This window comes from Odocoileus virginianus, chromosome 11, assembly GCF_023699985.2.
Source record: "Odocoileus virginianus isolate 20LAN1187 ecotype Illinois chromosome 11, Ovbor_1.2, whole genome shotgun sequence".
Lineage (NCBI taxonomy): Eukaryota > Metazoa > Chordata > Mammalia > Artiodactyla > Cervidae > Odocoileus > Odocoileus virginianus.
The window spans coordinates 15,493,241-16,069,956 of record NC_069684.1 but is presented as its reverse complement, the minus strand read 5'-3'; the positions used below and the strand labels follow the sequence as shown (position 1 = coordinate 16,069,956).

The 576,716-nt window shown below is 42.5% G+C and overlaps 5 protein-coding genes and 2 long non-coding RNA genes across 21 annotated transcripts; 3 read left to right on the top strand and 4 right to left on the bottom strand.

Moving 5' to 3' along the window:
• The first annotated feature begins 27,521 nt into the window (after positions 1 to 27,521).
• Positions 27,522 to 144,222, top strand: LAMC1 (laminin subunit gamma 1). Its single transcript, XM_020898457.2, has 28 exons — positions 27,522 to 28,384; positions 99,146 to 99,450; positions 104,298 to 104,428; positions 106,487 to 106,653; positions 109,635 to 109,823; positions 110,643 to 110,760; positions 111,136 to 111,234; positions 111,320 to 111,456; positions 111,743 to 111,865; positions 111,957 to 112,146; positions 112,458 to 112,570; positions 114,779 to 115,000; positions 115,122 to 115,310; positions 121,668 to 121,913; positions 122,371 to 122,524; positions 123,133 to 123,275; positions 124,277 to 124,455; positions 125,547 to 125,703; positions 128,425 to 128,630; positions 129,067 to 129,146; positions 130,955 to 131,092; positions 131,601 to 131,745; positions 133,399 to 133,548; positions 133,814 to 133,928; positions 134,889 to 135,088; positions 136,345 to 136,503; positions 139,127 to 139,226; positions 141,192 to 144,222. Exons 1-28 carry the CDS (start codon positions 27,970 to 27,972, stop codon positions 141,446 to 141,448), a joined length of 4,827 nt encoding a protein of 1,608 aa, XP_020754116.2. The 5' UTR covers positions 27,522 to 27,969; the 3' UTR covers positions 141,449 to 144,222.
• Positions 117,410 to 141,117, bottom strand: LOC110140183 (uncharacterized). Of its 3 annotated transcripts, none has more exons than XR_011490273.1 (4): positions 140,882 to 141,117; positions 133,775 to 133,921; positions 130,886 to 132,080; positions 117,410 to 117,599 (listed from the first exon to the last, which is right to left on the bottom strand). It is a non-coding gene; the product is annotated as an uncharacterized lncRNA (long non-coding RNA). The 3 variants fall into 3 exon arrangements; XR_011490274.1 differs by having other exon boundaries at positions 132,005 to 132,080; XR_011490275.1 differs by having other exon boundaries at positions 140,904 to 141,117.
• Positions 144,223 to 174,764: 30,542 nt separating the features above from the next.
• Positions 174,765 to 252,189, top strand: LAMC2 (laminin subunit gamma 2). The gene is made up of 24 exons (XM_020898471.2): positions 174,765 to 174,954; positions 182,738 to 182,956; positions 204,248 to 204,436; positions 211,039 to 211,174; positions 214,133 to 214,231; positions 218,198 to 218,334; positions 219,148 to 219,270; positions 221,054 to 221,243; positions 224,485 to 224,597; positions 227,296 to 227,514; positions 228,142 to 228,324; positions 229,189 to 229,434; positions 231,716 to 231,861; positions 235,388 to 235,544; positions 235,844 to 236,049; positions 239,145 to 239,224; positions 240,939 to 241,088; positions 241,601 to 241,745; positions 242,437 to 242,586; positions 243,123 to 243,237; positions 244,505 to 244,704; positions 246,859 to 247,017; positions 247,110 to 247,209; positions 250,203 to 252,189. The coding sequence occupies exons 2-24, from the start codon at positions 182,878 to 182,880 to the stop codon at positions 250,454 to 250,456; spliced, it is 3,576 nt and encodes a 1,191-aa protein (XP_020754130.2). The 5' UTR covers positions 174,765 to 174,954; positions 182,738 to 182,877; the 3' UTR covers positions 250,457 to 252,189.
• Positions 252,190 to 254,709: 2,520 nt separating this feature from the next.
• On the bottom strand, positions 254,710 to 462,051 carry NMNAT2 (nicotinamide nucleotide adenylyltransferase 2). Of its 6 annotated transcripts, XM_070473960.1 has the most exons (17): positions 461,152 to 461,244; positions 460,389 to 460,440; positions 458,963 to 459,095; positions 457,461 to 457,544; positions 426,769 to 426,917; positions 424,788 to 424,940; positions 415,086 to 415,231; positions 291,323 to 291,411; positions 290,444 to 290,511; positions 288,187 to 288,265; positions 284,419 to 284,545; positions 283,116 to 283,196; positions 281,960 to 282,004; positions 277,200 to 277,276; positions 261,750 to 261,851; positions 261,545 to 261,612; positions 254,710 to 258,861 (listed from the first exon to the last, which is right to left on the bottom strand). In XM_070473960.1, the coding sequence occupies exons 6-17, from the start codon at positions 424,832 to 424,834 to the stop codon at positions 258,759 to 258,761; spliced, it is 1,032 nt and encodes a 343-aa protein (XP_070330061.1). In that variant the 5' UTR covers positions 424,835 to 424,940; positions 426,769 to 426,917; positions 457,461 to 457,544; positions 458,963 to 459,095; positions 460,389 to 460,440; positions 461,152 to 461,244; the 3' UTR covers positions 254,710 to 258,758. The 6 variants fall into 6 exon arrangements, with proteins under 6 accessions (XP_070330061.1, XP_070330062.1, XP_070330063.1 ...); XM_070473961.1 differs by lacking the exons at positions 460,389 to 460,440; positions 461,152 to 461,244 and adding an exon at positions 461,961 to 462,051; XM_070473962.1 differs by lacking the exon at positions 460,389 to 460,440 and having other exon boundaries at positions 461,152 to 461,251.
• On the bottom strand, positions 349,638 to 353,616 carry LOC139037367 (uncharacterized). The gene is made up of 2 exons (XR_011490143.1): positions 353,161 to 353,616; positions 349,638 to 353,030 (listed from the first exon to the last, which is right to left on the bottom strand). It is a non-coding gene; the product is annotated as an uncharacterized lncRNA (long non-coding RNA).
• Positions 462,036 to 539,451, top strand: SMG7 (SMG7 nonsense mediated mRNA decay factor). Of its 8 annotated transcripts, none has more exons than XM_070473954.1 (24): positions 462,036 to 462,125; positions 492,400 to 492,538; positions 501,414 to 501,445; positions 503,830 to 503,947; positions 505,582 to 505,714; positions 513,884 to 514,055; positions 515,194 to 515,265; positions 516,091 to 516,241; positions 516,594 to 516,729; positions 521,902 to 522,064; positions 522,417 to 522,573; positions 525,479 to 525,549; positions 527,203 to 527,263; positions 528,408 to 528,527; positions 529,168 to 529,456; positions 531,448 to 531,592; positions 532,152 to 532,444; positions 533,287 to 533,658; positions 534,394 to 534,543; positions 536,509 to 536,589; positions 537,076 to 537,235; positions 537,888 to 538,058; positions 538,174 to 538,319; positions 538,926 to 539,451. In XM_070473954.1, exons 2-24 carry the CDS (start codon positions 492,423 to 492,425, stop codon positions 539,037 to 539,039), a joined length of 3,423 nt encoding a protein of 1,140 aa, XP_070330055.1. In that variant the 5' UTR covers positions 462,036 to 462,125; positions 492,400 to 492,422; the 3' UTR covers positions 539,040 to 539,451. The 8 variants fall into 8 exon arrangements, with proteins under 8 accessions (XP_070330055.1, XP_020754121.2, XP_070330054.1 ...); XM_020898462.2 differs by having other exon boundaries at positions 532,062 to 532,444; XM_070473953.1 differs by having other exon boundaries at positions 529,168 to 529,594; positions 532,062 to 532,444.
• Positions 539,452 to 542,348: 2,897 nt separating this feature from the next.
• On the bottom strand, positions 542,349 to 574,893 carry NCF2 (neutrophil cytosolic factor 2). The gene is made up of 15 exons (XM_020898488.2): positions 574,455 to 574,893; positions 571,811 to 571,893; positions 564,085 to 564,193; positions 558,451 to 558,585; positions 557,537 to 557,644; positions 557,191 to 557,250; positions 555,507 to 555,550; positions 553,591 to 553,732; positions 553,302 to 553,370; positions 552,029 to 552,104; positions 550,022 to 550,047; positions 549,444 to 549,595; positions 549,220 to 549,331; positions 545,293 to 545,470; positions 542,349 to 542,824 (listed from the first exon to the last, which is right to left on the bottom strand). The coding sequence occupies exons 1-15, from the start codon at positions 574,626 to 574,628 to the stop codon at positions 542,721 to 542,723; spliced, it is 1,572 nt and encodes a 523-aa protein (XP_020754147.2). The 5' UTR covers positions 574,629 to 574,893; the 3' UTR covers positions 542,349 to 542,720.
• Between the last annotated feature and the right edge of the window lie 1,823 nt (positions 574,894 to 576,716).

The window sequence follows — 576,716 nt, the reverse complement described above, 5'->3', positions numbered from 1 at the left end:
TGTTCACTGATTTCTACTAATTTTTTCTTGGTTAGTCTTACCAATGGTTTTTGTTTTATTGATATTTTCCATAAAGATTGAGATTATTTTTCTCAATTAAGATTACATTTTATATTTGGTTTTGGTTCTTAGTTATCAGTTCACTTCTTTGTTCTTCTAGTTATTTCTTTCTTTATTGGAATATTTTTTGTTATATTTTCCTTTAACATTTTTCTTAAGCATCTTCATTTATTTCTATTTATTTTGGCTGCACAGACTCTTCATTGCAGTGCACGGGCTTAGTTGCCCCAGAGCATGTGGGGTCTTAGTGCTCTGACCAGGGATTGAACCCACATCCCCCTCACGGGGAGGTGAATTCTGAACCACTGGATCACCAGGGAAGTTTCTCTAATTTCCTGAGTGGAATATTTAGTTCCTGTATTCTCTTTTTAATTAAAATTTTTTCATCAAAGTAATATATACAAACAGATAAATTATCAAGTAGTACTAAAGGCTTAAACCAAGAAATACTAGTCTTTCTTCTTTCTGCCACCAAATATAACTCCCTAGGGGCAGCCATTTTCAATTCTTTTAGCTGTGTCTTCTGCTATTTATCTCCTTCTTTTTTATAGTTATACCTACCAACTTATCAAGTTTAGACAGACTCTATAGATTACTTATTACAGTAGTTGAAGATTTACCTCTGTACTTCCTTTCTTCCATTCTTAAAGAAATTTGCTAAAGCAACAGCCAATGTATATATTTTTCTGATTGTGTAAATATTATTCACTATTGAGCCAAATAATGTCCCTTAAGCATGCGTTTTTTTCTGTACACCTTTCTTGTTTTCCTGCAATTAATAATTGACTCCTTTTTTATTTGCTTGTGTTTTTTCTGTACCTAGCTTTAATTTTTTTTTTCAAATGCTCCTACCATTTATTTTTCCAACACACTTAGCAATAATTTTTCCAAATGCCTAATCACATCAGATAATCTATGATTTCCATTTTTATTTTGCTGGATACTTTTCCCCAAAGTCCTCCTGAATCTAACATGAACTGATCGCCCTCCAGGCCTGCTGTACAGCTATTAAGATGGAACATTTCTTTATCATCCTCCTGTAGCAGACCTCCTGTTCTCTAGGTCCCATGTGTATTGTTGTAGATTATTAACAGTCTGGAGCATAAACTCTAGCTAGTTTAAGTTCCAAAAAGTTTATTTGACTTGTAAAATCATTGAAAGAGCTAAAGGAAGACCTTCTGGTCTGAACTTCCAGGACTTCTCCCAAAGTAATACATAGAAATAGGTAGTGGCTGACTCTGCCGTGATCAGGAAGCTGCTGGATCAGGAAGCTGCTTCCACAATGGCTGGCACCAGAAACAGGTCACCTCTGCCACATCAAAAGTTGCTGAATCTAAAAGCCTCCTGTTAAAATGGGAAGATCCCTGGGAAGCAGGAAGCCATAGCTGCCAGCTCTTCTCCACCATCTGTATCAATTTCTACCCTCATATAATTCAGTTTCAAATCAAATTCTTTGTTTCAGCTTGGCTCAACCCAAATAATCTGAATATGGAAATTTAGCTGCAACTTAAATGTAAATCTGGAATAAGGGTCTTTCCTGGTGGTTCAGTGGTAAGTCTCCATGCTCTCAATGCAGGAGGCCCAGGTTCCATCGCTGGTCAGGAAACTAGATCCCAACTAAGAGCTCACATGCCACAGCTAAAAATCTTATGTGCAGCAACAGGACCTGGCACACTCAAAAAGAATCTATTTTTAAAATCTATTAAATTCTGGAATAAATATCTTTCAGCTTTCCAGTCTCTGCATTTCAGAAAGGTATTCTGGGACAAGGGTGAAATAGGTGTTGTGCAAACCATTCTAGTGTGCAAGTCCTCTTGGCTACCCAAAATTCATTGATACACACCCTTCTTCTCATCCTTAAGCTTCCAACAACCACCTATTTTCAGTCAATAAAATGCAAGTAAACTTTGTACAAATGAGGACATCCTTACCGTCATTCTAAAAAGAGACCCCATATCTTCTCAGTCACAGCATTCACCTCTGAGTGATGCTCTTTTCTACTCTAGCTCAGTCACAATCCTCTTCTGAGAACATGTGACATGTGGACTCACCACTACCGACACACCCTATATGAAAGAGCAGAGGAAAAGGGAAAAGCAAGCAGGAAAGAACATGAACCCCCTAAAATGTTAAGTTGCCATAATAGCCTGGATCACCTGCCAGGATTTCTATAGGAAAGGTAAATACATCTTATTCCTATTACTTTGACTTGTTTAAGCCTCTGTATTTTCAGCCTAACGTGTGATCTAACTTTTACAGTCACTCAACAGTAGCAATAACTAAATCAGCTTTGATAAGAAGAACTCCATTTCGATAAGCTTTTTCTAATGTGGGGTGGGGTGGAGAGTTGGAGGATCATTTCACGTATGTAGCTTAACCAAAATCTCCTTGTTATCAGTGGGAGTTCTAATTGGAGTTTCGATTGTTATCCTAATTGGAGTTCTGTCCAGTCCCTGATCATCAATCTAAACTATTGCACAACACCATAAATCACTGTTGATTTTAACCTTTGGCCACCCATCCTTCCAGGCAAAGCAGATAACCCATATTGCTGTTTAAAGCTCTTCCCTCTAGGAGGGGAATTATTTTTCCAGGCCCCTTATGTAAAGTTCTAAGTCTTTTTTTTGTTATTGTTTGTTTTGGTGAATTTATGAATCTGTTATTATTATTTGCTCTGCTTAACAGTGTGTTATTTTAAAATTTCTTTCTATCTTTTCAGTTTTATTGAGATATAATTGACATACAGCCATGTATGAGTTCAAGGTCTACAACATAATAACTTGACTCATATATATGATGAAAGGATTACCAAAATAAATTTAGTTAACATCCACAATCTTATTCAGATACAAAAAAGAGAAAAATTTTTCTTCTTTGTGATGAGAACTTTTAAGATTTGTTCTCTTAGCATCTTTCAAACATACCACAGAGCAATATAAACTGTAGTCATCATATTGTACATTTACATTCCTAGTACTGTTATCTTATTAATTGAAGTTTTGTACATTTTGACCACTTTTATCCAATTCACCCCCCAATTCCCGCCCCCAACTTGAAGTTCTAATGCTATGACAGTCTGCTTCTTGCTGGTACCAGTATATACTCCAAAAACCATCTGCATATCCAGCTTGAAGTATTCTTCCTCAGTTAACCGATGATAGTGGATTTCCACAAGGCCATGTGTGTGGTTCAGAGAGGGTCAGTGTAGCAAAACTGATAAAGAATGAGCCACCTGTTCACACAACTCACCTGTCCTTCAAGGGCCTGCTTCAGACCAAATTCAGTCACTGCTTCCATTTAATGATGGAGTGTGCTGGTCATGTCCAACTTTTCACTGTGATGGATTGAAAAGAAAACACCCCGTTTGTGATGAGTAACCAGGGTAATTAATCATTTAATGTGTTTCATCTTTATCAGGACCCAATTTTGAGATTTATTAAGAGATACATAGAAGAAACGGAGAGCAGCTATTTGCTGAAGAGAGAAGGATTTGGTGATAAAACTCAAAGGAGCTTCGATAATGATTCTCTTGTTAGGCCTGCCGCAGGTTTCTACACAGCATTCCAAGATAGTCCACGGGTAAAGTCAATTGCCATTGTACTTTCTGTATGTGAAGGATCAGATACTTGCACTGACGCCTGGAGCAGCTGACATCCTTCTCTTCCTCTAGATCCATTCGATGTCAGTGTCTTTATAGGTTACTTAAGAGAGGTCAGAGATGTACACCCAGCTGTGTTACATATTAACTAAAAGCCATTCCACCAAGTGTTGTGCCTTTTTCTCAAAGTAGAATTGCAAGGCGCATCATTGTATATTTCTTTTTGGAAAGAATATCCTCATGTGACTAAACAACTGGAATCTCAGAAACTTAACTGAGGAGGCAGGACCATGCACTTTTGTGGGACTTATCTTCCATCCTTTGGCACACATGACATCTGCTTACCAAGACAGTGAAGGTGTCCTGCTATCCACGTTAGTGAAAGCAAGGTGCTTCAGCTTAAGACAGAAAAAAAAATGCTCTTAAAACATCAATAGCTGCATACAAGATGTGGCATTTTGGTGATTTGATTCAGTAAAGAGATCAAAGGTGCAGCTGTATACTCTTCCTAATTAAGCTTATGATGCCAGAACCTATTTGTCTTCTGCACAGGTGAATGTCAAGTTCAAAGCAGATAAGATGAGGACTAGTATTCTTGTTTGTTTCAAGTCTTTTAAACCCTTTCAAGCACTGACTTCTATGATTCTCCCAGAAATTTAGTATTGCTTTTGGTTTGCTGTTTTGATTGGGAAGGCTGTTCTTCTTGGCCTTTTCTTTCCTTTCTTTCTTCTTCGTCTTCTTTTTTTTTTTTTTTGGCCGTTTGCAGGGTCTTAATTCCCTGACCAGGGATCGAACCCAGGCCACAGCAGTGAAAGTGCTGAATCTTAACTGCTGGACCACCAGAGAATCCCTTACTTGACCTATATCTATGGTAACAGCCTTTATTTCTTGGATTGGGAACCAATACTAGAATTCTACCAACCGCTGAGTATACTATTCCAATTATATACTGTGGAATAGTGGAAGAAACCAGAAGGTGGGCTCGTAAATATCAGGACCCACTGCAAGATGGACTCAGCCCAACAGCATTTACGACATGACCTATATAAGCCAAACTCAGCTGAGTGACCATAGGAAAGTTCTTGGTTCCCAGGGATTCACGGCAGCTCAGAGCTCAGTCCAATAATCCATGAAGAGTATTTATCTTTCCCCAGTGTAGTTACTTCAGTAAATGACACAGGGTCTTTTGGGAAAATCCAGGAGCTTCATTTATTCATTTCTTTCATCCAAGGGTAACAAAAGCACCTACTTTATTGGACTGTTTTGGCGGATCTGAGAGAATAGCTGTAAAGCATTACATAGGTCCTTCCACATATTATATGATCATTTAATGCTGATGTTTTCTTTTTTTGATCCCAGCAGTGGAAATAGAGGGAGAAGCAGGTGGTACCATTTCAATCTAAATGTTGACTTTCAGTATGTCCATGTACACGCTGGTATATTTAAAATTAGTAACCAATAAGGACCTACTGTACAGCTCAGGGAACTCTGTTCAATATTATATAACAGCTTAAATGGGAAAAGAATTTGAAAAAGAATAGATAAATGTATAACTAAATCACTTTGCTGTACATTTGAAACTAACACAATAATTAATTGTTAACACAAATTAACACAAAATAGTTGATATTTAATCAACTATGTGCCAATACAAAATGAAAAGTTTAAAAAATGTTGACTTTCAGGCTAGTTAATCAGGAGTCCAGAATCTTGGGTTTCACTGTGTAATTCTTTCAAATACAGTTGCTACAGTACATTAAAAAAATTGACCTTCACGTGAAAGCCATTCAAAGACTATCCAGGCACATTTGTGATTTTTTTTATGTATGAGGTTTTATTATACACTAAATTTTCTGGAAAGCAAGAATCATGTAAATGAAGCTATAGCTATATTGCTTCACCAATACTTGTTTCATTACTTTGGAAAAATTATATCACTAACCACAAGACTGCCTATGATCTTTTATCTTCAAAACAACACATCTATGTCAGCCTATATTTGTAGCTATTGTACTCAAGGTGATTCCACATATAGATGTAGATGTGACTGACTACTTTGCTGCTGTGTCTCCTGGTAGAGTTGTGTTTAAGCATTTACGCACTGAAATAGTAATAACTTCCCTTTCCTTCTTTATGTTACAGTTAGAATACTATATTGATTTAAGAAAATAATATGTATAAGTGGATTATATTAACTATTAATTTCATTTCAGAACAAAGGGGTTTTCACAAAAAATTATTGTAAAAAGGGGGCATGAGGTCAAACTGGGCTGAGAATCACTGTTTCATATAATACCAAGGAATTTCTGTTATCTCAGCTTTTTTTTTCTTTTTATCTTTTTTTTTTTGTTGTTATCTCAGCTTAACTCAGCATAGAATACCATTAAATCAAAGCCAACAATTAGAACTATTCTCAGCTGCTTGAATTAGCTCATTGAATCCAGCATCTCTCATGGATACATGCCAAGTGATAAATTCAGCCCAATCTAAAATTATGTTCCTGCCTCCTGATCTAACATCTTTAGAATTCATTACCACACATATTCATTGTCCAGGGTTTGGACAATATAAATGAACACTTAGAAGCAGCCTGACAGTTTTTGACTCTGTGTACCCTCCACTCCCACCCCACACAGGCTTAAGATCTACTGCAGCAGGTATGACATTTGCTAAGGCCTTGCCTTCAGTAGACACATCCTTTAAAGTCATCACAAGTGGCAACAAGTGTTTTATCACTGGTGCTTGGACTAGCAATATCCCATTTTTTTCTCATTATAATTTTCTGATACTGTTTCATAAAAAAAAATAGTTCTTCTTGCATTTTGTGGAAGAGATCAAAAATGGAAATTTTCTTCTGAGTACTGCTAGATAATTTCAGAATTCTATTTTACCCCCAAACCCTCATTGAGTTGTTAGTTAACAAATATTTATAGCATATCTACTAATTGTGAGACATTAGGTAGGTGTCAGGGCTGGAAGACTGGCCTTGTCCTTGCTCTCCTGACATGCACCGCACGGCATGCAGGGTCTTGGTTCCCCAGCCCGAGATTGAACCTGTACCCCCTGCAGTGGAAGCGTAGAGTCTTAACCACTGGGAAGTCCCTCCCATGACATGTTAAAGACACTGTTCACTTCCTAAGTTCTGCAGAATGCTTTTCAAGGTCCACCCTTAGTTTTATTTTTTAAAATCTCTTTCTTCAGTTCTTCATGAGATGAAATCTTTCCAGGCTTTATATTTGTCTTTATCAAGAATAGTGACAGTTGAATGGGTCCTTTTACCTGATTCTGGATTACATCTGAGTGTCTGCTAATTTAACCCAAACAGCACGTACCTACTGTATGCAAAACATTGTACTAGGAGGTGTGGCTAATAATCATAGTTAGCACTTACTGAATGCTTAACAGGTGCCAATTACTTTGTTTCCTTTTTAACTTTTTTTTCAGTTTCTTTGCATGGATAACTTGTTCAGTCCTCAATTGCTCTATGAAGTTTTGCTGTTATTCCCCCATTTTATAGATGAAGAAGCTGAGGTGTTAACTGGCTTAGAAACTTGCTCAAAGTCACACAGCAGTAATTAAATAAATTAAATTTATTAAAATTAAATTCAGCAGTTCTACAACCAGGGCTAGCACTCTTTGTGATAAATAAGACACTAAGTTGAAAAATACAAGTTGCTTCAAATAACTTGTTATCAAGGGGAAGCTTTGAAAATTACTATAGCTTATTATTAGTTAAAAAAGAGAGCTAATAAAAAAAAGAGAGAGTCAGTCAAGATATATGAAGTTTCTTAGAAAAACTAGCTCAGGTAATTTTTCTGTGATTTTTTTTCTCTTTCACTCTTTTTTTCCCCTCTCGTGATTCGGTTGAAATTGTGCTTATCTGTGTTGATTGATTCTTTTATCTTATGATTTATCTGCTCTGCTAAAATGAAGAATCCCTTGAAAGTTGGGGCCACATATTATTTATCTTTTTATTCTTAGCACTTAATATATAATAGAAGATTGCTAAATATCAGGATTAAATAAATTATTATATTCCAAATAAGCAACAGTAATTATTCATACTATTTACCAATATATGTCACCTAAGGGCACAACAGTATTTTAACACCTTTGATGAAATAAGTTTTGAAAATATTCTTATAAGGAGAGTTGAACATTATTACCCTGTATCACAATCAAGGGCTTAATTGTCAAAAGGTCAAGTGGCTTACCACAAGTTACAGAGGAAAAAACAGCATTTGAGTGTTTCTCTTTTTATTACAAAAAAATGTTTCCCCCCAAGTTAAGTGAATGCACATTAAAAAAAAGCAAAACCAAGAACAGCAAAGATACTTTATCAAAACCAAGCAATATTTCATTACAAAACATTAGCTTATATTAACTTTATATGAGTAAGTTATTTTGAAAAGCAACTATAAAAATCATGTTCTGAAACTCCTTTCCATGCTATTTTTGTTTTCTACACATTATTTTAATAATCAGGGCTATATCCTCCCATGAGATCTACAGGGCGGATATGAGATAAGCCACAGATGAGTTAACTTGTTTTGGCTTAAATAAGGAAATGTGGTTGGTCCAGATGCTTCCATGTCCAAGCACATCGGGATCTAGTAGGCGATAGAAACTGGGCTAAGACTCAAATAAGAAGGGTGGTTTTAGCTAATAACAAAGCCTATTCCTTCAGTGTTTCTGTAGACAAAACTTTTTTTTTAAAGAAAAATATTATTAACAACATAGTTATAGAACAGTTCTTGGTTAAAAAAAAAAACTTCATCAAAGGATGCTCATAGAATCTCAAATCTCTAACTGTAAGAAAGGTTTACTTTGACTGTTATATCTGTTCCAATGACTCTTTTCTCAATCTCTGTTCACAGCTTCACCGTCCCTTCTACCTCACCCTCCCATGGCAGAGGTTTTCCAAGTCCTGCCTGTTGTGTTTACTAAGTAGATTTCTCTCTCTGTTGTGAAGTCTGTGACAGTCTCCTACGTGGTATTCCTGCCTCCAGTCTCTCCTCTCTCTAGTCGTTTTTCCTCACTGATCTAATACAGGGATTTATTTACCTGAGGACCACCGGTGACTCACTCTTGCCCACAGATCAGAATACAACCTCCTTAGTATGATACTCACTCCCTCTCCAATCTTCATCATCACCTTATCTTCTACTTCCCTGAAACCCTGGACTCTGACTACAAGTGTCTTCTTACATTCGCCAGATGTCTGTTAACACCTTGAGTTCATTCAAACACATGATGTTTTCTTCCCCTGCAAATCCCTTCCTCTGTACTCATCACACGGCCGATGCCAAGACTTCCTTCAATTTCCAGAATAAACCTGACCTCCCTGTGAAGGATTTCTCGACTCTCCCAGCTAGTGATTGAATCATTCTCATTCCAAACTCTTGCTCCTCACTGAGTAGTCTGTCGATGCCCTACATTTTCCAGCTCCTTTCTAATGAGGTGGGGCCATGTGACTTCTTCTGGTCCAAGAGCCATGAGTGGAAGTGACATGTGCCACTTCTGGTCTGAAACACCTAAGAGCTGGTACATGACCTTCCAAAGCTCTCTTCTGTCAGTTAACTAGGAAGGTCTTGTGATGAGATGGCAGAACCACAAGATGAAAATGGCCTAAACACATCACATGTTGGGGATGGGGTGGGTGTGCTCTGGAAAGTCCTCTGAAACTGCATTAGAGTTCACATAAGTGAGTAATAAATTCTTGGTTAAGTCACTGAGTTTTAGAGTTTATTCATAACCTCACATATCCTATTTCAATATTTTGTGTCTTTATGTAGTCTTTTATTATGCTGAATACAATAACATGCTAATTGTTTTTCTCTTGTACTATGGACCCTCAAGTTCAGACATTATGCCTTATTTTGCATCTAACACAGTCATAACGACCAAAACTGAACTTCTTGAAAACTGACTCAGCATACTTAAAACCTTATCCCCAAACCTATTCTTCCAGCGTTTCCTATCTCATTAAATGATGTCACCATTGACCCAGTCGCTCAATCCAGAATCTAGACATTTCTTTCCTATTGTCTTCTTAATCTTTTAAAGTCAAGAAATAAACCCAGGAGGTACTTATTCTACCTCAAAGGTATGTCTTGAATTTGCCTCTTTCTCCATCCCCTTGTCTATCATTATCTTATCTCCTACCGGGATGACAGCCACCAACTTTCTAAATGGCTCTCTCCCATTTTTGATTCATTTCTCATCTGCAATGAGAGAAATGTGCTTTAAAATTTGGAGATATTATCATGTTACTTCTATGCTTAGATAGCTTCCAGTTATTTAAGGTTCCTTCAATAACTTCCAGTTATTTCTGTATTTATGTCATATTCCATTTCACTTTATTGTAATTACTTTGTCTTCCTTTTTTTGGTGTTCTGAGATCTGATGTAGTGGTGAGGCGGGTAAATTCCCTACATCAACAAACAATTCTTGGACATCAGAAGGGTGTGTCCAAGAATTCAACTTGATTCAGTCACTATCTACTGAGAGATAGCATCAGATTCCACAGGTTAAGGGTTCAGTCTTACAAGATTACCACCTCCCTACACACACACATGCACACACTTCAGACACCAGTTGCAAACCCAGGCTGTTACCCATGCTTCTGACCAGCTAACTAGATTGGAGCTTCCAGTGATCCCCTCCTTGGACTTCAGGCTCCATTCCCAAGTCTAAGCATTACCGATATCTTTCTGACTGACTTGCTATAAACCAGAGGTTTGCACAACCACTTCTTAGGGTTTGATGAATTTTGCTAGTTGTTGTTCAGTCACTCAGTCGTGTCCGACTCCTCGACCCCATGGACTGCAGCACGCCAGGCATTCCTGTCCTTGACCATCTCCTGGAGCTTGCTCAAACTCATGTCCACGGAGTTGGTGATGCCATCCAACCATCTGCTGTAGTTTTGCTAGAGAGGCTCACAAACTCAGAGAAGAATTTCACCCACTAGATCCCCAGTTTACCACAGAAGGATATAACTTAGGAGGAGCCAGGGGGAAGAGGCACACAGGGTAAGGCAAGGGGAGCCACTCTACCAGCATCTCCATGTGTTCATCAGCTGGGATGCTCCCTGAACCCCTTCCTTCTGAGTTTGAATGGAGACTTCACTGCTTAGATGTGACTGAAGAAATCATTGACTACGGGTGATTAAACTCTATCTCTAGTGCCTCTCCTCTCCCGGGGATGGTGGGAGGGGGAGAGGTGGGACTGTTCAGTTCCAAACCTCTAATCACAGGGCTGGCTCCACTGGCAACAAGCCCTCATCCTAATCAGTTCAGTTCAGTCGCTCAGTCATGTCTGACTCTCTGCGACCCCATGAACTGCAGCACGCCAGGCCTCCCTGTCCATCACCAACTCCCAGAGTCCACCCAAACCCATGTCCATTGAGTCGGTGATGCCATCCAACCATCTCATCCTCTGTCGTCCCCTTCTCCTCCTGCCCTCAATATTTCCCAGCATCAGGGTCTTTTCCAATGAGTCAGCTCTTCGCATCAGATGGCCAAAGTATTGGAGTTTCAGCTTCAGCATCAGTCCTTCCAATATCAAAATATTGAAAATAAAAACCAAAAACCTTGGTCTTTAACTTCAGGTAATCTGGATTAAAAAAAGACATATCTCTTATGAATGAAATTAGGCACATGTGTGAATTTATTCTTTGCTTGTCACTGACCCTGTCTGTGCTGAGAAGGACTCTTTCCTTGGCTGTTCTGCCTCGGCAGTGGGAAACATTCTATTTTCTGTAGCTTCAGTGCTGCTGTGTAATTATATATCTCAGATAAAGGGATAAAATGGATCAGGACAGCAGCCTGATGACAGTGATTCTTTAATGCACTCCACAGACACTGATGTTTTTATAATGAGCTGTCTTAAGATGGAAGTTCCAGAATAAGAAATATTCCAGTGTTTCAGGATAATGTAAAGCTATCCTATTACTTAAAATGATCCTAAACACAAAATGAGGAAAAAGTACTGTAATTCTTAATTCTTACACTTTACTTCCATGAAAATGTTCAGATGTTACACATGCTGAGTGAAGAAAATCCACTCTTAAAATTATCAAAAATTAAACTTTAAATACTTAACATCAAGATTTCAGAGCTGGAACATACTTCAGAACTACAGGCACAAAGGGTTTTGTTTGGCATCTTGTTGTAACTATTTGAGATTTACCGAGTTTCTAAGGATTTATTTTTGTTGGCATATTTTAGAGGTCAGTGAATATTAGATTGTTACAAACAGGTATATTAAGATATAATTTAGTCCTATTTTTAGGATCTGCAACCAATTGAGAAAAAAGCAGGCTCACTTTCAGTATAAACAAAGAATCACACTTTCTGAGACATAGCAGATTTACTTTGCATTGACTGCAATAGAGTAAAGGTAGTTTTTTAACAATTGTATTAGCCCAAGCTATGGTGACAAAGACCATAGACTGGGTTGCTTAAAGAGCAGAAATTAATATTCTCACAGTTTTGGAAGCTTGTAATTCCATGATCAAGGTACTGGCCAATATAGGTTTTTGGTGACAGTTTTCTTCTCGGCCTGTAGCCAACACCTTTTCATTGTGTGGCTGAGAGAGAGAGACAGAGAGAGAAATGTGGAGTGAGAAGGGTGGAAGCGCTTGCTCTTGTGTCTCTTTCTATAAGGGCCTGTCAGACCAGGGCCCTACCACCATGACCACATGTAACCCTAATCATCTCTCAAAGTCCTAGCACCAAGTATCATCATGAAGCCTTGGGAGTTAAGGCTTCAACATATAAAATGTGTGTGTGTGTGTGTATGTGGTGGGGGTGGGTGGGGTGTTGGGAACACAACCATGTGGTCCATAACAGTAATTTAATGAGTTTTTTTGTCTTGAAGCACTCTGGCTATTGGGAGTTGCCATGGCACGAATTTTCAAAGTATGTTATTTTCTTTTTCTTTTTTCCCCCTTTTTGCACTCTGTTTTTTATTTCCCAAATTTTTGCAGTTTGCTTTGATTTTCATTTTGTGACATACTGAGAAGAATTCTTTAGAATTGGTAATTTTCTTTTCTGCCTAGGAAGCCATATGGAATATTTCCACTTATTTGCCTTATGTAGTGATTGTATTGTATTCCTGCTTTATAGCCTGGAGTACTGCTGCTGCTGCTAAGTCGTTTCAGTTGTGTCCGACTCTGTGCGACCCCATAGACAGCAACCCACCAGGCTCCCCCATCCCTGGGATTCTCCAGGCAAGAACACTGGAGTGGGTTGCCATTTCCTTCTCCAATGCATGAAAGTGAAAAGTGAAAGTGAAGTCTCTCAGTCGTGTCCGACTCTTTGCGACCCCATGGACTGCAGCCTACCAGGCTTCTCCGTCCATGGGATTTTCCAGGCAAGAGTACTGGAGTGGGGTGCTGTTGCCTTATCTGAGCCTGGAGTACATTCATTGCTTAAACTCACTATGTCACAGGGGTCCTTTCTATTCAGACTGTCATTTTCCAACTCATTCCAGAATACGGGATCAATGCTTCCATTAGCACAAATGTTCATATGCTATTAACAACAAGAGTGCCTTATGCTTAAGAAGTTCTACTGATGTGCATGTATAACTGGATATCTAAAAGACCGTCCATCCAGCTCTTTGAAAGAAATTGTCATTCTTGTATTCAATGAATACTCTGATGTCAAATTACTCCCTGGAATTTCTTTTCCATAAAATCAGTTTAAATCAGTATTAATTCTTGCTTTGGGGAAGCACGTCCTTTGTGGTTAACAAATGAGTGTAGTGAACATACACCAAAGATCAAAAGTGAAAAGCTAGTAGAAAACTATTATTACTTTAGTCAAATATGACTGGATAAAGGGTTGAAAGCTCTATTCCTAAAATTGTGGCATGCTAACATTTAAAAGCAAGTTAAGGACTTCGATTACTGTATAATGTACTGTACAGTTTAAAAAAATGTGACGTGTAGGAAGAGGATTGTTCTGCTCTGTGGTCATTAAGTTAACCTGGATATTAGACAGATGACCTTTGGATGAAATTGGACCCTTTCCCCTTCATGTGGAACTAACACCGAATAAGCCTTGTCACTACAGCATATTTATGAAGTCTGAGTGGTTTAACATTAAAGTTTAACTTTTAAACTTTAATAATTCAGGTGGCAACCATGGAAAAAATAACCTGTGTGCATAACTTAAGGCAAACTGAAGTTTTCTTTCCCTCAGTTAATCTTATCCATGAGTCATTTCTTTTTGTCATAGAATTCACGCTAAGACTATAATGTGTATTTTTGTATAATCATATTTGACATAAACATTGTATTTTGTAGGTTATTTCTATTATGCTTATAAACTGTTTTTAATTTTTTAAAATTGGGAAAAACTTTATTTTTGAGAAAAGCACCCATTCAGAAATAAATGCCTTATCGTTACTGATGTAATTATCAAGTCTGGGTCAATGTTAATTTGATAATATAATACAACACGAACTGATGTCTTTGATGTCAATATGATTCCAGAGGCAGTAGTATTTAACAGTGAAGACAAAGACTCTGCAGTCAAACTGCCCATGTTTGAATCTCATCTCTGCCACTCACTAGCTCTGTCACCTTAAGTAAGTTACTGAGCTTTCACGTGCTTATCTATAAGATGGAATGGTATAAAACTACCTACCTTGTTGTTTAGTTGCCAAGTCTTGTCTGACTCTTTTGCAACCCCATTGACTGTAGCCCACCAGGCACCTCTGTCCATGGGATTTCCCAGGCTGGAATACTGGAATGGGTTGCTATTTCATTCTCCAGGGGATCTTCCTGACCTACGTTTCCTGCATTGCAGGTGGATTCTTTACTGTTGAGTCACCAAGGGAACCTAACCTACATTATAGGGTTATTATAAAGATTAAATAAATTTATATATACTGAGCATTTAAAATGTGAATGCAACCTAGAAAATTCCAAGTAAACACCTGTTATTAGTATGCACAATGGTTAGGAGCATCAGCTCTAGTGCCAGGCATCCTGAATTTAATCCAGATTCCACCAGCAGCCGAATGACCTTGGACAAATCACTCAGTATCACAGTGCCTTAGTTTCTTCATCTGAAAATGTGGAAAACAGGTATGAGGACTAATTGAATCAATAAAGGCAAATGCTTAGAAAAGTACCTGAGCTGTAGTAAAAGTGCTAAGTAAATATCAACTGTGGATATTAGTAACACAGCAGGGAGACTAAGTTATATTCATGTCTCCTAAACATCAAGTGAAATATGATATCAAATGAAAAATGTTATATCCTGTTTTTCCAGCTTGGAGAATTAACTTAAGGTCACATATTTTTAGTAGTAATATGACGCCAAACATCTATCCTGCTTATTTTGAGAATGTCTTTCATTTTCTGGGTCCACATGTCACGGTAAGTACAAGAATCTAAGGGTTGTTACTCAGTCTCAGGAGGTCAGATCTGATGGATTTTTAGTGCTATGGAAAGGCTATTGCTGTTCCAGCAATAAATACACCTTCAAGTTACTGGATCAGAGAGGTTCTAGAGAGATTGCAGAGAGCCAACCCTTTCCAAACAGATCAAACCACCAAGTCCTCTTTCTCATCTCCCTCCTTGGGTTGACTCCATGATCTAAGCAAAACAATCACCATAATAAACATTAGATTTCCTAAGGTCCCATTAATTACACTTTAAAGAATGTTATAATAAAATACAGTATAATGACAAAAATCACTACAAACCCCCCAAATCTTTGGAAATTAAATGCATACTCGTAAATGACCTATAAGCCAAAGTAGAAATTAAAACAGAAATTAGAAAATATTTTGAACTGAATAATAGTAAAAATGACATGGTAGACTGAAACTCATGGGATGTAGCTAAAGCAGTGTTTAGAGTGAAATTTGTTTCCTTTAACATATGTATTAAGGGGGAAGTGGCTGAAATTAATTATCTAAAATTTCATATAAAAAAGCTAAAACAGAATATCAAAATCAAAGTTGAAAGAAGAAAATAATAAAACAGAAATTAATGACATTATAAACAAGTAATAGAGAAAAATTACAAAGCCAAAAGCTGGTAATCTGTAACAATTAATTAAACCGATAGATTCTAGTAAGTAATAAAAAGAGAGAAAATACCAGTCTCAGGAATGAATAAAGCTCCTGCAATCATTAAAAAGAGAATAAGAAGTTATTATGAATAACTCTATGCCAATGAATTTGAAATTTGGAGGAAATGGACAAATTCCTTAAAAAACACAAGTTGCTAAAACTGACTATAAAAGAAACAAAATTTAAATAGTTCTATATTTATTTTAAATATTGAGTGTACTATTAAAACGTCTTTTCCTATCCTATTCACCTCTCCCCAAAACTAGGTCTAAATGGCTTCACCGGTGAATTATTCCAAACGCTTAAAGATGAAATAATACTTGAAACAATTCCTCCAAAGAATAGAAAAAGAGAAATAGTTTTCAACTTGTTTTTTAAATCTAGCATGGTCTTATTAATAAATCCTTAAGAAATCTTAAGAAAAAAAGGACATTTAATATAGATGAACAAAATTCTAAATACAATATTAGAAATTAAATTCAGTGATAGATAAAGATAATAGTACAACCAAACTGAGTTTATACCATAAATAAAAGTTTATTTGAAAGTGAAAGTGTTAGTTGCTCAGTCATGTCTAACCCTGTAACCCCCCTGGCTACAGCCTGCCAGGCTCCTCTGTCCACAGAATTCTCCAGGCAAGAATACTGGAGTGGGTAGCCATTCCCTTCTTCAGGGAATCTTCCCGACCCAGGAATAGAACCTGGTCTTTTGCATGGCAGGGAGATTCTTTACTGTCTGAGCCACCTTTTGTTTTTTCTTTCAATGTAATTCGCACGCTAAAAAAATAATATTATATGATGTACAAAATGGAAAAGCATTTCAAAAGATGCAGAAAAATCAGGACCAATTCCAACATTCATTCATAGTTTTCTTAAAATAATATTCTTATCTAAGTAGGAGTATAAAGGAAATTCCTTAATCTGATAAAAGGTAAACATAGAAAATGTACAACAAACATATTTAATGGTGAAATGTTGAAAAGTATTCCTCTGAGATCAGGAACAAGATAAAGATGTCTATTATCATCATTTCTATTTAACATTTAATAAGAAGTCCTAAACAATGCAGGTTGAGGGAAAAAAAGAAGAACTGAAAGATATTTTAAAGGAAAAAAATACCCTATCTCTATGCACAAATGACCTGACTGTATAGCTGGGAAATCTAAAAGAATTTTCAAAGATTTGGAAATAGCAAGTGAATTTAGCAAGGTTTTTGGGTTGCTAGATGCAAGGCCAATATAAAGTAGCCAATTTTTTTTATACACTAGTAACAAACAATAGGACGAAAAAGAAAATACTTAGCAAAATATTTAATTTAAAAGTATGCAAGATTCTACACAGAAAACTATCAAACATTACTAAGATAATCTAAAGAAGGCCTAAATTAAATGGAGGGACATATCATTTTAAGTAATGGAAGACTCAATAATGTATAGATATTGTTTCTGCCTAAAGGAATATATAGATTGAATGTAATCACAAGCAAAATTGTAGGTAGACTTTTTTTTTCCTCTAAATTGACAAGCCAGTTTTTATTTTTATTTTTTTATTTTTTCCATTTATTTTTATTAGTTGGAGGCTAATTACTTTACATCATTGCAGTGGTTTTTGTCATACATTGAAATGAATTAGCCATGGATTTACATGTATTCCCCATCCTGGTCCCCCCTCCCACCTCCCTCTCCACCCGATCCTTCTGGGTCTTCCCAGTGCACCAGGCCCGAGCACTTGTCTCATGCACCCAACCTGGGCTGGTGATCTGTTTCACCCTAAATAACATACATGTTTCGATGCTGTTCTCTTGAAACATCCCACCCTCGCCTTCTCCCAGAGTCCACAAGTCTGTTCTATACATCTGAGTCTCTTTTTCTGTTTTGCATATAGGGTTATCGTTACCATCTTTCTAAATTCCATATATATGTGTTAGTATACTGTAATGGTCTTTATCTTTCTGGCTTACTTCGCTCTGTATAATGGGCTCCAGTTTCATCCATCTCATTAGAACTGATTCAAATGAATTCTTTTTAATGACTGAGTAATATTCCATGGTGTATATGTACCACACCTTCCTCATCTATTCGTCTGCTGATGGGCATCTAGGTTGCTTCCATGTCCTGGCTATTATAAACAGTGCTGCGATGAACATTGGGGTGCACGTGTCTCTTTCAGATCTGGTTTCCTCGGTGTGTATGCCCAGAAGTGGGATTGCTGGGTCATATGGCAGTTCTATTTCCAGCTTTTTAAGAAATCTCCACACTGTTTTCCATAGTGGCTGTACTAATTTGCATTCCCACCAACAGTGTAAGAGGGTTCCCTTTTCTCCACACCCTCTCCAGCATTTATTGCTTGTAGACTTTTGGATAGCAGCCATCCTGACTGGCGTGTAATGGTACCTCATTGTGGTTTTGATTTGCATTTCTCTGATAATGAGAGATGTTGAGCATCTTTTCATGTGTTTTTTTTTGCCATCTGTATGTCTTCCTTGGAGAAATGTATGTTTAGTTCTTTGGCCCATTTTTTGATTGGGTCATTTATTTTTCTGGAGTTGAGCTGGAGGAGTTGCTTGTATATTTTTGAGATTAATCCTTTGTCTGTTGCTTCGTTTGCTATTATTTTCTCCCAATCTGAGGGCTGTCTTTTCACCTTGCTTATAGTTTCCTTTGTTGTGCAAAAGCTTTTAAGTTTCATTAGGTCCCATTTGTTTATTTTTGCTTTTGTTTCTAAAATTCTGGGATGTGGGTCATAGAGGATCCTGCTGTGATTTATGTTGGAGAGTGTTTTGCCTATGTTCTCCTCTAGGAGTTTTATAGTTTCTGGTCTTACATTTAGATCTTTAATCCATTTTGAGTTTATTTTTGTGTATGGTGTTAGAAAGTGTTCTAGTTTCATTCTTTTACAGGTGGTTGACCAGTTTTCCCAGCACCACTTGTTAAAGAGGTTTGACAAGCCACTTTTTAAATTGTTTGGAAAAGTAAAGGGTCAAGAATAATCACCCTGGTCTTGAAGGGGAAAAAAAAAATGTTGGAGAACCTACACTACTGGTTATCAAGGCTTATTACTACAGAGCTATAATAAAACAGAATACAGATAACTGAAACAGATTAGTGAGCACTTGATTAGTGATAAAGGTAATAGTGCAGAGTAATGTTGGAAAGAATAGTCTTTCCTATATTAGTGGTTAAGCAATAGGGCAGCCATATGAAAAAAGGTATCTTCACCTCTCTTTCATACCATACAGAAAAATCAATTCAAGGTGTATTTAAGTTTTAAATATGGAAGATAAAACAAAAATTTTCAGACCATAGCATAATAAGATATACTATTATTTTTAAAGATTTTTAAAATGAGTATAAAAGCAACACTAACATTTTTTTTCTTGGCCAGCCCTGCAGTTTGTGGGATCTGTTTCCTGACCCTGAGATTAAACCTGGGCCATGGCAGTGAAACCACTGAGTCCTAACCACTGGACAACCAGGGAATTTCCAAAACAACACTAATCTTAAAGTTCAAAATTAGGTTATATTAGGGATTTCCTTGGTGGTCCAGTGGCTAAGACTCTGTGTTCCCAATGCAGAGGGCTCAGGTTCGATCCCTGGTCAGGAAATCAGATCCCACATCCCACGACTAAGAGTTTGCATGTTGCAACTAAAGACCTGGTGCAGCCAGATAAATAAATAAATATATTTTAAAATTAGGTTACATTAAAATGAAGAATTTCTTTCTTTCTTTTTTTTTTTTTTAAGAATTTCTTTCATCAAAGGACTCCATTGAATGAAACAGTATAGTTGGGGAGTGGCCAGATGGTAGACGAGAAAGATTCTGAACTCACCTCCCGGCAAGGATACATCACAGTTGCACCTATTTACAGAGGAGTTATTGATGAGGAAGATCTGAAAACTAGCAGAAAAGATCTTATACAACTAAAGATTAAAAACAGACTTGGAGGAGGGGTGAAGACACAGCATAGTCAAAACGTATACAACTGGAGTGGGCAACCCACAGATGGGAGGATAATTACAGTTATGAAGGTTCTCCCCAAGAAGTGAGGGCTCTAAGTTCAGCAGTGGACTTCCCCAGCCTGGGGGGTTCTGCACCAGGAAGAAGAATTCACAGAACATTTGGCTCTGAAAGCCACTTCCTTTCAGGAGAACTAGAGGGTGGTGAGAAATAGAGACTACACTGTTCAAGGGCACACACAAAATCTAACACTCTGAGACTCAGGGCGGAGCCAGTAGGGCGAAAAGATCCTAAATCAGATCCACCTGTCAATCTCAGAGAGGCAGGAGGCAACTGGAGCTTAGCTTTATTGATTGGACATAGTGTTCCACATCCCTTATTTTCATGTATTCCTTACCTACTTATTGTGGATATAGATGATTTTACTACTTTTATCTTTTAACCTTCCTACTAACCTGGTACATGGTTGATTTACCACCTTTGTTATACATTTGCCTGTACCAACGAGAATTTTCTTTCATAATTTTTATATTTCTAGCTGTGGGCTTTTCTGCTTAGAGAAGTTCCTTTAACATTTCTTGTAAAGCTGATTTCATGGTCTAAACACTTTTAGCTTTTGTTTGCCCGTGAAAATTTTGATTTCTCCTTCAAATCTGAATGAAAGCCTTGCTGGGTAGAATATTTTTGGTTGTAAATTTCCCGCTGTCATCCCTTTAACTGTCATGCCTCTCCCTTCTGGCCTGCAGAGTTTTGGGTGAAAAGTCAGCTCATAGCCTAATGGGAGTTCCCGTGTACGTAACTTGTTGTTCTCCCCTTACAGCTTTTAATAATCTCTCTTTATCTTTAATTTTTGCCATTTTAGTTACATCTTTTCCCAGTGTGGTCCTCTTTGGGTTGATCCTGTTTGGGACTCTCTGCTTCCTAGACCTGAATATCTGTTTCCTTTCCCAGGTTAGGGAAGTTTTCATTTATCATGTCTTCAGATATGCTCTCTACACCTTTCTCTCTTCTTCTTCTGAGACTCCTTTAATGCCAATGCTGGTATGTCTGATGTCTTCAGTTCAGTTCAGTTCAGTCGCGTCCAGCTCTTTGTGACCCCATGGACTGCAGCATACCAGGGCTCCCTGTCCATCACCAACTCCTTGCAGTCCAAGGGACTCTCAAGAATCTTCTCCAACACCACAGTTCAAAAGCATCAATTTTTCGGCACTCAGCTTTCTTCACAGTCCAACTCTCACATACATACATGACCACTGGAAAAACCATAGCCTTGACTAGATGGACCTTTGTTGGCAAAGTAATGTCTCTGCTTTTTAATATGCTGCTTAAAGAACCAAAGAACTCAAAGAAGAATGGATGAATACAGGGAGAAGTTAGTTTTTAACAAAGAGTTAAAAACATAAACAGGAACCAGAGATGAAGAATATACTAATTGAAATTCAAAACATACTAAAAGGAATCAACAGTTAGATGATACAGAGGAATGGATCAGCAAACTGTTAAGACAGAGGAGTGGAAATCACTGAAGCTAACGAGAAAAAATAAAAAAAAAGTTTAAATGAGGACAATTTAAGAGACCCCTAAGACAACATGACAGAGGATGAGATGTTTGGATGGCATCACCGACTCAATGGACATGAGTTTGGGTAAACTCTGGGAGTTGGTGATGGACAGGGAGGCCTGGTGTGCTGCGATTCATGGGGTTGCAAAGAGTCGGACACGACTGAGCAACTGAACTGAGCTGAACTGATGATCATTATCTTGAACTCTATCAGGTAGATTGCTTGTCTTCATTTCACTTAGTTATCCTGGGATTTTATCTTGTTCCTTGTTTGCAACACACTCCTCAGTCACCTCATTTTGCCTAATTCACTGTTTTTATTTCTATGTATTTGGTAGATTGGGCTTCTCTGATAGCTCAGTTGGTAAAGAATCCACCTGCAATGTAGGAGACTCTGTTTCAGGATTCCTGGGTTGGAAAGATCTTCTGGAGAAGGGATAGGCTACCCACTCCAGTGTTCTTGGGCTTCCTTGTAGCTCAGCTAGTAAAGAATCCGCCTGCCATGAGGGAGACCTGGATTCTATCCCTGAGTTGGGAAGATCCCCTGGAGAAGGGAAAGGCTACCCATTCCAGTATTCTGACCTGGGGAATTCCATGGACTGTAAAGTCCATGGGGCCACAAAGAGTTAGACACGACTGTGCGACTTTCACTACAGGCTTCCTTTAAGAACTGCCTTCCTCTCCGGAATATTTGCCTAATCCTATGACTCAGCAATTACATTTCTAGGTATATACTCACAAAAATGTGTGCATGTGTGTATTTTCAAAGGACAAGAATTTTGACAGTAACAGAGTAACATTATTCAAAATAGCCCTAAACTGTAAATGACTGAAATGTCCACGAATCATAGAATGAATAAACCAATTATAGTTTATTTATACAATATAATACCACACAACAAAGAAAATAATAAAATATTGTTAAATACATGTGGATTCATATCAAAAAACACAATATTGATCAAAGAAGCCATCCCCCCTCCCCAAAATATACACTGTGTGATTTCATTTAAATAGTATTTGAAAACAAGGAAAACTAATCTATGGTGACAGAAGTAAGGACAGAAGATACACTTAGGAAGGGAAGCGTACTGATTGTCAGGGGACATGATGGGGCTTTTACGTTAGGGTAATATTCTATTTCTGGACCTGGGTAGTGATTACACAAGTGTGTGCACTTTGTGATACGAACTATTGAACTATACCCTGGAATTTGTGTGTGTGTGTTTTGCATGTAAATTGTACTTCAGTAAAAGATGTCTATTAAAATAAAAGAATGATTAAGTCTAGGAGAGGGAATTCTGATAAAAAAAGTCATTTTAGTAGTATAGTGGTATAATTATAACATATAATTATGGATGAAGTTTTAAAAATTTTGCTTTCATTTGGTTGTTACAGTAAACAAATTTGGGTGGGAGGAAAAAGTAATTTAGTATTTGTTCAAATACATATATAAACTGGAGATGGAGGCCTTTGAGTTCTTTATGAGGACAATATAAATTCAATCAGAAAAAAATTTAAAGTTGGTATTATCATACTCATAAAGAGAGTCTTGCTCAAAGAGCTGTGAACTTCTAATTGTGAACAATTACTAGGCACAGCCTCAAAAACAAAAGAAAAGTATGTATTTGAATGAGATAATGAACTATAATGGAATGAAATGTTGAGAAAAAACTACCAATAATAACTTTGGCCTTGAAAGAATTACCCTTTCTGACAGTATTTAATCACCAAGGGTCAACAACTTAGTACACATTCTGAGTTCTCACAGTAAAACCATTTCGTCTGTATATAAAAGCTTATTTTTAAAAAGTCTTTATTAAATTTGTTACAATATTCCTTTATGTTTTGGTTTTTTGGCCCTGAGGCATGTGGAATCTCAGTTCCCCAACCAGGGATCAAACTGGCACCTCCTGCATCGGAAGGTGAAGTCCTGACCGCTGGACCACTAGGGAAGGCCCAAGAAAAGCTTATTTATCTCTCTATTCTCTATAGTAGGATGCAGTCAATATCTGGTTGGCAGAATAATAAAATTTTTGAGATATGAAATTTTCTGTTCCTTTGATGGGAAAGATTTTGGGTAGGGGAGGGGTTCAACTTTGCTCCTAACTTTTGGAAACATTTCTTTCAAAAGTTGTCTTTATATTAAGAAAATTCTAGTTTAAATCTTGTGGGTTATGATATGTGTTCATTTTTTACCCTCTCCCTTTTAAAACTAGTATCACAATGTAAAGATGGCTTAAACTGGGTATGTGGAGTTGGATGAGAAGAACGAGCTTTACCTCATAGAAGAGGAATCTTGTCTTCACTTGAGCCTGGCCACAATGATATCTTATCTAGTTATGCTTGGACCTGTACCAAGGACCAAGAAAGGATCTATAGACCTAACACCAAGAATCACATGTAGTAGTTAGTGTAACTTTGAAGAGGAATATTGTAATTCTCTTCTGTTGTTGTTGTTCAGTCGCTGAGTTGTGTCCAACTCTTCGTGACCCCATGGACTGCAGCATTCCAGGCTTCCTTGTCCTTCGTTATCTTCCAAAATTTGCTGAAATTCATGTCGATTGAGTTGGTAATGCCATCCAACCATCTCATCCGCTGTCATCCCTTTCTCCTTTTGCCTTCAATCTTTCCCATCATCAGGGTCTTTTCCAATGTATCATATTAATTCTCACCTGATTAGAAATCCCCATTTGATAACCTCAAAACCTTGGAAGTTTGAGAAAGCTTTCCTTTACCCTTTTCTCATCCATGATCTTTAAACAACAGAAAAGAAAATCGCATTGGGCAGTCATCCAGAAAGTGCAGGCTCTCTATTCTCTTGGATCCTTAGTTTCCTCAATCCTATGTATGCTATGTGCTAAGTAAGTCACTTCAGTCATGTCTGACTCTTTGGGACCCTATGGACCGTAGCCGGCCAGGCTCCCCTATCCTCAGCCCTAGACAATTACTATTCCTTGCTTCAGAATTATTACATTTTGAAAAGTATAAAACAGAATGTAAATATAGACTAACACCATTATATTATTAGTTGTAACTGTTATCTTTAAGTTGCATTCTAAATATAAAAGATAAAGCTTGGGACTTCCCTGGTGGTCCAGGGGCAAATACTCCACACTCCCAATGCAGGGGGCCTGGGTTTGACCCCATTTCCCAGGTGGCTCAGCAGTAAAGAATCTGCTTGCCAATGCAGGAGACACAGGAGACCCAGGTTCCATCCCATGTCAGAAAGATCCCCTGGAGGAGGAAATGGCAACCCACTCCAGTATTCTTGCCTGGAAAATCCCATGGACAGAGGAGCCTGGAGGGCTACAGTCCATGGGGTTGCAAAGAGTTGGACATGACTGAGTTATTAAGCAAGAGTACAGGAAACGAGATACCCACATGCCTCAACTAAGACTCGGTGCCAAATAAATAAATAAAATATTTTTGAAAAAGATAGAGTAATGTCTAGACTTGAAAAGAATATAGGGAAATGAAATCAGAAAGACTAAGAGATGGAAAAATAAACACACTGGTAATTATAAAGGATAAAAAAAGGGCCAGGTTGCAATCTGCAAAGGTCAATACAAACTTTTAAAATTATTTTTCTCATTATATATATCACATAGTTTCAGTCTTGATGTAATGGGCATCTGGGTTTTTTTTCTGCCTTGTAACCTGCCCTCTTCTGGCAACAGCAACCTCTTTGCTTGGAGAACTGCTTTTCCTAAACTCCAAGGTTTTCACATCACTCTCTTCACCTTGCTAGGGGTGGGTATGCTCAGGCATCTGCAGTGACCCGAGTCAGGGGAATCAGCATCCTTCCTTGAAACTAATTACACAGATCCTGATGAGGGAAATCTCTGTTCTCTGAAGATCAAAGTGGAATTAAAAAAAAATTTTTTTGGAGCTCTTTCCTCTGTATAATAAACGACTACCTTCCCTCATCCTACCATTCTCACAGTATAGAGGCACTGGCGATCATCTCTGGAGGGATCTGAAACCATTTCCCCCACATTGTCACATTTTTCTTCTAAACACCAAAATTGTTTACCAGAGATAATGAAGTTTCCAAGCAGCTAAGAACATGAATTAAGGACTCAGAAATTCTTTGAAAAAACAGGCCAGCATGAAGTAAAAGAAAATCTCAAACATTCTCACTTTAAAAAAAATACCAAGTTTATTTAGTCAGCAGTGGCATCTCCAGGTACTTAAAATACTTGATTTGTTATCATCAACGATCTAGTCAGCATTTAAATTTCTCAAATTGTCTTAAATTTTTTTTTCTTTTAATCATTGGTTTGTTTGAATCAGGATTCAAACAATGGAGCAAAATTTTTTTTTTTATCATTAAGCACACTGGCTGGTTACATTTTTATCTCTCTTCAAAACAGATACATCCTTGTCACACTCTCATGATGAGCAACAGAATTCAGAAATCAATTCAAAGTCTCTTTATGTGCTTTACAAATACCAGATGAGGTTCTGGTAATGAAACTGTGGGGTAGATAAGCATAAGTAATAGCTTTAGTTACCATTGGACATTAGAACCCCAAAGGAAGCAGTGACAAGAAAACATTTATGCTGATTTTGGGTTCTCCATTTCTTCAACTATTTTGACTTGGCAGTAAACAAAAGGAGATCCACTGTTTGGTTTGCCAATGTCTAATAAAATACTGAAAATTTATAAGGCAAATGTATTAATATATGTATTAAATATAGTTATTAAAATTATCTGTAGCTTTATTTACAAACTGACGTGCTTATCTTTGTCTTTATGTCCTTGTTTGTTCTCAAGATCAAGGACTGAGAGAGAATATCACCCCTTCTAGGTATAAATGAATATATTTTGCTTCTGACTCAAACATGAAAGGATGAAAAAACATTGTTATCCACAGTTTCACAACCTTCTTCAACCAAAGAGCAGATGCTAAGGGATGAGGAGTTACAGGCTTCTGAGTCATGCCTAAACTCCACCCACCTCATCAAAGAAATTAACAATATAAGTGATCCATATATCTGCGAAGCAAGCTCACCATTCTGACAAATCCCCTAACCCACTCCCCTCCCCCAAACCATCACTATTAAGGTCCTCCTAGAGTTAACGCTGACCCCTACCAGAGTAACCTAACGGACACATATCATCATTTCGTATCCCCACCATCTCTCTCTTAACGGGACTTTTGGGTACAAAACTAGATATTCTCCGCTCCTGTCCTCGCCCCAGTGCATTTATTACTGTTAAGATCTTGTAAAGTTAAAAAAAAAAAGCTGTCTCAGGAGCATCCACTTTGCTCCCGCACGCCAAAGCGATCCATCCACGTTTACCGCGCCCTCCCTCTGCTCCTGTGTGCGTCGTATCAGCACCGAGTAGGTGCCCAGGTTCTGATCTCGGGCTAAACCTCATGATCTTCTGGCTGAGGTTCTGTGAACTGAGTCATTCTGGCAAGGAGAATATTCCGTGACTCAGCAGGCCCGAAAAGGAGGATGTCAAATCCCAGATCCTTTCGAGTCTTTTAAAGGCAAGCTGGGGAACATAAACAACACAGTGGAAGAATTTCGCAGTGGGTCTGCTGCATACCCAGGGGGAAAAAAATGCCATTCCATTCCCAGCCTTCTCACTTCCTTCCTCGCCCCTGTTAAAAACCACGGGTTACGCTTTAATTTTGAGGCAGGAAATCACTTCAGAAAACTCATTTTGATGCTGCAATCCGGCTCTTTAATCTCCGGGGACCGTGTCAGCCCCCTGACACCCCGGGAACTCTGCTCGGAAAGCCCTGGGGCCGGCCGCGAGCAGCACGGGCCATTCCCGGGGTGGCCCCGCGGCGAGGGGGCTGGGGGGGAGAGCGAACACCCCACCTCCCTCCGCAATGTCGGGTGCCTAAGGTCCCCGCCCCGGGGAGCGGCCCGCTGGACACCAGGACGGACACCTGGCGTGGCTGGGACCCGAGCTACCGCGGCCCAGATCGCGCGGGGCCCAAGGGCCAACTCCGAGCGTTCCCGCCCCTCCGGCGTCGCCCCTATAAGACCCCTCCGTTGCCCCCGCCCCCAACCCCGAGTCTTCCTGGGGACTCGGCGCCAGGGGACCCTGCGGTCCATTTCCCGGCTGGGAGCCGGCTGTCCCTGGGCTCCGCGGCGCTCCCGGCATGCACCTCCCCGCCGCCCCGCCTTCCCCGTCGCCCCGCCCCCTCTCCCAACCCCGCCCACCCCTCGCGCCCCTCCAGGCCCCGCCCCCGCCGACCGCGCGCCGCGGGCTCGAGCGTGAGGTGCCGCCGCGAGTCTCCAGGGCGGACGCGCAGTCCACGGCGCGCGCGGAGGGCCGGGGAGCGGCTGAGAGGACGCCGGGGTTGGGCTTCCTTCTCGGCCAGACCCCACCCGACCGTGCCGACCCCACCCCCCAGCTCCTTCCTCCCCGGGGGCGCGCGCGCCCTCACGGGCACGCGCTCGGAAGTCGGGGGTCGGCGGCGAGTTGAGGGCTGTGTCTCGGGTGGGAGAGAGGTGCGCGCGGAGCAGCGCTCAGCCAGCCGCGCGGTTCTCGCCCGGGGCGCCCACCCGCCCGTTTCTCCGGTGGCACAGCCGCCGCCACCGCGCGTCCGGAGAGCCTGGTCACTGGGCCCCGCGGCTGAACCCGCGCGGAGCGGCCTCCGAGGGACGCCGCCGGGCGAGAGGAACGCACCCACGCCCTGGCCTTTGCCGTGGCCCAGCGCGGGGGCGGCGGGATGAGGGGCAGCGACCGGGCCGCGGCGGCGCTGCGGCCGCGGGGCCGCGTCTGGCTGGTGTTGGTCGTGCTGGCGGCCGCCGCGGCCGGCTGCGCCCGGGCAGCCATGGACGAGTGCACGGACGAGGGCGGGCGGCCGCAGCGCTGCATGCCCGAGTTCGTCAACGCCGCCTTCAACGTGACCGTGGTGGCCACCAACACGTGCGGGACTCCGCCCGAGGAGTACTGCGTGCAGACCGGGGTGACCGGGGTCACCAAGTCCTGTCACCTGTGCGACGCCGGGCAGCCCCACCTGCAGCACGGGGCAGCCTTCCTGACCGACTACAACAACCAGGCCGACACCACCTGGTGGCAGAGCCAGACCATGCTGGCCGGGGTGCAGTACCCCAACTCCATCAACCTCACGCTGCACCTGGGTAAGCAGTGACAGCCCCGTGTGCCCTGCTGCTGCTTTGCCCGCAGCCCGGCTCCCGGGCCACCTTCACCCCCTGGTCCAGCCTGGACAGGGGCCCGAACAGCCGCCTGCGGGCTCCCTGCTCCCCAGCCTGGGCCACACAGAAATTCCCTTCTCCAACTTCTATGCTTGATCTAACACCTAACTTCCCGCGAGCCAAGATGCTTCCCGCCAGCATCTCTCTGTCTGCTTTCCTCTTCTAACTTAGCCGGCTTTTCCTTCCTTAGATTATTCGCCATTTCGGCTTCTTTGGTCCCTCTTTCCTGAAGCGTGAATCAGAAACCCTCCTCGTCCCCCTCTCCTTGTCCACCTTAAGCACTTTTACCTTGTTTAAAAAGTTTCTCTCCAGGGTTGAGGGTGATTGCTGTTTGCTCTGCTGAATATGCTAGAGAGGAAAGGTTAAGGGGATTTGAGGGGAGCAGATGTGTTTACTACCGCTGTTGCTTGCGTGTAATTAAAATAGAAGTTCACTTTTAAAGTTATTATTCTTGAAAGTTGTTCATCTTTAATGAAGGGCCACAAAGCGATTTCACTGCTAATCTCCGTACGGAGAAAACAAAAGGAAGTATCTGCACCCGCTGCAATTGTTCGGTGAAGTTTGGTCCCTGAGTAAAAAGGCTCTCCTCACTGCCTTCCCTTTTGCTTTGATTCAAGGCAAGTGTAGAAGCATGTGTGAGAGACCTTTTAGAAATCAGGAAAGGGATGCATAGAAAACTTCATCGCTGGGTGGTAGACGAGGATGGACGTGTTTATCTCAAAGAATTGTATGAAAAATCATGTTTGATCTGGGTCAGTTTTTCTTCATCATTGGAATATACAAACAAGCTGAGTGATTCATCATTGTGTTTAACAGAGTAACATATGCGTGAGAAACTGACATTTGACATGTAGAGCTTCTGCCTCAGTTAGGTTGAAACCCATAATTTTACTGGTAGCTGGTAGTAATGAACTTGCAGAGAGAACAGGGTGCCAAGCCATTCTTCTGTCAAATCAGGATAGTTCTGTAAGGCTGGAAACATGATTTGGGGAATCTTTGAAAGGAACTATTTGGTGGGCACATGGTTCTTTTGGTTGTGGTTTTGTATTTTTCTTTCCTCTGCTGTCTGGTACATTAAGTTTTATGTAAGTGTCAAGATTCCAGAGAAAGTACTTGAAAAGTGAAGTTAAATTACTGTGTGTGGAGTAAGTTTTAGAAAAGCAGTATTTAGTGCTTTTGTAGTAAATATTTTATTTGTAGACAAATCATTAGGAAGATGAAACTTTTCAAAAATAAATTTATAAACTGGAACTCTGAGGCACCCGTTTTTCAGAGATGGAAGAAGTAAAAAGTTCAGTTTTTCAAAGGTATTGGAAACATATGGAGCTAAACCGTATGTTGTAACAGGTACCCTTCTGTAGATTCTGCAAGAGACCAAGGGCCTCCCAAGACCTTTTGGGGATGCTCTTAGCTCTTTTCTCCTAAGTGTTACATTTTTAAACTTGGCCAGAATTATTTTTGAAATTTTTATCCATTTATTTTTGTTTAAATTTTTGTTTTGTTAAAGTTTCTGTGTTGAATTTTGAATCCCCACGAAGTCTTATTTCATGTTTTGAAATATTAAACATTTTGAAGCAAAAGCATGGCCTCAGTGTCTCACATGCCTGAGATTCATTTGAAAACTTCTGCATAAAAATCTCTTATTTAGGTAAAGATAGGGCTGACAGTCTGGACCTTGTGATTTTTCTGCTGTGAGCATTACATCTGTTGTTGTTGAGTCACTAAGTCGTGTCCAACTCTTTGCAGCCCCATGGACCATAGCCTGCTAGGTTCCTCTGTGCATGGGATTTCCCGGGCATGAATACTGGAGTGGGTTGCCATTTCCTTCTCCAGGAGATTTTTCCGACCCAGGGATCAAACCCCAGCCTCCTGTGTTGACAGGCGGATTCTTTACCATTGAGCCACCTGGGAAGCCCTTGATCACTATGTAGTGAAAGGTTATTTCAGGTGATGGTGTAGGAAGGTAGATTACTCAGTGATTACCCCTCTGTTAGAAGGATAATGTGTTAGGTAAGACAGTATCTGTCAAGTTAGGTTGCTACTCCTGGAGGACGGATACATGGACTTTGGGTCCTAATGATTGAATGCTTGATAGACTTTTTTCTCTGAAAATGTTATATATGCTTCAACTTGTTTTGCTGAAAAGTTCCTCAGTTTTGGTAACATTTTTACTAAATGAAGTTCATAAAACTGTGGATTTAAAACTTCTAAGTAAAAAGTTACCTAAAGTAGTTTTCATACAAGTGCTGTAAAAACATTTTCTTTAAGCTTTTTAGGCGGACAGTTTCTAAAAAACTTGACAAGAACTTATTGTACTTGTTCTTGGAAGGGGAGGGAGATTTGTGTGTAGTGGGGTTAGATGTCTCAATCTCTTTCTGTCTCCCCCCTCTCTTTTTTAATGACAAGGATGTATGTATTCGTGCATGTTGTGGTATCTAACTTATGGCAGATAGACAGGGTTTTATGTATTGGATATTCAGTGTATTCACTCCCTAACTCCAGTTACTCCATGGGCTCTAGCTAACTAATTATTTCCCATGAATTCAAGGACCATGACTGTTTGTGCATCTATTAAATCTCCCATCCAGTTCAGATTTCACATACCCTTAAACAAGTGATGCATATTGTGCTCTGCCCTTACAGAGCATGTGAAACTCTATGGGAGCAGTGTGAAAGAACTAGGTCTTGCCACCACTTTTCTAGCTTTCCTTTTAATGTTGAGCTTTAAACACAGTAAACTTTAAAATAAGCAAAGTCAGTTCTCACTTAAGTAGTCACAAGAAATATACATACTTTGCCACTGATCCTAAGTCATTTTTTTTTTTTTACTGTAAAAGTGAAACATGACATAATGAATTAAAACATTATAATGACTAGTGTGTACTTCATCTCCAGTTGCTAAGTTGCCCTGGAGACTGTTGCTCACAGTTTCTTTTGTAACCTTCCAGAAACTTTTCATGCATACACATGTATGTATAAAATAACACGATCATTTTAACTGGTCCTTTTTTTGGGTGGTGAGGCATATTTTAATAGATGGCAGGTACAAATTAGATGGTTGTACCATTATCATCACTTGTACGAAAGCCAGGAAAATCAGCACTGATTCTGAAAGCAGCCATGTCTTAAGCACCACATACAGTAATCCAGGGTGCAGGGTGTAATATATCCTTAGATATAATGAGTTACAGTTGCTATGGGATTCAGAACCACATTTTCTGCCTGTTGTGAAGAGAAATCTCAGCAAGGCACCCTTTTCTAAAAAGAAGTTTTTCTTAGTTTGCCTTTAACTTCTGGATCTTCTCTCCTGACTTCTATATGAATTATTCAACTACTTTTTCAAAGTTTAGCTTTTGAGTTTTATAAGTTATAATGAGTTTTATCCTTATCAGCAGCGTAGTTGATAGTAAGATTGTAACTGAAAACTTGCCTTTTATTAAACAACCTGTTTAATTAACTTGGTAGTCATTTGTAGGTGAAAACTTGGCAAACTGGGTCTTTTGGAGGAGGGTACCTTTCCCTCTTTCTAAAAACAATTATTTTAAGGGAAAGAGTGCTTATAAAACCAACTCAGTCAAAGTTTATGGAACTCCTAAAATTTACACCAAGACCAGGTTGGTGTCCAAACTCGCTATAAGTTTCGGTAACCAACAGTGATTAAATGATGCTTTTAAGCTGTGTCTAAGATACTCTTTTTTGGTGTCTAATTTAGAATAATCGCTATATAAGGAAGGATATTGCACTTTATTCTGTTTGGTCCCTTAGTGTATTTTTAACAGGAAAAAACGGCAATTTTTTTTCCCCAGGAAAATCTTTGCGAGGTAGGTTCTGACTCTGTCAGAATCTGGTGACTTCACTGTGGTATTTGTGTACCCTGAGGGGACACTGTTTTAGTTTGTCTCACAAAGGCCTGATTTACATTTCGCAGGTTTCAACTTGAGAAGTTAAGGAGCTCTTCTTTAATGGCCAGCAGTTGGTGAACACAGTTTTATAAAGTTGCTGTTGACTGGTTTCCTATTCTACAATTCACTGCTTTTTTCTCTAAATACCTTCTTCATGTTTCTAGAGTATTCAGAAAAACAGTTTACACATTAGGAGAAAATTCTGGAGCTGTAAGCTCCCTTCCAGCCTTGATTTTGTCATTGACCACATTTGTGGGAGGGACAAAGCCTGACTATTTCAATTCTAAATCCTCTTAGGAAGTCAGATATCCCTTTTGCTATTCACTCCTTAGCCTTGTGCATACATTCTCACATTACTTCCATATATTCTGCAAACATATTTTAAATACCTACTAAATACGTGGTGCAGTACCTGACAGAAGGGTGTAGAAGATTAAAGGTCCATTCTTCAGAAGTTTATACTCGGTTAGATGGAATTTTGGTTTCCCTGATGACTCAGATGATAAAGAATCTGCCTGCAATGCAGGCAACTCGGGTTCGATCCCTGGGTCAGGAAAATCCCTTGGAGAAGGGAATGGCAACCCACTCTAGTATTCTCGTCTGGAGAATTCCACGGACAGAGGAGCCTGATGGGCTGTAGTCCATGGGGTCGCAAAGAGTCAGACACAAGTAACAACTAGCACTTTCAATTACTTTCATTTGGAATTTTCATACCCAGATGTAATGCCATCACAGTACTAAATCAGGAGTGCTTTTGTAGTATTTTAAAGCAGCCAGTCAATTACTGATTAGATTTTCATAACTCATTAAGGGAAGGCGAAGATGAGGAGCCTGAGGTTGTGATTTGCCGAAAATTACAGTGGAGGTAGGTTTTTGACTCGATGTAACGTAATAGCTCCTTCAGCTCTTAGCTCCTCTAACAGATCTCTCGAAAGAATGACTAGTTTATTTCAGGGCAACTTTAAAATACAAGTTCATGTATATACTGATTCAGAGATACCAAACTTGCTTGGTTTTCTTTCTCCTGCCTCTGTTCCTTTCCACTTATGTTTCTTTCTTTCTTTTTACTTTCTTTCTTTCTTTTTCATGTTACTTACTCTTCTAAATGAACTCTTAATCTCAAGGCTTTCATTACTATTGGCAAATCAGTGAAGTCTAAATTTACATTTTCAGGACAGTTTCTTCTCCAGGTTGGACATAGTCAGTTTGGGATGTCCAGAGGTCATGTCCAAAACTAAATTCATCCCTTATTGTCTTAGGCAGTTCAAAGCTGTATCTTAATGAAATGAAGATACAGCTAAATTACAGTTTACCCTGAGACTCTCATCCATTCTTTTGCCAATGACTGCGCTTTATAGGCGCCAGTAAAGATTACCGTTTGGCCAGCGGATAGCATCCACTGCTGAAGGTCTCTGGGCAGCTGTAACTCCATCACTTTCTTTCCCATCCATCCTTACTGCAGTCTGATCAAGACTCCACTTTCACTTCCTGTATCCATCCTTTATGTCTCTTGGATCCTTAATGTTATCTTGCTTTACTGTAGTTCCCCATGAAATTCTTCCTTGATTACTGCAGCAGCTTGCTAACTGATTTGGTGGTCTTTCTGCCTCCAGTTTTGCTCTTTCTATTTGGGCAGCCGTTGCTTGGGACTGAGCACTTGTTCTCAAATGCAAACCTGTCGATGTTGTATCCTAGCTGAAAATGTCTGCAGTGGTTCCTCAAGCCTGTAAGATCAAGTCCAGACATCTTGTCATGCTGTGTAAGGAACTTTAGGATCTGGACCTTTTTAAACTTCTAGGCTTATCTTTTGTCATTTCATGTGCTCAGAGGGTTCCTTTTTGGTTTGGGACACTTCCCCCAGGTGTCACCACCTTTAGGAACCCTTCCCCAGTTTGTTTCTCTTATCCATTTCCATCCTACTCCCTGGCCTGGATTAGATCTTCCACTCACACCACCCTGCAGGTATCTACCACAGTGCTTATCACATGGCATTGTCTTGTTTCTTTACTTTTCTCCACTTCTAGCCCAGGAGGTTTTTGAAGGCCGGGTTGGAGATTTATATTTTTAGTTTTTAGTTAATTGCTTGCTATGCCTCAGCACCATACAGTTTCCTGGGTGTATAATGATTCATTGGACATTGCCCTCACCTCCTGGAACTTGTGGCTTAGATGTGGAGTCCTAGGTCTCTCCTGGGTGTGGGCAAATTATAGCCCACATACTAAATCCAGTCCTGGGCTGCCACCTATTTTTGTATGGGCCATGAGCTGAGAACAGTTTTTACATCTTTAATTGGTTGAAAAAATCAAAAGAAGAAAAATATATTACGACACATGAAAATGATAAGCAATTCCAATTTTAGTGTCTGTAAAACTCCTTTGAGACACAGTTAAGTTCATTTGTTAACATACTGTCTCTGGCTGCTTTTGCACTGCAAAGGCAGACTTGAGTGTGTCAGTATGTCCTGGCCCACAAAGCCCAAAATGTTTACTGTCTGACCCTCTGCAGCATGAGTTTGGTGACCTCTGCTTTAGATGGATACATTCAGTGTTATATAGTAAGCTTTAAGGTAAAAGGTGCACACACAGCATTCATTTATTTTACCATTTGGAGGCCGGCTGAAGGGTTTATCTTCAGTGCTTATCAGTCTGTCTGGCATATTGAACAACATGGTTCAACAGGTATATGATAAACAAGTAAGTAAATGAATGCCTATAAGAAGCTATAAGAAGCCCCAAAACACTCCACATTAATTTGCATTCTTCTCAGGAACACTTTTGAGCTTGAATTTGTTATCAGTGCCATCTCTTCATTCTCTTGAGATACACGCCACTGTCAATATGGTCCGTAGTGGTTTTATTTCTGTAGCTTTAGAGAAAAGTACTAAGTTAACTCGGTGTGGAACTGATATGGAATTGCAAGATCTGTGATTGTCCTTTTTTGGGGCAAAAATTAGACTTTTATATGATTTATAGTTAGCTGGGTAAATTTTATGAGTAAACCAGATGCTCAGATTTGACTCTCCCTTGTTTTTGTTTGTTTTGTTTTGTTTTGATTGTCACAACAATCTCCTTGTGATTGTTCCTGAAATTTTGATGTTAATATTGTGTAGTTTTTCTTTAGAAATGGACATAAATTTTATTTTAAAATATCTGTTCACATGTCTATTGTTGAAATAATTATTAAGCTGTTGTGTGGAAGGGTTGCAGTGAAATATCTTATTTGCTTATTGTGTGTGGCATTTTTAGTTTATTTAACTCATTGGGGTGCAGTTGGAATACAGGCAACCTGAGGCGTGCCTTCTCTGCAGGATAGTGAGGAACCACATTAAAGTGGTTAGACAGATGAATACTAACCACTTATTGTCTAGAGTTAACAGGCAGCAAAACCAGCAGATGTATCTTTCCTTGGTTCTTGTTTCCGGCTGTAGGTAACTGACAGCTCTGCTGCTGTTCTGTTTGAGTTTTAGGGGAAAGTGTCAAAGTTTAGAGCAGAGCTGTTTGTTTATTTTTACTGTCCAACACTCTGGAGGAGATTGTTAAAAATAAGAGATTATGAATCTGTCCCTTTTTTTAATTTATTTTTTTATTTTTTTGTCCCTTATTTTAAACTGTCATTTCAAAGGGTAAAATTTCAAGATGACTGTGTGCTAGTTCTGTTCCTTTGCCTAAATTTCTTGCTTTAAGATTTGTAAGAGGGCCTTGCTAAGATTTGCAAACCTCTCCTTTCTTATAAAATGATAAAGTTAGATGTTGCTCATTCAAGTCTAAAATGGACAGCTTGCTAAAAGGGGTTAGCAGAAAACTCATTTATAGAAATGTTGCTGAGGTTTTAGAGTTTTGTGCCAGACTGTGGTGACACTAATTAAGTACATCTGCCTTTCTTTCCATGGTCTCTTCCAGGGGGGCCAGCCTAAAATAACTGGGTCCAGTCAGCCTGGTGCCATATGCAGCTACATATTCATGAAAAAAATAAAGCGGACTTATCTCTTTCTTAGACAATGGCGCTCAGATCTCTTGTGGCAAGGCTGGGAGCTGAGTTAGGGGCTCACATCGTTTCTTTCAGGACTGAGGAGCTGTGTATTCCCTCAACTCCCTGCTTTTACTCTTTGTTTCCAGCTGCGTGGCTGCTTCCTGTTACATTGCAGTCAACGTTGGATTTTTGCTCTATCATCTTTTTTTGATTTCTGTTATTTTATCTTCTTTCTGTTTTGCAAGTTTTTGAAAGTAAAAATTCAGAATCAGCCTCCTTCACTTTAAAAAAAAAAATTGTTTTGAAGTAAACAATGCAAGTGGTCCTGTGTAGAGTTAGGGACGCAATGCATTTTGTTCTTGGTGATAAACCACAGTGTACATGAAGAATGATTGCCCACGGCAGTGACTGTAGAGATGCCTTCAGTGTTTTCAGAGACATGACCAATGATCGGGTTTTCTTTTTCTCCATTATATTTCTCACTTTACATTCTGTATCTTGAGTTGCATGGAGATTACATAGGTGTATACATGTATATAGATTCAGAGTCATACATTTAATATTTGTGCACTTCATTGTATGTGAATTATTCAAATTAGAAAAAAGAATTAAGAAACATTTCAGTCTTTTAAAATACAAAAAGTATAAAGGTGATTTTTTTAGTTTGAGGTGTGATTTTGGTTTAAAATAGGAGAGCACAGAATCTGAGACTTAATCTAAACTCTGTTTCTCTTGCTGTCTTTCTATGCCACCAGCAGTTGCTGTCATTAATAGGCATTAAGAAATGTTTTTCTGAATGAAAGAATGAACAAGCCAACCAGCTGATCTTCAATGAGGTGTCAGCTGATTTTAACTGACATACCCACGGAGTAGGTTCAGAAAAGCATTCAGGTGAGCTTCATAGTAAGTCTCAGGAAGTGGAGTGTGGGCAGGTATGCAGAGTGAGCAGTTCTCTTTGCTGTTCTCATCAGTACCTTTAGCCAAGTAAGGATTTGGTTAGTTACCCCTATGGATAGTAATAAAAGATGACTGGTGACTGCTCTGAGGTGGGACAGGTTGAGTTTAGCTTGGAATTCAGATCTGCTGTGGATATATTATGCTCTTGCCATCGTGCTGTGTTAGAACAAGCCTGGTAAGTGGTGGAGAGCCGAAGAGGACCTTTTAACTGGGCAGTGAGATGGAAGTCCACCGAACGGGAGTACTGAGCCTGGCTTCTCTGACAGATCTCTGCTTGAGCTCTGGGTTTGGATTGTTTCTTTAAAAAGGATCTCTGCACTTACTTGTGAAGAACAGAGGATTGTTAGCAATGGAAAAATACTAGGTTTTGGGTGCTTATACTAGCCTTATATTTAGCTGTTAACACTTCTAGGAATTTCTAAGGAATTTATTGAATTTCAGAATGAGATCCTGTGTTTTGTCAGTGTCTACTGATAGGAAGAGTGTACCACATACCCCGTTTCCTGAAGGGTGGTCAGGGAAGGCTGCCTTATCTCCTTTCTACCTTATCCATGACTCCTTTCTGGTTGTTGAGAATGGCTGAGTTGGTTCGGTTGCTTACTTTATCTGACATCTTTAAAGATAAGTCTGTCAGGGCCATCTCCAGTTTCTATTTCATTTCCTCTGCTTCAAGCCAACTCTCTGATATTGTAGCTTTTTTGTTATTCATGTTTGCTAACTGAGTAGGTCTGACCACCTTTTATTGATTGATAAATAACTGCTGTGGTCCTGGGAGATTTCTCTGTCACTGTTTCCTCTTTCAGGCTCACAAGTGACTCCCTTCACCTTGATTGCTGTAAATGTTAGTTTATAAATCTACAGCTCTGTCTATGTAATCTGTCTTATCTGTGTATCTATCTGTCATTCTGTGTTTATCTTAGGTTCCCCAGAGCACTCCTGAGCTAAGGTTCAATCAGGGAATTCCTAGATTCCTTAAAATTAATTTTTTTTTTTTTTTGCTTTTTCTCTGAAGAAGGGGGTTATATTTCCCACTTGGATTTTGTATTTTGTATTCCTCCCCCACAACATACTACCTCCGTTTCTACTAAGATGAAGTATTACTTAATCACAGTCCTGCTTTCTCTTGCTTTCTTGATAGACCTACTTTGTACACATTGCATTTCTGTGACACAGGCATTACATCGAGTGACTGATGATTTTTAAATTCACATTTCTTATGAAAAGGCTGGCACTCATTGCTGCATTCTAATCTGTGTATTGGGCTTGAAATGCCCCCACCCCTTTTGCCAGTTGGGAAAATACAGGGGCATAAGTGGGTTTTTCCATCAGTTGTCTTCAAAGAGAATAAAAGGATGTTAAGTATTTCAAAGAGAGGAGTTTCACAGTGTTTGAAAAGGGGGTCATGACAGCTTGTTGAAAATGAGTTGAACAGCTTCTATTGCACTTTCTGTTCATTGGCAGGGACTGGAAAGTGATGTTTTCCTGCTCTGGCAACAAAGATCCTGGTTAGAGGCAGGAATGGTTTGCCCAGATGTTCTCAAAATCTGCAGTCATCTTATTATCACCGACTACTGAGGACTAAGTTTTAGTAGCTTGGCAATGTGAAATGATTAGATCTAGAAATGGATTTTGTTTTCTGACTCTGTCCTGAACAACTTCAGTTTTCTGGAATGTTGGCATCTCTGGACTTTTAAATATGTGGCTAACTGGAATAATTTTGGAATTGAAAAGAGACTTAGGAAAGTTTGAGCTGTTAAAAAATGTGTTTTACGGATGGGTCCTTGCTTAATTTGGTTAATTAACTTCTTCTTAAGTTTATCTGTGCTTTGGCGTTGCTGTTCATCCCCTAGTGGTTCTCGCTTCTTATGGACCTTGTTCTGACAGGACGATGACTTCTGTTGTTTCGGTACCACTGTTTTTGGATTATTCTTATTATTTAAATGCCAGATCCTGATCTGGTAATGATGAGCATCCTGAAATATTCATTGAAGTTGTGTTCTTTTTTTGGAGGTGAGAAGAAACATGAGGCTAAAAGGTGAACATTGTTGGGGGGAGAGACAGCTGAAACCAAAAGAGCAATTGTATACTTTAATTGCTTTGGTCATGTGGTTGCCCCCTCATGGTAAAAGGGTCATGTTCTATGGGCTTGAGCATCTAGGATTAATTTTCAAAGTGGCTCTGTGCATGGCTGTGCATTTCTAGTGAGTATTTTAGATAAGTCATGGGATAGAAAGTCTGTTGAATACCAGATTCTTACAACTCTGCTACAGATTATGAAAGTCTGTGGGCCCATCTGTAATGCAGCTGTAATAAAATTTGTTGACTTTACCAGGATCGCTTCAGAGGCTCACGCTGGTTTGTTTACTGCCGTTTTCAGCATTTTTGTTGCTTGCCAAGAAATAAGTTAGCATCAGTTCCTGGTGCAATTGGGCTCATTCAGTTTTGTGGCCATCCTGATAAAGCTTGGTTTTATCTTAGGCTCACTTTAAAGTTCTTGTATCCTGGCAGAAGACATGGATGGTAAATCTAGTGTACCTGAAGAGAGGCTGTGCAAATTAACAAAGCTTTCCAGATGTTTGGAGAACGTAGGCTTGTTTTCTGTGTTGTTTTTCTGTGTTCTTCTGTGTGTATCTATGCTTTCCTGTTTTTTTGTTTTTTTTTTTTTAGATAGGAAAACCCCTTGGGGAAGAGGGATGTGTTCTTTGGAATGGGGAACAAAACAAGTATTACATTTTTTTGTGATATCTTTAAGTTGGATTTGCCATTTCTGTGAGAGGAAGGAGAGGCAGCTTTGTTCCCAAAAGGGAGACTGCTAGGAAGGCTGGTGTTGGGGTGCGACTCTGTGGAAGTAAACTAAAAGGACTTCTTCACATCCCTAGTGATTTTCAGTTATGAAGTGGGCCACTAATGCTCTGAATCAGCAGCCTTTTAACCACGCCTGACTAAATAGACCTTGTTTTTGAAATTCACAGCAGTGTCTAGATCCCTGCTGTCTTTTTGTCCATCCTGCTAACACACAGCTGTTTTTGTTCGTACATCATTTTATGTTCAACTGCCTGGTGACTTCCTCAGGTCCCTTTTATGGTGAATAATGGACACATGGGAGTTAGGACACCCAAGTGTGTGATTATTCAAACAGGAAGTCTCCAGGAAACACAGTAACCTTGTCAGAGGAACAGAAGGTGGTGTGGGAAAGGCCATTGATGATTTTAGGCTTAAAACATCTGCGGGGGAAAAACCTGACAACTTCTGAGATAAGGATATTCTGCAGCTTATAAAAGGGGTGGTTTATTTGGAACTTGTTTCATTTTTTCCGCCAGACATTTGGAGTAGTCAGTCTCCATAATCTATAACATAGAAATGGAGGTAAAAGAGAAGCAGTGTGGCATCAGTGGCGTTAAAAACAGAAGGAAGAACTTCCCTGGTGGTCCACTAGCTAAGAATCCACCTGCCAATGCAGGGGCTACAGGTTCTTTCCCGGGTCTGGTCTGGAAAGATTCCGCATGCGGCAGGGCCACTAAGCCTGCGTGCTATAACTGCTGAAGCCCACCCGCCTGCCCACCCTAGAGCCTGTGTTCTGCAACAAGAGAAGCCACTGCATTGAGAAGCCTGCGTCCTTCAACTAGAGGGTCACCCCCGCTTGCTGCAGCTAGAGAAAGCCTGCACACAGCAATGAAGACCCAGTGTTGGCCAAAAATAAATAAATTTAAAAAGAACAAAACAGGAAGGAAACTGTGGGTCTTGGAAAGAAGGCTCATCTTTCCTGGAGGTAACAATGAGGCCGTACACACAAACAGGCAGATGACTGGGACTTGACAGGGACTGAGGGACCTGATGGGATTGGATCGGATTAAAAGAAGATTCTTTTACAGAGCCTATGATTATTGAGCACGGAAAGATTATGAGATAAAGAAAGATGTGGATTATACATAAAAACTGTGTGGTCTAGTGGGAGAGCAAACGTGTTTATCAATGAACACACTGAGACAAAATATAAAGCACTATAAAAGAAAGATCAGAAATTCCACATGACTGCAAAGAACTGATTGTAGCTGATGAAATGATTCCCAGACCACTTATCTGGTGACCTTTCAGAGTCCTACCAGCTTTGAGATTCTTTGATTACATGATGGAGGGCTTGTTAGAACTAGTCGAATACATTCTGGTTTTAGATTGAGAAGTGAAAATTAAATCTGGATGTTAAAGAGGTGGGTAGCTCTGCATTGACAGCAGTTTGTATTAAACAAGTAGAGTGATGCAGATGCTAAAGAAAAGAATTCTGTTTTTGGCTTAATTAGCGGGAGCAGTGGTATTCAAAGGAGTATTAGATATGTTCGCTGTGTGCTTGGAACGCTGCCCTTAAGTTCCAGTCATGGTAAACGTGTTCAGACAGCATGGGTGCTACATCTTCTTGATTCCTTACCTTGTTTATTTGGTTAACTCCTAATTGTCCTTCAGAACTCATGGCAAATCTCAGTTTCTCTGGTAAGATTTTGACTTCTGATTCCTCCTGCCCCTCCATAGCATTTGCTGTCATGTTTTTCAATGTCCGTGTATTTGTTCATTTCTGCAAATCACTGAACATACTGCATGTCTGTGATTCGAGAGGTGCTAGATGTACTGTTTTGTTTCCCCCATTAGACTGAATTCATTGAGGATAAGATGAATTTATTGATTTTTCAGTTCATTTACCTAACATTTATTGTCTGTTATGTAAAAAGCACTGTGGGGCTTCCCTGGTGGTCCAGTGGGTTAGGAGTCCACTTTGCAATGCAGGGGCTTCCCTGATAGCTTAGTTGGTAAAAAAAAAATCCACCTGCAATGCAGGAGACCCTGGTTCGATTCCTGGGTTGGGAAGATCCGCTGGAGAAGGGATAGGGTACCCACTCCAGTATTCTTGGGCTTCCCTTGTGACTCAGCTGGTAAAGAATCCGCCTGCAATGTGGGAGACCTGGGTTCTATCCTTGGGTTGGGAAGATCCCCTGGAGAAGGGAAAGGCTACCTACTCCAGTATTCTGGCCTGGAGAATTCCATGGACTGTGTAGTCCATGGGGTCGCAAAGAGTCAGACATGACTGAGTGACTTTCACTTTGCAATGCAAGGACGCCCAGTTCCATCCCTGGTCAGGGAAGATCCTACATGCCTCAGAGCACCTGAGCCCTCCCTCTAGAGTCTATGCGCAACTACTGAGCCCAGGCGCTGCAGCTGCTGAAGCCTGCGTGCTCTGGAGCCTGTGCTGCACAGCAAGAGAAGCCACTTCTGTGATAAACCCGTGCACCACAACTGGAGAAAGCCCTTGGGCAGCAGCGAAGACCCAGTGCAGCTGAAAAATAACTAAATTTTAAAAAATTTTAAAAATCTTCTGCAATGTGCTGGAGATGGGACTGAAAAGAAGACCTAGAGGTTAACTTCTGGGTGAAACAGAGGACCTGACCCTAGGAGGGGTGTATTGACTTTCTGTATTACGTTGGCTTATATATTCTTAGTGTATTGCATAATACCTTTCATATAGTGGTAAGTGCACAAAAGTGCTGAATGAATGAATTCCTGTTTCTGTGAGGCACCAGCTGTAGAATGCAGAGAATTCCTGTGTCTCTGAGGCTGCAGCCATAGAATGCAGATAAAAGAGAGAAATAGTAACTTTGTTTAGGTTTTTCTCAGGATGGAGTTTGCCTTTTACATAGGGTTATTGAAACTGGCTCAGGTGGAGGGGAATGGCTGGTCCATGATGTAGCTCCCTCACCGGTGGTGTTGGGTGAAGGCTGAGCTATAATAGTAAAGAGCTCCGACAGTAAAGTCGTTCAAGAAACACAGAGGTTTCTCTTTCACATGGTGGTCCTGAGTGGTCAGCAGGATAGCTGTGATCCACAGACATTGTGGGGCCTAGGGTCCTTTCATCTTCATAATCTGCAATTCCTTAGGGTGCTGTCCTCGTGTGTGTGGTTGAAGCTGATCATAGGCACCTCTTTTTTCCAAAAGGGAAGATAGTGCTGAGGTGTGTAGGCTTAATTCTCAAGACTGAGACCCTACAGAGTCCACATCACTGTATCATCTGCCATCGGAGAGCACTTAGTCACCTGGCCACTCCTATACGCATTGGAGGCTGGGAAATGTAGTCTGGTTGGGCAGCCAGAGCCAGCCACAGATCTGTTACAGTGACGGTGGGCAGGGAGCAGGGGTCTGGCATTGCTCCTGTAAGTCGTGTCTGATTCTTTGTAACCTCACGGGATGCAGCACACCAGGCTTCCCTGTACTTCACTATCTTCTGGAGTTTGCTCAGACTCTTGTCCATTGAGTCAGTGATGCCATCCAACCATCTCATCCTCTGTCGTCCCCTTCTCCTCCTGTCCTCAATCTTTCCCGGCATCGGGGTCTTTTCCAATGAGTCGGCTCTTTGCATCAGGTAGTGTTGTGCCTGCCAGTCCCTGCGCTGGGGAATCCTCTCTTTACTGAGTTTTGGTCTTCCTGAAGTGCATTCTTCAAAGTATCCTATTCTGTGGCTAGCAGTTTTAGGAAGTGGATTTAGAAAAATGAGCAGACACTTTCTGCAGACCTTCACACCCCTAGGTCTTCAGGAGAAGAGTCTGTGAAGAATAGGGGTGTGTGCTTGTCCTGTTCTTCTCAGTTGCAACATTCAATCCCTACCTCTGCACAATTCATTTGATTCTGAGATACCAGTTTTTATTCCCGTGATCCCATCTTGACACTGAGATCTCACTATAGTAGTGTCTGGTACTTGCACTGATTGGCTCTGTATCACATTCACCTTGGAGGACAAGCACATCCTTGCAGGATCATGATGTCTTGATTTACTTGACAGTACTGATCATGTTACCTTCCGTCGTGATGGATGAATCATGCTGTTTTAAAATCCAGATGTGTTTCAGAAACAAGCACTCCAGAAATAATAAAACAGTGCCTATTGTTTGTACCCTTTACTGGTCACTTGAACATACAGTCTTGTTCTGGGATGTTTTAAAATGTGTATTTATCTTTTCCTTCAATATGAGTTGAGTTCACTAAGTATAGGAACTATGTTTTAACTATTAATTAGGTCAGAGACTTAGAGCCAGGTCCCTGACTTACAGAATTGTAGCAAATTGAATAATTTACTAACTGCAGTGTGTGCAGAGAATCTCTGCAGTGAAATGTATTCATAATTTTATGAATTAAAAGCTGATTAAAGGCTATAAGGACCTCACACTAGTTAAAGTCATGTTGTCAAATGTTATGAAAATGCTCTGCTATTTAGCATATTTTGGATTTAGAATCACAGATAAAGGATTATGGATTGTATCACATTTGATTACATATAAGTTATACCACTTTCACAGATAGTGATCATAGAACTACTAAAGACTATGTAAAAATTTGGCACACAACAGACATTTGATTAATTATTTTCTAAATGATTCAATAAAGTCCATTTAACAGGAGCTTTTATTTTGTTGAAAGGGTGAGTTTCAACAGATGTATTTTAAGACAGTTTGAATGGATGGGTTATTAAATTATGGCGAAGTGAAACTGCTAGTCGCTCAGTTGTGTCTGACTCTTTGCAACTCCATGGATTGTAGCCCACCAGGCTCCTCTATCCATGGGGTTCTCTAGGCAAGCATGCTTGAGTGGGTTGCCATTCCCTTCTCTAGGGGATCTTCCTGACCCAGGGATCGAAGCCTGGTCTCCCACATCACAGACAGATTCTTTACCATCTGAGCCACAAGGGAAGCCAAATTATGGTGAGAGTAGTAGAATTTCAAATAGAGCATTAAACATAGGTTTCAAAGAAGTAGTTTATGTTTTATTTTCGTTTTTTTGTAGAAATGTAGTTTTATCTCCAGTGTCTATGTTAGGAATGTGGCTGCTTTAAAGCATTTCACTTGAGATACTTCTTGAATTGGAAGTTAATTCTGATTTTCTTCTTGTTCTCAGAAACACATGATTAATTCTGATTTTCTTCTTGTTCTCAGAAACACATGATTTAAGTGATGTCTGTGTCCTAGCTCTCTACACCCTTTATCTTCCTCCCTATCTACCCACTTACAGCTTTTTTCCTTTCCGTCCAGTTGTTTTAAGTCAGTAAGAAAGCAGAGTCATTAGGAATCTTTGTAGAGTCACTCATGTTGGGAATGCCTTACAAATGGTTATAAATGATTGCTTTTGCCTTTAGGGTTCTCTCAGCTTTGTCTTTGCTTTCTAAAAGATTGTGGTTTCCTTGAATTGACATCTTTTTCCTTTTTCTGAGACTCATTGTTTTTATTTGCTTTACTGTCCTTTGCCATCACTCTTGCCTAAATACATGTCATGTTTTTCTCTGTGCTTTATCATTCCATTTTCTTTTGAAAGGAAATTGCCTTCTCTAAAAATTCTTTTCCACATTCTAGAAATGTGAGACAGTAGTGCTTATTGTATCACTCATTGGTTACTTGAGCATACCATCTTGTTCTGGAATCTTTTAAATGTGTACTTATTTTGTTTCTTCAAGCGAGCTCATCGAGGACGGGAGCTATGGGTCAGCAACTCAGTTAGGTACTTGATTTATGAAGTCCATAGGTGTTTGAGTATTCTTTGTCTTGAATCAGAAAATTCAATTTTAAATTGAGAAGCATACGGCTAAATTCAACAAATATGTTCAGACTTTGTGGAAAAGTGTTTGGAAGAGGTGTGTTTATTGACCTTTGGAGAAAATCCACAGAGCTGTTTTCTCGAAATTTAAGACATCATCCCTGTTGTGGACAGTAGTAATAGAAGACTTGTCTTTTTGTTCTGATGAACTTTCTTTTGAGACCTGAAAAAATAGCTGAGACCAACCATAATTTGTTTCTTTTTAAGTAAGCCTTATGCTCCTTTCCAGGATCCAGAGTGCCAAGCTAAATACCTTTCTTTTTTTAGGAGAGCAGAGTTTCTCAGACTGAAAGTTTTAAGAGTTTCTGTTTCTCTAAGGATAAAGTAAGTCCTATAAAGTAGGTGTTGAAATTCCTTCTTCATGTCATTTGAAAGTTATTACAGTGTAATACTTCTTACAAATTCTTAATACTAATTGTCAGTGAATCCAGGGATTTTTCCTCAAGGAGGAAATCCCGGTGTCACCTAGGCTAGTGGTCCTTAAGTACTCAGCAATGGCAAACTGAATCATCTCTGGAGTTCTCTGTGTTTTATCTGTTTGGAAATACAGATGGTCAGCTGTGTGTTTTGTACTTGGAATTAAACGCAAGACAAAGTAGATAATTATGTTGTTTGTTCAGCAGATGCTCTGTTTCCATGCGCAGAAATCTGGAGTAGTAGTGAACACTTCTCTGTGTTCATTTCTGCCTACCCTTCCTACCCTAGATATCCACTACCCTGGGTTTTATGTTTTATTTCCTTGCTTTTAAAAGGAAGTAGTTTATCATCTCTAGATAGTGTATTGCTTGTTTTTGAACTTTATAAAAATGGTTTCTGTAGTCGTCAGCTCTTTGTTAGTAATCACTTAATACATTTCTAAGATGTAGTTGTAATTTTTTGTTCTTATTCCTGTGTAGTGGTGTTGTGATTATACTGTAGATAAGTTATTGGTTATTCTGCTGATGGACATTTTTTGGTTGTTATGACAAATAATGTTCTATGAGCATTCTCACTTATGTCTTCTGATGCTTATGTGGAAGTCTCTCTAACTGGGTTGCTGGATCTTAACGCATGTCACCGTTTTTATGAGATCATGCAAATTGTTTTCCAGAGTGGTTGTGCTGGGTTAGATGCTCACTAAAAGTGTTAATAGACAGTTGATCCACATTTGGTATTGTTAGAACTCTTAAATTTTGCCCATTTGATGGTGTAAAATTATATCTCAGTTTTATTTTATAAGGGTGAATATCTTCTCATGTATTTATTGGTCTTTCATATTTCCTCTCCTGTAAAATGTCTCTTCATGTTTTTTGCACATTTATTGATTTGCCTGTTTATTCATTTGTAGAATTCTTCCTATATTCTTGATACTAATCTTTCATCAATTACATCTTTTCTGTATATTCTACCAGTGTGTGATTTGTCTTTTATATTCCCTGTGATAGCTTTTGGGCAGAATTTCTTAATTTGAATGTGATAATTGATTTGTGTATTGTCTTTATCTTCTAAGGCAAGTCCATTTCAAAGTTATTTTTCTATTTTACAAATATCCTAGCTGTCTTTGGGCCTTTGCTCTTAAACATGAATTTTAGGTTGAAGTTATCAAGTTCCTTAATAACCTCTATTAGGAAGTTGGTTGAAATTGCATTGACTTATGCATCCATTTGGGTTGAATTGACATCTTGACAGTTTTAAATCTTTTCATTTGTGTAGTATAATTTAGTTCTTTAATGAATTCCAGTAGTTTTTTCTTTAAGTGCACACTTTTTATTGCTAGTTAGAATCAGAAAACCTCTGACAAACGCCAGTGATGTTTTATAATTCTGTCCATGTGAACCCTGCCCTTTTTCTGTTAGAATTGTTCCGGGGTACATTTTTGATGTTCTTGTTATTTTAACTTTTTTCTAAATCATGTCTTCTATGTCTTTGTTGGCTGGCATGTAAGAATGTAACTGGTTTTGTATATAAGATCACTTTCCTAACTCTTGCTTAATTTTCTTATTAATCCTAATTACTTATCTTTAGACTCTTGGGTTTATATGTAGACAGTCATAATCTGTGAATAATGAGAGTCTTCTTTCTTCTTGCTGACCCTTAACTCTTTTACCTTTTCTCTTCTTTACTGACTTGAACAATACACACATTCCTGTTTAAACATCCCCCTTAAGGGCTGATTTTTATAAAGCTCTGCTAATTTGATAGATGAGAAATGCTTTATTTTAGGTTGCCTTTCTTTTGTAATCATTGTAATTGTTGACACTATTTTGTATTCTGTTGCATGATATTTATTCTGTAAGCTGTCTCACTTTCTTTTTTTGTAAAGAGATGTGGTATTAATACAAAATCTTTTTAGCTTAGTGTCTAACTATTTTGCTATTTAACCACTTTAAGGAACGTTTTGGCTACAGGTTACAGTGAATTAAAATAGTTGAAATTGAGAATTCCTTGGTGGACCAGTGGTTAGGACTTCGTGTTTTCACTGCTGAGTGCCAGGGTTCAGTCCCTGCTAGGGGAATTAAGATCCTGCAAGGCACATGGCAGAGCCAAGGGAAAAAAAATAGCAGTACCCAGATGTTACTCACCTCTTTGATAAAGTAGGAACCACATTAGTTGTTAATTCATACTGTTTGGCATGATAAATAGTATTTTGGATAACAAAAGCGCTGCTACTTATAAAATTTACTGAAGACTTGATCAATATATTTGTTTCTCTAAAAAACAAAGCAGACTGTCTCAGTGGCAGCACGAGGAAGCACTGATAAAAAGACCTTGTCTTCCTAACTGAATCATCTTTGACTTCAGTTTGATAAATTTCTCATGCTCCTGAGATGTGTTAGGCCAGTTGTCACGAATTTTCTGTCATTAATGTGGGTCATGTACTTTAAACTCTCTTACCCCTCTTTAAAACTGTTTTAGTACACTTTGAAACCTTATTTATAATCTGAGAGGTGGATTGAATTTCGAGATTTTTAGAACAAAGAATGGTAAATCTATGGGAATTTGTAGAAAGATTGTCTTGTACAGTGTAAAATGTGATAAATCTGAAGTTTTTAAAGTGTTTGGAATAGATAAGTCTCATGGATTCTGCTGTACCCACCCCCCAGAGAAGTGGTCCTCAGAGGAGTGTGGTACTGTTCCTTTAGGGGTATTTAGTACATGGGAGGCAGAGAGGATAGAGTGGGGAAGGGAGGCAGTCCGACACAGCAAAGAATTGCTCAAGTTTTGCCCAACTTTGTGATTTCTCATGGGACATTTATGCTATTAAAAAACCTGATTATAAATATCTGAGCATAGAACATAACTTTGTCTTTACACATAAACAGTTTTTTCCACATAACTTTATTATACATAATTTTCCATGAATACAGCCACTGTATAAATAGTTTTTGAGCTTAGCAAGAGGAAAGTCATTTTTCTGCCAATAGTCCCTCTCACGGAGTTCAAGTTGTTGTTCGACACATGTGTAGATCACACTACACTTCTAGCACTCAAAGAGTGACTCTGTGCATATTTGTATACTTAGCCTCTTTTTTTTTTCTGAAGTATCAAATGTCAAGGAAAGTATTGATTATATTCAATGGAAATTTTGGAATTTGCTTTTACAGGTTTTCCTGCACATGAATAATTATCGATGTGCCTATCCTGCCAACATGTTTTTTTCTTATGGAGCAATGAAATCATTAGGATTAGATGAATATTTTACAAGGAAACATGCTGATAAAGTTGGCTGAGATATATCATTCTGACCTGTGTTCTCTGCTTTGGCAGTCTGTCATTTGACCTGACTTGTTAGACCTTCTCAGTTCAAGTGTTATTTATTCTTTCCTTAAAACACGTATGGGTTCATCCGGTGTGTTACTACTCTTGCTAACACCATTTTTCCTTATTGCATTGTCCCCCTGTACCTCTTGCCCCTTAATTTTCTGTATGTCGTGTATAGAAAGGCATCTAGTCCTAGTTTTAAAAATGCAAACTTGGGGCCTGCCTGGCAGTCCAGTGGTTAAGACTCTGCACTTCCATGGCAAGGGGCACGGGTTCAGTCCCTGTTTGGGAAACTAAGATCCCACATGCCACATGATGGCATGGCCAAAAAAAAAAAATAATAAATGAATAAAAATGCAGACTTACTTGTTATAAGTTGGTGTCTAATAAAGGTGTCTGATGGCTTTGAAATGCCTTTTAGTAGTGATCAAGGTCTTGTCTATTGAAATGCATAGTTTCCTTTTGATTTCTGCTTTACATTATAGGCAGACTTACACACACACACACACACACACACACACACGTGCAACCTCCGTTGGAAGTTGTGTGTTGTAGATGATAACCTATGGGTTTCATTTGGGGATGGTAAAGGGAAGGCATTGCAAAATATTTGTTGTAAAGTAAGGCTGCAGTCTGTTGGCTTGAGAATCATGCTACAGTGAGTCATCCTTCCACAGGTAGTTTTCTAACCCGTCTCCTGTCTCCACAGTCTCTCTCTGGTTTCTGAAGTACCAGCTGTTACTTGCTTAGGTGCTATCTTGCACTGCATTTTGGTGTATATATTGTCTCACCAGTTGGAGACGTTGATAGGCAGGGACTGCATCTTTGATTTCATTTTCTCTCCAGTGTATTAGTGTAGTTATTTGTGCCTGGTGTGCGCTCCAGGAGTGTTTGGTGATATTTTTAATCTGCTTTTCCTCATTATAATAGAAACTGAAATTGAAGAAAGTTCTCCATGATTCCTTACTAGTTTTTTTGGTGATTTGTTTTTTAATTAAGAATTGTTTTTTATCAAGGTACCGTTGCTTTCTAACATTGTGTAAGTTTCGTGTGAACAGCCTCACACGTTCACTTCTGTGCACCTACAGTGTGCTGGCCGCTGAGCGTTCGGTTTCTCTTCACCTGTTTTTCAGCCTTAAGCGCTGAGTGGTGGGGTCCGAGAGGATCTGTTGCTCTGGAATTCCCTTTCTTTCTCTCCTTTTAAGTCAGGTGGTCAAATGAAATTTTCTTCACCTGAGTTTTAAAATTCCCAGTTGTGAGTAGTTAGCAGATCATGTCTGCCTTAAGATGCAGCTCTGATTTTGCTGGTTAGAATGGATTAGAGATGGGCATGAGTGCTTCAACATTCTTCCCTTTGCACATGGACTGGCGTGTGACTGCTTTGACCACCAGTGGGAGAGCAGACGTGGTGATATGCCAGTTCCAGGTTTAGCCTGTGAGAGGAGTGCCAGCTTCCGCCTTGGTCTCCTGGAGCCTGAGCTGCCATGGGGAAGTCTGGCTGTACTAACACCGCTAGACTTGAGAGGACATGGGTAGACACCCTGGTGGGTGTTCTCAGCGGTGTCCAGCCTTCCATCCGCCCCTGCCAAGGCACCAGGCATGACCAGCCCAGCTGAATACCACCGAGTGACTTCAGTCAGCGCCGTGCAGACTGCGAGAAGCACCCAACAGAGCCCTTCCCAAATTCTTGACTCAAGATCCTGAGAGATAAAAATGGTGGGTGGTATTGACCGCTGAGCATTGGAGTAGCCTGCTGCGCAGCAGTAGACAATTGGGCCAGTTATTGAGTCTCTGGGGTATTGACTTGGAAAGCCCAAGCTGTTTTCCCCCCAAGGGGAATCAGCCTGTATTCCTTCCTGGAATGGTTGCTTTAAAAAAAACAACCTGTGGACTCCAAGCAGAAATTGCACTTCTACTTGGCTTCCACTGGAGAGTGGTGGGACAGGAGCCAGAAGCATCCCGAGGCTGTGCATTTTTGTGTGAGAACCGAAGTTTGGCAGTAGTTTCAAACCAAGTTCTGATCACAGGGATCTTGTGTCTGAGAGAGCAGACTCTTACGGTCGGTATCCTTTTGTGGCTGCTGCATGGGAGACCTGTGCAGGAACCCATCATTAAGATGATCTCAAGGAGAGCCATGAATGTGGTAACCCTAAGAAGACGAGCTGTGTTCAGATTGTTGGTATCCATAGCTTCCTGCCATTCCCCATGACCAAAAAGCTGCCCTGTCATTGCCTGCCAAAGAGAACGTACACCCCCTGGCGCCATCAGCCATAGCCTTAACTACCACTGTTTCCTTACAGGTGTCTGACTAGCTACCTATCCATTTTTATGCAGCTCTCATGCCTTTTCTTAGCTGTTCCTGCCTCCTTCAGAGGTACCCTGATTTCCACTCCTAATATTGTCTCTGCCAAACTGTGCCAGCCGATACTGTGTTTATACTAAAAGGCTAATTTCAGTTTGTTTTCTTTTTCTTAACATCTTTAATTTCTTATTTCTCCTACTCATGTTCCTCCCTCTCCCTCACCTTGAGCAGAGTCTTTTTGGATGTTTGTCATAGCTCCCTTCATAGATTATAAGCAGTTTGAGGACAAAGAAGTTCTTAATTATTCATAATATGTAACGATGCTCATTAAATTATTTGGATTAAGTAGAAACCTTTTCTGTATTTGCATTTTCTTTCTTTCTCAGAGAAGCTACATAAAAGGTCTTGAGGGGCTTAGTGGCTGGAAACCTAAGGAATTATTGTCTCGAGAGCATGTGGGTTTCCTTATGCAAACACAGGTAAACGACGCAAGGCACTTACACAATGATTACTCTGTTCCTCCTAGTGTTGGCTGGAGTTCTCTGTACTTCTGCTTCCTATCCAGGAAGGATAAAGATCAGCCCTTTCTGAATTTATTTGTTTGAATTTATGGTACAAGAGTGCTGTAAATCAAATCTCTTGTTAGGATTTTGCAATGCGTTAAATTAAAAATTTTAGCTTGAAAAATTTGCTTAAAGACTCAAAAAACTTAGTTTCCTTGTCAATTTTTAATAGGTGAGTTTTCTCCTATTTTTTTTTACTGTAACCCTTATAAGGAATATTTTATATTGCCACATATTCAGGACTATGGACACAGGTGTCCTAAGACAAGACTTACTCTGATATTTTCATTCTCATTATTTTTTAATGCTGACTTTGACCTACCAACTTTTCTTTTCCCCATCTCAAGCCAGTGTATTGTGTGAAAAATACTTAGATCAATAATAAGCTTGAGTGGTAAAAGTCTGATCTTGAGACTAGTCAGCTTTCCTGAGAGAATTATCTGACACTTAATGGCTCCTGGTATTCTGGCTCATCTCTGTTTCCTCCTTGTATGAACACTTGACGTTGCCAGATCTGGTATATTTGTTGTCCACTGGAGAGGACCACTGTCTCTGAAGCCTGACTTGAGTGTCTTCGTCCTTGAGGGCTTCTTCTCAGTTCCCCTGGCCTTTGCTTTGCTCTCCCTCCTAAATTCTCAAATGCCACTGGCGTTTAATCAGCTTTGTGAGGCAAAATGAAGGCACCTCGAAGACCTCAGAAGTCTTTTTACCGACCACACTCAAATTACAGATGAAGAATCTGAAATCCAAGGAAGATAGTGATCAGGTTTCCTGCTTCTAGATTAGTGTTCTCTTTATGACTTTATGCACCACTTCAGTTTGTGAGCTGATTGAAAAACAAAAACAGAAATAGGTTATGTAACCAGACCCATACCTTAATGGAACAGAGAACCACTTCTAAGGGCTCATCCTGCTCATAGTCTGTATGCCTTTATTTAGAGGGTAGGCATAATAATTGAGTAATTCTCTTATTTAAAATCACAACACAAGCATTAATAATCATACATGTACTAAGCACTTTGTACAGAGCTTTGAGCACTGTGAGCTTTATAAGAAAGTCTGTCTTTGAAGAGCTCACAGCCTACTGAGCAGTTAAAAAAAACAAGTGAATAAGGAAGACTCTGGAGCAGGACTAAGTATTCTTTGGTTTGTTAAAGTGTAGTTTCCCTATGATACAGGGTCAGAGGAACACAGATTGGTACTCACCTGGTCCTCTCCCCTCAGCTTCTCTAGTTGAGAAGTGTTTAGTGGTTGCAGGTACATTTGTTTCTCTTTTAAAGTCACAGTGGTGCCCACCTTATAGTCTTCGGAATGCTGCCTGGGACTTTCTTTGGTCAGCCCTCATTCATTACCACTTCCTTAGCCATCTTTGATGTCTAAATAGATTTCATGATACAGGCCAATCTTTAGAGAGACAAAGTTGCCTGTCATCCTGGAAGCTTCCTAGACCACCACAGACCATATAAAAATTTACTTAAAGATTTTAAAAGCTGTCAGCTATAGCCTAAGCTGGTAGGATTGGGAAGTTGAGAATGTACATATATATCATACTCATTTAGTCTCTGTTGAAGTTTTTTTTCCTTATATATTATGTGCCTTAACTAAACATACCAGATATTTTATTATGCCCAATCCCTAAGAAGTAACTCACTCATAAAGTTATCTTTAAAAGGATTTGCTCTTGTTTAGCAAATAATAACAGACCTCATCTCTTTCTAAAAATAAACTATCAGTTTGTCACTGAGTATATTTGACCCTTCTAAAAAGAGACCGTCTCTCATTCTAAAATGGCAGGACATTTATTTTTTTTTTTTTGTCTATGATGTAGTTTTCCCAAAGTTCATCACTATTGACTGCTCTGTTCTAAATTTAGTAAATTCTTGAAAGTACACTTAAAGAATCAATTTAAGGATTTTTATCTCAAGCCTGCACATGGTGTGGTTAAGTGGATGTGAGTTTTGGTCAACTGTTAGGGATACTGGGAGTGATGGAATTTTACAGTGCTTTTTGATTTTCTACATCTTTATATTTGTCTGCTTTTTTAAAAAAAATTAATTTATTTTTTATTGAAGGATAATTGCTTTACAGAATTTTGCTGTTTTCTGTCAAACCTCAACATGAATCAGTCGTAGGTGTACATATATCCCCTCCCTTTTGGAACTCCCTCCTGTTTTTGAATACACTACTTTTGGTGGAGAAGATTCCTCTGTGGTTATTTTATTTGGAATATATAAATTTAAGTCTATTTCTGTTTCTTCTTTGCAGTTATTTGATAATAGAGATCTATATTGTTTCTTTGTCCCCTGAAGACATGATGGATTTGGTGATTTGGGAATTTTGCGTGTGAATGAGTCATTAGAGAATACATCTTAAATATTTTAAGTTTTGTTCTTACATATCTCTCCTGTTTTCCTATAACATTTTCTTATGTCTCAATATGTAAATATTTTATCTTTACTCATCCTAATGTTTCTTGTTAACCAAATTATCTTCTGAGACTGTTTATCTAGACGAAGTATTTTTTTTGTGTCTCTGGGTGTGGGTGTTCTCAGTACCTCCCAGAAAACCTCCAGGAATTCTTGCCCACCTACTTGGTTTCCCTGGAGGGTAAAAGAAGGTGATTAATGGAGAGAAAAACTCACAAAAAGCCACCAACAAAAGGCTCTCTACATATTTACTAAAGGTAAAAATTTACCAGCTGCAATCTCAATACCCAAGTGTTCTTCAATTAAGGTAATATCTATATTTTGTTCTGTTTTACAACATATAAATTTTTCTTCCCTTGGAATAAAGTCTGGAAAGTTTTTCTTGAGAGATCGCTGTTCTCTGACAGAATCTGTTTTTGCCGTGTGTCTCAGTTTACTAGTTTGATATAGATAATTCCTTCCATTGGGTTCCCTGCAGCTATTGCTTGTCTTGTGATTTTCTTAGAAGCCCCTGGTAGTGAAGTGGCCTCTAATTCAAGCCTTCATAAGCAAAGCAGCCATGCTTAGAGGAGACTGCGTTAGCAGAATAAGAACCCTGCTCAGAGATAAAGAGGGGAGGCTTCGTTGATGATTTTGTTAACTCAGGTTTCCTGGTTTGAAAGGTGTTTGGCATAAATGTTGATAGATGGGTTATTAATAAGTTACATCATGGTGGACCACAGCATCCCAAGTTATAAGAGACCACTTGCCCTGTTTTATGTCAACACTTGTAATTTACATTAACCCCAAGTGTGTGTGTGGCAAAAGAAAATGGAAGTGATCTGAGAGACTACCTGGTCTAATTCTCCATTTCAGCCAAGGAAGCTAGTCAAACTAAGTGATTTGCCCAGTGTAAGTCAATAAGTGTTGATAATTTGTGGCAGCCCTGAACGCGGATCCCAGATCCGGCAGCAATTTACGAGATAGGTAAAAGAGAAGACACATAGATGTGGAGCGGGGACGGGACAAGCAGAGGGCTGTTCAGTGCAGGACTGTGTGTGGCGTCAGGGATGGAGACCACAGAATCCGGAGTGGGGCATCTACCACTTACAAGCTGTGTGCCATTTGGGCAAGAAATTTAATTTTTCTGACATGAGCTTCATTTATCTTAGAAATGTTGTAGGGATTAAATATAGAACGGTATTAAATGTCTGGCACAGTGCATGTGACATAGCAAGTGTTCCCGAGTGACAGTTACTGTTCTGTCTTCAGTGGAAGAGAGAGCAGCAAGGAGAGGAAGGTGAACAGTGTGGTTGTGGGGAGATGAATTAGTCAGAGCTCTCCAGAAAAACAGAACCAGTAGGAGAGAGATCCTTATTTTTGCTTTATTCTTTTTTTTTTTTTTTTAGTTGGAGGATAATTGCTTTATAGTATTGTGTTGATTTCTGCCATATATCAACATGAATCAGCCACAGGTATACATATGTCCCTCCATCCTGAACCTTATTATGTAAAGGGATTTATTATGAGGAATTGGCTCATGCAGTTGTGAAGGCTGAGAAGTCTTACCATCTGCTGTCTGCGAGCTGGAGACCCAGGAAGGCTGGTGATGTAATTCCAGTCTGAATCCAGAGGCCTGAGAGCTGTTAGGCAGACGGTTAGCCACAAGCAGTGAGAGGTAGCCCCCTCAGCTAAATGTCCAGTGGCCACCTAATCCCACCAAGCTATTTACTAGCTCTGCCCCAAAGACACCCTTATCAATACTCCAAAATAGGGGACTGGAGAGATCGCCCACTGGCCGACTGGCGGGACTTCCCCTACTCTGGCACATGCGCACACCTCACACTTCATGTACTTAGGTAACCTTTGGTGGCCATTGGGCTCATTAAATGTTCACAAATATTCCATGAGTACATATATCTAATTATGAGACTGAATGATGGGGAGGACATGCTGCAGTAGAGCCTCTTGTTATATTACCTGCAGCTGTCAGTCAGTGACCCCCCTGCCCCAGGATTATAAAAATAACCTTGCCTGAAAGTCTCTGCACCCTCCAGGGCCATTGCCTTCCTTGGTCTGGCCTCCTCCCTCTCTGTCTTAAGGTATTCTCTCTGTTCTCTCTTTCCTAATCTTCAGTAAACTCTCTTGCAACAGGTAAGACCTCAGATTCTTCTTTGTTTCCTTACCAAGAACTGAGGCCCATGGGAGAAGGGGTCTCTGGATTCTCCTCCACTCACAGATCCGGGGGAGCCAATGTTATAAATCCCAGTCCAGGGGCAGGAGAAGACAGAGGTCTCAGCTCAGACAGGAAGCAAAAAAGGGGTGAACTCATCCTTCCTCTTGCCCTGTCTTTTTCTGTGCAGGCTTTCAATACAGTAGATGGTGCCCACTCACACTGGGGAGGGCAAGCTATTTTACTGAGTCCACCCATCCCAATGGTCATCTCATCCAGGAGCACCCTCACAGGCAAACCAAGAAATAATGTTTAATGTGAGCGCCCCTTGACCAAGTCAAGCTGACTCTGAAATTAACCATCGCAAGAAGGCTCTGTTGATCTTGAAAGGAGAGTGTCTTCAGAGCAAGCTCTAAAACCCTGAGCATATCACCGCTAAAAATCATCCTTCATCATCCTTCATCATGTGTCTAGAAGTTCAAGCCTAATGTGAGTTGCTTTCCAGCTTTACTTCTTGTACTTTTAATGCTGGATCTTTTGCAGTTCTTGGAGGGTGATACATATTTTCATTTTTTTCTTAAATAGCACTTGCCCTTTTATTCTGTCCCACCACTCCCCATTAGTCATCCTTTAAGACTTAATTTTAATTCAAATTCCAGTTCTTCTGTGCAACCTCTCATACCCTGGTTTCTCTATCTCTTAGGTCTTGTGGTGTGAATCACTGCTTCTGCTGTGTTTCCATAGTACCTTGTACACAGTGTTACGACAATTATTAAACTGTGTCCTAATGATCTGTTTACATGTCTGACTCACTTAGTGATGATTTGCATCCCCTGAGGACAAGGATCAGGTCTTAGTCATCTTTGATTCCTGAGCACTATCCCTCGTGCCAGACACATCGTAGATGCTCACTGGGTGGTTGTATGTATGAACGAATGAATGAATGAATACAGAAGTCCTGGTTAGAGGTTATGATGAGTTGACAAAATAAGCATAAGCAAAGAAAAGGATGCAAAATTTGCATCACTTTGTTGAGAGGAATGAAACAGTTGAATGGGAAAGAGGACTGTGTTCAGAAGCAGGCTTCTGTAACAGTGAGAGGGAGATGTGATCACTTCATCTGGACGACTTTGAACATGAAGCAGACTTGAGATGTGTTATGGAAGGGAGCCATTTTAAGCTTTTTCTGTCAGATTAGTGACATGGTTACATAGCAGAGTTACTGGAAAAATAGTCTAGCGGCTAGATGGTTTGGAATGAGGAAAAGTTTGGATCCTGGAATACTAGTTAAATTATTGTAGCAGTCCAGATGTGTTTTAATGATGACTGAGTCTGGGGTGATGTGCCAATCAGAAAGGCCAGAGGAGAGACATTTAAAACAACAAACCACAAAACTCTGGTGGACCTAGTTCACTTTTAGATTTCTCACATTTTGGTTTGCCAAGGTGGGTTTTTTTTTCCCCCCTTGCCTCCCTTCAAAAGTAAAGTCCTTGCCATTCTAGTCTCTTGGTATTATTAGTGTCTAAAAACTCCACCTAAATCTGAAAATTTTTTCTCTGGTTTTTCAAAGGGGAACAGAAGTTCTTTCTGTAATAACTCTTGCTTTTAGTTTTTTTTTTTGTTTTTTGTTTGTTCGGAGCTCATCTTTGCTGGGCTGTGGGCCCAGATGGAATCTTGGGAAATAATTTGTCAGCTCCTCTTGGCATTTATGAGATGTCCCTGTCGCTTCCGTATGGTATTATGGCTTCCTGACATTTTGTCGTGGTTGTTGTGGACAGCACTAATTGCGTTGCCTGTATGCTCAGTCCCTCAGTCGTGTCTGACACTTTGCGACCCCATGGACTAGCTCACCAGGTTACTCTGTCCATGGGATTCTCTAGGCAAGAACACTGGAGTGGATTGCCATTTCCTCCTCCAGGGGACTTACCTGACCCCGGGATCGAACCCATGTCTTCTGCATCTCCTGCATTAACTGAGCCAATTAGGTTCTTCACAGACATTTTATTGAATGCTCACAACATCTGGTAAAGTAAATAATAATTTACTTCATTGAGGAAACTAAAACTTTGTGTAGGTAAATTGTATCTGTGCATAATTGAAAAGTAGTGAAAAAGGAAGCCTACATCTTTTTAATGTGCCCAGCTGGGAGACTTCCCTAGTGTTCCAGTGGATAAGACTTGATGCTCCCAATGCAGGGGGCCCAAGTTCAATCCCTGGTCAGGGAACTAGATTCCACATGCCACAGATGTGACCCAGCACAGCCAAATAAATAAATAAAAATAAATATTAATATCCCCAGTTGACCTGAACATTTTCATATAGCAGTTCTCAAACTTTCTTAGTAACAGGACTCTTTATCTAATGAAATCACACTCTCAATACATAAGGTAGATAAAAATAGTAATGTTATGTTCATTTATTTTCTTCAGTACACTAAATTTCAGTTTGAGAGTTATGTTTAAACCTGCAGTCAGTTTCATATTATAATTTATTTCTATGTAAATTTTGTTTGCAAAATGAGATTTCAAAGTCGTGGATAATTTAGTATTTTTTTTTGGCTGGGTCAATATTATTTAGTATTGTTTTTCTTGTCAGAAAGTGCTAAAAATTATAATGTGGCTCTTTAATACTTGATAAAATAGCTTGTCTTGCAACATCAAGGTGTAGTGTCTGATTTACATAATCCAAAACACTTGAAGGAGAAATAGTAGGACATTTTGTTTTAAAGTTGAATTACTAGTGATGTCAATGTTCCATATCAGTTAAATTCATTTTAGGGGTACAGATAGGGAGTTAGTGAGTATCCCTACATCCAGTCTCATTATTTGGCATAAAATGATTTTTGAATGTATGTTGTAACATTTTAAGATGTTCATGGTTACTTAAAAAAATCAAAAGACTGTCAGCTTTTCACTCAACGTATCAATATAGTCAAATTTATTTTGTTTTACACATTGAGTCCAAACTAACACTTGTCTGTAAGCCTTCAGTATAGTAAGATTAAAGCTTGTTCTGGAGTATAGGCAAATTGATATTTACATCTTTTGTTTCAGAGGTAGTTAATAGATGGAATTTATCAACCAAAAGTAATTTTAATAATATCATTAGAAATCAGCACATTGCTCCAGAGCAAATAGCAAATAGTATGAAAAAAAGTTGAAATTGCTGTATGTGGGTATTGATACCCTGGAAAATGAGCATTTCAGAGATGGTGTACACAATTAAACTAAGCCCATGTGCCACGGCTTTTGAGCTTATGCTCTCGAACCTGGGAGCTGCAACTGCTGAAGCTTGAATGCGCTCAAGCCTGTGCCCTGCAACAAGAAAAGGTTCTACGGTGAGAAACCTGCATACCATGAGTAGAGAGTAGCCCCTGCTCTCTGCCGCCAGAGAAAGAGCCCAAAGCCTGTACAGCAGTGAAGACCCAGCACAGCCAAAATAAATAAATAAACAAACAATTAAACAAAAGACGGCTTAGTGAAATCGGCAGCTTTTGTGTGACTGTTCGTTACTATTTGGAAGATGCTGGTATTTGATGCTTACTATTGAACACATTGTGGTAATTGATTTTGTCAGGGCCATGCTGTTCCTGAGATCTTTTCTATCTTTCCTTTAAACTGTGTAGCATAATATCTTGTAAATACTCTTTATTTTTTTTTCCTGAAGAAATGTTAAAAAACAAACATTTAGAGAAAATCTGTCTCGTCAAATTGAATTGTTAGAATGAACTTAGCCAGTTTCAGACATTGAATGAACTCAGCATATGCAAAAGGTGCTCTTGCTTGGAATCTTCCCTGCGGGTGTTATGAGATGATGATATTAAATTTATTTCCACAGTTGCTTGCTCATACATCAAACTTGATACTCCCCCCCCCCCTTTTTTTTCCTTTTTCTTTTTCCCCTTTTTTAAGATCATGTTTGCCTACAACATTGTTCATTCTTGGATATGGTAATTTATTTTTGAATGACAAATTAGTTACATTTTCATTGTCAGGTTATAAGTATAAAAGAGAATAAGATCTGACACTTTAAATATGTGTTAGGATAATCTGAAGCAAAGTGGGTAACATCCTTATTATTGTAGAGTTGACTCTTACCCAGTGGCAGGTGCAGCACCAGGGAATCAAGTGTGTTTAGGCTCCCTCTGGCATCTGAGTGTGGCACACATGGGCAGTAATAGTGTATGTATTTCACACAAGTGGACAAGCCCAAAACTGAATTTACATGAAAACAAAGTGGAACTATAACTGGCCTAATTAACCCACATGTGTAAGTTCAGATATATCACAGAGATGGGGAAGAGTTTTTCCAGTGTCTTCATGAAAACAGGTTAACTTATGTGCATGACTTAATGCATTTGGTGGTTATAATTTTATATGTAATACATTTAAGTGTATATATAAGTCATGAATCTCCAGAGAAATACAACCAACAGGAAGGAGATGTGTGTGTGTGTATCAGTCAGTATATGGATGCACATGTACATACATATGTATACATACAAATATCTGTGTATTTGTACATACTGATTTTTTTTTTTTTTAAGTTTTGGTCGTGCTAGGGCTTCATTGCTGTGTGGGGGCTTTCTCTAGTTGCGGCAAGCAGGGTCTGCTCTTCATTGTGGTGTGTGGGCTTCTCATTGTGGTGGCTTCTCTTGTGAAGCCCTGGCTCTGGGGTGTGTGGGCTTCAGTAGTTGCAGCTCCTGGATTCTAGAGTGTACAGGCTTCAGCAGTTGTGGCACATGGGCTTAGTTGCTCCGTGGCATGTGAAATCTAACTGAGCCAGGGATTGAACCCGTGTCCCCTGCATTGGTAGGCAGATTCTTAACCACTGGACCACCAGGGAAGTCCCTTATATTGCATTTTAAAGTTTTAAATTCCCCTATATCTTTTCACTGTGGGCTAATACAAACATATATGAGCACATGATTGGTATTGTATACAGGGGGAAATGGAATAAAAATCCAGCACTCTCAATTTTATTGTTCTTTTTTAAAATTGAACAACTAATGAAGATAAGCAATGTTGTGATCTCAGAGAGTTGTTTGAAGATTAAATGAGGTATCCTGTAAAGTATCTACAGAGCTTGGGATGATAAGTTTTGTTTATTGTATTTTTAGTTATTGGTGTATAGTTTTTTTAATGTCACAGGTTAAGGCTAAGTACATTGTAAGAGTGCATTGGAAATGTAATTTCTTGTTTGGATACCAGTGTTCATTGAAATGGAACCATATTTTCTAGAAAAATCTTTAAAGGAGGTCATATTCTTACAGATTTCATACCTAGGACTTTGTCTAACTATTGATGATGATTTACTGATCAACTCTGGGATTTTGCTCAGAAATGAAATGTAATCTTTGATTCATAAGGTTTTTCAGTTTTGTTTGGAATCCTGTTTTTTTGGTAAGTATATTTTTAAGTTATAAAAGCATTCTTATTTTAATAATAATAAAAAAGATTAGGGTGGCTCCTATTGAAGTTGATCACATAACTGCCAAATATATTTTGTGCTTTTCTTTGGTGATGTAGTTCTGCACTGAGTGTTCTGTAGCTCATCAGTGTTGACCTTGTTATTAATAGTGTTGGGAGTATGATGATAGCAGAAGGAACTGGGAAAAGACCTGTTATTAGGGACCTCACATGGGTGCTTCTGTGCTAGATGAATGGAAAAAAGAGATTAACTGTTTATACCTGTCAGTCTTTTGGAAAATGAGTACATTGGAGTGTATTAACCTGAGTTTCCTTTAGCATATGGAAGATGAATTTAGGGTCTGTTTCCTACTAACCTATTGAGAAGCTTAAGGGCTATATTGAAAGTAGCTGGTGATACTCAATTTCTTATTTGAACAAGGTATTTTTAAAAAGTCTTTGCTATTTATTGCCTAAAAGATACTATATTTTGTTGGGTTATCTACTTTGTTTTGTGTTCATTTCTTCTTGTGAAGAATGATAGTGGATACAGTTGTCCCAAACTCAGGTGCTTAAGTGAACTTAAAGTGTAAAGTCATTATTCTTAGGTAAATTGAAGTAACATCTGGGATGTTATAGTACAAGGTAAGACATAATAAGTCAAAAGTCATACATAGTACATAAGCAAGGAAGGGCAGGTACATCCATTGGGATGGGAATGAGGAAGTCAGAACTGGAAGTTTTGGTGGTATTAGTGCTCTTCACCACGTAGTCCTGGAAGGCTAGCAGTAGCCCCTGACTCTTGAGGAAGACCTGCTATGTGCTGGCATTTGATGTTCATCCTCACAATCACTCTGTGAAGTAGGTACTAGGTTATTGCAGGTCTCGCTATGACCAACCTAGACAGCATATTAAAAAGCAGAGATATTACTTTGCCAGCAAAGGTCTGTCTAGTCAAGGCTATGGTAGTCATGTATAGATGTGAGAGTTGGACTGTAAAGGAAGCCGAGTGCCAAAGAATGGATGCTGTTGAACTGTGGTGTTGGAGGAGACTCTTGAGAGTCCCTTGGACTGCAAGGAGATCCAACCAGTGCATCCTAAAGGAGATCAGTCCTGAATATTCATTGGAAGGACTGATGCTGAAGCTGAAACTCCAGTACTTTGGCCACCTGATGCAAAGAACTGACTCATTTGAAAAGACTCTGATGCTGGGAAAGATTGAAGGCAGGAGGAGAAGGGGACAACAGAGGATGAGATGGTTGGATGGCATCATCGACTCAATGGACATGAGTTTGAGCAAACTCTGGGAGTTGGTGATGGACAGGAAGGCCTGGCGTGCTGCAGTCCATGGGGTCGCAAAGAGTCAGACACGGCTGAGCGACGGAACTGAACTGAGTCCCAGCTCCAACACCCATGGGGCAGACTGTTTCAGAATTCATGATTTTTAGAAATGTAACCCAATGTGTATATTATGTACTCCTCCTCTCACCAGTTTTTGGACAAGTACCCCATAATTGAATGCATGGCAGTTCTGCAGTGAAAGAAAAATTCATGCATAAGTGGAATAATGACTATAAATAGCCCATGTCACATCAGGTCAGATTTTGCTATAAAAGCTAAATAGGTGAATTTTATAGTATGTGAATTATGTGTCAGTAAAGAAAAAGAGTAGTTTGTTCTCAGAGAACTTTCATCCAGTGTCTTGTACTTGGCACATTAATCCAAATCTCTTGGGCTTTGCACATTTTTCAGTTTATATAATATATACTGAATTAATTCAGTTACAGTATCCTAGATGTTCTAGGGAATAAACATGCATCAGAACATCAGATGCCAGCTTGTATGTGTTAGTCACTCAGTCGTGTCCTACTCTTTGCAACACTATGGACTGTAGCCCGCCAGACTCCTCTCTCCATGGAATTCTCTAGGCAAATATTGGAGTGAGTTGCCGTTTCATTGTAACCCATACTTGTGGAAGGATTTGTCATTTATACAACTATTTTCACATAGCTTATCTTTTTTGAGCCTTACTCCAGTCCTGTGATTTAAGTAGGACAGAATTAATTGGTTTCTCATCTGTGTTTTCCAAAGCTTTTTCATACCTTTTACTGTGATAACTTTCTTCACAGCTGTATTATCTGTTTACCTGTTCTTCATGAAGCCTTATGTATCTGGTCCGTCGGCTAGCAGGACCTCAATAAGCGCTTTGTTACTGAACTCACTTATTCCCATTTTCCTAGTTGAGAAAATCAAGACTCTGAAGGTTGAGGGGACATGCTCGTATTCCCACACTGGGTAGTGTGGCATGGCTGTGGGGCAGAGCCTAAGGGTGCTGGAATCTTTCCTTGTTTTCTCACTTGACCACCTCTAAGAAAGAAGGTGCTGTGAGCCCTGAGGGAAGCTTTCTGCCAGAGGATTTCTGAGGCTTGGCCATGAGGGCAGTGAGTCATGAATGGAGTCTGGAATGCAGGTGGTGAAGGGGGCATTTTTTGTCTTGCTCTTAATTTTAAATAAGAGAATGATTTAATGTTTTATGGTTGAGCATGTTACTTCCCCAGTGGCTCAGCTGGTAAAGAGCCTGCCTGCCAGTGCAGGAAATGCAAGAGACATGGGTTCAATTCCTGGGTCAGGAGGATTCCCCTGGAGGAGGAGATGGCAACCCACTCCAGCATTCTTGCTTGGAGTATCTCATAGGCAGAGGAGCTTGCCAGGCTGTAGTCCATGGGGTTGCAAAGAGTAGGACACAGCTGAGTGACCGAACACACACACACACCCACCCACCTACCCACAGGCAAATAGGCATTGCATTTTCGCTTGCTGTTCTTGCCAGATTCTCAAAACATCCTTGTATGTGCCTGGGAATAATAAGTATGGAGTTTCATTATTTCTCTTTTGCTAATGCATGTTCAAAGTATGACAGATAGGAGCTATCCACCAGGATATAGAAAACCTAATTACTAAAAATGCAGTTTAAAAAAAAAATGCAGTTTAATGTCCTTCTGTGTTTTTGAAGATTGGGCATTCCAAGTAAAAACAGAATATCATGGGCAAAGGCTCTTGAGTCCATGAAGAATGGCCTGGCTGAGTTCTTGTAAGTGGTTTGGAATGACACAGTACATGGCACACAGTAGACTCTTCATAAAAGATTACTCAAAGAGGGATTGAATGAACCGACAGATGAATGAGCGTGCTGGATTGCAGGATGTGTGTAGAATTAGATAAGAGATACATAGACTTGGCCATGAAAATCTTTCATGTCATATGGTAAGATTTTTAAAGTCCAGAGTGCTTTGAAAAATCTAAACAAGGGAATGAAATGCCCAGACCTGTATCTTTTAAAATTTGAGTATTTTTTACTAAATCATCTTTCCATAGTCCTTTTATAAGGCAAATACATAGTCATTCATACAGTTCAGTCTGTGATTCAGTAGTTGTATTAGCAAATCATTTAATCTGTGGGCCCACTTCCTCACCTGTTAATAAGGCAATTAGATTTGGGAACTCTCCTTCTACCATAGAGAGCATCTATGATTTTAAGTAAATGAACAGGTGTTAATGCTTTTCTTGGGGCTCCAGAGCTGAGTCCCTTCTGTTGGATTCTGTGCCCTGGCTCTCTGAGCATCACTCTGGCCTGTCATGGAGTTTAGATGACCGAGATGCTTTGTGGATGCTCAGGTGTTCCTGGGATACTTCAGTTTTGTGGGTGATGGCAACATCTGTGTGTTCTTCCTTTGTTGTCTGGGTCATGATCTCACTAGTATACCACCATTTGTATTTATTTGGCTCCTTTGATTTCTGGGGTAGTGAAGGAAAATATCCTATGTTTTTATAACTGTAAGTAGAATAAATGCTGTTATCTAGTTGATAAGTAGGGAGACCTTACTCTTTGGAGGTAGTTAGAGGAAAAGGGTTTAATAATTTCTTGAGATATCAATGTTATATGCTTACTTTTTAAAATTCTTAAAAAAAAAAAACTCGACTACATTGGCTCTGAGTTGCAGCATGCGGGCTTAATTGCTCCGTGGCATGTGGGATCCTTGTTCCCTGACTAGGGATCTTACTTGAGTCCCCTGCATTGCAAGGTAGATTCTTAACCGCTAGACCCTCAGGGAACTCCCTGAATGTTATATTTTTAAATCTGTGGCTTAAGGAGATTTGCTTTTAATTTAAGTAATTATTTTGTTTAGGAATTAGGTAATCTTTTTTTTCTATTTGAATTCAGTGTAATTCTCACAGTAATGGCACCCTCGGCAGATTTCTTACGTTAATGTGTAAAGAATTGTCAGATAGATGCAAAGGATAACTGAACAGTGGGTAAGAGTGAGTTAAAGCACGTGAAATCATCCCAACTACTGACGGCTGGTTGGATGGTAAAGATGTGGGATTGTGTGCTGATGTATTATTCCCTGAGGTGGTCTGCAAGTGTGTGTGGGAGGTATTTGTTCTCATTTCCTGTTTCATCACACCCTGCCACCTGCTGAGTCGCTATACAAAGTAACAGTGCTTTTCAAGATTGATGTTTAGGAAATCATGTTTTATATGTCAGGAAGCTGATTGTGTCGTTGTTTCACAAAAGGCTGATCCAGGAAATGTCTTTCAAGGCTCTAAATTTGAAACTTGGTGTGTGTGTGTGTGTGTGTGTGTGTGTGTGTGTGTGTGTTGTCAAGTTAGGGAATTGGTGATTGATGCAGGAAGAGACATAATGAGAAACTTGGAATTGTGTGTGCATAGATGTTTTGTCTACATGTGGGTGGAGGAAAATGCTTTATCCTGTGTTCTGTAGCTGTTACCCTGTGGGATTTCTCACTTGAAAATTGAAACTGTATCCAGATATAGCTGTAATTTAAAATAATAATAAAGAAGAAGTCTGTATTTTTCTTTCTCTGGACACCAGGAAGACTGAGATTAAAATTGTGATGCTGTTTGAGGTATGTATGTAGACCCTGTGCAATTGAGTCATTATTCATAGATTTGGTATTTGCAAATTCCCCTCCTCACTAAACTTGATTGGTGATGCAGCAGTCAGTACTCAAGGTTCCTTTGCAGTTATTTGGGAACATGCTCAGAGAGGTGAAGAATATTGCCTGACACCCATGTTCTCAGCCGACATTGGAGAAGGGGATGCCCCACCCTCTCATTTCAGCTGTCATACAGTGAACATTCAGTGCCACATTTTTCTCATTTTGGTGCTTTTTCTTGGTGACTTTACTATCTAAAATGGCCCTCAAGTGTCTAGTGTTTCTAAGTACAAGAAAGCTTTTTTTGTACTTCAGGGAGAAAATACATGTGTTACATAAGCTTTGTTCAGGTGTGAGTTATAGTGCTGTTGGCCATGAGTTCAGTGTTAACCAAAAATATATGTTAAATAAAGTGCCCTAAAGCAGAAACACACATAAAACAAAGTAATGTATTAATGTGTTGACAAAATATGTCTAGATGTTTGCAAGAATCTAATTCTGTATTTCCTCTGGGAGCAATGCTTGTGTATTTGCTAATTTAGTGTTCACAGCATTTAGTTATAGAACGTAACTACCAGAATAAGGAGAATTGATCATATTTGAAGTAAACTTATTGGCCCTACTCATGGTTCAGATGTCTGGGTGAACATGAGAAATTTTTTTTTGTTGAAGTATAGTAAATTTACTTTATTGTGTCAGTTTTAGGTATACAGCAAAGTATGTGTGTGTATCCTTTTCCGATTCTTTTCTGTTATGGTTTATTACCAAGATATTGAATACAGTTTACTGTGCTATACGGTAGATCCTTGTTTATTTCATATATAGTGATTTGTGTCTGCTAACCCCAAACTCCTCCATTCCCTCTTTGGTAACCATAGTTTGTTTTCTATGTCTGAGAGTCTATTTCTGTTTTTGTAAACAAGTTCATTTGTATCATGTTTTTTAGATTTAGCATATAAATGATATCATATGATATTTTCTTTTCCATCTGACTTACTTCATTTAGTGTAATAGTCTCTGGGTCCATCCATGTTACTGAAAGTGGCATTATTTCATTCTTTTTTATGGCTGGATAGTATTCCATTTTATATATGTACCACATCTTCTTTATCCATTCATCTGTTGATGGACATTTAGGTTGCTTCCATGTCTTGACTACTGTAAATAGTGCTGCTGTGAACATTGGGGTACACGTAACTTTTCAAATTAGAGTTTTCATTTTTCCCCAGATATATGCTCAGGAGTAGAACTGCTGGATCACATGATAGACCTATTTTTAGTTTTTTAAGGAAATTCCAAACTGTTCTTCATTTTGGCTGCACAATTACATTCCCAACAGTGTAAGAGGATTAGAACATGGGGGATTTTTATGTATTTTGAAAGAGAAAAAGGAAAAAAATCTCTTGAGAATTAAAAAAAACGACTTTAATTTGGAGCTTAGAACAAGTAATAGCACATAGGTAAAGTTTGACTTTCTGAGGTCTGTTATTTGGGGGACACCATTTGTGATAATATGACCATGGTGAGCTTCTGATGTAGATAAACTCTTGCTGTGACACATTCCAGAGAGTGTGAGGCTTGGCAACATTTAATTCAGGTGACCCTTGCAAAGTCTGCAGACAGTGCTTTGAATATCTTGGACCCCAAAAGTTCTGACTGATTGTATGTACATTTCTGCTTCATTAGAAGTATTGAGTCGATAGTCATAGAGCCTCTTGTCCCACTGGTTTTCAAACACCGTTTCAAACACCCATAAAGATTCCTTCTTTATGGGTATGGACCTTCCAGAGTGAATGTCTAACCTGAATCTTGGGAATGGTGGGAGAGAATTTCCCCACAGTACTATTATGAACAGAGTTGTGGATGAACGTACGTGGGTGTGGGCAATGGATGACTCTTGGGTCCTGTTGGTTAGAGGACAGATCACTGCAGCATCAGTGCTGGGTGTTGTCCTTCAGTAGCATTAAAACTGAAGTTTTGCTTTTCAAATTCACTTACGACATTTAATGTCCTTCCTCTTCATTTGACCTCATTTACTGTTGTCTGAAGAGTAATTCCTTAAACCAGTCTTTAGATAAGATATAGATGAGAAGTAAAAAGAAAAAAGAAGTACTGGGTAGGCAGTGCCAGACTAAAATTACTGTTTATATAGTTTAATCTAGAAAATGTTCTTTTACTATATGATAAAGGCAATGCCAAAGAAAGCGCAAACAACCGCCTAATTGCATTCATCTCACATGCTAGCAAAGTAATGCTCAAAATTCTCCAAACCAGGCTTGAACAGTACATGAATGATGAACTTCCAGATGTTCAAGCTGGATTTAGAAAAGGCAGAGGAACCAGAGATCAAATTGCCAACATCCGTTGGATCATCAAAAAAGCAAGAGAGTTCCAGAAACACATCTACTTCTGCTTTATTGACTGTGCCAAAGCCTTTGACTGTGTGGATCACAACAAACTGGAAAATTATTTAAGAGATGGGAATACCTGACTACCTGACCTGCCTCTTGAGAAATCTGTATGCAGGTCAGGAAGCAACAGTTAGAACTGGACATGGAAAAACAGACTGGTTCCAAATCGGGAAAGGAGTACGTCAAGGCTGTATATTGTCACCCTGCTTATTTAACTTATATGCAGAATACATCATGAGAAACACTGGGCTGGAGGAAGCACAAGCTGGAATCAAGATTGCCAGGAGAGATATCAGTAACCTCAGATATGCAGATGACACCACCCTTATGGCAAAAAGAGAAGAACTAAAGAACCTGTTGATGAAAGTGAAAGAGGAGAATGAAAAAGTTGGCTTAAAACTCAACATTCAGAAAACTAAGATCATGGCATCTGGTCCCATCAACTTCATGGGAAATAGAAGGGGAAACAATGGAAACAGTGAGAGACTCTATTTTGGGGGGCTCCAAAATCACTGCAGATGGTGACTACAGCCATGAAATTAAAAGACGCTTGCTCCTTGGAAGGAAAGTTATGACCAACCTAGACAGCGTATTAAAAAGCAGAGACATTACTTTGCCAACAAAGGTCTGTCTAGTCAAAGCTGTGGTTTTTCCAGTAGTCATGTATGGATGTGAGAGTTGGACTATAAAGAATGCTGAGCTCCGACGAATTGATGCTTTTGAACTGTGGTATTGGAGAAGACTCTTGAGAGTCCCTTGGACTGCATGGAGATCCAACCAGTCAGTCCTGAATATTCATTGGAAGGACTGGTGCTGAAGCTGAAACTCTTAATACTTTGGCCACCTGATGTGAAGAACTGATTCATTTGAAAAGACCCTGATGCTAGGAAAGATTGAAGGCAGGAGGAGAAGGGGACAACAGAGGACGAGATGGTTGGATGGCATCACTGACTCAATGGACATGAGTTTGAGCAAGCTCTGGGAGCTGGCGATGGACAGGGAAGCCTGGTGTGCTGCAGTCCATGGGGTCACAAAGAGTTGAACATGACTGAGCAACTGAACTGAACTGACTGAATGGGAACCTAAAAGAGACATACCCATTTGATATGAATCAAGAATCTAGGAATCACTTTTGCCTAAGTTGGATATATGCCAAATGTTCAACCATGATTTGCTTTGTAGAGTTTTTTTTTTTCCAATAAAAATTGTTTAATGCAAGTCAGCTTCCAAAACCTTTTCAAAATGATACGTTATGGGCTGAATATTTGTACTCTCAGATTTCATATGTTCTAGCCCTACCCCCTAACATCATGGTACAATAAGCCCCCTACGTATGAAAAAGTTCTGTTCTGAGAGCGTGTTCAAAGTCCAATTTGTTAAGTCCAACAAAGTTAGCCTAGTACCCAGCCAACTAACACAGTTGGCTATATAGTACTGTACTGTAATAGGTTTATAATACTTTTCACAGAAATCATACATAGAAAACAAGCGCAAAAATTAAAACATTTGTAACTTTCCAGTATAGTACCTTGAAAAGCACAGCAGTACAGTGCGACAGCTGGCAGACAGGGGCTGGTGTCGAGTGAACAGGCAAGGAGTGTTACTGGCTGGCGGAAGGAGTGGAGGTGGGAGACGGTAGGGCTGAAGGAGTGTCGGCAGTAGCAGACCCAGGGCAAGCTGCGATTCCATTCCCTCCTGATGTTGATCGCACAGGTTCTGGCTCCTTGCTGGATTCAATTCTGTCTGCCCTCTTGAAGAGGAGGCTGAGTACTTACCTAAAGAAGAGCTGAGCACAGAACACCCTTCCCATCTACTCCAGAGAATTTTGACACTTTGTAAGTTAGAAAAAATGGTATTTTTCATTCTGACCTGTTAATTTTATAGTTTTAATTGATAATCTTATTGGAGTCTATAAGAAAAAACTGGGAGTTTTTTTTACTCAGTGCTGTAAGATTTAAAGATGAAACTTAACCTAAATACCAGGTAACTGAATAGCAGTAGTGGAAACCTCTTTCATTTATCTACTTTGGGATAGATACAGATTATATACAGACTAGCTTTTACCTCACTGAGTTTTAAAAAGAAAACTTATTTCCTCCCAAATTCAAACACAGCCTCAGTCCCACTTAAGTCTAAAAGAGTTGTGATGAAATAAAATTTATTCACTGCTTATGATTTTCTTGTCTAATGGAAAAATCTTCCAAAACAGGTTACTAAGATTATAGTTATGTTTGAGCAAGAATGAAGGGAAGTTACATAAGTTAGGAAGTGAACTTTCAGGCTATCTCAAAGCTTTGAGTCCATGACAAGCATGAGTTCTAAGTGGCTGCCTGGACCTGTGGTCTCTAAACTTTTGGATCAATCATCACTGGTAGTAAAATATTTCTTGGCATACACCTGTAATGTATGTATACTAATTTATTTATAAATGATACACATGTAGGCTATAGTAATATATTATGTATGTTACAAATGTAGTAGATAGGAAGTTTAGAAGGGTTAGATAAAACCAAATAGAGAGTTTCTAGTATTTTCTTCTCACACATCCTAAAATGGACCATCTTGTTTGCTCATTTTGGATAGCGATGTTCTGCCCTTCCTGTCTTTCCTCAGAAATAGGGGATTTATAACTTTTAGAGTTTGCCATTTCAGGTATGGTGGTAATTTGTATAGTACATTGGAATGAATAGCTACAAGCATTTGGTAGAGAAAACTCTTGTATCCTTGGAAAGTTTTTTAAAATTTCATTTCCATTCAGAAGAAATTTGAGTCAGTTGTAGTGAGGTGGATAAACCTAGTGCTTGTTATGCAGAGTGAAGTAAATCAGAAAGAGAAAAGAAAGTTTTAATGCATATATATAGAAACTATAAAAATGGTACTGATGAACCTATTTGCAGGGAAGGAATGGAGACACAGATGTAGAGAATGGATTTTTGGACACAGCAGGGGGAGGAGTTGGTGGAATGAGTTGAGAAAGTAGCATTATTGTACACTATCATGTGTGAAATAGATAGCTAATGGGAAGCTGCTCTGTAGCACAAGGAGCCCCGCCTGGCGCTCTGACAACCTAGATGGGTGGATACGGGGAGGGGAGGGACGCTCTAGAGGGAAGGGTTATACATATAATTATGACCGATTCATGTTGTCATCCGGCAGAAACCCAACACAGCACTGTAAAGCAGTTTTCCCATAATTAAAAAGTAAATGAAAAAAAGACATAAAAAATTAAAAATTTTTATTTCCTGTCAAATCCTCAAATTCTGGTGCTTAAGATGTTTTGGCTCATGTCTCAGCTGTCTCCTGCGTGGAGAGGAAGGGTAAGAGATAGTACAGTAAATTTCCTAATCTCCTGGCGCACTGGGAACCTATGAAATCCGTAGATTCAACCTCATGTTTTCTGGCCAGTTTCTGTCAGTGCTTCTGCAGCTGTCATAAAAACCTCTTTCTGTCGTTTTACCAGGTCTTAGAGATATTATAAAGAGAGAACTAACCTTCCTGGGCAAGTTGTTTCCAACAGTGTGAATATGCCTCCACAGGGGTAAAGAAGGATGGAAATGGAGAATCTGTTTACCCTTTGAAAGGTTCTCTGCTTACCAGACATTTTTGTGATTGTTAGGCACACTTCATATTAATGCTTTCAGCTCCCTTTCCTTTGCCTTTATCCCTGAGTAGGGAAGGACATTTTGTCTGAGCTTTCTCATTTTTATTTCTTAGCAGTAAGGACTGAAAGAATGCAGTCATGGGGTTTTTTATGTCAAATGAGAAACACTTCTGTAGTTACATTTTATTCTGTTAACATGTCCATCAATTCATTTGTTCGCCAGTCTTTGCCATCTTTGTCCAGCAGCCTGGGAAAATGATGGAACCAAACTGGTGGTTGGGGTGGTAAGACAGGAGGGGTTCAGTTCAGTTCAGTCGGTCAGTCGTGTCCGGCTCTTTGCAACCCCATGAACCGCAGCACGCCAGGCCTCCCTGTCCATCACCAGCTCCCAGGGCCCACCCAAACCCGTGTCCATCAAATCGGTGATGTCATCCAACCATCTCTTTCTCTGTCCTCCCCTTCTTTTCCTGCCCTCAATCTTTCCCAGCATCAGGGTCTTTTCCAATGAGTCAGCTGTTTGCATCAGGTGGTCAAAGTATTGGAGTTTCAGCTTCAGCATCAGTCCTTCCAGTGAACACCCAGGCCTGATCTCCTTTAGGATGGACTGGTTGGATCTCCTTGCAGTCCAAGGGACTCTCGAGTCTTCTCCAACACCACAGTTCAAGAGCATCAATTTTTCGGCACTCAGCTTTCTTTATAGTCCAACTCTCACATCCATACATGACCACTGGAAAAACCATAGCCTTGACTAGACGGACCTTTGTTGGCAAAGTAATGTCTCTGCTTTTTAATATGCTGTGTAGGTTGGTCATATAACAGGAGAGGTTATTAACCTCTTTTCTCTCTTCCTTTATTCTGCAGTGGCTGAGTACCAACCTTCATGCATAAGCAGGTCTTAACTTCAGGACCATTGTAGACCTTTAGGATGAAACAGTATCTGAACCATATTAATACTACATCTAATACTATATCAAAGAAAGTTAGTCTGCGCTTGTTTTCCTTGCTTTTCTGCATCACAGTCACTAACTCATCCTGTGAATGGCCTCTCTAATTAATATTAGAGATTTGATCACTGGTTATTGAAGGCTGGATATACATTTTGACAGAAATCACTTGTCATTCAAAGCATTTGTGCACAAACAAAAACATTATTTTTCTCCAAGAGACTCCAGTTTGTCCCCCTTACCCCAGACTCCACCCACCATCTAATGCCTGTCATAAATATTTAAACACAGAAGTATTTTAACTTCATGCCCAACTGGTTAGAGAAGGACCTGTTGATTTTGTTACCTAGTGACTGACCTTTTCACTGCAGTTTCCTGAAGCTGCCTGAAAGACCAGGATTGTGCTTCCTGACTTCATTTTGGTAGTTGGTGTAAATAAGAGGGTCTCTGGAGAACAGTTAGGGTCACTTCTTTCTAATTTAGAGCAGAACAAAGGACCTAAAAAATGCAACCAGTCTTAAACCCAATTTGCCCCTCCATTTCTGCTTTTTATTGAGAAGCAAGTACACTTGCTGAAAGCTTTGGGGGAGTGGGGATTTCTTTGAAGTACCTGTGATCCTAGAGATAATACTGTTGAGTCTTTTTGAACAGGAGAGAGTCGTGGTTGCGGACAGTGCTCATTATTTGCAAGAATTCCTTTTCCCTTCCCTTTTTCCTGTTCTATCAAGTCTTTTCTCAGTACTATTGTTTGTGCTGACTGGTTCTTACCAGCTTTCTCTCTCATCTCTTTGGAGTTTACTTGTTTGGAGTAATAAAGTTCTCTCATAAAATTTATTCAACTCTGGTGTTATTTTTTTTCTTAACCTTTGACAGTCTTGCTTTGCTTTGTGTGTGTGTGTGTGTGTGTGTGTGTTTTAGTGTACTTTTTCCCTTGATATTTTAGATAAGGATAAAGTTATGAAAAATAGTAGTTCAGAAAGGCTATTCTTGATAGGACTTTATCATATTGGTTGTTTTTTTTGACTAGTTATGGATCCTATGAATTCCTGCATCTGCAGATAAGGTGTTAACTGGAGGGGTAGGTATCACACTAGAATGTTAATTGCTTTTTAAAATGCACTTAAATCTAAAAGCTCAAGTAATGAGAGAAGATCCTCAAATCCCCAAATCTGGAGTCAAGGTGAGAAAATGGAATCTAATAGATGGAGTGATTTTAACTAATTTTCATGTTGTGGTTAAAGGTAACATTGTGAGATTAAGGGGATCATGATATATAATTAATGTAAAAACTATAAGACAGAATCTTTACTGACATATAAGGAATATTGAAAAGGAAATAAAGAATAAAAATTTTAATCTGTGTCCCATTCTCTGGAGGAGAAAGTAATATTAGACCACTGGTCTGATTATTTTTAGAGAGAACTATCTCTAGAATAGAGAAGGGCAGTTTGCCATAATTTGAGAGAACTCTTGCCCAAGAATGTTCAGCTCCCATTTGCTCCAGGTCTATGCTTACCAAGCGTTTCTACAATCTCTAATTTGGTCTTCTGTGAGGACTTGCTGTGCAGCTATCTGCTCCTGTTGTTTTGACAAAAACAGCTTTTATCAAAAATGAACATGTGGTTGTTTATGGATACATCGGTTTTGTTGAGTTTGGTTAGCACAAGTCAGTTCCCAAGAGCCTAATCAGTCAGTCTTTCATGCACTGATAAAAAATTAAGTTTCTGAGTTTTAAAAGTTGAAAATGAGACGATTGTGCATAAAATAACTAACCAGTGTTACCAGTTTTTATAATAGAGTCAGTACAATTCTACTGAATGGACACATAAATGTATTTATTATTGTAGGCATAATGAAGGGATATCTTATTGCATAATGACAGTACTATAAAAATGTAAAAAAAAAGTATTGTTTTATTGTCTGTGTCCCTCCCCCCACCCCCCCCCCCCGATGATATTTAAGATACCAGGATAGTTTCTACAATGTCTAGGCAATGGATGGGGCATATCCCTGGAGTTCTCAAAGGATCAGCTCCCCTTTCTCCATCCTCAGTGTTTTGTCCTGGCCCTCCTTATGGAAGCCAAAGCTTCCCTGTTCCCTCCCTTAACTTCTCAGACTTCAGCCTTGGGACTTAGAACCATTGAGAGAACACCCAGCTCCACTAAGTGGTCGCTGAGTTGAGTCAGACCTCTTGAGGATCAGGGAGTTTATTGCTTCCAGTTTGTTCTTTCCAGACCCAGTAGCTAGTTTGTTAAATCTTAACTGTTATGGTTTGATGTTAGTTTTTTTTTTTTAATATTATGTTAAAAATAGAAAAATGCATACTGCTAGGCTGTGTTATTTTATGTATGTTGTTAGAGTGCTAGTTTGTTTTTTTTTCCCCCAACACAAACCAGTTTGGGACTTTAAAAACTGGTCTTAATACAACTTTTTGTAGTACTAATGTTTTAAGTTTTTAGTATTTTTGCATGAAAACTACCTTTGAAAAACTATGACAGGGTTCATTTGGCTTCTGAAATGAGCCCTTTAAATTAAATTTAGTAATGTTCTTTTAAAAATTAACAGACTTTATTTTTCGAGTAGTTTTAATGGCAAATTGAGTTGAAAGTAAAGTGTAGAGACTTCCCATGGAATACTTCTTCCCTTCATTCATACACACAGCTTCTCCCACTGTCAACATCCTAAACCAGAGTGGTGCATATGTTACAGTCAGTGGGACCATAGTGACCCGTAAGTATCCCCCAAAATGGATAGTTTACGCTAGATTCGTTCTGGGTGGTAATACATTCTGTGGGTTTGGACAGTGTTAAATGACATATGACCGCTATTGCAGTATCAAAGGGCCATGGTATTGATGAGATTATAGCACGAATGCTTTTTGATTACACAGGCTTACCTTGGATATATTGCCAGTTTGGTTTCAGACCATTACAGTGAAGTGAGTGTCACATTAAAGCGAGTCACACATACTATTTGTTTGCCCAGTGTATATAAAAGTCATGTTTATGCTACATTGTAGCCTGTTAGTGTGCAACAGCATTATATTTAAAAGGTGTACATACTGGGGACTTCCCTGGCAGTCCAGTGGTTAAGAATCGCTGCTTCCCCTGCAGAGGGCATGGTTTTGATCCCTCAGTTCAGTTCAGTTACTCAGTCGTGTCCAACTCTGTGACCCAATGGACTGCAGCACACCAGGCTTCTCTGTCCATCACCAACTCCTGAAGCTTGCGCAAACTCATGTCCATCGAGTTGGTGATGCCATCCAACCATCTCATCCTCTATCGTCCCCTTCTCCTGCCTTCAATCTTTCCCAGCATCAGGGTCTTTTCAAATGAGTCAGTTCTTCGCATCGGGTGGCCAAAGTATTGGAGTTTCAGCTTCAGCATAGGTCCTTCCAGTGAACACCCAGGACTGATCTCCTTTAGGATGGACTGGGTGGATCTCCTTGTTGTCCAAGGGACTCTCAAGAGTCTTCTCCAACACCACAGTTCAAAAGCATCAGTTCTTCAGTGCTCAGCTTTCTTTATGGTCCAGCTCTTACATCCATACATGACTACTGGGAAAACCATAGCTTTGACTAGACGGACCTTTGTTGGCAAAGTAATATCTCTGCTTTTTAATATGCTGTCTAGGTTTGTCATAGCTTTTCTTGCAAGGGGCAAGAGTCTTTTGGTGATTTAAGATACCACATGCTGTGTGGTGCAGCAAAAAAAAAAAAAAGAAAAGAAAAGAAATACTTAAAATCATTTTTTAAATGTACACGCTTTAATTTAAAAATATTGCTAAAAAGTGATAATCATAACCTGAGCCTTCAGCAAGCAGTCACATCAAAGGTCTCAGATCACTGTAACAGATATAGTAGTAATGAAAAAATTTGACACATTGCTAGAATTACCAAAATGTGTCACAGAGATGCAAAGTGAGCAAATGCTGTTGGAAAAATGCTGCTGTAGACTTGCTGGATGCAGGGTTGCCCCAAACCTTTAACTGTGTCTACAAAGCATGATGAATTGAACAACAGTAAGACAAGGTATGCCTTGTTATTAGTATTGATGATGAAAATGTTTGTGCATTTTAGGCATGTGCCTGGATCTCTCAAGATGGTTTAAGTGGGGGGGTTGGTTATTAGGGTCAGTACCAATCATCTCCTGGTGCTGGGAATTGAAGTGAAGATTGTGACTTTGTACGGCATTCTTTCAAGTTTAGAGGTGAGGTTCCTCCAGCTCAAGCCTTGTGGACAGTATCTGTGGTCTGTTAGTGATACAGAGGAGCAAGGGCTCTTGAGCCCTAGCACGGCTCAAAGAGAGTTAAGTTGAGTGCCCATGTTCCTGCTGTCTGTGCTACTAACTCTTCCAGCAGTTTTGCCCTTCACAGTGACTTGTGCAGGTGGAAGGACTTTGGAGGAAGCAAGGAAAGGTGATTTTTTTGAAGTAGTGCAAGACAAATAAGAGGAAAAAAAGATTTTTTTCCTTCATGGTAGTCTGTTGCCATCAAGGGTAGATGATCCTAGTGTACCTATTCTGATGCTCTTTCATATGTTAGTGTTGATGGTGATTGATCTGTCTGTAAAGTTGATTTTCTTTCGTTTTTTTAAAGAGGTATTTTTAAAATATTTATTTATCTGATTGGGTCATGTTTTAACTTGTGGCAAGTGGGCTCTTCGTTGTGGTATGCAGCCTTGCTGGTTGTGACGTGCAGGCTGAGTTGCTGTGTGGCATGTGGGATCTTTAATTCTCCGACCAGGGATCGAACCCACGTCCCCTACATTGGAAGGCGATTCTTAACCTCTGGACCACCAGGGAAGTCCTCAAGCTGTTTTTCCTTTTTAAAGTAAGGATAAAATGGGGAAGGGATGGACGAGTTTCAAGCAGGGCATCCTTCCACCTGGGTAACTTTCATCAATGATATGAAAGCAGAATAAGACCAGGATGCGTGGCCAGCCTGCCAGCCCACACACTGCCTGACTTGTGCTGGCATCTTCTAGGACTCACGCTTTTGTATGGGTACTGCTCTGTTAAGTTTTATACAGTTCTTATACAGAATCCCCTTTGAGTTACTCTCTTGTTTTTTTTTTGAGTCACAGCATGCAATTTACCATATGAATATGTGTGAAAGACAGCCCAAATAGTAAGCTATTTCTCCTTTTCCCTTTTAGAAGATTTTAAAAACAAATTTTTGCCAATTTGACTATATAAAAATTTTAAAGGATTATAGGTGAAATAATCAGCTATTTAAAATATTATTAACTTATACATTTTAAATAATATATTTATAAATTAATATTCTTTTCCACAATTTCACAACTATGGAGTGATTTTATTCCAGTTCTTTTTTGCATACATTTCTGACATCAGTGACTGTTAAAGTCCCCTTTTAGCCATCAGTGCAGTTTTACAGATATATTCATTTTCATGAATAAATTATTTATGATACAGTACTTTTACATTAGTATAAGATTGTTATCATCGGAAATTTTTTCTTAAGCCATACATACTGATTCAAATAATATTAATATATGTTATTTCTCCGCTTCTCCTTTTGGTTTGTATTTGCGTCCTTCATAGTATAACCATTTACTCTCTTTCCTAATAAAGTATTCTTTAAAAGGTTTATTATTTATAGTATTCAGCACTTTTAATTTTCAAGCCATACTTCTCAGGGAAAATTATGTAAATCTGAGTTAATTTATTATAAAATTATAATAAAACAAAACAACAAAAAACCTATTATGTGTCCTATGTAAGCATCCAAAACTTGTGTTATTTGAGGTCATTTCAGACTAATTCAATTTCCTCACAGTAATTTGTGGTCTAAAATGAAATAATTGGGAAGGTTTGTAAGAACTGAAATACAAAGCAGTTCTCCCTTTTCTGGAAGGATAATTTAGGGGGAAATTCCTTTATTATACTCAGGCATATATGGTATTTAAAATCAGCCTGGTATTTAAAATCCCTATCTGTGCCTGTATTCATATAAATTCTCTGTGGGTTTCTTACAATGCTCTCTTTTTTATTCTGGCATTAAGAGTGACAATGCCAGGCATTCTACTCAAGTGAGTATTCTTAAAACTCCTATACTAAAACATAAGGAGAAGAAAGAAAATGCTTTTGAGAGTATAGATTATGTTGGTCTATTGTGTCAAAGCCTCCCACTTGTATTTTATCAAGTTGTTCAGAAGAAGAAACCTAAATTTGCCCATAACTGCTTTATAAAAGTTTGTGAAGTCATCCATTTGAAGTCAGTTTGCCCTGCATACACTTTTGCTAAAACTTAGCACATCCTTCTCTAGGTTACACTTGGATTTGTGGTTCCACTATATTGTAAACTTTTTGAGGGCAGAGAGCATATCCATCCTTACATTCTGTTACTTTAGGCAGTTAGTATGTGCTTAGAAATTAGAAAGTGGGGGCCACTGAAAGAAGTTTATAAACATGCTTTATTAATTCTAAAGAGGTAACAAAACTGGTTAAAAACTGCTTTATGCTCATGCTGTCCTTTTGCTCTTGTTTTCTACCATGTGACCGTTTCCCATTCTCATATTCCTTCTATTAATAGTTTTCATAATCATGTTTTTCTCTTTAGGTTCTCACTGGACTTTTAAGAACTTGGAGTGTTTGACCCTTAGCATATTTCCACTTATCTCGTTTTTTAGGAAAGCTCTAAAAAGGATTAGAAACAGCTCTAAATAGAAGCAGGCAAATTTAAAAATGTAATGCCTGTTATTTGTTTAAAAATGTGCAGACAGGTCTGTTTTACACTAGATCCCACATCTGTATTATAGGGTGAACTTGAATTTACTTTGCTGTGGAAAGAAGGAAAACAGGGAGATACATCTGGAGATGTCTCCCTTGACTTGTCAGGGTGGAATCACTGAGCAGAATGTGCTATGGAAAAATGGAAAACAGGGACATCTATCTGGAGAAGGTTCCCTTGACTTATCCGGGTGGAATCACTGAGCAGTAATGTGCTACATGGCTGCATTGCAATTCTAATCCGCCTACATGCGGAAGTCAATGGGGTCTTTGTTCCACATTTGTGGAAGAATGCATGAGCCAAGTCTTGGTGGGAGTTCAGTTCAGTTCCACTGTTTCGTAGATTGGGCTAATTTTCAAAGGGATCCAGGCATTTACTTTTTCAAGCGAGAGAAACAAGGGCAGAAAATCCATTCTTTCTTGGTACTGAAGAAATTATTCTAGAACGTTGTGTCATTTGTCCCTTGTGGACAGAGGTGTTTGCTTATTTGTTTACAGCCCGGAGATTGAACTTCATCTTCTGTGGACCTAGACGTGGAGAGTTATTTTCTTCTCGTTCAAGGATGGAAGCAGCTATTTGAGAGCCCTTTGTTAAGTCATTAGAAAAGTTTTAACCTTAAAAATGGAACCTTAATATCTGTTATCCTTTGTAGATTATTCAGTATAAACTCACCTGGGATTATAGGATTAAACAGAGTACAGAATACTGGCAGAAGCATGGTAGGGTTCAGAGAATTACTCACTGTCTTTAAAGAACTGAGGTTAATTGGAAACCAGCTGCTATTTCATGTCTCTGACGTCATTTGTCTTTGTGAAATCAGTTCCTATGGCATTTTAACATTCTCTCGAATGTTGCTATAAGCAAAGGAAGTATTCAAAAGATCTATGAGGGAGGTATCTTTAGAAATGTGGATTTCTAAACACATGGATTGTAGAATCAAGCTTTTTGGATCTGAATGTTAAGTTCATCTTGTTGAGCCCTTATTTTATGGATGAGCAAATAGATGTGTGATTGCTCCTTACTCCCCAGTATAGTACTTCTCTCACGTGACATTTTAATTATTTGTGTCTTCCCTTATTTATCATATGGAATTCCTTTAGGGAAAGGACTTGAGTCTTATTTCATCCTTGCCTAACTGACTGCCTAGCAGAAAGTTTTAGCATATTTTTGCAAAATGAATGACTCTGTGAATGAATGAACCAAACAACAAGCCAGACTTACCTGGGTCACTGACTTTCTCCTTTGGCTTGCTGCTTATTTTATAAGTCAGACATTTCTCTCCCTTTAAAAGGTAACGACAAAAACATCCCTCAAAGTAAAGGGATAGCAGGGGACAAGACAAGAGTCCTGCCCTCAAAAACTTACTCTCATGTGTGTGTGTGTGTCTGAAGGGGGCATATAAACAAGACGTGCAAAAAATAAATGAGATAATTCCAGGTACTGATAACCCAGTGAGAAGAGTGCCTTGAACATGAGACAAGAAGTGAGTTTCCCAATAAATATCCAAATGTCTTCTCGAGTATAGTCTGACCCCCAGCACCGGGCACCAGTCCATCTACCCCACAGAGAAGAAATCCTTGCTGCTACCCTGAAGGCTTGTCATAGACTTGTGGCTGAAGGAGTTCTTCTGGAACCAGAGCTGCTAAAAAGAACCAGTTTGGAGGGATCAGTTCAAGAAGGGTTGGTGGCTTCTGGTCTTCTTAGGGATGCCATGGTGATGAATGGAATTTTGCCTTTTAGCTTTAGGAAAAGGTTTTTTTTTATCATATTAAAAGCTGCCATATACAAAGGCTTTAAAAATATTGTTCAGTTTTTTAAGTAATTGGAAGGTCTTGAAAGTTTATCATCTTAAACTTTACGTCAGTATCTAGAAAACATTATTTCATTGTGGAATTCTGACCTGTTATGTACAGGAGATGCGTTAGCCTATAGTAGATACTTAACTAAGCACCGGTTTTGTGCCAAGGACAGTGTTTTCCAAGTAGGCTACAACTTCCTAATGTCTTAACATGAATTTTGTGAGCTGGGACTAGCATTTTTTTTTTGATAAACAAATTAAATAGGGGATGGAAGAGAATATCAGATTGCATGATAGGTAGTATTTCATTTTTTTAAAATCAAACTTGAGTTTCAGTGTCTGTCTGTGTGTGTATGTTGAGAGTTGCAGTATAAAATGTCTTTATTCTTACCATGTGTCCTGGTCAGAAAAACTTGAAAAGTACTATTGTAGAGGATGTCCAAAAAGTATAGGTAGATTACTTGCTTTTGAATAAGTTATACTCTGAAACTAATATACTTGTGGAAATCAACTATACTTTAAAAAAGGAGTTAAACTTCTTGTAGGGGGAAAGAAACTTATACAAAAGGGTGAAAACCCAAGTTCTGAATTATGTGATTTGGATAGTAAGAACTATGTGTTCCAGTAAGATAACACATGTTGGAAGTGTTATGGAGACAGTGCCACTTGAGCTAAACCTAGGAAGAAAGGTAGGATTTGGTAGGAGTGAAGACTTTGAATGGCTTTGAAGTGAGCATTGGTATGTATATAAAAGAGATGGCAAGACTGGAGTCTTATATTAGAGAGTTTTAGGATATAGTTTGAAGGTGTAAAATGAAGCCCAAGTGTTCAGGCTTATGGGTGCCTTGCAATAACATGCCTAAGGAGTTTACACTGGATTAGGTACCTTGCACAGATTCATAAATTGGGTAGCAATATGATGTAGGGTGGATTTATAGAATATTTTCCAGCTCCTTCCTGACTCCTCTTCTTTAGTTGTGGATCTCCTGAGGGAATTTCTTCTAGCTGGGTGTTGGGTACCAAGTCTCTGGCAGCAGATCAAAGAGAGCTGGGAAGGACTTTGGCAGTTCTCCAGAATGTAAATAGAAAGGTAGAACAGGTCCCATTGTGGTGCATGGGGAATCCTCCCATGGGTGAGAACTCAGCACTGTCTGTTTGAAATACGGTGAAGGATGGGTTAGAAGAACATTTCTTCTGATATCACTGCTAAATATTTGCTCTTAATATAGAAGGAAAAGCAGATAAAGAAGGCTCATGTTTTTGAAGTACAGGGAATCTGACTGACCTACCTGAAGCATTCTGTGTAAATAATTTGTCAAATGATCTTGTCTTCCCCTCACTGAATGTGGTGTATGCATATTGTATAAAACAATTTCAGGAGTGATCACAAAAAGTTTCTCCTCCCTGAAAAGGGATTTTGCAACTCTACTTTCCAATTGAAGAGAGATTTAAAATGAAGCTTCTGAAAGTATAATGTATGTTAAAAGGAAGGTGATTTAACTAGAAAAAAAGCATATTTAAATGTGACTGTTTCATCTGTAACAGTAACTACACCAATAATTTTGATTGACTTCTGGCTGGAAGTTTTGATTTTTGTTGTGGTGGATTACCAAATGTTCTAAATTGAGGCTCTGCTTGAGAGTAGTCAGTGTTTAAATTATTAGAAAAAATAAGCAGGCACTTGTATCTGGGAGCTCAGGGTTGTTCACAGATAATCAAGGGAGATTGCAAGATTGCATACATCTTAGGTATGTGGTGGGGGGCACAGTGAAATCAGAAACGCAATAGCAAGTCCAGGCACCGCCCATGAGAGATGAAGGGATGTGAAGAACACAGACTTTGGTCTCTAAAGACAGTGTGTAGAGCATGCATTTCCTTTCCTGTGCACAGAGGGGGGATGAATGAAAAATGAAGAAGGGGGTGCATTGGTTTACCCTTATCTTATGAAGGCATCTGCTCACAATCAGCCACTTGTGGACAGAGTGCCAGTTGGCAGAGCATTCTCATGATGTAAATTGTCCATCCGCTCAGAAGAGCAGAAGTACAAGGAGGCCTGTGTGAAGGACTGAATTCCTACCCGGAGGACAGGGGAGGGAGGAGCTCGCAGAGATCTACGTGGGATTGACTTGCCTTTTTCACTGGATTTGCAGTTTTCAGCATCATTTTTTCCTGCAATCCCAGCAGTTGCTGTGGAGTTTGCTTGTCAGTTTTTCTCCTTTCACTGCTTTTGCTTATTAAGTCTCCACGTGGGGTGGATCTGAGAGGGGGCATCACTAGAAACATGGTGCTACTTTTCCCAGCGGTGCTGTTTTTCTTGTCTTTCTGCTTGACTGGTTCGTTTTTGTGGGCTAACATTATTACGGATTTTATTTTTGAAATGCATTAACTCTTCATCCCTTCTTCTTTTAATTGCTTATCTTTTTTGCCTATTCATTTGAAATAATAGTTTTCCTATGAAATAATAAAATAAATCTAGGTTTCAAATGGATTTGAATTGTTATTAATCTTAAAAAATGCCTGAATAGACTTCCTCCTTCCGTATTTTATGGGGCCATAGAGAAAAAGATTCGGACATCCTTGGGCCAGTTATTTTTTTTAAAATACTATGCCCTGCAGAAAAGAGGTAGAGAAGATTTTAGTAGAGTTTTTTGCTTTTGTATTCTTTGATTTCTTAGAGCAGGATTGGCAGATGTTTTCTGTAAAGGCCACATAGGAAATATTTTAGGCCTGCAGTATCTCTCACAGTTGCTCAGCTCTGCCCTTGTAGCCAGAAAGTAGCCATGGACAACGTGCAGTGAGTGGGCATTTACTGACAGAAATAGGTGACAGGCCAGAGTTGGTCTGTGGGGTACAGTGTGCTCAGCCTTAGATTCAGAACTCCTGAAGATGTGTCCTGAGGCTTGATTCTGGAGGGAGATGAGATCAGTCACCTCCAAGTATTTCCAAAATAGAAAACACACCCTATAGATCAGGTGTGAATGATAGGGGAGAATTTAAAATCCAGAGTATCGAGTCTGGATTTTTAAAGTGTTCTTATAATTCTTCAGTCAGCCTCACCCCCCTTACCACCCCCAGTCCCTCTAATAACAATGTGAATGTCTGGTACTTTACTCTTAAGCATATATATATTTTTTAAAAATAAATACCTGAAATTTCTTCTTTGAAAAGTAAATATTTCTACATTGGTCTTTAACCAACAGAATGTAACACTCTCCCTGAAAATGCCAACACTACCCGACACAGACTGGGATTAAACAAGTCTAGGCTTCTAGACAAAGAAGAAAAAGTGTTTTCTTATCTTTTTGAGTGAACTGAAGCAGAAGTTAACTCTTTGCTTCCAGATTTGTTCTTGCCATTGAGAACTGTTGGTGGTCTGTCCTTTTATAAACTGTTAAGTAATTGTCGGGAGGAGGAAGAAGGGACCGAAACTAGAGGGGTTGGAGAATTTGGATTACAGAGAATCTTGACCTGACTACAGAGAATCGGGTCCCCGGTGGCTCATATGGTAAAGAGTCTGTCTGCTATGCAGGAGACTTGGGTTCAGTCCCTGGGTCAGGAAGATCCCCTGGAGAAGGGATAGCAACCCAACTTCCGTATTCTTGCCTAGAAAATCCTGTGGATGGGGGAGCCTGGTGGGCTAAACTCCATGGGGTCACAGAGAGTCAGACATCCTGAGCGACTAACACACACACACATCTCCTTGAGAAGAACAGCACTTTGAAACCTCCAGCAGTAGGTGGGTTTTCTTAAAATCGAATGCTTATTTCTACTTGCCTGGGAAATAGGGCCTTGAGGATACGAGTTGAATGACAAAGGAAATTGGCATGGAGAAGAATGTTGTGGAGCTTGGGTTCACCTGGTCCAGTGACCCCAAGTCTTCTTGGCTATGAAGCGAGCAGCCCCTGTGTAATTTAACATCTGTCTGTGTCTGCAAGAAGATAGACCACTATTACTCTGGTTCACTGCTCCTGCCTGCACAGTTAACACTCATGGTAAATTTCACCTTAAAATACATGACACGAAAGTGGAAGTCCCCACTCCTGAGTGTCAGAGTTCATTCTACAGTGTAGCACAGAGGGCAGAACCTTTCCTTCCTAAAACTTTAAAGGGTGAGAACGAGGATGAGGTGAGTTTATAGTGAGTATTTTTTCAAATGTACATAAAAATCACCTAAGGTATTTTTTAAAAATGCAGATTTGGGGAATTCACCCCAAACCTGCCAGAATGGAACTTCTGGGGATGAAGCTTAACAATTTTCGAAATCTTCTGATTGATTCTAACAGCTAGTCTGATACCTTATTGTGGGCTAGGTTTTGGGACCGCTGTAGCAAGAAAGTCTCCATCTGGGCTGGCTCTACCGGAAAAGGCCTTCTAGAGCTCCCGTGGTCTTTGAACTGTTTGGGTACCAGATTAAGTTTCTAAAAAAGTTTATTCAGGTATAGTTGATTCAGAATGTATTAATTTCTGCTGTACATCACAGCGATTCAGTTATACATGTATATACTTTCTTTTTTATATTCTTTTCCATTATGGTTTATCACAGGATATTGGATATAGTTCCCTGTGCTATACAGTAGGTCCTTGTTTATCCATCCTATATAATAGTTTGCACCAGATAACTCTTTTTTTTTAATCTAGATACTTACTGTGATCATGTTCTGTTATTTCTTCTTTCTTGAGAGAAATTTTTGGAAAGGCTCAAAGAACTTTACTGTGTACCAAAGTAGGTCTCTTTTCCCTCTCTAATCCGTCTACATGACACTAGAGATGGTCCTCACTGTTCAGTGTAAATTCAGCTGCTGCACTGGATCAATCCCATCACCATAACATGTACTGTCTTCCTGGACGAGAAGGTAATTTCTCCCTGAACGCTCTCTTCTCCCCTCTGTTTACCACCTCATTTCTTCATAGCAGAATTATTTGGAAAAATGTCATTATTAGCTGTCTCCAGTCTCTCTCCTCCCCACCCCCTCAACATTCTCTGGCTTTCATCCCTGTCATTCTGCCAGTCCATCTGCTGTCAAGGTCAGCAGCAATCAGTGAAATCCAGTGGCCAACACTCAGTTTTCATCTTTCTCACCTTTTCAGAAGCATTTGACTCAGTTGATCATTCTCTTATTCCTGAAAATCTGTGGTTTTTTTTTTAAACTTGGCTTCTGGATTCTGCTCTGTTGATTCTCTTTCTGCTTCACTGACTCTCCCTCTTGAGGCTCCTGTGTTGAATCCTCCCTACCTCCCCCATCTCTGAAAGTTAGTATGTCCCAAGACCCAGTTCTGTGCCTAGCAAGTCATTCTGTAGGTGTTTTCCTCTAATGCTGTCACTTTCAGTCCTGTCTGTCTGACTCATGACTTTCAGATTTCTCTCTTTAGCTTGCACCTCTCCCTGGAATCCAGACTTGTGTATCTTAGTGGCTGACTTGAAATCTTCACTCAGATGTTTCATAAGCATTTCAAACTTAAAATATCCAGAACTGAACTTCCTTGCTCTCCATCCCTACACTTGTTCTTAACTTGTTTCTTTGCTGTCTCAGTAAATGACAGCTTGATCTTCATAGCTGCCACAGCTTACACCCCATGTCCAGTCCATCAGCAACTGGTCTGGTCTAGCCTCAGAATACAGTCAGAATCTGATCACTGCTTGCTGCCACCACCCTGGACCACGCTGCTGTTATCTCCTATCTGGGAGATTGCAGAACCCCCCAACTAGCCTTTTCTCTCTGTACTCCCCTCCATAGTCCTGTCAGTAAAGGAGCCAGAGTGATCCTTTTAAACGAGTAGTGAGATCGTGTTACTCCCTTGTGCAGAGTCCTCCAGTGGGTTTTCATCTCGTTCAGAGGAGACGCCAGTGTCTTACAGTGGCCCAAAGGCTGGCGTGCTTGGCAGGCTCGCCCCCCTCAGCTCCTCTGACCGCATCCCCTGTCCTTTCCCTGTAGTCCACTCTCACTTCAGCCACACTGGCCTCTTCATCCTCCCCTGGAACTGGCCAGCACACCTGCCTCAGGTGTGTCCTTCCTGGCGTGTTCTTCCCCCACATGCCTCCTTACTTCTTCATGCTTCCCCAGAATGTCACCTGATCTACATCGGTGAGGTCATCCCTGACCCTGCATTAAATGCCACTCCATTCCCTGCTTTCTGTCCCTTCTCTATTCTTTATCACGCCGTTTATCATCTGACACACAAGATTTTTTTGTTTTTTTATCTCTCCCTTACTCACTCCCACTCCCTACTGCATTGTAAGCCCCACTAAGTCGGGACCTTGTCCATCTGCTTTTCTGCTGTAGCCCCAGCGCCTGGAATACTGCCTAGGACAGTGGCGTAATAGGTGCTCAGCAAATATTTGAGGAATGAATGGGAGAATTTGGACTTGCAGTTATTAACACCAGTTATGGCTATTAACCTGATCTAATAGGTGACTGTGGTAAGAAATTACACTAGTGTGAAAACCGAGAAAGACATTTTAGTACTTGAGATATTTTATGGTATTTGTAATTGTTTCTGCCATTGAGGACAGATACAAATAGTTTATGATCTGGAGGCATAGAGAGCTGAGTTTAAGACTTAAACTGGAGGGTAAATGGAGGGTAAAAGGCATTCTAGCAAAATGAAGGACTGGGTTTTTAAATAGCTTGTCATAATGGCCTACCATTTAAATTTACTTAGCAAATAGTTATTGAATGAATAAAAAGTACACTATGGGTTAACATTTTGTGATTTTTTGTGTGTGGGGAGGATTTATTAGAAATTATCTTAGTCTCTGATTTTACCATTATGACTATATTAGAATCTCTTATTTTTGCCTGTCAGATTTTCCCTCTACTGTTCTACAGTCTTCTGCTAGGGATGGTAGTCAAAATTAGTCATATCTCAATAGTGTACAGATGTCACAGAACAAGAGATAGCTACCCATAAAACTGGTGTCATTTTTCCTTTTCATGTCTTGAACAATTAGACATCTTTTTCATGTTTTAAAAAAATATTAAAGTATGGGTTTTATTTATGGAACTTAGATTTCATTGCCTGTTTATTTCTTTAGTATTACAATTAACTACTTTCTTTATGTGATTCCATTAAATCTTACACATCAGTTCCTTGTGGTTTAGAACTCTGATGTTCAGCAGAGTGGATTTTTTTGCCTCAGCTTGGACGAGTGGGAGTAAATGCTGGCTTCATTCCTTTAGCTTGGCTCAAGGATTTCAGGCATGCTTGTGACCTACTAGCCTGAATTAGGGCTGGTATTGAGTCTGCGAGCATGAGATTTGGGGTTAATAAGTCATATGCCCAGTTCTTGGCTTGAAATTTCACTTGCAGATCTTGTCTCTTCTGGTAACAAATTCAAATATAATGGCAGGATATACAAATTGAGATACATTTATCTGATGTTTCAATAAAGGAAAATATCTGTAACCTCTAACAGTAATTTGCACCTATTTTGAAATTACCTTCCAAAAGTGTTTGATGTTCTAGTGTTCAGTTAAGAATTCTTTGTAACAGTTGTCTAACAATTGTATGGTGATCTCATGTTTATTTAGTGTGTAAAGCAAATCAATTTTGACCCTTCAATTTGCTGAAGAGTATGTCGCATTTTTTGATATTACAGTTGGGGAACACAAGCAGGATTTTAGTTTTTGAGGATTGCTATACTAAGTTAGTGCCCATGGTCTTATTCAACAGTCATACTAAGTAGAAGTTCAGTAGGTGATAGGGAGAGAGTAAAACTGTCTTGCTTGCCTTGAACTTTAAATTTGGTCCTTTAGGGAAAAAATCTAGTTTCCCCAAGAGATTATGGGTTTATTTTCTCCCAAATCATACCAATCCATTTTAAAACTCAAGTTTTCACCTTAGCTTTATTGTTATAGCTATACCATTATTTTTAATACATAGCCTTTGGTAGAGAATTTTATTAGCTTTTTAAAAAATTCTAAAATGGTTATCTTCCCTTTGTCTATTTTACCCGCCTGCTTTGTTACGTTTCCCCATGGCAGTTTGGAATGGAAACTGTCTGTATTCCAGCACCACTCATCTCAGCATGTCTTTCTGTCATGACAGGGGCTCATATGTGATGGAATGTGCCTTCTGCATGTACTTGGAAATTTGAACATTTTGTTTATTCATTTGAAAGGGATGCTTTCTCCAGTTGTGGATGCTACTGCATTTGTTTTAATCAATTCAGTGAAAGAACGACTAGTTCATAGAGAGCTGTTAAGGTTACTTGTTCTCCTTCATCAGTTGTGCTGGTTCAGATGCAGTTCCCGTGGGATTGTCCCCTTACAGTGTTGGCAATTTAGCTGATAGACAAGAGAGATGGCATACAAAAGGAGCACTAAAATTTAAGGGACAGGAGTGGGATAAGTTTTTAAAGACAATCTGTTTTGAAGATAAGAATTGAGCCACAGAAACTAGCCTCCCAGCAGGGAGTTAGGGCTGAATCTCCTAACAGCTGGACTGACTCCGTGTACCCAGCTCACCCCCAACACATTCTCTCTGTGCTTGATGCTGCTTCTCCATGCTTTCTGACCACCCATCTGTGTCCACTTGAGGATCCCACATTCAGCATTAACTTGGCCCTGGGTCATCTTGATTGGCGAGGCCGTATTTGTACAATCTGTCTGCTGAGGTGGAACAATAACAGCTGGTATGCAGCTGTACACGTTGTCCTGGGAACTCCTATTTCAGCCAGCAGTTATCCTAACAAAATTGGAAACGTTTTCAAGTAGTTGTTTTCTGCGACTACTGTTTGTGTTAACTGTTTGGAGACTCCCTGCTAGTAGCCTAAATATCTCCCATCTCTAATCAACTTTCTATGCTACAGCCTCATTAAAGTTTTGTATTCCCAGGTGGCCCTAGTGGTAAAGAATCTGCCTGCCAATGCAGGAGATGCAGGAGACACGGGTTTGGTCACTGGGTCGGGACGATCCCCTGGCATCGGAAATGGCAACCCACTCCAGTATCCTTGCCTCGAAAACTCCATGGACAAGAGGAGCTGGCAGGCTGCAGTCCAGAGAGTCGTAGAGAGTCAGACACGACTAAGCACGTGTGCATGTCTGTCTCAGATCAAGGCTGACTGCAAGGAGAGCAGTCACTTTCTGATCTTGAGGAGAGAGCATATAAGAACAGCAGTGGATCAGTGACTCCTAATATGATACTTCAGAATGAGCTCGTTCTGTTCTAGTTCAGGCCACGCAAGGGCGTGTTGAAATTTCATGTAACTCTGTATGTCCATTGTCGTTCATTACTTCTCTGTAAGGGACGCTATTGCACAACGTCCCCATGGGATTCTCTGAGCCACACATAACAGAGAAGCATTCATGTTCCTCCGCAGTCAGTACTTGACTCCAGTTCTGAGGCAGGAACGGTTTCTCCCCTACTCAGAGAGATTAGAAATACTTCATCATGGAGGAGGATGACGCAGAATTCCTTGGCTCGACCCTGTATGAGCAGAGGCTGGGTTCTCATTGTCCAGGCTGTGGTCCCTTCCTTGTCTGTCAATCCCTCGGCCACATGCACTGTAGGGCTCAGAGCAGGAAGTATAAGTTAACTTGGTCTGCTTGGTCCTGAACATCTGCACTTGAGTCTTTTTGTTTGTGGAAGGAATGTGGCAGCGAGGGGTGAGGGTGGGAGGCAGCAGAACATTCAGAAGCTAAATATTTTCTTGAGGGTGTGTATATCCAGGGTTAGTCTTCAGGTGCGTGAAGGCAAGGTGAAGGGGGAAGACCTTCTAAGCTGTATGGTGGCTGAGATCCTTTCCAGACAAGATCTTACTGATCCTCTTCATTGCTTGACTTGGCTTGGCTTCTTTACTTTGAAGTCATATTGTCTACTTTAGCGTGCCCCCACGTTATGAAGATAGTATAGTAGCTGTTATTGGCCTGGAAAAACGAAGACCTAGTCCTCTTTTTCTATTAAATGGTAGGTGAATGAGACCTTCTTGCTCTGTCTACTGTGAAATGAATGGGATGGACAGATAAGGAGCAGGGAAGTATATTGGGGGTGGGTGGGGAACAAGCGCATGCAGGTCTCAGCTGTAGTTGTTCAGTGAAAGAAAAACTAGCTCCTAAGTTTTCAATTCTTGATTATTCATGATTACAGGTAGTTCCAGATAACACAGAATATTCAAGCCATGACTGTTCCACTCCACTTTCTGTGTTTACTTTCTTATTTGTGTATTTTGGGGGTCACACCTCTCATGCAGGATCTTAGTTCCCTGACCAGGGATCAAACCTATGCCGCCTGCAGTGGCAGTGTGGAGTCTTAGCCACTGGACTGCCAAGGAAATCCTTGAGGTCACATCAGCCCGCCTGCCTTGTCCATTCATCCCCTGTGCAGTGGGAACTAAATGCTTCTTTAGGAAGTCACACCTCCTCGAAGCTGAGTACGCCCTGACCTGGCAGCGTTGTCTCTGCCCCACGTGTCTTTCTCTCCTGTCAGCTTTCTGCTAGTTTCTGTCTTGGGTCTCCATTGTCTTCAGATATTCCCCACCTAACATTGTCCACAGGCTTTGCCCTCAACCCCTTAGCAGATACCCTTGATTGTCACTGCACTGAAAAAAATAGTCATCAGTGTGAATGCTTTCAACTTCCACTCACTACAACCTACTGATAAATCCCTTGCGTTTGCACTTGGGTAGGAAGCAAGGGTTAGGTTTCCTCCCATATGGAGCCAGTCCTTTCACAGTGCTGAATCACATTCTTGTTTCCCAGCCTCGTTTCCAGTCTTTTCCTTTCTGCTGACTGGAGCATGCCAGCAGTATCTCCTTGTATCTTCTGCCACCTTAAAGGGAGGCATCTTCCCCTGGCCCTGTGCCCCTCCAGCTGTTGTGGTCTTCTCTTTCTCCTCCACTTTATCGAGATGTCAGACCAGGTTGGCTGCCCTCACTGTGTCTATATTTCCACCACCTGTCCGCCATGGGTTCTCAGTTCCAGTTCAGTAAGATCCCTGCCAGTGGGACTATCCTCACTAAGCCCAGCAGTGACCTCTTTTTTTTTTTAAATATAAATTTATTTATTTTAATTGGAGGCTAATTACAGTATTGTAGTGGTTTTGCTGTACATTGACATGAATCCGCCACGGTTGTACATGTGTTCCCCATCCTGAACCCCCTCCTAGCTCCCTGAAGTGACCTGTTTGCGGCTTGAAGCTAGTGGATGCTTCTTAGTCATTACCTTTCTTGACTCGATCAGCAGATTTAAACACCACTGATTATTTATTTCCCTCTTGGCTTCCATGATACTTGTACTCTATGACTTGCCCTCCCCGCTCTGGTCTTCATCGTCCCCTCTGTCACTTTTTCTTCTGGCTGTGCTTTAAATGTTGATGCCCTTCAGCATGATCCCAAAAGTCAGCTGTCTTCTCACTCAACACTCCTGTCCTCTTTGGTTGCAACCATGGCCATGTCTTCATTATCCAACTGCACACTAATGAGTCCTAGATCTTCTTTTAACTTTGGAAAAAACTAAAAAAAAATTTTTTTTGGCCACACTGTGGGGCATGTAGGATCTGTTTCCCGACCAGGGATTGAACCCGCGCCCCCTGCGTTGGAAGCGTGCATTCTTACCTGCTGAACCACCAGGGAAGTCCTTGAATCCCAAATCTGTATCTCCGCTTAGATGTCTCTCTTGGGCCTTCAGATCATTCACATTCAACTCCCTACCAGATTTTTTTTTTCTTGTCTCAGTGACCATGCCGCTACTGCTAAGTCACTTCAGTTGTGTCCAACTCTGTGTGACCCCATAGACGGCAACCCACCAGGCTCCCCCGCCCCTGGGATTCTCCAGGCAAGAATACTGGAGTGGGTTGCCATTTCCTTCTCCAGTGCATGAAAGTAAAAAGTGAAAGTGAGGTCGCTTAGTTGGGTCCGACTCTTAGCGACCCCATGGACCGCAGCCTATCAGACTCCTCTGTCCATGGGATTTTCCAGGCAAGAGTACTGGAGTGGGGTGCCATTGCCTTCTCCGCTCGGTGACCATAAACACCATAAATCTTGTGTATCCAAGATCGAATGCGTCTCCCGATTGTGCCCTCCACTCCTGCCTCCAGTTTTGCTTAGCCTCCTTCGTTGTCTGTTTCAGTGAATGGTATGGTATGTCTCTCCATTTGGGTGTTTTTAAACTAGAAAACCGAATGTTATTCTTAATCCTACCACCTTATGGAACATGTAGAAGGAACTTCAGCAATGAAACTTCAGCAATGTCAATAGGGTAGATGTAGAGAAGGCTATTGGAAATGTCTTCTGCTTCCCCCCATTAGTTACCAAATTATTATTCATACTGAGGTCTGCTAACTACATGTCTGAGAGACTGAGCATGCACACACACAACTGCATGTAACCCAAGTCCGTTCATTCCTCTCTGTTCCAGCTGTCCCTGTATCGAGTTCAGCCACTGTTAGCCAGGATTACTGCCACATCTTTCTAACTGTTCTTCCCACATTTAGCCCTGTCCCATCTAACCTAATCTCCACACAGTGGCCAGAATGATCTCTCTAAAAATCAAACCTGATCATCCATGTCTTGACATATATCCCTCAGTTGGCTTGTCAGTGGGAGTTGAAGTTGCTCTTCAGCATGGCCTCAGGCCCAGCACGCCATGCTTGCTAGCTGCCTTGTGTCCAGCCACCCTCCCCAGTCCTAGCTGTCCTCCAGCCCTCTGTGTCCTCTGGTCTTTCATACCTCCTGTTCCATCTGCCTGGACGGCTGGTCTCTACTGGCCTAGCTAATCCCTCTGCATTGCTCAGGTCTTGGGTTTAGATGTCACTGCCTCTCGAAAATGTTTCTTGACCTCACAAATGTGGGTGAGGTGACTTTCCTCCAGGCTCCCAAACCTCATGTCCTTCTCCGTCATAGCATTCATCACATGGAATTGCCGTGGTCGGCATCCACGGCTGGGTTGGCCGCAACACCGAAGGTCCTGCATGTGTCTGTCTTGTAGTGTGAAATGTGGGAGCCTCCTTTCCAGATAGCCACAGACTGCCACCTCTTTCAACCGTAGCTAAAAGTTAGAATGAAGAAAGCAGCTCTGAAAACGAGGCATAGCTAGACAGGGCCAGTGCCAGCAAGCTAGGCTGCTGCAGAGCTTAGTGCTGGCAGAGCTGCTTCTCTGATGTCCTGTGCCGACTCTGAGTGACCACGTATTCCTGTTTCTTTCATCCTGTGGCTTGGTGGTGCAGATGTTTGTCTGGGACACTCGATACCCAGATCCATTTTACCTTCTCTCTTTTGATCCATCCTCCTGCAGATTGGGTTGCTAAAGAACAATGAAATGGCAGAAATGTAGACAGAATAGAAAAACAAGGGTAATCTGTAACCCAAAGATTAGTGAGTAAGCCTTTGAACATCCCTAGCCACGTACTCATGAGTAACTAAATTGTTTTACCATTCCAGAATGTTTTAGATAGTCTCTGGAATGCCATTGATACTGTGTTATAACCTCACCCTCATTCACAGGTGACTTCTTTACATTTTTGACACAGCAAAGAGATACAGGTTCAGTCTGCATGTTTTTTTAACAGGAGTGTTGTAAGCTGTATTTGCATGACCTGTGTCCAAAGTGTTGTACTGCTTCCTAGGCAGAAGGGCCAGGTTTGTGTTATATTCTTTGGCAACTGTATCAGGTAGGCCCTTGTGCAGTCAGGCTCTTGTGTGTGAACATCTCCAGGATCCTAGTTCAGGAATTCTCTTCTGTACTCTCTTATAGTAATGCTTTCTATTTGCATGCTTCTGCTGTTTAGCTGCTAAGTCATGTCCAACTCTTCGTGACCCCATGGATTCTAGCCCACCAGGCTCCATGGGATTTTCCATGGCAAGAATACTGGAGTGGGTTGCCATTTCCCTCTCCAGCGGACCTTCCCGACCCAGGGATCAAACCCAGGTCTCATGCTTGGCAGGCAGATCCATTACCACTGAGCCACCTCTGATAATGGTACTGAGAAAGGAGCCAGCAGGCCTAGTGTTCAACCAGCGCAATGCCGCCAAAACCTGAAATTCTTAGCGTTTACACCTCAGACTAGATTGAAGAGACAATTGTTTTTAAGCTACAGTTTCATGATTATATACACAATTATATATATAAACATATATATACAATTTCATGACTATAAAATTCAGGATATATATATTATATAAACTCTGTGTACAATTTTATAACTAATCAAGTATATGCAAATAGGCAGAATCTTAGTTTGACCTTCCAACAATTCTTTGAGATAGGTGGCTCAGGAATCATCACTCTCATTTTTTTTATTTTTGAAAAAAATTTATTGATATATTGTTGATTTACAATATTAATTTCTGCTATACAGCGTGGTGATGCAGTTACATATATGTTTTCTTCTTCATATTCTTTTCCATTATGGTTTCTCACAGGATATTGAATATAGTTCCCTGTGCTATAAGTAGGACCTTGTTACTTACCCATTTTATATGTAATAGTTTGCATTTACTAATCTAAAACTCCAAATGTTCCCCTCCCCAACCCCCACCTCCCCCTTGGCAACCACAAATTTGTTCCCTGTGTCTGTATCGTCCTCATTTCTGCAGAGGAGAAAGTGATGGAGATGTACTAGAGATCCCACAGCTAGTAATTGAGGAGTCAGGATCTAGTGCTCAGGTGTTGCAGTGCCTGGTCCTGTGTTTTTTCCGTCATGCATAATACCTCTTTATGTTCAAGATCTTATGTGTATGAATGTGTTTCGTGTATATGGGTACAGTTAAACTCCTCTTTTAAGATCTGGACCATAGAGTCATATTTGGGTCATCTGATCAGTTTTATCCTGGATAAAACTGACTTGAAGAAGAGAGCCTGGACGTGCAGCCTACACTTCCCCACCGAGGTTGCACTCACCCACTCAGTCCTGGATGGAATTGCAGGGTGTCAGCAGGCCTCCCCCACCTGGCAGAGGAGGGGCGCTCTGAGGAGTGAGAGAGAGGAGAGAGTTGAGGAGGTTCCAGGCCACACACGAGCATCACGCCTCCCAGGGGGTGAGTGGGTGTGAGGAAGTGAGACCATGATAGAAGTCTCTCCTCAACACTTGTGACAGTGCAGGACCTCGTCCGCTGTGGGCCCTGGAGGAGGGTTCTTCCTGTGAAGTTGATTCTGATTCACAGAGGAGACCCCCTGTGTCTGACACATCTTGTCCCCCTAAGTATACACATGGGTCTGAGCAGGTAGTTGTGCCTAAGAAACCCTTCTTGACAGAAACTGATGGGAAGACCCATTTGTGAATGAATGGCGTTTGAAACCAGTCACACGTTATCTTTTCTTTTTTTACAATTATTTTAATTGGAGACTGATTACATTATTGCGGCGGTTTCTGCCATACTGCACAGTACCTTTCCTGCCCACCTGAAGTCCTGCTGGCCAGCACCCACGCTGCCCCAGCTCTCAGACCATGTTCTGGTCCAGATGCTGCATGGTGCTGCCAGACCCAGTGACCGGGCTCCCAGAGGGATGACAGCCCGTTGGCTCCTGCTCCTGGCTGTTGTTCCCTGCTCGGCACTCATGTCCCATATATTCTCTTCTGAATACAGCTTTTTAAAACTGCCTTTCTCTTCTCTGCCTCTTTCTCTCTGTTTTTGTCTTTGTTCAGCTACTGGAGGAATTTTTTTTCTTCATTCCTACTCAACTCCTGACCTTATCTCTCAAATTTCTCTTCCAGAGTCAGGTAAAGAAAGAAAGATTAGTCCTGATGATACTCTTCTTGCATCAAGAAGAGAAATTAAAATGAATAAAGAATGAGTTTTTTAAAATCTTGGAAGTGCCCAGAAGAAAGCTAGCAAATATTTTTCTTTGTGTCTTTTAATTAAGCTTTTGTAGAAGCAACAGCATTGAGGATAAAATGCACTTTTTCACTTAATTTTACTTTCATTTCGCAGTATAAGTACATAATATATACTGTCATTTTTCATGGGAAGCAAAATTTCAACAGCACACATCATAGGCTTTTATGAGCCAGCTTCTGAGCCCAGCTATAACGTATGTCTGTGGGAAAACATGCGCTGTTTCCAGGCTGAGAATAGCCTGTCGGGCACAGCCAACATGCAGTGTGTTCTGGAACCCTCTTAGTCTAGTGTGTGCAGGGTGGTTTGTATCCTCTTTTTTTGTCGAGTTCCAAAGCAGAGTGGGAATAGAGGAGGGTTCTTTGCTTCATCCACATGACTTAAAAACATCCGCATGTTCGCCCCAACAGGAAAAGCATTTGACATCACATACGTGCGCCTCAAGTTCCACACCAGCCGCCCGGAGAGCTTCGCCATTTACAAGCGCACACGGGAAGACGGGCCCTGGATCCCTTACCAGTACTACAGCGGCTCCTGCGAGAACACCTACGCGAAGGCCAACCGCGGCTTCATCCGGACGGGAGGCGACGAGCAGCAGGCCTTGTGCACAGATGAGTTCAGCGACATTTCCCCTCTCACCGGGGGCAACGTGGCCTTTTCAACCCTGGAAGGAAGGCCCAGCGCCTACAACTTCGACAATAGCCCTGTGCTGCAGGTAGGCACCCGGAGCTCGGCCTGGTAGCCGCTGACTGGTTCCACATGCCAGGGTGCGGGAAGATCATCATAGTGGTGGGCCGAGGGCCCGCTTTTGGAGTAAGGGTCAGGACAGACAGCTGGATTTTATTCTGCTCTCCTGTGTACTCTTAATAAGCAAAGGAAAGTAGTTTTGTTCCTGCTGTCCCGTTGATGTTTGTTCCTGTGTTTGCATGCACATGTATCCTAGGATGTAAACTACAGATATTTTAAAATGCTGAGCAGTTTTAACTTATGTCTCTGTACTTGCAGTGGAAATATTTTGCTTCTCTACCTTCCTTTTGAAGGAGGGTATTTGAATGAATCTGCTGGTTTGTTTTTTTTTTGTATCCTGTCTTACCTCTTCGATTTGATAAAATTTTTAAAAAACTATCTTTTAATGTTGACAAGAGGGAACAACTGAAACAAGATGTTTAAGAACTCTACCTCCTTTGCTATTTAAAAATTTTTTTTATTTATTTTTGTGTGTGCTGGGTCTTTGTTGCTGCGTGGGCGCTTCTCTGGTTGTGGTGAGTAGGGGCTACTCTCCCTTGTGGCGTGCAGGCTTCTCACTGCAGTGGCTTCTCTTGTTCCTGGGCATGGGCTCTGTAGGGCGTGCGGGCTTCAGTAGTTGCGGTTCCCAGGCTCTGGAGCACAAGTTCAGTAGCTGTGGTGTGTGGGTTTAGTTGCTTCCTGGCATGCGGGATCTTCCAGGATGAGGAATCAAACCCATGTCTCCTGTGTTGGCAGGTGGATTCTTTGTCACTGAGCCACCAGGGAAGCCCCCTTTATTATTGTACAAGGAAATTTTGGTTGTCTGGCACTGTTGCCAATCATTATGAAAACTCTTCATCACCTAAAGGCACTGGTTTTTGTGTCGAGATGTGAATTTAGCTCCCCTGTTGCTTAAGGATGGAGATAGAAACTTGTCCCTATGTGGCAATCGATTCAGAGATTTCTTTTGTCATAAATTCGGTGTGCATGTTCCTTATGCACTACAATTTGGAATCTTTCTGTATTGCTTAGATGTCTGTGACTTTTTCTTATATCCTGGCTGTTGATTTTGGAGAGGAGGGTGAGTGTCCTGCCACCCTCAGCACATTCACACCGATCAGAGTTGCTTCAGTCACGTGGCTGAAGCTGACATTTAAATGGGGGCAGCCCATATTTGCTGGGACTGGATGTGGGTTTGCAGGTGCTGCATGTACTTTATGAAGAGCTATTATAACTTCTAAGAAGGGAATGCCCGTGTTTTTCTGGGCATTAGGCCTTTGTAGCCTCTCATTCTCTCTCTTTGGAAATTTTTATGTTCAAAGACTCTGTCTAACTTGGCTGTGTAACTTTGGACAGTGGCAAAAGATGAGATTATATTCTGAGTCCAGTTCCTCCCTCCCATTGTACTTCTGTTGTTTGCTGGGGGATCATAAATCTTGATTTGATAAACTCTGAGAATTTTGGTGAGCAGTGAGTATGTTTGCAAAGGCCTTTCAGAAAATTTCTTTCAATGGCCGGAGGATGTATTCAAAATAAATGGCAGAAAGAATAACCAGCTCTGGTAGATGAATAAACAGGAGACAGATTACCTAGGGGAGAAGTGATCTACAAATATTCTTTAAAAAAATTTTTTTTTAATTTATTTTTAATTGGAGGATAATTGCTTTTTAATTGGAGGTTGTGTGGGTTTCTGCTGTACCACAACGTGAATCAGCTATAAGTACACATATACCCTCTTCCTCTCGAGCCTCCCTCTCCTCCCCCCATCCCACCCCTCTAGGTCATCACGGAACACTGGGCTGAGCTCCCTGTGTTAGGAAGCAGCTTCCCACTCACTGTCTGTGTTATACCTGGCCGTATAAGTATGTCAGAGCCACTCTCTCAGTTCATCCCACCCTCTTTCCCCTGCTGTGTCCACAAGTCTAAGTTTCCTGGCTTTGATTCTTTCTACACAAGTTATTATATTTTACTGTCCTGGAGAAGGGACCATGTAGTCAGTAGGAAAAAGCAATGAGGTAATGTGACTGTGGTTTTCTGGCCCCTTTGCTAACTGTATGCCTTGTCTTAAATCAGTTCCACAGCTATAGGAGTTCTGATATTTCTTATTCTTCACGCCTCAGAAACTCATAAGACTAAATGTGACAAAAGGCTGTGGGCATTCACAATAGATTTGGTCAGTTGGTACCATTATGCAGAAGCATCAGTTATGTGTTTCTGGATGTAAGAGCTCTGACTCTGATATTCAGCTACCAAGGAATGGTAACTGATTTGACTGGTAGCCGATCTGACAGTGAGGACAGAGGCAGTTGGCTCCTGCCCTCATTGCTCCTTGCGCCTCCCTATAAAAATTATGATCTCTCAGAAACCTTCTTGGTTTCAGTGTTGAATATTGCTGAGCATGTAGTGATTTATAATAATAATTAGCATTTATTATAGCACTTACTATAGCGTGCTATACTGTGCCAAGCATTGTTCTAAGCCCTTTAGGTACATTAAATATGTTAACACATTTAACTCTCCCAATAACTCTATAAGGTAGACACTTTTATTATCTCCATTTTACAGATGAGGAATCAGAGGCCCAGAAAAGATAAAATCACTTGCCCCAAATGCACTGTTTTTAGCCACTAAACTGGGACTCAAAACCTAGAAAGTCTAGTTCTAGAGTCTGTTTTCTTTAAGATGCCCATTGTGGAAGAAAAAGTTGCAGATTCAGCTCTTGAGAAGTTTTTATTCAAGAAAAGTTGTGATAAAGTTGAAGCCTGTCAAAGATACAAGCGCTAAACGCAGAGATCTGTTCAGCTATTTACACTGCAGACGACTGAAAGATTCCTGACATTGTGACCGTGAGTGGGAGTTGTTATTGGAGTTCCAAGTTTGGATATGGTGAAATCACCATCTCTTCTCCTTTCTAATTATACATGGAGGCTTCACGGAGCTTAGCCTTGATGAGCTCTCTGTGTTGTTCTGTCTGCCAGGTGTTTGGCTTGGTGTAAGCAGTGATTCTTAATCAGGGGTGTGCCTCCCTGTCTGACGTGAAGTCTTCTGAAAACAGATGCCTTCAGCTCTGCACTTGGCTTGTTACGTCTCCGTTGGTGATGCTGAGATGCAGTCCCAGGAGAGAACTGAAAGTGGACGTGGCATCTTTGGGTCATTATATATAATATACCACTCTCAAACTTAATGGTTTTAAACAGCCATGATTTCTTGTTTCTCATGATTTTGTGTTGGCCTGAGGTCACTCCCTGGCCAGTCAACTGGGATGGGAGCTGGGTTTATCTTCTCCCTGTCATCTTATCTCCTCAAGGAGGCTGGACTAGGCTTCTTCATGTGATGGTGAAAGTATTCAAGAGGGTAAGTCCCAGTGTACACATATATATCAATCTTCTGCTTATGTCACATTCACTGATGTTTCTTTGGCCAAAGCAAGTCATTTGCCCACCTAGAATCAGTGTGAAAAGGGAATACACAGGGCTTGGACACTGGCAGACATGATTCCTCAGGATCATTGTTAGAATTACCCCAGATGTAAACATCTGCCTAAAATTAGCTCAGTGAAAGGGCATTTATTATAAGCACTCAGATCTCATAAAACCTAGGGGAAAACTGTATAACCTTCCTTCTTGTCCTCTGCCATTATGATATATCTGCCATCTTGATCAGTTGTAGTTTCTGCCAGTCTGCCCATTTGCTTGTTGTTCAGTGGCTAGGTTATGTCCAACTCTTTGCCTTCCCATGAACTGCAGCACGCCAGGCCTTCAGTATCTCCTTGAGTTTGCTCACACTCATGTCCATTGAGTCAGTGATGCCATCCAACCATCTCATCCCTTGCCATCCCCTTCTCTTCCTGCCCTCAATGTTTGCAAGCATTGGGGTCTTTTCCAGTGAGTCAGTTCTTTGCATCAGGTGGCCAAAGGATTAGAGCTTCAGCTTTAGCATCAGTCCTTCCAATGAATATTCAGGGTTGGTTTCCTTTAGGATTGACTGGTTTGATCTCCTTGCTGTCTAAAGGACTTTCAGGGGTCTTCTCCTTGGTGAATGTTAATCTGAGAACCAAGTATATCCTAACCAGCAGTGAAATGCAGTGAATAAAAACAAAAAAATTCCTGCCCTGTGGAGTTTATAATCTGATGTGGCAGTGGTGGGGTGGGCAGGTGGTGGTGATGGAAACAGGCAATTTTAATAAAATAGTGATGGGAAATAGGGAGTTGGAGGTAGTGGTGTGGTGGCAATTTTAGATAGCATTGCCAGGGAAGGCCTCACAAGAAGCGACATTTGGGAAGGGTCAGGACAAAAGAGTATGTCTGATCGGTTCAGGCCAGTGTAATGATTGGTTGCTTTGTACTGGGATGTGTCTCTCAGCTCTATCAGTAGTGGTTGGGGTAAAAGGGAAAGGGAGATGGAACAAGATGGGCAGGAGGAGGCAGTGACCAGCACATCGAGTGTGGTTGTGGCGCTTTGTGAACCCTCTGTTGGCTTCTCTGGGCTGGCTTTGGGCTGTGGATATAGAATGGAGAGACAGGACATGTGGATTGAGTACCTAATGTATGCTGAGTGTTGAAAAGGGTATTTCATTTAAGCCTTTCTACAGCCTTGTGAAGAAACTAATATTATTTCTGCCTTGGGGGATTCTGAGTGGTGAAGCAACAACTTAGATCCAAGAAGAGAAAAGTCAAGGAGAAAAATGTAAGGATATTAAAGGAGGTCTTTGAGTAGTATAATAGATTTAATGCCAGAAGAAGACATAAGTTAAATGACACATTAACTGTTCAGAAGATTTTGTCACATACATGTCAGTGCCTTTACCATCTTTTCTATGTTTTTATTTTCTGACAGGAATGGGTAACTGCCACTGACATCAGAGTAACTCTCAATCGCCTGAACACTTTTGGAGATGAAGTGTTTAACGACCCCAAAGTTCTCAAATCCTATTATTATGCAATCTCTGATTTTGCTGTGGGTGGTAGGTAAGTAAGCCATTAGATAACCTTGAAAGCCATAGAAGCTTTGGTGTAGGAGTATATGTAGCCACTTGTTTACAACCACATTATGTTGTTAGACTTCATTATCCTGGAAACAAAGTAACTAGGTTTTCTAAAACCTTATCCAGTCAACACATTAGTGAATTCTTACTGAGCAATTAAGTGCAAAGCCCTATGACAGGCACTGTGAAGCTACTGAGGAAGCATGGGACTGACACTCACCTTCTGAGAAGGACCTGTGACTTCAAGGATCCTGCAGATGAATGAGGCAGGTGCTATGTGAACGCGTGAAAAGTTAAATACTAGGACAGTCATATGCTTTAGATAAAGAGATGTCATATGCCAGAGGAATGTCAGGCTAGAGAAGCAGATGGAATTGAAGCAGGGCCTCGAAGAATAGGCAGGCAGGGTTTAGATAGGGAGAGAGGATGTCTGGGTTGGGTGCAGGAGGATGGACATGTGAGCCAAAGTTTAGAGTTGGAAGAATCTAAATCTCCTTGACAGGAGGAACATCTTACATGAATTTTTAGAGTTGTAAACCAGAGAGAGTTTACTAGCCAGAGACCTTAGACAGTGGGCCAAGAATCTTGGGCTTACCTCTCCCTGTATTAGCCTGTGAAGTCTCCAGAGCAGAAATATGATTTTTGTATGCTATATTCCTGATATGGATTGATGCTCAGAGAAAGCTGATGGAAACTGTAACCAGTGGGAAATCAGGTACTCTCTTGGAGTAGGGCTCTGATATCAGACCAGTAGATTAGGAAGACGAGCTGCAGGCAGTGAAAGTAGAACATGATTGAGAGAATTTTATATTCCTGTTATGCTGTCATCTAAGTGTTAGATGACAAATGCCTGACATTGGGGTGGTGACAACAGGGTGGAAGGGAACATTTGGGTGCATTTTGTGAAGAAAGAATTATCAGGATTTTAGTCGAAGATCTGAAGATTTAGTGATCAGGAGAATGGTGATGCCAATTTATAATAATATAAACAGAGAAGATGAGCCTGTTTGGTGAGATGGTGAGTTCAGTTATAAAAGGTAAAGCTTTAAGTCATGGAGGGCATTTAATTTGTGTAGCAGTCAAGGACAGGAGCTTGGAAGAAAGAGGCAAGCTGAAGATGTAATTTGGGATTCATCCTAGTGCACTATAGATATTTCAGAAGTGTTTGAGTGTATTATCAAGTGGTGCTTGAAGCTGTGGAACTGACTGCTGTCTTTAAAGAGCGAGTGAGGGGCATGCAGGGCAGCAGATACTCTTGGGGATTTCCACAAATCCTTACTGTTCTAGTGCCTTCGTCTTAGGGATCCGTCAAGGATTCTTACCCAAAACAACCCGAGGGCGTGTCTACCAGAGATCCACATGGTGGTATCGTGTCTGTCTCTTACTGTCTTCAGATCAGAATGCTTTAAAATCCTGATGACAGATAACTGCTGACATTTATTGACTTATTATATGCCCATGTAATCTTGGGCATGTAAAAACAGCAACCTCTTGACCTCAGTAACTCTATGAAATAGACATTATTCTCATCCTTCTCTTACAGGTGAGGCACAGGTTGAGTTACATCTGTAAGTCACAGGCAGCCTGGCCTCAGAGTCCGTGTCCTTTTTTTTTTTTTTTCCATTGCAGTATAATTGCTTCACAATGTTATGTTATTTTCACTGCACACAAAGTGAATCTGTCATATGTATACACCCGTGTTCTTCTTAACCACTACACTTGGCTTCTTCTTGAAACACACACGTTTCACTTCAGGAAAGGGTCCTACAGACGTCCTCAGAAATTGTCGGGGGTGTTCTTTTTATGTCCACTTAATGATCCAGCCCCTATTAAATAAAGCTACCTTTTTTGGTCAGAATTTTTCTTCATAACTAAAAACACAGCCAATACTTAATCTTGCTCAGTTCTTCAATTTACAGTTTTGCTTGGTAAACTCAAAGACATGCAGAGGTTGCTGTAATTCTCCGTGCACACCCTTTCTCTGAGTCCAGGTCAGCGCTTTCTAGCTGTTTCTGCTTTTGAGTGTCTCTTCTCTCCCCAGGTGTAAATGTAATGGACACGCAAGCGAATGTGTGAAAAACGACTTTGACAAGCTGGTGTGTAATTGCAAACATAACACTTACGGCGTGGACTGTGAAAAGTGCCTTCCTTTCTTCAACGACCGGCCGTGGAGGAGGGCGACCGCCGAGAGTGCCAGCGAGTGCCAGCGTGAGTGCGCCAGGCTTCTGTCTGCTGAGCTGTCCTGAGGACTTCGGGGGGCGGGGGGAGTGGGTGGCCTCCTTTGATTCTTCCTTGAAAGGAAGAGCCTGCAAGGCAGTGCCTCTTCCATAATTTGAGCATGTAGATATAAATATATATATATATATATCACCTGCATGCATGTCAGAGGAAAATCATAGATGCGTGGAATTGGTCATAAACATAAACTCGCAGGTTTTCTGTTTCCTTCAGGCGCTCACTTAACAGAATGGGAGCAGCATTTCCAAGGTCTGGCCTTTTCCTTAGTTCTAAATACTGGGCCAGTATAGCCTACACTAAAACATGGTTCTTCTAGTCTTTTCTTTGTTGCTCTTTAAAATAGTCTTCTTCCTTCCAATTCTTGTTTCTTCAGACAACCAAGGTTGTTGATTAACATTTGTCAGGTATGATGAGTAGTAGACTAATACTACCGCTCAAAAGATTGTATATAAAAATCATTTTTCCTTATCTCACTAAAGAGCAAAATACAGAGAATTTTCCTACTTCCCTTGTGCAGAGGCGAGAGGCTTTGAGAGGAAGAGTAGATCCTAGTACTCTTAGGAAGAGAGAAAATGAAAAAAGATTATACATTGTTTATTCCTTCGTAAATGTCTTGATTTATTCTGAAGAGATAGGGAAAGGAATCTTAGGAGAAAAATCATGAAACCGTGTAATCATGATTTGCCAAGGACTTAAAAAATAAGACACTTTTAAAGCAGCTATAACTTTCCTCTGTCCTTATAAATATTCCTTATCGTACCTTCTTGGAAATAAAGGGAATAAGAAGGAAGACACTCTGAACTTACAGGAATTATTGGCAGAAACCTTGAAAAGGGACCCACATCTTGACTTAGGACTGTTTCCATTAGCTGCATACAGCACATTTTCTTATTCATCTTTTCTTTTCTCAGCAAATCCTTGATTTTTAGGTAAGTCTGATAGCCTCCTCCTCTAGTATTCCTAAGCCCTTGAATTTCTCTACGTCTTTTACTGAATTGTAACATCCAGTGTTAGAAGCTACATGATAAAGGCTGATGAAAAGTGATTTCTCCTAAGATGTGACATCTAAGTAAATAGACACGTGTTTGAACAGTAATCTGCTTAATGATGTCATATTTTGAGTCTATCAAGGAACATTATGAGAAAAATGAGTGTAATGTGATTGCCAGCTTCTGACTGGCAGATGAACTGAATACAGCTAACCAGACTTTGATGAAGAGCTAAGTTGGTTTGTTTCCCTTGGAAGTCCCTTCAGCACTGTGACCCCTCAGAGAGAGGAGTTCCTGGCCGGGGACAGTACTGCAGTATTGTCAGGTGCTGGGGGTAGGGGAGAGAAAATGACAGCTGTTTTCTCAGCTGGTATCAGGGAGCCACAGAGTCTGCTTTAGTGGTGGGTTAGGACAGTGTAGACATGGGGGTTGTTCTGCCTCATAAACTACAGGCATCAGACCATTTAGGTGCTGTAAGCTGGGCTGATTGTGAAATAATCTAGGGAGGCTTGAGAGAAGAGAAAATAGCTATGAAGAAGGGAATAGGAGCTTTTAAAATTACTTAACTCTCTAATTCTTGATGGTAGTGATTCAAGTTCCTAAAAAGTTTTCAAGTATAACACTATAAAAGAACTAATGGAAAGGCAGGGAGGAGAAAAAATACGTATATTCAAAAACAACAATTTCCTGCTGTATCTGAAATCAAATAAAACTTTATTTTTATTTAATGTTCAAAGTACTGTCTGTGCTTGGGGAAGAATCAATAATATGAAAAAAATCATGTTAATGTAAATATAATAAAGATTTTCAGTGACTGTAGATACTTGTTTTTTAAAATATGGTTGTGACCTGTAGGGACTATAACTGCTTAACAGATGAACCATTTGGTACCAAGGCTTCCCAGTAGATAGAGGCATCTAGTGGGTCTAGATTTCCCTTCTAGTGGATTTACTTTCTAGTGCATCTAGATTTCCTGCTTCTTTTTACAGAGGTATATATTGTACCCAATATGGTTCAGATCACCCCAATCTCAGTATGCAAGTAATCTGGCATTTTGAAAGTTAGTGGCTAATGTATTTGAATTGTCTGAGTCCTAAAAAGGTAAACTGAAACCTGTGTATGAACTGATCCCTTGTGCTTGGACTTGGTATTAAAATGAAGGATAAAGACTCAGAAAAATTGTAATTTGACTTGGCTTTTACTTGTATGTATACTACTATCTGGAGATTCCCAAGTACAGGAATTAGTTATATTTTAAAGTGAAAGTTACTCTGTTGTGTCTGACTCTTTGCGACCCCCTGGACTATACAGGCCAGAATACTGGAGTGGGTAGCCTTTCCCTTCTCCAGGGGATCTTCCCAACCCAGGGATTGAACCAAGATCTCCCACATTGCAGGTAGATTCTTTACCAGCTGAGCTACAAGGGAAGCCCAAGAATCCTGGGGTGAGTAGCCTATCCCTTCTCCAGGGGATCTTCCCAGCCCAGGAATTGAACCAGGTTCTCCTGCATTGCAGGCGGATTCTTTACCAGCTAAGCTATTATACTACCATTTTTTATAAGGATGAGCATTTCCTTGTAAGCTGATAACCTGACTATAAACCTTTTATTGATAGACATACTTTTTTCGTTTTTTTTTTAAATGAGAAATGTATCTGGTAGTCATTCTTATTCTACTACCAACTATCATGGCTCAGAGGTACAGCATCCACCTGCAATGCAAGAGACCAGGGTTCTATCCTGGGTTGGGAAGATCCCCTGGAGGAGGAAATGGCAACTGACTCCAGTTTTCTTGCCAGAGAAACCCCATGGACGGAGGAACTACAGTCCATAGGGTTGCAAGAGTTGGACACGACTTAGCATCTAAACCACCACCACCACCACCACCATCATGGAGATGTGGGGAGTTACAGTTTGGTTTGAGTCTTCAAAACACGGATCTGACTTAACGTTTTGGTCAACAGCCTGTGACTGCAATGGCCGATCGCAGGAATGCTACTTTGACCCTGAACTATACCGTTCCACGGGCCATGGTGGCCACTGTACCAACTGCCAGGACAACACAGATGGCGCCAAGTGTGAGAGGTGCAGGGAGAATTTCTTCCGCCTCGGGAACAGGGAAGCCTGCTCTCCCTGCCACTGTAGTCCTGTTGGTAAGTGACAGCCAGGGTCTGCTTCAGCCTGATGGGTTGGGAGACAAAATAAGCATTTCCTGTATCTCCAGGAAATAAAGCTTTGTTTCCTTAGGATTCTCACAGGTTAAGTATAGAAGAGTGAATATTGTTGTACTGTGTAAATGATTTGGCATTGGCCTCAACTCTCTTTAACCAGGTGGAACCTTTAGATGACTTTCTGGTGTGTATAAAACTGAGATTGGCCTGAGTAATGGTTTATAAATAATTAGCAGTAAGATCATTGAGACCATTTGAACTTTGACTGTATAAGGTTGTTTAGCTGTTCCGTGAGTTCTTCCTTGTTAATGATTTTGTTTAGTCTAACCTCCTCGGAGGACTAAACTCCTGCAACATGTTGCTACGTGTTCAGAGGAGCTGAGAGCTCTTAGTCTGTTCTATTTTTCTAGGAGTTTGAACTTAATTTTTGCTGTTCCTGCCTGTATATACTTAAATTCTAGACACAGGCCCTAAGGAGCCTGTACTTGTCCACAGTGACTGATTTTGCATGCAGTTTATCATGGGTACAGAGTTATTTGTTAGTATTTTTCAATAATTATGAGTAGATTCATCTTAGGGTGTATGTCTGAAAAGTTTAAACGTCACAGTTTAAAGGGGTATGGGTTTTGATGGAGTTCTGTTTTAAAATTTGGTCTTTATTCTCTTTGTTACCATCTAGACACTGAAAACCAATCTACATACTGAATTTCAAGCATTGTTTTTAGTTACCAGTTTTCTTTCTTTGAGACGTTAGTTTTACTTGCCTATCTGGTGGTTGACATTGAGTGCTTTATATTTCAGGTTCCCTCAGTACACAGTGTGATAGCTATGGCAGATGTAGCTGTAAGCCAGGAGTGATGGGGGACAAGTGTGACCGTTGCCAGCCTGGGTACCATTCTCTCACTGAGGCTGGGTGCAGGTAAGATTTTTTTAAGGGGGCAGAATCCAGTTGTAGTAATAGATCTTATAGCTTATCTGCAGCTATGTAAACATCCCCCCCCCCCCCCCCCCCCCGATAATAATTATCACCAAGATTTAAGGCTTCTAGCTGTAATGATGATCCAGGATTGTTTTGTACAGAAATGAAGCAGTTTTTAATGTCTAAATGTGATGGGTGTCCTTGACTGAATTAAAATCCAAATACAAAGATGACTTTAGGATTCATTTTGCTTTTTTATGTATTTCTTTCTTTTTTTAAAAAAAAATCTATTAACATGTAAAACAAAAGACTGACTTGGAGCGAAATTTCTTTATCCTCTTATTTCATTGTTTCACTCCGTTTTCCATCCAACAGGCCATGTTCTTGCAATCCTTCTGGCAGCATAGATGAATGTAATGTTGAAACAGGAAGATGTGTTTGCAAAGACAATGTTGAAGGCTTCAATTGTGAGAGGTAGCTCATTCTTTCTCTGGCTGTGTTGTGTCTTCTCTCAGATTTCAGATACAAAAACACCTGATTGTATCTTAAACTCTTTCAGATGCAAGCCTGGATTTTTCAATCTGGAATCTTCTAACCCGAGAGGGTGCACCCCCTGCTTCTGTTTCGGGCATTCTTCCGTGTGCACAAGCGCCGTTGGCTACAGCGCTGACTCTGTGACCTCCGCCTTCGAGACGGGTAGGCGACCTTTCCTTCTGTCCCCTACAATTCTGAGCCTAGGCTGACAGTATGAAAATTTAATGAAAACATATACAGATGGTTTTAGACTTTACCAGTGAGTATAAATGTTAAATAAAATAAAGAAAAATACAGCTTCAGAGGTATAGCATATATAGGTACTGTTACAGCTTCCATTTATTCAAAAACTTTCATTGATGACTTTCTGTATGTTTTTGGAATATAGAGGACCTGAATTCAGGCTGTTTGCAAGGTAACTGCACTTGTTTTCATCCTCTGCTTGTAGATGAGGATGGGTGGCGTGCAGAACAAAGGGATGGCTCTGAAGCATCGTTTGAGTGGTCCTCCGAGAGGCAGGATATTGCCGTCATCTCAGACAGCTACTTTCCTAGGTACTTCATCGCTCCTGGTGAGTACGGCTCGGAAGCCTTGTGGTGTGGCATGTGCTTGTGTCTATTCCTGACCTCATGTTCTTGCTTACCATTGTGTCTGCCTTCCAGCAAAGTTCTTGGGCAAGCAGGTGTTGAGTTATGGTCAGAATTTCTCCTTCTCCTTCCGCGTGGACAGGCGAGACACTCGCCTCTCGGCAGAAGACCTGGTGCTTGAAGGAGCCGGCCTAAGAGTGTCTGTGCCCTTGATCGCTCAGGGCAATTCCTACCCAAGTGAGACCGCTGTGACATATGTCTTCAGGTAAGACAGTTTGGTTTATAAAATCTGACTTGACCAGAATTATAAAAGTGGTTTCTTTATCTAAGCGCCTCAGGCCTCAAGGTGTGTATTAAAGAGAAATGTTGGGGTTCTCGATGTGACTTTGTAAAAGGGCACTTGCCCCGGTTTACCTGTGCCTTTTCCAGTGGTATGGTCAAACCAAAAGACTCATCTCTGACGTGGTTAGGCCGGCAGAGCAGTGCATCATGGGTGGCATGGATGAGTAAGAAATACTTTCTCAGCTCCCAGAATTGTCCTCACAGAGGTTAACATGCCCCTTCCTTTTTCTCTAGGCTCCATGAAGCAACAGATTACCCTTGGAGGCCTACTCTTACCCCTTTCGAATTTCAGAAACTCCTGAACAATTTGACCTCTATCAAGATTCGTGGGACATACAGTGAGAGAAGTAAGTTATAATATAATTAAGATAATCATTTAAGATGATGATTAGGAAAAAGGATCCATAATCAAAAGCTTACCTCTAAAGTCCTAATGTAAACCTGATCCTAAAGAAGTGGTATAATAAACTTCCTCATCATACATGAATTGTGTATAAAAATAATGCATTTAGAAACCTTTCTTAAGGACCTGGAGAAAATTATCCAAAAATTAGTAAATGGTGTTGTCTTATAATGGGTAAGCCTATTGAGGTTACGTTATATATATAATTAGATTTTTCTAAGAATCCCAATATAGTTCTACTGGCTCACATTACTTAACCTCCATTTCTTTTTACTTCTTCCTATGTAATTATCAAACCCTTTTAACTAAATCAATTATCAAGCCCTTTTAGCTAAACGATGAAAAGTTAAAATTTACTGAATGAACATTTGTTATAATTTTAGATAAACAAAGCTGGTTTTAAGTGTGCCTTTAAATTGTTTTCCTGTAATTTTTTAGAATAAGGACCTATTTCTGTAGAAATGTAGAGAATGCTGGGGGAGAGGAATCAGAGCATTGGTGTGGCATTGGCAGTGGCATCAGCAGCTTGGATATGTTGATTTTTGAGGTGCCTAGATGAATATCCAAATGAAAATTCTTTTAAGTAGTTAGAAATTTGGATGGGACTTAGTTGGGACTGGAGATTTAGAATCAAAGAGTTGTCAGCGTATGGGCAGTCATTTTTAAACTTGGAAATATGACAAAAAATGTAGGAAGAGAAAAGAAGCAATCCTGGAAACATTGTTATTTAAGGACCATAATCTGAGACTCAAGAGAAAAAAAGAATTTTAAGGAAGTTAACAGATTGAGAAAGACAGTACAATTGGATTTTGTTATTTGGCAACTAAAGAATCATTGGTGACTTTTTATTTTAAGAGAAGTGTTAAAACAAGTTAGATTGCAATGATTTAATTAAGTAAATTAAATTACAAGTACATTTGAAGATGAAGTAAAATATTCTTTTAAGAACTGCAGCTTTAAGGGGAGGAAAAGCGATAGAGTTTAATTTGGGACTAGGGACAGATTGAAGGAAGAATACTTTTAGGATGGGGAGACTTAAGAATGTTTGGAGTTGGAAGCACTTTAACAGTGGAGATACTTTTCATGATTTAATGTTGAAAAAGCCCATAAATATATTAAAAGTTAAACTAAGTTCAAGGCAGAAATAAGAGATGTCCTTTAACCTCAGTTTGTCATTTTCTATATAAACAAGTGATATTTCATAACATGGGGAGATACACTTAAAAGATAAGACTGTAAGAGATAGGAGTGGGATGGAAATTAAAGGGAAACATGCTGGTATAATAAAAACTTGGCCCTTCGGTAGGATGTTCCTTTTGAGCCTGTCACATGCACTGTTAGGCTAGATGAACCTTTGTGCTAAGCCAACATAAGGCTTTCTCTATTTTTATTTTCTTTTGAAAACAAAGTGTTATGATATATGGCATAATGGCGTAATGGCTTTGGAGTAATTATGTTTGTCAAAGTAGCCTTGATTATTTGAACTTGTTTAATTATTTTTGCTATTTTATGCAGGGCAAAAAATACAGTTGCGTGGTCCTTATTGACAGGTGCTTTCGCTGCTTTCCAACCCTTAAATTCTATGATCAGTGCCTGCTTTTGTGGCAATAGAACAAAAGCATGGCTTCGTGGCTGTAGCCTTAGACTCTTCCTGTTCCCACATTCTTCCGTCTCTTCTTGCCCCAGATCATTGCCCAGTGCTTTTCGTTTTTCACTTTGGTGATTGGGTGCGTGTGCTAAGTCACTTGAGTCACGTCCAACTCTTTGCGACTCCCGCAGAGTCTGTAGCCTGCCAGGCTCCTCTGTCCATGGGATTTCCCAGGCGAGAATACTGGAGTGGGTTATCATTTCCTTCTCCAGGAGATCAGATTGGGAGAACTGTAAAATTGAAATTTCTGTGTGCATGTATGTGTGTGTGTGTGTTTAAAAAATAAAAGTTTGATATACCGCCGTTCCAGATACTTAGCACCAGGTACCACATAATTGCTCTAAGTGGTATTTTCTAGTTATCTTCTCCAGTAGATAAATTAAACAAATGGTTGGCTGTCTCCGAAATTTTGAATCTGGTTATCCTTTAGCACTGATGAATTTTCATGAAGTTTTGGAAAACGGAAGCCAGTTCAGTGATCCTCTTTCCCCCCTCCACACACAGGTGCTGGCTATTTGGATGATGTCACCCTGGCAAGCGCTCGTCCTGGGCCCGGGGTCCCCGCAACTTGGGTGGAGTCCTGCACCTGTCCCGTGGGATATGGAGGGCAGTTCTGCGAGATGTGCCTCTCGGGTTACCGAAGAGAAACCCCGAGCCTGGGCCCATACAGTCCGTGTGTGCTCTGCACCTGCAACGGGCACAGCGAGACCTGTGACCCTGACACAGGTGAGACGGTGACCTCTGGGGACTGCTAGACCTCAATTCTCTTCAGCAGGCGGGTCAGGAATGCTCACTGTCTTGTTCGCTTGGACGCGTGCCTTCTTCTCAACACCTGCTCTCCAAATAGGTGTTTGTAACTGCAGAGACAACACGGCCGGGCCCCACTGTGAGAAGTGCGGCGATGGCTACTATGGAGACTCGACCGCGGGCACCTCCTTCGATTGCCAGCCCTGTCCGTGTCCCGGGGGCTCCAGCTGTGCCGTTGTCCCTAAGACACAGGAGGTGGTGTGCACCAACTGTCCTACCGGAACGACCGGTGAGTCGGCTCTACCCGCAGAGCACCTGGGAAGGACGGGCTTTGGAGGTTAGGGTTTTTCTGGTTTGGTTTCATGATTAGTTTTCCCAGTAGCAGAAGTTTGTCGAAAACAGGTTTATTATGGATTCATAAAATGCTGACGTGATAATTATGGCCAGGTGCTTTTCTAAGTACTTTAACATATACTGCCTCATTAATCCTTGCAGCCCTCTGAGATAGCTTCTTGTATTATCCTCAGGTTGTTCACTGCTGTTTAGTCGCCAAGTTGTGTCCGATTCTTTTGTGAATCCGTGGACTGTAGCCCACCAGGCTCCTCTGTCTGTGGGATTCTCTAGGCAAGAATACTGGAGTGGGTTGCCGTTTCCTCCTCCAGGGGATCTTCCTGACCCAACGTTCCAACTCAAGTCTCCTGCGTTGGCAGGCAGATTCTTTACTACTCAGCCACCAATATTTATTTGGTTGCATCAGGTCCTAGTTTCCCTGAGCCGGGATCGAATCCACATCCTTGGCATTGCAAGGCAGATTTTTAACCACTGGACCACCAGGGAAGTCCATCCCCAGGTTACAGCTAAGAACACTGAGGCACAATTAAGTTACCTGTCCAAAAATGGATGGCTGGTCATTGAAGGAGCTGGAATTTCAACCTCGGCATTCAGGTGCCAACGATGATGATTTACTACAACGCACTCTCTTAATAAGATGTGGTTCAAAACTTGATTTTCAGTTTGTGAGGCCGCCCAGGGATTCTTGATGTAAAGCGGCATTTAAAACATTTTTTCTCTAAATAGTTGTTTCACATGTATCAGAGCCCATCACATTTAGTTGGGAATAAAATATTTTTATAGCTTTGGATATACCTCTGTTCCCGGTCTCTGAGTTTCTTTCTTTTTGATGAGAACACTGAAGTAGGGTTTTGCTCGCTGCTCAAGGAGCTGCCTGTGCTGCTTGACAGAGGAGGCGGGGGCTCACAGGTGACAGTTCCCCTTCTTCCACTGACTTCAGCCATCATGTAATAAGAGGTTCTGGCCAGCCTCCCAGCCTTTGACTCCACTATAAGCTGTTTGTTCAAAAAATACTGCCACAGAGCGTGAACATAAGCAGAACAACTGAAGCACTGAGCTCATAATCTGCATCTCTCTTGTCTCATCAAAAACACTCTTTAATTATTGGGAACCATGAAAACACTCTACCTTCCTTCCACTCCCCCCCTCCCCGACCCCACACCGAGCGCCAGGCAGAGCCACACAGGGAGAGCCAGTCGTTCGCTTAAGGCAGTTGAGGAAATGAGGAGTAGAGGTTAGTATAGAATCTAATATTTTTAACTTTTCTTTTTGTTGTTGTCATTTATTAAAAAAACCAAACAGTGGCCCAACAAAGTCTCTTAGGCTTCTCCAGCCTCATCCCCACCACCTGCCTCTGCACTGGTACCCTCTTCTCCAAGCCCTCCTGGTTTTGTCTTCCCCCAGAGGCACCCGACTCTGGCCTGCCATGAACTATTCTTTCTCTAGAATGCTTACCTGGACCTCTTACCCAGATCTCACTTTTCCTAGCCAGCTCCTAACTCTCCTGTGGATTGAGCTGAAACATCCCTTTCCCAGAATGGTTTTCCCCAATGAATCCTCTCTGTGCTACTGCCCCAGGTTCTTAGGACCCTTTGCTCTGCTATTGCGGAGTATAGTAAATATCTCACATTCAGGGTCTACACTCAGAAGCATTTAACACAGCATTTTGGTAAGAGATCCCTCTACTCATTGTTACGTCACTGGTCAATGAGCTGAACAGTTAAGCACTGTGAAGTCGTTCTCATGTCTATACTAACTAGTACAGGTGGTGAAGTAAAATTATTTGGGATGCTTATAGAAAGATGGAATATCATATAGAAGATTTTAGAAAATGTTATATTAGTCACTAATTAAATGCTTCTCACAGAACATTTGTGAAATACACAGTTGATTCTTGAACATCACAGGTTTGAACTGCATGGGTCCACTTATATGCAGATTTTTTTCAATAGTAAATGCTACAGTACTATAGTCCATGGTTGGCTGGATCCATGGACGTGGAATTGTGAATACAGAGGAACCACAGAAGGTGGGGGCTGGAATTTCAGAGTTTATTTGTGGATTTCTGACTGTGCAGGGGGGCGGTCAACCCCCCCACTCCTTGCATTGTTAAAGGGTCAGCTGCATTTGTTTTGTGAGGTATCACCTGGATTGAAGAAAATGATCTATAGCAATTCTTGAGGATGTTAATTAGGATATAGAAGTCTGCATGAAACCAGCACAGAACCTGTTAAAAAAGAACAATATTATCACTCTTTATTTTCCTACATCCTGCTTTGCTTTTTATAGCACTTTTAAGCTGCTCGATATTTTTATGTGTATTCATTTGTTTATTGCTTATCTCCCCCTTCCATCCTCAGAGTTAAGGTCCTTGAAGCAGAGACTTTGCTCTGCTTTATTCAGCTTTGTATCCCTAACACCTGAAATAGTGTTTGGCGCATGTGTTTGTTGAATGAGTGCGAGTATTTATTAAATAAATGAATAGAACTTTCAGGGGCAAAGTAAGATGCTCCTCACTTAGAAGACTGTTGAAGGATATGAGTGACTGATGATAGTCACTGAGATCTTTGTGCATGATTTGCTTCTGCGTTTAATACTTAAAACGATCTTTTCAGGTAAATGAATAATATTAATGTCTTTTCAACAAAATTGTTTGAATGCATGGCTTTGGGATTATGAAGATGAATAAAGGAGGGTCCCTACTCTCCAGGGTCTAAAAGTGGAGGGAAGCACAGAGATCATTTTCATACAGTGAGGTTAGTTCAGATAAAGAAATGCACTCAGGAATGCTAAAGGAGAATAAAGACACCTCTCCTGGTACGAGAAGGATAATAAGAGAAGTCTATAAATTGCCCAAGTCATGTAAGTAGTACCGCCTGGATTAGAACCTACATCCTAGACTCTGAAACAAAGGGGCAGGCTAGCTATAGCTTTGGACGATATTTTGCAACGAGAGCTTTTATGGGCTACCATGTAGCTCTGTTTTGACTTTTCTAGCAAGTTTCTCAATTGAGTTTTATTCAAGACAGGTTTTAAGACATTTTAATGTTTCTTTTTGGCTACGTCAGGTCTTAGTTGTGGCAAGGGCATCTTTCGTTGAAGCGTACGGGTTTCCCCCTGGTTGCGGTGCGTGGGCTTGATAGTTTCAGCACATGGACTTATTTGTCCCACAGCATGTAGGATCCTAGCTCCCTAACCAGGGATCAAACCTGTGTCCCCCACATTGGGAGGCAGATTCTTAACCCCTGGACCACCAGGGAAGTCCCTAAGACATTTAAAATATGGATCATATCTAAACTAGCTAAATTACCTGATGAAAAAGCAGAACTAAAGTACTGTCTTAATCCTGCGCTGGAGAAGGATCTCGTGTCTGGAGACTGTTGTATTCACCTCAGAGGCAAAAGGGCCTCTAGCTCCCCGCCCCTTTAACACCCTGCCCTCACGCCCTGCGCCGTCCCCAGCTATCCTGCCCTCACGCCCTGCACCGTCCCCAGCCAGACCTTCTGTTTCCTCGCCAGTGGTGTCTGTTTGCCAGAGGCAGTGGTCCGTTTTCTCCCTCGTCTGACCTGGTGTCTCAGCAACGCTGGACACTGCTGACTGCTCCGTCTGCTCCAAAGAGTTTCTCCTCTGGCCTTTTGTGACTCTTCCCTCTCCTTGGTTTTCTTCTCCCTTTCTTCTCTTCTTTTGTGTCTCCTTTGATCACTTCTGTTTCTCAGCCTGGGGTTTTCTTATCTGTATTCTCTCCTTAGGTGAACACCTCTCACCTTTAGGCTTCAAAAGCCCCTCCTTGCTTACAGCTGGAAAATCCATGTCTTCAGCCCTGACCTTGCTCTCTCGAGGGCCAGCTACCTACTTGCTGTCTCTACCTGGATGGTGGGTGGGGAGCCTTCCATCTGCCCCTCCGTATCTATGCTCTGCGCTGCTCCACCCTGATGAGACCTGTGTGTGCTGCAGCACATGGCCATCTGTGCTTGGTGGGAAGCACATCAGAGAGGAAAAGAGGAGGAGGGCAGGGTATGTATTCCAAGGCCCGGTCTCTGAAGGGGCTCTCGGCTCTTGGCAGGTGACCTTCTCCAAGCAGCTCTTTCTGATAAAGTTAGAAACTATTAGGTTCTGGTAACTGCTCACCCCCTGAGGTCCAGGTTATGGACCCCTGCATTACTATCCCAAGTGCTACACTCTACTTGAGATGTCTCAGCACTCTCCCCTGCCTTCTGTAGATGCTGTCTTTCTTAACTCTGCTCAACTGTTGGTAGTTTGAAGGTGCCAAATCTTTTCTGTTGTGATTTTGAATCAGACAGCTAAAGGAATCTCAAATTTAAGCAAATCCAAGCTAGGTCTTTGATTGTCTTCAATTCTGACTCTCTTCCTTCCCTAGTCTTTATCTCCATCCACCTATTTGCTCAAGCTAAAATCCTAGGCTTATCCTTGATTCTTCTTTCTTTCATTTTCTAGGAGTCAGCCAGAAGGTGTTATTATCTCAAATCTGACCACTCTTTACCACTTTGACTGGTAACCGCCCTGTTCGACACCATGGTCATCTCTCATCTGAGATAGCCTCCTAATCTGCCTCCATGCTTCACTCTGCTCTCCTACAACCCATTCCCCATACAGCAGCCAAAATAATACTTTTAAAATGTGTCTCAGATCTCATCACTTAGAAACACCCCCCTCCCCCCAATAGCACCTCATTGCACTTTAATTTAAACCCAGTTTCCTTACTGTGCCCTACATGGCTGCTCTGACTGCTTCCACAAGCTCATCTTGCTTTTCTGGAATGTTCTTCCCTTGGATGTTATCATGGTTTATTTCTTGTGTCTCTCCATTGCCATCCCAATTAGCTCCTCTTACAGAGGAACCACCCAATATGAAGTAGCCCTTGACCTGTCTCTCTCATCGTATTTTCTGTTTTAACTTTCTTGCGTGTGTCGCTATCTGATGTGGTCTTGTTTGTCTGTGAACTCATCTGCCTCAGGGGCAGCACAAGCCTTGTGAGAGTAGAGACCTCATCCACCCTGTTCTCCACGTCACCCTGGACAGCCCTAGAACAGTCTGTGCATGATAGATGCTCAGGCAGTGTTAAAGGGATGAGTAAATGAACAAACCCCTATTTCTCCAAAAGAAGTTTAGGCTAATTTAGGCCCAGTTAGGTACAAAGATAACAAGAACACAACTTGAGCTAATAATGATGGGCAAGTGGAAAAGGAAGGATGAGGAGCAGTGAGTTTAATGTAGTGGGAAGAGTCCTGAATGCTAGTTCTGTCTCTTTTATTATTAGTTGCTTGGTTGTGGCCAAATTTCTTAGCTTGTGTATTCCTTTCTTCATAATAAGAATGAGTAGCAAATGATGATCTCTGAGGTCTCTCTCTGCCGGCTGACACTGCTCAAACAAGGATTAGTAGATGCCTTTTATGTTTTAAGAAAATGATCCTGCCAAACCAGCTATATGGGGCTTCCCTGATGGCTCAAATGGTAAAGAATGTATCTACGATGCAGGAGACCCAGATTCGATCACTGGGTCAGGAAGACCTTCTGGAGGAGGGACTGGCAACCCACTCCAGTATTCTTGCCTGGAGAATTCCGTAGACAGAGGAGCCTGGTGGGCTATAGTCCACGAGGTCACAAAGAGTCAGACGTGACTGAGTGAGTGTCACTTTTTCAACTCTGTTGTATAAGGAATGAATGATTTGAAGAGTCATTTTCAGGGGCTTCCCAGTGGTCCAGTGGTAAAGAATCTGCCTTCTGATGCAAGAGATATGGGTTCAATCCCTGGTCGGGGAACTAAGTCCCACACACCACATGGCAACTAAGCCCATGCATTGCAACTCGAGAGTCTGTGCGCCTCAACAAAAGATTCCGTGTGCTGCAACTGAGACCCAGCGCAGCCAAATAAATATTTTTTAAAAAACCATGTTTACAAAAAGTGTCATCTTTCAGTTTTCTCAATGTTATTGACAAAAACAAACACGGGTGAATGTGCCAACCCTTGGGGCTGGAAAGTTTAGTAAAGCCTCATTTATAAAGCACTCTTAGGGCATGATTTCAGTTAATCCTCAAAAGCTGGAGAAGGAGGCAAACTGGGTGCTGTCTTTCTGAAGAAATGGAGATGTGTCCACCCCCGTGGCCGGGCACCGCGCCAGAGCTGCAGCCCAGGTCGACTTCTCTCCTAGGCTAGTGCCGTGTCCATGGCCCCGGGTAGCATTATGCCTGGTGATTGCTCCAGGCTGTCTGTAACCAGTGGCACTAGAAACATCTAAGGCCTTTCTCTGGTAACATCAGATTGTCTCACACGCAGGTAAGAGATGTGAGCTCTGTGATGACGGCTACTTCGGAGACCCTCTGGGTAGTAATGGCCCCGTGAGGCTTTGCCGCCTGTGCCAGTGCAATGACAACATCGATCCCAACGCAGTTGGGAACTGCAACCGCCTGACGGGAGAATGCCTGAAGTGCATCTATAACACGGCCGGCTTCTACTGTGACCGGTGCAAAGATGGATTTTTTGGAAATCCCCTGGCTCCCAATCCAGCAGACAAATGCAAAGGTAACCAGCCATCAGCCAAATCCTCTCGCAGTTACACTTATTCATCCTGAGCGTCACTGCATGGTCTCTTTAAATATTTACAGTTGTCTGGTCTAATGCAGCGCTGTTGCATAGAGGTATAGTGCGAACCACTCACGTAATTTAAATTATTCTAGTAGATACAGTGCAATAAAGAGAAGCAGGTTAAGTTAATTTTAACATTGTATTTTATTTACCATATCTAACGTATTATCATCTCAGCAAGTAATCAATAAAAAATGGTTGAGATGCACATTTTTTTCCCCACACTGCTTCTTCCAAGTCGAGTGTGTGTTTCACACTGACAGTGCACCTGCGTCTGGTGGCCGGTGGCTGCTGTGTTCGACAGCACGAGTCGAAAGACTGTTTGTGTCGTTTACACGTGAGCGTTCCTCTCGGGTGATGTGCATCTTTTGCTCTCTGTGTCTTCCTGCCGTAGCCTGTGACTGCAACCCCTACGGGACGGTGAAACAGCAGAGCAGCTGTAACCCCGTGACCGGGCAGTGCGAGTGTCTGCCCCGCGTGACCGGCCGGGACTGCGGCGCCTGTGACCCCGGATTCTACAACCTGCAGAGCGGGCAGGGCTGTGAGAGGTAAAACGGCGGGTGCCTTTGGTGCGGGTAACCTTGGCTTTCTTTTATTGTCACAGGTGCATTTTTGTAAGTTATATTTCCGCAGTTGCTTTGGCTTTGTTCGGGAATTGAGTGCCTGAAATAGGCAAGGCACCCTTTAGAGGTGATGCTGGAGAGCTGTAATGCAGTAATGAGAGCAGAGAGTGGAAGGCAGTGGCACCAGCTATGTCAGCATCACCTGAGCAACATTTGTTTAAAAAAATGCAAATTATAAAGTCCTTTCTGAGACGTTTAGAATCAGACTTTCTAGGGTTTCAGAGGCTGAGAATTCCCGTTTTCAAAGCTCCAGCCCAGCGCCCATGCAGTGCCAGGTTGAAGAGTGATAGGAAGTGGGTTTAGTAGTGAAACAGCCATATTTGTGTGGGTTAGGTTAGAAAAAGAGGATCTGAGTAGAGCTCATGAAAATTACTGGAACCGTGGGGGTATAATAACCCTTAACATCTGTCATCATTAAAACATTCTGTTTTCTGATACAAAATTGTATCAGTCCTGTGCTGAAAGAAAAAAAAGAAAGGTTTGCTGAAAGTCTGTTTTTCTTACCTGAGAATTTTCATGTGTTCATTTATTAGGTGTGACTGCCACGCTTTGGGTTCCACCAACGGACAGTGTGACATCCACAGTGGCCAGTGTGAGTGCCAGCCTGGCATCACCGGTCAGCACTGTGAGCGCTGTGAGGTCAACCACTTTGGGTTTGGACCCGAAGGCTGCAAACGTAAGGGGCGTGGGTGGCATAGAGGTCTTCAGTCCCCTCTCATTCCCGTTAGAACTGTGAATCCTAAACATTTCACCAGCCTCCATGTAGGCCTACGGCTCACAGTCAGGGCTATACCCAAGTCCTCAGAGATGCTTTATTCCAGAAACATGATCCATTTGTAAAACTCAGAGGACCAAAAGCCTCTCTGGTTTCTGAGCAGCCACCTGATTTATGTCTTCTTTTATGGTGTTTCTGATTCTTCCTTTTTCTGGTCTTTCATATTTCCAAGTGATTACCCTTTGATTACCGAGCCGCCTCCTGTGCTTAATGAAACTTTTTAATTGATCACATTCTTCGTGCAGATAATGAAGCTGTGAGGGACTCTGCTCAGACGTGTTTGTTGACTTACTGACTGCAGTTGCTTCCCACCCTTGGGGCCCTTTTGGTGCGCTTACATGTCCACATCTGCTGCTCCTTGGCATAAACACTTGCCTGGAATTAGGCCGCAGAACAGTTTGGGTTTTTGCTTTCTGAATTCCTTCGTTTCTCCTGTGGAATGCAGCATAGGTCATTGACTCCGTTCAGAGAACAACATGAGTAAACAAACTACAAAATAATGGAAAATCAGCACTAGCATTTGGGTGTTCTGGTTCCTTAGAGAAAGAAAAAATTAAACGGTTGGAGAGATGAAGGTAGAGATGAATTCTTGGAAGTGCACGAAAAGGGCACTTTCTATAATGAACTGATTTCTACTTCATAGACTAATTAGTACAGTTATTCAGTCATAGGAAGTGTGCCCCCTCCAAAAGATGCTCACTGTAAAAATACTGTTGTTTTAAAAATGTCTGTCTTCTCTGCTGAGCAGGCATAACCAGTTAAATTCTCCTAAATCAGCCTGTTTTTCACTAAGCATCTACTTATAATGAGAGTACAGTTGGCTTATTGATATCAGTCTGAGCTTAAAGAAAATGCACTCCTGTTTTTTCCTTATTATGTACCCTTTTCCCTTTATTCTGCAGCCTGTGACTGTCATCCTGAGGGGTCTCTTTCCCTCCAGTGCAAGGATGATGGTCGCTGTGAATGCAGAGAAGGCTTTGTGGGGAATCGCTGTGACCAGTGTGAAGAGAACTATTTCTACAATCGGTCTTGGCCTGGCTGTCAGGAATGTCCAGCTTGTTACCGGCTGGTGAAGGATAAGGTCAGCTGTCAACAGTGCACGCGTTCATTCATTCAGCAGATGTTGAATGGGCACTTCCTATGCTCTCAGCTCTAGAGAAAAAATGGTGAATCAGATAGACCTAGCCCCTGTTCTCAAGGGCTCAAGTGCTGACTGGGAGACACATAATAAAAATTAAATACTGACTGAGATAAGTATAAGAAAGAATGCAGAGAATAACTGGGGAGAACTACTTTCTATAAAGCCTCTGTGGAAACTCACTTAAGGTGAGATCTTAAGGATAAGAAAGAACAAGCCAAAGGAGAAGTGATAGGTAGGTTGTTCCAGGAAGAAGGAACGTGGGGTACAGAGGCCTTGAAGCTCTAAGGGTATCTGGATCCTGCTGAAAAAAGAGGGAATGGTTGTGATAAGACTGGAGAGGTCGTTAGAGACTGCTTATGTTGCACCATGTTGACCAGAGTAAGAAATACAGATTTTATTCAAAATCCAATGGGAGTGCACTAAAGAGTTTTAAGCTGGGAAGTTCAGTTTATACTTCAAGAACACTCTGCTTCATGCAGTTGGATGGTTAGGAATAGGGCAAAAGGGAACACTTAGACTGAATTTAGATAAATATGTGTGTTCAACAAGGCAGGATATGAGAGAGGGTCAGGATAGGGAAAGAGAAGAACCATGGGTGGATCTTGGGTTGTTTTGCTTAAGGTAGTTGGAGGCACTACTTATTGAGACGGAGATGATTCAGAGAATACATACTTAAGAGAAAAAAAACCAAGGGTATAGTTTTGGATGTTAAGTTGAGAATACCTGTCAGAGAGCCAACTGGAGATATCAGGAAAGTAATCTCAAACAGGAGAGAGCGATCAGAACTGGAGAATCATCAGCTTGCAGAGTTTAAAGTCAATGGAATCAGCCTGACAGTTTTTCTTTTGAAACCAGAGAAATGAGGAAAAACTACACATGTTATCTACTTAAAAGTTTACATACATGGAGTGTGTAGACCTCCACACTTATAGAGCACCGCTTTGATTATTATTTCTGCAGGAAGTACAATCAAGTTCTTCAGGAATGTTTATATATCCTACCTCTCCTTTTTCCTTTTTCATTATGTTTAGGTTGCTGATCATCGAGCAAAACTCCGGGAATTAGAGAATCTCATTGCAAACCTTGGAACTGGGGATGAGATGGTGACAGATCAAGCCTTTGAGGATAGACTAAAGGAAGCAGAGAGAGAAGTTACCGAACTCCTTCGTGAAGCCCAGGATGTCAAAGGTACACGAAGTTAAATAAGTGGTTAATTTCCGTGAGGTGGGCCATCTTTAAATGTGGCTCTTAGTTCAAGGTTAAATAGTATGGTTTTATAAAATGCTTTCTCAGTTTTTAAACTATGTTTAGAATATGAATGATTTTATTTGTTAAACATGTAGAACAGAATTTGTCACTGTTTTAAGATACACCAAGCAGAAAATAATTCACCCATTACATCAAAATGGCTAGATGTTAAAACCCAAGCATTTTATAAATCCTTCTATCAGGGTGCTCACTGTTGGTCTGAGGTTACTTTTGGGTTGGATTTTCTCCATCGTTGAGACCCAGGTGCTCGCCAGATACTCACAGCAAGTGTGCGTTAACATTAACACACTTGGGGCCGCAACGATCAACTTCCCTATTGACTCCATGTCCACCACGAGTTAGAGAAGTCTTCCTGTCAGGGTACGGGTGGATTTTCTCCATCGTTGAGACCCAGGTGCCCGCCAGATACTCACAGCAAGTGTGCGTTAACATTAACACACTTGGGGCCGCAACGATCAACTTCCCTATTGACTCCATGTCCACCATGAGTTAGAGAAGTCTTCCTGTCAGGGTACAGGTCAACGAAAACTAAATATATTGCTTATTTCCTGTTGTAAATGTCCCCAAGATTTTATAAAATGATTGAGGTATAGAAGGAAGAAATTGGATGTATCTGGTTTGGGCAAGTTTGTTTAATTTTTGTAGGACAGTCCAGAAATTGTTCTATGAGGTAAATTTTTAGAAATGGAAAAATAAAATGAGATGTCAAAAACATGTTTTTTGTTTCAGCTGTTACATTTTAAGTCTTAAACCTAGATTAAGAAGAATTTATGGGTTTCCTGTTCTGTATAAATAATGGTGGGGTTTTTTTTTAGAATGTTAATTTTTCAAATTTTGACACACATTTTTCCATTAACGTATTCTCCTGTAACAACAAATTCATATCTGTCCTGCCATATCCGTTGAAGAGTTGAATGTGGGGTGGTCGTTCTTAAGCGCTGGTCAGCCACCTGAGAGGTGGGGTGTGGCACGCAGCTCTGGTGCCAGCATCTCGAGCTCAGTCAGGGGCAAGAAAGGGAGGTTGGCCGGCACTGCCGCTCATCCAGGCTCCACACCTCGGTGCAGCCGCAGCACATCGGGCTCTTTTCAGCCACAAAGACTACAGCCTTTCCTCTGCCCGAGAGGATGATTCTGTGGGACGAAGCTCTAATAGGAGCCATGGCCACCGCATCTCCCCCTCAGGCCACCTCATAATGGATTCCTGCTTCTGCTCGCTTTGGGAGCCACCAGAGTGAGGCTGGGGTTTAAAATCCATGCCCACTGAGTCCTGGTTCATGGGGTTCCTGGCTGACTTTTCCCACTTAGGTTCAAACTAGCTGAGAATAAGAATGTCTTCATAATGATTTATCCTTTCAGACTCTCCCTAAGTATTCATTTGCAGTTTAAACTTGTGTTTATTCTTCAGTTTTGAAAGGAGATTATGTGGTACATGTGGACAGTTGGAATTAGAGGGCTTTGAAGTGATCCACTTAGGTTATCTCTTCCCCTTTTGGGGGGATACTGTTGTTTCTCTAAAGAACTGGCCAGAGAGATCACTAGGTTACCTTCTTGGAGCCTGAAATGGAAGGGGCTTCTGTAACTTCATTGGCTGCTTCCTAAATCTAAGTGATTCTCCATGATTTCAACTTGCTTTTTATTTTGTATTTTGTTAAAAATCTTTGGGTTGTCAGAGAATTGTTTAAGTAATCTCTGAACGGGGTCATTCTGTAGTTAGATGAGCATTTCGCAGTCTATCATCTTTGTGTGTATATTGATTGGGTGACCTTGCTTCCAAGATGCTATTTTCCAAGCCTCTATTCCTTTGTTGATCTTGACTTCAACTTCTTATCTCTTTTACATACCTTGGAAAATTCAGATACCAACACTAGCATCATGCAGAATTAAGAACTGGTCAGTTTGAATAAGATTGACTTAATGGCTCCTGTATATTAATATAACCTTATGACATGTGAGAATTTTAATAATGTCAGAATTATCTTTGTATGGGCTTATATATGTTTCTTGATTGATTAGGGTACAGCTATGAGGTTTAAATTGAATGGGCAAAATTAAGAAAGAACAATTCGAAGAACTATTCAAAAACAGAGATCAGTCTGAAATTACGTGGATGTGTGGGGTGGCAGCAAGAGTCTACTTAGTATAAAATTTTAAAAATGAATTTAAAGTGCTGTATTTCAACTTCTATTTTGAACTGACTTTTTTCCTAGTTTAGAAAACTGTCCAGCTCTCAGGGCTGGTAGTGCTTTTACCAACATTGTATTTTTATGATTCAACCTTGCATGTACTGGAGTGTCAAAATCTTTACTCCATTAGATTATGTTTTGAGTGTCTTCTCTTGGCCAGCCATTGTATAAGACTGGGATGCTGTGTGGAGTAAGAATGGCGGGACTCGTTGCCAAGTGGGAGAGATGGTGTGTTCATCTCCAGTTAAACACGATCGAAGACCATGGTTGAATGTAACAGCGGTGGTACTGCTGGGCACAGTGAGGACTGACCAGCTCTGCTGATGGCTCCGGGAAACTTGTCAGAAAGATGCTATATTTGGAAGTGTGATGAGAAGCAGTGCCTCAGATTTCATACGAGATGATGTGTCCCCCCCTTCAGATAATTTATGAACTTTTTTCTGCACTGCTATTGCAGATGTAGACCAAAATCTGATGGATCGCCTCCAGAGAGTGAATAACACCTTATTCAGCCAGATTAGCCGTTTACAGAATATCCGCAATACCATTGGAGAGACCGGAAACTTGGCTGAACAAGCACGTTCCCGGGTAGAAAGCACAGAGCAGTTAATTGAGATCGCATCCAGAGAACTTGAGAAAGCAAAGGTTGCCATCGCCAACGTGGTGAGTGACTGGGACAGTCTGAGGTGGGACTGGGAGGGTCCTTTGGTCATTCACAGCAAGTCTTTACTGGGAGTGGAGTGCTTCCGCAGATAAATTGACTCCGTGTATCTTTTTATTTGTCTCTTAACGTGGAGGAAGAAAGCCACATTGCTCATGGTTGCCTTGAAATAGTTATCCCAAACTGAATTAAAACCAAAGGACATCTGGGTCCTGTCTCTAGTTTTGGTCCTTCTAGGCAATTTAAGCTTTCTTTATTCTCTGCTAAAAATAGAAATAATAATCTGTAGTCAAGGATGCTGGTATTAACTGAAGATCTCTTAAATGAAGAGGCATTCTTTCTCTAAATAATATTGATAAAGATATAGTTTTGACACTTGTTTATTAATATAAATAATCCCCCCCTTTGAGATCAGTGCTTTGTTTGCTTCCTCTTCAGTCAATCATTCAGCCAGAGTCTACAGGGGACCCCAACAACATGACCCTTTTGGCAGAAGAGGCACGGAAGCTTGCTGAACGGTAACCTCTAGATCCCTTTTTAATGATTAAGTTATGACTTATGTTATGGCATGTACATGTTCCATCCTACACCCACAGACACTTCCCACATAATTACTTCTGCAAAGTTTACTCTTTTCTGAAATGTTATGTACTGTACTCTGAAAAGAACTACATGTACTCTTTTCTTCCCTTCACTTTGATATTAGAATATTTATTTTGAATATTAGAATATGATGATGTGGGGGAAATTGTACCTATATATCTAAGGAAAATTTAGATTTTTAATTTTGAAAACTTAATCTTTAATAGATAAGAAGCTCAGAACTTAGCTGCTTTTTTAAGGTTATTGATTTAAAATTTTTTGTTTATTTACTTTTGGTTGCACTGGGTGTTTGCTGCTGCCCGTCTTCTTTTCTCTAGCTGCAGTGAGTGGGGGCCGCTCCTTGCTGCAGTGTGGGATTTCTCGCTGCGGAGGCTTCTCTCGTTGCGGAGCACAGGCTCCAGGGCACGCAGACTCCGTGGTTGTGGCTGTGGGCTTAGTTGTTCTGCAGCATGTGGGATCCTCCCAGACCAGGAATTGAACCCCTGTCCCCCTGCATTGTCAGGCGGATTCTTAACTGCTGGACCACCACTGAAGTCACTTGTCGTTGTTGTTGTTTTTTTTTAATTTTGAAATTTTTAACAAAAATGTTTTCAAGCTTCAGTAGAAAACATTTAACAACCCATAGTACACGTGAAAATTAGCCAAACAGATCATTTCACTCCTGATTAAAAGTAAGGCAATTTCTTAAGAAGACTTTAAATTGTAGAAGGCATCAAGTTAAAGCATTTAAAAAAAAATAAAATTGCTAAAATGTAATCCTTGTGAGGGCAGGTGTTTTTGTGTGCTTTATTCATTGCTGAAGTCCCAGTGCTTGAAATAATGTCTGACATATAATAAGTACTCAATAAATGTTTATAAATGCATTGCAGAACAGTAGACCTCATGGGTCTAGGGTGCTTAAGTAAAACCTGATAGAATTTTAGCCTCAATGTCTGAGCAACTGCATTGGCTTCTTGCTTTAACATATGTGCTCTCTTTCTGTTCTTTGTAAATGTGAGTGTGTGAACTGCTGTAATTTAGTTCATAGAACACTCATGGTTTCAGAGCTGGATTTTCTGATTAAAACAAGACAGCTGAAAACATTAGAGAAAGCTCCCAAGAAAAATTAGGTCTTAGAGATAAATTAACTGTGGTGTACTTCTTGCATGAAATTTGAAGGAAAGTTTATCAGATCAAAAAGAATGGCCAGGTATTGCAGTGTGACAATGTAATATGAAATTTTAGAGCTTGAAAAAAAAAACCTTAGCAGTTACTCAGCAGTCCCAGTTGACGTGTTCTTTGCCATTTGGCATTGAATTGCTCTTCTAGGTTGCATGTGAGAAATCTGAATCGTCAAAGGGGTTTTAAGATTAGGTAGTAACGGAACCAGAGTAGCCATTAAAGACGGGGTCTGAGGTTTGTGTTTATGACTAGAGAAATGAGTTCTTGCCAACATACATAGCCATAATTAAAAGTAATTTTTAAGAAGTAAAAGCATTTGTCCCTATTTTTTATATCATTAATCTTCCTGGGAAGTGTCATTTTCTCAAATTACAGAATGCTTATTTATAAACTCAGCCCCACTGAAATGATAAAATTCCAAATGTATAAGACTTGTCAATATTTATGGAACTCTGCCCGCGGCAGTATATGTATATAATAAGGTAAGCTTTACCTGAATTCTGCTTCTTTCCCTATTAAAAGGTTCTGTTTCATGACTTGTTTTTCCTGTTATGTTATGTAGCCATAAACAAGAAGCTGATGACATTGTACGAGTAGCGAAAACAGCCAGTGATACCTCAGCCGAGGCGTACAGTCTGCTTTTGAGGACGCTAGCAGGAGAAAATCAAACAGCATCTGAGATTGAAGAGCTTAATAGAAAGTGAGTATAATTTAAATTGTTCTTGTAAGTGGCACCAGTTCAGTGAAGAATTAAATGCTGATGAATCCAGGCCAGACATTCATGCAGTAAGGTATCTTTTATTAATCATACTTTTGAAATGATGCAGTAATTAGAGCAAAGGATCTAGAGCCACAGAGATTTTATTTGATCCAATTGCTGTATCAGCAGAGAATGGTAAAGACTAGCCATGATACTTAAAATTCTGCATAAATGAGAAGAGAAAAAATATCACAGAATAAGCAGAGAAAATAAGCTACATATATTTAAAAGGTGTCTGAAATAAGAAAGCGTATGGTATATGGTATAAAGTGATGAGGTAAAACAGAAATGTAAGCTGTATTGGTATTAAATAATAGCATTTTAATATAACATTTCTTTGAAGTTTTGAAAATACTGTCACAGTGATTTAAACTAGAATGAATCTGGTGAGCATTAAGATGCTAAAAGGAATGTAGGTTTTCATTAGGTCATGTCTTTTGCTCTTTAGGTATGAACAAGCAAAGAACATCTCCCAGGATCTGGAGAAGCAAGCTGCCCGTGTACACGAGGAGGCCAAGAAGGCTGGTGACAAAGCGGTGGAGATCTACGCCAGTGTAGCCCTGCTCACTCCTGTGGACTCAGAAGCACTGGAGGTAGTGGGCTGACAGCCTGCCGCCCCCACCCTCTCCCCCCCAAACGCACGCCCGCACGCCCCCTGTCTGGGGGGAGCGCGCTTCTGACTGCCCCTCAGCTGTCATCAGGCCCTGTTGAGTTTGGGTTTCTCCATAAGGTCTTAGGGTGCTGGCCCGCCCAGTGCCTCCTCTGAGCTCCCGCTGACTCTGGTAAAGTCAGAGTTCTAGGTTAGATACGGTAGTGCAGCCCGGCCCTCACCCCATACCAGGGAAAGCTCACCCCTTTCAGTGAACGAGCGAGCACGGCAGCCTGTTACTTGTTCTCTGCTGCAGCAGGGGCCCCAGTAAAGCCTTGCCTGAAACAAGAGAACTTATGAGCTAAAATAATCCTGTGAGTATAAACATTAAATGGAAAGGACTCCTTTAGTGATGTGAATAATCACTCCTAAATCCAAATTATATTTGACACCTAGATCGTGCTCTCAGGCACTATCTGCTTTTGAACAAAAGAGAAATAATAGTGATTTAAATGAAAGAACTATGTCAGGATGCTTTGGGGCAGGCAAAATATTTGGCGATTGATGATATTTTATTTCACCTGTACTCTAATCATGAATCCTCACACCAGGTTCTATATAAATGGTATATTTTTTACATTAAACTTGAAATATGTTAAGTTTCCATTCTTATGTGTGAGGTCTTGACTTTGTTTTTATCATAATGTTTTAAATCTCTTCAGACATGTACATACTGTTGTCATTGTTGTTCAGTTGCTCAGTCGTGTCCGACTGTTTGTAACCCCATGGACTGCAGCACGCCAGGCTTCCCTGTCCATCACCATCTCCCGGAGCTTGCTCAAACTCATGTCCATTGATTTGGTGATACCATCCAACCGTCTCATCCTCTGTCATCCCCTTCTCCTCCTGCTCCCAGTCTTTCCCAGCATCAGGGTCTTTTCTAATGAATTGGCTCTTCGCATCAGGTGACCAAAGTATTGGAGCTTCAGCTTCATCATCAGTCCTTCCAATGAATATTCAGGATTGATTTTCTTTAGGATTAACTGTTTTAATCTCCTTGCAGTCCGAGGGACTCTCAAGAGTCTCCTCCAGCACCACAGCTCAAAAGCATCAATTCTTTGGCTCTCAGCCGCCTTTATGGTCCAATTTTCACATCCCTACATGACTACTGAAGAAACCATAGCTTTGATTATATGCACCTTTGTTGGCAAAGTAATGTCTCTGCTTTTTAATATGCTGTTTAGGTTTGTACATACTTATGATTTCATATATATGGAATTTGACAATAGGCAAAACTAATCTATGATGATTTAAAAAACAGACCAGCGACAGCCACATTGTTGGAGAGGTGGGTGGGGAAATGGACTGGAAAGAGACACAAGGGCATGTCCTGGGTGGAAATACTGTGTATCTTGATTGGGGTTTGGTTACACAGGTGAATATATTTGTCAAAACTCATTAAACTAAGTACTGTGCATTTCACTGTGTATAGGTAGGATATACCTTTTTTTTTTTCTCTTAAAAAAGTCCATAAAATCTTGCCCTGTGCTATTCTTTTCAAAACTATCTACTAAATATTACAGAATTACTGAGGCTATCTTTTGGGCAGTTTAGGTTGTTTTTTTCTAACATATGTGATCTTACTTGCTTTTCATAGAATGAGGCAAATAAAATCAAGAAGGAAGCAGAAGATCTGGACCGTCTGATTGACCAGAAGTTGAAAGATTACGAGGACCTCAGAGAGGACATGAGAGGCAAAGAGTTTGAAGTAAAGAACCTTCTGGAGAAAGGAAAGACTGAACAGCAGGTTGGTTTGCTTTGCAGATTGCTTCATTTCGTGAGGCAAAAATTGAAATTGTCTGACTGTAAGCTGTGTCTGAACCGTCACCACAAATCGCAGAAGCAACAAAATACACAAGAAATCAGAGGAGGGTGCTATGCCGATGCCCTGGCCTAACCTGCTGTATGCTGGCTGGTGTCAGAGTGGGATGGCCTGGAGGTGCCTGGTCTGTTAGGGGAGAGAAGGGCTTTACCTGGGAGGCTTTGTCCTCTGACCTGCCATGTGTTTGCAGACTGCTGACCAACTCCTCGCCCGAGCTGATGCTGCCAAGGCTCTTGCGGAAGAAGCTGCCGAAAAGGGACGAAACACCTTACAAGAAGCCAATGACATTCTCAACAACCTGAAAGGTATGAGAGGGTGAGGTCACAGGGTAAATGTCCTCCATTAGGCTGGTTTTCTTTCTTTTGTAAAAGATTTTTACTGTGAGATTTTCTGACCACATACAGTATGAGAGATAATAGTATAATAAATCCTGTCATTGAGATTGAACAGTTAAGATTTTTACTGCACTTACTTTATCCCCCAACACCTTCCCTACCTTTTTTGTGTCAAGTATTTCAAAGAAAAATCCCAGAGCTCATGTCATTTTACCCATGGTATGAAAACCAAAAAAAAAAAGTATATTTCTTATAACCAAGATACACCTATTTATCTGCTTAGTATTGGTAAATTGAGAGTATCTTTAATTTTCTCTGCCAATTGCATCTCAGTCTTTGTTTTCTTTCTTTACCCAATATAAAAAACAACTACACTCAATTCATTGTATAGCCTTGAACTTGCCTCTGATAAATATAAGTTCTGTAAATACAGAAGCTTTACAGGATAATGGTTGAATGTATGGGCTCTGTGTCAGTGGGTTTGAGTTAGAATCCCTGATCTACCTCTTACTGTTACTGTGAATCCTTGAAAAAATGATCTACCTTTTTAGTCCTCAGTTTTCTAATATATACCAATGATGCAGTTACAAAAATTCATGAAGATCTCAACTCATTACCTTACACATAGCAAACACAGAATAAGCTGCATCTTTCAATATTGGTTGAGGTGGAGGTGATAGCATCCTCGGTTCTGCATGAAAATAAATGCTTCAAGTGAGAATTTGCCTTGCAGAAGCAGGTGTTCATTCCCATGAATCTTCCATATAGAGCTGTGAGCTTTGATCTCCTAAGATTTCAGTCCATGTTGTTTTCATTCTTTTCCCCTGACTTCCATTGTTCATAAAACAAAGTCTTGTGACAGCTCCCTGAAAGTTTCCCTTTTGGCTTGTTGAGAGTTTAGTTCAAATGCATTCCTTGAACCTGTTTTAGATTTTGATAGGAGAGTGAATGATAACAAGACGGCTGCAGAGGAGGCCCTAAGGAGAATCCCTGCCATCAACCGGACCATAATTGAAGCCAATGAAAAGACCAGGGAAGCTCAGCAGGCGCTGGGCAATGCTGCCGCAGATGCCACCGAGGCCAGGAACAAGGCCCACGAGGCGGAGAGGATTGCGAGCGCTGTCCAGAAGGTGTGCACGCCCCTCCTGTCCGAAACCAGGCCTTTGCTCACATGTTATCTATTCTCTAGTCATTTTCCAGGCTCTTTCCAGACACCCCCACCCCCCGCGCCCCCGCCACTGAAAGGTCTTACACATTTTTTCCTTGACTCAAGTAAAGTTACATTACTCCATCTTTGTCATTCCTTTTTCCCTTTTTTCTTTTTTAAACCAAGCATTAGAGCAGGTAACCATGGTGATTAGAGGGGAGAGTTATTGAAAGGGTCTCTTGGGACTTGTTGGCGGTCCAGTGGTTAAGACTCCATGCTTCGAGTACAGGGGGTGCAGGTTCAATCCCTGGTCAGGAAACTCGATCCCACATACTGTGTGATCCAACCAAAGAAAGAAAGGGTCCTTTACTCTCTAATCTCTTCTGTGTCTCAGTGGCAGGAGTCTGAGTTGTGAGGAGGGGGGTGGCTTCAGGGACCCAGAGAGTCCCCTCCCGCAAAAAAAATCAGACTCTTTCGAAATAAACACAGTTCCCTGCCATGGATAGTTTATTTTTTCTGTCTTATATAGAGTGTCAAGTCTATACGGTTTTTCACGGCCCCCCTTTCAAACAAACATATTGCCATTCCTAAGCCCCACCTATTCAGAATTTTTGTAGCTGCCCAGGCCAGGATCCTTTCTATGCATCTTAATAACTTCTTTAGGCTGGCTTTCTCCTACTTAAAGATCAGTTTGTTTCATTTAAAGGAGAGATTGGAGCTGATTGTAAACTTACATGTGTTTGAAAATCACACACATTTTTAGTTTATTTAGAGCAGATATATTTCAGGATTATGGACTTTTTATACATGATAATGAACTGCCAACTAGAATGAGACTAGCTTTGAATAGAAAATTATCCATGTGAAAGAGTCTAATCAGTGTGATGCGGTGGAAAGTACACACCAGTTAAATGTTGCAGTGATGTGACCCCAACTAAAAATGGCAACAATAAAACAGGAATTTTTATTAACTGGATTAAATAAAAGGATACAAATAGCTGTGCTTTGTAAAATGTTATTATGTTAGGTGGTAATGTTATTTTTTTCATTACTGTTATTTGTAGCCCAAATAAATGACAACATAAATCAACTAACAGTACAAATTATAGGGCAAATTATTGCCCTGTTGTTTCTGGGTTCTAGTTTAGAGCCTAGTTTCTGGATCCTAGTTTCGAGTGGCAGAATACTTTAGAGAAAGGAAAACATTTTTTCATCAGCAGTTGTTTATTTTGTGTCTAGAACGCTACCAGCACCAAGGCAGAAGCTGAAAGGACTTTTGCAGAAGTTACAGATCTGGATAACGAGGTGAATAATATGTTGAAACAACTACAGGAAGCAGAAAAAGAGCTGAAGAAAAAACAAGAGGATGCTGACCAGGACATGATGATGGCAGGGATGGTAAGTGATTTTGGAATTTTTGGTAACGAGTAGAAAGTGAAGGGTGTTTAGTGATGAAAGGTTCCTGACTTGTTGAGGAGTCTCTCTCCTGTTGACTTCTGTTTTCAATTGTGTTTCCTGGTCAAGAATTGGGTTAGTAACTTACATAGAAGGCAAAGAATTTGGATCTTCTGCCAGATGGTTGCACAAGAGTTCCTTCCCAAAGCTACTCTCAATTAAAAGCAAAACATTGTTTTACACATTTGAGGTTTTAGGACATTTGAAAGTATGTATTTTTATTTTTGAATGGGTAATTCATAAATGGGATATAGTCAGAAAGGGGAAAAAAAGGAATGCAATGATAAGTTAATTTCCTTCCTCCTCTTAGTCTCCCAGCAACTTGCCTTTAGCAAAGACCAGTTTCTTGGACAGTTTTGAAGATGACACAACATACCAAACTTACATCCAATTTAATTTTTCATTTATTGTGATGATGTGTATACATAACTGTTTGTAACAAAATTGACTTGTGAATGCATGGTCCCCCGAAGGACTGGGGTCCATTTTTCTGTTTTATGCAATATTTTGCTTTTGAAACACTAGTGGAGTCACAATGGAAATAATTTCTTTCCAGTTCAATCTGATTATAATCACAGTAATGACAGACATGAACTCCTTTGTGTGGGCTTTCCTCATAGCTCAGCTGGTAAAGAATCCACCTGCAGTGCAGAGACCCCAGGTCAATTCCTGGGTCAGGAAGATCCGCTGGAGAAGGGACAGGCTACCCACTCCAGTATTCTTGGGCTTCCCTTGTGGCTCAGCTGGTAAAGAATCTACCTGCAATGCAGGAGACCTGAGTTCAATCCCTGGGTTGGGAAGATCCCCTGGAGAAAGGAAAGGCTACACACTCCAGTATTCTGGCCTGGAGAATTCCATGGACTTTATAGTCCATGAGGTCACAAAGAGTTGGACCTGACTGAGCGACTGTATAAATAATCATGGTAGATCACTTTCACCTTGGAATAGAAAGAAGAACTACGAAGCTTGTTAATTTAGTGAAGAAGTCCTTAGGGAAGCGATAACAGAAGTATCCCTCTGCAAATACCTTATTTTATTATGCATTTTTTGATTTTTGTTTTGGATTACCTGAATTTTCTATAGCAAGGCATGTCTCAAGTGAAAATTCCCACATAGTAAAAATGTGTTTTTCATATGTGCTGAGGGTCTGGATTTTTTTTTTTTTAATGCAGTCATAGAAACATGAGATTTAGAACTTGTTGAAAGAAGGGAAAGATATATATTCTCTATATCTTCATACCCTCAAAGAAGAAAAAAGATTTATCTTTTATTCCTTTTGGTAAATAATTTATAAGGAGCACAGGGCACCCTCATATGTACTATCCCATTTATAATTAAATAGCCTGAAAGGCCAGAATTGCATCAGTATTGTTGGAGTCTGTAACCTGTTTTTTTAAGGGAAAGGGTGAAAGCTCACAGTTGTTCCTAGAAGAGGGGGCTGCAGACAGCGGGATAAATGCCATCACTTGCAGTCCAAGGGCCAGCATCTCTGCTAGGATATTTGCAGACTGCCTGGGAAGATGCAGTGGTAGCGGCTGTGATTTGAACAGAAATTAATCATTTATTTGTGAAGGTTTTTTCCTCTTGCTTTCTTTTTCTTTTTAAAATTTTCACGTTGTTTCTCTACCCAAAAGTTTTGTATTTCTGTTGACCCAGAAAAAAACTAGGAAAAACAGTTCTGTGGTGGGAAGCTCAAAGTTACTGGTGTATAGCCTGACCAGATTTATTTGTGAGAGCATCTGTTTTCTGATCCTTAGACACTTCCTCTTCCATTGCCATTTCCTGTGACTCATGCAGAAGCATATTTGTTCAGGTTTCATGGAATTTTCCCAAATAGATTTACCTTTGGTTGATTTTTTTTAATGTAAATTGTATTGTCTGTTTGTATGTGTGTGTATGTGTGTGATTACAGGGGGAGAGGGAATTTTAGAAGAACATCACATAATTATGAAAATTTTCTGAGAATAGGCTATTTCTGATAATCAAGTCTTGGAGGACATGTTTTAGTTCTAATATATATTAATAGTTTTTGTATTCATCCTTAAAAAGTAACTTGTAGGGACTTTCTTGGTGGTCCAGTGGTCAAGACTCCATGCTTCCACTTCAGGGGTCATGGGTTCAGTCCCTGGTTGGGGATCTATCCCACATGCTACATGATGTGGCCGAAAAATAAATAAATTTAGTTAAATTTTTAAAAAAGGAGAAACAGAGAACCAAAAAAATATTTTTTAAGTAACTTGTTTCTGCTTGGTGGGTTTTATTTTGAATACACCTTCATGTATTTCTTGAGTAAGAAAATGACAAAAGGAAATAATAACATTGATCTTTGAAATACAAATACAGTGTAGGCATACGACTGCCTCTTTATGACTATCATGTGAATTAAAAATAGCAACATCCTCAACATGAAGATATGACCCAAAAAATTCCTACAGTGAGAGATTATAGTTTCATGAGTTAAAAGAAGGGAAACCATCTGAAAATTGAATTTGTTGGCTCATTGGGAAAAGATATTTCAAGAAAATGAAAATGTATCATTTATTATTTATCCTTTTTTGGTGTACAGGCTTCACAGGCTGCTCAGGAAGCCGAGATCAATGCTAGAAAAGCCAAAAACTCTGTTACCAACCTCCTCAACCTTATTAATGACCTCCTGGAGCAGCTTGGTAAGTAACTGCAGTCATTGTAGGCAGTCTGAATTCTTGGTACTATTCTTGGGATCCGAGATAGTTGACTCAAAAGTAGATATTACAGTGCAAAGATTGTATAAACTGAATCATGACTTTTAAGTTGTATTAATTCAGCGTGTACTCACTAGGTCCGTCCATGGACTCTGACCTCAGTATTATTGGGATCTGACCGTGATCCGAGGACTTAATAAAATTTTAAAGGTTTGCTGCCAGCTAGCCTGGCTCTTTTATGGTCAAGGTTTATAATATAGTTGAGCAGTGATCATTCTTAGCTCATCCTGCTGGCAGAGTGTCTCCAAAGAGTTTGACGTGAAGGATTTCAGTGATAGAATAAAAGAGCACTTTAAAGAATAATCTGATGAGCTGATGGTTTTTATGCAAAATGAGAGAAAAGGCTTTTGTTTTGAAGGAAATATAAGCATATTGAAATTTTCCTTTAATCCAGTTTGATAGGGAGCAGGCCGCATTATAGGATAGACGTACTTTTGACACCAGTCTGCATTATAAAGCTGTAATTTCTCTAACCAATGGGCTTTCCAGGTGGCACTAGCAGTAAAGAATCCGCCTGCCAGGTAGCAGACCCAGGTTCCTGGGTTGGGAAGATCCTCTGGAGGGGAGGGCATGGCAACCCACTCCAGTATTCTTGCTTGGCAGAGGAGCCTGGCAGGCTACAGTCCACAGGATTGCAGAGTCGGACACGACTGAAGCAACTTAGCATGCACACGATGCTCTTAACTAGTCCAGCTGGGTAGCAGGCATCCTGTTTTAACGTGTTAGTCTGTGAAGTTTGGTTTTGGCCAGTGTTTCGTTTTGTGGGGTGTGTGTGTGATATTTTTATCTGTCTTAATTTTGAAGAATAATAAATTATGTGCCAGCAGATTTTAAAATGAAAGTAAGCTAGAAGAGGTAGCTTTTGTGGCAGAAAAGGTTGGCTTTTAAAGTTAGTCAGACTTGGGTTGGAATCATTGCTTTGTTGCCTGTAAGCCGTGCAAATTTGGGCAAATTACTTAACATCTGAGAATCATTGATGTCACATGGTCTTGTGAGAATTTAATCAAGTATAGTATACATAAAGTACCGCAGCTGGCTGTCTGCTTTCGTTTATATAGAAATAGTTCCTAAAAAAAAAAAAGAAACAGTTCCTTTCAAAGGGACCTCTTTTTCGTGCTAATTTTAAAGCAAAGCTTTGCTAAAATTATTTCAGCCTTTCAACCCTGGCCATTCTCCACAGGAGGGTTTCTGTAATAGAGTCTAACTCCAGGAGCAGGGTAACACTCCCTCAAAGCAACCCAGTCTCCCTGGTATCGAAGAGCTGAGGGCTTAGAGTTCTAGCTTAAAGATTTTTGTTTTTTAAAGGGCACCAAAAAGACAAAAAGATTACATATATAAACTTGAAAAAGAAAAAGGGATTAAATGTTACTAGATGACCTTCAAACCACAAGTAAGGCGTAAGGGCTAGGACATAGTAGCTATATATTCAGAAAACATTTCACAGAAACCATATTCTGAGAAAAAAAAAAATCCAGCCCCAATATTCATTATACGTTCTGACCCATCCCTGCTGGGTTAGGTCAGGGCTTGTACTCGGTTTGCATTGTTAGTGCCCCCTCCCTTTTTTAATTGACTTTTACCGGAGTGTAGTTGTTGTCCGACCTTGTGTTAGTGTCTGCTCCACAGCACAGTGAATCAGCCATACATATACATGCGTCCCCACCCTCCTGGACTTCCTTCCCATCGAGGCCACCGCAGTGCATTAAGCAGAGTTCTCTCTGCTGTCCAGTATGTTCTCATTAGTTAGGTGTCTAGTTCTCAGGCCGCTTTTGTATAATGGCAGCTGCTGGTCTTCCTTTATAAAGAGGCTGGTGGGTTTGGGCGGGGGGGGCAGTACTTGTGGAGTGATGTCATAATTGTACTAAATGCGTCTCTCTTCTGACTCTGTAGGGCAGCTGGACACAGTGGACCTGAACAAGTTAAACGAGATTGAAGGCACCCTGAACAAAGCCAAAGAGGAAATGAAAGTCAGTGATCTCGACAGGAAGGTGTCCAACCTGGAGAACGAAGCCAGGAAGCAGGAGGCTGCCATCCTGGACTATAACCGAGACATCGAGGACATCCTGAAGGACATCCGAAACCTGGAGGACATCAGGAAGACCTTACCCTCCGGCTGCTTCAACACCCCGTCCATTGAGAAGCCCTAGCATCTCCCCGTAGGGAGCCACTGTGAGGCCACAGAGTGCCTTCACACGACGATTGCATTTTTCAGACCCCTGCCCCCCACTCTCTGCTGCTCTCCACCACTGTCCTATTGAACCAGGAAAAGTCACAAAGTTTTAAAGAGAAGCAAATTAAACATCGTGAATCAGGAACAAAGGGTTCTATCTAGTAAAGTCTCTCTTCCACTTAACGGCACTCCCTCAGACCCACCTGTCCCTTCCGAGTCGCATAAGGACGTGGCATCCTGCATTGCTGTACAGTGGCTTAAACACTTCGTGGGAACCATTGTATGCCAGGGCTGAGCAAGTAGCCCTCCCTTTCTCACTGATGCCAGCAGAACCTCCTCAGTCTCAGTACTCTTGTTTTTATGAAGGAAAAGTTTGGCTACTAACAGTAGCATTGTGATGGCCAGTATATCCAGTCTGTAGGCAAAGAAAATGCATCTACATCTCCCGCCCCTCCTCCTTTAAGCAAAAAGGAGATACACCTCCTGTGCCAAAGGTATTGGTCATTCAGAATGTCGAGAGCCATCATCAGTTGTTTTAGCTATTTGAGTTTAGGACACTGAGCCATCCACGGGTAAGGATGCAATGATTTATGACAGTCTCCAGGAGAATATGAGACTGCAGAAGTAGGCCGAACATTTTCTCAGATGTTAATAATTGACTAGGAAGATAAACTTTTTTCAGATCTTTGGGCAGCTGATACTTTAAATCTGCAACGGGCAGCTTGCACTCACCAACAGACGCCTTCTATTCCTATAAGTGGAATTTATACAGAAGAAATAGGGATATGATAACCACTAAAGTTTTTTTTTTTTTTTTTTTCAAAATCAAACTAATTCTTAGAGCTTTTTTTTTTAGTATATTAGTTTTGGAACTAGTGTTGTTACCTGGCAGAGGATGGTGGTTGGTCCTTAAGATCTTGACAAACAAAGCAAAAGCCTCCTTGTCCTAGTCTTTTCTAGCAAAGGGATAGAACTTAGATGTGACTTGCATTGTCAGGATCCCACGTGTCCATTTTTCTTCCATTGGGGAGAGATGAAATATTAGACCCTTTTTTTCAGTTTCAGTTTTCTTCTGATGTTCCCATCACATAGAATCCCTCAAAACACATTGTTTGCCAAATCCTGGTGGCAGATACTTGCACTCAGTACTTCATGCAGCTGCCAACACCATCTAGTTCCTGCACTTTGTGATCTACACCACCTCTAGACCTTCCCTCCAAGTGTAGACGGAAGGCCCTTACGTGGAGTTTCCTAATGGGCTTCTCAACTTCTGATCCTCAGCTCTGTGATTTTCTTCCAAGATCACAGCGTGACGATTCTCTGCCACAAACCCCTTCCTCCTCCTGCCAGCCCGCCTTCAAGATTCATATATAGCCTTTAACACTATGCAACTTTGTACTTTGCGTAGCGGGGGAAAGAAACTATTATCTGACACACTGGTGCTATTAATTATTTCAAATTTATATTTTTGTGTGAATGTTTTTTTTTGTTTGTTTATCATGATTTTAGAGTAAGAAGTTTATGTAAATACCCTTGTCCTGTTTCTGGAATGACACTGTCCGTTCACTTCTTCACTTCATTTTTCCTCTTCACCGGCACAGTGCGTCCGTATACCTCCTCCTCTTCCATCTGCCGTTCTTTGGATTGGATTTGCTCCCCATTGGTCTGCTTTTGCCTTGTGTTTGCAGCGTGTCTGTTCTCTGACATTCACATCCACCTGCTTTCCTCCACACACAGCCACGAGAAAGAGGTACCTGGAACCCTCTTCCACTGCGGTCCTGGTGGTCCTCAACCACAGCATAGTGTTCTTAACGCCTGCCCCAGAGCAGGAACACCAGGTTGACAGGGGATGCTGAAATTGGGAAAACGTGCTGAAGGCCATCTTCACCCTCAGTGTGAGCCTAGGCAGGAATGAGCTGGAAATATCCTTTCTGGCAGTTGTTTTTGGACTGGATGGATTATTTTGATAGAGAGGTGCATAATTACTGAGCACTTGTAAGGCATCAGGGATCATGCTATGGATAGGTAGAGTGGGAGAGGTGGTCTGTCCTCATTCTTCTCCTTTCCGTCTTCTCCTTGCATCCCAGAGTTGCCTTAGCAGTGTCTTGACCTGGCATCACTCTCTTCCTCCTCTCGGGCCTCTTCTCCCATCACAGAAGGCATGACTCTTTCTTGCCAAGTGTTCACATCAGTGTTTCCTAGCTAGTTCCTCTTGTTATGTGGTCACATCCCAGTTTTGGTCAAGGTTGCAGGAAAAGGACTGAAGATAGACTACGAAGGTGGTTCTCCCACCTATCCTGTGGGTCAGATTCATTACAGTAAGTCTTAGGCCACAGTGAAACTGGGGAGATTGGTTGGTTCTTTTCTCCTTTTCCATCTATGTGGTATATTTTTAAACAGAATTTTATTTTTTAAATAAAAGTTCTTTATAAAAGGATACCTTCATTACACTCCTGCAATATAGCCATTATTGTATAGTTCCAGTTATCTGTATTATATGTAATGAAACTGACAGGGTGGCTGCTGCAGAATGCGGGGTGTCGCAGGGAACATACACAGCTGTTCCCTGGAAGTTTCCCTTTAAATTCCAACTGTGGCCCTTTTTCATGTGCCTTCACTTGAGCTGTTTGCCTTAACCTCTACGGTCTTGCTCTCCAGGGTGGTAAAAAAAAAATGCAACACTTGGCATTTTTTATGTTAAAAAGAACAGTATTTTATTTATAATAAAATCTGAATATTTGTAACCCTTTATACTTGGTGTGGCTTGAGTGTGGTACTGGGGATGTAAGATGTTTTAAAAGGGATGACAAAGGGGAAGCTTCTCATAACATTTTTTGGATGATTTTCCTGAGAACAATCCAGTGTGGGTGAATATATCACCTGCCAGTGCAGGAGATGCAAGAGATACGAGTTCGATCCCTGGGTTGGAAAGATCCCCTGGAGGAGGAAATGGCAACCTGCTCCAGAATTCTTCCCTGGAAAATTCCATGGACAAGAAGAGCCTGTCGGGCTACCGTCTATGGAGCCTCAAAAGAGTCGGACATGACTGAACATACACACACACACACCCAGTAGTGTAATATACATATATACTTTCTCAGATTGGGAAACTCTGGTGTGGTACAGAGGCTGGCAGACTTTTTCGGGAAAGCTCCAAATGGTGAATGTTTCACGCTTTGCAGACCTCATGGTGTCCGTTACAGCTGCTCTGCTGTTGCACCTGGAAGGCAGCCGGGGACGGTCTGTAAACAAGCGCATGGAGCCGGGGTCCCGGATAACTGTTTACAGAAACAGGCCCGGGCCTGCGGGCTGGAACTTACCCGACCCCTTGGTGTCGTCTCAGTACTTGATTAAGTACTTGATTGATGACTGTCGAGGACTATTTTCAAATTATTTGGGCTTCCTGAATTAGATGTATGTAAAGAGTTGTCTTTCCACCTTTCAAATACGCACATCTTCAGCTAAAGGTACACTCTTCAGACGATGAGAAACGCTGTCAAACATAAGGGAAGAAAGAGTGAGTGAGGTGCTGGACCAGCGGGCCATCACGAGGGTTGATGCAGCTGGAGTAACTAAAGACCACGTGAAGAAGCGTGGAGCCACAGAGACAGTGGGAAGCTTTGCTGTGCTCTTCGGCTCTTATGACCCTGAGGCCCTGTGGATGGTATGCCACCTTCCCAGTCATCTGTTGCTGTTTAGTCACTTAAGTTGTGTCTGACTCTTTGAGACCCATGAACTGTAGCCCGTCAGGCTCCTCTGTCCATGGGGTTCTCCAGACAAGAATGCTGAAGTGGGTCACTATGCCCTCCAGGAGATCTTCCTGACCCCGGGATCGAACCTGAGTCTCCTGCGGCTCCTGCATTGCAGGCGGATTTCCCAGTCATATGGATCGTTATAACTGATAACCTGTGAAGGAGAACCTGCACTCTTCTCTTTAGACTTCTTCAGAGAGAGCTTTAGAGGGCACTAGTTACTAGCTTTCTTACATACCCTGTTCTTAGCCCTTTTGTATAGATATGATTAAGACGCAGACAGATTTCCGTAGTTGTTAGGTCAGAGTGATGAGAGGGATTTTTTTTCGGCTGTGCTGGGTCTTCACTGCCGCATGGGCTTTGGTCTGTACAGTGCCCGGGGATGACTGTCGCTGCAGTGTGTGGGCAGGCTGCTCCTCTCGGTGGCTTGTTGCAGGGCTTGGGCTCTGTGGCGCGCAGGCCTCAGTTGCAGCACGTGCGCTCCGCAGTCTCCGTTCCCACGCTCTAGGGCACAGGTTCCGTAGTTGGAGCACACGCTTCCCGGACCAGGGGTCCAACCTGTGCCTCCTGCGTGGGCAGGTGGCTTCTTCACCTCTGAGCCACCAGGGAAGCCTTGAGTGGGATTTTTAAAATGTGTTCTTACTCGTTTTGTTATTTCAGAGTCAGCAGTTTCTCCAAAGTTGGTATCAGCATAATCTGATTCATTGAAAGTGAAAGTCGCTCAGTCATGTCTGACTCTGCGACCCCATGGACTGTGCAGTCCATGGCATTCTCCAGGCCAGAATATTGGAGTGGGTAGCTGTTCCCTTCTCCAGGAGATTTTCCCAACCCAGGGATTGAACCCAGGTCTCCCGCATTGCAGGAGGATTCTTTACCAGCTGAACTATCGGGGAAGCCAATCTGATTCAAAATATCCCAAAAGCTTTATGTCTTCAATAAGCATTCTAGCCCCTTAATAAATCTGAACTCACCAGCTCTACTTCCATTAAGCTCAAAATAGAGTGAATGTCCAGAGAAGACAGGACTCCAGGTGTCTGGGAGAGTCATGAAGTACAGTAGTAAGTCAGGTGGTCCCTTCCACCTAAGGCGAGCAAGTTTCCAGCCAAGGAAAGATCAAATCTCTTGAGGTCAATCGTTTATGGGAACAGAAATGAGACAGCTGTAAATGGCAGGTATTTTGCCTGTTAACACTAAGGAGTTTTAGCTGAAAGTGTTGATAGTTGGAGTGAAAAGTAAGTATTTTCCATAAGGAAACTCTCAAGAGTCTCCAGTTGGTCAGGAGTCAACAACCAGAGTGTCTTCTGTTTGTATGGTGTCTCCTAGAATAAATGTAACGGCTCTATGTAGATAAATGAAATTCGAAATAAAAACCATACATTTAAGAAGGGGAAATACTTATCCAAAGACCAAAGAAAAGCTGAAAGAAAAGTAACCTCAACATTTCAAGTCTTGTTGTAAGACCTCCATGTCTTTGTTTTAACTCTTCTCTGCCCAGAATGTTCTTTCTTTCCCCTCCCCAGTACAGGAAAGTCTAAGGTCAAGGTGTTACCCCATCTGTTGAAACAGGCCAGGCTTCCCTTGTGTCCACCACCCCCCTTGACCTAGTACTGGCTCCTGGTATGGCCCTCAGGCGTGTGTTTATTAGTCAGGGGTGTCTCACCCACCTTCCCCTCCCCGCTCTCTCCTAAGAGGGTCTTGGTTATTCACCTTCACATCCTCAGAGGTAGGAGGTGGACAATAGTCACTCGTGTTGTTGGACAGGTGCGATCAAATCAACCTTTCTCATCCTGCTCTCCCACTGGTCACTTTTTCCCTCCCGCGAGCAGAGAGGGAGATTTATGGATACTCTCTTTCTTTCTCTTTCCATCATCTCTCTGCCCCCTTCTCCATCCAGTAGCCTCCTATTCCCTCAACACCCCTACCTAAGGGTGGATTTGCAGAAAAATAGCAGAAACCACTGTCTTTCACCAGATGGCACAGCACAGGCCACTCTGGGCTAGACAGTCTGCAAGCAGCTGGTGTGATCTGGTCCACAAGGCCTGGGCCTCTGCGCTCCCAGCCTCACGCTGGTCATTCCCAAATGCCATGGATGTGTGTCTTTGAGTTTACCCACAGGCCCTTCTGTAGATATCTCTAGTCCTGGCCCAAGTTACAATGTTGATTTTTTTCTTTTTCTGTAACTCCTGGGGATGGTCCCAGTAAATTTCGACTGACTGGTTGGTGTTTTATTGTTTTGTAATATAGGCCACAGAGGGACTGCTTATGATGAGTTCAGTATAGTTTGTATTTATTTCTATAAAAAGTTGAGCTTCAGGCCCTTGATCAAATCAGAATGTAACCCTCTATTACAGCACTGTTCTGTGAATTTGGCCACGTCAGTGGAAGTGGTTCTCTGTGAAAGGCCCCTGGTCATACCTTTGAGGGCCCCCCTTCCATACACCTATGATCCTTTCCCGCCATGACTAGTAACAGAAGGAGAAGAGAGAGTCAGAGGATAAATGGCTGGATGGCATCACCGATGCAATGGATGTGAACTTGGGCAAACTCTGGGGGATGGTGAGAGATAGGGAGGCCTGGCCTGCTGCAGTCCATGGGATCGCAAAGAATTGGATATGACTGGGTGGCTGAACAGCAACAAATAACAGAAAAGTCTACTTGAGCCTCAGACTGAGACTTTTGGGGCCCATGAACATGGTGTCTGCTCTAACACCAAGATCATCTGTCATCTTGGTAACTAAAGGCAAGCATCATCAAATCTTGTGCCATCGCAACTCGTGTTCACAATTTCTAGTGTGATTTCATGCTCAATATTCAGTCCCTGGTTTCCAGGATGTGAATGAGCCTGATTTTCTGAATTTCTGTTCACTGATCCCACTTGCTTCTCATGAGCATGGTTTCCAAGCTGAGATTAGTGCAGAGTAAGCACAAGTCCAGCCGGGAGCAGAAATGTCTGGAGAAGGTGTGCCGTCCTGATGTGGATTACACGTTCTTGGGCTGCTGAGCCAGCGTCCAAGATAAAGTCTCGGGAGAAACAGCTGTGATTTGGGTGATTACATGTTTAGCGTGGTCAGAGAAGTTTGTGTTACAACTTGCTGATCCTTCTTGGCCCAGACAGTCTGTTCTCTGTGATGTCTCGGTTGGGCTGATACAGAGGCACAGACCTGGCCAGAGAGATGAGTTTTTGCTATGAAGATTTCAGACAGGCTGTCTGCCCTCTTTAGGTGTCTGAGGGCTCAGGCAAGACTAGTTCTATCAAACTAACTCATATTGCATACCATGTTTTAAAGGGCACTTTCATAATTGATTTCTTTCGTTTGCCCCTCATGTGATGAGGGTCTCCATTTGACCATTGAAAAAATCCATGGTTTGCTGCCCCATCACCCTAGCCACTGTGTTAGCTGTTGCCTCATTTTCTCTCATAATTTTGATCCATTTTCCTTTTAAGAACCTCTATTACATACAGGCATTTTATTAAAAGCTTCCTTAGATCCCTTTTTTTGAGCAATCAAGGCAGGATTTAAATAAATATGTGAGTTGCACAATATTAAGGAACCAGTCAGTAGCAGAATTAATACTTGGAACTTGATTGTCCTCAAGCAACCTGGGCCTTACTCACTTTGCAGCTCCGCTTCTCTTTGGCTTTTCCCTCCCTTTCTTTCCCCCACAGAGGCTCAGGGATATATATGTATGCACCATGAGTCACCTAACTTTACCCTCCCTACCTTCCTCATGTTATTAATAACATCTGATATAACCACGCTACACTTATCAAAGCTAAGAAATTAATATTGGACGAATACTATAAATAGAACAGTCTTTTGCCTACTTTTAAATACCTTTTCAAGACTCCATTTTTAAAGTAATGCTGAATTTTAAGGCAGAGAATGAAAATACTCAGCAATGATATCCAGGCTCTAGGGCAACAGGAGTATAAGTTCGAAACAATGGATTTTACCTTGATATACTCAAGACTGCCCAATACATAGTCTATTCATAGTTAATGGTAAATAAGTCATTAAGCAACTTGCTAAAATGACCCTAATGTTTCAAAAGAGATTTTTAAAATATGCATCAGAATGAAAATATTCATAATATGACACGAATATAAGTATTAATTAAAATAGGGAAATTTACTTATAAAGACTACACTAAAAATTTTTGCCCTTATTACAGACTTTCAGACTTAGAGAAAAATTCTCAAATGCTCTTTATTCAGATTCCACCAATGTTAATTTATTACATTTGCTTTTTCACTGCTCTCACTCTTGCTCTCTGTGGAAAGAGAGGGAGAAAAAGAGAAAGAACTCTTTCAAGTTGCAGACATGATATCCCTTTACCCATAAATACTTCAGTGTGTATTTCCTAAAGACAGGAAACTTTCTTACATGATGACAGTACAATTGTCCAAATCAGGAAATTCCCACTGATACGATGCTGTTAGCTAATCTACAGCCCCTATACAGATTGCTCCATTGTGGTAGGCAGAATAACGGCTGCCCTAAAGATGTCCAGGTCCTAATCCCCAGACCCTAGGACTGTGTACAGTTACACAAGCAAAGTGGAATTAAGGTTTCTCATGTAATTAGGTTGTGAATCAGCTGATTGTGAAATTGAGAGATATTCCTGGATTATCTGGTTGGGCCAATGTGATCATAAGGATTCTTATAATTGAAAGAGGGAAGGCAGGAAGGGGGGTCAGAGTGATGCAATGTGATAAGGCCATCACTGCCAGCTTGAAGATAGAGGAGGTAACAGGAGTCAGGGTAGGTGGGTGGCCTCTAGAAACTCAGAAAGTCAAGGGACTATTTCTCCCTAAAGAATCTGCCTGCCAAAGCAGGAGACACAGGAGATGTGGGTTCGATCCCTGGGTTGGGATGATCCCCTGGAGAAGGAGACGGCAACCCACTGCAGTATGCTTGCCTGGAATATTTCACGAACAGAGGAGTCTGGTGAGCCATGACGTTGCAAAGAGTCAGACACAACTCAGCGTGTGAGTGTATATGCACACACACACACACACATTTCTCCCCTACAGCCTCCAGAAGGGGAGAAAGCCCAGCTGATACCTTGATTTTAGCCCAGGGAGACCCCCACCAGACTTCTACAGAACTATAAAATAAGAAATTTGTGTTGCTTTAAGTTACGAAGTTTGGAGTAACTAATTACAGAGTCATAGAAAACGAATACACTATTTGTCTCAATAACGTCCTTTATAGCAAAAGAAAATCTAAAATCATGTGTTCAGTCATCACATCTCTTGCATATTCTTTAATCTGGAGCAAATCTGAGTCTTTTTTTATATTTTGTGACCTTGATACATTTTGTAGAATGTTCCTCAGTTTGGTCTGTCTGATGTTTTTTTTTGATTGGATTCAGGTTGTGCACCTCTGGCAAGGAGATCATAGAAGTAATGCTGATTTTTTTTTTTTTTAGGAGGGACCTAAGTAATTACTGGGCTTCCCTGGTGGCTTAGAGGTTAAAGTGTCTGCCTGCAATGTGGGAGATCTGGGTTCGATCCCTGGGTTGGGAAGATCCCCTGGAGAAGGAAATGGCAACCCTGGCAATGTTAACTTTGATGTTTTTATTTATTTATCTATTATTTTTAAATCAGAGGATGATTGCTTTACAATATTGTATTGGCTTCTGCTGTATATCAAAACAAATCAGCCATAGGTATAAATTTTGATGTTTGATTGGGCTAGTACCCTCTAGGTCTCTGCACTATAAAGCTGCGCTGTTAATCTTGTATTGATAATTACCAAGTATCTCACAAGGAGACACTTTGAGACTATGTAAATATTCTGTTACTTCTTATACATTGACCCAGTGATGTTGGCTGCCAAATGGAGATTTTCTCATTCCATTATTCTTTCTATATTTATTAGTTGGCATTAATATTGTGAGGTAGAGCTTGTCCATCTCTTCCATTTGTCTAATACTGTATCTATTCGTTGTTCTTTAGTCATGCTCAGTCGTCTCCAACTCTTTTGCAACACCCTGGACTGTAACCTACCAGGCTCATCTGTCCATGGGATTTCCCAGGCAAGCATACTGGAATGGGTAGTAATCATTTCCTCCTCCAAGGTGTCTTCCTGACCCAGGAATCAAACCTACTTCTGCGTTCCAGGCAGATTCTTTACTGCTGAGCCACCAGGGAACCCCATCTGTATCTATATTCATATATATTTCTATTACTTTATTTTTTTGGTCACATGATACTGCTTGCAGAATCTTAGTTTCCCAACCAGGGATTGAATTTAGGCCATGGCAGTGAAAGCACTGTGTCCTAACCACTGTACCACTAGGGAATTTCTGATTTCTATTACTTTAGATTTATGGATTCCTATTTTATTTAATATTTTGTTCTTGATATTTATTTTGATCTTAAATGTCCCTTACTTAGCCAATGGGGGTACTTGAAAGCTGGCCTCTTACTTTCTGACGCATCCTCGTCATTCTTTGAGCATTGCCTTACTTTTGGCACATCAAGACATTACAGGCTCACCTGTACTTCCCCTGTCCTGATCCTAAACCAGCCACTTCTCCAAGGAGCAAAATGAGGTTTTTGTTAATTCTCAAAATGCCAATAGCCAACAATGATAACAAAAAGAGGTTGCTCAAATGAATGCAAAAACACTTGAAAATGGTGCTGAATTTTAAGCAAATTGTTCATGAGGCTACTTGGCTTTAGGATACATGGTCTGTTCTCTCTCTGTAGGTGATTGCCTATTTTATGCACTATCGAAAAGTATTTTTGGAATACTCATTGCTCACATAGCCTACCTAGTACTGGTATTCATGGGTTTTATCATGTGACAAAAGCAATTATTGCTACTTTGGGAAATTTATTTAAGTCAAGGATGCAGCAAAAAGCAAAGCATAAATAATATAAGCAAAAATAGAGGAAGATCTATTTCTATAAAGTAGGAATATGTGAGGAATGTGGGTCAATGCTTAGGAACATTATATATGTGTGTCTGTGTGTCTGTGTGTGATCAATGAATGCTCAGGACCATTATGGGAAGTCTTTGAAGGACAAATACTATTTATATGAAAAGGTGTGTATTTTTTAGCTGTGTTGGAGTGAATACAATCTGGAAAATGAGCTTGGGAACACTGACTCAAATATGAAAATGCAGGGACAGCAAAGTCCATGATGTGCAGCTGCATGGTTGAGTTTTCTGCCCATCCATTCCTCTCTGTGTCTTGGAGATGTTTGGGAACCCCACTGTGATCTCTAATTCCAAGGAAAGCTCATACTATGTGCCCATTTTCCATGTTCCAGTTTTTAATCAATTATTGTTGGCTACTCCCATGTGTGATGCTATCATTTCATAAGACCAACAACAACATGGCAAACTATGGTTATTTCAAACTCTCACCTATTATTGGAGGCTCTAAAGAAGTGCCTAGGAACTTCCCAGTGGTCCAGTGGTTAAGAATCCACCTTGCAATGTAGGAGACTCAAGTTTGATCCCTGGTCTGGGAACTAAGATCCCACATGCTGTGGAGCGACTAAGCCCCCAGCCACAACTAGAGAACCTGTGCGCCACAACAAAGGATCCCGCATGATACAGCAAAGATCCCACATGCTGCAACTAGGTCCCAACACAGCCAGATAATTTTTTTTCTAGAGTGCCTAGTCATTCATCAGGGCCCCAACTAGAAAGACTTTGCCATGTTGAGATCAAAAAGGGTAGATATCAAACTGTTGGTAGTCTATTGGTGTCTTATTAGATTCTAAGAAAAGGCCGGCAAAAACTGCTATGGGCTTAATCATGCTTTTCTCTTGAGTGTAACGAGGGTTAAAGAAGTAATATGATGAAGTCTGTACTCACGTAGAATTGTGGACTACGAATGTCTCCTAGAGCAATGGTTCTCACAGTGAGGCCCTGGGACCAACAATATCTACTTTGCCTGGTAGCTTCTTAGGAAAGCACATCCTCAGACTCTACCCCAGACCTACTGAATCAGAAACCCAGGGGTCGAGGGGTGGGGGATAGTCTGTGTTTTAAGCCCCTTCTAGGGGATTCTGGTGCTGTCTAGAGCATCAGAGAGTGCTATGCACTGTTCTCACAGTTTTCCCCCTTGTGTTAACCCTTGTTCCTGGTATATCCTGAGTGTCTGTCTGCATGTTGGAGCCAAGCAAGCATCACCTTGACTTTCAGCTCCCCTTGCTAGAAAAAAGGCTGTAACTGGGGAGGGAGATGTTCAGAATAAGTCTCTGCTAATTACAATGTTAGAGACAATGTTAGCTCTTTTCTGTGCTTCTTAAAACTACTGAGAAACTCTAAGTTCTTTATAGTAATGCTGAACTGGTTGATTAATCAAGATTTTTCTCCCACAGAGTAGAAAGGCCTTCTTAAAAAGTAGGCAGAGACTGATGTATCTATTTTTAAAATCCTTTAATATAAGAATTAATCTCACAATTGATTCTCCACTTTTCGTAAGATCTTCTAGTCATTTCCATCCACTAGGTGTGAATAGGCCAAAAGATTACAGACTAGACTTTTTATGATTCATCATTACCATCAAATACCGTGAATGTGGTGAGCTTGTTCTGAATGAGTCTGCAAGTTATAAAACAAACAGAGCCAAGTCATTTAGCATGAGTGATGCATTTGAAATTTGATAACCATAAATACATGTAAAGGCATCAAAAGAAGCTCAATGTAAACCTCAGGCCCTACTGAGTGGCCACAGTTCATGGACTGTTTAGCTGTGTACTCTTGCTAAGCCTCTCACCCTGCCAGTGTTTACTATAAATGAAGGCAACACAACCTTACAGAGTCATTCACATAGTGGGTAAGTATATGACACTATACAAATTTAGGATAATCAGGTAGGCTACATTTTTGTGGGATCTGAAATGTGTGCAATTGGGGACCTTTTTGTATCTATTAATATATACATTTATATATTTACATATTATATACATATGTGTGTGTGTGTGTTAGTCATTAACTTGTGTCTAACTCTTTACAACCCCATTGTAGCCCACCAGGCTCCTCTGTCCATGGAATTCTCCAGGCAAAAATACTGAAGTGGGTTGCCATTTCCTTCTCCAGGGAATCTTCCTGACCCAGGGATTGAACCCACATCTCCCGCATTGCAGGCAGATTCTCTACCATCCGAGCCACAAGGGAAGCCCATATATATATATACGTACACACACACACACACACATATATATATGTATATATGTGATCACAAATGCAAAAGTAAGTATAGAGCTGCTCAGAAGAGGCCTGTGAGCTCCATTACCTCCCGGGGAAAGCCACTCTGTGTGGTTACTGTATTTATTTCAAGCCAGGGGAAGGCAGCAGTTGCTTCCTCTCTGTCACTGTGTCATGGGGCGTGTGCATGACTGTACTTCCCTTCCACTGCAGACACCTCAACGACCGTCTGGCCAGGAGAACCTGTTTGGTGTGCTCACTGCATGACGGCAGTGGGTGCGGCTGGGAGGGGAGTGCCAGCCTGCACAATGTGCCCCGCGGCTGCAGAATCAGACTTTTGCCAAAGAAAGAAAGAGCACCCTGAGGCAGGTATTCGCTGAGGCCAGGGTGGACGGCTTGACGGGGCAGAGCCCACACTATCTTCAGTAAACCTTTTAATCTCAGAGGTGGATAAGGCTGAACTCAGTTCTTAAAGATCACTTCTTAAAATAGAATTATGTCCACTTCCATCCTCAGGGAATTATATACCAGAGAGAGTCCAATACTGGAGTCAGGCCCAAGCCTGCTCTAAGCATTCACCATACAGAACAGAACATGAACTATGGACAACAAGGACTCAGACCTTGACGTTTCAACCAGGACTCGGTGCTAGGTTATTTTTATTAAAGCAAAATAAAATTGCACAACAAAACCAATGCTATTTTAATGAACTGAAAGATCTGAACTCCTAAGTTCACCCTTCTGAGCCTTTCTGGAGCCTGTGAGATGGTAAAGGATAATAATAGTGTCCTTCAAATTATTTAGGGAGCCCATTTCACTGGGGACCCCAGAGTATCCTGTGGATATCTGCTCACTTATGTGGCATTGTGAAGAATACTCTGATCAGAAAACATTGAGCAGAGCTTCACTGTAGGGCTTGGACACCTCAGTTAGTGCCCTTTTATCAAAGGAAAATGATTTTTGATGGTTATTGATCTAGTACTAAAATAGAACCATCACACACCCACCTAGAACCCTGAAAGTCTATTTAGTAACTTTCTAAAATAATCTAGGAGAAAGGCTTGTCACCCGTGAGTGATGAACACAAATGTATCTAGGCCTAGATCAGCATCTGCAATCAGGAACTCTAGCTTTTGTTCATATGACATCATTAGGTTGGTGGTTTAGTCGTTAAGTCACGTCAGACTCTTGCGACCCCAAGCACTGTAGCCTGCTCGGTTCCTCTGTCCATGGGATTCTCCAGGCAAGAATACTGGAGTGGGTAGCCGTTCCCTTCTCCAGGGGATCTTCCCAACCCAGGGATAGAACCCAGGTTTCCCACATTGCAGACAGATTCTTTACCAGCTGAGCCACCAGGGAAGCCCTAACATCATTACATTAAGGACATTTTTAGCAAGTTTTCCTCTGACTCTTGAGTATCTCAGGAACTCATTGCACAGCTAGACAATGAGACCCAACTCTGGATGAGACCCTGGACTGGGTGGTGGGGATGGAGCCGTGTAGAAAACAGACAAATGCCACCCTTAAAGAACTCACCTTCTAGTGGGGGAGGAGGCGTAATAAAGAAAAGATGGATTAAATATGTGTTAGTCAACCACGGAACATTTCCTATGGTCCAGTACCATTCTAAGAACAGTACAAATAGGAAGCCTATGACCTGATAAGGTGTGTACTATTAATATTCCCATTTTATAAATGAGAAAAATGGACAACAGCGAGATTTCATCTTGACTACCTGGTAAGTAACACAGCCTGGCCTTGAACTCAGGCACACGGACCCCAAGGACATACCTGCATCTCAACCACCACATTATCCTGCCTCTAGGTGACACAGTGATGTCTAGTAGGGTGGAAGGGAAATGATTCTCTATGGAGAAAAAGAAAACTGGGAAGAGGGGAAAGAAAACATTTAGGAGATAGGGTGGAGTTTGTGGTTTTAGGCAAGCTGGTCCAGAAAGCCTGACTAAGATGCCATTGGAGTAAAGACCTGGATTGCATGGCTTTCTGGAGAAAGCACTTTCCAGGTAGAGGCATGGGGGGTGGGGTGGGGGGCGTGCAGAAGTCCCAAAGAGGAAGCAACTATGTGACTGCGGGTGAGTACGGAGGGGGTCAGGGAGGGAAAGGGGATTGAAAGGTGGCCAGGATGCACTGTGTAGCATCTTGAAAACATTACAAGGACTTTGGCTTTCAGAGTGAGATGGAATGCCACTAGAAGCTTCTGTAACAGGGAGCAACGTGGTCTGAGTTATGCTGTAATAGGAGAAGGCTGGCAGTGGTGTTAAGATAGAAGAGGGCAAAGGCAAAAGGAGGGAGGCGAGATGGAAGGGGATCACAATCATCTGTGCAAAAGATAAGGTGGCCCAGGACCACCCCTGGTGGTCCAGGGGTGAAGAATCTGCCTGCCAACACAGAAAGATCCCATATCCCATGGAGCAACTAAGCTCATGTGCCACAACTACTGAGTCCGCACACCCTAGAGGCCATGACCTGCAACAAAGAGAAACCACCGCAATGAGAAGCCTGTGCACCGCAACTAAAGAGTAGCCCCCGCTTGCTGCAACTAGAGAAAGACTTTGTGCAGCACCGAAGACCTAGCACAACCAAAAATAAATAAATAAAAATTTTTAAAAAGATACGGTGGCCTGGATTAAGGAAACTGCAGTGGGAGTGATAAGAAGTGATCCAATGCTGGTTATGCTCTGAAGGCAGACCAGAGCATCAAGATCTACTGTGAGAGGAAGGGAAGAGTCAAGAATGAATTTAGGGTGCTTGGTGTGTGTGTGTGGCAAGAATACTAGAGTGGGTTACCATGCCCTCTTCCAGGGGATCATCTCAACCCGGGGATTCAACCCAGGTCTCCAGCATTGCAGGTGGATTCTTCACCATCTGAGTCACCAGAGAATCCCTAAGGTGCTTGAACTGAAGGCCAAAAGGATGGGAAGACTGAGGCAGAAGGGGAAAAGGAGGCAGAATAACAGAAGCTCAGCTTTCTATTATGCCAGGGATTTTGCTATCTATCCCAAATGGTGATTTCAGTTAGGAAGTTGAAAGTGATCTTAAAAGTTCATGGGGGGCTGTTCAAGATGGCTAAAGATGTAAACGTGAATGTCGTCAGCTTAGGGCTGAGACTAGCTGAGAAAACCAAGGGAGTGAGTACAGACAGACGCGAGATGGGGAGCAAGACCTGAGCCTTGGATGGTTTCTGCTCCACTAGCAGAGAACTTTCGTATTAAGAGGTCAGAGAGATGAGGAGCAATCAGCAAAGGAGACCAAGAAGGGGTGATCTGTGAGGCAGGAGAAAAGCCACAAAAGCACACAATGTCCTAAAAAGCCAAGAAAAACGTTTTAAGGAGAAAGAAAGGAATGGTCAGTTAAAGGAAGCTGAAAGACACAAGAAACGAGGGCTGAGAACTGGCCACTGAGTTTTATACTGTGGACATCCTGGCCTAATCGCAGTGGTTAGAGAGGTTTCTTGAAATCTGTTTCAAACGAGACTGGGAAGAAAAACCAGGGAAGGCACTGATGGACACCTCTTCTGTTGTCCACACGGGAGACAACTGTAAAAGGTAGCAGAAGACAAGGGCAGAAGCTGAATGTAACCTGGCTTCCAGGGACCTGTTCTCAATATGGGAAAAATTCAGAAGAGAAAGGAAAACCAATGACACAGGAGAGAGGATGAAGGATCTTGCTTCCGGGGGTGGATGCGGTCCTTGATGAAGGAAGGGAGGAGCCCTGCTGCTGGCCTGAGATGGGGACCGTGACAGCGGGGCGGGGGAGGGAGGGCAGGTTGGATGCAGCAGGACAGGCGGTGGTACAGGCTCTCTTCCAAGGGCTCTCTTTGCTCCCTGTCCTAGGAAATAGGTCATTAGCAGACAGTGGCATGGGGAGGAGGTGTGAGAGGTTTGGAGAAGGAGAGAGAGGCAAATGGACTTTGAGGAGAATGGAAAAACCAGCAGCCTAGGGAAATGGAACCTGATTGCTCACAATCCCTTGAGGTTAATGGGCATGAATTCAAAATGTGACTGTAAAGTGTGCATGGAATTCTAGTGGGACTCTAGGGGAGGGATACTAATGACTGATCATGGCATTTTACATGGGTGAAGGGGACTGTGATGGCAAGAGGGTGGGGGGTGGGGAAGTATAAATGTGGTGGGTTCAGCGGATTACAGGTTCTAATGGGGTTGGGGTATTATTAGAGTCTGGCCACTGGAGAGTCTGACCTCCCAAAATCAGAGGCAATGATAAGAGACTGGTGCTTGCAACTGAGGCTCTGGAAGAGGTACAGTGACTTGGAACGGCAAGGTCTAGATGTGATTGCCGGAGAGGGTAGCTGAGTGAGCATGTTTTACTAGAGAGTTTACTTGGTTAAGCTTCACAATTCTCTTTCAATCCTGTCCCAGTGGAAGGCACCTCACTGCATTGTGCAGAAGTTTACTTTTCAAGTGAAGCCGAATGAAATCTTCATTTACTGGCAGTTCCTAAGCCGTGAGTGAAAAATCACAATTCATAGATACCCTGACTGTCTGAATCCTGAGCTTGGACACGTGACTGGGACATTTGGTAGAAATGGAGGGGTTTGAATCTCAAATGAATATTAACGCACATACCTGGGGTTGATGAGGTATACTTGAGTCATTTCTGTGAAGCCCATGGTTTAAGTAGGGGTATTGGATTTGCTCTAACCAAATATCAGATTACTGTATTTCCTTTTGTGGTTGCCATGTACATTCTGCAAACTTGCCTTCTTTGAAGTGTTCCCCTCTAGGCAAAGAATTTGAAAACCATTTACCCAGAAATCCTTAATCAGAACCCTTAATTGGACTGAATTTGTTTCAGCAATTGAGTTAACTGAAAAGAAAAATATCTCAAGAATAGAAGCTCATATCAATCATCTCATGAAAAAAAAAGACAGAACTATGAAAAATTTCCAAGTGAATTCAAAGGAAGAGAAAAAAAATCGGGGTTTCACTGTTTATATTACCTGTAGTGCTGAACAGTAAAAAATAAGGATTAAGGATGAACAAGATCCATACTGTGTGCCTGCAAGACGAAGAGTATAGAATGTCTTGTCCTAATAAGTCATGATTTGTCCTAATAAGTCATGATTATTCCTGTTGGTTATTCAAACTGGGGGTAATGTTGGTGGTTAACCATATGTCCCTCCAGAGGAGGCTGCTGGGGTGGGGTTGTCTATCAAAGACCATCAGGATGTGGCCTGCAAACCCTTGGGAGCTGATAATCTCCTGCTTGCTTTCAAGAGTGTGTAGCCATTTTTCAATTTTGTATGGATTTTTTTAAAATAAAAAAATGTTATTGAAATATATAAAAAAAGAATGAATAAGATCCAAAATCTTCCAGGAAGATTATAATAATTATGCTTTAGGCAATGTGAGTGACAGAGAGAGGGCACCTAAGTGTTTTAATGAAGCCATGAATGCCTTAGTCTATAAAGTCAAAGTACCAAACTTCAGAAAAAACTGTTAGCAGGGACTTAGTGAGCAATAAACCATATTCAACCCCACCATCTCCTTTCCTGAGCTTTCTATTTGATCAAGGATTCTCCATTTGCTGTGTATAGAAAGTAGAAAATTGAGAAGCCTCTGAACTGACCAGGGTAATTCTCTTAAAAAATCTTCACCATGATTACAGTAAAACGGTTCAAGGGCTTTTCCCCTTCTGCTCGTCTGAATGGCCTGAGATACTAGATCAAAATGACGGCCTGTTTTCTGGAGTTTGTGAAAGCACATCAGAACAGGATAAGACAGGAACCCAGGCCTCTACCACTGGGCAACAGATGCTTCTATATACCATGCAATGGGTGGGTTTCCAAAGAAATGTGTCAGAGCCCTGGAATGCTGTGAGTAGGGCTGTGCCTGACCTGAGCATGTTAGAGGTCTCTCTGTCTTGGGGCTCTGAGTAATGAAAACACTCACCTATTTCTGTCACAAGCTGGAAACAAGATTGCCTGCTGGGGAAATATCAACAACCTCAGATATGCAGATGATACCACGCTAATCAGTTCAGTTCAGTCACTCAGTGGTGTCCGACTCTGTTACTCCATGGACTGAAGCATACGAGGCTTCCCTGTCCTTCACTCTCTCTCAGAGCTTACTCAAACTCATGTCTATCGAGTCTGTGATGCCATCCAACCATCTCATCCTCTGTTGTCCCCTTCTCCTCCTGCCTTCAATTTGTCCCACTCTAATGGAAGAAAGCAAAGAGGAACTAAAGAGCCTCCTGATACGGGCGAAAGAAGAGAGTGAAAAAACTAGCTTAAAATTCAACATTCAAAAAACTAAGAATGCTGAGTCCCATCACTTCATCCAGTCCCAACCAGGATCTTGTCAGCCCAGGGATTAAACCCATGTCTCCCGCATTGCAGGCGGATGTTTTACCAGCTGAGCAACCAGGGAAGCCTCTCTAGTCCTATCACTTCATGGCAAATAGATGGGGAAAATGTGGAAACCTTATAAACTGGTCCAACAATTATCTTTCCCCATTTTCTTTCAGATTAACCCCAAACACATACTTTTCAGTTTTATTAGAAGTCTTTCCAGGTGGGAGGGAGGTTCAAAAGGGAGGGGACATGTGTATATTATACCAATGGCTGATTCACACTGATGTATGGTAGAAAGCAACGCAACACTGTAAAGCGTATCCTCCAATTAAAAATAAGTAAATTTTAAAAATATCAAAACTATGATTCTATCATATAATAGCATTCTGGAAATGACAAAAATACAGAAATGAGAGGGGGCATAAATTAGGAGTTTTGGATTAAAATATACTACTACTGTATATGAAATAGACAACCAACAAAAACCTATTGTATAGCACAAGAAACTATACTCTGTGCCTTGTAATAACCTGTAATGAAAGAGAATGTAAGAAAAGAACATATATGTGTTTGTTTATGTATCTATGTATGGTTGAATCACTTTGAAACTAACACAGCATTGTAAATCAACTATACTTTAATAAATATTTTTTTAATTTAAAAAAAGAAAACTCTTTCCAGGGAGAAATTCAAGTGGATTTTTAGCTACTCAGCCAATTATTCTAATTCTAAGACATGGAATTATTTTCTTTCTTTTTTTTTTTTAGAATTATTTTCAAGTTGTTTGGTGGTGTGTGGTATGTGGTGAGGGGCGTGTGTGTGTGTGTGTGTGTGTGTGTGTGTATGATTTTTAAGAGCATGTTAATACTAGATCAATCTAAAGAGAGAAGAAGCTTCCTTCTGGGGGAGGGACAGGATTCATGCCCACAAAGGGAGCCTAATGGGGTGGAACACTGAGAGCATATTTTCAGGACATGCTGAGGTAACCAGTTTAAACTTGCCAAAGGATGCTTTTCCACTTGGCTCACAGCTCTTCATTCATATTGGCTCTGGCCATCCCACTCATTTTATTTTTAATTCCTTATTCATTTTCAGATCTTTCCATATAGGGTTACTGAGGAATTGCTCATTCCAGACCTGCCCTTGGTGACACTCAACTAGAAGATTGTCAGCTTTTAGAAATCTTGTTTTTGTCACATTTCCCCCATGCCCAGTGTAAGAACACTCCAAATATTAATACTTAAATACAGAAAATGGTGAGTTTTGAGAATATCAATTTGAAGGAAGTTGACTTTAGACTATTTTCAGTGGCATTTGGTAAAAATAATTCATTCAAATGAAGTCTAGACTGGAAAAATTAGTTGAGGAGGAAAAAATAAATCCCCACACAGAAGAATTCCAGATACCTCAAGGAGGTGGAGGGTAGCTCCCCACCCTTTATGTGTGGGCAGCCTGTTGTGACTTCCTTCCAAAGAGAATGGTATGGAAAAGGGGGGAAATAATAACTTTACAGTGAAGAAACCTGGCAAATACTACCTCAGCCAGGTCATCAAGGTCAACATCAACAGTGATAAGTCATGTTGGCAACGTGTATCCTTGATACAATTAAATGGCACTGACCCTTGTTGTCGCTCCCCCTAAAAACACACAAGCGTAATTTAATGATGAGAAAAACAGACAAATCCTAATGGAGAGACAACTACAAAACAGGTAGTCAATACTCCTCAAAACCATCAAGGTCATCGAAAATACAGATAGTCTGAGAAACTGTCACAGCCAAGAAGAGCTAAAAACTAAATGCAGCGTGGTGTCCCGGATGCACTCCTGGGACAGAAAAAGGACATTAGGTAAAAACTTGGGAAATCTGAATAAAATATGGATGCTAGTTGAAAATAATGTATCAGTATTGGCTGGTTAATTGTAATAACATAACCCTTCTAATGTAAGATTTAATAGGAGAAACTGGATATACGGTTTATGGGAATTACCTAAAATATATACTAAATTTTTCTATATCTATAACTTTTATAAAAAAATAAAATCTATTTTATTTTGACACCAAAAGGAATGAAATAATGCCATTTGCAGCAACATGGAAGGACCTACAGATCATCATACTAAGTGAAGTGAACCAGACAAAGACAAATATCATATGATAATGCTTATATGTAGAATCTTAAAAAAAATAATATAAATGAACTTAACAGAAACAGACTCGAAGACTTAGAAAACATACTTTATTTTGTTACCAGAGGGGAAAGGTAGGAGGGGCATAAATTAGGAGGTTTGGGATTAACATATGCATACTACTATAAATATAAACACAATAACCAACAGGACCTACTATATATAGCACAGGGAACTGTACTCAATATCTTGTAATAAGCTATAATGGAAGAAATTATAAAAAAGAATATATGCATTTGTACATATATATGAATAACTGAATAGCTTTCTTGTACAACTGGAACTAACATGACATTGTAAATAACTGTATTGCAATAAAGATATTTTTGGCTGAAAGATAAAACTCACTTCTCTCATAGAGTCAGTCTGGTGCAGAATGTCTAACTGTGAATTGGGCGTTTCTGGGCAGTGGGAACCCTGTGAATCTGGTCTACAAAGGCCAGCAGTGCTGTGACGAGAAGTATATTCCGAGGCTCCCAACTTCCCCATTCTGCACTGTTCCCCTCATAGAGATGACAGCTGATACTTATTCTATCTACTCATTGCTTTCCACCTGCACAGTGGCCAACATTATGAAGTAGGTGAGTGCTACTATAATCATTGTTTTATCCAGGAAGAAAATGAAACCTAACAAGTTTAAGGACCCAAGATCACCTTGCCTGTAAGGGTGAAGCTGGAGATGGATAAAAATCCAGGCAGTTGGGGCCCCTGAGCCAGAGTTCTTTTTTTAATTGAAATATAGTTAACTTATAATATTGTGTTAATTTCAGGAATACAGCATCAATCATACACATATGTTTTTTCATATTACTTTCCATTGTATTAAGAGGTTTAGTTTTGAGCTATATAGTAGATCCCTGTTGCTTATCTATTTTATGTGTAGTAGTTTGTGTCTTAATCTCATACTCATTTATCTCTGCCCCCTCCCTTCCCCTTTGATAACCATAAGTTTGTCTTCTATGCTTGTGAGTCTGTTTCTGTTTTGTATATAGATGCATTTGTGTTATTTTTCAGATTTCACGTATAAGTGATATCATTTATTATTTGTCTTTGTCTGACTTACTAAGTATAATATTCTCTAGGTCCATCCACGTTGCTGCTGCTGCTGCTAAAGTCACTCCAGGCATGTCCGACTCTGTGCGACCCCATAGACGGCAGCCCACCAGGCTCCCCCGTCCCTGGGATTCTCCAGGCAAGAACACTGGAGTGGGTTGCCATTTCCTTCTCCAGTGCATGAAAGTGAAAAGTGAAAGTGAAGTCGCTCAGTCGTGTCCGACTCTTAGAGACCCCGTGGACTGCAGCCCACCAGACTTCTCCATCCATGGGATTTTCCAGGTGAGAGCACTGCAGTGGGGTGCCATTGCCTTCTCCGCATGTTGCTGCAAATGGCAATGTTTCATCTTTTTAATGTAGAGCCAGTGTTCTTTTAACATCTATTTGTGGACTTCCCTCCCCCATTCATCCCTTCTCTCCCAGGGACCCGGGGGCTTATACAGTCTTCAACAAGAATTATCCATACGAATGGCCGAATTTGTTATGACCCAAGGTGTCGGCAATACTGTGGACTCGACAGAGGAATAATGGGGGAGGGGCAGGTGCTGGGAGCAGGGTGGAAAGCATTGCTCTCTGAAGTTATGCCTGGTTTCTAATTACCACGTTGGCTCTGATCCCATGCTCAGATCCCCCACACGGACACGCAGTGGTACTGAATCCCTTCCTATAGTTGATTCTAGCCCTAAACCTAACAATGTGTCCATCTGATGTCTTGGAAACAACCCAACCTTGGGGCATTTTCAAGTGGTTTCTGTAATAAGCATTAGTGAACCCACAGGTGTGCCTAAGTGGGGATTTGTGAGGCTGAGCCTACTTTCCCACCCTATATTTCACAAAGGTTCCTTCCCTTTTATTTACCTAATAAGGTGAAATTGTATACACCAGCCCAAACGAAGAGCAGTAGGTGCTCTTTCATGTTTGCAAAAGATGCGCCTAAGACTTTGAGAGAGTCATTTAAACAGCAACTTCTCAAACTCTGCTCTTTTCCATAAATTTCCTTAAATGGTCAGAAAGTTCACAACTTAATAAAGACCCTTAGAAAGGCTAGTCAAAGAATAGACCCATTCAGTAAACTCCATAAATATAGGGAGCTAAAAAAATAAAATATTCCACCATGACTTCCTGCTGGAAAAGTCAAAGTTAGTTCAGATCACTTAGAGTGAAGACCTCACCTCTAGAAAATGCTGTCTGTTTTAAAAGTTCCCTGGGGTGTGGGATGGTGACAAGTTTTCTTTTTTTTTTTTTTTTTTTTTTTGCCCCCTATTTTGGTTATCTGTGTTTTCTAACGTTCCTCCAGTGGACTTGTATTGTTGCTGTCACAATAGAATTAAACAAGTAAAGCTATAAAAAAAGAAAGGGCAGATGGCTGTTTGGGCAGGAAAGGGCTCACCTGGACAATCACGATGTGAAGGTGCCCTGGAGGTTCTTCCTGTGGCTGAGCAGGCATTGCAAAGTAGAGCCCTGTTTTGAGGGAGGTTTTGTCTAGCTGTGTCAGTACTCTGGGGAGTGCCATCAAACACTGCTGCTGGATTGAAGATCTGGTAGAGAGTTCAAACATTCTGGTTCCATGGAATGAACCAATAACTTGAAGACAACTCAGAAAACAAAACAAACAAAACTACACATGGCTGAGATTGGAACACAGACCAATATAAAGGCTTCTCCTCGGCTCAGTGGTAAAGAATTCACCTCCAATGCAGCAGACGTAGCAAGAGCCACAGTTTCGATCCCTGGGTCGGGAAGATCCCCTGGTGGAGGAAATGGCAACCCACTCCAGTACTCTTGCCTGGGAAATCCCATGGACAGAGGAGCCTGGAGGGCTATAGTCCATGGGGTTGCAAAAGCATCATACATGACTGAGCAGCTAAACAACACTAATCCAACTGGAAGAGAGGAATGAGGTTAAATCAATGGACTTCAGAAATTAAAGCTTTCCTTCTGAAACTAGTGTATTGTTTTCTTGTTTAGCTCTGCTCAGAAAAGAACACCGGAGAAAATTAATTTAGATTGACATGTGAGGACCTTTTATCAACCTCATTTAGTCCAAGTTTAGCTCATCGTATAGTTGAGTCATGATTTAGGGGACTGGACTTAGCTCCAAAGTGGGCCCATGTTATCCAAGCCAGGGGTTGGCAAATTTTTTCCATAAAAGGCCAGATTGTAAATACTTGAGGATTTATGGGCCCTATGGTCTCTGTTAGCAACTACTGAACACTGCTGTTTTATGGAAAAGTAGCCAGGAGTGACTCTGTTCTAATAAAACTTTCAGAAACAGCTAGTGGGCAGCATTTGACCCACAGCCATTGTCTGCTGACCCCTGGCCTAAGCCAATCATAGTCATCCATCACTCTTGCTAGTGATTTGGGTACCCAAGCTTAAACCAGTCAGCAAAAACCATTTTCCTGGTGATAGTCACTGGTTCAGAGAAAGACATATGACCTAAATTGACCCAATCAGGGAGGAGAAAAATTTTCACTTGACATTTGGGAGAGGAGAGATGGGTTTGATTCTCGAACACCCACGTGAATGAGGAAGCATACAACCCTGATTGTTACTGGCAATAACACCTACGACTCTACAACTATGTGGGGAGCCAGGCTTCAGATGAAGCGGGCTCTGGATGACAGAAGAGAAAGATAGAACTTGGATCCTTGATGGTATCATCAACCATAGCATAATTTAACTCTTTTTCCCACCTGACCTCTGAATTTTCAGTTCTACATTTGTTTATTATAAAACCCACTTCGAGTTGGGATTTCTCTTATTTACAGCTAAATACATCCTAGCTGATGGGGAATTTTAAAATAAGTATAAAGGCTCTCCAAGTTTGCAAACCCTGAAAAGATCTGACATTTTTTTCCTATAAAATTTCCTTTCTGTCTTTATAAATAAATGTAGAAAAATAGGGAATAAAACTACTATAAATCTTTTTAATTGTCTAGAGTGGTGATAGTGTGTCTTCCAGTGGGGTAGAGAAGGTTTACCTAAAACGGCCTTTAACTTATGGAACTGTGGCATGTCTAGGTGGGAGAACACTTTCTCTGTTATGAGACTAAGAGGATGGATGCAGAGATGCCCTAAAGGATCTGTTCTTTCTCTCTGTCTTCCATTCACACCCTTGATTTTTTTTTAATTTAATTTTATTTTTTCCCATTTATTTTTATTAGTTGGAGGCTAATTACTTTACAATATTGTAGTGGCTTTTGCCATACATTGACATGAATCAGCCATGGATTTACATGTGTTCCCCATCCCGATTCCCCCTCCCGCCTCCCTCTCCATCCCATCCCTCTGGGTCTCCCCAGTGCATTAGCCCTGAGCACTTGTCTCATGCATCCAACCTGGGCTGGTGATCTGTTTGACCCTTGATAGCATACGTGTTTCAATGCTATTCTCTCAGAACATCCCACCCTTGCCTTCTCCCACAGAGTCTAAAAGTCTGTTCTGTACATCTGTGTCTCTTTTTCTGTTTTGCATATAGGGTTATTGTTACCATATTTTAAAATTCCATATATATGTGCTAGTATACTATATTGGTCTTCATCTTTCTGGCTTGCTTCACTCTGTATAATAGGCTCCAGTTTCATCCATCTCATTAGAACTGATTCAAATGAATTTTTTTTTAATGTCAGAGTAATATTCCATAGGGTATATGTACCACAGCTTCCTTATCCATTCGTCTGCTGATGGGCATCTAGGTTGCTTCCATGTCCTGGCTATTATAAACAGTGCTGCGATGAATATTGGGGTACACGTGTCTCTTTCAGATCTTACACCCTTGATCTTAAGTGCAGATCTCTTCCCTTCTTCATCTTCAAACTCTGAACATAAGAAAGTACTTTACATAAGTAACATCTCTTTTTGAAGTTTATGTTACACTATTTTTGTTAAAGTTATTTAGGTGGCGCTAGTGGTAAAGAGCCTGCCTCCAAATGTAGGAGACTTAAGTGACTTGGGTTTGATTCCTGGATTGGGAAGATCCCCTTGGGGAGGTCACGGCAACCCACTCCAGTATTCTTGCCTGGAGAATCCCATGAATAGAAGAGCCTCATGGGCTATAGTCAATAGGGTGGTAAAGAGTAGTACGCGACTGAAGCAACTTAGCATGCATATTCATTTTAGTCTCTTTCATTTGTATGAATTTATAGCTTTGGTAATCTGTGAGATTATCTTAATAAAATAAGAGAACTTGAGTTTTAGAATTGCTTTTCTTCTAAGCAGGTCAAATCTGTGTAGCATTAACTTAGTCATCTTCCTAACATTCTTAAGGAGTAATTTAGATAAGATATATTTAATATCCCTCATCATATTAATATTTAAATTCAGATATAGAAAGGTGAAAGGTGAGCAAGTTCAGTCTTGCAAAATAAGTACTAAACATTATTACTCATTCAAAAATATATTGCTGAGAGCCTACTAAGATCTAGGCACTGCTCTAGACCTTGTTACAACACAAAGTCCCTGAGGTCCTGGAGCTTGTATTTTAGGAGAGAGAGATGAAAAAACACATAAATCTTAAGTATCTTAAGTTAGGTGGTAATAAGTGGGAAGAAGAAACAGAAAGCAAAGGAAGAAATAGAGAATGATTGGGCAGTGGGGAGAGGTGGCATCTGATTGTGGGCATCCTCACGTGGGAAGGCTCTGCGCTGGATGGGATCCTGGTTTGAGATACAGCAGAGGGGAAGGATGGCTGGAGCAGAATGAAGGAAAAAGAGGACTATAGTGGACGTGTTGGAGGGGTGGGGAGGGGCATAGTGTATGCAGACCTTAGAGGCTGCATAACCACTTTGGGTTTTATTCTGAGAAAGATGGGAATTGCTAGGGAGGGTCATTAGCCTACAGACTCTTCGACAAGCCTGGATATCCCCAGCAATACCAAAACAGTACCATCAAGAATTCTTACTGTTCATCAAGCTGATTTAAAGTCTTTACAAGCAGTTGAGTAGCTATTTATTAGATAAATGGAAGGGATTAATTCATCACCCTCTTTCAGTGCTACTTATTCTACCAGGGTGTCTTTGAAACTCTACTTCATAATAATATTTTCCCTTTTAGGGCCCTTCCTGCTTGGTAAATTGTGTCTCTATAGCACTTGTCTTTTCATTCTTTTCCCACAGATTATATAGAATGAACTATATTATTTATCCAACCTGCCTTGATAAATAATAAATATTATTTACCACCCTGCCTGGTTCATAGGAGATGCTCAAAAAAATTAATTCAACAAGTACATGAAAGAATGAGCACAGAAAAATATTTTATTGTGGCAAAGGATTCTCTATAAAATTATTTCTATAAAATCAATTTCTCAGAGTTTAATATGAAAAATCTAACTTAGGATCACTGAAAAAGACAGATTATAAGCATTTCTTTCATCTTTCTTACATCATATTTTTTTCTTTAAAACAAATCATAAAATCAAAATCTGCATTGTGGTGACAGTTTTTGTAGGTAAATTCCATTTTTAGATGATGACAACACCTAAGTTTTCGAAAGTGCTCTAGAAAGAAATTCAAAATACATTTTTGGGGAATTTTACACATGCTATTATTTCACTTCCCATAGAGCATCCTTCAAATATAGCAATGTGAATACCTTACTTTACAATTGTGAAAACAAAAATATGTGCAATTCTCCAAATTTTAGACTCAAGAAGGTAAAACTAAAGGAGCATGAAACTTACAGCCCACTTCCAGGCATCTAGTTTGAAAGTGTCATTCACTCAGTCATGTCCAACTCTTTGTGACTCCATGGACTATAGCCCACTAGGTTCCTCTGTCCATGGGATTCTCCAGACAAGAATACTGGAGTCGGTAGCCATTCCCTTCTCCAAGGGATCTTCTTGACCCAGGGATTGAAACTGTCTCTTTTCGCATCTCCAGCATTGCAGGAAGATTCTTTACCATCTGAGCCATCAGGGAAGACCATCTAGTTTATAGGATTTTTTAAATACAAAAGTGATAGCTGCCAGTAGAAATGTAGGGTTAGAGAAGTTTAACACATAGGATAAAATTTCTTCTGGGTAAAATTTTAATAGTCAAACAATAAATTACTAAAGGTTTTCTTTCAAAGAAGTTTTGTTTTTTTTTTCTTTTCATCAGAACTGATTCTGTCTACTCCCTAATTTTGCAAGAACTCAAATTCCAGAAATACTGGCCACAAGATACAGCACTTAGGTACAAGTGACCACTGTGAAGGAGGTGCTTAGTGAGACATCCATTTTTTAAAATGTTACCAGAGAAGGTCTTGGACCTGTACTAAGTAGGCAATATAGTAGCCACTTGCCACATGGGGCTATTTAAATAAAATTAAATAAATGAAAAAATAAAAGAACCTCAGTTGCACTAGTCACATGTAAAAGGCTCAATAGACAGGTGTGGTGAGTGGCTACCTCGTTAGGAAACTCATGTATAGAACATTTCTATCTCTGCAGAAATTTCCATGTTTCTATCTCTGCAGAACAGCACTACCTTAGAAAGTGCAAAGAGAGGAGTCAGGCTGATGAAATCTTTAATAAAAGTAGGTGGACAACTCACTCTGGAAAAGGAAACATGGATTCTGGGGGAAAGTTATCTTATCACACTGGAGTGGCTCTTTGGGAACACAGACGAGTTTCAAGGCAAGATAGAAACAACAGTTATAGAAACAGCAGTTGTTTGTTTGGATGTTCAGAAATGTTACTAAAATTCCACACCAGAAATTATTTTAAAACTTTATACATTATACAGAGTGAAGTAAGCCAGAAAGATAAAGAACATTACAGCATACTAACACATATATATGGAATTTAGAAAGATGGTAATGATAACCCTATATGCAAAACAGAAAAAGAGACCCAGATGTACAGAATAGACTTTTGGACTCTGTGGGAGAAGGGGAGGGTGGGATGTTTCGAGAGAACAGCATGTATATTATCTATAGTGAAACAGGTCACCAGCCCAGGTGGGATGCATGAGACAAGTGCTCGGGCCTGGTGCACTGGGAAGACCCAGAGGAATCGGGTGGAGAGGGAGGTGGGAGAGGGGACCGGGATGGGGAATACATGTAAATCCATGGCTGATTCATGTCAATGTATGACAAAACCCACTGCAATGTTGTGAAGTAATTAGCATCCAACTAATAAAAATAAATGAAAAAAATAAAAAACAAAAAAAAAAAACATTCCTTACCCTGGAACCAGAGGCAATATTTTGTTATACATAAGGAACTTTCTTAGAGATAAAAATAGGCAGCTTTTCAGATGAAAGAAAATGTGCTAAGAGCAGTATCCTCCAAAGATTGGTGTGGTCAGCAATGTTTTCTAAAATGATTGTAAGTTACCTGGAAGACATAATACATGGTTTACTCTTCCAGGTGGTGTTTTGCTGAAGTTTGGTGCTAACTATCAAATCAATGGAGACAGAAGAAACTTTTTGGGGAAAGCTCACAGGAACTGGAGTGAGCAGAAAGGTGAAATGTGAAATTCACTGAAAACTGGTGTTGATTATTGTATTTAATGGAAAATAATGCACATCAGATGAACTAAATGATGGTCTCTGAATTCAGCCTCGTATCTAAGACAAAATCAAGAAATCATGTGGACTAATCCTTTGGTTCCCATTTTTTGCTTATGGCTAAAAGGAACCCCTCTGGGCAGACCGAGAAGAGAAAGTTCTCCTTCCTTTGGCTGGATGCAGGCCTGTGCCAGGGTATGTGGCTTGGCAAGAGAGGCTCTGTGCTGGATCTTAGTATTGTACTCCTTCGCAACCCCTGCACACTTCCTTTGCCAGATGCTGGGGTGTGAGCCATAACCATACAAGGTGACCCCCAAGGGGCTCTTCAGCCAAAACTGTTATGCTGCCAGTTTTGCAAGCTGTGATGCATCCAAATCTAAGATGCTTTTACAATCTGGTCTCTCTTTGTCAATACATCCATGGGAAAGCTTGAAAACATTTTAATAAAGCAACCAAAAGCATCACCAGGGAAGACTACTACATGAGCCTAAAAATGGGATTTTTCATCCAGAAAAGCAAAGAATGTGTAGATAAAGCTAATGAAGTCATAAGGGATTGAGAAATGACTCCTGTTTAGCAAATCCTAAAGCTAGGAATAGTTGAGAGATCCCTTTAATAAAATAAAAGAAGGTTGGTTTTATATGGCAGATCAGAAACTTCTAGAAAATACAGATATTTAAAAGAGAGAGTTGATTAAATTTACAGATGGTAATTCCATAGAATGCTAATAAATAAATTTTAGGAAATTTTGGACTGTTTTCCTAAATATTTAAGGTTAGTATTATGGAGGCAACCCATGCCCAAAACATCCACTGGTGCTCTGGTGAGGTCCAACCTAGCTCTGTGTGAGGGAATGGTGACCTGAATCAGCATGGCATTTTATGTGTTATCATTCTTGGCTCTGTCTGTGTTCCAGAAGGAAAGTCAACTTTGTGGTTGACTGGTTAGACAATCAGTTCTGATCTGATTCTAAAAGGAAGCTCTTTAAATTAATTTTTATTAATGTAATTTATTTATGAAGTTAGTAAAAATTTTTCAGAAAATTTTAGCAAGAAAGAGTAGAATGTAGATAATATTAGGACAGTTACCTCAAAGATGGGTTTTCTGTCAGGCCATGAGGGTAGAAGGTTTGGAATTGCCATTTTCTTAGAAATATTGAATGTAAGACTAAAACCTGAACACCAAACAAAAGCCCACACATTTTACTCCAAAGAAGATTTTTCTGGAGGAGGGCATGGCAACCCACTCTAATATTCTTGCCTGGAGAATCCCATGGACAGAGGAGCCTGGCAGGCTACAGTCCATGGGGTCACAAAGAGCCGGACACGCCTGAAGCAACTTAGCACAGCACAGAGCTCAAGTAATACCTATCTGTGTGTGTGTGTATAATTTTTAGCATAACTATAATCCATTTTAAATTTACTGAGACATGTAAAATATATTCAATTTCATATAAACAAGTCTGCTGCAAAACCAAGTAGCCATATGCTGTTTTTACCATGACTTTCTGACTTACTTTCTAGGGCTGTCTTGATAGAGGACCCTGAGATAAGAAACTGCACTCATCTCACACGCTAGTAAAGTAATGCTCAAAATTCTCCAAGACAGACTTCAGCAATACATGAACCATGAACTTCCAGATGCTCAAGCTGGCTTTAGAAAAGGCAGAGGAACCAGAGATCAAATTGCCAATATCTGCTGGATCATTGAAAAAGCAAGAGAGTTTCAGAAAAACATCTATTTCTGCTTTATTGACTACGCCAAAGCCTTTGACTGTGTGGATCACAATAAACTGTGGAAAACTCTGAAACAGATGGGCATACCAGACCACCTGACCTGCCTCTTGAGAAACCTGTATGCAGGTCAGGAAGCAACAGTTAGAACTGGACATGGAACAACAGACTGGTTCCAAATAGGAAAAGGAGTACGTCAAGGCTGTATATTGTCACCCTACTTATATGCAGAGTACATCACGAGAAATGCTGGGCTGGAAAAAGCACAAGCTGGAATTAAGATTGCTGGGAGAAATATCAATAATCTCAAATATGCAGATGACACCACCCTTATGGCACAGAGTGAAGAGGAACTAAAAAGCCTCTTGATGAAAGTGAAAGAGGAGAGTGAAAAAGGTGGCTTAAAGCTCAACATTTAGAAAACTAAGATCATGGCATCTGGTCCCATCACTTCATGGGAAATAGATGGGGAAACAGTGGAAACAGTATCAGACTTTAATTTTTTTGGGCTCCAAAATCACTGCAGATGGTAACTGCAGCCATGAAATTAAAAAAGGCTTACTCCTTGGAAGGAAAGTTATGACCAACCTAGACAGCATATTAAAAAGCAGAGACATTACTTTGCCAACAAAGGTCCATCTAGTCAAGGCTATGGTTTTTCCAGTGGTCATATATGGATGTGAGAGTTGGACTGTGAAGAAAGCTGAGCACTGAAGAATTGATGCCTTTGAATTATGGTGTTGGAGAAGACTCTTGAGAGTCCCTTGGACTGCAAGGAGATCCAACCAGTCCGTCCTAAAGGAGATGAGTCCTGGGTGTTCATTGGAAGGACTGATGCTGAAGCTGAAACTCCAATACTTTGGCCACCTCATGCGAAGAGTTGACTCATTGGAAAAGACCCTAATGCTGGGAGAGATTAGGGGCAGGAGGAGAAGGGGACGACAGAGGATGAGATGGCTGGATGGCATCACTGACTCAATGGACATGAGTTTGAGTAAACTCCAGGAGTTGGTGATGGACAGCGAGGCCTGGTGTGCTGTGATTCATGGGGTCGCAAATAGTCAGACATGACTGAGCAACTGAACTGAACTGAGATAAGAAAATAACAAAGACAGCTTTGATAAAGCAATTATATCTTGCTTTGTTGGGCCTTCCTGCAGTAAAAGGTAAGACATTGAAACAATTATTCAAATAATTCAGGCCTGAAATATATTCACCTAAAATAGCCAGATAGTTGGGATGTGTCATCTTGGTTTTTTGGTTTAAGTTGTCTGAATCACTGTGTTAATTCTTCCATTTAATCTAAGTAGACACACTGAGGCTGTGAGAAATTTTTAACTTAGTGAGGAATGTCTCTAGATTTTTCTGTGATTATTTGTAGCTCTTTCTATAATTGCAGTGATCTCACAGTTTTACCTTTTAACCAAAGTCTAATCCAATCTTCAAGCTTCCCGCTAAAGAACCACCCAGGAATGTTTGGGGATTTCTGTGTAACCAGACCCTAGGAAAGTTGAACCCAGGGAGACAGCTACTAAATTCTGGAACTCTTTCAGACTGTTCAGATTCACTACACCATGATGAAACTAATTTCCAATTATCCTAAGGAGTTCAAGAGTTGAGTTATTTAATAAAGAGCTCTTTTACCTGGATTAAGGTATTAGACCAAGAGAAGACCATCAAGACCCGACTGGAAGATACAAAAGGATTTTGCCTAAGAATTCGAAGTCTTTCCACACTGAAGAGTTACAAAAGGTAATGTGTAATGTGAGGGAACCTGGGTAACCTCAATGTGAAAAGGAAAATGTATCAGCAAACCTTTATTGTTGATCTACAGGAGGGGAATCTCTAGAATATAGTATAGTTTATAAAGACTAGGTATTTAGTAGGTCAATTATAGGGCTTTCATGGAGTCTCAGTGGTAAAGAATCTGCCGGCCAATGCAAGAGCTAAAGAGACTTGGGTTCAATTCCCGGGTCAGGAAGACCCCCTGGAGGAGGAAATGGCAACCCACTCCCATGTTCTAGCCAGGAAAATCCCATATTCTTGCTGGGAAAATCCCATGGACAGAAGAGGCTGGGAGGGTGCAGTCCATGGGGTCCCAAAGAGTTGGACACAACTGAGTGACTGCGTACGCATTCACAAATAAACAAACTCACAGAAAAAAAGATCAGATTTGTGGTTACCAGAGGCAGAGGTTGAGGGGAGGATGAATTGGATGAAGGCAGTGAAGACGCACAAACTCCCAGTAGTAAGATAGATAGGTACTAGGGATATAGTGTACAACATAATAAATATGATTAACTCTGCTGTGTGTTATGTATGAAAGTTGTTAAGAGAATAAATCCTAAGAGTTCTCACCACAAAGAAGAAAGAAAATTTGTTCTATTTCTTTAATTTTGCATCTGTACATGATGATGGATGTTCACTAAACTTATTGTGGTCGTCATTTCAATGGTGTATGTAAGTTAAAACATTATGCTGTACCCCTCAAACTTATACAGTGCTGTCAATTCTATCTCAGTAAAACTGGGAAAACATTCCCTCAGCAAAAGTGAAAATAAATAAAAAGATTAGACATTTCATTTTTTATTTGAAGCTCTAACTCAGCATTTTTTTTTTTTAAACTGGAGAAGGATGTGTTTATCCAAGTGAGAGACTTAATTTGTTTTTACACTGTTGTTGAATAATAACTCCAGAGTGAGGCCTTGGCATGGATTTGTAAGGGAGCCTGGGTAACCTCAAATTGAGGATAATAATAGCACCTGCTTCAGAGGGCAGTGGTGAGGAAAGAATTCCAAAACCCCTGCAATGCTCCCAGCACCGAGCTGGGCGCATGCAGAATATTCAGTACAGCTTTGCCGTCAGTATTGAGTGGTCAAAGCTCTTATTAAATGTTTAAAATGCATCCAAAATGTCCTAACTAAAGGTGGAGGATTAGATTCTAAACGCTATTGGATTTTTCGGGCTTCACAATTTAAATTATTAAAGGTGGGGCATTCTAGATTGACATTAAGAGGCACATTTAGAAACATTGTTTCTTGAACTGGCTTTTTGCTTCCACAAGGCAAGAGTGAGGACCTCTGATCCAATGTGGCCACCCACCTCTTTGGACTTCTCTTGTCGTGCCTGCAGCCCTAACCCCGACCAAGGTGTTCCAGGGGAGAACGTCAGTGCAGGGTGCTCCTTCTCTCTCACTCACTCCACATACAAGCATGAGTGAGGAATCGAGGGTGGCATTTAATATGTTAATACTAATGGATACTTCACGCCTGAGTAGATGACCAAATTTCATCCACAACACAAGAGCTGTCACCACCCTCTGAATCTACTAGAGTTCCCTCACAGAATCTTTCACCCTTGCTTTTATTTTTTCTTTCTTTTTTGTCTTTTTTTTTTTTTTTTTTTTTTTTAGCATGTGTCCTTCTCCTCAGTCCTCTCCACTTTTTGTATTGGTTAAACAGATGATTGATGTGAATATTTCTGCCTGTGATAACTACATCAAAAAAGATGCAAGTGAAGTTGCTCTTGGGATCAGCTCTTGATTTCCTATCACTTCCCTGGCCCCAGGTGTATCACCAGCCAGCCACAGAAAAAAGGATCATCTCTCCTTAAAGGGTTCCCTAGTAGCTCAGTCGGTAAATAATCTGACTGCAATGCAGGAGACCTGAGTTCAATCCCTGGGTCGGGAAGATCCCCTGGAGAAGGAAATAGCAACCCACTCCAGTATTCTTGCCTGGTAAGTCTCATGGATAGAGGAGCCTGGCAGGAGCTACAGTCCATGGGGTTGCAAGAGCCAGACACAACTTAGTGACTAAACCATCACCAGCTTCTCTTTAAACAGCTAAAGGTGGGGAAGGGAGAGATAAATTAGGAGTTTGGGATTAACAGACACACACTACTACACAAAACAGATAAACAACAAGGACCTCCTGTATAGCACAGAGTACTGTATTCAATATTAAGTAATAACATACAATGAAAAAGAATCTAAAAGAGAATATATATGTTTGTATAATTGAATCACTTTGCTATATACCCAAAGATAACACAACATTGTAAATCAACTATACTTCAATGTAAAAAAGGTAAAAGGTATTACTTGAACCCTGGTTTGGCTTCTACTGCTTCCTAAAACCTAGCTGTGGGAACACCATATAGATTTCTGCGTAAGAAGCAGCTTGCCACTTCAGCCTGGGTGCTTGCTTCAGAGAACATTGTTCTCCTGGAGTCAGGCCAGCCTCAGAGAATCTACCCAGCTGATCCAGGAAACACCGAACCATTTCCATTTATGGACATTTTCCTTTACCAATTAAGAACAAAGGGGAGTTGTTGGGATTTTTTCCACCTGATTTCAATATTTTGTCTTTAAAATTTTTATGCAAATGATGACGTAACTAGAACTATCTGCGGCAGATTATAGGCTTAGAATTGAGCCCAGCAGCCCTGTCTGTAGCTGGCATGTTAACAGCCAGTGCTTCAGTTTTTATCATAAGTGAGTTTGAAATCGGGTGACATGCCAGACATTCCTTCTGAAAGTTAACTAAGGTAATGGTGGAACTCATGGCAGAAAATCAACATGTCATTTGCAGTTCTATTTGGGAGGTTGGGGTGGAGAGACGACAGTTTTGTAAAGTGATTTACACAGCATTGTAACTAACAAACAAAAAAAAATAAGTCCCCAGGCCTATGACAGAGTTGCAAAAGAAACAATGGACAAAGGGGACTTCCAAGGCTTCAGCCTTGCTGGCCACGCCCTGTGGGAATGCGCCAGTACCTTTCCATCTCTGATCAGAGAACTTCTGCACAAAACTTTATCCCCACTGATACAGGGGTTCCACTCTAGATGAATGCGACAACTTTAGAAATGAAAAGAGGAAAATTCGAGGGCTGATTTCCTAGGACAAAAGTCCAAGACAGGTTTGACATTCATGGTCCTAAGCAAACATTTCAGAAAGGCATCTCTTAAGCTTTTGTAAACTGCTGAAACAGATCTCCAGAAAAGAAACCCCTAAATCAACTACACTTTAGTAAATTAATAACAACAACAACAACAACCAGAAGAGGGATATCCCTGCAATTCTTGGGTGGTATATGGGCCTGAAGGCCTGAGATGCCTTCCACTTGAAGCTCCTTGGAGACTAACAGAAACAGCAGAATGTCAGGGCTGAACTCTGTGCTCTGGCTTTGTCACTATTATGCAGATACTGGTATGTTTCTAGTTCTGGTTTTAAGTTTGCATATTTTAATTAAAGTATCATTTTAATTGGGCTTCCCAGGTGGTGCTAGTGGTAAAGAACCCACCTGCCAGTGCAGAGACAGGGGTTCAGTCCCTGGGTCAGGAAGATCCCCTGGAGGAGGGCATGGCAACCCATTGCAGTATTCTTGCCTGGAGAATCCCATGGACAGAGGAGCCTGGCAGTCCACACGGTCGCAATGAATCAGATATGAATGAAGTGATTTAGCATGCACTCACTCATTTTAATTATCAAATAGCTTTTTTTTTGAGATTTTTCTCTTATTTTTTAGTACTAGTTTTATTGAGGAATAATTTGCATATGATCAAATTTACCTTTTTTAAGTGTTTGATTACTTTTGATGACTCTCATATTTCTGAGTATGTCTTACATCCTCCCAAATTATCCTTACACACCATTACAGTCAATTCCCTATCCCTACTGGTAACTACTGATCTGTTTTCTTTTATTGTAGTTTTACTTTTTCTAGAATTCCATATAGATGGAATCATATAGAACCTGGTCTTTTGTGCCTGGCTTCTTTCACTTAGAACAATGCTTTGAAATTTATTCATGTTCCTAAGTATCAGTAGATCATCCCGTTTTATTGCTGAGTAGCATCAAGATTATTTTTTTACATTTTTGTGTAAAAATATACACAACATAAAATTTCCTTTCTGTTTATTGTCTGAAGTTGAGAAAATATTCATTTGGGTCACATGGAAAAGCAAATAGATTTTTGTTACTTTTTTGAAAAACACATGCTAATTGAAGTTAATCATAAGGATATATATTCAAATGCAAAATTTTTGAAACATTAGCCAGGTGAATCTGAATGTGAAGGAGATTTCCAGATAATGCAGCAAAAATACAAATTAATTAACAACTTCCAAGTAAGTGTAATCAGAACATGAACCTGGATTACACCAAGCATTTCACAGAAGTTTAAAATTATGATGGAAGAATCAATGAGTAGAAGGATTAAAGCAAAAAACAAACAAAAGAAACCCTCCTACCTTTCTCATATATTTTTTAAGATTTTTTTTTTTTATGTGGACCATTTTTAAAGTCTTTATTGAATTTGTTACAACACTGCTTTTGTTTTATGTTTTGTTGGCCTCAAGTCATGTGGGATTTTAGCTGCCTAAGCCAGGATCCAACCCACACCCCCTGCACTGGAAGAAGAATTCAACCACTGGACCGCCATGGTGTGTGTGCTTAGTCGCTCAGTCGTGTCTGACTTTGTGCGACCTCCTGGACTGTAGACTGTAGGCAAGAATCTGGAGTGGGTTGACATGCCCTTCACCAGGGGATCTTCCCGACCCAGGGACTGAACCCAGGTCTCCCACATTGCAGGCAGATTCTTTACTGTCTGAACCAGCAGGGGAGCCCAGAATACCAGGGACGTATCCTCATGTGTTATTTGTGACTAATTGTAACAAGGAAAATCTGATAGTGCCTAGTGACAATAATAGCAACAATAATTATTATTATTATCATGGCTTACTTGTGTAGTGCATATTATGTGCCTGGTACTGCACTAAGCACTATATAGATGATTGTGATCCCTCACTCCAGTCTTGTCCGACTCTTTGAGACCCTATGGACTGTAGCCCACCAGGCTCCTCTGTCCATGGGATTCTCCAGGCAAGAATATTGGAGTGGGTTGCCATTTCCTTCTCCAGGGGATCTTCCCCAACCAGAGATCAAAACTACCCACACTTCTACTATATCTCCTGCATTGGCAGGTGGATTGTTTACCACTAGAGTCACCTGGAAAGCCCATATCTGTGATTAACTCAATTTTCCCAACAAACTTACTAGGTAAGTATTCTATTATTATTGCATTTTACAAAAGTGAAAAAATGGAGACTTAGAGAAAACTAAGTAACCTGCCTAGATGAAGCAGCCAAGATTTGGCCCTGGGAATCTACTGGCTCCAGAGCCTTGACATTTGACCTCTAGCACACTCTGAACTGCAACAATGTATTACAGAAATATTCAAATTGGCAAAGGGAGTTGGTATGGTCCCTGAGCAAGATATGAATGAAATAAAGCCAGAGCAGACTGATGTTTAGATGTATGAGGAGACCCAGAATAAGGCAAAGAGAAGAGGGAGGAACTGAGAAACAGTGCAGTATTCTGTTCACATCCAAGAGGCTACTATTGGCCTGGTACCCAGGAGCCTGCTGCCCATTTTCTACCCCAGGTCCAGGTGACCCCTGGGGTCCTTTCAGAGCTAACATGTTAGGAAAATCAGAAGTATTTGTTCAGAGTTCATTGTGACTTGGCTTTATTGATGTGGGCCAAGAGTCCACAGTCTGGTTGGCTTATAATGGAGACGTTGATAAATCACCATGGCCTGCACATTGAATTCATTCAATATTGTGAACTTGTCTTTTTTTATGATGCTTTTTAATCTGGTCTAACAAAGGATTGTGGACTTGGAACTAGATTGCCTGACTTCGAATCTTGGTTTTGCCATTTATAAGCAATGGGACTTTGGGCATGTTACTTGATCTTTCCATGCCTCTGTTTTCTCATCTGTGAAAGGGGAAATTAGTAATCCATCTGTTTTGTAGCATTGTTTTGAAGACTGAAGGGTTATGTATAAAGCATTTACATCAGTGATGACACACAGGTACTGTATTTTTGTTAGCTATTATTATTACTATCTAAAAATTATGGTAGGTGGAAATATCTTCTCCTGAGATATTATGAACTTCTGAGATATAATAAACTATAGTAATCTGTACTAAAATGAAATTACCTTCAGGAGTTTATTTTGCAGGGCTCTGCTCCTTGTTCTTGCAGAGCATTACCTATCACTGATGAATAGATGCACAGGGAATAGACAACTCAGGGACATGATTTCAGCTGCTACAATGTACCAAAAACTAGAAGGCAAAATTCTAGATACCTGATCTCTGTGACCTGACACTTTAACAGTGATCAGATACAATGAGTTTGGCGAGAGAAGAATCTTTACATTATTTCTTTGAATCCTGGACAGAGTAAAAGAAAATCAAGCTTGGGATAAGAAAATTGGAGCTTCATTTCTAGTCCTCATTTTTTGTTGCTAGAGATTATAGAGCAGGTGCAGTAATCTACCTCGCTCCTATGGTTCCTTGGTGCTGTATTCAGAACCCAGGTATCCATGAACACCTGGTTCATACTCCATGGTCTGTACAAAGTCATCCCTAGCTGTCCAGGCAGCCCACTCTGGTCTTGATTACCATAAACTGAAAATCCTCACACCCTTTGATACACTCTTGCATTATTAGTTGCCTTAAGTTGTTAATCATTTATCGAACTATCTATGTTGTTAATCATCTATGGCACTATCTATCTACCTCTGACAATTTAAAAATCTCTAGTAGGAACCAACGCCTTCTCCTTGACAGCCAACTCCTTGATTATGGACCTCAGCCTCCCTGGGGAAAGTGACAATGTAAGCTATACCACTTGCTGTTTCTAGACACCACTCACTCACCTAGGACATTGAACTTGGGTGATACTCAAAGTTGGACTCAACAAACATTTTCTAAAGGGCTTATTGAGAGTGGCACAAGAAATATGTTATATGACGTAAAAGGCATATGAAATCTGGATCCTCTTATTCAATCCAACAGAACATCTACTGAGTACCAACTATGTGCTAGATACTATACCAGTTGTTATGGATACAAAGCGGTACTTAGCCTTCATAAGGGAGGCCCACCAGTCAACAGATGACTTAAGAGATCAGGATATTCTGGGGACCCAGGAGAGGAACCCTGGTCCAGCCAGGTGATGGTGAGGGAAGGAATGAGGTGTCAGCAGAGTGGGTAGGCTGGGGTGGGGTTACTGTATTTCAGAGAGAGATTGAGCCTAGGCCAGAGGGTGAGGGGACCGTGTTGTGACTGTTGGACTGGCCTGTTTTCCTTGTTGACTTTTAGGCCAGAGCTGATCAGAGCTGCTGACTTATTTGAGTTTGCAGCACAGAAGACTGGGCCTCCCAGTTGGAGGAGGGGGCGGGCTGCTAGCTACCTGCCCGCGCTGCTCTGGACCACCCTGGGAGAGAAGGAGGGCTCTGGGGGACCCGGCACATTCCTCCCGCGAGAGCCCTGGCCGCAGCCTCTGTACCACGCCCTCGGCCTAGGCCAGGTGTGCGCCCTCCTTGCGGCGAGGGGGGGCCCGGCAGCCGGGGTGAGCGCTTTTACAGCTCCGAGTGTGCCGTGTGTTTGTCTGCCTCCCGAGGGCTGGGTCCTCCTTATTCACAGGTGAGTCACACCCTGAAACACAGGCTCTCTTCCTGTCAGGACTGAGTCAGGTAGAAGAGTCGATAAAACCACCTGATCGAGGAAAAGGAAGGCACAGCGGAGCGCAGAGTGAAAAGCTCCCAGCGGCGAGGCGCCGGGCAGCTCCCCTGCAGCGGCGGACTGCGCGGCCCGGCCTGGCCATGCCTGCGCTCTGGCTCAGCGGCTGCCTCTGCCTCTTGCTCCTCCTGCCTGCAGCCCGGGCCAACTCCAGGACGCCAGGTGAGTCCCTTCCCGGAAAAAAACAGCGCAGCCCGGGGCCGGGAACTGGCCTTGCCCTGCAGACCGTGATGGCTGCGCGCACCTCCGAGGCGCCCCGCTTTGCAAGAACCTTCTCAGAGCGTCCTCCTCCTCCGCCCTGTGGGGCTCCTCCAGAGGATGGTTCACAATAGTATTATATGTAACGCTGTCTGATTTTAAAATGTGAAGCCAATGGATTGTGCCAAACCAGGGTTTTCTTCCCTTCAAAAACGTGCCTTCTTGAGTGTTTATATATTTATTTATTTTGATCAAGGGGCTCTGGTTTAATCAGTAACACGTGGGTATATAAAGTCTTTTCCCACAGTGTGTTTTTTTTTCCCCATAGTGTGTTTTTATTGATGGAATTTTGGTGGGAATATTTTCTGTGACCTTGAACCCCATGAAGGTTGAAAAGGCACCTCATCCCTCTGGAATTCCCGTTTCTTTGGGATGGAAAATGAGCCTTAAGAGTCTAACAATGCTTTTCCTTTTGCATAGTGTTACTTTTTATAGTATTTTCACATAATATTTATTCAACAGGCATTTATCGGGCACCTATGTCATAGACCATTTGATCTTATCTAGGGCACCCAGTGGCTGTCACGTCGTGAGTTCAACTCCTATAAACAAAACTTCCTGGGCACCTAGCAACGGTATACTGTATGCATGCATCAGCCATGACAACACATAACGGGTGTTTTTTTTAAGTTTTAGTTAGTAGTCACTGAATTTTACCAATGATACTTGCCTAATTACCTCAAATTTTGGGGTTTATTTTTGCTTCTTGTATCTGATGGCACTTTGAGAATTATCTCAATACATCCAATATCCATTTTCACACGTGTGAACATGTGTGAACATGAGATCAAGTTCATGGGTACATGGAAGTATCTTAGATACTCCATGTATTACTTCACAGTCTGGGTGATGCTAACCTGAATTGTACTTGAACGGCACAAATGTTTTAGCATGTATTTGAATGCATTTGATTCAGTCTTTTTTGTCTAAGATAATCTTGAAATTAACTTCCAGGTCATCATCTGTGATTACCATTTAAAAATCGCTTATGAAAATGACCATGTAGGCTAGATTCCCTTAGAATAAATAGCTTTCACCTAATGAGAAATATCCTAAAAGTAAGAATAGTCTTTGAGTATCAGGATTCAGAGAGACTGCTTATGGATCAACTCTTAGAATCCCCTGACTTAATAAATGAAAATATGGAAATGGATTTGTGCAATGCTACAGAAGCAGCTACTGGCAGAGACACATCTGAAATTTGATCTGGAGGTTCTTAGACTGGAGCTTCAGGGACCATTATAAAAGTAATAAGGGAACAGGTACATATGTTTTACATAGTTAGTAATTGTTGATGCAGTTTCCCTTTTGGCTATAGTTGAGTGTATGTGTGTGTGTGTTAGCATTAGATAAAAGGAACAAATATGTAGGGAGATATCAGTTGTTATGTGCTCCTCCTGTAGCTCAGAGGTAAAGAATCCGCCTGCAATTCAGGAGCCATAAGTTCTATCCCTGGTCTGGGAAGATCGCCTGGAGAAGGAAATGGTAACCCATTCCAGTATTCTTTCCTGGGACATCCCATAGACAGAGGAGCCTGCCCGGTTAGGGGTCTGAAAAGAGTTGGACACGACTTAGTGACTGACCAACAACAACATCAATTGTTTAATGAAATTAGAGTCAGGAGGACAGAGTTTAGACTCTAACTCCTCAAGGATGGAGAAGCTCAGAGCGTCCAGTAGGTCAGAAAGACTTAATGAATTGTTAAGTCAGAAGCAGTGTTTAGGCTTATTTCCAGACTTTCCCCTTTTTAAAAGATAGGCCAAATAAAAATGTTAGGCTGCCTCCTGAAAGGGCTTCATTTGGGGTTCAATGAGAGTGTGAAAAGTTTGCGTTAGGCTAGAGCACGCGGTGGTTCAGATGGTAAAGCGTCTGCCTACAATGTGGGAGACCCGGGTTCAATCCCTGGGTTGGGAAGATCTCCTGGAGAAGGAAATGGCAACCCACTCCAGTATTCTTGCCTGGAAAATCCTATGGATAGAGGAACCTGGTAGACTACAGACCATGGGGTCACAAAGAGTCAGACACGACTGAGCGATTTCACTTTCACTTTCAGAGCACGCATGCTTTTCCATTTATGGGATGCTGGGATCTTGTGGGAGTTGGACTGAAAGTATGGTGCTTGCCATCTCCCAAAGTGACCTGCCTCTGTGCACCTCTGAGAGCCTAAAGCAAGAACATTGCTTCCTGGGTGCTGCCTTGCAGGTGAAATGATAGTGTTAGATATAATCAGAGTTGGTTTCAGTTAAAGCACATGTTTTAGAGTCCGGCTGACCTGACTTCAAATTTTCGACTGCTTTGTTTACTAGTTCCTTATCAGTAACCATTCAGACACCTCAGCCTCCTGGGTCGGTTCTTTGCCTGTTAACTGGAGGCAACAGTGCTGTGTAACCTTGCAGGGCTGTTGAAAGGAAGAGATGTTATTGTGAAGAACCTCAAAATGCCTAGAACTACATTTTTAAAAGATGTCTGATGCCAACAGTGCAAGTGTAGTGAACTTGGATGCTTACAGATCATTAAGAAAGATAAAGATTCCCCCCAGGAGCTCACAGTTGGTGTGAATGTGGCTGTAGCTCCAGTGGTCTGCATCATAGTTCCCTTGAGGAGGTGTGCCTGGAGAAGGGAGGCAGGAATGCCACTAGAAATGTAGCCAAGAATCTGGTGGTGAAGAGCCTCACGTGCCAGGATCAGGATATGCAGTTAGGTTAGTGCCCTGTGGCAAAGAAGGGTTGCAGAAGGTGTTTTTTTTTTCCCAGAGAAGGAAGGATTTATAATTTGCAGCAAGTAAGGAACACTTGATTTTCCAAAGCACGGTCACCAGGTTGCAGGTGGTTTTTAAGAAGAGTGGACGTGGGAAAGGTCACTCATTTAAGTGCTTAAAGGATGGAATTGAGCTAGGAGAGGCAAACAAATGGCCATTGAAATAATGCAAATGAGACTTGATGAGGGTTTTCTTCATGGTCATGGAACAGCAAAGAGGAAACAGATCACAGGGACATTTAGAGGTGAAATTGGAAGAATCTGGTGATCCAATGGGTGTGTGCAATAGGGATAATAGTAAGGGGAAACTGTGAGAAATAAGAAAGAGTCCAAGATGGGTCCAAGGCTTCAATTTCATGTAACTGGTTAGGCAGTGATGCCATTAAACGAAATGAGGACTTTAACAAAAGGGTCAGATTTGAGAGCAAGGTTGGCAGTAGGTGAAGAGAAGGAGGTGAGCTTCCATGGGGATATATTGAGTTTGAGTTGCAAGTGGACATGTCCGGTGAACAGCTGGAACTATAATTTTGAAATTTAGAAGAAATTAAAACAATATAAAGTTGGGAGTCCAACAAAGCCTTGAAAATAGATGAGACTACCTGGGTTTAGTTCAGTCACTCAGTTGTGTCCGACTCTTTGTGACCCCATGGACTGCAGCACGCCAGGCCTCGCTGTCCATCACCAACTCCTGGAGTTTACCCAAACTCATGTCCATTGAGTCGGTGATGTCATCCAACCATCTCTTTCTCCTCTGCCCTCAATCTTTCCCAGCATCAGGGTCTTATCAAATGAGTCAGCTCTTTGCATCAGGTGGCCAAAGTATTGGAGTTTCAGCTTCAACATCAGTCCTTTCAGTGAGCACCCAGGACTGATCTCCGTTAGGATGGACTGGTTGGATCTCCTTGCAGTCCAAGGGACTCTCAAGAGTCTTCTCCAATACCACAGTTCAAAAGCATCAACTCTTCGGCACTCAGCTTTCTTTATAGTCCAACTCTCACATCCAGACATGACTACTGGAAAAAGACTACCTGGGAGAAAGAGGTAAAAGAAACATCAATACTTAACAAGGAGATGGAAGAATAGTGAAGGAACAGGAGGAAGGGGCATCGAGGCTAGGAGAGAATCAAGAAAGAGGAGAGTTTTGTTAGAGCAAGGAAAAGTTTCAACAATATCGGAGTCATACACAAATGAACCTATCTATGAAACAGAAACAGAATCAGGGACATAGAGAATAGACTGGTGATTGCCAAGGGGAAGGTAGTGGGAGAGGGTTGGATTGGGAGTTTGGGGTTAACAGATGCAAACTATTAGATATAGAATGGATAAACAACAAGGTCCTACTGTATAGCACAAGGAAATATATTCAATATCCTCTGATAAACCATAATGGAAAAGAATATGAAAAAGAATATACATATATATATGTTTAACAGAGTCACTTTGCTGTACAACAGTAATTAACACGACATTGTAATTCAATTATACTTCAATTAAAAAATGTGAGAGTCATAAATTTCTACTTTAGGAGTCATGATTTCTACTCAGAGATAGAAATATGAATACACAAAGGATGAAGGCTAAGATGACACTATAGGATTAAGCCACTAGGTCAGTTTTGAACCACTTGTTCTAGAATGGTGAACTCAGAATCCAAGATTATTTAGATCATAAATTTAGTTTCTCCCATAGCCTGATGCTGGAAAAGAGGCACTTAGGATTGTGTTGTAACTAGTGGAAAGGGTCCCTGGAAAGATTTATACTCTCGGAGATTCTGTTATTTAACTTGTGGAGTGGTGGGCTTCCCAGATAGCTCAATGGTGAAGGTTCCACCTGCCTATGCAGGCCGTACAGAACACGTGGGTTTGATCCTTGGGTTGGAAAGATCCCCTGGAGAAGGAAATGATAACCCACTCCAGCATTCTTCCTTGGAAAATCCTGTGGACAGAGGAGCCTGGCAGGCTATAGTCCATAGGGTTGCAAAGAGTTGGACACGACTGAGTGACTGAGCTCACACACAACTTGTTGGAATGGAATAGCATCCTGCATAGAGGTACAGGCTCTGTAGTAAGGTTGTGTTTATGTGTTCGTGTGTGCTCAGTCATGCCCAACTCTTTGTGACACCTTGGACTATAGCCCACCAGGCTCCTCTGTCCACAGAATTTTTCAGGCAAGAATACTGAAGTGGGTTGCCATTTCCTCCTCCAGGGGATCTTTCCGACCCAGGGATTTGAACCCGTATCTCTTGCATATCCTGCCTTTGCAGGCAGATTCTTTACCACTGCATCACGTGGTAAGCCTCACAGAATGAGGTTCAAATCCTAGCTGCATCATTTACCACTTAAGGGAGTGACGCAAGCTGCCCCCCATGTTACTGGATTTCCTCATCTCTAAAGTGAAGATAATGAATTGCTGTGATTATTGCATGTACAGCATTTTGCACAATGCCTAGTAAACACTCACAGTGTTCAGTATTACTATTATATAACTAATTGCTCTGCCAGTACCAAATGTCAGTAAAATGCCTTCTGAGTTTTAAGTGGTAAAGTTTTGGGAGAGGCTCCTTTCATTAGTCCAGGAAAGATGAGGAGTCCTCTGGCTCAGGCTGAAGTGAGCTCTAAATTTTACCCAATGAAACAAACAGAATTCCTTGCAAGGAACCCAAAGCAGATTGGAATTTCAGGATTGAGTTTCATATCATTTCTTCTTACCTTTTGTCAACCATTGTACTTCATCACATACAAGTTCAGCATCTGTTATTTTCTGGAACATGCCCATGTGTAAGATGACCCCCACATTAGATGGTCTGTCACTTCTCAAATTCCATTTTTAGCATTCCTAAAGCCACTTTAATGCAGTTTTTCTCTATTTTGGATGAGGTGAATTGAGACACAGCTCTGTCTTATTTTTTGCTGCTGTCACTGAAAAGTACACCATTTTCAGAAAACATGAAAAAGAATTAAAAACTATCCTGAAGCCCTCATTGTGATCATCACAGCAAAGTCATCTCAAAAGGGTTACTTAGGATAACTTTCAAGCGCTCGCTCGCAATTGTGGGATGATGAACTATTAGGAGAATTGTGTTTGATAGCTTGGCCTCTTTCTTACTTAATAAATATCTGAAACATTGGTTGAGGTCATTTCAGGTTAACGTGTCTTCCCCAAACAATACTCTATTTTAAAAATAAAGTAACTGAGAAAGTGCTATGTAACAGAGATTTTGAAAAGACTTAAATGTGGCCTTATATTCATCTTATATTCAAGTATGTATAATAAATGGGAGTATAGAAATGCATCAGAGTGTAAGCTGAAAATTCCCATGTAGATTTAAATTCTGAGTGTCCTGAACTGGGGCAGCCACTGGTTTAGCTCCACTGACCCAAGAAGCTGAGGAAGAATGTGCAATCAGTGTTTATGGGAAAGTCAGGAGCATGAAATCAAGATGTTGAGGCCATCCTGGGAACATTTTTTCCCATTTAAGTTCTTAGTGGCTGAACTATTTTGACTTTTTTTTTCTCCTAGAGAAATTTGCCAGGACAAGATTTAACAATCTATTATAGACCAGTGTAGAAATAACACCATAGATTCTAGAATACTCTAGTCACAAATTAGACCAAATAGATTACTGAATCATACTGAGCTGTGTTCTAATATAATTCCCAGGTATATGATGTAATATTTGAGTCACACCCAAAGCCAAAAGCTGAGTCTTTTTTTGTGTCTGTGGGTGATTGTATGTCTGTATACATGTCTCCCCAACAAACATGGGCTTCCTTATGTCATAAAAGAAGAAAAGAATGGCGGCACTGATGAATGTGATGGACTTCCTCCATCACAAGAAGGTGGAGATCAATTGGGCAAATGTATATGTATCCTGGACTTCTTCAGTCTTGTTGACCTCTTTACAGAAACCTGACTGTGTCTTTTCCAGATTTTATTTTCTTTCATTGTGTGAATATGGATCTTCACACCCTAGAAAAAATTAAATTGCAGCCAGGTCATTTCTCACACTAACTTAAACATTGGAAAAATGATCAGATTTTCAGCCATACCTATATTGGGCATTTCTTATGAAAAGGTTTGCACGTTTCTTCTTTTATTAACAGCATCATGGACCTAAATGAGAATAACTCCTAAGGGTTCTCCACCGGAGCTTCTCCTTTTAAAGTTAAGGAAAAGGACACTCAGGGAGGCGAAGTGACTGTCCAAATCCTCATCACTGGCTAGAGCAGAGCTGGGCTCCAGGACATGTGACCCTCATTTATAGATTGGAAAACTGAGGCACAGGACAGTGATTGCCTTGACCAGAGCCAGGCAGTTAGTAACAGGACTGGACTTCAGTTGCTAGTTTAATGTTCTTTAACAAGATACCTTCATGGTTTATTTCTCATTCTTTTTTAAGAATTATCTTTTAAATCAATTTTCAGACCTGATGGACTCTTGGATCTATCATAACAACAGCCCTTATGTTTCTAGCTGGGACGTCTGTGTCCTGGCTTTTCAGAGCTCTGCGTATGTGAGTCCATAATCCTTTAAAAACGGCAGTGAGCAGCAGGGTAAAATAAGGCACAAACTCCAGTTTCTAGAACTGACATGAGAGAAAATTTCAAATTACCAAGTTTCCTCTTCTATTGTTTTTAAATTTTATCACATAGCTTGTAATAGACCAAGTGGCTCAAGAATCTTCACCACCACACAGCGACAGGGAAATCCTACCTCTCAATGTTTGGAAACTATTAAAGCATCATTGTGTCCAGAGGCTATTTTTCTCTCCCTGGCTGGAGATTATTGGAATACGTTTTGAAGTTTTTCAGGATTCTGTCAGTTTCACGGCTAGAACACTGACCACTCAGCTTTATACATACTTATTGTTCTTTCATGTCACTACTTATTTTGCTGTTGGTTAAAGGGGATTTCTAATGTTTAAAGATCATTTCTCATCTCAATAGGCCGGTCTTCTTTGTGAGCCCAATGAATCCAGTGGCATCCCAAAGCTTGGTTCTTGTCTCTTCCGAGGGGTTGTACGTGGGATATGGTGGGAGGGGATCTTCACAGGCTGAGATCTCCAGGGACAGAGGCCAGGCCACAGCTAACTGGGCATGGCAAGTGACATCATTTATTTATTTATTTATTTTTATGTGTTTATTTATTTGGCTGCATTGCGTCTTAGTCGCAGCACGTGGGAACTTCACTGTGTCACGTTGGAACTTTTTATTGCATTGTGTGGGCTTCTCTCTAGTTGTAGCATGAGGACTCCAGAGCTTGTAGGACCACCTCCAGGGAAGGTGGACCACTGGATCTTCCTTGTAGGAAGGTCTTAACCACTGGACCACCAACAAAGTCTCCATTTCATCCTTTAAAGTGATCTTGAATTTTATGGTTTTATGTATAGCTGCTTCTAGTTTTGGAGAAGGCAGTGGCACTCCACTCCAGTACTCTTGCCTGGAAAATCCCATGGACGGAGGAGCCTGGTAGGCTGCAGTCCATGGGGTCGCTAAGAGTCAGACACGACTGAGCGACTTCACTTTCACTTTTCACTTTCATGCATTGGAGAAGGAAATGGCAACCCACTCCCGTGTTCTTGCCTGGAGAATCCCAGGGACAGAGGAGCCTGGTGGGCTGCCGTCTATGGGGTCGCACAGAGTCGGACACAACTGAAGCGATTTAGCAGCAGTAGCAGCTTCGAGTTTTAGCTTCTTCAGGTGTGTCTCAATACGTTTTCTATTTAGAGTAGGAAACTGGAAAGGCACTTCCTTTGCTCACAGCTGGGATGTAGGACACTCAATCCTACTTTCTGCTGGAAGCTTCCTGGTCCAAATTCTTCTTACAATAACTGTTACCTCTCTTCGTGGATACATCAAAATGATTGGGTTCCTAAAAGACCATTTAATTCACTGTTTTCACTTTAAGCGCCACAATTTTAATTTACTATTTTCCAGTGGATTTTTTTTTCAGCAATGAATTTTGAAGGAAAGTGCTATAAAATGCATTCCACACCTTTTCCGACATTGTAATGCACATGATTAAGATGGTCAGATAGCATCACCGACTCAATAGACATGAATTTAAGCAAACACTGAGAGATAGTGAAGGACAGGGAAGCCTGGAGTGTTGTAGCCCACGGGGTTGCAAAGAGTTGGACATGACTTATAGTGACTCAATAACAACAACAATGTACACAAATTACTATGTTCTTTTGGCAAAACTAAGAGCTCAAATGGTGCCTGCCTGGTAAGCATGCACGTACCTAAATGTGTATATCTTTGTGAAGGAATGTAGTGATAGCAAAAAAATCTGTGGCTAATCTCCTTGTACAAAAATATCTTGTTCATGAAAGCAGTGAAAGGTTTAAAGAGGAAGAATCATTAGGTAACTTTTTTTTAAGGGCCAAAAAGCACAAATGTAAACAATAGAAAAACCACATTTAATGTATACTCCATAAAGCATTTCAGGGCAAATCAAAATTTCCTTTTAAACTTTTCTTTATTCAGAGTCCTCATACATGATTTCTTTCCTTTTCATCCTCATTGCTTCAGGGGTCACCTCTAGCTGTCATGGATTCTCTAATGTCCTTTAGTTCAGCCATTTCTTAAAGGGGCAGATGACACCTTTCACTGGGCCATGTACACTATGCTCATTAATAGTCAGATGTGCTTTCTATATTGGGATGCTTTTCTTTGATGATCTCACGAAAAATAGAAATTCCTGCAGCAGTTGGCTCAGATAGTAAAGAATCTGTGATGTGGAGACAGGAGACCCTGGGTTCGATCCCTGGGTTAGGAAGATCCCCTGGAGAAGGGAATGGCTACCCACTCCAGTATTCTTGCCTGGAGAATTCCATGGACAGAGGAACCTGGTGGGCTACAGTCCATGGGGTTGCAAAGAGTTGGATATGACTGAGCGATTAACACTTTCACTTTCACAGCAAGTTCTGTGGTCAGAAGGCTGATGAACTTTCAGACAGAATCCTTACCGCGATCACTACTGATCACACCCTGTAGCTGACTCCTGCTGTCTTGGAGTCAAGCCCTTAAAGATACCATGTGTAAGAGAAGGGAGTCTCTTCTGTATCCTTTGTGTCCTAACCTTCTCTTCCCTCTTAGCTTTGCTTGTCAGACAGAAATTGGCCTCCCCAACCTTCCTGTTCTCTGAGACCTCTCCCCCTTGTCCCCACTGTCTGCTGGGGCCCTGGTGGGGTGTTAGGGAAGACGTCTCCCTGGTCTAGTCCTCCCCAACTGAGTCATCCATATCCTCCTGTGCCATTTCTAAGTCTAGATTACAATACAATGTGCTATGAACTTGTGATGAAAGTAGGTGACTCATTGTAAGCCCTAATCATTGAAAAGGAAAACATGGTAAGCTGAGTTTCAGTGGCTCTCAATGACCAGACCACTTAGAATTGAAAAGATTTGTCTGTACTCTATCACTCTAAATTTTCCATGGGATTTGAACACTGGCTACTGTTGGTCCTCTCAGAGCACTTCACGTTGCAGGCTTATTTGTACTGCTTGGGCATTTGCATGTCCTGGAAAACAAATGATCAGGCAGATTACAGCACCAGTGGTTCTGGAAGCGTTGGCCTAAAAGGAAGCTGTGAAAAATCCGAGGCAGAGAACTGAATTCAGTTAAAAAGCTCTTACAAAGGGAAGTGCCTTTTGGGTTTTCTTATTTTACTTAGAAAACGTATTGCAACATACCTGAAGAAGCTAAAACTAGAAGTCACACATAAAATCGTAAAATTCAAGATCACTTTAAAGGGTGAAATGGAGACTTCCTTGGTGGTCCAGAGGTTAAGAGTTCACCTGCCAATGCAAGGGACGTGGGTTCAATACCTGCTCTGGGAACTAAGATCCCACGTGCCTCACAACACCTAAGCCCATTGTGTAGCAACTGCTGAGTTCTAGAGCCCTTATTTCACAACTAGAGAGGAGCCCGCACAACGTCATGGAAGATCCTGCATGACACAATGCAGATCACGTGTGGTGCAACTATGACTCAATGCAGCCAAATAAATAAATAAATATTTTAAAATGAATAAATAAATGATGAAATGTTCAGATTTTGCTTGACAGTATTTACCTAAACTGAGGAGCATATGAAACCTTGGAAAGAAAAGTCTCATATAGGAGATTTTAAAACTAGAAAATACGAGCATTTTCATTATCATCTTTTTAAAAAGTATAATGTAATAAAAATACTCATCTTGTCATCTTGAGTATCGTAGACATGGAGGCTTTCAATTTTTGCAAATAGGATGATAGCTTCCAATGCCCTTGCTACCAAACTGATAGATGTGTCAGGTTTTTCTCACTTCAGACTTTGTAAGTAATGTGCAATTGGAGTATTTGTAGAAATAATTTAAAAAATACTTTACAATAGATTGCTACTTAAAGGACGCCTGCTTTAATTGTTTTTGTTCTAAAAATAGGCATTTACCAGCTTTTTAAAGTGAGTATACTATTCTCTCCTTTACTTTTATTCACCATTTCTATCTAGTTATTTATATTTGGACTTCTTGATGAAGACCCTCATCACAGCTGACTTCCCAGAGGTGATGATTGCTGTCTTTGAGCAGAAAAGAGTTGTCAGTACATGAGGCCAGTTCTTTGACTCAGAGGAAGGGGATGATATATAAATAATAATAAATTAAGATTGAATTTGTAGTGTAATTTCTTTGAACAAACAAAAGGGAGGAGAGTGGTTGGGATTGGTGGCCCCAACACACATCTCCCCACTATGATGCTTTTCCTCTAAAGCAAGAATGTTAAGAAGCAGAGGAAGTAAAAACATAAAATGAAATATAAGTGAAATGAATGGGAGAGAGCTGAAATTAGGCTGGAAAAGTAGATAGGATTAGACAGTGCAAGTCTTTGTAAGCAATGTTTAGGAGTTCTGGTCTTTATCTAAAAATTTTAAAAAAGGTATCATAGAGTTTGAAACAGGGAGATATTGGTAAAATTTGTATTTGAAAAAGCTTTTCTGACTATACTGGGTGGAGGGAGGCAAGAGAAGTTGCCGAGGATTCAGTTAGGAAGCTATGCCGGCAAGAGACGAGAGACAACTGGGATTTGGTCTCGAGTGGCCGTAATGGAGATAGACTTGGATGGGCTTGAGCTATTTAGAGGAGTATATTAATACAATTGGGCATTGACTAGAATATAGGCAAATGAGAAAGATGGAGACCCTATAAGGATAGCTCTCAGCTTTCTGACTTAAAGGGATGACAAAGTTTGGTGGTGGTTGTTTTTTTTATTTTTTTAATTGTGGTATAGTTGCTTCACAACATTGTGTTGGTTTCTGCTATACAAAAACCGACTCATCTCTGTGTGTACACATATCCCCTCCATCTCGGACCTTCCTCTCACTGCCCCCCGCCCACTCCCTAGGTCATCACAGAGCGCTGAGCTGAGCTCCCCAGGCCATCAGCAGGCTCCCACTAGCCATTGGTTTTATGCACGATAGCATGCATATGTCAGCCCCACTCTCCCAACTCATCCCATCCTCCCCATCCCCTCCACCCCGTCCACATGGCCATTCTCTACATCTGCATCTCTATTCCTGCCCTGCAAATAGGTACCATTTTTCTAGATTCCACATATATGTGTGAATACACGATATTTGCTTTTCTGACTCACTTCACTCTATATGACAGGCTCTAGGTCCATCTTGGTCTCTAAAAATGACCCGATATCATTCCTTTTCATGGCTGAGCAATATTCCTTTGTATTTACATACCACATCTTCTTTATTCATCTGTCATTGGACATTTAGATTGCTTCCTATGGAGAACAATATGAAAGTTCCTTAAAAAACTGAAAAATAGAACTACCATATGACCTAGCAGTCCCACTATTGGGCATATACCCTAAGAAAGCCATAATTCAAAAAGACTCATGCACCCCAAAGTTCATCACAGCATTATTTAAAAGTTTGGTTTCTATATGTTTTGTGTAAAGAGCTTTTGAGACAACCAGCTGAAAGTGTAAAATGGATGGCTGGGCATGAGGATCTAATTGAGAATGAATTCTGGGCCAGGAAGTATCTTGGTACGTCCACACCTGTTGTGGTTATTGAAGTCCTTGGCTTGGATGAGAGACTTCTAGAGTTCTGTCGTGAGAGGCATGGAGGCTCAGGACTCAGACTTGAGAAGCACGAACACTTAGCTTTGGGGCAAGGAGAGGATCCCACAAAGACTTGAATGGGGAGAGGTGAGAAGCCAAGAGGAGCCTGGCAGTGTGGCATCATAGTATCCAAGGGGAGAGAGTCTCAACAAGGAAGCAGAAGAAAAGATTCGATGTCTCAGAAAGGGAATGAAAGGCAGAAAATACAAGAAAGGAAACACGAGGCACATACCTGTCTCATCCTCTAAATTAGAAAGAGAATTAAGCACCATCCCTAAGCGGTTTATATGTGGACTTATCCCTGGGAGATTCCAGGTCACTTATTCTAAACTTGCTGTTGTTTAAGTGATTCAGTACTAGTGCTCTTAGCAGCTGAAATGGCAACAAGAGCAGCGAAGCTGTACGTAACAGGAGCCAGCACACACTGTCAGGTTCAAACATGACGCTCAGATTCCTAGCTCCTGAGATAGTCCCACACAGGGGCCAAATACACTGCCTGTCAAGACTGCCTGATCGCGGCAAACTCTCATGGTCTCACACCTGCCTCACCCCTGCCGCTCCTTGCACGCAGTCCTAGGCGTGCTGCCCTTTGCGATGGTAGCTTCAAGCTCACACGCAGAGGTCAGGCCATCCTGGTGCTGAAATGGTTCATCCAATGAAAGCTGCAACCTGGAAGTCTCATACGCTCCTTCCAGCAAAAGTATCACATTCCTCTCGCAATTCTTGCTGTTCTCATCTCCCCTTAGTTTTAATTTTTTTTTTTTTGGTACAAACATTTAACTTTTTTTTTTTACACTGAATGCCTTATATGTAGACAATGAAAACTTTATGTATTAATGTTGAGGAAATTTCATGATGGGTCCCTAGAGTCTTTGGAAATTTCTCTATGTCCCAGTTCTTGTTCAGCTTTTCTAGAATCAGACTGCCTTCCTTCTTTCCTTCCTCTGTCTGTTCTTCCATCCGTCCTTCCTTTCAGCCATCCTTTCCTCTAACAGTCACAGTCGCAAGCCCTGTACTAAGTATGATGGGCTATATCAACTGAAAAAAGTACACACAACCTAAAAGTTGAGAGTTATGTTTTATTTGGTGGAATCTTTTAGAACTTAAGCCCAGGAGGGAGCATCTCAAGTAACCCCGAGAGAACTGCTCCCAGGAGGTGGGGTGGGTGGGAGGAGCAGGTATATAGAAATTTTCTAACAAAGGGCAGGTAGCCAGAATGTCAAGGTTTTTTTGTTTGTTTGTTTGCTTTGTTTTGTTTGTAAACTAAAGAAAACCAGATATCCCAAGTTAAGGAATTTAGCACTTTTCTATGTATGGAAAGATGCAGGAGTCGGGACTCACTGAAACCATTCTTTTGATGTGCATCTCATCTGTCTGGGGCCAGAATCACATCCTGAACTCCTTTTCCTTAGGGCTCAGCATAGGGAGTGACTGCAGTCTGACGGCTTCTAGATGACGGGTGTTCTTCCTGAGTGCCTTTAGAGTTCACTGGCTCTTGTTGGAGGGCTGTAATCTCTGGTGAATGACTGTGACTTGCTTGTTTACTGATATGGCAAGTAATATTCCTTTTCTCAGATACGAAAGTGAGAAATGCTATAGAGGAAGTTAGTCATGTACACGAATAGGGATGACTCAGGATAGAAAGTGATAAGTGCCGTGAGAGAGATGGAGATGAAGACCTGTGGGCAATCAGAGAGAGAAGCTCTTAACCAATGCCATCTAATTTTTGTTCCTAAGATTGCTCTTCTGCAGAGTGAGTTCAGAGAGGGTGGGAGCAGGTAGTGCCCAGGCAAAGGAAACAGCAAGCCTAAAGGCCTAAAGAGAAATAGCTTGTGCACCCCAGGATTAGTGCATGCCAGGGTCTATGTGTTGAAGTCCAATGAACAGGAGATAGAAAGAGGACCAAGGTCAAGGTGGAGAGGTCAGCAGGGCCAGATCTAGAGGGTTTTGAGGGGAGTTCGGATTTAAAATTTTGTTGTTACTGTTAGAACACTAAAAAGTACAAGGCTCCATCATGCGAAGGTGGAAATTAGATCAGCTTGGTGAAAAGCAGAGCCGTGTCTTTTATGTTTAGAACAATAGAAAGAGGACCTGCTTCTATACATATGGTCACAGGAATGCCAAATTGTTGATCCGTTCTCGTAATTGCTTTCAACATTTCCTCTGGAGAATTTAAAATGAGGGCTTGATGAACTGCAGCCCTTCATGCTGATTATTCCAAGACCTTGCCCCAGTACAACCCTAGGAAATATTTTCAGTTTCCTTTCATTCTCTGAAGGATACAGCTTGGAAAGAGCCTTTGGCCCCAAGCTTCCTGTCCCAACCCGTTGGAGTTGTGTGTCTGAGTGAGGGTGGGAGTGTTAGGTGGGCCGGAGGCTCTCTGCACACCTTGCTGCATCGTCTGCAGACGGACCATGCTTCCTGGTGGGGAGCCTGGCGGGTGGTGGGTGGATCAGCCTGCCTCTGGCTGCCCCGTGGGCTTTCCTAAGAAGTACCTTGAGGGTCAGCGATGGTGTGCTATTACAGTTATTATGATAATCAATGCTTAAGGGCCAAAGAAGCAGCATACATCGCAGTCAGACACAATTACCACCCACGTTTTCCTAGACTGAAAGAAATACAAAAATGTCCTGAGTGGCAGGTTTGGTTTCTGGAGTGTTTATGCGGGGCTTGAGGTGAACTTGATGAATCTCCTTTCTTTAGCTTCTGGGGAGCATCCCTGCTGACAGGGCAAGGATTTAGGAGGGGTGGAGTGAGGGGATGGGGAGAGGATAGGACAAAACCTTGAAAAGATGTCCCTAATTTGGAAAGAGTACCATAGAAATGAATAGTCAAATAAGGGTAGTGGGTAGGACCTGGTTCCTGTGATACAGAATCAGTGAGACAGGGAGAAAGATTCTGCCACTCTTAATTCCTAGACCCTATAAAGTCTTCAGGTCTGTTCAGGGTCCCAGTCTGATTTGTTTCTGTATTTTCTGATACAGTAATAGCTTGATGCCTAATCCTGCACCTATGCCTGTCCATGGTAGAATGAGGAAAACTGTGATAACATGATGTGTATGTGACAAAGGACATGTCCAAGATGTGTATGTGACAAAACCCAATATATATCAAATAAGTGTATATTTAATATCTTATTTGGAATTCTCCAGGCAAGAATGCTAGAGTGGATCGCCATTTCCTTCTCCAGCAGATCTTCCCAACCCATGGATTGAACCAAGGTCTCCTGCATTGCAAGCAGATTCTTTACTGGCTGAGCCACCAGGGAAGCCCATATAAAACATTATGATTCCCATTATTGAAATCTTGCTGGCTCACAAAGCCCAGTGTCCGAGCACCAGGGCAGTGCCCCTGTTAGATGTGAAGTTATACTTACTAAATAAATGAAATAAATGTATGTCTTTTCCTCTAGGTCTCATGAAAACTCCATGAAGTCTTGGACATCTGTTGGTTTTTTTAAAAAAATTTTTATTTATGGCTGTGCAGGGTCTTCATTCTTGCATGTGGGCTTTCTCTAGTTGCAGTGAGCCGGGGCCATTCTTCATTTCGGTGCATGGCCTTCTCATTGCAGGAGCTTCTCTTGTTGCAGAGCTCAGGCTCTAGGCGTGTGGGCTCAGTAGTTGTGTCTCATGGGCTTTGTTGCTCCACAACATGTGGGCTCTTCCAGGACCAGGGATGGAACCCATGCCCCCTGCATTGGCAGGCAGATTCTTAACCACTGGACTACCAGGGTAGTCCCATCCGTTGGTTTTTATCTACCACTAAATCCCTGGAAACAGGGTCTGGCACATAAATGTTCAGTCTATATTTGTTGGATGAATGGACATGGAAAAATGATTCCCAATGGACCCAGGATATGTCCAAGATCCCCATCTTTATCCTTGTATCATTTGCTTTTGTGTCAAGGCTCCCTGATGGAAACCAGACAATATAGTTAAAAAATTTACAGCTGGCCCCAAATTTAGAAGAACAGCAAGTAGATTTCAAAACAAAAATTAAAAAAAATTCTATAACAGATTTAAAGCTGAACAAGGCTAAACATAAAAAAGGAAGTATAATAAAAAAAAAACATTTTTAAAGTTTCCTCTTGTTTTAAAATGTATTAAAGGTGTGTGTGCAAAGTCACGTCCTACTTTTTGCGGCCCCATGGACTATAGCCCGTTAGGCTCCTCTGTGGAATTCTCCAGGCAAGAATACTGGAGTGGGTTGCTATTTCCTCTACTCCGGGGAATCACTGAACCCATGTCTCCTGCGTTTCCTGCATTGGCGGGCGAATTCTTTACCACTGTGCCACCTGGGAAGCGTACATAACCCTGGGCTTAAAGAGAAGCCCAACTGAGAGAGGAGGGTAGCCTACAGTAGGTTTGCAGCCGAGTTCCAGAGTGGAGAGATGCTGCCTAAAGGCCTCCTGTACTGGAATTATATGAAGGCGTCTCCATCGAAGACTGTGAATTTTAAAGGAAGAACATTCGTTCTTTCATAATAGAGCTTTAAAGCAGAAAGGACAGAAGGAAAGGGAAATGGTTAAAAAAAGATTATAATGGGGTTTTCTATTTTTAAAATAATGCTCTAAAAATACATCACTTCCTAATGAAATTAACTTCTACCAGCAAAAAAATTTGTTTTGAATGAAAAAAGACACAGTGAGGCACTTCCCTGGTGGTCCGGGTAGCTAAGACTCCACGCTCCCAGTGCAGCGGGGTCTTGGTCAGGGAAGTAGATCCCACAAATGCAACTAGAAGTTTGAACGCTGCAGCGAAGATCTAAGATCCTGCAAGACCCGGCGCAGACAAATAAATAAACAAAATTGACATAAAATAAATACAAAAAAAAGAAAACGGAGACCACACAAAAAGCAGAAAAGAAAAAAAACAATGAGATGTTTGAAATTCTTTCGAGATTGTTCCCAGAGGTCATCCAGGGCAGGGAGGGCACTGGCTCAGTGTGGGATCCAACTGGACAGCCTCACAAGGATCGTTGGCTGGTGGCTTTAGTTCTTGTTCGTGCCTAATGAGCTGCTTGGCAGAAATTTCACAGCGCATGACAGCTGTGTGGCACATCTGTTGGAGATCCAGAAAAATCCGTTACACAAACATTCGTTGGGAAAGATTTGGCTTGGCATCAGTTCTGTGAAAAAGCCCTGGGAGTTTGAACTGAATGCAAACTTCTTGGGCTGTGAGTTTAGTGAAATGTTAGGCTCATCCGTGGAATTACAATATCTGGTCCTGCTGTAAGCTGAGCTGTTCAACCTGCACTTGAAGAGCTGTAATAAATTCTGGTTATTTAAAGAAAGGCCGTGAAAATGAGAGTTTGTTCCTAGGAGGGGCGTCAAGATGAATCTGGAAATTGTGACCTGGGAAATGGTTGAAAGTTCTGGAGGTAACAGATCTTCAGCTTAACCTGAAGGAGAGAAGGCTAAAGATGAAGATGGTCCTGTCTTCAGATACTCAAGGGCTCGGCTAAGGCAGCACCTTGTAAATGTAAATGTGATAAGTGTCTGATGAGTCAATAATAGAGAAGAGAGTAGGTGTATCTGTGTATGTGGTGTTGTTTTCCACAGAAGAACAGAATGCATGATAAAATTGCAGGGACATCCCCGGTGGCTCAGTGGGTAAAAATCTGCTGCCAATGCAGGGGACATGAGTTCCATCCCTGGTCTGGGAAGATCCCACATGCCTCGGGGCAACTAAGCCTGTGTGCCACAGCCCCTGAGCCCAGGCACCTGAAGCCTATGCTCTGCAACAAGAGAAGCCACCGCGATGAGAAGCCCACGCTCACTGCAATTAGAGAAAGTCTGTTCACAGCGATGAAGACCCAGTGCAGCCAAAAATAAATAAAATACCAGATGAGTAAGAAAAGGAGGGAAACCAATTAAAATTATAGTTTAAAAAATAAAATTGCATAAAAACAATTTGTAACAATCAGAGCTGTCTCAGGAGGGATGGGACATCTTGCAGATTAGGAAGAACTGGAGAAAAGGCTGAATAACTCTCCATGAGGGAGTCATAGAAAGAATACCTACACACAGTAGCAGACCAGAGCCTTGAGACACAAGAGTGACATAGAGAGGTGAGAGCATTGCAATTGGACACACCCGGGAGCAGTTACACCTTTGCCACTTAGCTGTGTGAGCTTAGGTGAGACACCTACCCCCTCTACGCATTCATTTCTTTATCTATTGAATGAGGATTATTAAACCCATGTTAAAGTGTTATTGCAAGAATTAACTGAACTGCTGAATGTAAAGTCCCAGAAACAGACTGCTCTCTGGATAGAGGTTCTTGACTTTGCTCAGGTTAGGGGCACCCACAGGAGTAAGAGAATGATTTTTAGGAGCTACTGCAAAGAAGTCCCTTATGAAGGTAGCAGCTATACTTAGTCACCTTTGCCACCTTTGTTCCGTCAGAACTGGCAAGGCCTGCACAGGCAGCTGCTCTGTACATGTTGGTACATTTGCTGACTTTTAAAATGAGTCCCCAGGGTAAGTCATGGCCCTGGACATTGCCAGAGACAAGTTCTCGCTAGGGTTGCATGGCCAATAGAGACAGTGTCTCAGGGGGAAAGAAAGTGGGTTTTGGCAACAGACAGAGGTTCAAATCCTAGCTTTCCACTGGCTCAAGTTACTTAACTTTTGTGAGCTGCATTTTTCTCATCTGAGGCAATACCTCTCTCCTGTGAGTGAGGGGTGAAATAGCATAGACCAAAGATTTGATCTTCTTTTCTCAGTGGGATCCTTTTGACAACCAGGGAGGTAGAAAACGCAGCCTACGTTTATAAAAGAAATAAGATTCAGAGAGTTGAAGTGATTGCTTGAGGAACTAGCAGAACTGGTACTTGATACCTTTCTTTTAACCCCAAGGTTCATCATCTTTTCCAGACTGTGACTGAAACATTTGTTGGGGGTCTTAGGTACAACGCTAAGGATTTCCCCTGTTAACTCATTGGCTGTTCCAGTCCTGCATGGAGATGTTAGTCACCCCATGAGTCTCTTTAGAATATGCACAGCATAAACTTTCCTAGACATCTGGGGAAAGTCCTTTTGATGCCTGGCTTTGGGAGAGACACTTATGGCACAGTGAGAAGGGAGGAAATACCTGTCCAGATAGTCATATTAGCTCCTCAAGCAAAGGGAACCCTCCTACATTGTTGGTGGGAGTGTAAATTGGTGCAGCCTCTATGGGAAACAGAATGGAGGTTCCTCAAAAAACCAAAGTTGCTATGTGATCCAACAATCCTGTTCCTGGGCATGTACCGAGACAGAACTATAATTTAAAAAGACAGATGTACCCTATGTTCATGGCAGCACTGTTTACAGTAGTCAAGACATGGAAACAACCTAAATGTGCATCAGGAGATGAATGGATAAAGATGTGATATACACACACACAATGGAATACCACTCGGCCTCAAAAAGAATGAAATAATGCCATTTGCAGCAACACAGATGGACCTATGATTATCGTGCTGAGTGAAGTCAATCAGAAAAAGACAAATAACATATGATATCACTTATAAGTGGAGTCTAAAATATGGCACAAATGAGCTTACCTATGAAACAGAAACAGACTCACAGGCGTAGAGCACAGATTTGTGGGTGCCAAGGGGGCTGGGTCGGGGAGGGATGGGTTGGGAGTTTCGGGTTAGCAGATGCAAACTATTACATATACAGTGGGTGAACAGCAAGGTCCTACTCATGGCGCAGGAGACTTATTCAATATCCTGTAACAAATCACAATAAAGGATATGAAGAAGAATATATGTATGTATAACTGAATCACTTTGCTGAACACCAGGAACCAATATAACACTGCAAATCAACTGCATTTCAATAAAGTAAATTAAAAAAAAATTAGCTCCTCAGCCTTGACCATCACTGGAGAGACAGATGCTGTAGGTCTTGAACAGATCACACCTTCAGCTGTTTCACAGTCGGTCCTCAGGTCTTCTCCAGCCCATAGCCTTGTACTGTGGGGTTTCATTCCTTGCAGATATTTAAATCAGGACTTTTCACATAAAAACATTTAATAATAGAGCTTTGGTTTGTCTTGAGGTGTCGGACAGTCCGGCAAACCTGACTTCACGTAGTTTTGTGTTCTCCAAGGCAGCACTCCTCCTGCACCGCTTCCTCTAAGTAAACCGAGAACTCCCTCCATCATCCTGCCGCCTATTTCACCCCATTACCTTTTGCCACTGAGCAGTTTAAACTAGTATGTAGTACCCCAGGCATCATTTTTATTAATAATAATAATAAAACACCTAGGAGGATTGCCCTGACTTGTTTTCTGCTGACGATGTCTTTTTTTTTCCCCTTAATCCCTAGTCTGTGACTGCAATGGGAAGTCCAGGCAATGCATCTTTGATCAGGAGCTTCACAGACTGACAGGAAATGGATTCCGCTGCCTCCACTGCACTGACAACACTGGTGGCATCCACTGTGAGAGGTGCAAGGAAGGGTTTTACCGACACAGGGAGAGAGACCGCTGTTTGCCCTGCAACTGCAGCTCCAAAGGTAACTGGATAAAATGGGGGGATGGGGGGAGGAAATGGGGAGAGAGGGAGGGGTAGGAGAGAGAATGGGGAAGCAGGGAGGCAGGGGGAAAGAGAGAGAGAACAGACCAAGAGGCAGATGTTCAGTTTTCTTGAACAGACGCTTCCCAGTTGGTCCGGTGGTTAAGACTCCACGGTACTCCCAATGCATGGGCACAGGTTCAATCCCTGGACTAGGAACTAAGGTACCCCATGGCACAGCCAAAAGTAAACAAACAGAACAGAAAACTATATTGCAGAACTATATCCCTTTCAATATATGAACATATAATTCTAAAAATAAAGTTTATTTTAAAATTTCTAGAACAATTAGGAATCTACTAGACACTGTTTTTTTGTTTTTTTGGTTTTTTTTTTTTTAGCAATTTCAATCTGAAATGAAATACATTTTTCTTGAGGCTAGGTTGTAGGAACCAGCTGTGGTCTTCAGGGCACATTAGTTGGAGTTCCAGCCCTAAGTGAGGCACACGGTGACTTTTCCCAGTAGATGACAGTCTTTGACCTGGAGAAGGAAATGGCTACCCACAAAGAAGCTTATTCTTCCAGTGATAGTTCTTCATTTCCATAACTATCTCTTCGACCAGCCTCTCAAAAATAAGAGATTAGAAAGATCTGTTTCTGGTGCTGTGCTGGGTGCTGGCGAGATAAAGTGAGACTAATGGAAGAGACAGACACAGAATAGGTAGATTAGAATCCTTCACAGGGTTGTAAGCAAGAGAAAATAGAACAATAAGTAAGACCTAATAAGGTGGCTGGTTCATAGGAGAGCCTGTTTTTGTTGTTCTTGTGGTTTTAAGTATATCACCCACTGCTGTATTCTCAGAACTATAGGTAGTTTATGTGTACACAGATGCACATGTCCTGCTGTAGTCATCATGAAAAGTGAAAGTGTTAGTCGCTCAGTCATGTCCGAACCTTTGCAACCCCATGGACTGTGGCCAGCCAGGCTCCTCTGTCCATGGGGATTCTCCAGGCAAGAATACTGGAGTGGGTAGCCATTCCCTTCTCCAGGGACTCTTCCTAACCCAGGGATTGAACTGGGATCTCCCTCATAGAGACAGATTCTTTATCATCATAGCCATGGGCAGACAGTAAAGACAAGTTAGTAAATATAAAGAGGAAGAGAGAAAGAAATATTTAGGACTTAAAAAATTAAAAACAATTTTTTTTGGTCACACCATGTGGTACATGGAATCTTATTTCCCCAACCAGGGATTGAACCAGTGCCCCCTGCATTGGAAGTGGGGAGTCCTAACCACTGACCACTAGGGAAGTCCCTAAAGTTGGGACTTTTTAAAGCTACCTTATTTGTCTATTGTCTTCCTTGGCTTACCTATTTCTCTTTGCCAAAAAGTGTTTAATAGTATAATGTGATCAATGTTAATTTACCAAAAAGGTATAGCCTTATGACTCAGTATAGCTCTGTGGAGCCAGTTCTTAACAGCAGTTGAAAGAATCTAAAAATGGGCAGGCTTTGGCCTAACCATGACTTGCAAGTAGTGTGTGTTGGGGACCCTTTGAAAACTGGGGTGACCCCACAGTGATACAGGCCCATACACCAGCAGTCATTCTCAGACTCACCAGACTTGCTGCTGCCATGTGGTTTGAGTCAGATTTGCTCAGTTTTGTGGCTTTGACTCAGCATCCAGAATCTTTGGGGTTTAGCAATTCTCCCTCTGAACCAAAGACAAATTAAAAGAAAAATGATTTCACTTTAAAGGGCATTTAACCTCTCTGACAAGCCCGTATCCCCTTAGGTGATGCAGCTTTGTTGTGAGTCACTGGAGTTGGGTCATCCCAGCAAAATAATCAGCATGAATGTGATGAGAAATGTAATTGGCTCAGCTGGAAAGCCTGGCCTGAAGACAAGGCTGTTAGTCTGGGAGTAGACAAGGAACCTGTGTCGTGAAGAGAGATGGTGAAGAGGCTTTACCACGCCATCGCTTCTTTTCCACCCTGTAGTTTGTTGCCACCCAGCAAAAGTGAGCCCAGTTCTTTCTTTTCTTTGAGGAAATAGATATCTCGGACTCAGGGTGAACAACCTAGTAGGAAGCGGTGGAGCCCAGGGATGATTTATGTCTTGTATGATATTCATAGTTAACATGAATTACACGCTTACTCTGTGCCAGGCACTTTTTTAAACACTTTCATCCACTAATTAATTTAATCTTCACAAATAACCCTATGAAGACGGTGCTATTATTTTCATTTTACAAATGAGGTATCAGAGGCTTAGAGAGGGAGGTGATGAAACTTGTTGAGGGCTGAGCGGCACATTGGTGGTAGGGGCTGTTCCCACGATGTGCCATCTCCGGCTACCTGTTGGCTGCACAGGTCACAAAATCAGTAGCTAGAATTTAATTCTCCATGTGATCTCTCAGTTTCCTCATCAGCCAGAGGGTATTTTTCACTTTCAAAATATAACTTCCCAAGGGAATTTGTGTATATTCAATTTCAAATGCGGAAGAATTCGTCTTACCAAAAGCTGCCATTGTATGCATGACAAATGAAGCCAACAGCATTTATAAGCCCCAAAGTGGTCACAGATTTTGGATGTTACACCAGTTTCTTCTAAATATGCCAACTAGACTTATTTTTAGGTGATGATTTTAGAGGCTCAGCATCAGGGCTGAATTATCCTCAGTTCTTGTAACCCTGATAACCTTCTGTGATACTTTGAAATTTACTCTGTGTGTGTGTTTTCCTCCCCTGATACCTAAATTCTTGAGATCTGTACAGACTTTAATGATATTGGGTTTGTTCTCTTAATTTTATTTTTTTTTACATATGTATGAGCCAGGCAGTAGATAACTCAGACTATAACATTTGAGTTATTATTTTGAAACATGTCTTAGATAATAATTTAATTATTATTAAATATAGTGATTGAATAGTAATAATTCTATTTAAAAATGCAAGCATCTATATTTTTAAAGGATTCTCAAAAGGAAGCAAGCCCTCTTAGTTTAAATATTGGTCATTTTAGATTATGTTCCTGAGTCCTCTAACACATATAGACAGTACTACCTAAATCCTGGAGTGCTTTTTGGGGACACACACTTGAAACAAGAAGCTGTTCTTCATCTATCCTTTAAACCCAGTTGTTCACAGTCCCTAAGAGCAGCTCATGATATAGGAATTGGTACAGGTGTTTTTATTTTAACGAGATACTTTGAAAACCCAATGCTATTATTTTGGAAGTTTGGGAACATGAAATAAATCAGTCCTGTTTATAGTAAGAGCCTGTGTGTGTTTCCATGTCAACTTTGCAAGGCTTGAAGGAGGCCTAGAAGATACAAGCATAAACCACTTTTGTGAGCACTTACTATATGTGAGATGTTGAGTTTAGTTCAGTTCAGTTCAGTCACTCAGTCGTGTCCGACTCTTTGCGACCCCGTAGACTGCAACTCGCCAGGCCTCCTGTCCATCACCAACTCCTGGAGTTTACTCAAACTCATGTCCATTGAGTCGGTGATGCCATCCAACCATCTCATCATCTGTCGTCCCCTTCTCCTCCTGCCTTCAATCTTTCCCAACATCAGGGTTTTTTCCAACGAGTCAGTTCTTTGCATCAGGTGGCCAAAGTATTGGAGTTTCAGCTTCAACATCAGTCCTTCCAATGAACACCCAGGACTGATCTCCTTTAGGATGGATTGATTGGATCTCCTTGCAGTCCAAGGGACTCTCAAGAGTCTTCTCCAACACCACAGTTCAAAAGCATCAATTCTTCGGTGCTCATCTTTCTTTATAGTCCAACTCTCACATCCATACATGACTACTGGAAAAACCATAGCCTTGACCAGATGGACCTTTGTTGGCAAAGTAATGTCTCTGCTTTTTAGGCACTTCATATATTTTAGTTTGGGCTTCCCAGGTAGCTCAGTGGTAAAGAATTCACCTGCCAGTGCAGGAGACTCGAGTTTGATCCCTGGGTTGGGACGACCCCCTGGAGAAGGAAATGGCAATCTTCTCCAGTATTCTTACCTGGGAAATCCTATGGACAAAAGATCCTGGTGGGCTATAGACCATGGACTAGTAAAAGAGTTGCTTCTGAAAAGCTGTTGTAGGGAGGGTTTTCTTAAATTAAAAACATAATTTTTATTAATTTGAATGGAGAAAAAAATGTGTTTCTGGGTCCAAGATTTACTCATTTATGTTAAAATAATGAAATTGTATAAATTTAAACAGGAATTTACCTTCTTAGCTCCGTCTGCTGTGCGTCTCTAAACGCCAACCCCAGTGGCCTCCCTTCCTCTCATCTTAAGTGCTCTCTTGTCTTAGATACTGAAAACTATTCCATGTTCTTCCTCCCTTAACCCTCCTTGGAATTCTCCTCCCTTGGCTTCCACTATTCTGAGACTTCTCCCCACTCCAATCACCCTTTCCCTTTGCTTAATCAGTGATATTCTATTTCTGCCCGAGGTGCCTTCCCCTCCTCTCTCTATCTGCTCCTGGTGTGAGCTGTCTGATCCTCTGGGTGCTCCCAATTATCCACAAATGGGTTTGATATCTTATCAGCTCTTAATTCACCAATAAATATGGTGAACTAATATATATAAAATGCTCAATTCAGTGTCTCACACATAGCAGGTGCTCAAAAAAGTTTGTGTATGTTCTTATCACTGAGGTTCCTTTCAAGCCTTGCAAGGTTGACATGGAGGCTCTCACAGACTCTAACTGTGTATGTAACTAGTTTATTTCATGTTCCACCTGCAACTATAGACACAGAGCCAAACACCTTTATTGATCTGACTTGTATCTATAAGTGAATTAAAAGTTCACAGGCAAGTAAGAGATTAGGAGAAAGAAGGAGCAACTGGTTAGTGTTCTGTTAGCTTTATAGATTATGAATAGCCTGGTTATCACAGTTCAGATATAGGGATTATTTATAGTACTGCCAGCCTGAGGGAAATTATCAAGTAGGTGAACCACATTCTACCTCATCTTTTGGCTTCCTACTCCTTTCACAATAGCCATATCCTCCTTCCCGAGGGTTAATTAATCCAACAGACATCTAGGACTCTGCTTCGGGCACTGGGAATTCAGCAGGGAACACAAGCTGAGGGAGTTATCGGTAAGCAGGGCTAAGGACTGAGGGAGCAGTGGGCTGAATATTATAGACATGAAAGACAGAGAAGGTTTCTCTAGAGAAGTTAATCAAGATTTAAGTGCTGAGAATGGGCCAACTAGGGCGCGTTCTCAAGATAGAACATTCCAGGCTGAAGAAGCAGCAGGTGCAAATGCCTTGAGGAGGGAAGCGATCAGCATATTCCAGGAACAGGGAGGGGAGCTAGGATGCTGGACCTCAGTGAAGGAGCAAGAGATGAGACAAGAGAGGTCGAGGCTTATAGGTCATGGTACAGAGTTTGCACTTTATTCCACTCATAGCAGGGACCCATCAGAAGACCTAAATCAGAAGACCTAAACAGACCAGTCATATGATTCAAACTCCATTGAAAAGGAGTACTTCTGCTTCTATAGAGAGAATGGAGTGTAGGGAGTCAAGGATGGAGGTAGGGAGGGTCCAGGTGAGAGAAGGAGGAAGCTTGAACTGGGGATGGTTGAAGGGGAGGCGGTAAGGGTGGCTGGATTCCAGGGTGGCACTCTTTGTTGTCCTGAGCACCTCTCACATTTCAGTAGCAGTCGGCGAGGTCATTTTATAGAGCATGTCTATAAACAATTAATTATAGGAAAGTACTCTAGTGCCCCAAACCAGGTAAGATGCTCAGGGTTTTCACTCTTTACAAGCGGTGATGCTCCAAGGATGAGAATTTCCACCACTCCAGGTAGGTAGAGATATTTTTGGTTAAGAGGCTTTTTTTGTACTCTTACAATCATACCGTATGAGCACTGACCCTTGAAAGATGCTGTTTGCCTGCCAGAGATAAGGGCGAAGGCGGCTCACTTTTGCATCCTGTCTTTGTGCAGGCTCATGTGCTCATTCACAAATGTTACTTAAGATCTCAAGGATTTGACAAATGACTTAATGTTGAAACCAGAGCAGATATAAAAATAATAATGCTTTCAGAAGTCATTTCCATTTCTTTCCCTGAAGAAGCCATCCTTGGCTGTCAGAATTTTCCCTAGTGGGTATAGATGCATATCCCGATGACGTGAAAGAATTGCCCAAGGCAGCAGGTCGTGGTGATTCAGTTCAGTTCAGTTCAATTGCTCAGTCGTGTCCGACTGTTTGCGACCCCATGGACTGCAGCACGCCAGGCCTCCCTGTCCATCACCAACTCCTGGAATTTACCCAAACTCATGTCCATCAAGTCGGTGATGCCATCCAACCATCTCATTCTCTGTCATCCCCTTCTCCTCCTGCCTTCAATGTTTCCCAGCATCAGAGTCTTTCCAAATAGGTCAGCTCTTCACATCAGGTGGCCAGAGTATTGGAGTTTCAGCTTCAACATCAGTCCTTCCAATGAACACTCAGGACTGATCTCCTTAGGAGATCATTACTTAGTATTTATTGAGCTCCCATATGGTGACGGTTGCCCTCTAATGTCATATGAATGAAATAGTTCCTTTTCTTCTTTCCTTCCCCCTCCTTTGTGGTTATAGGTTCTCTTAGCCCTCGATGTGACAGCGCTGGACGGTGCAACTGTAAGCCAGGTGTGACGGGGGACAGGTGTGACCGCTGTTTGCCAGGCTTCCACATGCTCACTGATGCTGGGTGCACCCAAGACCGGAAGCTCCAGTAAGTGCCTGCACCACCACCGCTGGTTCCACTGTGACTAATGGTGATCATACCAACATTAGGGACCACTTACATTTACTGAGTAACTGTTACTAAGTAACTGAGTATGGAAACACAATTTTAAAAAAAATGTTTATTTATTTTGTGGCTGCACTGGGTCTTAGTTGTGGCATATAAGATCTTACTTCCCTGACCAGGGATCAAACCCAGGCCTCCTGCATTGGGAGCTTATAGTCTTAGCCACTGGACCCACCAGGGAAGTCTTTTGGGGACTTTGTGTGGGTCATCTCATTTAACCCTCACAATAACCCTAAAAACTTTGGATTAGCTTTATACTTGAGTTAAAGATAAGAAACTTAAATTCTGAGAGGATAAATAAGGTGGCCAGTGTTGCTGGTGAGGATGGACTTCATACTCAGGCTCAGAGTGTTGTCTGTGGAGGCTATGCTCATCACCCTGACAACTACCCCTCCTAGAGGTGAACTAGGGTGGAAGTTAAGAGTCCTTTAAGGTTTAACCTGAAACTTGTTTCAAATAAGCAGTTTTAGAGAAGAAGAACTTCCTGCATAATTTGAATCTCCTTTCGCTTGAAGCATTTCTCTAGTCCTGCTCAACTTACTTTTCTGGAAGAAGGTGAAGCGTACCTTATGAGTCACATGGCCAGCCCGCAGAGGTACAGAGCCAGCAAGGTGCTGGGCTGACTTTGGTGAAGAGGAGCTTGGCAGCGAAGCCATGGGCCAGAAGGCTGCCCACAGAGAAACCACTTCCTCATCACCCATGATTCCAGCCCCTTGTCCATGTGAGACCCACCGCCCGCCTTGACTGCACCATCTGTGTTACCACCGTCCCAGGGTCTTTTCCCCTCCCAGACTTCCCTGACTCCTCCCAGGCCCCGTCTCCCTTGGTAGTCCTTGTAAACTATGAAGTAGATGACATCATGGCTCTGCTCCAAACTTCCATTAACTCCGTTCCCACCTAGAGTGAGATCCAAACTTCCCATCTAGGCAGCTGGGGCCCTCCAAGCCCCTCCTGCCCTCTCTATTCGCCACCTGAGGCTTCTGCTCCGTTTCTCACCCCCTCCCAGGCTTCCTTTACTTCTTCAAAGGAGTCGAGTGTATGTGGCCTTGGCCTTGGCCTGGAGTCCTCTTCCCTCCCACAGAGCCACGCAGAGCTTCAGGGGTTCCATCCCCACCTTGTCCATCTCCTCTCAGAGGCCGTCTGGACCAGTCCCCACTACTCCGAGCTGACTCTTGTTTTACAGTCTCTTACTTTCTGTATGTATCTGTCTGTCTCTCCCACTAGAATGGAAGCCTGGTTTTGGTTCTGTTGTGTTCACTGCTGCAGGGAAGAGGCCCGTGAGCGTGTTCCAGCTCGGCTACAGCTGCAGATGTGCTTTCTTGCCATTGCTGTTATGTGTCTGCCCTGCCTTGAGACTCCTAGAGAGCAGGACTGTTTCCTACTTCTCACTATCCCAGTGCTTAGCAACTAGTAGATGCTGAATATGTGTTTCTCAGAGGGTCCAGATAATAGTGTAGAGGGGCCAGGATAGGGAGGAGACCATGGCAACTGAGAGATGGAGATTGGGAAAGAAATCTTCAGGAAGCCCAATAGGACTTGGAACTGATTAGATGAGGAATGTGAGGGAGGAGGAGTGAGAGGCAGGTTTGGGCAGGATCTGATGGGGTCATGGGGCAGTCAGGAGGAGCAGGTCAGTAGGGAAGAGAACAAACTTGGTGTTAGATGCATGAGATAAATACATATGCTTATGGGGCAAGCTCGGTGACAGAGACGAGAGCTTTGGTTAGTCAGAGAACAGTCATCAGTCAAAGTGCTCGTTGCACAAGACAAGGAGATTGTGCCAAAATTAAATAATGAAAACACTGATTTTTTTCATTGAGAAAAGTCTTGCAACCAGAAAAAAAAGAATCAGCAAAACTAATAGCAATTTCATTCCTAGATATACATTTGAGACATATGAAAACATATCTGCCCAAAAACTTGTATGCAAATGTTCACATGAATGTACACAAATTTTTCACTATGAATAATTAGCATTATTCATAATAGTTAAAAAGTGGAAACCCAAATGTGCATTCTGATGAGTGTATGAACAAAATGTAGTATATTCACATGATGGGATTTTATTCAGCCATGCAAAGAATGAACTACTGATACATGATACAGCATGGATGGATCTCGAAGACTTACTAAGTAAAAGAAGCAAAACACAAAAGGCCAAACATTGTACAATTCCATTTATAGGAAGCATTCAGAACAGGCAAATCTCCAGAGCCGAAAAGTTGGTTAGTGGTTGCCTAGGACTTGGGGGAAGGCGATGAGAGTGATTCCTAAAGGACACAGGCTTTCTATTTAGAGTGATAAAAATGTTCCAAAGTTGGTTGTGGTGCTCTTTGCATAGCTCTGAGGATCAATTAAAACCCAATGAGTTGAATACTTTAAATAATGAATTGCATAGTATGAATTATATGTGAAATAGAAGTGTTACCAGAAGAAAAAACTAAATGAACAAAAAGCAAATAGGTGGAGTCAACCGTGATGAAAGCAGACACCGCTGGATTAAATAATAGAAAAACAAATGATAAAATTTTTTTTAGGTCAACTGACGCAAACAGTCAAGCAAACTAAACAGTTTCATGATGAGTTTGGTTTACATTCTGAGGCAAACCCCTGCTCTCTCTAGAAGTGGGTAGTAAACAGTTCTTGGACTGGCTGCCAGCCACGGACCACACTTTGAGTAGCACTAGTAGCGTGGACAGATGAATTCTTAAAGGGTCTGAGAGAGATTAGCATGGACAAGAATAGCTAAGAGAGGCCTCATTGAAGATGAAAGATTGACTCAAGTTGGTGACATTTGCTTATAAGCGCCTGATCTTCATGTGTGTAGTTCAGAGCATTTGGAAACACAGCTCTGATTTTCTTTTCTTTTTTTCTTTCCAGAGACTCCAAGTGTGACTGTGATCCAGCCGGCATCTCGGGGCCCTGTGACTCGGGCCGCTGTGTCTGCAAGCCAGCTGTCACGGGAGAGCGCTGTGATAGGTCTGTGTGAACTGTGACCCTGTGGACACGGCAGGAGGTCCCCTGACAACCAGCATGAGTGTGGGTCATGGAAAAGGGACACTTAACCAATGTTGATGACCTTCTTCCTGCTCCCTGGCCTCAAAAACTAGACCTTATTATTATTATATTTTTTAATTTATCTTTTGGCCACACTGCATGGCATGTGTGATTTTAGTTTCTTCGCCAGGGATGGAACTCAAACCTCCTTTGTTGGAAGTACAGTCTTAACCACTCGGAAGTCCTGCAAAAACTAGGCTTTGAAAAAAAAAAATACAAGTAAGGGACTTCCCTAGTAGTCCAGTGGTTAAGACTTCATGCTCCCAATTCAAAGGGTCTGGGTTCCATCTCTGGTCAGGAAACTAGATCCCACATGTTACACAGCTAAGAGTTTACATTGAAACAATGAAGATGAAGATCCCACATGCCACAGCTAAGACATGGTGCAGTCAAGTAAATAAGTAAATATTTTTTTAAAAATGCAAGCAAGGCCCCAAATCTCAGTGGGCTCCAAGCTTTTGCTCTGGGTCCCTCTCTGTGTATGCTGTGACAGGGCCCTGGGGAATCCCTGGCCAGCTGGCTGTCAGTCCCAGGTGCTCTGTACAGGGTCTGCAGGGATGAGGCCTCATGACTCAACTCACTCCCAGGGAAGGCCTGGCCTAGGTAAACGTGTTGGGAAAATCTTAGTCAGTGGAAATACTGCAGCGTATGGCCATAAATAACCATTGTGTGCAGACGAGGACCTGCCCAGGGATGGGATGGTGGTTATGTGCACACACACGAACCAGGGGAGGATGTCAGAGCCACGTTGGGGCAGGTGATACAGTGAGGCCGATCCACCCCCAGTTGCTGCTGCAGGAAATTCCTTAGATACAAACTGAGCCTGGACTTAAAACTCTTCACTCCCCTGAGACTGTTGTAAGCAGCGGGCTGTGAAATGGGCCCCACAGGTAAAACCTTCCCCCATATTTCCTTCAAAGAAAGAAAGCAGTTCTTTGGCATGTGGCCAATCGCTTATACCTGGGCAGAGGCAATGCCAGGTACATTCTTGGCTTGTGTTTTCAGCCGGTTCTTTGCTGCTGGTGTGGGGGTGGGGAAACATAGCTTAAGTGTTACAAGAGGAGTCACTTTCAGAAAACCTTTTAAATTTCAAAATAGAGCAGAGAAATAGAAAGTCTCATAAAACAAATGTTGTCAGTCACACTGATTATATGAAATTCAGTTCAGTCACTCCGTCGTGTCTGACTCTTTGCGACCCCATGGACTGCAGCACAGCCGGCCTCCCTGTCCATCACCAACTCCCGGAGTTTACTCAAACTCACGTCCATTGAGTCGGTGATGCCGTCCAACCATCTCATCCTCTCTTGTCCCCTTCTCTTCCCACCTTCAGTCTTTCCCAGCATCAGGGTCTTTTCAAATGAGTCAACTCTGCATCAGGTGGCCAAAGTATTGGAGTTTCAGCTTCAGCATTTGTCCTTCCAATGAATATTCAGGGATGATTTCCTTTAGGATGGACTGGGTGGATCTCCTTGTGGTCCAAGGGACTCTGAACAGTCTTCTCCAACACCACAGTTCCAGAGCATTAATTCTTTGGCGCTCAGCTTTCTTTAGAGTCCAACTCTCACATGATTACTGGAAAAACCATAGCTTTGACTAGATGGACCTTTGCTGGCAAAGTAATGTCTCTGCTTTTTAATATGCTGTCTAGAGTGGTCATAACTTTTCTTCCAAGGAGTCTTTTAATTTCATGGCTCCAGTCACCATCTGCAGTGATTTTGGAGCCCCCCAAAATAAAATCTGCCATTGTTTCCACTGTTTCCCCATCTATTTGCCATGAAGTGATGGGACCAGATGCCATGATCTTAGTTTTCTGAATGTTGAGTTTTAAGTCAACTTTTTTACTCTCCTCTTTCACTTTCATCAAGAGGCTCTTTAGTTCTTCTTCACTTTCTGCCATAAGGGTAGTGTCATCTGCATATCTGAGGTTATTGATATTTCTCCTGGCAATCTTGATTCCAGCTTGTGCTTTCTCCAGCCCAGTGTTTCTCATGATGTATTCTGCATAGAAGTTAAATAAGCAGGGTGACAATATATAACCTTAACGTACTCCTTTCCCAATTTGAAACCAGTCTGTTGTTCTATGTCCAGTTCTAACTGTTGCTTCCTGACCTGAATACAGGTTTCTCAAGAGGCAGATCAGGTGGTCTGGTATTCCCATCTCTTTAAGAATTTTCCAGAGTTTGCTGTGGGCCACACAGTCAAAGGCTTTGGCATAGTCAATAAAGCAAAAGTAGATGTTTTTCTGGAACTCTCTTGCCTTTTTTTTTTTCTTGCTTTTTTTTAATGAAATTGGCCTTTGCTAAAAATGTGCCAGCCCCATAATATCCTCCCTCCTTCCTAGAAGTGATCACTATTCTTCATAATTTATCTCCCAAGTACATCCTTAAACACTGTGTGTTTAGTTTTGCTGATTCCCTTCCTGCCTTCCTTTATCATTCCTTCTCCACCCTTTCTCTGACTTACCTCTTCTTCCTTCCCTTCTCCCTCCCCCTTCCTTCTTTCCTTGTTTTTTAATCTGTTTTAATCTGCAGGTTTCCTCCACAGAAACTATAATGAGTTTTTAAACCCTTCATCTATAGAGGGGAAAAAAAGGTATTTATTTACTGCTGTTCTCTGTAGCATCTACAATTCTCAGCTAGTCTGCCTTTCTGATTTTGCTCAATGAAAGTGAAGTGAAAGTGAAAGTCGCTCAGTCGTGTCCAGCTCTTTGAGATCCATGGACTATGTGCAGGGAATTCTCCAGGCCAGAATACTAGTTTGGGTAGCCTTTCCCTTCTCCAGGGGATCTTCCCAATCCAGGGATCGAACCCAGGTCTCCTGCGTTGCAGGCAGATTCTTTAACAGCTGAGCCACCAGGGAAGCCCCTTTGTACATTGAACAAACTCCTAAAGTATGGTCCAGTGGATAAGACCACATAATTTATCAGCGGATGTACCTTAATTTGACTCTTGCCTCAGCCACTTATAAGCTATATGACCTTGAACAAGTTTCTTGACTTCTCTGACCTTCGTCTCTTTGTCTAAGAAAATTGGAAATAACAATTCCTATGTCATAGGGTTGAAGTGAGGATTAAACGAGGGAGCATATGTAAGGTGCCTGGAATATCGCAAGTGCTAAATAAATGATTGACACTACCGTTATTTTATGTAGAAGAATGTCGTTAACTTGACTGGAGAAGAAAACAAATCCTTCTTGGCTTCCCCTGCCCTCTTCTCTATGACCCCAGCATCTGTTCTGGAAATTGTCTGCCGGCTGTGGTCCTCAGAGGAGTCCCTGGAGGGCTTGAGCTCGGAGCAGAGGGGACACCAACCTACAATTTGCTTTTCCAGAGGGCCTGTAGTCATTTTTCTTTGGCATAACCTCACCTGCTCCCTCCCCTGTGGGTCAGAGCCCAGGTCCAAGGGGCAGGTATGGTGGGCAATGCCAGGGACAGTGGTCCTGTTGAGGGGAGGGTCAGTACAGCTGAATGGGTACTGGGTCAGGAGCATTTGCCTGTCTTTTGCTGGCCCCCACTTCCCACTCTATTGCCCCCTTTAAACACTTGCTCTAGGACTGGGCCAACTCTGCACAGACCTACCTGTCCCCTCCCCATCTTGCGCACTGAATTCCTTGCCAAAGATAGGAAAAATCACCGTTTCCAGACCATCATGCCCAATGTGTTGCTGCGCTGCTAGAGCAAAAGAGAGTGAATATTCTTCATGCTTTTTTAATGGAGGGCTGTGATTGTCATCAGGAGGAGTGGGAGTGGTATATGCAACTGAGTGTTTCTCACCTCTGGGAATTAATGGGCTGGGTGGGAAAGAAAGTAGAAGTGATCAGTCACCGCATTCTCTGTGGGGATGAGAAATAACCTATAATATTGTCGCGATTTCTAAAACGCCTCTGCAGGTGCCGAGCAGGTTACTATCACCTGGATGGGAGAAACCCTGAGGGCTGCACCCAGTGTTTTTGCTACGGGCATTCAGCCAGCTGCCAAAGCTCTGGAGACTACAGTGTCCATAAAATCATATCCACCTTCCATCAAGGTAAAGCATTCTGTTTTCTAGGTGTTTTGCTTTTATTTCCTGTTGTATAGGGCTTTGTGCTTGTAGACTTCTGTCCGCAAGCACTCAAGGGGTCCTTGAGTCTTCTTTAATGGGATGACTCTCTTCTAGCTTTAAATGTACGTTATTTTGTCAGGCAATAAGAAAGAGCCTGGTGTCTTGGAAAAGTTATAGCTGAACAGTTTGCTCAGACCATCTTATGAATGACTTATAAAAATAACTAAAAAGAGAACAGATTTTCAACTCCCTGCATTTCCTATTAGTGTACTTTAAAACCACAAAAGAATCATTCTTTTGGATTGAGGGGCTTAACACAAGCCTTCCTGGAATTCACATTCACTAATAATACTGCTTTCACATATGCCAAATGAGTGAATTTATGTGAAATTAGTTACCAAGCTGCAAAGCACTCTAAAAATATGGGAGATTAATATGATCTCAACTCTGAGTTTCTCTCTGAACATACTGGACCCTCTTACCTCACTAAGACCAGACCGTGTTTATGTAAATGAAATAAAAATGCAAATTACAGGCAGATGAAAACATGTTCTCTTATTCCAAGAGTCAGACTCAAAGACAAGAAGTTAAAGCAGGTGTAAATAGGAGTAGGTGAAGGTGAAAACCAAGTAGAGAGGTGCATAGGGAATTCTGAGGATGGTGCACAAATGTGGAAACATAAAGAAAGCCCACTTGTTACTCACTCATTGCTAGTGAGTAACAATCAAGTCTTGCCGTGTTTAACTCAATTGATGATAAGGTTTGTTCCAATGAAGAGTGGTTTTACTTATGTTCCAGATGCTGATGGCTGGAAAGCTGTCCAGAGAAATGGGTTTCCTGCAAAGCTCCAGTGGTCACAGCGCCACCAAGATGTGTTTAGTTCAGCACGACGATCAGACCCTGTCTATTTTGTAGCTCCTGGTACGTATGGTATTTTTCGTGTAGAAGTCAACTTAGAAGACTAGGAAGTCAGGATAGAAGAATGGGTTTAGCAAATGTGAAAATCTTATCACTTAGTGTCCAGGGCAGTAGCATCTAAAGAAGACAATTGGGGCTTTAGTCCTACTGACAAAGTCACAGCCCAACAGAGTAGAACTGGGTGTCCAGGTGGTCACATCCCAGTGCAGGTTCCTGCTTCAGTTAAAAAGCAAATTTCTAAGTTTCCCACCAAGACAAGAAATAAGGACTGGGTTCAAATCTGTGGGTCTATCAGGAAGCAGATGGGAAAGTGAAATCAAAGCATTTCTCAAAGCTTTAAACCACTTGTAAATTTTAAAAATATAAAAATCAGAAAAGTTGAATAGAAAAGCTCTGGTTAAAATTTTTTAAATATATTTCTTTTTTATTCATGTGGCCCATTTTAAAGTCTTTATTGAATTTATTACAGTACTCCTTCTGTGTTATGTTTTGGCTTTTTGAACATGAGGTTATGTGGGATCTTAGTTCCCTGACAAGGCATTAAACCCACACCCCGTGCAGTGGAAGGCAAAGTCTTAACCACTGGACCACCCGGGAAGTTCTTCTGGCTGGAATTTTAATCCTAGTTCATATTCTTAGCTAATACGTGATTCCTGGGCAAGGTGGCCTCTTAATTTTTCCAAACTTTAATTCCCTCCATTCTTAAGTGGGAAGAATAATGACTAACTCCAAGAATTATTGCCATCAAATGTGATGATATTTGTGCAAGTATTCTGTACACTAGAAAGCATTATGTAACAGATGGCACTACTGCTGATAGACCTGGGAATCTCTACGTATTGGTCTATCATAAGGGCCAACAAAGGTCCATCTAGTCAAAGCTACGGTTTTTCCAGTACTCATGTATGGATGTGAGAATTGGACTCTAAAGAAATTTGAATGCTGGGCTGGTGCACTGGGAAGACCCAGAGGGATGTGATGGGGAGGGAGGCGGGAGGAGGGATCGGGATGGGGAATACATGTAAATCCATGGCTGATTCATGTCAATGTATGGCAAAAACCACTACAATATTGTAAAGTAATTCGCCTCCAACTAATAAAAATAAATTAAAAAAAAAAAAGGAAATTTGAATGCCGAAGAATTGATGCTTTTGAACTGTGGTGTTGGAGAAGACTCTTGAGAGTCCCTTGGACTGCAAGAAGATCCAACCAGTCCATCCTAAAGGAAATCAGTCCTGAATATTCATTGGAAGGACAGATGCTGAAGCTGAAACTCCAATACTTTGGCCACCTGATGCGAAGAACTGACTCATTGGAAAAGACCCTGATGCTGAGAAAGATTGAAGGTGGGAGGAGAAGGGGATGACAGAGGATGAGATGGTTGGATGGCATCACCGACTCAATGGACATGAGTTTGAGCAAGCTCCGGGAGTTGGTGGTGGACAGGGAAGCCTAGTGTGCTGCAGTCCATGTGGTTGCAAAGCGTCGGACACGACTGAGTGACTGAACCGAACTGATAAGGGCCATGCTATGAATCATGTGATAGATGAAAGTGTCTTATAATGAGGCCCTTTTAGCATTTCATTAACTAACCCTTCACATAGCCAATAGCAGTATGGCCGTGTCCAGTGCCATGAACTGGCTCTTCTGAAAAAGTAGCTTGTGGGGAGTGATGGGTGAATAATACAGAACTCCAAGAGAAATTGCCGATGTCCATGCAGACCTGCTCACTCCTTTTCTTCTCTGGTCTCACAGCTGATCCCAATCTTTCTGATCTGTTTCGCAGCCAAATTTCTTGGGAATCAACAGGTGAGCTATGGACAGAGCCTGTCTTTTGACTACCGTGTGGACAGGGGAGGCAGACACCCCTCTGCCCATGATGTGATTCTGGAAGGTGCCGGTCTACGGATCACAGCTCCCTTGATGCCACGTGACAAGACACTGCCTTGTGGGATCACCAAAACTTACACGTTCAGGTAAAGAGAGAGACTACAAGTGAGTCAAATAGAGCAAACGGTGATTGAAGTCTGATTCCTTTGTTTATTCATTCAGTCATCATTCATTCATTCAACAAGCTTTTCTAAGCACCTTTTATGGACCGAATATGGTGTTATGTGCTGAGACAGGTTATGATTGCTGCCCACATGCTCCTGACAGGCTAGTGGGGGAGAAAAATAAACTGATGATTACAGTGCAGCTTGTAAGTGACAAAGTGGACACAAGTGTTTTGAATACATGCAGGAGGCATCAGTAACTAGCATTGGAGTGATCTGGGAAAGCTTACCGAGAAGATGTGACAATGAAGAGTAGCTTTCTAAGGAAAGAAAAGGAGTGAAGGTTATCATGGCAGAAGAAGTGTGTTTGAGGAAGTTTTGTACATTTAGGAAATTCTAAGTGATTAGGCATGAGTGGAACATGGAGTGGGGGAGAGGAATACAGTGAGAAGTGAGGTCAGAGAAGAGGCAGGTCATGGATGGTCCTGTGTGTGTCTAAAGAAGTTACATGTTATCCTGTGAAATGGGAGATTTTTTTGAGGTATGATTGACCTACAACACTATTTTAGTTCCAGGTCCATAACATAGTGATTCACTGTTTCTATACATTACAAAATGATCAAGACAACTCTAGTTACCACTTGCCACTGAACAGTGTTAGTACATTCTTGACTGTATTTCCCAGGCTGTACATTTCATCCTTGTGGTTCATTTATTTTATAACTGGAAGTTTTTACCTTTTAATCTCTCTCACCTAGTTCACTCATCCCCCACATCCTCCCTTCTTATGGCTCTGTTTTTGTTTCATTATGTTTGTTTGTTTTTTAGATTTTACATACAAATGAAATCATATGATATTTGTCTTTCTCTGTCTTAATTCTTTCACTTAGTGTAACACCGTCTAGGTCCATCCATGTTGTTGTAAATGGCAAGAATTCACTCTTTTTGTGGCTGAGTAATACTCCATCACACACACACACACACACACACACATACACTCCACATCTTCTTTATCCACTGTTGATGGACATTTTCCATATCTTGGCTATTGTAAATAATGTTGTAGTGAACATATAGGTGTATTTCTCTTTGAATTGGTGTTCTTGTTTCTTTCAGAAGAATATCCAGAAGTGGGCTTGCTGGATCATATAGTAGTTCTATTTTTAATATTTTTGAGGAACTCCACACTGGTTTCCATAGCGCCTGCATCAGTTTATGTTTCCGCCAACAGTGCACAAACATTCCCTTTTCTCCACATCCTTGCCAACACTTGTTATTTGTTGTCTTTTTGATAATAGCCATTCTGACAGGTGTGAGATGATATCTCATCGTGGTTTTGGTTTGCATTTCTTTGATGATTAGTGATGTTGAGCATCTTTTCATGTGCCTGCTGCCCACCTGTATTCCTTCTTTGGAAAACTGTTTATTTAGGTCCTCTGCCCGTATTTTAATTGGGCTGTTTGTTTTTTTGATGTTGAGTTATGTAACTTATTTGTGTATTTTGGATAATAATCCCTTATCAAATACATCATTTGCAAATATTTCTCTCTAGAACGGGAATTTTGAATGGTGGGTACAGAGAGTTCAGGGGAGGGGATGTGCCTATCAAATGCTTAGTACTGTATCAGAGGCTGAGAATTCAAGATGAAGAAACGTGGTCTTTGTCTTCCAAGAGCTCTTGTCTCGTAGGATGTGTTATTATTTGTGCAAACATAATACAGTATAAAACCACGTCAGTGGTGGTGCATGCTCATGGGGACTTGGGAGGAAAGGAAAGGGTGTCTTAGTTCTGTCTGAAGAAGTCAGGAGAAGCTTCACTAAGATGACTGTGTGGACTGGGAACAGAAATAAGCACGAGACTTTCCCAGGGACAAATCAGGACAACCTGCACTTGTGAGTATATGTGGGAATGTACAGGCGTAGTAAAGGGCGTTGGTAAGCAGTAGTTATGGCTGGAACACAGCTAGTGTAGGGGAGATGGGCAGATAAAGCTAAAAAGGCTGGGAAAAGGCCCAGCATGGTGGCTCTTGGATATCATGTCTAGGTGCTGAGATCTGGCCCATGCCTGCAAGATGATGGAAATCTATTGAGAGATTAGACGTAGAGGAGCGACATGATCAGATGTGAAGGCTGGTGCAAATCCTGTGTGGGGGACAGTTTGGGTAGGGTCTTTAACTGAACCATCAGATCACATTCACAGTGGTTCAGATGAAGGTTGTTGGGGGCCTACCTCAGGGTAGAACTAAAGGCAATAATGTATAGAAGACCCACAAGATACACTGTGTTCCTAAGTAACCAATTGCAGCTTACTCTGATCACACACTTCGCTCTCCATGATGGAACATCCATTCCCACATTCTTAGCTTGGTGAACTACTCTTTGAGATTCAGCTTACAGGTTTTTCCTTTGTATTAGCCTTCTCCTAAAGTTACAGTCCACTGTGAATTTCTGTGGCGTGCTGTTCACGCATTTGTTGGAGCACTTTCTGCATCGTATCATAGTTACACGTTTACCTACCACCTTGGGTAGACACTGATCACTTCACTCTACTTGTCTTTGTATTCTCTGTCCTAATACAGCTTCTAGTTCAAAACAAGTGCACAGTAAACACTTATTTCATGAGTCAGTGGATGAGGCAGAAGGGTTAGGGTTGTTCCCGAAAGAGCTATTCCAGTAAAAACCAAAAAACAACATTAAAGAAAAACTAGTACAGCGGCTGGTGATATGATACACCAAGGCAACATGATGCAAAACTAAGAAGTATTAGATGTGGAAGAGTGTAAAAGGTGGACACTGATTTATGAGAATAGGAGGTGAAACATGCTCAGATAACAAGTTATTTAAACAACAAAACCAAACATGAATGACAGCGCTTAAAAATCAGAGCTTCTGGAACTCAGAGATGTTTCTGCTATTAGGTTTCCTGTGACCAGGAATAGAAAGTGGCCTCTGAGGATTTGGACCCACACTGGATGCCGTAACCCTTGGAGTTCGGCTTCCTACACTCCATCACATCCTGTGGGGCTTGCATTCCCCGTGGAGTGGGAAAGCTCCAGGCTTGTGCCTATAGGGATATGGCTACCTGTCCTTTATCTCCCTCTAAGCAGGGCTGTGAAGGGACTTAGTTGTTTCTGCATTCTCAGGCAGGAATTTGTATCAGGTATACACATTATAAGATTTGATAAGAGCTGGATTTTTCACCTTTTGGTTTTAAATCATGCAGATTAAATGAACATCCAAGCAGTAACTGGAGACCCCAGCTGAGTTACTTTGAGTATCGGAGGTTACTGCGGAACCTCACGGCCCTGAGGATCCGAGCTACCTACGGAGAATACAGTAAGTGACTGAAAGAAAGGAATTCCTCCCTTCTTAGGTTTTTGTTTAACTTGCTTCAGCTGTCTAACTTGGTGACAGTCTCCAAACAAGTGGACAAACAATGAATGGTTTTGATGTAGAATCTCTGATTGGATCTATATTTTTACATTCTACAAGATGTTGTTAACACATTATTGACCAGAGATGTATTAGTACATCTTTTGCTACCCAAACGTTATTGACCAGAGTATTTCAATATAACAAATCGCCAACCACAAGCATTAGTTTCTGCAAAAATCTCCCAGTCAACAAAGAGTTAAGGAGTATTTCTTGAAAAGAGGTCACATCAATGAAGAATAAATGATGCTGCCTTGCTAGAAAGTCTCTGAATTTAGATTGAAGCCGATTATTTGAAGAAGGTAACCTACATCAAAAGGGCACATTCCCTTAGCTCAGAAATGGAATCTACAACATTCTTCTCTTTATTTCTTGAGTAGTTTTCCTTTGGGATTATACTCGGTGCTACCATGTTTGGACATCACCATGTATTCTATAAATTCCTATTATTGAACTTTCTACATACTATGTTCTATGTTGGGTTCTCCTTATCATGACTGGATTTATTTAAGTGAGACCGCTTAGGTTTTTTAGCGTTCATGTAAAAAGAATGCATGGCTAACATGCACCACTTCCATGTCACTGTTACAATGAATAAAGCAGAAAGTGGAAAAGGTGTTTACTAACAATTTATTGAATCTTTACTATATGCCAAGTACTCTACGGTACATGCATTGTCTCATTTAATTTCACGACAACCTGGGAGGTAGCTACCTCTGTCATTTCTCTTCTATAGCTGAGGAAACACAGAGGTGTTATGGAACTTGTCAAATTCACAGAGCTAGTGAGGATCAAGCCAGAATTCAAACCCTGATTTTTCTGACACCAGAACCAGTGCACTCAGCGATGATGAAGTGCTGTACTATTAGGCATGCCAGAGTGAGTGAATGTCACCTGGGCTATCAATGAAAAAATTAATCAATAGTCAATCTATACTCCAATATAAGGTAAAAAAGTTTTAAAAAAAGTCAATCTAAGAAAGAAATGAAAAATCTTATTCAAGCCAATATAAGAAGTAGAGCCTGGAGGCTGTCTCTTGGAAAGTTCTGAGAACTGTTCCAAAGAGGTAAAGGAGAAGCCAGTATGCATGTGATCTTGGAAGGGAGTACGTGCTGTCAAGCACACGTCTTGGTAGAAGGTTACTGTTCTTCCCAAGGGACAGATATCTTAATTAATGGTTTTAGTGCTTTTCTAAGTATGAGAAGATGCAATAAACTGGATTCATAAAAGTTTTTCCTGAAAATATCTGACTGAGGGCCGGTTGTGTCAGGTTTCTTAGAGCACAGGGTGCTTCATTCTGACCTTTGTCTTGAATTCCTTTCAGGATGTGTTGCAGGTCATCGACCGCAGCGGCTAAAGACCTGATTCTTGTAGAACAGGATAGTGGGCAGTGTTCTTTATTTTACACTCCCTTTCCCTTCTGTCTTAATTTCAGTCATGGTTTGGGACGTATTTTGTGACCATTTTGTCCCACGGTGCTTGAAATGCACATTCCCAAGTCAAGTGAGGACTTTTTTGATAGGCCACAGAAAGTGCTCTTACTGGACCAGTTTCTGTTAACAGCAACCAAAAGTCTCTGGACCACCTGTCTTACTAGTCTGTTACGGTCCTCAGAATAGTTCCCTTTTGTTGCTTCTTCCCATATTATTACAATCACTGTTGTTATTACAATTACAATATACAATTATTACAATACATTATTACAATCACTGATCTTGTAAAACTATATATTTGAGCAAATTGTTTCTAGTCACCTAATTATCATTAATTTTATCTGAGGCTCAGTCACACATTTGGTGGGTTTCCCAGGTGCCTCAGTGGTAAAGAATCTGCCTGTCAATGCAGGAGATGTAAGAGACGTGGGTTCAGTCCCTGGGTTGGGAAGATCCCCTGGAGGAGGAAATGGCAGCCCACTCCAGTATTCTTGCCTTGAGAATCTCATTGGACAGAGGAACCTGGCGGGTTACAGTCCATGAGGTCGCAAAGAGTCGGACACAACTGAGTGACTGAGCATGCATGCATACATGTGCAGGGAACTTTAATCTTGTCAAATAGGCAGCATATAATATAACTAGTAGCATTAATAAGGTCATAAACAAGTATTTAAACTAAGAACTTCCATTAGGTGTGGCCCAGTCTCTCCAGGTTGTCTGACTAGTCTGTTCTGCACCAATTGCTCTCTTTAAGGGAAATGATATACTGGCATTGACATAAAGTTCACCAGAGATGTCTGCACATACAAGGCAAGTAAGCAGGAGGTCACTGTGACCCCTACCAGGACTGACAAAGTAATGTTATGTCTAAGGAGTTACATGGCTGGTGCCAGAAGGAGAAAAATTGATCTTTGTGGTTGAGCAGGTATTTCTGCCACATGGGAGGTCTGCTTAACACATAAGGCAGATGCACAATGTTACATCTACTTAGAGGGGAAGAAGGAGGCCAAAGGGCAGAGAGAAAATTTTATGTCTAAATTTTCCTTGTCTTGCCTTAAAATGTGAATTTCTTTTCATTGAGAGAGTTAAGAAAAAGTCCAATATGAGGCCTGACTTTAGATCCTTGGACCTTACCACTTGTTGCTTCCCACCTGTTGTCTCTCTTGCAGGTACTGGGTACCTCGACAACGTGACCTTGATCTCAGCCCGCCCCGTCTCGGGAGCCCCAGCACCCTGGGTTGAACAATGTGTATGTCCTGTTGGGTACAAGGGACAGTTCTGCCAGGAATGTGCTTCTGGCTACAAAAGAGATTCAGCCAGACTGGGACCTTTTGGCACCTGTATTCCTTGTAACTGCCAAGGGGGAGGGGCCTGTGATCCAGACACAGGTGAGTGAAATGACACCTGAACCAGGTGGTTCAGGGTGCAGCCAGGTGACCGGGGTCTCCCGTGGAAGAGACAGCCGTGCAGGAAAGGCGGTGCCTGAACTCATTTCAGAGATGGGAAAGGATTAAGGAGAGCAGGGCTGGAGTCAAGGGAAGATGGATGCAGCGCTTTATTACATTCAATCCTTTTCATGATGGAAATGCCACAAGGTTGTGAGAAAGGTGCTAGGTTACAGGAAATGGCTGTCATGGTTCGGTGCTGGGTGGCGGAGCTGGTGTCAAATTGCAAGAATTGTTTGGGGAGATCAAAGCCAGTGTCAGGACCTGAATGAACGTGCTGAAGAGTGGTGTAGTCAGGCCGTGGGGAAGAGGGGAGCCATGTTAGGTTATGGACGGTGGTAAAAGGAGTGTGGGTCTGCTTAGCCTGGGAGAGGGAGGGTGAGATTCAGGGTCGTGGCCGTGTTTAGAGTTGGGAGGAGGGCCAGCGATCAGGCACTCTGGGGAAAGCTGCAGAAAGGGAGGCTTTGAACTACTAAGCTCTGTCTCCCACGCGGCGTCCTCTGTATTAAAGGAAGTGGATAGTTTTACCTGCTCATTTCTCTGCCCCTCCATTCTCCCTCTTCCTCCCAGGAGATTGTTATTCAGGGGATGAGAACCCCGACATCGAGTGTGCGGACTGCCCCCTCGGTTTCTACAACGACCCACACGACCCCCGCAGCTGCAAGCCCTGTCCCTGTCGCAATGGGCTCAGCTGCTCTGTGATGCCCGAGACAGAGGAGGTGGTGTGCAATAACTGTCCCCACGGCGTCACTGGTGAGGCCAGCTGCCCGCCCTGTCCTCCTGCCATGCGTCTGTCCAATCCAAGGGATTTCCAGGGACTTCTCATGACTCAGGGTTATTCTCAATGGGCTCATTTTAAAGATAAGGAGATCTCGATGCCCAAGAGCTGAAGTAGATTGAAGAAGGGCAGGCTGTAGAGTTATGGGTGAACACATCTAACACTGTTTTAAGAGGTTTGTAATTAGGAGGTGAAGTTGTCAGATGAAATATAGAGTTTAACTAAGTTTTTAAAAATGAACCCCAAGGAGGGCCTTCCCTGGTGGCCCAGTTGTTAAGACTTCAGGTACCAACGGGGTAAAGATGGGGAGGGGTGGGGATGGGATGTGGGGTTGAGGGATGGGTGCAGGTTTGATCTCTGGTTGGGGATCTAAGATCCCACATGCTGCATGGCCAAAAAACCCAAACAGAAACAATATTGTAACAAATTCAATATAGATTTTTAAAATGGTCCTCATCAAAAACAAGCAAAAAAAATTGAACCAAGATAAAGAAGGGAAACTTAGTAACGTTATACGTGTCACACCTCTCTGCTGGTTGGTCTCAGAGAAGAGCTTATCTTGAGCCGCAGTCTTGGTGGTTTGGTGCTCCATCTGACTTTTCCCTAGCCAGCTTGTTAACTGGCAGGAAGGCCCCTAGTGGTACTTGTGTTCTAGAATCTGTGACCACCGTGGCGTGGAAGAGTCAGCCTCTTGCTGTGGGTTCCTGCTCCTGAGCTTGCTGTTCTGGGGTCCCAGGTGGGGGAAGCTCTTCTAGGGGGTGACATAACTTTAGCCTCTGCCTCTGGTTTTGCTGCTAATCGATGATCACGTGGGCAGCTTGACTCTTGGTTCCTTCCAGGAGCCCGCTGCGAGCTCTGTGCCGATGGCTACTTTGGGGACCCCTTTGGGGAACATGGTCCAGTGAGACCTTGTCAGCCCTGTCAGTGCAGCAACAACGTGGACCCCAGTGCCCCTGGGAACTGCGACCGCCTGACAGGCAGGTGTCTGAAGTGCCTTCACGACACGACCGGTGCACACTGCGACCAGTGCAAAGCTGGCTACTATGGGGACCCCTTGGCTGCCAACCCAGCGGACAAGTGTCGAGGTAGGACTGCACCCCTAGGCAGACTGGCCAGGCTGTGTGTGTGTGTGTGTGTGTGTGTGTGCATGTACACGTGTGAGAACATATAAATGGGCAAGGCTGACAGCAGGTAATACTGTGATGCTCCTTTGGCTTCTCTGACCTGCCTGGACCTTTCACTGATCAGAAGTCTTAAGACCAATTTCCCCTGCAGCAGGGCTCTGACAGTCAGAGCCAGAGGATGTCGAAAGGGTTAAGGCTGAGTGGGAGAAGTGAAAAGGGTCGGGTTTACATTCCAAAGTGGAAGAGGAGATAAAATGGGGCTGCCTCCTATGCATAGTCCCCAGGCTGGTAGGCAGGCAAGTGGCTGCCAGACCCGTAAGAGGAAGGTAATAAATGACTCGAGATGAAGCTTGGATACACTGAAGTGGGAGGGGAGTGGGCAGTGAAGTAGTTGGAGAGACCCTCTCAGGAAGTCTGTGTGATTGATGTATAGAAAGGTGACAGTCCACACATCTACTCAGGAGGTCGGGCTTCAAAGCAGTAGCTCTCGTGGAGCATTCCTGGGCGCTGCTTCAGATCAGATCAAAGCATGAATGTGCAGACCGGGCCTCTTGCTCGGCCCTTCTTTCAAGCCATTGCATGTGTTCTGTTCTAGAGGCAAATTCAGTTCAAGGGAGCCGGCCTGCTACCTAGACTCACCCCTCAGTCACCAAGGTCCCAGACCAGCCTGGAGCCCAGAACTCAGGAGCTTGCTTATTTTAAGGTCCAGAGTGGCTCTGGGGACCCAGACTGAAGGTTCCCCAGGAGGTCTGCAGGGCGCCCACAGTCCCTCATTCACAACTGAGTGCCCAGCCCTGGATGCTTGAGGCTCTGTGCAACTTAAGGCTTCTACCCAGAGACACAAATTCCACCTGCCCTGACCCCAGCTTGTGGGTTAGCTGTGATGTTCTATGATAGGAAGCATTCACATGACATCAGCAGTATGAGTTTAAGTCCAGTTTTTTAGCATACCTCTTGTATTATTCTGATCTTGCCAATTAATTTCTCTGAGTCTCAGTTTCCTCATATGGACGATTAATATTTTACTCAAAGTGGTTGCAAAGATAAAAGAGCATATGAGAAAGCACACTGTAAACCATATAATTCCATCTGAAAAGAAAAGTGAAATTGTTAGTTGCTCAATCATGTTCAACTCTTTGCGAATCCATATACTGTAGCCCACCAGGCTCCTCTGTCCATGGGATTCTCCAGGCAAGAGTACTGGATGGGTTGCCATTTCCTTCTCTGGGGATCTTCCCAACCCAGGGATTGAACCCAGGTCTCCTGCATCACAGGCAGATTCTTTACTGTCTGAGCCACCGGGGAAGCCCAAATCTATAAATAGATTAATTTATAGATTTTGCTATTATTGCTATTAATAGAGATTTCGCTGCCTTTAGACAGTACAATTTTTTCACTGAACTGTCTTTTATCAAGCTCTTACCATGTGTGCAGTGTGGAGCTAGATACTGAGGTTATAATAATGAATAAGTCAGCCCAGCTCACAAAGAGCTCATATGTTAATAAAGAAGACACGTAAATATGGAAGCAAATCATAACACGTGCTCATACGTTATTCCAGGTGTTTTGTGATCACTAAAGCTGGAGTACCCAAAGAATCACTCCATTTGAGCAGTGTCTGACCCACTGTTATATCCTCAGCTCCTAGAACAGAACGTGACACGTAGTGCTACTGAATCAGTTTGACTGAGTAAAAGTTCTGCTTTGTTGCACTTCCTACGTCAAAGGCAGCAGAACAGAAGGGAAATAGCACTGGCTCTTTCCAGGTTCTCATTCTTGCCATCTTCTTGTCGTGTGTCCTAGGACAGATTACTCAGCCTCTCTGAGCCCGTATTTCTCATCTGTAATATATAGAGAGATGTCTACATCTGGCATATTATAGGCCCAGAAGAAATGTTACTCTCCCTGTGAGCAAACCCAGAGTGTCTGCAGAATATCCAAGAGACTTACAATTTAATGGGGGAAGTAAATCAGTGTCTCTAGAAAGGATGGGCTGTTGAAGTATCTCTTCATCCACACACACACACACCAAACAAACCTGTCAGATGATTCCCAAGACCTCTCTGTGTTGGGAATGTGCTTGGAGATATAGCCAAGAAACGAATCCAACACAACATGAATCAACAAGGGCGAAGAAGGGTTCTCTGCTCTGGGTAACTGGGTCTTCCTTTTATCTTTGCTAGACCTCCAGGTTCCAAAATTAGTCTGACATGAAAGCTTCCTGTTTGTCTTTTGTCTCCAGCTTGCAACTGCAACCCACTGGGCTCGGAGCCCGTGGAGTGTAGAAGTGATGGCAGCTGTGTTTGCAAGCCAGGATTTGACGGCCTCCACTGTGACCACGCAGCATTAACCAACTGTCCAGCCTGCTACAATCAAGTGAAGAGCCAGGTGTGCATGCTAGCCAGCCCTCACCTTCACAAGTAAAATCCTCAAGTGTCTTTTGGGTGGTCCTGTCACAAACCCAGGCTCCTCCTAGTCTCCTGAGGACAGGAGTGGGGATTACTATTTCTCTCTTGAAAAATTGTTATGTTAAAAAGTTTCCCTGTAGTAGTAATAATACTTCAGAGTTATGTTCTTATATTTACCAGTTTTGAGAAATGTGTTATTTTTCAAAAGTCACATGGGGGAACCGAAAATGCCACCCATGTCCACTGAATCTGAATTCAGTGCTCTATTATAATATGCCACTTTCTAGATGGATTTTTTCCAAGAAATGTCCTTATGAAACAAACAAAGGAAACCTAAACATATAAAAGAGGTGTCATGGATCACTGCCTTGTCATGGCAAAGGGGTTTGCATAACTCAATGAAGTTATGAGCCATGTTGTGCAGGGACACCCGAGACAGGTTACAGTGAAGAATTCTGACAAAACGTGATCCACTGAAGGAGGGAATGGCGAATCTCTCCAGTATTCTTGCCTTGAGAACCCCATAAACAGTATGAAAAAGCAAAAAGATACAACACCAGAAGATGAGCCCCCCAGGTTGGAAGATGTCCAATATGCTACTGGGGAAGAGCAGGGAAATAGCTCCAGAAAGAATGAAGTGGCTGGGCCAAGGTGGAAATAGTGCTCAGTTGTGGATGTGTCTGGTAGTGAAAGTAAAGCCCGATGCTGTAAAGAACAGTATTGCATAGGAACCTGGAATGTTAGGCCCATGAATCAAGATAAATTGGATATGGTCAAGCAGGAGATGGCAAGAGTGAACATTGACATTTTAGGAATCAGTAAACTAAAATGGACGGGAATGGGTGAATTTAATTCAGATGACCATTGTATCTACTACAATGGTCTGTGCAAGAATCCCTTAGAAGAAATGGAGTAGCCCTCATAGTCAACAAAAGAGTCTGAGATGTAGTACTCGAGTGCAATCTCAAAAATGGCAGAATAATCTCAGTTTGTTTCCAAGGCAAACCATTCAACATTACAGTAATCCGAGTCAATGCCCTGACCACTGATGCTGAAGTTGACTGGCTCTGTGAAGACTTACAGGACCTTCTAGAACTAACACCAAAAAAAAAGATGTCCTTTTCATCATAGGGGACTGGAGTGCAAAAGTAGGAAGTCCAGAGGTACCTGGAGTAACAGGCAAGTTTGGCCTTTGAGAACAAAATGGAGCAGGGCAGATGCTAACAGTTTTGCCAAGAGAACACACTGGTCATAATAAACACTCTCTTCCAACAACACAAGAGATGACTCTACACATGGACATCACCAGATTGTCAATATTAAAATCAAATTGATTGCATTCTTTGCAGCTGAAAATGGAGAGGCTCTATACAATCAGCAAAAACTGGGGAGCTGACTGTGGCTCAGATCATGAACTCCTTATTACCAAATTCAGACTTAAATTGAAGAAAGTAGGGAAAACCATTAGGCCATTCAGGTATGACCTAAATCAAATCCCTGATGATTATACAGTGGTGGTGACAAATAGATTCAAAAAATTAGATCTGATAGAGTGTCTAAAGAACTATGGATGGAGGTTCATAACCTTGTATAGGAGGCAGTGACCAAAACCATCCCCAAGAAAAAGAAATGCAAGATGGCAAAGTGGTTATTTGAGGAGGCTTTACAAATAGCTGAGGAAAGAGAAGCAAAAGGCAAGGGAGAAAGGGAAAGATATATCCAGCTGAATGCAGAGCTCCAGAGACTAGCAAGGTGAGATAAGAAAGCCTTCTCAAGTACACAATGCAAAGTAACAGAGGAAGACAATAAAATGGGGAAGTCTAGAGATCTCTTCAAGAAAATTGGAGACATCAAGGGAACATTTCATGCAAGGATGGGCACAATAAAAGACAGAGATGGTAAGGACCTAACAGAAGCAGAAGAGATTAAGAAGAGGTAAGAATTAAGAAGAGGCAAGAATACACAGAAGAACTATACCAAAAAAAAGGTCTTACTGACCCAAATAACATGATGGTGTAGTCACTTACCTAGAGCCAGACATCCTGGAATGTGAAGTCAAGTGGGCCTTAGGAAGCATTACCAACAACAAAATTTCACTTCAAGGCAAATAGAAGGAGAAAAAATGGAAACAGTGACAGGTTTTATTTTCCTAGGCTCCAAAATCACTGTGGATAGAGACTGCAGCCATGAAATTAAAAGATGCTTGCTCCTTGGAAAGAAAGCTATGACAAACCTAGACAGCATATTTAAAAAGCAGAGACATCATTTTGCCAACAAAGGTCCATATAGTTGAAGCTATGGTTTTTCCAGTAGTCATGTACAGATGTGAGAGTTGGACCGTTAAGAAGGTTGAGAGCCAAAGAATTGGTGATTTCAAATTGTGGTGCTTGAGAAGACTTAAGCAGCTTGGACAGTGAGGAGTTCAAACCAGTCAATCCTAAAGGAAATCAATCCTGAATATTCATCGGAAGGACTGATACTGAAGCTGAAGCTCCAGTACTTTGGCCACGTGATGTGTAGAACTGACTCATTGGAAAGCACCCTGAGGCTGGGAAAGATAGAGGGCAGGTGGAGAACGGGGTGACAGAGGATGAGATGGTTGGGTGGCATCAGCAACTCAATGGACACGAGTTTGAGCAAATTTCAGGATATAGTGAAGGACAGGGAAGTCTGGCGTGATGACTGAGTCTATGGGGTCGCAGAAGGTTGGACACGATTTAGCGACAGAACAACAACAGCATAAAAGATATGAGGAATCTAAAGGTGCCAGGGTGTCCAAACAGGAATGGCCTCCAGAAATTTCTCATTCAAATTCCAGAGAAGAATGAAATTGATGTTGTTGTTGTTAATTATGAATTATTATTTTTACTGAAGTGAAGGGCGGGGGAGGAAAGGGTCCAAACAGAACCCAAATGTAGAACAAACTCAACTTGTTTTTTTAAATTTATCTATTTAACTGGCCTCTATAGCACTTCCTCTATTCCCGGCACTATTCTACAAATACTAACTCATTTAGTCCAAATAATAAGTCTGTGCGATATTATTATCCTCATCCTACGGATAAAGAAAGTGACTTGCCTAAGGTCACATAGCTAGTGAGTAGTGGAACCAGGATCCAGACTCGGAAAGTCTAGGCTCGAGAGTCTGAATTTTACCATGACATGCCAAGCATTTCTGGACTTGTAGCCATTAGCCCCTGGACGCATGCATGTGCTCAGTCGCTTCAGTCGTGTCTGACTCTTTGTAACCCTGAGAACCCAGGCTTCTCTGTCCATGGGATTCTCCAGGCAAGAACACTGGAGTGGCAACCAGTATTTCCATGCCCTTCTCCAAGGGATCTTCCCGACTCAGGGATCGAACCGGTGTCTCTTTTGTCTCCTGCATTGGCAGGTGGGTTCTTTACCACTAGTTCCACCTGGGAAGCCTTAGCTCCTGGATACCTGCCATATAGTATTCCACCATGAACTCCATCCTCTGTTCTAATCCTCTTTCCTTCGTGGTTTCAGATGGATCAGTTTATGCAGCAACTTGAGAACCTGGAGACCCTGATTTCGAAGGCTCAGGCTGGCGGAGGAGCAGTACCCGACACAGAGCTGGAGGGCAGGATGCAGCAGGCTGAACGGGCCCTTCAGGACCTTCTGAGAGAAGCCCAGATTTCAGAAGGTAATGGAGGCCCGTTTCACACAGGAGAGAATTCAGAGGTTTAGAAAGCAGTCCCCTGGGTCATAGAATCTTTGGTGGTAACAGTTCAGCAGATGTCTCTGCCTCACCCTTGCGGAGGTGGCAGAACTGTCTGTGATATTCTCCTGAGATTTGAAATGATGGAGATAAAAGAGCATGCATCCACATACTGGGCTATTACTGTTTTGCTGAAAAGCCAGTCAAGTCACTTTTTCAGCCCTCTGTTTTTGATGACTTGACCCCCCAACGTGTTCATCCTCCCTTTCTTTGTTGATATTCAGGTGCTATTAGATCCCTCAACCTCCAGTTGGCCAAGGCCAGGAGCCAAGAGAATAGCTACAGGACCCGCCTGGATGACCTCAAGATGACCATGGAGAGACTTCGGACCCTGGGCAGCCAGCATCAGGACCGAGTTCAGGATACTCGCAGGCTCATCACGCAGATGCGCCTGAGCCTGGAGGAGAGCGAGTCTGCCCTGCGGAACACTGTAGGTGGTGCTGGGTTAGGGGCTGAGAGTCCCTGCTGAGCTGGGGGACCCACGGCACATGTCATGGGCTCACTTTGTCTCTCAGGTTTTCTGGTCTCTCTGTAGTCAGTAGGACTTCTCTTCCTTGCAGCAGTCACAACTTTCTTTGGCTTCTTGCCAGTTTCCATTTTATGCTTTATGGTTTCCTAGGTGGCTCAGTGGTGAAGAATCCACCTGCCAAGCAGGAGATGCGGGTTCAATCCCTGGGTCAGGAAGATCCCCTGGAGGAGGAGATGACAACCCACTCCCTTATTCTTGCCTGGGAAATCCTATGGACAAAGGAGCCCAGCGGGCTGCAGTCCATGAGGTTACAAAAGAGTCGGATACGACTTAGTGACAGGCTTTCTCTTTCACCAGTTCATTTCTTGCTGCCTGTAGCACAGTCTTCTCCCGTCTTTCTGCCTGTCTTTTAGCTTGTTAGCTCTTGGAGGGCAGGATTCAATTTTGTTCATCTTTACTTTCTCAGCCCATAATACCAAGTGTGGCTCTGACAAATGTTTGCTATATGAAAGAATGAATGAAAAAAATGAAGAGGGAAGGAAAGAATTAGGAGGGAAGGAAGGAGACCAATAAAAACATGGTGATAAAAATAGGTAAAAAACTGTTACAGTATGATTTTCCTAATGATGTTGCTTGTGGTGTGATAGGAGGAGGAGATCTGAATGAACATTCTTGTCTTTCTGAATAAAGGAGGCAATGGTGACAATATTGTAAGATGGGAAGTGGATAAAGAAAGTTGGAAGATAAATCAAATATAATCCTGGGAAAATGAAGGATTTAAAAATAGTGTGTATTGATTTTCCTTTTGAAGAATATTCAGAAAATAAATGTACCCTCTGATCTCACTGCTACGAAATAACTACCATTAAAACTTGGCCTATGTTCTGCTGGACTTTAAATATATATGAAGATATAAACATGCATATATTTTAAAATCCATTTATATATACAGACTTTTTTAACTTGGATTTCTATTTGATTCAAGTCTCTACTTTTTTTTTTTGGTGTAATGACCATGGTAAACCAGGGACTCTTGATGTGTCAGGATGGAGAATTCTGTGTGACTGGAGGCCTTACAAATAGCTGTGAAAAGAAGGGAAGCAAAAAGCAAAGGAGAAAAGGAAAGATATTCCCATTTGAATGCAGAGTTCCAAAGAATAGCAAGGAGAGATAAGAAAGCCTTCCTCAGCAATCAATGCAAAGAAATAGAGGAAAACAACAGAATGGGAAAGACTAGCGATCTTTTCAAGAAAATTAGAGATACCAAGGGAAGATTTCATGCAAAGATGGGCTCAATAAAGGACAGAAATTGTATGGACCTAACAGAAGCAGAAGATATTAAGAAGAGGTGGCAAGAATACACAGAAGAACTGTACAAAAAAGATCTTGACGACCCAGATAATCATGATGGTATGATCCCTCACACTCACCTAGAGCCAGACATTCTGGAATGTGAAGTCAAGTGGGCCTTAGAAAGCATCACTATGAACAAAGCTAGAAGAGGTGATGGAATTCCAGTTGAGCTGTTTCAAATCCTAAAAGATGATGCTGTGAAAGTGCTGAACTCAATATGCCAGCAAATTTGGAAAACTCAGCAGTGGCCACAGGACTGGAAAAGGTCAGTTTTCATTCCAATCCCAAAGAAAGGCAATCCCAAAGAATGCTCAAGCTACTGCACAATTGCACTTATCTCACACACCAGTAAAGTAATGCTCAAAATTCTCCAAGCCAGTCTTCAGTAATACGTGAACCATGAACTTCCAGATGTTCAAGTTGGTTTTAGAAAAGGCAGAGGAACCAGAGATCAAATTGCCAACATCCGCTGGATCATCGAAAAAGCAAGAGAGTTCCAGAGAAACATCTATTTCTGCTCTATTGACTATGCCAAAGCCTTTGACTGTGTGGATCACAATAAACTGTGGAAAATTCTGAAAGAGATGGGGATACCAGACCACCTGACCTGACTCTTGAGAAATCTATATGCAGGTCAGGAAGCAACAGTTAGAACTGGACATGGAACAACAGACTGGTTCCAAATAGGAAAAGGAGTATGTCAAGGCTGTATATTGTCACCCTGCTTATTTAACTTATATGAGAGTACATCATGAGAAACACTGGGCTGGAAGAAGCACAAGCTGGAATCAAGATTGCCAGGAGAAATATCAATAACCTCAGTTATGCAGATGACACCACCCTTATGGCAGAAAGTGAAGAGGAACTAAAAAGCCTCTTGATGAAAGTGAAAGAGGAGAGTGAAAAAGTTGACTTAAAGCTCAACATTCAGAAAATTAAGATCATGGCATCTGGTCCCATCACTTCATGGGAAATAGATGGGGAAACAGTGGAAATAGTGTCAGACTTTATTTTTTTTGGGCTCCAAAATCACTGCAGATGGTGATTGCAGCCATGAAATTAAAAGAAGCTTACTCCTTGGAAGGAAAGTTATGACCAACCTAGATAGCATATTAAAAAGCAAAGACATTAGTTTGCCAACAAAGGTCCATCTAGTCAAGGCTATGGTTTTTCCAGTGGTCATGTATGGATGTGAGAGTTGGACTGTGAAGAAAGCTGAGTGCTGAAAAATTGATGCTTTTGAACTGTGGTGTTGGAGAAGACTCTTGAGAATCCCTTGGACTGCAAGGAGATCCAACCAGTCCATCCTAAAGGAGATCAGTCCTGGGTGTTCATTGGAAGGACTGATGTTAAAGCTGAAACTCCAATACTTTGGCCACCTGATGCAAAGAACTGACTCATTTGAAAAGACCCTGATGCTGGGAGGGATTGGGGGCAGGAGGAGAAGGGGAGGACAGAGGATGAGATGGCTGGATGGCATCATCGACTCAATGGACAAGAGTTTGGGTAAACTCCGGGAGTTGGTGATGGACAGGGAGGCCTGGTGTGCTGCGATTCATGGGGTTGCAAAGAGTCAGACACGACTGAGCAACTGAACTGAACTGACTGACTGAATGACAAGAGGTTTAGGCAAGACAGCTGCAAAACCTGCTTAGGCTCCATGGCTCCCAGCAAAGCCTTAACCATTTGTCCTTTTTCCACAGAACATTCCTCCCTCAGAGCACTACACGGGGCCAAATGGCTTTAAAAGTCTAGCTCAGGAGGCCACGAGACTGGCAGACAGGTGAGTGGTACTGGAGGGCGCCTCTGCTTCAGACCACCTCTGTGAGGCCAGACTTAAACAACTCTGCCGAGTATTCAGGACCAAAGCTCCATCCTGATTACCTCCCGCCTCCTTTGCAGCCATCCCCCTGCCCTGAAGCCATTTTTTAACCACTTGACTTTCAGTGTATGTAGGTGGCTACTGGGCCAGGTCATTTGGCAGGAGTTGGGGGTGGGGTGTTTCTTTTCCAGATTTCTCTGTGACTCATGGTATGGCTTCGGTGTATGTCAGATGTAATTCCTTGGGCCCAGTGAAATGAATCAGCCCTTGGAAAAGAGTACTTTGCAGCTTTGAGGGACTCCCAGGCTCCCACACCAAGCCTGGGAACAAGTAACAACGAGTTGTTTGCTAGCCTGTGGGGGCCAATTGTGCAGAGGGAGAGAATTCCCTCCTGAAAACCGGCTCTGCAGGGCCCTGGTAATCACAGGCAGCTCCTTAGTCCTTGCTGATTGCAAATCCTACAATCAGGATTGATGTTGAAGAGGTTTGCTCCTGGCAGAGGGCTCAGCAAGGTGGCAGGCTTTGCTAATCCTGAATGGAATTTAGTCGGCAGAAGGGGGCTGGCTCCTGGATTTGTTTTCATCAGTTTCTAGAACCAGGAGGACAAAAGCAACTGGGAAACTGTTATCGATGGGCTTTGTCCCCCTTAATGTTGGGCTAAGTTTAAAGATGCAGCAAAAAGTGGAGAGGGAGTTGGATCCTAGATAAAATAAAGCCTAGGGATTTCTCCTGCAGAAAACAGTTTATAAATGCAGTATTTATCACCCTGAGATTTCTCCTGCCCATCCTCATAGTTTCTCCTGATTATGCTATAAATGGAGTAGATCATCAAAAAAGTTTAGGACGTGAGACTACTTCTCAGAACACCTTCTGCTTCTTGATAGCACCTCTAATAGAGGAGCTCCATCTCATCTGGGTCATTTCTGTTTGTTTTTTTGAGTCAAAGCAGTTCTCTTACTCCTCTCCCTTTATTTAAATAAAAGGCCTAAAGGACACTCTTTGCATCCTTCCACATCATTTCTTTTTAGATTCCACATATAAGGGGTGTCATATGATATTTCACCTTCTCAGTCTGACTTACTTCACTCAGTATGACAATTTCTAGGTCCATCCATGTTTATGCAAATGACGCTATTTCATCCTTTTTAATGGCTGAGTAATATTCCATTGTATACATATATTGCATTTTCTTTATCCATTCCTCTGTTGAATGTCATACAGGTTGCTTCCATGTCTTGGCTATTGTAAATGGTGCTGCAGTGAACACTGGGATGCATGTGTCCTTTCTCACCATGTTTTCCTCCAGATATATGCCCAGGAGTGGGACTGTAGGTCATATGGTAGCTCTATTTGGGAGGAAGGGGTAGTTAGGGATTTGGGGATGGACGTGTACACACTGCTATATTTTAAATGGATAACCAACAAGGACCTATTGTACAGCACATGGAACCCTGTTCAGTGTTATGTGGCAGCCTGGATGGGAGGGAAGTTTAGGGGAGAATGGATACATGTATATGTACGGCTGAGTCCCTTTGCTGTCCACCTGGAACCATCACAGTGTTGTTCATTGGTTACACCCTAATACAAAATAAAAATGTTGTATGGAAAAAAAAAATTTTTTTTAATAATAAAGGAAGCCTTTGCTATAAAAACTCATTCTTTTTGATCCTTTCAGCCATGTCGAGTCAGCCAATAACATGGAGCAACTGGTCAGGGAAACTGAAGACTACTCCAACCAAGCCCTGACCTTGGCGCGCAAGGCAGCTGCTGAAGGGGGCAGCAGCGGCAGCCTCCGTGGCTCCGTGGTACAAGAGCTTGTGGGAAAGTACGTTTCAGCAGGTCCTCACTATAATCCGCTCCCTCCCAGGGTACAATGCAAAGGTCTGAGGAGTGCTGTGTTCCTTTAAATGTATCAATAGTAAGAAGGACATGAGAATGAGCACGTTACTTTGGAGGAAAGCCGATGCCTTTAAGACTGGAAGAAAAACGTCACTTTACTCTAAGTAAAGTTTCAGTTTTGATTTAGAGATTGTGTATTTGTAGATATGGTACCATCTGTGGTGTTTAAGGGATGTGAACACACCCATCTGGTGGCATGGCGCGTATAAGCCTAATATATTCATGTGATTAAGAATTGGGAAACTTGTGTTGAATTTTTCTGACCTAACCTGTGTAAACTCTAATGTCTGTGTTTAAATTGTGGAAAGAGACGCATATCATTCATTCATGCTCGTCTGGTTCTTCGGATAATCCTGACGACATATTTTTAACAGAGTGAATTTTTGCTTTTAATAAAAAGAGCGAATTCTCAAAGTCTGCTGTCTTCACTCCCTGCAGATTGGAGAAAACCAAGTCTCTGGCCCAGCAGCTGTCGAGGGAGGCCACTCAAGTTGACACTGAAGCAGATGCGTCCTATCAGCATAGTCTCCGCCTTCTCAGTTCAGCAACTCAGCTTCAGGGGGTCAATGATCAGTCCTTCCAGGTAAGAGTATCTAACCTATGCAGTGATGTTCAGAAGAAGGGCCATAATGCTTTCTTCTCAGGAGATTCTGTTGAATTGTTCAATCATCCAGTTTTTTCCTCCATATTTACCTTTCTTGCTTTAAATTAGGAAGAGCATTTATCCTCCTCTTATCTTTCTTCTTAAACTCCAATCTTGATCCCTGATCACACCTTGGTTCACATCCTGAGCCTATTTCTGTTAGTGAATACAAGTTTTCTATCTCTTGCCTAGTTTGGGGGACTGTTGAAACCTGTGCGAAATTACTATAGGTAAATTTTGGTATTTACCTTTGGGTCCAACCTATAGTGTATCTTCATGTATACCCACTTGGAAGGCTTTTTTTCCCCCTCAAAAGTTTGTGTTGTTTCTGTCATCAATTCCTTTAACTATTCCAAATTTATTGGATTAAGATTCAGCTTTCTACTCACAGCATAAAGCATTCACAGTGATTTTCACACATAGGAAACAGTAATAAAAAACGCAGAGCAGATATAAAATTCGTTTGCTAGTTGAGAGGCATGCTGCCTGACTTGCATGTGGAATGTTGCCTATTTCTGTTGGACTTTGGGCCTGGATTGTTGTTTTCAGACAATGATGGCAGGTCCTAAGAAGACTGGTGTGGCACCTGGTGAGCAGAAAGTAAGGCGTTTTCATTTTGGGGGACTCACAGGTAGAAGCGAAGAGGATCAGACAAAAAGCTGACTCTCTCTCAAGCCTGGTGACTAAGCGAATGGATGAGTTCAAGCGTGTGCAAAGCAGTCTGGGAAACTGGGAAGAAGAAACCCAGAAGCTCTTAGAGGATGGGAAGAATGAGAGACAGGTATCCTTTGTTACTTTGTTCCTTCAGCAGACCTGTATTGAATGGCTACCAGTAAGAGGAACCATCAAAAACTCTCAAAAGGTCAGGGTATTGTTGCTTATGGAGACCTTAATGTGATTACCTCAGTTCCACTCACTGAGTCAGCCCTCCAATGTAAGTATAGGACTGAGATCTCCTGGGCCCAATTTTGATCTAGCTCTGTCTACGAAGACATATGTCTATACTTCCTAGGTATATATGACATATATCTGTGAAGAATATGTCCATACTTCAGGAAGTATCTAGAGTTTAAAATGAAGATTTGCAAAACTGTTCTTGTCCCTGAGTAGAGCTCGAGACTGTCCTCAATGTGGAATCCTACTGGGTCATCAGGTTATAAAGTTTGTGGTCTCAGGTTGTGGAGGGGTTTGCTACAGCACCCCTAGACTCCAGGAATCACAGTTCTCTGTTGTGAGTCGCAGTGTCTCAGACTGACTATGCTCTGCCCTGGTGTGTGTTACATTTACTCTAATCTTGTTCTGCCTGCCCATTTACAGAAATCAGATCAGCTACTTTCCCGTGCCAACCTTGCTAAAAGCAGAGCCCAAGAAGCACTAAGTATGGGCAATGCCACTTTTTATGAAGTTGAGAACATCTTAAAGAACCTCAGAGGTGAGTATTTCAGGGTTCAGATCACTTGAGTATTTTTAAGGTATAAACGTGACTGGTTTATTTTGAATCTTCATAAATCTCTGTAAGTGGCAGGCATGTTGAGGTATTAATAGACACTCAATAAATATCTTTGTAAAGAAAAACATTTTAAAATATTTAATATAGTAGAAACAGTTGTGCAAACTGCAAGTGTTAATTGCACAGTTGCATCTGACTCTTTGTGACCCAATGGACTGTGGCCTGCTAGGTTCCTCTGTCCATGGGATTGTCCAGGCAAGAATACTGGAGTGGGTAGCTATTCCCTTCTCCAGAGGATTTTCCCAACCCAGGGGTCCAACCCAGGTCTCCCACATTGCAGGCAGATTCTTTACCATCTAAGCCACCAGGGAAGCCCATATTGTACTAAATGTCAAAGGGCCTGAGTTCTGATCTATGCTCGATCGTGTGATGAGGCTGAGCTGGTTGTGTGACTGTAGGCAAGTCACATAACCTTTCCAGACTCTGATTTTCCCATCTCTAAATGAAGAAATTTGAACTAAACTGCCTCAAAGGTCCTGCAGAGATCTGATATCTCACTATCATATAGATAATTTTCTTTTCTCTCCCTTTCTTTCTTTCTTCCTTTCTCTCTCTCTCTGTCTTTCTTTCTTTGGCCTGGTTGGTTCCAATACAGAGTCAGTGAGGTTGCCTTGTGATAAATGATATAGAACAAGCTTTGTCATAGCATCTAGATTCTGGGAAATTTGGGTGTGTGCCTTGCAGTGCATGCATGCTAAGTCGCTTCAGTTGTTTCTGACTCTTTGTGATCCTGTGGACTGTAGCTGGTCAGTCTCCTCTGTCCATGGGGTTCTCCAGGCAAGCATGCTAGAGTGGATTGCCATGCCCCCCTCCAGAGGATCTTTCCGACCCAGGGATTGAAGCCAACTCTTTTCTGTCTCCTGCACTGGCAGATGGGTTCTTTACCACTACTGCCACTGGCAGCTTAGGGTTTAAAGCTCGGGCTTGAAACTTTGGGCTTCAAAGAGTCTACTTGCTTCTGATTCATTTGGAGGTTGACTTTTGCAAAGATGGGGACCCAGGGCAGGCTGATTGTTGATTGTCAGTTCAATACTTTCTCTTGGACAAGAGTCATGACCATAACTTTCCACTCTCTCATCCCTTGGGTGCTAGTAACACTCTGATTTTTCTTAAAGGCCTCAGCCCCTTTCATCTTCAGTTGTAAGTTAATTTTCATCTTCATGGCAGTGTTTTCTTATCTTCGTTTCAGAGTTTGATCTGCAGGTTGAAGACAGAAAAGCAGAGGCTGAAGAGGCCATGAAGAGACTCTCTTACATCAGCCGGGAGGTTACAGACGCCAGCGACAGGACCAGGCGAGCAGAAGCAGCCCTGGGGGGTGCTGCCGCCGACGCCCAGAGGGCAAAGACTGCAGCCGGGGAGGCCCTGAAGATCGCCGGCAAGATAGAACAGGTAAAGAGAAATCGCAGGTCAGCGGGAGCAGCTTCAAACACACCGGTCATGTTGAATGAGCGAGAGCATTGGGCTCATTCTGACCTGTAGGACTCAGCGTCCTGTTATGGTCCGTGGTGTGCCCAGATCTACTTGGCTGGCCTTTTGGTTGGTTGGTTCACAAGCCTGTCATTGACTGAGGGCTAGAGCCCCACCCCTGCCATTTTCAGCCCCCCTTTTAGGACAACACCATGAGATGAACCATGCAAGATTGCTTTTTTTTTTTCTGTTTTTTTTTTTTATTAGTTGGAGGCTAATTACTTTACAATATTGTAGTGGTTTTTGTCATACATTGTCATGAATTAGCCATGGATTTACATGTATTCCCTATCCCGACCCCCCCTCCCACCTCCCTCTCCACCCGACCCCTCTGGGTCTTCCCAGTGCACCAGGTCCGAGCACTTGTCTCATGCATCCAACCTGGGCTGGTGATCTGTTTCACCCTAGATAATGTACATGTTTCGATGCTGTTCTCTTGAAACATCCCACCCTCACCTTCTCCCACAGAGTCCAAAAGTCTGTTCTATACATCTGTGTCTCTTTTTCTGTTTTGCATATAGGGTTACCGTTACCATCTTTCTAAATTCCATATATATGTGTTAGTATACTGTAATGGTCTTTATCTTTCTGGCTTACTTCACTGTGTATAATGGGCTCCAGTTTCATCCATCTCATTAGAACTGATTCAAATGAATTCTTTTTAATGGCTGAGTAATATAAGATTGCTTTTTATTTAGACTTCTGTTAGTTTCCTGCTATCAAAAAGCAGCACAGACTGGGTGGCTTCAAACAACAGGAATTTATTCTCTCAGAGTTCTGGAAGCTAGAAGTCTGAAATCAAGGAGTCAGCAGAGCGATGCTCCCTCCGAGACTCTGGCTAGAAACCTCCCGTGCCTCTTCCTAGCTTCCGGTGTGGCTGTCAATCCTTTGTGTTCCTTGGTTTGCAGTGGCTTCTCTCTAGTCCCTGCCTCTGTCATCAGCTGGGGTCCTTCTTCCTGGCTTTCTCCAGCTCTTCTTAAAAGGATGCTGGTTGGATTTGGGGCCCACTCTCCTCCAGCATGACCTTATCTTAATAAATTACATCTGCAACAACCCTATTTCCGAATTAGATCACACTCTGAGGTATTAGGAGTTAGAATTTCAACACATCTTTTTCGGGGGGGACACAATTCAACTTGCAGCAACTATCCCAGTGTTTTGATTCAAGATTGTGAAATTCTGGAGTTCTGGGTCTAAGCTCCACTTACTCATTTTTCGCTTTGCTTCCACTATGTGCCAGCACTGTGCTTGGTGCTGGGGATATGGAGATGGGAAAAACTCAGTCCTTCTCTTCCAGGAGCACTCCGTGTAATGGGAAAGACAGGCTAGTTGCACTTAGAGCCCAAATGTTAAGTGCTACAGTAGAAAGAGTGCTTCTCAGCTGGAAGAGAGCTTCCTAGTTCTGATTTAAGCGTGACTTTTAGAAATCATAAGCAACTCTAGAAAGCCCAGAGGGAACTTTTGGTATATAGACTGTGTGGCCTCACTCTTGGACCACTTGAAAACTTCCAAAAATAATCTCAAATCTTAGGTCCCTTGAGGGTAGAGACCAATTTTCTGTGCCTCTCTTTATATGACTTCTAGCACAGAGACATCTGTGACTTGATGCCTAATAGTAGCTTGTTGAGAAGGATATTAAGATTCATTCATCCTAGTAAAAACAAAACTCAAAGCTGTAGCCCATTCATTCTCTGCACCCCAAACCTCAAGTGTCTTGTGGAACAAAGCCATTCAAAAGATGATGGCAGCAAAGAAATATGACCGAGAAAGAGTTGAGTTTCTCACCCTCTGGGTTTTCCCAACTGGTTCCTGTTTCACTCAACATTTATTGAGCTTGACCTGAGAGGGAAGCAGTGTCTCACGGCTGACCATCCTAGTCTCTGGAGACATACCCCCAAATTCATTTGTTTGAGGCAGAGCTTGGGGAAGGGGGTGTCTCCAAGTCTGACTCTCTCATTGTTCATCTCACTGACTCCATCGGAGCCTGGCTGCAGCTGTATTTTTCCTGCTGTCTTTGGGGTGTTTCTGTGCCTCACCCCTCTCTCCTTCCGTCCCTGGCTCCTTTTCTTCTCCCAGGAGATTGGGACTCTGAACTTGGAGGCCAACGTGACAGCAGATGGAGCCTTGGCCATGGAGAAGGGACTGGCCACTCTCAAGAGTGAGATGAGGAAAGTGGAAGGAGAGCTGGCAAGGAAGGAGCAGGAGTTCGACGCGGATGTGGACGCAGTGCAGACAGTGAGTCCCATGGCTTTCCACGGCAGAGTCCTTTAACCTGCCCAGTGCGGGGACACCCTTTCCAGATGGGCTTGTGTTTCTTTTTCCCTCAGGTAATTACAGAAGCCCAGAGAGTTGGCAGCAGAGCCGAGAATGCTGGAGTCACGATCCAAGACACACTCAGCACGTTGGATGGCATCCTACATCTAATAGGTGTGTGGAGGTCCACAGCCTTCCAACCTGTGTCCCAGGGCTTCCCCCAGAAGATTAACTAGACTCAGTCGTGATGCGTGGGAATCTCAACTTCCCTTAAGGGTGTCAGGAAATTTGCTTTGTTTCCAGGCTCAGATACCTTAGGCAGATTGCTTTTCGTTTGCTGTGTTCTATTTTACCATCTCTAAGGTGGGTCACTGGGCATCTACCTATTGCCCTTGGAGATGAAAGTCTGTAGGTCAAAGAACTGGGTGTATTTGGGGAAGGTATATTGAGGCTCAGAGTGGTTAGTAATGTTCTGCAGATCACACAGTAAATTGTGGAGGTAGGATTTGAACTTCACAGTGAAAGAGAATACTGGATGGCTTGACAGCCCCACTAAGGATTCTGACCTTGATCCTGAGAATCTAGTGGACAGTGTCACGCAGAGGGATAACGTCAGTGTTGTATGTTTTAGAAAGATCACTGGGGCAGCTGGGTGGAGGAGAGTTTGAAGGAGGCTTAAACAAGAGGTAGGATAAGATCATTTTGGAGACAGTTGTAGTAATTGAGAGGTGAGAGAGCTCTGAGGCAGTAGGAGTGGTGACCTCCAGCCTGTGAGGTCAAGGATCACTTGCTGAGGGACTTGCCTGGTGATCCAGTGACTAAGGCTCTGTACTTGCAATGCAGGGGCCCCAGGTTTGATCCCTGGTCAGGGAACTAGATCCCGTGTGCAGCAACTAAGACCTGGCACAGTCAAATAAATACATAAATATTAAGAAAAAAGAATTACTTGCTGACTCTGCTGTTTGCCCCTCCCCAGACCACAATTGGGACTTCCCAGGTGGCGCTAGTGGTAAAGAACCCACCTGCTGATGCAGCAGACGTAAGATACGGGCTCGATCCCTGGGTCAGGAGGATCCTCTGCAGGAGGGCATGACAACCCACTCCAGTATTCTTGCCTGGAGAGTCCCACGGGCAGAGGAGCCTGGTGGGATACACAGTGCATAGGGTAGCAAAGAGTTGAACACTATTGAGCACCCACGCGCGCGCGCGCGCGCACACACACACACACACACACACACACAAACCACAGTTACACCTTGTTTTAACTGGTTGTGGAAACTTGAGCTGCCTGGTAGATGATCCAGATGAAATGTCAAAGTGGTAGGTCCATGAGACACTGTAGAAATTGTAGGCTAAGATAGATTGGATGGCACCCCATGACAGCAGCTCCAGTTACCTCACAGCATCCCTCCCAAAAGAAAGTTCAGATAAATTAAAATCCTGGATTTGGGTAGAACTGATATCAAACCTCCTGTGGCCTGTTTTATCAAGCTTGGACCACAGCACATATGGAACTAGGGCTTCAGTCAGGGATTCCAGCCATAATTAGGAGAGCCACTTTCAAATCTGGTTTTTCTGTGGAGTGTCATCATCACCCTGAGAGACCAGTATTGTCTGCGTTGTTTCCTTGATGGGTCTGCTTTGTGATCCAATGAGTCCCAAAGAATAAAATACCCTCTTAAGGTAAAAAAAAAAAAAAAAATCCCCAGCTGAGAGTTTAGCAGCTTTGCTTAGTGTTCTGAAAAAGGCAATAAAACTAACAGGGCCTTTAGAGGAAATGAGAGCATGGGAGAGGCTGGGTGAGAACTGTCAAGCATTTTCTGTGTGCCAGGCTCTATGCCAGATTTTTTTGTGGTGAATGGTTGTATAACATTTGTAAAGGTTCTATGAGGTGGGTTTTAGGGCTTACCTGGTGGCTCAGTGGTAAAGAATCTGCCTGCCAAGCAGGAGATGAGGGAAGATTGCCTGGAGAAGGAAATGGCAACCCACTCCAGTATTCCTGCCTGGGAAACTCCGTGGACGGAGGAGCTACATAGTCCATGAGGTTGCACAAGTCGGACATGACTTAACAACTAAACAACAAATGAGGATTTTATTATTTTATTTCACAGAATAGTGAACAGAAGGTCAGGGAGTTTAATACTGCTCCACAGATCACATAGTAAATGGGGGAGCCAGGATTCCACCTGAGGTCTCCGTGTCTGATGCTCCTGCCGTTTGCAAGAAGCTCATGCTGCCTCCCCATGGACATTTTGTCTGCAAGCCTGCTTCACTTCTCCTGCATGTCTTAGAAACCTGAATTCTAGAATCCTCCCCTGTCCCCAGGGGAGGGACTGATCTACTGGATCAACATTTGAGTTGTTATGCTGTTTCTACTCTGTCTGGTCTCTTGAGTCCAGGAAAAATTACAGCTTAATTTCTTTAGCTGGGATAAAACTTCTGCAGTCAAATGGATCTGACCTTGAATTGTCCACTCAAACCTATTCAGACCAAACGGGTCTTGCCAGGTGCCCTTAATGCTGACGTGTCAGATCATTTATGAGTAAAGCATACCTGAACAAATGTGACCACATTTCATATTGGAAATAAACTAATGTCTAGCCAGATCCCCACTGTTCCAGGCCAGAATGAAGTCTTCCATCATTTCATACAGCTGGAATGCATCCCTTAAATAGCAAAGCCTACCTTGGCCTCCCTAAGCCCTGACACCCAGCCAGTTTCTAAAGGTCTTCTAATAGAAAACAACAAGAAATTTCCTAAGGGTGATTCAGAGAGCAGAATTTGGAGTTGGTTCTGATCCTAGGGATGAGCTGTGTTGGGCAGACACCTTGGACAGTATTCAGGCCCTGTGACCTTCAGCCTTCATCTTTTCAGAGCAGAAGCTGTTGACTCTATCATGAAAACCATAGTCCAAGCTTCATCTTGCTTAACTAAAGAGCCCAGATGCTTAAACTGGGCTTTTCAAAATCTAGTAACAAGGCTTGTGCTCTCAAAATTTTTTCTAGATTATTTCTAATTTAAAATAAGCCTTTTTAAAAGAATGGCATACTATTGGCTATGAGCAGGTGAAAACAGAAATTAAAGTTACGGAAGGGCCTGCATGCATTCAAGGGGATCTAACCACAGCATTTTCCTCTGTTAACTCCTTTCTTGTCCTCTAAAAATAGACCAGCCTGGCAATGTGGATGAAGAGGGGCTGATCTTACTGGAGCAGAAGCTTTTTCGAGCCAAGACCCAGATCAACAGCCAGCTGCGGCCGCTGATGTCAGAGCTGGAGGAGAGAGTGCGTTGGCAGAGGGGCCACCTCCGCTCGCTGGAGACAAGCATAGATGGCATTCTGGCTGATGTGAAGAACCTGGAGAACATTCGGGACAACCTGCCCCCAGGCTGCTATAATACCCAGGCTCTTGAGCAACACTGAAGCTGCCTTCGAGATTTCCCAACTGGGGTTCTTAGGATGGAGACCTCAGGCTCAGAAGCCATCTCACGCGGGTGGGGTGGGATGGGGACATTTGAACGTGTCGATGGGCATTCTCAGCTCAACTGAACCTGGCCCCACCCCAAGACCTTGGCCAAGATCAATGTCTTATTTTACCAGTGTGATGCTCTTTGCTTCCTGATGCGGGGCAACGAGGCAAATAGCATTGAGTATGCGACTCATCAAGGGCCTGGACACCCAAAGGGTAGACCGGATGGAAGGACAAACCGCACAGGCAGATAGTCATAAACCAACTCCTGGCGTATGAACAAGTGTTGCCATGTCGTAGGCGGCTTATTCTTTGAGTAAATGTGACCAAAGGAAATTTTTTTTGACTTTGCCCACGCATAAAATTCTTCCTAATGTCAGAACAGAGAGTGAATTGAAGTCATGCTGTGGTCAGTAAAATACTGTTGCCTCATAGTGTTCAATGTGTTCTTGTTGATCAGAGTTCTTCCCACTTACTGACGATCCATGACATGTACTCCACTTTCAAGCTGGAGGAAGTGATGAACTGTAAGCCTGGCATATTTGGAGCATTGGTATCCTGCTACCTTTGAGTTCTTCTGGGCCTGGAAGTGCCCACCTTTCCCCTGATGATGCCAGGCAACTTAGAGACAATGTTTTTATTAAAGCATTTCTTACCAGCGAAGCAAACATTGGGAAAGTATTTACTTTCGAGTTTCAAAGTGATAGAAAAATGTAGCTTGGGCTCTGAAAGAGGTGCAGTTATCTAAGAAGATGTATTAGTCCTAATTCAATGCCATTTTCAAACACTAAAAATTATATGCCCCTATGGGTTTTGTTCTTACTCTTCTTTCGATAACAATGTTCCTACTCATACTTGAACTGGGTAGCATCCATCCTTCCATCCATCCATCCATCCATCCATCCTTACAACATATATTTATTGAGTACCAATTGTGTGCCAGGGGCTGGGTGGGGTACAGTGGTGACATAGTCTCTGTCCTCATAGAGTTGATTGAATAGTAAGGAAGACAAACCTTAAAAAAAAAATTTAAACTTACAAATCCTGTTCCTCACAAGTCATTGCAATAACCCCTTGGTTTTCAACCTCATTTTTTAACGGAACATATGTTGCAAGACATTCCCGTGGGTCACTTGGATTTTGGTAAATAGCTGAAATGACTCTGGATTGTGCACCCTTTCTTGCATTTCAGCTGTTGCTCTGCCCCTTTCCACAACTGATTGCAACAGATTGTTGAGTCATAACACCAGTGGGAATTTCTGGAAAAATCAGAGGCCCTTCTAGCCTCGGCTCAGTAGACTTTGGTACTGCCTCACCTCTGTATTTCCTTGGCTTTTCATGGACCTGTTTGTTTTTTTTTTAAATAAAGAACAATTTGTAGATGCCTGTGGTCAGTTTCTAATTTGTTAAACTCTAAGCTTAAGGTGTAGGTACTAAGGCAGTGGAAACAAAAAATGCTTCAGAAAGAGATGTGAGCCCCCAGAATTAACATCTTTAATTCCTTTTTCTGAGCACCTTGTTTGCCCTTTCTAACCAGGCAAGCACTTTATGAGATTTAATTGGTTCTGTCTCCTAAGCATAAAGAAGGATTTATTTCTGGAACAACCTGAGCAGGGTGAGGGTGATAATTAATGTTTTGGCTTTTTTTTTTCATGAGCTATAAAAAAATAAAGGCAAAAATCAATCATTTGTGGTACATTGTCATGCTTTTTAATCAACTAAAATTTAATAAATGGAGATTCTGAATTGGCCATCTATCCAAGTGACTGAGGACAGAATTTTGCTTCTGCCTACACTGACCCCCCAAATTCTGATAGATCTGATCACTATGCTTCGCCTTCTCTGAAAGTGCATTTTTAATCCTGTCTTGGCATACTCAATCACATATCTTACAAATTTGACTAGATTAACTACAATATCACACAAACCTAAAAATATGCATAATTCACTCATGATTGACTTTTTCCTTGTTCTCATCATATACTGGATGGAGAGAAAGTTGGCAGAGAAGCCCTCCACATATTCATTTCAGAGGCCCTTCCATTTATAACATGACTTTTAAGATTGCGCTAGTCAGCATCTCCCTTCCAGTGGATGGAGAGGAAAAAAGGCATGGAAGAAGGAGATCCATGGAAGTTTTTGTGGGGCAGGCCTGGTGAAGGCTGAACATCACTTTCTATCACATTCCATGGTCCAGAACCCGGTACAATTATGACCACCTCTAACTTATAAGGTGTCTGGGAAATAGAGTTCCTTGGCAAGAAGCCAATTCTCTGACAGTTCTCTACCATGAAAGGGGAGAATGCATCTTAGTGATTGGCTATCTGTTTCTGTCAAGTATACATATTCCAGGGAACTTGGTGGGGGATCCAAGGGTGCCTGCAATCATAAAAGGATTCCTTCATGGGATTGACTGTTCAGAGAGTCATAAGATTGTCTTCCCTGACACATGGGAGATGATCCCTATGTAGAGATGGGAAACAGAAAAGTGACTCTGTGGCTCTATTTGGACAGAAATGATTCCCTCATTTCTGAGGTTGTGGTAGATTGTCCCTAAGATGAAAAAGGAGCTTGTGACTTAGAAATAGCCTCCCCAGGACTTAGACTCTGATATCAGTCTTGATCTGACCCTGCCAAGTTAAGGGCACTTTCCTTCCTCTTTCTTATCAGTATTTGTGATTTGTAGTAGAAACTCTTTTGTGCTTCTGAGAGTTATCTAACTAATTGTGCCACTGGTAAGCTATCACACATATTTTCATCTATTTTGACTCATGGGGATTTCTGTCTGGAGAAGTGGGTAGAAATGAAATGCACGTGGACTGTAACTTCTTAGTCAATGTACTTCTGATCTTATCCCAGGATGTGGGCTTTTTTTCAGTACGTTTGGCAGGTTGGACAAAATGTAAGATGGATACTTGGTAATGTCCAATGTTTGGAACAAGTTTCAAGGACTGGGAATGTGTTTATCTTTTTTTTTTTAATGTTTTGCATGGTCATGGTAATGTTGTAAATTCTTGCTGTGGCTGTTTTCCAACCTGGAAAGCAGAGGTTAGACTCTTTTTCCTCTGCTTTCTTTATACCATGGGCTACATGGAACTTTCTAGGAAATTCCAAGATCTGAAGTTTACTTACGGGTCATAAGGGAAAAAATGCGTTATGTATATGTCTGTTAACTTACAGATACAATATATATTTTGTAAGTTAGTATAAGTAAGCAAAATAAACCAATGTTTATACCCAATATTAAATGAGAGCTCATCATTATATACTCTCAGGACAGAGGGGAAAAAAGTGTTTCAATTTGTGACTAAAGCAGCAAATATAAATACAAACCATCAATTTATAAGTCATATCAAGTACCATAATGATATGTCACCAAACCCACATAGCTGACTAATCTCAGTCTTAAACAAAAAAAGAGACCAAGAACCAAAATGATAAACACACACACACACACACACACACACACACCCCTAATCTGACAAACCAGTAGCTAAACCTTAAGTGAGCTGGCAGCGTGGAGAATTGTTATTCTACCTTCTGAATCACCATTCAGACCTAAACCCATACATAACGTTTGTCACAGTTAAAAATTAAATAAGATCGAATAGTCACAGCAGGGTTGAACAATTAACTTATTCATTTTTAGCTTGTTCACTTGGCCAAACAAAACCAATCATGAGTTTAACAATTTCTGTCTTACTTAATATCCTTTATGTCAAGAAGCAAGTTTTTCAAGTTTTTAATTTTCACAAATACATTTTTAATTCACAAAGAACTAACTTCTTCAAGGATCCAAAGCTAACCAATACCAGACTGTGCAGGTTAGGTAGAACTGAAGATTTCATTAAAAAAAAAAAAGAGTTAAAACTTAGGCACAATTGAACAAATTTGCTAATTATTCTTCCCTTCTTATGGGAGTGGTTGTGTATACTTTCATATTACACATGCGGCATTAGCTAAACCAAGCAGAAAATCTCCTGCTCTAAGAGCATTCTTAACAACTGTTGGCTCCTGTCAAGTAAGACTGTGAAGAAAAAGTGATTAATGCTACAACTCACAGAGAAGATTCTAGACCAAGACACAAGGCTCTAGTAGTATCATCTTATTTATTAACGTAGTCGAACCATTTTGCTGATAAAACTTTTGTCTGTGACTATTCTAGCAACAAAATTTTACTCAAAATATTGCACTGTGAGATGTGGTGTTGCAACTTCAATGTAGTATTTATTAATGTGTTGATTTCCATAAAGCAAATCTTATTCTTAAAATGGCAGATTCAGTGACCAAAAAAGTGATTCAAAAAAGCTTTCCCCTTCCCATGCCAATCTTTGAGACTGCTAGGATCAAGCTGAGGTTTGGGCCCCAGACCTAGACTGAAGGAGGAGGGAAAGAGAGTAATTCATTCCTAACTGACTGTTACAGGCTAATAGAACATTCCAAACATACTCAACAAAGAAACCACATGAAAAATCGCATTTACTGGGCAGCTATAGGAAGGTGCAAACCAAACGAAATGGACAGAACACGTTCATCACCTTTACCATGATGCTATTCCTAAGGTGTCTGAATTGGATGAACTACAAAATCTATCCCTGGACCCATCCTTCCCCTCTTACCTGCCCACCTTCACATTGGAAAAGATCCTGAGCTTTTCACATACTGACTTATTTCTGAATTACTCTTTTGATGAATAAAATATAATAACATGCTTCTCTCTCTTAATCCGAGAGAGAGAGAAAGAGTAAGGGAGAGAGAGAGAGTGTGTGTGTGTCTGTCTGTCTGTTTGGGGGAGTAGATTTAGGCTAGTAAAATACAAGTCATTTCTCCCTGTAATTCTCTGCCTCTTGCTGTAGTTTGATTATAGAGTCTCACTTTCAATTTAATTAGAAGACCATGTTCTTTTGTTCTTTCTGAGAAGCTGGAGCAGGAGACTAGGGAATGTGGGAGAAAGGTTGGCCAAGCCGGGACAGGAAGAACAGCTTCTCTAGAAGCTCCAGTTCTGGGTTTCAGGCACTTCAGGAAGAGACTTTCCTCCCCTGTTCCCATGTACATTCAAGGAAAATGAAAGCAAGAAGGCCCCAAAGGCTGCCTGGGTGGGAGAAGGGAGGTGGTGAATGAGGTACCCGCTAGCAGCACAGACACCACCCCCCCCCCCCACAGGGCCATTCCTTGAGGATGTCAGTGACACAAAGGGTTTCCCTTATGCCTGTTCTTACACATCAGCCACTTTCATGCAAGCGGGAGAGACATTTTTAGGGAAATTTAGGCAGGAAATGAGGCTTCAGACCCCTTCTTGACACAGTCATTCTAGCCCATGCCTTTCTCATGATCTCTGAACCTTTGGGTCAGCCATTGTAGGAAGGAGCAGGACCTCAGGCTGGAAGTCAGGACCTGGAGGTCATCCTGCGGGCACCTGGGGGCACCACTTGCAACTCTGAGTCATCTCTCTGGTATTGGCCTTGGCTGGGTCACAGTCACGTGTCCTGCCCTGGATTGAAAGAGGGGACCTGACCTCCCTGTAGCAAGTGAAGAAGGGGGCAGGGCAGGAAATGGACGCTTCTATCCAAAAGGGGAGTCACTTTTCCTTGTATTAAAGGAAAGTTATTTTATCATGATCCTTGCGATCAATTCACTAAGACGGACTCTTTCTCATTTCATTCCTAGAAATCTACTTATATCCCTCTTACTTTCTTCAGCTCATCTCACTCTCCCTACAAATGTGTTCTCCGCCCCCACACTGAATGCGGCAGTCAGCCCTGTTTCTTCTCATGGGTCATGAACTAAATGGGGCTTGACCACAAAGTCCAGCAGAGAGAGTGGACTAAAGAAATAAAAGACAGCTGGTCGTTATCGGATCTGTTCACGTGGATCTTCAGAATAAACTCTGTCCATAAACTTCATATCCTTGAAGATGTGTGCTTCCGCAGGGAATCCAGCTCCCTGATTTCCTTTGTATCATTTCCTGGCTTCCGACTGCCTTGCCTAGACAAAGGTACTTCTGTCCTTCTCTCCCCAGCACTAGTGCAATCTTGAGCACTTTCTGGGTCTTTGCCTCCCACAAAGCAATCCTTTCTTGGATTCAGATGTCTTCTAAGCCATTGCCATTTCTAGCAGTTCATTCCTAACAGAAACCTAGCTACAGCCTTCTTCACCATCACATCCTCCCCCCAGGACTAGCACACACAAGGCTGTATACGGGAGCACCTGGGACAGATGTAAGTTAAGAGAAATGCCTGGTAAAGACTGAAAGCTGCATCTTATCTGGTATCATGGGGAACCAAAGGAGCAGATATCATGTGGTGTGATGACCTAATGGTCAGGGAAACATTAGCCTTTTGTCAGGCTTTACACATGCTGTGTGACCTTGGACCAGTCATTTAATCCAGTGGATCTCTGCTTCCTCATCTTTTAAAAGAAACTTTGGCTCAATTAATCCCTAAAGATCTTCTCAGATTTCATGATTCTTAGCTGAACACCGAGAGCCAAGACAGTATCTTTTGTCCTTTGGAGATTATTTCCATAATCCAAGAGGATAAGCCCTCCCCCTGCAACCATGCTACTCTTCTGTTAAATTTATTTTCCTGGAGGCTACTGAAGGATGCTACAGATGTTCCTGGCATCAACCAATACCTCCCACCCAATACCTCCCGGGCCAGGGCTGGTACTAGATATCAACAAAATTATCCTACAGTTTGGGGACCATTTCTCAAAGAATCAAAAGCCCAAGAGCCAAGAGACTGGATGAGAGACACAGAGCAGAAGAGAGTAATTTCCTTCTGGTTCTCCAGGCAGGACCTGGATGAGATCTGTACAACTAGAACACAGTCTGTCAAAACTGTTTCCAGAGCGCCAGAGGCAGGTGGGAAACTGGAGACAAAAGGGGTGAAAGAGTTTAGTGGCTCTTGACAATCCCTCCAGATGTCTGTTCTGAGAATCTGTGGTCCTGCCAGGAAGACTTCCTCAGGCTACGATTGTGGCTTTTGGGTTCAGCATGAGTCGTAACCCTAAACCCACAAAGCAGGCTGAGGCTCTGCTTCTCAAGAAGGAACTGACCTCAGGCACCATCTCTGTTACCAAACTAGAGTGGGTGAGAATCACTAGTTCCCATTAGGAAATGGGAATCACTTTCTCCTAGGTCATCCTGGATTTACATTATGACAGAGTCATTTCCCAGCCAAACAGGCAATAAATAATTCCAATTAGCAAAGATCTCTAACTTGAGTGAACTCTTAGCGTGTTTTATTTCAGAAATGACTGCATTTTTAGGACTCGGCCTTGCATACGAGATTCTTTTCAGATGTAGGAATGCGACTAAGTCTGGCCTCCAAGGGCTATGATGGTGATCTGAAGGTCCCTTGGTAAGGTCCAAGCCGGCAGGAAACAACCCACGCCCTGCCATCAATCACAACTCAAATAAGTAACTGAACAGATGCCACCAAGAAATGAGAAGGAACCGGCTCTAGGTGATCGTTAAGCCCAGAGCATCAAAAAGGAGTGGTCTTCGGAAACTAAGGAAATGGACTCAAATCCTTCTGAGAACCCTACTACTCCCAGACTTGCGTCCCAGGTTTCAGAACATGAAAGTCTCAGTCTTGACCCCAGACTGCTGTGTGTGTGTAGGGCGGAGGCGGGGAGAAAGCTGGTAGGTGGGTGGGGGTTGTCTCGGCCTGGTTCAGCCGGCGTAGCCCTCACGCAACTTTCTGAGAGCTGAGGCTCGGCTGCGGTATCCTGTCAAAAGGGAAGGAATGCCGCAGAAACGCAACAAGGCGACAGACATAAAGAACCGCGGACACGGATTTGATCCAAGTTCTATGAGGAGTGAACAACAACAACAACCGACAAACGAAACAACGGAACGAAAGATAAGAAAGAAAGAAAGGAAGAAGATAGCCCTTTGTGGTAAAGGGCATGCTGGGAAGGCGAGGGCCAGAGCCGCCTCCCCAGAGCATGCTGGGAGACGGGCACCCGCACATCTCCAAGGACCGCACTTCCCCCACCCCGACCCCGTCACCCACCCCCAACCCGGAAACGAGAGGAGAGTTTGTCCAAGATGGCTGCGGAGGAGGGGTACGCTGTGGTGTTCTCTGCAGGTTCCCCCACACTGTGGGGGGTTGAGTCAGCAGGTGGGGAAAACAGTCAAGATGAGGAGACGGAAAAACGGAGGCTGGAGAGAAACGGGATGGACAGAGGCGGCAGGGGGCCGGTGTGTTGGCGGAGGACCAGGGGAGAGTGGAGCACAGCGCCCCGTGGCCGCTAGCCCGAGGCGTTGATGTACAGCTGGCTCTTGAGAATGTAGTCGATGACCGGCTGGGACAGGTAATCCACGACGTGGCCGTCCCCGTGCTGCAGAGCCAGCCTGGGTGAGAAGAGACGGTAATCAGAGGGCACGCTTTCCCGAAAGCGAGGCCAGAGGGCTGGCCAGCCCATTCCCTTTTGAGGAAAGGGTTTCCCCGACACCCATTACCCGTCTTTGCTTAGGATAAGTGCATGGCGTTCCTATCAGAAAAAAAAAAAAAAAACCCCTCTTCCCCTCTAATTCCTCCTGCATCCTGACTCTGCCACTTCCTAACTGAAGAACCTCTGGCAAGTTGTTTAAACCCATCCATTCTTTCATTTCTTCCTCTGTAAACAGGGGTAGTAATACTGGACCTGAGTTCACTTATCAAAATGATTACATGTCATACAGGTGGCACTTAGAAAAGCCCAAGCACACAGTAGGCATTTCAAGGTGTTAGCTATTCTTATGTCATTTCTTTGTGTTTCTCTACATCAAGGTCTCAAGAAAAGGAATATCATGATTGATTCCTTCTTTTTCTTCCTAAGGAAGCCCTGAGGGGAGAAGCAGCCCTTCTTCATGAGGCTCTTCTCACAAGCCCTGGAGAGGGGAGGCCCCACCATGTACAGAAGGGCTCTCATCATACACTTCAGTTTCAGCACAGTTTTGCTCCAGTCTTGGCCTGGCTGCTTCCCATTCTCTATGCACATGGTGGTCTTGGGAATGTCAGGCCCCAAGGAACCATTTGTAAGAATTCAAACACTCTTCTGGACACCTAGATTTTAAAAGGTATCTGTGCCTTGGGCTCTGAGATCTCCCCAGAGGCTGGCTCAGGGCCTTTCCAATGCACACAGTGTCCTGACCTTCCAGCAAACTAGATCCCCAAGTGCCTCCCCACACAGTTTATGGGGAGGCTTCTTGAAAAAGTGGTCTACAGCTGTGGTTTCCAAATGCCAATCCCAACTTCACAAGGATCACCCAGAAAGCAGCTCCCCAGAGACCCAACCCCCAGAAATTCTGATTCAGCGGGAGTGAATGGGACACTGAAATTTGTGTTGCCGTGTAAGTTTTCACAGTAATTTTATTATACAGCCATGGTTGGAACCAAAATCTTCCCCCTTTTCCCTCATTGGCCATTGTCATTGGGTTTCTGCTCTCACCTCATAGTTGATGCTACTGTTTCAAGGATCTGCATAATCACCTTCCAGGGAAGAAGTCCAGTGGGCCTTTTAAAATCCTGGGCTCACTTGATTTTTTGGAAACATACGACACAGATGACAAACGACAGTGTTCTCTCTCTCTGTACCCTCTGTTGCCTTTGTTCCAGGGCCACCAATGCTTGTGGTCTCTGCTCCTTGGTCCTCTTCTATTTTTTTGTGTTACTTTTTAAATTGGAGTATAGTTGATTCACAATGTTGTGTTAGCTTCAGGTATACAGTAAAGTGATTCAGTCATGCATGTGTGTGTTAGTCACGCAGTCATGTCTGACTCTTTGTGACGCCATGGACTGTAACCTGCCAGGCTACTCTGTCCTTGGAATTTTCCAGGCAAGAATATATATATATCTATACATTCTTTTTCCTTTGTAGGCTCTTACAAAATATTGAGTAGAGTTCCCTGTGCTATACTGTAGGTCTCTGTTGGTTATCTATTTTATATATAGTAGTGTGTATATACATTAATATATATACACACTACCATATATAGTAGTATAATATATTAATCCCAAACTTCTAATTTACCCCTCAGCCTTCCTTTAAATGTTCATATGTTTTAAATGTTCCCATAGCCTTCTTCGCTTCTTACTGACTTTCCCTTACTGACACACCCTTAAACTTTAATTTACACTTAGGTGCTCATGGCTTTCAGTTTTATTATACTTCCAGACCTCTGTATTCCATATATCATGGCTTTCAGTTTTATTATACTTCTAGACCTCTGTATTCCATATGTCTTATCCTTCCACTGGATATTTCCACTTGAGGAAACTGTTAACTGGCCCCTAGTATCCAGTCTGTCTTTCTTCTGCTTAGTAATAGAACCACCCAAATTTTTGGACATATGGCTGCCAAGCCTCAAATTCTACTCCCAGCCTGTCTGGAGGCTAGGCATGGCCATGTGACTGATGCTGAGCCAGTGGGATGAAAAGGAAGTGATGCGTGAAACTTTGGGTCGTCTTCTAAAGGCAAAGCTCTTTGCCCTTCCCCACTGGCTGAGAAGTCATTGCAGCAGCCATGGACTCAGAGAGGGAGGCTTCATGTTGAAGAGAACAGAGATTCAATTTGTTTTGACACTGAATAACATTTCTCATTTAAAATTCTATTTAGTGTTTTTTGTTACGGCAGTTAACCTAAACCCTTACTAATTCTGTGGGTACCTCAAAGTGGAAGTGGAAGTGTTAGTTGCTCAGTCATGTCTGACTCTTTGCGACCCCATGGGCTGTGGCCTGTCAGGCTCCTCTGTCCATGGAATTCTCGAGGCAAGAATACTAGAGCAGGTTGCCATTTCCTCCTCCAGGAGACTTCCTCATCTCAAACTAAAAACAACCTCTTCCCCCCTCAAGTCACCTAAAACTAACTAACAGCCTGTACCCCTTTTAAAAATCAAGGACTAGTGACAAATATTAAATGAGGTCTAAAAAGAAGGCTGCATATTGGGGCAGCCGGTGTTTGCCAACCTAATAGTCAGCCTGGACTAAGGAGAGCTGTATGGGAACTTATTAGCCAGTTTGACCAAGGTCTCTCTGGTCGTTTGTCAAACGTACCTGCTCTTGGTTGAGCTGACGACAGACATGGGATGGTTGATGTCATCCTTCACCACCATGATGTTGTTCTATGGACAGAGCAGAGAGAGTAGGTTGCCAGTCCCTCACGCTAAACTCCTTTTGTGTCCTCATGCCTCCAGCCCCCAGGCTTCTCAGAGAAGGGCCACATCACATTACTACACCAGCAGGGAGCTGGAGGACTCACTTTGTATTTGCGGAGTATTGAGGAGTGGTTCATGATTCGGTCTGTGTCGGCTGCGTCTCGGGGAACCACCACGATCCCAAAGTCCCCAACGATCACCTCCATCTGAAGAAACCGAAGAAGGGGAGAGAGAGAGAGGAAGTAGCCTTTGGTGAGACCTTGACTCCAAACCCCTACCAAGCAACTAGCTAGCAAGGTGGAGCTACCTCCTGTTGGAACCCTAAGCTTTAGTCCCAAACTTGCCTTCTCAGCCCCATCAGTCAGCTCCTTCAAGTAACAACCTGTAACTGTGTTCGTGGAATGAGTGGGAACTTCACCTGGCACACTTTAATAAATACCTGTAGACTGAATTAATAATGTGCTTCTGCATGTCTGGGCAAGATCTCTTCAATTCCTGAGGCTCCCGTTGAGCTCATAATGTTGAAGGGCAGCATGAAACATGGTAAGTATCCTCTTGGGTGACACAAATCCCATTGCTCAGCAACCAGACCCAAGCCCCTGGTTGGTTTACTGAGAGGGGCTGGAACACCCTTTGAGCTCACCTATATCAAAACTTCTGTGGGACTCAGGGTGGTGACAGGGGGAAGGGCTTGGAAAGTCCCAGTGTGTGCACACACGGTGATAGGGGAGGATTACTATGGGGTCACTTCTGAAATCAGCCTGATAGAAGCCTGCTGCCATCATGAGAAATGACACCTTTTCATTTAAAAGTTAACCGCCCCCCCCCCCCATTATAGGTACAATAGAAGCTTGGGAAAGTGAGAAAAAGAAAAAAAAAAAAAAGAAATCAATCACAACCACACAATCCAGTTAACCATTGTTAAATTAACATCTTAGTATTTCTATCCAGGGTTTTCTCCGCTATGGGTGTATGTCTACAATTGGATTGAACTGCAAAATTAATCATTTTATTAAATACCTATATATATTTTTCATTTAGCATTATATTGTGAGAATTCTCTCATACAATTAAAAATATTTGAAAGTGTGTTTTCTCCAGTTTGTGTATTTCATTGCCTGACTATACTGTGATATACCATGACATAGTAAGCCAAATTTGTATTATGGGAAATATAGAGTCACTTCTGATTTTTGCAGTTATAATAGTGCTTTGTTGAAGATCTGTATACATAAATCTTTTACCATATTTCTGATTATTTCCTTAGGATAGGAAGTAGAATAATTGGATGAAAGGATATGAACTGGACATATTTCAAGCTCTTGAGACGTATTACCAAGCTGCTTTCTGGAAAGTCGTGCCAATTCTTATTTTCAAAGAGCCTGCAAATTGTAGCATTTAATAGACTTGGATCTAGTCTGGGCATATTACTGTTTAGATCTTGCCAATTAAGGATCCCAGATGGAGGGAGAAGTGGGGAGAGGCAGGTTTCTTCTAAGCATGCAGCTTATTGGGCAAGACCTGCTTTGGGGCAAAGAAACCAGGTTTTTCCTCATAATTCTCCAGCCAAGTGCCACAAAAACAGACATTATAGAGCACTATGGCTACTTCTTCTCTATAGAGGACTTCTTTTTTAAAAAAATTCATTTATTTTTTAATTGAAGGATAATTGCTTTACAGAACTTTGTTGTTGAGGTTTTTTAGAGGATTTCTGTATCAGCAGAATTCCCCTTCTAAGCCTGATTCACTGGTTATGCACGTGTGTGCCCTTGGCTATTTGCAGCCACCTTCACCCTACTTCTCCCATTGCTTACAACTGGAGCTAGAGCTGCAATTAAAGATTGACTGGTGCCCCAGGAGGGAAGTTGTGGATGTACCATGTCTGAGCCCCCATTGGATCATGACATTTGGAAGATACAGAATATTACACAATATGCTGCCTCTATTGGTGGTAGTCAGATCAGGTAAACTAGCCCCAAGTCTTTGTCCTATGAACCAGGAATGTTAGGGAGAGGCAGGGCAGGGAGTGGAGGTGGATCTCGCACCTCCTGCCATAGCATTTAGAATATTGCACCACTACTTAGAAGGTAATCGAAGACACTGGCTCATAAATTTGGCCAGACATCAGAATCACATGAGGAGCTTAAAAAAAACCTCAAAGCCCAGCTCATACCCAGATCAATTAAATCAGAATCTCTGGGAATGGGGCCCAGGCATTAGTATTTTTTTTTTTTACTCCCTAGATTTTAATATGTAACCAAGTTTAAGAACCAGTGATCTAAGTACTGAATTAAAACTCCAGGGAAATTATTACAGTAGAGAATGAGAGAGAAAAGAGAAGGGATGGAAAGAGAAGGGGAGGAGAGGGAAAAGTTAGAGAAGAGAATCCATCCATCCGGCTGGTATATGTGGAGATTCCTCAACTGCCTTGCTATGCAGGTGTTTTGAGATATTTGGTGCCGATTGTATAACACAGGATCTGAATTCACTTTGATTCTGAGAATCTGATGGATGTTTCATGCGTGATATACAAAATAGTGGGTCTATTTAAAGTGAGCATTCCAGGAATTTCCCTGGTGGTCCAGTGGTCAAGAATCCGCCTGCCAATGCAGGGGACACCAGTTCAGTCCCTGGTGTGGGAAGATCCCACATGCCGAGGAGCAGCTAAGCCCAAGCGCCACAACTACTGAAGCCTGCATGCCCTAGAGCCTGTGTTCTGCAATGAGAAGCCACCACAATGAGAAACCCCCATACCGCAACTAGAGAGCAGCCCCCAGCTTGTTGTGACTAGAGAAGAGCCTGCACACAGCAATGAAGACTCACCACAGCCTAAGATAAATAAATAGAAATTTTAAAAAACTAAAAAAATAGTAAGCCTTCTAGTTTAAAGCATGAAAACAATGGCTCAGAATGCCAGTCAGGCCTCACAGGGAGGCCCTCTGGGTGACATGAGTGCAGCTGCTGCTTTCTACTCAGAAATTGATGACCTGAGCACCTAATCAATAACCATGCAGGCTGCTCAGTGGGTGGCAAGCAGATGCAGGCCTCACTGATTGAGATGGATTCCTTTTCCAGAAACAGGTGACAGATGTGCCCCCTGGGAACAGATGTGGTGGAGGAGACGGGTCTACCAGACAAGACACACAGCTTTACCACATCCCATGAGCATCTCAGCAGACATCTGGACCAGACTGCAGACCTTTTCTGCTCCGTTGGCCAGACCCAAGGTCATGGGCTTGATTTTCATGCTGGAAGGTGTTATGTGGGTGTGTGTTTCGGGGTGACAGGAGGTGCCGGGTGCTAGAGCTGGTGAGGTTGCCTTCATCCCATGGGTACCCATCTCCCTCCAGAGGCTTAGCTGCCCTGCCCACCCCCACCCTCACCCCTACCCCTGTCTCCTGTCTTCATGTGGCCTCTGGGATCCACCCTCTCCTGTGTCCTTCTACCTTACTGGTTGCTCTTTTGGAGTTTCTCCCTGTGCTGTTCTTTTTTTTTCTTCCAGCTGCTCATCATGTGCGATCTCAGTTCCCCAACCAGGGATGAGACCTGCACCCTGGGCACTGGAAGTGTGGAGTCTTAACTGCTGGACCACCAGGGAAGTACCTGTGCTGTTCCTTCTTGTCGCCCCGATCTCGAACGACTGGAGTCCCCCAGGCTCAGTCTTTGGACCTCTTTTCTATCTACACTTGCACTTTTAATGATTTAATTCCATTTCAAAGTTTAAAAGACATACAGAAGACTCTCAAATTTATATCTCCAGGATAGACTTCTCTCCTGAACTTCAGACTCATATATCCAGTGGCTCTTCAACACACCCACTTGGATGAGGTGTCTCAGGAGTAATATTACATAAGCCCCTGAATTCTCTGATATCAGTCAGTCCCCTCCACTGCTATCCCATGCACACCAAGATTCTATTCCTTTCTCATTTCAGTGAATGGAAACTCTCTTTCTACAATTGCTCATGCCAAAGCCTTGGTGTTACCCTTGATTCCTCTCTTTCTCTCACATCCCACATTTAGTCCATAAAGCAATTCAGTTGACTTAGTCTTCAAAAGAAATCCAAGAACCTGCTCATTCCTCATCATTTCCATCACTTCTACCCCGGTCCAAGCCTCTTCTGGTGGGTTAAACAATGGGCCCCCCAAACACCCAGGTCCTAATCCCTGGAATCTCTGAATGTTACAAGATGTGATTAAACTAAGGGTCTTGAAATTGTCCTGGATGATCGAGGTGGGCCCTTATGTAATAACAAGGGTCCTTACAAGAAGGAGGAGAGGGAGATTTAACTCAAGAGACAGAAGATGATATGAAGGTGGAGCAGAGAAGATGCTACACTGTTAGCCTTGAAGATAGAAGAAGGGGCCATGGCATGCAACAAGTGCAGCTCAAGTAGGAAAAGGAAAGGAAACAGATTCTCCCTGAGGGCCTGAGGAGGGACTACGGCCCTCGACTATGACTTAGTTTTGGCGCAGTGAAACCCATTTCAGACTTCTGGCTTCCAGAAATGAAAGAAAATAAATGTGTGTAGTTTTAAGCCACCAAGTTTGCAGCCACAGAAATTGTCTGTCTCCATCAGCTCCCATTTGGATTGCTGTGATCTGTTTTTCTCTTGCCTTTTTCCAGTCTATTCCCAACAGCCAGACCAATAATGTGAAATATCAGTCAAATTATGCAGTTCCTTGGCTCAAAACCCTTCACTTAAATACCACCTTCTCACAGTGACTTCCACTGGCCACACTATTTCAACCTCCAACCCTCTGCATATAGACCCTCACCCTCCCCATACCCTCTCAGTCCCCACGTCCTAACTCTTCTTCATTTCCCCATTGCATGTGTCTCTATCTAACACCTTGTATATTTTCTTTGTTTAACCTTACTTTTGCCTCTTTCTCTCTCCTCTATGAGGGTAACTTTCATGAGGGTAGGAAATTTTGTGTTTCATTCATTGCCATGTTCCTGGGTGAAGAGGATCATACATGCTCAATATATACTGTTGAGGAAGAGGATTCCTGCAGAGTCCTCTCTAGGAGCTAGTTAGCTGATATATTCTCCCACTTTAGGATATGGAAGGCAGCCCCAGTGTACCTAATGGGAACTCTTAAGAGGCTCCAGGAAGTGACTCTAGAGAGACTTTCAGGTCTCCGTGAAAAGCATGGATAATTTTACTCCTGAACGTTCCCAAACTTCATCTGATTGGTCAGTGGAATCACCTGGGGGAACTTTACAAAGAATAACAGGCCCAGGGATTTTGATATAATGTGTCTACAATCAACCAGAGCCTCTGTCTTTACGAAGCTCCCTAATCCTTCTGAGGTACACCCACTTTGGGATTATTGTCGCTTTTAACAATATAGACAGGGACTTCCCTGGTGGTGCAGTGGATGCGAGGGCTTCCCTGGTAGCTCAGCTGGTAAAGAATCTGCCTGCAATGCAGGAGACGTGGGTTTGATTCCTGAGTCAGGAAAAGAAAATGGCAACCCACTCCAGTATTCTTGCCTGGGAAAGCCCGTGGACAGAGGAGCTTGGCTACAGTCCATGGGGTCACAAAGAGTTGGACACAACTGAGTGACTCAGCACAGCACAGTGGGTGGGAAGCCACCTGCCAATGTAGGGGACACGGGTTTGATCCCTGGTCCAGGAGGATTCCGCCTGCCTCAGGGCAGCTAAGCCCGCGTACCACAACTACTGAAGCCCGCCTGCTGCAGCTACTGAATCCCACTTGCCCTACAGCTGGTGCTCCCCAACAAGAGAAGCCACTGCAATGAGGAGCCCCATGCACCTGGACCAAGAGTAGCCCCTGCTCCCCACAACTAGAGAAAGCCCTTGAGCAGCAATGAAGACCCAGTGCAACCAAAACTAAATAAATAAACACAAATTTACAAAACAATATAGGCAACTGTCTAAGCTGCTAATACCCTGGCTTGGTGTAAGATGAAGTCAAAATGAGATACCTGTGGGATGTGCACTCTGGGAACTCCAGCAAAAATGAGGCCATCCCCCCACCCCATGCCTTAGAGATGAGGGCAGACATCTGACCCTAGGAAATAGAGAGTTTCTCAAGCTCTCCCTGCCCACGGAGCCCGGGGATGGAGCTTCTATTCCAGCTCGAGTGGCCCAACACCTCCTGTGTCTTCACGAAGCCGTCTCTGCTGGTCTTGGTCTTGCCTGGGGGAGGGGAGGTGGGTGGGCAGAGGCATTCTGATTGACAAGTCCCTCTCCTGACGGAGACTGCTGTGACATCATTCTGCCACACTGTGGTGAGCAGAATTGGGGTATAGTCTTCTCCCCTGCCCGCAGGAGACAGTGGTCTCTCAGGGTAGCTCTGGCCTGTGTCCTGTCTCAGAGGTGGGGGGTCTGTGCCATTCATCCTGCTTCAACTTCCTGCTCACAGGCTCAGCTTTGATCATGTCTTTTTGTCTTCCGGGGCAAAGGCTCCTTGGGGGCCGCAGGGGTAGGGCTGGGGAGAGGAAGTGGGAGGGGGCAGACTCTGCTCCACCCCCATGTGGGGAATCTGAAAAAAGGATATGACACGTGTTGGGGCAGGAAGCAGCTTGGCCTTGGGAGGGAGAACACTCAGGGCAACTGGGCAGCAGATCTCTCGGAAGGAATGCATAATTACCATCTTCCCTCAAGAGGCAGAATTTCCAGACCTGCCCTACTGGGTTCCATGGATACCTGGCCGGGAAGATGCCCTGTGGTCTTAGTTGGGAGCTTCCCAGCACCCCAGGGCTGAGCATGACAGATATGGCTTCCTCTCTTGGCTCAATCACTATCTAGTGGGAGACATTAAGCAAATGATGAATGATTTCAACAGTATTGCTCTGAAAGATAAGGTAGGTTACTATTAAGTGGTGCTACTCTTAAAATCTTGTAGTGGTTAATTGTCTTCTGGGTAACTGACATAAATTTGGGCCACATCCCATTGTGGAAGCTGAACTCCTTCAACCAAGCTGTTTCCAGGTACTCTTACATTTGTTCATTCAAAAAACTTATATTGAGTGTATATGGTGAACCGGGCACTGTCCTGGTGTTGCCCAATAAGATGGACAAGTTTAGTGTGCCCACAGAACTCACCTACAGTCAGGAGAGATCATAAACAAATACATATGTAAATAAGAAAACACCAGGTGGAGCTAAGTACAATGTTGAATGACCTTGAAAACAAAATGACCTTGAAGCCCAAACCTAAATGGCAAGAAGGAGCCAGGCACAGGAATACCTGGGAAAAGAACATTCCCAGTGAGGCCACAGCTAGTGCAAAGGCCCTGAGGTGGGAAAAACTATTCAAACAAGGAAATCAAGTGTAACTGGAGCACAGAGAGGTAGGGGAAGTACAGAAGAACCAGATCATGATAAAGATGGGATTTCATTCCAAATGCAAAGAGAAACCATTCGAGCATTTTAAACAGAGGGCTTGACTTCCTTTAGCAGCAGAATCCAATTTACATTGACTTGCCCAGGCAAGTTTAACTGGTAAGACCCTCTGTGGAATCATTCTGAGTTCAGAGTTCGAAATCCTGACCATCTCCCCAAACAGTCCTTCATTCTCAAGGGAGAGGACCTGAGTCTCTCGGGCTCACTTGTACCTGTTCTCCAGATGAGAATATTCAGGGATGAACAGGGGACTACCAGCAGGAAGGGGAAGCAACATTTATCAGGGTACCTGCTATGTACCAGGCATAGTACTAGGAGATTTGTTTATTCATGCATTTAATCCTTACAACAACCATTTTCTGAGATGTGTGCTTCAGGTCCCACTTTATAGATGGGGAAACCAAGACTCAGGGAGATATAGTAACTAGTCCAAGCTGCACAGCTAGTAAGTGAATTTGAATCCACTCTTGTCTGCTTTAAAGGCTCTTTTTACCACATCATGCCTAATTTACATACATTAAAAAAATTTTTATGTTGTATTGGGGTGTAGACAATTAACAATGTTGTGATAGTTTTCAGGTGAACAACGAAGGGACTCAGCCATACATAAACATGGATCCATTCCCCTCCAAGTTCCCCTCCCATCCAGGCTGCCACATGACATTGAGCAGAGTTCCATGTGTTCCAGTAGGTCCTTGTTGGTTATCTATTTTAAATATAGCAGTGTGTACATGCCTATCCCAAACTCCCTAACTATCCCTTCTCTCCATCCTTCCACTCCCCCCTCATCTCACTCTGGGCAACCATAAGCTCGTTCTCCAAGTCTGTGAGTCTGTTTCTGTTTTGTAAATAAGTTCTAGATCCATTTGAAGACTCTCAGTTTAGTGACTTTAAATTTTTTGGTTTGAAAATATAATCTTTTTTTTCTCCAGTCTTATGGTGAGCTGTGTCCTCAGTTCATTACTCCACATCGCCCCCTAGAGTATGTAATTTTGTGTACTTCTGAGTAGGTTAAACCAGATGTGAGAGCATCCCGCAGAAGCCACGCAGTAGGTGAGGGGCATTGAAACATGCCCCTCCCATTTCAGGCAAGAATCTTCCATCCTTGTTCTGCACCCTGCTTCTCTCTGGAGGGAGGGCTGAGCAGAGGCTAGTGCGGGAATGCATTTTCAGGATGGCTTCCTTAGTGCAAATAAATGAATGACCCTTCCAGGGGATTTCCCAGAGGAACCCCACACCCATTTCCAATCTGCCTGGGGGTGTGGGAAGGCAAGGGATTCCAGCCTCGAGTCAAAAGCCTGAAAACCAAAGCAACAGCGCTTTTCACACGAGAAACCTATCTCCCAGGGTAGGGGGTAAGCTGCCTTTCCCTGGGCTGGAAACGCGACAGCAGGCTTATCAGTGCGGGGGCCTAATCCCCAGGGTGGAAGTGTCCATCGGGCTTCCTGGCTGGGGCGGGACTGTCTGATAAAAACCATCTGAGCCTGAAAAGCCAAATGTTTGTCTTTGCTCCATTTGTCCTGGAGCCCTGGGATTTCTTCTGGAGTGGCCAGTGCCCCAGGCTCTTCCTCTGTTTATTTTCTTTGGTTGTTTTCCCATAGCTGGTGGATGTAGGAAGCAGTTAGCCCATGCCTGGTTGGCTGGAAAAATGTAGAACACAGCCAATTAGAGCCAGCCTGTGGAATGCTGGGCTTTGAGAAGTACAAAAAGAAAAAGAAAAAAGATAAAATACAACCTTCCTCATTAGCCCATCTCTGGTGCCTGATGTTCCACCTCCAGGTGTTCATTCCTTTGAGTTAAATATTGACCCTTGCTTATTTAAAATGCAAATACCATTTTCAAGTGGCAAATACATGTAATCATTAAACTGAAATGATTTTGTCTGCTTGCTGAAAAGTCAGAAGCTTCCCAGGCAAAGACCAAGATAAACCTTCTGTTTCAGCCAATGAGAACTATCTCCCCCAAAGGTCTTATTCCTACCACTGGATCTTTGACAGCCTTCTCTCAACCCCCAAAGCCCCTCTCTTTGCACTCACTTAATCCAATCCTGCCCATCATTCAAAGCCCAGCTCAAGTTGCTGAAAGAAAGTGAAAGTGAAGTCACTCAGTCGTGTGCGACTCTTTTCGACCCTGCGGACAGGACTGTAGCCTACCACGCTCCTCCGTCCATGGGATTTTCCAGGCAAGAGTACTGGAGTGGATTGCCATTTCCTCTCCAGAGGATCTTCCCAACCCAGGGATTGAACCCGGGTCTCCCGCATTGTAGGCAGATGCTTTACCGTCTGAGCCACCAGAGAAGTTGGGCTGCTGGGCTGCTATGAAATACATGTCATTCTTCCCACTTGTCTGTCTTACCTGCGTTAGGGAACTGAACATATGCAAAGTCCTGCTCTGCTGTTAATAGCTAAGTGGTCTTGGACAAGTCCAGTTTCCCAGGCAGTGCAGTGGTAAGGAATCTGCCTACCAATGCAGGAAATGAGGGTTCGATCCCTGGGGTTGGGAAGATCCCTTGGAGGAAGAAATGGCAACCGACTCCAGTATTCTTGCCTGGGAAATCCCATGGACAGAGGAAGCTGGTGGACTGCAGCCCATCGGGTCACAGAGTTGGACACCACTGAGCACACACACGTACGCACGCTCAGACAAGTCCAGTCCAAGTGAGCCCTGGTTTCCAAATCTATAAATGAAAATCGAGATTCCACTTTCAGGAGTGTTCAGGGGTTAACTGAGATAAGCCATCAGAAACAAGAAAAGTGTTTATTATCTGTCTCCCCCACAGAAAGCAAAGTGCACATGGTCGGAAACTTGACATATTCTGTTTTCTTTGTTCCTTCAGCCCTAGAACAGTGCCTGGCACATGACAGGTACTCAATAAATATTTTAAAACCAATGAATAAACAACAGCCAACATTTATTGACTGCTTACTAAGTTCAAGAACTCTTTTAAACTTTCTGTATGTTTCATTTCATGTACTATAATGAACAAATAGAATAAAAACTGTAAGATATTTTTAGCAAGTGCTTCAAGGACAAATAAAGTACTTACATTCACACTGGGCACTCAGTATTAGCTGAAAGATTGATGGAAGGAAAGAATGCCTGAATCAGAATTAATTTGCCAGATTGCCTTCTATTATACTATAATGGAAAAAGCAGCTGGCAGCATAAGATCACCAGACGATGGGCTTTGTTTGAGGAACGGGAAGCGGGTAAGAGTTTCCTGTCACAAATCTGCCCATGACTTGACCCTTTAGGCTTTGGCCTTGACTTCTCACAGACCCTGGTCCATGCCTGGATACCTGCTTCCCTGCTGGTGTCAGGATATGTTTCTGCTGTGGGCTTAGTTGCTCAGTCATGTCCGACTCCGGGACTTTGTTGTCTGCAGCCCACCAGGCTCCCCTGTCCATGGGATTCTCCAGGCAAGAACACTGAAGTGGGTAGCCATTCTCTTCTCCAGGGGCTCTTCCTGACCCAGGGATCACACCTGGGACTCCTGCATTGCAGGTGGACTCTTTACTGCCTAAGCCACCAGGGAAGCCCAGTGTCAGGATGCAGCACAGCAAAGATCAGGTCTCCTGGGGGAGACTATTCTAATTAAAAGCTTGGGAATGGGATGGGCTGGAGGGACTGAGTCCCCATCTCCAAAAGAGGGTCCAGGAAACTGGATCTTGCTTTCTCTCGGGAATCAAGAATGAAAATGCCAAGTGCCAGACCATGCAGAAGCAACTCTTCTGTGTTCCATGGAGAGAAATGTGATGAACATGTATGGCATTTTCTCTCCATGGAATGTAAGGAGAAGGGGTGTGTCACTGGTCAGAGAAGGTCAGAATTCACTATGGGCTAATGGATCTTTGTGTCTATTGGGAAATGCCCAAGGGATGTGCTTGGGTTGGGGTGAATGGTTGTGTAATTACATTTCTGGATGGAGAGCACAGGTTCAGGAATCCAAAGCAAAAGAAAGAGCAAGAGTGACTCAATGGAGAGTCTGTGATTGTGCTGAGAGAGGCCTTGGCAGCCCTGTTGTGGAACAGACTGTCCCAGCTGCTTCCGACTGGGTGGGGACACTGCTGCTCCATGGCCTCTGATGAGCGATCTTTACAGAAGGGTGGAGAGGCTCCTATGTTCCCCCCAGACCTGTTTGAACTAGTGGCTTCTCCCCTCCTTTGTTTGTGAGAATTCTGGAGATAACATGGGAGGCTGGAATGCGGAGCAAGGACCTAGGACTTTTCCAAGAAATCGGGCTCTCTTCCCCACCCTCCTGTCCCATCATTGGCAGATTCAGGGCTTCAGGCTCATGGTCACTGAGCACAGGTCTGCGGCCATCAAGTACCACTCGGGACACTGGGTGATGAAAAGAAATGTGTTCTGATAAAGGGTGGACTAAATGCATGAAACGGGGCAGAAGTGGGTCTCGCATATCTTATCCCTGGTAATCTCATAGTTAGGAACAGAGATCCCTAAAACCAGCTGCTTCCAGGCTAACTCCGGAGGGTAGAACAGAGGCAGGAGGTAGATGGAGCATGCCCCCACCCCACCACCACCACCAGAGGAAGCAACTGGAGTTCATTTCCTGTGGACAGAAACTCTAAAACATCAGTAGCAGTACAATCAAGAGAGGAGGCTGAGCCCTGCCTGGATAAGAGATAAGAGACTACACATTTCTCATTCTCAAAGTCAAGGAAACCCTTCCGACTAGAAATTTCCTTAAGAGGTCAAAAGTGGAGTGATGCCAACTATCCATGGGCCTCTTGGGTGAAATCCATCTTGGCTGAGATATGTGCATAGACATGGGAGCCTCCTGAGATATACTAAATACACCCCCAGCACCAGAAAGATTGAAATGATTGGCCAAAGGAAATCTGTAAGAAATGTCTCATAAAAGTGATTCAAACTATCACCAGGGCGCGGCTCAGTGAATTTGCCCATGTGTCTACCCACACGTACTGTGTTCTTCTACTCCTAATAAACACTTCACTCGTTACACTCCTTGCTGTCTTTGTGGGAATTCTTTTCTGCAGAGTTGAAGGGCTAGGGTCTTGTTTCAGACCACTGGTCTAGCGGCTGGATTCGGTGCTCTCACCGCCGAGACCCGGCCTCAGTCTCTGGCCAGGAACTGAAACCCTGCTTCAAGCCAGTGTAGGCTGAGGCCACCTGAGATCAGAACTTTCTATTAGAATCAGGAAGGCTCACCTGAAAGAAAAACCTTTCTTTCCTAGACCGTGAGCTCCAACCTTCCCCAGTAAGGACAGTGGGATAAATCACTGAGTTGCTAGCTAGTGTCATGCTCCCTGTGTCCACCTTTGTCCAATCCCCACCCTATTCTAGCAGAGAACCAGAGCCTTTAAGAAAGGAATTTGCAGGGCAGAAAACAGAATGTTTTGAAGTCACTGGCTTTAAACACACTGATGAGATGTCCCTTGAAGTCCCGAGGAGGGAAGAGGAAATAGGGGCGCTATCCTCAAAGGAGAAAGAAGAGGTTCCGCTGCCCCCTACTCCTTCCACACTAGAAAGAAGCTAGAGATCTGTGACGCCCACCCCCTGCCCTAAGGGCAAAGCCTCAGAAGACAGGGGCGGGATCATAGGTGGGTGGGGTCTAGCACGGGGCTTCCAGACTCAGTCAGGAGTCCCATTCCCCAGGTGGGCACGGAGGGGAGGGCCACCCACCTCAAGGTCCTGATAGGGAAGATGGGTGTGGCAACCCTGATGAAGAGATGCTCGTGTTTGGAGCCTCTCAGGTTCTGCTGGTCAGCAATGACTGAAACCTATTTCCCATCATCCCTGGGGGTAGTGATTTGGAGTTGAATTTTCATTTGGTATGAATAAATTACATGTGATATTTCTGGCACACCTCTGTTGTGGCCTGAGCATCACACTCATTGTGTAAGGAAACAGCTCCATGTTTTTTTCTGTTTTTTTTACCTCTACCTCAGATGGCATGATTCTAAGGACCCCACAGAGTCTTCGTGGGTGCTTGAGGGTGGGGAGGTTGGCACTCCAGGCTCTAGAAAACCCTCTGGAGTGAGCGCTGAGGGTCTGCTTCACCCAATCGCCCTTCTGCCCGAGCTGTGGACGGGCATCCTCAGCCCCTTCAGCCACACAGACGTGGGGTCCCCGCTTGGTCTGGATCTGCTGCGCCTCTGGGAGTAGCCAGGCTGGGTGTGCTCTGATCCCCGGGGTGACGGCCAGGTGGGAAGACGATTGACTAAATGAGCGTCAACTCCGCCCTCAGCCACCGCCACAGCCCCAGTACATCAACAGCTTCCGGTTCCTCAATTTTTCTCTTTTAACCAACGCATTCCTCTTCCGGGTGGTCCCACTTCAGCATCAGGGCCCAACCGGAAGAGGAGTGACCTGGGGCTCTTTTCCCTGGTCTCTACAGGTCGGACCTGACGAGGTCGGGAGCAGCCATTTTGGAGAGAAGCTAGAGGCCCTGCGGTCAGCGCAGAGGGGCTGGCTGTGCTTCAAGGGCCCCCAGTTGGGTGCGTTTCAGGCTCCAGAAAGCCCGTGTCTGCCCTTGAGAGGCACACGTTACAAGTCACATGGAGCAAGGAGGCCCCGAGACGTCCTGCTCACGTGGTGGCCCTTCGGGCTGCTGCCCTGTCACTTTATCCCTGGAAATCCCCTCCCTGGCTGCCAGGGCCTCCCCGTGGGAAGGGGCCTCAGGCTACTGCCTGGATTTGCCTGGATTCTTGAAAGAGCTTTGCTGAAATCTTGTACAGAACTTCGCCCGCATTACTTTGTCCTTTCAAAGCAGCTTGCGAAGTAGAGAGGAAAGTAAAAGTTAATTAAGCCACTTAATCCAGAATTGAAAAGAGGTTTAAAATTTCACCTGCAAGAAATCGTTCAGGCGTGGAGAGGAAAGGGCTTACACAGTATAATTCTTTTCCCCTGAAACTCTCCCTCCCTGCTTGGTTATCCCACAGCGTGTTAGCATTTATGCCCTTCACCTTGAACATCTATATGTTTATCGATGTGCCTATTTAGGTAGATTCACTTATTAGCAGTTCTTGTATGTCACTGTGTGTCAGGTGCTAGGCTGGGCACTTTACATGGACAATCTCATTTAATTCTTCCCAAACCCCATGAAAGGGTTACTATTATGATGCCCATTTTTGAGATGGGAAAAACTGATGCTTGTAATGTATCTCGTCATGAGCTGTGCTGGAGCAGAACTAAGATCTTGAGTTTCACCCTGGAGGTTGTCTCTTTCTCTCTCTCTTCAGAGACATACATGTACATGAAAAAATTTCATAAGCTGGCATCTTGCCACCCAACACTTCGGGGCGGAGACTGTATTGGATATTGCTTTTAAAATCTCAGAATGCTACAGATAACATTCTTTAGGTTAAAAAAAAAACAACCAAGGCTCAAAGGAGTTGAGTGGTTTGCATGAGGTCACACAGTAAGTAATTTAAAAAAATGTACTAGGTCTAGAATATCTGCCATGAGAAACCCACTTTCAAAGGGCCATGGGCTTAGAAGCTAACATTAGGTCTGACTATCAGATGAATGAATTCATGAAAGAACAAAAATGAATGTATGTCTAAAGGGTGAGGAAATTATGAATTAGCTAGTTTAAGACCATCTCGGCCAGATCTGGTAACAACTTGTCTGCTGAGCTTCTAAATGGTTTAAGTTTCAATTCCTGGTTCCCTAAATCCCAAGTCAGTTGTCAGAAGGATCCTACTGACCTTTTATCATTAACTTCTCCCCTCTGGACTCTTTTTCTCTTGTTAAGGAAATTCTAGGGTGGTATTCACCACCTCTTCAAAGGAACCAAAGGAAAACAAAGCACATAATAATTTCAAAAGGGCAAAGATTTTTTCTGTTTTTAAAAAGACCTCCCTCCCCCACCTTTCCCCACCAGCACACATACTCCAAGTGCTATTTAGCGAAGGTATTCTATGACTCAGATTGCTTTTTTCCCAGGGGCTTTCCAGGAGCAAGCATGAGGGGGAGTGAGTGTAAAAATACAGGAGGAGATAAAGCTTGGGGGTAGTGAGAATTTTTTTCCATCATGATGTGAATGGATTGCCCTCCTGGGAGCTCACAGGAGATGGGAGACTCAAGCTGGGGAGGGAGGCTGGGTGGGGAGGGAGGACCAGGGGTCAGAGTTGAGTGCCCTTCCCCATCCTGCCCCACACCAGCTGTGCGCAGGCCACAGCCCTGCTACTCACATCTGCCTCGTTCCACAGCCCTGGGATGCAGAAGGACTCCAGAAGGTCACTGCCACACAGCAGCAAGATCCGCAGCTCTGAGGGGGGACAGAGTTGGCAAAGGGAGAGGGAAACGTTCAAATCTCAGCCTTCTTCCTCCGACCAGCACAGAAGCGTCCCATCCTTGGGGCTCCAGAGCCCAGATCTTACAAGCACCGCGCTGTGTGCGGCACTGAAACCTCTGCTCACCCCTCCCCCAGGCTCATTTACAGACCACTCTCACTCCCTGCAGGAGGACCCTCTCTCCCGCGCAATGGAGCAGACAGAGAGAATAACTGTCCTGGTTTGCTGAGACTGAAGGGTTTCCAGGACGGGTCTCAAGCCAAACCAGGGTGGCTGGTCACCCAGAGTCTAAGGCGGCCACATGCCTTGTGTGAGGTCTAAGAGACTCTCTTTTTTGCCCTGTATCAAACCAAAGTGCCCGTGGAGTTTGGCTTCTCTGCTGCTGGGCGTCCTCTGGGGTTTGTCTTCCATCACGAGCACGATGAGACGGGGGCAGGGGACATGGAGTGCACCCTCAGTTCACCAGCTGGCTCAGCTCATCAGACGTCCTCCATGTTCGTGGCCACCGTCCTCAGCAAAGGGCTTGAGAAGCGAGGCTGCCCCCACCTTCCCAACTCCCAGGCACGTTTCCAGCTTATCACTTGTTTTTCTTCCCTCGTTAAGCCCAGTCTGAATTATCCCAGCGAGGCCACTGTCGCTTAAAACAGGCAGCAGACTGACTCAGGCATGAAAACTGAGCAACGAGGGTGAAAAAGAACCCCGGGATCCTCAGAGCCGGGGGAGAGGGTGGAGAGGGTGGCCATGCCCTCCTCCAGGGAATCTTTCCCAACCCAGGGATCAAACCTAGGTCTCCCTCATTGCAGGTGGATTCTTTACAGTCTGAGCCACCAGGCTCTATCATCAGGGGGCTGTGACTGTGGGTATCCTGTTGGAACCAGTGACACAGCCCCGCTCTGAGCCTCCAGAGACCGCTGCCACCCTGTCCCCTGAGGCTGAGAAAGGGCCGGCAGCTCTGCCTGCCTCAGACCCCGTAGCTAGCTCAGGGACCTGCCGAGGACTTTCAGGTGGTGAGCTCGCCCTAGCTGCAGGCTCAGTGGGAGACTGCTGGGCTGACAAAAGACAGGGCCAGCATCTCACAGTCCCGGGTCGGGACAGCCCATCCTTAGGGAAGTCACCTGCAGCACCGGGACCTTCACTCCTAACTATTCCTGCAGCCTGCACGGTCACACTGTCATCTAATGTTCCGATTACATCCAGGGACCTTAATAGATCTTTACATAGCAGAGTGACCTGTGCACAGTAGGTGCTCAGGATGTGCTGAATGGGTGAACGGCAGAGAGGCTGGCCACAGAGGCCATGCGGGCAGGCTGTCTCAGAACCTTCTGGGTACCCCGGGATAGCAGGGCTGGATGGAGACTGTGGCCTCGGCTCTTGCAGCATGGAGGCCCTGGTCATGGTATGCCTCCAGCCTCGGGATGGCCGAGAGGAACCAGACCCGGCTGACTCTGGGGTTCCTGATGTTCCCTGTCCCCTGCTCGGAGCCGCCCAGAGTTCCAGGTCAGCTCTGCTGAAAGGCTGCAGCTCTATAACCGTGGGCCTAGAAACTTCGGTTAGGAGGGAGGCCACATCCAGGAGACATGCTGGCCCTCAGCTACCATGGCACTTTCTGTATCAGTGGTCTCAACCAGGGGCGATTCTGTCTCCAGAATCTGGCATGGTCAGGAGACGTGTTTTTTGGTCGTCAAGGCTGGAGAGAGAGGTGTGCCACCGGCAGGTAGTGCTGGCAGGGCAGAAACGCTGCTCAGAAGTCCACACGGCACACAGCAGCCCCCACACCTCAGGGTTATGCCTGTTTGCTATGACAACAGCGGCGAGGTGGAGAAACCCTGCTCTGCAGTCACGGAAATGAATCTCTTTTCTATTCCCGATCCAGAGACTCACTTTCTCACTCGAGAATAACGTAGGATTATTTTTAAAGCCAAAGCAGAGCAAGCTAAAGCAAGAGGTTTCCACCTTTGCTTGCAGCACCGGAACGGATGGATTTGTCACAGACCAGAGGTCCCGGCAGGGCTTGGGAGTCCCACGTGTGGCCGCTGGAGGGCAGCAGTGGTTTCTCCGCTTTACCCTGGGAGATGAAGGCGCATGTTCTCAGCCCTAAGTCTTGGGTCTGAGGCAGGCCTGGTTAAAAAAGTGGAAATGGCGCCATAGGTGCTAACTGAGGCAGGAGATAACGGCTTTTTCCTTCTTGTGAAGCGTGCAAGGGGATTTCAGAAAGAAGAGGTGTGAGCCAGAGGGCCTCACGGCACAGGGGTCTGGTGGCCAGGCTACTCCGCTGGGCCCCACTTCCTTCCCCAGTTCAGGATCCAGGGAGCCACACTTGGCCACACTCTCCTCCCAGGAATCCTGCTTCTGTGAAGCCCCAGGCCCCGAGGCCCTTTCCAGCTCCCATCACAGCCTGCGGTAGCCGCCCCCTGTGCCACACCAGGCCACGAGTCCATCCACACAGCTGCGGCCACTCAGCTTTCCTTTCTCTGAAAGAGGGGGTCAGATGGGGCCAAGCCTCACAAGGAATGCTAGGAGCGTGGCCGTGCAAACACCCACTGCGTTGCCTCTGTGTCCGAGGGGGGACTCCCCAGCCTGCAACCTGATACCCGGGCCCTGGGTGCTGGGGAGGTGAACGAGGTCCCAGGTGAAACTGGCTCACAATACATTCTTCCCGGAACAAGGTGTGGGAGGAAAACACACACTGGAATACAGCTGAAAGTTTGAAGACTGCTCTGAGCGCAGCTGGTCAAGAAGACTTTGTCCCTGAGACGATAGTTCCTGGCCAGGTGTGGAACCGCCAGGCAGGGGGAGTACAAGGCTTTTGGGTGTTTGTGGCTGTGGCACCTGGGGGGATGAATACTCCTGCTGGCTTTGGGGAACACCCAGAAGTACTCTTTCCTGTGGCCTTCAGGCAGCCATGTGCTGGTACATAAAAGCTATTAAAACTTAAGGAATCGAGGAGTTTTGAGGACTTATCACCTCTGTTTTTAACACAAGGTATTTAACTTCTGTGCTGTGATTAGTCACTCAGTCGTGTCTGGGCTCTTTGCAACCCCATGGACTAGGGAGAAGTCCATGGAATTCTCCAGGCAAGAATACTGAAGTGGGTTTCCATGCCCTCTTCCAGGGGATCTTCTCAACCCAGGGATCGAATCCAGGTTTCCCGCATTGCAGGTGGATTCTTTACCAGCTGAACCAGAAGGGAAGCCCAAGAATACTGGAGTGGGCAGCCTCTCTCTTCTCCAGGGGAATTTCCCGACCCAGGAATTGAGGGGTCTCTTGCATTGCAGGCGGTTTCTTTACCAGCTGAGCTACCCAGGAAGCCTGTTTAACTGCTACTTAGTATAATTTAATTTTTCTGATTGACTGAGTTTAACAACCAGCTGGTAAAATTCCTGAAAATTTTCAAATGGTTCTAGTGGGTTGTATGAGCCAACTCAGGTGCATCACTGCTGGGGATCAGAGGACAAGACCCAGAGACGTTCCTTCAAATGATGTCACATCTGCTGGGCCTCCTGGGAGAACCCAGTGCCTCCATCCCTAGGAGGGGGGCCTGGAGTATCTTTGAAGCTGGAAGTTGAAGACTGAGCATGTCCGCTGGACACCCGGCAGCCCCCCAATCCTAGCACCACGGAGATGACACCCTGGCCCCCTGCCTCCCTTCCTCCTCGACCTCCTATTGGTTCAAGGTTGGAAACTGGAAACCTGAGAAATGGCAGTGTGTGTGTGTTAGTCACTGGTCGTGTCCAACTCTTTGCAACCCCATGGATTGTAGCCCGCCAGGCTCCTCTGTCCATGGGATTCTCCAGGCAAGAGTACTGGAGTGCTTTGCTGTTTCCTTCTCCAAAATGGCATTAGTCAGCCCCAGGGTCAAAAGAACGAGGGCTAGACCTTCAGCTCTCCTGCAGAATCGAATCTGGGTTTGTAGGAGAAAGAGACCCAAAGATGGGTATTCTCATCCTTGCTGAGTCCTTCGGGGACTTCCCGCTGTCATTGACCCTCCTTGTCACCCAGGGCCTGCAGCAGCTCGAGCTCCAGTCTCGTTGTCCATCTGAGCTTTTCTGGCTTCAGACACTTCTGTCTCTAAGCTACTCTGGAACCTTGGGAAAATGTGCTTCCTGGCTTGTTTCCTAGGGTTGCTCAGGACTCATCTCACTTCGAAGGGAGTCAGTACCTTCCCATCCTGACAGCTCCGTGTAACCACCCTCCATCTGCTCTGGCCAGGGGCCTTTACTGCCTTCACACAGTCAGGGCCTTAGTGTCCACCCAAGGCTGTGGGGGAGATCGCAGACATGGCTCCAAGCACTGGACCCCTCCGCTGAGGAAGGTAGGGGATCTTCTGTGGGCACGGTGTTGCGGGCAAGAGAAGAATCTCTGGCTGGCAATGAACTCAACTTCCGTGTCTTTTGGATGAGATAAAGAAGCTCTGAAGGGGAAACTGCCCACAGACCCCATCCTACCTCCTGGGAACCTGCCAGAGTCCAGTTGGGAGATGGTAACTCCCAACTGGAAGATAACTAAGAATATGCTCTCAGTTTGAAAGCAGTTAATTACCCTTCCAAGAGCAGACCCTGCTCAAATGCCCCCAGGGGTTGCAAGCCTCTCCCTTCCCCGACTGTGCCCATTTGGAGGCAGGAGGCCCCGAACGTTCCCGCTTTCCCAGCCCCACTCACCTATCTCTTCGTACCGCATCACCGTGCCCAGGTTGGCATTCTCATCTAGGGAGGCAAGAGGAAATGCAGAAGCATCAGGGGACCAGCCTCCTGGCACTGGTGCCTGACTCTCAGTCTGCCCGAGGGGCCTCTAAGAGGGAGAACGCGGGCTGGGATGGGTGGGTGCCAGGAGGGACGTTTGAGTAGCATAAACGGAGAGGGAACACTTCCTCAGGCTCCAGGGCAGAAGTCACTGTTCTGGGAATTCAGAACTAGACCGCCTGGCTGGGTAGCCAGTGACGGACACACACGCAATCACGCCGAGCGCCTTGTTTGCTTTTGTATTGGGGTGGGAGGAGGCTGGCCCCAAGAGCAGCATCCTCAAACCTAGGGAGGCAGTTGGCAGAGTCACAAGGAGGTGGGCCTCTCTTGTTCAGGGTTACCTGGCTCAGAGAATAAGCAAAACTGAGCAGGCTGAGATTTTTCATATGGCAGAAGGCACAGCCCCAGGGAGATGCGAAAGAGACAGAGGCTCTGCCGCGCCCCTCAGGAGGCCCACGGTGTGCACAGCACCACAGACATGGCCCCCTGGCCCCCTGCCTCCCTTCCTCCTTGACCATCTCGGGTGGTTCAAGATTGGAAGTCGGAAACCTGAGAGATGGCAGTAGTCAGCCCCAGAGTCAAAAGAATGAGGGCTAGACCTTCAGCTCTCCTGCAGAGTCGAATTTGGGTTTGTAGCAGAAAGAGACCCAAAGGTGGATATTCTCATTCATGCTGAGTCCTTTGGGGAGCAGCCAAAAAAAAAAAAAGGAGAAAATTAAGAAAAGAGAGTGTATGTTCTTAGCCTCTCAGCAGAAGTGCTGACACGGGCAGAGCCGGGAGGGACTGAGAGGGGCCCCTGGGCCCCTGAGAACTCTCAGGTGGGAGGACACATTCCATGGAGAGAGGGACCAGCAGCCCAGAGAGGAAGGTGAGTGCGGGAGATCTCCGGGAGCCCCAGGCCAGGATGGTGGCATCCCTGGGCTCCCGTCACAGATGGCCTTTGCAGGCCTGGTGACATCTATTCTCTCTCAATCATTGCGCTCTAAGTGCTCAGGCCACAGCAGGTGCTAGGGGTGCCTGCTGCATGAAAGAGGGAGGAGGGACAGAAAAGGAGGCGGGGAGTCTGCTCCCTTACCCACAAAGGTGAAGCGCTCCACTGGCGGGCGGACACAGCAGATCCGGCTCAGGCTTTCTCCCACCTTTCCCAGGATCTTGGCTAGGGGAGAGAGCAAGACAGACAGGGACAGACAGGGAGGACCAGTCATAACTCACACTCTCATCAGCCTCACCTTTGGGCCCCTGGAAACTAGGGGGCTGCATTGAGGGATGGGGATTGGGTCATGGGGGTGCAGAAGGAGGGTGGAGAGAAAGTACAGAAATGTGATGGCCCCATTCCTGCTTCTCATTTCCAGTCCAAGGAACAAGCATTCTGAGCCCTAAATCAGAATATTTTCTGGTGGTGTTTATGACAGTGTTGAAAAATTGGAAAATATAGAAGAAGAAAGTATATTAAAAGGAAAATAAGTATCCATAATTCTACCACTAGAGATAACTGCCACTAAAGTATTTATATATTGTTTGTTTTTTTTCCATTTTTATATGTGTACTATGCAGGTATATCTTGTTGTTTAGTTGCTAAGTTGTGTCTGGCTCTTGCAACTCCACGGACTGTAGCCCACCAGGTTCCTCTGTCCAAGGGATTCTCCAGGCAAGAATACTGGTGTGGGTGGCCATGCCCACTCCAGGGGATCTTCCTGACCCAGGGATCAAACCCGAGTCTCCTGAAGCTCTGGCACTGCAGGCAGATTCTTTGCCGACGAGCCATGGGGGAAAGACCTTTGAGCTGTGTAACCGGAGCTGTTCTCTTCGTAAGTGGGAATATAATATCTATATCACAGAATTACTGCATTAAATGAGAACCTGTGTAACGCACGGAGCACTGTGCAAGCAGACACTACTAGGTGCTGGGTAAGTGCTGGGGGCCCTTGAAGGGATGGCTGAAGGTGGCTGGGGGGCTGGGGTTAGGGGCTGGCAGCAGACTGCCTGGGTTTGACTTCTCTCCCTGCTACTTCCTACCGTGTGACCTTGGCAGGATGCGCAATCTGCTTGGAAAAGGCAGAGAAAAATGTTCCCTTTAGTACCTTTAATTCCCAGTTAAGGCAGTCATATTTATGTTAAAATACATACCATCAACCCCTGTCTCTCTCTGTCCCTGAATCTGTCTCTATCACTGTGACTATTTCTCTTTGATGCTGTTTCTTACGGGTTCTCAAAGCATGGTCCCTGGACCATCGACATTTTAAAAATGCAAATTCTCTTCCTTCTCCCAGACCTACTGAATCAAGTTCTGGGACAGCGCTTAGTGATCTGGGTTTTAACAAGAACTCCAGGCGATTCTGAAGTTCGAGAGCCTCTGTTCTACACCAGCGTTCCCCTACCTGCGGTGGGCTTGCTGGGAGCATTGTTGTTCTGGTAGATGGGCTGGGAGGTCTCATTTCGGGGCTGTCCGATCACAGGTGTCATGGAGGGTGTGTTGACGTTGGAGAGGATGCAGCCAGTCACCCGCTGGGGGGAGGAAGAAGAGCACAGTCAGTGAAGTCTTCTCCAGTTCTCCCCAAACACTCTTCTGCTTGGCCATCATGGTGAGGTGTCCCAGAGCTGAGAAAGAGGACTGGGGGAAGGTTCTAGACCCTAGTCGTGCCCTAAGGTCACTCCAGGCTGGCAGGAGGCGAGATGGCTCCCTGGGAGATGCATCAGATGTGTTGTTGAACAGACCTGGGTTCAAGTTTGAGTTCTGCCCGCTTCTGGCTGCGTGACCTTGGATAGTTAACTTACCTGGTTTTGAACCTCAGTTCGAATGCCTAACTGACAGCGGCAGCGAGAGCCATCTCTCTGGGTTGTGGAGGGCGTACATGAGCGACCATACATGGGGCACTTTTGGAACATCTGGCACGTGGCAGAAACTGTGCCTATGTTGTAACCTTCTGTAGAAGGCGCGTGCCTTTCCCGCCTGCTTCGTGGGACTCAAAATGAGGTCATGTCTGCAGAAGGGCTGTGCAAGCTCGGGAAAAGGTCATACAAACACCAGGCGCTATCACCACCTGCCGCCTCTTCAGGCCAGAGATGCCAGTGACAGGGCCAGGCCAGGGAGCGGTGCCAGGCCAGAGATGCCAGGGACAGGGCCAGGCTGGGGAGAGGTGCTGGGCGGAGCAGGATGTCTGCGCTGCAGGAAGGGGGAGGCGGGGCTCTGGGAACTCTGCGCCTGCTCAGAGTGTAAATACACATTCCAGAGCCCAGCGGAAATGCTCTGTGTATTATCCATTGTCCTGTGTTATCTGGCCGGCTGCTTCTCCTAGTGCCACAGCAAACACAGACCTGATAACGCAGCATTCTTCACAGCTGACCCAGAAACACCCCCCACCCCGCCCCCCGGCCCGTGGTGGGGTGGGAGAGCAGCTTCTGGGCCGCAGAAAAACAAAGGATGAATTTTCAATCTGCTGAGCTTCACCGGGCTGTTGCTTATTCAAGTTCCCATCCCTGAGAGCCAGCTTCCCCTCATCCCTGGCCCACCACCCTTTCTGGATTACTGAGTCCTTCTGCGGGAGGGCTTCCCTGGTGGTTCCAGGGTAAAGACTCCACCTGCCAAAAGGGAGAAGCAGGTTTGACCCCTGGGTTGGGAAGATCCTCTGGAGGAGGAAATGGCAACCCCACTCCAGTATTCTTGCTGGGGAAATCCCATGGACAGAGGAGCCTGGCGGGCTATTTATTATAGTCAACGGGGTTGGAAAGAGTCGGACATGACTGAGCACACAGGCTGCCAGGGGACCCCCAGGTCCCAGGGCTGGGGTGACCCTCCAAAGGCATCTTCCACACGCCACCCTGGAGGCAGAGCGGCACAGGAGTCTTTCTGAGCCCTGCAAGGGCAGGCGTTGATCTTGCGGGCTGACTTGTCACTTCTGTGTTGGGAGACGGGCACGGCAGTATCCTGCCACATCTGGGACCCAGCTGAGGTTGGGGACCATGGATCATCTTTGCCTGCTTTGTGGGATTCTATGGCCGGCTGCAGCTGGTTGAGTGGAAGGGACAGCTTGCCTCCCTTTTATTGTGATTTCACCTCCAGAAAAGAAAAACGCCACGTTCTCAGTCTGGGGGCCAAGGAATGTCTTCCTCTCGCTGCACGCATCATTAGTCCCATTCAACTTGTTCTGTGCTGGAGAAGAAACGTGCTGGCCACCTGCCCCGCTCTGCCCTCCAGAGGTTCCCATGTTCTCACAGTCTTGCCTCGCCTATTAAGCCCCGTGTCTATCTCTCTGACAGGCGCACTTTCCATGCCAGAACACCGGGCTGATGCTGGGACCAGGGAGACTGGGAGCTACCAGCAGCTCCAAGCTCCCGCTCCTGCTCCAAGGCGGGGGGCCATCAGGATTGACATTCTCTGCCGGCTTGTGACCATCACTCAACAGCTGCAGCTCTTGGCCAAGCATCTCAGGCCCAGGCTGATGCCTCTGGGCATGAGTAACAGAGGGAGGGTTCGGGAAGCCCAGACGTTTAGACAGCAAGACAGCTGCCAGGCTTTCTGGCTGGGCAGAGCCGAGGCTCAGGAATGCCTGCAGGGTCCCTGATTCCTCATTCCATCATGCAGCCTGAAGCTCCCGGTGACTGAAAGGAGCACAGCCCCCCAGCAGCACCCCCAGCTGACCCGTAGTGTGAGAAATAAACTTCTGTGAAGCCACTGAGATCTGACGGATACTGTGTATCTTAGCCTGCCCTCATGGACACATCCTTATACAGTAAGACAGGACGTCTTTTATTACTGCTGTTGTTGAGAGCAGCCCAGAGGAGCAAGTCAGGGCCACCTTGTCCTGTTGAGGGGACCAGGAAAGACTCAGGATGTCTGCGAAGGGTTCTCAAAGCAGAAAGAAGGGGGTTGGGTTTTCTTCAGCTTAATAGATGAAGCACCAGCCAGCTTGTCCTTTCTACTCCTCTCGCTCTTAACTCCCTGGATGGTCTGGAGTCCCAGGTCCACGTCTGTTCAAATAAAGCAGGTGGAGTGGGGGTGGGGGGTGGTTGAGGCCGCTGACAGCTCCCCAGGGAGAAGGTTCTGACAGGCCCTCTGACAGTGAACACAGATGGAATGGGGGTGCTCCCTGCGTCAGGATGATGCCACTCTGATCACTGTTTGGGGCGGGGGGAGGGTTCTGCACCAGGACCAGTGGAGGTGAGCAGGAAGCCCTGCGTCTTGTCTCGGTGGGCCGGGTTTCTTGCCGTCAATGGCACTGCTTTTCACCCTTTCACGGTGGAGTTGATGGGCTGGTATCCATCTGCGAAGGGTACTTTCTGCACATGCCGACTGGTGCTGCTGGCTGGCGTGGAACCTGCGCTTACCTCGCAACCAGCTCTTCGGTCACTGCACCCAGCCACAAGCCGCAGGCAACTGTCAGTGTGGCCTAGGCAGTCACTGTGTGTCCTAAGATATTCTGGTTCACCTCTTTGTACTTCCTTCTTGTTGTTTAGTCACTAAGTCATGTCTGACTCTTTGTGACCCCATGGACTGTCGTCCACCAGGATCCTCTGTTCATGGGATTCTCCAGGCAAGAATACGGGAGTGGTTTGCCATTTCCTCCTCCAGGGGATCTTCCCCACTCAGGGGTCGAACCCCCGTCTCTTGCACGGGCAGGCGGATTCTTTAGCACTGAGTCAAGACGGAAGCCCATGCATCCTTCTACCCACAAATAAATCAGAGGTGAGAACACAGTGTGTGTGGACTCCTGTGAGGAGGAAAGAATGAGCCTGATGTACACGGCCTGCAGGAGTGCGGTGCTGCAGCCCGGCATAGTTCAGGATAAGAGGACGGATGGGTCCTCTGGAGGTGCGGTGGGAGGACCTGGCTGCTTGTACCTCCACCCAGTGCTCCTCTCTCCTTCTCTCATCACTTTCTGAAGTTTCCCAGCTGCGGGCTTCTGAATCCTGCCCTGAACTTGCTGCCGGGAGATGAAAACTGCCCCCAGTCATATTCAGGAGGAGGATGAGGCAGGGAGCAGGCTCTGGGGCTGCTCTGGGTTCCCGGTTTCACTGCCCGCCTGGATGCTGCTCAGAGCCTGGTCTCCCCATGGCTGGTGGAGAAGCTGGAAACGACTGGGGCAGTCCACCTTTCCCAGGCCTCCTGGCTTCTGTGGGCCACCGGCCCAGAGCCCGGCCCAGCTCACCTTCATGAGGTCCCGATGGTGTTCGAGGACGCTGCAGGTCGTCTGCCAGGTGTCCTGGTAGCACTCCCACGGGTCCACCCTGACGATCAGAAAGACAAATTTCCCTCGGTTTCCATTCTCACACTCTTCGCTTACAGGTTCCTTCCAAAGGCATAGCTCAAAAAGCTTACACAGACTTGGTCATAGCGTGTACTTAGATCTCGAATCAAATAAAATATGAGCTTGAAATACCTTCCTGAGTCTCAGTTTCCCCTCTGTAAAATGAGAGGAAAATGCTACAGGCTTACATGAACCAATGCTGGCACTGGTCTGGCCAGGTTTAACACCAGTACCAGACCCACCCAACTGTGGGGCTTTGCGTAAGTTCTGTGATTTTTGGTGCTCACTTTTCCCATTTGTAAAATGAGAATAACAACAATAACTCTCCTGTGGAATTATTAAAAGGGGTCAGTGAGTTGTACATGCAAAGTGCTTAGAATAGCATCTTGCTCTCATTCTGGGGAATTCTCTTCTGGGCCTTATAGGATTCTGATAAGAACGAAATGAGCCAGGCCCTCATCAAGTGGTGACTGCAGTTACCTGAACTGGGGAAAATGCCCGTGTTGGCCTCTGCGTGCAGCGGGGTGCCCGGTGGGCATGGAGGTGGGTGCAGCAGCCACACTGGAAGGCACAGTCCCTGGACCGGCCGCTCCTGCTGCACGCAGGACGTGAAGTGAGCCGGGACCCAGGCCCAGAGAGAGGGAGCAGTCGGGCTTCATTACCAACTTAATGAGCTGCTAAACTGGGACGTTTCTCAAATACGGTCTTAGCAGTTGAGCATTCTGTCACCTCCCACCAGGCGGCACAGCTAGGGTTCCCAGAGATGAGACCTCACGAACTGAAAACCCTCAGAGACCCGGCTTGCCCTGAGCCTGACCCCCTCAGATCCCTGACCTGAGACGGGCATCCTCTCTGAGATGGGCAGACCCCGGACCTGGCTGAACAGCTTCCCTGGTGCCCAGGGACTCTGCGGGCCCAGCCCCCATGTTCGGAGCTAGCTCTGACCTCTCTGGTGACCTCAATTCTCAAACTTCTGATGTCCCTAGCCCCTGGAGCAGCGCAGTACGTGCTCAGTATGTGTTGAAGCAAAGACGGAATTATTTCAGAGTCTTCTAATCACAGACAAGCAGGAACTGTCTCCTGTCCCACACTTCCCCCACTGGACCCTTCTTTCCCCTGAGATCATGCTGGGCAGAGCTGAGAGGCTTCGCTTCTACCCAGACTTGACCACAGACGTTCTTTCCTCTCAAGCTCCTTGACTTCTCCTAGCTGTCTCCCAACCTCACCTCCATCTCGGGGCAGTGGGTGGGTTGGGGGTGGGGATGAGAAAGTCTATAAAGGGCATGCGCTGCTCCCACAAATCACTGCACACAAATGGCACAGATCACCGTTTAATTATCATCTTTGCTTCCCTTCACTGCTCTCATTTCCGCCCACCCCATCTCTCCCCCGCTAACTCTCCAGAGCCCTCATTCTGAGGTCGGCGGCCCTTCATTTCCTTCCTTTCATGGAAACCTCTAGGTGCTGCTTATTCTTTCGTGAGGGGGAATTAGGGGACACATGGTGTGTCGTTATTTTTTTTAAATCGTCATCTTCTCATGCAAATTATAACTGTAGGAGCTTTGGGGAGCATAATTAGCATAATTAGTGGAAGTCTGCTTTAATTACACCACCAGCTCAGTGGATAATGGTGTCTGCCATCTTAGCGAGCGGACCATCCAGGGACCCTCTGAGGGAAAGGCCGTGTGCACTCATATCCCACCGACACACACCTCTGTCCCGCCCTCGGCGAGGGGCCCTAGGGTTCCTGAACAGAAGTAGAAAACAGCCAAGGCCGGGAACCTTCCCTGAAAGGTAGTGAAGAGCTCATGCAAGTGAGTGGGGATGGAAGCGGAGAGGCATTTTGAGTTTTCTGGCCCTGCTCCACCCCAGTCCCCATGATCTTTTTGGAAACTCTGAGCAGACTCTTGAGTCCACAGGTGCCAGAGCAGATGAAACACTGAAAGCTCCCTCTTTAGTTTCACTGGCTCCATGGCTTGGTTAAAAAATAAGCCATCAGGCCACCCCAGAATGTTTATGTAATTATCGCCTGCGTGGGGCTAATACCATGCTCTGCACGCCTGCGGGGTCCAAACTGCTGTGGGGACCCTTCTTCTTTCCCACCCAGCCCCAGGGAGCCCCAGGGCCGCCCACTTTGGCACCCTGAGGTAAACCCTACCTGATCCAGTCGGAATTCTGGACGGCCAGCTGACACATGATGAGACGGTGCCGGCTTGACACAAGACCCTGAGAAGCAACAGAGCGATCGCTGAGAGGCCGGCCCTGCTCCCCACAGGCTCCCCAAGACGCCATCCCACGTCTGCCCGTTATAAAAGTGCGGCATTGTTCAGGGCTGACAGAGAGTGAGAAGGAGCCCTCCACGTGTCCGCCTGCCACACGCAGGCATGGAGTGGAGGTGCCGGGCGGGGAGAAGAGACGGAAGGCAGGGTGTGAGTGGTACGCTCCCCTCCCCGTCAAGAGTCGGAGGTGAGCCTCCACCGACGGACGAAGCAGCCAGGGTGCGCCCAGCACAGAGATGAGGGAGACAGCATAGCAAGTGCTGCCTGGTCTCCCGGCTCCATCGGGCTGGGTGACTTCCCCGGAGCCCACCAGGTTGTATCTGGGGGAGGAGGTGAAGGACTGGGACAGAATCCGGATTTTCTGGGATGTGGGGCAGGGAGGGAGGGAAAGGGAACATGAATTGTAAGGCAGATTATTATAAGAGGCAGAGGCCTTTCTCCTACAATCCCAGGAAAGATTGCCCAGCCCATAACCAGCCACCAGTCTGGCATCCTCGGCCCTCGGCAGGTGGACCAGCTCCTCTTCTAACGCGTTCTGACTGGGCCTGGGCATGGGCAGCTGTTTCCCCCAGCTGCTGCCCAACTCCCACTGGCTCAGGTCTGACTGTGGCCCAGAGATGGGAAGCAGGACACTTGCTACTGGGTGGTCTGTGTTTCTAAGAATCTCAGCAGAGATGGCAGTGGGGCAGTTTTACGCCAGTGGCATCATTAGGTCAAGAAAGGGGGTTAGGGAGGATGGAGACAAAGGAGAAACCCACCTGTTTTCCATAGGAGTCGTGGACAGGAGAGACGATCCCACCAATGACAATAAACCTTCCAGTTTTGTGTAGATAATCCCTGGCTCTTTCTAATTAAGAGAAGAAAACCTCACATTAAAAAGAGGAAAGGTGTGGGTTAAAGGTGATCGTTGAAATCAATACCTTCAGCTTATTTCCCATCTTTCTTGCCATTTTAATGGAAAGTGCCAACTTTCAAAGCAAACATAGGTGGTTCAAAAGGTGCTGGAACCAGATTTCAGCTCCCAAAGCAAAATGATTTAGAACTCAAGGGGATTAATCCAGGTTTAAAGGTCCAGTGCTGGATGATTTTAGAGAGATTTAAAACAAGCACCTCCTTCAAAGCAACTGATTGGAATTTACCACTATGATCACTAGCAGAAATTATTCCAAAGCGGAGGAGTCCTTTTTAAAAAAGAAAAAAGAAGAACCTTCTTATAATATGAAAGGTGGGCTGATTGCTTCATCTAGTTATTCAGAAGAGGAAATCCATCAAAACAAATTTCAAGGGCCTTCTACGTAATTAGGGAGAATTAACAATCAAACCAGAAAAACTGTCATTACAGTTGGTTGAGAAAAGTTCAGCCAAAGAAAAGCTCCCCCCTTTCCTTTTCTGTTGAAAATAATCTGGGATGTTGCTTTTTCAAATTTACCAGACAAGCCCAATTTCATTTTCATGAGCCAATACAGCTAATTAAGAAGGGATGAAGGTTTTTGGTTCTATCTTTCTTCTGGGGCAGCTCACTGTACAAATTGAATAGCACTGAGCATCTAGAGCTGAGGGAAGGTGGCATGGATTTACTCAACAGTGAGGGAGTCTGTAAGGGACCAGGGGCTTGGGTGGCAGAACTGGCTGTGTAGTTTACAAGCAAGGTTCCCGGATTACCTTGCTGGCTCTCTTACAACTTAAAAATAAGTCGTCTCATCAGCCTGCACGCTGCAACTACTGAGCCGTGCACTCCAGAGACTGCACTCGACAACTAGAGAAGTCTACACACTGCAGTGAAGACCCGGCTCAGCCACCCCCCCGACCCACACCCCTTGCCAAAAAAAAAACAATTGTATCTTCTTTGTGGTCTCTTTAAAAAAATAATAATAATTAAAAAAATAAGTCTCATCACATTTGCCTTTTCCTTTTTTCAACGTGAAATCTCGGAGCTTTTTTTAAAGAGATCTTTTTAAAAAATAATAGTAAACTTTATATTTTGGCATAGTTTTAGATGTACAGAATAACTGAGCAGATAGTACACAGAGTTCTATGTATTCAACCCCCCATCTTTTGACCTCCCCCACACCCCATTTCCCCTATTATAACCCTATACAAACTTGTGCTTGTGTGGTATAATTGTTACATTTGATGGGCCCGTGTTGACCCATTATTATTAACTACAGGCCATAGTTTACATTGAGATTCACTGTTTGTGTTGTAAGGTTCTATGGGTTTTGACAAATGCATAATGACACGTGTCCATATTACAGTTTCGTGGAAAATACTTTCTCCCCCTGAAAATCCATTGTGCTGTGCCAATTCATCTCTCTCCCTCCCCACCACCACTGGTAACCACTGATCTTTTTACTATCTCTGTAGTTTCGCCTTTTCCAAAATGCCAAACAGTTGGAACCACACAGCATGTAGCCTCTTTAGACAGACTTCTTCCACTTAGTGATTTGTATTTAAGGTTCCTCCAGGTCTTTCCCTGGTCTGATAACTCGTTTCTTTTTATTGCTGAATAATAATCCATTGTCTGGACATACCACAGTTGGTTTATGCATTCACTAACTGAAGGTCATCTTGGCTGCTTTCAGTTTTCATGGATTATGAATAAAGCTGATGTTACAATCACATATAGATTTTTGAGTGAACATACATTTCAACTTAGGTAACTATTTATAAGTGTGATTGTGGGGACATATGGTAAAAGTATGTCTAATTTTGCACGAAACTGCCAAAGTGTCTTCCAAAGCGGGTGTGCAATTTAGCATTCCCGCCAGCAATGAGCGGGCGTTCCTGTTGCTCCACCAGCATTTAGCATTTTAGCATTACCAGTTTTGTCTTCCTATTTGAACCATTCTAACAAGTGTGCCACTTTTGCCTTTTAAAAGATGACTGATATTATTTCACTTATTTGCAAATCTTACTTTGAGGTCAAGGATAAACTGAAGACCCTGTAGCAAAACCTTTTTGATATCTGAATAAATTCTTTAGCCTCCCCTCTTCGCTTTGCCCTGTGTACCCCAGTCTTCCTTAGGATCATTTTCGTATGGCCTTTGACTATCACCGATCCTGTGCTGCAATAAGCCAGACCTTCCTTCCTCTCCCTGTCTTATAGAAAGTGTCCTCTATTTACTTTCCACTTGCCCAAGTTTTGTGTTTGAAGCTCAGCTCTACCCCACGTCCGGCATGCCTGCCCTGGCAACAATTCCCTTTGCTGGACTTATTGACCTACTGGCTCCCTGATCACCCTGTTCAAGGGACCTGGTCCGGAAATTATTTCTGAAAGTGTATGTCTTTGCTTCTCTTCTGTACAGAATTCTTCAAAGCTAGGGGACTTTGCTGTAGAGAAGAGGTCCCAAACTGATAAGAAGATGTGCAATTAACATACATGTGAGAACAAGCTGAGAATAATATGATTTACATTCAAACAACAACCTTGGCTTGTTTCACTGCCACTGTGCAGGCTTAAGAAAACATATCCATGGTCCGAAAGTCATTCAGTCTGTCTCCCATGCCAAAGACTTCTTAGGTTCTTAAGCACTTGGTACAGTGGCTTGTTCACTGAGCGATACATGTTCAACAAGTGCTCATACCTAAAAGGTTCATGTAGCCACCTCCCTTTAGGGGTTTTTTTCCAGAGGGCCATATTGATCCAGAGAGTCATCCACTCTGTTCCTCAGACTACACACGGGAATTTTCAAAAGAAATAGGTTGCACCAAGCAACCTCACTGCCTTAGAAAATGCTACCCTTTTGCTCTGGCCAATATGAGTGGCCACTTCCCCTGGCAATGCTCCATTGCTCACAAAGGAGCAATTTCTGAAAGGAACAGCCCCAACCCTAACCCTGAAAAAAGAATTCTTGATCTGAAGTAGTTAAGCCCAGAAAAGTCATGATGGTGATCATGCAGGCAATTCAATTCATTTAACATTTATTGAGCACAAAATACCATGACGGATGCCAGAGGGATAAGAGTGGCTTTATTTCTTATTCTCCACAGGTTCACAATAGTGGAGAAACAGAATGCTATACTGATGGCTCTAATGAGAGACAAATTGGGTGAGTGCTATAGCCATGGCTTTCAATGCTGTTGTCGGTGGCAGTATTTTACTATAACTTACAGTAAGAAACACATTTTATGTCCTGACACAATACATACATATGTATGTTTATGCATAATTAACTGAAACAACTGTTACAATATTGTCTAGTGTATTTTATTCTGGTAGTCATAAATTTAAGTAAAAAGCTGCTCACAACCTAGGTATGTGTGGCAACCTACTGCTTGAACAACTCTATGACATACTAAGGCAAGGGGAAGAAGGTACAGGAGAGATAATTTTGTCTTTCCAAGGAGAATGAGCAGTTCCAGCAGATACCCAGAAATCGCACAATGTAAAGAAAGCTCACCCACTAGTTTAGTCTTAAGCACTAGGGTTAGGCTGTGGGGGGTTGGTAGGGGTGGGGTGAGGGTGACGGAGGGATACTGTTGGCTAAGCAAGCAGGCATCAAATTTGAGAGGGCCCTGAAAGCCAGGCCAAGGAGTGTGACTTCTATGTCACTGATTGGCCAACATGTAATCTGCGGACCACTTGCGTCGGAATCACCAGGGGAAGTCTATTAAAATGCAGGTTTTTAGGTCCTGCTCAAGTTCTGAGTCAAAATCTCTGGCATTAAGTCTTAGTCTAGGGTTTCCCTGATAGCTCAGTTGGTAAAGAATCTGCCTGCAATGCAGGAGGCCCTGGTTCGATTTCTGGATTGGGAAGATGTTCTGGAGAAGGGACAGGCTACCCACTCCAGTATTCTTGGGCTTCCCTTCTGGTTCAGCCGGTAAAGAATCCACATGCAATGAGGGAGACCTGGATTCGATCCCTGGGTTAGGAAGATCCCCTGGAGAAGGGAAAGGCTACCTATTCCAGTATTCTGACCTGGAAAATTCCATGGACTGTATAGTCCATGGGGTTGCAAAGAGTCAGACATGACTGAGCGACTTTCACTTTTAAAATTAGTATCCGTAGGTGATGCTTCTGATTGCTAAAGTTGGAGAAAACAGGCATACATTGACAACAACCATAAGGTTGAGAAGTATAGATAATAGGGCATCACTGAAGGCTATTTAACATGAGGAGTGATACGCTCTGAACTAGAAGAGAAACTCACAGAACAGATAGTGCAGTGGTGAAAAATCCTACCTTGAAGGAGACAGTCATTCCCGGCAGGAAGTTTTGGGCCAGGTGGTGGGTGAGGAATAAAGGAAGAAATGTGTGACTGCTTAGTTGCTCAGTCCTGTCCGACTCTGTGACTCCAAGGACTATAGCCCGCCAGGCTCCTCTGTTCATGGAATTCTTCAGGCAAGAAGACTGGAATGGGTTGCCATTTTCTTCTCCAGGGGACCTTCCCGACCCTGGGATCAAACCTTGGTTTCCTGCATTGCAGGTAGATTCTTTATTGTCTGAACCACCAGGGAAACCGAAAAGAAGACCCATCGAAAACTTCCCAGGGAATGTTTAGGGACCATGGATTTCCTCCTCTCTCTAGACACTTGTTTGCTTTGCCTCTGGGTCCCTGCAGTTGGATGTGTCAATGCCATGTCATCGGTCTTTCAGACCAGACATCTGTGACTGTACTAATAGCACTAGGTTTTATACTCCGCAATTCACTTGTTGCCTTATTATCCTTTAATTTGAACGGAATGTCAGGCAAGAAGAAAACTGGAACCCAGCTAAACAAAAATGGCCAGGAACAGATACAATTACGTTTTTTTTTTTTCCCCATAGAGATTTTATATGGCGAAAAAGTCTATTTATTAGTAACTCAGGAACTATAATACTGTAGAAACAACACTGAACTTGGGTTCATAAGACTTCTGGATCTTGGGGTAAGTCACTGAATTTCTCTGAGCCTTAGGTTTCCATATCTGTAAAATGCCTTCTTTGCAAGGTTGTTATGAAAATCATATTAAATTCTGAATATAAAAGATGCATAATGCCCATGTGGTTTCATTGGAGAAGTTCAGCAAACATTTAAAGAAGAATTAAAACCAATGCTACTGGGACTTGCCTAGTGGCCCAGTGGTTAAGACCTGCTTCCTAATGCAGGGGACACTGGTTCGACCCCTGGCCCAGGAAGATCCCACGTGCAATGAGGCAACTATTAGTAAGACCATGCAACACAACGACTGAGCCAGTGTGCCCTAGAGCCTGTGCTCCGAAACAAGAGAAGCCACTGCAACTAGAAGCCCTCACCCTGCAACTAGAGAGCAGCCCCTGCTCGCCACAGAGTAAGCCTGTGCATAGCAACGATGTCCGAGGGCAGTCAGAAAAACAAACGACAAACCAAAAACCCTAATGCTACAGAAGGATCTAATGGGAAACATGGCAGCTATAATTGATTGATAAGTAAAATGCTTCTAGGGCTTCCCTGCTAGCTCAGCTGGTAGAGAATCCACCTGCAGTGCAGGAGACCTGACTTCGGTCCCTGAGTTGGAAAGATTCCCTGGAGGAAGGAAAGGCTACCCACATCAGTATTTAACTCAATTCTGACACCATCAACCTGGAGATAGCATCAGATCCCACAGGTTAAGGGTTCAGTCTTGTAAGACTGCCTCCTCCCTTTCAGATGTCAGATTCTAAGCTCACATGTTACTATGCTTCTGATCGACCAAAGGGCTACAAACTGGAGTTACCCATGACATAGTCCTTGGACTTTACATGCCAGTCACAAGTCAAGGTTGTTAACCTGTATTTCTGACCAACTGGCTATAAATTAGAGGCTCCCATGATGGCCTCCTTTATTTGATTAGTTTACTAGAGCAACTCACAGAACTCAGGAAATCTGTTTACTCACTAGATTACCAATTTATTACAAGGGATATTAAAGAATACCAATCAACAGCCATATGAAGAGATACATGTGGTGAGGTCCAGAACAAAGGAGCCTCTGTCCTCATGGAGTTTGGGGTCTCATGGAATTTGGGACATGGTGCAGTGGTATGTGGAAGCACGGTTTCCCCAACCTAGAAGATCTTTGAACCCTTGGCTTCTTGGTTTTTTAATGGAGACGTCATTATTTAGGCATGATTGATTAAATTGGCTATTGGTGATTGATTCAGCCTCCAACCCCTACCTCTCCCCCAGAAATGAGAGGCTGGAACTGAAAGTCCCTGCCTTCTATTCTTACTTGCTTTACAAAAGTCACCTCATCAATAGCAGCCTAGTTGTGGTGGAAGGGAACGAAGGCAAGAGACCAAGTATTAAAATAAAAGACGCTCCCATTGCTTCTATCACTCAGGAAAGCCCAAGAGTTTTGGGAGCTGTAAGAAAGAAACTGTGCACAAAGAGCAAATATATATGAAAAATGTATATGGGGACATCTGAATGACCCCATATTTCTTATAAATCACTGCACATTGCAATCACAGCATGGCAATAACACTGTATTACATAATTTAAATTTGCTAAGAGTGTAGAACTTAAATGTTCTCACCAAAAAATAAATATGTGAGGTGACTGACAGACATGTTAATTAACTAGATGAGAGGAATCTTTTGATAATGTATACTTAAATCACCACGATGCACACTTTATCTAAAAATTGCATATGTCAATTACACCTTAATAAAGCTGAAATTAAAAAAAATCCTAGCATTTCTCTAGAAAACAGAAAAAGGAACTCTTTCCAACTGATTTTATGAAGCCAGTATTGCTCTGATATAAAAATCAGGCAAAGAGAGTACAAAATATGCAAAAATCACTAGCAAAGTATTAGCAAATAGAATCCAGTTGTATATAGAAAGAATTATATACCATGACTAAGTGTCATGTAATCCAGAGATAGAAGGCTGTTTCAATATTTGAAAAATCATTCAGTGTAATTCATCACGTTAACAGGCTAAAGAAGAAAAACCACATGACAATATCAATTGATGCAGAAAAAGCAGCTGACAAAATTCACCATTCGTTCATGATAAAAACTCAGAGAAGTAGGAATAGAAGGAACTTCTTCAACATGATAAAGAACATCATCATACTTAAAGCAAACATCATACTTAAAGATGAAAGACTGAATGCTTTCTTCCTAAGATTAGGAACAAGGCAAGGATGGTTACTCTTACCACTGCTGTTCAACATGGTGCTGGAAGTTCTAGCTGGCTCAGTAAGGAAAGAAAAAGAAATTAAAGACCAAGAAATCAAAAAGAAAAATATCTATCTCTGTTGCATATGGCATGAAAGTCTCACTTAGAAATCCCGAGAGATCTACAAGAAAATTCTAAGAAGTAATAAGTGAGTTCTATAAGATCATAAGGTAAAAGATCAACATAAGAAAGAAGGCTTGGGAAAGAACATCAAGAAAAAAAAGAAGAGATGGAGAAAAGCTTTTGTATACAAACATATAAATAATATGTATAATATATACATTTTAGAAAACTTATGAATTTTTGCCTAACTTAAAAATTTATGACATTTTGACTCTACTTGTTTGACTTAGTATGAATAGAATTTGAGGCACTTCTAATTAAAAAAAAAAATATATATATATGTGCAAAAGCAACAAAGGTTTACTGTATAGCAAGGGAACTACAGTCAATATCTTATAATAACTTACAATGGAAAATAATTTCAAAAATAATATATGTGTGCATATAAAACTGAAACAGCTTGCTGTACACCTGAAACACTGTAAGTCAACTATGGCTCAATAAAATATATGTATTAAGAAAAAATCAATATAAGAAAATCAATTGCATTTCTCTATGCTAGCAAAAAGTACATGGAAATTGAAATTTAAAATACAAGATGACTGGGACTTCCCTGGTGGTCCAGTGGTTAAGAATCCACCTTCCAATGCAGGGCATGCAGGTTCAATCCCCAGTGGGGAAACTGAGATCCTACATGCCTTGGGGCAACTAAGTCTGAGGGTGCTAAGTCTGCTGAGCCAGGGCGCTCTGGAGTCCATGTGCCACAACTAGAGAGAAGCCTGCTTGCTGCAACAAAGATCCTGTGTGCCACAACTAAGACCCAACGCAGCCAAATAAATAAATGAAAAAAAAAATACAAGATGACATAGCCATTCAAAAATAAAATACTTAGGAATAATATAATAAAACATATATAGAATTCTGAAAGACACATGTACTCCAGTGTTCACCGCAGCAATATTTACAGTAGACAGGATATGGAAACAACCTAGATGTCCATCGACAGATGCATGGATAAAAAAGTTGTGGTATATTTATACAATGGACTATTACTCAGCCATAAAAAGAATGAATTTGAGTCAACTATAGTGAGGTGGATGAACCTAGAGCCTCTTATACAGAGTGAAGTAAGTCAGAAAGAGAAAAACAAGTATCATACATTAACACATATATATGGAATCTAGAAAAATGGTACTGATGAACTTAGTAGAGAACAGACTTATGGACACAGTGGGAGAAGGTGAGGATGGGATGAACTGAGAAAGTAGCATTGACACATATACATATCATGAGTAAAACAGATAGATAGTGGGAAGTTACTGAATAACACAGGGAGCCGAGCCTGGTGCTCCATGATAACCTAGAGGGGTCATAATATATAATTTTGACTGATTCACATTGTTGTATGGCAGAAACCAATACAAAATTGGAGAGAAATTATCCACCAATTAAAAATTAAACAAAATTTAAAAAATACATAGAACTTGTATGCTAAAAGCTATGAAATGCTGATGAAAGAATCACAGAAGATCTAAATAAATGTTGAATCATACCACATAAAATGACAAGCTACTCTGAAAAATAATTTATGGATTAAAAGACTCAACATAGCAAAGATATTAATTCCCAAAATTTATATATAAATTTGATGCATTTCCTATCAAAATCTCAGCAAGGATTTCTTTTTGCATAAATGAAGACAAAATAATTCTAAAATTTATATGGAAAGGTAAAGGAGCTAAATAGTTAATGCCGTTAAAAAAAAAGAATAATAAAGTGGGGAAAATCAATCTATCCAAATTTTAAATACTATTATATAACTATAGAAATCAAGTGGGAGGTGTTGGCAGGGAGTTAGACACAAAGGTCAATGAAACAGAACAGAGAATCTAAAAATAGCCCCATACAAGGAAGGCCAAGTGAATTTTGACAAAAGCACAAAAACAATTCAGTGGAGATAGGACTGTTTTTTCAATAAATGGTGCTGAAGCAACAGGACAGCCATAGACCAAAAACAAAATAAAAACAAACTGAACTTGATGTAAATCTCATATACAAAAGTTAGTTCAAAATGGATCATACAATATTGTAATTAGCCTCCAATTAAAATAAATAAATTAATTTAAAAAAACAAAATGGATCACAGATTTAAATTATGTAAAATGAAAAACTATAAAACTTCTAGATGAAAATGTGGGAGAAAATCTTTGGGTCCAGGGCTTGGTGAAGACTCTTCAACAAGACACCTAAAACAGGATGTATAAAAACAAACCACAATAAACTGGACTTTAATAAAATAAACTTTTTTTTCTATGAAAGACCTTCTTAAGACGATGAAAAAACAAGTTATAGGCTGGGAGAAAATGTTTGCATCCAAATGTCTTAAGATTAATATTTAGAACATAGAAAGGACTCAAAACTTAGCAGTGGAAAAACTAACAATACAACTAGAAAATGGGTAAATGACACGAAAAGACATTTCACTGACTAGGACAAATGGTGAAGATGGTGAAGATGGTGAGGAAACATATGAAATGGTGTTTACTATCTCTAAGCATGAAGAAACATAAATTAAGACCAGGAGGAAATACCCCATTCACTAATAGAACGGCTAAAAGAAGAAAGAACAACAATGCCAAATGGTGGTAAGGATGTGGAGAAACTGGGTTCCTGATACATTGCTGGTGGAAATGTAAAATGGCAAGCTACTCTAAAAAACAGTTTGGTAGTTTCTTAAAGAACTAAATATCCACTTACCATATGACTCAGCAATTGCACTCCTGGGTATTCATCCCAAAGAAATGAAAACATGTCTATACAAAAATCTGTATATGAATGCTCATATCAACTTTACTTATAATAACCAAATACAGTAAACAAGTAAAATAGCCTACAATTTTAGGCTAACAGTTCAGGTAAACGGTTAGACTGTGGTACATCCATATCGTGGAATAGTACATAGCAACAAAAAGGAACAAATTGATTTGAAACAAACAAAAAGGTAAAAATTGTAAATGCAACAATTGATAGATCAACAGCTTATCACATTGAGTGGGGAAAAAAAAAGCCTATCTCAAAAGGTTCCATACTGTATGATTCTATTTATATAATATTCTCAGAAATTATATAGATTAGTGGTTGCCAATGGTTAGGGGTGAGGGTACAGAAAAGGGAGGTGGGAGTGACTTTGGAGTTATAGCTCTAGTCCAGAGAGATCTTTGTGGTGATGGATGAGTTTTGTATATTAACTGTGTTGGTTGCATGAATCTACACATGTGATAAAATCACATATAACTTTATAATACATACACTTTATACCAACATCAATTTCCTCATTTTAATATTGTACTATAGTTCACAGAATGTAAGCGTTTCAGGAAACTGGGCAGAGGGCACATGGGACCTCTGCATACTATCTTTGCAACTTCTTATGAATCTATAGTTATTTCAAAATAAAATGTTGTTAAAGCAGTCATGCTAAACCATGAAACACTATCATTTTAAGGTTCAGTTCAGTTCAGTTCAGTCGCTCAGTAGTGTCTGACTCTTTGCAACCCCATGAATCACAGCACCCCAGGCCTCCCTGTCCATCACCAACTCCCAGAGTTTACTCAAACTCATGTCCATTGAGTCAGTGATGCCATCCAGCCATCTCATCCTCTGTCGTCCCCTTCTCCTCCTGCCCCCAATCCCTCCCAGCATCAGGGTCTTTTCCAATGAGTCAACTCTTTGCATGAGGTGGCCAAAGTATTGGAGTTTCAGCTTCAGCATCAGTCCTTCCAATGAACACCCAGGACTCATCTCCTTTAGGACAGACTGGTTGGATCTCTTTGCAGTCCAAGAGACTCTCAAGAGTCTTCTCCAACACCACAGTTCAAAAGCATCAATGCTTCGGCGCTCAGCTTTCTTCCATACATGACCAACTTTCACATCCATACATGACCACTGGAAAAACCATAGCCTTTACCAGACGGACTTTGTTGGCAAAGTAATGTCTCTGCTTCTTAATATGCTGTCTAGGTTGGTCATAACTTTCCTTCCAAGGAGTAAGCGTCTTTTAATTTCATGGCTGCAGTCACCATCCGCAGTGATTTTGGAGCCCGGAAAAATAAAGTCATCACTGTTTCCACTGTTTCCCCATCTATTTGCATGAAGTGATGGGACCAGATGCCATGATCTTAGTTTTCTGAATGTTGAGCTTTAAGCCAACTTTTTCACTCTCCTCTCAGTTTCATCAAGAGGCTTTTTAGTTCCTCTTCACTTTCTGCCATAAGGGTGGTGTCATCTGCATATCTGAGATTATTGATATTTCTCCTGGCAATCTTGATTCCAGCTTGTGCTTCTTCCAGCTCAGTGTTTCTCATGATGTACTCTGCATATAAGTTAAATAAGCAGTGTAACAATATACAGCCTTGACATACTCCTTTTCCTATTTGGAACCAGTCTGTTGTTCCATGTCCAGTTCTAACTGTTGCTTCCTGACCTGCATATAGGACCTGCAAGAGGCAGGTCAGGTGGTCTGGTATTCCCATCTCTTTCAGAATTTTCCACAGTTTATTGTGATCCACACAGTCAAAGGCTTTGGCATGGTCAATAAAGCAGAAATAGATGTTTTTCTGGAACTCTCTTGCTTTTTAAAGTGGCAGTGTGCAAATCCAGGTGAATGGCAAGCAAACTCAGGGGTTAGATGCTTCTGGAAATTTATCTCATTTCTTTCTAGTTTTGTTGCTATCTGGATTCTAAGATTTGGGTTGTTATAGCCAGGCAGTTGTGTTGTTGAAAGCAGTGCTTCTCAAGCTAATGTCCATGTGAATACTCTGGGGATCTTGTTAGAAAGCAGATTCTGATTCCAAGGGTCGGGGTGGGACCTGAGATCAGGGCCAGGATTAAGAAGAGGTGCCAGGGGGAGGATAATTCAAGTGCGAGGTCAGATCCTGTCTTCATTTCAAATTATGATATTATCTTCATCATGGATTTCTGCATTAAGTTTTATTTTAAAAAAAATCATTATTTATTTTGATTACTCAGTTTGGGGGTAACCCCTTAAATTTTGCACTGGAGGGGGCCATCCTCCTCAGTCTCATCCTATTCCAGGCCCTGCCTGAGATGCAGTGTTTCTAATAAGCTTCCAAATGGGATCAGTGCTGCTGATCTGTGGACTATATTTTGAGCAGCAAGGGACCTGGTGCAGCGGTAACGAATCCACTTGCCAATACAGAAGATACAAGAGACCTAGGTTCAATCCCTGTGTTAGGAACATCCCCTGGAGAAGGAAATGGCAACCTGCTTCAGTATTCTTGCCTGGAGGCTTCCATGGACAGAGGGGCCTGGCAGGCTACAGTCCAGGGGCCACAAAGAGTCAGACATGCATGAATGTCTGAGTCTGCACACACACACACACACACACGCACACACACACACAGAGGTAGGGCAGTCCTTCAGTGGTAGGGTACCCACTACAGTCCTCCCTCTTCCACTCCACTGCTACATCCACTTTGCATGACAAAGGCATTTCTGGACATTGGCAGGTAGCCTACTGGCAAAGCTGTAGCTAGGGCCCTGGAATTTAATTTCATGCCAAGCTTCCCAAGATGTGGTCTATTTTTGTCCATCAGCTCTGTCCCAGGGACACAGCCAATTCACTCTCATATTTTACACTCAGGTCTGACCCACCCTCCATTTGATCCACCTTTCTTGCTCCTTATCCTCACAGAGGAGGAGAGGCTGCCAATGCATTGTCATGTCCTGTCCTCGGTACCCAAGGATCCACCGTGTGTCACAACTCATTCCAGGCCACTTGGAACCAGGTAAATCTCCCTTCCTGACAGGTTGTTCTGTACCCACCAGACAAGGATAGACACAACACAGATATTTGCCCATTAATAATAACTCATGAGACAGACATGTCTCGTCTACCTCCTGGCTGCTCAGTGAGCCTGGCTGATGTGCAATCTACTCTCCTCTTCTGGGAAGTTAACGGAGGAAACACTGTGGTCAGGATATCTACACTAACCTGATTTTTCCTTTTCAGCTGCAATCAGAAATGACCCCTTCTGAGCTGTATTCACAGTTGGAGCTGCCTGCATTTGCCTTGTTTGTGAATTTCAGAGAGGCAGTCTGGATTTGTAAACATTCTAAATCTTAGAAAGCTTTGGCTAATAAAGGAAGAAACCAAAGAGTGAATCCCTTTAGGCAGAATTATTCCTGATCAGGGGTTAAAAAAATGTAATTTTTAAAGGAACCATCCTTGTAGCCTAGCAAACTGAACCTCAGGCATTCCCTAACGAAAATTTAATGAAGTGTTTATTACGTTCAAGGCTCTGTATCAGGTGCTGTACAGAACACAGAGAAGTAAAAGACACAGTCCCCATCTCCAGGGAGCTTAGGTTTCCAATGCACACAGCATCCTTTGCTCAATCAGTACCAAAATGAACAGCAGAGACCTTAAGTGTTATAGGATTTCGGGGGGTGGGGGGTGGAAATCCCTATGGAATGCAGTAGCCTTGAGACAGGCCTGGGACCTCGGACCCTTCCCTGAAGTGCTGCAATGCTTGCATCTGGCTCAGATGGTAAAGAATCCACCTGCAATGCGGGAGACCCGGGTTCAATCCCTGGGTTGGGAAGATCCCCTGGAGAAGGGAATGGCTACCCACTCCAGTATTCTTGCCTGGAGAATTCTGTGGACAGAAGAGCCTGAAGACCTACAGGCCCATGGGGTCACAAAGAGTTGGACACGACTGAGCGACTAACACTACTACTATTATACTTCTGATGGAGCAAAAAAAAAAAAAAGAAAAATACAAGGAAATTGTATGGGACTAAAAATAACTGCCTGCAAGCACAGTTGGGGCAATTTCTGGATGCAAAAGATACAAAGTGATCAAAAAACCCAACTGGCACTTTTGAAGAGCCTGGAGCAAAAACATGGTGTTGAGAGCAAAAGCCGGGTACTGTGCATGCCCCCTACACATAACACCACCTGATGGGTGGGCACACCACCTAAGTCACCCCTTGGTCTTTCCCCTCACACCCCCCTGTATGGGATACCATATAAGGAAGACGTTCACCCCACCTTGGAGAGAGAGCAGCGAGGGAAACTTGTTTGCTCTTGCTCCCTGCTGCTGCAGCAGAGACCCCAGAAAAGCCGTGGCTGAGTCTCTTGTCTGGCCTCTGATCAATTTCTATTGATTGGGGAAGGCCAAGAATCCGGGTTGGTTAACAGCCTGGGAGCTTTCCTAGAACAGATGAGACTTGAGCTGGGTGCTGACAGCAGAGAAGAGAATTATTCACTCTTTATTTTCTGTTTTCTGATGCTTTAACATCTGTAGCTTTGCTGACCTTGGAAGGGCTACCCTCCAAGAGTTCATCAATTCTTAGAGATAATAAACAACTTATCCTAGAGATAGAAAACTCTAGATTGCACCCATACCTTACTACCTCCTCCATCTGGTTCTCACACTCAGGGCCACGATTCCCCTGCCCTAATCACCCCAAGGGCTTCCCAGGTGGCTCAGTGGTAAAGATTCTGCCTGCAATGTAGGAGATGTGGGTTTGATCCCTGGGTCAGGAAGATCCCCTGCAGAAGGACATGGCAACCCACTTTAGTATTCTTGCCTGGGAAATCCCATGGACAGAGGAGCCTGCTGGGCTGCAGTCCACGGGGTCGCAAAGAGTCAGACACGAACTGAGGGACTAACACACACACATGGTCAATCCTAAGCCTGCTTACCCAGCTCCCCGCCCGCGCCATTTCTTCCTACAGAAACCACAGTAAAGGCTCTTACCCGTGTTCCCCCATCTCTCTGCCTCCTGGCTGGCCCTGGTGTTTCCCTGAGTGGCCCCCACCCCTCAACATGTCATGTCCTCTCTTCTTGGGATCTGTGAGCGTACGTATCTTTTCAATGGCTGCTGCTGCTGCTAAGTCGCTTCAGTCGTGTCCGACTCTGTGCGACCCCACAGACGGCAGCCCACCAGGCTCCCCCATCCCTGGGATTCTCCAGGCAAGAACACTGGAGTGGGTTGCCATTTCCTTCTCCAATGCATGAAAGTGAAAAGGGAAAGTGAAGTTGCTCAGTCGTGTCCGACTCTTCTCGACCCCATGGACTGCAGCCTACCAGGCTCCTCCGTCCAAGGGATTTTCCAGGCAAGAGTACTGGAGTGGGGTGCCATTGCCTTCTCCACTTTTCAATGGCAATCATATCCTAATCTGTAGGTCTTGCCACATCTAAATAGCAGTGAAGCCTACATTTTGAAACAGAAGGAAGGCACTCATTCCAGGGGCATAAGGCAATATGAGCAGGTGAACTGAGTCAGGAATGGAGTCTCCAGGCTCTATGGCTTAGCTTCTTTGAAAAGACATGATACCCCTTTCATTCACCCACACTAAGCATGTCTGATCATCCCTCAGCCTGGGCATCTTTCTGGATCTTTCTCTAGTCCCAAATCCTCCAGTCTCAATCCATCTGGGAAGCAGGGGCTGGGTGATCACATTCCCCTGGCTGAGTGAAGACAGTCAATCACACCAGCTCCTCTCCGAGCCATAAGACAGCTATCAAGTGAGATTCCTACTTGAGTCTGAAATGAGTATGAAAGGGTGGCATTGTCTCTGATGTTGATCCATGGGTGGGACCATGGGAGCCCACTGTGCCATCCCTTGGACATCATTAGTTGAACGGGTTGAGAGCCCCTGTAATAACTGCAGACTAGTTACAGACTGACGTCCTGCAGGGAGCACTTAGCTTCAGTTCCGTTCCGTTCAGTCGCTCAGTCGTGTCCGACTCTGCAACCCCATGAATCACAGCACGCCAGGCCTAGCTCTTCTTAAATCAGCCGTGCTATCACCAGCTATCTACAAACGCTTGCCATCACGCCTCAGCAGAACCAGAGGAGAGGATGTGGATTTTCCAGGACAGGGGTCTCTCCCTTCCTTTACCTGCAACTCTAGGAGAAGCCATGAAATATGAAGCCCCTTGAGGTCATGAGAGCATAGATTTTTCCTCACAGTGAAAGACAGCGTCTTAGTCTTGCCACTCTGATGCAGGAAGGCACGTGATGGAAATTACATTTCCCAAGGGGATGGTAGAGGGCCCAGATCCAACGCATTCTTCTGCTCAGTGTCTGGCCAGCAGAAGGGGTGGTCTGAGCTTGGATGCACATGCGGATAAAGCTGAGCTCCCTGAGCAGGCTCATGTGCAGAGCTGCCCTGCAAACCTTGAGAAGCTCCCCTGGACATAAGAGTCTCCTGGTGACCATCTGTCAACTCCCACCAGCTGCCCCCACCCCCACTGTGCATGAGTCAGGTTGAACTGACCAAGGAACATAACCAGTGCTTTCCAGCAGCCCTTGCATGCCTGACTTTCTAGTTCCTGATTTCCATCCATTCGTCTGGCTTTTCCATCCCTGAACTGGTTGTCAGGGAGAAACAGAGTAGCACAGTCACCCTCTCATTCCTGCTCATCTTATTGGCTCCACTGCCTCTAGCTTGGGAGGATTTTTGTCCCTCTGCCTTCACAGCTGGGAAATGACTTATGATCCTCACTTCCTCAACTGTCACTTTCGATGGACCGTGCAGGGTGACCCTCTCATACTCCCCAACTGCCATGTGCCAGCCCAGGACTCTCCGTTCAAATCCTTTCCACTGGAAACCACCCTCTCCCCTCCTAGATCACCATCCGTCACCCTTCTCAAACTGGGCTACAAGCTTCTTGGAATTCACCTATTATTGAAAAAGACTCATTTCTATTTATTTCCTCAGAAGCAGAGAGCTAAATATATACATAAAAATATGGCATGAACCGGCCTCCCCTTCAGTGAGACTCATAAACACATGAGAGAATTATTTCAGAAACCCACAGACTGTAACACTAAATATAACTGGGTGGGTGGATTGGGGCGGGGGAGGGTGGGTAGACTGGAAGGTGAGGGGGAAGGAAAAAAGGCAGGAAGAGGACACATGATGTAGAAAACCCGCTGTGGCTTCACATCCAGGAGATGAGTCTCTGTCATTTGCATGAAATCAGGCTCTATTTTTAACTAGAAGTCTGTTACTCCACACTGTATGAACCATTAACCTTTTCGATGTAAGTTCGGCATACAGGCTTCTTATTTAGGGATAATCCAGGCTTTGCAGTGGCGTTTGTTGAGGAAATAGCTTTGCCTTTATCAGGTAGAACTATTGGAGGGGACCTTCTTGGTGATCCAGGGGCTGGGGCTCCAAGCTCCCGACATGGGGGGCCCAGGTTTAATTCCTGGCTGGGGGACTGGATCCCACATGCCACAACTAAACCCAGTGCAGACCAAAAAACAACTAAGTGGAGACCATCTTTTTTGTAAGGGTGTGGTCCTGCTGAGGTTGTAGTGCAGGGTGAGATTTCTTAAAGGTTAAAGGTTGCTTTTGTCCTAAAGAACGTTACTTCGAAAATGCTGTTACCTTTACAGCTTATCTATGTTATCTTCCCTCTCCACTTCCCCAAGAGTTAGTAGAAATATCTTCTGGAACCAAGGGCGCGCTTAGCTAAGGGCAACTGGCTGCCCAGTTTTGCCCAAAACTTTCCTGATTTTAGCACTAAAAGTTCTATCATCAGGAAGACCATTCGGTTCCCAGCAAATGGCGATGGTTGGTGTGCAATGCTAAATCAGGGCCTTCCAAAGATGTCCACGTCCTAATCCCCAGAGCCTGAAAATATGCTACCTTATTGTAGCAAAAGGGATTCTGCAGATGTGACTTGAATTAAGGATCTTGAGATAGGGAGATCATCCTGGATTATCCAAGTGAGTCCGAGGAAATCACAGAGGGAAGGCAGGAGGGTCAGACTCGGAGGAGATGTGACAACAGAAGCAGAGAGCAGAAAGAGGTTTGAAGACGGAGGAAGGAACCATGGGGCCAGGAGTGCAGACGGCCTCTGGAAGCTGGAAAAGGCCAGGGCGCAGAGCTCCCTCAGAGCTTCCAGGAAGAACGCACCTTAATTTTAGGACTTCCATACTATCAGGTAATACATTTGTGTTTCTTTAAGCCTATTAGTTCGTGATAATTGATTACGGCAACAGAAGTGAATTGATACAGTTGTCACCCTGCCCCTGCCTTGACCAGGGTGCCCGGTCAACCACTGAACCATGCCATCTTGTTCCTCTCATATAATGGGCCAAAGAACAAGTATCAGCTCCCACAGATGTGGAGAAAAGAATTCGGCTCACAAAAAAATGTACGTGTTGGACTTTTCCAGGGTCAGAGAAAGGACACAATCTTACAGCAATTCCACTGTTACTCTGAATTTTCTATTTAAAAACAACTGTAAGTAAAGAAATGTCCAATAACTTACAAACACCCCAAAATAAAGCCGTTATAATTCCCTAAATTAAGACACAGAGCCCAGCTAGGAGGCAATAGAACACAGGTTTATAGGTTCTAGGTTCAAATCCCACTCCAGGCATTACTAGCTGGGTGATCTTAGGTGAGTTACTCAACTGCTCTGGCTGCTGACTCACCTCTAAGCTGAATATAATAGCATTATCCAGCTATGGGGTTGTTAGACAATACGTGCAGAGAGTTTAGGAGAGCACCAGTATCAGCAAACAGTGGCCATGCTTTTCTTGCCTGGGGAAGTCTAACAATTCCTTTGGGGAGGAAAGTGTGAGATAATAGAAAATATATATATTGGTCTGTGCCCCCCATTCCTGGCACAGAGCTCCTAAAACGCTTGTAATTTTTTAAGTGATGAGAAAACTAGGAGCATCTATGGTGCTATTGGGTTGGCCAAAAAGTTGGTTTGTGTTTTTTGTAAGCTCTTTGTCCTTGACCCTGTCCCTGACACTGGGCTCTTAAAACCCTCGTAAATTCCTAAGCAATAAGAGCACAGGTAACATCTTCTGTTCTCCACCCCCACCCTACGTGGGCTTCTTTAGCCGTGGTGTGCAGGCTCTAGAGTGTGGGGCTCAGTGGTTGTAGTGAGTGGGTTTAGTTACCCCTACATGAGATCTTAGTTCCCTGACCAGGGATCGAACCCACATGCCCTGCATTGCAAGGCAGATTCTTAACCATTGGGCCACCAGGAGAGTACCCATCTTTTGTTCCAATGAGGTGACTCTAGTCCAGGTGAGTTCCCAGATGACTCCTGGGTTGGGGCTGATCACAAGAAAGACCAAGCCAGGATTAAAAGCTTAGAAAGTTCAGTTCCACCCCAACCATATCCTCCAGAGAGGGGGTAGGGGCTGGAAACGGAGTCAATAATGGATTGTGCCCTGGTGGCTCAGAAGGTAAAGCGTCTGCCCACAATGCAGGAGACCTGGGTTCAATCCCCGGGTCAGGAAGATCCCCTGGAGAAGGAAATGGCAACCCACTTCAGTACTGTTGCCTGGAAAATCCTATGGACAGACGATCCCAGTAGGTTACAGTCCATGGGGTCGCAAAGAGTCGGACACAACTGAGAGACTTCACTTTCACTTTAAGTGAAGAAGCCGCCATAAAAATCCCAACAGTAGGGGGTTCAGAGAACTTCCAAGTCAGAACATATCACTGGGAGGGTGTCACACCCCAACTCCACGGGGACAGAAGCTCCTCTGCTCAGGACCACCCCTGATCTCGCCCAACATATCTCTTCACCTGGCTGTTCATCTGTATCCTTTATCGTATTCTTTCATAAGCTGGTAAACATTAAGTAAGCACTTCCCTGAGCTCTGTGAGCCGCTCTAGCAAATTAATCGAAACTGAGGAGGGAGTTTTTAGAACCTCCCTTCTGTAGAGTTTGGTCAGAAGCACCTGAGCTTTCTACTGGTGTCTGAAGCATGCGGGCGGCGGGGGAGGGTTGGGGCTTGCAGGGAGGGGACACTCTGGTGGGACTGAGCCCTTAACCTGTGGGATCCGCTCTCTCAGGACAGGTAACCTCAGAAGCGAGACACAGGCGGGTGTGGCAGGAACTGCTTGTTGTGGAGAAAAACCTGCAGACATTTGGTCACCAGAAGTGGCAGAAGTGTGTTTTGTATGAGGAGTAAAGGTTCACACAAGGAAGGAAGGAGTGGTCTCATAGCAGCGAAGAATCGGATTTTTCCCTAAATAGGAAGGTGGAAAACTGAGATTTTTCCTTATAACCAAAGTGAAGCTAGGACAAAAAAAATTCAAAAACTCTAAAAATATGTGGTTTGCCAACATGGGAGCAGGAAGTCTAAGAAGTCTTCCTTTTGACCTGCAGTGCTGGTCGGTGCCCCCGGTTAGATGCTTTTCTTGGTGCTCACCACCTCTCTTGGGCAGATTTTCACTCAGAGCATTAGCTGAGTTGCTGGGTGTGTTCGGATGATGGATGGGAGAGGGAGCTGCGTGCAGGAAATGTCAGGCCGGCCCACTGCTCTCCAGGTTATTGATTGAGCCCTGCCGGCGGGGATGACAGAGGCTTCTGGTGCGATGGATGAGACTGTTCTAAAAGGTTCAGAAGTCACAGAGATTTTTGCTGCTTCTCCCTGAGCTGACTTGGAGGCATGACTCCAGGGGACACCAGCATGAAGCAATCTTAAAATGGCAGTTAGGATTCTGATGTGAATAAGACACCATTGCTATATGTCCCTCGAGGCAATTTAAAAAAATGATACTAATTCGTGTCAGGGAGGATGAAGGGAGGTGTGCATTCTAACACACTGTTAGTGGGAGGATAATTTAATAAAGCCTTTTAGGAAAGCAATATGGCAGCCAGCATCTATCAAAAGGACAAATGGGCATAATCTTTGACCCGACAATTTCATCTCCAAGAACCCATACTATGGAAAAAACTTGCACATGTGCACAGAGATTTGTTCAAAAAGATGTTCCACTTTAGCATTATTTGAAACTGTAAAAAATCAGAAATCTGTAAGGAAGATGTTAGACAAATTGCGGAGGTGGAGGTACAGTAAAAGGAATACTATGCAGCTGTTTAAAAGAATGAAGTTGGCCTATCCAGTCTGACATGGAAGGTCTCTAAGACACATTGTTGTGGGTGGGGAAACTAAGGCACAGAATGATTCCCTAGAGTATAGTGACATTTGAATAAGACTCTAGGAGTGTAAACTAAATTCAGCTGGTGATAAGGAGAGAAGGGAAGAAGATGAAACAGAGAGGGTATGGTGCAGGGCGGCTTCTCTGCAGAAGTGACCACAGGGGCAGAGAAGCGAATGACAAGGCATCTGCCACGCAAAGATCTGCAAGGAATGTGTGGCAGAGCAGGGAGAGCAGCTGGTATGAAGCCCTGGAAATGGAACAGCCAGGCTGATGCTGAAGTCAGAGAGGTTTGAGGGAGACCCACGGGGAAGGGTCTTGTAAGCAGGGAAGACATTTGGGCTTTTATGCTAAGCGCTTGCAGGCCTGTAGGCAGGAGGCCTGTGGGCAGGAGAACAATCTGAGTCACATTTTTGAAAGTTCACGATCGGCTGTTGGGTGGAAAATGAATAGTGAGGGGGCAAGAGTGGAGTCAGTGAGACCAATTAAGTGACAGCCACAGGAGTCCAGGTGAGAAATAGACATGAACCTGCCAATCACCAGGGTTCCTGTCATGTACTTCTGGAAGAGATATGTTCGTCTGCATCTTACAAGGCTGTTGGTAACTATGATATTAGTTTTAAAAGTAAAAAGACTTATGTTAAATGGAGAGAAATATTCTAGGAGAATTATAGTAATAATTATAGGAAAATATTATAGGAGAATTAAATTTTGTTAATCAACTCTGCGGATTATTTTGTTAGGACCCTATCTTGATTCTGGTCAAACCCTTTTCCCAGAACACAGCAATTTATTTAACAACCTGATATTATATTGTTAGTTTATGAAACGGGTAGCAGGACTGTTTCCCCAACCCAAGAGTCAAAAGGGACCCCAGGGGACTTCCCTGGTGATCTAGCGGCTAGGACTCCATTCTCCCAACACAGAGGCCCGGGTTTGATCCCTGGTCAGGGAACTAGATCTCACATGCTGCAGCTAAGACCTGGTGAAGCCAAATAAATAAATATTAAAGACAAAACAAAAACAAAAGGAGACCGCCAGGAATTAGGAAAACCTGTACAAAATTCCTAAGTCCCACAGTCTCATGCTCTTAAATGCATGCGCTCAGTATAAGCTTAAGCATACTTCTCTGGTTTCTGTTCCTTCTTTTTAGCTAAAGTTACAGTGCCCCCTAGAAGACCAGACTATTTTTTTTTTAATCCTAATTTTAAGCATAGCCAATATTTTCTCTTGGATGAACCTTCTCAGCACTTTTCTGAAAATATAAAGCAGACACTCGAAGAATCATAGACATTCACCCCGAGTGGCCCATAGCTCTGTTCTTGGAATGTAAAAGATGAGTTTCGTGACCTTCCACAGAGAAGTCAGCTCTAATTAGAGAGGAAAGAGCCCATCAGAATCAGGTAAATCTGCAATCAACCTAGGTAGGGTTTAGATGTACTCTCCCAGACATGCTTAAGATGCCATATTTCTGATTATTCAAAACCCTTGACCTGGCAATCTGAATCTCAGTATGTCTAAGTCAACTTCCCATACTGCCCTGCTCCCAGGACCTCTTTCCAAAACTGTGTGAACAGCCAGTGCAGCATATGACACAGCCCTAATGCTTTAGAACCAGCATTCAGTGTCCTGCAGCAAACCCAGACTTCCAGAATGCCTCTGATATCAAGTCACAGCCGTTTCTCTTCACCCCACTAGCCCAACCTTGAATCAAACTCCCTCCAGTTTGCTTCCGTCCCTCTCCTGTCCCCAGCGGTTTTCCAAGAAGGTCAGAAAGACCCCGATTCTTATGGAAGTTTCTAGATTAGTTGTTCACGACTGGGGTTGATTGTGCTCCCAGAAGACATTCGTTGACCATCACACTTGGAAGGTGTGACATAGCTAAAGCTGTGGCTTTTCCAGTAGTCATGTACCGATGTGAGACTTGCACCATAAAGAAGGCTGAGCACTGAAGAATTGATGCTTTCAAACTGTGCTGCTGGAGAAGGCTCTTGAGAGTCCCTTGGACAGCAAGGAGATCAAACCTGTCAATCCTAAAGGAAATCCACCTTGAATATTCATTAGAAGGACTGATGCTGAAGCTGAAGCCCCAACACTTTGGCCACCTGATATGAAGAGTCGGTTCCCAGAAAAATACCCTGCTGCTGGGAAAGACTGAAGGCAGGAGGGGAAGAGGGTGACAAAGGATGAGATAGTTGATGGCATCACTGACTCAACAGATGTGAGTCTGAGCAAACTCTGGGAGACAGTGAAGCACAAGGAAGCCTGGCGTACTGCAGTCCATGGGGGTCTCAAAGAGTCAGACGTGACTGAGCGACTGAACAACAGTGGGAAAGAGGGGGCTGCTGGCTTGTAGTTGGCAGAGGCCGAGGGAGCTGCTAAACATCTTGCAATGCACAGGATCACCTCCTGCAACAAAGAATGATCTGATCCAATATATCAATTGTACCAAGGTTGAGAAACTCTTTTCTAGATAAACAAAACAAGGCCTCTGTTTTGGTAAAGTAGAAACTAACAATGGTAACCCAGGTGGAAGAATTACAACCCCAAGAGGGAAAAAAAAAAAAAGGCGATGAGATTTCAGAGTCTGCCTTTCTGCTGGTTTTAGCACAAGGGACTCTAAGTGGAAAAAACAACCAAGTCAAATACCATTATGACAAAATCCTGTGTGACAAAGGGATTTCCAAGCCACTCAGGAGGGTTTTGTGTGATTAGGCCTAAGATTCCTGCTCACCCCAAGAGTCTGCACATGGAGATTCGTCCCTACTAGAGTGAAGGACAGGGATCTGGGACACGCTTTGTTCTGTTCACCTGCCTTCTTCCTCTCTATTAGCTCCATCCCCTTTGCTCTCATAAAGTGAATTCCTCTAGGGAGTCCTGCATCTCAGCATCAAATATCCCCCTGAGCTGACAGACGAATGGCTTCTGTGCATAGTAGTTAAAGAGCACAGGATTTTGGAACAAGCAAAGATTTAGGGACTCCCTGGCTAGAGATCAAGGGAGAGAGACCCTTTCTCTTTGCAAGCCCTAATTAATTAATTGGTTCTTTATGAAAAGTTGTGAGGGAATAGTTCAGACAAGCAGCATCGAAAGGAATTTTCAGCAACCTATTTTCTAGACTGAAAATAATATTATGTAATCATCAGGTTAAACGAATTGCACTATTTCCTAGCACACTCCTGGTGATGAGTTTTTCTTTTGAAAGTTCAAATGGCATGAACCTCCTTGCACCCTCTTGGCAGGAGTGGACAAAGAGGCCTGTCCCTAGGGAGGCTCCCTGGAAGGACCTGCTTCCTGCCTCTCGGGTTGGAGGACAGAAGGAGCTTCTTTATAACCTGATGACTAACGGCCGTGAAATGTAGTTATGACTTTTGTCACATGGACCCCAAGAAGTGGGCTGCTGCCCAGATCAGAGTAAGCAGTTGTATGATACATCTTAGACTTCAGGCCCCCTACATGCATACATCACCATCATCAGCACCATCACCATTATCATCTTGGTGTTCTGCCCTGTTTGGTTCAACCAAACACATTTAGAAATTCATGAGCATTTTATAAAACAGAAAAAGACAGAAGTATTTTTTCTAAGCATGTTAGTCACAGGCTTTTGTTGTTTTGGTGTAGTTTATAAAATTTTAATTTTAGACTTAGAAACAAGTTGTAGGAATAGTACAATGAGCTCCATATACCATTCACCCAGATTCCTTATTTGTTAATATCTTATCACATTTGTTTTATCATTTTTTTCCTGTATATTCATAGTATTGTTGTTCAGTTGCTAAGTCATGTCTGACTCTTTACAACCCTACAGACTACAGCACGCCAGTCTTCCCTGTCCTTCACTATCTCCCAGAGTTTGCTCAAACTCATGTCCATTGAGTCGGTGATGCCATCCAACCATCTCATCCTCTGTCATCCCCTTCTCCTCCTGCCTTCATTCTTCCCCAGCATCAGGGTCTTTTCTAATGAGTTGGCTCTTTGCATCAGGTGGCCAAAGTAGTGCAGCTTCAGCTTCAGTCCTTCCAATGAATATTCAGGGTCCATTCCCTTTAGGATTGACTGGTTTGATCTCCTTGCAATCCAAGGGACTCTTAAAAGACTCCTCCAGTACCACAGTTCAAAAGCATCCATTTTTGGCACTCAGCCTCCTCATAGTCCAACTCTCACATCCATACATGACTACTGGAAAAACCATACTTGAACTGTATGGACCTTTGTCAGCAAAGTGATGTCTCTGCTTTTTAATATGCTGTTGAGGTTTGTCATAGCTTTTCTTCCAAGGGGCAAGCATAGTATTATTACTTTTTAAACTTTTTGATAGTAAGCTGCCTTTTTGCTCCTAAATACATTGGTGTCTATTTCCCAACAAAAAGGACATTTTAGTGACAATTAATTAAACTCACTGACTCATTTGAAAAGACCCTGATGCTGGGAAAGATTGAGGGCCGGAGGAGAAGGGGATGACAGAGGATGAGATGGTTGGATGGCATCACCAACTCAATGGACATGGGTTTGGGTGGACTCCAGGAGTTGGTGATGGACAGGGAGGCCTGGCATACTGTGGTTCACGGGGTCACAAAGAGTTGGACATGACTGAGCAACTGAACTGAACTGAACTTTCCTGTTGAAGGAAGGCTGAATGTGGTTTCAAAGACTGAACCTGCAAAACAGGCTTTTCCAAGGGTCTCCTGGAACATCTGGGTCCAAATCCCGGCTTTCCTACTCGCCAGGAATGTGACTACTTTCTTAAATCTCAGTTTCTTTATCTGTAAAATGGAGACAGTGCCGGCAGCTCTTCCACTGGTTGCTGTGAGGATCAAATGAACTAAGTCACAAAATAGGACTATAGTGGACAGGATGAGCATGCAAATATTATTGAGAAATACTCTATTTTAAAGTGACACAATGCTCAATAACAATAGTGCTTTTGCTTGTAATTATTCAGGATGGTTACTTGCCAACATTTCTCCAACCAGGGTCCTTGCCTATGAAGCCCAATCCCAGTTTTCATTGATGACACTGGCAACAAATGTATAACTGCCCTGATTTCTCCCTCTCCACTGCCAGGGACTCTCCCCCAACACACACACACACACACACACATCAGTGCTCTGTTCAATTTACGCACGACAAATTTAGAAATTTATGAGCATACTATAGAACAGAAAAGAACAAACTCATTTCTTGTAAAGTTACAAAAATACTGTGCTTTAAAGTGGGACAGCCACAGAGATTCAAGCATGTCTTTGATCACATCTCTTAAGGAGCAACAGACAGCAATTTGAGTAATTACCACCAAAGAGACTGAGATACCCAGCTTCTGGATATTTGGGTAACTAGCGGCACTGTCTTTCTCTAGGCATGGATAACTGGCTATTTGGTTAGGAAGGAAAAAAGAAAACTAATGTTCAAAATATGTGGCTTCCCACACGGCTCAGTGGTAAACAAGCCGCCTGCCAATGCAAAAGACGCAGGAGAGGAGGGTTCAATCTTTGGGTCGAGAAGATCCCCTGGAGAGGGAAATGGCAACCCACTCCAGTATTCTTGCCTGGGAAATTCCATGGACAGAGGATCCTGGCAGGCTATAGTCCATGGGGTCGTAAAGAGTCAGACATGACTGAGTGCACACATACACACACATGCGCACACACACACACAGTGTTCAAAACATACTGTGTTCCTGCCACTTTCACAAGATAGTTAGCTATTTATACTTTCAAGCATCTCCTTTTGAGAAACATACCCCTTAAAATCCAACAACAATGCACATATGAATTAATCACTAATTATTACCAATGCAGCCCCAAAGGGGAAGAAATGCCTTGAATCGGAAAGCTATGGTTTGGCGCCAGCCATGGCTGGGTTTTCTCTCCAGGGCCCTGCTGGGTGAGTAACTATAGGGAACGGGTGGTTTGTGCTGAGCTACAGCTCTGGGCCTTCTGTTTATGAGGCGGATTCTGCCAACAGCAATCTGGGCTGAAAGTCAGAAGCTGCCTGGTGTCCCATGTGGAATCTTCTTACAGTCTCCAGGGTCACCCATTCAGCCTCCAGTATGCCTTCAAACTTTTCACAACTTGCCTGCAGGATGAGGCCCAGACTCCCAAGTAGAGTGTATCTGGCCCTTAAATCTGAACCCTCCACCTCTGCTTCTGCTGCGGCCTCAGGCATGCCCTCGTCCCCAGTGACATGGATCCGTGAACACACCCCCTTCAACCCTTTGTCCTTCTGCCTCAGATGTCCTTCCCCTGCCTAACACCTGCCCACCCTTCAAAGTCCAATTCACCTCGCCACCTCCCTGGGCCTTTAGTAGCAAAATTCATTCTTTCCACAGCTCTGTGTATATCACCAGTAACAAGTCTGATCCCATTTTCTTTGGTGCAACTGTAGTTTAGGGCTGTGGTTTACTTCTTTTTACATCCCTATGCACCTGGCCCCTCCTTACCAACTAAAACACTTGATAATACTTTTAGATACTCATCATATACACAGTTCTGAGCTGAACTGCAGCACAGACATAGATAAAAGTGCAAGCATCTAAAAACTAGAATTTCCAGTCTGAAAGTGATTTTTTTTCATGTAGTAACTTGTCAGCCAAAAAAATTAACAAAGCTCTATACTTTGTATATGCTAGTTTTGAGAATTTAAAATCCTGACATCACCTCATACGGATTTTAAGAGATTAAAAACTATAATAATTCAGTCAAAAGCTTAAATTAACACTCTATCTTAATATTCTATCCGTTTTTTCTCTTGTTATCTGGAACATTCGCCTACTTTAACAAAAAGATGCTGTTTATGATTAAAAAGAAAAACAGAAGAGCACATTTAGTGGACTATCCCTCATACCGTGATGACCATCTGTACCTGGCTGAAATCACTCGGGGCAGACAGAAAGATAGAAATAAAATGCTTTTGCACATGCTTTTCAAAGGGTCTATTTTTATTTCAACTGTTTTAACAAAATAAAGGATAAGCACCAAGTTCCCCACTGACACAGCATCTCCATGTGAACACGAACATGCATCATGCATGTTTGGTAGCATGTGTGTGACTAGTCCTTTAGTGGGTGCTATACCACTGAGGTCAGCTACTGTGTGTGTGTGCATTTAACTCAAGGCAAATTAAAGACATCACATCCAAATGTCTTTTAATATATGAAAGGAGCCTATGAACTGAGTGAACCACCAAATTCAGAGTAACCAGAGCCTTTAATCTTTGATATGTGGAGGTTTCTTCTCCTGTGATTAGTGAAAGAAGGCCCACTCTGGGGGAGGATTGAGCCTGTTTTTCTCCTCCTGGGTTCAGTTTCCGCCCATCCTGACAGCATCTGCAGGTGGGGGGCTGGAGGCAGCTTTCCTTGGGAACGCTGGTGACATCACAGGCCCAGAGTCCCCTCTGACACCGTGTGCTCGGGTTCCCAGGGACGTCCCCCTTGGAATCTGGAATTCATTATGACACAGGTCATGGAGAGCCATGTGAACAACAAGGAGGGAGTGGGCGCAGGCTGAGCGTCTGTCTCCCTGACCCCTCCCTGAGTCAGGCAGCCCCACTGTGGAATGGGAGCGGAGGGGAGAGGGGAGCGGGGCTGGCCCCTTCTCTCTTGCAGGCTCTCCAGCTAGAAAAGGGAGTGGATTCACACCAACTGCATTCCTCCTGACCCATTTTTCTCTTTCGTGTCTGTGAAGATCATGTGCTGAGCCAAACAACAACCCCGGATTTCTTCCCAGGCTGCTGTTAATATCAGCCACAGACCCAGGGTAGGCCAGCTCTGCCAGGCATCCTGGGCCTTGGAGCTGGTCGGCCGTGGGTCTCCGATGGACTGTCCAGGACTGCTGACACTGCGCTTGTGCTCTGGAGGGCAGGACTGGATCTCATCTGGCTCGCCGCCTTGCCCACCCACTCCCCAGCCCTCAGCAGATCGTCTTCAGTATTGACACTCAACACTGAGGGAGGGAGGGAGGGAATAAAAGCAGGAGACGATAAAGATGCAGGTTCAGTCCCTGGGTTGGGGAGATCCCCTGGAGGAGAGCAAGGAGAATACCATGGACAGAGAAGCCTGGTGAGTTACAGTCCATGGGGTCACAAAGAGTCCGACACGACTGAGCAACTTAGCATGCACGCACCCCATGGGGATAGAGTATATTGTGTGTGTGTGTCCTCAACTGTGTCCAACTCTTGGTGACCCCATGGACTGCAGCCTGCCAGGCTTCTCCATCCATGGAATTCTCCAGCAAACATACTGGAGTGGTTTGCCATTTCCTTCTCCAGGGGATATTCCCGACCCAGGTTCAATCCTGCGTCTCCTGCACTGCCCACATTGACAGGTGGATTCTCACCACTGTGGACCTGGGAAGCCAGTATATTGTATACTAGCTATTTTATATTTGTTGGAAATAGCGCCCTCTCTGATCCTCTTTTCTTCCACTTGAGGAAACAGGTTTTTCACAGCAGCACCAGCTTCTCACACTGGGCCCTGGCTCTGCGTGTTGGAACTTCATTCACCTCCTTGGGTGGGCGCCATGATCCAGACCTCAGAGCCTCCCTCCAGCCCTGGCTAGTGGTCACCCAAGATTCTGGCACTGCTAATCACTAGACAGGTGTGAATTTCATAAATGTTACCCAATCCATCTGTAACACATACATTTTAACAAGAGCCCCCAGGCATCTCTCCCTGGAAAAGTGACTCTAAAATGGGAATTTCAGGAACCTGTGTCAAGATGGGGCAGCTCTCTCCAGAAATTGGGGCCCTTGGGTCATATCTCAAAAGTAGCAGCCACAGGGCTGTGTGGTCAGGCTGGTCAGCCCTTTAACTACACACAGTCATCCCAGCTTCACCCTGCATCTCTCAGCCCCACATCCCCAACCCCAGCGTTAGCCTGACCCCTGGTTTTCTAAAACTTGGGAGTCCCCAGCCCTCACCACCTGCAATCAAGTCACCCTCAGACAGTCTCTGGAAGCAAAAAAGCCCTGCTAGAGTTGACTCAGTTTCCCCCACCTTTCATCAACCCCAGACATTTTGTCACTCGTCAAGGGACAGGCCTCTGCCCAAGTCAATGCCAAGAGTTATTCAAAGAGTCTTGACTAGTGTCCAAAAACAATTTTTTAAAATTAGTATCAACTGTGAGCTGGATATTCTGCTAAGCCCTAGAGATACAGAGCACCCGGTGTGGGCAAGAGATATGCAATAAACAAGCACAGTAAGTATTGCAAGAGTCATGACAACAGGCCAGGTTTCCGAGTGCTGAATATGTGCCCAGCGCTGTGCTACAGGCTTTCCAACCATTATTTCAATGACAGAGGTGAGCTCCTCCAGCTATGGGAGCTGAGTTCCACTGACAGTAGGGAACTGAGCCTCTAATCCCGGCACTGGGCCCAGGTTAACCCTGTTGCCGCCTCACCTAGGGGCCTTCTGGTCCCCTGTCGCGAAGCTCTCCTACCTATCGGCAGACGCTAGCCGGGTCTGTGAGAGTAAAGCCGGGGTCAGATGGAGAATCAGGGCCAGTCTCTGGAGCGGGCTTCTTCCCGTAGCGGGGGGTGGCGCATGCAGAGGCAACGCCCACAGGAAAGGGGCATTTGCCTTGAGTTCTGCGTTTAGAAGTCAGGTCAGCTCTGGAAGATTTATTCCCACTTGATTCTGGAATTCCAAAACTGGAGCGAGGTCATCTTGCTTTCCTTGAGAAAGGAAATCCCCCAAAGAGGGTGGAGAGGGAGGAATTTCTAAGGGCCGGGTGTCTCCTGAACAGCGAAGGGAGGGCTGGGGAGAGGGCAGCAGAACACAGTTCAGCCTCCTCCTCCTGGGAAAAGGCCTAAGCTCATCTTGCCTTGGGTGAGCCAGAGGCCGCGGGCTCCATCTGCTGAGACCTTGTAGATACACATACCACCAAAAGAGCCCCAAACTGCTGATCTCTACTTGTACCTTCACTGGACTCTCTAAAATCAGATGTGGGAACAGAGGGTGTTGGTGATCTAGACACAGTGTGGTCTGGGGTCCAGGTGCCCGGGGCAGGAAGGAGGGGAGGGCCAAGAAGTGGAAAACTGCTAAGGATTTTTTTTTTTAATAATTTTTTTTTGGCTGTACTGGGTCTTCATGACTTTGCACAGGTTTTTCTCTAGTTGTAGTGAGCAGAGCCTGCTCATTGTTGCAGCGCATGTGCTGTAGGGCACATGGGCTTCAGTAGTTGCCCGTGGGCTTCAGTAGTTGTGGTGCATGGGCTTAGTTGCTCCGAGGCATGTGGAATCTTCCCAGAACAAGGATCAAACCCATGTCCCCTGCATTGGCAGGAGTATTCTTAGCTACTGAGCCACCAGGGGAAGTTCAAGATTTTTAAAATATTTATTTATATTCATTTGGCTGTGCCAGGAAATGTTGCCACATTCAGGATCTCTTAGTTGTGGCAAGTAGGAATTAATTTCCTGACCAGGGGTTGAATCTGGGCCCCCATGCATTGGGAGTCTTAGCCAATGGACCACCAGGGAAGTCCTCTGCTAAGGATTTTTAAAATCACCTTTTTGTTGTTATTGTTTATTTAATCATCACATCTGCTCTACTAGGACAGGTATCATTAAGCACAGTTTACAGATGAGAAGCTAAGGACTTGCTTTAAGTGTCAGAGTCAGGAATCACACCAAGTCTGGACTCAGAAGCCCATGCACTGGGACACAGGTGTGTGCACACCCCTACACGATATGACCTAGCCTGAAACTGGTTGGTGGCTCTGGATTTCAGTTGACTCACTTAAAAAATATTTGGTCTGCTTACTTTCATTCCACCAGCATGGAGCATCTACTATTATGTACCAGTGCACTAGGCTGAGTGCCAGGAATGCAAGGATCTACAAAATCAAAGTCCTGCCAAGAGTAGTTTATATACCAGTGTGGAAGAAAGACTCATCCACAGATCACCTCAGTGCAGTGTCTACACAATGCCCAGGTGGTACTAAAGTTTAGATGAGATGATACAGGCAAGTGTTGAGCAAAGCCAAGGGTTACCCTGATTTCCCCGAGGCTGAGCCAGCTCTCTTAGGAGCAGAAGGAAAATAAGAACAGGATGGGAAACTCTATCTCAAGGCAATTCTTCCCTCTCAGCAGTGCCTCCATCCACCTAGTATGGTGACAGGGCCATCCTTTTCTTCCCCTTTTCTCCTTCATCCCTTCCTTCTTTCTTCCACCGTTCTATGAGTGTCCAGATAGGTCCTTGGTGGAGGGACCCATCCGACAAGAGTAAGCAACGGGGGAACTTCTCAGCTGGGGAGTTGAGGATGGTATACAACCGAAGAAGACCTCAAAGGGAGTTTTCCACCAACTGCTCTGTCTTTGAGTGTCTGCGATGTGAAGGAGTTCCCATGCTCTCGCATTTTCCTGGATATGTCCCAGTGTGATAGGAAAATCATTCCTCAGCTCTCTCCTCTTCTCTGCCTATCACGGAGAATTCTGGGACAACACTGTATTATCTGCTGAATTGGGATAAAGGGAAAGGAGGGAATTTAGAGAAACCAGGCTGGGTACATTGATTTCCTCTGGAAAGTAACTCTCTGTGTTACTGGTGGAAGAGGAATAAAAAGACCCTGAGAGTGAGATAAGAAAAGAAAAATGTGAGCACTGTGGGCTTAGGGAGAATTTTAGGAGCGTGGAGAGAGGTGATGGTACTTGAGAGAGAGGGTTATATCTGAAATGTACATGGTGAGACAGATTTTTTTAAAGTGTTGCTCTATTTTGAGCTGAACGCAGTTTTGGTCTTCTTTGAGGGATTTCAGCTGAGACTAAGATTTCTTTGTGAATTACTTTTTGTCTATCTGACAGTTGTTTCTCTGAGTACATCACCACTGTGTCAGGACTGGGTCACGAGGCAGCCTTGCTTTCTGTGAGTTACACCAGTGTTCACAGAATTCAATCCGAAGTCATCAGTTCTAAGCTCTTCCTTTTATTTCAGGTAAAGATGCAGAGAAAAGCCAGATAGATCCCATTTCCTTATTTCGCACCTAATTTCCTAACAAGGCAGTGGAACTGCCCCGTCCTTCTGCTACTGAAAGAATGAGGGGACACTGGCAAGCAGAGGAGAAAAGGGAGAGAAGAGAGAGAGAAACTATCTCCCTCCGTTTCTTTCATTGGTACATCCCACATCTGAGCCACCTGCATGCTGGCAGGCAGTGCGAGTCCTCTCTCTGCCATTTTTTAAGCTACGTGGCTTTGGGAAAGCCATCTCCTATCTGAGCCTTGGTTTGAAGTGGGATTGGATTAATAAGAGCAACTAACCTGCAGGGTAGCTGGGAATTGTGAATGAGAGTACGTAAGTGTAATTTGACCTGTAAGCTACAAGTCGTGATGTGATGAAACAAACATGTACTTCCCTTCATCCCACCAAAGAGAATCCTTTTATTTCAACCTAATTCCACAAACCTCTTTCTCCACACTAAAAAAAAATGATGCATTCTTTCCTCCTAGGAGAGAGGTCAAATCATAATAAAAGGTTGAGAGAGAGGGGAAAGTTCAGAGGCTGGGGTAGAAGAGCTTATCTAGGGGATAGGTTTGAGAATGTTGGTGCCAGAGCAGCTTTAGGGTGAAAACTATCTGAATAGAAAAAGAAATAAAATTTTAATTAATCTTGCTGGGACCGTACATTTGAGTGCCTTTAACATCCCAGACTCTTGAGAGTTGCCTGGACTGCAAGATCAAACCAGTCAATCCTAAAGGAAACCAACTCTGAATGTTCATTGGAAGGACTGATGCTGAAGCTGAAACTCCAATACTTTGGCCACCTGATAACAGCCCACTCATTGGAAAAGACCCTGATGCTGGGAAAGGTTGAAGGCAAGGGAAGAAGGTGACGACAGAGGATGAGATGGTTGCATGGCATCACCGACTCAGTGGACATGAGTTTGAACAAGCTCCGAAAGATTGTGAAGGACAGGGAAACCATGGTTTGCAATCCACGGGGTCGCAAAGAGACTCGATTTAGCGACTGAACAACAACAACATCCTTGACGATAAAGATGGAATTTCTTTTAAATTATAAGTAAATGTGGAACTGAGTTTTCTGAATACGATGGCCCTCTGAGAGTGTACTGTCTGGGTTTATGCGGGGTATAAACATAAGGGATTACAGTAGCATACGCCTGAGAGCCCTTTGAAGGAAGAACACGTCCAAGCGTGTGGTCCCAGGTCTCCTTAGACCTGAGTCCAGTGGGCCTTTACTTCTGCTCCTTCAGGCTCCTGGCTGCACCCACAGCCCTGGGCTCAGGGAACCACCGCCACCATCTAGGGTGAGGCTGCTCCGTCTCATCTAGAAAGATCCCCTCCACCCCCTCCATCCAGCTGGGCAGACCGCTCCTTCCTTCTGCCCTTGTTCCTCAAGAGCTGGACGTATCCCAAGCACTGTCCCCAGCTCGGAGCTCTCACCTGTCAGCAGACTAAGGAGAGTCTACAGACGGAGCAGCAGCAGCCGTCAGGGGATCACAGAACCACCACCTGGCACCCCAGGGCCCCCTGGAACCGCCACTTGGGACAAAACTCTTCTTATCCAAATCATGGGATGGAAGCTTCAGGACCTCACAGTGAAGTCTAAGCCCTCCCTGAGCACGTGAGACTATTTCGTGTCCATTCTCACGATTTGAGCTTCCCTGGTGGCTCAGTGGTAAAGAATCCGCCTGCAATGCAGGAGACCCGGGTTCTATTCCTGGGTTGGGAAGATCCCCTGGAGAAGGAAATGGCAACCCACTCCAGTATTCTTGCCTGGAAAGTCCCATGGACAGAGGAGTCTGGTGGGCTACAGTCCGTGAGGTCGCAAGAGTTGGACATGACTTAACGACTAGACCACCAGCACACTCACAATTTTAAAAACCATCTGTCTGCTGGCACCTCCCAAATATCTATCACTTTGCAGGCTTAGCCTCTGAACTCTAATCTCAGAAATCTAATTATCTGCTTGGCATCTCTCCCTTGACTGTGTCTCACAAGCATCTCAAACTTGATGCTTACAACAGTAGATTCTTTGTAACCATTCCCAAATCTGAGCTACCCCCACTCCCCACCTGCTCCCTCCCTGCAACAATGACACTGCCCAGGATCTAGATGCTGAAGCCAGAAACCAGGGAGGTATCTTTGGTTCCTTCCTCTCCCTTAATTCCCATATCTGATCCATCAACAGCCTCTAAAACCCACCAGCATCTTTCCATCTCCATTGACCCCACCACACTCCAAGTGACCCTTCTCTCCTGTCTGTATGACTGGGGCATGGTGCTTAGAAGAGGAGGGGGTTGAAAAGGAGGTACTTTACTTTTTTTAATTAATCTTTTGGAATATAATTGCTTTATAAAGTTTTGTTCGTTTCTACTGTACAGCAAAATGAATCAGTCATTCGTACACATACATCTCCTCGCTTTTGGACTTTGTTTCCATTCAGGCCACCATAGTGCATTAAATGAGTTCCCTGTGCTCTATATCACGTTCTCATCAGTTATCTATTTTGTGCTCAGTCGCTGAGTCATGTCGAAGTCTTTGTGGTCCCATGGACTGGAGCCCACCAGGCTCCTCTGCCATGGAATTTTCCAGGCAAGAATACTGGAGTGGGGTGCCATTTTCTACTCCAGGGGATTTTCCTGGAGTAGAATCTTCCAGGGATTGAACCTGTGCGTCCCACACTGGCAGGCAGATTCTTCACCACGAGCGCCACCTGGGAAGCCCTATCTGTTTTGTACACGGTAGTAGTACTGTATACGAGTCAATCTCAGTCTCTACATTCATCCCTTGGTATCCATACATCTGTTCTCTATGTCTATGTCTCTATTTCTGCTTTGTAAATAAGGATCATCTATACCATTTTGCTAGATTTCACATACATGCATTAATATACGGTGTTTGTTTTTCTCTTTCTGACTTACTTCACTCTGTATGACATTCTCTAGGTTCATCCATGTCTCTACAAACGACCCAATTTCTTTTTTACAGCTGAGTAATACTCCACTGGAAAGGGGGCACTTTAAACACAAGGATAGAGCCTTGCTCCCTTTGCCGCAGCCCTCAGGACTGTTGTGTGAGGTCAAAATTGGAAGTTTGAGATTTTGAGAATGGAAAGAACTTGGCTCTACTGCCCTCTGAAACTTGGGAGGGAGACAGAGATTCCACCACCGATGAGGGGTGCCCTATTAATGCAGATGTGCAGATCTGGGCAGAGACAGGGCCTGAGATACTACCTCCCCAACAGACTTCCCCCTGCCCCACTCCGTTATCTTGGCTTCCTAGAAGATGGAGAGTAGACCTGATAAACCCCCCATGTACAAAGTAGGACAAAGGTTATCTAGGAATCGAGAGCTTAGGGGCCTGATAGGGGATCATCAAAAAGGGGGCAAGGGGCCCCAATGTGGGAAGCTTCAGGGTGGATGATCAAACTGGAATCCAAGGACGGGGCACAGTGGTGAGCTGAGATGAGGGCAGATTCCTCAGCAGTCACTTCCTGTTGCCTGGGGCAAGGGGACAAATGACAAGGTACATGAAAACAGCAGATACCAGCCAATGTGGGTCAGAGGCGTCTCCCTCAACATAGGGAAAGATATAACAAGCCCTTTGGAATTTTGAGCAAATTCAGAGAGAAAGGGAGAAGGAAAAGGAGGGAAAGACTCCTTCCCTTTTTAAAAATTTACTCTTTTTTATTTACTTTTGGCTGTGCTGGGTCTTTGTTGCTGTGTGTGGGCTGTCTCTAGTTTCCGCTAGTGGGGGCTACTTTCTAGTTGCAGTGCGGGGAGGGGGGGCGCTTCTCATTGGCTTCTCTTGTTGCGGAGCACAGGCTCTATATACCAGCGACTCAGAGTTGCACCTCATGAGCGTAGTTGCTCTGTAACATGTGGGATCTTAGCTCCCAGACCAGGGATCTAACCCATGTCCCCTGCATTGGCAGGTGGATTCTTAACCACTGGATCACCAGGTAAGTCTGAGGAGAAGAATTCTAAAACCTCTGAAAGAGTGTTCAAAAGAGTCTCTCAGGACTTACTCTTATCTGCGCAGTACCCCTGCACAAGGAGGAAGTGCACTCAGTAGCTGAGCCTCATCATAGGAAAATAAACAAAATTAAGTGTTTGCAGTGGGAAATTTTACACTGGTGAAATGTGGGCCCAATCACAGTTTCCTTTACTTAAAATAATCCAGCGCCCTTGCTTTGAGCCCTAAGGTCCTGCACGGCCTGGCTTCTACCCTCTTACCAGCCTTATTTCAATGTTCTCTTCCTGGACCACTAAATGCCAGCTGCCCTGGCTTTCTTTGAGTTCCTCCAATACGCTAAGCCTTTTCCTGTCTTTGGATGTGTGCTCCATCGCCCTGCCTCTTTTTTGATCCTTCAAAAAGACAGCACCTTCTCAGGGACGTCTTCTCTGGCTACCTTCTAAATGATTTTCTTTATGTCATTCTCTGCCTCTATACTGGGTCCCATATTCCTCACATAGTGCTTCTTTCATCCTTTCTTTCCTTTCCTTCCTTCCTTTCTTTCTTTGTCTATTTCATTTTTGTTTTTGAATTTTGGCTGTGCTGTATTTCCAATTGCAGTGTGCAGGCTTTCTCTAGCTGTCATGCACATGGACTTCTCTAGCTGCAGTGCATACGTGTGGGCTTGGCAGCTCTGCAGTACGTGGGATTTTAGTTCCCCAACCAGGGATGGAACCAGCGTCCCCAGCACTGCAAGATGGATTCTTAACCACTGGACCACCAGGGAAGTCCCCTCTTTCTTTCTCTCTTGAGTTATAATTAACACACAATATTTTATTACTTTCAAGTGTATAACAAAGTGATTCAATATTTTTATATGTTATGAAGTGATTACTATAATATGACCAGTTAAGTCTGTCACCATACAATGTTACTCCAGTGTTACTGACAGCATTCCCCATGTTGTACATTGTATCCTCATGACTTACCCATGCCTGGAAATTTGTAATTCTTGATCCCCTTTCACCTACCCCTCCCCTCTAACAGCCAGGAGTTTGTTCTCTGTATCTGTGTCTGTTTCTATTTTGTTTGGTTTGGTTTTAGGATTCCACACTGAAGTGAAATAATAGTATTTGTCTTTCTCTATCTGAATTAACCTAACACACTACCCTCCAGGTCCATCCATGTTATATTAAATGGCAAGATTTCATTAGGCTGAGTAATATGAATATTCCAGATATTTTATTTATATGTGTGTGTATATATATATATATATATTCTTTACCCATTTATCTGTTGATGGACATTTGGCTATTGTGAATAATGCTGCTATGCACATAGGAGTGCATATTTCTTTTCAAGTTAGTGTTTTCAAATTTTCTTTGGCTAAATACACAAAACTGAATTGCTGGATCATGTGGTAGTTATATGTTTTAATTTTTTGAGGCTCCTCCATACTGTTTTCCATTGTGACTACACCAATTTACATGCCCTAAACAGTGTAGCAGGGTTTGCTTTTCTCCACCTCCTCGCCAACACTCTTTTCTGTGCCACTCCCTTTCTTTCTGGCTTGCTGCCTTTCTCGCCACTAGGGAAAGTCTCGGCCTAGAGTCTCTGCACCTGCTGCCCCTCCACAATACTCCCCAAAGACAGAGACTCAGACATTCCTTCCACCATCATCATGAACAAAGCTCCTGGCACTGCGTGCAGTAGGTACTGAATAAATCTCTGTTGACTGAATGACTCTCTGAGCCCCAGAACACACCCAGCAGAGTGTCTAATGCAGGGTAAATGGGGGTTCAATGACTGTGGTCCAACCGAGCCTTCCTTGAGGTTATCTGGGAATCACAAGTCATACCACGCCCCTCTCTGGATACAGAGTGTGTGACTAGGGTTTCCCATCTCACCATCATTCATCCGGACTCACTGGAGGAACACCTAGCTGAGCTTCCAAGTGAGAAACTTGGGGCCCATTGATATGACTGACTTTCCAGTTATTTCACGATGGGACTGGACTCAGTCTGAGCCTCTGACTCCTAGTCAGTGCTGTTTCTCCCACATCAGGCAGCTTTATCCTAAATTCAATTTCTTCCTCACTGTAAGTAAAGGAATTTTATTCCCTCTCCTTCAGTAAAATGCCAACATGGCCAACTTGTAAAAAGACTAAAATTCATGAACACTCTGGAGAGATACACACATTTATCTGCATGAAAAAAAGGAAAAGTGTCATGTTCTTTAAGAGACTCAGGGAAATCTTTAAGGTTTTCTTTAAACTACTTTAATGCTTTGATGGTTTGAAGAAAGCATATCAGAAATCTCTGGAGAAAATGGCTAAATGGGCCTAAGGTATTATACCTGAGCTGGAGCTGCTTTAAATAAAACCTTCTTTCACCTCATATTGTTTCCTGAATAGAGCAAAATAGATAAGCCTATTGTTACTATTTTGGTTTTTTTAATGTAATTTCAATGTGCTTTGGATATTAACAGAGTCATCACCTTTACTCTCCTCACACTCAAATAATAGTTAAATCATGGGTGTTACAAACATCAGCTCTACCTGGGTAGTCTGTTTTATTTCTTCACTATTTCCCCGGAATATATTATAATTCTTCATATGTAGCAGGTGCTCAAAAAAGATGTGGATAAAAATTTATTGACCAACTGCTATAGCCTGGGACCCAGCCTGTGTGCTGATGGTCAGAGGTGGACCAAAGACACATGTCCCTGCCCTCATGGAGCCTGGAGAAGGGAGACAGACGAGACAGGTCTTTATTTTAAAGCATACACACAAACACACAAAGAAATACACATTGAGGAAAAAGTCATGAACATAATGAACAGACTGCAGTAATCAGGCACACACGAAACAGACGAACAAAGCTACTTAGATATGGTTGTCAGGGAAGGTATATTGGAGAAAATAATTTTTCTTTGAGGCATGAATGAAGAGGAGGGGCAGGGGCAGAGACTCAGGTTTAGCACTCCAAGTGGAGGTCTAGCGGGTACAAAGACTCTAGGACAGGATGAAGTTCAATGTGCTCTAGACCATGAAGAGTCTCGTCATTACTCTAAGGGAAATGTGAAGTCATTGATGGGATTTAAGAAAATGAGTGACATGATCTCACTTATGTTATAAGAAAAGCACTCTGGGCTGTGAGGAGAAAGGATTAAGAAGCTAGAGGACCAGTATTGCAATGATGAGGTGGAAGTGGGTAAGGGAGATATTAATAGATGCAAAGGAGATGATGGGCTCAAGATACATATTGGAGGAAAAATGACCAGATTAGCTGAAAATTTGGCTCTGGGGGGTTAGGGAAGGGCTGGGATAACCAGGTGGATGGGAAAAGACTTCGGAAGGACCAAGATAAGGAGAAGAACAGAATTAGTCTGCAATTGTATTCAATAGGGCTTCCCTGATGGCTCAGTGGTAAAGAATCTGCCTGCAGTGTGGGAGACCTGGGTTGGATGGCTGGGTTGGGAAGATCCCCTGGAGAAGGGAAAGGCTACCCACTCCAGTGTTCTGGCCTGGAGAAATCCACGTACTGTATATAGTCCATGAGGTTGCAAAGAGTTGGACACAACTGAGTGACTTTCACTTTCATATTCAATAAGGGTAAAAGGGCTAGAATGGCCATTACCCTTACCATCTCCCAATAGTGCTCATAGCTTCATCCTTTCCATAATAGGAAAGCAGAGACAAAAGCCAGTGAGATTTCAGTTTACATGTGAATTACGAAGATGGGTTGGCACAAGAATGACCCATGTAGCAAAGCTAATAAACCATATTTCCCTGCGGTTCTTCTTATTAGCTGAGTTGATAGTTCATAGTATATCAGGGCCTCACACGGTCAGTGTTCCAACAGCTCTTCCCAGTTTGAATGTGTGCACGTAGCACAGAGACTAGTATTTTCCAGAATCGTTCAGCATGGAGTGGGTGGCAGGGTGAGTGGCCAAAGAAGAGAGGGATGTTCATTCGCCAGCACAGAGCTCTCTGTGCCCCCAAACCAGGTGATTTCTTGGTGCACAAGGACAGTCATGACTCACTTGGGCAAACCTCTTGGGAGTGGTGCCTGAAGAACGGAAAATAAAAATAGTGCTTTTGGCTGTTGGTTTTCTTCTGTTGTCCCGGGAGGCCCCCGCTTTCCCTGGCTGCCCCTCCCTGCCCCCGTCTGCTCCCTGGCTCCCCCGGCTTTCAGAGGAGCTGGTACTGGACACTAACCACCCTTTCTCACTTGACATCTTCTCCTGCAGAGCAAGCTACTTTCTTGCCAAATCTCTAGGTTGGTGGCTCATCGGATGTCAGCTGCCCCCGCGGCTTCCAGGGCTAGCAGGGAGGGTGCTGCAGCCAGTGCTCAAGGCCAGAGAGGAAGGTGTCATGTGAGGGGCTCATCACCTGGTCCCAGAACTGAAGACCGCAGAGCTCTGAGGCTGGAACCCAGCCACTCAGACCAAGCTGGCAGGTCCCTGAAGAAGGTGAGGGGCCAGAAGTACCACAGGACAGGACCCTGGCTTCCTCCCCACCCAGCTGCCCCATCCTGACTCCCCTCCAGAAACTGGAGGGGCTGTGCTTTCTTTGGACATAGTCTGAGGCTGAGATCAGCAAAATCTAAACCCTTCGAGAGCATTCCAGAAAGAGCCTCTGCTGTGCTAACCTAAAGGTTAATGAGCCTCTCTAGGAGGTTCTCTTCTCTGATTCACCAGCTCTGCCTCCTCGCCACTCTGCTGATGTCCTTGGGCAGTGGCCCTCTGTCCTGGAGCCTTTCTCAGAAAGAAGGAGTTCAGTGCCAAGCCCTGGGCAGACCTCGCAGTGAGCCGGCATGGCCAGATCTGGGCAATCCTCAGTTTGTTTTCAGAGCTAGCCGTTCTCCCAGATCTGGCCTAGGTGACTTGTCTCCGGGTGCCCTGCCTACTGTCCTTCCCAGTCCCAACACTTGGTGCTGTTGGCATGATCTTCTGCAGTAGTGGAAGTCTGCCTCCCGCAAGGGAGATCTTCTGGAACATCTGCCCAATTTATACTGACCCAAGGGACCCCCAGGGACAGGAAGCTGGCTGCTGTTTTATGAAATGGGACCCTACACTCTGACTCCACTCACGGTTGATTGGATGAGATGGGCCAATAGGAATCTTTATCCTGTTATTAGGATTAGAGGCGAGAGAGACAGAAAAACAGAGAACAGAGAGATTTGGTCCTTCCGTGAAGCTGTGGTTGGCCTTTCCCTGATGTGACTCTTGAGATGCAGAGGCAGCAAGTCAGCAGAAAGAATGAACAATGAGTTGGATACACAGAAAGGGGCAAAGATGAGAGATAAAAATACTTCAAAGATTCCCCACAGCGTTCCAGATTTGGGTTTTTGGCCTCCCTGAGGCTCATTCTTGCCCACAGGGGTTCATGACTATTCAAATAAAGTCCCTCTTCTTCCTAAAGTGATTTCTCTCCCTACCACCAACATAGACTGAAGCAATAATAACTCTATTATATTTCTTTAATTCTAACATGCACCATCAATTTGAATAATGCTTGTGTGTCTGTCTGTTTATGTGTATGTGTTGGGGGAGAAACACAACATTAAAAATAAATATTGTCTGTATGACTTATTCCAATTTCAAAAATGTTCAACATGAAAAGCATGCATCTTAACGTTGAGGAAATAGGACACTTCACTCATACGGTCTCTGGTCCTGACTCTTAATTAGGTAAAATGGTCCATTTAAATGCAATTAAATTGTGTATGCTTCCAAGTCGTTAAGGAGTAGCTGGAATCTCTGTGTTTTGATTTACACGAGAGCCACTTGAGTTAGCGTCGAGCTGGTCAGGAGCAGCCTTAGGCATTTTCCTACAGACCCTGCCGTGGGGACCATAACCGTGATCATAACTGCGGGACTCATTATGGATCATAATCATAAGAGGATCCCCCTGTTAAGAACATTATCCAAGCTCTTATTGTCGCTCTCATGGAGGGATACAGTCAGAGAGCCACATTAAGCTGTCCATTTTTCCCAGGGAGGCTGCCCACCCACTGCCTTTTTGCCGAGTGTGTTCACTTTCCTCCCTGCCTCCAACTTCTGGCAACCCTCAAGATGAGGTCCAGACGGAGGCAGGAATGGTTCGGCCCAGCATAACTGAGTACTCTATGGAGGCCTTGCAAACACTCAATCTTAGAGTGGTTTGGAAGCCATCAAATCTCCTGCCTCCTCTGCCAGATGCAGAACTGCGGCTCAGAGTTTGAGCAAGTTGCATAGGGTCACTTGGCCAGATGGTGGCACAACCCAGACTAGACCTAGGCCCATTGACCTCCCATGCTGGGCTCCACTCACCCTTATCACCACGCTATGCATGCGTGCTAAGTCGCTGCAGTGGTGTCCGACTCTGTGCAACCCCATGGACTGTAGCCTGCCAGGCTCCTCTATCCGTGGGTTTCTCTAGGCAAGAATACCGGAGTAGGTTGACATTTCCTTCTCCAAAGGATCCTCCTAACCCAGGGATCGAACCCACAACTCTTACATCTCCTGCATCAGCAAGCAGGGTTCTTTACCACTGGCTCCATCTGGGAAGCCCCACTGCCACCACTCCTCTTCCCTCCCAAAGCAAGGAGGCTGGGCATCCAGCATGGGTACATGAGACGAAGTCTGACAAGTGATTAAGAGCTTGGAGCTGGAGCCAGAGTGCCCAGGTTCAAATCCCAGCTCCACCACTCTCCGGCTGCCTGTGCTCAGCCCAGCTACCTAACAGCTCTATGCCTCAGTCATCCTATCTGTAAAATGGAGATAAAAACAGTATCAATTGCATAAGATCCTTGTAGCATTATTAAGTTAATGAGTAAAGCATTTTGACCACTGCCTGGCAAGTGGTACACTCTATATGTATGTTTTCTAAATAAAGTCAAGCAGCCTCTGATGCCCCACGTTCTGAGGAGTTGTCTGGAGGTAGAGCCATCCCAGGTCATCAGGGGGACAGAGCCCCTCAGTGCCAGGCTGAGGGGCTATGTTGCAAAAGGGGCCAGGAGCAGAACCGAGGAAAGAAGGAATAGGGCAGGTGCTGCAGCTTGGGTAACCTCAGCGGATGCCCCATCCCCATTCCTCCCAGGAACCTCCATGTCCTTTCTAAGCGCGCCTTAGCTAGTGGTGTCCCCCCAAGAACACTGCTGGTGGCAGTGAGGCTGCCTGCTGAGTGGCCAGTTCCCTCCACCTCCCGAAGCTGGGCTTGGGAGAGAAGGTTCCAGAGACTCCTTGAGGAGGCGGTGACCGCTTCCAGAAATCTGGGTCCACCTGCTGAAAGCTCTTAAAGTGTGGGGCAGGCAAAAGGAACTCCTAAAAAAGGAGGCATTTCTTATTGGGGTTTTTTTGTTTGTTGTTTTTACCAACTTGCATCTTTAAGGGTTAATTCAAACAGGAACAGTGAGGTGAATTCCATTCCAACTGGCAGTTCTTCTCCCTTCAAAGTCCTCTCAGAGGCTCAGGGAAAATATGCAGAGAAAGATTTTCACCTCCTTCAGGGCTCAGAGTTCCTCACCCCTGGCTTCATGATCCTAACAGCTCCTTCAGATCTTCACACAACCTCTCAGAAATGTGGGAAGAATTCTCTCTTGTTTTTTTTCCTGAATGCGCGCTCTCTCTCCCCACCCCCTTCCTTCCTTTCTTCCCTCTCCCCTGACTTCCCCAGGTTTATTCAAGGTCCAGGCTTGATGTGCAGGCAGAGACACCATCTGAGACTCAGCTGGGGTCCCCTCCAACCTGAACCCCTCCCAGTAATTCCAGGGAGACGACAGAGGAAGGTGGAATTGGGGAGAGGGGCAGCGGTGCGCCGAGCACTCGTTCTCTCAGTGGAGAAGGCAGCCATCAGTCACAGCTGCTCTCATAAAATACACCTCGAAGCCAGGGGAGGGGGCTGCCCCAGGCTGCCAGGCCTGTATTCCAGCTCACCGCTGGGGACTTGAGGAGAAGGAGCGTTGATGGGGAAGCCTGAAGGGAAGAGAAGGAGGCTGGAGCAGGAGGGGCTGGCAGGGCAGCTTGCTGGACAGACAAGACGAAAGGAAAGGGGATACCGAGGGGCTGGGTGACTGAGGGAAGAGGAGGCAGGCTGGCCCAGGGGAGGAGGCAGGCTGGCCCAGGGGTGGGCCAAGGGAATTCTGGAGCCAGCCGGGAAGGTAAACACCTTTTTTCTCCTAATAGAAAGCCACCAGGCTTCCTTGAAGAACCGCCTTCCTCTCCGGAAGCCTCTGCTGCTCTCTCTGGGGGGCCCTCCTGCTGTAGCCTCAGGCCTGAGTCCTTCAGAAAGTGAGACACACAAAGCCGGCAATTCAAGGCTCCTCCCCAGGGGGGACACAATCGGCCCCCACCCCCAGCCCCACCCCTCCAGGCAACCCTCCCACGCAGCATGCCCGCTTTGCATCCTATTTGAATCCTCCAAACTGAACCAGTGTCCTCAGATAAGAGCTCTGCCGAGGCACAACACGTACCTCTCAGGCCCAGCTTTCTCTTAGAGAACTGCTTATGTTAGCAAACAAAGGGCCAGTGGGCCTTTTCTAGAATTTGTATGCAGGGCCCAGATTCACACAGTTAAACCTACTTCTGTGTTTTCTGATCTCACCAACATGGGATTTTTTTTCCCCCAGACAACTTTATCTTATCTGTCTGTTGGGGAAGTAATCACCCAAGATACACTGCAGACTTAAACTGTAAGAGGCAGGATATGATATTAATCACTGACAATGCTCAGCTTTAAAAGCACCAAATGCTGAATAAATTAAAGCACTCAGTCATGCAGACCAGACCAAAGGGAGGGGAAACTGAGGGCAACTACAATGGAGACGAGACTTAAAAGGAGCTTTGGGATCTGCCTGAGCACGTGGATAGAACTGAGATGCAAGCAGACGCTGCCACCAGCCAGCCCTGCGCTGAGTGGGGAAAAGGGATTCTAAAATGTCAAAAGGACGGCCTTTGAGTCTGAGCGACAGCGTACTAGCTAAACCCATGAGGACCCACCCCAGGATCACTCTTAAATTATTCTGGACCAGAAGGAAATTCCACAGTGCTTGGATCTCACCGTTTCTCTGGGGATGCAAACTCGCCATGGAAAATTCCCAGCCTCACCTAGGTCTGGGCACCCTGCCCTGCCACTCTCCCCGCTGGTTTCTGGGCCTTGAAAACCTCTGCACATTTCCCTTGTCTTGTTGGCAGCAGTGACAACTATCCACTTGTTGGGGACCAGAAGGTGGTGGCAAACTTGGAGATGATGATCAAAGGAAGTTACCACTGGACCTATGGTGTCAGCATCACCAGGCAGGACCCCCTGTCCCAGTGCAGAGCTGGAATGCACGGGCTCCCATGGTGGAGGTCCCAGAGAGAAGGCCTCCATCCATCTGTCCAAATTCCTTTTGGGGGGAAGGAACAAAACCCAGGAGGAGGCCAGTGCCCAGAGAACCCTCTAGGGGATACTCAGAGTCAGTAAAATAACTTCTGGCTATCCCAGCACTCAGAGGTGTTACTGAACATTTCTAGATAAACGCAAAGGAAAACTCAAAATGCAGGTGGGTTGAGAAGGTCACGTCTGCTGTGGAGGCAGAACATCAGCCCCCCCAAATGCTGACATCTTAGTTCCCGGAACCTGGGCATGTGTCACCTTGTATGGCAAATACGACTTTGCAGACGCGATTAAGTTAAGGATCCTGAGATGGGGAGATTATCCTTGATTATTCAGGTAGACCCAGAGTAATATCTGGATCCCTCTAAGAGGGAGGCAAGAGGGCCAGAGTCAAAAAGAAGATGTGACAAGGAAAGCAAAGGTCAAACGGGTTCCATTCCTGGCCCAGGAAGACTCCACATGCCTTGGGGTAACTAAGTCGGTGCACCACAACTGCTGAAGCCCGCGCTCTGCAACAAGAGAAGCCACGCAGTTAGAAGCCTGCAAGGAGAGCAGCCTCCTCTCTCTGCAACTAAGAAAGCCAACACACAGCAATGAAGACCCAGCTCAGTCATAAACAAAGAAATAAATAAAAAATTTTAAAAAGAGAAAAAAGATGGAATGGGCAAGGAAATATATTCCCTCACAACTTCTAGAAGAGGAAGCAGCCCACCTGACCCATTTTAGACTTTTGGCCTTCAGAAGTGTAAGGTGATGCATGTATGTTGATCTAAACCACTCAGTGTGCAGTAATTCACTATAGCAGTGAGAGGAAACTAATACTCTATGAGCTACTTGACTTCCCCTCAACCCAAACCATTTCTGGGTGAGCCTGAAACATGGCGCCCCTCTTGCCTCTCTCCACAGACGACCTTTGCCTGGTGCTCCCCTCTCCTGACTTATTAATGCTGCCATTCATTCTCTCGTTTCCAGCTATGAAAAAATTTGTTCTCCTCGGCTATCTCAAGGACCCACCAGTGCCATCTCACTGACTCAGTGAGTTCATCTCAGTTCCCAAAAGAGAGCTGGAAGGAGAAACACGAGTCCATGGGCTTTGAGGAATGTGCATGATGCCTTTTTCCTCACTGACTGAAGAAGACACTGGGAAGGGTCCCTCCAGCAGAAGAGCCAGTCACAGGTTTCTTCACTGGCCCTCCCAGACACGCCCAGAGCGATGTATTGCATGTCTGTGTCATGTAGACTGCAGCAGTCTGTCATCCCTGGGGGTGGCCAGGGCCTTGGGCCTCCCCTAGAGGTGTGCTGGAAGGCCACGGATTACGTGTCCCCCCCACCCCAACTGTCATCTGGGTAATCTGTTTAGACAAATATCCAAAGAGACCTTTCTTGGCCTTCTATACAGCCTCCTCCAGGGAAAGGGGTTTGTCTCTACTCCCCACTGCACAGACACAAGCCCACTGCAAGATCCTCTGAGCCCCATTTGGCACAAGCCACTCGCTTCTGCTCCAACTTTCCCACCACAGGCAGTGGCTCTCAGGCCTCAGGGCCCCGCCAACCTCTGATGTAAATTCTGTTCCATTTCAACTCACTCTGTGCTCCCCATGAAAGCTACATTCAACTGAATTTATTTCACCCCAGAGTCTGTCTGGGCCTTACTGAATAGGTACTGTGGTGGGCATAAGAATACCCCACCCAGTCTTCCTGGCCCCAACTCAGATGCCCATGGACAGCTGAGCACTGGTGTGTGGGAGGATACCAGGGTGCCCTAGGGAGGCAGCTCTGGGCCCATTTCCTGTCTGCTCTGGTCATTGAGTCAGAAATAGGTTACACGTTAAGTGGAGAGAATTGAGGAACTAGAACACAGTTTGGGATTAGGTTATCACTTCTCCCAACTCCTCACCATGTTGATTAATAGTAATTATCCAGTGTAACTTCCCAGGCACTTTAAAGATGCCTTCTCATCCAGTTCACTCAACTACTCCATGATTCTACTGGGCTTCTGTGAAGTCACCAGCTTCAACCAAAATAACAACAAGCCCCACCCAGGAGTTTTCCTACTCCTTCTTACTCCTTCTTAAGATCCTGTCTCTGTTAACACCAGCACATCCATTCAGACGCCTAGACAGAAATGTCTGGTAGAAACCACAGGGTCTCATCCTATTCTACATGTGCCTAATCCATCTCCAAGTCCTGGAAAATGGACATCTCTGGCTGCAGATGCGGGTAGGAAGGAGACAGTCCTTCAGGCATGAATGTAAAATCGGAATGAAACACCAAAAGACTATCCACTACCCACCCCTGAGACGGGTGGTTGGGAGTGAAGGGGCTCTTTTTTGATCCATGGCTGCTTTCGCTGCAGTTGGGCTTGAAAATGTTTCTGCTCAGGTCATCTCCAGTTACAGTTTGGCTTTGTCTCCTTGGGCTGAACATTTCTCCCATCTAATATGATGCCTTCCTGAAGCTGGAGGAAAAATACAACTTTCCAGAAGGGACACATCCATTCCTTTGGATGCCATCTCTGTGATCCAGGGTGAAGTAGATCAACCTTTCTCTGTGCTCCCACGTTAACACGGGCATGCCTCTTTTTGCAATTATCCCAAGTACTGTCATTTATTTCACTGCATCCTTTTCTATACATGGTTCTTCAACTAGATTGTAGGCTCTTGGAAGTCAGGACCAGGTTTATCTTCTAACTTTCATCCTAGTTAATGCTTGGCACATTACAGATGCTCACCAGTTTGTTGGACAATCTCTGAATGTAAGAGGCTGGCCTATCCTTTGTGCACAGGATGTTCTTAGGAGATGAAGACGTTTACAAGGAGAGTAGGAGGCAGAGACCTTCAATGGCAAGAGTGTCAGAACTCTATGAAATTTGTTTCCAGGAAGAACTAAAGCCAAATCAGAAATTACCCTCTGACTTTATGTGATTTCGTCTAATACCAATTTTATTCCCTGGCAACAGACTTTCATGGCTTCCTATTTCAGCACAGCAAACCTCAGCTTGTTGGTTTTTAACCAGAATCTATACTATTGTGTCACTAGAGTAGCACCATGATCAAATGTAAGCCTAACAGAGTAGATTAGGAATGAAGCTAGGAGGATGAGATTAAACTTGACAGCTATTAACATCATGAGTCATTGTCTCCTCCACTTTTCTTTGAATCCTTACATCAGGCTTCTGTTACACATGGCAGACTGAATATATGCATTTATTGCCACTCTCTTGAAACCCCACTAAAATGACGTTACAGGAATAAAAAGGTAAAACTGTCAAGGACAGAGAAACTGGGAGGGGAGACAAAAGATGCCTACACATTTTTTGGAAGGTCAAAAGACATGCGTGAGTGGTAATTGACATGGCAGAGTGGAGAAAGCCAAAACTTAAACATCTAGCGCTAATTTGCACCATTGAACCTAAGGATGACTCAGGATCTGAGACACCATTATCTTAGAAAGCATGGAGCAGAACAGAGAATAAGTAAAAGCTGATATAATGGGCTGTTACACCTGCACAGCCCCTGGCCGCTGCGTAGCGGGTTTGTTGCCCCTCCTTGACCCTGGCGGGAAATGTGAATATTATTCTCTGGATATTATTATTCTCTGGATATTATTCTCTTTTATCCTAAAAGGTTCTAGACTCTAGGAAACTTGACACAGTGAAGGGCAGAAGGAAGGTGCTTTCTGGAACACAAGGGGATTAAGAGGAAGTCTCTGTGCTGAAGAGTGACATCCACAGCTCCCTTTCTCATGAGGCTCCCAGAACTCTGGGGGACTGGTTCATGTTCCTCAAACAGAAGATTGAGGACTCTTCTTTAAAAAAAAGAACGGTATTTTTATTTATTACTTTTTAATGTTTATTTATTTATTTTTGACTGTGCTGGGTCTTCTGTAGCTGTGGCAAGCAGGACTACTCTAGCTGCAGCTCGCAGACTCCACAGCACAGGCTTAATTTACTTCCAGCCTGTGGGTTCTTCCTGCATCAGGGATCGAACCTGCGTCTCTTGCATTGGCAGGTGGATTCTTTAGCACTGAGCCACCAGGGAAGTCCAGAAGATTGAGAACTCTTCTTTAGAGAAGCTGATGGGCTCAAGAGAAACATGGATTGATACTGATGGAACCAGCTGTGCATATTCCTAAAGCCCACTAGTCGACAGGCTCCATCTGGGACTCAACAAGGCCCAGCTTATGGATGGGCAGTCAAGGATCACCAGGAAAGCATTCAATATAAAGGCAGAAAATAAAAATAAACAAATGAGGTTGGGGGGTGCAGCTCAGAGAAACAGAGAAAATGCAGAAAATAGGGGGAAAAAATTAAAGATGTAGTATCCTCAGAGAGATATAAGATCTTGCTTTCATGAAATGAGAAGAAAATTCTATACCAAACAATCATTCATTCATTCATTAGATATTTACTGTGCTAATTTGTGTATGGCACTATTCTAGGTCCTAGAAACACAGAAACAGCACTACAAGAGAAAACATTTAAACATCCCTGTCCTCATGAAGCTTTCATTTCAGAGAGAAAGAAAGACAACAAACAGAAAAGTAAATAAAATATAGTAATGTCTTATTATGATATATGCTACGGAGGAAAAAAAATAGCAGGGAAATAAGTTAGGAAGAGCTAGCAGAAAGAAATTATATAAATTTAACCATGATGATCAGGGAAGACCTGAAGGAGGAGGTGACATTTGAACAAAAAACTAAAGGAAACTGGGTATCAAATATGAGAAAGAAAGACTCGCGCCAATTAAAAATATTATGGCCAAAATTTGAAACTATAAGAAAAGTTAGATTAGGTTGAAGAAATCACATAAAGTAAACCATAAAGACAAACAGCAATAGGAGAGAGGGAAAAAAAGGTAGAAGGTAAAAGATGAATCCAGGAGGTTCAATCTGACTAAAAGGTTTCCCAGAGACACACACATTTACGGTGTACTAATTCTCAATATGGAGAAGGTAATAGCAACCCACTCCAGCACTCGTCTGAAAAATCCCATGGACGGAGGAGCCTGGTGGGCTGCAGTCCATGGGGTCGCTAGGAGTCGGATACGACTGAGCGACTTCACTTTCACTTTTCACTTTCCTGCATTGGAGAAGGAAATGGTGACCCACTCCAGTATCCTTGCCTGGAGAATCCCAGGGACAGGGGAGCCTGGTGGGCTGCCGTCTACGGGGTCGCACAGAGTCGGACACGACTGAAGCGACTCAGCAGCAGCAGCAGCAATTCTCACTAAAAGCAAAGGAATGGGGTAAGAAACGTCTTTAAAACAACTACTGAATCTACGTGCTGAAACTACTGGATAAATGTGTAAGGAAAAAAGAACTTCAACTCCTATCTAACATTCATAAAAAGTTAATCTGACAAAGTTTAGCATATTTATCTAAATATACAGGCTTAAAACCATAAAGCTTCAAGAAGAAAATTTAAGACCATAAATTTGTAATTTTGCAGTAGTCAAAGATTTCTCAGGATAGAAAAAGTACTAATTATAACAGGAAAAATGATAAATTGAACTTCTGTCAGGTCTAAAACTTCTGCTCGTCGAAAGATACTTTAAAGAAAATGAATAGGTAAGCTGACCAACTGGAGAAAATATTTGCAATTTATGTTACCAAGGACTTCTATCTAAAATACATAAAGAACTCCTACAACTCAATAATAAAAAGTTAAACCAATGAAAAGAACATATATGAAAACTTGAATATATATTGAATACATATTTTTAAGCTTTTTATTTTGAAAATAATCATAGATTATAGGAAGTTGCAAAAAGAGTACAGAAAGGTCTCATGTACTCCTCACTGACTATCCCCCATTAGTTATATTTCACATCACTTTGTAACATTTAGAAGACTGACAATTTAAAAGACTGACAGTGCCCAGTATTGGTGGTGATGTGGGAAAACTGAAACCTTCATAAATTGCTGATGAGACTGTAAAATGGCTGTCACTTTGGAAAACGATTTGCAAGTTCTTTATAAAGTTAAACAGATACGTATTGTGTAACTCAGAAATTCCATTCATAAGCACTTACCAAAGAGAAACAAAATCGTATGTCCACAAAAATACTTCCACAAGAATGTTTGTAGCAAGTGTATTCACAATAGCCCCAAATCAGAAGCAACCCAAATGTTAATCAACAGATTATATAGTATTCATATAATGGAATAGTACTCAGCAGTAAAAAAGGATAAACTGTGCTACTCCCAAGAACACAGACAAATCACAATAACATCATGCTGAGCATAGAAAGCCAAATGCAAAACAATATATAAAGTATAATTCCATTTACATGAGGTTCAGGAATGCAAAACTAAAATCTGATGATAGAAATAAGAATGATGGCTTTGTATTGAGGATAAGGATTGCCTGGAATGGGGCATGAGGAAAACTTTCTGGGGAGATGGAAATTGTCTGTATCTTGACTGGGGAGTTAGTTACACAGGTGTATCTATTTATCAAAATTCACTGGATTGTACATTTAAACTTGTTCCTTTATGTAAACTTTACATCTGTTTTCAAAAGTGAAAAGGATGAGGGGAAAAAAGATTTCCACAATGAGAAAAAGAATGAGATAATGAAAGGAAGGAAATAAGGGGAAAAAACACAAATTAAGTTTTTAATTTTTAAATCCTCATATCAATTTTTGATATATTATTTAGTGTTATTATTACAACATAGATGGTATAAATAAAAATCCAAGAAATAAAGAGGTAAGTAATTTACTAAAAAAAAAGTCCTGGATCTAGGTTTTCTCACTACCAATAAACTTAACCACCTCCTCTCTGTGGCAAGAAAAATACCGTATGTTTGAGAAGCATCTATAATTGAGAGCTGCCATCAGTCTGTGGGCTATTATCATTATCCCTTCAAGAGTAATGGACCAAGGATTCAACTGAAGCTCTCTGTTGGCAACAATCATTTCCTGCTCCATTTTTAAATTCTTAATCACTTAGATACCTTAAACCATCAATATTCTCTATCCATTTGCACTCTTACTGCCGTTCTCCAAAGATCTAAGCGCCTCGTGGATGATGCTGGAAGATGTCACAAACCAGGCTTCTCTGCTCAGAGAGCAGCTGTGCTGGGCTCAGAGCTTTCACGCCCAAGGAATGGGGCAGCTGGAGCATGTACACACTGATTCCTTATTTGCTCTCCAAATATAAGGAATAAACTGGTAGCTGTCTTATTACTGATTTCATCTAGGTCCCCTTCCTGAAGAAAGTGTATATTCTGTTATATTTAAAATAGATAACCAACAAGGACCTACTGTATAGCATAGGGGACTCTGCTCAAAATTCCTAACAACTGAAATGGGCGAAGAGTTTGAGAAAGAATAAATACATGTATATGTATCACCGAATCACTTTGCCATATACCTGAAGCTAACATAACATTGTTAATTAAGTATACTTCAATATAAGATTTTTTTAAAGTTTTTAAAAAAGAAAGTGTATACTGTGAACCAGAAAATGAAAATGTTACAGGATACAGATAGAAGAGTAGGAATACATCTGAAAGCTTATAACCCTGATACAAATATCAGAACTCTGAGTTCTTCAAATGAATAACAATTCATCAGAAAACAGAGCTAAGAGCGTTCTCAGAGATCACTTATTCCAAATGCCCTCTCTTTACACATGAAAAAAATTGAGGTTCGTTTTGTGTGCGTGTGAAGGTGGGAATGGGGGAAAAGAGGGACAAAGGGAGAGAGGTGATAATGTGGAAATAGCATTGAAATCTCAATTAGGAAATCTTGGTTTCACGTCCTGGTTTTCACCTAGAAGCACAATCTTGGCCAAGTGCTTAACTGAACCTCTGGTTCTCTCCATAAACTGACCATAAGAGAATCTGTCCTGATTACTCTCCTGGTCTTATGAGAATCAAAGAATAAGGTCTGAGAAACTGTTTTGTCAAGCCTGTATTAATGCTTGCTATTACTATTGCCTTAGTTGGCAAACGGGAAAGTTACTACTAGAAGTCAGGTCTCCAGAGTGCATTCTGATTGTCTGGAAACCGCCCCTCGACTTAGCTGACCTCGGGGAGCTCGGTGTGATTAACCTCACAGCTTCGGAGGGAGCATCTGGCTTCAGGGGGTTGTGGGGGAGGAGCAGGGGCAGCTGACCGCTAGTGAGGCAGTGTGGCCTTGGGAAAGAGCAGGAAGTAACTAGAAACTGTCCCATGTCAGAGGATTTGGCCAAGTAACCTTTTGGAGACTGCCCTGCCCCGTTTCAGGCAAAGAAGACCGATGGGGAGGGCAGAATTGCGAAGACAGAAGGAAATGTCTGCGGGGATCAGGACCAAGGGCCTCCAGGGCCTCTTGTTCCCTGCCGGCTGACTTTGAAGGGTCCCGCCAGTTGCCCCTTCTCCCCCAGCCCTCTGCCAAGGTCCCACGAAGGGTAGGTGCAGCAGCTCCCAGAAATTGCTGCTTTAAATCTTCAGGGATTGACATCCAGAGTACGTGCTTGGAGAACATTGCTGAATCCCTTTTGGCATTTTTGAAAAGAGTTTAGAGTTAACAGCTTTCCTGTGTGAAGAAGCCCAGCTCAGAGAAACCCTGGATGCAAATCCTGAGCCATCATTCACAAGCTGAAAGTCCCTGGGTAACAGATTCACCTTGTCTGAACTCCAACGTCCTTGTGCTTATAGTTGGGATAATAACAATACCTTCTTTTTTTTTTCAATTTTATTTTATTTATTTGATTTTTAAAATCTTTTTGGCCATGCTGCAAAGCATGTGGGATCTTAATTCCCCGACCAGGGATCGAACCCACCACCCCTCCCCCCATTGGAAACGTGGAGTCTTAACCCACTGGACTGCCAGGGAAGTCCCAACAATAACTTCTTCATGGAATTATCCTGAGGAAGGTAATGATAATGGTTAATGCTAATTGAACTACGTGCTGTGCATTGTTCTAAGCACTTGACATGGATTATCTCAGTTGTCACACAGTGTGTTTTTGATAACTTTTCTGGCACCTGGGAGCTACCATGCTCACAAGTAAAATGAAGCTCCTTTTGAGCGAGCATCTTCGTCTTTGTCTTCTAGGCAGCCGGTGAGAGGCTGCGAAGGGGATGTGCCTGCCTTAGGGAGAGGGTGGAAGCAATCATTAATGCCTGACCTCACTGTCATGTCCTGGGAGGTGAGGCAGTTATTATCATTAAAAATCAAGACCCTGTAAGCACAAACACATGAAAGGGGAGTGGTCCTTTGAACATCAAGAGAGCCAGCTGGACTGATCAGAATGATTACAATGAGTAGCAAGTCTGGCCGTTCCCTCCATCTTCCTTAGGGTCCACTGCCAATCAGCCTTGCAAGGGGCCTCAGCCCAGTGAATCAGACTCTCTGGCTTCTCCCTTCCTGGGGGCTGCGTCCCAGTAGGGAGTGCCGAAGAGCAAACAGTTGTGCTAGCAAGCCAGCCTCTCACATGGCCACCACTGGAGACATATCCTCAAGTACACACAGCTGACTGATTGGTACCCAGGAGGTGAAGCAGCTGGTGCAATGGCCGTTTGGATCCTGACATTGTCTCCTCTGGTTAGCTGCTGCTTGGGAAGAGCCGGACTGGGAAGTCTTTCCAAACACCTGGTGACTTAGGTGTGAACATCCCTCTTTGGATGCTGGCAGGTATTTGTCCTCCGGGCCAGCCAAGCTGGGCTGAGGTAGACTAACCCAAGGATGACCTGCCAGGTTGCTGTTTAATTACCGCACCCAGAAAGTGCCCTAATGGTGAGGGAGGAAAATGATCATGACCCAGAAGCCCCACCTAACAACATGAATTTATCCTAAGGGTGGGTGATGGTTATTAGAGTGTAATCTTTAGCTGAGGTGGGCTGGAGGTCACCAAGGCTGCAAATGGGTTATTACATTAGATCCTGATGACAAGCTATGAGCTCAAGCAAGATGGGTCTTCATTTTACCGACAAAGAAACTGAGGTTCTCTGCCTGGCTAAGGGGCTTGCCCAAGGTCATATAGTTAATGGGCAGCTGAGCTGGCATGCTGCTTAGAGCTGGCACTTAGTAGGTGCTTTAAGAATGAGAAAAGAAAAAAAAAAGAATGAGAAAAGAGTAGATTAAGGTAGGTTTTCTCAGCCGCAGCACTGCTGACACATTGGATCGGATGATTCTTTGATACGGGAACTGTCCTGTAGGTTGTAAGATGTTTAGCCGCATCCCTGGTCTCTATCACTAGATGCGGGTAGTTCCCTATCCCATTCAAATGTGGGACTTCCCCGGTGGCCCAGTGATTAGGACTCCGTGCTGAGACTGCAGGGGGGCACAGGTTCTATCCCTGGTTAGGAAACTAAGATCTTGCATTCCACACAGCAAGGCCTAAAAAAATAAAAAAGAAGTTAAATGTTCCCCAGGAAAGAAAACTGCCCCAGACTGAGAACCAGGGAGTTAGGGGAGTAGTAAGTGAAAGTCATCTGAGGGCCCAATCCCAGGACTTCATCTGACTCTGTAGCCCAAATTGTGAGCCACCCAGGATCTGGTGAGGACTAGCTTCTGACTGTGACCATGACATCAAACTAGATCTCATAGTTAAGTAATTCTCTCCTGCATGCCAATCCTAATGAAAATGGAATGGATCTCATTTCCCTTAAAATTCTACTGCCACCTACCATTAGTAAAATGAACCTCACTTTCATCTGGCCCTCCTGGGAGTCCACCAGGGCTGGAGATAGAACTCCTTCAGCCTACTCAGACTTCCTTTTGAGAGAATGGAAAACATAAATAAGCTCTGGAAACACTTCCTGGTGATACAGAATAAAATATTCAGAATATTTAGAGCCCTCACTAAATACCAGGCACTGTACTTAGCACTTTATACACTGCCTCATTTAAACATTATTTTCTAGATGTGGAAACTGAAGCTGAGAAAGTCAAAGTATCTTTCCCAGGACCCCAGAGCTAGCAATGATGAAGCTAAGGTTTGAGCCCAGGCCTGACCTGGGCAGCGCTTCCTCCCATCCTAGGGTCACTGGAGCTCCCCCAAGCTCTTCCAGGTCTGCTCAGTTGGCTCAGAACCCCAGAATGGAGAAGGAATGTGAGAGCTGTCATCCAATCCCATCCTCCCTCCCAAGGCCCATCTCCTGATTCCATATGATGGAAACCTTCCCCTGGATAAAAACGAAATTGTGAAAGTGTTAGTCACTCAGTTTTGTCTAACTCTTATGACCCCCATGGACTGTAGCCCGCCAGGCTCCTCTGTTCCTGGGGATTCTCCAGGCAAGAATACTGGAGTGGGTTTCCATCCCCTTCTCCAGGGGATCCTCTCAATCCAGAGATGGAAACTGTGTCTCCTGCATTGTAGGCAGATTCTTCACCATCTGAGCCAATGCGGAAGCCCTGCATTGGACAGCCTATGGTCAATTAAAGCTACTCTCCTAATACACCACCTCATCCTCTCCCCACCGCCACCCCCACCCTTCACCCTCCTCCTGGCTGACTTGTCTCCATCAATAAAATCACTCAGTTTACCAAGTTATTAAGCCCTTGAAATCATCTTTGACTCTTCCCATTCACTCCCTTCTCCCCCAGTCCAATCATTCGCCATGTCTTATACCTGTCCTGATTCCCAGTCCCAATTCTATTTCTAGACTCAGTTCTCTTTGCCTCTCACCTGGACTTTTCTCTCTCTCTCTCTCTCTCTCTCTCTCTCCCTTTTTTTTTTTTTTTTTTGGCTGTTTCACACAGTTTGTGGAACCTTAGTCCCCAGCCAGGGACTGAACCGGCATCTTCGGCAGTGAAACCGAGGAGTCTAAATGTCTGGACCACCAGAGAATTTCCCTACCTGGACCCTTAACGGCCTCTCGCTGTGATCCCCTCCAGGCCTTTAACCTTCAATCCCACCCAGAGAATTTCCCTACCTGGACCGTTAACGGCCTCTCACTGTGATCCCCCCCCAGGCCTTTAACCTTCAATCCCACTGTACCCACTGCCACCAGACTAAACATCAGCAGCTAACTCTGATCTTCACCTTCAGTGGCTCCCAAGGTCAACATGGTTGAGTCCAGACTCCAGATGTGCCTTGACTTGGCCCTCCTCTGATCTTCGAGCCTCTGTCCCACTGTTCCCCAGACAAATGAACATCTTGTCACCCCCAGTGTTCTACAACCTCTGTTTCTGCCTACTGTTCTCTGTCTGGAACATTCCTGAAACCTCACACTCACCCCAGGAATAGTCATTTCTTTCTCCCTTTCTTCTTGTGACAAAGAGTCAAACATATAGAAACATTCTCTACCCTTTAAGACCAAGCTCAGATGCTACCTCCTCCATGAAGCCTTCCTTGATTTTCCCAGTTGGAAGTGATCTTTCCTTCCTATTAATATATATACACATATATAATACATATGTATTATAATACATATATAATGTAGTATATGTATTATATATATATAATACAATATAATTCTATTATATTGATGTTTTTTAATTGTGGTGCTGGAGAAGACTTTAGACAGTCCCTTGGACTGCAAGGAGATCAAACCAGTCAATCCTAAAGGAAATCAACCCAGAATATTCATTGGAAGGACCGATGCTGAAGCTGAAGTTCCACTACTTTGGCCACCTGATGCAAAGAGCTGACACATTGCAAAAGACCCTGATGCTGGGAAAGACTGAAGACAAAAGGTGAAGAGGGCGGCAGAGGATGAGATGGTTAGATAGAATCACCGACTCAATGGATATGAGTTTGACCAAGCTCTGGGAGATAGTGAAGGACAGGGAAGCCTGGTGTGCTGCACTTGACGGGGTCACAGAGAGTAAGGCGTGACTGAGTGACTGAACAACAACAAATATGACTTGCTACAAACTACCATAATATATCCCTGTGTCCTTTCCCCTGGCATTTTATCAATTTCTCTATGAGTGTTCCATCCTTACTGCACAGAAAAACTCCTGATCCATCATCTGTAAAACAGGGATGAAAATAATGGAAATTCTCTCATGGAACTGTTGAAAGGATTAAATTAGAGAAAAGAAATTATTACATGGAAAATGCTTAGGAAATTCAATACACATTAAACATTCTAAAAATGCTTGCTATTATTACCTTTATGTCCTTGAGGCACTTAGTGGACATAGGAATTATTTAAAAATATTTTTGAACATATGAATGACTGTAATATCACTGTTCTTTGAAGATGCAACACAGCTGATCAGCATGTAGCCAGGGCTCCAATTACATCCCAGATTTCAACAGAAGTGATTCTTTTCTTGAGTGCTGCCATTCTCCTCATGGTAGATGGACCCCAAAACATCCTTTTCTTTTAGACCAGTTGACTTGAACCTTTTTTTTTAAAAATCCCATGCCGGTGCCCTGAGAGATAGCATAGTTCACTTAACCAGCAACTCAGGCCAACAGGAGTGAGTGAGGTGTACACAGAAAATCATCCACAGGGGAATTCCTGATATACCTCCCTCCATCTCCTGTTGCAAAACATCTGTCCTCATCTGCTTTTCTTGAAAAGACAGGACTTATAAAGAAAATACCTGTTCCTTCATTTTCCCAAAAGGGTGATACATTTTCTCCTTTTCAATTCAGCCTGAGGTTCCATTAAAACAGTGGGAACCCCAGCAAAGACATCTTTTAGAGCAGGGGTCCCAACTTCCAGGATCTGAAGCCTGGTGACCTGAGGCGGAGCTGATGTGATAATAATAGAAATAGAGTGCACAATAAATGCAATGCACTTGAATCATCATGAAACCATCCCCTCCCCCTGCCCCGATTCGTGGAAAAAAGTGTCTTCCACGAAATTGGTCCCTGGTGCCAAAAAGGTGGGGGATCACTGTAGAGGTGTCTCAGTCTTTTGAAATAACAAGCAACATGGCTTGTTTGGCCCTAATCTGCATGTGCTCACGTGTGCTCACATGCAGGAGTACTTGAGTGCACATACAGGCAGCAGAGGGGATGGAAATAATTTATGCTGGCGATGCCGAGTGAGTTACTGTTAACCATTTCCATCTTCCCTCACCTTCAGTGTCCGTCCATGTGATCCCCTGTGGACAAGCAGCTGAGCCCAGCACAGAAAATATTAGAGTCACAAAGATATTTATGTTCTTTACCCCTAAGACCTTTGTACCAATATGAGTATTATAGAAAACATAAAAGGAGATGAGTAGAGCAGTGAAAGAGAAAATGTAAATGTTTTTGCATAAAACCTTATGCCAGCCTTGCAGCCGGGACAATTTGGAGATTAGCTGGAATAAAGGGTCTTTCATGGCACATGTAAGATAAGGGGCATTTCAGCAAGGTTCTTTTGCTTTTAAAAAAACAAAACCCCAAATCCCTCTCCTTCATAGCTCCTGCTCTCAGATATATCTAAGGAAGATATGCTTTCTGAAATGCCTTGGGTTTTGGTGGGATCGTGATGCTTGACTTATTGAATTCCCTATTTGAGCCCTGATCCTTTCATCAGCTCATAAGCATCACTTTTCCTTGAAATGACAGCCTCAGCAGAGCACCAGGAAGCATATCTGTGGAAGTCGCTAGAGTTTCTTCTCACGTCATGCGTAGGCGAGCCTGTGACATGGGTCAGGTCCTTGCCAGGAGAAAGGAACACTGACGTGAACATGGTGAGGACTCGGGCTGCCCGAAGTACATCTGCTGCAAGGACCGAGGCAGGCAGTGAGAGCAATGTGACTGAAACCCCTGCCAAGTGGCTCTGGACCCACGGGGCCTGGCTCACCTGCTTTCTGACCTACACTGTCCTGGGCACTGCTTTCTGGTGTTCAGAAATAGCCCACATGAAATCTGTCATACGGGTTATATTTCTCCCAAAGGACAGAGCTCTGCTGGTTTGCAATCCTGAATCATCAACTCAATGACACCTTTCCGCATGGTAGAACTGGAAGCAGGGTTGGCAACGTTTGCTGCCGAGTTCAGGTGCCTCTGCTCCATCGGGCAGTCTGGGAGGAGCCTGGAAGAAGGGTCCACAGGCAGCATCAACATCTCAAACTCCTGGCCTGCTCCCAGAAGGACCAGTCATCCTTAAATGGTCACATAGATAGAGAAGGGGCAGGGCAACTCTCCGGCAGCTCTGATGCTGAAGGCAAGGGAAGAGAAAGAAATGGAAAGACTTTAAAAGCATTCTCTTTCCAGCCCCCGCTGAGAATTTTAAATGCCTTTCACCCTGACATGTTTGAAGTCTGCATTTTATTGTCTGTTTAACTTACCCAGCAAGCTTCCGGGGTGGGCGAGAGCAGTGCGGTTGTATGTTTGTGTCTACAGCTGAGGATCCTGGTGACAGAAAATAATGATACAGCTAACATCCACCGCAGCAGCGGGGAGCCTGGGTCCAGAATGTAAAAGCTAAGGGAGAAATCCCCTATCTGGATGGTGTGAAGAGGGCATGAGATTTCCAAAACTGCAAATGCAAACCCCGGGGACGGAAAGAAATATCAAACATTGGGTTGGCCTAAAAGTTCATTTGGATTTGTCTGTAGCATCTTATGGCAAAAACCAAACAAACTTTTTGGCCAATCTTATACATACTGAATTCCTGCTGAAAATTACCTTGACCTTGCTGCTTGGGAGCCTGGCAGAGAGAACGGGGAGGCTCATCCGTCCAGGGAAGAAGGTACAGAAACCATCCCTCCTTAGAAGAGACGTGTGCTAAGTCGCTTCAGTCGTGTCCGACTCTTTGCAACCCCGTGGACTGTAGCCCATCAATCCCTCCGTCCATGGGATTCTCCAAGCAAGAATACTGGAGTGGGTTGCCATGCCCTTCTTCAGGGGATCTTCCCAACCCAGGGATCCAACTCTTATCTCTTACATCTCCTGCATTAGTGGGCAGGTTTTTTGCCACGAGCACCACCTGGGAAGCCCCAGAAGAGGCATAACTCAATCCTTGCTGTGCCTGGCAGAGCGTAGTTGGAGGTTCCTGAGCATAGCTCTTTCAAGACTTGCCTTGTGACCTCACCCCATTAGCCCACAATCACACACATCCATGCACTCATCTACCCTTCATTTATAGAATTCCTCCTATGCACCAGGCATTGTGCAAATACCTGAGCACATAAAAGTACACGGAATATGCGCAACTCCCACGTGGAGCTTGCTTCCTGAGGAGGACAACTACAGAGGATGACAAGTGCTATGAAGAAATAAATGGAAGAACAAGACAGCTGGGGTCCTTCTGCTTGTCCCCTCCCTCACACAGCAGGCAAGAGCCATGACCCAGAGCATCCAGGAAGACAAGGGGTTCCCTGTTCTCACCCACCGACTGAGACCAGAACTATCGTGGTCAGCCTTGGTTAGTTTGGGAGGGAAAACTGAGATAAACTTGATACCCTGTAGGCTGGAGGACTTGCTGATAAAGGAAGGAAGGAAAAGAGAAGGAAGACAGAAGGAAAGAAAAGGACCCTCTTTCTATTACCACAGCTTTGTAACTTGAAGTACATGTTAATAAGGTGTCTTTAGTAAGAAATATTGGAGAAGGCAATGGCAACCCACTCCAGTACTCTTGCCTGGAAAATCCCACGGACGGAGGAAACTGGTTGGCTGCAGTCCACAGGGTTGCTGAGTTGGACACGACTGAGCGACTTCACTTTCACTTTTCACTTTCATGCGTTGGAGAAGGAAATGGCAACCCACTCTGGTGTTCTTGCCTGGAGAATCCCAGGGATGGGGAAGCCTGGTGGGCTGCCACCTACGGGGTCATAGAGTCAGACATGACTGAAGCGACTTCGCAGCAGCAGCAGTAAGAAATATACATGTCTGACTTGCTCTATTGAGAAATTCTGAGAATGAACCACCCTATAGACTAGTTATAAAGACTGGTTTCTTTTCTTTTCAATTTAGGTAAACTTAACTATTGCCCTTTAAAAAAAATTAAAAAGCAAATCATTAAAAAGAGAAAGAAGAAAAAAATATGCACATTTGACTTTCAAAGCTCAATGCTAATGTGTCAGAATTCACTTGTGTTATAAGGCTTGATCACAATTCAACTCCCGGAATAGAGTGAATGATTTGAAATCTAGATAAAGACCCTTGGGAGCAGAGTAGAAGGAGTTCTTGATGGACACATTAGAGGGAGTGGCAATAGGAAATGAAAGGAGAAAGGATAATTTCCATTGATTGCATGTCTACCACATGCCACACAGAACATGTAATTTCATTTAATCTTTACAAATAGTATGTATTATTTTCTCTTTCTTACAGCAGAGTGAACTAAGGCTTAGGGAAATTAAATACCTTACTTAAGATCACAAAGCTATTAAGTGGTACAGCTGGGATTTGAACCGTTGAGTGAGCTCGCTCAAGATGCATCGGGAGAGAAAACGTCTCACTTTTAGAATTGTGTCAGCAAAAATGGCAATGAAATCTCCCCATGGAATCTTGTACTGAGCGTGGGGGAGAGGAATGTTTTTGAGAGCCATGTTCCATCATTATTACCAGCTGACCTACCATCACGCAAAATTTCTCTTCTTCTCTTTAGAACAATGTGTCATACTCCAAATCAGCGCTCCAGCACCTGGGGCCCATTTGCTTTGGGTCTTGCTCTTTGCTCAGCCACTTATGTTCATCTGCCATAGATTTCATTTAAAATGACTTGCATTATAATAGAACCTTTTGGAGACAATACTATAACATGGTGGGATTTTCAGACATTCTGATAGCCTTATGGGGCCCTGCGTGCTAAGTTGCTTCAATCAGACTTCATATCATAGCGACACTATGGTAGCCCGCCAGGCCCCTCTGTCCTGGGATTCTCCAGGCAAGAATACTGGAGTGGGTTGCCGTGCCCTCCTCCAGGGGATCTTCCTGACCCAGGGATCAAACCTGCGTCTCTTATGTCACTTGCATTGGCAGACTAGTTCTTTATCACTAGCGCCACCTGGAAAGCCTCATGGGGCCCTAATAGCAGACTATTCTCTCCAAGATAGGCCCAACCTTGCTCTCACAACTCTTCACATGGGCTACATGGTTCAGCTCTTTTCATCAAAGTGGCAAGCACACAGAACCCCGGATAGACAGAAAATGGTGACTAAACAAGCTCCAAGGATGCTGAGGATTCAAAGGGCTGAATCTGTGAAAGTCTGAGCCTCCCTTCCCTGCAGAACTTTAGAAACAATCAGCTACCCATTCCTTTTCCTTTTTTCTTTCTTTGACTGCACTGGGTCATTGTTGCAGGTCTTGGGCTTTCTCTAGCTGCGGCATGCTGACTCTGTATGCCCTGGGGCATGTGGGATCTTAAGTTTCCAGACCAGGGATTGAACCCACATCTCCTGCTTTGGAAAGTGGATTCTTAACCACTGGACCACCAGGGAAGCCCCCAGCTACCCATTCCTGATCTCACTTCTCTCATATCCCCTGCAGCACCTAGGGAAAAAAAAACCTTACCCACCAGGCAGGCGCTAGACACACAAGTACACTGATAGTATCTTGATTGGTTTATCCCTTTCAGTCTGGGGTCTTGGTTGAAAGGACTGAGCCCCCAGAAGCTGGTGACTTCCCCGCTCTTGGCAGCATTCAAGCCAGGGAGGGCTGGGAATAGAGCACTGGGAACTTGTGTTCTAACGTGTTGGACTGGAAGAGCTGCTGGCCTTCTACAGTTGTGCAGGAGGCTCTAGTGCGTGCATGTGTGTGTGCTGTCACTCAGTCGTGTCTGACTCTTTGCGACCCCATGGATGGCAGCCTTAAAGCCCACCACTCTCTGTGAACAGTGCGGTGGACAACGGGGAAAGACACATGATGAGATGGTGCTTCCAGGGCTTCAACTCCAAGACCACATCACCATGTGGAAAATCATCTGAAAATCTATCAAATGCCAAGGAACCATGGTATCACAGGCATTTCTAATCTGAGACATGAAAATGAAGAAATACCATAAGTTTTCAAAGCAGCAGTTGACTCACCCTCATATTACTGGGTTACTGATCTCAAAAAAGAGGTGGCATCACCATTGTTATGGGAACTTCCAGTTTCACTCATTGGTATTCAGGCCTCCAGCTGGGAACATCCTGTTCTGGTCCCTAATTGCAGCTCATGACCTACTTCTATTTGCTTGAGCGAGAGGCCCTGGTGAGATACCTGGGAGTTAGGATGTCCCAAACGCTCACTCTGGAAGTGGCTTCATTCCCCTCCCCGGCAGAGAGCAAGACACATTATTCCATGGTTCAGTGTTGTCATAGTGAAATAAGGATGACAGTGTCAAGCAGTCTCTGGTAAATGTTTCAAGCTAAAGCTTGAAAGGATAGAGCAAGCTCTTCTTTCTTCCCACTAGGTTTGCCAAGCTGGGAACCCAAGCTTGATCAAATTTGCCAGAGCCTTGCCTTCATCTTCAAATAATCTACTGTCCCAGCACATAGCTTAACTAGAAGAGATGGATGGGTGTAGACTGGCTTGAAGATGGAGTTGTGAGAGGAAAAGGGGGGAGGAAGGCTGAGGGGGGTAAAGTTAAGTAACTGTCCATTGGTGTGAACACAAAATTCGCATCCCTTTCTCAGGAAGATCATCAGAACCGCCCCACTGCTCTTCCATCCCACTTAACCTTGGATCATCCTTAACATTTTCCTTTCCTCCTCTCTCTCCCATCTCTAATCCTTCACCAAATGCTATCAATTTTACTTCCAAACAGTATCCCAGATTTACTTCCTCCTCTTCACACAGTGGTAATAAGTCACATTTTAAAACCCTGAATCAGAACGTACCATTTTTCCGTTAAACAAAGGCTTCCTACTGTACTTAGCGTGTAACCTACAGCCTTTCTGCTCGTCCACCAGGTCCTGATGACCTCTCTTGGCTCCTGCCCCTTTGGTTTTGCCTCAACAGCTCTTGCACCACCCACTGTGCCCCAGCCACGCTGGGCTCCTTGCTCCAACTCACCATGCACCCTTCCTCCTCATGGCCCCCATATCGACCCCCCACTCTTTCCTTCCTGTTCACCTTCAGATTTCAGTTTAAATGCGCTTTTCTCAGAGAGGACTTCTAAGACTCTTCCAGTCTGAGTGAAGACCCTGTACTTGACTCTCCCAGAACTCCCAATATTTCTCCCCCAGAGAAAGTATCACACTTCGTCATTATGTACTAGAGGTTCTCTAAAGGTAGTTTCTAGGGACTTCCCTTGTGGTCCAATGGCTAAGATTCTACACTCCCAATGCAGTGGGCACAGGTCTGACCCCTGGTCAGGGAACTAGATTCCACATGCTGCAACAAAATATCCCACATTCCACAACAAAGATAGATCACTTGTGCTACAACTAAGACCTAGTGAATAAACTAAGACCTAGCCAAATAAAAAACAAACAAACAAAAACAAAAACAAAAAGAAAACAAATATAGCTTCTAGACTGACAGTGTCAGCATTGCCTGGAAACTCATTAGAAAACGCAAATGATTGGGCCCCACTCCAGACCTACCGAATCGGAAACTGAGGGTGGGCCTTGAATCTGTGTTCTACCAAACAATTCGTGGGAGACTAATGCACACTAAGCTTTGAAGGCCAGAACTCTGGTGCTCTTCCTGCCACAAGGTGATTGACATCTGTCTCCCCCACTTGACTGAAAACCCCATGAGCTCAGAGCCTGGCACAGAGCAGGTGCTTAATACAACTTTGGTGAATGAATGAATTCATAAATGTGTGTTATATGGATTGGCTGGGAGGGGTGCCAAGAAGGCCCAGATCAGAAAGGTAGCCCTGGTCTGGGCTCCCACAGCTTGCTCTGTCCAAGACCTCAATGGTGAATTCACCAGCCAGGCCCCAGCTCCTGTCCGGCTCACAGTGTTTTGGGACCCACTGAGGTTACAGTGTTCTAACCCATGGAGTCCCTGCTGTAGACACAACACATCCGCTGACCTTCTTCCAGTCTCAGGTACTTGAAAAGACTTTGGACAACATTTTTCTCTATACATTTTTTGAAAAAAAAAAAGAAAAAAACACACGTTTTCTTTTATATTGGCATATAGCCGGTTAACAATGCTGCAGGTGGAGAGCAAAGGGACTCAGCCATACACACACATGTATCTGTGCCCCCTCAAGCTCCCCTCCCAGCCAGGCTGCCACAGAACATTATGTGGTAGCAGCTCCCATTCACTATACATTCTAAATCCTTCTTTTGGAAACCTCAGAGCTCCCCTGAGGGTAGAGTGGGTTGAGCTTAGTCTTTTGAGAGCACTGCTTCCTGCCTAAAAGGCAGAACCAATGAAGAATTGCTTCCAGAGAGGCTAAGTATCTATTACGAAGCACATGGGACAGTCAACTCCCAAGAGCTGGCATGTGCCGAGCACTCACTATGTATCCGACACTATCAAGAGATGCACAATTCCATACGATCCTCAGAATGATGCAATGAAGTGGGCTATTACTCCACTTTACTGATTTTTAATGAACCTTAATGAGATTAAATACCTTGTTTTACACCACTCCTTTAGCAGTGGTAGAGCCAGGACTTTAACCTAGTTCTGTCCAAACACTCCTCATTCTTAACCCATTACATTATACAATTCCCCGTAAGACAGAGAGAGCCACAGACTCTTAGAGCCACTTCTGGTGAGCAACCAGCATGTTGAGTGCATTTCATTGGCTCCAAAGGCTTTCCAATTAGTAATACTAGGGAGTGCCGCAGGGTGCCAGGGTACCACCCAGCCAGTGTGTAGTTAAGCACGTACCTGCTAAATTACAGAGTACAGAACTGTAGCATCATCACCATGGGTATTTGACCCAGACCTCAAACATTTTGATTAAACTTGTGCTCAGACCAGACTCCCATTAGACCACAGACCCCACTAAGCCCATGCCAGAGACAAGACCCGCTGGATCAACCTTGAGCCTGAAACAACTGGTTAAGGATATCTGTGTTCACAGTATACACACAAGCAGAGTTAACTAGCAAGGAGGTGAGAAATGTTCACCTTTGGAGGGTGCTAAAATTCCTTCAAGCTGCCAGGGGGATATTTATGGCAGTGGAAGATGGCATTTTCTAGATTAAACTGGACGTGTCTGAAAATTGGCCTCTAAAACCCAAGCAACTTTTCACTAACAAAAGTCAGGTCTATGGTTACAACACACAGCCAATATTCCATTCAGCTTTAGTGCCCTGAGTGGTCTGGGTCTCTGCCACGTGCTACCGATAATATAAAAATGAATAAGACACATCCCCACCCTCATAAAGTTTATGATTGACGACACGTGATGTTTATGGGGGCAGTGGGCAGAACAGAGGGTAGAGGACATTGGTGAGGACAGAACAAGTGCACTGAAATAATCGAGGTGCCAGAACCTAGGTGCCCAGGCCATGTGCTTGGGTGGCCAAGGGAGGGGAGACATCAAGTGTGATAGAATGTTGCAGGGGAGCCCTCATGAAGAACGTGACTTTCTGAGCTGGGCTCTGAAGGAAGAAAGAGGAAAAGGCACAAGCAAAGCACAAAGGTGAAGACACTGCAAACATACTCTGCAAGATCTTGAGCTGAGGGTCCTGCCTGAGAACAGAGAACTGGAGAGCAAGCCAGAGCAGAAGGGGAGCGGATCAGAGAAAATAGCAGGGAACACCTGCCCTGTCATTCTCTGCCTCCATCACTTGGTCTGAGATTTCAGTTTCCTAAACATGCTAGGTCTAAACTGTTTCCAGAGTCTCCCAACATGCCAAGAAGGCACAGTTTTCTTCTTTTTCTGCTGTCTCATGTTCCTATCCTCCTTTCTGGATGGCAGCAAACTGAAAGATTAAGGGAACACACTCAAGCTCATGCATGCCCCCTGCCAAACCACTGCTAACTCACTCAGGCATGAATGAGCCAAAGGCAGCAGCATCCAATGATGCAGGGGACGGGGAATGAGCAGACGTGACATCGGCTGTCTCGGCCACTAGCTCTGTGGAACCTTGGGCAAATGACCTAAACTTTTAGTTCTCAGTTTCATCAATTGTAACAGGAGGGTTAGATCAAGTAATTGTGGAGGTCTTTTCCCATTATGAGATTTTCTGGCTCCTTCCATTTTATCATTTGCAGTCTCTTTAAGGAGGACCAATACCTTCTTTCTGAAGTGAATTATCACATAATCAAAACAAGATTAATAGCATAAATAAAATGCCTAAGGGTTGGGAATAGAAGGGAGGAGCTCAAATGACTTGAATACAATAGTGGCGGGTCAGTCCATAATTGAAGGAATGTATGTGCATCGTAATACAGAACTATGCAAGTGTCAATAGGAACAGACCTTGTGCAAGCAGGCTGGCAGAAAACAGCTGGACAAAAATGGTACGATTAAAGTGGCATTGTTGGTCGAGTTGTTCAAATATAGAATTTTCTTTCTAACTTGATTTATCTTTGAAAAAGGTACACCTGTTGCAGAACAGTCTTGTGGTTGCCAAGAGGAAGGGGAGGAGGAAGAAGGGGAATTGGGAGTATGGGGTTAGTAGATGCAAACTGTTACATTTAGAATAGATAAACAACAAGGTCCTACTGTATAGCACAGAGATTTATACCCAAATCTCCTGGGATAAACCATAAAATGGAAAAACAATATTAAAAGAGAATGTGTATTTGTGTATAAGTGAGTCACTGCGGTATAGCAGACATTAGCACAACACTGTAAATCAACAATACTTCAATAAAAAAATAAAAACAAAACAAAAATGTACAACTATTAATGGGATTTCTAGGTGGCTCAGTGGTAAAGAATCTGCCTGCAGTACAGGAAACACAGGTTCGATCCCTGGGTTGGGAAGATCCCCTGGAGGAGGAAACAGCAGCCCACTCCAGTATTCTTGCCTAGAGAATCCCATGGAGAGAGGAGCCTGGTGGGCTACAGTCCATGGGGTCACAAAGAGTTGGAAACAACTACAAACATACATGATTATTAATATCAATTATAAATTATATGAAACTGACTTTATCATGCGGTTCATTTTATGATATAACTTTAATAATTCTATAACATCTCCCTAAAAGGCCCTTTTTTTGGAAGTGGGAGGCAGGGCATATCCTGGGTCCCTTCAGGCCTCTCCAATGCCACACTTATGGACACACCACGTTAGTAAAATGAGAACTTCTTCACGACACACATACGGTGCCGCCATTCAGAACCTTTCCATAAGAAATTGTGGAACTCTCCGGAGCTGGAAATCCCTTCTTTTTCCCATCACCCACCCAACAGACAGGAAAGAGAAGAAGACACAGTGGTATGTGAGCCAGCAGATTTGTTCATCAGTGGGAACGACATCTCAGCCCATCGCCCTGTCTGTGCGCTGTGAGATGAGAACAGAAGGCCCTGCAGCTGCCAGCCATTTTTGTCTCTTCATTTCTTGAATCAGTTTATATCTTGAACCATGTGAGTTCTGAACTCTGCCCTTTCCCTGTGTGAGGCTGCGCTGGCCTTGGGTGAAGCTTTTTTCAAGCAGAGGCGAGCAAGACAGAAGGCATCTGTGCCGTGTGTAAGGGATATGCGACCTGGAGCCAGCTCAGGGCTGGTGGGAACTTCCTCCCTCCTGCCCCTTGCCAACATCTGGCTCAGCAGTGGGAGAGGAGAAATGGGGAGATGCGTGACCCAGAGGCCAGCTTAGGTGGGACACAGCTGTGGTTTATCGGCAGGAAGCACTGGGAGGCGTGTGTTCTCAGGACTTTAGCCTAGATTCGAACATCTACTGGTTATTCTTCCCTGCAGAGAAATCTGCAAGATAAAGAGTGGGTTTTTAAAATATATATTTATTTATTTATTTGGCTGTGCCAAGTCTTAGTTGTGGCGTGTGGGATCTGGTTTCCTGACCAGGGATCAAACCCTGGCCCCCTGTATTGGAAGCGCAAAGTGTTAAGCCACTGGATCACCAGGGAATCCAAAGACACTGGTTCTGCTGACAACACTGAGGCAGCTTTCTTCCTGTGTCTTTGTTGTCCGCCCAAGCAGACCCTTGTCCTTATATAAAGTTACGTGTAAAACACTGAATTTTTGCTGACTTTGGACTCTTCTCTGATGGGCTGTTAAGTCTAAATGAATTAAGTAGCTTCACATGCTCCTGGGTTCTTCCACAGAGAGATGGGTCACCCTGCTGTACCTTGTCTGTATCTCTCTATCAAACTTCACACTTTGTTTCCCAGAAGCCTATATGATTCATTTCAGGTCAAAGCTAATTTGATCTCCCCAAATCCTTGGAACAGAAGAAATATGAAACCCATTTCAGAGATGAGAAAGCTAAATCTCAGCTAAGGAAAAGAACCTTGTAAGAGCTGATAGGGAAAACTGGGACAGGCAGATCCCCCCCGCACCTCAGCCCAGGGTGAGACGGTGGAGACACCTTGTCTTTTCCTATCTGTAAGAAAGCTGGCTGCTCACTTCTTCCTTTCTTTCCTAAGCCTCAGGTTCCACCCATTATCAAAATTCTCAGACTCCTATATCCACAAGTCTCCCCATCACCCTTGAATCTCTTAGAGGAAGGACCTGCTTGTAAAGTCCTTTCTAAGTATCACTGATCTAAGGATACCCAGCAGGCAGGAATCTGAGCAGTGCCCTCAGCAGAGCTGAGGTCTAAAAAAGCTTGCCAGGTCATCTATCAAGATCAAATTACAAGCAAATTTGCCCCTAATGAAAAACAGGCTGAAGGAGCAAGGTGAGTGAGTCTGTAAAACTGGCGCTATGCCTGCTCCTCACTGCAAAGGCTCCGGTTTGTGGGTTGCATATAGAAGACCAACTTTGGGTTTCTGGAGAATTCAATAAACACAGATGTCCCAGGTTTTGATCTGTGTTTTTTCCCCAAGTACAAGTGCTCTTTTCTTGGTGGAAGCACTTTTATCTGCTGTGTTTTCTTTTATTTTAAAAAAAAGTAATGCATGATTGTAAAGAATTCAAACATAAAAATAACAGAGAGTGAAAATATCCTTCCTCTTTCTTTACCCAACCCATTCCCCAGAGATAATCACTACATCCACTGTAAATCTTGGAGAAGACTCTCTGCCCTTTTGGTGATGGTCCCTAACCTCAGAGCCATGACCACCTGCACGTGTGCAGAAGAGGCAATACTAATAATATACGCTCTGCACATTGAGATTTCACTCTGTGCTGTGTGCTGTTGGAAGCATTTTTGCCTGCACAGCTTATTCAATCTGCATGACATCCCCCCAGGCTGGCAAGATTCAAACTCTGGCATCTGAATCCTGGATCTGGGCTGGACAGAGATCACTCCACCACCGCACGTGTCATTCCCGTCCTTGTGATGTCCGGGCTGAGGCAGACATTGCTTGATCTTGACTCTTCAATCCAACCCTCAGCTTTGGAGTCAGACAAATCTTGGTATATTCCGTCTCTAGCACTCATGAGCTCTGTGACTCTGGGCAGATCCTTTAACCTCTACGAACCTCAGTTTTCTCATTTGTAAAACAGGAGACTTGTCTGTGAGAGAAGAAAGGTAAGAAATGCTAACACCATTAACAAAATACCTAGTACACTCTTGTTGTGTGCTAAGTTGCTTCAGTTGCATCCAGCTCTTTGTGATCCCATAGACTGGGACCCACAACGTTCCTCTATCCATGGGATTCTCCAGGCAAGAATACTGGAGTGGGTTGTCATTTCCTCCTCCAGGGTATCTTCCCAACCCAGGGATCAAACCCGCGTCTTTTATGTCTTCTGCATTGGCAGGCAGGTTCTCCACCACTAGCGCCACCTGGGAGGTTGTACACTCTACATTCTAGATGTTCAATAAATTTTTTTTGATGTGGACCATTTTTTTTAAAGTCTTTATTGAATTTGTTACAATATTGCTTCATCTTTATGTTTTTTTTTTTCCTTTGATGCCTAGGCGTGTGATATTTAAGCTCTTGGACCAGGGATTGAACCCATGCCCCTTCATTGGGAAACAAAGTCTTAACCACTGGACTGTCAGGGAAGTCGCTTGATAAATATTTCTTAACGAATATTTGTTCAAATCAACGTGGCAACAGTGGATCCTCTCACTAGGTTTACTTTTATTATACTATTGTGTTGATATCATAAATAATAGGCTGTTGTCTCCTACTGACAGTACACTCCTTGCACCTTAATCTCTGTGAGAGATATTAAGATTATTTGTATTGAGTGATGTATCTCATACCAGAGACAAAAGAGACATCTTTTTGTTACAGTTATTGTTTACTATTTCTTAAAAAATTTTTACTGGAGTATAGTTGATTTACAATGTTGTGTTAGTTTCAGGCGTATAGCAAAGTGAATCAGCTATACATATACATATATCCACTCTTTTTTTCTTTTTTTAGAGTCGGTTCCCATATAGCCCATTAAGGAGTATTGAGTAGAGTTCCCTTGCTATCCAGTAGGTCTTTACTAGTTACGTGTTTTACACCTAGTAGCGGGTACAGATCAATCCCACTCTCCCAGTTTACCCTCCCCTCCCTACTCCCTGGCAACCAGAATTTTGTTTTCTACATCTGTGACCATTCTTTCTTTTTTTGGCTATTTATCAAGAATTCCATTTGCAAGCCTGTCACATATGGACACTCCCAGCAAGTGTCCTATTGGTCATTTTATTGTTAAATCCTAAATCTTGGCAGCATGTGCCCAATGAGTTAGGGTTTTTCCAAGTATGCTACCTGACACTTGCTTAAGCCAATCTGGCCTCAGATATATATTGTTACAACAACTTTATTGAGATGTAACTTGTTTACCATGAAATTCACTCTGAATTTTAAAGTGTACAAATCAGGGGGTTTAGTGTGTTCACAAAGTTGGGCAACTATCACCACTATCTAATTCTAGCAGCTTTTCATCACTGGGAAAAAAAATTCCATACTCCTCAGCAGTCACTCTCCATCCCTCCTGCCCACTAACCCCTGGCAGCCATTCATCTACTTTCTGTCTCTGTGGATCTGCCCATTTTGGACACTTCATATGAATGAAATCGTATAATATGTGGCCTTTTGTGACTGGTTGCTTTCACTTAGCATGTTTTTGAGGTTCCTTTATGATGCAACATATACTAGTATGTCATTTCTTTTATGGCTGAATAGCATTCCATTATATAGCATAATACCTTTATTTATACATTTATCAGTTCAGTTCAGTTGCCCAGTCATGTCCAACTCTTTGCGATCCCATGGATCCCTAGCATGCCAGGCTTCCCTGTCCATCACCAACTCCCCGAGCTTGCTCAAACTCATGTCCATTGAGTCTGTGATGCCATCCAACCATCTCATCCTCTGCCGCCCCCTTCTCTTCCTGCCTTCAATTTTCCCCAGCATCAGGGTCTTTTCTAATGAGTCAGTTCTTTGCATCAGGTAGCCAAAGTAGTGGAGCTTCAGTTTCACCATCAGTCCTTCCAATGAATATTCAGGACTGATTTCCTTTAGTATTGACTGCTTTGATCTCCTTGCAGTCAAAGGGACTCTGAAGAGTCTTCTCCAACACACAGTTCAAAAGCATCAATTCTTTGGCACTCAGCCTTCTTTATGGTCCAACTGTCACATTCATACATGACTACTGGAAAAACCATAGTTCTGACCAGATGGACCTCTGTCAGCAAAGTAACATCTCTGCTTTATAATATGCTGTCTAGGTTTGTCATAGTTTTTCCTCCAAGGAGCAAGCGTCTTTTCTTTTAGCCATTCTAGTGGGTGTGAAATGGGATCTCACTGTGGTTTTGACTTATATTTTCCAAATAACTAGTAATGGTGAGCATATTGCATGAGCTAAATGGCCATTTGCATATCTTCTTTGGAAAAATGTCTATTTAAACACTTAAAATGTGGCTTATTTGTTGGCCTCAAGTATTTTTGTAACAGCTATTGCATGTATGCAAGGATCACAGGTTTACCTGTGTTTGACCTATACTTGATTCTGACTCCGTCATTTATATATGTGACCTCAAGCAAGATTACTTCATTTCTCTGACGTGTTAGTTGCTCAGTCGTGTCTGACTCTTTGCAACTCCACGGACTGTAGCCCGTCCATGGAATTCCCCAGGCAAGAATACTTGAGTAGCTTGCCATTTCCTACTCCATTCATTTCTTTCAACCTTAGCTTGATTATCCATAAGAAGGGGATCCACACTTCTCTCCCAAGACTGTTTTGAGGAGCAAATGAGATGTAGAAGCATCAAGCAAAGATTGGGGTACCCAACAGACACTCAAAAATTTGTTAGACCCTTTTATCACTCCACCCACATCTTAGAAATGTTTTCCCTTAGGAAGATAGTATTTGACCCTGATGGAGTTTGAGTAAGCTCCAGGAGTTGGTGATGGACAGGGAAGCCTGGCGTGCTGCAGTCCATGGTGTCTCAAGGAGTCAAACATGACTGAGCGACTGAATTGAACTGAACTGAACTGAACTGGACCAAGTTCAGCATGGCCAGTGGAGTGGACTGAAGTCTAAAAGGCAGGGCCTCCAGCTGGAAAAAGTCAGTGAGTTTTCTATGAGTTTTTAACACACACAACAACGTCTCCACTTTGGGGTGAGGGGTGACATGGCCTTGCTGACCTCTGCATGAGATAATCTGAACAAATATAAGCCATCTCAGTAACCTAAAAAATAAGACAGAGACAGTTATAAAAGAGGGATTGTAACCCCTTCTGTCAGCACCAGTACTCTGTAAAACCATCCTAGTATTGAATAGTAAAGAGTTTAAGAACGGGTGGCTTGAGAGGTTTGGGTAACATGACATTCAGAGTCTGCCTTTTCATAAGAGCAAGTCTGACTCTTATTAACAGTCTGGTAATGCGCAAGGCCTGTCATTTGTTCTTTCTCTAATGAATGGATAGACTGTTTAATTTCCTGATGGGCAACCTAGTAATTTTAGTCTCGCGCACCAAGTCTTTGTCTGGCTTGTTCCATGTGCATAAAAACAACCTTCTTCCTCTTGCTATCATGTGCTGTTTTTCTTCCCATTATAGCTCAGCTCAAAGGCCATTTCCTGCAAGCAGTCTTCTCTATTAGGGGAGTATAAGCCCTGAAGGAGTGGTCAGGCTGATGAATGCACTCTGTTATTAATCCTGTACTCACTGATTGAGTATGTATTATGGGTAAGACATCATGCTGTGTCCTGGGAAAGGAATATGATATAGTGTGTGCCTTCAAAGGCTCACAATGTGTTGGATAAAATGGATGTATAAACAGATATTTACAAATAATATCATGTTTCAATGATTACCACAAAGTGATTTTTATCACCACAGCATAGGGAGTAGAGTTTGCAAGAATAGTAGACTCTAAAGTTTCATCTTTGTTCAGATGTCCTTTGGGCAACCCCTTCATTGACATACAAGCATTAGCAGGGAAGACAAAAACGTACACATTTTTTTCATTTTTCTGTGTCAAAGCATACTTTGGATAAAGGAACCCGCAGAGAAGAAACAAAACAAAATAGATTTTAAATATTATTTCTCTAAATAGAAAAATAAAAGGAGAAATCACAGGAAAGTATTACAATCGATTTATGGTATTGTTTTGTTATGTATAAGTAACAGCTGCAGGGAGAAATTTAGGCAAGGAGAGAACAATGTCATTTTCAACGTCCCCCAGAACCTGACAGAGGCTTTCCTGTAACCCCGTGTACAGGGGCCTCAGCATTCTCTAGACTTCCTTCTGCTCACATTTAAAATGAAGAGGTTGAACCAGCAAGTCTTGACAATTCCTGATGGTTCTGAGAGCCTATGAATCAGAGTGGGCAGCCTATTCATGGGTTTATTTTTAGATGGGAGAAAGGAAGAAAATATGAATAGCAGGAAAAATGGAGGTGTCTTAATGTTTATTTGGATATAGAGGGCAGTGAAGGAGGAAGAATGACACGTTCATTGCTTTTCTTCCTGAGTGGTGGGTCAGAACCACACAACCGGAACACAGAGCCTGATGGAAACAGAGAGGAAGCTCAGGAAAATGAGGAACTGAGGAAGACAGGCATCGGGTCAAGGCAGCATCATTTTTCTAGATTAGGAAACATTCAACCAATTGTAGTAACCAGGCTCTAATGTGATAGAAAAGATGTGGATATCAAGAATAGTTTTTTCCAAAAAAAAAAAAAAAAGAATAGTTTTTTTCTAAATTAAAGGACAATGGCAGGTGGCCAGCAGCCCCCGAAAGATGTCCAGGACAATGTGCTATATAAACCCTGGGAAGCAGCTCCCTGGGGGATGCTGGTCACGATGTTTGTGTAGCAAGGGCTGGATGAGGCAGGATGCCAATAGCACTCTGCAGGCAGAGACGGAAGACAAACCACCCCTGACTCATACCTCCAACTGAAATAACACCTTGGGCCAGCCAAGCCTTTCCCTCTCCATCGAGAATGTTTCATCCTCTTATGTCTTTTGATCACATACATCAGATTCTTATTCTCTCTGCTGCATCACTACACCTGGGTTAAAGTACAACTGTCAAAACAATTAGTGTCCCCTTATAAAGATTCTAAAGAAATACCTCCCAGTCTAACAACTACAAACATGGCACACAGTACCGTTTTATGCCCTAACCCATCCTTCTGGCCTCATTGATTTATTCTCCCATGCAAGTTTTCATTCATTTATTCATTCAGTACTGAGCTTCTAAAGCTGTGGACCTTGGGCAAGTCACTTCACCTCTCTGTATCCCAGCTTTTCATCTGCAAATGGAATCATGGTAGCTATATTATAGCTGTTAGAATTAAGTGAGTTATCATATGAGTAGTGCTTAGAACAGTGCTTGGCACACACTAAGCACCATATAAGCATTATATTTTATCATTGTTATTATTCATTCATCTTACTACTATGCAACAGGATAGCTAAGCACTGTGCTATCTTAGAGACTCCAAGATGTGCCTTCAAAGAGCGCACTGTGGCCCAAAGTAAACAGCCCTGTAAAAAGTAATATCATCATTATTAATATTGAAAGGAAATGTACTTTACACATGACCAGGAGAAAGAATTGAATGGAGAGTAACAGAAGAGATATCAGAGGTGAGAGAGGGGAGAGACTGATGTGGGCACGGGGATAGATGAGGGTGCCATTGATACATGCGGCGTGAGCTGATGGAGAGACACTCGAGTCAGATGGATTCCCAGATTCTATGCTAAGATGAGAGACTTGGAATAAAGACATCAATTTGGGAGTCACTGAAAGGTAAACAATAGCAGGAGGGAATGAGAGACAGCAAGAGGAGAGAACCCAAGATGGAACCCTGAGAGGGACATTTTCATGAAAAGACAAGTAGAGAAAGAGAAACCTTCAGAGGACACTGAGATGAAACTAAGAGTAAGTAGGAGGAAAACCCAAAGAGTGACAGCAAAGAGATTTCTGGAGAGGGGAGTTTCAACAAGAAGCGTGTGATCGGTAGTGTCAAGAAGACTGAGAGTCCGTGGGATTTAGCACCAAGGAGGCCACTACGAGACTTCCACCTTCGGGGAAGGTGGAGGGACCACATCCATTCCTGCGTGAGTCCAGATGTGGGTGGAGGTGAAGTGGCTACAATGAGGTATGACTGTCCTAGAACCTGGCAGCTCAGGTAGGGAGGAAAAGGAGCGAGCAGCTGGAGAGGGAGGCAGGCTAGAGGAATCTCCCTCCCACCTCTCCCCTCTTCCCTCCTGATAGCTCAGGGTCCAGCCACAGTGAAGCGTAGAAAATGCCGTGCTCTGAACATGCTGTGTCATTTGTAACTTCATGCATTTTTCAAGGCATTGTGGTAAAATATATATAACATAAGATTTGCCACTTTGACCATTTTTAAGTGTGCACAGTTCAGTGGCATTAGGACCACTCACATCATTACACAACCATCACCACCACTCATCTCCCGGACGTTTTCATCCTCCCCAGCTGAAACTCCATCCCCATTAAACAGGAGCTGCCCATTCCCTTCCACCCCAGCCCCTGATAACCACCGCTCTACTATTTGTCTACAGTTTTGACTACGCTAGGCACCTCATACATGGGCTTTCCTGGTGACTCAGACAGTGAAGGATCTGCCTGCAGTGTGGGAGGCCTGCGTTCAACCCCTGGGTGGGGGAGATCCCCTGGCACCTCATATAGGGTGGAATCATACATCTGTCCTGCTGGGACCGGTTTAGTTCAGCACGTCTTCAGTGTTCATCCATGTCATAGCGTGTGTCTGAATGTCTTTTTAAGGCTGAATAATATTCCATTGTATGTATGTGTACACCACAATTTGTCCATTAATGGACATGCTGTTTGCTTCCATCTTGTTGGTTCTTGAAAATGCTTCTATAAACATGGGTGTACGGAGTACCATTCCTGTCTCCTTTTCCTTTTATAGCTCTCACTATCTCAATGATCCCCCACCCGGAAGGAGCTTACAAACCGGGAAATTAAGCTCCTCACACGGTTATTTTCCTTATGTTCTTAAATTGTAGCTGCTTATACTCTTAGTACAAAGGGTCTAATATTTAATTTTGCTTTTAAAAATGGGTGTACAAATATCTGTTTGAGTTCCTGATTTAGCTCCTTTGGGTATACACCTACAAGTGGAATTGCTGGATCAAACTGTAATTCACTGTTTAATTTTTGAGGAATCATCATACCATTTTCTGTAGCGGCTGCACCATTTTACACTCCCACTGACAGTGCAATTCCAAACAGCGTTCTAATTTCTCTATATCCTCATCAACACTTGTTATTTTCTGTTGCTTTTTAAAAAAAATAATGGCCATCTAAATAGGCATGAAGACCTTTGTGCCTTTTTGTGTGTTAATATTAGCCAAAATATCCTGCCTCCTCCTGTCATCCACGCAAAGTCTAGTTATTCACCAGTAACTTCTCAGTGCCTTTGAATGGATTCTGAGACCCACTCCCAATAGAGTTAACCACTCTTTTAAAATTTATTTATTTATTTGTCTGTGCCAGGTCTTTTAGTTGTGGCATGCTCATTCTTAGCTGTGGCATGTGGGATCTAGTTCCCCAACCAGGGATTGAACCTGGGCCCCCTGCACTGGAAGTGCAGAGTCTTAGCCACTGAACCACCAGAGAAGTCCCTTCACAGCAATTTAACTAGGTACATTCATGTCTGTTGGACATCCAAATTATACAAGTGGCCTTGTATTATGTACTCTTTGCTTCTTATTTCACTTGTCTAATTTATTATTTACTTATTAGATATATTTACTAATTAACCTTTATTGTATTTTATAAAAGTACTGAATATTCACAATGGCTTGGAAATTAAAAACGAAACATAAACCTGGCCTTTCACCACAGAGAGCTTCGGAAGCACTAGAACAGATGGTAAATCTTAGGGCCCTGAGCTGAAGGCCCTCCACAGAGAGCTGTCTGTGCAGGGCTCAGAACTCGGGGAGCAAGGTGGCTGCCCCGGACTAGGAAGGGGCCCTTGTCTCCTGACTGCTCCCTGCCCCGGCCTGGGTTGTCTGTTCCTTCTTGCGTTCCCAGAGGCCTCTGTACACCACACAATAAACGTTACTGTTCTGAAGTGGACTGGGAGAATTACAGGTGAGGAGCCTGAAGGGAGGCCTGTCCCCAGATCCAGCAGGACACAGGGGCGTCCAGGGTGCGTGTCTGCTTTCCCTCCTCTGTTCCACGACGTGCCACTCTGCTGTTCTCTGCTCTGAGCGCTCTGCATTCTCCCTTCACTATGAACACTCCATAAATATTTGTGGGCAAGCCCAGTGAAAACATTAAAATACCATTCTCTTCTCAGACATACTGTGTTGATGCCATTTAACTGAATGTTTTTGTCCCTGGGTTCGCAATTCTTTTGTTCTAACTTAACCATCAAATTTAGCTTCGCGTCAGAGCCCGCAGCTCCTGGCGTGAGTCTGTGTGAAACGGGGCAATTTAGTAAGCGGTGTTCCATTTATAATCCTGGTGCTTGACCTGGGCAGCGAGGGCCCTTCCGCTAACAGGAGAAGTCACCAGCCCCTGTCCTGATGCAGCCGAACCACAAACTGCTTCAGACACGGGGTGTGAGATCCCCTTCTCACTGCAACCCTGAGCCAGGTCACAGGCGTGTGCTTGCAAGGCTCTGCCCTTGGCTCTGCAGACCTCCCCGGAAAAGGCCAGGGCTGGGGCATGGAAGCGCTCACGTGTATGGAGCATTTACGATATGGCTCTGTTAAGTGCTAAACAAGCACCAGCTCATTCAATTTTCCCCCAAATCCTTTGAGGAAGGTACCTTTTTTTTTCAGTGGTAAAATATAGGTAACATAAAACTTAATCATTGTAACCATTTTCAGTTCAGTGAGATTTAGTATACATTCATTGTTGTGCAACTATCCTCACCACCCATCTCCAGCATTTTTTCATCTTCCCAAACTGAAACTCTATATCCAGTAAACAGCAACTCCCCATCCCCCTCCTGCCTCCACTCACTGGCAAAAATCATTCTACCTTCTGTCTCTATGAATTTGACACCTCTAGAAATGAGGACAGTATTTTTATTATTACCCCCTTTACAGAAAAGGAAACTAAAGCACAGGCAGTGTAAGTCACTTGCCCAAGGCAACAGCTGGCAAATGGAAGAGCAGGCAGCCTGGCTCTGGAGCCCATTAAGCTCCACGTGAAAGTGAATAGAAGTCCCTCTGGGGAGGCAGGCAGATACCTCATTTCTTAACGTCCCAATCGTCCGTGACACGCGGCTGTACCCTGATCAGAAGAAGAGCTGCAGGATACTCCTCGGGTTCAAGACTCAAGGTGGGAGAAAAAGATACTGGGATGATTCTTACCATTCAATTTATCCTCTCCCAGTCCACTCCACCACACACATGCGCACGCACGTGGACACACATACATACATGTACACACACACACACACACACACACAGAGGCTGTAGTGGCAAGAATCTGACTTTTGGATTCAAACAGATCTGGGTTCCAGGAACAGTTCTGTGATGTGCTAAATATCTGCTCTTGGACAACCTGTATGACCGTTTCTGAATTTCCATTTCTTCTTCGTTAATGTGGGAATGACATTATCTACCTTATCGGTAGACTGAGAATAAGGGTTAAAAGAAATGAATTTAGAAAACCATCAGGCACAGAATCTGACACAGGCAGGAAGCTCAGTCATTCTAACTTCTGTCCCCCTTCCTTCACCACTTCACCCTTCCTTGAAAAGAAAACTGGAAAAACCTCCATGGATGTGCTGGAGTCTGGCCAGTCTTTGGCTGTTCGAGTTACCAAGGGCATGGGGAAGAGAAAAGCGAGGAAGAGGAAGAGGTGTGGCTGAGGGGAAGGAAAGGTTGGTACTTGTTCATCCTGGAGGGGGGAATGAAACGAAATCCCCAGAAAAAAACGTGCTGCCTCTTTCATCTCAAATATTGGCAGGGAAGTTAGAACAATGGGACTGGTGGGCTCACAATAAAACGGATGCTATAAAGACCAAATCCTTGCCTGAACTCCCATCTCCGTGGCCAGCAGGCAGGCTGGACAGCTCCTGCAGAGCCCAATGTACTCCCCAGAGCCTCCCAGCGTGCCAGACACACAGGAGTGTGCAGGAAACATCCACTGAATCAGTGAGTGAGAGAATACATGTCACTTGACTACAAACCCTAGAGTGTGTTTTTATTTAGGAAGAGCAAACTGCCTAGACAAATATTTCAGGGTGGATTTCCCCATGCCCTCCACAAGTAAAAAAGTCAAGTTTGGAGAAAGGGTTGATTGATGGCGTTCAGCCACCTGAGGCAGGAGACAAACTTCCTGAAACAGTAAATCTAACTAGTTTAGAAGGTCTGAAACTCTGGGGTGATCTAAGTTCTGCTGAGATTGCTTGTAGCTGGAGGGCAAGAAAAGGGGGAGCTGCTGTGCTCCCCAAATTTCTTCTCTTCTTTTCAATGATCCATGCTACTAAAGAAACAAAAAGTGAGCCATGGGGACCTTCCTGGTGGTCCAGTGATGGAGAGCCCACCTTGCAATGCGGGGGACGCAGGTTCAATCCCTGATTGGGGAACTGGGATCCCACAACCACGGAACAACTAGGCCCGCGCCCCACATCTACTGAGCCCGTGCACAGCTCTCACAACTAGAGAGCCCATGCATCACAACGAAGATCCCATGTGCTGCAACTAGGACCCCACACAGCCAAATAAGCAAATATGTTTTTTTAAAAAAGAAAAGATGGTTAAAAAGATGGTTCTTTTAAAAAATTATCTTAAAAAAAAAAAATGAGCTATACACACTATGCGGAGAAACAAGGGGCGGCTTCAGGAGAACATCTGAAACAGCTAAAGGGCTCCAGAAACAAAAGCATGTTTCTCAAGGAACTGGGCTGCTGGGCACTGGTTAGTGGGGGAAAAAAAAAAAAAAGGTGAGAGATAGTTAGCAAACTAGAAACACAGAGACACAGAAAAGAAAGAGGGAAACAATGATGATAGAGAAATAAACTCCACACTATGGAAAGCTACAGAAGAAAGTCAAGGAGAAGGGAACAGCGAAGACGGGGTGGAGGAGACAGAGAGGGAGTGAAGACAAGGCTCCAAGAAGGAGCTGGGAAAGGGGACAGAGAACAAAGCTAGGCCTTCAGCTACAGAAAATGAAATATTGTCTGTGTGGACCCACCTGTGTGAAACAGCAGATGGAAAGCCAGGTTCTTCCTGTGCCTCAAAATAGACTTCTTAGTAAGACTAAAATTCAGTAACTCACTGTAAAATTGCTTGGTCCCTTTCCTCTTCTTCAATGTTTTGCTTCTACTAACAAAACTAAAAATGCGCCCCATCCTTTAACAGCTATATAATTTCCAAGGAGATTTTGGAAATGAAAATCCCAAAGTGCGATCCTGGAAAGTGACCAAGCAGAATAGCTGGGTTTCAAGGGATGTTGTTATAAGCATAAGACACTCTGTGACAGCAGTCCTCAGCCTTTTTGGCATCAGGGACCAGTTTCATGGAAGACAATTTTGTCATGGACCCGGAGTCGGGGGGGCAGGGGGTAGAGGATGGTTTGGGGATGACTCAAGGACACAACATTTATTGTACACTTTGTTTCTAATTTAATGCTGCCGCTGATCTGACAATTTATTTCTAATCTAATGCTGCCACTGATCTGAACAGGAGGTACCAGTCTGTGGCCTGGAGGTTGGGGACGCCTGCTCTATGACCTCTAAAAAAATTTGGCCCTGATGCCATCTGAGCAACCCAGCCTGGGAAATGGGGCAGAAGTGAGTATCAAAGTTCAATCCCTCAGGTTCCAGAGGTGGGAGAGACCCTCCATGGATTCATTCTCCTTGTGAACCAGGGAGTACAAATGTCTTTCATTTTTGGGGTTCCATGAGGAACCCCTGGGAGCCAGTCCAGGCCCAGATGTCCCATCCCTGGAGCTACAGGCTCTAAACAGAGCTGCAGGGCCAAAGTGCCTGGGATGCTTCCTGAGGCACTGGGCCCGAGGTCGGATGAGGCGAGCCTGGGTCAACCCCTCCAGCCAAGAGTGGCTTCCCTGCTCGCCTCACGGCGCTCTTCAAATGGTCACTTCCGGTAACACTTGAAAGGAAAAGTTCAAACACTGCCAATGAAATGTCTGCCTCTCTTTAAAAATCAGTACTGTCTCTGGGGCAGGCACCTGCAGTCCCATCTGTGAGGCTGGATTGCAAACGACCCCTTTAGGGGTCTTAAGCCCTTTAGGTGGGCTTAACCCACCACCAGATTCTTCTCCCCTCTCCTCCCTCCAGGAACGCAGTGGCCAGAGAATGAGCGCAGCGGTAACAGTGTCTGACTGTCGTGGGGCAGCCGTCTCTCAGGTCTAACTGGGCTCTCTTGACCCTCTGGACCTCTTCTGCAACCCCTGGGGGAATAGCCATGAAATTCCAGAGTCACCAAAGAGAGAACAAGCATCCACAAGTGTCTGTGCTTTTATTCTAAGACTTCTGACTTCTCCTTTGAGATAACTGGACTTACTCTTTATCAATAATAACTTAAGTGCTCACCAGGTGCCCCTTTGCTAAATACATTTTATATATTATTTCATATAATCCTGATGCAATACTCCAGGTGTTGGATGTTACTGTCCCCAAATTATAGGGAAGGAAACTGTAGTTCAAAGAATCTAACACATTATTGCAAAAATCCCCTGGTCAATAATATGTTAACTAACTCTTCCCAAGGACATTCGCATAGGGATGAGGGTCTGAACCAGTTCTCTCTAACCTTAAGGCCACACTCAGAATCATATACTATGACACCTTTTAAGAATTTTAGGGACTTACCCAGTGGTTAAGACTTTGCCTTCTAATACAGAGAGTGCGGGTGCAATCCCTGGCTGGGGAACTAAGATCCCGCACGCCTTGGTATCAAAAAACCAAAAAGTATAAAACAGAAACAATATTGTAACAAATTCAATAAAGACTTTAAAAATGGTCCACATTAAAAAAATATTTTTAAAAAAATTTAATAAGGTGTTTTAACAAAATTTTAAAAATACAATGATGGGCTCATCAAAAGGAAAAATACACTCTATTCTGTTTTCATCCCCACATCCCGGATCCAGGCATCCTCACCCCGGCACTTTGCACGCTTGGCTCTCTGCCCTTGAGAGGCTGTATCCTCAACACTCCTACCTCATGGAGGAGAGCCTCGCTCCCCCGACTTGTAGGGGATCATCTGCTTAAACTAGGCCATAGCCAGAATCATTCATTCCAGAAGGGGCTGTGATTCATGTTTGAGCTTTAGAAAATGGTGTTGGTTTAATTTAAAGGGGAGAAGAAAGCAAAATAAAATGCTCAGATGCTGACAGATTTCTTTGGGGTTTAATTTGCATTCATTTTGCTTCCAGAGCATTTGATTTGTTTTTTTATTTTCAAACTGTGTTGTACCACATGCAAGGAAAATAGATTTACTTAATCTGGATCCTGCGATTTCATTGTTTATTGCTATCAATAGGGAACAGACGAGGAGTACGAAGAGAGGAACATCAGATGGTTTTCCATCTTCTGTCTGCGAAGCAAGGGCCAGAATTACCAAGCCCAGGACTTCCAGAGGCTCCAACAAACTTCAGGGCTGCAGTCACACTATGTGTCACCTCCCCAGATCCTTCCTGGGAGCCATGTTAACCCTGACACAAGTGCAGTTAGGAGACCTTATTCCTCTCCTTAGCAATAGGGTATGTGTTGATGTTCCCAGTGTGTGTATTTACACTCCACATGTAACCTGAGTATTGACATTCACTGACCCACAAATATTTCAAAAGAGGGATGCATTTGAGACTGGCTTTTTACAGAGGCAGAGAATCAGGCCTTCTGGGATGATGGGGAGTGGGGGGCAGGGCAAGGAGTCCATCATTTAGGACGCTCACCATGGTTTCTTACATCATGTCCCTGCCCATGGTTGACCTTGTTCTCCACAGAGCTAGCATCATAATACAATTATACCATCTTCTTTTTTAAACTTCACCATTTCTTACTAAAATAAATAAACAAACAAAACACCCCATGTCTGATGCTACCATTTACCTATGCAATCATTTGACAATTAAATTTATTAAGTACCTGCTCTATGCCAGTACAACCTAATTCTTTTTTCTAATCTTTAAAAAAAATTATTTATTTATCTATTTTTGGCTGTGTTGGGTCTTCACCGATTTGCATCGGCTTTCTCTAGTTTTGGTGAGTGGGGGGCTACCCTTCGTTCTGGTGCACAGGCTTCTCACGGCCGTTGCTTCCCTTGTTGCCGAGCACAGGTTCTAGAGGCTGGCTTCAGTAGTTCCGGCTCAGGGGCTCTAGAGCACGGGCTCAGCAGTCCTGGTGCATGGGCTTACTCACCAGCATGTGGAATCTTTCTGGACCACGGATCGGACCCGCTGTCCCCTGTAATGGCAGACGGATTCTTATCCACTGCGCCACCAGGGAAGTCCAGCACAACCTAATTCTTGCAGGGTCTCCAGGCATGTCTTCTCCTCCCCTTTCCCTCCACACACCAGCACATTCCCCCTCTAAGCCTTCCTCCAGGCTGTTCCCTCCCCCACACCTCTCCAAGAAACCTTCGCATCACCCCCCCCCACCCACCCACCCCCCCATCCTCCGGTCAGCATTCATCACTTCTCTGACCACCTGCCACTCCCCCATCCCAGGAAGAAGCAGCTGTTCCTCTCTCTGAGCTCCTGGACCGTCATGCTCTTTCCACACCCCTTTGTTCTTTCTTCGTGACTTGGCAGTATTTCTTTACTACTGTCCATCGAAAGCAAAGTGCATGCTTTGCTCCTCCCTCTACCCTAAGAACAGAATCAAGCAGCCATTCAGAGTATCCTGTGTAAACGGCCACAGGAACACTTTCTGCTCAATTCCCATGCCCCCCATACTCATAATTAGGTAATTGATCACACTCTGCTTAATATTATAAATACCTATGCACATAATAATTATAAACCACTGAAGGGATTATTTACCTATTTATTTATCTTTTTATCTCCCACAGCATCTAAAAAGAAACTCCTTTCTCAAAGTGAGTACTCACTAAATGCTACTGAAATGAAAGAAAATAAAAGTAAATTCCTATTCTTCCAGGTAGGTTTAGGGAGACGACCTAAATAGTGGGGGGGGGGGGGGCGGTGCATGCCAGATTATCAGTTCAATTCAGCTAACATTTATTAGCTACATATATGTATGTACAATAATATAGTATGGTATTAATAATTAATTTAATAATTAATATTAATCATTATTATTAGCTGAACACCTATTAAGTGGGCTACATTCGAGGGTCAAGTTAGAAAAACAAAGGTGAATGTGACATGACTTTGCTTTCTAGGAGGTCACAACAGAAATACAGAAGACAGAACTAAATGACAAGGCAGCCAAACTCTACAGCAAACCCATGAGTGCTAGACTGAGGGCTTGTGCTGATCCATAACTAAGTATCCAGGATCTATGATAATAGGGACAAAAAATTAAGCTCACTTTATTGAGCTTTTTAATATGGTTCAATTCATTAAAAATAAAAGGATTGTTCACTATTCCAAAAGTACATTTTGTGGGAAAGGGGCAGACATTAAACATCCTTTCACATTGAAATAATGGATAGTAAATGGGTGCTATCTGATCTGAGAAAGAAAAGGCTGAGAACCTGATGTTGATCCTCCTAACTATTTTTGTTTTAATTTTGCTGTTTCGTGAAATCCATACTGGGATCCAACAAATTGAACTTCATAAATTTGCAGGTGCATTTGACTGTGAGATGGGTAGACTGAAGACAAATCTTGAAAGACATTTTCCAAGAAATACCATGGCCTTGTCTACAGGGGCTCCATTAGCCCCCTGCACACCGGGGTACAGTGGTCATAACTTCAGCCTGAGAACTGCTTGGAAACCTTAACTTTCATAAGAGTCTGATTCTGTTCACTGGATTGTCAAAAAGAAGGCTCTCTTTGCAAATTTTTCCTCCAGGAATCCCCTCAAAGGTTTTCAGCGAGGATCAGGGAGAAAGCTCCCTTCATGGTGCTAGTAGCCAGTGTTAAAACTCCATCTCCCTTCCGCTCTCCAAGGAAGAAAATACTCAGGAAGCAAGACAACAGAACAATAGTCTGATAGCACTGGTGGGAATTTACTGAAGCTGAAGTAACAGATTAGGGGGGAAAAATAGAAGAAGAAAAGCTCTACCTGGAATGAAGGGGCAGAAATGCATGCTGTTTACAACCCTGCATTTGGAGGGAGGCTAAGAAGTGAAGAAAGCTGAGGGCTGAAAAATTGATGCTTTTGAACTGTGGTGTTGGAGAAGACTCTTGAGAGTCCCTTGGACTGCAAAGAGATCCAACCAGTCCATCCTAAAGGAGACCAGCCCTGGGTGTTCATTGGAAGGACTGATGCTGAAGCTGAAACTCCAGTACTTTGGCCACCTCATGCGAAGAGTTGACTCATTGGAAAAGACCCTGATGCTGGGAGGGATTGGGGGCAGGAGGAGAAGGGGACGACAGAGGATGAGATGGCTGAATGGCATCACCAAGTCAATGGACATGAGTTTGAGTAAACTCTGGGAGTTGGTGATGGACAGGGAGGCCTGACGTGCTGTGATTCATGGGGTCACAAAGAGTCGGACACTACTGAGCAACTGAACTGAACTGAACTGAACTGAAGAACACTTGAGAAAGCCACTTCCTGAGTTCCAGATTGATAGTGCCTGCTTACAGCTGAGACAGAACATCAGAGAACGGCCTCTCCCACACCCATCTTCTCCACACTAGCAAGTATCAAGTAAAAACAACACGGGCATACAGCTGGGAGTGCTGCAAAAGGCACATTCTCTCTGAGTAGCAGTGCAAATGCAGATTCAAATTAAATCAGAAAGATTAAAAGTCCAGCAGAGAACAGACTTTGACAAAACCTTCTTGTAAATTAGTCTATACCATAAACAGAAGTCATCATTAGAGGAATTTGAAGATTTTGGTGCACTAAGGGTAACCACAGGAACAATAAACTTCAAACACAGCCCAACTTCAACTAGATTAACATGAACTTCCAACACTAAAGGTCTAAAAGGAAAGGAGTGGTTGTCTCCAAGTGTTAAAAAAAAATTTGGACTCATTATCTACTGTACTATATACATCCGGCCTTCCACAAAAAATTATAAGGCATACAAAAAGACAAAGAAAAACAGAGCCTAAGGAGAAAAGCAATCATTAGAACCAGATTCATAAAGGATACAGATGCTGGCGCTGTCAGATTAGTAATTTAAAATAACTATGATTAAGGTGCTAAAGGCTCTGATGGAAAAAGCAAACAACATGGAAAATTAGATAAATAATTTCACTAGAATGCTGAAAACTATGAGAAAGAATCTAATGAAAATACAAAAAATAAAAAATGTAGGAGCAGAGATAATGAATGTTATCAATGAGCTCATCAGTAGACTTGACATAGCTGAAGGAAGAATCAGCAAATCAGTAAACCTGAAAATAGGTCAAAAGAAATTATCAAACTGAAACACAAAGAAAATGCACAAACAGCAGAAATAAACCCAGCAGAAACAGCTTTCAAAAGTGAGGGAGAAGAGAGTTTCTTAGACAAACAAACAAACAAAAAAACTTAGGAAATTCACTACCAGCAGACCTACTCTAAAAGAAATGTTAAATCTTCAAGCAGAAGACATATAGTATAGTTCTTAAATTTGAATCTAAATAAAGAAATGAAGAAGGAAAATAAAATTTTCCTTATTTTTAATTGTTCTAAAAGATACCTCACTGTTTAAAGCAAAAAGGGTAGCAAGGTATTATATGTTTGCAGCATAGGTTAAAGTGAAATAATATAACTACAATGACACAAAGAATGAGAAGAAGGAGTTGGGAATATAGCGTTATGAGGGTCTTTACATTTCACTTGAAATGGTATAGTGTTATTTTAAGATAGACTCAGATTATTTTTAAATGTGTATTATAGCCCTAGGACAATCACAAATACAAATAATACATCAATAAAGGAGATAAAAGTAGAATTGTAAAAAAAATTCTAATTAAACATAGAGAAGGTATAAAAAGAAAATGTAAGGAGAGAATAATTGGAACAGACCAAAATCAAGAAGCAAGATGGTAAGTTTTAGTCCAACCATATAAATAACCACATTAAACATAAATGGTCTAAATACACCAGTTAAAAAAGCAGATATTATCAGACAGGATTTTTTTAAAAAGACCAAATTCTATACTATATTCCAGAATCCTACTTTTAATATAAAAACACAGGTTAAAAGTAAAAGGATAGAGAAAGACACACATGCAAACATAACCAAGAGGAAGGTGGAGTCACTATATCAATTTCGCATAAAGTTGACTTCAGATCAAGGAAAACTGTCGGATAGAGACATGACATAATGATAAAGGGGTCAGTTCAACAACATGACAGTTATAAATGTGTATGCATCTAGCAACAGATTTTTTTTTGTTGTTCAAAAACAAAGATCCGTTCTTAATTGGTAACAGAAGTTACTTGCACTCTAGGATCTGGCCACAGATCTTATAGCCTTGAACTGTCAAACATTAAAAAAAGATATATTCATATCGACTCAAAGAATTTCTTGAAGGATAAGCAGACTACTCATTCCTATAGTTATTTTAAATTTTATTTCCTAATCTAGTCAAACCATTAGAAAGTTGTGCTCTTGAGCTGCACTATTTTAGTTCCTTATGGAACTGTTATCTTAATCGTACTTTGATGTTCTGCCAGCGACTTGAACTTAGAGATGTTATAAGAAACGTCCCTATAAAAATCCTTACTGGGTTTAATATAGGGTTATTGTTGAGAAACCTATCCTTTACAGCACATAGTATTGTCTTCATAGGGTCCCCTGAAAGAGATTTTTTTTAGCTTTAAGAACTAGGAAAATCTCTACTTGTCTGGTCAAAATTCTCTACTTCTTTGGCTTCTGGGAAATTTGCTCAAAGGCAAATTTTAGACCATGGAAATTGATAGCATGCTTTTTTATACTAACTTTACCCCTGAATTTATTTTATTTTCCCATCATCCCAATTTTCCCATCTGTTTAATTTTCTTCTGCTATTCCTTTACTGTACTTATCTTTTAAAATCAATTTTATTGAGGTATAATCTGCATGCAGCAAAATAAACCCATCTTAAGTGTACTGTTCAATGAGTTTTGACAAGTATTACCATTTTGTTATTGTTAGCCATTTAAAAGCAATTTTGAAATAAGCAAAAGTAAAACTAAATGTCACAAGGCAGTCTGTGCTAAGCATTATCATAGAGATATAAACACATTACTATGGGAGCATGAGAGAGGATAAAAAAATTCTGACTGGAGGGATAGTGGGGTGAAGAATGAAGGGTCTTAGAGACAAAGTCTCATTTTAAAAAAAGGAGTATCTCACCTTAAAACGGAAAGATGGAACTGAAAAGATCGAAGCACCAGGAAAGGCAATTTTGATAAGAAAATGTCTGAGTAAAAGCATCTTGCGAAAGACACAGGCACTGGTTCACTTTGGCTGGAGTGGAAAGTGAGCAAGAAAGGAGTAAGGGGAAGGAGCCTCTAGCCATGTGGCAGGAGGTTCTGAAAGCCACATGTTGTCTTCTTATATTATTGTGCAGGCGATAGGGAGCCACTGGAGGTATCCAACAGAGAAGAAACATAATGAGATCTATTTCATTTATTTAAAAAAAAAACATTTATTTTGTGGCCACACTGCGTCTGAGCTTCAGCACATGGGATCTAGTTTCCCGACCAAGGAACAAACCCGGGTCCCCTGCATTGGGAGGGTGGAGTCTTCGCCACTAGGCCACCAGGGAAGTCCCTGAGATGTGTTTTAGAAAGATCACTCTAGAAGCAGTCTGAGAACTAGATGGGAAGCTTTGATGGGAGATAGATAGGGCAGCGGGGAGGCAGCTTCTTCACTGGTCCAGGAGAGAAAGAGGACCTGGAGCACCTGTTTAGAGAACAAGAGATGGAATGGGGTGCCCGGTAACAGGAAACCTCTAGAAGGGTCAAAGAATTCATTGTGAGAATGAGTGAGAGAGACACTGACTATTCAGGTGAATGAGGGCCAGGCATTTGCATGATTCCCACTCCGGAAAGAAGATTGCCAGGCCCTGGTGTCTTCCTTCTCCCAACCTCGGCCAGCAGAGAAAGCACAATTTCCCAGCCCTGAACTAACCCCTACTTTGCTGGTGGAAGTAAGAGGGATAACCCAGTCGGTGCTGGTCATGTCAGTCAGTTACTTTACAGTTAACCAGAGCCAACAGCATATATAATAATAATAGCTAGTTGTTGTTCAGTCACTAAGTCATGTCTGACTCTTTGAGACCCCGTGGACTGCAGCAGACCAGGCTTCCCTGTCCTTCACTATCTCCCAGAGTTTGCTCAAACTCATGTCCATTGGGTCAGTGATGCCATCCAACCATCTCATCCTCTGTCACCCCCTTCTCCTCCTGTCCTCAATCTTTCCCAGCATCAGGGTCTTTTCCAATGAGTGATAGGTGAGTGGTAAGTCATCACAAAACCAAAGCCATACAACTTAAAAAAGTAGACTAAGCTTGGATTTCTTTTTTTTTTTTTTTTTTCAGAAAAGCCTCCACATTTAAGCTGTAGGCAATGCCTGTCCTCCTTTTATCACCTCACGTATGAGATTTGGCCACCCATACATTTAAGCAACAGATGGGAACTATCTGAATGAGTGCGCATAGTTGCAACCAACAAATATTAAAGTCTGCACATGGCATCATTTGAAATTTGTACCAACTCTCTAAGATGTTGGAATGATTCCTTATCACAGAAGATTTTGTGGTTATTCGTTCATTCATTCCTGTAGGCATTGTGCCGAGAACTGAGGGGGTGAACAAAACATAATCTAAGAGTGCCCTCAGAATACCTAGTGTCTAGTTAGAGAGTCAGGTAAGTGAACAGGTGCATATGAGGTCAGCTGATGAGGGCCCCAGGGTTGCTGAGAGCACGTAAGGAGGGACACTGAGCCATGTTTCAGGGCAGCTCTGGGGAGGAAGGGACTTTAGGAGAACCCATGAAGCCCATTGGGAGAACGGCAGCAGGGAATTAAACTTTCTGTGTTCTTTCCTGTTTGTCTAATTCTGCTATAACATTTTGTTACCTAAAGGACTATCCTTTAAGGGGGACAAAAAAAAGGTTTCCCAGGGGATGAAAAAAAAAGGAACAAAAAGCTAGACTGTGAGGAAAGGGATAACAAGACTAGACATTGCCAATGGAAGCAGAGATCACATATGTGCAAACCTAAGTTGTCCTAAAAAATTCCCTCAGGAAAGAAAGGGCCATCCCATGTATAAACTTTCACAAAATCTCTAATATTTTGAGGGGCCCTTTCAATTATTTTGAACATTAAAACCATACTATTGAGGGAAGTTGTACTGTGTGCTTAGTCGCTCATTTGTGTCCTGCTCTTTGAGACCCCATGGACTGCAGCATGCCAGGCCTCCCTGTCCATCACCAACTCCTGGAGTTTACTCAAACTCATGTCCATTGACTTGGTGATGCCATCCAACCACCTCTCCCACTTTCGTCCCCCTCTCCTCCTGCCTTCAATCTTTCCCAGCATCAGGGTCTTTTCCAATGACTAAGTTCTTTGCATCAGGTGGTCAAAGTACTGGAGTTTCAGCTTCGCATCAGTCCTTCCAATGAATATTCAAGACTGATTACCTTGAGGATGGACCGGTTGGATCTCTTTGCTGTCCAAGGGACTCTCAAGAGTCTTCTCCAACACCACAGTTCAAAAGCATCAATTCTTCGGCACTCAGCTTTCTTTATAGTCCAACTCTCACATCCATATATGACTATTGGAAAAACCATAGCTTTGACTAGGCAGACCTTTGTTGGCACAATAATGTCTCTGCTTTTTAATATGCCGCCTAGGTTGGTCATAACTTTCCTTCTAAGGAGCAAGCGTCTTTTAATTTCATGGCTGCAATCTCCATCTGCAGTGATTTTGGAGCCCAAAAAAAGAAAGTCTGTCACTCTTTCCATTGTTTCCCCATCTATTTGCCATGAAGAGATGGGACAAGATGCCATGATCTTAGTTTTCTGAATGTCGAGTTTTAAGGCAACTTTTTCACTCTCCTTTTTCACTTTTATCAAGAGGCTCTTTAATTCTTCTTCGCTTTCTGCCATAAGGGTGGTGTCATCCTCCTATCTGAGGTTATTGATATTTTTTCCAGCAATCTTGATTCCAGCTTGTGCTTCATCCAGCCCAGTGTTTCTCATGAAAACAATCACAATCTATGTTAAATCTTGGTGCTTATACAAAACATCTGATGAAATTGGGTTGGATGTTGTACATGAACTTTTTTAAGATCACTTTTTGAAAGTGACAAAAGGACTTCCCTGGTGGTCTAGTGGTTAAGGCTCTGTGCTCCCTGGTCAGGGAACTAGATCCCGCATGCTACAACTAAGAGTTCATATGCCATGACTAAAAGATCCTGCACACTGCAACCAAAACTTGGTAAAGCCAAATAAATAAATAAATATTTTTAAAAATTACAGCAGTATAACTGTTTTGAATATTATCTCTTCATAGGTAAAGTCATACTATATTTACATAATTACATATCCTGCCTTTTTCACTTGATATTACAGTGTCAATATTTTCCACAAAATTCAAAACTCTTTAAAAATGAAAAAATATCCAGGTAGTACATAGTCATTTGTGGAGATCATGAATAGCTAGCAATAGAAAAAATGAAAAATCCAAACTGTTCTTATGTTATGCAAATAGGCACATAGCTTAGGATAAAATTTTATTATACATTCATGCAAAAAGGGCTTTATATCAAACAACTTAGACAAATGTGAAAATATTATGCTTTGAAAAACTATTAGATGATTCAAAAATTCACTTCAGCAATGACAAAGACATTGATGCTGATATCTGCAATGAGTTTAATAAAACTGATGAAATGTACATGAAGAAAGGCAATATTTATAAATTTATATACTATGCCATAGAATATATACTTTAAATCTTCAAGAGTAAATATAACATGAATTAAACATTACTTTAAATGTCATCTACAGCCCCAAAAGTAAATATATCACTCTCTCTGGTAGGAAAACCCTAGATTTTGGTATCTTCTTATTGAGAAAATATGGAATTCCCTTGACTTGGGATAAATAATTCATTTAGGCTTTCTTGACCAATCCCTGTGGAATATCTAATAAATACAAGTAGTAAAAAAAAATTAGTTAACTCAAAAGCTTGCAGTAGCTTTGGCTCATTTAACACTGGGGTAAACAACTCTTACACCTATATGCTTACATTTTAGCAGAGGACAAAGTTGGATGCCTCAAAGTCCACAACAGTTCCCCTGTTTGCCTACAGGGTAAATGGAACACCAAGAACTTAACATTCATGTGCCTCCACAATTGGTCAGCTGATCTTACATGTTTCCACATCTGTCTTTCAGCCTCAGTCTCATCCATTCCATGTCCAGACAAATGAAATCACCCAGTATTTCAGTGCCAGTTCCAAAGGTTCAGCTTCTGTTCTTTTGCTCACGTTTTCCTCTCTGACTATAATGACTTTCCCCTCCTACTCCCCATCATTTCCAAACGTCTACATCTTTTCCCTTTCCAAGGTCCATCTCAAACACCTCTGCATTGTTTCACATGTCTTGAATAAAAGGAGGCTTCTGTTCTGTAATCCCAAATCCTGATCCCAAGGGCTCTGCACCAGTGGCCTCTCTGCTTGGGTGGGGGTCGAGAGGTAGATTCTCAGCAGGAGTGGTCATGAAGGTGAGTGAGGTCAGTCCAATTAACAATAACAAGCACTTAGATAACACCAGAATGATAATAGCTAACTCTAACACAAAATTTGCTATGCATCAGGCACTCTTAATTATTTCACATAGATTAATTCATTCGATCTTCACAAGAGTCTCAGAAAGCAGGTACAGTATCATCCATAGTTTATGGATGAGGAAACTACAACCCAATGTAAGTAACTTACCCAAGGTGGCTGGAATACAAGTAACAGAGCTGAGAAAATATGAACTTGACCATTATGCTTTTCCACCTTTGGACTATTGGGAAAAAAAAAGAAATCAGTTGTGGGCGGGAGGACAGATGGTAACTGGATGCTTTGGAGGTCCACTTATTTAGTTGGGTGAAAAAAGGGACAAACAATAAGCATGCAGGGAGATAACGAGTGAGGGAACACAGTGGGATCCATCCAGGGCATTCTTCCCGCTCTGGACTAATTTCAGGATCCTAAAGAAATACACTCCTGCTAGCTGTATTGGAAGATGCATAGCATTTTAGGTACCTCATTACTTTTTAAATCACTAATAAGCCTGTCACATTGCCCCCATTAACCAGATGCTCCTTGAGGATCCATCTTCAATTCACTTACTATAGTACCTAAAACTATACGTTGCACATGGTAATTAATCAATAAAATATGGTTAAATATCACAAACCATTAGTCCTCAGTTCAGCTGGCTCTTTTTAATAAAGGGAACACATGTTAAAAGTAATTTAGGAAGATTTATATCCAACACTTTAAAAATAATTCCTAATTATATTTTTTATCTTATTTCCTTAGTTTGTTTTTTTTTTTAATTGTTTGTCTCTCCCAAGTAGTATACAAGCTACACAAGAGCAGAGACGTCATTCTTGCTTATCACTGTATTTCTGGCATGCTAGAACAAGGCTTGGCACTTTCAAAAGAACTTGGTAAATACTCATGAATATTTGAAAAAGAATGGACTTGGGAAGTGTTCGCCAGATCTTTGTTGGGCAGCTTTTACTCCTGCCAACCAATCCTGACGTCGTGTATCAATACTATTGCATTACCCCTAAAGCGAGCACATGCCATGAGGTGCAAGGGAAAGAAAGGGTATGGCTGGAGTGGGCTGAGAGGCGGAGGATAGACACGGTCTCACACGGAGCACAGCGTTTTGTCCCTTTTCAAACCTCCACTGCGCATCTCTGTCCACAGCGAGCTCCAGGCCTGCCAACTGGTCGTCCCCCGACCCTCTCAGTCTGCTACCTCTGTGACGGCAGGTTCCCAGGTGTCCTTCTTCCCAGACTCTACCCTGCCACCTGGCCCTGAAAAATTCAGGCTCTCCAGTTTACCTCTTCACACCTGTGTTCCCTCATGATCCATTCTCCTTAGAAGGAAGCACGGGAACTAAAAGAGAATTTTTCTCTTTTACAAATAGCTTCATTTTTTCCTGCCACTCACAAAGACCTGAATGTGAATTCAAGTTTTTCCATTTCATAAGTGCATGCATACTCAGCCGCTTAGTTGTGTCTGGCTCTTGGCAGCCCCATGGACTGTAACCCACCAGGCTCCTCTGTCCATGCGATTTTCCAGGCAAGAATACTGGAGTGGGTTGATCTTCCTGATCCAGGGATTGAACTCGTGTCTCATGTGTGTGTGTGTGTCTCCTGCATTGGCAGGTAGATTCTTTACCACCATGCCACCTGGGAAGCCCAGTTTCCTGATTATGAGGTGGCTACAGATGGTGACTGCAGCCATACAATTAAAAGACTCCTGCTCCTTAGAAGAAAAGCTATGACAAACTTAGACAGCATATTAAAAAGCAGAGAAATTACTTTGCCAACAAAGGTCCATATAGTCAAAGCTAAGGTTTTTTTCAGTGAGAGTTGGACCATAAAGAAAGTTGAGCACTGAAGAATTGATGCTTTTGGACTGTGATGTTGGAGAAGACTCTTGAGAGTCCCTTGGACAGCAAGGAGATCCAAACAGTCCATCCTAAAGGAAATCAGTCTTGAATATTCATTGGAAGGACTGATGCTGAAGCTGAAACTCCAATACTTTGGCCACCTGATGTGAAGAACTGAAAACACTGGCAAAGACCCTGATGCTGGGAAAGACTGAAGGCAGGAGGAGAAGGGGACAACAGGCGATGAGATGGTTGGATGGCATCACTGACTCAATGGACATGAGTTTGAGCAAGTTCAGGGAGTTGGTGATGGACAGGGAAGCCTGGCATGCTGCAGTCCATGGGGTTGCAAAGAGTCGGATGCAACTGAGCAACTGAACTGAACTGCACTGAGCCTGAGAAAGCATCCCATTCTGCCTTTGTTGGCAGGCTGTTAATGCCAAGTGCATAAGAACCATCATAGCACAGGATGATTTTCAGCTAGTACATCGTAATTGCCTCACAAATACTTGTCAGCCGCTTGATTCTAATGGTAGTTATACAAATTATACTTAAAACCAAAATGGAAGACTCTTGGCTGCTGTCTAAAAGGTAGTCGTTCTAGGCAGCACTTAAGAATTTGTGGAAAAAAAGATAACTCAGGCTAGGAATGCCTAGCCAGATAAACCAAAGTCACTTTGGCAGGGAGAAATGTAAAGGAGAGGACATTTATCCAAAACAAAAGAAATAAAGAATTTCTATCCCAGGCCAAGATGGGCTCCCTAATGACGTGGAGAAATTAAACCACGTGATGCTGCATAGAATTTGGAACATTTGAAAGGTCAGCTTGGATCAGAGCATAACATTTTTTCTTTTTACTTTTTATGAAGTCAGTTTTTGCGGAGACATGACAGTTCTGATAGCTCCTAAAGCTGGAATCATTCAAGAGATGCACAGGTAGGTTTTAAGTTTTCATTTCAAAACTTATGCCTAAAAATCCATTAAAATCTGACTAAGAAATCTTGAAGGAGGGACAGAGACATCTGATATTTGGCACAGAGATGGCAGTGAGGAAGTTCTTTCACACGCAAGCGCAGGGCCAGAGTCCTTAGAGAAAGACCTCCACCACCTCAGTCATGTTCTGTTCCTGCTCCTTTGGCATATTTCTCTCTTCTCTTAGCACGTCCTCCCCCACCTGACGACCTTTCTCCCTATTTCACTGAGAAAACAGAAAGTCTCAGAAGAGAAGTTCCCACGCTTCCACCACCACGTCTGTCCACCTGCCGGCTCAGTGACTCAGTATCCTGCACTTCCTCCCCTCCTCCGATGGATGGACTTCCGGTGCTCCTAGACAAAGCCAACTCCCCCGTTTTGCCTTGACGCAACCCCTCTCGCCTATTCAAGGACATCCTTCCAAGATCTATTTCTTCTCTTTCTTGCACTAGCAGTTCTTCATATCCATTGGCTGATTCCCATCAGTCTAAAAATGGTATTATTTCTCCCATCTTAAAAATAAACAAATAAAACACAGAGAACTTCTTCTGACCCATGTCCCCCTCCAACCAACACTCCTCAAAAGAACACCTGAATTTGCTCTCTCCAATTACACTCCTCTTTCTTGCTTATGTTCATTCCAGTCCAGCTGCTGCCCCCACCGCTGCAGCAGATCTGCTCTTGTCAAAGTCTCCAATGGCCTCTGCTTTGCGAGACCAAGCTTGAGTCGTGGTGTTCGTCTTAGGTGACCTCTCAGCAACATGCGACATGGTTGATTTTGCCCCCCTTGAAGCACCAACTTCACACGTCTTCCTGGACGTCATAGTCTCCTGATTTTTTTAAAATTTACTTTATCTTATTTTTGACAGGGCTGGGTCTTCGTTGCCTTGCGAGGTCCTTCTCTAGGTGTGGCTAACAGGTTGCAGTGTCCCGGCGTCTCATTGTAGCAGCTTCTCTCTTGCAGAGCACTGGCTCCAGGCGCATGGGCCTCGGTAGTGTGGCATGGGGGCTCGGTTGTTGTGGCTCATGGGCTCTAGAATGTACACTCAGCTGCTCCAAGGCATGTGGGCTCCTGGACCAGGGATCGAACCCATGTCTCCTACACTGGCATGTGGATTCCCATCCAACGCACCACTAGGGAAGTCCCACACCCTCTCTGATTGTTGTCTGCCTCATTAGCTGATGTTTCACAGTCAATGGCTGTTGACTTACGTTCCCCATCTTACCAGTCCCTCAACACTGCAGCGTCCTGAATGCCCAGTCCTTGATCTCTGCTCCATCGATGCTCACTTCCTCGGGATTCTCAGTCAGTCTCGTGGCTCTAAATACCAACTCTAGGCTGATGATTCCCAAGTCATTTTTTTAAATCTTTTATTTAGTAACAGTATATGCTTAATCGACATGCCCATCTGAATGTCCAACCATCCTCCCAGAGGTAACATGCCCAAGACTCAGCTCCTGCTAGTCCCTCCTGTTCACCCCACATAAACGGTGATTCCATCTTTCGAGTGTCTCAGGCCAAAAATCTTGGCTCATTCTTGATTCCTTTTCCTTTTTCACCAAAACAGATCCATTAACAAATCCTATTGGTGCTTCCTGCAAAATATATCTCGAATCCTATCCCTTCTCGTGACCTCTACCTCCCTGGTCCAAACTGCCATCATTTCTCCACTAGAGTACGTGCTCCCACCTTCTAAATGGCTTGCCTACTCCTAGTCTCAGTCCCAATGGTCTATTCTTTTTTTTTTTTTTTTTTAGTTCTACCAGTTTATTGCTACCAACCCATCTCCCTCCACCCTCGTGCACACATGCTCAGTCATGTAATCCCATGGACTTCAGCCCGCCAGACTCCTCTGCCCATGGGTTTTTCCAGGCAAGAATACTGGAGTGGGTTGCCATTTCCTTCTCCCCAATGGTCTATTCTTATCATTGCAGTCACAGTAAGTCACTGGAGGTCAGATCAGGTAGCACTTCTCTTCAAGAGCTTCGAATGCCATCACCTTCCTTGGAGCAAAAGTCAGTCCTAACAGTGTCCTGGGCGGCTCTACACACTCTGTCCCTCAATCATCTCTCCAATCTCACCTGTCACTCCCCTTCTCTCCCTCTGTTCCAAACACACTGCTTTCCTTACTTTTGTCTTGGGCCTTTGAGGGAAGCCCTCAGTTTAGAACTTTTGCAGTTGCCATTCCTTCCGCCTGGAATGCTTCCCCCCCAGCATCCATATGGCTAAGTCCTCATCTTCAAGTGTCTGCTTAAGTGTCAGCATCTACTGAGGTTTCTCCCAAACACCCTTTAAAATTACAACCCCCACCTCTCGAACTCCCTATTCCCCTTTCTTGATTTTTTCAAAAACTCCCTCTCTCTCTCTGTTATATTCTTTGGCACTTGTAACCCTAACACACTTATCGCCTTCCTGCCTCCTATAGGCTGTAAATGCCAGGAAGGCAGGGAATTTTTGTCTGTTTCGTTCTCTGATGTACCTCCAGCAACTGGGCTAGTGCCTGCACATAGCAGGCAATTTAGATAAGTACTGGCGGTGGTGGTGTTGGTAAGCAGACTCATAAAGAGCATCTCTGGAAAACAAGTACTCTCTCGCTGCTCCAGAAATTAATTCACCTCAAGTAGAAGATAAATTCATTCTCAGGCTAAATATACTTTTGCTGTACTGAGATTATACAACATCAATCACGATAACAGCAGTTGTAACGCTCTTGTTGTGCTTTCCAGTTTGCAGCGTTCTTTCTCCCATACAGCTGTATTTTATCCTCAGAAAAACTCTGAAATTGAACAGGGCAGAGTGTGTCAATCCCATTTTACAGATGAAGAAGATAAGCCCCAGAGCAGTGAAACGTGCCCCTTTAGGGGTATCCAGGTGATGAGTACAAAACTGGGAGGAAGCCTGGTGCCCTGACTCCAAGATCAGGACTATTGTTGCTAAACCAGTCAGCTTCTAAAGAAACAACTGGTCCTTCCCTGAGTATTCAGATGAGTCCTAACAGGATCTGGGGCCATCACTGTCCTAACTTGGGTCTTGATTAATTCAACAAGTATTAACTGAGCACTTCCTATGTTCCAGCTTTGTTCTAAACACTGGGCATACAGTACAAGATAATACAGAGAAGGACAGGTTATGCTCTCACAGAGTCTATATTCTTTTTTTTTCAACTGTAAATCTCCTTTATTTATTTATGGCTGCACTGGATCTTTTTTTGCTGCATGGGCTGCATGAGCTTTTCTCTAGTTGCAGTGAGCAGGCGCTACTCTCTAGTTGCAATGCACACTAGTGTCTCACCGTGGAGGCTTCTCTTGTTGCAGAGCATAGGCTCTAGGGCACTCGGGCTGCAGCAGTTTCGGCATAGACACTCAGTGGTTGTGGCTCCAGGCTCTAGAGCACAAGTTCAGCAGCTGTGGCCCACGGGCTCAGTTGCCCCTCAGCCTGTGGGATCTTTCTGGACCAGGGATGAAACCCGTGTCTCCTGCATTGGCAGGTGGATTCTTCACCACTGAGCCACCAGGGAAGCCCACAGAGAGATGTCAATAAATAAATAAACGTCACCTAAAATATGTTGGGGTGAGAGCGCTATGATGAGGAAAGGAATAGAAACTGATAGGGAATGAAGGAGATGAGCTATTTAGAGATGCCCAATAACAATTTATTAACAACCCACAAATTCTTCCTCTGTCAGTGGGGTGGACAAAAAAATGCTTCAGAAACATGACAAAATGTTTGAATTACAAAGATGTTCAAGATTCTCTTTCTAGATGAGAATGGTTGGATGGCATCACCAACTCGATGGACATGAGTTTGAGCAACCTCCAGGAATTGGTGATGGACAGGAAAGCCTGGCATGCTGCAGTCCATGGGGTCACAACAGGGGTGATATAAAAGCTAAATAAAATAGCCTAGTGGACAGTTTGAGAAGATAGAATCAGGAGAGACAGCCCCAAGTTACAGGAACACAGATTTTGTTGAAGACAGAAGAGCTTTCTAACAAATGAAGTTGTCCAGCAATCAAACAGCCTGGACGTGAGCTCACTGTCATCAAAAGTATCCAATAAGTGACTGAATGACCTCTGGAGCTTCTTCCAACTGCAAATCTGATTATTCCCCATTCTGTGGAGCCTCTACTCGAAGTCACCATTAGCTCCGCTGGGCAATGGGGTGAAGACAGGCGCGAAAATCTGGCCCCAAACCATGGTTCTATTGCCAGCCCTCCCAGGGGATGAGCAGTCACCTGACTGTGGGCCCTAGATCCTTCCAGCAGCAGCTCAAGCTGACTCTCCTGCAGGGAGAGTCGGGGCAGGCTCTTCCAGCTATACCCTGTGGGATTTACCAAGGACTCACAGCTAAATGAGGTGCTCTGCCTGGGTCGTTTGTCTTTGCCAGTCACTCTACACTCACTGACAGTTCAGCTACCAGTGATTACAAAAGGGAGAATTATAAATTGTCCCAGACAGGAAGCCTTCCTCTCTGGATGTTCACTTAGCAATGTCCACCCCTGCAGGTTCGAGATCCCTACCTGCTAACAACATCCCTGGATGACAATCACCCACCCTCCTCTGCCTTTCAGTCATTTCCCATTTCCTCCACTAATCCTGGCAACCAGACCTCCAGGGTGACTGCATGCTGGCCCAGGAAAAACATCATGGGACAGACACTAGCAACAACTACTAATATTACCCCCATTTATCCATCACTTCCTGTGGGCCAGAGAGTTTGCCAAAAACTCTGTATGTGGCAGAATGGACTATAACCTCTATCTGAGAGCCACAGAATTGATGCTTTTGAACTGTGGTGTTGGAGAAGACTCTTGAGAGTCCCTTGGACTGCAAGGAGATCCAACCAGTCAATCCTAAAGGAAATCAGTCCTAAATATTCATTGGAAGGACTGATGCTGAAGCTGAAACTCCAATACTTTGGCCACCTGATGGAAAGAACTGACTCATTAGAAAAGACCCTGATGCTGGGAAAGATTGAGGGCAGGAGGAGAAGGGGATGACAGAGGATGAGATGGTTGGATGGCATCACTGACTCGATGGACATGAGTTTGAGCAAGCTCCAGGAATTGGTGATGGACAGGAAAGCCTGGCGTGCTACAGTCCATGGGGTCACAAAGAGTCAGACACAGCTGAACAACTGAACTGAACTGAACTGATGTGGCTGGGACATACTTAGAGAACTCTAGCTGGGCTAGACTCTAGTCTGAGTCTGACTAGCGGTGGTGGCTTTTGCTTGCTGAGTGGGATATGCCAACCGAGGGACTTAAGAGAGGTAGGAAAGGGAATGGAGGGGCTGGAGGGGGAGCTGGGCCAGGGAAGCTGAGAACAGTGAGGGCAGGGGGACCATGGTATTTTGTAGGGAGGACATGGGGAGGTGGAAGAGCTGTTGTTGGAGGAGCAGTTGTTGGAAGAAGAGATATGAACCTGCTGCCATAAGGGGAAGAACCAAATTTCTCCCTAAAGTTGCATGGAACATTTTGGAAATTGTTGGTGATTTACACTGTAATGCCTGCTATCTCTTGGTAAAATGTTTTGTAAAATCTATGTCAGTTAGTACCTAGAGACTGGATCTGTGATTTTCAGGGGGTACAATTAATGCACTGGGGTCCGAGGTGAGAGTCAAGTGGTCAAAAAAGGTGGCATTACAATATATTCACATTATCTCATTCAGTCAACAGTCCAAAAAGGTAGGCATTATTATACTCATTGTACAGTGTGTGGGAGGAAGAAGATTACTGAATAATTATCTGTAGATGCCCTTGCTAACTACAATGTAAAAGAAGGGAGACAATTTTATACTTATAGCTGTCCATTCTGACTCTGTGCCTGTAAGTAAGGAGAATGGTGAGTGGGGATACTTCATTCTGTTCATGGTCATTGCCCAGGCCCTTCTTTTTCTTTTTAATTTTTATTTATTTACTTAGTTGGCTGTGCCAGAGTCTTAGTTGTGGCATGTGGGAATCTAGTTCCCCAACCAGGGATCGAACCCAGACCCCCTGCATTAGAAGTGTGGAGTTGTAGCCACTGGATCACCAGGGGAGCCCCAGGCCCTTCCTGATTTGCTCCAGATCTTCTCCTGTTTCCCTCTAGTGTCTCCTCATTCTGGGCCAGGTCCTTCTCTTTGCTCCTCACTCTGCCCTGTGGACTGTCCACAGGTCTCCTTGGTGGCCTCCAGAGTCCTCTGGCCTATGCGCACTTGGTGGCCTCAGGCAGGCTCCCCAGAGCAGTGCCAGCCCCCTGCACACAACCCTGGTTCTGGACCACACAGGAGAGGCAAGTGCTAGATGTGACCTAGCCCCTGTTTCTGCATTGTCACAGCCCCTAACACAGTGCTGAGTGGCCCTTTTCACACAGATGAGCAAGGCAATGTCTTGCCATTGTTAAAACAGTAATCTCCAAAGTCGGAGCACGTGGGTTTATCATTTCTGCCCACCATGCCCTTACAGCGTGACTTGACACAAGTTACCCAACCTCTCGGATCATTAGCTGAACGGGAATGACAATAGGATCTTTGTAAGGATTAAATGAGGTAAGGCAAGGCCTGGCACAAAGTCCATGCTTGAAAAATGGTAGCTCATGTGTTAGTTTGCAGTGATTATTTATTGGAGGTGGACAGAGTTGGTCACGACACAAGTCAGAGTGTCTATCGATGGTATCATCTTCCACAAAGGCCTTTGGGCAAATGCCCTCTGGAGAGGGTTCAAGCAGAGAGAAAGGGAATGGAAAAGGAAGCTGAGATATCACCTTATTATCAAATTGGGGTTTTTTTTTTCCCCATCCCTTTAATTTATAAAGTTCAAACTTTTCCCCATAGCTGTTGTCATATAATAAAACAAGAGTACTCATAAGCAATCTCAAAAAGCCAGCCTTTTCAAACACAACGTGTTTCTGCATTTCTTTAAACAAACAAACAAAAATTTTTATCACAATAGACTGAAATAAACCAGTTTGCATCTAAAAAAAAAAAAAAATGTGTGTGTGTGTAAATGACCGTGGGTTGTACTGAGTGGGTGATGGAAGCAAGGGAAGCAAAGCAATGACAGAAAGACTACATTGAATGTTCATGATGGGTGCCCCGCTCAGAGATAGGGCTTCCCAGGTGATGCTAGTAGTAAAGAACCCGCCTGCCAATGCAGGAGACTTAAGAGACGTGGGTTCAGCCTCTGGGTGAGGAAGATCCCCTGGAGAAAAGCATGGCAACCCATTCAGTATTCTTGCCTGGAGAATCCCATGGACAGAGGAGTCAGGCAGGCTACAGTCCATGGGGTCTCAAAGAGTCGAACTCAACTGAAGCAATTGAGCACGCACGCACTCAGGAGACAGTCTCTACCAGGTCCCCATCATTCCTGCCCCACCCACTGTTAGAGCTCAAAAAAACCTCGAATGAAACCAGGAAGAACCCATATTAACAAAACAAATGCAGCTGGGAAGAGCAAATTCCATACAGAGAAGTCATTCAAGTCTCTTATATGAATATTCAGAGCCATAAGATTTACTGGGCAAACTGGGATATTAGGCTTAAACATCTCCCCTCAATACCCCCACCACCATTTAGAGCTTCAGCTGGGAGATCTTTATTCACTACATTTAAATGCAAATGATAACACAACTGCATGACAATACACTTTGAAAAGCTGATTTAAAGCCGCACAGGGGAAGGATTAAGAGACCAATAAGAAGGGCTTTATTTCAATTTTTCTGCAGAGGTTAAAGGCAGACCAAATAAAGCCCAGAATTCAAATGCTATAGTGGGAGACAAACTTCTCCCCAGACAGAATTCATTTAATTATTTTCCTCCTCTTATGAAGAAATGGAATTTTTTTTTAATCACTTTTTTTCTCTTGGCTCATGGAAAACATCACGAGCTACCAAGCAGGACTCCTGATCATTATGAGATGATCTCACCAAACTAACAATAATATTAATACAAGCAGAAATACAGAAACTCGATACATAGCCTGCACCATATTGAGGGTGACTACACACTTAGAGATACAGAAAATAGTCCCCAGATCCTTATTCTGGTCTATGAGAAACCCTGGTTGTTCAGAGTCCCCAGGATGGGAACCACTGATGTGAGAAGGAACATCTAACACAGACATTCCCGGCTCTGAATGATAAGGAATAAAGAGCCGAATGCTGCATGTCATGGAAGAATGGCTTATTGTGCCTAGTGGGAGTTCCACTCTGGAGTGGAGCCTTGGAGGCCCTATATGATGTGAGAAAGATGGGAGAGGCCATAAATCCCTTATAGTAAAGCAACGCCAACGCTAAAGAGTCACTTACTGTTTACTGGGGTGAAAGAGTTATTATATCTGTTCAAAGATGGAAATTAGACATTGTCCCCATATCAGCCCTGTCTGCAACTGAAACTGTCAAGCAAACAAACAAGAAATGAAGAGGAGAAAGATCCAGTCTGCACACGGAGGTCATATAGACAGAGAAGTAATTATGTGTTAGCTGAAAGGACCTCACCATGAAACAATAGGATGTCTGGGATTTGCTTCAAGAGAATATAGGGCAGGGGTAGGGGTAGGAGTATTAATGAATCAAGACTGGCAATGAATCTGTAATTATTGAAGTTGGGTGACAGGTACTTTGGGGGCTTCCCTGGGGGCTCAGTGGATAGGAATCTGCCTGCCAAGGCAGAGGACACGGGTTCAATCGCTGGTCTGGGGAGATCCTACATGCCTCAAAGCAGCTAAGCCCATGCGCTGTTTACTCTGGCATATTTGGAAATTTCCATAAGGAAAATGACTTATTTGTTATATATACATATTTTTAAGATTCCATCTGCCCAATTTAAATGTGTCACTGCCCACCTCTGTTGGGACAAAGTCACCACTGCAGGGAAAAAGAATATTTTTTCACTCTCATGGGAGCGCTGGAAATAGGGGAGTGCCAATGACACAATCATGAGGAGGGGGGCCGGACAAGACAGGGAAAAAGTTAAGAATTCAGTCCCCAAACCAGGACTTGAAACGTGGACAAGAGTTGATTTGGAACTCTCAATAAAACCCATTGAAAAAGTAATAGCCCTTACAATGAAATACTAAGAAACTTAGGACTTCCCTGACCATCCAGTGGCTAAGTCTCCATGCTCCCAACACAGATCTCACATTCTGCAACTAAGACCCAGTGCAGCCAAATAAATAAATAAAGCTGATACATTAGCAATTTAGAGATGTCTATTGTCAGCCCGGGATTCCCTGGTGGCTCAGATAGTAAAGCATCTGCCTGCAATGTGGGAGACCTGGGTTCGATCCCCGGGTTGGGAAGATCCTCTGGAGAAGGAAATGGCAACCCACTCCAGTACTTTTGCCTAGAAAATTCCATGGATGGAGGAGCCTGGTGGGCTACAGTCCATGGGGTCGCAAAGAATCGGACACGACTGAGCGACTTCACTTTGACTGACTTTGAGAGGTGGGAGGGAGTTTCAAGAGGGAGAGACATATGTATACCTATGACTGAGTCATGTTGTTTGTATTGCAGAAACCAACACAATATTGCAAAGCAATTATCTTGGAGAAGGAAATGGCAACCCACTCCAGTATTCTTGCCTGGAGAATCCCAAGGACGGAGGAGCCTGGTGAGCTACAGTCCATGGGGTTGCAAAGAGTTGGACACGACTGGGTGACTTCACTTTCACTTTCAGTGTCAGCCCTGTCCTGGAACCTGAGAAATTTCTTCCTTATTCTGAAAGGAACATGTGACTCTCAGTGTGTGGCTGACATCTCACACAACCAAGCATGTGCACTGACCCACAAAGTTCCAGTAGATACCCATCTTGTTGCTGTACTAATCAATTTTGTTTTACCAGCCAGATTTTTAAATAAACTGAACTAACTGCACTAAATAGTTTTGTTCATCAAACTGATTATTCAGAGTCTCAGACATTTCAGCATGAAGCTAACCATAACTTGTCTTACCTGATTCCATTAGAGAGACACAGTGCCACCAATAAGGGGAACATCCCATAAGCTACATTCAATCATAGGAAAGAGAGCTCACTGCATCAGGACAGCTGGCAAGACATTTAAAGAGGGATGTAAACAATGAAGACATGTTCAAAGAGGATGAACCAGAACGTTATAAAAACTAGAAACAGTAATTGATGTTCAGCTGAAGGAACCTGTTAGCCTAAGGAGAAGACTAGTGAGGAGGGCAGAGTAACTATCTTCAGCTATCTGAATGTCTCACAAGCAGAGCAAGACAGATTAGACCTGTTTCATGAATCTCAAGGAAAAGAACTAGGGCCAACATGTGAAAGTCTCAGGAAGGTCAATGTTGGCCCAATAGAAGGAATAATCTTGAAAAAAGTAAAACCGTGCCAAGAGCTGTTTGGCTGCCTCCAAAAAGAGAGCTTTCCCTGGCCCTGGAAGATCTTAAGCCAAAGTCTGGACAAATACTTGTGAAGATGTTTTAAAAGGGATTTCGGGACTGGGTGAGTGGTTTTTGAAATCCTCTCTGAATGGAGATTCTGTGATTTCTGAAGCGAAATCTTACAATTGACAAACCAAAGTTTTTTGTTCGTTTTGCTTATCTGAACTAAAGTAAATAATGTACAAAGCTCTCCTGTGTCAAGTGCCATGTACATAAAACCCTTTTCAAACCATGACTAAATAAAATTCAACTCCTCCCTCATTCCCCAGCCTATTTCTGCCTCACTGAGAAACTATTGCTGGATGTACCCAAGCATCTGACTGTAGCATCCAGTGAATAGTTTGAGGACTCACCTTCATTCTTGACCCCACATTTTCCATTCTTGCCAAGTCACAAACTTAATAGCTCCCAAACATGACTTGCAGGTTCTCTTGTGAGTGCCTGGAAAGGCTATACTCACGGATAGGGTTCCTCTCCATGACACATGAGCCTTCTTACCTTGAGGCAACAATCCATCTCAGTTTTGAAGTCACTAAATGTTTGCTGTTTCTCCTGTTTTCTGACTCTGGCAGATATGAATTTCTGTTTTCCTGTGTTTCCTGATTTCCAAATTCTTGTCTGATTCCTAATCACCTATTTTGCCTAATATTTGAGATTCTGAATATTGCCAACCATTCAATCATTCATTCACTTGCTAAATATTTATAGCACCTTCCATTTGCCTAGAGCACTTTAGGAGTGCTCATACAAAAAGCCCTATGACATAGGCAAGAGCCTAAATCTGATAGAGAATATGAAACATGGACTGAAATAGCTACAACCCACAGCACAATGTGCTAAGTGCTATAACTGAGGTACAAACCAAGTGCGAGCAGAGTTCAGAAAGAGGTGAGATCCTGCAGAAAACTGAGATGCGACTGTAAGACAGCCTGGAAAAGACCAATGCAACTGATGTGCTATGTTTTTAAAATCCTCAAATATAAAGTATATAAAATATTAGATTGAAAGAAGGAAGTAGCTGTGAATCAGGAAAAGGATGTTCTGGGAAAGTACATCAAGTGTTCAGCAGCAGATAAATGTCCGACATTAGCCAGAGGGGCTAATCAATGCCCAATGTAAACCAAACACCAGAAAATCATCCCCATTGTGAACACAGTCATTTACTCAGTCGGCCAGAAAAATTACAATTATGAAATTGAAACTACATTTGCTGCTTAAATGAGTCCTTTCAGAGATTTAGTTTAGACTGACAATTGTTCATTAAAGAGTTCCACTGGGTAATGAACTTCAACTGTACTTTATATTTTTAGAACCCTTCAAATTCACTCCCCATTCCAACCCCCAGAGGTCGGTTATATCAGGGATAGGCAAACTTTTTCTGTAAACAGTCATAGAGTAGTAAATATTTTAGGCTTTGCAGTCTAAACAGTTTCCATCACAACTACTCAGCTCTACTGTTGCCATATGAAAATAAGCAGAGACAATATTCACGTGAAGGAGTAGGGTGGGATGAATGGAGAAAGTAGCATGGACACATATACATTACCATATGTAAAAGAAACAGCGGTGGGAATTTGCCGTATAACTCAGGAAGCTTAAACTGATGCTCTGTGACAACCTAGAGAGATGGGATGGGTGGGAGGTGAGATCCCCTGGTGGCACAGATGGTAAAGCATCTGCCTACAATGTGGCAGACCTGGGTTCGATCCCCGGGTTGGGAAGATCCCCTGGAGAAGGAAATGGCAACCCACCCCAGTCCTCTTGCCTAGAAGGAGAAGCCTGGTGGGCTATAGTCTGTGGGTCACAAAGAGTCAGACACAACTGAGCAACTTCACTTTGACTTTGGGTGGTAGGAGGGAGTTTCAAGAGGGAGGGGACATGTGCATACCTATGACCGATTCATGTTGTTTGTATGGCAGAAACTAACACAATATTGCAAAGCAATTATCTTTCAATTAAAAATAAATACATTAAAATCCCCCAAACCCCACTTTATTTATGAATACTCATATTTAAATTTCAGAAAATTTTCATGTGCTTCAAGTATCCTTCTTCTTTTATGTTTTCTCCAACATTTAAAAATGTAATAGCTATTGTTAGCTTGCACGCCACATTTGTCTGGCAGGCTGGAGTTTTGCTGACCCCTGACTTATATCAATTACCCTATTCACAGATGATAAAACAAAGGTTAAAGGAGACTAAGTATATTCTAAAATCAACAGCAATTCAGTTTATTATGTTCCATATACAGAGAAATATGAAGCAATAGGAAAAACAGAGACATTTATCCACTCTTTATCCACATGATTCACAGCGTGGGAAAATCATGTATTATCTATAAACTTTGATTCCCTGGGGCATAACAAGTAAATAATTTTTAAACTGTGCTTAGCAAGATTGGTTCATGGTAAATGAGGTAATTATGTCTTAAATTTATATATATAATACTTTATTGGCTTTCTTAATTTTAATTTATAATGGATGACAGTCTCTAAGTTGAAAAAAAAAAGTTGTCTTATTTTAAAGATATTGTAGTTCTTCTGATAAGCCACATGCTGCTAAGTATTTATCGGCACATAAATGTCTCAAAAAAGATGTAAATAATTATTGATGTAATTTAATCTCAGTACTTCATGGAATGAGGATCCCTCTGTGGGTACCAAGAGGAAGGCTTGGAAAAATATTCATGAATAAAGCAATGGGAAACCCAACACCCACCACCCTCCAACACACACACATACACACACTGGAATGTCACTTATTTGGGGCTTTAAAATCATATAATAATAAATTTAAAAGTCACAAAAACCCATAGCTTTGAGCAAGAACAGATATACCGTATACTTATTCAAGACATCCTGAAGGCATTACAGCAGACAACCAGTGTCAAAGAAAAAGATCACTAATGGTCCTCACTCTTCAGACAATTAAGCCTAGAGAAAAACAGAGCAGGCACATGATGCAAATACTACAAAATCACGGAAGATCACACTAGGGTGAACGGAGGTCACCAAACCTGAAAATACAACAGCAATGAGGGGACCACCCCACTGAAGTACAGAAGTACCTTTAGAACCTAGGTGAGAGCAGCTTCTATCAGAGAAGTGATTGTTTGATTGCTTATCTGCTTAGGTGGGTGGTACAGCAGTATAATTCCCCTCTTATTTATTCCTCAGTAGAAGGGACAATGGTTCCACTTCAGAAAACAAAAATTAAAAAGTAAATAAATTTTTTCAATCGTGGGGGAAAAAGTACTCCATATTTATTAAATTTCTTAATTTTTTGCCCACTCCATGTGGCTTTTGGGATTTTAGTTCCCCAACCAGGGATTGAACCCAGGCCCTCAGCAGTGAGGGCATAGGATCCTAACCACTGGCCCACCAGGGAATTCCCCTTCCATATTTAGAAGAGTGATAAGGAAATAATAACTTTAAAACGTTTAGATAAAATCATGGTGTCAGAATCCTAATAAAGACAACACTGACATTTGGGAGGCAGGTCCCACATCTGCAATACACTCCTCTGCCTGGGCAACGTCTAAACTCTTTGGTGTCCACCCCCTACCCCTGCCCAGACCTGTTTTCTGGCTTTCTCTTCTCCTGCCCTTTCCTGTCCCCACCCACACTCCAGTCACCTAGCAAGCTCTCTGGAGTTCCCTTCATGTGCGATGATGTTTGGGGCCTTTTCCCATACTAGCTCTTGGCCCAGAATGCCATTCTCCATCCTGTCCATTGGACAACTCCTACCTTCAAGCTCACTCTCACTACACCTGCCCTGATGATCCTCCCACCATACCTGCAGGGATCACTTTTCCCTCTGTGTTCCCACTTTACGTCATTCTCCCCTCTTTTAAGGCACTTTGACTTGAACGGCTATGTATAGCTTATCTCCTCTACAGAAGATGGTCTCCCTGAGGCATAATGCCTTTAACCGAGGCCTAGCACAGTGCCTGAGACATATTCATAACTCAATAATCATTTGTTGAATGAATCTATGCTTACCGATCCCTTGTAAAGACTTTATCCTCTCTGCCACAGAAATAATCTAGAACTGAGGTTGGGATGGTAGGTAATTCTAACATTTCATTCTTTCACTCATTCAACAGACATTTATTGAGCATGATGGCTAGGCAGTCTTCAAGGAGCCTGAGATAAATGAGTGAGAAGAGTAAATGAAGATTCCCTACATTTGAAGAGCTCACATGCTACCTGGGGATACAGACAATAAACAATAAAGGGTGAAATATAACATCTATCTTTGTTAAAGCTATCAGGGCTTCCCTGGTGATGCAGAAGACCTGGGTTTGATCCCTGGGTTGGGAAGATACCCTGGAGAAAAGAAAGGCTACCTGCTATAGTATTCTGGTCTGGAGAATTCCATGGACTATACAGTCCATGGGGCCGCAAAGAGTTGGACACGACCGAGTGACTTTTATTTCACTTCACTTCATCTTTTTAAAAGGGGATAAGAGAAAAAGATGTAAGAGTATGATAAAGGGGATTGGGAGTGTATGAGCTGTGATTTTAAATTATGTGATGAGGGAAGCAGGACCTGTCAAGTAGACACTGAGAGGTTGCATTTGGACAAAGACTTACAGAGTGAAATAGACATGGGGGTATATGAGGGAAGGGCATTCTAGGCAATCAGAACATTCAGTGAGGCTCTAAGGATAAAACAAGAGGTCAGTGAGGTTGGCTAAAAGTGAGATGGCAAAGAGATGTGTTGATGTAGGAAGACGAGGGGGAAAGGTGGCAAGTCTCAGAAGCCTTTGTAGATCATTAAAATGACTTTGACCCCGAACAAAATAGGGAACCATTGGAGGGTTTTCAGCAGAGGAGCAATATGATCTGACTTACATCTGATTTACATTTTACAAGGATCACTCAGCTATTTTGTTGAGAATTTAATACTGGGCCGAGGATAGAGAAAGGCTATAAGCATTTAGTCTTAACTAGGGGCTAGATTTTACTCACTTTCCTACTGTCTGGTAAATATTAAATGAGGTCAATATGTCTGAGCATAGTTACCCATGTGGAGGCAACCTGATGAAGGAGAAAGAGCAGAAAAAGCTGCTACCACTTTCTGGGTTAGCCTCTGAGTCTTGCTCCTTTTCTACCTTTTCCTCTTATTCCCTTATCACAAAAATTATAAGAATTTTCCTGGTTGGCTCACTTGTTCAGAACAAAAGGGAATTATGCCATTGATTTAGTGGAAAACAGTTTAAAGGTAGTAGAGTTTCAGTTCAGTTCAGTTCAGTCGCTCAGTGGTGTCCGACTCTTTGCGACCCCATGAACCGCAGCACGCCAGGCCTCCCTGTCCATCACCAACTCCCGGAGTTCACTCAAACTCATGCCCATCGAGTCGGTGATGCCATCCAGCCATCTCATCCTCTGTCGTCCCCTTTCCTCCTGCCCCCAATCCCTCCTAGCATCAGGGTCTTTTCCAATGAGTCAACTCTTCACATGAGGTGGCCAAAGTATTGGAGTTTCAAAGAGGCTCAATAAAGTTAACTCCATTATTAAAATGATCATGGGGAAGACGATGATGCTGGTAGTCTTTATAATATTTGGCTTTGCTGCCGAGTTCGTAGATCATTGAGATACTGCACAAAAGGAGGAGGGAGCCAATGCCAGGAAGATGGCCTTAGTCATACCATGTAAGCCATTGAACATCTTTTTAGTCTAAAATATTTCTGAGGCTATCTGCCAAACTGCATTTTTTTTTAAAAAAAAGCAAATGTGATCCACACATTTGAATGCTTATAATTGGAAAACCTATGGCAATGGAAAATTGCATTCTTTGTAAACGGACACTGCATTTACATATATTGAGATAGGGAACACACATCCATAAAGTGGTATAACTCTCTATAAAATGCATTCCTATATCCCAGTTCTTAGTTTGTTACATCAGATCCTTAAAAATTATTTTAAATGCCTTTGTTTAACCAAAATTTGGTGTGCTGATTATTTTTTTTAAACCAGTGTTAAAAAAAATATATTTAGGGAGTTCCCCAGCGGTCCAGTGGTTAAGACTCCACCTTCTAATGCAGGGAGTGTGGGTTTGATCCCTGGTTAGGGAAGTAAGGTTCCATATGCTGTGGGGTGTGGCCAAAAATTAAAGAAAAAAATTAATGCATTCCTTTGTTCCTTTAGAATCTTCCTTGAGCAATTCAGGATGATTTGAACACTTTAAAAATGAACAAGAACTCTACTAGAAAGTGTGTATTTCATAGTATCATTAAATATTGATTAAGTATCCACTACACATACAATACTGTATTATTAGCTAAGAGGACAATGATATTATAAAATTTAGATTTGAATCTTTTTAAAGAAACACTTGCAAAATGGGGTTTTCATCCTCTTTCCTGGTCATGCATAGTTTACTTTCACAATTATTGCCTATCAACAGAAAAATAACAGAAAATAGAGATTATCCACCTAGTTGTGCATTTCCCTCTCATGTCTGAGGATCTTTCTAAAGCAGAGGGAGGTCCAGACTTGAAGGCTGACAGGTTATGTTTCCAGTTGAGTTTGCCTCTGCACTTTAGGCTGTTCATTTGACTTGGTCTAAAATCCGAAATTTGTGTAGAAGTGTTTCTCTTGAGACTTGCAACATTTTAAAGGATGTTCCTACTAAGCAGTAATGCAAACTAAAAGTCATAGAAACCTCTTAATTCTGACGGTTCTAAGCATAATCATTTGGATATGTAGAATAAGGTCAAGAAAAATGAAAAGAGAAACTTAAAATTAATATTTCTTCATTTCAAAATTTTTAGCACATCAGCCTTCTGGGTTATATCCTGTTCCTTGGTTTGAGATGTGTTCTAGATGGGAGAGTTGCCTATCATAATTAGCATAATTATGTCCACTTGGGGTTCAGTCAATCAGTTCAGCAGGAGAAAGTAAACCTGTTCATGTAGGCAAAAATATCTACATTTTTTTTTTCAGCCACTATTCTCACGTCATGAGCAGGCACAGCCCTTGCCAAATGAAACTACCATGAGTGATGCATGAGTTTCCATTACTGAACCTTCAACTTATCAGTGAATTAGAATTTCCAATCATCCACCTAAACGTATTAGGTCGGCCAAAAAGTTTGCTTGGGTTTTTTGTAACATTGTATGAAAAGACCTGAATGAGATTTTTGGTCAGCCTTATATTATTACAGCTCTCATCACAATGATGGGCAAGTTTTGGAATGGCCTTTTGAACTGCATCAACTGTTTTCAGTTTCACAGCCTCAACATTATAAAACAGTCAACTTTAGGGTTATAAAAAAGCTAGCAAACTCTATCTTTTTACTTCCATAATGTTAATGAATTTCAATACATTTCTTGAATGAAGAGCTTTGAATAATCCAAATGGAACCCACTGGGAGTTTTCATTTGAAGTTTCAGATGTCCCAGGCTACAAAGAGCCTTCGAGTTTAGGTATCTCCTTTTGCATTAGGCTTCCCTGGTGCCTTAGACAGTAAAGAAATCTGCCAACGAGGCAGGAGACCAGGCTCAATCTGTGGGTTAGGAAGACCCCCTGGAGAAGGGGATGGCAACCCAGTCCAGTATTCTTGCCTGGAGATCGCAAGGACAGAGGAGGTTGGCAGGCTACTGTTCACAGTGACTGAGTGACTTTCACTTTCTTTGGCATTAGTAATAATACTTGGTTAGAATGCATATTCCCACAATTTTACAGTAGGAAATATGAATCTTTACTTTACTCACCAAACCCAAACCTGCTTCTTTTCCAATGTTCTTTATTCATCCACCTTAGATGGATACCTGCCAATTACACTAGACTATTTTGCCATCACCCACCCATCAAATCACAAAATAAGGATCTTTTACCTTCTAAATATTTTTAAATACACACTCACTCTCCATCCCAATTGCCAGCAACCTGGGCAAGGTAATAGTCTTTTCTGACTTGAACTCTGTACTGCTGAAATAGATTCCTAGCTGGTCACCACATCTCCATCCTTTCCCTTCACCAATTTATATTCAAAATTCAACTAAATCACAATTTCATGAATATGATTATAACATCCCTTTTCTTAAAAAATGCAATATTTGTCATTGTCATTGGCATAAACTCTAAATTCTTTAATAGGACTTAAAGTCTTCATGATTGATCAGAATTCCACCTAACTTTCCAGTCTTATCTCTTCAGTTCAGTTCAGTTCAATTCAGTCGCTCAGTCGTGTCCAACTCTTTCGACCCCATGAATCGTAGCATGCCAGGCCTCCCTGTCTATCACCGACTCCTGGAGTTCACTCAAACTCATGTCCATCGAGTCGGTGATGCCATCCAGCCATCTCATCCTCTGTTGTCCCCTTCTCCTCCTGCCCCCAATCCCTCCCAGCATCAGGGTATTTTCCAATGAGTCAACTCTTTGCATGAGGTAGCCAAAGTATTGGAGTTTCAGCTTCAGCATCAGTCCTTCCAATGAACACCCAGGACTGATCTCCTTTAGGATGGACTAGTTGGTGGGGAGCCTATTCCATGTTAGGTACTAGTAAGTAAATCAATAGTTAAACCAAGCATAGTTTCTCAGTAAAGCTTATTGTCTAGCATGGGAAATAGTCATGAAACAAAGAACGAGATTAGAGTTATGACATGGAAAATATAAAGTTATGCAGGATCAAATGTCAGGTAACCATACTTAATATAGGAGTCAGTGGAGGTTCCCTGAGGAAGTTCTGTTGAAGCTAAAATCTGAGGATGAGTAGGAGCTAGTCGCAGTAACAGAAGAGTGGAGAAGGAGGAGAAGTGGTGGAAGAAATGTTCCAGCCACACAGTTAAATGGACAATACACAAATACTGAGAAAAGAAATAACTTGTCCTCATTATAAGACTTTCCTGGTGGCTCAGACAGTAAAGAATCTGCCTGCAATGTGGGAGACTTGGGTTGGGAAGATTCCTTGGAGAAGGGAACAGCTACCCACTCCAGTATCCTGGCTTGGAGAATTCCATGGACAGAGGAGCCTGGCAGACTACAGTTCATGGGGTTGCAAAGAGTTGAACATGACTGAGAGACTTTCACTTTCATTTTTTCCTTATTATAAGCATAAGATATTGGGAACAGATATCTTTATTGAATATTTTTTGTTGGTGGTTTGTGTTGCAAAGGAAAACAATTTATGAAGTTCTCATTACCCTTTGTTGATAACTAAGTTCAATGGCTCCTCTTTTCATAAATGCTGTTGCAATTAAAGGAATAAAAAAGCATCTCTGGTGAGATACAGAGTCTGTATATCAGGAACTTAATTCTATTTGACTTTTGCTTTATGATTGTGAACAAATGACCTACACCTGTTCCTCTGCTTTGCTGTTTATAAAGGAGTGATGATAACATTAACCAGTTTCACTCACAGGGTGGTATCAAATAGTGGTGCAAAAGCACCATTTAATGAGCCGCACTGCTTAATGAGCTTTTTAAAAATATGCATTTCAAACACACTAAACAATTTCTTGATTGTAGACTGTTCTCTATATATTGGTAGCAACTCAAATTTATTTTTCTTATGATTCTAGCTGTAGCAATAGGGGCTGCAATTCCAATTTCACAGCAAGTAGAAAGCTGTCTTCATTAGCTTTCAAGAGAAACAGAATTGGATTATGTCTCTTTTCAAAAAACCCAACTGTTCAATTCAAAAATATTTTCAAGCAGAAAAACTGGAAAATCCGGTTACTTTGCACTCATCAAATAAACAGGACACATTTCTTCTGTGATCAAGTCCCTCAATTCCTTTACTTTTCATGGAAGTTAATCTGATCAGTCCTTTCTTACTTTTCTGTTTAAACGTACTATCTGATCTCCCACTGGCATGCATGCATGCATGCGTGCCAAGTTGCTTCAGTCATGTCTGACTCTTTGCAACCCCCATGGACTGTAGGCTGCCAGGCTCTTCTGTCCATGGGGATTCTCCAGGCAAGAATACTGGAGTGGGTTGCCGTTGTCTCCTCCAGGGGATCTTCCTGACCCAGAGATCTCTCCCACTGGCATATTTATTGACAAACATGGCAATACAAATGCAAAGAAAGTTTTACTGAAATATAATCTCTCATGCTTAATAACTAAGAATTTACAGTTTAAAAAGAAAAAGAGAACTTTCTAGCCTCATGTTACTTTTGTATGTAATAAGGCAGACATGAAATAAGACACCATTGGTTTATGGGTCTACTTTGCCAAAAACTTTTATTCATCCCTGAAAGCATTTTAGTTACAGTTAAGTATATAGGTGTCAAATATCTCTATCACAAATACTGATCTTTTCTTAACATGTTTACATAGTCATAAACAAGAATAATATCAATTCCCCTTTCAGAATCAAAGGACAAGTTCATTCTGAAATATTTTACAAATATTGAGAACTGTACAAGTCCTACTTTACAGAGATGAAGAGTGAGTTTTTAGTTCTGAATGTCACTTTTTTGTTTGTTTTTTTGTTTACAGTCTCTTTTCTTTGGTGAGCAATTGTATTTCAAAATATAGGAGCTCTATTAAAGGTGTCTAATTTCAAAGTCCTATTTGGGTCTTAATTAAATTTATTTTTTGCTGTTTGTTGTTTAGTCTCTCAGCCATATTCGATTCTTTTGCAACCCCAGAGACTGTAGCCCTCTGTCCATGGATTTCCCAGGCAAGAATACTGGAGTGGGTTGCCATGCCTTCCTCCAGGGGATCTTCCTGACCCAGGGATCGAACCTGCGGCTCCTGTTGAGGCTCCTGCCACGTCTCGTGTACTGCAGGTGGATTTTTTTTTTTTACCACTGAGCCATGGGGAAATCTTTTTTTGTTTGACTGCGGCAGGTCTTATTTGCAGCATGTGGGATTTTTGATCTTCACTGGGGCATGCAGGTTCTTTTAGTTGCAGCATGTGAACTCAGCTGTAGTACGTGGGATCTAGTTCTCTAACCAGGGATGGAATCCAGGCACCCTGCATTGGGATGGCAGGGTCTTAGTCACTGGACCACTAGGGAAGTCCTTGTTTGGGTCTTTTAAAGGTTTTGCTATTACTAATTTCAAGAATCTTTAAAAAGTTTGATCATTTTATTGCATTAATTATTCTGTATTGTTGGGGGGACATTTTTTAAAGTCATTTAAAAAGAGAAAATAGATCATGAATGATTGATTTCTTTAGAAATGGGGAAGAGCTCTTAAGGAAATGCATATTTAGGAAACTTACTTAGTTGATAGCAAATTTAATTCTAATCTGTTAGTATATGCTTGAAGAAAACAGAGTTCATGGAATTATACAGTCAGAAGATTAGTGAGCACTTCTTTCTGATTTTGGTACAGTGCAAAGGCCTATTCAAGAGGAATCTGAAATGTGGGGTTCAAGTCTCATTTCTGCCACCCACTCTCCATATCACTTAAGCTACTTAAGAAAGCTACTTGGCCTCTGAACATCAGTTTCTTGTTTGTAAAATGGAGATAATGGTGCCTTTCTTATAAGCTTCTTATTAGGAATAAGAGACATACACAATGAAAATGCTTTGTAAATCAGAAGCTTCTTTACAAAAATAAATTAAGAAAACTTATCACTAGCTCAAAGATTCCCATAAGAGATTCTACAAAAAATAGCTTAATATGTACTTTGGGTTCTTGTTCCCTTTTCAATGTATGTGTGCTAAACCCTTCATTAGGCTATAAGCTCCTTAAAGCCACAGTGAGCACACCATATCCTCTCTCATGCTGCTCTTTGGACTATACATAATGGACACTCAAAAGGCTTTGTTGACAGATATTCTCTCCTCTTCCTCAATCCCACTGGCAAGCAAAAATCACTACTGTCAAAAAGTCTAAAACTCTCTGGTGTAATCCATTTTTATTTCCTTATATTCTCTCCTCTAAAGTTATGGAGAATTGGCAGGTCAGCAGCAACTTAACAAAACCTCAAGGCAAAATCCTTTGTTCTCAGTCTACATCTGCCCCTCTTGCAATACAAAACAAGTGGAATTAAGTACATCCTTGGCTCCAGGAAGAAAGGGAGAGTACCTGCTGGCCCACTAAAGATTTCTAGAGCTACGGAATTCCACAGGAAAGTCCCTCCCTCTCTGGGTAACTGACAGGAATAAAGTATAGCAACATAAAATGGCTAGAGGAAAGACTCACAGAGAAGGACAGGGGTGAAGACATCAAAACCAAAAGAAGGTGAAGAGAGAGTGTTCCCAGGGCACTGATACTCTCTAAGAAGGCTGATGACATGCTCTGCTCTACCCTCATGCTTGAACAACAGTCTTTCATAGGTAAGCTGGCACCAGCTCCTGACCAACGCTTTTAAAAGTGAAGGTACCGCGGTGAGGAAGGGATGGCTACCTCAGTTTCCCTCCTTGGATCCTGTGAACGTGCCTATCCGATGCGCACTCTGCTCAAAGTATACTCATGAGGTTTTTATTAAGGGTGCCTAGTTCAACTCATCTGTTAGGTTTAAGAGGAATATTTTTCTTCGAAGCCACCTTGCCCTGTCTTTACCGATACATCGTAGCGTTCATTAAACAGCCCTTAGGAGGGCCCACGCATTCCTCAGGCTCAGGGTAAACACTTGTGCCGGCGGGCAGCTCCGGTGCGCCCTGCGTTTCAGCACCACCGTCTCCGGACAGCGCCTCGCTGGCCCGCCGGGTTGAGGCCTCTTGTCCTTCACTCATCGACCCCCGGCCCACTCGCTTTTCTCTTTTCCCTCAGTGCCAGAAAAAAAGCACCCCAACTTCTAAGTTCTCAACCCTTGCTTCTACAGTGACCTCCGCGTCCCTTCCTCGGGGTCTAAACGCGCACGCCCCCGCACCTTCGGGTCCTCCGGCATCAGCACCGGAGCAGCATCCGTGGCCCGAGACCGCCCCCGGGCAAGGATCACCTTTCCCTCGCCACTTCTGAATCCCAACCCAGCAGCCAGGAGCCCCGGCTCGCTCCGTCTCTCCGCCCCAAAGCCTCTGGAAAAAAAAAAAACAAACAAAACGCGCGAGGATGCCCTCTCTCCCCGCCCCAACACACACAACACACACACACACTCACACACACTCTCTCTCATATACACACTCGCACGCCGCAAGCCTTGCGGGTGCCATCACCGCCCTGGGCAGAGACTCAGCCAACTTGGGCCCCATCCTTCAACACCGGCTCGCAGAGGGCCGCCCGCAGCGACCGCCGCGCCTCCTCCCCTTCCTAGGCGACTGGTCCCGGCAGCGGAGCCCAGGCCCCCGCCCCCTGTCCCCCCACCTCCACATTCACTAAGCCATCCGCCTCGCGCGGGCAATACACGGTCCACAACCCTCAACATTTGCCCCGGGCCGCCCCCCAAACCATCAGCCAAACCATAAACGAATCTCCTTGAGCCCAGGCCAGTTCCTGGTGTGTGGTGTGTGTGTTTGTGTCTCCGAAGCCTATACATCATTAACTCCTTCGAGCTTTCAGCCCAACCTAAACAAATTGCACGTTATCTCCGACCCCCTTCTCCCTTCTCCGCGCCCCAGCCTCTTCCCCCTCCGGATCCTCACCCGCCAAGTCGCCAAATCAACCACCGCACCCCAGTCCTCAAACCTCGACCTCCCACCCAACCCATAACAACACTCGCCTCCAGCCCCTCCCCTCCCCCACCCCATGGCCCCCCAGCAAGCCGGGTCTGGCCCGAGCGAGTGACGCCTCGAAAGAGCAGCTGGCATCCCCTGCCGGGAGCCCGGGATAAAGGGGCTGACCTCCCACCAGCTGGATCAGCCAGCACAGCCCTCCGGATGGGCAGTCGCCAAACCGTCACACGCCCTGGAAAACACAGGTGCCGGGGAAAGGAGAGAGGCGGAAGCAGTCTCCGGGGGTGGGCGGGAGGACTCACCGAACATCTGAATGTGCCCTTTGGTGATGGGATTGAAGCTGCCGCAGGCGAGCAAGATAACGTGCGTCTTGGTGGTCTCGGTCATGGCGCGGGCGGGTCCCTCGGGCTGGCCCAGGGGTCGCCTCTCTTTTTGTCTCTCGATGTGTCTGCAGAGGGAGAAAGGAAGGCGAGGCTCCGGCGGTGGATGCTGTGGACTCCGAGGAGCCGCTCCAGACGCAAACCGCGTCACTCCCCGCCTCCCTTTAACGCTTGCAGCTCCGGCAAGATGCGAGGCTGCTTTTGTATATGCTCAGCTCCGCTCTGCTTTCCTTCTAGCTTCTTTCGCATCTCTCGAGCTGGTGTCCGTCTCCGCCCTTTCTCTGACCCTACCCCACCTCACCCTCTCGTCCGTCGTGTTTACCTACAAATCAAGATGTGGTACCCAAGCCCAACCCTGAACACTCCAACAGGCAACGATCAGCATGGTGTGACCCCTTTCTCTTTTCTCCTTCTGAATTAGTTTTCCTCCCCTAATTGAACATTTTTTTTCTGTCGACATCAACTTTCTATAACATTTGCAGCTCCAAGAGTGTTTGATTTTAAGAACTGTTTTCTTTCTCTCCCTCTCAAAATTTTAAGTGAGAAATGACAATTGATCAATTGGGGAGTGTTCATTTCTGCCTGTCTTTCCCCTCTTAATCTCATGGGTTTGAACTACTGAACTGAGTCCAGAGCTTGACCAAGTGGTTGCCAAGATATAGGAGGAAGCTGAATCCTTCTCCTGGCATACTGCTCCTTTTGTGCACTGAAGCAATGAGAACACGGATGTCACAGAGTTACTAAAGCTGTGTTAGAAACTACTGTGATCTTACATAAGCTATCAAAATTCAGACAAAGATTCACCCATTCATAAGTGTTTGAGTGCCCACGATGTGTTAGGCTTTGATATAAACCCTGCTGATAAAGCAAAGTCTCAGTCTTCGTTAAGTTTACATTCTACTGGAAAGAGACACACAATAAACAGAGAAGGAAAATATTAGATGGTGATTGTGCCATGCACAATAAGTGAATGCAATTCACTCTCTGACAGAACAAAGGGTGAATGGAGGAGAGGGGACTAATTGAAATGAAGAAGTTAGGGAAGGCCTCTCTGGGGTGGTGAAATTTAAACTGTGACCTAAATGACAAGGAGTTGCTAGTACAAATATTCTGGGGCAAGGAGGGGTTCATTGTCCTAGAAATGAAAGGCCAAAGAGACTTGAGTGTATGAGTAATGGGGAAAATGCTAAGAGAGAAGATCAGACTGGTGATCAGTACCAAATCAAGTAGGGCTTGTAGGCTAGGGTAGGGTTTGGATGTTTTTCTAAAAGAAATAACTTAGGAATAACAAAAGGAAACCACTGAAGCTTTTAGGCAGGGAAGTGACAAGTAATTTACATTTTTATAAGATCACTCTGGCTTCTCAGTGGAAAATGGGAAGATGAGGAAAGCACGTAGGAAATCCCGCTGGTAGTTTGGCAGGTGGAGTTGTCCTTGGCCTAGGTTTTAGAGAGGTAAAGCTGATGAGAAGAAAATGGTCTCAAGATAAGTTTTGTTGGTAAAGTTTACAATCTTTGCAAATGAACTAGATGTGAAAGAAGGGAGAAAGAACAATCTAGAAAAGTGTCTAGAAATTTGGCTTAAGTAAATGAGTGGACAGAGAATGAGAAAGATGGGGAAAGAAAGTTTCAGGGATGACCAAGTGTTCTAGTCTGATACAAAAAAATAGACCTAATAACTCGAGATTTTTTTTAAAAATGGTGTTAAAAAATTGAGATATAATTTACACATACCATTGTATTAGTTTTAGTTGCATGTAATAAGTACAAATATTTACCTTTCTCGGGCTTCTAGATTCTTGGGTAAATTTCTACCTATTTTAGTGGGTTGGTCATTGATTCTTATTTAAGAGCATGTATTTGTGGTGTACAGTAAATATTTGTTAAATTATGCTGAACAGCAAATCAATCCTAATATGCATAAAATTTCTAGCTTAAAGACAAGTATCAGAATTGATGTATATTTTAATGGTTTTGTATCTTTCCTGATGTGGGATGCAGACGAGTGCGGCAGACAAGCAGGAGACGTAGGGGAGCCTGACTTGGGTTTGAAACTCTGATGCTTACTAGCTGGACAACAGATATTCACTGAATGTCTGCCATGTGCCAGGCCCTTGATTTAGGGGCTGTGAACAAACCAAAGTTCCTGCTTTAATGCAGCTCACATTCTAGAGGGCAAAACAGATCATTAAAAAAACAAAATAAACATAATGGTAATAGATACCGTAGGCTTCTCTGGTGGTAAAGAATCTGCCTGCTGATGCAGGAAATGCAGGTTCGATCCCTAGGTCGGGAAGATCCCCTGGAGAAGGAAATGGCAACCCACTTCAGTATTCTTGCCTTGGAAACCCCATGGACAGAGGATCCTGGCAGGCTACAGTCAATGGGGTCACAAAACTTCAAACACAAGTTAGCCACTGAAGAACAACAATGACAATAGACATCACAATGGGAAAAAAGAAAAGCTAGAAGAAAAAGAAAGGGAACTCCTCTTTAAGTGGTCATAGACGGCCTCTCCAGTAAGATGGGATCTGAGCAAAGACCTGAAAGAAGTGAAGCAATGTGTCATTTGAATATCTGGGGAAAAACATAACCTGAAAGAAAGTGAAAGTGAAAGTTGCTCAGTCATGTCCAACTCTTTTGGACCCCATGGACAATATAGTCCATGGAATTCCATGGAAGGGAAGTAGCCATTCCCTTCTCCAGGGGATCTTCCCAACCTAGGGATCGAACCCAGGTCTCCCACATTGCAGGTATATTCTCCACCAGCTGAGCCACCAGGGAAGCCCAATGCAAAGAGCCTGAGGAGCAAGAGTGTTTGGGTGTCTTCAACCTGTATGGCTGGAGAAAAGAAAGTGAGTGGAAAATGGTGGGAGACAGACTGGAAAAGTAGGACAGATCAGATAGGGCCTTACAGGCCCTTGTTAGGGCTTTGGCTTTTTCAGAGATAAGAAATCACTGGAGGGTTTTGAATGAAGTGACATGAGCTGACTGACACTTGAAAAGTATCATTTTGGCAGGAAATATAAATTTTGGAGTCATCAGTATAGTTTTATATTTAAAACCATAGAAGTAAATGAGGTCACTTTGGGAGTAACAGATATACATAAAAAGAAGAAAAAGAGGTGCTCAGATTCAGCTCCAGGACACACCAAATGAATAACTAACATTCACTACCAACAGAAGCCCTGGCACTGTAAGCCATTTACAGATGTTAATTCACTTAACACCAAAATTCTGTGAGTTCAAATAATTTTATCCCATTTTAGAGATGCATGTAAGGGAGAAGACAGAAATGAAATAATGGGTCGGAGTAAGTATGGAGCCAGATTCAATCTCAGGTAGTTTTGATGGAAGGTCCTGCTGTTGATCCAAGGCTATCTCGTCTTGTTTCACCGCTACGCTATACAGGCATACCTCATTTTGCTGAACTTCACAGATACTGTTTCTTTTTCAGACTGAAAGTTTGTGGTAACCCTGAGTTGAACATATGTACCTATACTGTTTTTTCCAATAGCATTTGCTCACTTTGGGTCTCTGTGTCACCATATTTCAAGCTTTTTCATTATTACAATATTTATTACAGTGTTGTGCAATCAGTTGTCTATGGCAACTGTTTAGGAGCACTATGAACCACATCATGTAAGAAGGCAAACTTAAATGATAAATCTGTGTTCTGAATGCTCATCTCCCTCCCTCTCCTCAGGCCTCCTTATTTCCTGAGACACAATGATATTGAAATTAAGCCAATTAATAACCCTCCATTGACCTGCAAGTGTTCAGGTGAAAGGAAGGGTCAATTGATGTAGCAAACTCCATTGCTGTCTTATTTCAAAAAGTTGCCAGAGCCACCCCAACCCCAGCAATCACCACCTTGATCAGTCAGCAGCTATTAGCATCCAAGACCCTCCATCAGCAAAAACTTTATGACTTGCTGAAGGCACAGATGATGGCTATCATTTTTTAAACCAAAAAAAGCATTTTTTAAATTAAGGCATGTACATTTTTTAAGACATAATGCAATTTCAAAGTTAACTGACCACAGTACAGTGTAAACATGAATTTTATATGCTTTGGGAAACCAAAAAAAAAAATCATGTGACTCACTTTATTGCCATATTCCTTTATTGTGGTAGTCTAGAACCAAACTTGGAATATCTCTGAGGTAGGTCGGGACATTTTTATACATTCATAAAAATGAGGATGACTATACCCATACAAAGCCACAAAGATGTGAAGGTTACCAGTAATGTATGTAGAACACCTAGCATATAGTAGATGGTCAATAAGTGATACCCATTTTATAAATGAGCGAATGGAACTTTGTAACAGAGTTTGAAGAACAGAGAATTGCCTTACCAAGTCTTCAGACTTTCCCCTCCTCTATAGAGGAAAAATGGAAAAGTAGGCAACAAAATACTTGCTGGAATGACTGGGCACTCACTATACAAGTTAATTTTAATAGAAAGAAAACAATGTCTAATTCAATATTCCCACACAGAATAGTGGTCAATAAATATTCACTGATGAATTAAATACAAAAGTCTTACCAGTTCAGTGCTCAGAGAGTAATAATGAAATGTGAATTTGTAATACAATGCAATAAATATGTCTCAGTCTTGTAGGCTATGTCTTAAGGCATAGTTTAAATTCTATAGACTAGATTAATTGGTTGTGATTCTAATTGACTCTTGTAATTTTCTTTGCTGCTGATCTCTAATTTGTGTATCCCCAAAGAGGGCTCTGGAACTGAAATAGAAAAACACTGAAAACAAATCTTGGTTCTGCCACTTGCCAATTGTTTGTCTTTGGGTCATTTATTGCTAAGACTGGAGATACAGTGGTCCACCCTCATCCTTGGTTTCAGCTACTTATGGTCAATGTTGGTCCGAAAATATTAAATGGAAAATTCCAGAGATAAACAATTCATAAGTTTTAAATTGCATGCTGTTTTGATTAGCAGGATGAAATCTTGTGCCCTCTGGCTCCATCTTTCTGGGACCCCCAACCACCAACAAAATCTGTTCCTGACATCCAAACATTGTCATAGCTGGATGACCCAGGCTCATCCAAAGCAGACAATCCTTCTTTGGAAAAATCCTCAGAATGTCAATAGTAGCCTAATGCTATGTCATTCACCTCACTTCATCTCATCATGTGTTTCATTATCTCATATCATCACAAGAAGGGTAATACAATACAAGAAGAAATTTTTGAGAGAGAGATCACATTCACATAATTTTTATTGCAGTATATTGTTGCAGCTGTTCTATGTTATTATTGTTAGTAATCTCTTACTGTGCCTAATTTATAAATTAAATTTTATGATAGGTATTTACATATAGGGTAAAATATAGTAAGTATAGGATTCAGTACTATCCTCAGTTTCAGGCATCCACGGGGAGTCTTGGTACATATCCCCCCATTGATAAGGGGGGACTACTGTACTATAATACATGTCCTGTTTATTTATAGGGGTTCTATATGGTTTAAATAAGACCATGTGAGAATAAATGAGTTTTTTTTTAAAGCATATCATCAGCTTTAGGCCAAACTCTGTAGTTGTTATATACAGAATACCTATTGTTTTTGAGCATTTAATTATTCTGTTGATGACTTTTATCAAGGGTGTTTCTGAAAGTTCCAATCTTACACGGTAATGACTTTGAGAATGTGCTAATGTGCTAATAATGTATATATATCTCAACCAATGAAAACAAATACCAAAAAACATACTAACAACAAACTTATTCTCAGGGAAGATTCCAATGCTTGTTCACAAGATATAGAAATATTAATAGGAATGTCAATCCTTGCATAGTACATGTACCTTAATATATATCATGATCTATTCTCAGGGGTGTTTATTTTAACTTAGGTAATATAATTTGGTTCAATATTTCAACTTTCCAACAGCTGGGTAATTGCTTTAGGCTGAAAAAGAACCTGAGTCATTCTACAGCCTAAACCTTGCAATCTGCTCCAGCCAGTTCAGTTTCCAAAAGGCTCAAGGCAGATAGTTCAACCCAGAACGTTCCTGGCAATAAATATCTATTCTGATGGGCAAGCTAAAGTGTCTGTTGGGTCTGATTTGAAATGTGCATATGTGAAGTATAGCAGAGTGGGTATGTATGCTCACTTATCTCCCTATTTACTTAGTCTGGGTTAATCATCCATGGTGGCTCAGATGATAAAGAATCTGCCTGTGATGCAGGAGACCTGGGTTCAATCCCTCGGTTGGAAAGATTCCTAGAGAAAAGGAATGGCAACCCACTCCAGTATGTTTGCCTGGAGAATTCCATGGACAGAGGTAGGCTACAGTCCATGGGGTCCCAAAGAGTTGGACACGACTAACACTTTTTGTTTTTACACACTTACATCAAAGTCAGGGTAAAATGATTCCATGTTTATAAAGCTGGGTTCCTAAGTAATATTACTAAACATCCTTTATAGGAAGTGCACAAAGTCACACACACAAATGTACCTCCCTAGTTCCTGGGATCATGTCAGATATTATTTATTTCATGTTTCTTGGTAAAAATATGATTATGAGAAAAAAAATTATTCTGAGAAAACCATGACTCCTTGGGATTCTCTTCACTTCTCTACATTTGTATAGTTCTCTCTGTTTTCTCCACTTCTCTTCAAAATATACATCTTCAGGGATACAACTAAAGTAACTGGCTTTATTCTCTCATTTTCCTTACAAGCAAATATTTTTATATCTCTGAGGTGAAAAATATCCTAAAGATTAAGATCCCCCTTTCTCCAGCTCTAAATCCCCAGACTCTTACTCAGACTTGTAATTCCTCTAATTATTCTAATCATGTTTCAAAACAAAAGATGTTTCCAAATTTTAAAACCTGATTATCAATTATAAACATACCAATTCTTCTGGCACCACAGTGAAAGAAAAAAAATGTACATGGGTCTTTATAACCAATAAGCATTGTATACCATTAAAAATAAAAAATTTCTTCAACTAGTTCAGAAATTTGCTGCTTTATTTATCATGGCTTCTTTCATAATGGGGTGAGGGGCACATACGAATCACTGCTTTCATCTTGAGACCAAAGATTTCACTACTTATCATAAAGTTTTCCCAAGAGAAATGGGAGATAGGAAAATCAGTTCTAACAGACTTAGCAAGAAGTATAATTGATTAAGAAGTAAAATAATTCCCTGAAATGACATCTGAGACTATCTCTGCCTCCCTCCTTTAAGTCACCCAAATGGAAAACACATTTGGCTCAAGAGAGCATTAAATAAACGATAGAGGACTTAAAATACAAAATATTTTTTCCATTACATCAATACCTCACAATTTGGTTAAGTCAGATATAACCCAGAATTTCAATCCCATCATTTCTCAAATGTAGGAGATGTAGAGAACAAGTGGAGGTTCCACTTCTAATATCTCAAACACCCCAAAATTAAACTCCCCCAGGAAAAACAGGTGTAAGAACTAGACAAGGAATGACAAAGATGGTGTGACGTGATACTTTTTGTTACCTCTATGATGGCTCGAGAGATGTAGCTCAGACTAAAGATTATCCTGGGATGTGACAAATAGCATGGCAACTATAGCTAACAATAATGTATTGTGTATTTGAAAGCTGCTGGGAGAGTACATCTCAACAGTTCTCATCAAAAGAAAAAAAATTTTTCATAACCATGTATGGGGACAGATGTTAACTAGACTTACTGTGATCATTTTGCAATACATACATATAATCAAATCATTATGTTGTACAGCTGAAATGAATACAATGTGTTTTTCCGGTCTGTTGTTGTTTTTACAGGATCTTAGCTCCCCAACCAGGGATCAAACTTGCACCCCCTGCAGTGGAAGCACAAAGCCCTAACCGACCACCAGGGAAATTCCTAATATAATGTTATATGTCAATTATATCTCATTATTATTATTATTTCGGACACACCATGTGACTTATGGGATCTTAGTTCCCCTACCAGGGACTGAATCTGGCCCTTGGCAGTGAAAGCATGGAGCCTTAAAAACTGTACCGCCAGGCAATTCCCCTTTATAGTTCTCTTAAAAAAAAAAAAAAAAAAAAAACTATCCTCACAAGAGAATGGATGGTGATCACTAACTGCTACAGAGTTTGAGGGTTACCAAAACAAAAGTCAAATGCAAATACAGGCCCCACTCCATCTTTTTTTTCCCATGCCCTAAATTTTCAATAATAATGTCTCCTATGTTAAATAACTAGCATGGGTTATCTGCACATGGAGACCACTGTTACAGCACCCATCTGTTATCTAAGAAAATATGTTTGCTAAAGAGTTTTTGTTTCCCAATTTGACTTTTTTGATTTGGCTGCGCCCGATCTTAGCTGTGGCACACGGCATCTTCACTGTTCACTGCGGCCTGTGGGATTTTGTAGTTGTGGTGTATGGGATCTAGTTGACCAGGATTGAACCTGGGCTCCCTGCTTTGGGAGCACGCAGTCTTAGCCACTGGACCACCAGGGAAGCCCTTGTTTCTCAATTTAAATGAACAAAGAAATGAATTAAGCAAGACAAAGGAAGATACAGGAAAAAAAAAAACCTGTATATCTTACTTTCCAGCCATACTTACTTTCTAAATATCTCCAGAATTGTTCCATTTTTCTTTACCTTTCTGCTACTTTTCAGTTTCAGGCCACCTCTCTCTCTCTCTCTCTTTAATTACCAAAGAATTCTGGTTGGACTTCCTGCCAGTAATCTTCCCCTTCCCTAAGCCATCTTTCATATTCCAGCCAAAGGGATATTTCTCTAAAATATAAATCAAAACGTATCACTCTCTAGCTTTGACTCCTTCAGTGGCTTTTCATGGCCCTCAGAATACTACCCAAACTCTTAAGCATCTAACAAGTCCTCTCAGGATCTGGCTCCTAATTGCCCCCTCTCCACACCCTATTATTTTTACTCCAGCCATACGGAACTTCTTTTAGGCTTCAAATGTAGCATGCCCTTTCTTGGCCAGTAGACGCAAACTTGAATCTACTTAATCTACTTCCGAGAGCCTTCTGTGAGTCCCACAGGTGTGAGTGAACGCCTCTCCTCACAGGTACTGTTTTTCTTGTATCACAGCATTATCACTGTGTCCTGCATTGTGACTGCCTTTTGATTTGCTCACCTTCTTCACCAATGTTTATTCGGACCCTACCATGTACCAGACAGTATGCTTAGCACTCTGCATTCACTATACCACTTGATTTTCATGGAATCTCAGTTAAGTAAGTTCTTTGATTATACCTTACAGATGAGGTAATTGAGACTTAAGACAAGTAACCTGTCCAGGTTCACACAGCTAATGAGTGGGGGAGGCAGGCTTTGAACCTGGGTAGTCAATCTGATGCTTCTATTATCCAACTTGCTGCAAACTTCCATAAGAACAGAAACAGCTTTTGTCTTGTTCATTGTTACACCCCAGTGACCGTCACAGTCTGCAACATAGCAAGATTTCATAAGTGTGGGACATTTTTGCTTATGGCTGGCTCCACTCTGTAGTTAAATTTTAACTCCTACTCTGAGTTGGATGTTTTAAGAACAAAGAAAAGGGTTGCCCCAAATAAATCCGAACAGGTATTTGTAAAGCCCATTAACTGTAAGATTTGTGCACCTTTTCTTCCCCTCTCCTCTCAAGATCTCTTCAGACCATGGTTGCATTGTTCATTCTGGAAGGAATAGAGTCACTCCCTGGGACAGGTTATTGCCAGCTGGAAGTAGAGATCCGTCCTCAAAGCCCTCTATGTATGTTTCTGAATTTTAGGGCCTGGAAAGAAAGATATAACATTTCCTAGACTCCCTTGCAATAAGACTTCTGGATACTAATTACATTCTATCAGGGGGATGTCCTGTGTGGGATTTGGAAGGCAAAAGTGATGTGAAAGCCATCTTATTACTGCTCTTGCTGCTAAGCGACAGAGTTGATGTGTGTTTGAAGCCAGAACCCACATTCAGTGGTCCTTAAATTCTCGTCACCAAAGTCAAGGATGTTGGGGGCAGTTTGACAGCTTCCTGTGGACTACAGCTGTCATGGCGTGCCCGTGAAATCTACAGTCACATGGCAGCCCCTAACTTCAGCTTCTCTAGCGCTCCCAGAGAACTGTCTAAGCACTTAGTCCTGTGTTTTGAACCCTTTCTGCTTGAACTACCTATTGTTGTTTCTGTTTCCTGGATTGAAACCTACCTGACACATCGCCTTAAATGCCATATCTAACTGTTCCCACTTTTTGTGTAGGCAAGAGCAAATTACATATAAATGCAGTTATTTTGGAAGTGTAAATATGCAATGAATAATAAATTGATTGACAGGAATTAGAATAATGGAGAAAACAATTATAGGGTTTGTGTGTGTGTTTCACGAGTAGGGGAAGGGAGATGATGGGAAGGATGAATCAAACAGAATGAAAGATGATGACCAGGAAAAGAGAGAGAAAAATGAGCAGAGAACCCTAGGGTTCTATGAGGGAACAGCAGAGCAGAACTAATCATTAGTTTTTTATGAAGAACTTGATCCAATAATTGTTTACATGTGTGGAACCATTTACAGCTCACAGTGCTTTTGTGGGTATTATTCTATTTGATTCTTGTAATAAATGATGTTGTGAACTAAGCTTTTGTAGGTTCTGTTATGGATTTTTCATATGAGGAATAAAGCAAGGCTCAGGGAGTTTAAGTGACTTCCTCAAGGTTACAGCTAGTAAGTGAAGAGATCAGAACCTTGATTCCAAATTCAGTGTCTGACTCGAGGCTGCTGGCTACAAAAATCACTTTGGCTTAAGAGGGCAGAATTGAGGAATTCAGGCTTCAAGGATGATTGGCATACTATTTTAAATCTGAATATAAAAGCTGCAGAGCCCAGTCATAAAGACGTTTGCCTTACTCAGTATTAGGACATGCCTTTCTTTGTTTTTTCCCAGTCACTATTGGAGAAGGAAATGGCAACCCACTCCAGTGTTCCTGCCTGGAGAATCCCAGGGATGGGGGAGCCTGGTGGGCTGTCGTCTATGGGGTGGCACAGAGTCAGACACAACTGAAGTGACTTAGCAGCAGCAGCAAGCCCTGAGAAGTAAGTAGGGCCCCAGTGGCCTGGTAGCGGAGTTGAGGAGCAAAGTGAGCTCAGTTTTCTATGCTGGATAGGTAAAACTTGGTATTTTGTAAACAGTCTTGGCTTAATGGTCCCATACTGTAGTAAAGTCATTCTTCTGCTTAAAAGTCTGACTGAGTTCTCATGACTTATCATTGGGAAAGACACTGAGGCAAAGTAAGAGTAAGTTTTGGTTCTAAGGTCACGTTCAAGACAGGACCCTTTGAGTGCTCTGGCATGACTCGTGGTGAATGGGATGCCTCCTTTGCAGGGGTCTCTGATGTCTGTGTCTACCTTCCACACAGTCCCCCCTCAGCTCTCATACTTCCTATCATCTCTGTCAGTCCTACTCTAAGGGAAGATAGGCAAGAGGTCTTGTTTGGGGTGCAGAGAGAGCTGTCTCCACCAGGGCAGTGTCACATAGGAAGAGCTGCCCAGAAGTGGCAGGGGAGAGGGGAGGATGAGCAGGCAGGCATTCAGGGGAATCTCAAGGAGCAGCTCCATTACTTACTCCTTCTACCCGGAGAACACTTCAGTATCTGTGAAAGGATGACCATCCTCAGTCCTGGGGTAACTGGCATGCATCTGGCCCCGATTTTGGAATTGTGGGGATGAGGAAAGTTTCCTGTAGTTGCTCCCTTGATTAACCACTCTTCCACCCTACACATATATGTTTCAAGAGAACAGCATTGAAACATGTATATTATCTAGGGTGAAACAGATCACCAGCCCAGGTTGGGTGCATGAGACAAGTGCTCGGGCCTGGTGCACTGGGAAGACCCAGAGGGATCGGGTGGAGAGGGAGGTGGGAGGGGGGACCGGGATGGGGAATACATGTAAATCCATGGCTAATTCATTTCAATGTATGACAAAAACTACTGTAATGATATAAAGTAATTAGCCTCCAACTAATAAAAATAAATGGAAAAAAAAATAAATAAAAGATGCACACCTTAAACAGGATTGCAGGAGGAGTACAGAAAAAAACATTCTTAAGAAGCTTGGTAAAGCCGTTTGGGTATATAGACTACACTTATCCCAAGTGCTTAGTGTTCATTCATTAAAGCCTTCTCCGGAGGATTAGCTCTTAGCCTCTGGTTAGCCCAGTCCTCACCAAAAAGGTGCTGTTTAAAGTGATAGACATTCAAATTACTAAAATTATTCTATATTTTTATATCAAACTATCAGAATCTGCCTTCAGTGCAGGAGACCTGGGTTTGATCCCTAGGTCAGGAAGATCCCCTGGAGAAAGGAATGGCAACCCACTCCAATATTCTTGTCTGGAGAATCCCGTGGACACGCTGTAGTTCATGGAGTTGCAAGAGTTGGATACAATGAGCAACTAACACTAACTCAATTTATCTTCTTTCTAATTAGTCAGAATGAGTGTGATAATATAGAGATTGCAAAGTTGTTTAAGAAAGAAATTCCAGAGTTAAAGAAGAGAGTGGTTGAGACTCCTTTTTTAAAGCTCATCAGACTTGGAGGTTGCCTTTGAAACAGATGGTAGGAAAGATACTTTTCCTTTCATGTGTGTGGTAGACACTGTTGTTTGCCAATTCTCTTCCTCCTTTTTTAGACTGTCATTCCCAGCTCTCTTGGAAGCTAGTGTGGCTATGTGACCCAGTTCTGGCCAATGATACATGAGGGAAATTAGGCTGGGGTGGGAGGAGCAATTTACTCCTGGGAATGATTTCTATTTCTGATAAAAAACAGAGATGGGAGTTCAATACAACTGTATGAAAATGTGATGTTGGAGCTGCAGCAGCAATTTTGTTACCATGAGATGAAGATCTGAGGATGAACACTCAACAATCAAGGATGTCAGAGTAGAAAGAAATATATATATATATCTTTAATTAAGCAGCTTCCCAACCCTGGAATTATCTATCTCCAGATAAATGTGTTAATTGCTTAAGCCATTCTTTGTCACTTATTCTGTGATTTGCAACAATTTGTATCCAACTGATACAACAGAACTGGCAAAGAAAAGGATTCTTCAAGTAGAGTTCCCATTACCCCATTTGACACCTCTGTGTCAATTAGATAAGGTGCTTCTTCCTCTAGATGGATTTCAAGTCCTAATTATTTCCTTTGCCAAGTGCCCTGGTGCCTTATAGATCACCAACTTGCCTCCTTAAGTACATCATACAGCTGCCTCTGTTGAAAGGGTTTGGGTGCTAATTCCAAATAAGAGGGAGAAGGCAAGGAGAATTCCTTTTGCTTGCTGATTTAATTTAGTTTTGAGACTGACTGACTAAAATTTGGGCTGTTGTTATCATTATTGCTTTTCATTTTACACAATGAATTTGTTTTTAACTCCAAATTCAATATTGGATTTTTCCATTCAATAGGGTACCCCAAAACACAATTCTGGGAAAAATACTAGTTAGTACGAAATTCTTTTTTAAGTTTGTACTATCACACTGCTGCCAATAATCTGTTAAGACTGAGCTGACAAAAACTGTATCAGAGGAATATAACTGTCTGCAGTATGAAACTGTTATGTGTAGATTATTAAATTCTCTTACTCCTCTGTTAAAACTGCTAGAAGCATTACTTTTGTATAATCAGCATGACACCATTTATCCTTCACCTGATGCAACTAAGCTTACATATTAGGTCAGAGGCTACTCATTAGTTGGCAGTATGTCATTTTCATCATGTCCAATCAAAGTTTCAAATTATTAAGTTAAGCCAAAGTACTTTTCTGTGAAAATACCTTTCCAGTTAATGTTATCACTTCAAAAATCTTAGTTTTGCCTACATAACTGGTAAAATTAATCAATATGAGCATAGTAATATATGCAGAAAAATTATCACTTTAAGAGATGCAAATTAACAGGAATTTGACATGCTTTTCCACTCATTTAATATTATATGCCCTTACTCTAGGTATTCATTAGTGCAAACTCACCCAGAAACAAACATGAGTACTAACATATGACAAGACTGAGAATACTCTCAGATGATCATAAAATATAAACACAACGTTTAAAAATTCTCTTTGAACTCCTAGATATGTTTGAAAATTTGGCCTGAATAGACAAAACAATCATCATAAGTAGACTCAGATGTTATGACTAAACAGGGTAATATATATATTATAATATATATAACAGGTAGGACTTTCCTGGTGGCTCAGAAGGTAAGGAGTCTGCCTGCAATGCATGAGACCCAGGTTTGATCCCTGGGTCGGGAAGATCACCTGGAGTAGGAAATGGCAACCCACTCCAGGATTCTTGCCTGGAAAATCCCATGGATGGAGGAGCCTGGCAGGCTACAGTCTATGGGGTCGCAAAGAGTCAGACACAACTGAGTGACTTCACTATTCACTATAATGTATATTATACATTGTATATATGCACTTATATATATATATCAATTTATGATTTACCATAAAGCTAGAGTAATCAAGACTGTGTGGAATTGGCAAAAGGATGCACACATAGATCAATGGAACAGAAGAGGCCAGAAATAATCAACTGATTTTTAACAATGTGCAAAAGCACTTCAATGGAGAAAGCATATTCTTTGTAATAAATGGCGCTGAAGCAATGCAACATATACATGCAAAAGAAATAAAGGGGGAGAAAAAAACCATGTCATAGACTTCACACGTTATGCAAAAATTAACTCAAAATGGACCATATACCTCAATGTAAAATAGAAAAAACAAGTTTCTAGAAGAAAAATATAGAAATTTGCATCATCTTGGATTTAGTGATAAGTTTTAGATATAACAACAAAAGCATAATCCACAAAAAGAAAAAATTTATAAACTGGACTTATCAAAACTACAGTGTTTGGCTTTGCAAACAAACAAGAAAACAACCATGGTTAAGAATGACAAGACAAGCTGTAGAGCTGGAGAAAATATTTGCAAATCATATGTCAACTAAAGGACTTGAAGTCTGGATATAAAAAACTGTTGTAACTCAACAAGAAAACAAGCCACCAAAAAGCTACTTTTCCAAAGAAATTATACAAATGGCAACATAAACATATGAAAAGATGCCCAAACTAATCATCAGGAAAATGAGAATGAAAATCACAGTAAGATACCTCTATTCACCTACTAGAACGTTTAAAAATTTTTTTAACTGAGCAATTTCAAATGCTGGTTGAAATGTGGTGGAAGAAGCACTCTCAGTCATTGCTTGTGGGAATACAAAACGGTACGAGTTTGGCAGTTTCTTAACAAAGAAAAACATGGGGGTACAATATGGCCCAATTCTAGGTAATTACAAAAGTGAACTGAAAACCTTGTACATATAGGGGTCTGTAAATAAATATTTACAGTAGCTTTATTCATAATCACTTAAACTGGATGCAACTGATATGGCCTCAGAGGTAAACAGAGTCACAAATTATAATACATCCATACAATAGAATGTTACCAGCAATTTTTACACAATGAACTCTTGATTCACACAATAACATAGATGAATCTTAAATACATTTGTTATGAGAAAGAAGCCAGACCTAAAAGACTACCTGCTGTATGGTTCTATTTCACTAGCATTCTGCAAAAGGCAAAACAGTAGAGATAGAAACTACAGATCATTGGTTGCCAAGAGTTGGGAAGAGATTGACTGTAAAGGGGCTGGCACAGAGCACATCTTAGGTGTTGGAAATCACTGCGGTAGTGGATATGTGATTCTATGCATTTGTCAACACCCATAAAATATTACACATAGTCTAAGAAGTCTGTAAATCTAAGAGTGAAATTCAATGTATGCAAATTTGCAAAATCAACCACAATGGTGGCGGGGTAAGGAGGAGAGGGTCCCAGGATATAAGACAGACAAACAAATCCAACTGTATTACAAATACATGACATAACCTAACTGAAATGGATGGGGGAAAATGAGTTGACCAAAGTAATTTTGGAAATGTGTTCTGACTGGCTATCACAAGGCTAAAGTAAATGCAACTGTACATGAATTCCTTATTTCCATTGGTAAATTTGTTTCTCACAGGGGTGTAAGTTAGCAATTCTGAAACTACTGTGGGGTTGAACAAATAAGGAAATAAACTATAGCTAATTAAAGCCAGGTTTCTTACTGTCAAACAAAGAAGTTACAAACAAGCAGAGAGGGATAGAAAGAAACCTGTAGTTCTAGATGAAAATTGACTCTACATGTATGAATTTACGTGTGTTTATGTATTTTCAGGTAGAAAGATACAGAAATAAATATAAATGTATGTGTACATATGAGTTAGCAAACATACATACATTTCACTTTCTGTCTGCTCAAAGGGCCTAGAAGCAATGGCACCCCATTACCAATGAGTACCCAGATCTTGGTAGAAACCAAGATTACTATCATTCTCCAATAAAGAAACAAAGACTCTGAAGAAACGGTTGATTCTATGTCTGGGACAAGGAAAATACAAGTCTGGAGCTCCCAATAGTGCCATAAAGGAAAGGTAAGGAAAAAGAAGGGATAAGGCATGTTGCTTAAGGATAAGGTCTTTGGGGCATCCCAAACCTCTCACACCTTCTGTGGTATGCTAGAAGGACTTCATAGGACTCGGCATACCATGCACTAATGACTAAAATCTATTACAATGACCAAGTAAGGTTACATACCAGATGCTTAGGGTGAAAAGGCACACTGATCAGAGTCCAGAGAAATCCACACACAGGCTTTTTATACTTTCCCCTTCTGGTCCAGGAAGAGACACTAGGTGTGCTTCCCTTGTGAGCAGTGAAAATGCAGTGGCACCTGTACAATGTTTCTTTTGGGAAGGCTCACTTAAGACTCAGAGTTTAGGGCTTTTATTGGGGACTAGTCACGTAGGCACGCTCTGGCTGGCATCTAACAAAATCCTAGGCTCTCAGAAGGAAATAGGTACTCAGTGTCTTATGTGAGCAACAAAACCTTACCAGTATAGAGAATTTTTCACGTCAGTGTGGGGAATTTTCACAAGCCAAGTTCACACATGCCAGCCAAGGGCAACCCTGCAAACAGGCCCTTCTAAAGACAGCAGCTCTGGCCTGCTTCGTTAACTCTTTACTGTACAGGACATATCAAAACGACACAGGACCCATGGCCAAAATGAGAACAATCTGAACAACAAAATAAATAATTACAGAACTAGATTTTAATTCAAAGAATAAAACAGATATCTATGAGTACATATAGCTATAAATAAGTGAAACAAATAAATTAGGTGAGGGGACAAGCCTGTGTTACTGGATTATTCCAAATAATAATATAGAAGGAATTAAGAAAATTGAAAATCACCCTTAGAGCACCACAGTAAGAACTGCTGCAAGATCCCCTAAAATTAGTACATGAAACTAAGAAGAAACAGAACATTTGCATAGTTTCAAAGTATCTCACCAAAGGAAAAAAAAAGAGAGAAAATTAATTTTTATGGTGGTTTATGTATTTGTTCATAAATTCTTTAATAATCAACCTTCTAAAAAGTGAAGCCTAATTCCATTTTCTTTGAGTATGGACTGGACTTATTGACTTGTTCTAACAAATAGAGTATGGAAAAGGAAAAACAATAACTTTACAGTACAGAAAATGGCAGACCCCAGCTTAATAATGTGATCAAAGTTAACATCAGTTATAAGTCATATTGATACCATGTACTCCTGACATGATGTAACCAGAAGGGCGTATCATTCTGTGATATCATTTCCAAAAAATTCGTAAGTTTAGTCATGAGAAAGCATCAGAAAAATCCCAGTTTAGGAATATTCTACAATATACCTAATCAGTCAGTAGTCTCTAAAATTGTCAAGGTCATAAAAAACAAGGAAAGACTGAGAAATTATCACAGATTTAAGGGAACTTAGATGCAATGACTAAGTGTAACATGGACTGGGTCTTGAAAACAAAAAAGGACATTAATTAAAAACATTAATAAAGGACATTAAAAACCTGTGAAATCAGAATTTAGCTAGTAGTTAATAATATTGTACCAATGTCAATTTCACAGTATATAACTATGATTATATAACATGTTAACATTAAGGGAAGCTAGCTGAAGAGTATCTATGAGCTCTCCGACTATATCTACAACTCTTCTGTAAATCTAAAGTTATTTCAAAACAACTCAAAAGAATTTTAAGCACTTAAGCTGGCACGTACCAGCTGCTAACTGACGCTAGCTTCTCTGAGTTAATGTACTTGCTAATCATTCCCAGAATGATACTGACGGGAAAGTTTATCTTGTTGCCTGTGTGTGTTCAGTTGCTCAGTCATGTCTGATGCTTTGCGACCACATGGACTGAACCCTTCAGGGTCCTCTGTCCATGGGATTTTCAGGCAGGAATACCAGAGTGGGTTGCCATTTCCTACTGCAGGGGAATCTTCCCTACCCAGGGACTGAATAGTGTCTCTTGCATGTCCTGCTTTGGGAGGCAGATTTCTTTACCACCGCACCACCTGGGAAGTCCCTTGTTGTCTTTACTCCAAATAAAAAGTGTATTTCTTCCTTTTTATTTTTTAAATTATGAAAGTATGATAACACATTTACAAGAGACTTTAAAAAATACAGAACAGAGTTACATATAGTTCCACTATATATTACCATTATTTTTTTAAGTAGATAAATTAAGGTTTTTAGTTGGAGTTTCAATATAAAACTCTCAAAAATTAGTAGAAGGAATAGACAGAAAAGTAGAAGGATAGAGCAGATCTGAAAAGCACTATGAACCAATTCAACATAATTAAGATTTATATGAATTAAAAAGTGAATTTCTAAGGATGAGCGATTTTAGTGGCATTTATAAGCTTGGAGAATTTCATTGTCCTTTAAAAGAACAATATCATAATGGAAAACTACCGGGGTGACAGTTCTAAATGTTAGTGCATGTGCATGCATGCTGAGTTGTGTCCAACTCTTTGTGACCCCACAGACTGTAGCCCGCCAGGCTCCTCTGTCCACGGAATTTTCCAGACAAGAACACTGGAGTGGGTTGCCATGTCCTCCTCCAGGGGATCTTCCCGACCCAGGGAGCGAAGCATCTCTTGCACCTCCTGCACTGGCAGGTGGATTCTTTACAGCTGAGCCACCTGGGAAGCCCTAATGTTACTGCTTTTGGTCAGTTTTTGAGCTGCTGGGGACACCTTGGCTATGCCATCCTATCAGTGGAGATTATTGTCCAGAGTGCCAACATGGCTGGAGAATTAGCTCTGGACCTGTGACCACCCAGGGGTAAGACGAACTAGCTACATATACCACTATAGCTGGCCTCAACGCTCCTAGCCCAACTGTTCAAGTTTGTGTTTTTGAGGCTGTTTGGAAATGTATGACTCGGGATGCCAGAATCAAACCAACACTGAAGCTAGACATACCTAAAAATTGGACAGCGTGAAAAAAATGTGGCCAACATGGGCCTTACTGCTGGCCCCAAGGGCTCCAGAGAGTACTAACTTCAGCAGTGGTCAAGTAAGAGACTGGAGAAGGATGAAGAGAGTTTTGGAACACTGTAAATTGTATTGTGTTCTGACCTGTGCTTCATCTTACATTAAAATGTTTTTCTCCCATTGGAAGAAATGAACTTTATGGTTCTACCTGCCTAAGCTCTTTCTTGCTCAGTGGCTTTTGTAAAACTACATAGGGAAATAGTTTTTGCTTATTATTTATGCTCCCACCTACTTCCAAAAGGATATAAGATCCCCAAACAATTTTGCTAACCCTCGGCCTTCATTCTCTCCCAGACCATCTGTTCCTTTTCACCATGAAGTCACAGTACTAAATTTGTGACAGTACAATCATTTCCATGGCAACAGGATATGGTCCTCACCACCGAATCCTTATTTCACTCTGACCAAGATCAAGTAGCAGGAAGATCAGGAAGTATATGCTGACATTTTCTGTTCTTTTTCAAGTTTCATTTCTCTCTGAAGAAGTCCTTACTTTTTATTCTAAAATCTTATACTCAGCCTAGATATTGTGTTTCTGCATAGCTTACATACAAAACATTGTTCCAGTAAATAATCAGATATGCAAGCCAAAAAAGAAGTTGAGAAAAATCACACAAGCCTACACACACACACACACACACACACTATGATGTATAAACTGGTTTGACAGTGAGATGACTAGTAAATACCTTTCTGGTTTGTACAGAAGAAAAGAGAACACAGAATCCATTTAAAAGACATGAGACTTTGAAGCCTAAGAAATCTGCTTTGATGACTGTGATAAGCAATGGGAGGCAGCTGACCTAGTTCCTACTCAGTGCTTTCCTTACCTTGCTGAGCACAAATAAAACATCAGAGGGTCTTCCCAATGTGAGCTCAGGCTGTCTGACCAGAGGAAGACAGACAGATGTTCAACTTTATAGAGATGACTAATACCTGGGTATTTTGTCCACTTGTTTTTAACCACACTCAGCTTAATTACACAATCTTTGGAGAGACTCCTTAGAATACCATTTGCTACACTGTGAAACTGAGTGAAGGGCATGAACTCTGAAAAGAGAACTTGTTACTGGAATATCAGAAAATACCTGATTGGGGCATTAAGTTGGCAGTCTTACAGGACAGATGGCAAGGTGTGTTATAATGAGGTTCTGCTGGACAGTCCACATAACATTATATTAACATATAACTATATGCATAATATGTCATATTATATAATATACACAACATATTAAATATGTGGGCTTCCCTGGTGGCTCAGATGATAAAGAATCTGCCTGCAATGCAGGAGACCCAGGTTTGATCCCTGGGTAGGGAAAATCCCCTGAAGAAGGGAATGGCCACCCACTCCAGTATTTTTGCCATGGAGAATCCCATGGACAGAGGAGCTTAGTGCGCTACAGTTCATGGTGTCGCAGACACGACTGGGTGACTAAGCACGAAGCACAATTAAATATGTACCATAACATATACCATGTGTTATGCGTATTATATGTATATAAGAGAAGAAAAGTGTAACATGTAAGAACTATCTTCTCTTTTCTATTCTTCCCAGCTTCCATGTAGACAGGATAAGTGGGGGAAGGTAGTGGGAGAATGGGTGATAAGGGCTAGAAAGAAGAGCTGGAGGAAAAGCTAAAGTGATTTATATTAATTTTTTTTTTGGCCACTCCATGTGGCCTGTGGGATCTTAGTTCCATGACCAGTGATTGAACTTGGGCCCTCTGCAGTGAAAGCATGGAGTCCTAACCACTGGACTGCCAGGAAATTCCCCTATATTAATTCTTTAAAAGGTAAAAAGTCACCTACAGTGGAAAAGATTTGGAAGGAAGAGGAAGTGGAAAGACAAAGCAGACAGTGAGAGAGAAGGGAAGTGACTGAGAAGCCGAGGACCCGTATTTTGACAGCAGTTCCTCTGTGATACAGGTGCTTTGGGGGAAATATATAGGAAAGCGGATTAAGTTCTGTTGTCTGTTATATGATTTACCACTTTGCTACCTCTCCAAAATTTCAGTGAAGACAAATTTTTCAGAGCTCATTATAGATGAACTTGTAATTCTTCTGAATGAGATAAAATGTTCAGATGGACACTAAGGCTGGAGTAAGCCCTATCCTAATTTTATAAATATGTATATAATAAGACTCTCTTGAGGAAAATGACCAGCAGGGCCACTATCACTGCTATCTTTCACCCTTGGGAAATATGTCCCACTGCCATATTTACCTTGGGAAATATGTCCCACTGCCAAGTCACGTCATATTCATAGTAGGTACTGACTGGCCAGGGATGGGTGGCATTCTACGACCTGGAGTTTTTAACTCTAATGAAATTCAATTTTAGCCTTAAAGAATCTAGGAACTTAGATGATCAAACATGGAAGAATGGGGGGAAAAGACACTATGACTGCTTTAGGGAGGACTAAGGCCAAGCCCTAAACCTAGTCTTTAAGGACTGAGAGAAGGCAAGACCAGAATCCAGAGAGCACCATGATACCTGAAGGGCAGGCCTCACTGACAATGAGATCACATTCAGGCTTGCTCCAATCTGACAGTGATCTCTCTGTCTTGTTACAGATTGTGACGGGACGGAAAATGCAGAATCTCCTGTTGTACTCATGCATAGGATTATGGTAGTGAGTGGTAAGGAAACCTTTGCAAGAACGTCATCGTCACTCTTGATGACATCAACATTTTCTAAGCATAGACATCATAATGGAGAATATGTAATGATTCTGGGGAAAGTAAGGTAGAACAAGATGGAAGAGATCATCAGGATAGAAATGGGAGGCCAGGGCAGGAATACGAAGGCTCAACTATTCCCTGCTCTCCTGTATAACATGAGTTCATAAGATGTGCTGTGAATTTTTTTTTTAAGGTTCTGAGGAAAGCTAATTTTGGACATTGCATAGTTTTTTTCCCTTGGGGAAATACATACTTGCATGTGATAGGCTCTGAGATGTCTCAACACGGGAAAGAAAAAAATCTGTTAAACTATTGCTGCCCAAACTTATCTGGTGATGTGCTGTGTGTGCCAAGTTGCTTCATTTGTGTTGGACTAATTGTGACCCTATGGACTGTAGCCTGCCAGGCTCCTCTGTCCATGGTATTCTCCAGGCAAGGATACTGGAGTGGGTTGCCATGCCCTCCTCTAGGGGATCTTCCTGACTCAGGGATCAAACCTTGGTCTCTGTAATTTTCAGAGAAGAGTTTTGCTTCACAAAAATTGTGTGGAGTTTATGTTTGTTTTCCCTATAAAATACATGCTTTCTCCATTTCTCCTAAATGCTCAGTGCCTTTTTAAAAATGTATTTATGGCTGCGCTGGGTCTTTGCTGCTGTATGTGGGCTTTCTCCAGTTTTGGCAAGTGGGGGCTACCATTCACCGTGATGTGCAGGTTCCTCATTGTGGTAGATTCTCTTGATGCAAAGCATGGGGCTCTAGTGTGTAGGCTCGGTAACTGTGACACATTTGCTTAGTTGCCCCGCGGCATGTGGAATCAAACCGAGGGATCAAACCCATGTCCTCTGCGTCAGCAGGCAGATTCTTAACCAGTGAACCACCAGGGAAGTCTGTTCACTTTATAATGCCTGTTACCACCCGGAAACTATCATTTGGCAAATCTCTAGGACATTAACTTTTCTCTGTAGAGTTGCATGCACCAGAGTTTGTTTTTTTTTAAACTCCCTCTCACCAAAACCAACCTGATTCCTCAGGAAACTGCTTTCTCCTAGGGAATCCACTTTAATGTTGCTGTTGTTCAGTCACTAAGTCATGTCCAACTCTTTGCAGCCCCATGGATTGTAGTAAGCCAAGCTCTTCTGTCCTCCACCATCTCCTGGAGTTTGCTCAAATTTATGTCCCTTGAGGCAGTGATGCTATCTAACCATCTCATCCTCTGCCATGTTGTTCTCATTTTGCCTTCAATCTTACCTAGCATCAGGGTCTTTTCCAATGAGTCGGCTCTTGGCATCAGGTAGCCAAAGTATTGGAGCTTCAGCAACAGTCCTTCCAATGAATATTCAGGGTTGATTTCTTTTATAATTGACTAGTTCGAGCTCCTTGCAGTCTGAGGGACTCTCAAGAGTCTTCTACAGACCCAGAATTTGAAAGCACCAATTCTTCGCTGACCACTCTGCTTTATGATCCACCTCTCAGCATCTGTATAAGATTACTGGAAAAACCATAGCTTTGACTATACGGACCTTTGTTGGCAAAGTAATGTCTCTGCTTTTTTAATGTGCTGTCTAGGTTTTTCATCAGGTTAGTGTGCTGTCTAGATAGCACACTGTCTTTTCTTATCTAGGTAAAAGTAAAGTCTGATGCTATAAAGAACAATATTGCCTAGGAACCTGTAATGTGAGGTCAATGAATCAAGGTAAATTGGATGTGATCAAGCAGGAGATGGCAAGAGTGACTATGGACATCATAGGAATCAGTGAACTAAAATAGACCGGAATGGGTGAATTTAATTCAGATGACCATTATATCTACTGCTGTGGGCAAGAATCCCTTAAAAGAAATGGAGTAGCCCTCATAGCCAACAAAAGAGACAGATGCTAGCATAATATACATCCTGCTGTCTACCTTGATTCTTTCATATATCAATATATCATATTCTTCCATATTAGTACATGGAGAGCTAGTGCCTTGGTTATTTAACAGCTGTGTGGTATTCACTGAATGCCTGGGTTATTTTATTTCATGATTCTGTTGAGAGATATAATGTTGTCAATCTTTCATATTATTAACAATATTGAATGAATAGGCTCACTGAATAAACACCTAGAAATGGAATTTGTGCCCATGGGTATGTACATTTTTACTTTTGAAAGATATTTCCCAATTGCTCTTTATACCTATATACTCATCAAATACATATGAGCAGTTACTTCCTTAAATCTGTATTAAATCAGTATTTTATCAAATGTTTTGCTCTTTGATAATTTGATTGGGGGGGGGATGTACATATTTTTATAACTTGAGAACCAACGATAGAGAAGTCACAACTCAGGATTAAGCATAAAGGGCATTTACCTATCTTTTCCATTTGTAATTTGAATTCCTCATCTTACTGAACTCAAGAATTTGTTCCTAAGCAGAGAGGTATTAGATTAAAATAATTAACTTACTTTAAATCAAAAGTGATTGATATTTAAGTACGTTGCCTCAAAAAGTTAAGACTTTTTATACTAAGATGTCCTTACATACATATAATTCTGGCTTTGACACTTTGGAGGTAGTGGGAAGACTACAACCTCTCTAGGGTTTTCTAGTTTCATGACTCTCTGATTTCTATAATTCTTCAGATACATGAAATATTAAACAATGAGCAGAATACTTTAACCACCAGCCCATTCACAATTACAGTCTATAAAATAAAGAGACAACCCTTTCTTTTATACATCACCAAATATAAATCAGGAGAAAAGGAAGAAGATCCCAGCTGTTTTCACCTTCCCTCTCCGAGTCCTATAGTCACACCCAGTTGGAACCATTCAGCCTCACATACTATAAATTAACACCTCTCTCCAGAACACAGCTCCTGGCCTTCCAGTTACCTCATTCCATTATTGTTGCCACACTTATTCTCTCAATGTATCAGGCCACCTCCCTTGCCTTTCCCAACCCAAGACAACCCACTCTTCTCCTCAATGAGAAATTTATTTACATCACTATTCATTCTTGCTTTCTTCTTTCCTAACATAAAAATGAGCCACTATGGAGAATAATATGGAGACTCCTTTAAAAACTAGGCATAGAAGTACCATATGACCCAACAATCCCTCTACTGGGCATATACCCTGAGAAAGCCATAACTGAAAGAGACGCAGGTACCCCAGTGTTCGCTGCAGCACTATTTACAACAGTTAGGACATAGAAGCAACCTAAATGTCCATCGACAGACGAATGGATAAAGAAGTTGTGGTATATATAGACAATGGAATATTACTCAGCCATAAAAAGAACACATTTGAGTCAGTCCTAATGAGGTAGATGGGCTTTCTTGGTGGCTCAGCTGGGAAAGAATCCACCTGCAACGCAGGAGACCTGGGTTTGATCCCTGAGTTGGGAAGATCCCCTGGAGAAAGGAATGGCTACCCACTCCAGTATTCTGACCTGGAGAATTCCATGGACAGTACAGTCCATGGGGTTGCAAAGAGTTAGACACAACTGAGTGACTTTCACTTCACTTCACTTCAATGAGGTAGATGAACCTAGAGCCTATTGTGCAGAGTGAAGTGAGTCAGAAAGAGAAAAACAAATGTCACATATTAACACATATATATGGAATGTAGAAAGATGGCACTGATGAACCTATTGGCAGGGCAGCAACGGAGATACAGACATAGAGAACAGACATATGGACACAGTGGGGGAAGAAGAGGGTGTAATGAATTGAGAGTAGCATTGAAACATATACATTACCATATGCAAAATAGATAGCCAGTGGAAATTTGCTGTATGATGGAGGCAGCTCAAATCAGGTGCTGTGATAACCTAGAGGAGTGGGATGGGGTGGGAGGTGGGAGGGAGATTCAAGAGGGAGGGGGCATACTATATCTATGGCTTCTTCATGGTGATGTGTGGCGGAGACTAACACAATATTGTAAAACCATTATCCTCCAATTAAAAGTAAATTTTTAAAAATTCAGCATAAACTCAATGTCTATCCAGACATTGGCAGAAATATAACCTAGGTCAATTTTCTCCCTTTCTCTGGGCTGGATCTAAATTTTAGTTTGGGTACTGCGTTTATGCTATGAGCTGGGGTCAGGTGTGGACATGGTTTGGGGACCCATGGGATGTAGATGGCAGTCACCATCTTAATAGCACTGGCAGCCAGTGGATCACCCTCATAAGCCATCTATCAGCCCATGCTGGGTGCTGCTGGGTCATCAGTTCATTCAAGTTTTTAAGTGCTCTTAAAGTCATTCCACCGAAGCATGAGACTGGCTTGGGCCCGTCTTCCTAGACACTGTTCAGTCTTTCTTTGCCCTTCTTCCAGGAAAACACATTTTTAAAAGTACATTTGATGAAGATATGGCTGCTGTGGGGAAGGATGGGGGAAGGCATAGTTAGGGAGTTTGGAACGGACATGTACACACTGCTATATTTTAAATGGTTAACCAACAAGGACCTACTGTAGAGTACAAGAACTCTGCTCAATGTTATGTGGTAGCCTGGATGGGAGGGGAGTAGGGGAGAATGGATGCAGGTACATGTATGACAGAGTCCCTTCACTATTCACCTGAAACTATCACATTGTTGTTAATCGGCTATGCGTGTGGTGCTAAGAAGCTTCAGTCATATCTATGATATGACTTCTATCATGATATTCAGTCATATCAGTCATATCAGTCAACTCTTTGTGACTCCACAGACTGCAGTCCACTAGGTTCCCCTGTCCATGGGATCCTCCAGGCAAGAATATTGGAGTGGGTTGCCGTGCCCTCTTCCAGGGGATCTTCCCAACCCAGGGATCTAACCCGTGTCTCTTATGTCTCCTGCGTTGGCAGGTGGGTTCTTTACCACTAGTGCCACTTGGGAAGCCCTGTTAATCAGCTATATCCCAATATAAAATAAAAAAGCTTTTTAAAAAAGTATATTCGATAATATAAACCATCCACGTACTTATCATCCAAAATGAACAAATGTCTCTCTCTCATATTTCCCTTCAGTAAAGGGGAAGTCCCCTATGTGCCCTTCCCATCTTCACTCCCTATCTCCCTCATTCCCCAGAGACAACCAGCAACATCAATTTGGCACAAATCTAGCACAAATCCATGTTGCTATGCTTTTGCTTGATATATTTATAGCCAAAAACAATATCTGGCATCTGTATTTTAAAATTTACAAATAGGATCATACTGAATATAAAATTCTGCAATTTGATATTGCAGAGTATTGTTAAGACTCATTCATGTACTAATACTAGTTATTATAACTTCTGTATTGTATTTCATCAAATGAATATATCCTACTTTGTCTGCACTCGAGCCATTCATCCTTGAGGGTATTTCCAGTGGTTTTTTAATACCAACAATACTGTAGTGACTATCCCTTCCTGCCTCCTTTCACCACCTGCTACTCCTTAATTATTGCTATATTCATAAATGGCTTCACCAGGCACATTTGCCAAAAACCTCAGTCGGCCTTGAACTGTTTCCCTCACACCTCACATCCCCATCACCAAGCTGTCTGCTCTGTATCCTGAATCCAGTCACTTCTCAATACTTGACTTGTGGTTGTGCAGGGTCCTTGTTGCTGTGAGGGCTTTTCTCTATTGGGGTGAGCGGGGGCTACTAGCTAGCTATGGTGCACCGGCTCCCCATTGCACTGGCTTCTCCTGTGGAGCACGGGTTCTAGGCATACGGGCTTCAGTAAATGGGGCACATGGGCTCAGGAGTTGTGGCTCGTGGGCTGCAGAACAGGCTCAATGGTGGTGCTGCCCTGGCTTAGTTGCCCCACAGCACGTGGGATCGTCCTGGATCATGGGTCAAACCCGTGTCTCCTACACTGGCAGGATTCTCAACCACTGAGCTGCCAGGGAAGCCTTCTCAACACTTTTAAACAAGCCTCAACCACCAATGTCTCTCTCCCACTACTACAATAGTTTTCTACCCTACCCCACACACTAATTCCACTTTACCTCATGAGCTTCTTTCTTCCAACATTCCAAGTCATTTCTGCTTCAGAGAATTTGTTTGCCATGGCTTCTTTCCTGAAATGTACTTTCTTAGACCTTAAACGTAGACCTTGTTCCCTTATTTCTCTGTCTTTCCTCAAATTCACCTTCTCAGGAAGGTCTTCCCTGTCCATCCTTCCTAAAATAGCACCTCCAGCCCCCACCCTTTCTTCCTGCTAAATTTTGCTTCAAAGTACTCAATCCTGTTTGAACTGATACAGACTATTCTTCTAATAATAATACTTTTAATATCATGTTTAATATAAATGTTAATAATGTCTTTTAATATAAACTAGATATTTTATATTTAATACTTATAAAATATCTATATCTATATGTCTATATCTAATCTATATATCTCCACAAATGTCAGTTTCACTTTGTTTCTTGAGAGCAGTCTTATCCACTTTTTTATTCCCAAAGCCTACTATGATTCTGGGTTCAGGTAGGAACTTGATAAATATTTATTCAGTCAATGAGTTAATGTTATCTCATGCATTTTTCACCATTTCTTTTAAATTATGTATCTGGAGGTGGAGTTTTGGATCATAGGATGTACAAATTTTCAACTGGGCAAGGCATTTCTAAATTGCTCTCCTAAGTGGCCTTACCAATGTACACTTCCACCAGCAGTAGGTAAGGTTTCTCGCTTCCATATAACTAATAGTCAACACCTGGTATTGTGAAATTTAGAAATAGTTCCCAATCTGACGGATTCTTTAATTTGTATTTCTCTAATTACTAGAGAAGTTGAGCATATTTTCTTTCCCCATATTTTTCTGTTAGACTGTCTTTCTCTTATTTATATAAGAAATTTATATTATGTGAATATTAACCTTTGTGTTATAGATATGCTACAACTATTTTCACCCAGACAGTGGCTCTCCCTTTAATACTGTGTGAGAGATATTTCGAGCTTCTCTGGTGCCTCAGGTGGTAAAGAATCTGCCTGCAATGCAGGAGACATGAGTTCAATCCCTGGGTTGGGAAGATCCTCTGGAGAAGGGAATTGGCAACCAACTCCAGTATTCTTGCCTGGCAGGCTACAGTTCATGGGGTCGCAAACAGTCAGACACAGCTGAGTGACTAACACACATACACACACATGAGATATTTTATCAAACAGAAGTACTAAATTTGGAGTATTCAAATTTATAAAGGTTTTTCCTTTATTATAATTTGTGCTTTTGACTAACACTTAAATAATCCTTTCTTCCCCTGTGGCCATAATGTGTTCACCTATAATTTCTTTCAATAGTTATAAAATTTTTATTTTGTCCCAGTTTTAGATCCTTAATTCATCTGGAGTTTAGTTTATAGCCGTGGTTCTCAAATAGTGATGTGGGGATACCCCGGGGGTCCCCAAGACTTTTTTAGGAGATTTGGAACACCAAAACTATTTTTGTAATAATATTGAGACATTATTTACCTTTTTTCACTCTCATTTTCTCACTGAGCAGTGGAGTTTTCCAGAGGCTACATGACATGTGATGATGTCATCACTCTGATGGCTAACGGAATGTGTGTTTATGTGTTTATGTGTTTTACACATTTATTAATTTTTATTTCTAATATAGTGTCTTAGTTGGTTCAGGCTGTTATAATAAAATATCCCAGACTGGGTAGCTCATAAAGAGCAAACATCTATTGCTCACAGTTCTATAGGCTGGAAATTTGAGGTCAGGGTGCTAACATGATTACTTGAAGCCCCTCTTTCTGGTCACAGGCTTTTCATTGTATTCTCACATTGAGGAAGGGGCTATATAAAGCTTTGTGGGGTCTCTTACAAGGACACCAAATTCTTCTGGGAAAGCTCCACCCCCTGACCTAATCACCTTGATAGGCCCCACCTACTAAGGCCATCTATTAGGATTTCAACACACCAATTTTGGGAGGACACAAACATTCAGATCATAGCATATGGTAAATATCAACAGATACAACCCACACATACAAAAACTCTGACATGTTCAATAATTTTTAACAGTGTAAATGAGTTCTGAGACCAAAAAATTTTAAGAACTGGAATAAGGTATGAGATAGTGATCTAACTTCATTTTTTTCAGTACAGAAAGTCAGTAGCCCTCAAATTCACTAATGTTTCCTCTGTCATATGCCAAGGTCCCACATGCACTTGTGTCTACTTCAGCGCTCTCCTTCATATTACAGTACTGCTTCATCTAATTACTATAGCTCTATAAGGAATCTTCCTATCTAAGGAAAAAAATCACACTTCCTTGGGCTTTTAGAGTTTTCTTGGCTCTTTTTAGACCTTTTCTCTTTATAATTATCTTTAGAATTAGTTTGTCAAATTCCACAAAAAGTTTTGTTAGGATTTTGATTGAAATTCCATTTAATTGTGGAGTATTGTAATACTTAAGGTATTGATTTTTCTGTGAATTTAGCATGACATAATTTTTATTAAAATCTTTTTTTTTTTTTTCCATTTGGCATTTTAGATATTTTAGCCATAAAGATATTGCACATTTTTGTAAGATTTATTCCTGAGCATCTTATTATTTCTATCGAAATTGTAAATGGGATGTTTACAACCACCACCACCATCACTCCGTCATTACATAGGTGTATGGATTTCCTATTAGGTATATAGAATTGATATTGATTTTTCACATTGATTGTGATTTAGCAACGCTGCTGAACACTTAGGCTAAGTTTTTTTTTTTTCCTTGAATAGCTTCTTGGAGATTCTACTTTAAAAAATGGTACCGGCAAATATTTTGCTCTCTTCCTTGCTAATGACTGCACATCTTTTTTTTTTCTCCTCTTAAATATAAAGGAGTAGAACTGGTAGTATTATGTTTAATTACAGAGGTTATAGTAGGCATGTTATGTTCTCAAATTTAATGGGACTACTTTTCTAGTCTCATAATTAAATATGATGTTTGTTATAGACTCGGTATAATATTTTTTGTTACGTAAGAGATTTTGTTTTTAAATTATAGTTCTTGACATTTTAATGCTTTTTTTGTATCTACTGAGATAAGCATATGGGCCTTTTCCTTAATCTGATAATAAACAGATTACAGATGCATTTTAAATTATTGTTGTTTAGTCACTAAGTCACGTCCAAGTCTTTGTGACCCCATAACTGTAGCCTGTCAGGCTCCTCTGTCTGTGAGATTTCCCAGGCAAGAATACTGGAGTGGATTGCCATATCCTTCTCCAGATCTTCCCATTGAACCTACATCTCCTGCATTGCAGGCAGATTCTTTACCACTGAGCCACGTCTGTATTTGAGGTAAACATATTTTTGCCTGCATTGCAGGCAGATTCTTTACCACTGAGCCACGTCTATATTTGAGGTAAACTTTATTTTTGCCTGATATATTGCTTTGAATACACTTCTGTAATTGATTTTCTAATTACTTTTCATTATAATGTTAAAAAAATGAGATTCATCTATAATTTCCTTTGCTTGCAGAGTTCTTCTATTTTGGTGTTAACAGCTTAGTAACTTCATGAAATAAGCTGGACTATCTTTACTTCTATTGTCTGGAACAATTATATAGTATGGGATTGTCTGTTCCATTAAATATGGTAAAACTTACCTATAAAACCATCTGGCATTGTTTATTTGGCAACGGATATAGGGATGGGTTGGGAGACTTTGGACTACTGATCTATTTTGTTGATGATTGATTTATTCAGATTTTCTATTTCTCCTTAAATCAATTTGTGCTCTTCTGGTAAATTGTAGGTTTTTACCTCAGTTTTCAATTTATTGACATAAAGCTGCTCAGTACTATAAATTGTATAGCATAAACAATGATATCTTTAATCTCTACTAAATCTCTAATTATGTCCCCTCTTGAATTTCTTATTCAAAAATTCTATTATTTGAAAAAGTAATATTGTTTATTTATCCTATCTTCTCTTCAGTGTGGCTTGCTAGAAATGTATATTATTGGTCTTCTCAAAGAATCAAGTTTAGATTCATTGATTAGTTATATTTTGGGGAGGCTGACTCTATTCACTTTCCAGGTTCTTGAAATGGATGCTTAGCTCATTCATTTGAAATAATTTTTAATAAGGGCATTTAATGCCATAAATTTCCTTCAATTTACCTGCAGTACTCAAGTATTTTTTATTTTATTTTTTAGACTTGCTTTTTATAATATCATGTTTTTTTAACTTCATCTGTAAAAATGTTATTATTGGAATGTAATTGTTTTTCAATGTTATGTTAGTTTCTGCCGTACAACAAAATGAATCAACACACATATCCCTTCCCTCCTGAGCCTCGCTCCCACCCCCCAAGTCAGGTTAACTTAAAGCGGCAGTTCTCAAGGTGCTGCATTAGCCAAGTTTTATCATGTATTTTTCTTTGCTGTTGTTGTTGTGCTCAGTCACTCAGCTGCATCTGACTCTTTGCGACCTTATGGACTGTAGCCCACCAGGCTCAATTGTCCATGGGGTTTTCCAGGCAAGAATACTGGAGTGGGTTGCCATTTCCTCCTTCAGGGGAGCTTCCCAACCTAGGGATTGAACCCACATCTCCTCTGTCTCCTGCATTGCAGGCAGACTCTTTACCACTGAGCCACCAGAGAAGCCCATTTTCTTTGTTATTTTTCCCATGATAGTGTGTAAATTTTATTTAAAGCACGAGTTATATAGGAATGTGTTTTTAAGTATTCAAACATATGAGAATTTCTAATTTAATTAAAGTCTGATCAGAGAATGTCTATACTCTATAGTATAGAATGGTCTATACTATAGTAATTCATTAAAATATCTAACCTGGTCAAATTTTTTAAATGTTTTATGTGTGTTTGAGAAGACTGTGAATTCTCTATTTGTTAGGTGGAGGGTTTTTATATACATAGGTATATAATATTATTCTCCAAAGAAGACATACAGATGGCCTATGAGCACATAAAAAGATGTTCAATATTGTTAATGCAAATCAAAAATGAGAGAGAAGTGCCAATCAAAACTACAATTAGGTATCACCTAGCACTGGTCAGAATTGCTATCACCAAAAATTTTACAAATAATAGGGTATGGAGAAAACTGAACCCTCCTACACTGTTAGTGGGAATGTTAAATAGGTACAGCTACTATGGAAAACAGTATGGTGGTTCCTTAAAAATCTAAAAATATACTTATTATATGATCCACTCCTGGGCATATATCCAGAAAAGACAAAACTCTAATTTGGAAAGACATGCATCCCAATGTTCATAGTACTATTTACAATAGACAATAATTTACAATAGTCAATACAGAAGCAACCTCAACATCCGTATCAACAGGTGAATGAATAAAGAATATGGTGTACATATACAAAAGAATAGTACTCAGCCATAAAAAGAATGAAGTACTACGATTTGCAGAAATACGGATTTACCTAGAGATTATCATACTAAGTAAAATAAGTCATACAGAGAAAGACAAATATATGATATCACTTATATGTGAAATCTTTAAAAAATGAAATAAATGAGCTTATTTAGAAAACAGAAATAGACTCACAGACATAGAAAACAAACTACGGTCACCAAAGGAGAAAGCAGAGGAGGAATAAATTAGAGGAGTTTGGGATTAACAGACACACACTACTGTATATAAAACAGATACACAACAAGGTCCTTATGGAGAGCATTCAAAATCTTGTAACAACCTGTAATGGAAAAAAATCTGAAAAAAAAAAAAAAAAAAGACAATCATTTTGCTGTACACCTGAAACTAACACAACAGTGTAAATCAGCTCTACTTTTAATTTTAACAATATTGTTTAAATCTCTGCTCCCTGAAGACGATCCATTCCCACTGGAAAAGAAGTCCATATTGGCAAGAAATCTTAAATTGACTTTACAATAAATACATTCAAAGAAATTTTTTTTAAAAAAATCTAAAAAAAAACCCCCAAAGCTTAAGAGACAAACACAGAAGATGTGAATTCAGTAAAGATGTATACGAAAAATAACTAAACAGAGAAACAAACATTTGATAACAAAAAAAAATATTCAATGAGATACTCTAGACAGAGAATGAATTCTTTTAGTTTTGTCAGAGCTTTAACTGACAAAATCATAAGACATTTAAAGTGTACATTGTGATGATTTAATATACACACACATTGTAAAGGGATTACTCTCATCCAGTTAATTAAGAATTACTGAATTGGAAGATTAAGTAATTCATGCAGAATACAGAATCTATTCTGAACTGTACTGTGGTAGTTTAAAATTGCAGCCACAGATTCTCTGAGATGCCTTCTATTAAGAGGAGGGTCTAGCCCTTGCATTCTTCCCATCTGGGCAGGTTTATTGTTTGCTTAGCGGGTCATTCATTGTCTGACTCTGCAACCCCACGGACTGTAGCCCGCCAGGCTCCTCCCTCTATGGGATTCTCCAGGCAAGAATACTGGAGAGGGTTGCCATGATCTCCTCCAGGGGATCTTCCCAACCCAGGGATCGAACCCACATCTCTTGCATCTCCTGCACTGCAGGCAGGTTCTTTACCGTCTGAGTCACCTAGGAAGCCCAAGTAAGGTCGAAAGGATACTATATGATTTCTGAGCCCAGATAATGAAAGTCTATATAGCTTTTGCCTCATTTTCTGCAACAGTCACTATTGGAGCTCTAAGTTGCCATTAAATAGTATGATTACCATGAGGAAATCACACTACATTGTGAGGAAATTCAAACCTCACAGAGAAGTCATGTGTAGGCATCCCAGCTTATAGTTGCAGTAGAGTTCTGCGTTGCTCACTGTAGCCTAGATACGTGAACCAAAAACACCCAGCTATTCAAATGATCACCAGCTGGTCACGTCTTCTGATCTGACATCCTGAACATCATGAAGCAGAGTCTAGCTATCGCTGAAGTACCTATCCAAATTCCTATCACACAGAATCTTGGAGATTAATAAGGTGGTTATTGTTTTATGCCTCCATGTTTTGGAAAGGTTTGTTTCACAGCAACACACAATACATGAAGCATGCATCTAATCAGTAGTTTTAGGAAGAGAATAAACAGTATGGTGGAAGTCATATTTGAAGAGACAATATACACAGAATTTTCTAAAGTTCTTGAAATAAAAGCAGATGATAAAGAATCTGCCTATAATGCAAGAGACCTGGGTTCAATCCCTATGTTGGGAAGATCCTCTGGAGAAGGGAAAGACAATCTACTCCAGTATTCTTGCCTGAAGAATCCCACGGACAGAGGAACCTGGTAGGCTCTGGTCCATGGGGTCACAAAGAGTTGGACACGGCTAAGCATGCACACACTTCAGTGTAGCCTCCAGGTAGATCTGGAAACCCCTTTGTCCAGAACTAGGTATCTCAAGACTCCTGACCCTCAGGGATACTGGAGAAGATAGCAGATCTGTCTGTTAGGCAGAAAAGCAAGCAGATTGGGTGCCCTGATTTCTCTTCTTCCTTTCACCACTGCAGACAAGCTGGGGCTTGCTTTGTTCGTTTTCTAAAAACTCTAGGTCAGGGTGGAAACCATTTGGAAGGTTTTCCCAAATCCCAGTTTCACAGTGAGCCTGACTAAGGTGCCATACCTTATATAGGATGCTGTTGATCCCCACTACTCTGAGGAATTCAGACTCCTAGCCAACTTCTACTTGCTTCCAGACCTAGCAGACCATCAGGGCCACACAGCTCTAGGTTCAGTAAACTAGTGGTGCTGCTTTTTCACTTCTGATACCTAGAGATGACTGTCTTGTGACTGAACCCAGAGACATTTTTTGATTTAAAAAAGAAAATATTTCTGTGATTGGAGTTTTTGGAGAAGATGTGGACATTCAAAGCATCGCTCACAATACCATTTTGACTATTTTCCTCTGCCTTTCTGGATGTGAGGAATTCTGTGGTCTTGCTACCTTCTTTGGCTTTACTCAGTAGTGGGGATTGAGCTTTCCTCTGTTCTCAAATGCCAGAAACCTATTCAGAGTCTCTGTAAGTCTCCTCGGGATCCTGACTTGGGATAAAGGGAGGCAGAGTACAAAGTCCCTTTGTTTCTTGCTCCCCTCTTTGGTTTTCTGCATATATCAATTTGAAGAACTTTTAATATATTCTGATGCTGAAAGCCTTGCCCTTAAATCATCAGTCTTTGTCCTGGTTTTTCAGAATCTATGTGATTTTATAACCTGAAGTTTTAAAATCCTAGAGGGCAAGGGATAAAAGAAAATACTGGGGCTGGGGGAAGAAACTCTATAATTTACCACCTCATTGTTATTCTATCAGAAAAAAGGTTTCCATCTTTGCCATTGTGCCCTGAAAGTCTCCCTTCCCATTTCTTCAGAAGCTGCATTTCCTATCTCCCCAGCCTCTCTTATCTCTTATTTTTCTATCCTGGATCCTTTCTGCTGAAGGTTCTCACCTCTCTGTAAGACAAAACCTCTCCTAGCTCTCTTACTTTATAGACAAGCTTTTTGAAACCACTCAAGTATCTTCAGTTACATCTACATGTTGATGACTGCCAAATTTACAACTTTAGTCAGATTTCTCTCAAGTTCTCCAGATCACAAGATCTCTCAACTCCAGAGCACTCCAGTTCAACATGTCCACAAAAATTCATTATCTTCACATCCACACATCACTCCAAACTATTTCTTCCCTTATGATTTCTATTTTCATCCAGTTTCTCAAGCAGAAACCTGGAGTCTCCTGGATTTCTTTCTCTCCAGTGCTCACATCCAAGAAATGACCAAGTCCTGTCATTATGTTTCTACTTATGGATTATTTATAGCCAAGTGTTTATTATGTATCACTAGAACCATAACAGTATAATGAATTAAAGATGAGGTTAAGGTACTAAAATTAAAAAAAAAATTTAAGTGTCATTGGATTCAAAATAAAAATAGTTTTGGTAAGGGAAACATGATTAGTATTACTCAATAGAGCAGAAAGCTTAAAAGAATGAAAAACTTACAAGAGAATGTCAGATTTAATTAGAAGGTTCCAAGTGATCTTAAAATCACCTGAGGGAAAAAAGAGAATTTTCAGCAGAGTGTCTAGTAGTTTTAACAACTGTTTGGACTGCACTACTCTACTTATATGGTGCTTTCACCATCACATGCGTAATACTCCACATTGTACCTGCAGGCCAAATTCAAATGATATATTTTGTTTTGGGGAATATCTACTTTTAAAATGGCAATATAAAGTTTCTCATGGTCTATACCAGCCTCAAAAAGGATCATTAAATGGAAAACATCTCAAACTTGTCAGACAGCAAGAATCAGAGATGTCCCATTCAGCAGGTAGAGATCACTGGGTCTGAAAGTATATTTCAGAGGTTGCCAAGTTCCTTTCTTGTTTTTAATTTGGACTGGGGATCTAGTCATTTCTTAGAGTCTCACAGAAAGTAAATTCTAATAGGTAAGTGTCTGACAACTGTTACTACTACCAGCTAGTGTGGTTCTTTGCTCATTCATCTCTTCTTTCGCTTCCTCTAGACTTTATAGTTTTCCTTTTCTCTTTCCATGATCTTGCTTCTTTCTCAATTCAGTTTTCCTCCCTATCTTTCTCTTTCCCACTAGGAAAAAAAAAAAGAGCAAAGCAAATGTTGAGTTTCCTGACTGGTCACATTCCAGAGAAATGAGGAAATGCAGCTTGTTATACAACTGGGAGGGGTCAGGTGTGACCTAAAGTTGAGGGATGAGAAAAGAATTTTAAAGAGAAGGCAAAAAGGTTCAGTAAAGGTTTAATGGTAGACTTTTATTGTATAAAATGATCCTTTGTGAATTCCATCTAGGGCGTTTCATCCTTCTCAGGCTGTGATGGTTCCCAGTAGATCCAGAATTACCAAAGAAGGTCAGCAATGATATATTCAAAGATGATCACCCTCATCAACTTTTGTACAAAAGCATCAGTACCTGATATTGTGTTACAGTGAGCCTTAGGACATGTCTTTGGGAATGGCCTCTAATAAGGTTTTTTTTTTTAAAATCACCAGTATGCAAAAAACTATTACATTTATTTTTAACTCCACATTACTTAGGCTTCCGTAACTTGGCAGATAGTCCAGACATTCTTTAAAAACAATGACAAACAATGAAACTCCCAGCAACAATAGCAACCACCACAACAATAAAATCTACTTTACTTTTTGGTTGGTGGGAGATCAATAAAAGCCTCCCATAAATAATCTGCCTCACAGAAATAACTGCTCTTAGTATTGTGCTTTTGGCCATTTTCTATGCAAGTCTATGTCATAGTTAGACTTTACATCTACTTAGTATATAACTTCTTTAAGCTATATTAACCTAATATAACTGTGACATAGAATTACCAAGTTTGCATCCTTCAGCCATATTTTAGTCTAGAATACTTTTAGCTGTGGTTTGCCATCACTCTATTGGTAGCTGAATTGTAAATACTCCTTTTCCTTCTGGGAAATAGAATTTGAAAAAGTTAACTCTGCAAAACCTCATTCTGAAAGACTTTAAAGCTGACTGGAACACTTAAGGACCATCTGATTGCATGTCTGTCTGCACATGATCTCAAGACGGAATGGTTCCAAAGACCTCTAAAAGTTTTATCACTCTATACTACAACTGCCCCATAATTCTCCTTTAAGCTTTAAACACTTGAGAGCAAGACTGTATTGTTCACATTTGCACCCCAGTGACTAGCATATGACCCAACACAGAAAATTCTCAATATGTTTTTGAGGATTGAGTGAATGAAAAAACTGAATAAAAAATTAAACACTAAAGTTCTAGAGGATCCATAACTCACTAAGCTTTCTCCTTAGTGTTAAATACCCCCAGATTAAGAGAGAAGTAAAGGGTTGGTTTAGATCTGTCTTTAAAGAGCAGAGAAAGATAGAAAGATAGGATCATTAGTTAACATTCCCTATGTACTCTAACACCTTTACCTAAAATTCCTATTGCACTTTAATGCTACAATTTAGCTGTCCAACAAATACTTACAGAAAAAGGACTTCAACTTTGCTTTCTACAAGCTGATTGCCTTCTGTAACACCTAGGCCACTGCTGCCTACATTTTGGAAATGTTGGTATTCCAAGAGTTGGCATGCCTTATAGGTTTACCACAGGGTTATTTTTCAAGAAGAACTAAACCCTTGAACATCTTCTTGGACAAAGGGTCGGATCACTTTGGATGCCATAAAGGAAAGCTCACAGCCACTGGCTGAGAGGGAGCAAGACAATGGGAGAGGGAGCCAGAGAGCCTTCCAGAAATGTCAGTTTGAAAGAGGGCAGGGAAAGCACCAACAGGTGGCTTTGCTCCTTATAAGCCTCCTTATCCTCTTCAGTTTTGACAGATCTTGGATCTCATCTCATGCAAATATAAAACTCCTAATGAACTGAGACATCCTCTGTAAGTAGATGAAAGCTGTTTTCTCTCTTGGCAGTTTATACTTGGCCACGTGATACAACTGGTCATAGAGTTTCAAGGCAGCGTGCTGTGTACCTCTCTCTCTCCAAATGCAATTTTACAACATTATTTTGTTTAACCTACATTATTTAGAATGTGAAGTTGAGTATGTGAAGCTCTGACTCACCTTACATGTGTGACAAGAGCAGTGCCACCTGCTGAGCGCCTGCTGAGCGCCTGACATTGCTCGGTACATTATCTAGCTGTTAGGCCGCTACTTGTTTAGTCACTAAGTTGTTTCCAACTCTTTTGCAACCCTGTGGACTGTGGCCCACAAGGCTTCTCTGTCCATGGGATTTTCATGGCAAGAATACCAGGGTGGGTTGCCATTTCCTTCTCCGGGGATCTCCTTGACCCAGGGATCAAACCTGCATCTCCTGCATTGTAGGCAGATTCTTTACCACTGAGCCACCATGAACTTAGATAACATGCCTGCCTCTAGAAATGTAACTTAAATATATTATAAATATCTCATTTACTTTGAAATTGCATATGACCCTCTCCTTAGGAAACATACATTAAATTTATTTAGCCCTATCCTATTACAGGAGAAAAAAATAACAATAATGCCAGAATTTATAAACATCTTTCCAGTGAGCAATACAAAGACCACTGAGTTTTCTGTTCTACACTCTGCCTCAATTTTCTTTCTGAATTTTTAAATCTAATTTTTTATCCTATTTCCAACCTAGCTGATTGCCTGTCTTCTCTTTTGCCATCTTCCCCAGAAGTGCACTTTTCTTTTGCCACACAATAAGAAGATTAACTGGTTCCCCTATCCCCAAATTAGAAAATATAAAAGTTAAATAAAAGTAATTTGGACACTGAAGACCTTTTTCCTACATTGAAGTATGAGACATTGCTGTTAGATAATTGATGAGTTATCCATAACCTTATAAGTGTGCTCTTTACTGGCTGCCTAAGTAAATTACATTTAACAGTAATTTCTCAGACAGGCTGAAGGCCCAGAAAATTTCTTCTCTTATTGCTTAGTAATGCTTCTCTTATTGCTTAGACTTCGATATTCCATAGAAAGGTGGTCAGGAATTTTAAGCATTTATATGAAAAATCAGGGTCCAAATTTAAAAATTTTCCCAAGATTGATTGATTCTACAAACATTTATGAACATCCTTGTATCAGCATCCTTGCTTGGGGAGTAATAAACAGCAGCAAGCAAAAAACAGGTAGTGTCTGCACTTACAGAGTTTATAGCCAACTGGAGGCAACAGACATTGAATAAAGAATTACAAATATGACAAATGCCATGAAGAAGATGGGCAGGGTGCTATGGGAGTATACAGTAGGTGTAGCTAACCTAGCTTGATGGGGTGTGGGGCAGAGAAGACTTTTCCAAAGATGTTCCAGTTTAGGCTTGAAGCATAAGAAGGGAGAAAAGTTATATAAATAAGGAAACAGCTGGTGTAAAGGCTCTCAGTAGAAAAGAATACCACTTATTTAAGGACCTAAAGGAAGGTCACTGTGGCTAAAGTGCTGACCTCAGGAAATGTTAGAGAAAAGGCAGGCAAGGACCAGATCATGTAAGTCATCCTAAGGACTGGGGACTTTATTCTAAGAGCGATGGAAAGCCAATGGAAAATTCAAGCCAAGAATTTAAAATAAAAACTTTAAAGATTAATATGGCTAAACTACAGACTATAAGAATACATAAATTCACTAATTTCTTCTGGGACATGCTCTCATATCTTGTAATCCAATGATATTAAGAATTTTTATAAATGTGAGACAGACTATCTAGGTTTATAACATGTAGAATTTTTCTGTGAATAGAAAAGATCCTAGGATAGTTAAGCAAAGCAGAACAGTACTTGGGTACCTATCCATAGTAAGCCTTGAAGTAACAAATGCGTATCGTGAGTTGCTTTGCTTTTCATCTATATCACATTTTAACTTCAACTGAAAATGGAAGCAGTAAAATAATACAGGTAGGGAAAAGAGGACGGTGTGCATGTATGTATGAGCCTGTGTGCACACATGTGGTTTCCTATGGTTTTGAAGAAGAGCAGATTTATGACAGCATCAGTTTCACATTCTCTGTGCTCAAAAATAGTTGTCTATGCTCCAGATATAAGGAAAGAGGTGACTATAAAATAGTGAAAAAATTGTTTTCCTTTTATTTGGGTGTTTTAAGAAAAAAAAAGGCAGCTTCTGGGTAATACAACATATTTTGACAAGAAATACATTAATTTTAGACTAGGAACCCCATGCTGGTTTCCGTAGTACTGTTCTTGGAGTAGTGTAAAGGCCTTTGGACAACATAAAGTACAAGAGGCCAAGGTTTTAATTTTCTTTAATACTCTTCAGTGTTCCCCATGGGCATTTCTTCCTGTCTTCTCCAGATGGTCTACATCCATTAAAACAGCAGATAGGATTTTAAGGTGTAGTTCTTTACCAGAAGTGTTTTCTTACTGGAAGTTAAGAGAAACTCTTGAAGATTAATAAGGTTTCCTTTGGGAATCATTAGGAGAGTGGAGAAGGAGAGAGAGCAAGGTCTGACTACCACTGTCATCTCACTGCCTCCCAAACCAGAAGTTTCTTCTCTTAAATCTTGAACTGCAGTGCTTCCTGACTGTTCCGGAGGCTCAGGAACTATTCACAGTGTTTGAGAAATAAATGAACTGTTTGAGAAAGGCTGCCAACCCTTGATCTAAGAAATCTTGAGCAACCAGCAACCTGAGTTTAATCAACTTGTATCCGACTCATTATTTGAAGAGAACGAATTACTCACTTGGTTGAATCACTTAGTTCCGTGTCTGAGGTGTGGTACTGAAGAGAATACGGGCCAGCTTCCTATACGCCGTGTCCTTGAGTACTGCAATTGATAAATCACTCTCATCAAAACAGAAACACATTTACGAAGTATCTATTGTACACATAATTTGTAAACAATCAGAATATGTAGGTTAATTATCAAAATAAATTAGTACTTGTTAAGGGTTCATGGAACAGGTGAGATGCGTATTATTAGTAAAAGGGAGGAGGCTTCCTATATATTAATTATCAGGTTACCAAAGCTCTGAGTAAACTCAATAGCAATGTTAAGAGTAACTTCTTAGCAAGTACTTGGTGTCTGGTTGAAAACTGGCCACTCTTATTTACTTGGGCAGAAGTGTGGTTATATTAAGCTGTTTCTAGTGGTAAAAGGTTTGTGTTTTTTTAAAGTTTTAACCCTCTGGAATCTGACTCACGTTGTCCTGATACTGTATTCTTTTCTGTAATCAGAGTCGAGGACAAAGAAATCAATCTTCTAGCACTGAATGAGAATAAGGATGGGTGTGTGGTCAGATTTATGAGTGTTAGAGACAAAGACTGGATAACCAATTTAAAAAATAATAATTTTATGCTGCAGTAGTTCTATATTACTAGTTTTACCTTGATAAAAGAGCAACAGGTAAAAAAAAATTAACATTCATCAAATGCCAGTGTTGTATGTTAGGCACTCATATATTCATGTAAGTAAAATGTAAAAGTCACTCAGTCGTGTTCAACTCTTTGTGACCCCATGGACTATACAGTCCATGGAATTCTCCAGGCTAGAATACTGGAGTGGGCAGCTGTTCCTTTCGCCAGGGGATCTTCCCAACCCAGAGACTGAACCCAGGTCTCTCATATTACAGGTGGATTCTTTACCAGCTGAGCCACCATATATGCATACAGTTATCATTAAAGTTCACAGAAAGCCTGTGATAGGTAATGTTTCCTCTAATCAAGAAAAAAACTGAAGTTCAGAGACTGAGATGGCAGACTTCGGATGCACTCAGATCTGCTAACTTATGATTTTTCCATAAAATCACTTAGGCATAAAGTGAAAAACTTAAGATCAGGTAGGATGAAACAAAATGAAATAGCTTGTCTTCTATAATTTCTTTTAGTTTCAATGTAACCTTTTCCAGTAGGGGGAACAAGGTGAATAATACTGCAGGAAGATGGTTGTATTCTACAAACCTGTTGACGGGGGCCAGTAGAAAGAAATGAAATTGGAAAATGCACATTAAGCAATATATAAACTTGGATCATAATTTTTCTGAATCCCATTGACTTTAAAGTTACTTTCAAGATGGGTACCAATGTTCTATAATCTGTAAAATGTAAATATTACTATTCTATCTGGTTTGTAGACACTAAAGCTACTAAAGAGTCTTGAAAAATTCTTAGGAAAGCTGCTATAAAATACAAACATGGCTTATATGTCTGAACTTCATCAGCACACTTAAAGCACTTTCTTCTTACCTTAACTGCCACACCCATAATATTGCATCCAAGTCACATCTCTATTCTCTGGTATCTCTACCAAAAGGTGGGCTCCTCCCAGACAAGGAACATATCTCTTCCACAGTGGTATCCATAGTAACCTGGACAGCGTCTGAAATATAATGAATGCTCAGTAATGTTTATTAAACAAACAACACAACAAAAAGATTCATTTTTCCGATCCCAGTTTTCAAAACGAGAAGATCCTAATATTTTTCTAGATTGCTTGTTAGGTGTCATGATATGTGCCCATATACTGTTGACTGGACACAGAAGACATAGACATAAACGGTGTTATTATGGTAATTACTAAGGGGGTGGTTATTTTACATAATATAAAAATTTTATTCTAAGATCTTTTAAAAAATCTAACCAACAAATTTCAGAAAGGAAATCTATGGTATTTTAGGTACTGGGTGCCTATGTGCTCAGTCGCTTCAGACTCTGCCACCCTATGGACTGTAGACCGCCAGGCTCCCCTGTCCATAGTATTCTCCAGGCAAGAATACTAGAGCGGGTTGCTATTCTCTCCTCCAGGAGATCTTCCCGACCCACGGATCGAAACCATGTCTCTCATGTCTCCTGCACTGGCAGGCAGATTCTGCACCGCTGAGCCACCGAGGAAACCCATTTTCGGTACTATGTAGCAGTAATCTCCATCCTTGAGCTCGCAGGTTGAAGAAAAGTCGGATTCTAAACCAGAGATGAGAACAGTCTTGCACTAGGTGTCTCTCTTTCCTATGAGTGGGCGGCCTCTCGGTGGGAGGAGGGACGATAGGGGGCATTGTACAGCTGCAATCAAACCGCGTGTCACACCACATCACAGTAGACGCTTGCAGCGCAAGGGGGCATAGTTCAGTTTCTATCTTGTTAATGATAATCTGTCCTTGGGACTTAATTTCAAGCAGCTTGCACTTTCATTTCCTCCAAACTTACACATAAACATTGGTCCAGTCATTTAATAGGTGAGGTGCGGTCGCGAAAGGATTTTGACAGTGCTTCTTCACCCAGCATTAAAGAATCAGGTATCCCAACAGAGTCAAAAGAAAATAGCCCCTTAAAATTCTGATTTTAACCATGAAATGAGGCCGGCATTCCTGGAGGGGTTTATCCGTTACACATCCTAAGGTACTTTGGAACAGCTCCATAATATCAATGGAAAATATAATTTGTAAAATGCTAAATAATTCTTTCAAATCACTAGGATGACAACTTCTCCAGCTACTTCTCACACTTCATATTATGAAGAACCCATTCGTTACTGTGCTTTTTTTCCCCTCAAACCTGAGATAAAATAAACATAATAATCATTCAAAAAGATTGGGTCTAAGAATGAAAATCCATTTCCTAGAAACCTTTCATTGGAACTTCGCGCAAGTATCTGTTTTTCTTGACACCATCTTACCCAATGCGTTCCTCTCCAACCCAAAAGATACACAGTGACGAGTTCTAAAACACTGCGGACAGTTGAGCGAAGGAAATTTGAAGAGGAGCAAGGAAATGGGACGTCTGCTTTTGCTAAGCAACGGGGACTCCCACTGGGGGGAGGGGTGCCTCTCAGAGGGATGGCGGCCCTGAACTTCGCACCGTGTCCCCTGCCCTAAGTGCTGGAAAAACCACTTGTCAGTCTTCCAAGATGAGTTCCCACCCCCACTCCGACCTCCTCGTGGCAGGAGATGGCGCGTGAAGGCCGCGAGGGGAAATCCCGAGGAGGCTCCGTCGCTGAGTGCGATTGTGGGGTGGGGTCTGGGAGATTTCTGTGAGGGGCCGACCCGCTGAGGAAAGTCGGATGTCCCAGTCGGCAGAAGAGGGATCTCGGCAGTCGTGTGCCGTTCTCCTCCCTCAGGGACCCCGTCCTGGCGGGACCCCGCCTCCCAGGGCCCTCCCGGTGATGGGGAAACCCCAGGCCCGCCTCGCAGCCTAGCGCCGCCGCCTCGCCCAGTCGGCTCCAGCCCGCCGCCCACCAGTCTTCAGGCCCGGCATCTTCTTCGTAGGCCCGGCCCTCCCCGCGCCCGTCACGGAGAGGAAAGCTATGGAGGCGGTTCCCGCCCGCAGGCGGGTGGAAAAGCCCACGGTGAATGCCTCGGGGTCTCCCCCATCGCTGCGGGAAAGGGAAAGGGAGGAGAAAATCAACCTCACTGCCCAGGAGAACTATCCGGATTCCCAACCTGGGGGAGGCCTTTAAGATGGAAGGGAAGCCGAGGGGAAACCCTAGGCACTTTTCGGGGAATCCACTAAGCCAAGGGAGGGTCATTCAGCCTTCACACGTTGGTTACTATGACAATACAGCTACAGCCTCCAGTTGCCTTGGCAGCTGCGTATCCAATCCGATTGGTTTCTTTTCTCTCTATCCCTGGGCTCCACCCTAACCCCTACAATAGTGTCCCTGCGTGCAGAGGGAGGGGCCCCAGAAAAGAGGAGGGGGTCCTTAGCGTCACTCTAGGGCGCGGGGGCGGACCAGAGACGAGGGACTGGGGGCCGGAACTGTAAGAGGAAGAGGCGGCGTTTCCGGTCGGGAAGAGTGGAGGAGTGGAAAAAAGGAAGAGCGAAATCGGACGGAGTGGAAAGACGGAGGAAGACTTTGAGTGTAACTCCCGATTGATTTGGGCTCGATGTTCCCGGTGAGGCTGGGGTTGCTCCCTCGCGCGGGAGGGGAGAGGTGGGTTGGCCGGAAGCCACCAAGCGCCTCCAGTGGTCTACTCAACAGCCGCACAAGCGCCGCACGGCTAACTGATCCCAAGAGGGAGCGCTACAGAGAGGCGGAAATCACCCGGAGGGACCGGCGCCGCTGAAATCTCGCGAGAGACCCCCCCCCCCCCCCCGCCGCACTTCCTTCCTCTGCTGTCCCTCTTTCCCCCGCCCCCATCCCTTCTCCCTTTCCCTCCCCCCTTCCCGGGTCGGAGTGTCCCTGCGCCCCAAGGGCCGGAGCAGCAGCGAGAGCAGCTTTCCCCGCTCCCTCCCCCCTCGCCTCACTCACCCCCACCCCCGCCGAGCGAGGAGGAGCCGGAGGAGAGGAAGATGGCGGCGGCCGCCAGCACCCGTGGTGCCGCGGGGCCGCTCCGAGGAGCCTGAGAGACGCGCAGAGGCTTCGCGGGAAGACGCGGCGGCGGAGGATGAGCCTGCAGAGCGCGCAGTATCTCCGGTGAGTGTGGAGGCCGGCCCTGTACGGAGCGGGGGAGCGGGCCGAAGGTTGGGGGCATGGAGCAACAGACACAGAGGTGGTACGTCCGGGGTGGCGGGGGAGTTGCTGTGTCCTCTCTTTTCCCGGCTGGGAGGCGGGGGCTGCGAGAGGTTAGGCGGGAGGGGGCGGAGCGGGCACACACTTGGGTGCCTACCCCCCTCCGCGGGCCGGGCTGAGTTCCCGCGGAGCTGGCTGGTCTCGGTGCGGGGAGGGAGGTTAGGGAAGCGTGAGAATGTGTATGTGTGCGCGCGCCCGGGGTCGCGGGCTCGCTGGCGGGTCGGGGCGGGGAGGCGCCCGGGGAGGCGGCGGCGACCCCGAATGGAGGTGGGTGTGGAGGAGTCTGATGTGTGGAGGAGTCTGATCCCGGTGGCGGGGAAACGTGGTGTGGTTGTGGAATTGGCTGGAGCGATGCCTGGGGAAAAGGCCAGGTGGAAGTCTGCGCACCTGGGGTGTGTGGGGAGGCCGGGGAGGGAGGCCTAGAGGAGGGGGAGGCCGCCGGAAACTGGAGTTTGTTCTTCGTTCTGGGGTTGGAAGAACTGAGAAACAATGTCATCTGTAGTTAGTTGGTGGGGTGGGGGTAGGGGGGCATAAAGAAGGGAATGGATGAGGAAATGAGGAAACAGCGAGGTACTGCGGCCGGGGTTGGAGTCCCCAGAAGAAACTGGGTTAGAATCCGTCGGAAGATACCATTCGGAGAGTCGTGTAGATCCATTAAGAGTGGTGTAAAGAACTTGTACGTCGAGGTAGAGTGACGCATGGGTGCAGAGTGTGAGAGAGTGTGATGTGTATCAGGGGAGGGTTAAGGGGGCGATTAATACACAGTGGAGAAGGAAGATGCAGATTGGAACCAAGTAAATGGTGTCGAGAGCGTATTGCACCAGCCATTGTGCAGCTTGCTTCCATGGAAGCAGAATAAGAACTTGAAGGTAGAGATAAATGGGGGTCAAGATCCTGATGGCACAGGAAAAGAAGATTGTTAAGAGCCTAGAACTAAATGGGGAGTTGCCACTGCTTAGAAAAGGGGAAGGACGACCCTGAAACAGGTCATTTTGTCTTTTAGTAGCAGAACTAAGAATTGCAAGCTTATGGTAAAATGATTTTAAAAGTGGTTTCATACCTTGTGGAGGAGGGAATTGGATGGGGTAGTAGTCTGAAATGAGCAGAAAAGTCATTTTAGCCATTTAGTGAAGTGAAAGTATTGGTGTGTGAGTGGATCCCTGCAAGAGAAGGCTTACAGTTAAGTGCTCCATGAGGGTAGCTATTCTACTTTTGAAGGTAGTAATCGTTTTATTAAGCAGTGTGTATAGAGGAGAGAAGGATGAGATCTTTCAAGTATGGTGGAATGCCTGAGTTTAACTGACAGCATGTATGCCCAATGACTGCGTGGTAGGTAGGTGGAATCATAGGGATATTTCAAGGTCCTTTTTCTCTTTTATTATCCCTCTGTTGTTTAACGTATCAGATAAGCTTAATCAACACCACCACGGTGAAGATGTACGATAGACGCTATAGAGGAGGGATACGGAAACTGTCGGCACAGTCCTTAATTTTAAGGACTTTGCAAGTTAGTGTGTGTTAGGCAAGTGAACTGTGGTAAGGGTCATAGAAGATGCCAAGTGTATGAGTCCAGAGGCAGCTTCCAGGAGCAGTTGGGGCGAATCAGGAAAAGCTTCCTCTATTTCCTCATTCATGCACATGATTCATCAGTCATCTTGGTGATCACCTATATGGGAGGCATTGTACTAACTACTAAGACTGTGAAGGTAAGACTCCACCTTCCTCTTACAGAGTTTGCAGTTTGCTAGGCTTCAAGGAGAAAACAGCACTTAAATTGGACGTTAACAGTATTCTGAGAAGTGTGGATTGCGAAGGAGGAATCCATATGAGGGAAACTGAGCAGAGATATATAGAAAGGAGGATTGGGCTCTGGGGGAAGTATTCAGTCCAGTTAAACATAAGTATAAGGTGATGCAGCTGGAAAAACTTAACAGTTTCATAGATTGTTTGACCCCTTCTTTTTACAGATGAAGAGAGCATAACCCCCAAAAGTTAAAATTATTGAGGATCATACAGTTGGTTTGTGGAAGCAAAAACTCAAATATAGGTCTTCTGACTCTAGACCAGCTATGCTGTGTGTAGCATGTCTGAATTCACCCATTCTTCCCACGAATACATCTCGAGAGATTGCTGTATTCTAGGCACTGAGGATTCAGTGGTAGACGATTAACAGTGAACATGGGAAAGTATTTTCTGATGGAAGGTTGCAACAAATAAACATAGGAACAGATAAGTGTGTTTACCAGGTGGTGATAAGTACTAGCAAGAAAAATAAAGTAAGACAGGGATGTGCTGTTTTATATAGATAGGGTGATCAGCGAAAGTCTATTTGATTAGGTGCCCATAGAGAAAAATCTTGAATACTTTGACCTGTAGTGTATCGTTAAAATGAGTGGACAATGGGGAATCTGAGACGGTTTGTTTAGAAGGGAAATCACATGTTCATAGCTTTGTATTAGAAAGGTGCATCTATGTGGTGGGCAGTTAAGGACCAGAAATAAGGTGGTGTCAGTGAGACTAGAAAGGTATGGTGAAAAGCAGATCAGGAGAGTGGTGGTATTTTTTTTTTTTAGATGATGACTGATGTTTGAAAAGCCCAGTTTTTTAAAATATTTATTTATTTGGCTGCACTTGGTCCAAACCTGACCGGTGATCTTGTTCCCTGACCAGAGATCTAACCCAGGCTCCTTGCAGTGGGAGCTTGGAGTCTTAGCTGCTGGACCACCAAGGAAGTTCTTTGATGGTATTTTTAATGGGAAAATCAGTTGGCTTTGAGAGGCTTCTATGTTAAAGTATCTTGTGTTTTTAAAGTTAGCATGGTAAGGAAGACTTATCCTTGGGTTGTGGAATCAATAGTAGACACCTGGCAATGGATTTAGTTTTTTAAAGAAGGGAGAAAAGAATAAGAGTGAACACATGTTTAAATAGCCTAAATTTCCCAGCTAAAGTTGAACAGGCAAAATTGAATAGGCGTAGGACCTGGAATCACATAAAGATTCCTGAAAGCCAACCTTTTCTCAGCCTTGCTCATCTGTCTTAAGTAATTAAAGCAAATCTTAGGGCTAATAGTCGACAGAGATGGGAAGAGGTGATAAAATAAGACTTGCACCAGCCAGAATTTCTCTTTCTCTTCTTTAGATACTCGCTCCTTTTGAAGTGTGCTATGTAACTAGTGGTTACCAGTGGGGACAGAGTGGGATGCAGCATAGGGGTGGAAGAGTGGGAGGTATGAACTATTAGGTGTAAGAGAGACTGAAGGATGTACTGTACAACACGGGGAATATAGCCAGTATTTTGTAATTACTGTAAATGGGCGGTAACCTTTAAACATTGTATTAAAAATTAAAATCTGCTGTGAGAGTCTAGAGAATGTCTTGAGGGAAGCATTATATTCACTTTCTTTCCTTTGATGAATATGGAACCATTGGTTTTTATAGACAACTTGGGGAGGATGCTGAGTGTGGTTGTGGGTATAGCAGTTATTCTTTGTGACTTTCATTTTAGGAACAGTGTTGTTGTCTACCTTTGTCAGTGGTGTAAGACCATGACTGGGCAGTCTTTAGACTGTGCAGCTACAGATCTTCCTCATGTAGATGAAAATTAGTTTTGTCTCAGCTGAGTTAATTCATCAGTAAGTGAGCTGGGGTGTCCGGTGTTGAAATGGTGGGGTGGTGGCAAATCAGGGAATAAGGTGGCAGTTTCGAAAGAGTGAAAAGTGAGGATATGAGGTAAGAAGCCTCAGTAAGGCAAAGAGAGGGAAGTCAGCATCACAGGGACTGAATTAGTCTTGAGTTGTAGAAATAGTGTGCAGATGAAAGGAAAGATAAGCCTATCCTCTGTATGGGTGATGTTCTGGGCAAGAAAGAATGATGACTCTTTTTTAGTTGTTAAAAGGGGAAGGGGTGTCACTGTTTAAAATAGACCATTTAGAGTCCTATCCAAATGATTAAGTTGAGAATACATTTTTATATTTTATAAAAATAAATGGTTTTAAATATGGGGCTTTTAGACTGAATAACACTGGAAATTTAATACTCTAAGAATTCAGTGTTTTCTTTTTTGATTTATGATAAAATGGAAAGATTTTTAAAGACTTTGCCATCTTTGTTGTATAAAAGAAAAAGGTGTATTGAATATAGTTCATTTGAGGAGGGTAGGCGAGAGTGGGAATAGGCCATAGCGGAGACAATAGGTGAGGTATAATATGCTTTAAAAGAATAACGTTTGAAAGAATAGAAATACGGAAATTAACATGTCATGGTTGGAAAAATGGAGCTGGGTCAGTACTGAAGCACCAGACAGGGAGGACATCATTGAAGTTGCTCTGGAAGATGAGAACGTGGAATAATGATAGCCATAGGGAGTATCAGACCGGTCAAATCTGCTTGTGAAAGGTGGCCACTGGTGCTTCTGAACAACACCTGCTGTGGTGGTGGGAGGCAACTCCCCTCCGTCTTCACTCCAGTAATCTCCTTTTTTTTTTTTTTGTCTTTAATTTCTTTTTACGCTAAAGGTTTTCCAGTGGGATCCACTTGAAGTTGATCCCTGGTGTTAGACCACTTCACAGGAAAGGACTACAACTTAATCTGTTTTGTAGAAATTTTCTGCATAATACTTCTGAGGGTGGAGAGGTACATTCCAGTAGCATATTCTTTGTCAGAAACTTTGTTACCAGAAGGAGAGAGATACAGCAGCCACAAGGTTTTTTTCTGAGATAGCAGAAAAATGATTGTCATTTAAATACTAATTAAAATATCCAGTGTGTTGTAAGGTCAATTTTGTCACTTTAAATCTTGAGACAGAGGGTGATAAAGGGAGGGGATGGGACTGAATAAAGTAGCAAGCAGAGTCTTTTTCTCTCCTGGAGAGGAGAACTAGGTCATGGGATCGTTTTGGGGAAATACAAATACTGAATAGGGTGGGCTCCAGATTCTGGAAGAATCTGGTAATGCAGAACTGGGTATTCACTGTCGCTGGAAGGTTCAAGAAGTCCTCTAGCATGTATTGATGCTAATTGACATGGTCAAGAAGTCTTCCCCTTACCCATTCACTACCTCCCCACTCTGATGCTAAAGATTTAAAATAGCACTGGTCCCAGAATACAACCAAATGTGGCTGATTTACCAAACGTGGTAAAATTGTTTGAAAAAAATTACCCTCTCTTGTGGCTTGTAAGTCTGTTTTTTGTTGCAGGAGTGTTAATAGCATTTTACCTACTTGGATATTAACTGGCTAAATTATTTCAGCAGTTAATTTCTGCTTCACTTGTTTCAGTTGGACTCAAAATGTATACTTCCTGTTCCATCCTGTGTTTCATTGCTTTCTAACACCTCTTCTGTTTTACCTTCATGGTTGATGAAGCACTTGCTGAGTTTTTATATTTTAAGATATGTTATATTAAGATCTGGACCCTCTAGTGTAGCAGGTTTTTCATGAGGCAATTTTGGGATGGATGAGAGTTCATACTTTAAAAGGGCTGTTTTATTGTATGGTGGAGAAATAATATTTGCAGCCCGCAACTACATCTCTAACCCTGGCTAGCCTTTCAGATTTTTTTTTCCATTTATTTTTATTAGTTGGAGGCTAATTACTTTACAGTATTGTAGTGGTTTTTGCCATACATTGACATGAATCAGCCATGGATTTACATGTGTTCCCCATCCCGATCTCCCCTCCTGCCTCCCTCTCCATCCCATCCCTCTGGGTCTTCCCAGTGCACCAGCTCTGAGCACTTGTCTCATGCATCCAACCTGGGCTAGTGGCCTTTCAGATTTTTGTTACTGGTGGCATGAATAAGCACCTGAAAGTTTAGGTGGGTTTGTTTAACTGATTGATCTTTTTCAGAGAATAGACTATTAAGCAGATGTCTTCTGGATAGTGGATTGTGCATCTATATGTGGGTATTTTGGTAGGTGGTTATCACATGTTGCCATTTAAAATTTGTAATCAAGCTGTATTTGAATTGTGAATGGACTTGTCAGTGGCCTGAGAAGTTACAACTTAGAAGGACTTAATCAGCAGTTACAGAAAACTGCCACGGTGGGCATTTTCACCAACATGTCACACGGAAGGGGAGAACGTGTAACCAACTCCTTTCTTGTTAACACACAAGAGGAGATGCTTAGACAGATTATTGTCACCTGCCCTGAGGCCCACGTTTTAAGTGTAGGTGCCTGTGGTAAGAAAAACATCACGATTCTCCCGTAGACTAGGCAAGTTTTGCTCAGGGTTTGTGCTGTAGAGAATTCCTTGTTGTGGGGAGCAGTTCTGTGCATCATGGGATGTTTAACAGCATCCTTGGCCTCTCCCCACTAGATGCCAGTATCATTCAACCCCATTTGTGACAACCAAAAATGTTTCAGCACATGGCCAGAAGTTCCCTGTGAGTGTAGATTCACTTAGGTTTATTTTTTACCACCTCCTTCAAATAGGTTACAAATAAGGCTAAGGCTTCTCTTAGCAATTTGGTTTTAGATAATAGGCTAGTTACCATGTTTAGATTTTACCTATATAAACCTGTACAAGTTTTAAATGTATTTTTTTAAATTGTGTTTTATTTTACTGGCTATTACTGAATACTATTGTGCAGATCACAATTAGAGGGGCTTTGCCTATGGGAAATTCAGAGATACTAGAGAAAGGTTATCAGTGAGTGAATTGGTAAGTGCTGTGATAAACACGTACTGTGCAAGTTTAAGGGAAAGGAACTTTATTCGAATAGAGTTGGGATGAGGAAGGTATCTTGAAGGAGGTGAGATTTGGTCTGGGTTTTTAAATATGGTTGGGACTTTTAAAAGTAGATATTGGCTAAATTGACATTTCAGGCAAGAAGAACATCTCGTGTCTCCTTTATTCCAAATACATTTTAAAAAGTTGTATTATTCAATGTATAACATTGGAATTCTAGCCAGGCCTTTCTAAGTTTTCTGTTACGGACAGAGAATTAGACATATGTGAAGTGTTAGTGCTGAAGACTTGGTGGCTGGTAGAGGTCTTGAAAAGGGAAAAGCAGTTTGGCATTGGGGTCCTGCAGAATCCCTTCCTTGACTCTGTTCTTGATTATGTATTACTCCCTCTAGAACCTTATTTCAGATGTGCTGTGTTCCTTCTTTTAATCTTTTTAATCACTGCCTTTACTAGTTTTCTCTTTCATGGACCAAACTCAGCTTTCTCTTAGAAGTTCTTGCCTGTTCCCATTTTCCTTTTAAGCTCTGTCCGTCCTTGCTTTTCTTTAATCTAACAATTTCAAGTTTGCCCTATACTATGTTTTTCCTTTTATTTACCATCTTCTTTACTTTAATCCCTTGTAATCCAGCTATTTTTCCTTAGCACTTTGTTGGATTTGACCTTTCCAAAGGTGCTGGAGACCTAATGGCCAAATTCATCCATTGGTGGTTTTCCTCTCTCACACACTCAGACTTTTGCTTTCCTTTTCCGCAGTCTTTCTGTGTTGTTCTCATATCCGTCCATCCATCCCATCAGTAAACATTCAGTTTGGACCAAGATATATCCCAGATCTCTGGAGGATGAGATGAGAATACAGTCCTAAGTAGTTTTACCAGGCCCCACAGGGCCTTCCCAGGTAGCGCTGGTGGTAAAGAACCCATCTGCCGATGCAGGAGACGCAAGAGCGGTGGGTTCAATCCCTGGGTCGAGAAGGACGCCTGGAAGAGGGCGTGGCAGCCCAGTGCAGTATTCTTGCCGGGAGAATCCCATGGATTCAGGAGCCTGGTGGGCTACAGTGTGTAAGGTTGCATAGAGTCAGACACGGCTGAAGCAGCTTAGCGCACACAGGCACACCAGGCCCACAAGTAAGTACATAGTGGGCACGTGGTCCAGAGCTACCGTGACGCACACTCGGGCCTGCGGGGGCTTGGTGCGCTCTGCTGTTTGTAGTGCTGAGTTTGTAATTACCCTGCCTCTTACTCTACTTTCCTGGTCCGCCTCACCCCACAAAACGAAACGCATAGCCCTACTCCGCTGTTTCCTTTTCAATGTTCTTTTTCCCCCTCAGAAGTCGCAGTACTTTGCATCTTCCATCATCATTATTTAAAACCTATCAAGCACCTGCTTAGTACACTCCTATGGAGACAGATTGGTGAAAGAGACCACGCCCACCGTTCAGAGAGCTTATAAACTAATGCAACAGGCATAAACGCAAAATAATACAGAACAACATGCAGTTGGGTACAGTGGTTTAGTGTGGTCTCTGGGACACAACTGCCGGTTTTCAGAGCACGGATCTACCACTTACTAGCTGTGCTGCCTTGGGCAAACTGTCGACGTTTTCTATATCTCAGTTTCCACATCTGAAAAGTGAGGATAGTAGCAGCATCTATCCCTTGGAGTTATAAAGGTCAAGTGAGTTCACATGTAAAGTGCTTGGGATAGTTCTGGCATACAGTAAGCATATAAGGTTTAGCTATGTATGATGCCTGAAAATTAGCCCCCAGTGCTGACTAATCTGATAATTTTTCACCACTGCCTTCTGGACATTCCTAATTTTAGAAGTCTTTCTGTCATAGCAAACTGAACACTCTTAAAGGTAAACTCTTAATCCTTACCCTTCTCTTCCCCTCACCCACCATGTTTTCTCATGTTTCTACATTCATGCGCTATTCCCCATCTTCCCATTCAGGTTTAAAACCTGACAGTCATCTTTGAGTTCTCCCAGTTTTCCTCACCCTCTTCCATACATAAACCACTTTGGAAAATGTTGCCTTCCTGTTGTCTCTTCTTTCTTCATTTCCAGCACTGTCAGTTTATATGCACACTCTTGAAACAGTCTTCATCTGATACCTAAGCCTGCTATTCTTGCAAGTAGCAAGAAGAAAGCACCACTGACTTCGGGATTTTAAGCACTGCCCACTATTTTCTGTTTTTGAACTAACAGCATCTCTGGTTGTTGATTTCTTTGTCTTTAAACTGGACATTGATCTCATAAGATTGTGGTCAGTATTTTTAAAAAGCAGATTTACGTATGTTTACTAAATTATGGTTCTCCTTCAGGCCCTACCACCTGTCCCCTTGTCAGTTAGTCTTTTGCGTTGCTTCTGTGTTATTATTCCTGAAAAGCATCTGTATGTGGCTTTCCCTCACTGCAGCTCCTAGTTCAGCATTCTTGGCCTTCCATAAAGTGACCCTCATCTACCTCTGCCACATGGTATCTCCTTACGTTTTGAAAAGAATCAGCCACCATAAGCCAGAGTAATCTACTCATTGTCTTCTAAACATCCTTTATCCACTCCTGCTTTAATCTGTCTTCCAAAGCCATTTCACTTGTAGGAGGTACTATCTATCCTCCACTCTCAAGTTTCACCTTCTCTGTGAAAATTTCTTGTCCACCCTGGTGACTGCTGCAGTCATTGACTCTGTAGCATTACATGTCTTTCAGTCATCTGGTACATATAATTTCTTAAATTTGTAACAACTTTTTTTTTTTAATGTAAGTGAATTGTCTCTGCGGTTAGACGTAGAGATCATGTCTCAGCAGTTTTTGAATGCACAATGTACATAACGGGTTTTAAATAGAGTTTTTATGCTTCTGTTTCATTTTTGCAAAACATTTATGGAATACTTATGAATCCCAGTGCTAAGCTCTAAGAATATAAAAGCAAATAAACTGAATTTTGATCTTGAGGCTAATGGTCTCCTGGGGGAGGATGTTGCAGAGGTATTTCAATACAGTTGGTCCTCTGTACCTGTGGGTTCCCCATTGGCAGATACAGCCAGCTGTGGATGGAAAATATGGGGGGGAGGGGGATTTCAGGCAGTTCAGAAAGCAAAATGTGAATTTGCCAAGCACAGGCAACTGTGTACATAGTATTTACATTGTATTAATAGCTATTGACATAGCATTTGGGCTTTCCTGGTGGCTCAGTGGTAAAGAATCCGCGGAGATGTGGCTTCAGTCCCTGAGTTGGAAAGATCCCTTGGGGAAGGAAATGGCAACCCTCTCCAGTATTCTTGGCTGGCAGATCCCATGGACAGAGGAGCCTGGTGGGCTACAGTTCTTGGGGTCACAGAGTTTAGCGACTAGACAACATAGCATTTACATTGGATTAGGCATTCTAAGTAATCTAAAGATGATTTGAAATATACATGAGGATGATGTGCAAAAGCTGTATGCAAGCACTATACCATTTTATTAATATATAAGTGACTTGAGCATCTGGGCATCATTCTCATCTGATACTGAGGGGTATTTACATGTGGTAAATACCAAGGTAAATGTTTTCAAGGAATGCCGTGAGTATGCTGAAAGTGAAAGTGAAGTCCTTCAGTTGTGTCTGACTCCTTGCGACCCCATGGACTGTCGCCTACCAGGCTCCTCCGTCCATGGGATTTTCCAGGCAAGAGTACTGGAGTGGGTTGCCATGCTGAGGGAGGTGGAACTTTCACTACCTGGGAGTTCAGAGAAAGCTTCTGTAGTTGAGCCCTTGAGCTCAGTCTTAAAGGTTGAGTAGGGTTAGTCAGGTGAAGAAAGAATGGTAGAGTGCAGCAGGCAGAGGAACAGAATGAGTAAATCCTTGGGAACAGTGTGTTGGAGGAACTCTAAATCTCATTCTGCATTTCCTTTGGGAGTTTGATGTTCTCTTTCAGTAAACTTGGTCATTAGTCTTGCAGGAGTAATTTATATTTAGGTGGCTGGTGTTTGTTATATATGTTTCTACCAGGATATGAAGACAAAAGAGAAGTTTTTGTTATGCTTCTAGTACTTCCTTTGGTATACATAAAGATTTAAATTTCCTTTCCATATTTTTGAAAGTAGCCTCATCTTAGGCAAAAATTAGTTACGTGGAATATCATTAAATTATTATGTAGGGGAAAGTTTTAATGAATACATGTAATTCTGAAAATAACTTTGGGTGGATAGGAGTTACATTATAGACTCCTCACCTGTTGAGATCAGACACGGAATGGAAGTGAAGGAGAGGGAAAGAGTTCTGTAGCATTGGCAGGAGGGGGGTGCAGACAGAGATCGGAATATTAAGTAAAATATCTTTGGATTTAAGTTTTTCAAGTCTGTCTTTAGAAAAATAAGGTAGACCCTTTTTGATGATTAACATTTTGTTCTCATTGTTCTTGATGGTATTTCCCTTCTGTAGTGTTTGTCTTAAGTGAGAAGCATCATTCTAAAATCCATTGTATTTAAAGAATTGCTGTGTTGATGCATTAATATTCTCAGTCTGTTCTGAAAAACTTCATGGGTTCACTGACTGCACTGAGTCCTTTTCCCGTCTCTTCTCTTCCCAAAGGCCTAGTATTTCAGTGCTTGGTTGGAATGCAGCATACTAGAATGTGTTTTGCTAATACTGCCTCTTAATTATTTAGTTTTTCATCAGGCAACAACTTAACCCGATTTTCTTTGAGATACTTTGTGGTGAGTGAGATGTAAGATAATCAGTGAAGTGCAACTGGAAGATGATATTCCAAGAAAAAGCGAGTTAGAGGTATGCTTCAAAGGAAAAGGAAATTAGAGGTCTGCTTACTTGAAGACTTATTTGTTGTTGATGGAAAAAGATAAAAAGCGTAGTGTTAAGAGAACCACCATAGGATGAATTTGGGTATAAAACGTTTCTTAGGGCATCTGTAAAGTTTTGCACTTCCACACACATACACAGTTTGAGTTCTTTTGTTGCAGGCACACAGTCACCCTATCATGCAGGGTTTTGTAGCCTTTCAGTTTATCAGTATATTAACCTTCACATACTTGTATATACATATGTATGTATATAGTTTTAACAACAGGGATTTGGCTAAATCATATAGTTTTATAATTTTTTTTCACTGAACATTTTATCAAAGACGTGTTCATATAAAATCTATAACATCATTGGAAACCTCAGCATGCTGAAAATTATAGGAGTACCATAATTTTCTAAGCTGATTTCCTAACAATGAAAATGTATGTTGTTTCCAGTACTTTATTATTATTAAAAAAATACTGTAATGAGCATCCTGGTACACACCTGCTCTTGTGTATGCTTACTTGAATGACAGGGTATGCATGTTTTAATGTATTTTAAGTGTGGTAGGCAGAATAATGAGCCTCCCAAAAGATATCTACATCCTGATCCCCCAAACCTGAAGAATATATTATGTTGTAGGGGGGAGGCGGGATTGAGATTGCTAATCAGCTAGTTTTAAAATGAGATTATCATGGATTATTTGGTGGGCCCAGCGTAATCACAAGAACCGTTTAACTGTGGAAGAAGGATGCAGAAGAGTCAGAACCAGAGAGCGCATCCTGTTGGAATGAAGCAGGTCACACACCAAAGAATGCAGGTAGTCTCAAGAGCCAGGAAGAAGCACAAACTCAGGTTCTTCCCTAGAACCTCCAAAAAGCTGCATAGCCGTGGTTATACCTTGACTTTGCTTTACTGAGACTCACTTAGGCTTCTAACTTTCGGACGTTATATAAGAGAATAAAATTTGTGTTGTTTTAAGCCACTAATTTTGTGGTAATCCATTATAGCAGCAGTAGGGAAATAATACATGGTAGATAGTGCCAAAAAGCATCAGAAAGGTTTGTACAGTTTGTGTGTGTGTGCTCAGTCATGCCCAACTCTTTGCAACCCCATGGACTATAGCCCACCAGGCTCCTCTGTCCATGGAATTCTCCAGGCGGGAATAGTAGAGCGGGTTGCCATTTCCTTCTCCAGGGGATCTTCCAGACCCAGAGATTGAACCATAGTCTCTTGTATCGCCTGCATTGGTAGGTGGGTCCTTTACCACTGTGCCACCTGGGGAGCAGTTTGTTCTGGCGCTAGGTAACTTTTTCTGTACATGCTCCCCAGTATTGAAGATTTCATGTATTGATATTTCACCTTTTTTTTTGAAGCACATTCTTTGATGTCTTTATATATAGAAAGGGCTTCCCTGGTGGCTCAGGCAGGAAAGAATCTGCTTGCAGTTTAGGAGACCTGGGCTCAATCCCTGGGTTGGGAAGATCCCCTGGAGGAGGGCATGGCAATCCACTCCATTATTCTTGCTTAGAAAATCCCCATGGACAAAGGAACCTGGCGGGCTAGAGTCTGTGGGGTGGCAAAGAGTCAGACACGACTGAGTGACTAAGCACATACATAGACAAGCCTGTCCAGTACGCTAGCATTTCGCAGTGTGTGTTCTGCTGAATGTGGCAAATTAATGTGTGTTAGGATTCTCAGTATTTCCAAGGCAAAATAAATGAAGAATACAGAATTAAACTGGATTCTTTATTTAGGACTTCTCATAGCTTATAATATGCTAAGATGTATTATGAACCTCCAAGAGGGAGATAGAGATTGGTGTTTCCAAAGCTACGTCACATCTCATAGGACTGATGTTTTCTTGGAACACTCATTTAAAATGCAACACTCCTTTTCCTGTTCTTTGATCTCTTATTTCTCTTTAACATAGTAACCTTCACATATGCCCATATTATACCTTAGACTTTGTTATTCTTCAGAATTCTTCTACTTCTAAAGTTCTACATTTGACCATTTCACTTTGGCCACATCCTGACATGCCCTAATCCATCTGCTTCTGTTCAGGACTTCCAGTGTAGATTCCAAACTTTTCGCTATTAGTCACTTCCTGGTTTTTTCTTTCCTCTCTCCTGTTTTTCTCTTCTGCCCTTTTATAGATATTACTTTAACTGTCTTACCAGTGTCCTCAGTCTCCCTGTTCTCCCAGTCTAGGAAAATTCACTCTGAATGATTCTGTAAATAAACTTCTTTGGGTATAATTGATAGCATTGCTGGGAAAAACAGAATTACAGACTGGCCAATTGTTGTTTTAATGCATAGAATTCCACTTTAATGTCTATTCTTTTTTCCCTCTGTTTTGCTAGTTTCTTCACAGTACTTTTAATTTAAGCTTAAGTATTTTTTCTTGAAACTTTACAACTTTTAGCAGATGGCCCCTGTGTGAACATAACAACAAGAGCCTTCTGGTGGTACTGATCTGCTTCCTATTCCTTCTTCTACTAGTTCTTGCTTCTGCCCGTCTCAGAAAGGGAAAGGTTCTCATCCTTCTTATTAAAGTGGCCTTTTGTGTGTGTGTGATTTGGATATCATCAACTTGTTTTTATATCCAACCCTTTCTCTCTTTACTGGAACTTTGTTTTGTTGTAAACATTGGCACAAGCTTCCCTTAACCTGTCCTTCCCTAGCATTTGTTCGTCATTTATCTTCTCCATTTATCATCTTAAAACATGATCTATGCTGACGTCCTCAGCCCAGTGTTCTCTGGTCTCTACCTCTACCTTTCCACGGAAACCGTACTTGGTCAGGTCACCAAAGGCTTCTCTGTTTTTAACTCCATAGACTCTTTTATTTACTTATTTTCTAAATTGAGCTCAGGGACTGTTTGGCTAATAATTGTATCCCTAAGGCCTCCGTGGTACCTGACACATAGTGGAATCTTTGCATGTGTTTGATGAACGTTCATTCCATGAATGTACTTCAGTTTACTACCCTCTGTTGGACTCTGCTCTGGCCTTGTTCCTGTGTTTATGTGTTTCTGTGGCTGTGTTTTGTTTTTTAACTCTTGTTTGAATTTGGTATTTTTCTGCTATTTCTTGTTACGTTAAGACTGATTCTTATATTGAAAGGTGTACCTTATCAGTGTGTTACTTCACTTGTAAAATGGAGCTGTATTATCAGAAAGTTTAGCCTGATACTCCAAATTTGAGCATTAGCCAAGCATAGCACTTAACGGTGTGGTGATTTAAGAGCAAGGCCTTTACTTTCTGGCAGCCCTGGGTTTGAAAACTGGGTGTATGATCTTGGGTAAGTTACCTATTGTTTTGATTCCAGTTTCCTCAGTGGTGGAGTGGAGATAATATGTTTCCTAGGGTTTGAGAAGGAATAAATTAGATAGCATAGTAAAAGTTCTTAGCATGGTGCCTTATACCTGGGTTTAAAAAAGAAGCAGTAAATTGAGCTATTAATAATTAGTAGTAGCAGTACATTATTTGTTATATAAAAACCACACATTCTTACAGAGTTGTCCTAAATTATCTTTAATGAATTGCATTAGTGTTCTTTTTTTCTTTATTTGAACTTACATATACCAAGTTCTGGGCTTCCCCGGTAACTCAGCTGGTAAAGAATCCACCTGCAATGCAGGAGACCCCCGTTTGATTCCTGGATTGAGAAGTTCCCCTGGAGGAAGGGATAAGATACCCACTCCAGTATTCTTGCCTGGAGAATCCCCATGGACAGAGGAGCCTGGTGGGCTATATTCTTTGGGTCACAAAGAGTCAGACATGACCGAGCGACTAAGCACAGCACATACTAAGTTTGGGGACTATGATAGATTACTGGATCAGGGACAGTTCTGTGAATACAAGTGCATTGGACTTATGGCCACTTTATAATTTTATTATTTAATCTATTTATTTACTTTTTTTTTTTTTGACTGAGCTATGAGGCTTATGCCTGGTCTTGGTGGAGGGATTGAACCCATGCTCTTGGCAGTAAAAGCTCTGAGTCCTAACTATTGGCCACCAGGGAATTCCGGCCATTTTAATCTTCTCAGAGAACTAGAAACAGAACTTAATTGTAGCAGTTTATTTAGATGATTGGTTTTAAGGAAATGGAGTTACTGAGGATACTATGATGGGTGTTATAAACTGTTTTATGGGGAAAATTCCAAGAGCCTTGAAGACTCTTCATAGGATCATTTCCAATGAAAGGTACAGTTTTGCAAAGGTATTGTGACCTACACACTAATGTGAGGGGTGTATGTGGAGAAATGGCAGGACGTAGGCTAGGTGGTCAGGTGGCAGATTATTATGAGTTACTTAGACCTGAATGTGGACATAATTTCTTTTAAAAGGATTTTCTTTCTTTCTTTCTTTAAGACTGCACTAGGTCTTAATTTGCTGCACTTGGTCTTTCTCTTTTTGTGGCGAGCAGGGGCTACTCTCTTGTTGGAATGCACGGGCTTCTCATTACAGTGGCTTCTCTTGTTGCGGAGCACAGGTGCTGGGGCACACGGTCTTCAGTAGTTGTGGCACACAGGCTTAGTTGCTCTGAGGCATGTGGGATCTTCTCAGACCGGGGATCGAACCTGTGGTCCCCTACCTTGGCAGGCGGATTCTTAACCACTGGACCCAGGGAAGTCCCATAATTCCTTCCTTTATGTTAGTCATTTCAGATCCCCAGATTCCCAAGTCAGGTGAAATGAAATGAGAGAAAAACTCAGAATCTGAGAATTACAGTCACGTACGTACTATAAAAGGAGTTTGGAAATGTTATAATGTAATACCATGTTAATAAAATAATCTCCAAGTTTCCTGCTTTCCTACACCTGTTACCTCCACTGTTTTTTCATACCTAGGATGACAGTCTTTCTTCTCCAGTGTTTTTGGCAGCTGGTGTGATGCTACAAGTGATGGAAGTGCTCAAAAATTTATTACCATAAATATCTCTCATTTTAAATGCTAACGGAATTGCTTTCCTTTGTGTGAGGATTTACTTGTGTTTGTGTTGTATTAATATTTAGGAAATATGTACAGTCTATCCTGATTTTTGTGGCTATATAGGTATACCCTTTATTGTTTTTGTTATTTTATGATTTTATAAAAAGTTTTTAGAAATCATTTTGATCTGTTTGTTGTTTTTGAAGGGCATCTTAATGATTATGTAGGCTTCCTGATGGCTCAGTGGGTAGAGAATCTGCCTACAGAGACGGGTTCGATCCCTGGGCCAGGATGATCCCCTGGAGAAGGAAATGGCAGCCATCTCCATAAAATCCCATGGAGAGAGGAGCCTGGTGGGCTACAGTCCATGGGGTCACAAAAGAGTTGGACACGACTTAGTGTCAGAGGTTAATGATTATGTCTTAGACACTCTGCCTTATGGGTTCTGGATTAACTTCCTGTCACGTGTAATCTAGCAGTGCTAATGTACTTTTTGTTTTTTCACCTTTAATGTTGAAACTTTCATAGAGTGTGGTAAGGTTTGGTAACTTTATAGAGAGAGGCTGTTGGTTTGTGCTTTTGACCTGATTAATAATAAGCCGACAATTTTATTTTGTGTTAGATACTATTCCAAACATTCTTTAATTGTGAATCCTCACGGCAACCCTGTGAGGTATATATTATTAGCTTCATTTTATAGCAAATCAAAGAGAGAGGCAGAACAGTTAAGTCCAAGGTCATACATAGAGTAGCAGAACCATGATTTGAACCCAGGAATCAGGCTTTAGAATCCATGTTTTTAACTATGTATCATACAGACTCTACCTCTATAGTTTTATTTTCCTATTTTCCTGGGATTGTAGGATTTTGCTTTTTATTTTTGTTTTATTTATGTTTATTATTATATGCTTACATAAAAAATGCATATTTTATATATGAATATATAGTCTGAACAGACTGATCTCATCAATCTCAAGCTTCCTAATGCATTAATTTTTTTGTGAAATATAAGAAAAGAGGGTACGGTAATTTCTCAGAGAGCTTACTAAGGGGAACAGTAGGGAAGATTGTTTTCTTCTATATTTGAAATTAATTAGTTTATTAATAAACTAATGAACTAGGACTGACTAGTCGGTCTGCCACTCTTCTCTCAGTATAACTATTCTTTCTTCAGTATTGCTACTTAAATACAGTATTTCCCAGGACCTTTGGGAATACTGAGAACCAGCTATTATGGGTAAAAATAGTTGACCCACCTGAGCTAATCAGACAAGTGGAAAATGACCTACCAGTTTTTACAACTAAAGTACAGAAAATTGGACTTGCCTTTTCCCTGTTGACTTTATAGAGTTGTTACCTAGACATATTCAGATGTTAGCTTCTGATACTAAGGAACATAGTTTTGCATGTACGAAATTCAAATCTTGGTTTAAGGTACTTTAAAAGGAAAATTCATTGTGACTTTTAAAAAACAGTAACAGATTACTAAAGATGTCATATCTGGCATGACATCTTTGAATTAACCATTTTTCTTCTTAAACATATAGTCACCTGAAAGTAAGACTGGTTTACTCAAGAAAAAGGGCAACCTTCCTCCATTAACTCACAGTCTTAACTTTTTTTTTCATGTGACTTCACATTGTCTTTGAAAAGTCCCTTCTTGCAGAAAATCTTTGAGTCATCTTAGAATTTTGTCAGATAAATGACAAGATGTTTCTTTTTATTCTCAGTCTCTTTCATTGATCAGATTACTTTGTTTGTTCACCATTCCCTGGTAGCATTTGAGGGAAGGGCTTTCTCTGAATTGTCCTGGTACAACTTTAGAGCAGTAGCAACACTCAGTAAATGTTGACTAGTAATATATGAGATCCTGCTTATTACCAACATTTAATTTTTTTATTGAGGTGTAGTTGATTTGTATTATATAATTTCCGGTGTACAACATTGTGGTTCTCAGTTTTTAAAGTTTATACTCCATGTATAAAATATTGACCATATTCCCCATGCTGTATAGTATATCCTGTAGTTTATTTTATGCATAGTAGTTTGTACCTCTTAATACCGACACCTTCTTCCCCTTCTCTTCTTTGGTAACCACTAGTTTGTTCTCTAATATGTGAATCTGTTTATTTTTTGTTATATTTACTAATTATTTTGATTTTTTAGATTCTGCATGTAAGTGATAACATACAATGTTTATCTTTCTCTGTCTGACTTATTTTACAAAGCATAGACTCTCCAAGTCCATTCATGTTGTTGTGAATGGCATAAATTTCATTCTTTTTTATGGCTGAGTAGTATTCTAACGTGTGTGTGTGTGTTTATACTACATCTTCTTTATCCATTCACTTGTTGATGAACACTTAGGTTGCTTTCATATCTTGACTATTATAAATAATGCTGCTATGAACATTAGGATGTATTTATCTTTTCAAACTAGTGTTTTTGCTCTGTTGGGATATATACCCAGGAGTGGAATTGCTGGACCCTGTGGTAGCTCTATTTTTAACTTTTTGAAGAGCTTCCATGTTGTTTTCCACTGTGGCTGTACCAGTTTACATTCCCATCAGAAATGGGAATGTACATTCCCACATCTTCACCAACTTTCATTATTTGAGGTCTTCCTGATGAGAGCCATTCTGACAGATATTAGGTGATTTCTCATTGTGATTTTGATTTCCATTTCTTTGATGATTAGCAGTGTTGTTTGTGGAGAAGGCAGTGACACCCCACTCCAGTACTCTTGCCTGGAAAATCCCATGGACGGAGGAGCCTGGTGGGCTGCAGTCCATGGGGTGGTGAAGAGTTGGACACAACTGAGGGACTTCACTTTCACTTTTCACTTTCATGCACTGGAGAAGGAAATGGCAACCCACTCCAGTGTTCTTGCCTGGAGAATCCCAGGGGCGGGGGAGCCTGGTGGGCTGCCGTCTATGGGGTCGCACAGAGTCGGACACGACTGAAGTGACTTCGCAGCAGCAGCAGTGCTGTTTGAGCCTCTTTTCATGTGCCTGTTGGCCAGCCATATCTCCTCTTTGGAAAAATGTCTATTCAAGTTTTATGTCCGTTTTTTAGGGTTTTTTTTTTTAATGTTGTATGAGCTGTTTGTATATTTTTAAAATTAACCTCTTGTGGCTCACATCGTTTGCAAATATTTTCTCCCAGTTTGTATGTTGTCTTTTCATTTTGTTGATGGTTTCCCTTGCTGTGCAAAAGCTTTTAACACATTGTTGACCAGGGGATTTTTGCAGAAGCTAACGCCTGTAACTGGCAATTTTTTATATTAAGTGAATATTGAAACTCCAATAAGTGACACTTGGGTAACAAAAACTGTATTAATATGTCTCTGGTCAATAATGTGTTAAGTTTAATTAGATCCCATTTTACTTATTTATGTTTCCTTTACCTTAGGAGGCACATCTAATAGAAAATATTGCCATAACTTATGTCAAAGTGTTCTGCTTATGTTTTCTTCTAAGCATTTTCTGATTTCCAGTCTTACATTTAGGTCTTTAATCCATTTTGAGTTTATTTTTGTATGTGGCGTAAGGAAATGTCCTAATTTTATTCTTCTACATGTAGCTGTCCAGTTTTTCCAGCACAACTTGTTGGTTAATTGACCATAAGTGTGTGGGTTTGTTGCTGGGCTCTCTATTCTGTTCCATTGATCTGTGTGACTATTTTTATGCCAATACCATACTGTTTTGATTACTGTGGTTTTGTCATATAGTTGAAGTCAGGGTGCATGATACCTCCAGCTCTGTTCTTTCTCAAGATGGCTTTGGCTTTTCAGGGTGTTATGTGTTTCTGTACAAATTTTTAAGTTATTTGTTTTAGTCTTGTGAAAAACGCCATTGGTATTTTGATAGGGATTGCATTGTATCTGTAGCTTGCTTTGAATTGTATGGTCATTTTGACAGTACTAATTCTTTCTGTCTGTTTATGTCGTCTTCAGTTTCTCTAATCAGTTTTTTCAGTTTTCCAAGTACAAGTCTTTTACCTTCTTGGGTAGGCTTATTCCTAGGAATTTTATTCTTTTTGATGCAATTGTAAATGACATTATTTCCTTAATTTCATTTTCTTATAGTTCATTGTTAAGTGTCTAGAAGTGCAACAGATTTCTGTATATTAGTTTTGTGTCCTGCAATTTTATGGAATTCATTGATGGTCTCTAGTGGGTTTTTTGGTGGTTTCCTTAACATTTTCTATGTATAATATCATGCATGTTACCTGCACAGTTTTACTTCTTCCTTTCCAATTTGGATTCCTTTCTTTTTCTTGTCTGATTGCTGCAGCTGGGACTTTCAATACTGTATTGAACAAAAGTAATGAGAGTGCTTTCAGCTTTTCATCATTGTGTGTGGTGTTAGATATGGGAAGGAATTATAGAAATATAAGGGTATTAGGGTTAGACACTTAGGGAACAGGTGCCAAGTGATAGTGAAGGTTAACTTTGATTGTTAATGACTTTCTTAATCTAGATAGGTGGAAGCAGAAAGAGGCAAGAAATGATCTATCCAAAATGTAGGAAGGGTCAGGAAGGTGTGCAGAAGAAAAGTCAGCTAAGTGTGCAGAAAGCTTTAATGAAGGCTTACTCTAATAGAGTAGTTCTCAAAGAGTGGTCCCCAGATTAGGAGCAGCATCATTACCTGGGAACTTATTAGAAATACAAATTCTTGTGTGCTTTCTTAGACCTGCTGAATCAGAAACTTTGAGGATAAGGTCCAGCAATCATTTTCAAAATCTCTTGAGTGATTTTGATGTGGGCTAAAGTTTGAAAGAATGCTGATACAATATACTATTGAGAAATACTACAGAGTTCAGCAAAAGTGAGGACTGAGAAAAGGCTCCTAGATTGGGCAAAGTCATTGTTAACTCTGGAGAAATGTGTTAGAGTGATAAGGATAGACACCTAATTGAAAGTTTAAAAGTGATGGGATAATGAGAAAGTGAATTCAGTACTTACATATTGTCTTTTTTTTTTTTTTTTAACATATTGTCTTTTAACAAAGTTTAGAGGCAAGGATTAGGGTGGATGCTTGAGGGGAATAGCAAGATCAAAGAAAATTTAGATTGGAAGGAATGAAGTACATTTAAACCTAATGGGAAAGGATATTTATTTATTAGAAATTATTTTAGTTTGACTAGTGAAAGCTTTTTATGCAGAAAGCATTCTAACCTTAAAATATTTAATAATTGCTTTATTAGGACATTGATATATTTAGTAGTCATTTATTGTTAGAAAGTTATTATACATTGAGTTAAATTAAAATGTTGCAATAAAAAAGTGGAATATTAAATTGCCACCAGCACTATTCACATGGTCCAGTCTTTTTTATGAATATATGATATGCATTTTATGCATATACAGGTAACGAATTTAGTCAGGTTATGATCATGTGGTGTAGACTGTTTTAAATCACATTAATTGAGGTAATCATTATATATAATGAAAATACACTCATTTTAAGTGCACAGTCATGAATTTTGATGAACATATACCTCTAACCACTGCCCTAGCTAAGGTATAGAACATTCCCAAATCCTAAAATAAGTTCACCCCGGCCCCTTTGTAGTCAGTCCTACCCCTACCCCTGCTTGTTTCTCAATGTCTCAGGCAATCATTATTCTAACTTTTATCACAAAAGATTACTTTCACTTGTTCCAGAACTTCATAAATGAAATAATACAGTACATACTCTTGTTAGGTCCAAATTCTTTTGCTTGACGTAATATTTTTGAGAATAATCCTCTTTGTTGCATGAATCAGTAGTTTGTTCCTATTTATTGTGGAGAAGCACAAGCTGGAATCAAGATGCCGGGAGAAATATCAATAACCTCAGATGTGCAGATGACACCACCCTTACAGCAGAAAGCCAGGAGGAACTAAGAAGCTTCTTGGTGAAGGTGAAAGAAGAGAGTGAAAAGGCTGGCTTAGAAAACTAAGATGATGGCATCACTTTATGGCAAATAGATGGGGAAACAGTGGGAACAGTGACAGACTTAATTTGGGGGGGGGGCTTCAAAATCACTGCAGATGGTGACTGCAGCCATGAAATTAAAATACGCTTGCTCCTTGGAAGAAAAGCTATGACCAACCTAGACAGCATGCTAAAAAGTAGAGACATTGCTTTGCCGACAAAGGTCCATATAGTCATAGCTGTGGTTTCTCCAGTAGTCATGTATGGATGTGAGAGTAGGACCATAAGGAAAGCTGAGCATTGAAGAACTGATGCTTTTGAGCTGTGGTGTTGGAGAAGACTCTTGAGAGTACCTTGGACCTGAAAGAGGTCAAACTGGTTCATCCTAAAGGAAATCAGTCCTGACTAGTCATTGGAGGTACTGATGCTGAAACTGAAACTCCAGTACTTTGGCCACCTGATGGGAAGAACTGACTCATTAGAAAAGATCCTGATGCTGGGAAAGATTGAGGGCAGGAGGAGAAGGGAACGACAGAGATGAGATGGTTGGATGGCACCACTGACTCAATGGACATGAGTTTGAGCAAGCACCCAGAGATGGTGATGGACAGAGAAGCCTGATGTGCTGTAGTCCATGGGGTTGCAAAGAGGCCGACGTGACTGAGTGACTGAACAACAACTGTTTCATCATGTGACTGCCACAATTTATTTATCCATTGATCTTTTAATGAACCTTTTGGTTGTGTCTACTTTTCTGCTATTCTGAATAAAGCTTTAGGAATATAATGTGAAAGTCTTTTCATGGACATGTTTTCATTTCTTTTGGTAAATACCTAGGAGTGGAATTGATAGGTCATATAGTAAGTACACGTACAACTTTTTTAGAAATTACCAAGCTGTTTGCCAACGCGATTATAACATTTTGTTACTCTTAGTAGCAGTGTTATAAGGGTTCTGGTTATTCCATAACCTTTCCTTCAATATTTGGTATTGATAATCTCTTTGATTTTCACCATTCCAGTGCACATGCATTGGTATCTCGTAGACTTGCATTTTCAGACGACTGAAGATGTTGAGCACCTTTTCATGTGCTTATTGGCCATTTGTGTATCTTCTTTTGTAGTATCTAAATCATTAGCCCATTTTTCAAATTGATTGTCTTATTACTGAGTTCTCTTTAATGTTTTGAATGTAAAGCCTCTGTATGTGTTTGTATATACACATTAGCTTGCTATCTCACTTTTTTTAATGGTCTACATTGAAGAACAGAAGCTTTAAATTTTAAAGCTATTAAAAAGGAAAGCTCTGAACAAAGTCATCAACAATAATATACTCACAATTTAACTTTGAATATATGAATTGTTGAAAATTGAGGTCTGTATTGTTATGGAATAATGAATAAGTGAAGTTTAGGTTATCAGATAGGCCTGTGATACCACTCTAATGGAAGAAAGTAAAGAGGAACTAAAGAGCCTCTTGATGAGGGTAAAAGAAGAGAGTGAAAAACTGGCTTGAAACACAACGTTAAAAAAGACTAAGCTTGTGGCATCTGGTCCCATCACTTTATGGCAAAAGGAAGGGCAAAAAGTGGAAGCAGTGACATTTTATTTTCTTGGGCTCCAGAATCACTGCGGGCGTGACTGAAGCCATCAAATTAAAAGATACTTGTTCCTTGGAACCTATGCCAAACCTAGACAGTGTATTAAAAAGCTTTGCCAACAAAAGCTTTTGTATGGTCAAAGCTATGGTTTTTCCAGTAGTCATATATGGATGTGAGAGTTGAACCGTAAAGGAGTCTTGAGCGCTGAAGAATTGATGCTTTCAAATTGTGGTGCTGGAGAAGACTCTTGAGAGTTCCTTGGACTGCAAGGAGATCAAACCAGGCAATCCTAAAGGATTTTGCCAACATTCATTGGATCATCGAAAAAGCAAGATGGGTTCCAGAAAAATATCTACTTCTGCTTTATTGACTATGCCAAAGCCTTTGTGCAGATCACAACAAACTGGAAAATTCTTCAGGAGATTGGAATACCAGACCACCTGACCTGCCTCCTGAGAAATCTGTATGCAGGTCAAGAAGCAACCGGTAGAACATGAACAACAGACTGGTTCGAAATCAGGAAAGGAGTATGTCAAGGCTGTATATTGTCACCCTACTTATTTAACTTGCTTGCAGAGTACATCATGCAAAATGTCGGGCTGGGTGAAGCACAAGCTGGAATCAAAATTGCCAGGAGAAATATCAATAACCTCAGATATGCAGATGACACCACCCTTATGGCAGAAAACGAAGAAGAACTAAAGAGCCTCTTGATGAAGGTGAAAGAGGATAGTGAAAAAGTTGGCTTAAAACTCAACATTCAAAAAATTTAAATCATGGCATCCAGTCCCATCATTTCATGGCAAATAGATGGGGAAACAGTGGGAACAGTGACAGACTTTATTTTGGGGGGCTTGAAAATCACTGCAGATGGTGACTGCAGCCATGAAATTAAAATATGCTTGATCCTTGGAAGAAAAGCTATGACCAACCTAGACAGCATATTAAAAAGCAGAGATATTATTTTGCCAACAAAGATCCATCTAGTCAAAGCTATGGTTTTTTCAGTAGTCGTGTATGGATGTGAGAGTTGGACTGTAATGAAAGCTGAGTGCCGAAGAATTTATGCTTTTGAGCTGTGGTGTTGGAGAAGACTTCTTGAGAGCCCCTTGGACTGCAAGGAGATCTAATCAGTCAATCCTAAAGGAGATGAGTCCTGAATATTCATTGGAAGGACTGATGCTGAAAGTGAAACGCCAATACTTTGGCCACCTGATATGAAGAACAGACTCATTTGAAAAGACCCTGATGCTGGGAAAGATTGAAGGCAGAAGGAGAAGGGGACGACCGAGGATGAGATGGTTGGACGGCATTGCTAACTTGATGGACATGAGTTTGAGCAAGCCCTGGGAGTTGGTGATGGACAGGGAAGCCTGGCATGCTGCAGTCTATGGGTCTCAAAGAGTTGGACACGACTGAGCAACTGAACTGAACTGAATCCTAAAGTAAATCAACCTTGGATGTTCGTTGGAAGGACTCAAGCTGAAGCTCCAATACTTTGGCCACCTGATGCAAAGAGCTGACTCTTTGGAAAAGACCCTGATACTGGGAAATACTGAAAGCAAAAGATGAGATGGTTAGATAGCATCACCAACTCAAATGGATATGAATTTGAGCAAGCTCCTTGGAGGACAGAGACTGGGCATGTTCATGGGGTTACAAAGTTTGGACACGAGTTAGCGACTGAATAGTAACAGCAAGGTTCTGGAATTCTGATACACTTGGATTTGAACCTCAGTCCTAGCATTTACTACCTTTGTGATCTTGGGCAAGTTTCCTAAAATCTCTGAGTCTTTGTTTCTTTGTTTTTAAAAACCAAAAAAATAGTAGTTACCTCAGATTGCTATGAAAGTTAAATTGAGAATGATTTCTGTAATCCACTTGCCATTCACCCTAGTCTTCACTGATTATTACTTGTCTTTCTTTATATTATTTGCTTCAAGTTTTATTCCTTCATTCAGGAGTGTTTTAGCCTTTTAAACTGTATTATATTTAAAGAAACTTATATAACCCCCTCTGGCATTCATGAGATGTTGTTTTCAGCCTTTTTTTTCCGTCTCCATTGAATTCTTCTCTTGTTATTTATCCTATTCCATTTCATTAAAAAGAACGTATATTCCTTCTTAAAAACTTTTGACCCTCACTTTCTTGCCTCTCCTTCCCAGAAAAATGTATGTAAACTCAGTTTTAGTGTCCCTTTCCTCCTGTTTTACTTTAAAGTCAGTCCATGGGCTGATGCTCCCACTTCACTGCCCACATTGTTCCTAACAGATCCTCAGTGACTTCCGCATACTGAATCCAGTATTCAGTTCTGAGGCCTCATTTTACTTGCTGAACGAGCAGCACTTACTGATTCTACCTTCTTTTCTTGAAGCTCCTTCTTCATTTGGCTTCCACTATACCACAGAACTTCAAGTTTCCCTCCTTTTTCTGTTGTCATTAATTGTCTTTTTACTATTCCCTTGTCATTTCTTGCCTTGTGCTGATGACTCCCAAGATGGATTTCTGTGGTTACATATCTTTCCTTTAAATGATTCAGGGTCATTTAAATGATAAAGGATCCTTTAAATCCTTCAGATTCTTTAATAACTGTTAGTATATATTCACATGAATGTATAATATCTTAAAGTTACCATCATCATAAAAAACACTAGCAAGTGGTTTATATAACACCATGTGCCAAGCATTGTTGTCCAGAATGAACTCTTTACCCTGTACCTACTTTTATCTTTAGCTAGTAAATGACAAATCCTCATGAATCGTTTTTGATTCCTATCTCTCTCTGTGTGTTTAAAATTTCACTCCGCAAACCCTGTTGGTCAAAATCTGATCACATTTTATTCTCTCCATTGCTGCCTACTGGTTCAAGCCAGTACATTCTTGACATAGTGGCTCAGTGGAACGTGTTAAAATCTAGGTTAGGTCATGGAGCTTCTTTGCTCAACATATCCAAAGGTGTCCCCTCTCTCGGACTATCCAGGTCAAGTTGGCTAACTGGTCATCCAGTGACTCAGTGTCCTGAAGGGCCCAAGATGGCCTCACTTAAATGTCTCAACTGTCAAGTGGGATGACTGTCATAGGTGGGAAAATGGGGTCTCCTCTTTCCAGGTCGCCTGTCTCCTCTGCTTTATAACATTGTGAAGGCGTAACAGCAGGGCAAGCCTAAATGCACAAGTGTTTGTCCAGCCTCCATTTGTGTCACACTTCCTGAAGTATTGGCCAAAGTAAGTCACACGGCCAACCCCAAGGTCACTGTGTGAAGAGAGTTCACAATGGGACAAATGCCAGGGGATGTGTGATTCACTGGGGGCCATTAATGTAACAGTCTGCTGTAGGCCCTCTATGATTGGTATCAGGTGTGTTAGATTATTTTATTATAATGCATCACCCCTTTCTTTAGACAAATAGGTAAATAATAAAGAAAAAAGGAACCTGACTAAATAAACTGATGTCTGAAAGTATAGGTTAAATAATGGTTCCTGGGTGGAACAGTCAGATTTGACTTTTTTTATATCTCTCAAATTTTGGAGACCACAGAAGTAGAAATTTCTGTATATACCATAATAATGTACAGATTGTTTTCTTCAGCTAAATCAGACAGTATCTTAGTATTGTTACTGGCTGAGTTAATTAACTTGTCCATATCCCACGTTATACTCCAAATTGGGAAGTTGTACTTTACTTTTCCCTAACCTAAATTTATATGGTGTTTTACATCATATAAAGGACTATTTACTGTTTCTTTTTCCAACCTAATCTTAGTTTCCTACAAGGGATATAGTCACACCCTTATTTTCTTCAGGTCAGCTCTTTATCCTTTGTCTTATCATGCTGTCCCCATGTCAGGTTATTTTTCTCTTAGCATTTCCAGTAAATTTGATTTGCTGTTACTTACATTGAAACTCATTTTAATTCTCATGTCTACTTAGATTTTTACTTTCATTTTCCTGACTTTGGAATTCTGTTAACCTTTTCTTAAAAGTATCTACAGGAACTCCCTAGTGGTCCAGTGATTAAGACTTGGCACTTTCACTGCCACCAACCCAGGTTCAGTCTCTGGTCTGGGAGACTGAGATACCGCAAGCCACATGTTATGCACAAGCACTGATAACTTCATTATTTCTTAAAGAATAGTCTTACCCGACCACTTGTATATTGTGATACTAGTTTTATTAAAAATTTCTTTCTTTTTATTTTTCCTTGTAGAAGGCATTTATTCATTTTAATGTGTTAAATGAATATATCATCTTATGTTTTATTTCAGGAAGATAAAAGCATTGTTGCAAAGAATATCTTTTTTTTTAAGCATTGAGTCCAATAGTGTTGTGAACCACCATCCTAGCCTACATCATCTAATAGAATAAATAATCTCTAGTGCAGGAAACGTGTAAATGGGTAACTTCATCATAGTGCTGTCAGTGCTGCTAAAGAAGTGGACTTTAAGATTCATTGGGAGTGCTTGGCCAAGCCAAGTCCCTGTTACAGGAGTTGCTGTTAAAATACAAAAAGGAGTTAACCAGACAAAGAAGGAAGGGGAAAGGCATTTCAGGTCGAGTGAAAGCATGAATCAAGATGCAGTGGGCAAAAGAGCAGGGAACTAAAAGTAATTTTGTTTATTGGGTCCTAACATGTATATTTGGAAGCTGTGGGACTTAACATGCTATACCAATGAACTTGGGTTTTGTCATGAGGTGTTTTCTCCTAGTCTTTTCCACTAAAATGCAACTAAAATCACAGGTGATTAAATATGTGTTGGAAGTATGGAGCCAGAGTCCACATAGACCTGCTGCATGTTTGAAATTTCTCTTAATATTGATGTTTTATTATTTAAAATTATGAATAACTTTGTCTTCTGTTCTAGAATCAATTAATGTGCATTCTTAGCTTCAGTTTCCTAATTTTAAAATGAGGATAATAATAGCATTTACGTCTTAGGATTGTTGGGCAGAGTAACAATACCTATAATGATAATAATGACAATAATAACAGTTTTTGAGGGCTTATATAACAAGGAACAATCCTTGATGTTTTATTTCTGTTACCTCATTTAATCCTCAAAACATGTCAGTGAAGTGGGTACTTTTGTTATCTCCTTCTTACTGCTGATAAAATTAGGGCATAGAGAAGTAATTTTCCTAAAGTTACACAGCTAGTAAATAGCTGAGCGAGGTTTGAACCCAGGCAATCTGAATATGATACTTAACTGCGACATTTTATTTTCCCATTCTGTGAGATCAATGTGTAAAGCATTTAGTATAGAATCTGCCACATAATAATTTTAAGTGTAAGTGGTTATCAATATTTAATAATAATTGCTCAAATTTATTTTGCCCAAATCTTTAAGTTAAATTGGTGTCTGAAAGAAATTGTGCAAGTGGCTTGAGTTATTCCCAGCATGCCCTTGAGTACAGTGTGATATCCAAGCCCATGCCTTTAACCACTACCTTCTGCTGCCTCCTCTTTACTGTTGGGCTGTCTCCACATTAGAATTTAAATCTGGTAGGAGCTGTAATGTTTTGTTTACCATTGTATACCTAGTCCTTAACGCTCTGTTTAGTGCAGAGAAATAACCAAATTATTATTCAGTAGGGCTTCATAGGTGGCGCTAGTGGTGAAGAACCCATCTGCCAATCCAGGAGACATAAGAGACGCAGGTTCAATCCCTGGGTCGGAAGGATCCCTTGGAGAAGGGCATGGCAACCAATATTCTTGCCTGGAGAATCCCATGGACAGAGGAGCTTGGTGGGCTACAGGTCCATAGGGTCGCAAAGAGTCAGACATGACTAAAGCAACTTAGCATGCATACGTTGTTCATTGAGTGACTGAAAATCTAAATACCTGCCTTCTAGCTGGTCTCAGAATGTAAGCTTTTTTTGTACCTTCTATAATTGTGGTTTGATTGCTTTACATGGTTTTCCGTCCATACATAGTCCTGCTTGGACCAGCCATCTGCTCCTGAACCTTGGTGTACCACAAGAACCCTTCTGGGTAACTGATTTAGAGATCACTCAGGTTTCAGGCAGGGAGATTAGAGTAACAGTTGGATCCCAAACTAGAATTTTAGATATATACAAAACAGAATTTTAAAATGTGTGCTCTCAGAAACTAAATATAACAAGGAAAAAAGCCATGATATCTTTTCTTTTGCCTTTGACATTGATCATTTTAAAGAGAAAATAATTTAACTTCAAGGGGGTTCTCTGTTATTGTGGGTTAACTCATATTTTCCTCCTCTCGTCTATCTAGAATGTCTTAAACCATTCTACCTTATGAGAAATTGGATGTTCTTGCAGATAGTCATTGTGGGAGAAAACGTTTCATTTAAGTCCCAGATGAGGACCGGAAACTTGAAATCAGAGGAGCATCTGAAATCAAGTAATATTAGGTAGGATAAAAATTACAAGGGATTTCTACATGTTTGTATTCCTTTTAGAGATATGTTAAAGTATTCACTTACTATGAACACTAGTAGAAGAATTAGAAGCTTTCTGAAGCATTTGATAATGGCCGGGATGGGGGACGGAGAGCTAAGGGTTTTTTTGTTTTAACTTATGCAGCCTCATAAGAACCTTGTGTGTTTACTTTGTCATGAGCATTTATATCTTACAGTCCAAAGAAAATTTTTAAACATTTAGTAGCGTAAATGTAAATTTTATGTTTGCATATGTGGTCTCTGAATATTTATGGCAAGCATAGGGGCATGCGATTTATCTTGTGGTGAGCTGTCCTTTAGAATAATAATTCCTGTTTTGGCTTCATATATAGCAGTTCATTTGGAATACAGGGAGCCTCATTTCTTGCTTCTGTATGTTAGTCTGCATACAGTCAGGCCTTCTAGATGCCTATAGAAATAGGTATATGATGGTGTGCAAGAGAAGCCCTCTCCAGCCCACAGTGAGCTGGTAACTCTTCTCACAGTAGCTTATATCAGTTTAAATGGTAGTGTGAAGGTGCTGGGTGTCAGAGATGAGACTTAAATGTGAAGTGCTGGTTGTCCTTAGAGGTTGATACCGTGACTGTGACACCTAGAGCCAGGCCATTGCAGAAGCCTTGCTTCATTGTATCAAGCTTATGAGCTCTGGAGCCAGACTGCAGGGTGGAGCCCAAACTCTGCCACTTCCCAGTTGTGTGCTTTGGGGCAGGTTGTTTAACTTTTTCTTAGTCAGAAAAATGGAAATAGTATTGTTACTTACCTGATAGATTTCTTGTAAGAATTAAAGGTTTAATAATATGTAGTAGCACATAAACAGCACCTGGCAAATAGTAAATGATCAACTGTATTATTATTTAAGCCATTGATTAATTCTTAGGAGATGAGCTTAGATGGCATTCTGTAATTCATAGTTTGCTTGATATGTTGTCAGGTCCAATTTTTAACTGTATTTGCCTAAGCTGTGTGATCAAAACTAATGTTTGGAGAGGAGAAAAATGTGTTCGTGGATCCAACTTTAAACTGTATTTTTTTAAGTCTTATATAATCAAAACTAATGTTTGAGGAGAAACAAAAAATACAATAATGTAAGTCCTTTGCAATTTTTACATATTAATCTCTTGTTTTTATTTTCTGTGCATACTAGAATGTGGTCATTACAACATTCGGGTTCTCTTTTGTTACTTAGCATTATGTGGTGATAGATGACCCAGGATTTTTGACCTCCACCTTGGAATGTTGCCGTCTTCAACCTAGTCTGTTGCTTCAGAGGATCCTATATCAGTGACCCAGTTAACAAAAGTAATTTGGTGGTCACTGAAGTATTCATGTCACGGGTTAACCTTCTCTCTTGGAGTTATCTCAGTGGACATGAATTTGAACAAACTCCAGGCGTTAGTGAAGGACAGGGAAGCCTGGCACACTGCAGTCCATGGGGTCACAAAGAGTCAGACATAACTTAGTGACTCAACAACAACAACTTGGAGTTATCACCTGTATTCTTTTGTGAAACTTACCTGTTTTGTTTATTACTGATAGCAACTCTGAAAGGGAGCTTGTATCCCTGTTTTGTAGATGAGGAAGATGAGATTTCTTAAAAAGAAACTCCAAGGTAGCACTACTAGTATGAACCCAGATTCAGACCTAAGTCTTTTTTCTTCTGTATCATTTTGTGTTACATAAAATTTCCTTAGTATGATACACATTTTACCATTCATTAATTCAGCACAGTTTTGGACGGCTGTGACATAGCAGGCATTGTTCTGAGTGCTGGGGGTATAGTCCTGAACACTGTCTTCTCAGGTTTTTTCGTTGTGTGTGATCCATACTGTACTCATCACTTGTTCTCAGTTCTTTTGCCTGTTCATTTTGTTATTATTCCATAGGTTCACCAGTCTCCTCAGTTAATCTCCCTCTTACTTTTAGACACTGATCTGATCTCCTGCTTTATCTCTGAATTTGAGGCAGTGTAGTGGTTAATTCTCTGGACATCTCTCCACAATTTTCCTAGCACAATTCTTTGTAACATTACTTTCCTTCAATTTCATCCTGTCTCTTTTCAAAGCCAGTCTTGCCTCCTGTCTTTTTCATATTCTCATGTCTTTCCATCTTTTCCAGAACCATGCTGTATCACTCTTGTTCTTTCCTATATCTTCAACCTATTCATTTCTGCTAGCTTCTTTTCTTCATTCTAAACATGCTGAAGTCTCTCCCATTGGAAAAAAAGAAACTTACTTGTGGCCCCCTTTTATTTCTCTTCACAGCCCGGTGTCCTAAGAGTTGACTGAAACGCCTCCCTCTTATTTGTTCCTCATTCTCCCTCCTGTTTGACCTTTTTTCTTTCTCTGACGAGACAGTCATTAACCCTTATTGCAACACACCCTCCAGTCCTTAGAGTCCTTATCTACTGCCTGTGGTACAGTTGACTGCCCTTCCTGTTTATCCTCCTCTTTTGCCCTCTGTGCTTGTGAGTTTCTTCTTGGTGTTCATTCTTTTATCTGCCTTCAGGGAGCTCGCACCACCCTTCTGCCTTTCTGGGCAATTACAGTTACTCCCGTGGTTTTAACTGCCACCTGTGTGCTGATCACTCCAGCATTGTGTCTGTAGTCTTGGTGTCTCTCCTGTGCTTGACACTCATCTCTTAAGTGTCTGCTTGCTCACCCCCACTTAGTCAGATACCCAGATGTGTAAGGCAAGAATTTGGGAATGATTTTAGATGGTTTCCTCTGCTTTATCGTGTGCTGATTTTGCTTCCAAATATTTCTTGAATCTAGGCATTTCCATCCATTCATGCCTTCACTTCATCTCCATCCATTCGTTTCCTTCACTTCCTTACCTCCAGTCTTGCCCTTTTAAACCCCATCTTCTGTGCATCTTGTTGTTGTAATCATTTTAAAAGGCAGTTCTGACAATGCTGTACCCCTGCTTAAAACCCAGCATTGATTTCCTAGTAGTTAAAAGACAGAACCTGAGCTCCTTAACATGTCACCCACGGCCTCACAGTCCTCAGTCTGCTGTGATTCTCCAGCTCATCTGTAGCTTCCTACCCTGCATTTGATGCGTCAGTCTACCTCCTTCACTAACTTAGCTTTGTTTTTCTTTTGTGATATTTTCTCTACCTAGAAGAGTAATTCCTTCTCATGCTTTGAGATTCCTAGACCAGAATTGGCCCTTTATAAAACTAGGTACACATGTTCAAATAGTATAGATTATTGAATGAATGTTGTAATACAGAGCAGTGGAGTGTTGGGAGATTTGAAAATTTGTGCCAGACTGTGAAGTGCCATAGAGAGAGAAAGCAAGTTAATAATTTTATTATCTCTTACTGAGAAGCTCCTTTAGGAGCAGCATTTCCCTAGATGCTATTTTTCTATGTGAAATTCAACAGTTAGTAGAGCAGCACGATTTATTTTTTTCTGATTAATGTTTGAGACTTGGTGTTACCTTAAAGATCTCAGGAATGTCCATGAGGTTTCATGTTACCTTAAAGGTCTCAGGAATGTGTGTGTGCGTGTGCATCTGCATTTGTAAGCACATACTTGCCTTCTAGTGTCTATTCTCTGACCTGTTATTTAACACAAATAATTATCATCAGGTTATTATGTTTATGGTCATAACTGATGGCTGCTCGTATCCTGAATACTCCTTAGTACTTTATGGAAATAAGTAAATTATCTTGAAATAAGATGTGCTGTGGCTTTTATTTAAATTAAAAAAAAAATTGTGTTGCCTCCCAAAACAAAAGAGACTAATTCACCTCTCCTCAATTGTGAGTTTAGAGGACATTGGCTTATATTCCTATGTTCTTCTCATAGATGGAATGGGGTTGGTCCAGGTGAAAGGAATCCTCCACTGTATTTGCCCCTTACTTGGAAGTATCTTGTATATTTTTAAGCCATGAATATAAATGTGTGATCTTGAGAGATTATTCTGTATTTGTTATCTTGCATTGTTGTATCAGTGGTATGTATAATCAAGCTATTTGTTAAAGAAGATTACCATTAACTAGTTTTTTCCTCTAGTGACATTATAAATTACTGTAAAATGTTTAATTTTTGAAAGCCCCAGTTCCTTGAGCTTTCATTATCAAACATTCCTGTCTGCCCTGCACCCCCCTTACAATCTTGTGTAGGAGAGGACCTGTGATGCAGTGGTTAGGAGTTAGCCTCTGGAATCAGTGTGTTAAAATGCTACCTCTACTACTTGCTGACTTGATGACTTTGGACATGTTACTTAACCTCTATCTCCTTAGGCTTCTTTAGCTATAAAGTGGGAGCCTTAATAGTACATAGTGAGGGTTAAATGATTACTTTATGACAACCCTTACTTTAGAACAATGTAGCAATAATAAGTGCTAAATATAGTGTTAGCTATTTTAGTATACCTAGTGCATTAGAATGTGTTAAATGTATTTATAGATCTTGATGCTCACCCATGGTCTCCAATAGTATTGCTTCAGATGGTTGGCTTTAAACATATTTGGTTATCACTGAATGTTTCAGATTTTGTTCAGCCTTTAAATGGCTTTTTCTTTTTTCTTGTTTGATAGAAGTGCTTGATTTTTATTATTTACAAACGACAATATATTTAGTATTTTGAAAGCTTTTTATTTTAAATAGTGCTGTTTTATTATTGAAGGCATGATGATTTTAATTCCTGGATTCTTCGTTCATTCTTTTTATTAATTCCTTCAGCTTAAAGTAAGAATAAAAAAGAATTCATGTGGCCACACCTTCTAGAAGCCAGGAGGAAACTTTTGAAAACTAGTATCTCTTTATATAAGCATTGTAGTATTAATCTTTAAAAATATTGATCTTTAACAAAACCAATAGGTTGTTGAGGTACAGTTATTTCTCTTTATAAAAAAGTAAAATAATCAAGTAGTGAATTTTGTGCTAATCTTTGTGAAAGCAGTTGGTTTAATAAGATCACGTATCTGTTGATTTCTTATATATTATACACCATCTAAAAAAATTTATTTTCAAAGTCTTCTTTGTGACATTATGATGTTAACAAATTAAAAATAGATCTTTACTCTGAGGAGACTATTATTGATGATTCTTCATATGGGAAAACTGGTTTGGGGATTTATACATATTCAACTTCTTGATTTTGATCAAATACTTACTCCCTGGAGCAGGAGAGCCAAACCTTTTCTGTAAAGGGGCCGATAGTAGCTGTTTTAGTCTTGATGAGACATGTAGTCTTTATCTTAACCCTTCACCTCTGCCCTAGTAGCAGAAAGCAGCCATAGATGATACGTAAATGAATAGGCAAGACTGTTCCAATAAAATGTATTTACAGAAATTGATCCATTGTGAAGGAGGAAACTTTACCCCCAGTCTGACCACTGCACGAGAATATGAATTTTACTTCTTGTGGTCTCTCTGATAGAAATCTCAGGTATTTATTTCCTAATACGAACTGATCTTTTTTTTGGTTTGTTTTTCATTTTTTGTGAACCGATCTTCAATTTAGACTACTTGGCTTAAATGTTAAGGTTTAATCAACAGCACGAAACTGAACCTAGATAAGTCTGTGTTAGCTTTTTATGTCATAGGATTTTTAATTCCAACTTGAAATAAAAATAACTTGAACACCATAGAAAGAACTTTGTACTTAATTGTACTTAGTTGCTTTGTGATAATGGACAAATTATTTCCACATTTCAGAGTTTCAATTTCCTTGTTTATGGGATGGGAATCATAGTCACTATCTCCCATGGTTTTATTTTCTGTTTAACTCTCTTTACCATTTCAGTTTAGCAGAATTATTTTAGTCATTAACATGTGTCTCTTTCAGAACCTAGGAGAGAACTGTGCTCAGAGGTGAGCATCTCTTCCCTAGTCATTCTTGAGGTATCAAAACTCTTGAAATTTCAAAATGCTTGAACATTCACATCAGATAGTTTTTATGACATTTTTGCACTTTTGTTTGTGTTTAGATTTTTCGTTTTACATATTTCTTGGACAGGTTATATAAAAATGGTATATAAAAATGTATAGTGAAATTTTGATCTTTTATCAGTGGAAGCCTGTTCCAGAATCTGTTAGAATTATAGTTTTTCTCTTATGGCCTATCAGAGAAGCAGATTATTTGGAAATAGTTCCTGTTATATGCTCAATATACTCTTCATTTACTAGAAATTGGTATCCTCATTAGGCAGATCTTAGCATACCAAAATGGTATTTGTTTATCTTTACAAGCAAATCTTGTTTGGAATGAGAAAACAATCTATAGACACATGATTCTCAGTGTATCTTGTATATACCAGAGTATGTGTTTTTAGGTAAGGTATGGATACATTGTAAAATATATCCTTCCTAACTTGGCTACTCCGAATGAAAGGTTACTGAATCCAGTGAAGATGCATAAGTACCTCTGGTTGTCTCAGTATAAAGTTCAGAAGTTAGTACTCTAATTAGGTTCGGGTGAGGGCAGGAGAGGAGGTTGTGACACTGGTAGGTTAAGAGGTGAGGTAGTTCTAAATATAAGGACATAAATCAACTACTTTGTGAAGTTTTGTTTTTTTCTTTAATGGCAGAAGTTTAGCACTCAAAGCAAACAGTAAAACTAGGCTGAATGGATAATGGAATTTGATGTGATATTATCTTTTAGGATTAAGTATAGCTGTGTATTTGATATTGTTCAATTATAGTGATAGTTCTTATATGGCTTGTGGTTTTTATAGCGTCCTGTTGTGCTTCTGTTATATTTGGAAGCTTAATTTTAAAAAAATATTTTAAAAACTTTTTGAAAGCTCAGAAAAAAGATTCATGTTGCATTTTGATGAAACAAATTCACAATTGATATTACATAAACATTTACAGTAAAAATTTTAGAGTCTCTGTTCTCTAGCTTTTATGTCAGATTTTGTTTTTAAAATGGAAATCTCTTAACTTTATATTCTTACCTTTTTATAGTATATGACTGTTATTTAGCCTTTTCCCTTTCTTCACTTAAATATTTGTTGAATGCCCACTGTGTAGGCATAGGAGTTGTGATGGTAAGCATTAAAATGTGTGATAAGTACTATGAAGAAAAAATACAAGTGCTTTGAGAACATGAAACAAGAATATCCTTCATGTATGTAGTGTTCAAGGGCTTCCCTGGTGGCTCAGATGGTAAAGAGTCTGTCTGCAATGCAGGAGACCCGAGTTCAATCCCTAGGTCGGGAAGATCCCCTGGAGAAGGGAATGACAACCCACTCCAATATTCTTGCCTGGAGAATTCCTTGGACAGAGGAGCCTGGCAGGCTACAGTCCGTGAGGTCACAAAGAGTCAGACACGACTGAACGGCTCTCTCACACACACACGTAGGGCTTTAATTTAGTAAAGCTTCCTTGGGAAGTAATGCCTCTGACTGGGACAAAGGATGAGTAGTAATTAAGTAGACAAAGTGGGGAGGAGGTATTTCTAGCAAAGGGACTCTTCTTTACAAAGGCTTTGAGTGTGAAGGGAGCCAAACACATTGGAGAATCCAGAAAGAAGTCCAGGGACTGGAGCAAAAAGATCAAGGAGAGAACAGAATAATGGTAGGAGTAGAGTACAGAGACTCTCTTCAGAGTGCAGAGGGCTTTGTAGACCACTTTACTAAAGATCTTGGTTTTCACCCTAAAAGCAGGGACATCATTAAAAGGTTTTAAGAGGACAGCTGATGAGGTCAGATTTGCATATTTTAAGGATCCCTCTGATGGCAGTAGAGCAAGCAGAATGAAAGCAGACAAGAGTGAAGTGGAGAAAAAAATTTGATGGCTTTGCAACAGCCCAGGCAATGGATGGTTATAACTTGAATGACAGTGTCTGAAAAAGAAGTAAAGGGAGATTTACAGATTAAAGACGTATTTAGTAGGTAAAAATTTTTGGCATTGATAGATTACCAGGTATTTGAGAGAATGTTGTCATGGATGACTTCCAGGTGTCTGCTTTTCACAGCTGGGAAGCCATGATACATTTAGTAATGTACGAACACTAGAAAGAGAAATCAGAGATGAGGGTGGGGGTAGGTCATGAGTTCAGTTTTGGACCTCTTGGATACAGTCAATTCTTGAAGAATTTGGGAAGAGACAAAAGAAGCAGCGGTTAGAAGAGAATATAGGATAGAAGATTTTAAAGTCTGTGAAAGTGTAGGGCATGTTTAAATACTCTGTGAGAAGCATTCAATAGAGAGGGAAGCTTTTAAATTATTGAAAGAGGGGAGGTGGTAATTAAAGGATCAGATGTCTTTACAAAGGCTAGAAAGAGCATACCTAAGTGGAATTACCGGTCTTAAACAAGATATACGCTTCCTCTAGTGTTTTAACAAGAGCAGGGAAGAAGAGGGTTCTGTGAATGTAGTAAGCCTTTAGTAAGGGCGTTGTTTTTCCTGATGTATGGAACTGTCCTTTGCCAAAAATAGTCGAGACTGAGGAAGAGGGCAGAAATCATCTTGAGGAGGAGGATGGAGAGTTAAAATAGTTATAGTGGCTAGTGAATTGAGAAACACAGAATTTCCTGGCCTCTTTGACAGAAAAATTTTAGTTTAATAAATGTCACTTAAATGTTATCTTGAAATGTATCAGATTTGGGGGTGAACAATAAGAAAGGGAACTCTACTTGGTAGAAGAGTTCATGATGACCCTGTGAACGTCTAAGCAATGACATCAGTTTGCTAAAATCTAATACTATTCTGGATGTTAAAGCAGGGTCACTGTTTGCAGTGCCACAAATAGAGCTGCTATACATTTTTTTTTAATTTGCATTCTTATCGTCATATAATTTTACTTTGAGTGTTACTTATGTTGGGTAGGCCTAGTTTGTTTCTAATTGGTGTTCTTTTTCCCTTTTTCAGGCAGGCAGAAGTCCTGAAGGCTGACATGACAGGTACCGTCCGACTCATTTGTTTTTCACAACTTATTTTATACCATTAAATTAAGAGAAGTGTGTCATCTTATTACACTACTTGTAGTACTGTCCCGATTGCCAAAGGGTTTTTAAAATATTTATTGTTTTTATACTTTGAATTTTTACTTAGATAGCTCATCAAAAATTTTTATAATCTGTGCTAGGTTGACTGGAATATTGCTTAGTTGATGTATATAATCATTTAATTTTGACATTCTATATTAGTGATTTAAGAGATACAGAAAAAATAATTCCTTTACCATATAAACACAAGTACCTTATGACATTAGGTTTATATCTTCCTGTTTATAATTCGCCAAACCTAAATAGTAGATGAGCCTTCAGAGAAAAATGTTTTCAGGAAAACTTTTGCAAATTGAAAGTCCTTGAAATTGAATGAGCTACCTTGCCACTTTTCTTTCTTTTCTCTCTCACCTTTTTGTTTTCGACAATAGCCAAGGTGTTTTTGAAAGAATAATTGGACTTAGCCACTAAAAGGAGCAGATGACTTGAACTCAGAATTAGGAAATACATGGCAGCAACTATGTAGTGGTCAGAAGGTTCTCTTCACAGCACAACAGCAACATGCTTTCTGTGTAACTATGCTGAAATGTTTTAAAAAATATAGGTTCTAGTGGATCTCATCTTAATTTTTGAAGATTTTAGTTCTGCAGTGAAGCCCACAAAGAGAGTTAAACTTGCTGTAAACTGCATACCTGCTAAAATTTACAACCAAGAGGAAATGGGCTATTTGGATGTGTTTTTCTCAACTTCTAGAGTTGCAGGCTAATATTTTAAGAATTTTGAGTAATCTCACTATCATCTTGTTCAAGGGGAAAAAAGCCTAAACCACTTTTTCTTGTTTCACAGTTCTTCCTATTATTAACATAGCTGTCATTATCCACCATACTGTGGCTACCAGGGTCAGCTCTGAGCTCTGCTCTACTATTCCTCTTTGTGTTGGCATTGTAATCTGCATTGTGTGATAAAAGTTGTGTATGGAGCAATCTCAGGCAGTCTATATACCTTTTACATTTTCTTAACTCTTGAACACCCTCAGTAAGAAGGGTTTGACTTTTGTAGGGAACATCTGTTGTGCCCAGAAGGTGACTTGTCCCTAAGATATTAAGTGTGACTTGTCCCTAAGATATTAAGTCTGCTCATTCAAATGATAGTCTCTCTGATGAGTCAGAGTTAATGATACCTTAATATCCTTACCCTGCTGTCGATGAGTTGAAGCAGAGTTGAATAAATCTATTTATTTAGTCATTAAAAGCTTAATAAGGGGCCAAGAACCTGATACCAAAAAAATAGACCCTATTTTTTAGTTTCTAGCAAACTCTCGTGAGGATTAACTCTAATATCTGGGAGAGTCTGTGTGCAGAATAGGATTATGGTGCCTGTAGATACTAATAGCAAACCTAAAGAGGAGTGAAGATATGCCGTTGCAAAACCTTAAAATGCAACCAGACAGGCTAACTAGCAGTCAGAAATATGTAATTGAAAAGTCCATTATTAAGTTCTTCTATCAAGGCAGCTCACTGTCTGTTATTGCACTCATAAGCCTAGTAATAGAAAAGGCTAATGTGCCTTACAAGACTCTGGCAGACAATACAGCCCCAGTTTGGTATTACATATAGTCGTAGCCTGACTTCTGACTTCATCTTGCACCCAGTCTCTCATTTGGCCTTTTGAGCAGCTTACTCACTTGTCTGATTCTGGTCCTCATTTACATTAAATAGCAAGTATGCATTGCTCACAAAAGTGTCTTGACAAGCAGCCTACCGATTGGTAAAATAACACTCACTGTCAAGACTTTATTGGCTTGACATATATAGGAAAGTAGGAATAATAGCAGAATGCCCAAACAACTGCTGGGTTGTGAACTGACAGGAGGCTTCTGTAAGGGCAATTGTGAGAATGATTCAAAAGAAGAAGAAAAGCTTCTTTGAACAAAGAGATACAGTTATTAATGTAAGAGTAAACAGATCAACTTGGCAGTCCACCATTCCAAATGGGGTGACTTCTTATGAGGCATATGACTTCCTATGGTATGAATACTTAGATATCCACACCAAAATCAAAGGGTGAACCATTCTCTCTCTCTTTTTTAGGCCTTTTTCATTTCATGGTGTTATTTCAAAACTAAAAGACAAATACAGAAGCATTTTGAAAGATTCAATCATTAGCCAAAAGGTGGAAGTTTCATCTGAAATGTAGTAGTATAAAACTTTTGGAGCAATCTATGATATGTATTTAAGCAGGTTTTTGCTTTGGTGAATGGAGAGTGAAGGAATTGTTTGTGTGGCATAATGGCCTTAACAATCTGTTTATCTATCTACTGTTTTTGTTTTCTTACTCAGATTCTAAGCTGGGTCCAGCCGAAGTCTGGACATCCAGGCAGGCTCTGCAGGACCTGTACCAGAAAATGCTAGTTACTGATTTGGAATACGCTTTAGACAAGAAAGTAGAACAGGATCTGTAAGTATTACCATTTGGGATGTCCCTGTAAGATCAAGAAACTCACCAAGACTTTAGAAGAGAACGATTTGGTTGTTTCTTTTTAACCTGTTTCAGAGTAAGCTATCTCAGTGGATAAAAAAAGAAATTCTAATACTTGTGATGTTTTGAACAATCTGTTTGACCTTTGGTGTAAAGAGGACAAATGTTCAGAGATGAGTTTTATTGAGGTGTTTAGGGCATATCATAAAAACAAATCACATATTTCAGGTGCTAAGAAACAGTGTTTGGATTCTCTGTATTGTATTCAGTCCTGTATTTAAGCTATGATTTAGAAAAGGGAAGTGTTCAGAGCAGGCTTTCTTTGATAAATGCGATTCTATAAATCTCTCCCAAAGGAAAATATATTTACATTGTAAGGAAAGTTCTTCCTTTTAATCAAATAGATATTTCTTTCCCCTACTCTCCAATAAGACTAAGAAAAATTTTACATATTTAGGCTATTCCACTCATTCTTTCTATGAGCTGTGAAATGGCAGATGACCAGATTCCCAAGTGAGTAAATAAATGCCTTTCATGGAAGGCCTTGCCTTATAAATTGAAACAAGGACATTAGCCTGGTGGAAAATTAAAAATCAAGAATATTCTGTTTACCTAAGTTGTGGTGAAAATTAGTTTTTCCTAATCTAATTTTCCTGATTTTTGCACACCTGACCTTTATATTGTTAGAAGACCTAGTAATAGAATTTAATCACAACCATTCAAACACGTATTTTTGATATTAGAGTCATGGATAAGATGGCATCAAAAATGCTGAGGGAGTGATTGCCCTCAGAAATCATTAAAAACCCCAGTGCTTCAAAAGAGTCTCAAAAGCTGCCGTTGATAAAGAATTAGGTACTTTCCAGGTAGGTTGTAAACCCTTTATCTATGTTTGCATCCTTTAATGAAGCCAGTATATCTTCCATCATAGTTCTTTTTTTGTTTGTTTCTTTCTTTCTTTTCCCCCTGTGTTTCCAAATTAGGGAGCAACTGTACTTCACCACAACTGAATTTAAAATGACTCTCTGTACAACTAGATTAATGAATGAAAGGCATTTTATAACAGGAGTTATAGAACCAGTAGAACAGGAGAACAGGAGAAATAGAACCAAGTGTTGTGGGGAATAAGTTTTAGAGAAATAAGATATATGGCTTAATATTTATAAGGAAACAACCACCACCACCACCACCACCACCACCACCCCCCCCCCCCCCCCACCAGCATTCCACTTGATAGAAGACATTTTTTTGGTGCAGTGATACAATGTATGGAAATTTGTTAATAGCTTACTTTTACTTTGGTTTACCACTGTAGTTCTAAGTTTGTACCGGGATTCCTAAATAGGTTCTAACTCTAGTAACACTAAAAGATTAATAACTGAAGCCACAGTCTGATTATTCAAACATTTGGTAAGTGTTTACTAAGGTCAGTTGCATTCTGCCGCTTGTCTAGTCTTGTTCAAAGGGGAGCATAAAGTCATTTAAGTGAGTAACTTTAATGCGGGTTTACTGCCTAGTGTGTTATAACAAACAGTTCTTTCTCGTTCTCAGGGGGACCAGTGTCTGCCCAGTGAGTCACTGCTATACCAAATAGAATTACATTTTGTTTTCAGCTGGAATCATGCCTTTAAGAATCAGATCACAACACTACAAGGCCAGGCAAAGAATCGAGCAAACCCGAATCGGAGTGAAGTTCAGGCAAACCTTTCTCTGTTCCTAGAGGCAGCTAGTGGCTTCTATACTCAGGTGAGTTTGGCACTGCATACCAGTTTTCCTAAAATCGGTGGTGAATATTCCCTTTGTGCACATCTTACTCGTATAGGCACTTTATGTACCCATAGTATGGTGCATCTAGGAGTTGATCATCTGTAATCTCAAATTTTAAAAGATGTCCAAAATTATTTACCATAAGACTTAAAACAGTAAAGGCTCTGCTTTTGTAAAAGGCGATGGTTCACCTTAAAGGTTGGAGGTATAACTGTGTACATAGAAAAAGGGTAATGAGAGCAGTGCCTTAGTGAGGCAGCAGCGGCACAGTTACAGGTGAAAGAAGTCGGCCACAAGTGAACGGGCTTTGCTTCGTCAGAGTAAATGTGAATGTGTGGGTGCAATCATTAAGAAAGTTTAACAGCCATGTTGTGCCAGGTAAGAAAGTCAAAATCTGTGATCTCAATGAGTTCTCCTAGTATTAAGTACATAGTAAAATATATCTGGAGCTTCAACTGCTGTTAAGCTACCTAAGAGATAGAATAGCCTTTCCTCAGTTTGAATAATAAGCTGTTATTTACTGTTCTCAGAAACTTTCCCTGCCCTTAGTTACATCTTGATATGACTTCTAAATCACATGAGGTAGAATAATTCTTTGTTGGACAGTGAATTTTATTTAAGCAGAATTCCTTTGAAAACTTCATCCCATCCACTTGTAATAGCATTCATAATTTAATAAAATATGCATAAATTCTCACCCTTCAATGACAAGGCGAGATTTCGAGGAGCTCGCACCAAAGAAATTCTCAGAACCTTCTCCCTGTGCTGCTGCTTGCCCATTGCACCTTTGTTTTGTCTGTTTTGGTTTTGCTGTTTAGAAAAGACTGTTGAAAGATATCAAATAGCTGCCATCTTATAGATTTACTTAGACTAAAAAATTCATCACCGGTCATCACTGAAAGAACTCAAGTATGATTCTTGTTCTCACACTTCATTTTGAAATTGCTGCCAGCTTTTAGCAAAAGTTGGTATTTCTGGAGAGAGGGGTTGTGGTTTGCCACTTGGCTAATCCTTAGGGCAGATGTTAAATGTTAATTCATTCTGCAAGTAACTGTTAAAAGTTTGTAACGCACAATACTAGACACCAAGGATTGAAGGGAAGAGAGACCATCTTTAACTGTCAAAGGACTATCCAGTCTAAATGAGGAGATGGATATATTAATAGATACTTCTTGGGAGGGGGTTCCATTATAAAAAATGCATACCAGTGCCAAGAGATTTGAAAATTATAAGAAGTCCAAACATTTTTCCTTATCTTCTCATTCAGGATAAATTACTGATGAGTAGAGTTTTTAACACTATTGATAGTCACTTTTGTTTTTCCGGAAAGTTATCATTTATGTTTTTAAATTTCCATCAACAGTGTATACAAGTGTCTATCTTGACATATACTCAACAGCATTAAGTATTTCAGTAAAGGTAAATGAATGATTAATTGAATAACATACTTCATAGATGGAGAATAATTTAATGTCTAGTTACTAGTGATGTTGCACTTCTTTCATTCTTTATTAGATATTTGTATTTTATACAATCAGTTTAATCATTTATTTTCCCCATCCATTGTTCAGACTCTAATTTTTTCTGTAGTAATTGTCTGAGCCCTTTCTGCTTAGGGATATTGATTTTTCTTCCCTTTTTTTGACAGTCATCTTTTTCTCCAATTTCTTCTTGTCCTTTCATTTTGTTTGAAATTTTTTGAAATACAGAAGTTACATAGTTTTTGTTTCTACAGTACAGGTTTTTCTTTGTGCGTTTGTCCATAGATCAACAGATACTTAATAATAATTACATTTAAAGAAACAAATAGGTATTATATTGATATACTAAAATTTGGAAACAACACCAATATCCTACAATAGAGTAATGGTTAAATAAATTACAAATCATCTATAAAATGAAATTATGAAACTATTATAAATGGTATTTATGAAGTTTTTTTTATTGAGGTTTAGCTGATGTACAATATTATGTAAGTTTCAGGTATACGAAATAGTGAGTCACAATTTTTAGAGGTTATACTCTGTTTATGCCTGTGTGCTTGCTAAGTCACTTCAATCATGTCTGACTCTTTTTTACCCTGTGGACTGTAGCCCACCAGGCTCCTCTGTCCATGGGATTCTCCAGGCAAGAATACTGGAGTGGGTTGCCATGCCCTCCTCCAGGGGATCTTCCTGACCTAAGGATCGAACCTACCTGCCTGTCTTATATCTTCTGCATTAGCAGGCGGGTTCTTTACCACTACTGCCATCTGGGAAACACTTACTCTGTTTATAGTTATTATAAATATTGGTTATATTCCCTGTGCTGTATAATATGTCCTTATAGCTTATTTATTTGACACATAATAGTTTGTACCTCTTCATCCCCTACCTCACCTCTCTCCTTTGCCTTTCCTAACTGGTAACCACTAGTTTGTTTTCTTTATCTGTGAATCTGTTTCATTTTTTTGTTATATTTACTACTTTGTTGTGTTTTTTAGATTCTACATGTAAATGATAACATACAGGCACTTATCTATCTCTGTCTGGCATTGCATTTAATATCTCTTCCAAGTCCGTGTTGTTGCTAGTGGCTAATTTTCATTCTTTTTTACGGCTTAGTAGTATCCCATTGTATATGTATGTTTGTGGGGTACACACACACACACACCCCATCTTTTTTATCCATTCATCTGTTGATGGACAGTTGGGTTGTCTCCATATCTTGGCAGTTGTGTATAATGCTACTGTGAACACTGAAGTGCATGTATGTTTTTGAATTAGTGTTTTTGTTTTTTTTAGTTATATGCCCAGGAGTAGGAGTGAAATTGCTAGGTAATAGGGTAGTTCTGTTTTTATTTTTTTGAGAAACCTCCATACTGTTTTCCACACTGACTGTACCAACTTACATTTCCACCAGCAGTGTATGAGGGCTCCCTTTTCTCCATGTCTTCATCAGCATTTGTTATTGGTGATCTTTTTGATGATAGCCATTCTGACAGATGTGAGGTAATAACTCATTGTGGTTTTAATTTGCATTTTTCAGATGACTAGCAATGTTGAGCCTCTTTTCATGTGCCTGTTGGCCATCGGTATGTCTTCATTGAAAAAGTGTTTATTCAGATCTTCTGGTGTTTTTTAATGCAGTTGTTTGTTTTTTTGATCTTAAGTTGTATGAGCAGTTTATGTATTTTGGATATTAACCCCTTATAGTTTTCTCTCATTTGGTAGGTGGGGTTTTCATTTTGTCGAAAGTTTTCTTTGCTCTGCAAAAGCTTTTAAGTTTAATTAGGTCCTGTTTATGAAGATTTTTTTTATGATGAGGAAATTGTGTTAAATGAAAAATCATGATATAAAATTATGGATACAGTTGGACTCTAAACGTTAGTTGAATAGTCTCAGTTCAATGGGGTATTAACCAAAATGGTATGTCTCCCTATTACTAGCACCCCCCTCCCCCATCACTACTTTAAACTCTACTTCTTTGATTTCCAGATTCCCATCATAACCTTTTGGACAGATTTCCTACCATTCTCATTGCTCTTAGGTTTTCATAATAAACAGTCTAGTTTTAAAACTCCAGTCTCGTCTCCAACTTAAATCTCTTCCTTCCTTCATGTAGTGGAAATCTAAACTGTGAATGCAACTGAAGTTGGGAGGAGCCATAGACTTGGTGGAGGTATTGGATTGGCCAAAAGATCTTATGGAAAGAGTATCCACCTTCTGCAGTACATTTTTATATTAGCCATTACACAGATATGTTTATCTTGGAAAATGATTCTTAACCTTTTTTTATGCTGTGACACACATGTAGCACATTTCCAAGGGTTTGATTGGACACTAATAAATCCAAACACATCTGCAAGGAAGTATAGCAGGAATCATTTTTGTTGAGGTAGCAGGTTATTTGCAAAAACATTTTATAAGCAAGTCAATAATAAAATATTAAATGTCTCATAATATTGTTTTATAAAGGAAAATATATAAGTAATCTCATTTTGAAATTTGTTTTTTGATATTTCTGTAGTAAGTATTGATCTTTCCCCTACTGCATTCCACAGGCCCTGGTTGAGTAATTACACCAGTTGTAGAATGAGCAGCAGTAAACTTTTTTCAGATCTCAACATTAATAAAACTTGTTAGTAACTTTTTTTTGGTTATCTTGATAATTGAAACAGTTAAATGATGTTGTGAACAATAATGTTCTGTACATCTTTTTTGATGACATGAGGTACAGATTAAGCTACCAGACTGGGGAAGTACACCAGGTCCAAATCATTGTACAGCCTTATAGACTAAGATGAGTTTTGAATTTTAATCTAAAGTGTATGTAGTTGCAAGTCATTGGGAAGTAGACAGGGGAATAATAGCATGATAAAATTTGTATTTTTAAAAGATTCCTTTGGATGTTGCTTGGAGATTGATTTAGCAGGGGTCAAGAATGGAAAGTAGGTAGTGTGCTGCTGTGGTAATGGAAAGATATTGATGGATTTTTTAAACTATGGCCAGGACTTCCTATTGGATCAGATGTGTGGAATCAGGATAGGGGAAGAGTCAGAGATAACTTAAGTTATCAGATTGAGTGGCTAGTTGACTGGTTGTACCATTTACTGAGATAGGGAACACTGAGGAAAAGACAGCTCTATTCATGTTACGCTAGGGAGATAGATGCCTGTTTGCCATAGAAGTAAAGAGATCAAATAGGTAGGTAATTCGATAAGCTAAGCTAGGAGCTCAGTGAAAAGATCACAGCCAGAGTAAAATTTATGATTACAATAAAGTACCCTGACTTTAGACATTAGGATTTTGCATTTAAAACCATAGAGCTAGGTGAGAACAGGTTTGGCACAGGAGGAGCCACATTTCAGTAGGAGTAAATCAGAGTGATATCTTAGAAGACAAAGACCAACTCAGGTGAGTGCTACAAAGAAATCAAGTAAGGTGATTAAAAAAGATCAGTTGGATTTGACATACAGAAGTCATTAGTGAAATTAATGGATACCATATTTCCTCATTTGTAAAACATGTTTCATATTTTAACACCTTTGAGATAGGGATACATTTACAAAAGATGGTCAGTTCACCATTTAATTGGCAGTTTTTCTGTTACATAAATAATAGTTCATCTTACAATTTATGGTATCTTGGATTTGATGAAATGTGACTTCAGTTGAGTGGTCAAGATAGAAATCTGATTGGAATGGATTGAAAAGAGACAGATACATGATTATGCTCAGTTCTGTTTTCTGTGAAGATGATTTTTTTGATTTAGATATCGTTTTGTTAACTATTGGTATTTAAAGCATGGTGCTTGAAGCCAGAACCAAATTGCCAAATGAAGTAAAGATGTAACATTATGCTGTGTGGGTTTTTTTAAAACATCAAAAAACAGAACAATAGAGTAGTCCTTACTCTTAAGAAATGTGAGACAAAAAGAAAGTATTAAGTATCTGTAGTGATTAAAAGATATTCTGTGTATTCATAGTGAAAGGAAAAGTGAAAGTCGCTCAGTCGTGTGCGACTCTTTGTGACCCCATGACTGTATAGTCCATGGAATTCTCCAGGCCAGAATACGGGAGTGGGTAGCCTTTCCCTTCTCCAGGGGATCTTCCCAACTCGGGGATCAAACCCAGGTCTCCCACATTGCAGGAGGATTCTTTACCAGCTGAGCCACAAGGGAAGCCCAAGAATACTGAAGTGGGTAGCCTATCCCTTCTCCAGGGGATCTTCCTGACCCAGGAATCAAACCAGGGTCTCCTGCATTGCAGGCGGTTTCTTTACCAACTGAGCTATCAGGGAAGCCCTGTGTATTCATATTTAGTTCTAAATTCTTAGGGTAGATTGAAGAGCTAAGGAGCAGTAGAATAGTATAAGAGTTTTCACAGAATAATTGCCAAATATAGTTTTGTTCAGCTTATTAAACATCTGTTTCTCTTTAGTCCCACCTTGTTTCTGCCTCACCTCATGCTTTCTCACCTGGAATCCTTTGAACCAGCAGGAATTTTTCCAGTATCTCTACCTACAGCTCCTGGGTTCAGACAAAAATTTTATTATAAGACAGCCACATGAAGTTTCAACCATATTTTATTTACTTTTCTTAAACATCCTTTTTTTCTTCTTGATAGATATTCAACTGTGCCTAATTTTCCAGTCTGTTCTTTCAGTACCTGTAGAACTCAATTGTTTATTTATCCTCTGTTCTGTTTCTTCTTGCTGTCCTCCACAGAATCTGTTTCAGGGTTTTTCCCATTTTTTCTTCCTTTTTTTGTACTTCTTGCTTTTTTTCTATTTCCAGACTCTATTCATTCTGGGCACTAGTTTTGTTTGCTCAATTTTATGTCAGAAAATTTCTTGCACATTGCAAATGTACAGGTATAAGTACAGTTGTAGATAACTCCTGTGTTTCGTGAAAAGGGAATATAGGATTTTATGTTTGGTTATAGAGGTGCTTTTTATCTTAGGAAAAGGGTGAGACATTATATATCCTGAGTTGGGTCCCCCAAGGTGTCTTGTTTTGTGAAATCTGTACTTATTAGAGAGAGTGGTGTTAGAATCAAGATATATCTAATTCTGTAATCTTAGTCAAATAACTCAATATTTTTGTTGCTTTCATGCCCTCATCTGAAAAAAATGGAGCTTCATACCTGTGTTGAAGCAACATATTGCGTTGCTGCTAGTTTATCACAAGGATTAAGTGAGACAAACACATAGCCCAGAGAGTGAAGCTTACTATGTAGAATGTTCCATTGGTTATGCTATCGTTTGGGATATCTCTCCCTCTCTTTCTCGTCTCTCCTGCTCTCCCTTCCCTACTTTATGTACCTGTCTTGCTCATTTATCTGTGAACTCCTGAACCACACAGATCTTTTCTCTGTGTCCCTGTTGTTTTCCATGGGCATGTGATAAAATGACCAGGTATTTGAATGATCACACTTGTAAGTAAGTGTCTGAGTGACTGGGAGTAGACTGTGAAGAGCTGTGGAGTGCCGGGAGTAAGTGCTTGAGGCTGTCAGCTTGGGCGGGGTGGGGGGAGACGTTAATGAAGGATGCTGAGAAGAAATGATTGGCAAGAAGAAAAGAACTAGAAAAGCTTAGTGATCAGTCATAAAATCAGCTGTTTTCAATGTGGCAGAGAGATCCAATAGGATGATGACTAGGAAACATCCACTGTATTTGCTTATTTATAACCAGTTGTCTTTGACAGCAGTTTCAGTAGAGTGGTTGTGGGTGGTAGGATGGGGAGAGGAGAGATTGTGTGAAAGTCAGATCATAATGGACTAAGGAGCAACTAGGAATTGAGAAAGCAGACATGATACTTGTGGACTCCTTTGAAGGAGTTCTGTTAAGAAGAAGAGACATTAGAAGCTTGCTAAAGGAGAAATCTAGAATCAAGGGAAAGTGCTTCAGTTCTGTGTGTTTTGTTTTATAATAATAATTATTGTTTATTTTTTGTGGGCAACATTTCATAAGGCCATAGCAAAGAAGTTTGATAAGTTGAAAGTAGATTTTAAAAATGAGGGGATGAAAAATAAAAATGAGGGGATGACAGGCAGGAGGCAGAAAAGAATGAAACAGCATGCTCAGACAGAGAAGTTATTTCTCAGTGGGAGAAGGAACCCTCTCATACCATAAAACTAGAGAAGAAAGGAAGAAAGAGTGAATGTCTACATAATGTCAAAAGTTCCTTCCAGATCTCTATGGATGTATAGATCTGTGTGCAGAGATCCAAGTTTGACCTCAGGCTTAAGAAAATAAATCTCAAGAAACTCCTGAAGTCTGCCAAATATGTTGGTTTGTATTTAAGTCAAATTTGTAACCAACTAGTCTTTAATGAGTTTTATGTGTTTCTAAGAGGAAAAGAAAATAGAAAGAGAGGTAATTTCATGGAGTTGCTTGCTGAATGAATCTGAATAGCCTACTCAGGTAAAATCTTTCTTTTTTCCCTAAATTGCTGCTGTTCCTTTTAGATGTACATCTTGGATTGCTCTAATACTTGGCAAGTCAAATGATATGATTTGTAATGAATGTTACTAGTTATCCTTTGAAAGGTTGTCCTATCTTAGGTCTCAGCAGTATGTAATATTAGTTACACATGTTAAAGTATACCAACTTTACTGTTAGAGCACTTCTGACTTAATACTAACACTTGCTCGTGTTTTCTTTTCAGTTATTACAAGAACTGTGTACAGTGTTTAATGTAGATTTACCATGCCGTGTGAAGTCTTCCCAGTTGGGAATTATCAGCAATAAACAGACGCATACCAGCGCCATAGTGAAGCCACAGTCTAGCTCCTGTTCCTATATCTGCCAGCACTGCCTCGTTCACCTTGGAGACATTGGTGAGCCCTTGGTGTGAAGGAATTGATAATACATTCATGCTTTTCTTTGGAGTAGTCATAGAAAGATTATTTTCTTTTAAACAAGCCTACACATAGAACTTAGATTGTCATAAGAGAAAACTATAAAAGTATTTTAAGAAACTTTTTTTCTGAATCCTTTGGGATTGGCAAAGGATCTTGAGGGAAGTAACTTTCATATTCAGATTTAAATTTTATTCAGACTTTATGCAGATGTAGGCAAATAATAAACCAGCACAAATGTAATCAAAGCTTAATTTTTTCAAAGTGATGCCATAATATTTTTGAAAGACTGTACTCCTTTGAAATTGTGGAGTTTATAAAAATTACTCCTTCTGAAGCTGGGTTGCCTTTTTCTTCCTACCAGTGCATTAAAAGTTCATTTTTAATTGTTTCCTTTTTACAGTTCAATTTGTGTTTCCATTTTATATATTTTATCTGGGAATGTTATGTAATATATATATTCTTGTTCATTCCTTTAAGGTGACCTTAAAAGGGTTGTGAAACAAATTAACTATAGGATTATGTTTTGACTGTCCTCAAATAACAAGTGGATTAGAGATCACATCAAAGTAAGCGCCAATTTCTACAGGGAGATTCAGCGAGTAGTAGTATATCTAGATTGCTTTTGCTTTCAAAAGTGTATTCTTTGCACACACACAAATAATATTTCAATAGGTATGAGGCATTTTTCAAAATCACTTTATAAAGATATTAAAGAAATACATAAATTTCAGATCATATTGTATAGTGTTTTTTGTTTTGTTTTGTTTTTAAGTGCCATATAACTCACCCCTTCTTGTGGGCCGGCCCCAGGTCACCAGCATAGTCCGTAGTGGGAGCTGGTGATGGCATGACACTTGGAGGACCTGGAAATGGGGCTAGGTAAGCTTTAAAGTTGGTTACATGCTGAGTGTCCCAGATAGGGAAGGCCGGATGGACACTTCACACGTAATCCTATAGTTAATTTGTTTTAAAACATTTTGTCTTTAATCATCTTAATTTAATTTTAGTGTATTTATTAACTTTAAATGTTCAAACTATAGCTGTTTTGGAATTACCCTAATGGTTGTTTTTATCTGTGTGTTTTTAAATTGAGCTTTTTTTTTCCTCCTCTTAGCTCGATACAGAAACCAGACCAGCCAGGCAGAGTCCTACTATAGGCATGCAGCTCAGCTTGTCCCCTCTAATGGTGAGTTGGTTATGTATGACACTTTACTCTCAGTAGAAAAATGGAAAATAGTTCAGGGCTCCTCTTTTAAGTGGTAAGAAGTCCAAAGATATTTTGAGTTTTACTATTGATTATTGTATTTTTCCTTTTAACTGTACATTCTGTGTAATTGGAAATAAAGTTTTTAAAATATTATTACTGTTGTCAGTAAAGCAATATGAATAGAAGATCCTCTAATGTGATCTAAAATTGCTTCAACAACTCTGGCTTCCCTAATGATAATTTTCTTTTTAATAAATACAATGATTCCCCTCCTAGAAAAATTCTCTCTTATTACAAAAAGATAATGCTTTTGTCTTTTGATGGCTCCCTAAATGGGCATTAGGAGTGATTCTTGAATTAAATCACTGTAGGTGTTTGGTGATATGCATTCTTGTTAAGCTACGTTGAAAGTCCTTTAGATTCTAAAGGAGTCACTTGAAATTAGGGATGGCATTTGGACATACTGTTTCATGTTGTCTGTGGCTATTTTCCCACTGCAGTGGCAGAGTTGAGTAGTTGTGATAGAGACTTCGGCCCACAAAGCAAAAAATACTTACTGTCTAGCCGTTTCCAAAGTCTTATTTGAACTTAGAGTGCCCTCCACCCTAATCATATGACTTTTTAACGTATGTGCCATCACTAAAGTGTGCTGCTAGGCTATTTTTAATGAACTAGTCATGAGATTTACTTTATAAAATGCTCCCCATTTTTAATACAGCGATTTAAAAACTGCCCTTCTGCATTCTGTGATAGCAAGACTTCATGCATCTTGGATTACTTTAGAATCTTACCTTTCTCCTCTAGGTCAGCCTTACAATCAGTTGGCTATCTTAGCTTCTTCCAAAGGAGACCATCTGACCACAATTTTCTACTACTGCAGAAGCATTGCTGTGAAGTTCCCTTTCCCAGCTGCCTCTACTAATCTACAAAAAGCACTTTCTAAAGCACTGGAAAGGTAGGGTCGACTTTTCCAAGTGGACTCAAATTTGGGCATACAAGAAATAACGGCCAGCTGCTCATGCTTCCTGTCTCTCCTATTTGCCTAAAATCTAACATATGTATTACAACAGTTTTGCATGTAGTCACCACTGAATTTCAACCAGTTGGTCTCTGAGTTGTTCCCAGTGGAGTAGTACAGGCTGCTGAGCACTGATTCGTCCGAGTGTGTTACAGTCGAAAGTCATCGAGAGCAGTCCGCTGCCTGAGTCACAGGCTCAGATAATGCGTTTCTGCACATCAGAGTCTCCTGTAAGAGGTTTTAGGCGTTTTGCTGGTTAAGATTCATGGAAGTTTTTCTTTCATTTCAGCCGGGATGAGGTGAAAACCAAATGGGGTGTTTCTGACTTCATCAAGGCCTTTATTAAATTCCACGGTCATGTGTACCTGAGTAAGAGCTTGGAAAAGTTGAGCCCTCTTCGAGAGAAGTTGGAAGAACAGTTTAAGGTTAGATTTTTTTAAACAATTTTTTCTTGTCTAAATGAGGAAGCATACAATATGGAGGAGACTCACTCCCAGTTTTATGTCATTACTTAATTATGAAATGTTGATAAAACAGAAATTTAAGGCATGTGAAATTCTGGCAAACCTCATTCCTTCAGTTTAAACTGAGGTGCTGTCTATATAAAGAAATATAACAGACATGTTTTCACTAAGTAGCTGCCATTTGGCAGAAAATATCATAGTGCGAAAAGAAATTTTCCTCCTTCCCTCTCAGACCAAGCACCTTTCTTTTCTCAGTTTTGGAAGTCCTGCATCTGATGTTTTCTATGTTTAGATGTGATTTGGTTGCCTGCTTTATTGATAGTAATTCCATTCTGCAAACTGAGCTCATGGGTCTCACTGTGCTTTGATCCCAGGACTTGTGATTGACTGAAGGGAAGTAATAAGAATTTCATTCAGCAGGCATATATTTCACTAATTTGTACAAGGAGATAAACTTAAGGAACCTTTTTTCTAGTTACATGTATGAATATAATTTTTATTAGTATATTAACTTAGTTTAAATGATGTAGTAAAATATATATATAATATTGGAGGAGTCAAAATTAACTTTTATTTTTAGTTCATTTATTCAAAAAATATTTGACTAGTATGTATCAATCATTGTTGTAGTCACTGAAATCAACAGTGAACAAGACAGTCTCAAAGAACATATTTTTAGGTTACTTTTGAGTGTCTATACACTTGGGGAATTGTTTGTAACTGAAGAATTGTCTGTAACTGGGAAATTGTCTATCAAGTATTATACAGGTTTCACGTTCCAGAGATTGTAGAACTTAGTTAAGAGACAGTCAATTAGCCAGATACAGTCAGTGTGAAATAGTTTTTACAGATGATCATTTTTTAGTTGATTACTTTTTATGTGTAAGAGATTATACCAAGTAACTATAATAGAAATAGTTTGTTTTTAAAATAAGCTTCTAGAGTCCCCGCTGTTCTATGATTCTGTTAGTGACCTATTTAAACTTAGCCCATGATTTATGGGGTTGGGTACATGAAAGAAACAACCAACTTTTTAAAGCCCTAGGCTGTTCAGCCTAGAAAAAGAAGTCTATTATTCATTGTAAGTTTTCAGATATATGAAGGATTATTTTAAAAGAGCACATTTTTGTCTTCCTGAGGTTAGAAATAAAATCTTAAAATTTAAGTAGAGACCTGTAGGGGGTTACTAAAAGGTCTCTCTTTTGAGAGCTTAAAAGTCAGATTGACAGCCATGTTTCTTGAATGGTTTAGTTGCAGTCTCATTGACTAGCAGGGAGTTGGACCAAATGATCCTTTGAGATTGCTTCCAGCTCTGTTCTATTCAAGATATACTCCCTAAATGGGGAGGGAGGAGGGACCTACCTTCATGAGATCTTCTCTAAGTCATTCTCGTATAGAATCTAGTCAGTTTTGTATTTGGTTCAACCTCAAACACTAATATTGTCTTCAGATATGTATTTCTGCATGTGAAGTTTTGGTGGGTGTATGTAGGCAATTGCTAAAATAACACTTTAAAGTATCATTCCAACACTCTGAAGTTAAACATAGTATTAGGCAGATCTATTTTAAACCTTAGCCATTATTGAAATGTCAGAGGAATATTGTTGGAGTGAAATTTTAGCATAGTTGAGTATTTCTAAAGCCTTTACAGATCATTAGTATTATCCACGTGTAAACCTCAGTGTATCTGTCTTACCAGCAAGTCTTTATGTACTAAGCAGAAACATGTACCAACTTGAGGTCCATTGGAGGACTTAAGATCTCGGTTTAGGAATTGAGATAGAAGACTTTTTTATATCTGTTAAATGTGTGCTGTTTCTTAACAGTATTTAGTTCAATATAATCCTTAACTGCTGTTGAAAGTGTCTTTGAGTAACAAAAAGTCAGTCCCGGTTTAATCTGTTACTAAAATGCAATCCAAATGTTATGAAATTATAACTTAATAGTTATATATTTCTAAAAGTATGGGTTATTCCTTCACTAAGTGTTTGAGTACCTGTTGTATACTCTGCACTTCTCTCACGTCTCTAAGCTCTTGGAGATATAAGGGAGAACAAGATACAGTCTGTACCTTCATGAACTTTCATTATCATTTGCTAGTACTAGGCTGCTCTCGTATGCTATGTTTCAAGTTTTTTAATTTCATTCAGTAGAACATTGGTTTCTAAAATAAATGCCACTGGATTTATAGATACAAGGGATACATTGCTATAAATTATACTCATAGAAAAGCACACTTCTTGAAAAAATATTCTCATGCCAATCTTATGTATTTGTGTAAATCGTCAGCTGATCTGTAAAGTTGGATGTAGAGAATGAGAGAAGAGTTTTATGGTAGCACTCTGGAAAAGAAATAGCGTTTCAGGACATTCAGAGTAAAGGCAAGACAAATGGTCAGTGCCATTAGAGAAGGAGTCAGCATTCTTGACGTATGTCCTGGGAAGACAGAGAGCAAGATGATGGGAGAATAGAGTTACAGAGACCGAGAACTGTGTGTTTCCAAAGATAATGTGAAAGAGCTTGTGAGTAGAATTATGAAACTTATTCTGGATGTTTCATATTCTTTATGTAAAAAAAAAAATCTCAGAATAGGCTGGACACAAGCAGCTATAAATTTCTGAGATGGTAGGATCTCTTGTCACTGCTGGTAGAAGTGTAAGTGACATAATCCATTTCCCATCATAAGGCTAGTGACAGTGAACTCCACACTTTCTCCAAAAGTTTTGCCTGGGGAGGGAGGGTATTTGGCCATCGCTGAAGTGTAAGGTGAAACCAGGATGTCATCTCTAATAGCTATCAAGTTTGTTAGGAACTTGTGTTGGAAAACTATTTTATATGGGAGTAATCTAAACTACTGCAGATATTAAGGTAGAAGGGTAATGAAGTTAAGGCAGCTGAGAGCATGTAGGTGAATTTTTCCTTACAGTGATGTTTAGCAGGTCACTGTGAACCCACAGTTCTTAAGTAAAAGAAATTTGGTAGTGAAGGCTGTTGCTTTTCTGATAGAGGAACGTGTCAGTATAATAATTTGTACAGGTGCATATTCAGTTCAGTTCAGTCGCTCAGTCGTGTCCGACTCTTTGTGACCCCATGAACTGTAGCACGCCAGTTCTCCCTATCCATCACCAACTCCTAGAGTTTACCCAGGTTCATGTCCATTGAGTTGGTGATGCCATCCAGCCATCTCATCCTCTGTCGCCCCCTTCTCCTCCTGCCCTGGCATCAGGGTCTTTTCAGATGAGTCAGCTCTTCACATCAGGTGGCCTATACTTGTTAATGACTGCTTTCGTTTATCATTTACACTGTGTTTCAGATATGTTTTTGCTATATATCTCATTTATAAATAAATTTCTTTAAATGTGTCAAGCCTTTGAAAGAGTAAACTTTATGACCAAGTTTGGAAGTCATTTATTATGTGCCAAGAGTTCAAAAGCATGTATTTTGCCTCTTTACTTGAAATTTTGATTTTCACTATGTGCGCCTATTTTGTCGTCAGTGGTCCTGGTTTCATATTTTAGTATGTTTGCATCTCTTATAAAACAGCTTCTAATGAATTAAAATGTATAAATTTATTAATAGTCCTCTAAAAAGTTTTTCTCAGATCATATTAAAAAATACATAGTTTCTTGTGGAAAAAAGTATTGTTAAAAAAAAAACCAGCTCTGTGGTGACTGGGTTAAATCTTTTCAAGGCAGAAAGTCAACATGAGAAACATCAGACCACATCATATTCAATTAAAATACTCATCTAACTCCTAGAGGAGAACATAGGCAAAACACTCTCTGACATAAATCACAGCAGGATCCTCTATGACCCACATCTCAGAATATTAAAAACAAAAGCAAAAATAAACAAATGGGACCTAATGAAACTTAAAAGCTTTTGCACAACAAAGGAGACTATAGGCAAGGTGAAAAGACAGCCCTCAGATTGGGAGAAAATAATAGCAAATGAAGCAACAGGTAAAGGGTTAATCTCAAAAATATACAAGCAACTCCTCCAGCTCAACTCCAGAAAAATAAATGACCCAGTCAAAAAATGGGCCAAAGAACTAAACAGACATTTCTCCAAGGAAGACATACAGATGGCTAAAAAACACATGAAAAGATGCTCAACATCACTCATTATCAGAGAAATGCAAATCAAAACCACAATGAGGTACCATTACACGCCAGTCAGGATGGCTGCTATCCAAAAGTCTACAAGCAATAAATGCTGGAGAGGGTGTGGAGAAAAGGGAACCCTCTTACACTGTTGGTGGGAATGCAAAATAGTACAGCTGCTATGGAAAACAGTGTGGAGATTTCTTAAAAAACTGGAAATAGAACTGCCATATGACCCAGCAATCCCACTTCTGGGCATATACACCAAGGAAACCAGATCTGAAAAAGACACATGTACCCCAATGTTCATCGCAGCACTGTTTATAATAGCCAGGACATGGAAGCAACCTAGATGCCCATCAGCAGACAAATGGATGAGGAAGCTGTGGTACATACACACCATGGAATATTACTCAGCCATTAAAAAGAATTCATTTGAATCAGTTCTAATGAGATGGATGAAACTGGAGCCCATTATACAGAGCGAAGTAAGCCAGAAAGATAAAGACCATTACAGTATACTAACACATATATATGGAATTTAGAAAGATGGTAACAGTAACCCTATATGCAAAACAGGAAAAGAGACACAGATGTATAGAACAGACTTTTGGACTCTGTGGGAGAAGGCGAGGGTGGGATGTTTCAAGAGAACAGCATCGAAATATGTATATTATCTAGGGTGAAACAGATCACCAGCCCAGGTGGGATGCATGAGACAAGTGCTCGGGCCTGGTGCACTGGGAAGACCCAGAGGAATCGGGTGGAGAGGGAGGTGGGAGGGGGGATCGGGATGGGGAACACATGTAAATCCATGGCTGATTCATGTCAGTGTATGACAAAAACCACTACAATATTGTAAAGTAATTAGCCTCCAACTAATAAAAATAAATGAAAAAATAAATAAAATAAAATACTCATCTATAAATGTTACCCTTGTGGTTTAAATGCAGACTGCCAGTTTAATTCTTGTGCTGAAGACGGCTTCAGTTCCTGATAATATATTCAATATTCCTGGCTTCTTTTTCAGAGGCTGCTATTCCAGAAAGCTTTCAACTCTCAGCAGTTAGTTCACGTCACTGTCATTAACCTGTTCCAGCTTCATCACCTTCGTGACTTTAGCAACGAAACAGAGCAGCATAGTTACAGCCAAGATGAGCAGCTGTGTTGGACACAGTTGCTGGCCCTCTTTAGTGAGTATTAAATCATTTAACTTCCTGTGCCATCTTTTTTGGGAAGCATAAACATTTGACGTTTTCGTCATTGCAACAGACCATTAGTAACATGGAAAAGTGTGGTTTATTTCGTAATACTGAATCAGGAGGCCTAAACCCTTAAGTTCTCTCCTTTTATTTGCTGACATCTCCCTCATCAACTGTATTTGTGATATTTCCAGTGTGGAAAAGAAAATATCTTTTTAGAAAGAAGCCGTAAGGTATTTAAGTGTTAAGTAGCATACAGCCCCAGTCTCGTAATAGTATTTTAATTTGGACTGGTACACAGTTTCAAATGTCTTATTCTTTGTGCACACATTTTTTCTTTAAGTGTCTTTTCTTGGCATCCTGTGCAAGTGTCCTCTCCAAAACAAGTCTCAGGAGGAATCCTACAATGCCTATCCCCTCCCTGCTGTCAAGGTGTCCATGGACTGGCTGAGACTCAGACCCAGGGTGTTTCAGGAGGCAGTGGTGGATGAAAGACAGTAGTAAGTATCATGGAATTTCACATTAGCTGTGTGCTTTGTTTGTTTGAAATCCATAGATATGTAGAAGCTGCCTTCTAACACAGTATTGGGACAGTGGAGGACTTGTGTTTTCCACCTACTCTCTAGAAATTGAACTGAAGACGTCTTTGTGTGCTTTTCCCTTACTTGTTTGAATTCTCCATGGGAGGCACAATCTTAAGGATTTCTGACTCGCTGTGTGCTCCCGCATTCCTGGTTGCCATCCTGGGGAAAAGGCATTTTTCACATTGCAAAATGAAATAGTTTATTTCTTATTCATTACAATACGCCCCAGTTTTCTGTTTAGGAATTGAAGGGAAGAGATTTTTTTACTTCTTCCATTCTTTTTTTTAACTAAACTGTTTGATGTTGACTTTTAGTAACACCCAATTTGAGTTATATTTGTTTTAAGCATAGAGGATTGGATGTTATTTTGGCTCTCATAATTTTCCATGTAATCTCTACTCAGAATATTCCTGACAATTCTTAGGAATTATTCATTATACAGTGACAAATGAAAGCTTTCAATTTACCTTTGGCCATAGGAATAAATGGGCTTCCCTGGTGGCTCGGTAAAGAATTCATCTGCCAATGCAGGAGCCACAGTTTCAATCCCTGGTCAGAAAGATCCCCTAGAGAAGGAAATGGCAACCCACTCCAGTATTCTTGCCTGGAAAATCCCATTGTCAAAGGAGCCTGGCAGGTTACAGTCCATGGGTTCACTAAAGAGTCAGACATGACTTAGCCCCTAAACAACAATAGAATAAATACTTCCAGTAAGGCTTTGCAGTGAGTGGGAAGCTTCTTGCCTGGATATTTTGATGATGGATATTAAGAGAGTCTCTGAAATTTCTACTTCGTGGCTCAGCATCTACATATTGACCAAGATCACAACCTGAAAAATATCCTAGCCACATTCAGGACCCCATGATCCCTCTTACCTTGTGCTTGTTTTACCTCTCCTCCTCTCAGATCTCACTTTAAGCGCCTTCATTTTTGGTATTGTCTTGAACGGAGTTTAGCAACATAAGCACAGCATACTCCACTTCTCTTTTTCATGCCAACATAGCTCTTAGTAAGTTACATTTTAGCTTGTGTTTTCTTGCACAGAGTTTCTTTTCTTAACCAGAAGCTATACCTTTTTCCTTCTCATGTGTACTTCAGAACTTGTGTTTGGTTCAGTATGTTGTATTAGTAATGTTATGGAAAAGGCATTGATATTTTTATTTTGTTTCTTATTTTGTTCCTGTACAGTGAGTGAGCTTTTAGGCCCATTCTGTGCGTTCCCACTTCTTTTCTTTTCTAGTTTTATTTTCGCTGTGCCACATAAGTTGCAGGATCTTAGTTCCCCCACCAGTATTGAAGCTGGGTCACAGCAGCAAGAGCCCCGCGTCCTAACCACGAGGCTGCCAGGGGCTCCCTGTGCCTTCTTACCATTGCAGAGGATATCCAACCCGGAGAAGCAGCTCTATTTTCAGACTTTTTTCCTTTTCTTCCATATCCTTTACTCTTCTCCCTCCCTTCTCTCAGATTTATTGGGATCTTTAAAATTATGTCCTTGCAGGTATTAGGTATTTTATCTTAAATTATGTTATTACTGATTTTCAGCTAGTTTGGGGTATTTCTCTAAAACTGAAAATTTTCCTAATGGGTCTGATACATCAAGATGTAATAATCCTCATATCTTTTAAATGAGGGAAATACAATTTTCTGAACTTAAGGTAACCTTCAGTTTCTTTCTTTCGACCATTATCATTTCTAGAACTTGTTTTCTTCTATACTTTTTTGAGAACATGTTCTCTTAAACTGATAAGTGCATGAAAGAGTGTTTGTTTTTTTTTTTCCTTAGTAGAAAGCAGAGTTAGACTTAAGTAGCCCACAGTGGGGGAAAGCAATATATAATTAAGTCATTTTTTATTCTCTTTTTTGTCTTTCTTTTGAGATCTCATATTTGTTGCATAGAGACATTTTTGTTCTAATCTAGCATTCCTTTTTAGGTTATTAACCTTCCTTTTCAGCTGTCTCTTAATTTGTTACATACCCAGAGGCTTGTAGCAGACATTTATACTTCATTGTTTCCTTGTATATTTTTTCTGTATTAGTCACTTATATATAAAGTAGCATGTTCCCATATTTTAAAGTGTACAGCTGTCAGCTTCAAGGTTTTTTCTCTGATGTGGTGATGCGCATCCAATCTCTCTATCCTGGGCAACTCACCCTGGGCTTTTTTTATTTTTTTTAAAGCCACACTTTTTTACCAACATACATATTTCTAGAAAATCTTAATATCTTAAGTAGATTGTAATTATTTTTAATATTTTAACTATTAAGAATATTTTTTAATATTTTGCAAACTTTGGCAAAGTTTTGGTGTTACGAAACAGAGGTAAGGACATTATAACAATGTGTGAACTTTTTTATACCATAAAGAAAAAGGCATATTCATCACTTTGAATGTGATTTGACTTGATGTAACCACATCCCCTGTCACAGATTAAGAACTAGTAATGGGTTCCATAACTGATAATGTATGTGAAAACTATAAAAACATAATGCGCTATTTCTCTGGTCAAAGGTTTCTCAGTAAATATCCATTTTCAATGAATAAAACTGGCAAATCAGTTTTAACAATTTAACAATTAGTTGTTAAATTAGGAACCTGGGGACCGATCTGCAGTAGTAGGTCTCTGTTACGGAAGTTTGGCCCTTCTGGTGTATCTTATCTAGACACATTAGGGATTACATTTTAGGAAATCATACAGCATTTAAAATGCCAAACCAAGAGAAAAATATGTTGTCTAGGTCCTATTGGTAACATTTTTGTGGCTTATTAGCATTCTGGTTTCTCATGCAAAAATAAAGTCTGAACTATCTGTTTAATTTACAGCATTTGGCCGTGGCTGATTTCTCTTCTGAACAGTTTCCATCCCCATGAAGAAGATCTTTCAAGTACTAATGGTAAGGGCTCCCTTAGCCTGGTGGTGTTGACATTGTTCTCCATCGCTAATAGTGGGCTTAGTGAAGTGAAAGCCGCTCACTTGTGTCCCACTGTTTGCGACCCCATGGGCTAGATAGTCCATGGAATTCTCCAGGCCAGAGTATTGGAGTGGGTCGCCTTTCCCCTTCTCCAGGGAATCTTTCCAACCCAGGGATTGAACCTAGGTCTCCCACATTGCAGGCAGAATCTTTACCAGCTGAGCCACAAAGGAATTAAATAGTGGGCTTAAGGCCAGAGAAAAACAAGGTTTTGTTCTTAAGTGTTTGACTTTAAATTCAGTATCTCAGAGGAGACTTTGTGCTTTGCATTGGTTAAGTGGGTGGAAATAGAGGTAATAATCCTCTTGTAGTTCTCTCAGCTTATTCTCCTGTTCTGCTTCATTTGAATAGGAGTCCAGAGAGTAGTGTTTTCAGATTCTTTCCATCTTCCCTTCTTCCTCATTCTTACTAGTTACTTTTTTGAGGAATTAATGTGAACATTACTCTGTCAAAATTATACTTGCTTATCAAGACATTTGGGACATACAAACATAAAGAACACAAGTCTCCCTTAGTCTCTCATACAGAAATGCTCTCTGTACTATTCACGATACTGTATTTTCTTTGAGGCTTTTACTTACGTGTACATAAACATACCTGCATGTGATTGATATCACATCGTTAGAGCTATGTGATATAGTTACAGCTTGGACTTCCCTATAGCTCAGAGGGTAAAGAATCTGCTTGCCATACAGGAGACCTGGGTTTGATCCCTGGGTCTGGAAGATCCCCTAGAGAAGGAAATGGCAACCCACTCCACTTTTCTTGCCTGGAGAATCCCATGAACAGAGGAGCCTGGCAGGCTACAGTCCCTGGGGAGTTGGACACAACTGAGCCACTAACACACACACACACACACACACACACACACACACACAGCTGCTTTATAAATTTAATGAGATACCATTAGCATTTATCTTCATCATTTAAACATTTTGGAACATGATTTTTTAAAGGCTGCTTAATATTCCATCCTGTGGCTATGCCATAATTCCTTTAATCATTATCCATTTGCTTAAAACCTTGCCCCATTGTAAGCAGCACTGCACTGAACAAAGTGTAGTGACCCCTTTCTGATTATCTTTCTTCCATTAGATCAGTGCCCCTCAAGTGTCATATTTGCAAATGAATCACTGGGGATCTTGTTAAAATGCAGATTATGATTCTGTAGGTTTGGGATAATGCCCAAGATTCTGTATTTCTTACAAGCCCCTGGGTGATGTAATGTTGATATTCAGTGCTTTGAGTTAACAAGGAGATAATCTAAACATTGTGATTAATGGATTGAGCTATGAATTTTTAAGGCTGCTAGGGGAAAAAATAGTCCATCGTACCCATCCTTCTCAGCCTTGAGTCGTAGGTGAGTATGAGGGCAATGTCATGGGCTCAGAGGCCACAGGTAGGGGCTTGACAGGTAAGTTTTTTTATCACAGTAACTATAAAGAGGAACAGAGAACTATGAGCATTAATCTTTCTACCTAGAAAATATTTTTTTTAATATAGGAAGCAATATCCTGCTGAACAATAATATTTTAATTAAAATATTTACAAGTCTTGATTTCTGCCCTTCTCTAGCAACACCACTTCCAGAGGAGTTTGAGTTACAAGGATTCTTGGCTTTGAGACCTTCTTTCAGGTAGGTGGCCTTCGTCACTGTTTACCTAGAGTATAAAAAAGCTAATGTGCTTCCCTACTTAAAAGTTTTCTCCTTACCTAGTCCGCTTTTACTCTGCTTCTGCAATTATAAAGTACAGATTTGATGATGCCCCATTACTAGTACAGAAAACTTCAATTTACACATCCCTAGTTGTTAAAGTATCTTTTTTATCTTGATGTCCAAAAGCTTAGTTTTTCAGCCGTATTTCCTGCGACTTTCACCCCCTTCCCCTCCAATAGTTACACATTATACATAAGCTGTGACCTGTACTTGAATAGCTCTGTATTTTTATTCCTCCAAAACTTTGTTCATGCTGTGCCTGGAACATTCACATTCCTCTTTCGTCCTTCCCTTACTAATCTGTAAGCTCGTAACCATACTTGTCCAGGGTCCAGGTCAGGTATCTCTTACTTTGTGAACCTTTTCAAAGCTTATCAGACGACTGTAATGTTTCTTTTATAATGCTTCTCTTATTCTTTGTTTAGCTTTTATTTCTTTGGATTAAATCATAATTATTTGTTCCTTAAGGTAGGGGGACTTATTTATCTTTGTATCCTCGGTTTCTGTCCTACTGCCTGGAAGTTCTTCGATACTGCTCCTGCTTTTTTTTTTTTTTTTTTTTTTTGAGATAGCTTAATGAAAAATTTGAAAAACCCTTATTTTTTAGGTTGACTTACTTTTTAATGTCAATGAGTTTTTTGCTCTGTACACTTTATGGTATGTGTTCATTTTTTTCTGATTTAGGTTGGGCCACCTTGAGGTTAATAGATAATACTCTGTTAGACTAGATATCTCAGAGACTCTAGCATTGCCATGGTTGTTTGAAGTAAGTTACTTACAATGTGAGCTTACTCTTAAACAAAAACTTTATTCTTCTTTTAAAAAAAAAAGTCATCCCTAATAAAACATGGTGATTTATTTCAACTCCTCCATGAGAAAGTGAAATATAAATAAAAATATCACATTAATATTGCTTTGTTTTGTGGTATTTAGTCTTTAGGAGTATAAATAAGTTCAAGCAAATGCAGCTAATTACAGCAAATAGCTAACCTATATGGAGAAATCTGAAGCCATTGCAGTTCATCAGGTTTAATTTTCTATAATTTGCTTATGTCAATTTTAGGAACTTGGATTTTTCCAAAGGTCATCAGGGTATTACAGGAGACAAAGAGGGTCAGCAACGACAAATACGACAGCAGCGTTTGATCTCTATAGGCAAATGGATTGCAGATAATCAGCCAAGGTATTCCTCATCAGATATATACACATACCCCATATGAGTTTTACACTTTGGTATAAAGCTATTGATTATAAACTTTTTTTTATATATAAACTCTGGTCAAAAGGTTGGGAACACAGCATCAGATTATGACCCTAGTGATCTTTGGAATCTCTTTAATCTCTGTCCTCTCATTACACTGCCTCTTTTAGAGGTCTGCCTTACTTATCATGAGCTGCTTCTCCAATTTATAAACATCTATATAAATCTTAGCTAAATTGTATGCTCACAGTTACGGTGATTTGTGTTGACAGGGGCATGCATGGTGGTCAGTTTCAGTCAAGACAGACCAGGATGATGCTTGTGGCATCTCTGAGCTTCAGTTTTCACACCTACAAAATAGGAACTTCAAGGGCCTAGTCTAGTGTCTTGTGCTTAAAACATGCTGAGCAAATGTAGCTATACTTGGCGTGTGTTGTGGTGATGTGTGGTGGGATAATGAGAAAGTGAGTTTCTACAGAACTGCTGTTTATGTTCCCCAAGTCCACACTATTGCATCCTGCTGTTTCCCACATTTTAAGGCTAGGGGACCCATACAAAGTTCAGCTATTACTGTTTTTTAGATTTATGTTTTTCATATATGGATTTATTTTTACTTTTTTAGGCTGATTCAGTGTGAAAATGAGGTAGGGAAATTGTTGTTTATCACAGAAATCCCAGAGTTAATACTGGAAGACCCCAGTGAAGCCAAAGAGAACCTCATTCTGCAAGACACAACCATCATAGAGTCCCTGGCTGCTGATGGGAATCCAGGACTGAAATCAGTGCTGTCTACAGGCCGAAATCTAAGCAACAACTGTGACACAGGAGAGAAACCAGTGGTCACCTTCAAAGAGAACATTAAGCCACGAGAAGTGAACAGAGACCAAGGAAGAAGTTTTCCTCCCAAAGAGGTGAGAAGGGACTGTAGCAAAGGAGTAACTGTAACTAAGAATGATGGAAAGAAGGACAACACCAAGAGGAGAACAGAAACCAAGAAATGCACCTTAGAAAAGTTACAGGAAACAGGAGAGCAGAATGTGGCAGTGCAGGTAAGCTGTATTTGAACTATAAAGCAGGTAGAGGAAGGCTCACACAAAAGGCAAGATTTTTCATTTCGTTCCTAAACCCTTGAGAACTGGCTATTCTGGAAGCTTCAGTGCACTCTAAGAAGGCTGCATAGTAAGGTAATATGAAGAACTATGGTAGATCTATACTCTTGTCAGTTCACAGAAATTGTAATGTGAGTGAAAAAATCTTAACCTGATTGGACATCTTTGTCAGTTCTCTCCAGTTTAAGTGGTAGGAAATGAGACCAGTTGCAGAACTATCAATTTCACAAATAATTCCATTTTCTTTGGGAGCTATAACTGTGATTTTTTAAAAATTAGAGATCTCTATAGATCCCACAGAGCTGAGTATGTTAAGGCTTACACAGTGGTGTTTTGTTTTGTTTTGTTTTCCCAGATTCACTATACAAAATGAAATACATTTTTGGAAAAAGATTTTCCTTGACATTTCTTTCTGCCCCAGTCAGTAGCATTGTATAACCTCAGTGTTATCCTGGCTCATGGGAATTGGTAAAGCAAGAATCCAAGTCTCCTGCTGGGGAAAGATAAACACTACTCAGTTATTTGTGACTTGTTTATATATATATGTATGTATCTTTCCAAAGAGATACAGATGATTTCATATAAACAGAAAAAGGTCTTTACTCTGTGCTGGTCTTATTAATACCACCAAAGTTTGTAGCCATTTGATTCATTAAACACATTTTGGCAAATGTATTTATTTACAGTAGGCATGAGGAATCTTACATTTTTGAAAGCTACTTTCAGATAAACAGTAGTCTATAGTGTATTTCCCTTACAAGATTTTTTGGGGAAAGAACATAATAGTTCCATTTTAATGTTAATAGTAGGGGGAGAAACAGAGAAAAACATGGTAGAAATTGAGGAAAGGCACAGAGAGAGTGAGATGTGTTGGGGAAAGGCAAGTAAAAAACCCCCAAAGAACTGTAAAGCCAGAGATCAGTGTTTTAGGGGTAAAGAGTTCAGCTATTTCCTGCCTGCTCTGCCTTCATTCTCTGAAACCGCCTCCCAGAAAGGTCCAGGAAAATGAAATCTCTTCCAGTGTCTCATCCCTTTTAAGCCTGAGTATCTATGATTTACAAAAGCCTGACAATAATCAATGTATCACTACCCTCTGTACCTCATCCTAAGTTTTCTATTAAATGCTGCCAGTTTTCCTCATTTTACTCATCTTTGTATTACTTGAGCAGTGCATATGGCATCTGCTTCTCTGGCTCCATGTGTGGGATCTCAGGCCTGATATTTTTACTGCTGAAAGTATCCTCCTTTATTCTGGGGGTGGTAGGGTTGCAGGGTGGAGGGCGGATGCTTGACTGATAACCTTTAAAGCCTCCCCGATGAAGTTACACTGAGGCCACCTTTAAAGCCTCCCAGATGAAGTTACACTGAGGGCCAAAGTGTCTCATCTGTGAGCTAGTGGTCATTATCAATTCATGTATGTTCTTAATGAATGAGAATACAGGGTCCTGGGGCCCATAACATTGGCTTATGATAATAGGCAACTTTTTCAGCCTGTTGGCATCGGGTGTCTCCTTTGTAAAACAAATGAGTTCTCAGGCCTTTTCCATATTTCATACTTCTGTGATTTTGTGAAAGCAAAATAACTATACAAGTAAAACTATTTGGGCTATTTAAATAATTTTATTTTCCCATTTTTAATTTAGGTGAAGTGAATTATCTTCAGCATGTACTTTACTCTTTTTTTTTTTTTAACATAGTATAGGGTTTTAAATCCTTTGTTAGAGTAGGTGCTGCTTTCTGTCTCATTTGCGTTTCAGATTATTATAGATAGTCTTGCTTCTGGTTGGTCATAGGTAAAATCTCAGACAGAGTTAAGAAAGACTCCAGTGTCTGAAGCCAGGAAAACACCTGTAACTCAAACCCCAAGTCAAGCAAGTAACTCCCAGTTCATCCCCATTCATCACCCTGGAGCCTTCCCTCCTCTTCCCAGCCGGCCAGGTAAATATATGTTTTGTAATGTCGTCTGTTGAACTCCATCTGTGTAGGAGTGTCTGTTCACCTGCTGAGAAATTCTAGACTCTGAGGGACATTACTAAACCCCTAATATTAGAAAGTATAAAGAAGTTCTCTTTTCCCTAATATTTCAGTTATTTTTAAGCCATTTACCTGTAGTTTATGTACAAATGCATGCTTGTTATTATGAAGGAATTCCTGTCACTAAACATGGCATCTGAGAAACCTTTAGGACATTCCAGTTGCCTCAATGGATAGAAGTAGCAGGCAGTAATCTGTATTTAATTCTTGAAATCAGGTTAAAGGTTGACATTTGATGAGTCTTACTTGATGGATCCCTGTCTTTCATGATTTATTAGATAACCTCTTCTCCACCCCAGCCCCAAATGACTAATTTTTGTCTTTCATTTTCTAAGTTTCCTTAGAACTAAAACAATGTTCTTCTATTTTGAAGGGTTCCCGCCCCCAACATATGTTATCCCCCCTCCTGTGGCATTTTCTATGGGCTCAGGTTACACCTTCCCAGCTGGTGTTTCTGTCCCAGGAACCTTTCTTCAGCCTACAGCTCACTCTCCAGCAGGAAACCAGGTGCAAGCTGGGAAACAGTCCCACATTCCTTACAGCCAGCAACGGCCCTCCGGACCAGGGCCAGTGACCCAGGGACCTCAACAGCCTCAGCCACCTTCCCAGCAGCCCCTCCCACCTCTACCAGCTCCGCCAACAGCACAGACTGCAAGCCAGCTGCAGGTTCAAGCTCTAGCTCAGCAGCAACAGTCCCCTACAAAAGCTGTGCCGGCTTTGGGGAAAAGTCCGCCTCACCACTCTGGATTCCAGCAGGTGAGTTACAGCTGAGGTGAGGAGAGGAGCACCTGAAGTCATTCAGTGTCAAGTTAACTAAAAGTACTAGTTAATCCACCTCCCTCAGTAAAATAGAGTTAATGGGAAGTTGCTTTATAACACAGGGAGCTCAACCTGGTGAGGGTGGAATGGGGTGGGCAGGTAGGATGGGGCGGGGCGGGGGTGGGACGTGGGAGGGAGGGGATGGATGTATACCTACGGCTGATTCAGGTTGTATGGCAGAAAGCAATACAACAGTGTAATGCAGTCATCCTCCAATTAAAAATAAAAACCATCCAGCTACTTTTTGCTTAGACTTGTAATGATTATGGGAACACAGCAGTCTTTGCTGTTTAGGAAAGTTCAGTTCTTTTTACTTTTGTAAAGGAGAATAGATATTACCTACCATACCTTGCTGCTACTGCTTGTCAGCTTTATAGAAAGGGATTTTCTGTAAATAATTTCCCATAAACCTGAACTACAGAAGGGAAATAAAATCATGCTCTTGATGAGATGTTAAGAGAACTGTGACACCAGTCTCAAGTATTATCATCCTGCAGCACTTGGAGCAGAAGGGGAAACGGATGCATGCCCGCCCACCCACCCACACTCAACACCCTCATTTATTAAACCTCTTAATATTGGAATTGAAAGAGAATATGAACTCAGTGCCCTTAATCTGTTCCCAGAAAGCTCTGTATTGAAAAACCTAAAAGAACAAACAAACCTGCATGACCCAGAGTTTTGTTGGCGGTAAAATCTCTCAGGTTCTCTCTGAGTCCTGAGTGAAGTAACATTGCATTTTATCCTCATCTTAGTGAACCAGGCATCTCTTTTTTTAGTATCAACAGGCAGATGCCTCCAAACAGCTGTGGAATCCCCCTCAGGTTCAAGGCCCATTAGGGAAAATCATGCCTGTGAAACAGCCCTACTACCTTCAAACCCAAGACCCCATAAAACTGTTTGAGCCGTCGTTGCAACCTCCTGTAAGGCAGCAGCAGCCTCTGGAGAAAACAATGAAGCCTTTCCCCATGGAGCCATATAACCATACCCCCTCAGAAGTCAAGATCCCGGAGTTCTACTGGGATTCTTCCTACAGCGCGGCTGATAACAGAGCTGTGATGGCACAGCAAGCCAGTGTGGACCGCAGGGGCAAACGGTCCCCGGGAGTCTTCCGTCCAGAGCAGGACCCCGTGCCCAGGATGCCGTTTGAGGTGCGTGTCCTTCCCTGTCCCCAGGCACTTCAAGATCTCACGTACGTGTTAAAGGTCCCCCTGATTTCATTAGTGCTACAGAACGCCACTGAGTAAGTGGGTGCAGCTCTTGGTCCCCTCTTCACACCACATAGATTTGGGGAAGCTGAAGAATGCTGTTCCTGATGTTGACCCGTGATGGTCTGGCAGAGAGACTATGTGCAGAAATCTTTAAGGCAGCATGTTAGAGAGTTCTGAGACAAAGCTCCTCTCGGGCTGAATCATCTAAATTTAAAAATAGGTTTTACTGCATATTTAAGCAAGTGGCTTTCTGAGAAGAACAAATTTAGCCCATCATCTTTGATAGTGGAGTTCCCTGTCTTTGCCCTTTTTACTCATGAGAAACAGGTGTGTGTTGGTAACTTTATAAAAAAAGCTGTTTCTCTGTTAGCACAAGATACGCTAATCTCTTTGCTCCCTTGCGTTGTTTCACTGACTGTCCGCATTAACCTTTTATGTTCTGCTGTTTGTCACTGTCTTTACTTCTTTCTGTTCTCTTGATCTTTCCTTCCCATTGTCCTTGTGTCACTTTGCTTTGGTGTTTCAAAGCCTTTTCCTCTTTGCATAATGCTGTCTTACTATTCCTTACAGCTTCCTCCTTGTCTTTAGCTGCCTTCATCTCCCTAATGACGCTACTACTCCACTGTGCTTTTGTCATCCCTGATTGCATCTCACTGTGATCCTTTCTGTCACTAGGACCCCAAAGGCTCCCCTCTGCTTCCTCCGGACCTGTTAAAGAGTCTGGCTGCCTTGGAGGAAGAGGAAGAGCTGATTTTTTCTAACCCTCCTGATCTTTACCCAGCTCTGCTGGGACCTCTCGCCTCTCTTCCTGGACGAAGCCTCTTTGTATGTATTTGATGTAATTCTTTTTCTTGCTGTAACCCCTACCTTGTCTTCTGAGATTTTGTAGTAGAATAGGTAGTTTCTTCTTTCTAGGCCTTTCCTTTTTTTAACAGAATTTTAAAGCTTATTTCCTGATTGCCCAAACTAACATTCACATGACAGTAAAATGTGGCAAAACTTTTCTGTCCTGTAGTTTCCCCAAATCTTGTAGCTTTGTAATATATGTTATCCAGAAAGCATCCTGCAGGGCTGGGCACACACAGGATGTAATGCTGGGAAATTAACTTCCTTTTCAGGTGTCATTTCCACCTGGACCCAGGAATTTTAGGTGTCATTTAATCTTGCTTAGGAACAGTGAGATTTTTCCTCATGTATTCAAAATATGAAATGAAATAATGTTCCAGATGTTTTACTGAATAAAAAGATTCTAGATTGATTTTACTAAACAGTAGGTGGTTCTTTTCTGTTTGTTTAAGAGCCCTGATCTAAATTCAGAGCCAGATTTGTAATATGAGGAGGACTCTATTTAAAAACATGATTGGAGTACCATCAATGAATGAACACAAAGATAAGGTCTAAGAATTGATTAGATATCTATATTGATTATATCTTCTATATCCCAGTCTGCGTTTCAAAGGATGCCGTTATTTCCATGTTTTACTGAGGTCGGGAACTGCAAGAAAGATGTATGCTATGAGGTTTTTTTCCCCCCTCCCTTCACACCATCATAATAAATTGTAAAACATTTCTGAGTTCCACTTTCTTGCTGTTTCTTTCCCATAAACACGGGGTAAGAAAACGTTCACAAGACTAAAGTGCACTGATTTTAGTGTTAGAAATAAAAGCTTAATGGCTCTCCTGACAGAAACTGCCATCTCTAGCACTTGAAATTCCCTTAAGAATTTTTCTGAGTGAGTGGCCGCACAGACCTCCCACTCCCCGCCTTCCCCAAATTAGCAGAAATAAGAGATCTCCTAGACACCCAAACAATAGTAGTGCAGTGACAGCGCCTAGAGTTCATGGATAGCCCAGCTACTAAACTATTGATTCTACATGTTTGCCTTTCTTGCTTTTTTTTTTTTTGCTGGGGTGGCTTAAGGGCCTAAGGGCAGAGCACATTTCTATTCACTTGTTTCCTAATCCCTTAATTCTTGTTGTGCTTACCTTCTCCATTAGAAATGAACCTAATGGTGAAATAAGGGGGAGGGTCTTATAGTGGGGTTTTTTCAGGGTAAAAAAAAAAAACCTTAACTATAGCCCTTCCCATATTTAACATCGTTAATGATGTCATGTGTGTGGCAGTGCCTTGCATGTAGCAAGTGTTTAATAAATGCTTTGTTGACCAACAGTTCAGTGATAGTGAGCCTCAGAGATTCAGCTTTTTTTTTTTAAACCAATGAGTTTCTTAAGGACCAGTAAACGTAAACTTGACTTTAGCAAGTGTTTGAATACATACCACAAATTGAGTTGCTTAGGAACCGTGCTAACAAAACCAGTTGTCAAGTAGATCTAAAAGCTTTTTTAAAGTCGTTAATGTCAGTGTTTTTAAAATTCTAGCAAGGGGGGAATTAGAACAAAATAGTGCTTGATCAGTTCAGCATCTTGTTTTGAGAGTATTTTAAATACAGCTGGTGACAAAGAGATTCCTGAGATTCTTACCTAGTGAATACTCAGTACTGCCAGTTTCCAGGGTCCCTGCCAGGATCTCTGTGCTTAAGTTAGAAGTACTGAACAGGAGGGTTCTGTCTGACTCACCTGTGACGACTGGCCCTTAGCGGGACCGTGGTATTAATAAAAATTAATCCGAGTTGAATTGATACTTGCTAAGCTTTAATTTGTACAAGAGATGAATACAGGTATCCTTAAATTGTGGTCTTTTATTTTGCTTGTATGGTATCTTAAAATTAGTACTGAGAAAATGGAAGGCATAATTTAACTACCTTTTGTTTTCCCTCTGGGACTATGAAGAAATCCTTACTGGAGAAGCCCTCAGAGCTCATGTCACACTCATCCTCTTTCCTGTCCCTCACCGGATTCTCCCTCAATCAGGTGTGTAAACAGTGAGGCATCCTGCTGTGGGCTATTATTTTCTTTCCCAGTCTATCTCAATACATCTGTTTTTCTCTTTCTTTTCTCTTCCATATATTGGTATTTTCCAGGTATCTGATTTTACCCCCTCCACCTCCCCACCCCACCCCTCCCCCACCCCACTTTGATTAGGGTATACTGGAGACTTTTGTAAGTTTGAATTGTTTAACTTCTCATTAATAATAAAATCTTTGGGGCTCTCTTGTTCAGCCAAGTAAATTATTCATACTTTTTAACCTGGGCGATTTACATAGAGCAGGATAAAGGGTGGGGGAAAGTAAAAAGCAAATGAATAAAAACAGGAAAACTGAAAGAAACAGAAGTAAAAGCCTTCAAAAGTTTGTCTTGCAAAGAAAGTCTTAAGATCTACCAAGCATCCACGTGCATGAACACTACATTTTCTTTCATTGGAGTGAGTTTGTGTACTTGGTGGTCATTGTATTTCAGGAACGATACCCAAATAACAATGTGTTCAATGAAGTATATGGGAAGAACCTGACAACCACCTCCAAAGCAGAACTTAATCCTTCAGTGGCTCCCCAGGAAACATCATTGTACTCCCTTTTTGAAGGGACTCCGTGGTCTCCATCTCTTCCTGCCAGTTCAGGTATTGACTAATCTTTAAATTATAGACCTTGCTTTATTACCCGTACACTCAAGAGATAGTGTGGTTTGGTAATTTTATGTATTTGGTGGTTTTTGTCTGTTACTACTATTTTTGTTGTTATTGTCATTGGTATTTGTTTTTTAAAGTAACTTCTGAAGGAAAATGGGGTGTAAAAAAGCCTGGTGAGCTGGTTCACATAATAAATGCCATTAGAAAAGCTGTTTTACATTCTCAGTAATGAGCACAGTTGTAAGGGAGAAAAATATGAGTTTTATCTTAAGGTTTGCAACTGTTTCATAGTTTTATTTGTAGATACTCATTCTTTACAGGAAAATTCTTAAGGTTAGGCAATTCTGCTCTGATAGAGAAGAACAGTATATACTTATCTGAAACAGGCACACCAAAACAATGCATACTTTTGACAGAAACGTCTACATTTTTATTTTTAAGGTAAGGAACGTGCCTTAGACATGTGTAGTAAGACAGACTAGTGCATCTGGTAGGGTCCCTCTGGGGGCCTTTATTTTGCCTTTCTCCTGAAACCCTGGGGTTATTTTTAAGAGAATTTAAGTGATCAAATCTACTGGAAACTTTCATTCTTGGTGTGTTTGTGAAAAATCTCTTAATGTCCTGCGTTGCTGTTATTCAATAGATCATTCAACACCAGCCAGCCAGTCTCCTCATTCCTCCAACCCAAGCAGCCTGCCAAGCTCCCCTCCAACACACAATCACAATTCTGTCCCATTCTCCAATTTTGGACCCATTGGGACTCCAGATAACAGGGATAGGAGAACTGCAGACCGCTGGAAAACTGATAAGCCAGGTGAGATCCAATCTTCATTGCTTAGTAGAAGTGAACTAACTTACTCTGTGTCCTTCCTGGACCTTTGGCAGTGATAGAACATCTTCTTGAATTATTCTTTTCTCTTCATTCCTAGCCATGGGTGGGTTTGGCATTGATTATCTCTCAGCAACATCGTCCTCTGAGAGCAGTTGGCATCAGGCCAGCACTCCAAGTGGCTCCTGGACAGGCCATGGCCCATCCATGGAGGATTCTTCTGCTGTCCTCATGGAAAGCCTAAAGGTGAGTGGATCAGGAACAAGAACCATAAGAGATGTCTCTGCTTTCATTCACATAAATAGCTAGTCTTATTCTTAAGGCCCTTAGGATTGTTTGATTCATACTATGTATCTGGCAAAGTCTTAGAAGCATGGTCTGCATTATAAGATTCTTTAAAAGGATTTTTTTTTTTAATTCACTAGTGATAAACCAGTATCCTCAGGGGGACAGACATGAAGCTTTTAGTTGGATTCTAAGATTAAGAAAATTCTGACTCATCTTGAAATATTTTCTTTACTCCTTTTTTGAATAAGTAAAAGAAGGATATCTAATTTCATAAATGTTTTGTTTGCCTAAAACAGTGTCCTCACATGGAGCTGAGTTTTAGTAAAAAGACTTTATAGAAAACTTACTTTCACCTTTTCTGGTTTAAAGTGATCTTAATGAGAACTAAATAGCCAGTCTTGAAGGACCTGGTCTTAGAGCAACTCCTTGTAATAGCTGGATCTTTTCAGGGTTTGGGGACCTTGGGACGTACATGCCTTTATGTTTGGCTGGGATTGAAAATCAGATCCCTTTCAGACAGCCAGGCATCTGACCTCTGCTGACAAGCTCTGGGCTGTTTTTCAGTCTATCTGGTCCAGTTCCATGATGCATCCTGGACCTTCCGCTTTGGAGCAGCTGTTAATGCAGCAGAAGCAGAAACAGCAGCGGGGACAAGGCACCATGAACCCTCCACACTGAGGCCAGAGTGGCAACCCTGGGAATGAAGGCTCCATAAACCATGGCATGTTGGGTTTGCAGGACTGACCCACACAGTCCCCTGCAGGTGGCAGCCCTCTTTTCTGTGTCTCACTGTTGAGAGGGTGTAAGTATTCCACCAGCCCGCTGAGTGTGCACGAAATGTCCGCAGTGCAACAAAAAGAAAAAAACCATCAGGAACTCTCCGTCCCCCCGGGGCCTTCCGGAGGGAGAGAGGAACTGCTGTTTGTCTCACTCAGCTACCTGGTATCACCGCCTCTCACCTTCTCCATCGTGCATGTCCCCAGCCACGTGGGAAGTGAAAGCTGAGAAGGGAAGGCAGATGGGAGAAGCCAATGGGAACTTCTCAGTCCTTTTTTTTTCCTCTTTGGGGAATAAAATAGGAATCCATTAATGATTGCTTTGCTGACTGAGAATGTAGTTGAAATTACTCCTGAACATCTTTTATTATTGTTATTACTCTCAGTAGTAAGATATCACACTGAATTCTTCCATACACAGATGTGCTTCTTCTAGTCAGTGTGTAGCAAGGAAAAACCCCGTACACCGCTCCTGTGAGAGGTCGGTGGTGACAGGATGGGGAACCCGGCCTCTTCAGCCCGTGGAAACGGCCCATAAGGGAGAGGACGCGGCCTCCACTTCGACTCACAAGGTTCTGGTGGGCCCTCCTCTGGCCTGGAGACTCCAGCTGGAAATGCCCTTCACTCTGTAGGTGCTCGAGCCCCAGTTGAGGATGCCGCACGGCTGGTGGTGCTGGGCTGGACTAGCCACGGACTGCCGTTGGGCTCTAAAGGAACGCTTGTGGCTGCTGTCCCTTTTACGGTAGTGTCGCAGGGGTCCCACAGCAGGCAGGCAGTCCATTCATGGCCTGACAGAGTTTACTGGGTAGAAGCTTTCAGTGTGGTTACTTTTTGTTTGGTTGGTTTTTGTGCACCCATCCTACTTAACCACCCACCTCCTCCTGTCCCTACCTCCACCCCCTTTCCACCCTGTGCTGTGTGCTGTAATCGTTTTTATTCCTAACGTGTACAACATCGCGCCAAGAAGCAACAGCATTGGGGCCAGCAGTTGGGGCCCAAAGGACTGTCTGAAGAGGAAGGAAGTGGCAGCGTGCGCACGGCCCGCCGAGCAGCCAGGCCCTTGCCCGGCTGTGGTCTCCCAGCCTCCACTTCCAGAGTGAAATTCAAGGCGACACGGACACGTGTGCATCAGGCACAGAAGGAAAACACAACGGAGTCCATTCTGGAAAAGGCGGAAGAAAGGAAAAGAAACTTTTTATCTGATATTTATTAGAAGGAAAGAGGACTGAAGATTTTTCTTGTGTAGAAACAGAAGGACAGCATTTCTGATAGTCATTTCCTGGAAAAGTAATATTTTAAGGGGAAATTATGGAAACAATCTAAATGTCCAATTGCTGTGCTAGTGGTAGGGTTTGTTTTCTGGGAGGGCTCTCCTTCGCGCGCGCGTGTGTGTGTGAGTGTTTGTGTGTGTGCACACTGGCCCGTCTGCTCCCTGTAGGGGAAGGGTGGTGCGTGTGAGTGTGTGGAGCTAGTGTGGGACTCAAGAGCTGGAAAACAGCTACAGAGCGAAGCACATCCAGGAGCCCCGGTCGTCACTGGAGTCTGGGCAGCCCCAGCAATGAAAAGGGGTGAGAGATTCATGCTCATTGCTCTTCCGAGAGAGTGGTTGGAGTCCCGAATGCTTACATTATTGCTGTTTTAGTTTGACATGGTGTTTGGGGTTTTTTGTTTTTGTTGTTTCTTTTTTTTTGAAAGGTCTGAAAGGGTTAAGTCCCCCACCCAATGGCAATATGAAACCCTTTGTGCTTCTCTCCAGCCCCTCCTCTGTGACCACCGTCCTCCCGTCCCCTCCCTCCCGAGCCTCCATCCCTGCTGCCTTTACCCACTTTGTGTGTTTGAGCTCTGCATTCAGGCAGCTGCAACATTCCAGTGTTTGAACTGTCACCGACTCTTGCACCCTCGACACGCCCACCAGGGTCACCGTCTCTCGCTCCCGCAGTGCCCATGTCCTGTCTGCAGCCCCATTTCTGCATGAGAATTTGGTGTTTGGAATGTTTTTTGACTCTTGGGGCGGGGTTCCTCGCCTTATCATCCTCAGTGTGGAGTAATGAGGAGGGAAAGGAGAATCTTCATCAGAAACTGGTTCTGTGTAGCAAACTTTCTTTTGTGTTTCTTTTTGTTTTTGTTTATTTGTTTTGGTCTGTCTGTGCAAGACCTGCAGCTGCTGAAATCAGCTTTGCCTTTAATTAAACCATGTTCTCTCCAACCAGATCTGTGTAGAGATTGTTTCTTTCCTATCCTAAAAGAAAATCCAACTTAACAAATTTAAACTACTCACAAGCCATCTAGGGGAACTAAAGAAGGTCAAAAATCAAATATGCTTCAGGGTTATTTTTGCTTTTAGTAATATTTCAAACTGATGTGCAGGATTACAAAAAGGGATGGGTTCTAATAAAGAATGGCTTATGCAAAGGAGTTAACAACTCAGCATTTTTATCCTTACTGTTACCCTTAATAAGGCAGTTCAGAGACCGTGTATCCTATTGGCCCAGTAAACTCAACTCATTGTGATGAGCAGCAACAGTATTTGGTGTTCTTTGCTGAGGAGTTGTATTTCCTCAAGTTGTGTTCCCCGATTTCCAGCAGTATCCTGCCAGCCTTCGCTGTGTGAGGGAGCCAACACCGCACCTCACCTGTGTGTGTGCGCACACACCCACCAGCTGCGTTTTCACATTGATGTTGATTCAGTCTACAGTTTGTCTCTTAAGTGTACTTTTCATGAGCACCTACACAATTGAAAAATTGTTAGTAGAATATTCCACAAGAGGAAGGGGAATTAAGGCCAGGCCTTTTGAATTTATGGAAACTCACCCAAGTTAATCCTGAAAAACAAACATTACCTAGTAGGATAGTATTAACCAACTGGCTTCCTGAGCATGGCTGCTTTTCATCTCAAGTATTAGTGGCATATACTCACTGTTGAACTCTTTAACAGATGTCCTCTATGAGAAGAAATCAAGGGATGTAGTTCCAGTATTTTAATTTTCTGTGAAATTAAAAGCTATATTCCAGGGGAACATAACTCAGTCTAGGTTCTGTTTAAACAGCGAGACTTTTAATCCCCAAAATGTTAGCTTCGTGTGTGTAGGCGTGCATGCGCACATCTTCTGAATTACCTATTAAGTTACCTCGGTCCCTGGGAGTTTGTGATAGTAACGATGTAGGAGTGGGGATTTTTATACTTAGGTCTTGGGCCTGCACTCTGGGTATCTTGTTTTTGTAAGTTTTTTATTGAGGCATCACATATGTAGAGAGAAGTGTACCAACAGTAAGTATACAACTCGGTGAATTTTCACAAACCAAACACATCTGGGTAGCCAGCACTCCAAGCAAGAAACAGATTATCTGCACCCTAGAAGACCCCCCTCTTTTAGACATTTCCGACCACCACCCCTCCCTGTCTTGACGGTAATCATTGTAAGTTCTTACATCATCGTCTAATAGGTTAAGTTTTAACAGAAGAGTAGATGAATTAATGCTTCCAGAGGGGTGTCTCGAATGTGTGGCAGAGGCGTGTCAAATCTTGTAAATGATAGTACTTCCTTTTCTTCAACGTTGTAGGTTGTAAAACATCCTAGACTCCTCAGGGCATGCTTTCCAAGTCTGTAGTTGCATGTTGTTCAACAAAAGCTTTGGGGAAAATGCCAACCTTCCCTTTGCACTCCCCTTCCAGCCATTCTTCATTCACTGATAAAAGGAAAAATATACATTGACTTCGAGTATAGGAGAATTCCCTCACCCGAGTAGTCCACTTAGAACTTTTGTTGGTCCTCCTTCACCCCCAGTTGTGCTGACAGGGAAAAGTCAGTGTTGGGAAAGGGACTGGTAGGAGTGAACATAGGAGCTATCTCTATTGGTTTCTGTAGAGAAGTAAAATGCAGAAAAAGTAGAGCCTTCAAAAAATTACCAAAGAAATTGAACAGTGAATCCTTATGTATGAGGTGGTTTTTTTAACAGAGTTTTAGCTTTGTTGGGAACCTCTGTTTTGATTAACAGGACAGGGATATGCCATTGGTTAAATAGATTAACAATGACTCTTCACTGGTGAATAGTCAAAGAATTGCGAGTTGGAGCAATGATGGTTTCAGTCCATGTTTGTAAAATACAAGAATTTTCATAGCCCCTCTTTTGAGACTTTAATAAAGTATGTGCATAGACTTCATAACTCAGTTATAGATAATCAAAAGTGTATCAAAGTGAAGTCACTCAGTCGTGTCCAACTCTTTGTGACCCCATGGACTGTAGCCCACCAGGCTCCTCCCTCCATGGGATTCTCCAGGCAAGAATACTGGAGTGGGTTGCCATTTCCTTCTCCAGGGGATCTTCCCAACTCAGGGATCAAAGCCAGGTCTCCTGCACTGCAGGCAGACGCTTTAACCTCTGAGCCACCAATATCCCCATTTTAAATTTTCTTTGGAGTTGAAAGCTACATTCCAGGGGAACGTAACTCAGTCTAGGTTCTGAGAAGACACAAGAGATTAATAGCTTGTTTGGGGTCATTCTGCCAATAAATATCAGACACCTTAGGTAGCTATGACCTATTCTAGAGCCCATCCAACAACTGTAGAAGCTGTTCAGATCAGAGGCTCATCTTTGGATGTAACATGTCTCCATCAGACATTACAGCAGCACCATGTGGTACTTGGATCCTGTCCCCAGAAACTGTCCATTAGTGTGGAGTGTGGCTGAGCATCCGAGTTCACCCAAGGTAATTCTAATTCCAAACTGTTGTCTTGATTCTTCTTCTATGATACGAGTATCAGCATTTGTTGTGCTGGATCCTGGGAGCTTGTTAGAAATGCCAAATCTCAGGTCCCACCCCAAACCTGATTCAGAATCCATTTTAACAAGTTCCCCAGATGGTTGACATTTAAAATTTGAGAAACTTTTGGAATGAAACTATCTCATAATTGTTGAATACAACTTAATTCAACCTCTCAGCCCTACACAATGTTTATGTTGAATTCTATTTCCCTGTGTGTTATAAAAGTTTCAAAATCTTACATAGATACTTCCTGAATTAAATCAACTTAGACTTCTATACAAATCCCAGTGAAGAGTATACCACCTTCTCTCCATATCTACCCAGAAGACACTTCAGAGCATTTGTTCATCTTTATCTCATCCCCACCCCTGAAAAAAAAATTAAGCCAGTTGCTTGGTATTGACACTTTAAAAATGGTGTGGGGAGTTAAATCCAACTCTTAAAACTGAGTTTCCATTCTCCCTTTTAGAATGTACACATTGACCATACACCCTGTTTTATTTTCATTTCTTATATTGTTGCTACAGTCGTATACTCACTCTTCACCCCCATTAACTTCAAAATCTCTCCCTCTCATTTCTTAATTTTCTGTTATAATTGATAATGGTGTTCTGTTTTCACTGTTTTGCATTGCTAATGTACAAGATTTCAGCCATGTGAGTGAAACTTTTGCTCTTACTCTTGTTACCAGGTAAAGAAATAAAAAGAGTGTCAAACCATGAGTTATTAATAGAATGCTGCTTCTCAGTATGGTCAGTAGACCAGCATCACCTGGAATCTTGTTAAAAATGCAAATTAGTGGGCCCCACCCCAGACCTGAATCAGAATCTTTGGAGCTGGGTCAGAGGAATTTAACAAATTACAAAAGATGCATGAGCATACTTCAGTTTGAGAAGCAGTAAGTTAGAACCCTCCACTTACTTTAATTTTTACTGTGTTTGATTTCTAACAACCTGGGAAGTCACCAGAGAGAGCAATTCTGAATCGTTGTTTTTTTAAGGCAAAATGTATGCTCTTTTTCCTTCATCTTCAAAAAGTACATCAATTTAAAGACCTATAGTTTGCAAAACATCAGTATGACATGGCTTGGTGCATGTCAAACACAAAGTGGTTGAAGCCCCCTTCCAATTCATTAACTCCAGGGTGAGAACCCATGGCTTCCAAAACAGTCTCATGTGTGACCGAAGTCCGCCGTTGGTTGCTTCCCTGCCCAGGAGAGCAGCAGATGGAGAGGTGAACACTCAGTTTTGCTCCCTCCCACTAAGAACTGGGGAGGAAATTGAAACCATTGGCTAAAGTTTGTAGCTGACTGATGTTTTTTTCTCTCTGTCCTTGTGTTTATTGCTGCTAACATGTACATTAGTTTCTATACTCTGGGAGTAGCACTTACCCGTTGATATCACCAGGATTACGTCCCCTTCCAGGAACTCCAGGTCTTCTGGCTGGGTAGCCTCGTAACTGAAGAGAGCTACCACTTTGCTCCCTTCCTTAAGCTCAGGTTCTGTTGTCTGGTTACTAGCATCAGGTTTTTTGCTTTCTTCAGGTTCTTCTGGAAAGCCCTGGTCACCCTGAAATAGTAAAGGTACCATTAGTTTTCCTAACTTCCTGCCATGAACATTGAACATCACTGAAGGAATCAATCAGCAAAATGTCAATGTAGCACCTGGGATATAAACTCAAAGCCAAGTTTGTGATCAGTGCCTAGCATAGACCTGGTGTGTACTTTATGAACACTGTATGGTTGGGTAAGTGAAACCAAAAGGTCTACAGGACTGTAGATCCTCTTAAATGCTAGTGAAACCTTATGTTAATCCTGAAAAAGGTAGAATAGGTACAATTGTTAATTTTTCTCTGATGGAGAAATAGGTTGAATCACAGGTAAGTGACAGAACCCAAAGTCAAACCTAACTCCCAAATCCAACACCCTTTCCCCAGCACCCATAACACTGGGCACCTTGTTATAGAAAGGCAAATTTGTCTGCACCATCCCAAATCTGTTAGTCAGGAACTCTCTGTGGGAGTTAACAGTCATTAACAAAAACAAAAAAAAAATAATTTAAAACATCAAAATCAACCTTTGCAGTGAAGTAATGCTGAAGCTGAAGCTCCAATACTTGGGCCACCTGATACGAAGAGCTGACTCATTGGGAAAGACCCTGATACTGGGAAGGATTGAGGGAAACAGGAGAAGGGAGCAGCAGAGGATGAGATAGTTAGATAGCATCACCAGTTCGATGGACGTGAATCTGAGCAAACTCCAGGAGATGGGGAAGGACAGGGAAGCCTGGCATGCTACAGTCCATGGGGTTGCACAGTCAGACATGACTGAACAAAAAATTCATATTTAGAGCTGAACTAATAGGAATCCTTTCAAGACAGAACTGAAGGGGTTAGTCCAAAAACAGATCCTTGGAAAACCTAGAGTGACCTTTCAACCTTTAAGGGACAACTTGCATGGACACTCCTCACTCCTAGAGTCCTGGGGCTTTCAGCCAGAGGCACCCGAAGTCTCCGCTCCAGTGGCTCCACTTCCTGAGACAATTTTCTGAACCCTGACCACTAGGTTTACTTTGTGGGGTTTACTACAGGGCCTGCCTCCAGATCCATCCTCTTTAGTTCTTCCCCTCCCATTTCCACTCCGCCCCAGCCCCAATCAAACGTTTGTCTTTGGTTTGAGTGCAAAGGAGAAACTGAGCAGTAACCCCTACCCAGCTGTGGGGATGAGGGTTTGGAGGAAGGACTCGCTGGTCCCACAGCCTACATGTCTGGAATAGCTTTCCTGCTGTGGGCATTTGTATGGTCTCAAAAGTCCATTTGTGGCTGAAAACTAGTAGTTGACCAAGGATTCCCTTAGGAGCTATTTAGTTTTATACCCCCTAGGCAGATAAAACTGCAGATGCCACAGCTGACAAAGGCTAAAGCAGGAAACAGGTGAGAAGAGGAAGAACTGAAGTGTCAGTGGGACCCCACTTGGCAGCTTTGGGCAGTGGGAACTGCAGATTCATGGTCTCTGTGTCAGGACTCCCCGGCCTCGCGATTGTGGGTCGGGAGCTGCTTACTCAGGAGGCCCACCAGCCAGCCTAGCTGATTTCCCTGCCTTGCTCATGTGCCCCTTAAATTTCCAGTACAGAGCAAGACCTCACTATCTTCTTGCCTGCTCACAGTATCAACCCAGCACAGTGGTGTCCAAGGCTACCCCCATCTGGCCCTGTGGTCTTTCCAACATCTTTCCCACCACTGTCCCTGTCCAACAGCACTGAGCCCCCTTTCCCACTGGGCTGATTCTTGTGGTCGTCCCTCTGGTTCTTTCCATCTATAGAATTCATTCACCCTAACCTCCTCCACCTTGCTAATTACTATGCACCATTTTCAGGCTAAGCTTCAAGACAATTTCAGCATCATTTTCTCTAGGAAGACTTGTCCCACTTCCCTCCAGCGTTTTTGGGTGAGAAACCCTCCCAATGTTACATAAATACGTACATAACAGTAAAGCATTTGTGCGTTTCCATCAGTTTACTGCACACACGCTTTGTAGTCATCTGCTTGCTCTTCCCCTTATGAAAAAGGGCCTGTGTCTTACTAGTTTTTATGTCTCCAGTACCTATCTAGAGAGCAGTAAGTGCCCAGCAAATGTTTGTTGAAGAATTAATGTCACTAGACAAACGCTGGAAACAACCCAAATGTACACCAACAGCTGAATGAATAAGCCAGTTGTGGTATCCATACAATGGCATACCATTTAGCATTCAAAAGAAATGGACTATTAAGACACAAAATATATATACTGTACAATCCACTTATTTGAAATGACATAAAAGACAAAAAACTTTGTTGACAGAAAGCAGATGGATGATTTTCAAGGACCATTGTTGGGAAAGAAAATTAACATCCACAGCAAAAAGAAATGGCAACCTTTCCTTGGGAGACTAAGGGACAAAGCTAAAGAGTACTAACATGTAGCTGCTACTTCTAGCCTCAGACTTTGCTCCTGACTCCCTTCATTCTCACTGGAAAGTCAGTTAACTCTTCTAGACCCCAGGGCCTATAGATAACCTGCCCTTTTACTGTCAGTACATCGACGTGTTCAAGAGCAGCAGTCCCCAGCCTTTTTTGGCACCAGGAACCGGTTTCATGGATGACAGTTTTAACACAGACCTGGGGTTGGGATGCTTTCAGGATGATCATTGTAAGGAGTGCACAATCTAGTTCCTTCACATGCATGGTTTAACAGTAGGGTTTGAGCTCCTATGAGAATCTAATGCCACTGCTTATCTGATAGGAGGTAGCGCTCAGGTGGGCTTCCCTGATTGCTCAGTTAGTAAAGAATCTGCCTGTAATGCAGGAGACCGCGATTTGATTCCTGGGTCTGGAAGATCCACTGGAGAAGGGATAGGCTACCTACTCTAATATTCTTGGGCTTCCCTTGGTGGCTCAGCTGGTAAAGAATCTGCCCCCAACGTGGGAGACCTGGGTTCAATCCCTGAGTTGGGAAGATCCTCTGGAGAAGATCCCACTCCAGTATTCTGGCCTGGAGAATTCCATGGACTATAGAGTCCATGGGGTCACAAAGAGTTACATGACTGAGCGACTTTCACTCACTTTCAGAGCTCAGGTAGTCATGCAAGTGATGGGGAACACCTATAAACATAGATGAAGCTTCCCCTGCTAACGAGCCGCTCGCCTCCTGCCGTGTAGCCTGACTCCTAACGGGATGGGATCCCTGTTCAAGAGTACAGGCAGGCTCTGAGTAATGTTGGCCAGGGGGGCCTCACTTTGCCTTGTCACCTACGTTATAAAACAGGATAACAATACGTCCCTCACAGAGTTATGGGGGTTTTAAGAATTCATACACAGAGTGCGCTTAGCACAGTGTCTGGCACAAAGGATCTTCTCAGTAGATGTTTGCTGTTAGTAGAAGGTTGTTATGCAAGTCATCTTCATGAAATAAATGCTTGCTAATTTTTTTTTCACTCCCAAATGTCCTTCCCCATGGAAACTTAAGGTGAAGAATGGCTGTGAACTCGGCCTCAAGCTGCGACTTCATTCTAACCTTGCTTGATCGAGCCTAAACCTTAGGTGTGGCAGCAGATGGAAGGGCCCTGAAGCTTTCTGTGGGCTCCTGGGCCTGCTCTGCTCTTGTGGGAAAACCTCTCCCAGCTGCACCCCGGGTGAGGATGCCAGAGCTGCAGCTTGTTACCTGCCATGTCCCCAACACTGCACCTAGGCTCGGCACCCAGCCGGCACTGGGTGAATGCTCAGTTGTGGTGGAGGAAGTGACCGGTTAGAAATCCAGCCTTCCATGCTCCTGGGCACTCACCACGGTGTTCTCACACCACAGCGTCAGGCAGTAGTTTTTCACTTGGTCCCAGGCATCCTTCATGCTGAATTCTGAAAGGGGCGCCAGCTCATTGCTGTCCCGAGGACGGTAGCTGGGTAGAGGTAATGAGGGAGAAGCAAGTCAGACAGCAGCAGTGCAGGCCCATCCTCTGGCCAGCAGCGGGCGCCCGGCTGTACCCTCACGTCTCCCTGTGTGCTGCTCACCTCAGCTTCATGTGTTCCGGCAGGAGATCCAGCTTCTTAGCCACCATGTCCCGGACCTGGCTGTAGGGGAGCCTGAACTGAGTCTCCATGACCACCGTGTACTTGTAATGCACCTTGAGTGTGTAGGACGCGGGGACACTGAGCTTGACTTCCTGCCCAGAGAGCCAGCAAAGGGAATCTGTGAGTGCCTGAGGCGTCCTCCGAGCAACATGCTGGATCCCAGGGAGTAAGGACCCCATGGCGGGGAAAGGCCCAGAAGTGCCTGGTTTCACACTAACATGAGAGGGCCTTCAGAGCCCTGTCCTCCAGCTCAACTCACACTTGGATAAAAATTCCTATGGGTGGTACCTGGCCCACCAGCCATGGGCCAGCAGGCAGTGTGTGCATGGAAGAGGGAGAGATTGTCAAATGGGAGGGGGGGGTGTCCCTGGTCCCTGTATGTATGGTAACAACTGGTATACCCTTCCTTTGGGGCTCTTTCTACAATCCAAGGAGACCACCCGTAGAAATGGTTAGGTGGGCAACCTAAGCTCTTCCTCTCTCTACCCCTTGAAATAGTACAGGGAAAAAAAAATTACCTTGGGCTCTTCTTTTCCTTTCTGACCTAAATAGAGAAGGTGAGAGTTAAACAAAGGAAGATATTGAATGAACACTCTTGGCTAGCCCCTGCCATGCACAAGATGAAACCACTTAGAACCAGGCACCCAACCTCGTATGCTTTAACCTGTGGGGTGATCATTGACCTTAATAAACTGTGGGGGAAAATCATTGGGTAGATGTGAAGGGCAAAGCCATGAACACACAAATGAACCCAGTCTCTGCTTCTAGGAAGCATAGAGGTAATTACCAAAGGACCATCACATCCTCACCAGCCCATGGGGTTAGGGAGGGATCCCAAAGGACAGCTAACAGTAGTGCTGCTGGTGAAGTGGTATCATGCAAGATTCCCAAAGGTCAGTTAAAGCAGTGGGCTCCATCAAAACAGAATCAGGGAGTAAGAGATCAGCCAGGGGCCACAAGAAGAAATAACCACTTATTTTTAATTTGTCCTTTATCTTTTGTATGTTTTCTAATGTTTAAAATATATTAATGTAGCAGTACATATATAATTTCTGGGGTTTCCCTGGTGGTTCAGATGGTAAAGAATCTGCCTGCAATTCAGGAGATCTGGGTTCAGTTCCATGGTTGGGATTGGTTGGGAAGATCTCATCTTCCCAACCCAAAAAGTGAATGGCTACCCACTCCAGTATTCTTGTCTGGAGAATCCCATGAACAGAGGAGCCTGGTGGGCTACAGTCCATGGGATTGCAAAGAGTCAAACATGACTGAGTGACTAAACACATATAATTTATATAAGAAATGTATGTATAATGATATTCACCATGGAAACAGCAGTGCATACTCAAAAAAAACCACTGATCTCAAACCCAGCTGATCATTAGAATCTCTTGGGGTTTCTTTTTTCCTAGAAAAACAAGTTTCTAAGCCTGATTCCAGTCCTAAAAAATCAGAATCAAAGGCCTTTGATTCTACATTCTTAAAATCTTCCTAGGTTAATATGTGATCCTCGATGGGCCCCTAGAAAATATAAATTAAAGAAAGCTGTCAAGGACAGTGGGGGATAATAGGAGAAATTTGAATATGAAATATATAATCTATATTATATAATATACTAACACTATCCTAGATATAACAATTATATTGTGCTTATGCAGAAGAGCATCCTTGTTCTTAGAAGACAGATGCTGAAGTGTAGGGTGAAGTGTCATGAGTCTGTAACTTAGTTTCAAGTGGTTCAGCAACTAGAAAAAAAATTATATTAACAAGAGGAGCAGCCCAAGTACATGATGCAAAATGTTAACAATTACTGAATTTAAGTGAAAGATATTCTTGTGTTCATATTGTACCATACTTTCAACCTTTCTATAGGTTTAATATTTTCAAAGTAAAAATAGGGGTGGGGAGCATCGCAAGTGATTCTGATGATCAGGTGGGCATGACAGTCATTGATCTAGGATCTGGACAAACCACCTAGTCAGTGCATCTCTACCAAGCACTTACTCAGGATCTGCTTAACCCACATTAGTAACCAAAAGTCCATGACTTCCCAGGTCAACCGTCTCCACATATCAGGAGAGTATCCCTTTCATGTCTGCACCTTGGTTCTTGGTCCATCCTCCAGGGCTCTGCAGAATTTCTTTTCTAGATAGAGCTCCTCAGTCATTTGAGAAGAACCACTCCACGCCACTCTGAGGTCAACAGGTGTAATTACTTGAACCTCTCCCCCTGGGATAAGGTCCCACTACTTAATGACTGAGTTGGGATGCTCACAGCCCACCAGAAAGCAGCTGCCTTTACCCAAGCTCCATGCATGTTCTGGAGTAGGCAAGGAGGAAGGATTTCTGTTTTCCTGTGTTTTGGGTGGGTGAGTGACACAGGAGGGGGTGGTGCTCTGGGGCCTCATGATCATAAGCTGGGAGTACAAGAAACCAGATTCCATCAGGCTGAGAGAGCAACCCTCGGTGGGGAGGCAGCCTGGAGCACTTCTGCACCCAATCCCGGGATGGTCCTCCAGAGACACCAACCTGGTGACAACTGGGGTCTTCCAGGAGCACTGGAACTTGGGGGAGCTGGGATATCAGACTCTGGGGAGGTTTCTTCCTGGAGGGGACAGGAAGAGAGGGTGAGAACCTTCATACAGACACAGTTCTTAGGCAGGGGTAGAAGTGGGGGAGACCCTGCAGACCACCATGGAAGGGAGCCAGATGCAAACAACTTCCTAAAAGTTGGAGTGGTGATGACATTTAGTGGAGACTAAGGGCTGGGAATGATTGAAGGCGGGAGGAGAAGGGGATGACAGAGGATGAGATGGTTGGATGGCATCACCAACTCAATGGACATGAGTTTGAGTAAACTCCAGGAGTTCATGATGGACAGGGAAGCCTGGCATACTAGATTCCATGGGGTTGCAAAGAGTCAGACAGAACTGAGCAACTGAACTGAATTGAAGGGAAGTGTTGATTCAGTGGGAGACAGAGTGGGCCTGGTGAAAACAATCACAGTAGAAATAATGAGAAAATAAGAATCCTAACCCCCCCCCGCCCCCCCAGCTACAAGGCCCTTGCTGCCTAATCATCTCAATTGCCACACTGGAAACCCACTGGAGGCAGGGTAGGACCCTTGTCTTAGCTCACCCTCTCACTCTACACCTTGCCTCTTCAAAGGAAACATGCCACTTCTCATCTGCATGGCACTTAGAACTTTTCCAGTCATCTGGACATCGTGATTCTGACCGAGGAGTGCCAAGCCCACAGAGAACAACTGTTTGCACAGTCTAGAGAGAGACAGGATCTGTTGCCATCAGGCATCTGCACAGATCCAACATAGACCACTCCCCAGGCCTGGCAGAAGGGCAGGTCATCGAGACAGGGTGGTGGGGGTGGCAGCAGCATCGGAAGCAGTGGCTGGCAAGGTCCGCTCTGACTCAGTGCTCTAAAGCAGATTTCCTCTGGTGGGTGGATTTCACCAACCGGCACGTTGACTATTCTTCCGGGTGAAGAAGACATCCTGGGAAGACCTAAGTCGTCACCTGCTGTAGCTGTGGTCAAGTCACCCCTGACCAGGAGGAATCACAGAGCTGGGGGCCCAGTAGGACCTGCTGATGCCTCCACTCAGCACATCTGGGTTTTTTCTTTCATCCCTAGGTTCAACTCTAGGCAGCTGCTACCAACTCAAGGTGGGCTCAGGACTAGTGAGTCCCCAGTGCCTCTTCCTCTCTGCTCTTCTCCCCTCCGTGGTCTGTCGGTGGCGGGGTTCAGGGGTGGGAAGGGAACAGGTCAGCCCTTGGAGCTCCATTACCTGGGGCTGCTGCTGAGGATGGATCCGCAACTCAACTGGTTCGAGGTAGTTGCAGGGAACGAGCCCCTTCTGCAGCGCAGCATCGCGGAGCCAGAAAGGGGGAAGCAGAGATGCACTCGTTAGTAGCCACAGTGTAGGACGCCCAGAGACGTGGGGAGGGGTGGGGGGACAGAGGAAACAGGGGGCAGCTGGCCTGCATGTAAGGCAGCAGATGCTGCTCCTCAAAAAGTTCTGCCATGTGCTGCCAGGATCCTGTGCCCATAAACCCACCGCCCCATCCTCTGAATACCTGCCCGTTGAACATGACCGTAGCCCAGTTATCATTGCCCTTCTTCAAGACAAAGACGATGTTCCCCGGCATGACCTGTAGCTCCTCTGGTGTCTCAGGCACAAACCCAAACAACACACGGTGGGCTTCCCCTTCCAGGGCCCTGCGGGACAGGGGTGGGGAGAAGAGGAAGGGTAGACACAAGATTCGAGATCCCATCCACCATCTAGCCTGGACCACATCTGCTCCCATGATGCTGTGGGTCAGCAACTGTGGATCTGGAGCCAGGAGCCTCACTCCCACCTCTAACTGCCCAGGTGACCCCGAGCAGGGAGTTGCCCAAGAGGACTGCATGTGAACATGCTCCATAACCACACATGCAGTGGGGCAAGAGTAAAACAAAACATAACGCAACACTTGACGACGCCTTGCAACCCCTGCCCTCCCTTCCCTTCTGAGGAGGAAGGATCCCAGCTGTGCTTGGCCAGTGGCCGAGTCTGGGCGGGGCCCAATCAGATGCCAGGGTGCAAAGTAGAAAGTGGGTGAGAACCCGCTGGGTGAGGAGATGAGTGGGGGATGGGGGAGGAGAAATCCTCTAGAACAGCAGTCCCCAACCTTTTTGGTACCAGGGATGGGTTTCATGGAAGACAATTTATCCATGGACCAGGGTGGGGGGATGGTTTAGACATGACTGCATTTCTTGTGCACCGTGTTTCTATTTTGTGGCAATTTCAGGATATTCTGCCTTGACTTTAGGGTTAGGGTTCCAGCTCCTATGAGAACCTAATGCCGCTGCTCACCTCACAGGAGGCAGAGCTCAGGTGGTAATTTGAGTGATGGGGAGCAGCTGTAAACACAGATGAAGCTTTGCTCGCTCCCTGCCACTTGCCTCCTGCAGTGCGGCCCAGTTCCTTAGTGGGCCACCGATTGGTACCAGTCCATGGCCCAGGGGTTGGGTACCCCTGCCCTAGAGCCAGCTGGGGCCGTCCATGGGGGAGGGACAGAGAGTAGGAGAGATGGGCCGGGAGGCAGTGGGGGGATGTGAGGCTGCCTTACTCTGCATTATGTAATGTTTCCTCTTTACTGTTTCCTCAAGACCTGCTCCGCTCTGGGGTGTCCCATCTGAGCCACTTCAGAATGTGTGACTGCGGCCGGCTGGCCTCTCCAGGCTGGTTCCCTCTCCCTCCCACTCTGCTACTTTCCCTTCGGCCCTTCCTTTTGTCTCCAGACCCTGAATTCATCTCTGTAGGGGAGACGGCCTCCCCCAGCACATGGGGAGCTTAGGAGTGAGTTCGTAGGCCCCTTCCTTTTTTCTAGTTGCTTTGGCACTCTCTTCACTCCTTGTTACAACCTTCCCTAGTGGGGAGGGGGAAGTTGGGCTTGCTTCTTCACTTAGAGATAACTCTGAAGAAAGCTGTAGGTTTTGTCATCCTTGGCTTCTCCTTAGAGAAGAATGACTTCTTTTTCTCGAGTCCTTCCTCTTCCTTCTTCAGAAAACGTGTGCCAGCAGGGAGTGAAGAACGCGCCCACACAGGAAAGGACACGCCGTTCCGGCCTCCCACTCTGTTCTCCCAGCTCCAGGGAGCCTGGCCTCTCGGGGGCTCCGCCTGAGAGGAGGGCACCCTCCTCTCCTCTATCCTGAGGTCTGTGTGCAGCCCTCAGAGGGTGGTGTTCCACAGACTCTGGGTGCATGCTGGCGTGGGGACACAGGGCCAGCCCGCGGCTGTAGCCAGGTCACCGTCAGCCTCACCGTGTTGGAAGCTCCATTCCCACCGCCATTCCGCTCTAGCCTTGAAAGCAGGAGGAGCCTTACGTGCCAGGCTAAATTCCTCACAATTTGGACCCTGACCCCAGCTTCACCTTCTTCACCCCTTTGTTGCCCTCAGTTCAGGCTTGGGAGTTTGGATATTCTGCATTTTGGTCTAAATCTAACTTACCTGAAGATCTCTGGGGTTTTCGGCCTGGGTGGAGGCTCAGCTGCCTATCAGACATTCAGGAGAAATAAAGGAAGCCAGGATCACAAGGGGAGGAGGGGAGAGAGAACAGACAGTTAATAGTAATTTAAGCCTCCTTCTAGACCAGAACATCGAAGACTGCATTTCTGGCTCAATTAGAACACTCTCGAGGGAGAAGGCAATCGTGTACCCTGACTAAACACTGGAAAAGAACACTTCCCACCAGCTCCCTGGGCCCAGATTTCACCAGCACAGCAATGCATCTTGAGTCAGACTTGTTTTCTGGAGTTTTAGCTGTCACAGAGCAACATGGCATCATGAGGGTGCTTCTGCCCTTGAACTCCGTCCCCCTCCTAGGACAGTTTCTCAAAGCACTGCTCTATAATTAACATCGATCACATGACATCCGTGGGTAGTTAAAAACCAACTCAAGGGGCTTCCCTTGCATTCCAGTGGCTTTCTGTGCTTCCAGTGCAGGGGGTGAGGGTTTGATCCCTGATCAGGGAACTAGATCCCACATGCCATGTGGCCAAAAAAAACCTCCATGCCTGTGATGATAGTTACACAACTCTGTAAATATACCCAAACTCATTCAGTTGTGCAAGTGAAGTAAGTGAATTGTATGATATGTATATTATAGCTTAATAAAAATTTTAAAAAATAAATAAAAATCAACTCAAGGTCCACTGGTCAGGTAAGAATCTCCTTTTGAAGTGTGATCCCTGTTCTACCCTGAGAACTGTGGAGCCCAGTTATCCGGGCTTTTTCCCCTCTGGGAGTCCCCTGGGTGCCCCAAAGCCTAAGGGAGTCCTGCAAGGCTTTCTTCAACTCTCTGGTGAAGAGAGAGGTCAAAGAATCTCGCCTCTCTTGCTCTCCTCCTCTGTTCCTCTTAGCCTCTGGTTCCCCAGCCTTGGTCGCCTTCTGGGCCAGCAGTCAACTCTCTGACCCTGGGAGGCTGTCAGCGTGGCCCTCAGAGTGGCCAGGTGTGTGCACCCTGGACCGTGGGACCACCACACTCAGAAGCTCCTCGCTGTGCTCACGTGGACCGATGCCCCTGCCCGTAACGGTTCTGTTGCCACAGAGCTGGAACTGTCCTCAGCGGCACTACCCGCTTCCCTTCACAAGGAAGCGCTGCCTTCACATTCCAGACCCACTGGCATCTAGTCTATCTGGAACCGTCTCTGAGCTCAGCCTGGGGGGATAGATGGTTCGCGCTGGGGACCCCCCCCCCCATGTTCCCGAGGAAATCGCTGCATATGGCCAATGGCTGCAGCTGGAAGAGCTCCCCCTGTGTCCTGTGTCTGAGAAGGGACAAGGAGCAGAAGCCTTCCACGGCTGTTGTTTCAGTTTTCTGAGCGAGTGGTCAAGGCTTCGGGAGAGACGAGGCACGCTGAGCTCTCCTGGAACTTTAGAGAAGCGAAGGCTGGCATTTGAGGGGGAAATGGAGGGCTGGCTCCTGAGGACTTGAGGTGACGCCCAAGGATATGATCTTGTTCCCCTTCCAGCTCTGGGATCCCTGACCAAGCATGGCCCGGCAGACACCCTCTGCAGACCGAGAGCTCAGCTTAAGGAGCCCTGAAAACGAGGCCCCTCAGCACAGACACTCTGCCCGAGTTGGCCCTTTCCCAGCCCTGGAGACGCGCAGAGAAGAGCAGGACCACCTCACCTGTGGCTGCAGGGGGGCAAAGCCTGAGAAGCTGTCCTGGTCTACCACAGACGCCACGACCTGAAATTGGGACAGGGGGGTGTGAGGGCTGCGCCGGCTCCGTGTGCCCGTCCTTCTTGGGTCTCCCCAGGACCCCTTCCTTCCTCGCGCCCTGGGTCTGTTCTCACAGGCACTTGGTTCCCGTAGTGGATGGTGGCTAGGGATGGGCTTGCCGACCCTCGGGTGAGAAGCTGCCTCCCCAGGGCAGAACCAGAGGCAGGCGCCCCTTCCTCCAGGATCCCCTCACCCTCACTCCGCAGGGCTTATGCAAAAGGGGACTCAGGGGACTCCGAGCGGCCTCACTCACCGTGGCCTTGCCTAGGTAATCCTTCTTGACCAGCTGAGCCACTTGCCTCTCGTTCGGCCGAAAGAGCCTGCCCACAGGGATCACCACCGGCTCATAGAGCTTCTGTTTCTAAAACACAGAGAACAGAGTCTTTTCCTACCTGTAAAATGGGGGTGACGACCCTGGTCCCTCACTGAGCAGATGCGCGGATCCATTGAGAGAACCTCACAAGGGCGCTTCTTTTCCACGTGCAGGGCTGGACTTGTTAGTCTGTCAGGGAGAACTGTTTGGTTTCACTGTCACCTTACACCAAGACATCTGCGGGTGCTGTTTGCCCAGCACCCTCTTTTCCAAGAGGGGCTGCCCTCTCCCATTCTGTGTGGTTCAAGTGGGGCTGTCGCTCCTGATGTGGGTGGCCCAGGCCCCGAGCAAGGCCGACGACAGTGCTCTCTTGGGGCTGCAGCCGTGGACAAATATGTACAGAGTGACCTAAGCCCCCTTGTTCCTGGTATTTTAAAATATGATTTAGAACAAGCTTCATCCCTACATGTGCTCAAACTCAACTTCCCATCGTTTGTTCCTATAATCAATGCATTTTTTCTTGAGAGATGTCATGTGCCTGGCCCGGAGCCAGGCTGCAAGAACCCAGGGGTGAGCGAGCAGGCACAGCCTCTGCCCTTGGGTGCTGCCCCCGCAACCCCACCAGAGCCCCCTCGGAGGGGCGTGAGGAGGGCACCGCTGTCTCTTCCTCTAGGCCTCAGCTTCTTAGACTTCCACATTCAAGATCCCACAGGGAAACAGACCCCGAGATCAGTGTTACCCGGAGCTCAGAGGAAGTGAAAGCACCACATTTTTGCTCCCCAATCAGCGTGTGCACAGAAACAAACCCGAACCCAAGGAGACCCTCTCACCACCTGCTTCGCCAGCACACTCACCCAAACGCTTTCCATGGCTCTGTCAATTTTGGAATGTCTCGGCTCAGACTTCATGCTCACAGCCAACGCTAAATGTTCTTCAGCCTTTCTCCATTCCTCTCTCTTGGCGTACATGAAAGCAATGTTATATAACACCTAGAAAAGCACAGGCCACAGCAGAAAGCTTGAGGCTGCTCCGAGTCTAGGGACCAGGCAGGGAAAAGCTTGCACACTTTTTGTTCCTGAAATGTTGCCTGGTGACCTTTCTCCCTTCCCCAGCTCTCCTGGAGATATCTACAATATAGGACAATCAATATTGCTCCTGAGTTATATCTAACACAAGGATGGTGTGGAGAAAACATCATGTAATGCAAAACTCCAGCATCGTGTGCATTCCTTCAACAACCAAGTAGGTCACGGGTGGGCTACAGCTGTTGTGTGGTTTTGGTATGGACAGCAGTGATGTGTTCAAGGCCCCTTGAAGAGCTGGGGATAAAATACATGCTTGTGGCCTCCTAGACCAGCTCCTGCCACTGGTCCTGGGCTCAAAGACTGGACAGATGTGGGATGGAGAGACAGAGTGTTCTAGATGCATCGTCCTGCATCCACAGAACCCATTCTAGAACCTAGGAGTAACAAGATGTAATGTAGTCATATGGGCAGGAGGAAACTCTATGGGCAAGAGTTCGCTGAAGCTGGAAAGAGACCCAATACAGACCCAGGGCAACACTTCACCTGGAGTGGAAGGAAATCAAGATGGCAACTAACAGGCAGGGTTTACTTTACTTTTTTTTAAGATTTTTTTTTGCACTTGAACAGTTTTTAAAGCCTCTATTGAATTTGTTACAACATTGCTTCTGTTTTAGGCTTTTTCTGGCCCCAAGACATGTGAGCTCTTAGCTCCCCAACCAGGGATCAAACCAATGCCCCGTGCATCAGAAGGCAAAGTCTCAACCACTGGATCACCAGGAAAATCCCTAATTTACTTGTTAATGACAGTGTAGCCAATTCTTAGGGCTCCTCACATCATGTATGGAGGATGACTAAATGGCCAGGAACTACTGCAGGCTTCTCACAGGTCAAAGTGATAGGAGTCACAGCCTGATGCCCTGGGGTGGGGTGTGGGCGGTTCTCCGGGGCTCCAGAGAGGAGATACAGCCAGTCACCTGAGGCCTGGTCTGAGAAGGGGACTGTTGGCCTTCTAAGCTGTAACGCACGGAGGTAGTGCCCTGGAGGGACCTTAGGGCTATTTTCTACTATGCGGCCTCAGTTTCATTATAAAATGATGATAATAATGCTTCCTGCCTACAGATTTTTGTAAGAAATGAAGAATTCATGTAAAGCACTGAGTTTCATTGTTTGGCACGTGGTGGTGGTTTTAGAGCTCTTCATTACTATCACCACTGTTATCTGCGTAACTGTCTTGGGACTTGCTTGGGAGGCTGAGCACAGAGGTCTTGCCCGCCTTCTCGGGGAGGGTGACAATGCCCATGTGGTTTGGGGGAAGACCACAGGGCTGAGTTTGCTGACTGATACCATCTGGGGGTTCTTTGTAGTCAGAAAGCTAAACCTATGAAGAACTCAGGGCTCCTGGAAATCAGTGCTGTCTGTCGTCTTTATCATCATCATTGATTGTTATGATTTACTGACCACCACTATGAGCCAGGCACTTCATCTGCATTATCTCTAAGCCACACAACCACCATACAAAGTAGGGGCCTCACTTCTATGCTTCCAGAATCCTCCCCTAGCACTTTTCTCCTCCTAACCCAGTCACCTCACCTTATACGTGACCGTGAACGTTTGGCTGCTGACACCTTGTCTTGTGGCCCCTGGGACCTCTCATGCCTGACCCTAGCTGGCATTATGTGTGTGCTCAGTCATATCCAACTGTTTGTGGCCCGATGGACTAAAGCCCGCCAGGTGCCCCTGTCCATGGGACTCTCCAGACAAGAATACTGGGGTGGGTTGCTGTTTCCTCCTCCAGGGGATCTTCCCAATCCGGGAATCAAACCTGCATTTCCTCCGTTGACAGGTGGATTGTTTACCACCACGGAGCCACCTGGGAAGCCCCAGCAGACATGATAAACATATGCAAAAATGAATGAAAGTGTTAGCAAATGTGTATAGGGTAAGTACTCAGCCTTTCTTTACAGATGAGGAAGAGCCCGAGGCTCAAAAATGACACTGAATTCACCAAGGTTTATTAGACTAGGAAGTGTTGGGCTGGGATCGGATCCCTCTCTCTCTGATCCCAAAGTCCTTGCTTTAGTACAACCAGCTTCCAAGATAGCACCAGTGATTCTCACCTCCTGGTACTCCCCCACCTGCATAGTGCCTTCCACATCCAAGGGAGCTGACGTGTATAGCGAATAGAATATTATGGAAATGAGAGGTTTCCATAATGTGACATTTGAGGTTAAGTTATAAAAGACATCAACACTCTGTATCAATTCCTCTTGGATTTGGAATTTCTCTTCTGGGGGAAGCCAGCTACCATATAATGACAGGACTCAGGCAGCCTTAGGGAGAGGGTCAAGTGGCGAAGAACTGAGACCTCCTGCCAAAAAATAACCCTAACTCGCCAGGTACCTAAGTCACCTTGGAAGTAGATCCTTCAGGCATGGTCAGGCTTTCAGATGATGGCAGCCCTACCAACATCTCTACTGCAACCTCCTGAGAGCCTCTGAGCCAGGACCACCCAGCCAAGCTTGGGTTACTGATGCCAGAAACCGTGAGAGAATCGTTTTAAGTGAAAGTCACTCAGTCGTGGCTGACTCTTTGCGACCCCGTGGACAATAGTCCATGGAATTCTCCAGGGCAGAACACTGGAGTGGATAGCCATCCCCTTCTCCAGGGGATCTTTCCAACCCAGGGATAGAACGCAGGTCTCCTGCATTGCAGGTAAATTCTTTACCAGTTGAGCCACCAGGGCAGCCCAGATTGTTCTAAGCCACTCTGTTTTAGAGCAATTTGGTATTCAGCAGGGAAAACTGGAGAAGGAAATAGCAACCCACTCCAGTATTCTTGCCTGGAGAATCCCTGGCGGACTACAGTCTATGGGGCCGCAGAGAGTCGAACATGAGTGAGCAACTGGCACACAGTGGAAAACTGTTACACTTCTCAGTACCAGTCTACCACCTACACTGTGATTGGCCCCGGCCTCACCCAAAATAGAAGAGAACTGTTTATTAAGGCAAGTATGGATGTGAAATTGGGCCATAAAGAAGACTGAACACCAAAGTCTCTCAAACTGTGGTGCTAGAAAAGTCTCTTGAGATTCCCTTGGACAGCAAGGAGATCAAACCAGTCAATCCTAAAGGAAATGAACCCTAAAGATTGATTGGAAGAATTGATGCAGAAGCTGAAACTCCAGTACTTTGACATCTGATGCGAAGAGCTGATTCATTGGATCATTGGAAAAGACCCTGATGCTGGGAAAGATTAAGGGCAGGAGGTGAAGGGGGTGACAGAGGATGAGATGGTTGGATGGCATCACCGACTCAATGGACATGAGTTTGAGCAAACTCTGGGAGCTAGTGAAGGACAGGGAAGCCTGGCGTGCTGCAGTCCATGGGGTCATAAAGAGTCAGACAAGACTGAGCGACTGAACAACATGGATGGTGGCAGGGCTGCTTTTCCCACAGAGTTAGCTGGCTGGTGCTGAATGATGGGGACAGGGACCAAGCCCAGAAGTGGAGATCTAGACTCCCTTCCTGGGCTCTTTCTGGGCCTCAGTGAGCTATTGCCACCGGCAAACATGCTTGACTGGCCTGATCCTCCCCCATGAGCATGCATGCAGGAAGAAAGGAGACCTGGAGGCTGTTTAAAACCTTCTGCTTGGTTCTCAGACACCTACTCTTAAGACCTTCTCTAGCAACAGGTTTTTATGACTCCATGATTGGGAAAAGCCTGAGACTCTTTTTCTGGTATGATTTCTCAGAATTCTGGTGGAAGGGATGTGTGGTCTTATAATTAGGGAAGTGACTGGAGTGTCCCAGGTGGCAGACAGGACACTGAAAAGTCCAGCATCCCTAGCAGAGAGGCCTGCACAGCCAGTATTTCCTGCCTCCTGGGTTATTTCAACTCCAGCTACAGGAGGAACATTCCTCCCATGGAGTTCTGCTTTGATGCCACTATTCTAGGATGATTTCTCCAGAGCTTCTTGGTCCCTCAACCCTTTAATTGGCATAAATGATTCTCAATCAGGGGTGATCCGCAATGTCTAGAGATATTTTCGATTGTCACCCTGGGAATGGGTTGCTACAGGCATCTAGTGAGTAGAAGCCAGGGACGTAGCTCAGCATCCTATGAGGCAAAGGCCAGTCCCAAGAACAAAGGATGAACTGGTCCAACACATCAAAAGGACCGCAGTTGAGAGACTACACGCTGGAAGCTGGCCAAATGCCAGCCCTCCAAAAAGCCTCATTTCCCTAGACAAGGAGAACTGAAGTCGTTATCCTGCGGCGGGGCTGGATGGAGACACGTGTCCCCAGGGGCGCAGGCAGCTGTGGACTCTATTATTAGCCCTGAGTGACCCTGGGAACACTGGGCTTCTTCTGCCTGAGAAACTCAAGCAAGGGGCTTTCTTTCACTGATTCTGCCAACTAAAAATCTACATTTGAAGGGATTTTAGTTTTAAAGTTACTGGTGTATATTAGGGATTTAGAATGAGAGTGGGGAGGGTTGGTTGGAAAAAGTACATGAACCTGTAAAGTCAAAGCCAGTCACGCGTCTCCATCTTGGTGATACAGAACATGTTACCCCTCTGTGAAGACCTTTCCTAACTGTGGGCTCTGAGCTGTTCTTTGACCAGGAGGGTACAGGTTGGTGCTAAATGATCCTCACTCTTTCTTTGGGTATCAACCAAGTACTCGAGGCCACACCATTCATCTCAAAATGTGTGAACTTGGGAACCAAGCCAGGGTAAAGCAGTTTCTGCATGGAGAGTGAAACTGTGATTTTGGTTTATTTTGTTGTTTTGTTGTTATCTTTTGATTTGCTTTGGTTTTTGCTGCAAAGGAAGCTTTGCTAGGGCAGAGACCTCTGTGATTTTGGATTTGTTAATATAATGCTGAGAAAACACCCTGCAACCTGAATCATGCAAATTATGATGAATGTTTTTGGGCTTCCCTGTGGCTCAGATGGTTAACAATCTGCCTGCAATGCAGGAGACCTGGGTTCAATCCCTGGTTTGGGAAGATCCCCTGGAGAAGGGAATGGCAACCCACTCCAGTGTTCTTGCCTGGAGAATCCCATGGACAGAGGAACCTGGCAAGCTACAGTCCATAGGGTTGCAAAGAGTCAGAGACGACTGAGCAACTAACACATACACACGAATACTTTCACAGACCAACACACTCATGCCCAGCCAAGCTTCCCTTCAGAGAATCCAGCAAACTCATTTCTACATGGTCCTTTGAGCCTCACGTTAACAAAATCCATGCACTCAGGTAACTGAAGACTCCATTAGGAGCCCTAAGCAATGGTTCTGAGTTTTTTCTTAAGGGTATATCTGAGTCCCAAGGGAGGGGAGGCAAAATGCCTTCTCGGGCTCCTAGAAGTGTCAACAGATGGCTGTGCATCTGAGCTGACAGCTTCCCCTCGGCTGCCCAGGCTTCCACCACTGCCCAGACTAGGCCCTCCTCTCCTCACCTCACAGGCAAACAGCTTGAACTGTAGCCCCAGGATCTTGTAGTCGATCAGCTGGTTCCCTCGAAGCTGAGTCAAGGCCTCCTTAAGGTCTTTAATGGCGGAATCGTATCTGCAGGAATAAAGCCAGTTCAGGGAAAGGAGGAAAAGAAGAATGAAGTGGGTGTCTGTTTCCTTTCGTCCATCTGTTTCACTGGGACAAGAAGTCTTTTCAATCCTTTTTGACCTGCTTTAGTTTTTCGCCAACCCTGACCCCAGGATTCCGTAGAACTTGGTGTGAACAGCGCCCCGGGGTTCTGTATCCCAGCAACACTGCAGGCCTTCCAGTCTCAGGCCGCCACAGGGATCTCTGTCTCTGTTGACTTCACACAGCCCCCACCTTTCTGACAACCAGCTTGTCACTTTCTGAGCGAGCCTCGATCTCCCCAGAGAGCTCCAAGCAGAACGGCACCTGCCAGCCCCCATGTCTCCGTGGAGCTGATCCACTCCCCACCAAGCGGCCAGGCCAGCCTGATGCAGCTCCCAGGGGCCCTTCGTCATGGCCACTGATGTCAGCCTCCTGCCCAGAGCCTCCTGCTTCAGCGTCTTTTGAGTCCAACTTAGCTCTTGGTTTGTGGCTGTCCCCTCCCTCCTCTTCCACATACTTTAGATAAAAAGACAAACCATCACTTAAGCCAGAGAGCCCTTTTTTTTTTCTTGGTAAATAGTTAAGAATAAAAATGTTTTAGATTTCTGTGTATTTAATTTTTGGCTGAGCTGGGTCTTTGTTGCTGCACACGGGCTTTCTCTAGCTGCAGTGCACAGGCTTCTCATTGCAGTGGCTTCTCTTGTTGGAGCACCGACTGCAGGCATACAGGTTTCAGTAGTTGTGGCTCTCAGGCTCAGTAGCTGTGACACACAGGTTTAGTTGCCCCATGGTACATGGGATCGTCCCAGCCTCAGGATCGAACCAGCATCCCTTGCATGACAAGGCAGATTCTTAACCACTGGACCACCAAAGAAGCCTCCAGAGAGCACCTCTAACCCTGCTCCTGGCACTGGCCTTCAGCTCCATTGGGTTGGCGTTGTGCTGACTGGCTTCAGGTGGATCAGGACTGCTGTCATTGGATTGGTAGCAGAGAATAGGGCTGACCACACCAATAGTGCCCACTGGGGTGTGGGCAGGACCTGGGCCAGGCCTGCTTGGCCTGCCTCTGATCTCTGCAGAGGCCCTGGTGCGAGGGAGCCATTGCTGAGCAGCAGGGGATAGAAGCAGCAAAAGTCAAGCTACCCCAGCCCCAGCCCAGCCCCCGGTCTGGCAGGAACAAATTTGCCTGTCTGTGGGGCTCCCACCAGGCAACTAAACCAAAAGTCCCTTGGCCACCATCTGACCCAGAGCTGCCACTTGTTGCTTCTCTTGGAGACAAGCCTGGAATGTGGCCACAGGCTGGTGGGGACCCTCGAGAGGTGGTGTGGGTAATGAAGATGCCCAAGGACAGCGGCCAAGGGACTGGGACCAGGCCCACCAGTCCTGCCACTAACTGGGAGACCCTGGCAAATTGCCTCCCTGGCCTCACTCCACACTGATGTTATAAGGAGTGCATTGTGTGCAAGGGACGTGTTATATTCAGGGAGCATAGCACATCAGGTGCTTGCTCGTATGTGGTCCTGGATCTAATTTCTGAAGTCAAACCCACATGGACTGGAGTGCTGCTTCTGCCCCTTACTAGCTAGTGACAAAGGGGTGTGCTGTATGCTTAGTCACTCAGTCATGTCGACTCTTTGCAAGAAGCAAGTTACTTAATTCCTCTCTTTCCTCATCTTCAGTATGGGAGCATAATGGCAGCACAAACCATTCAGGTGCTTAGGACGGTGCCTGGCACTCACATGCCAATCTTCTATTACATGCTTGCGTGTGTGCATGCTAAGTCACTTCAGTCATGTCCTACTCTGTGTGACCCCTCAGACTGAAGCCCGCCAGGCTCCTCTGTCCGTGGGGATTCTCCAGGCAAGTGTACTGGAGTGGATTACTGTGCCCTCCTCCGGGGGATCTTCCCAATCCAGGCATGGAACCCGCATCTGTTATGTCTCCTGGATTGGCAGACGGATTCTTTACCACTAGTGTCACCTGGGAAGCCCGTATTACATGCCTACTTAATACTACATTCTGTATTAACTGTTATCAGGAGATAAAAATACAGTTGTTGGGACTTCCCTGGTGGTCCAGTGGCTAAGACTCCACGCTCCCAATGCAGGAGGCTGGAGTTTGATCCCTGGTCAGGGAACTAGATCCCACTTGCCACAACTAAAGATCCCACATGCCATAGTGAAGATCAAAGATCCCACATCCTACAATTGGGACCCAGTGCAGACAAATAAATGAATGAAACATTTTTAAAAAATACATGGCTGTAGAAGCCAGAATGCTCATGTCAGGGAAACTGGGAGCTGACCAGGAGGGTGGCTTGGCTGAGAGGTCCCAAGGTGTCTGGGGGAACGCTGGACGTTCTGTCATCATTTGGTTGGAAGTGACTCCCACAGTCACAGGAATGACGGGAGCAGACAGCCTGGGTTGGAAACAGAAGGATGGCTTCCTCTAACATACTTTTTTTAATACGTGAAGTTGCTCAGTCCTATCCAACTCTTTGCGAGCCCATGGACTGTAGCCTACCAGGCTCCTCAGTCCGTGGGGTTTTCCAGGCGAGAATACTGGAATGGGTTGCCATTTCCTTCTCCAGGGGATGGTCCCGACCTGGGGACTGAACCCAGGTCTCCCACATTGCAGGCAGATTCTTTACTGCCTGGGCAACCAAACCTTTCACAAGCATGCAGGCCATTCCTTAAACATCTCACGTCATTTATACACCCTTTAAGGCATTTCCTTGAAGGGGGAGAGGGGAAGCATTCCTGTTCTTCTAAGCTGGAACATGGCGGGTGACTGGCTCTGATTCACTGAGCCATGGAGCGGGGCAGGGTGCGGAAACACGGAAAGAGGTGTCCCGTTTCCTGGGCAGATGGGATTTCCATCATGTCCCACTGCCTGTGTGAGTGCACGGAAGGTCCTCAGAGGGCCTGAGAGGCTCTGTCTGCAGTCACCTGCTGATGTGCCTGCCTCCCTCAGCAGATGAGTTTCAGCTGGGTCTACCTGGGATTGAGTGAGGCCAGCTCCTTCTAATTCTGCCCAGCAAGATTGCTATCTGGGCCCAGTAGGAGGGAGAAAGGAAGGACTGACGTCATTCAAAGGCTTGCTTTGTGTTTAAAACACCCCTGCTAGGTGTCTGTTTTTAAATGTCTTAGACAGCATCGCCCTGAAGGCCTCTCCTCAGCCACCTGGTTTACCCAGAGCAGCTCCCCTGGGGCGTGTGCTCTGATGCAGAGCTCTGCTTCCCGCTGCCCAGGGTCTGAAAAAGCTCAGTGTGAGAAATCCAAAATAGCCTTCAGCCCCGTGTGCTGGGGGGCAGGCAGCACAGCCGCTGCCTCTTTCCAGCCCTCCTGCAGGAGCCTTCCTCCCTGCCATTTGGAGTCCACAGCGTCCAAGGAGGCCAAGGAGCCGGCCTCCTCCCCTGGTTCTGCTGGGCAGGACCTGAGCGCACACCTGGAAGTCACTGCCTGCTGTCTTCTCAGCTCACCAGCACAACTGCCGACCGGCTTGTGCTTCTCCCCAGCTCTGAGCCGGAGAGGGTTTATTATCCTCGTTTCGGTAACACTCCCTGGGAAGGTTTTTTTCCTTAGTAACCACTGAAGTTCCCAATTAGTCCCGCACTGCCAGTGCCCGCCTGTAGACTAGAATGCTGCAGTCCACACTTGGGTAATGGAGAGAGACTGAACCGGCTGAAAGGAGTTGAAGCATCACACACCTCCATGCCAGAGCCTGGGGCCATGCCCTTGCCCGTTTCAGAAGTCAGAGAAAAGACTTCGCTGCGTTGCCTCTTTGAGCAGCTCCATCTAAAGGGTCTGGCCATATTTTCTGGGCCCTAAAATGTATAACGGGCTGCCCAGGTGACTCAGATGGTAAAGAATCTGCCTGCAATGCAGGAGCCGCTGGTTCAATCCCCGGTCAGGAAGATCCCCTGGATGGCAATCCACATCCAATCCAATCCCATGTAGAGAGGAGCTTACAGTGGGCTACAGTCCATAGGGTCACAACGGATCTGACACGACTGAGCACATACACATGCAAGATTTATAAGGTTGGGATCTGAAACATACCTTGAGATCCCATCTCCTTTTGGATGACAAGGTGGGGGTTAGAGAGATGAGACATCCCTCAGACCTGACTTGCCTGGGCAGAACAACTCTAACTTTATTCTGGTGGAAATTTATAATGACAGAGGAGCAACGCCACAACATCTGAAAGTGGGAAAACCTGAGAGAAGAAACAGCCATTATTCGCACCTTAAAACAAACCCTGTAGTAATCTGAAGGTCATCCTAACCCATCACTGAGAAGCGATAGTTCTAGGTCCGCATAGGCACTTATCTAAAAACATCTCCCATAGCACTTGCCCCATTCTGCCCTGCATAATAGTCCTAGTGTTTGTGACCTGCTTCCCCTTTTTAATACGCAAGTTCCTTGAAAGTGTGAAGGGTTAGTTGCTCAGTTGTGTCTGATTCTTTGCAACCCCATGGACTATAGCCTGCCAGGCTCCTCAGTCCACGAAATTCTCCAGGCCAGAACACTGGAGTAGGTTGCCATGCCCTCCTTCAAGGGATCTTCCTGACCCAGGGATCGAACCCAGGTCTCCTGAATTGCAGGCAGATTCTTTACCATCTTAGCCACCAAGGAAACCCTGTAAGTTACTAGAAGCAGAGGCTATATTTCACCCCCTTGTTTATTTACTCCCATGAGAATTTATTAATACTGTACTAGATACTGAAATATAAGAGTGAATAAGTATTCTTGCCTCACGAGTAGTGGAGGAGACAAATATACAAGCAAGTATCTGTCATTGAAGAGACAGCTGTGATTAAAGGAGGCACAAAAGAGGGTAGTCACTTGGGTGAGTGTGCTTAGGGCAGACATTGGAGGATGTAAGTGGGCAGACAGCGGCTGAACCAGAGAGCAACAGGCAAGGGAAGCTCCTCTTTATCCTGGGATCCACTGAAGGCTCTTCAGCAGATCACATTTCTTTTTCAAAAAAGATCATTCTAGGATATCATTGGAGCAGGCAAGAGCGGTGGCTAAGGAATCAGTTTGGAAGTCATGGTGCAGTAGTCCTGGTAAAGAAATGAAGTCTAAACCAGCGTGGTGCTGGAAGGGAGGGAGAGGATTCGTGTATGATTTTCAGGGGACACTAACCCCCCTGAAATTGCACATAAAATTAAGCATGTGCTTGTATGTGTTTTTCTGGGAAGATTGCCCATATACTTTGCTATTTAACAAGTGAAAAAAAGGACAAAGCATCAAGAGCTGAACCTTGAACTTTCCTGGTGGTCTAGTGGTTAAGTATCCACTGGCCAATGCAGGGGACACGGGTTTGATCCCAGGTCCAGGAAGGTTCCACATGCTGAGGGGCAACGAAGCCCATGCGTCACAACTACTGAGCCTGTGCTCTCGAGCTCAGAAGCCACGACTACTGAAGCTCGCGTGCCGGAGAGCCCATGCTCCACAATAAGGGAAGCCACTGCAATGAGCAGCCCACACACTGCAATGAAGAATAGCTCCTGCTTGGTGCAGTCAGAGAAAGTCTGCACATAGCAACAAAGACCCAGCAGAACCAAAAAGAAACAAAAATTTTAAAACCGAGCTGAATCTTGTGGAGGGGAGGCCACCAAAGCCTATGGATCAAGCAAAAGAAAAAAAGGGCAGCTCAGGACCCAGACTCATGTCTCATTTATGTAATTTCCTCAATAAATAGTTGTTGAATTAAAGATAAAATTTGATAGATTTCTCTCTTAGATTTAACGATTACCAGTCACAGACTGAATCCTGAGTCTGATTCCTGGATCTTACTAAGATTGTTTTGACTCACTCAAAACACGAGGCTTTCAGGTTCTGGGATTTCTGGGCATTTCATAGAGAAATGTCTTCTGGGAGTCTCCCATCTCGGCCATCCGTCTGTCCTCATTTTAGGCTGTTAGAGGTGGTTCACGAATGGCCTGAGTTTGTCCTTCTAGAGATCTACGAGAGGATTTGTGCTCAGACCTGCCCACAGGTCCTATATATCCTGAGGCTGGTGGGGATGGTGGGGGTGGGGGTGGGGCAATGAGAAGGAGAATAGGGATAAAAGGGAGACAGGCGTGATGCCATTGAAAGTAAAGGCCTGTGTGTCTTCTCTCCATTCAAGGCTTTCCCTTCCCAGACTGCCTCCGTGTCTGTTTGGGAGACTTCACTGCTGCTCTTAACTCATTCAGGTGAATGACCGCATCTACATCCCGGAAGTCCTCTGAGTGTCTGGTAGTTGCCCATGGCAATGGCTCTGCACGGTGGCCTGGCAGGCTTGGTTTCTGACTAAATCTGAGGATCAATGCCTTTCGGGATTCCAGAGGATCAGAGCCCAGCCTACCCCGTCCCCAGTGCCTGGACATTCTCTGTAGCCTCCCCTCTATCTCACCAACACCCTTCCTCATCTGTTGTGCACATACCTGCACACACATACACACCATGCCCCTGCTAACATGTTACTGTTTGAACTGTTCTTCTTTAGCCTGAGCTGAACCGTCTTCTCTGGAACTTGTGCACACTCAGAGAACTATTTCTATGAAAGGTCAGTTAACCATTCCCTACATTTTAAAGGAATGCTTAGAATATATTTTGTTATTTGAATGTTTTTAGGGTGTTTGGGGGAGGGGTGTGGGACTCTAGATTAACTTTCATTTTCTATTTGTCTTTTTACTAATTATTTCCTGTTGACTCTAAACACGCCAAAAATACAGAAAGGTTGACAGAAGAAGATGGAAACCTCTATAATTTCACCAACTGGGGAGGACTGCTGAAAACATTTTGGTCTATGGCCTTTCAGACTATTCTGCGAAACGGTAATGGGATTGTGTGATACTATTTTGAAATGTTTTAAATGTAGTATCTATTGTGAACTTCTTTCTATAGTAAGACAAACACTACTCCACTACTCATCTGTGTTAATATATTCTGGTACATACAATATTAATTGTTTATGTTCTCATTTTAGTGACTGAATTATATCTCACTGAATGCATTAAACTGGGTTTTGGAAAATACATTCTGCAGGAATGTGTTTTTTTTGTTAAACCAGATCTAAGTCAATCACCTAGGAAGCTTTTATTTATTTATTGGCCACGCCCATGTGACCTGTGGGATCTTAGTTCTCTGACCTGGGATTGAACCCAGGTCCTCAGCAGGGAGAGTGCGCAGTCCTAACGAGTGGCCCCCCAAAGGAAGAAAAGGTTCTGATGTGGTTTCCTGATCGTTGGCATTGTGTGAGAGCTCACCACCTCACAGCAGCAGGCAACCATGGGTGCTCCCTTGACGGCTGCAGTATTTAGAACCAGAACCGCCCAGGCGGTGACCTTTCAGGAAAAGGTGGGGTGCCATCCCCAGCCTGTGATGCTTCTGCAGCCTTATGGTGAGTTGTAGCTGGGCCTGCCTCCCCCCACCCCACCAGAGAGGGCTTCTGCCTCGTGCTGATTGCGTAACTGCCCAGAGAAAGCCCAGGCACGCCTCCCCGCAGAGGCTGAGCAGACACGTCTCAAACACCACGTCTGGCAGCACCAAGACCCGCTCTGGGTTTCTCTGCACAATTCCCCAGCTTGTGCAACACTGGACCACTTACTTCTCCATCTGGTAATAGAGCATCCCTCGTTGGAAGTAGGATACTGCCAAGTGCTTGTCTCGGTTTATGCTTTTGGTGAAGGCCTGCGGAGGGAACAGTCAGGCAGTAAGTAGGTGTGAGATGAGCCAGTGGGTGAGTCAGGCAGGCAGGGTCCGGAAAACCGTTGATGTCTTGGAGATGACAAGAGGCTTAGGGGTCAGAGTACTTGGTGTTGTCACTTCCTAGCCGCCTGGCATGAGACAGGTTGCCCAATCTCCTTGAACTTTAGTTTTCTCCTCCATAAAATGGGGATATGCATATCTCCCTTCATGATTACTAACAGAGTTAATAAAAGTCATCACGTTTGAATATAACCTGATTAGAATATTATCTACAGCATTTGTTTTATAAATTTATTATAGGGATATTACACAACTAAGATCATTATCGATCTGTGTGTTCCTATTGCCATTTTGTTCACTGTTCTGAAATCTCATACGATTAAAATAATAACAATAATAATGCATTTAAAATGCCAGGAGCGAGGACTCACGCATAAAACCAAAGAAAGGCAGTGAAAATGAGATCCTAGAGCAGAAGAAAGCAAAGTGAAGCCTAGAGCAGTGGGAGGAAGGAGGGACAGGGGAGTGGGCCGGCTGGGAGGTGAGCAGGGCGCCACAGCCTCGCCCAGGAGACCCAAGAGGCTGGAGTCTGCATCCCTTGCTGGCTGGGCTGCACTCAGGCCCTCCGCCTGGCATGCCGGCCGCTCCTCCTGACAGTGCACGCTTTGTTTCTAACAGCCCCTGAGATCTGCGGTTCGTTTGCTCAGTCCTTGGGCGGCAGCACCCCCAGAGGAGGCGGGGGCCGCTGTCTTCCCTCCAGTGAGATGTAGAGGGTCCTCCCGTGCTCCCATCTGCCCACTCTGCAGCCTGAGGCTGTGCGGGTATTCCACGAAGCTTCGCTCTCTCCCTCTTTGCCAGGGCGAGGATGGCTGTGGGGGCCCCCTTCAAGGTGCTGGGGAGTCAGTCATCTAGCCACACCACCTTGCAAAGACTTGCAGTGAAAGTAAAAATAAGGACTAACATTTACACAGTGGTGTGAAGTTACGCAGTACTTGAATAGTCTATGCCCCCTTTATGGGAAAAGAACCTAAAAAAGAGTGGGTATATATAGATATGTATATACACATGTATAACTGATTTACATCATTGCATACCTGAAACTAACACAACGTTGTAAATCAACTATATTCCAATAAAAACTAACTTAAAAAAATAGTTCATGCCTCACTTATCATCAAGATGCTTAACCTCTCCAGAAGCTTAAAGCCTGAAGTCTGTGACTTCCCAAGACCAAAAAGCCCAAAGAGAGGCAGAGCTAGGGTTTTATCCAAAAGTCATACCCATTCCAGCTTACCATGACCAATACGAAAAAGTGATTGTTGGGAATGCTCAACCCCATAGTAGGGAATATGAAAGAGAGAGAAAAACAGTGGAGAAATATGACATTCCACACCTGTCCTAAAAATCAGTGCAGATGGTGACTGCAGCCATGAAATTAAAAGACACTTGCTCCTTGGAAGAAAAGCTATGACAAACCTAGACATCATATTAAAAAGCAGAGACACTACTTTGCTGACAAAGGTCCGTATAGTCAAAGCTATGCTTTTTCCAGTAGTCATGTATGGATGTGAGAGTTGGACCATAAAGAAGGCTGAGCGCTGAAGAATCCATGCTTCCAAACTGTGGTGCTAGAAAAGTCTCCTAATAGTCCCGTGGACAGCAAGGATATCAAACCAGTCAATCCTAAAGGAAATCAACCCTGAAGATTCATTGGAAGGACTGATGCTGAAGCTGAAGCTCCAATACTTGGACCACCTGATTCGAAGAGCTGGTTCATTGGAAAAGACCTTGATGCTGGGAAAGATATAAGGCAGGAAAAGGGGATGACAGAGATGAGATGGTTGGATGGCATCACCGACTCAATGGACATGAGTTTGAGTAAGCTCCTGGAGATGGTGAAGGACAGGGAAGCTGGGTGTGCTGTAGTCCATGGGGTCTCAGAGTCAGACTGAACAACACCTGTCCTCAGTAGACATCATTAATCAATCACCTTCTGCATTCCTTCCACCAGCCACAGACTCTTTTGTAGAGTGTCCCACAAAATGGATCAGAATTGTCCCTTGAGGAGAAACCTATTTTTCTTAAATGCCTTCTCTTGATCTCTTGGGCAAGGAGAGCTCACTCACAGGAAGGTCTTAGAAAGCCAAAAGAGGTTCTTGGAAATCAGATGTGAAGCAGTAAGAGGGAGATTCTGTGGCTAGCAGTCAATAAAGGAAAACATAATTAAGGGGGGCTTTCCAAAGGTGTTAAGGAAAGTTTCCAGAATGCTTTGAATGTAATCGATGCAGAATAAAGGAGAACAAAACCCTCAGCGAACAGTTTCCAGCGGGACTGCCTGTTAGAACCACCTGGGGAGGTTTTCAAAGCATGGCTGCCCAGGCTGCTCCGCGGGCCAATTGAATCAGAATTTCTGGGGGTGGGTGCGGCCGGGGCAGCCTTTGTTCTTCTGAAGCTCCTGAGAGGGTTCTAAAGTGCTGTCTGGGCTGAGAACCAGTTAATACAAAGGCCCCGGGGGAGGCGGGGGCAGAGATACCTCCACTCACCTTCTCCGCCTCCAGCAGGTTCCCCAGAATCGTGTGTATGCAGCCCACGTTGAAGCAGATCCTGGAGTGGGGGTCCTGTACCCCGGTGAAGGCGTCCAGGGCTCCCTTCCAGTCCTTCTTGTCGGCTGCCAGCACCCCTTCATTCCAGAGGCTGATGGCCTCGGCCAGGGACATGGTCAGGTGCAAACCGGGAGGGCTGCCTGGAGACCCGGGAGAGGGGCCAGCCCTTGTCTCCCCAGCCAGGCCACCCCTGCCCGCCTTCACTTTCCTGGCCTGGAGCTCAGACTGGGGCTTAGGCTCCTGAGGACAACTTCTCGGTGTTGCAAAGGTGGCAGGAAGTGTCCCCACGTTTTGGCAACTGACGCACAGAGCAGTCAGTTCTGTGAGAGAAAAGGAAAGAGAAGGAGCGAGAGGGCGAGCGGGGCGGAGTGTGGAGGAGAGAGGAAGTACATCAGATACTGCCCCCGAGGCCGCAGTTCCCCAAAATGCTTCTGCTCTGCCCCCCAGCTCCTCCCCTCCGGATCTCACCCCGCTCTGCGCTCTGCGGGGCAGCAGCTTTTGGCCAGGGCTCTGACCCCAGGTTCAAGGTGACTTCTGGCTGCCTGTCCAGCGAGGGTCTTGGGTGACAGAAGAGTTCTATTCAGTCTAGGATGAATTCTTTGCTCACTTCCTCACACCCTCGTTGGAGTAGGAAATGGCAACCCACTCCAGTCTTCCTGCCTGAAAAATTCCATGGACAGAGGTGCCTGGTGGGCTGCAGTCCATGGGGTGGCGAGGGGTTGGACATGACTGAGCGACCAACACTTTTCACACTCTCACAGACAGTCTTGATGTATTTGGTTCTTTATCTCAGGGTAAAATTGGCAATCAGATTCCTGAGCAGGACGGTCTTGGGTGTCCATCTGGGTCTGAGGTACTTTTGTGAACACTCAGAAAGCTCAGTGGGGACCAGTCTCCTGCAAATGGCAAAACTAGGAGCCAAATATTACAGCGAATGACTTCTCCTATCCTTCTGTGAAAAACTGAAGAGACAAGGGTTCTCATTGATGACCGATCTATTTACTAGTCCCCTAAAACACAGATTTACAACTCCTTCCCTGCTGCCCTGAGAAAGTAGAAAAATCAGTAAGATAATTGGGAGGAGAGGATATAACGAATTTGATTTATTAAAATCCTGAGCTTGTTAATCACACTCCAGAGTAAAGGTAAAATGCAATTCTGAGGGTCAAATGCTTAGATAGCAACAATTGCTCTGTCATTACTGAAAGCACCTGCCAGGTATCACCAAACTTCCCCTAAGAGCCCAAAAATAAAATTTAAAAATGTCCATTCTATAAGGCTTGTAGGGTTGAAGATGAGAGAGTTGGGAAGGTGTGTGTGCACTTTTGTAGGAAGCATGCCCTGTGTTTGGAAGGTCTCCCTATCTCACTTTGTCTGGCCAACTCCTACTCATCCCTGAAGGCCCAGTGAAATATCACCACTTGCCTGAAATCTAGTTCCACATTCCAGATAGCAGAGACTCCCCCCTCCTTTGTACCACCTCTTCCCAAACAATTGTATTTGTTGCCATTTCTCTTTTCATTTGCCCAAGCTCTTAGACTCCTGAATAGCTGGGCCCATGCATTTTCAATTCTGGGATTCCCAGCTCCTAGACTGGGAACACACTCAATACATGATGAAGGCATATATTCCAAAAAGAAGTTAGAGATCCTTGACAAATGACCGGCCGATAGCAGTGATGGCAGGCAGGGAGAGATACTGCTATTCCACCTGGTGAAAAAGTACAACTCAATCAGCACATTGATTATTCCTAGGAAAACCAAGTGGTTTTGTAACTAGGCTAGACTTTAAGTTTTCTTTTCACACTATTATCTGAGTCTGCCACACAAAACTCTCTGGAAGCTGATGCCTATGAGTTTCCCAGTCTTATTTTCCCAGAATGTCCTTCACAGGCCCCTACAAACCCTACCACTTGCTCCTCTTTCCCCTGGGTCTTCATTTCCTGCCTCTCTGTGCTTCCCAGTGTCTGCTCCTTCAAACCCACCTTGCACAGACATGGGTGCCCTGCTCAAATATCCACTTCCTCCAGAAGCTGTGCTGAATTCAGGCCCAGTCTTAAGCCCCTAAACCCGTGACCTCACCTTCTCCTGAACTCCCACGTGTCTCTCAGTCACTCTCACAGGAGTAAAGTGTGTGCATGTGTGTCTTAGCTCCTCAAACAGACTGCCCCATCCTTGATTCCCCCCAGAGACCCAGCAATGC

Coding starts and splice junctions, on each gene's coding strand:
- SMG7 (XM_070473953.1), top strand. CDS start 492,423: ATGAGAAATTGGATGTTCTTGCAGATAGTCATTGTGGGAGAAAACGTT. Junction 503,948..505,581: donor AAGAAAGTAGAACAGGATCT/GTAAGTATTACC, acceptor TTTTGTTTTCAG/CTGGAATCATGCCTTTAAGA. Junction 531,593..532,061: donor TCCTCTTCCCAGCCGGCCAG/GTAAATATATGT, acceptor TCTATTTTGAAG/GGTTCCCGCCCCCAACATAT.
- LAMC2 (XM_020898471.2), top strand. CDS start 182,878: ATGCCTGCGCTCTGGCTCAGCGGCTGCCTCTGCCTCTTGCTCCTCCTG. Junction 243,238..244,504: donor CATCTTAAAGAACCTCAGAG/GTGAGTATTTCA, acceptor TCTTCGTTTCAG/AGTTTGATCTGCAGGTTGAA. Junction 244,705..246,858: donor TCGCCGGCAAGATAGAACAG/GTAAAGAGAAAT, acceptor TTCTTCTCCCAG/GAGATTGGGACTCTGAACTT.
- NMNAT2 (XM_070473961.1), bottom strand. CDS start 424,834: ATGCAACCATGGTCTGAAGAGATCTTGAGAGGAGAGGGGAAGAAAAG. Junction 282,005..283,115: donor GGAGCGCTTCACCTTTGTGG/GTAAGGGAGCAG, acceptor TTGCCTCCCTAG/ATGAGAATGCCAACCTGGGC. Junction 261,852..277,199: donor GGCTGTGGAACGAGGCAGAT/GTGAGTAGCAGG, acceptor CGGTTTCTTCAG/ATGGAGGTGATCGTTGGGGA.
- NCF2 (XM_020898488.2), bottom strand. CDS start 574,628: ATGTCCCTGGCCGAGGCCATCAGCCTCTGGAATGAAGGGGTGCTGGCA. Junction 550,048..552,028: donor AAGACCCCAGTTGTCACCAG/GTTGGTGTCTCT, acceptor TTCTCTATTTAG/GTCAGAAAGGAAAAGAAGAG. Junction 549,332..549,443: donor CCGGAACACATGAAGCTGAG/GTGAGCAGCACA, acceptor ACCTCTACCCAG/CTACCGTCCTCGGGACAGCA.
- LAMC1 (XM_020898457.2), top strand. CDS start 27,970: ATGAGGGGCAGCGACCGGGCCGCGGCGGCGCTGCGGCCGCGGGGCCGC. Junction 106,654..109,634: donor GAGTGCCAGCGAGTGCCAGC/GTGAGTGCGCCA, acceptor TTTGGTCAACAG/CCTGTGACTGCAATGGCCGA. Junction 112,147..112,457: donor GCTGTGACATATGTCTTCAG/GTAAGACAGTTT, acceptor CTTTTTCTCTAG/GCTCCATGAAGCAACAGATT.